Below are 568,960 nucleotides of genomic sequence, written 5' to 3' on the forward strand. Positions count from 1 at the left end.
CTTGGAGAGCCCCCTCCAGCCCCAGACAAAACAATACAGAAATTTAAAAAGAGTTTTTAAAAGTTGAGGTGGTCCTGGAAGGGAACCCTGAGAAACTTCATATGGCATTTGTCTGGTCTAATTCTAAATACCAGCGGACACCAAATAATTGAGACGTCAGAATGATTTGCATAACTTTATTTCAGTACTAGATAGATAGATAGATGACTTTATTAATCCCACAATGGGGAAATTTCCTTTCTGTGGCAGCAACACGACATTCAGAAATAATCTATATAATATAACATCAATAAAGGACATCACAAATGACATTTATATTAGATCATTAAAAATATTACTAAAATTATTATGAAAAATTATTATCAAAAATGAGATTCTTATTAAATAAAGAAATAAATATTAAATATTAAATAAATACAGCTGCAAAAGTGTAAAAAACATGCGGTCTGCAATACATGTAAACTGTAAAAAAACATTACAATTTTTTTCAAAATACAGAAATAACTAATGAAGTTCACACCAAAAACAAAAACAAACAACTGTTCAGGAACAAAAAGCAATTTAAAAAACAATTTAAAATTGAAAAACAACAACTACAACAAAAGTAAATGATTCAATGACTAAACAGAAAAACACCCTGGGACTGTGGAGTGTCACTTTGACACGGTGTTGTACAGTCTATACATGTCAGTATACTAGACATGTATACACAAATTGTACTTCTCCATTAAAATTACTAACAAAACATATATTGACCGTTAGGTATTTGAAAATACAGTAATTTAAAGAGTACTCAGGTAAAAGTAATGAGTGTAAAGGCTTCATGGAGAAAGGAAGCATTACCCAGGCTTGGTCATGAACAAACTGTGTTACGTTTCCCCACTGTTGTGTTGTTGTTTTTGGTGGATAACTGACTTCTGGCCCTCAGTTTTCAAACAGGCTATGCACAAAGGTCTTTATAAAAGACAAAAAAATACAAAGTGGTTTTCCTCAGTTGATCCACACTAAAGCCTCCCTGCTTGACACTTAGCATTAAGGACTTGGATTGCTTCCTGAACGCGGCAGCATCTGCAGCTTTTGAATGACTCTTTTTTTTTCATGACATGAACAAAGGTTCTTTTGAATGAAGAGAAGATTGAAATAATACAAAGCAAAAGAAATAACTTTAGATGAGATGAGATGCAATAATTCCTTATTAATGTTGTGAAGAAGAAATTTACATTGATAAAGCAGCTCGCAATGGAAATCCTAAAGTATTACACAGAACTAGAGCAAGACAAAATTGTTGTTTTTATTGGACCATGTATATATATCTATTTAAATTCAGAAATATAGAAAAAATAAAAATAATTTCAAGTACTGTTAAAAGGTAATGCAGAAAATGTTTCTTTCAAACCAAAGAACACTTTTGTACAGAAATCATGCTGCAGGATTTCTCTTTTCAGCAGCCCTTACATGTATTTGAAATGTTATTTTTTAACCAATTTCTTACATTCCTTCCTTTTCATGCCAGTCTAGAACAAGTTTGCATTTCCAGCAGCTTCATAAAGGCTGTTTCCCAGTTCACACAATCCCCTGCACCAACACAGCCAGATAAATGAATGGGTCAGGTGGTCTTGCTACAGTGTTGTGCAGGACCCTAAGAGTCAAACATTCATTTGAGTCAAATCTCCATCTGGAATCTTCATCTTCTGTAAAAACCATCCTCTTCTCAAAAGATCAACTGCTTTGTATCGCAGATTTCATGCTGAACCCATGAATTCAGCGCAACAGATCAGCCCGGATATTAACAGCTGGTCAGCAGAAGCGGCTGGTGGACCGCAGCTGCAGAATCATAGGTATGTCTGTCCACCCCTCACCTTTGTGACAACGGCTTTAGCATGCTCTGTGTCTCTGAGCATCACACCCCCACATAGGAATCAGCTGTCAGCACTCCCAGCAGTGACAGCTTTGTAATATGTGTTAAGGCTCTTAAAAGCAATCTCCTTCTCTCCTGACGCCGCCAAGAGTCAACAAACAACTCAACCAACGTCAGAGACGTGAGATAGTTTTCCTATCACACAACATGGAGCAGAGCCCCTCTGCTCTGCCCTGCAGCCACTCTGATAAGGCTGCTTGTTCACTCACAGCGGCAGGGACTCATTATTTCACCAGGGGTCATTTACATGAGGACCCAGCAGAGCAGATGTCACACTTTTTCCTAAAGACGGTCTTCGTCACCATTTTTTCTTTTTTTCTTTTCTTGCTTGATGACAACTCCAAGCAGCAGTTATCCCCCAAACATGTTTCAGTGCACATTTGTTCTTGTCTTCACAGACATATTGATCTTTTTTTTTTTTTGTATTAAGAATATTAAAATGATTATAAATGTTATCAAACCACTGCAGAAGAGAACAGCAGAAAATAAATGAATCTTGATTGCAAGCCACTAAAACATATTTGATTTCCTTTCTATAAATCCCAATAATTTGTCTGCTCCAGTCCAATTCTACGATCATTAATACAAAAGCCACATCACTTAAGTCCCCATTTGCTCTGATGGACTTGAAGACTGTCATAAAGAGGCTGCTTGTGATCTGTGCTGCAGCTAAAATAAATAAAACCAGGGAATTAGCCTTAATTGAAAATTTTCTTAAAGGTCAGGAGGATTGATAAATGATCCATTTGTTGCATCACAGAAAAAAAAAGTGTTATTTAGTAATCCAGCACAGAAAATTTAATTTTAAATCACAAGGAGCTCTTTAACCAGCTATTTTCTCTGCATAAAATCAATTTAAAGAGTGTAGCTCTTGGAACCAAAGACACACATCACACAGTAGCGTAGATCAATGGTCCCCAGCCCTCCATTGGAAATTTGGTTCCAGGCCGCAGAAGAAAATAACACAACCTACATTTTTTTCTGTTTTCTTTATATCGGTAATCTGATTCTGAGTAAAGTTTTAATTTTGAAATCTACTGGATTCTCTCCACCGCATCCGACTCATTCTTGACGCATGTCAAGTCTGTCGGTCACACGTCGAAATAATATATAGCGGCTACACCGCTTTAAGAATAGCAGATAGCAATTTTAGCAAAAAACTTATTCGAAAAGTTTCTTTTTGCAGAAAAGAGCCAGTAAAGAAACAGAAGAGCCTTCAATTTCAAAATAAAAGCTGCAATTAACAAACAAAGTCTTTACTCAAAATTTGGATTTATTGTGAACGTTCCCACACATCATATTACCAACCGGATGTCTAATGTTACCCAGATGCTGCTAATAAACCACTTAAACTGCAAATGCAAACGTTTTATTATGTTTAGCAATTACCAGATGGTGAAAGTCACCATCCGGTTTTTCTAGCTTCCACTTTTGTGGATTAAAGGAAAATCTATATCTTAATTTAATGGTTAATACATGAAATCCAGTAAACAAATAAAGTTTAAAGCAGGTACAGATTTTTAAAGAGGATGAAGAACTTAAGAAGTTAAAAGAAACTGAAAGCTAAAAAAAAAAAAAAACAGCCTCGTACAGGGCGGACAGTGAAAATATGGTTTGAGAACAAACCAGTCTGTGGTCTGAAAAAGGTTGGAGACCACTGGCTTCAATGAGAATAACAAACCTAGTTTGACTTTGTTGTCTGCTAAACTCCCATGAGAGTGTTTTATTTCAGAGACTTAAAGAAAAAGGACAAAAATTGGCAGCAAACAGAACGCATGTGAGCAGTTTTCCACTTGCACTTGTGTTCAAGGACATTTCTGCTGTGCACTTCAAATTCCTCCCGGACAGCCGCCTGTGAAGCACTCAGCCGGGTATCAGAACTTCGCACATTTGCAGAGACAAACACAAAGCAAAGGAGGACCGAGTGAGAAAGACGAGGACCTGTCACAGATGGAAGAGCTCCGGGGCATTAGCCCTTCTCGGTGGACACCATGAGCAGCTTTGCCACATCTGGCTACAAGAAACACACTTTAATGGGAAGCTAAAGGTCAGCTTTGCACATTGTGGCCTGTCAGCAGCCCCCCAAGTGACTGACTGCGGGTCGTGATATTACAAGCATGCCAGCTTGCCCAGAGGTGTCCGCTCAGGCCAGAGGCCCCTCAGGCACAAAGGCAGAATGACCAGACCATGTAGATCAGCGACACTAATGTATCCAGTGGGGTAAATAATTGAGTCATTAAGCTGTCAGACAAATGTTATAGCCTGTATTTATTGAGCTTTTTGTGTTATTGTTTGATGTTTTATGCCAACACAGTCCAACCATCAGAACTATGATACTTTGTATTAATTAGACTACAGTTTAACAGTATTCTATTTAATTTACTTTTTTTAAAAACTAAAAAATACTCAAGATATTAAAAAAATGCAACCACAAAGTAAAGCTTTCAAAACAGCAAATGGACGTTTTGACAGAGATGGCCAGACAATCAAGCAAACGGTGCTACATTTCTTGTTGACTGTTTAACAAGATTGCAGGAACAAAGATGACATTTGCGTTCAAAGAAATGCGATTTTTTATTCTTTGCTCAGCATAAATAGGTGTTGTGTCACAGGAGCTCTATTGGACAAAATTCACCACATTGATCTTAAATTTCAGAACATTTCTGTCTTACACAAAGACAAATATCCCCAAAAATGACTTCAAAATGGCTTTTGCCTGAAAATTCTCATAAAATGTCCTGAACATATTATAAACAATAAACTGTATTATATTGACCATCTAAGGTGAACCCAGCTGTAAACATCAGTGACGTTTTCATCTGTCATAGTTTAAAACACAGTTGAAGTTAAGGTTTTGTGTTTTAGTACTTTTATTCTTTAAATCCCATTCTGTGTAGAAATTACGTTTTTGTAATTAGTATTTCTAAAAAAGGCTAATAAAATTGTCAAATGAGTACACATCAATAATTATTTGGCCTTTTTTTATAGCAAAATGCCTGATTAGCCATTTAAATGAAAACAAACATAGCTTTTTAACAATTAAATAAAACAAACACTAAAATCACGCTTTTTTTTCTTTACGCCATTCATACAGCCTCTAAAAGGCCATATATACGCCAAAATAAAATCAACGGACATGCTTGATATGTCTAAACGTTTAATAAATGTAATAGTGATGGGACAACATAAATTTGCTTCTCACTTCCATTCTAGCAAATAAAGTCTATGTTACAATATATTAGTATTCGATGGATTTAATGTGTTTACTGTAAATGCAAATATGTATATTTATAATATGGAGCATTGTATCAAGAAGATTCAATTATTTACTTTTATTTATTTTCTAATTAATAAAGTAATATAATACATAGATTTGACATATTTATATATTTGACATATTTATATTTTCCTTTGTTTTTATTGCTGAAATTGCTTGAAAGCACACATTCAAACAAACTTTCAAAAAGCAGCTTCATATAGTTTTCTCTCTTTGTTGTTTTTCAAATAATCCATTTGCTTATTTTACAAATAATCGCCTCTGACCGAATTGAAACCAGATTTCCATTAAGAATAAAAGATGTGTTTATCCGTACTGCGCTCTGTGCTGCTCGCCTTCCATTTTTCCTGCCTCCTGACGGCCCGATGCCCTGGCCACCGTCCACAGAGACATAAAGGAACAGAGGGAAGTATATTGCACCCTGGCTCACCCTTACATGGCACGGTGCCTTGCCATCCGTGCTCCTGCCAGGAGCTGCATGAAACCATGTGGGGCACAAAATCAATTTCCTTTGTTGCTCCACCAATGCCGGCTGCTACCTTCAGCCCTTTAAATTTTAATCCGGCAGAGCCAGGACTCTTCAATTAAACAGAAAGATATATAGAAAAATATACTACTCAGAGTGACTTTGCTGCATCCTTTAGAAGGAGATTAGCCACAGAAATGATTTCTGAGCAATAATAGAAAAAATAGTGAAAAACTCAGAGTTTATTTAGTCTTCCCTCTGCTACTTTGTCTCCTTGCAGGCTGTGGAAGCTGCAGAGATGTTTCAGCAGAACTGAGCTTGAAGAGTAAAGACTCAATCTCATTAACAATAATTGTGCACTGTTTAACAGCTGGGTATGTGTTTTTACTGTCTTGCACCAGGATAACAAAAAAAACAGCTGTACGAAATGGATAAACAGTTTGACAAAAGAAAGATCTTAGGGGAAAAACTGACACCACTTTATTCTGCGTGAAATGTCTCCCTCTTAGAATGAAAACACTATTTTCAGGTGAGAATTCATGCCACCAATTCCATGGGAGAAGCAGAAGACGAGGGATGAAGTAGAGGTAGAAGACAGGAAGGTGTAAATGAAAACTGGATAGTTGTGTTTATCGGCCTCCACTGAATACTTCTGAAGCGGCAGATGTCTTTGCTCGACCTCTGACCTCTCTGCAGAGACTCAACCACAGAGGGAAGACGAAAGGAGGAAGATGACAGCTCTCAAATGTCTTTTCCCTCTTGCAACTCATTGACTTTTCTATGGAGAGAGGAAAAGAGGACAGAAATCATAGAAAAGAAAAGGCATGAACAAGCCTGAAATATTTTCCTCAGAGGAAGAGGGGAAAGTGTGTAAATCACAGGGAAATGGCAGTGTTGTTACATCTGATGGTTCCTCATGCATAAAAACTGGAGGTGATGTTTTCTCAAATGAGAAAGCTTTATACAATGTAGGACAAACAAGGGTTTTGCACTGAAGAATGAAGGAATAATTTGCTGGATCAAAAAAATCAAGAAAAGGAACTTTACAGACACACACAAATACATTTTTTTAAATGGTGTGTTTTTAACATGTTCTTGTGACATTTTTCTCATGATGGAGGACATATATAAAGAAATTAAGTTCAAACTTGCATTTCAGGGTATTTCTTCATTCAAATTGTCGTGAATCAGGAGAGAAAGATTAAATGCAACAAAAAAAAAGACAATTTGTGACACAGAAATGCGCTGGGTGGGCCACAAGCTTCCTGCTCCGCTCCAATGTGATGCATCAACTTGTAGACAAATAGATCCGTGAACGTCTTTGTTTTCCTCATCTGAGCCAATATCTGGTTCAAAACTGTACGGCTGGATAACTTCAGTATCGCTTCTTGTGACGATAATGTTAGGTTGGGGGTGTGAGGGGCTGTAAGCTAGCGGGAGAGTCAGGGGTGAATTCCTAATGATACTGAACTCTGCAGAAACCTGGTTTGGGAAAACGATAAAGGTTTTATGATTTTGGTTTAAAAAAAAAACGTCAATCATAATCAAAAGACCACTGGGAAGGCTTTGAAAATAGTTCAAAAGACGATCGGAGTGGGTCTTTAAGATGTTGAAGTCGGGTAAGAGCTGCTCTGATGATCTAAGTCTCTTAAAAAACATTTAGGCCAAAAGCTAAATATGTGTGATCGCCAGTAATATGAAGATGTTTTGAAAAAAGTGTTTGCAAACAAACTCAGCAGGTCGCCGTCTCAGTGTCGCTGTCAGGAATTATTTTGCGCATCATCTTGATTCACAGATCTGTAAACCTCTGAGGCTCAGAGTGAATGAGTAATCCTCTTCTTGACCTCGCCCCCGCCCCCCCTGCTGTTTGAACAGCCCCACCTCGTAGCCTCTGGTAAATGTTGGCATTAGCATTTTGGCATTTTCACTGTGTGCTTCTTTGTGATTCATGTTGTGCTGCTGTTTGTAGCATGAGGCTGGAAAAAGAGAGAAAAGGGTCCGCAGCAGCGAGGAGGAGCGCCGAGGGTCAGGAGTCCCAGACTTCACGAGAATCCTCCGCAGATACTTTCAACACGCTCCCTGCCCTTTTGAGGGGGTCAAAACCTCACTTTTCACTGATCTCATTACAGTTAGTGGCATTTCATTAGCGGGATCCATCATAAAGCACCATTATCTCTCTATCTGACAGTCTGCTCTTCACAGCCTCCCAGGCTTGCTATAAATTATCCAACATGATCGTCTGGGAGTCAAAAAAGAAAAAAGAAGAAAAAAGATCTATGTGTAAAAAAAACACAATTGATGCTTCAGCTCCTCGTTACAGTTTACTGCTCGGGTCAGAGCCAGCACAGCTTTTTAAACATGTTTTAAACCTGTATGATAAACACAGCACTCATTTGGTGTGCTCCATCTCCGTTTCCCTCTTTTTAAGCCTAAAGGTGATCAATACGAAGAAGCCGAATGGCGTCCTCCAGTCTAAGTGGCCCTCTCTAGAGAGGGCTCCATGTCACCATGTGGTTTGACCTTTTTTCTGCCTCAGAGTGTGGGAAGAATGTAAAAACCACCAGCAGTAATTAACTCAAATACAACCAACAGTCACATGCAATTATCTTATATCATTAAAGGAAGAAAAGTAAGTGACCTGGACCCTAAACTGTCATCTAAAGGTTAATGCATGGCTTGTTTTGAGGCGGATTTCTTCTTACAGACATCACTGCATTATCAGAGAAAAATGTTAAAACCCTAAATAAAATAAAAATCTGAATTCTAGCCTCATCTTCGCGCCACGTCTTGGCTCTGCCGGGTCTCCGTTTGTGCCGTCACAGACGGGCTGAAGAGACTCTCTGCTGCCAGCCGACTGACAGCCAATCCATGAAAGCTTTTGAAGTGTAAAGCACCAGAGTGCTATTATGGTGTGTAATGCTGTCCAAATGTTTCTGTTGCTGCGACATGTGCAGAGTACTGCCAATTAAACATTAAATAAAGCAGAGAAGCTGTGAGGAGTCCTGCAACGGCAGCATTTACCTACAGCCTGTGACAAAAAAAAAGGTTTTAATAAACGCCAACTTAATTCTGTCCCATTAATTTAACAGTTTTTGACATTTGTCAGTTTATAATTAAAAATATCCTGAATCAAATTATATAAGTATCATAATTAATCATATATAATAAAAATAACAATAATCATAAATGTGGATGAAGACTTTCAGATAATAAACTTAAAATCCAAATTTTTCAGGATCAGCTTCAAAGCCGTGTTTGGTGATCATGTAGGATTGCCATCATTCCCCACCAAATGTTTGCAGTTTAAATATAAAACTACAGTTCTTACCGCTATGGTATCTTTAGGCAATGACAAAAATCAGAAATTAAGCTACAAATGCACAAGTTGTTGACGGAAAAACATGCATTATTTGTTACTGCAAATGAAGTCTTAAAGCCTCTACTGTGAGGCAGACTGGATGCACTTAATTACAGCCTGATTTCAAATGACAACTATTTCCTACTGACTTCTACGTCAAACATCTAATTTTACACCAAAAACTCTTGTGAAAGTTTGTTTAAATTCTACTTATTGCAGATATTTTATTTAAACTATTTTGATTTGATAATAGCTTAGATTTGTGAATTTCTATTTATTTATTTATTTATTTAATCAGATTCAAAACAGGACTGGCCCATTAAGATGTCACATCTCATTTTCAAGGGGGTCCTCTATTCCTGATACTTACAAGCACAGCTGGGAAAACAAAAGAAAAAAAAAAAGAAAAACTAAACAAAAAAACAATACTATTTAATTTACAATACTCAACACCTAACAGATAAACATGCACACACCCACATACAAAACTTACCAACTCTCAATATTTACCCCGACTCTTAATACTCACCCTTCCCTCAAGTGAAGGTTCACAGCACACTAAATTCAAAATACAAAACAAAATGCTTACATTCCAAACAGAAAATAAATTAGAAACAGGTGTAGGTGGCCATGTTAATATGGCCGACCCGTTACAAGCTTCCCTTTCAACAACCAGAATCCAACAAAGGATATCAGATTCAACCCAGTACTGTATTATCTCCATAGAGCTCGGATTCATTGTATCGACAGATTAAAGACAAAGACAATTAGTGGGACGACTGTAAAAGTCTCAGAACTAACTAGTTTGTTCAAATCACATAAGAACACACTAATAAAAACAAACCATGACAGGAAATAATAGGAAAGGATTTCTTGTGTATTTCATTGTTTAATAGAAGCAATTATGAGAATCTAATTGTATTTTAGAGGCTGTTCGTGCACACCCATAATTCCTATTATCCCATCACAGAGCCCAGTAAGACTTCAGATAATAGCAGTCGATTCATGCACACACAGCAACATCATTTCTTCTTTAATGAAACCCTGGATATTAATTTCTCTGTGATATTAGTTTCATCTAGAGTTTCAGGAAGAGAACACCAAAATATTAACAAAATTGTCTTGTATGAGTAAGCTCTACCAACTTTCTTATAGTCTCCTTAGTTTCCATGGAGACACTGTTTCACACTTTTCCAGTAAACAGAACTTAATACTGCAGGTCTTTTATCTGACACGTGTGGAATTTTGTGCCACTCGTCTTTGCAGCAGTGCAGATACTTTTCTTTGAGCAACTCCGAACCGTAAATTAGATTTAACTATAATATTACAAATGTAGCACTCAAGGTTGGTACCAAATCACATCAGTCTTGGAGGTTCAAGTTCTCTATCACATCTTTCCACCATGACTCAATCTCACACACAGAAAACTGGATTTACTACCAAGATTAGCTGAGAATAATCTAGTTTATCTTGTTGCTACAATCAACCTGGGCTTCAACCAGTTCATTTTTTGTGTTGATCAAACTGATTTTTTCCCCAAAAATAATTAACTTGAAAAGGAAAACTGCAGGAGTGCAAATTATTTACCATTTAAGAACAAATACTTTTGTCAATTTTGTCAGAAGACTATTTAAGGCCCAATAACTTCACGTTCTAAAAGTGTCAATCCCTCAAACCCTGGGTATATTCTGTGCCATTTTTATAGCATGGACTGCAAGGACCAGATTGTTTTCACAATTCTTCTTTTTTAGTTGGTCTTTGAGCGAAAATTCCTCCATTACATAAACAAAAACAAGTAATTAGTAGCTAGTGAAAATGAATTTTGAGCATTGTGTACCACACCCCTCCCCAAAAAAATAAAAATGATGACATCACACCAAGAGGAAAAAAAATGAATGGGGCCAAAATCTCTTATGGGGTTAAAAAAAGAAAAAGATTTCAAATCAAGACATGCATCAAGGTAGTTTGACACACGTCATCAGGATAGGTCTACAACCACAACCACAACCACAACCAAAGCTTATTGACCTTTGACCTCAGGAAGAGACCGTTCTTGCAATATATCCCAAAAACATCAAACAGATCACCTTAGTAACTTCAACAAATTTAAACTCCTCCTTGGGATTTCAGTCAATTGCCTCATAACTCCTTGAGTATCATTGGGAAGCTATTGGGGGGGAAAAATCTTAGTTTGTAGATTTTGACTAGCGTTAGCGTAGAGAGCTCTCAAAAGTGGCGTTCCCCATATTTTTTATCATAATATTGTGAAACTAACACATGAATCTTTGGCTATAACTTAACAAACAATTTTACAAACAATATGAACATATTAAGAATGTGGGTGTGGTTAACAAAAAAAAAAAACCACTGTTGCCAAGGAAATCCAAAAATTTCCTTTTGCCAATTCTTCTAAAAGTTACATAGACGTGTTCGTCACCCAAAGGCGACCAAAAAACTAAATGGTTGCAATGGAGATAAAACCAACAGAAAAGCTGCCATTTAAAAAACATGTTTTTTGTGCAGCTCAGACCAGGGTCACAGGGCAGAGGGTGAGAGGTGAGGGCAGGGGTGGGTAGCGGCGCCTCAGCCAGAGAGGGTGGATCAGACGGTGGGAGGTGAGGGCAGGGGTGGGTAGCGGCCACGGGCCATATAACACCGCACACAACTTTAACTATTTTTGCACCTTCTGTGGATGGATAGTTGGATGTCTTTTGGAAAAGCAATATGCAAACAAGTTAGAAAAAGAGCAAAACCCTAATTAGTTAATAAAACCTATAGTCATCAGTCTTCAGATCAACTTTAATAACTTATATTAGTTGCAAAATCTGTTCAACATTAGGATGAGTCTTTTCACGGGATGCAGAAGACTAAAAAGGTTGTATTTTGGAGGTTTCACATCACTGCTGTTTGTTATATGTTTTGCTTGCCAACCTAATTGTTGAGATCTGGGAATTCAGCCAACAGGCCCGGCTCTACTTCAGAGTGATTTGGTTCACAAAACACTGATGAAGTGAGAGTAACTGTTATCATTTAAATGCTGCTCAGCCAAGCAGACACTGTTATTTGTATTTAGGTCTAATAATAAAACAGTGGTTGATGTTAATTAAAGCTCTGAAAGAAAAAATTATGGCCAACACATGCTACAGTGGGCACCACTCACCACCAACCAGCGGGAAGTCTCAGCTCATTCTTTAGACTCTAAAGGACACACCTCTGAAGTATCAGTAAATTCTACATCAAAATACTAGCTGCAGAGTAATGCATCAGATATATTGGGAGACGACTAAAAGCTCTCGTTAGTGAGTCTTGCTGGACACCTTGGGGACTCTAAAAAAAGGATCATTCTACTGCATCAGGATCTCTTCATTTGTCAAAGTCAGGCTCCACTTTGCCTTGTTTTTCCTCTTCAGTTTTATACTTTTAAAACCTTCTCTACGGCAATCTAGTCATCCAGGATCTGAAATTAGGGACTCCTAATGCTGGCTTGCCTCTTGCATGAGCATGAGAGACAATGACAGCCATAATTTGCTGCTAATGGTGGCGTCCTCAGTTTGCAGTTACAGGTGCAGGCAAAGCTTTTATTTCCATAACCTCATCACTGCTGTGTTTAGCATCTGTAGCTGAGGACAGCCCTACCACAGGTGAGGCTGATCAGGAAAAAGACTCTCCTCGTGGAAAAGTATGATTTGTTAAGGGCTTGAAAGGATCATGCGCATAGCAGTCTTGATTATTAAATATTAACTGTCAACTAAGCATAATAGGAGGTGGGAATTAGTTTTACAAAAGAACAAGCTGAAATGGAAATGCAGATGCAGAGAAAACAGTGGAAGTCATATAATAAAAACAGGAAAATACAGAAAACAGGTACCATTAAACTGTTTTTTTTAAATAAGAATGTGAATGTTAAGTTTTGGCGACACCGGAAGTAAAGCCAGTGTTTCAGAGCAGTGGTCCAAAACCCCCCGGCCGTGGCTGCTAACGGTCTGGGAGTCACTTAGAACCGGGCCACAGACAAGAATAAATTAAAAATTACGTACAGTACCTTAGAAAATTCGGTTTTGTTTATTTTCTGATTCTGAAGGAACTTTTACTTTGGAAAACTACTCTGTCCCCTACGGCTCTCTAAGAGACTTACTCTTGACATGTCAAGTCGCTCAGTCACTTGTTCATAAAGCGACAACTTTGCTACATTCTTGGGACATTTTTGTGTGTGTGTGTTGGGGGTGGGGGTGGGGGGGGGGGTTATTGAGGAAACTGAGGAAGAGTCTTTGACTGCAAAGAAAAATAAATCTGCTACAGATAAAACCAGGAGTCTTCGTTGAAATAAAGGTTTATCGCGACAGTTGATCCCACATAGCAACCCCACTTTGCATTATATGCTTACAAATATGCTGATAATACAGTTTCATCCACGGTGGATTCCCATTTTATATATTTAGAAAATACTAGTTTTATGATGGTCGTGTGATTGTATTTTTCTTTGTTTTTTGGTAACACTTTAAAGGCTGAAGCTGGCGTCCGGTTGTTAGCCTCCACTTTAATGGGATTTGAGGGAAATTCTGCGTCACATTTCCATGGGTCCTACACAAAATCTAAAGTTGCCTAATTTGTGGAAACTTGCTAAAGGGACATTTAGAAATTTTTCAAAAGCAAAGCTACATTAGTCAGACACCTTTTAAGAAACTTAAGCACAGAAAATACTCCTCTATGTTAAAGAGAAATACACAATGAATAGAGATTTATGAAAACAAAATATGATACATGATGGCGCAGTGGTTAGCGCTCTTGCCTCACAGCAAGAAAGCCCCCAGTTCAAGTCCTGGCTGGGGGATCTGAACCAGAACATCAGTGGGGGACCTTTCTGTGTGAAGTTGGCATGTTCTCCCCGTGCATGCGTCTCTGGCTTCCTCCCTCCATCCAAAAACATACTTCATAGGTTAATTGGTTAATCTAAATTGTCCCTAGGTGTGAATGTGATAGTGCGTGGGTGTGTGATTGTGGACACTCTACCCTGCAACAGACTGGCGACCTGTCCAGGGTGCCCCCTGCCTTTGCCCACAAGTGGTCCGGATAGGCACTGGCAGAACCGTGTCAAAGTGTCTATTTAATGATTGTCTTTTTAAATATTGTCTATTTAAATATAATCTATTTACATATTGAAGCATTTAATTTTGAAAAATAGATCTTTTCAGAAATCAAAATCTTAAAAATTAAACGCCAACTTCAGCCTCAAACATATGTCATAAATATTGTCTGACATCAAAGCGGTATTACTGTGTGTTAGAACACAAGCACTCACAGCCACGACAAGTTGCTTTAAACCACAGCAGTGCAGGCTGATCCCCTCTTTTATAAGACAAACATGTGGAACTTCTAAAGGCAAACTACGCTGCTTTGCTCGCTCCTAACAAGCTTCAATAATCAACCTTGTTAATTCATTAAAAGACACTCTTTAGAATCAGTTTTGATGCGCAAGAAAAATTGGCACATTGGAAAAAATGCAGTAGCTGTGAGGAAAAGCTTTATGCAAATATCTGTAGATTAGCCATCATTTTTGACCAAACTATTAAACTTTATTGCATAAAACTCTGACTTACTTTTATTTGTTTTGTTTTTTTAATATTTTCTCTGAGAAAACTTTTTGTTTTGGCATCGCTCTTTTAAATAATCTGATCTCAGCTGGACTTGATTCCCTTTTTTTCCTTCATAAAGGAAGATGCAGTACATTTTCTGCTGGAAGGCAGGAGAGGGCGAAGCATTGGATTTCTTTTTCCCACAGAAATCAGATGTGTTTTGCCTACTGGCTGCCACGGTTAACTATGAGGCATGAAAAATGTTGTAACATGGCCATGATGAGAGATGGTCGAATTTTCAAAAACTTGCACTGAGCTTTTGTGGTTCCTTTTGTATTTTTCTAAAATACACTAAACCTTCCTGCAAGAAAAAAGTTGATTATTTCATCTTTTTAAATGCAAAAATGCTTTAATGTTCTCACTTATAACTGTCCTATATTCATGTAAATATGTGTGAGGATTGAGAAAATCACTAAAGAGATCAAGAGACTGAAACCCTAGGAGAACATGGCCCTAGTCCCTAATATGTTGAAAGTAAAGGAACTTTTTTCATTATAGAACTTGCTGTATCAAAGCCTGTTTCTTTGTTTATTTGTGGTGCACAAGAGTAAAAAAGAAACATAAAATGATTAGGAAAATAAATGTGTCTGTGTTGCCCTGCTGTACTCTGTGACATATTCTGCTCCTGATATATAAAATAACTTCTAACTTCTTAACGCCATCTTTCTTTCTCTGCTGTGGCAGCAAAAGAGGTTAGATCCAGCTTCGTGTTAGAGAGCAGCAGGGGTGATTCATGCAGAATGATCCGATGTGGGATGTGCAATTTATCACCGGATGTGTTGGTGGGCAGAGCAGAAGAGGTCCAGCTGATAAATGGCGGTGAGGGGAAATGACATAATGAAGCTTAGAGATAAGAAAAAGGAATGAAGCCACTTTGTGTCCTTGACTGGGAGCGTCCACGCTGCACTCGATGACCACACAGTTACGGCCTCTAAAGCTTTGCCAGTTAAAATCACCAAACCTCGTATGTGCACAGACACAAGCAGCTCCTGTTTTGCTCCTGTGTCGTATGGAGCTTGACAATTTAAAATCGGAGTGGGGGAGTGAATCCCTGAGGAGAAGGCAGTGCAGCTCCTGAGGCAATGAGCCTGGAGTGCTGCATTTTCCTGCTTCTTCCACCACGTCAAACCTGCGTTATCAGAAATGAGCCGAGTGACTCTCCTTTTATCTGCCTGCCGAGGCCCCCACTCTTTGCTACACACCAGTTTATCCCCACAATCACAGCTTTTAGGAACACGCGCTGCATCTACCTGCATCACTCACTCATGACTACAAGAAGGCATGCAGGAGAAGGGACCTGTACGCTTACCACATTAAAACAAGGAGATCTGTTTCGCCCTCAGCATCCACAGCCACCTCCTTTACCTCCATTTGCATTCAGCCACAGTGCAGCTGTTTATGCTGTCAGGATCGCATGTCAGGAGTGAAGACAAGGCCTTCCAGGTTGGTGAAATTGAAGGCAAAAAGATAAAACACTGAATGAATAACAAAGGTAGATTGAATGTGAAAAAACCTTTAACACTTCTGCAGAAATCTGGTCAGTCTGCACAGAACTGATACAAAAGTGTGATTTAGTTTAAATTAAAATTCTAAACATATCTGCTCATGGGCATCTTGTGCTCCAGCTGTCTCACATTTGGAGGTTTTTCCTAAACCAAGTGTCAAACTAACGTCAAGATGTTATATTTACCATTGACGGTAAAGAATTTGGCCCACTGACATAACACTGATTTTAACTGCTCCTGCTGTTTAAGTTTGGTTTCAAGGATGGGTTGATATTCCAGACATGCAATCACGGCTTACTGAGGACATCTGGTTCCAACATGGCGTACGACATATCGCGGAAAAAATTGATTGATTTCATTTGGTTGGACATAAATGAGTGACGCACACACAATTCATCCAGTAATATATTCATGGCCAGAATTCTGGTGTAAAAAAAGGTTCTCATATTTTTCAAACTGAACAAAAGTGGAATTTATAAAAATGATCAGGGAAACCTATGTTTTCCTGAAAAAAAAATTGCTTTAACCCTTTAACCCCGGAGATTTAACTATAGTGTTGACATTTTTTCAAATACGATAACTCTTCAACTGTTTACGCAATTACATGATTCCAGCAGAATCTGGAGCGGAAAAAAGCGGCTTTGCACCAATGCAAAGATATGCACATTTAAAGCGCAAAGTTGAATTGCAAAGCCACTTTTCCTGACATCAGAATCACTAGATTCTGGTCAGAGTTAGGGTAGGTCAAAGAGCGTGTGTTATGTAGGTGTCGCCGGCAACATCTACAATGTTAAAGGTTGAATAAAAATTGGTCTGTGGTTTTGTTAGTTCAGAAAAAATTTGCTAAGTCAATTTGATTTTATATTTTGTTTAAGTCCCACTTCGATCATCTTTTAATCTATTTTAAAAGCGTTTCAAGTGGTCTTTTATATATGATGATGCAGTTTTTAGCCAAAACCAGAAAAAAAATTTTTTTATTCTTGGACATCGTTTCTGCAGAGCAGTAGTAGTTTATCCAAAATTAACCTCAGAGTTGTGGGTGTGACTGTTGGCGAGAAGCAACCCCGCCCGCACTTCCCTGCCCATTCCTGAGAGCTGTTAGTTTACATGCTCTCCCATTAGCTAACAGCCCCTCACATCCCCAACATAACATTAGCGGTGCAACAAGAATGGCGAGCAATATCTGAGCTATCCAGCGGTACATTTTTGATCCAGATGCCAGCTCAGACGAGGAAACCAAAGACGTACATGGATCTGGTCGTCTAAAACGGGATGCATCAGAATGGAGTGGGGCAGGGACCAAATGTGTCTTGTCTGAATACACCCTCAATTTTAAGCTCAATTTTCTTAATGTATGTCTTTCATCAGAAAAATGCCACAAGAACAACATAAAAAAAATATTTTCACTGGAGGGAGTCTTAAAACTTTTTTGGATTAACATTGTAAAGTTTGGTTGGTTTATCAGCTGTTTTTCTGTGGAATTGTATGTGTTCTCAGTTACAATAGATGCAATTGTTTGGTTGGTCACACTGGGGGTGCAAAACAAATACCAAAAGATATCCAAGGTTTTCTCCATTCTGCTCATATTGAACATGCTGTCTGCAGGCAGACATCCATTTAATAACTCCCAGCTTTTTCTCCAAATGAGTGTTTTTTTAACTGCTGTATAATTATTAACAACACAGTCTATTATATGTCAATTGTGGCTAATTAGTTAAAGGTCAAGAGCGTCCACACTTCCCTGTTTACTAGTAAAATTAAGCCCATCAAACTGTTTTTAAAGCTGAGTGAAATGGCTTTAAGGGTAATTATGGAATAATGACGAAAACAAAACCAGTGTGTTGTCCCTAAAAAGAGTAGATTATTATGTTTGCTAGTGTTATGTGCACACAAAGACTTTGATTATCTGCTACAAAATGATGACAACTGAAAAAGGAAAGTTTGGGAAAATTAAAAATAAATCAAGTTTGGAATTATGTTCACTTTTGGAGAAATACAGTCTTACAGTTTCAGAGCAATCAACACCAGCGCATCGGAAAAATTAGAGAGTAAAAGAGAGGGGCTAGTGCTAGCAAGGTGCAGAGAAACCAACATACACAGACATGGTCTGTGTGGAACACAGATGGATGCAGCTGAAATTAGCATGTAGGAACGGCAGCAGAGAAGAAAGGACGCTGAAAACTGAGTGCAAATGAAAGCCACAGTGACAGACCAAAAAGGGAGGGAATTAGAGGCAGAAAGAGGGCAGCGAGAGTCTATCAGATCAGAGTAGACGGGCGGATGTGTGAACAGAAGCCGGACACATGATTAGAAGATGTCACAATACATGCCCAGAAATGTTATCTGTATGACGCAATTAAAATACTTTTCACAAAAGCTGTGAGGAGATGAGAGTCTGTGCAGTCACTCTGCTCCAGTTAATACTCGGATAGAGGACGCTTCTTCTACTTATCAATCTTTGACTTATTATTGTGGAATCTGCATCTCAAACAGATAAATGTTGCAATAAAGTGGGAGGCTTGGTTTGAAATGCACGACTAATTAATTTTGGTTGTCCATTAATAATTTCAAAATAAGATTTTTTTCTGGGTCTTATTTGATCAAATAATGTAATTCTGGTCCTGCGATGGACTTGCGATCTGTCCGGGATTTACCCTGCCTTTGCCCCGACAGTAGTTGGGATAGGCTCCAGGATCCTCGTGGCCCCATTAGGGATTCAGCAGGGTTAGAAAATGAATGGATTTGTGGTTCCATAACTACCGGGGATATGTTTCTTTTCCTCTCACATGAGTCTATACACATCACAAGACACGGCCCACAATCGATACGTAAACAAATTCAAATAAACTTTGTGGCGATACGATACAGTCCAATTCTTTTAACCTGAATGGACACAATCTAGATAAAAATTATTCATTTAAACTATAAATAAAAATGCTTGTTAACAGAGAAACTCTTTGTTTTTCTCCCTGGCACTTTTAAGTTTAATTAAAAAAAAAACTTTTTTTTAACAGCTAAAAACCTGGCATGTTTTGGACTATTTTGTTCTTTGTGGATATAAAAAAAGTGTGTCACATTAATTTATTCAGGGATGGTTTGATGTGCTATGAAATTGTTATTGCTCATGTTCATGTCATTTTATATGAATTACTTAAAAATGAAAAATAATTCACCAGAGGGTCTGACAATTACCATCACTGAGGAAAATGAAAAGAAAATCTTTGAATCTCTTCTCATAGTCATAGACAGCCTTTCTACAGCTCAGCAGGTACTTCAGGATTTCAGGTCTTTGGTCAGGCACCTATACTTTTAAAATGGGATTTCCCAATATGTTTAGTACAGAAAAAGGTCATCCCGGTGCGACACGGCCAACAAATAGGGCTAAGCAGAAAATAATTTTGCTGTGAAGCAAATGAAAAACACAGACAAACTCCTGCAGCCAGTCTTACAGTTTTTTATTTCTCACAGTTCTACTGTAGACTCCAACCAGCTACACAGTTTTGGCTGGACCTGTTCACAGCTTTTCAAGAACCATACGGTCAAAGTCTGGTCAATTATGTTCTGATGAAGTTGAACATAACGTTTAGTGGAGCTAAAGAGTGAGGCTAGAAACCCCCCAAAAAACTTTGTTTGCGAGGAGCTCTCTGATTTTAGAATTCTCTTTTGAATTTTCTTTCTACAAAAGCTTGTTGGAATTGATGCCCCGCTGTTGGTTATTGTGGCATTAAAGATCCACTCCGATAAAAATGGTGTTTTTAACATAGGATGTTTTTGACAATAGAGAACATGTGTAAAGAAAATTGAGCTTAAAATTGCATTTCTGAGTATTCCTTCATTCAAATCATTGTGAATTAGGAGCAGATGAAAAAAAGCTGTTTGAAAACGATTGAATAAGGTACCTAGAAACCACAATGGGAGGCCACAAGCAGCCATTCTGATGCATCCACTTACAGAACATAAGAACGACAAGTTTTTCAATTTTCGGAATGCTTGGAAAAAAGATAAAAAGATGATTGAAGGAGCCTAAGTTCACACATTTTTTCAGTTTTCTATATTTCTCTTGACCTTCTGTTGATATTTCTCTGTTTTGCTGAAATTAGTATTCCGTCTTACCTTCTTCAGTTCAGTATATCAAACCCAAACAAACCATTTGGATACCCAAAACACCTAAATATACTATAGTTTATTTACTCTGAAGTGAACTGGATGAGTTAAATTCATGTGTAAACTTTTTAAAAAGGCTTAGATTTTCTAACTAGTGTCGCTTATTTCCGAAACTGCAAGTAGCTCACACGTTTCCATTACATTTATGAATGAAGCTGTGCGCACATTAATGGAAAAGAGATTGATGCTTGTGGAACAAAATGCAATCACTTTAACAGAATGATGGAGCCATTAAAGTTGCATGACGGAAAGAAAAAGAAAAAACAAATAGTGTTGAGGTTGGATGTAATCTTAATGCAGACATTACTTGCTAAAATATCAAACATGTCTTTGCGCCAAAACACAGATCATTTTGTCTTTATGCCAAACATATACATTATTTTACTAGGAAGTGATTTTAGGGAGCCTTCGTGGCAGATCACACCTGCATCACAGAACCAAGGACTAACACCTTATAGACATCCCTATAGACATCATGACAGGAAAACCCGACACAGGTTTACCACAGACGCAACTCAAATTCAGCCAAAATTAACCAAAAGCGAAGCAGACAGTATTTTGGTGGCACAAACACCAGGATGCTTTTGATTATTTCCCACAGACTGTGCTATGATTTAATGAGCCTTTATGGATGAAAGCTGCCTTCCTCGTGTAGGGAGCACACAGTAATTATTATACCAGCTCTGGAGCAGTAACAGGAGCAAATATGGGGGGCTGAGGCAGCCATTTACATTCTGACTGAGGAGACCATTATAACATGCTTCTGCAAACACGCTTGCAACACAGCTGACATGCCCACACTTTACATGCCACGCCAAGTCTTGCAAATTTCCATTACGGGAATTAAATCTTTCATTTACTGACATGAAGGGAGAGGAAGAGAAAGGGCAGTAATTAGTATTTCTGAAAGCAAGATTGATTGTTTTTATTTAATAACAGTAACATGCATCGCACGGGCTGGCCCGCTTTCGCGTAGACTTCACTGGCTGACATGTGAATATCGCTTGAGTAATTAAATCTATGCGTAGTGTGTTGTAATGGATATTTATGAGGGGAAAGTGTTGCACAAACACAGCCGGCCTGACTGGAACATGAAAAATTATGAAGCAGTGAACTGATGAACTTGGAAAAAAAAAAGGTGGAAATGCAATGAAGATGTTTTTTTCCTCCGATGTGAGCTCTTGAAATGTTTCTATTTCACATACATTTGAAATTTAAATGTGGGAGTCAGGGTTCGAGGGACTACCCGCAATCAAGAACTGGAGCCTTCTGAGGTGAAGTCAAGTGCTTATAAGATACTCTGGTTAAACACTCTGCTATGGAAACACAGTAAACACAAAGCCTGCTAACTGCAGCTCTTCAACCAAGAAACCTTAGATGAGAAGCTGCAAAGACAAATAAATACCCCCAAAACTGTTATAATTTATAATTTGCATTGTGCAAGATATGTTTGTAATGTTTGAGTGTGTCTGTGGACAAGCCCCGCCCTCTGGACTAATATCTACACCTGAGAGAAATATTTACAAATCTTCAAAATGCTGTTGGTTTGTGTTTCTATCCCCCCCACTTCTTTAATTATCCTCCAACTTCCTTAACCTCCCCTCCTTTTTTTCTCTCCCCTTTCTTCTTCACTCTTATCCCACCATCCCACTCCTTTTTTTTTCAGTCCGGTCCAACAAACAAAATGTATACGAATAATTGATATAAATAGAGTTTAGTCTCAAATACAAAAGGGGTTTATATAAATCTACTCCTCATGTGTCAGAAGATTCATAACCCCTATTGGAACAGTAAAATCTGTCCATCTGTTTACTCAGCTGCTGGACAGGACAAGTAAAAATAAAAATAAAAATAAAAAAAGGAATTTGCATCGTGTAAAATTGTTCCTTAAACACATCTTTATTTGTTTAAAAGTGTTACTTTAGTGTGATATTTTGGAAACGTTGCAAAATTTAAATTAATATTTGAAAAAAATAATAGGAAGTCTGCTTTGCAGTATTATTACAGTCAAATGTGCTTATTAGAATGAAAATATCCATAATTGTCCAATTCCTCTCAGGCAGGAGACTCTCGATCCAGACCAAAACTTCCCGCCATAAGAGCAGCTTTTTCCTCTCTGCCATTGCCCACATAAACAACGTAACATGTAAATAATTTGTGTCAAATACATTTGATTTATTGCATTTGTATTTATGATGTGTGAATATACACTCTTTTTTAGTTAGCACCAATCACTACAAAAATTTTGTAGATGGTGAAGGTCACACTCACCAACAATGGCAATACAATGATTCTGATTCTGGTTTTGATTCTGCTTCTGAAACAACAAAGAATGAAGCTCAAATGTAAACTTTTGGTGGAGTTGCTAAACTTAAACAGAAAATGTTTAAAAAAAAAACTTTTTTTAAATGCTATTTAGCATAAAAAAATGAGTACTGGTGAAATCTGGAAGAATAATTCACAGCCTTTCTATTGTTATGCATTGAAAACCATGACACGTAGAAATCTTTATTTAAAAAAGTTGCAACAGTGTTCTTGGCCTGTAAGTAGCCTGTACAGTGAGATGGGGATTACATTTGGTTATTCTGGAAAGAAAATACAGCTACTTTCCTAAATAACTTCAGTTTTCTTTGCACTGTTCATTCATCATTCAGCTCTAGATCCACTCCCTGCTGCTAGAAAACCATGGCAGTCCATTTACAACCACTTTTATAAAGTCTTCACTCTCTCCCTCGATTATCTTTTTTATTGGAGGCTACATTTATAGCCTCTGTTAGCTTAGTATTCCAAAACTCTGCTGGTGCAAAAGCTCCGACCCCAAGCAAACACCTGCTGTATTAACAATACTGATTGGGTGGGGGGAGCACTTTGCTGTTCCTGATTTATGGGATTTTTTTTATTTTTCTTATTTCCTGTTACGTTAGTCTTTTATTAAGCTGGATTTCCATTAAATGTATGTACATAGGGAGTCCGGTGGTGTCCCTGGCAATAGAGAGCTCCATATGGTCCACACTTGTTTACCCAGTCATTACAGGCCTCTCCACCCCGTGTGAATACACAGTTCTTTTAACAGGCCAATATTCGCACGCACACACACCCACGCACACACACACACACACACAGCTCTTCTTTTCATCTCCATCATCACGGTAACAAAAGCCACAGGGGAGAGTCGGTCCACAGGAAATTAGGAATGTGACAAGATAAGCCTCTGTGTTCGTCTGATACTGTTCCCTGGCAACCAGAGTACCAAAAAAAAAAAATACCAGGATGTATATTGAAAAGGTGTATAATTATGTGTTTGTATGTTGTCACGTCACGTGCTGCAAATATAAAGTTCTAAGACGGGCTCGAAGAGCCACTTCCTCTTGACTCGTGCATAAAACTATCAGTCGAGCTTTCTTCTCGCCAGCTGGAGAGTCGATATTTCACCAGGAACCAAAAAAACAGCCGGGAAGATCTGTGACTGTAGGCATACCGCATGAAGGTGCTTTATAGGCTTCTGCATCCCTGTGTGCTGATAAAGTGTTATTATAGCAGCTGTCCCAGCCAAGAGTCCTGACAAATCTCATAAAAACTTTCCTGGATACACAAAACCTACTCAGTTCTAACCTCATCAAAGTTAATCAAAATGTCAGACATGAGGAAATGAAGGAGGCTGAAATGAATCAAGTACCGACTCAAAGCGCAGCGAGTAAAGTTATGGTTTAACTTTATTTCTCCACATCTGCCTGGGGGAGTGCTGAGTTTTAGTTCAGCACAGTATTTTTGAGTGTAAAGAACACACTTTTTTTATATCCGATCGCAGAGTTTATAGTTTTTAATTCAACTTCACATAATTGGAACATTTCCAGTCGTTCCATGCCTGCTTATGAGAATTAAATTAACTTTTTGTAAATGAACTGTCGTACCTTTAGTTTCCAGTTTTTGAGACAATATTATTGACAAAGATTAAGAAATCATCAAGTTTAAGGAAGATGCTACAATGCGTAAAGAAGAATTAAATAGATAAAACTTTTAAATACGTATCATTGATCCTTTCATTTATAATGGCCTTCCACTATGACGTTCCCATTTGCCACCCTTCCAAAGACTCTGCCCCCATATAAAATGCTGTAGCTCCACCACTGGGATAAGGTAATGTTACCCTATCATTAAAGCCCTAATCCTTTGATTAGTGCAAATATGTATCAGACCACTTCAGCTCCAAAATTACTTTAATTTTGGATCTAAATCAGCACAGGATTGAACAGGATTTTAGGGGTTTAGTAAAAGAAAAATCCATACAAAATGCTTGCATCTCACATATTTCACCATTTCTGTTTTTTATAAACGATCACTACGACATGTCGCCTGCAGCATGCACGTAGAAAAATGAACATGAATATTTACTCTAAGAGCTGAACAGTGGTCTACTACCTTGATATTTGTGGCAGCCACCTATATGCCCCATACAGGTTGGACAATTTTATGCCCATGACAGCCCGGATCCACCCGTAGGGGCAGTTGTGACTGAAACTTTAGTTCCAGGGGGGACCTGGTTTAACTTTAAAAGTTTAAAAGAAACTGACCAGCATGTGAGTTTTGCCATGGGACATAAAACTTTGACTTTGCATTTAGACTTCTTAACTTTACTAATAGAAAAATGTACCACCAGAAAACAGGCACATAAATGTACAACAAGGCAAAAGTAAACTGTTTCTGTGAAACGTTTGTGTCTTTTTATCATAAATTCAATGGGGACTTTTTTGGTAACCTGAGAAAGTGACCTGGCTTTATTGCTTTTGCATAAATGTGGTATTGTCACCATGACAAAGCATGATAATGGCCACCTGTAATGACGTGGTAACCTCTTCAGATTGATAGAAGGAACAAGATGTTTGGTAGACTAGGACCTGAATGTACTAAAGGGAGAGAAAAAAAAACACTTGTTCCCCTTTAAGGTTAACAAGCTTACATGAAAATCTGAACATTGCAGTGCTGGCAAAAAGGAGGTTACAAGTGTATTGTTGTTGTGTGGAAAAACACAGAGGACTCTCGGATGCAGGCGAATAGGGAGAGGCAGAGCGAAAGAATAAATCCATTTTAATAGCTTGTTGAATAAAACCAAAGGCACTGCAGAGGCAGAGAGAGAACAGTACAAACAATATGAAATGACAGGCAAAAGAGGACAGAGAACAGAACGGACCAAACGCAGCAAAGGAGAGCTAAAATCCCAGAGGGGGGAAACACTAAAGGGAACAGGGAAGAAAGAGGCAAAAAGGTGCAAAACCTGGAAGAACAGAAAAGGACTTTCACAGTATAAATGACTAAAACACAAAGGATGAAATAAATATTTCTATACTCTGTTATTTTTGATCAGAGCTTCTATAGATCATATTCAAAGAGTAGAAATAAAATTCTGAAAATATTAAATATTTAAACAGTAATTTCACAGAATAAAACATGTCGATGTGTAAATTGTCCAAAAATGATTGAATCTTTTCAACATTTGCCTCTTTTGGGAGTGAAGAGAGCCTCACTGAATTCTTCATGCATGACTCAGAAAGAGCAATTTAGATTTTTATGACCAGAAAAAAAAAAATCATTTTTCTAGACAGCAGTTGTGCAAATATACATCCTGTCAAGAACAACAAAAACAACTATGAAGGCCTTGCTGTGCTCATGCACTCCCTAAAGAACTGCTCACAGCAAAAACACAACATTTTAAAATTTTCTAATGTTACTCCAGCTTCTTAACCCCTTTAGCGTATCATAACTCTTCAACAGTTAACGCAATTAACTTAATTCCAGCAGATTCAGAAGCAGAGAAAAGCAGTAAAGCACTGATCTGCAACACTTTCCCCTTCCTTCACAGCAGCCTCAGAAACGCACGTTCAAGTGCCGTTTTCCAATGAAAAGTCTATGTAGCCGATCATTCAAAACACTCTCAATCACACATTGCCAGGCAAGTTTTTAAGTCTGTTTTAGGGCTCAACGCTCAAAACGTCGAACTTGCTGGTCGAAAGCAACAGTCCAGTGTGAAAAACATGCTAAAAAAAGGCTAGGTCCCTACGTAGCATTACAGTAGTTTTCCCAGGGTAAAAAGCAGCTTTGCGCTGTTTTGCAACCCTTTACATTAATAATGTGTTGCACAGATCAGCATATTTAAAAAAAATCTGGTTTTCTCCTAGTCAGAATCAGCTAAACAGTAAGAGTTACGGCAGGTCAACGAGCATATGTTTAAGGAGGCGTCTTTGGAAACATCTCCGGAGTTAAAGGGTTAAAAGTCAGATTGGAAAACCAGAGAAAGTTCACTTTCAGAGTTAAAATAAGTGCACATTTTACAAAAAATTACACATATCAAATTTTAAACTTCTATCAATGTTAAGGCTTTTGTTATTCTGAAAAAAAAAAAAAACATAAGGGAAATTTCAGAAGCAAGAAAACCTTTTATTTAAGTATTAATGCCTTCTGCACACCTGCTTTTCACTTTGGGGTGTAAGACTACAGTTTGTTTTTCAGGTATGAAGCTCATCTGAAAGTGATAATTCCCCTTAAGCCAGTGCTGTTGGTTGTTTTCTTTTTCAGCAGATATTTAGTTTCAGACAATGGTTCCTCTAAACAAGCAGTCCTTGGAACTGTGGGATGTTTTCGGGCAGTTCAATTTGTTCAGTGTGAAAGGAAATCAAGGAAAAGTCGGATATGAATTTTCTTTTTTCATTTAAATTGTGCCCACAGGACTAATCAAGTATAAGAGGACCCTCAGACATCTTTTATTCTTGCAGATGATTTGCTGTTTTTATAAAATACATCTCATCCCTCAGGCTCGTGTTGAGACTTTCTCTGTGAGGGATTTAAAGTTATGGATGGAAAAAGAAAAAAGTTCCTCACCCTGAATAGGAATGACGCAGAAATTACTGTGTTTTGGTCAGCATGACCTTTTCTAATCACACCTTTTACTTCTGCTGTGACCCGACTGTGGAGAAGCTTTGAGTGATTCTTGCTTTTAAATTTTCCAACAATTTGTTGAGGTCAAAGCTCGTCTACTTCTGCAGAGGCTTTCTGTTCCACACAGGATTTTCTTTTGAATTTAATTTTAGGGGCATCTGTGATTTGGTGCCACCTTACCCACTGGAGCTGAGAGCACTCAGATCATCTAAAATGATGTTGCTGATTATTCTGAGACCTCACCACAAAAATAGAGGTGACGAGTCACAGGCGGTAACCGAACTCTGACATGATCTCTGGTTTTTATTGGAGCTGCAAAGACTGCTCAGAATTTCAAATCACTGAAAAAGCCCAATACTATAGCACAGTGGTGCCCAACCTTTTGATGGCTGTTAATGTCAGACAATATGTTCACGGACCGCCCTGGACGAGCCTGACACTTCCGGTGTCCCTTAACTTTTGAGGTTAAAGTTTAACTTCCTTTGCGGTAAAATAACAGCAGCTGCTTTAAATTTTGTTTGTACACTAGATTTCGCTTAATGAACCTCTAAAATGCAATATACATTTTCTTTTACCTCATAACTGTCTAAGTGGAAGCTGAAAAGAATTAGACGCAGATTTCAGCTTTGTCCGACTTTTTAGGTGTGACAGATACAAAAAAATATATATAGTGACTTAAACTGGTATTTTCTAAGTATACTAATAAGCGTGAATCCAACTTCATCAGCAACATTCTGTAAAGGTTGAGCCAGTAGCTGAATATCCTGCATTATTATGATGATGTGTGGGAACAACTGTCACAATAAATCCATATTTGGAGTAAAGACCTCTGGTTTTTACTCCAAAACTATGGAGTAAAAGCCGTATCGTCTGAAACTAATGCAGCTTTCTTTTATTTTGAAGTTGAAGACTTTTCTGTTTCCTCCCTGGGTCTTTTCAGTGAAAAGAAATACATAAGCTTTTTTATTAACTTTGCTAGCTTAGGGGCTTACAATTTAGTGGTTGGAGAAGCCGCTTTAATAAAGTAGTGTTTTATTTATTTATTTATTTAAACGTGTGACCGAACGACTTGACATGCATCAAGAATGATTAGGATGTGGTTGACAGAATCCAATAGATTTCCAATACAAAACTTCCTTTAGAATCAGAATATATAAATACAGAAAAAAATTGGGGTCGTGTTTCTTTTCCTGGTGGTCCAGTACAGAACAGTATTGGTGTGTGGCCTGGACAGTTGGGATAAATGCTTTACACCATCATCCTTTGCTCTTATAGCACATATAAATTTCTGTAAATGTGTTAGAAAATGAATAATGAACTTTTCTAAAGCATGCAGAGATATTGTCATTGTGGTCCACTATTTATATCTATATATCTAAGTACACTAAGTGTTTTTGTGTTAGTGTTCTTTTAAAAGAGAATAGAATAGAATTTAGCCATGATGATGCCGTTTTTTTTAAGACAGCTTCTGCAGAGCGGCAGTAGTTCATTCGAAATTTGCATCTAAGTTGTGAGCGGGACTGTTGGCACGGAGAGGCCTGCCCGTGAACTTATATAATCCTTCCTCTATTATGCTTTACTTAACTTCTGTGTTACTGTCGTAACATTTTCTCTTAAATAACATAAGGGAAAAATGTATCTCCTGATTAATGTTAGGAGATACTGGAAACATAAAATAAGCCAGGCTATCAAAGACACTGCTGATTCTCTCGTCATTCAGTGTTTTAGAAGCAGCTATTAGTTTGTTCAGGTTTGGAAACGTAAGACACAATGTTCTCTGCCTGATAGTATTTTCACTCATGTGACTCAGCTCCTGGACTCTAAAAGCAACCTCAAAGACAATGTAAATGAAGGTGCCAGCTGGACTCCGCCTTACACCCGTCCAGGATTTTTCTGCAATAAATATGCAAACCAGAACCAGATTACCAGCATGAGAAAAAAGAAAACAGGCTTTTATTAACTGAAGCACAACAAGGTGGAAACAGCACCATGCAATTTCCAACTGAGTTGTTGTTTTGTCAGCAGAGCTGCAGAGAGAGTGACCATCTGTTTCCATACCTGACTGGAAATAAATGAAAGATAATTTTACATCTTCAGGCCAAAGCAAGTAAATCACAGTGTACATGTATAACAAGTTTTGCAATGCCACAGCTTCTCTTTAGTGCCTCCATTGGGCCAACAGAAAAGGCTCCATCATCATTAGAGCGCACGTTGTCGCGTCCTGACCTTTTAATGGAGCACTTTAAAATGTTTTTGACATCTGAATTGATTAGTGCTGAAGTCACAGCAGGAGATGCTCTTATAGCAGCACAGGCTGGCAACCAAAATGCGCTCAGTAAGGATGGGGAGTGATTCAAAAACAGTACTCTCACCCTCTTGACACCCTTTTTTTCAGCTCAGGTAGTAAGAGTTTGAAACAAATTTTCATTTTTTATTTTAGACTGCTTGGCGACCTAAATGCAGGTCTTTCAGCAAAAGCAGCAGGTGGCTGCGCGGCAGCATTTGTAATCAAAAGGCGGCAGTCACATTTTTTCACACTACCTGGCGGTTGCTGGGATTTTAAGAAAAAGTTTGAAAATTTTACCGCAACCGGACAATTTTTCTCGCCATCAGTCTGTGACCACCCTGGCTCATTTGGAGGTTGCGCGGTGGCAGTCCAGTGTTGGGCGGGTGGCAGGAAGGCCACAGCATGAAAATTGACTGATAGGAGGGTCTCCAAGGTCCCCAAAATCGTCTGATGATCAGCTGATTTCAGACTGACACCCTCCAGCCACCCCCCCCCATACCTGTGCTGCCGTCCCACTACCACTGATAGTCTGATAGTTAGAAATCCCACTGTAGCAGTGCGGTCACTCCACAAGGGCTGATGACATGGGCTGGGGGTCCGGCGATGACAAGACGACAATATGGCAATCCCCGCTACTATGGGTCCTGCATATAAATAGGGAGACGGCATTGATAAAGACTCATGCTGTGGTTGGACCCCTTGGACCTTGGTTTTTTTGGGCACTGGGGCTTTCCCCCTTGCCAGTTTTGTTAGGGGGCATGTCGTCTAAAAGTTCATAAAGAAGATTATAACATCTCCTCAGAATCTGAGTTGTTCAGAATGGCCCTCTTTTTATATACTAGGAACCAGTGGAACTTGATGTTGACGGCCGCACTCTATGACAAACCGGGAATACGGCTGCCACCACTCACCACACCATTTCGCCAAGATTTCGTACATTCATGACCATTATTTATATTTATTTAAAATAAATAAAGAAATAAAAAGGGCAGCATGAAATCTTGAATATCCTGCCGATGCCTCCCCATTGTGCATTGGCAGTTGCGTTTGTGACCATGGCATTAGAGAAAAGCCGGAATGCAGCTGCTGAACCTCCTACTTCAATCAACCGCATAATGATTATAAGAAACTGCTGATAATTGCCCTCATAGTTCTTAAAGAACTGTGCAGTTAATTATCTTTCTCCTCAGAGTTGCAGAAACCTGTGAAATCCTTACATTAGAGAACATGCAGCACATTCTCTCTAAAACTTGGAGCTGATGCTGAATTTGACTGAACTTGGGTTTAATAACTGCGGTTTTTGTTCAACAAAAACTCATGACTTGCTTGCTCCACTGAAACTATTCTTTTTTTTTTTTTAAAGATAACGTTGCTCCCAGCAGGCCATCCTCATCATCTGCCAGCCCAATTTCACTTCCTTAAAGCCAACACCTCATGTTTAGCAGGGCGTCGTGCTCACCGCTGGGCGCTGCCACCACAACACCGTCACATTAAAACCCACTTGTCACTTCACATCACGTATTACATCTCCTTCTCCACGGGAAGCCTCTTTTCCCAGTCCACACTCGATGTTTATCCCTCATTCTACCATTCCTTCAGAGCCTGAACATCTACGCTTTAACCAATTGTCTGCACAGTCAGTGCACTCGTCAGAAATTGGGTCTAGAAATTGATGGTGGTTGGAAATTGAGCTAAGGCAGAAAGCACAGTGGAACGCTCTGCTGCCAGCTTCAGTGCCTCAGTTACTACAATCCAAAATCATACTCATCACAACCGCATGACTTTAAATTAAAACAGCTGGATAGTGAATGTGCATAGCCATTAAAGCTGTGGCAATAACTAAGGTCAAGTTGGTAATGCATTTGTAAAATTTGAGGTTTCTGCTGAAGAAATGCAGCACTTGAACAAAAAGTGTCGAGTGGTTCTGGAGGACCAGACTCCGGCCCAAAGTATCATCACACCAAAAGCCCACTTCAGAGGAAGTTCAAGAAGGGCTCTGCAGCAGGCGGGCAGGCGGGCCCTCATCAGAAGGATGCAGAAATTCAGCTGAGATGTATTCACAAGATGTGAACAGTGATTAAATTAAATAGAATAATATCTACTGCAATGAATATTGGTGTTTTTAACATGTGGCATTGTTCTGACGATTGAGGACATATATTAGGAAAAATTAAACTTAAAATTGCATTTCTGAGTATTTGCTTATTAAAATTGTTGTAAATAATGAGCAGCCATGTTGGAAAAAGAGCTTTCTCTGTGACGTAGAAAATAAAAGCTCCCTGCTCCGCTCTATTGTAGACAAAAAGATCCATGTATGTCTTTATTTTCCTCATCTGAGCTGACAGCTGTCTAAAAACTGTACGGCTGGATAGCTCCAGTATTGCTCGCCATTTTTGTTGCACCAGTAATATTAGGTTGGGGGTGTGAGGGGCTGTAAGCTGGCGAGAGAGAGAGAGAGAGAGTGTAAACAGATAGCTCAGTTATGGGTGAAAGGAAGGGGGGCGCAGGTTTCTGTGTCACTGATCCCCCCCCAAAACTTGAAAGTGAAGTTTTCTAGTAAACTACTGCCGCTCCATAGAAACTGTATCCTTGAAAACAAGTTTTTTGGTTTCAACTAAAAGACCACTAGAAACGCTGTTACAGTAGATCAAAAGCTGATCAGAGTGGGTCTTTAATGTTTTTTTTCCCTCAATGATAATAGGAAACTCTGCCCAATTTAGTGTTGAACTGCAAAAACGGTGTCATGGTGCCTCTGTCAGACTCCTCCCCCTCTTCAGCTTCACCTGTCGCAACCAGCTGTTCCTGCTCACCTCATCACCCTGCAGCCTCTTAAGGAGACCCTGGATCATTATTCGACGCCAGTTCGTTGTTGTTCCTACGGTGCTTAGTCTGGCCACTTCCAGTCTTCCCTCATGCCTGTCTGCTCCTCGCAAATACTTTGTTTCTATGCTGCTTCAGGAAACCTCACCCACAAGAAGCTCACCTGGTTGCAGTCCATCATCCGCTCGCCTCACCATGCTTCGTCTCTGACTCCATCTTGGAAATCACGGTTACTGCCATCAAGACCCTCCAGCCTCCTCCTCTGGTCGTCCAAGTATCCTGGGATTTATCCATTGTTCATAAATGCCTTTCCAACTGTGAAAAGTATTAAAACTTTTCCCATCGAACACGCCGCCTCCCGAGTCTCCTTCCGGGTTCCAGCATCTGGGTCTGTCACTCTCGCGAGATCATGACAGAACGAACTGGCCATACTTCCGACCCAGCTGACCCGGAAGGGCTCCGTCATGCTGTTACTCAACAAGGTATTTTTCTGGGCCTTCATTCTAACTTACTCTCTCGCATTACGTCTGTTCAAGAGGATCTGGTTTCTCGAATCAAAGATATCACTCGGACTCTTAATGAGTTTACTGGTCAAACCTCAAGGCCCACAGTCTCTGCTCCGCCTCCTGCTTCCGGCAACACTCCGGCCGTCACTTCCTCCCCGTCAGTTGAAAACATCTGTCTTCAACCAGAGCCATTCCACGGAGAGGTTGAGGCCTGCAGCGGGTTTTTGCTTCAATGTCAGCTTCTTTTCCAAATGGCACCCAGGTACTACCATTCCGACCAAAGCAAAATCTCCCTCATTGTAAATTCGCTCCGCAATAAGGCTCTTCGGTGGGCCCAGGCCTTTTTGGCCGCTCACCCTATCACTCACCTCCCCTTTGACCGTTTCATTGGTGAATTTTGCCTCGTGTTTGACCAGCCGCGAAAACAGGAAGAAGCCACTCGGCGGTTACTCAGCCTCAGGCAGGGTAACCGTTCGGTGAGTAATCATATCATAGACTTCCGTATTTTGGCGGTCGAAGCCGGCTGGCCCGACGTCGCCCTCAAGGGGATTTTTTATCAGTCGCTTAATGAAAAAATTAAAGACCATCTATGTACCCAACCAGAAACCAACCATTTTGAAGAACTTGTATCTGCCGCTCTTCGCTCAGACATGCGGCTCCGTGAACGTCAGGCTGAACGTAATCATTCCTCTGACGAACCATTGCACGTAGGGCACTCCAAGCTAACCCCCGAAGAGAGACAGAAACGCAGTAATGAGGGTCGCTGCTTCTATTGTGGAGATGCCGGTCACATTGTTTCACAATGTTCGAAACGTTTAAGCTCTCGTACTCCCTCGCCAAGTGTCAGGTTGCAAGGGAATCTTTCGGAAGATTCTTCTAGTCCTTTTTTGTTTGTTCCTGCCAAGATCTCCAATCTTAACCTCGTTCACGAGCTTAGCGCTCTCATAGACTCTGGTGCTAAACACAGTTTTATCGACTCTAATCTTGTTCGTCAACTCAAATTACCTGTTGAATCACTTGAAGTTCCCGTTAAGGCAGCTGGATTAGGGGGTAAACAGTTATCTAGAATCACACTCCGTACCAAGCCCATCTTGTTATTTACCTCAGGTAATCATCGGGAATATCACCAATTCTTTGTTACTGACTCCCCTCAGACCCCTGTTATTTTGGGGTTCTCTTGGTTACATTTACATAATCCTCATATTGACTAGTGATCTATCCGCATTGTTAATTGGAGTACTTATTGCATGGCCAACTGCTTACATTCCGCCCTTCCGTCCACGCCCACTGCTTATCCTCTGGAAGATCCTGACATTGATCTTTCTAAGGTGCCGACCTGTCATCATGATCTCAAGGCTGTATTTAGTAAATCCAAAGCCTGTGCTTTACCACCCCATAGGCCTTATGATTGCGCTATCGAACTTCTCGATGGGGCCCCCCTACCCAAAGGAAGATTATTCAATCTCTCCGGTCCCGAGAAGACCGCCATGGAGAACTACATCCAGGAAGCTCTCTCCCTCAGTCACATTCGACCCTCATCCTCGCCAGTCGGTGCTGGGTTTTTCTTTGTTGAAAAGAAAGATCAGTCCCTTAGACCTTGTATTGATTATCGGGAACTCAATCAAATAACCGTAAAGGATAAGTACTCTCTTCCACTTATCAACTCCGTTTTCGATTTTGTCCAAGGGTCCACTATATTTACTAAACTCGATCTCCGGAATGCTTACCATCTAGTTCGGGTTCGCGAGGGAGATGAATGGAAAACAGCTTTTACCACCCCCTTCGGGCATTACGAGTACTTAGTCATGCCCTTCGGCCTCACCAACGCCCCCGCTGTGTTCCAGCGTCTCGTGAATGATGTCCTCCGGGACTTTCTCAACCGATTTGTTTTCATCTATCTAGACGATATTCTCTTCTACTCTGGCGATCCCTCCGAACATCAGCACCATGTCCGCCTGGTCCTCGAGCGCTTATTAGAAAACAAACTTTTCGTGAAAGCGGAGAAATGTGAGTTTCATGTGAACACTATAGCATTCTTGGGATACATCCTAGAGGCAGGTAAAATCAGGCCCGACCTCTCTAAAATAAAGGCCGTGTCTGAATGGGAGGTCCCCGTATCTCGCAAAAAACTGCAGCAGTTTTGGGGTTTTGCCAATTATTATAGAAGATTCATCCGGAACTATAGCAGCATCGCAGCCCCTCTAACGCAGCTCACCTCTGTCAAAATCCCCTACGTCTGGAATCCTGCCGCTGATGCCGCCTTCAAAAAACTTAAGGAACTGTTCGTTTCTGCCCCCATACTGATTCAACCTGACGTCCACAAACAATACATAGTCGAGGTGGATGCGTCGGACTCAGGGGTTGGCGCTGTGTTATCACAGCGGGAAACGCCCTCTGGCAAACTAAAACCATGTGCCTTCTTCTCCAGAAAACTCAGCCCTGCGGAGCAGAATTATGATGTCGGGAACAGGGAGCTACTTGCCATCAAGCTTGCTCTCGAGGAACGGCGCCACTGGCTGGAGGGGGCAGAACAACCGTTTATTGTTTGGACAGATCATAAGAACCTCGCATATTTACGCACAGCCAAACGTTTGAATGCCAGACAAGCCCGTTGGTGTCTGTTTTTTGATAGATTCCACTTCACTATTTCCTATCGCCCTGGCAGCAAGAACGGCAAACCCGACGCCCTCTCCCGGAAATACAACGTCACAGACTCCCCTTCATCTCCTACCATCGTACCCGATTCATGTTTCGTGGGCAATCTCACGTGGGATATCGAGTCCAGAGTGCAGTAGGCCCAGGGTGAGAAACCTTCCACCGTTAATTGTCCTCCTGGTACCCTGTTTGTTCCCCAACGCCTTAGGTCTGATGTCATCACTTGGGGTCATTCCTCCAAGATCGCCTGCCACGGAGGGGTCCATCGCACCCTCCTTCTCCTCAAACGACATTTTTTTTGGCCTTCTATGGAGAACGACGTACGTGATTATGTCGCGGCCTGCTCCACCTGCGCCAGGGCCAAGGCTTCTAACTCTCCACCTGTTGGTCATCTGCATCCCCTTCCCACTCCTAGCCGGCCTTGGTCGCATATCGCCGTTGACTTCGTTACTGGGCTACCACCTTCACGGGATTACACGGTAATATTCACAGTCATTGACCGTTTTTCCAAAGCCGCCCAATTCATCCCTCTTGTTCAGTTGCCTACTGCCACAGAAACTGCTAACCTTCTCATTGACCACGTCTTCCGCCACCATGGGATACCCTCAGACATCGTGTCCGATCGCGGACCACAATTCGTATCGCAAGTCTGGAGGGCTTTCTGCTCCGCCCTCGGAGCTTCCACTAGTCTCACGTCAGGTTATCATCCACAGTCTAATGGACAGGCCGAGAGGGCCAACCAAGAGTTGGAGGCCATGCTTCGCTGTCTGGTGGCGCAAAATCAGGGGGACTGGTCGGACTACCTTGTCTGGGTTGAGTACGCCCATAACAATCACCCGTCCACCGCCACAGGTATGTCGCCTTTCGAGGCCTCACTGGGTTACTCACCACCCTTTTTTCCCTCCCAGGAGCTCGATCTGGCAGTGCCCTTGGTTCAGCTCCATCTCCAGCGTTGCCAGGATGTTTGGCACCAGGCCAGGGCGGCTCTCCTCCGCACCAAGGAGAGCAACTGCCAGATCGCCAACCGCCACAGGGTGGTGAGCCCCACGTACCAACCGGGACAACAGGTGTGGCTCTCGCCCAAGAACATACCTCTTCAGGCCACCTCCCGTAAGTTGGCTCCCCGCTACATTGGGCCCTATACCATTGATCGTGTTATCAATCCCTCCTGTGTCCGCCTCAAGTTACCGGCCGCTCTCAGAGTCCACCCTTCATTCCATGTTTCGCAAATTAAACCTGTCCGTCAGAGTTCACTTTGCCCGCCGTCCACTTCCTCTCCACCCGCCCGGATCATCGACGGCGCGCCTGCCTTTACTGTTAGCCGTGTGTTGGATTTGCAGCGCCGGGGTCGCAGTATCCAGTACCTCGTTGACTGGGAGGGGTACGGCCCGGAAGAGAGGTCGTGGATTCCCCGTTCCTTCATACTGGACCGCTCCGTGATTGACGATTTTTTTCGGGCACATCCCGATCGTCGTCCTGGCCCGCCTGGAGGCGGTCGTTGAGGGGGGGGTACTGTCATGGTGCCTCTGTCAGACTCCTCCCCCTCTTCAGCTTCACCTGTCGCAACCAGCTGTTCCTGCTCACCTCATCACTCTGCAGCCTCTTAAGGAGACCCTGGATCATTATTCGACGCCAGTTCGTTGTTGTTCCTACGGTGCTTAGTCTGGCCACTTCCAGTCTTCCCTCATGCCTGTCTGCTCCTCGCAAATACTTTGTTTTTATGCTGCTTCAGGAAACCTCACCCACAAGAAGCTCACCTGGTTGCAGTCCATCATCCGCTCGCCTCACCATGCTTCGTCTCTGACTCCATCTTGGAAATCACGGTTACTGCCATCAAGACCCTCCAGCCTCCTCCTCTGGTCGTCCAAGTATCCTGGGATTTATCCATTGTTCATAAATGCCTTTCCAACTGTGAAAAGTATTAAAACTTTTCCCATCGAACATGCCGCCTCCCGAGTCTCCTTCCGGGTTCCAGCATCTGGGTCTGTCACTCTCGCGAGATCATGACAAATGGAATCTTAAGTAAAAAGACCCTTGTTTTAAGAAAATAAGTGTTTTCTGTCTTGCAAGAAATATAATCCTCAGAAAATCTTTCAATGGTAAAATCCTTTTAGTTTAAGAAAACAAGTCGTAGTGACTGGAACTTTTGACTTAAAATAAGAACTCTTGCTAATATGATTTTCTTTCGATTTTATTGGCAGATTGTTTTGCTTATTTAAGGAAATCTGCCAATGGGGTGAGAATCTTGGACTTATTTCTAAGGGACCTGTTTTAGCAGAGCAAGCAAAGAGCAGCGCTGTTATTTCTTCCAAAACACACAGTTTTATTTGTGTTTTGGAGAAAACACGCCCCTTTACACTATCCATCAGTAAGTGGTCTCTGAACTCCCCGGTCACTTTTCCAATCACAGGAATTACACCAACCCCCCCATTAACCTCGTTTTCATTCAAAATTAAAAGTGAAACTGGTGCCCTGTGACCAATGTGTAGAAGACTGGCTGCAATATTAGGTCAGGTCTTAAGAAGTTAAAACAAACAAGAGTTACGACACATTATTGTGATAAATCCTTGTAAGTTTGAGTCGAGCTTCGCCTTTTTTTTGTTTTGTTTTAGACAATTTGCACAGTTTTGACCTCGTCTTTGCTTTGTTTGTGGATTTATACTTTTTTTGTCTCTATACATTTGATCTTTTGTTATAAGACATAGAAACCGTTGCGATTTATGAAGTTAAAAAAAAAGAACCAATTTTAAACTCGGAATGGAGGTTTTTGGACAGTTTTAGCCTCATTGTGGAATAATAATAATCAAAAATAAATCTGTTTAAAGAAAAGGTAGTGAGGTTGATATGAAGCATAGCCCCAAAAATGTTTTAAAGGTAAATTATTAAATCAAAACTGTAAAATAATGTTCCAAAAGGCCCCAGACTAAAATTAAATTCTTTTAGTGTTTTTCGGTAAAATGTTTTCCCTTTGCCTTAAATGACAGAGAGAGCTCATAACTTTATAAACAAGCTTTGACGATTTGAAAAAGTAAAACATAAAAATCCACTTTGTCCTCACAATATTTCATTGCAGAATGAAGAACCCACCAAATTGAATATATTCATGAAGACGTGATAAGCCTTCAAAAAAAATAGTTGTTTTGACATTTTTGCTGAATAATATATTCAGTCTGTGATGAATGAAGGCAGAGGACTTGCTCGTTGTCTCCTTCACATCTTGCCTGTTTCTTTCGGGAGTCACATGCAGCTCGATTTAGTTTGAACCCTGACCTCAGCATTAGTAAGTCACTACATTTAGCGTGTCCACAGGCATTTAGGCAGGATGTCATCTCCCATCAGCTGCTGCTCATCTGTGATTCAGCAGCTGGATAAAAACTAGAGGGGCTCTGAAGAGAGGAAGGCGGGGAAAGACAAGCGGGATGGCAGGTTACATGCTGGGCGGGTCTTACTCATCCAGAGCGCTGCCTGGGCTTCCCATTCACCCCGGAGTTAGAGAACTCGTCAGGATGCTGCAAAGGGATAACAGGAAGTCATGTGCAAGTGGGTCAACAGACGCCTGGATTTAAGCAACCTTCCCGACGGACGTTTGACTTTCACAAATCACAGCGTTTGTAAATCAAAGACTCATTCATCATCATTAAAGCAGTTGTCTAAAGGCTACAACATGTTTGTTTACTGAAAACTAACATCCATTCACCTCTGGGTGAGTCAAAATGTTCCACCAGCAGATATGGACTAATATATGGGCTACAATCCAAAAAATGTCACTTATTTACAACCAGACCGCTCTGTGCATCTAAAGAGACTGAAAAATGGCTTTTAACCATGTCTTGCACCACAGTTAATTTATTTAAAACAACCTAAAGGGTCCCAAAACTGCACCCTGAGGTACATCTGTGGAGACACAAATGTATAAAAAAGTCTGCCTTACAAAACTTTGAAAGGACAGCCGGTCACATTTGATTACAACTATAAAAAATATGTAATTTTTTTCCACATCAAGATTGTTAAATTACTAGAAAAGAAAAATGGTACCAGCCGATTTTTTGATTTATTTTTTTTACCTGAAATTTTGTACTTCTCTGACCGGGTGAGTTAACACTTTTAACCAATTGCATCTGTTTTCCATCTTTAAGCAAATCAAATCAAATTTTGTTAAAGCACTTTTCATACAGCAGTAACACAAACTGCTTTAGAGGTTTAAAACAATTGTAAATTAAATTATAAAAACACACAGAATGCCCTCAACCCTCCCAACCCCTCGCAGCCAACATACTGGAAATACAAAATGACATGAATACAGCTCAATCTAGAAAAAAATAGAACAGTGAGACAGCACTTCAAGAGATAGAAATGGTCAGGTTTCTTTCTAAAAACATTTCAGGCATGGTTTTAATTATTTACGATCATTTATAAAAAGTTCCTGTGTTTTTTTCTCGATTTCTTTACAAACCAAGAAACAAAAGAGACAGTTTCAGATTCAGAGTCCTAACATCACTACGATGCCTCATGCTCTTTGTCTTAAATCGTTTTAGAGGAGGGAGTCTTTCTGTTGCCACACAGTCACGTTAGAGTTGCCCTCAGTGGTTGTGTGTCACTAAGCTTCATTCCCTCTCCCCTGCTGATAAATGTATTCCAATCCTAAGTATTTTTTGTGTGGCTGTAGAAAAGAAACCAATAGACTCAGAGGGAGTTCATGAGACCTCCTGTTAGAACTATGAGGCAGGAGTGATGCTTCTCTGTCTCTTGTTTGCAATTGTATTTATTTATTTATTTAATTTACATTGACTCTACTCACAAAGAATACAGTGAACGAGTGAACGTCCCAGCTAAAATAATGCAAAATGTTCCCTTTAATCTGACACATTTTTAGCTCCCGTCATGCAAGGATTTAACCAGGTTTTAGACATTTTAAACCCAGAGAAGCACATAATTTGCACTTCAAGATTTAGTCACTTGGCTGTGTGCAGCAGGAGCTCATCCACGAGAAACAGGGAAGGTACATTCACTTCCTCAGCAGGTTTAAATGAAACAAAACTCATCTTACCTGAGAAAAGAGATTACCACAATTGCGGGAATGTTTAAAAATCCCCAGAGACAACGCGAAGAGACAAGGTTTTAATAAGGCTCGCTGATTTAAAAAGGTTTTGGATCATTTTTAGCCTCAGTAAAGGCTCACATGCTCTGAAAGCTACAACATACTACTTATTTTACAAAAAATGTAAAAATGGAGGGTAAAGTAACTGGAGTTTTTTTTTTTTTTTGCCAATTATGACTCTTTAATGTAAACATAATTAGTTACTTTTTTTGGCACTAAAAAGTTTTCTCTGTATTTTCATCTTTTTTTAAGGTCTCATTAAGTTTCTCCCTTTGCTTTTTTTTTAAGACGTGAAATTCTGGAGATTCTTTAAATACTAACCAATAGCAGGATTACAGGTTGCCTTTATTAGAGAAAGAATTTCTAGTTTAATAAGCATCTGTTGTGTGCACTAACCGTAGGTAACTAATTATTTTTGCTCCTTTGTAAACGCAGCCAAAACCAAAAGCTAAAACAATTCAAGGAAATCCTTTGGTCATGTCTAGATAAGTGTGGAAGAGACACATACGGCTGCATTTTAATGTTACCTTGTTCAATGAGAATTAAATGAGTCCCTTGAGAAAGATGGGCTGCAGCTGCAGGAACATAAAACTGTTTATGAAAAGCTGCTGTATGGGAAGAACTTGATAAAAAGTCGACATGCAGCATGTGTTAAAACAGGTCTGCCAGAGTGTGGATGGAACTGGACACTTTTAAAAGTACCTGCAATGATTTTAGTAACAAAGGAAGCGATGATAAAAGGGAATGATGTGGAGGATAAATCTCAAGAAATTCAACCACAGAAGCAAAAAAACGAACGAATTTGAAATCATAACAAACCTGGTAACAAAATTTTTCTATCTATTTTTCAGTGTTTAGACCTTGTTTATCACTTGAACATCTATATGCTAGGACCATATTCAGGCTTCTATAAACCTATGTTGGTGAAAATATATATTTTTTCTTTATTTTGTTTTCAAAACAGCAACAAAGCACCTCCCTATTGGGTTGAACGCTCTTAAAAGCCAGCAAAAAAACCAAAAAGCAAAGCTTTTGTTTGTTGTCATGAAAAGAAGAGAAACTTTTCCCTCAAAGCTGAGGCAAAGCTTCAAAAAAACAAGCAGTTGGCTGATGCTCAAACAGTGGACCACTAAAATGCCCCAATCCTGATGGAATGGAGCTGTTCTGATCATGCTCATACATCAGGAACTGAATAAGAATCTTAAGCCACAGGTGTTTCACATCTAATCTCTGATTTACTTCATAAAACATTCCAGTCAGACGCTGATCTTTAGCAGTTCTTTCTCTGAGATGCACAAACTGATGGTAGACCATCAACCCCTTCGTCACAACTGCCCTTATAGGTGGATAGGGGTTGTCTGCGGGTGAAAATGGGCCAAACCTGTACGGGCCACACAGGTCTACATGAAATATTCAAATCTATTAAATTCTTCAAAGTCTGTGATGCTTAGCAACAATTCCTAGAACAATTCCTCCTGAGTATAAGTTGCATCCCCAGCCAAACCTGGGGAAAAAACTAGACTTGTACTCCAAAGAATGTTGTTGTTTCTCTTTCGGCTTTTTCCCATCAGGGGTCGCCAGTACTTAATCTTCATCTGAAGTTCTTTTTTAACTATGAATATTTTCATTCATTGTTGTACTTCTGTTTAAAATGTTTCTTTCAGAAGTAAAGAAAGGACAACAAAATGTTTTAGCATGAAAGTTAATTGCTTGTTGAGATTTCAATTAAATGAAATTTGTTTGCACCATTTTTTAACAACTCATCTCTGTCTGTCTCACAAGAACTGTAAACAAATGAATTCATGTCCACATAAAATTACTACAATATTAAATTAAAAAGAAAATAGTCTTTTGTTTTACAAAAAAGTTTTTTTTAGTTGTTTTTCAATAAACTGGATATTTTTGCCAAAAACATTTCTGATCTGGTCGCACATTAAAACTGCTTCTGCCTCACAAACTGTTCTGTTTGCTCGAGATGGATCCAGATCACACTGAGATCATGACAGAGAAGGTTGTCAGCTTTGTACCTAATCACCAAACATGTCAGATGATAAATCACCAGCAGGTCCCCGACATAAATGTACAACAGAGCTGTGCGCCCGCTGGCAGCCTCATGTGTGTACTGACAGCCTGTGCAGAGATTATCCATGCACGGCATGATGGAAGCAGAAAAGGTCAACAACTCTGATTAGATTCTTACATTTCTTTGACAGGACACCTGCCACTGAAAAGTGCAGACATGTGAGTCCGGATGAGGAGGTTTAATTAAGCAACTGTTTCTCTTTAACAAACAGACAGCATTTTTTGGATTTGCTTCAGAATCTTAAAAATCCCTGGAAGAAATGATCTCAGTTTTTACATTTTTAATGCCAGCTTCCCTCGAAACTGCCATTACCTCTGGATCTTCCTTCTGTCCCTGTCTGATTGAGCTTTTCCATCTAAGGCAGCCCAGACTTGAGTACCTGATCCGGGTCCAACACTGCCTGAAGCTGCGCAGCCCCACCAGCTGGTGAGGGCAGCTTCTCGGTGGAGTGCGGTCCAACGCTACCAGAGAGGCAGCAGAAGGAAATCTGCGATGCACAGTCAGCCTCAGGGGCCTTCACAAGGGCATGACAGGGATTCATCCCAAAATATCCCAAATAAAAAAAGAAAAAAACTGCCTATCAAGCAGCTGAATAAGGAGCCTGTTTGTTTTCAGAGGAGGTGCTGTGAGGTTGTCAAGTCCTGTGGGAACCTCATTGTATTGTGTCCCCAATGAGACAATGAGAGAGTCCAGCATCTGCCACAGAAACTTACCTCGTCCATTTATTGTTCATCGAGAGACAGCAGTTCGTCTCCGAGAGCGGCGTCCTCAGGGAATCCGCCAAATAAAACAGTCCGCTCTCATTTTAATAACTGCAAAAGAAAAGGTAACTATCATTTCAGTGTTGGATCACCACTAGATTTCTTCATTATCCCTCAATAACAAGGTAAACAATTACCACTCAGAGCAGAAATGTGCAGCTTAAGACAGCAGACTCGATAATTAGGGCGAGGATGTGCACACTGAAAACAAAACAAAAAACAAGTTGGAGTCTTTAAGCTGAAGAAAACCATTAGTTCTAAAACTTAAAAATAATGAAAGACATTTATCTCCAAATCCTTTTTAAAAGTACAACCGAAGAACAATTCTGCAACAGTAGCTAATCATTTCTAGATCAGCAAAAACAAACTTTAAGAAATAATATAAACCTAAAAATTAAAAATTATGTGCTGCCACACAAATGTTTTTTTGAAAAAAGAAGAAACTTTGTAATAAACAGCAGAAAATGGTAGCTTTAATTAAATTTAATTCCATTTACTGTAATTGCAGGGGAATTGCAGTGCTGAAATGCACAGGGCAGTAATATACAAGACCACACAATAGTAGACAAAAAAGAATAAAAATAAGAATTGAGTGTAGTTATGTAGATGTAGTCTATTTCTAAACAGGAAAGTCTCACTTCAAACTCACATCAAACCCTATTGGCATGTCAGAGTTGTCCAGTTCACTGTTAAGTCTGATTAGATCAGAGGTCCTGCGGTGCAATTTGAGGACCGGGTGCAGTGTGTCAGCCTAGCAGCAGGGCGTTTTGGGCGTTGAAGTGCAATTTGGGTGTCAGAAATCTTAACCTTTGCAAAGAAGACTTATCACGTCAACCAATCAGGGGCTCAGCTTTGGCAAGTGATGTGTTGGTGATGGGGGAACCAACAGAGGAGAATCTGATCATTCTACTCCTGAACTAAGTTAAAAAAAAGGTCCTCTATTTTTATTGTTGTTTTTTTTACCCTCCAACTAATATGGGACAGTAAGTCAACAAACTGGGTCACATAAAGACGGATGTACCGCTGAAAGCGGCCGTCATTCAGACGCAGCTCCTGCAGTAGATGCTGAGGGTTACCATGCTGGGAGAGTCTCTGAATGATGTCATGAACCCAAACATTGAGACTGGATTACTGCTGCTTTTGTAGAACACTTAATTTCTCAACATCATCTGTGTCTTCCATTCATTGTAAACAAGATGTCCACTCAATCCTTCCATGCAGCAATGAGGCTAAAATCACTCATCTGGAGCCTCTAGTTTATGAACACATTTTTGGACAAGCAACCAGGAACATATGTGACACACGTCGACAGAGGCAGCAAACGCAAATTTGACGTGCAAATCGCTTCGGGGCTGAACGCAAGCATTGCAGATATCACATCGATATTTATTTTTCTTGTAACATTTGTTTTCCCTCAAAAAGATATTGTGGCAAAAAGGAAAAAAATCTGAATCACAGCAAAACAACTTCCACCAGGATGCTACTTTATTTTACAATTCCAAACTAATATAGTAGCGTTTCTGCCTTGTTTCCTGACTGCAACTACTAAAGAGCTAATTCTAGATCAAATAACGGCCAATAAATGCCATACTTATTTAACAGTTTGATATTTGGGTCCATGTTGCCCAAAGGAGCGAAAGTTTGAGTAATTTGAAATTACAAGATAGACAATTTTAACCATTATGTCTTTGTCATTACAGTCTACTCTGAATGTTATCCTCATAAAAGTTAACTTTACTGAACAAACCACTACTTGCTGATTTGTAGTGTTTTCTTAATTAAAACAGGTTCACTTCAAGATCTTTTATGTTTTTCTTTTTGTTTGTGTCTGGATCACCATTAATGACTTATTAGACTCTCATTTCAGCAAAAGATTTAAAAGGAGTGAGGCCAAAAAAAAGTGCAAAGACACATCCTAAAGACCGTTCGAATTTTTCTGCAGCATTCTGCTTTTTTCTTGGGTAAATAATGAGAAAGAGGCAGAAAACATGTGGAGATCAAGGCTGAAAAGTCCAAATCAAAACAGCTCCCAGCTGCAGATATTTAGAAATCAAGTAAAGTAAAGCTGCTAGACTTTATACTGTCACGTACACAGTCTGAGCGTCACGTTTGTTAAATACACATGGTCTGTGTGAAACCACTACACAGGCATGAAATTCCAGAATGCAGAGCTTTGCTTTCCCACAAAACCTGTCTCACTCTCTCTGAATGGAACCAGATCATTTCTCTAAAGAATTCTGCTTTTTTTTAATACCTCTTCCAGACATAAAAAAGTAGCAGCAGCAGCATCCCACAGAGTGTCATTTGTGCTTCGGCAGGGCAGAATGAGCTTATACTCTTTTCTCCCCACAGGAGTCACGGCAGCAAGAATCTGCAAAAGATTTATGGGAAGACTGAAGCTACAGCACAACTGAAAAGTTCAGTCAATAATTATGTTTAGCAGGTCTATTTGCTCCCACGATGTGTTCTCTCTTAAAAACAGCTTTTTTAATCTAAAGAAGTGTTTCAGAACCTCTGAACGTAACCTGAAGGTCACTTTAAGTAAACAGACTCTGGCAGTGGAGATGTAGCTTTGAGCCTGAGGCTTGATAACAGCAGAAAAAGAAAGATAAAAGATTTGGCATTTTCATTAAAATTACTTTTCTATTCAGGGCTGTGAGCATGGTGCAGCTTCTGTATGTGTTTATGCTTGCAGAAGGGATTTTGTTTGCAACTTCAGGTTTACTCTGAAAGGGTTTGCACCTTTTTCAGGTTTACATTTGATCACTTGCTGTTGTGTTTGCAGCAATTGAAATGCTGAGTTGTTTTAAAATCAACAATGAACACCCTCATTACATTACAACTGACCTGTACAAAGATGGTTTTCCTACAGAAAAAATTAAAAAGAATATGTTTCAGAAAACAGAAAATAATGTCACGAAATAAAAAACGAAATGTTTAAAAAAACATAAATTAGAAATCAGAAATGGTAGGTAATATGGGACATCACTTATTGGATGAAGTCTGTTCATCTTTTCAACTAGTAGTTATATGTTGGGCGGGCCACAAGCTCCCTGCTCTGCTCCATTATGATGCATTTCTTTTTAAACAGATCCGTGTACGTCTTTGTTTTCCTCTTTTAACCTGGTGTGTGACTCAAAACTGTAAAGCTGGACAGCTCCAAAACTGCAAAACTTGCACTTCAGGGCCACCGTACTCAGCTCCACGTTGCATCTGAGCGCAGCAGAAGTCATCTTAGTCAAACCAAACAGGAAATATGCTGCAGATTTTGTTGGAATCTTTCATCTTAGTTGGTTAAAAGACGGTTTCTTTCAGGAGCTGTCCAAACTTTTTCTCCCCACATCCCTTGAGCTTCAGGGCTCAGCTTGCAAGAACAAGCAGCTGTCAGGCAAGCAGTCCCCAGAGGAAGAGCCTTCTCAGTGGAGCCGTCTGCTCTCCTGGGTGCGCAGTCAGTCCTTGCATGTAAACAAAACACAGAGTGGCCCGCACACCTCCAAGCGTAAGGTGCCTGCATTTCCATTTACAACCTTACATTGAAAACTAGTTTTGGAGGTACAGGAAAAATAAAAACAGGTATATCCAGGCCTCTACTGGCCTACAGTCATAGACAGAGGATTCCAGTCAAACCGACACAGGTTGGGCTTTTCTCTGCTTCACTGCCTGCTGCACACCTGAGTCTCTCGCCTGCATGCTTCAGTGCAGCAGAGGAACTTCCAGGAAAAAAAAAGTCCAGCAGCATCCTACCTCCAGGGGTCAACACAGGCCTCATCTGCCTTTTATTCTCTGTAACACTGCCCACTGTTGGACAAAACACACCGAGATCGTCATGTGAACTTGGACAGGGGGACATGGCTCAAATTTCATTCATTTCATTTTTATTTACCACCATTCAAAGAGGCCCAAAGTGCTGTAACACAATATTACATCAACAAATGCTAAAGAGATGGAAACATTTTGACAAGAATTAAGAACGTAATGAGAAAACCTTAAAAAGGAAACTAAGGCACGGTCGTGGAGGAACAGTTTAGCTTCAAAACTCTCCATGAGGGTAACCTCTGTAAAGCAGGTGGCAGCTTGTTCAGAAGCCGACACAGCAAAAGCACGGTCCCACCAGAACTTTCACTTGCAGTTTCCTTTCGTGTGTATATTAAAATCAGAACAGCTAGCGAGATAATGGTGTGTGTGTGACCAAAGCTACATTCACAATGACCTCAGCAACGCACGTTCGAGCGACCACTTCCAGTGAAAGGTAGATTGACACGTTTCAGGCTTCAGCTTTCAAAACTCGCAAGTTTCTAAGACTTTTTTCGGGCTATACATACAAAACGTGCGACCACTGAACGCGCGTTGAAAGTTAACTTAGACCAATCAGGGACTTGGATTTGATAGTGACATATGGGTAGCATCCTCTTCAACTCATTTAAGTGCCGACCTTGGGGAAATTAATAATAGCTGTTTTTTGCCTGGCTGTGTTCAGCGCCTTGAATGAGCGACACCTCCCCGGTGTGTAAGTAGCTTTAAACCGTTTACACAATTTCTGTAATTGTTGCACATCAGCGCAGAGCTACTTTTCATCGCTCTATAGTCCACTGGATTTAGGTTAAAAAACAGTGCAGTTCTGGTTATTCAAAAACGTCACCTCTGGAGTTGAAACTCTAGAGTTCCAAATGTTAGTGAACTTTCCACATCCTTTTTTTGTGTTTATTTGCAAGTAAAATGAGACGATTTACAATTTTAGGTGAGCTTTCATGCCAGCCAAATGAAACCAACGTACAGTGATCCCTTGTCTAACAGGGGAGTTAGGTCCTAAACGTAGCCGGCAATAGGTGAAATCCAGAAAGTAGGATGTTTTAAGACTTTAAAACTTCTCACACACATTTGTCTCAGACAGACATCAACATTTTTACACTTTATCTTGTTTAAACAATGTTAAGATTAAAACACCACAGAGAAATAAATCCAGTATTATAGAATGAAAAGCAAAGCTGAACACGTTCTGAACAGGAGATATTTGATTTGATTTGATTTATTTATTTCAAGCATTGTAGTCAAAGCAATAAAGAATTTACACATATTTATCAAACTCATCACAGAAATGATGAAATGCATAGATTAAAAAGACAGAAATGGCACGGAGGAGATTGATTGACAAGGTGAACAGCCAATCAGGACACACAACACGGAGCATGAAAATGAACATGCCAGTGTCAATTCACCCATAGTTTGATCAACTCCCTCTGACACAGTGAACACTCATTTAGAAAACTGTCAATTGTGTACAAGAAATGCATATTTCATCTCATTAAATACTAAAAACAAGATTAAACATTTAATTAGGGTTTGACATTTTACATATTTATATGTGCTTATATGTAAAGCATAATCAACTCAACTGTATTTGACAGGAATCTCTGGAAGTGAATAAATCTGGAATAAATCATCCGATTGGTATTAGACACATGGTTTGATCTTTTAAATGTGAATATGTAAATCTGTCTCAGCAGCATCTCACCACACACAGAGATATGAATTACATCTGGCACGTGCACGCCGCGGTAAGAGCTCTGATAATTGACATAAGTTTGTGAATGCAAATGGGGTTTAAGCGTCATGTAGGTACGCGTGGAGTTAAGGGACCTCCCTGAGAGAAAACACTGCTTCCTGCCAGTTGCATTCACCGTCTCTCCCAAAAAAAAAAAAAAAATCACTTAATCATCCAGATTTCTCCCCCCTTCCATAAATATGAATTGCGCTTCCACTGATTTCCCCACAGAGTTTACAGTGAGACGAGCAGCCAGCAAGTTACTGACACAAATTTACTAACCAGTAGAAATATCGTCCCTAATTTAGTACATTTTATAGGAAAGCTCACAGGACTGGACACATATGATGTACAATGAGCAGAGCCACACTGCGCCCCGACAAGGTCAGATTCAGTCCATTCTCTTTTCTGGGAAGGATGAATAAAACATTTCATATTTGGAAACATCCAAGGCCCCAAATAGGGAAGGGTATTAGTCAGTGTCAAGCTGAGCTCACCAAAGCATCATGTTCTGTTATCATCTGCCCTCTTTCATGTGGTTCACTCTTGAAATAATCTTCTTACAAACAACTTTTATTTGTAAAATTATGAGTTAAAGACCCTATGACAAAAAACAGAGAGGAAGAAATCCCTATTGGCTTTCGTCTTAAACTAAAGCTATGTGCAAACATAATCCTCAAGACCCACTCCAATCATCTTTCGTGGCATTTTAAAAGTGTTCCCAGGGGTCTTTTAATTATGATTATGCCATTCTTGGCTAAAATCCAAAACCTATGTTGTTTTCTAGGATATAGCGTCTGCAGAACAGAACTAGTTCATGAGAAATTTGCCTCTAAGTAGTGGGTGGTACCATTCCCCTACCCGTTATTGGGCGTAGCAGGGAGCTGGTGGCCCGCCCAGCGGACTTTCCACGTCACAAATAAGCTCTTTTTCAAACGGCATCTTTTTATCTGCTTCTGATTCACAACCATTTAAGTAAACAAATACTCAGGAAAGCAAATTTGACCTTAATTTTCTTTATATACGTCCTCTATCATCAGTAAAATGCCACAGGAACATATAAAAAGAAAAGACACAATTTTTATTTTATTATATAATAACTATGCAGAAATGCACCCTTTCCCTCCAAAAAAATAAACATCTTTCAAAGAAGATTTTGTACATTTTGTACAAAAATTTCACACATCTGTAAAAAAAACAAGTACGTTTTTGTTAAAATCAGATTTTAAAGGAAAATTTGATATGAAGGCAAAAATATTCCTCATTAAAACAAATAAAACACTAAATCAACTGTTGATTGAATTCAGGAAGAGACTCCTAAATAGGAAGAAAATCCTCCTGCTTCCTGGAGAAATGTTTAAAGACCAGAGAAGCATCCCTGCAGCACATTTCAGTGAATTAACAAAGGCTTTTTTCTGAACGTTAACTTTTTCTAAAAGTAGTTTGAAGAAATGGGGGAATAATGAGTGAAAGGAAGTCTTAATTATCACGACTAAAGGCAAAGACTCACCACCAGGAAGACAACTACATGGTGGATTAACTGTTGCTGCTTCTGTGAGCTTTAGTTGCGCTGCTTTTACTTACAGCTTTAATACAGGCAAAAAAGTAAACTAAAGCAGCATTAAAAAGTGTTTTGTGTTTAATCCTACTAGTTTCTTCCTGTGATCTCAATTCCTGATTGACAAACAGAATTACATCCTTTGTTTAGCAGAAAACCCACCCTAGTTTGTCAAGTCTCAAAAACCTGCTGTTTGCATGATTAGTAAAGTTGGACATTTCATTCTTTCCTTCATTTGTCTTTTCTCCTAGATCAGAAATTGAACCTGCCTGTTAATGTGAGCATCTTTAATGCAGGAGAAAGTGTTAAATGAATTTTGGACCTCACCCTTGCCTTTTTTAGCACATTATCCTCAAGTTATTTTGTCAGCTTTCTTTCAAATTCTGTTAGGTGTCAGGCACTCTCAGCTTTCGTGTCCTTAAAAGCATCAGATCCAAGGCCTTTTAGTCAGTGCAGCATTCCTAACATTTTCATTAAATGATATCTAAATTGACATCCACTGCAGCATGTGTTCAATTTCAAATTGTGTGACACTAAAGGAGGTCGTCCTCCAGCTGGGGGGTCCGACCTTTTTAACATGGAAGTGAATGAACAAAAATCACCTGACATGTACTTTTCAATCTTCTGAGATTTATTGTTCTCAGTCACACAACATCAAAGCTTTTGTTCAATAAATTGATTATTAGCTTCTAGTCTGTTAGACTCAATTTAAGTATCTGACAGCAGTGGGATGCAGCATTTAACGTTTCTGTTAACGTCAATCACTTTCATATTTTTTAATTGACAATAATGGCTGTTATTCTTTATTTCTATCTGCATACATAACCTATATGTTTATTTTTTAGTAAGTATGTCTTAGCACTGATTTGGTAAAGACCTTAATCTCACTGTATATGTGACAAAAAGTCAATCTGATTCTGATTATTTTAGAAAGGGCAAGATCCAGCCATAATGTAAGCTGGATTCTGCACTTCTTTCTAAAGACCCACCCTGATTTATGTTTTTTTAAAGACGAAGGACATTAAGAAAATTAAGCTTAGATTTGCATTTCAGAGTATTTCTTCATTCAAATTGGTCGGCATCTATGTCCTATAAAATGACCCATGTTTTTTGATTTTGGCTAAAAACTGTAAAATCATAATTCAAAAACCACTGGGAATGCTGTGACAATAGATCAAAAATTGTTGGAGTGGGACTTTAAAATGTGTCATAGGACTTCTTAATAATTAAAAATGTCATGTTCTAATATCACTTTCATTTTAAAACTGGAGCCAAGGAACAATAAAGTTAAGTGACAGAACAGTTTTTGTAGTGTAACAAAAGCAATACTAGTTTGCAACTTGTAGAGGTCTAAGTGATGTTTTACATCTTTAAAAATATTTAAAAATCTCTCACACTCTCAGTTCACAGTCCCAGAATCTCTGAATCACTGCTGTCTTTTTCCACTTTCTCACACTGACAACATTAGGAATGGTGGTCTGTTATGTAAGCCTTTCTGATGTTCCAGCTGCTCACCTGAGCTGTATGAAAATATGTATTTATTCATGCGTACGCCTTAAAGGTACAGTAGGTAAAGGAGCTCCTTGCCAGTAAAAACCATAAAACAAAAGGATGAATATCAAAGCAGAGTTCAAGTTTTAATTTTCCGCCTCTGCTGCTCCAGCTTTTGATCAGCCTTTTCTCTCACCACTTGGTCACGCATCAGTTCAAGCCCCAGCCTCCAGAACAGATGTGACTTATCAGCACCCGTCTACCCAGCAGCCCGCCCACTTCTGTCCTCTCCCAGCAACCCCCTCTTGATCTTCACTCCGAATGCACCTCACTCCTTACCCGCACTCAAAAATACCATATGAACCAAATGAAAAGAAAACGTTGTTGTTTTTGCAACAGTCATATTGATTACAAGTCATTCAACAGAAAACAGGATGAACAGGGTCATCATTCGCTTGGTGCTTTCTCCACACTGCTCTGTTTTGCCCATTGACATAAACACTGAACTTTGAGGTCACCCAACGAGTTCAGATCAACAGAAATAAAGCCTGAGGGGTGTCGGGAATATTGACAGGAGTTTTGTCCACTTAACGACCTTCTGAAAATGGGCAATTGGGCAGGACTAAGTGTATATTTGAAGGGACTCATGGGTCCATCCACAACAGGAAAGAAAATATATATAAACATAAACCTCTAAGCTCAAGTTGGAGCAGAAGAAAGATTTAACAGTTTTAAAAAGCCCCCCTCCAATAAGTTTGTTATAAAATGGTAAAAAAAAGTGACATTTACAGTGTTTCCTCATTAATCATGAAAGTCTGAAATAACTCATCATGTGAAATCCACAAAATAGACTTACAGAGGTTTTAAGGCTGTAAAACTCTTCACTTCACATTTTGATCACCTTTCTCAGATAGACAGCTTAACACTTTTCTCTCTTGTTTAAACCCTCAAAGTGCAAACTCTCATGGAAAAATAAGTTCAGTATTATAGAATGAAAACTAAGCTCTGATCGCAATTGAAGATTTATGTATACCATATTTTCCTGAAGTATAAGTTGCACTTTTTCTTTAGCATATATTGGCATGGGGTGCGACTTATACTCAGGAGAAACTTATTTGTGATTCTTTTTAAACAAATGGGCTCACATATTTGTGGGAGCCAGTTTAGCTCGTGCTGGTTTGCAGCGCCTTCCGTCCGTGAAACCAGGATTCGAATCCAGGTTGCTCCCTATTCCCTTCTCTGCTTCTGTGCCGGTCCCAAGCCCGGGTAAAATTGAGAGGGTTGCGTCAGGAAGGGCATCCGGCGTAAAACATTGCCAAGTTAACCATGCGACTCCTCCTCAAAAGAGAGGTTGTTTCGCTGTGGCGACCCCTGATGGGAAAAGCCGAAAGAAGAAGAAGGGCTCATATATTTGTCATTTTCCACTAACAAGGGGTCACCCTTTAGTGGATGTTTCCTACCAACCACTAGAGGGAACTGTGGGTGTGATTTGAGAAGCATTGCCATTTGCTCCCAAAAGTGAAGCTTTTACTCCAAAGTGACTTGTACATGTTTTTTCCTCATGCATTTTTGGCTCCTGTAACTCATTCCTCCAACGTGACTTACACTCCGGCAAATATGGTCTTTGGGAAAGTGCACATATCTGCAGAAATCTGTTTCTGCAAAACAGTGAGACCACAAAAGATGAACCCCGATATAATGAGGAACTTACAGTGCAAAGCGCTTTTCTACCTTCCTTGAAGGACCAAAGCTCTTTACAGTCACAAATCAATTTACACAGTGATGGCGGCTCCACTGCCTTACTCTGCCACCAACCTGTAAGCACCAGGAGCAATGTGGGGTTCAGTGTCTTGTCCAGGAACAAATCGACACATGGGGGCAAGGCAGAACCCGAACCTGCAATCTTCCAATCAGAGGCTAACCACTCTGCCTCTGCACCATGCCACCCTCATGAGAAGGCAAGCAGACAGCAACACAATGTCACCATCATAGCACACTTTCTCCATTTCAGAAATGTTTTGTAGGAAAGTGAAAAAGGTATTTGGTTAAAAATATTTTCAGGGCCACCAAAAAAAAAATTACGGATCCCAAAGGAAAATTGAGCAAAGCTGTTAATGATTTAGAGTTTGGGTATGAAAAAAATAATTATGAAAGCTATGAGAGGCTTTGGAGAGTGATGCAAGCTGTTGTAGTCTATTCTTCAGGAAAGAAAATTGGCTTATGGAGTTGTGAAAGTGTGAACTAATTATGCCTATAAACCAACATTCATTGAAGAATAAGTCAGTCACATTCAGCTCTGATATTTTGAATCTGCATTGCTCCAAATCTGTCATCACACTATCCAAACTTCTGAATGTCACAAAGACAACTCAAGCTTTGCCCCCCAAGAAAAATCAATTGTTAGAATTAGTCAGAATAACATAATACACTGTCAGCAAAGACATAAATAATTTAATGAAAAACAGAGAGAAAATGCAAAAGGATTGTGGAAAAGGCTGCATTAGAAAAAGCCCCAATTATGACTATACCACCTCCCACCAGCTTTTATTTTCTGTACATAGGGAACTGTTTGTTTAAACATGTCTCATCCGTGCCGACTACTATGTTGCAGAAGTCTTTCTGTACCTTTGCTGTGATGTACTATTTCTGTTTTGCTTTATTTTTGAGTGAAACCTGCTGAATCAGGTGAAAATTGAGTAAACAGTAGAAAAGATCCCGGTCCCAGGATCTCTGTCAAAATTTACCATCAACAACAATGTTACCTTTAGTTTGAAATGTTTTGTGTCTTTCTGACTTGCTTGCCTTATTGCTTCATACAAAATAATTAAGTGTTTATAAATAACTGTAATAGCAATTAATGAAAGAAATGTAATGAACAGAGTTACTAGTGGATATTTCTTCAATAAAAGCGATATTGGAAACTACTTTTGTACGTTTTCTTCTTTGAAAATAACCAATGCTTCAGATTCTGAACAAAAAAACAGCAGTGAGAGGTGAACTTTACCTCTGAAAGGATGCGTTGTTTCACTAAACATAACGTTTATATCCCACTTTTCTCCGTTGGTCCTCAAACAGCAGCTGCAGCAGAGCAAGTAGTGGGTTCTGTAGCCATTACCAGGAAAACACTTCACACTGCATATCAAACAGTCCTGTTCATGTGAAACTGCAAAAATAACAACATTAAAGTTCTAATAATTGATACAGTATTTTTCTCTTTTGAAAGTGATCATGGTATAAGCGTGAATATGCACTTTCAGGTGTCCTAAATCGGAGCTTAATGGACTTTGTGGAAGCAACTTTTGCAGAGGATGGTTCACGCATTTATTTCTGAAAGTGGGACACCTGGAAGGGCATTACCTCTTACTTAACCATCAGGCATCTTGTTCCTACATTGAATGCTGCACACAGCAGCGTTTAAAATTATAAATGTTAATCATAATTCACAGCCATCAGCAGCAGTCAGGTTTTTGCAGCTTGCAAATCACTGAATCATTTTCAGATGACGGGTGACATTTAGTTTATAATAAAACTTTACCTTCCATATAAGAGGACTAAGCTTATAAGATCAGCAGCTTGCAGCAGAAACATTAGCTGCCTCTTCTCTTTAACTCATGCTCTGTTGGCTCTTTTGGAGCTGAAAGTTGTGCTGCATTCACACAACGTCTTTTGAATCAAAGGTCAATTCTAACTTTACAGAAGAAATGTGCATAAAATGTCACAAATGAAGTGAAAACAAACATCAAAGCTGTAAATTCTAAGTATCTTGTTATGAAGAATTGACAGTAACAGCCCAATAAATTGAGATTGTGTCTTGATGCCTCCAAAAGCAACTTCTCCCTCTAAATACATGTGCACCTTACTGACTTATTTCCCCCGAGGATGTCCGCGGTAGCTTTGAGAGAACAATATGCACAGTCCTATTTCCAGATGAGAGAAGTCATTACTGTCCTCTGTTCTGACATAAGCCTCTTGTGTAATAAGTTGAAGTCAAGAGGGGCTATTTTATTCAACTGAGTCACACAGATGAAAACGCTAGCCCAGTCATGGAGGCAGCAGCTCTTCGAGGATAATACTGACACGTTGGTGGCCGAACAAACACACGCGCAGGTATCGATAAAAGATGTCAACAAATGCAACATCCTTCATGGCATAGCTGAACAATAAAAAGGGACAATAGCATGCAAATTTACCGAACTGCAGAACAAAGCGTGGGCTTTGGGCCCGAGCTGTGTCAGAACTCTTCAGCACTTCATGGTGGGCGAGGAGCAGCGGGGATGCAAGCTTCAAAACGCCTGCAGCGCTGTTGCGCTTCACATCCCAGCAGCCAAGGCTTTTCCTTCTGTTCCAGTAGTGAAAACAACCTGGCCCAGAATTCACTGTGGGGGAAACGCAAGCACAGACTGCAGGGATCACCTCCGGTTCAGTCGCTACTCATGTGTGGGAATGAGATCTTAACTGCAGCAGCAGCTGATTGCATATACGGTTTCAGATTGACGCGGGTCAAGAACATAAATTTAGGCTGATTCAAATGATCAAAATGTGTTTTCTGCGATAAATGCTCCTGTCATTCACTCTCCTCCGCTCAGCTGTCCTGCTGACCTACTGTTCAGCCTCAAGTCAGCACTGAACTCAATTTCTATGAGCTGTAATTGAGTAGAAAACTATACCTTGCTAAAACCTCTAATGTTCCTAAATACCAGGACCTGAAAACCTTTTATGGACAAAATGCTTCTCTGCTAATATAAATCAGAGAACAAAATGTGCAGTTTCATTTACTGAGAGACTCTCAATGGCCTGCGGTTAGCCCATTTGCATTGCAGCTCTGCCGCCATGAATGTGTTTGGAAATTGGACTGTAATTTGAAAGAAGCTGGAAAAGTGCTGTGCAAGGAGACATCTTTTACCAAATCTTTACCAATTTATATTTTTGATACAAACAAGAGAGAATAAAAATAAATATGTAGGTTTTTTTTTTATCAAAGCCTGAAACCCAAAACAATTTTTTTTCTTTAAAGACCCACTCCGATGAAAACTGCGTTTTACATTTTTCAAACTGTTGTGAATCAGGGACAGACAAAAAAAAAACTTTATCGGAAAAAGCTTGTAGGCGTGATGAAGAACCTACAATCGGTGGTCACAAACTCCCTGCTCCGCACCATACATTGTATCCACGTGTTGACGACTAGATCCACGTACGTCTTTCCTCTGGCTCAAAAACCGTCGGCTGGATTGCGCCAATATTGCTCGCCATTTTTGTTGTACAACTGATGTTTGGTTGGGGTTGTGAGAGCCTGTAAGCTAGCAGGAGAGCATCTAAACAAAGGGTTGATGGGAAGAAAGGGCTTACTCACTCTGCACCAACGACCCCCGTATTTTTTATGAAACTATGTCCTGGAAAAGACAGTTTTTTCTATTTTGTCTAAAAATTGTGGAATCATCAAATCAAATCAAACTTTATTTATAAAGCTCTTTTCATATAAAAGTATAGCACAAAGTGATTTACATTAAAACAAAACAAATAGATAATATAAAAACAAGCATGAAATTAAAATAAACAAGCACAAAAATAAAAAATTTACCTACACAACCCCCCACTCCTTTCACACCTCCCACCCCCCTAACTGATGGGGAAAGACAATGAGAAATAGGCTGAGCACAAAAACAAGATGTTGGAAACGCTAATACAGAACAGTTTTTGGAACCGCCCTCTCTGTGAACAACCGCATAACCAGGCGGGGACCGCTCCACCACAGCTAAGCGGTGATGCAGGTTCCCATCCAGAGCCGCAGTGGCTGAACAGCAGCCGACTCAGAGGGAGAGGTCCAAACTGAGGAAGCAATGGAACTAAAAATGAGAATGAAAAAATGAAACATATTGATAAAAATAATAAACAATAAAACATTGAAATAAGGTAAATTAAAATGACACAAAAAATCTAGTGTCAGTTCATAAAACAAGATAAAATGGATAAATAAATAAATGAATAAATAAAGGTAGTAAAAAATTAGCTGAAAGCCAGGTTAAAAAGATGGGTCTTCAGCCTTTTCTTAAAAACGTCAATGCACTCTGCGGCTCTCAGCTCGTCTGGCAGACTGTTCCATAAACGGGGGCCATAGTGTTGAAAAGAGGCTTCTCCGTAGGGTTTGGTTTTTACAGTCTAAATGGTTAGAAGTCCAGTGGCAAAGGATCTCAGGGTCCGCGAGGGTTCATACTTTCCCAAAAATTGAATAAATAAGAAGGCACAAGACAGTTAAGACATTTAAAAACTGTTAGAAGTATCTTAAAATCAATCCTGAAGCATATGGGGAGCCAATGCAGGGATTTTAAAATTGGAGTGATGTGAGCTCGCCTCCTGGTCTTTGTAAGAACTCGTGCAGCAGAATTTTGGAGAAATTATGTTGGTTTTTGGAAGACCAGCAAGCAGTGCGTTACAATAATCAATTTTACTGATGATAAAAGCATGCATTAGCATCTCCATATTAGCAAGAGAGAGTAGTGGGTGGACCCTAGCCAGATTTCTAAGATGATAAATACCAGTTTTAACCACCTGTTTTATATGAGGGATAAAAGTCAGCTTAGAGTCGAAAATAACGCCCAGGTTTCTGACTGTTTCTGAATGGCTTAATGAAAGTTTTTTTAACTTCAGAAACTGTTTCTCTCTCTTAGCTTCAGGATATAACTAAAATTTCAGTTTTTTCCCGGTTGAGCTGCAGAAAATTATTTGCCATCCATAATTTGACATCTAGAATACATTTAAAAAGTGTTTCTATTGGTCTTGTGTCATCCGTAAATATAGCTATGTACAGCTGGGTATCATCAGCACAGCTATGAAAGCTGATGTTGTGGCTTCTGATGACATTCCCCAGAGGAAGCATGGAAATGTTAAAAAGGGAAGGGGCCAAGGATGGAACCTTGAGGCACACCACAATTAATTTCATGGCCCCCAGGAAAGTGTGTGTCCATGCTTACCCTAAAGTTTCTCTCCATGAGATACGATTCAAACAACTTGAGAACAGTCCCTTTGAAGTCTGTTTAAAAGGATCAGGTGATCAACAGTATCAGAAGCTGTACTTAGATCTAACAGAACTAGTACTGAGACCTGACCTAAATCCAAGGCACACCTTACATCATTAACGATTTTTACAAGGCTGTCTTAGTACTGTAGTTCGCTCTAAAGCCAGACTGGTTTATCTCAAAAATGCTGTTTTGTGAGAGAAACTCATTCATCATTACCAATAAAAAGGCTTTTCTGTTCATTTATGATGTTAGATCTGACAGAATCGATCTTGCTCCTGAAGTTGTTTCTAAAGTTTTACTTAAAAGGTCACTGGAAATTCCTTTACAATAGATCAGATAACTGGAGCGGGACTTAAATTCCCATTTTTTTCATGATTATGCAGAAATTCGTTAAATATCTTAGTAAAAATGAATTATAAAATTATTAAATATATATTTACGGCAGTGGATTTGAAGTCAATGTTGTAATCGGAGTCTACCTTAAAGGAGCATTATCTTCCCTCACCTGACAGGTCTGGGCAGAGAGACTGCGCTCAGGATGGCCTGGTCAGGCTTTTGAATTCCCCGTGTTAGCAAAAGGTCCTCTTCCTGTAAACGTAGACAAATGTTCTGTACGGAAGCAACTGCAGCCCTGCAGCGTCCCCACATGTCAAACTAATGAATTTTTAAAGAGAGCATGAATCAAAGTGCAGGTCAGATCAATAGACCATGGAGTGAATTTCATTGAGCTGTGGTGGGAGGCTGAGGAACAAGTGTTGCATCGTCACAGGTGTCCTGTCAGGCGTAACATTAGACAGGTTGTCTACATTTTTTTCCTGATCCCTGTGCACTGCCTAATGTGGCCTGTGACATCAGTCAGAATCAATTTGAAGCCTTTATCCAATTAAGAGCATCATTCTGGACACTAAGCACCGCCAGATAACAGGACCTGTCAATCAGTGACACTACACAGCAGCAAAGCATCAGTTATCCTGTGATGTGACAGCCCTCTAACATGCTGTCAGCACAACCTTTTCCCTCATGTCAAGGCTGCAATGTTAGCTTAACATTTACAGAATTACCTTTGAAGTCGAGATCAGAATTCAGTTCAAAAGAGATAAAAATATTAGGGCAATATCTCAAGATTTCTGAAATGTTTTTTCTCCACACAAATTTATATTTCAAAGCGATCGGTCAGCGCACCACTCGTGAGGTCTAGTTCTTACTCACTTGGCTTATTTTGCTTGTCCATGAGGACTGCGATGAACTTCTGAATGGCGTTCATACTTTTTTGAACAATGTGATCCAGCGTTTATTTTTAAACCGAACGACATCCTGCTCATTCGTTTGAAAAGAGCCAGAGGAGGGTGGTGTGTTTGTCCACTAAGCAGAAGCAGGCAATACAGAGGCAAAAAAAAAATTTGAAGTGAATTGTATTCTCTGGTAGTCTCGTGCAAAATATGAGATAAATCCAAGGTGTTTCCAGTCTTGCTTTCTTTTTTATCTTGTCCACTCTGTGTTTCTCTGTGTCTGTGTGTGAATTAAGTATTTCCCTTAACTTCTTCAGTTAAGTGTTCAACATCTTCAGTTTTAAAAATGTCTTTTTAAAATCGACAGAATAATGCTCCACAGGCGTAAAATTCCAGTCGTGGGTGACGTCAACAGCAGGTGTCACATTCTGCAGCGATTCCGCTCCGATGGCCATGTGACCACGGTGACTCAAGCGATTACAAATCACTCTGAAGTATAAACCGGCCTTAAGGGACGTCATGAAAATGGAAATGTACCATCTTAATGAGTGTGTTGAGTGTCTAACGAAGTATCTGTAAGCATAATGCAAGTTGCACGCACTTAGGATACTGTTGTCGTACACACTCTAGTCATAAGCAAGGTGACACCCTTTTCTTGACGTGTGCTAATGCTGCACAGATGGGGTGAGCTGGTGACGCCAAAGTACGGTGGCCCTAAAGCGCAAATCACATTTACAAATCTACGCAAAAACATTTTAAGTATCACAAAAAAATTAAAAAAGCAAAACAAAAAAACATTTTTTTTTGGTTTCTGGAAATTTGTTTTGATTTCTAAAATGTAATGTTTTTTATGTTATTTGTTTTGCTTTTTTTTTATAATACTCTGCTCTGAGAATCTCCTGCAACAGGAGGTTGTGTTGTGTCTAATTTACCCGTCTCTGGAGGATGTCCAAGCTTTAGTCTCACAGAGACAGCAGATCGATCCGTTTACCTGCCAGAGATAAGAGGGTCAGCTCTATTACATCTCCTCTTCTCCTAGCTTTTGGGAACAAAAATTACTTAAAGACTAGAAACAGAAACTGAGGAAGAGGCAATTTTCAGGCTTCATGGTACACAGATAAATCCAGATGGAAGTAATCCCTCCAATCAAGTCTGATTAAATCAGAATGGGATGTAAATGTTGAGTGTAAAACAAGCTTAGGTGATCAGTAAACAAAATGAATGTTGAAACAAAATGGAAATGTGGAAATGAATGAATTGAGCTTGAACATTTCTACATCTACTAGAAGTTAGGAAGAAAAGTACTCCGTGAAAATGTACTAATTGGAAAGAAACTTTAGCCAGATGTCTTATGTGTTTTATGTAACAAAATTACTTCATCCTTTGTTTCCTTTTTCCATGTGAAGTCAGAAGGAACAAAGGAGAGGAGTGAAGCACGTGGAGGGTTCAAGAGCCTCCAGCCCTTTATGATACTGAACAAAGGGTCACTTCCAGGGTGATTTGACTCTAATTTCTCTGCCTACAACAACAACAACAAAAAAGAAAAAAGACAGACAGCTTCAATCAGAACTTGACACAAGCATTAAAATGTAAGAAAGCAGCTTCATTACACAGTTACTGCAGTAGCAAGATTTTTAGTGTCAAAAGGTAATACCCGACCGAAATCTCACTAAAACAACATCGAAACTGACCACGATTAACATTTTTAATAAAACTAAAAAAAAAAAAAATTGGTTTCTTCTGCTTTTTGTTTAATATAAGAAGGAGTTAAACAAAGTTTACAAATTAAAGCCGTAAGCATCAAACCAACACTTTTTTTTAATTTAAATGGTGGCTTTTCTTTTGATTTTATCTCAATAGCAGCATTTTATTTTTTAGTTGCCAGGGGGTGACCAACAGATTTAGGGCATTTTATTTTTTTAGGTAGGTCTATATGTAATTTTTAGAAGAATCGGCAAAAGTACAAATTTTGGTCTCCATGGCAGTGGAGGTTTTTGTTAACCACGCCCACATAATATAGTCATGTCATATAGTTTCATACAGCTTGAGCAAATGATTCATGTATTAAATTTTCTGAATATTCCTATGAAAAACATGCGAGTCATGCTAAAAACTTCCATTGCATATCCCCGACCCGTGTTTTAGTTTTACAATTAAACTGTTACAAACTGTTTTGAAAACAATGGAGCGGGAAGGCATTAAGACACAAAAACAAGTCAAATACCAACCAAAACAAAACTTTAAACTTCAGATCAAACATTGACATCAAACTAATTACTTAAACTACTAGTTTAAGTAATTAGTTTGACCTTTTACCCAATAGAGTCATTTGGTCCATTTTCTTACTAACCAAAACCTAGCAAGAGCTGCAAAGTCACAGTTTAGAAAAATACAGTTTATGTTTTGTGGCTGTTTAGCCGTTCATTTATGTAACTTTTAAATATTAACGATAACTAAATTGTTGACTTTTTTAATATAGCAATTTTAACTTATTTTACTTTTGATAGCACTTCATACAAGCTCATTTCAAAATAAAATATGCCCTGTGTTGAAGAAGATCCTCCTGCTGCAGCAGCAAATTTACTTGAATGAAAAAAGAAAGGCATTTGAAACATGGTATTTTCTATACTAATGACTTTGGTGAACCTTCATCCTGTCTATAAACAAACCACACTTGATATTATTTTTTCTTAGTTATCTAGCATGTGACAAAGTATTTCCTTAACCTACTTTATTAAAACAAATGAGCTAAAACTACAATGTTCATTTTTTCTTGAAATCAATTTACTGAAGTTCTTTATCTTCCTTATAAAATTTCATTTTAGAGAGTTTCTAAGTCATTTTACAGAAGTGACATGAGTTTTTTCTGTAATTTACTAGACAGTTTGAAAACTTTGAAACAGTTTTTTTTTGTCTGAAATGCTGATAAAGTGTACATGTATGTGCAAAGACCCATTCCAATTACAGTGCAGCATCACAGCAGCATTCACTCTATTTCAGAGTCACTGTATAACATGGTAGATGCTGTTGTTACAGCAGAACATCGCATTACCTCAAAACACGCATTTTTCTAGTTCTACAAAATACGCATTATCCTCACATGTAAGAATCCTACGGTCTACTCCTGCCAAGACAAGGATTTCAGCTTCCCCAGAGACGCGCAACATAAAGCAGCAGCAGTTTTTCTGAATAAAAGTCTTCTGCAGTGATTAATTCTCAAGGACATGTCTTTGTCCTTTCCCCCCACAGAGTCCCAGCCTCTGTATCAGGGTCCACCTATTGTGTCGCATTCATGAACACTGAGCTTCACTCAGTTTCCATCCGCCTGGAAAAGAGAAAGCCCTCTAAGCCTGTGGAGCTGCAGGAAGCAGATACTCCTGGAGTAGAGCCAGGAGGATTCAGAAATAACTTTAGTTTCACCTTTTCTGGTTCAGGCTCAAGCATTTGAGCTTGAAAGGATAAAAAATGCATTCTAAAGTTTTTGAGTGAAGCCATTTTTCTAAAAAGCCATGAGTGCAGAGTGAGACTTTACCATATGATATAGGATACAGTCTCTGCTTGATTAAAAGAAAAAAAGCCTTTTATAGTCATTTATTAAATTGACACTGGGCTCATGGATTTGGAACAGCTTTTTCTGCATTTTCAGCTCGGCTAAAAATGCAAATTTCCCTGGGATTCTGATTCTGACATAGCTGGGTCACACTGACACGTGTCAAAACAGTTTCTGCACTTTAAAATATATGAAAATCCTGTTTATCTGAACAGATTTGTAGAAACAGAAAACTGATGAGAATTTTAACAAGTCACATTTTGAAAAACAGAATGAAGTGGGACTGAGTATACCTAAAACCCACTACAATCATACTAGATTCCACATAAAGGATGTTTTAAAGATTTAAGTATCCAATACCACAAAATTACATAAACTTAGATGAATGTGACATTGGTTCAAAGAAAACATTTCTCTCAGTTTCTGTCATATTTTAATTGGCACCAAATCCTGTGACTCAAAAAGTCCTGCAAACCTTATTTATAGATAAAAAAACAAATAGCAATCATAAAAAATGCGTATATAATACTTTGTTAAAGTAGCAGAGGAAAAACTTGGATATTTGAATTGAAGCTCCATAAAAAAATGAACTGTGTTTCTAAAGACTAAGCCAAAACAAAGCTATAAATGGCAAAAGAGTGATTAAGATGAGTGGAAAAAAATAGAAATCCTTTTTCAAACAGTGATGGGAACAACATGTCTGGATGATTGAGAAGGACTTGGCTGCAGACAAGATGGCGCCCGATACCATCAGCTGGATTATACCCAATCATACAACGCAGTTGTCTCAACGGGCCTCACAACGGTAATTTTACCATCAGTTATAAAATACAATAGCTGATTGCTGAACTAAACTAAACAGACAAAACATGTCATCCCTGCCCTTAGACCCTCCTTCTCCACAATGTCTACAGCCAGGTCCTCTCAAGTTGAATTAATAATAGTAAATTATCCACACAAAGTTGTAATGCATCTAAAAGCAATAGCTTTTGGAGATAAAATTAAGATTTAAAGATGCTAAACAAGGTAAAAAGATGTTACATTAAAGACCCACTCATATGAAAATGTTTTAACATGTTCTTCTGGCTTTTTCCTTTTGGAGGAAACAAAGAAAAGAAGCTTAAAATTACATTTCTGAATATTTTTTTATTTAAATTACTGTGAATCAGAAGCAGACAAAAATATTCCTTTTGAAAAAAAAACTAAGTTTACTTGTGACATGATGGGTGGGCCACAAGCCCCCTTTTCCGAGTCCTCAGGGGGAAACATGTCGGGGTTTTTTCATGCCAACCATCCTGCACACATCTCAGTGGTGAATATCTAATGATCTACTGCCTCTCTGCAGAAAATAGGTCATGGAAAAATCTTTGTATTCTGGCTAAAAACTGCATTATCATAATTTAAAGACGACTGGAAATGTGTTTACAACATACCAAAAGATGATCAGAGTGGGATTTGACATAAAACGGACAGTGTGAGTGTGAATTACCAGAAGAGAATCGGACATAAGAGTAAGACAGAGAAATAAAGAACATGGACAGGAAAAATGTCATTGAGAAGAATGAACTATAAGCAAGACTCTCCGTTGTTTTACTCTTTGGTTCTTTGTTTCTGCTGGTTGATGCTCATCTGACAGAGAGCATGACACACAATGGCAGCCCATGATAATGGACAGTTGATGCAGCTGTGACAATTGTCATATTAAATTGATGTCAGGACTGTGGCTTAAAGCAAAGATGTCTCCGTTTATTAAACGCCTGCTCCTCCTTGTGTCTACTAACCTCCCCCATTCTGAACACAGACACATTTTACGATAAAAGATTGAGCAAAAGCTCATAGTTGAACATGAAAAACGAAAATACGCCTACAGAAAATGTTTACAAATATAGGAAAATGGGAAAGGTTTGACTCAGTGATCGGTCTATCGCAACAGTTAGGGTAAATGATGAGAAATATTCATTTAAACTCTGATGGGGCAGTTGACATTCAAGTTTGCAGGCATCTGGCTTTTTCAAACAAACCACATGAATTTTTGTATTGATAGAGTTCAGCAAAGCTTTAACTGTTATGACTGAGATGAGGAATGGCTTTTTGTTACTCCACTATTAGATAGTTTTGATCAGCAAACTAAAACTTTAGCTTAAATTTACTTCATGGACGCAGAGATGACTTTTTTTTTTCCATGGTGGCATGCTCAGAAAGGTTAAAACAGAATATAGAAAAATAACGAAGCAGATTAAACTTTGCTAGTTATGACTGTGCATCAGTGGAGGTGCACTCTTGACTCCAGCCTCTTCCTTCAGCCATTTAATAAGAGGCTGAGAAAACTCGTTCCAGCACTTGTACACGCACCCTAACACAAAGATCATAAACAAACCCAGGAGTTTCTAAACAGTCACTGCAAAACTGTGCAGACCAGTGATGAACATGCTTTTTCTTTACAGAATTTCCTTTGAAGCACATCAATCTTTCTGGTATACCGTTAAGAAAGAAGGAAAAAGGTTTTTGGCAGATGAACCACTGAGGATCTTACACACAATTTAGTTTATTAAAAGTGCATGGAATAGAAAAAAAAAACACCCGTTTCACATTTGCAGTTAATTTTCAAGCTGAAGTTGCCTGGGAGTAGTTGATCCATGGGAAAACAGGGTTCGTTTCCCAGGGGACGCAATGAGCCTTATCCAGTGTGGTTCTTTGGGTGCGACCCTTCACGTTACTGCCCAACTATGTAGCCACAAGGGGGCTCGGGTCTGGATCCCCTTTTGCCAGTCCCCAACCCGGATAACATATCAGGTTGTGTCAGGAATGTAAAACTCTGCCAAACCAAATGTGCAGATCAAAGAAAGCTGATTCGCTGTGGCGACTCCTGACAGAATGTGCCGAAGGTGAACAACAACATTTCAAGCTAAAAGCAGCACTTATGAACAAATTCTTATAGATCCACTCCGATCATCTGTTGTGAAAGTATTCCCAGTTGTCTATTCATAAGGTTTTTCAGTTTTAGCCAAAATTCTGTGTAATTTTCTTGGACAGTTTCTACAGAGCAGCAGGAGTTCATTAGGAATTCACCTCAGAGCTGTGGGCAGGAGCGTTGGCACAGAGCTAACCTGCCTCCCTTCCCCTCCCCATTGCTGAAAGCTCTCAGTTTACACCAGGGGTGTCAGAATCCAAGCCTTAAGGGCCGTTGTCCAACATGTTTTCCAACCAACCTGCCATTAAAGCTCCTTATCGTCTAGACACACCTGATCCAGGTGATCTGCAGCAGATGAAGCTGGATTTCTTGAAAACCTGAAGTTTGACTCCCCTGGTTTACACACTGTCCCACTATCTTACAGCCCCCCCCCCCCCCCCCCCCCCGGCCTAACATTACCAGCGCAACAAAAATGGCAAGCAATATTGGAGCTAGGACAAGGAAAACGAAGATGTATAAAGATCCGTTGAAGGTCCTACATCGCATCTACAATATTTTTCAAACAACATTTTTTTGTCTGCTCCTGATTCATGATTTGAACAAAGAAATACTCAGAAATGCAATTTTGAGCTTGATTTTCTGTATCATGAGAAAAATGCCATTAGAACATGTTAAAAACACCAAAAACACCATTGTCATTGAAGTGGGTCTTTAATCACACAACAGGCACCTTTAAATGAACTGGCTCACAGATGAGGTTTTCTCTTTGTGAACTCCACTGCAAATTTTCCATTTAAAAACTAGGATGTCATGACACAGATACAGACACATGAAAAGGGATTTTAGAAAAAAAAGCTCCTGACAGCTCAAATTTTACTTATACAATTCTTGTCAGTTGAGGATCGAGAGAAACTTCAAAGAAACCTGAGTCAGAAAGACAGACACACCTAATGAAGCATCACTGTGATTGACAGTTTGCTCCAGCATGCACCAGCTTTTGCTGAGGTACACTCCTTTCATGCTGGCTGCAGTTGGAGAGGAAGAGCAGATGGACAGATTCGACAGATTCGCTGTACATGAAAGGTGGAGCAAACAAAGTCAGATGTTGTCGTTCAATGACAGAGTTTACATCGACTCAGTTCACCAAGTATGCAAGATTGGGAAAAAAAGGGGGGTTGGGTTGGGTTTTGTCAGATATCTGTGATAAGGAGAGGTCCTAAAAACCTTCAAAAGGTTAAGAAAAACTTTATCTCATGGCTTCTTTGAGCTCCTAGATGGCTTTAATCTTTAGACAGCTACTTGGTCCATCCATCCATCCATTATCTTCCACATATCGATGACAAGGTCACAAGGCCAAAACAGAGACGAAACCTTCCTTTTCCCGTAACTTTCAGCTTCAGATCAGTTGAGAATTGTCTTTTTTTTAAAATAGATACAATCCTTCTGTGGAGTCCTGGGTTTCCACAAACTTCTCACAACCCCAAACTAACACCATCGATGCAACTAAAATTACAAGCAATAGTGGAGCTACCCAGCTATAGAGTTTTGAGCCAGATGCCAGCTCGGATGAGGAAGACACAGATGAAGATCTATTTGTCAACAAGTGGATGCATCAGACTGGACCGGAGCAGGGAGCTTGTAGCACTGTAGCACCCATGTCGTCGCTACAAACAACCTTTTTTCATCTGCTCCTGATTCACAATAACTTCAAAAAAGAACTGCTTGGAAGTGCAATTTTGTGCTTTATTTTCTTTATATACGTCATCAATGCATGAGGAAAATGCCACAAGAACATGTTAAAACACTTTTTTTTTCTATTGGAGTGGATCTTTAAGTTTATAATATTTCAAATTTACAATTTGAATTTTCAATTTCAAGTTTAATGCTTTATTTATTTATTTTGACAGTATGGTTTTTCTTTAACTTAAAGATGATGCTGATTTGACTCCAAAACTATGCTACTTCAGTTCAACTGCTAAATTTCCAGTTTGATTGTTTGGTCTGTACTCAAAAACTCTCAGCCCTGAGCGTTTGAACACATATTGACCTCAAATTTGTGCTTTTTGCTTCAGCTTTTGCTTTACTACAAAGACACCAGCACAGCCCCAATCTACCTTTATCACTACCCTTTTTCCCTGTAATAATTAAAAAATTAGAATCTTTTTTGCACACTTTTTATAATAGTTTAAACAAAAAAGCCATACGTATTTATGAAAACTGTCTGTCTTTGAACATTTTCAATGCATAGTAAACTGTTTTTGTAATATTTATTTTGTAATACATGTACCATCCCCTGGCATTCTTATTGCTATGACTATTGTTCTTATCATACATATTTGTTCTATTTGTTTTGAATAATAAAGTTAAAAAAAAAACCTTTATCACTTCCCCTCGCTCCACTCTGTAACAGACATCCATCCTATATTGAAGCAGTTTAACCTCAAAGGGGCCATTTTCCTATGGAAGCACGAAGTGCCAGACAGTTTTTTATTCAAAAATCCTTTTGCGAGTTCATAAAGGCACTCAAAGGCTCACACAGATCAATAACACCAGGGCTGAACTTTATGCCATAGGCAACATATTCATATCAATTACATTCCTCATGCTTCAAATGCCACAAGTCTGCATCACCTTCATGTTGACTGGAGAGTAAAAACCTGAGCCGTGAAGCTTGACTGCGCATTAAAAATTCATCTGCTTCACGCTATTTTCACACATTCTGGCAAATGGCTAATTAATATATGCGACACCAATACATGAAATGTTCCTACATTTTAATTTGCTGCCTCCTGTTTTAGAGACGCACTATGATACATCACTGTGTTACATCAGTCACACAGTTTACTGGAATGAGGCCCCCGCTAATTAAAGCTAGAAGTTTTACCCATTGAAAGCAACAGGTAAAACTGCAGAGAAAGCAGACAAATCCACATGGGAAGGTTCTTAAGGCCTGTACACACCGGGACGAATTTCGCGCGCGATATTCGCCGACGTTTAACGCCTCGTGACTAAACAAAGGGCACCAATGTGAGTGTGCACACCTACGCGAAAAACGCCACGCGTAAAAGCGTCATTTTAAAAAAAACGCCTCGGGTTCGTTTTTTTGGTTTGACGCGCTGCGTCAAAAACTATACGACCAATGAGAATGGCGCTTTTGCACACGTGTCTGGAGCTTCTGAAGTTACAGTAAAACGCAACTTGGGGGCGCTCAAACACAAAACTGTCTTGCTGAGCACACATACGTCACGGCGAAGAAGATAGACGACAAGTAGCGTCTACACTGCCGCGAAGAAATAAGACGTAGAAGATGCACTCACTGACGGACATTATAAAATATCCCAGAAAACGCTCATGATACATTTTCAGCTCTTGTAACAGTCGATAAAACTCCCCATGTTCTTCTCTTCTCGTAACTATGGGATGTACCAAAAATCGACGTCTTTTCCGGCGTCTTTCATCATTCAACAGAACAATAATTTCTTCATCGCTGGAACTGGAGCTGGAGCTACTGGTGCTGGAAATATTCATGTTTTCTTTGTTTGAATCTGACAAGCGCGTAAATACTTGCTCTCTTCTTCTGAAGAAAAGCGACTTTAAGAAGCGTAAAGTATCGCAGCGCCACCTTGTGTATAGGGGTTATTTCTGATTTACATTAAGCGCCATCTAATGTCAGGGAATGAAATTGCATGTTCGCTCGGCTCATCGTCAGCGAAAATCGCCTGGGTGTGAACACAAAAAACGTGGCGAAAAACGCTGGCGAATATTCGTCCCGGTGTGTACGGGCCTTTACCTGAGAGAAAGTATATGCAGTATCCATTCACAGTACAGGTGTCCTGCTGTTAGAGCACACCTGATTCGGGTAACTGCCATAGGTGAGGCAGAAGTGTCTGGAATACTGGAATGAGACACTCCAGGGGGTATTCAAGAAGGCCCGTTTAGACCATCCTGACGTTAACCCTGAACTCTGGCTGAAATCCGCCTGAACTTGCTTGCTCTGGGTATGTGGGTTCCAAAACACTGGATATGAGTTAGCGTATTTACGCTCGACTTGGTAACCCTGGGTTAAAGCGCGTGCACGGCAAGTACATACAGGCATTCTCAATGGATCGCCGATTTCTGGAGTCACCATGGAAACGCGTGGAGAAAAAAAAGAGAGCGCTATACTCCAGTGAGACGGAGTCGGAGATTTTAATGAAGGCATGTGAAGATTATACGTCCATCAAAAAAGTAATACGGCTGCATCACAAGAAAGAGTTTCTGCTTGGAGAAAAAGAACAGACAAAGTAAACGCACGAGTTTCTATTTCATTTCTATTTTCATTGTGACACATGTATATATATCCAACTTAAATGAATTAAATCAATTGGTAACAAGTAATTGAGTTAAATTTATTCAACCTAATGTCTTACGTCTATCCAACTCAATAATTGTTTATACGACTTTTTTTCCATCTTAATTTATTGTTCTTCTTGAGCTCTCTTATGTCTAAATTTGAGCCAACATATTTACCATGTTAAAAACTAAAAGTTAAACTATTTAATAAACTTAATATTTAATGGAGTCACTGTATCACGTACTGTCTGTATAAGTGATAATGTTGATTTATGATTAAGAGTATTTGAAATGGCATTGTTTACATTACTATATGTGCATGTGTGTGTAATTCCTTGTCTGCTTTTACTTATTTTTTCTATATTCTCAAATAAATATGACTAAATATCCAATTTGATATATCTATGTATAGATCCATATTCTTTCGTCTCTGCTCTTTTTTAGTTTATCTTGATTGCTTTAAATAAAGCAATTTCATTTCCATAGTTTATTAAAATGGAAACGCAAATGATGCAAATAAAACCAAGAGAATACCGAGCCAAGACTATCAGATACTGACATGAGTGTGAATAAATTAAATATGGTTTTAAATGGCGTCACCCTGTCCCACTTTTACCTTTTATTTTTATGGTTAACAATAACAAATATAAAGAAAGCTTTAATTATCCGTCGCTTTGCAGTAAACGTAAAGCCATTTGCACCTATCAGCGTTTAACCATCTTATTAAAAAAATCAGATTGATCTTTCCTACCTGTTTACCCTTTAACAGGCAGAGGACGCCACCTGTCCGCGCGGACACTTCTGCAGTCTGTGATTGATTAAACCACGTGCGTGGCTGGCACGGGGGAGGGGGGGGGGGAGGGGGGAGGGGGGGTTACGAGAGCGCGCAACAGGTCAGGCCAGCTGCTCTGGAGCGCGTTCACGCAGCAGGTCAGGTCTGGAGATGTCGGCGCCGTCTCCGCGTTCCAAGCCTGGGATCCAAAATTATTCCGTCTCCTTACGGGAGCCGACTATGAGGACAAAATGTTTAGGTAAGTTGCCGGAAAGTAAACTTTACTCACATTTTAGTTTTGTTAAAAGTTGTTTTGAAAAGTTGGTCTTTGAGTTGTTGATTTTTTTAGACAAACTTGGAAAATATGCTTTCTTTGTTCTCCTGCCCAGGAAGAGAAAAAGCAAATTAGAAATAAAAAATATTTTCCAAAAGTTATTGTTGAACATTACTTAAGATATAGCCTATATGAAAATAAAATAAACAATTTCTTTAGTCATGTTATGGTGTAGTACTTTTATTCCAGCTTAAGGTTCACTTCTGGGCATTTGCAACGTGTCCTTCATTTTTTGAAACTAAAGGGATGGCAAAGCAACACAGTGGGTCTTAGACTGATAAAATATTCAAAGGGCACTTTATTTTTACAATTTAATCAGAGTTTTGTATTTTACATAAGTTGTAAAAGTAGAAAATGAAAGTTATATGTAATAAAGAAAAAAGCCCCTTGTCCAGTTTCATTTGCAACTTGACCTGAATCTATTAATTTGGAATACATATATATATATATACATACATACATACATACATACATACATACATACATATACACACACTGCTGGTTTTTAAGATTTATGACATAATTAAAACAGAACAGAAGTGAAACTTGCATCATTTTAATTAGTTGAGGCGAAGAGCTAATATTTATCTAATGTAAAAGCTGCAAAATATGGCATTGAAGGAAAATTGATCCACCAATATTATGTTTGTAAATTCGTGTTAGTTTTGACTGATTGTTTTTTTAAACTCTGACGTATCCATGAGACGTCCTTTCATCTCAAAGTTGCAGCTGGAAAAATATGTGATCATTTGGAAAACTTAATTCCATTTTAAGTAATATATATCAAAATAAACAGATGTGTTTTTGTTCTGTTACATTAAGTTGAATAAAAACCTACACATGTGAAGCTGCAGTTTTGCTCATTATCAGTTAAGACACGGGGTAAAATGTGTGCCGATGTTTCTGCACGCTAATCTGCTTTTGACACCTTGTTTATGTTCGCCTTTTAGCAGGAGGCATCGCAGATTTTAGGAAACCCGCGGCCTGGGAAAGGAAAAAAAAATGAGACAGAAAGGCTCACAGGCAGGAGAAAGCTGTGTGTGATACAGCGAGTGTAGCCCAGATTTAATCAGATTAAAGAATTACGACATTCCATGACTGAATTATGCATGTTCATCCAGGCAAAAATGAAGGTTTATCATGCTGTGATGCTGAAAGTTTCGCTTTGGTAAATTTGTGTTTAAAGTGTGAGCCTGTTTTGTAAGGGCTTTTCTTATTTATAGCATGATTACACTGTTAACAAGTTTTAGACACACACTCACCTGTGAGCAGGTGTGGCAAGATGGGTTAATGAGTGACCAGCGTGGGCAGAGGGCAGCCAAATGGAACAGTTTGAGACAGAAGCTATATGGCGCACAAATTAAACAGCACACGTCTTCAGCATTTGGCACAAACAGGCCAGGATTGGCTTCCATCTCTGTTGAGGTCCAGTGTGCTAAAGATGTGGAAAGAATTTATTCATAATAATCAGTAACCTGTAAACTTACATAAGTAAAAACAAAAAACGAATGGCCAAAAATTTGCATTTTATTCGCCTTTTGTGGGCACAAGTTAGGATTTGATTTGTCCAAAGTAGTATTTTGTTCAGACTGATTAGAATTTTGAACACATTAGTTTGTGCACACAGATTGGTATTTTGTTCACACAAGTTGGCATTTTATTTGCAATCTGTGGGGGAAAAAATAGTGCTTTGTGGACAGGAATGTGCATTTTATGCACACATGTAATATTTTAGCATCTTCAACTCCTACTACCAACTTGTGGCCACAAAATGCTAGTTTGTGTGCACTTAATGCTAATTTGAGCCCACAAAATGAAAATTTGTGGGCACCAAAGGCTTATTTACGCACTCAAATTACCATTTTGTGCACACAGTATTTTGTGTGTATAAATTAGCATTTATACACACAAATAAGTATTTTAGCATCTTCAAATATATTACTGATTTCGGACCACAATTTACTAATTTGTGAGCACAACATGCTTATTTCTGCCCCTATATTATTAATTTAAGGGAACATTTGTTTTTGTTTTTATTAAATGTCAGGTCTAGTGCTCAGTGCAGAAGTTTATTTTGCTACAAAAACGTCCTAAAATGTGGAGATCACTTGACTTTCTGTAATTAAAGCTAACAATTACTGTCTCTTCGACAGATGATCGCCCATCTCTAATTTGAGCTCGGACAATTGGCCCTTCCAGATTGGACTAATTTCCTCCTAAGGAGTCGCTGCCGTCTGAGTCACCATGGAAACGGTGGTTATTGTGGCTATTGGGGTGCTTGCAACCATTTTCCTGGCCTCTTTCGTTGCCCTGGTGGTGGTGTGCCGGCACCGATACTGCCATCCGCACGACCTGCTGCACCACTTTGACTCCAAGTCAGTGAATGAAAGCCTCTAAAAATCAATCCTCTGATCATAAAAGTTACACCTGTTTTATTTTTTGTTTGCAAATGGTTGGCAAAGGGTACAGGCCATTTGACTGTATGTGAGAACTGGACTGAGTGAGTGTGACGTCTCCCATAGAAAAGGATTCACTTCTGGCTTCAACCAAATGAGGTCAATTCTTCTTCTTTCTCTTTCGGCTTTTCCCATCAGGGGTCGCCACAGCGAATCATCGTTTTCCACCTCACTCTATCATGGACATCTTCTACCCTAACATTAGCCAACTTCAATTAATCTAATTCCGTTTTTCATGATACAGATGTCGCCATGTTGAAACCAGAAATCTTGAGTGAGCAGCGATTGGGCTAAGTCTGTCTGAGTTGATGTTTCTATGGCAACCAGTTTAGCCAATCAGGTCTGAGCTTACAGGTAGTCCACACCCCTACCACTTGAAAGCGGATTCCTCGAAATCTCTCAATCGAACGTTCAACATAAGACCAGATACTTTTATTAAAGCATCTGATTGGTCAGTTTAAAATTTGAATAATTTGCACTACAGAAAAATTATCATGTAAAATTAATTAAGATTACAAGAACATGTAAAAAAAAAAGGTTGCAGAGCAAGAATGGTTATTCCTACAAATAGATTGAGTAATAGCTGTTTATTTCTCTATAGAAGTTTATGGGATTTTGGCTTCTTGGAGCCAGTGGGTACTTCCTGTTAGGGAGCAGGGTGCACTCAGTCTAACTCTCACATATAGTCAATGGTTCAAGCCTGTATCATGACATCAGTAAAGAATTTCATATTTCCCAAAACAGGTCCTCAGATCATCTGTACATCTTGTTTCTGTAAAGCGGCACATAATTTAACCAAGCATTTTATCTTCAAGCCTCTAGAGAACTCAGTGAAGAGTGGATTAACTGAATCAGGTCCTCTGATGCTGAAAATAGGAGCAGAAATATTAAATTGGCTTTTTATTTTATAGATTAATTAAACAGCACAACTTGTACACAAAGCCAGTAAAACCCGTTTTCAGAAAGAGAGAAGGGTTATCATCTGAGACGCTCCAGTAACGTTAAACAGCAAATAGTCAGAACAACAAAGAAAAAAGTGTGTAAATCAGTGTGTGGGGTGAAAGTTACTACAGGTCAAATATGACTAAAATAATTTAAAAATGTTTAATTTTTGTCTACTTTTATTTGTCTTCATAAAGAAACATGTGTAAACTGGGAAATAAAAAAAAAGCAGTTTAACCTGCTACTCCTTTGTGAATATATTTATTTATCTATTTCCCTTTGAACCTGATACTTTTTTTCCACCCATGGATTTATAGTTTTGTGAATTTTGTCAAAAATGGATTTCTTATCAGTTCATCATGATTGAGCATCAATTAGATTAATCTTATATTTACCCCTAAACAGTGACAAATATGTCAGAGATTGGTAATGAGAATGATCTCAAACTTGATATGTATAGTTTATCAACTCAAACATCATTGTTGTATTGTGGCAAAAGGAGAGTCATTTGTTAAGACACTGGTTAACCACAGAAGACACGTTTCTTTTATTTGAAGCACCTCTAATCCCTACCTGCTCCCTTATAGCTGGTGACTTTTCATTTCTTCCTTTGTCTTGGTGCAGACCCACTCTGGATTTGATTGGAGCCATGGAGACGCAGAGCGAGCCATCAGAGATGGAGCTGGATGATGTGGTCATCACCAATCCTCACATTGAAGCCATCCTGGAGAACGAGGACTGGATAGAGGACGCTTCGTATGTCCGTCCTGCTGGCATGTTAGACTGAAAACTGTCATGGCTTCTTCAGTTTTACGGTTGTTAAACGTGTACTTTCAATTTGCCTCCAACAGGGGCTTGGTGTCTCACTGTATCTCCATCCTGAAGGTACCAGCTGGGAAGACTCCTCAATGAGTGTTCTCCAACTGCTTCCCAACCATCTAATCACTCTTACTTTTGTTCACATGTAATTTTGTTAAATGCTCTTCAAACAGATCTGCCACACTTTGACAGAGAAGTTGGTTGCCATGACGATGGGCTCAGGGGCTAAAGTCAAAGCACCAGCCAGCTTGAATGACATTATATCTGTGGCTAAGCGCATTGGCCCAAGGTAAAAAAGAAAAGTAGAAGAATAAAAAGGTAGACATGTATAATAAACACACCTCACTTCATCTGATATGGACTCCTACATTTTTTTTCACAGAGTGGACGATGTGGTCAGATCCATGTACCCTCCGCTGGATCCAATACTCCTGGATGCCAGGTAACCATTTAGAGAACACATGGTCCTGTACTAAACTGTTGCTGGGAAAAAGTGGTCCAAAATATGAAAACGTACAGTGCAAAATGAGTAAATATAAGACTGCTTCATGTATTTGTACTTTTTCATCCATGATAATATAAACTTGCTTCTTCCCACTCCTTTTCAAGAAATAAATCAAGCTTTGCTCACTATATTTAATTAAGCAAAAGTGATTTAAGGGTCTTTTTTTGTTTTATTTTCTGTTTTTAATATATGAATTTCATCATTTCTGTTATGAGTTTGATAAATCTGTGTACATTCTTTATTGCTTTGATTACAATGCTTGAAATAAATCAAAACAAATCAAATAATCGTATGTAAAGAAGGATCAAGGTAAGTTTTGTTTTCATGAGCAGCAGGCTCAAAAAATGACCCAAAACTTTTTTTTGATTTTTTTTAAAACGTCAGGATAAAAGTTGATGAAATAAATTGATACTTTGTGCGATGTTGTTGTGGTTGTTGACATTGACTGTATATATAAACTAGACTGAGGGATCAATAAATCCAGGAAGTATCTGATGGCTCCAAAAGGCTGAAGACTATACAGCTGTTATTACTCATTCTATTTGTCACAATAACCATTCTTGCTCTGCTATCATTTTTTTAACATGTTCTTGCTCATTTTATTATATTTTATTTTCCCGTTATTTTTCTCTGTAGTGGAAGTTACAAACTGGCCAATCACATGCCTCAGTAAAAGTAGGAGGTGCCTTCTGGACCCACGTTCAACGTTTTAAAACGATTGAGAGATTCTCCTGAGCCCGCTTTCGAGTGTTAGGGGTGTGGACTTCCAACAAGCTCACCTCTGATTGGCAAGAGTGGACGCCATTGAAACAATGACAATTCGTCATCTGGCTTCATCATGGCTGCATCCATATTGCAAAAAAATGGCTACTGAAATGATTTGATTTGTTAGGAGCCAGAAGTAAGCAATTTTTCATGGGTGACATCACACTCACTCTGTCCAGCTCTCATGTACAGTCAATGTTGGTTGAACATTTGTTATTCAAAATGCTCCAAAACCTCTAAATGGTACAGCCCCACTCATTATTCAGAATACCCTCCTAACCAGAACTCAGAATAAGGTGTTGAACCAAAATGAAAGACAAAATGGAAGAAAAAAATCCAGAAATACATTGTCTGATTTTTAAAGAATATATTTGTAAATGATGGTGGAAAATAAGTGTTTGGACATCTACAAACAAGCAAGATTTCTAGCTTTCACAGAGCTGTAACCTCTTCCGTAAGAGGATCCCGTCCTTTATTCGTTACCTGTATTTATGGCACCTGTTTGAACTGGTTATCTATATAAAAAGACACCTGACCTCCTAGTGACGGACCTGCAGAGAGCTGGGACCAAAGTCACAAAGACTACCATCAGTAACACACCACGCCGCCAGGGACTCAAATCCTGCAGTGCCAGACGTGTCCCCCTGCTAAAGCCAGTACATGTGCAGGCCCGTCTAAAGTTGGCTACAGAGCATTTGGATGACCCGGAAGAGGATTGGGAGAATGTCCTATGGTCAGATGAAACCAAAGTAGAACTTTTTGGTAAGAACTCTACTCGCCGTGTTTGGAGGAGAAAGAAAGCTGAGTGGCATCCAAAGAACACCAAACCTACTGTAAAGCATGGGGGTGGAAACATCATGATTTAGGGCTGTTTTTCAGCAAAGGGATGACTGATCAATGGCTGGGTTTTTCAGCACAATCCCAAACACTATGCCCGGGTAAAGATGGAGTGGCTTCATAAGAAGCATTTCAAGGTCCTGGAGTGGCCTAGCCAGACTCCAGATCTCATTTTTATAGAAAATCTTTGGAGAGAGTTGAAAGTCTGTGTTGTCCTGTGATTGCCAATAAAGGGTTTATAACAAAGTATTCAGTTGAACTTTTGTTTTTGACCAAATACTTATTTTCCACCACAATTTACAAATAAATTATTTCTAAATCAGACAATGTGATTTTTTTTGGATTTTGTTTTCTCATTTTGTCTCTCATAGTTGAGGTTTACCTATGATGAAAATAATAGGCCTCTCATATCTCCCAATGTATATCAAACCTATTTCAGATATTAAGTCATACATTGATTAGAAAAAAAATATAAAAGAAGATAACCTTATCTGACATTAATATAAGCATTATTGAGACTAAAAAGCAGGGTAACCTCTAAAAGCGTCAAATGTTTTTAGGGGTTGAAAACAAGCATTTTTTAATCCACTTTCTAACTTGTCCTCTCTTATTTCAGGGCCACTGCTTTGCTCCTTTCAGTCAGCCACCTGGTGCTGGTCACTCGCAACGCCTGTCACATGTCCGGCAGCATGGACTGGATCGACCAGTCCCTGCACGCTGCAGAAGATCACATGGAGGTCATCCGTGAGGCGGCGCTGGCCTCTGAACCAGAACGATACATACTTGGAGCTGATGCTCAGAGAGAACAGTCCATCTGAAAAAAGCCGGGAAGTCCACTTCATTTTCTGGTTCAAGAATTATATAAACCCACTTTTTTTTTTAAACTAATCACTGAGTCAAGAGTAAAAAGGATGTTCTGATGCAGACAATGAGACGGCAATGCACCCTTATTCCCACAAAAAGGCATAATTTATTTCAGAGTGCAAACAATTATCTTTTACTTAATTGGGATGTTGGGTAATACATGTCAATTCAATGTCACACACTTATGAAGCTTTGTTACTGATATTATTTGAACAAAAAGGTGCAATTAATGTGCCATCACCCAACTCACATGAACCTGCAGCACAGTCACATGAAGGCTTAGTCACATAATCCATTCTGGCAAAATAACATGCGGCAGACGGTGAACCCAAAAGGTTTGGCTTGACTCGGCGGAGTAAAACGACACTAGTCCGACGGTGTTTTCAGGGAGTACAGTCAGTGAGACTCCTTAATGTTAAGAAAATTCACTTTATTGGCATGAAGTAAGCCTGCCCTCACTTTCCATCATCCATGTGTTTACACCCTTCCCACTAGTTTACAGCCCATCACCACCTCAACCTAATATTCCTTGGTGCAACAAAAATGGTAAGGATTATTTATCGGAGTTGTACAGTTTTGATCCAGATGACAGCTCAGAAAACAAAGACACACATGGATCTAGTCGTGGATGCATCAGAATGGAGCAGAGCGGGGGAGCTTGTGGCCGCCGATTTTAGCTTTCGGGTCACATTCGCAAGCTTTTTCCAAAAGCATTTTTTTTTTGTCTGCTCCTGATTCACTACAATTTAAATAGAGAAATACTCAGAAATGCAATTTTAAGTTTAATTTTCTTTATACTGTATATGTTCTTCATCATCAGAAAAAATGCCACAAAAAACATGTTAAAAACACCAAAAACACAAGATTCATTGGAGTGGGTCTTTAAAACATTATTTAGCCCTTTTGTTTGTTGCTTTTCCTTTCCCTGAAAAGATTTTGCCACGAACATCAGCGTGTTGAAGGTTATTTGTCTTAATCTAATACTTTAAAGCAGGGCTGCCACAACCTGGTCCTCAAGATCTTTCATGCTTCCCTTTGTCTAGCTCCTGTGAACTGCTTTCTGCTGATCAGCTGATTTAGGCGTTTCCTCATTCTAACTGAATACACTTGAGCTCCAGGTAATCAGTAGCAATAAGTGCAGGGAAAGCTGGAAAACAGGCAGGGTGGTAGATCTTGAGGATCATGATTTGGGCAGCCCCACTCCAGTGGGTACATACAGTACAAACCAAAAGTTTGGACAGACCTTCTCATTCAAATGAATGGGAAGGTGTGTCCAAAGTTTTGGTCAGTACTGTAATATGTACAGTGGACGAAATAAGTATTTGATCTCTTACGGATTTTGTAATTTTGCCCACTGTAACCCTGTAACCCTTGTGCTATCTTAGGCACTTTAACGTTGGGAGTTGGGTCATCTAGACCCACTAGATAGTGCGCTGAACCTTTTTTCTTCAATGATTTGTGATCTTCACTGGTGTCCATGGATTACATGAAATCTTTCCACCTTTATCCACCTTTGTCATGGTAGGGAGAACACGTCAAAGTCAGGGTGGGGTCATCTAAGATAGCACAAGGGTTAAAAGAAGCTGACAGTCTGTCATCTTAATGGTAGGTTCATTTGAGCAACGAGAGATTAAATTGAGAGAAAAGTATTTGAACCCCTAGTAACTTTGAGGAGTTCTGGTTCACACAGACAGGTTAGACTCTCCTAATCAACCTGTCACCTGAGTTACAGACTGCAATCTCCAACATGGAAAAGACCGTCTTCAATTTAACCCACAAAATCGGCTATTGATCAAATCCATATTTCTTTCACTGTATGCTGACATTAATTCTTCCTAAAAACAAAAAAAAAACAAAAAACATTTTGATAACCTTTAGACTCCACCGAGGAAGTCTTAATTCCATTTTTGGTACCTATTTTTGCAACCTTTTATTTGTTGAGTCAAAACATTAACTTCTGAATTATTGTCAAGCTTTTCCGCATAAATGATGCTGAAGAAAAAATTAGTTTTAAATTGTCTTTCATACTTAGAAAGTGGACCATTGGAATTTTAAGGATTCAGTATTGCTGCTTTGATCATAAACGAATTTAACATTTCTACTGTTTACGTGATAAACTAATACATATTCCTGAAGTGGCGCAAAACGAAAGACTAGCTGACCTCTGAACTTTTCCATTCAACCTTTTTAATGAAAAAGTTTATAGGCAACCACCGTAAGGACATGAAAAACAAAATCATTTATGTATTCAAAATAAGATGTTGCTGCTCTTTTATCTCTAAGCATCAAAAAAATGAGGAACACATTTACTGTAACCTGACAACACGAGTCATTTGTCTGAACGGCTGCGCGGCGACAAGGTTTTGGAGCGGCGTGTTGGTTGAAGTGAAGCAGAATTAGCAGTTTTGTACCAGAGGGATATTATTGGAGCATGTCTAGCTGTTCTTTCATGCATAACTAATAGTGAATCCCCGAAGAGCCCTAATAAAGCGTCACCAACAGACACTGTGAACACTCCGGCCTCCGCTATAGTAGCACACATAGCACAGAGCCTCGCAGACAAATTAACTCGTGCGCCTTGACTGACACACAAAAGTGAAACATGCGATTTGTGAAATGTTCAGTCAGGTAAAGAAATCAGTGAATTAATTACTAAAAGCTTTTTATTTTTGTGGGTTTTTTTGTTGATCCCTGTAGGAAAACCTTTTTATCAATCATGTGTATTAATTGGTTAATTATGTCTTTTGCTTCCATATGTTTGTGTCACTGACTTGTGTTGGGAATTATGCCTCATAGGAAAAAATGACTTTTTATTGTATTTTTAATTTTATTTTTGCTTGGAACCATACAGGAAAGAAAATCCATATTCAATAAAAAGTTCACACATTCATACTAGTTTGACATAGATGAAGCTATTTTTTTTCCTCTTGTCACATGGAGAGCATTACTTTGTGCAACAACGTGGCGCCAACATGCGTGCGACACCTTCCCTGCTTGTGGAAGGAGGAAGTTCCGGCTGCAGGAGCAACAGTCAGACTCCAATGTTCCTACAAGTCTAACAGAACCTTTGCTCTTCTTTAGATCCGTTTGCTTCCAGCTCGGGAAGGAGGCTTATTTATCTCTTTTCATTTCCAATATTGTCTAAAAACACAAAAGCAATCATTTATTTACAATGTAGAAATCAGTTTATGAGCAGAATATCAATATTGAAGATACAAACGTCCTCTGAGGATTTATCATGAAAACCCCGTCATTTACTTTCAGTTTTTGAATGCTGGGGAAACACTGCCCTCTGCTGGTTAGATGATGTCACTGCACTGCTGCTTCTTTTTACCTGGAAGTCCTGATCTGACAGGTAGACCTCGAGCTGCTGAGGATCCACTCCCTCAGGTAGAGGACTCTTCATCAACTCCTCCGAAGGGTCCTGCGTCTTCATGAGCTGCGCCAGGGCGTCCTGCACCAAGGTCAGCTTCACTTGGCCTTCATCACCCTGTCACCAAACCCAATGACAGACATGCAGAAGTTAAGAGAAAATAGTGTTTTGGGGGCTTTTAATATTTTCTTGAGGAGCAAATTAAGCTTAAAAAAATTGGTTGCATGTTCATACCTGTGTTTGAGGTCTGGGACACCTCTCCCAGCGGGGGAACACATTGGTAAAGGTGAGAGGTTCTAACCCCTCCAGAATAAGGTAAGCATGCGGGGGCCTTCGTGGGTTCATCTCTGGATTAAAAACAGGAAAGCACATTTTAAGTCCATCAGATGGCTGCAGTGGCCTCTATTTGAGGTCGCTGCACTTGCGAACGCATGTCCCTGACCTTTGCAGTACTGCAGCGCCGTCTGCATGGCACATTTTCTCTCATTATGCCAGAGGGTCCACGCCGAAGCCGAACTCTCCGTCTGCTCTGGCTGACCTCTCTGCCACAGGTACACCTCTAGTCGGTTGTCGAGCAGGAACAAGGCTGAGGATTTAGGAAGGTTAAAAAAGATTTGTAAGAACAATAGAATACAACAAAATGAGTGAAACATTTTTTACTGCTCATTTTCAGCTGTTAAGTATTTTGCAAATTTGTTTTAATTTTTTCTGATTTCTGTAGGAATTATTTCCTTTTTGTAATAAGAGCAAATAAGAACAAAAAGCAACAGCTCTGTAGTTTCATTGCTAGTATCAAAATAATTAAAGCTAATATTGGCAAGTATTGTTTTAGGCAATAAGGACACGCTGACAATTTTACAACCAAAGAGACAAAATCGTTTTGTTTTTCAAACTGTTGAGGAACTGAACCTGGCTGTGATACAGTGTAAAGGCTCTCCTGGATGAAGGGCATGGCCATCACGAGCCCCGGCAGCCGTGAACGGCTCAGGAGCTCCCTGGCCTGAAATTTGCCAGATGAGGTCGTCAGATGGAAGAGACGAGGTGTGAAGTTATACTTTCCTGGATCTGTGAAAAGAGGGGAAATAAAGTCAATTATTAGTGCATTTTAGCAGCTAACAAATGAAAAAGTGGCTGACGTTGCACCTTGCAGCATGCAGTCATAGGCCTTCCTGTCCATCGGTCCCAGAGCGGCCCAGAAGCCTGTGGGTTCTGAACCTTCTTCCACAAAATGCACATTAACGTGGCTGCTTTTGTGAAGACCAAGCTCTGGAGGACACCTGTTCCGTGCAGAAACCCCAAACTCATGAGCTACAGAACGATGCTGCAGTTTACGACAACATAGCAAACATATAAATACATTTGAGTGAGTTGCTCCACGGCTCTCTTGCTGACTTCTCTGGTGTTATTGTGAGCCTTACAACCAATCCAGAGATACAGCTCCCCCTGTTGGCTGTTCAGCAGCACGACAGAGCCCCTTGACCTCAGACTGGCACAGCAGCAGTCCACCTCCAGGAGCGAACCTTCCTGTGGGAGCTCCCCTCGCACACAGAATAGACGCCACTCTGCCAGCAGAAACATGGCGTCAGAAAACCTGACAGAGGAAATGTAAGTAGCTTGGAAATCTGAGATAAATGTGTCTTGCACCTGCACTTGTGAATGTTTCCTCTCGCTTCCCCTTGTGAATAACCAGACCTCCCTGGAAAAGTTGCAGGAAACAGGGGGGCTCCTCACCCTGAGGTACAACCACCTACAGAAACAGAGGATTTAAGACTTTTTTTAGGAGACTTCAATCATTGTTGACCATATATGTGATATTTTTACAGTGAAAACAACGGAAGAGCTGCTTTTACAGTATATCTGACCTTTTTAACCAACTTATATGCTATCATTAGTGTAAACTTTGTATACTTTTATCCCTCCCTTTTCAAATAACGCTTTTTTTTTTTATCTCGTGTACTCTTGGCACTGCTCCTGTCATCATATTGTGTTTTTCTTAATTCCAGACTAAGAGTCTGGAAAATACTCTCTAACAGGACTTTTTTCTTTTCTTCATTTATTGTTTCAGAGGTTGGAGGAACCGTTTTCTGTTTTTCTATGGTCCCAAATATTTGACCAAGAAAAAGAAAAAGGAAGGGTGCACGCTTTACTGAATTTTCTTTCAGGGGGAACTGGGTGTGTGGAAAAGGAGAAAGAATCCAAAATGGAGTTGGAAGAGGTTTTGTGTTTAGGGACTTTTGACAGCTCGTTTTAAGGTGCAGATTATTTTTTGCTGCTTCACTAATTCACTCAAAGCTTTTGTGGAAATTTGGGCTGTTAAGAATGTGCTGTGTTCTGTTAGTAGAGATTCTTCTTTGCTACATTTTTCTTTTTTTGTTTCCTTGTCTGGCTCATTTTTGTAAATATTAAATTTGTAAGTTTTTATTCTGATTTCGCTTAAATTTGGAATGACTAAATAGCTTGGATTGTTTTTGTACTTTGCTATAGGAATCCACTCTGATGAGGAGGAAAACAAAGACGTACTTGGATCTATTCATCTTCAAGTAGATGCATCAGAATGGAGAACAGCAGGGAGCTTGTGGAAAGCCCAAGGTCTTTTCTTCGTCCCAAATAAGCTCCTTTTCAAACTGCTTTTTTCATTTGCTCCAATTCACCAGTATTAGAATAATGAAATACTCAGAAATGCAATTTTAGCTTAAATTGCTTCATACGTGTCCTCCACCATCAGAAAAATGCCACAAGAAGATATTAAAAACACCAAAAAGACAGTTTTCACTGAAGTGGGTCTTTAAAAAGTCCCAAAGTTATATTTTAATTCTTGAACAATAATCAGATTCTCCATTAACTCTTCTTGGTGCCAGAACCTCACCTGAGACTCTTCATGGTTCTTGAGCCCGATAGACAGGAAAGCTGCCGTATCCCGTCCGCTCACATTGGAATGCCGTCCACGCCACAAGAAGAAGGCCGTTTTCTCTTCAGATCGAGAAGCCCTCTCGCTCTCATCGGAGTCATTATCTACATCAGCGAAACAGTGAAGTGTGAAGAAAAGTCGAAGAAATCTCTCACTCTGAGACGACACAGAGAGACTGACCCACAGCCATGACGCTGTAGGTCCAGCGGACCACGTAGGAATCTCCTTCATGGAGCTGACCGCTGCTCTCCACCGGGATTTCACTGTCGTCAAACTCCTGGACGTGCCAGGTGTCCACGGCGACGGTTTTCAGCTCCATCTGATGCCCTTCTTCCAGAGTGATGACGCCACAACCTCTCTGGACATCCACGCCTTCCAGCACCGTGCAGACAGAATCTCCACCTTCATGTGACTCTCCGGACACCAGAGCTTTGGCATCACAGGGACATAGGACGTCCAAAGACGCTGGCGACTCAAGGTGGGTGGACTTCTGCTGGTGAATGTTTGAACAGCAATTATCAGATTCACCATAATTCATCTGTATTAGTCCATTATTTTCATTTTAGTTTTCCAATTAAAAGCAGCTTTGTTCCTATTTTCAACATTTCTAAGACCATTAGGAGATTCTGAGCCACTGAACTGTGAGAATAACTGGAGTGCTGGCGGAAACATCGTCCTGTGCATCGTCTCCTTTGCTGAACGTCCAGCCCAGAAACTTCTCCTTAAACAGAGCAGTCTCCTCGCCCTCGGAGACCACGGCGAGCAGAGCCCAGCTGGGCCGGCTGGCTCCCTTCCTGTAGACAACATTGGAGCACAAAACAGTGACGGCAAACATCCCATCTGCACGCATTGATCCTTCTTTATGAAAGTTGAGATATTTCTAATCACCAACTCAACCTTGGAGCTTTTATATTTAGATATTTAGAAATATAATAAAATTAGAATTTTTTTTTGTTTCAAATCCATGCACAGCACTTCAAATCCAAAGCTCTTAGCCTGCCCTTTACCTGATTGAAACATGATATATGGTTTATTTATCCTACGTTACTGCCCCACCTGCTGCTGATTTCCTGCAGGTTTGTTTCACCATTAAAAGATGCAATAACAAAAAAGTATGAAGGTGTGGAGTGGGACACCTCTGGTTTATCATATTGTTTCTTAAACCACTTCTGATAAATAAATATTAGCTCCACCAAGAAAATGAAATGAAATGAAAGAAAAAAATGTTTTTGGTGAAAATTGGTCATGCGCTTCTGGAAACATCTTTAGAAAAGCTGTCAGTTGTTTGAAAGACATTTTGTTCATCATTTCTGAGAAGGATCTTCAAAGTTTGCCTGATCAAAGTGCTGGATAGAGTGCACGTCACTGCAGGAAGTGTCGCAGACTGTTGTTATTCTGTACCACAGCAGTCCCGGACTGCAAGGACCAGAATGTTTGTGCAATTCTTCTTTCTTACTGCGCCTTTGAGCAAAAATGTCACAGTTGTCACATCCTCAAAAACTCACAAAACTCAAAAACGTTTGCATGCACCTAGTATCTGGTGAAAATGAATTTTTGAAGACAAAACTTTGTTGCCAAGGAAATCCAATAGTTCACTTTTGTCAATTCTTCTAAATGATCACGTTCGTCACCCCCAGATGACCAAAAAATGAATAGGGTTGCTATGGAGATTAAACAAACAGCAAAACCGCTATTTCGAGAAATGAAAATACTTTTTTTTCATGAATTTGTCACAAACAGGTCCAACCAGGGTGGCAGAGGGAGAGAGTGAGAGGCTGGGAAGGCGGGTCTAAAGGGTCTAAATGCTTTTTAGATCAAATTAAGAAGAGATAACTCTAAATTAAGAAGAGATAACTCTAAATTATTACATTTTCAGCAGTCGGTGTCTAATAAAACCTTAACAGCCAGTAAAAGTATTAATAATTTTGAAACAGGCTGTAGGGTTTACATAGAACTTCCTAATAATTATAATGTGGTTCCAAGCAGGTCATAAAACTAAGTGAAGGCAGAAAATAAAAACCCTTCTTATCCCAATCCTTTATCATTTCATTGAATAAAATAGTGTAAATATAAAGCATCAGTTTGTCCACATCGTTTCTTACTTGACAGGAATATAACGCAGCAGATGCCTTTATTGTGTGCATTTTCATGCGTGCTATGACTGCAGAGTGGACCTACAGGTGAATACTGGGGTTGCACCGAGTAGGGTCCAGCGGGTTGACGCGACAGTTGCTGTAGTCGTACTCCCCGACCCACACTTGCCGAGTCAGCTGCAGAGCAACGTCCCTCCTTGCTTGTGAAGCATCCCGACCATGCCACAGATATACCTCACTGCCGAAATCAAACACCAGCGCCTGGAAACAACAGGATGCAACATGTCATCAGGGCTCCGAGCGTTCCTTCTTGAAGCTTTCAGCTTAAAAGAAAGATCATGGAGACCTCAGTGGAGCACAGTAGGGAGATGTGAGGGATAGAAGCCCAGGCCTGCTCATGGGGCACCAGCCTGTCCTCCACCAGACTGTAGACACAATTTGACTCCACAACTCCAAGCTCAAAGAGCTCATCCTCCTCAGAAACACCGGCTCCTGAACGTCAGATTAAAAGTAAGCAAAGCTCAATCATGCTGTCTGTTTGTTTTTTTGTTGCAATTTTAGGATCATGTTTGTGGAGTTCAACCTCTGTAGTTTGTTCTTCCTCCCAGAAGACTCCAGAAATCCTCAGCCTCACTGCTGTCAGAGTTCAGCCCCTCTTCTAGGTGGACAACTCCTGGGGCTTCACAGCCAAGATCTCTCCGACTATGAATGAGCAATGCCAGCTCAGAAGCCTGAAGAAGACAAATTAATCATGAACTGTTTAGATGGGGTTTTTTTTTCTTAATTTACATCTGAACAAAAACTCTAAAAACTCAAACTTTCACAAACAGTTTTTTTTCTTTACTTTATTGCCTTAAGATGCAAAATGACAGGCAAAAACCCCATTAAGACCACAGACAGTGGTTACCTTGGCTCTCTCCTGCTTGTTGGCAAACTCTCCGCTCCACAGGATGCAATGCTGTGGAGTGACCAGCAGGAAGCAGTCTCCGCTGTTCAGCGATCGCACTGAGGGCTCCACCAGGCGCACCTGCACATGCCGCCTACCTGTAGTACCAGACGCTGGTATTAAAACACTCTTGAACCGGACGCAAACAAGAGAGTTTCAGCTCCCTGACCTTTAATGTGGATCAACATTCGGCTGCTGAAGGGAGGAAAGGACTTTGGTGCCTCAGAGGGAGAGATGATGATGTCCTCAGGGATGACAGGATCTTTTGAGGAGTGATTCTTACACTCTGTGGCAAAAAGGTTTCACAATTTTTGAACTGATTGGGACACAAAAAAAAAAAAAAAAAAAAAGTTCTACCGGGAGGACTCACTTTTTTCTGCCTGGTCCTGCTCCTCTGCCGCTGCACTGTCTCGGTCCCCCATGAAGTCCTGGCTGATGTCTTGTCGGGCTGCCAGAGCCCTCAGTGGGTTTCTAGAGCCTTGAGTCCGGCGAGACGGCCGCACAGCCCGCCTGTGCTCTGCCACTGCTGAAGAAAGCCTGCATACAAGCATTAAAACGACAATTCAAATTATTCAAGTTGAATTTTGCTAAAACACCCTGCAGTTTTTTTCTTGTGTCCTCACATGGGTGTGCTGCTCTGACAGAGGATGCCCAGGTCCTGCTCACTTTCTGTGGCGGCAATGCCACCACACGGCGTGGGCTCACAGGTGGGAGGGAGAGACGGACCGACACAGAAAGGAACGTCCAAGGCGCTGGGTTCACCTGCAGACGTCTCTTCATACCTGGGAGTTTCTGCGAGTGAGTCGCACTGCGAAGCTGCAGCGGAGATGGACGGACAATAGTTACACCAGCGAGACTTGACTGGGCTCTTCTGCAATTGTTTTAAACCCGACCTTCACCTGTGCACGTTTCAGGCTCTCTGGAAAATGTTTCATCAGGCGTCTCAGAAGCAGCAACTCCTAGACCTAAAAGTTGCAAACACAACTGCATTAGAGCAGCAACTACCAAACCAGCAGATGGAAATACAGAGAGAGAAAACTCACCGTCTCCAGTTTCCTGCTGTGTTTCTGTTTCTGCAGCTTCAACTGTGTGGAGCTTCAGATCCAATTCTTCAGTCTGCTCAACAAAAAAAAAGATCACACCTGTCAGGATGCACACGGGTCCAATCTGGAAAAATCTGTTACTCACCGTCTGTCTCCACTGAGGCTGAGCAGGAAGAAGAGGGCTGACTTCCTGCGCCTCAAAGGACAGGTTGGTCTGTGGAGGAAACGCAAACTCAATTTTACAAAAGAATGACTACAAAAGACGTCAGAATGAAACAGAGGTCTAACGTAAGTACAAAGCAAAATGCATAATTTTTAAAGACCCACTCCGATGAAAATGGTGTTTTTAACGTGTTCTTGTGGCATTTTATCGGATGACGGAGGGGTCATTCTTTGTTTAAATTGTTGTGAATCAGGAGTAAACAAAAAAACAATTGCTGTTTGAAAAAGCTCGTATTTGTGACACCAAAAGTACTCTGGGCGGGCCACAAGTTCCCTGCTCTGCTCCATTCTGATGCATCCACTTATTAGACAAATAGATCCGTATACATCTTTGTTTTCCTCGTTTGAGCTGGTATCTGGCTCAAAACTGTACAGCTGGACAGCTGCAATAATATTTGCTATTTTTGTTGTACCAGAAATGTCATGTTTAGTGTATGAGGGGCTGTAAGCTACCGGGAGAGCAGGAGACGGGAAGTGGAGGTGAAGTTGCAGAAACTATGTCCTAGAAAATGACAGATTTTTTTTATTTTGGCTAAAATATTCATTATATTTATAATTAAAAGACCACTGGGAACGCTTTGAAAATAGATCAAAAGATGATCGGAGTAGGAATTTAAAGACCTGTTCATGAAGCGTTATTGAAAATCTTCAAAAACTCGACAAACAAAATTCTGAATTCAACTCATGCAAGAGAAATCCGGAAAGAATCACCACAGTCTAAACGTGGAGCTACTGCTTCTCCTTTGAAAAATGACTATTTTGATGCAAAAAATAACGGCTTGTTTACACGAACACAACATCACACATCAGCTGCAAAATAAAACAAGAAGTAAACAGGATTCTGTCTGGCAATGAGACTTTTCAATCCATGCACAGCACTTCAAATCCAAAGCACTTAGCCTTCCCTTTACCTGATTGAAACACATGATATACTGAGGACTAATGACAGAATAGACAGAGGCAAAGACAGGCTCCTGGGGGAGAACACACATGGGGGGCTGAAGCTGTTAAAAACAATTATTTAATGAGGGATCAAGAAGGATCAGCTGAGAGGGGCTCAGATTCTTACCCAGCTCTCAACACCAGGAGCTTCCTGAAGGATCAAATAAGTAAGACAAAAATAATTTTGATTAAAAGAAACAAAAATGTATATCTGAAAATCATTTAGCAGCAATTGAGAAGTCCACTTCTATTCTGCATCACGTCCATCCCATTTCAGCACATGAACATGAGCTTGTGTTTTATTTCCCACCAACCAAACACATTAAGCCCATTTCCAGCTGGGAGGGCAGCTGAAGAAACATCTCCCTTTAGATCTGGTTTCAACTATTGACTGCATGCGAGAACTGGAGCGGGCGAGTGTGACGTCACCCATAGAAGCCAATTCTATGGGTGACTGGCGGTGACTGGCGTTGTCTGGCAGCGATTGATCCGGGTCGATCTGAGTCAACGTTTCTATGGCAACCGCTCTCGCCAATCAGGGTTGAGCTTCTTGGAAGTCCACACCACTCTGGATAATCTGTAAAACATCCCTAACGTTTAACGTGGGGGGCCAGCAGGCACCACAAACCTTTATTGGGGGATCTGATTGGTCAGTTTATAACTTGAACTCCAAAAAATTTTTCATTAAAATGATAAAATTATCAAGAACCTGTTCAAAAAAAAGTATTAGAGCAAGAATAGTTATTCTGACAAAGAGAATGAGTAATAGTCACTTATTTCTCAATAGAATATTAAATTTTGTCTTCTTGGAGCCAGTGGGTACTTTCTGTTTGGAACACGGGGGGGGTCACTCAGTCCAGTTCTCTTTTACAGTCAATGGTTACAACAGCAGAATGCCACCATGAACTCAACAAATCTGATCTGAACCTTTCAATTGTTGCTAAAAACGTTTTTCAAAAGTGTTTTTCAAAAATATATATCGCATCTTTGCACTGTTACGGGGATGACAGGAATTAAGTTAGAAGGTTCTAAAAATGTTATATTTTTATTTAATGAAAGACAAAGAGTTTTGGAAAATATGTCACAATAGTCTTGTTGTTTTTTCAAAATGACGGTGAGGATTAAGAACCATTTACAATTTATCTTGAGATCCATAAAAGCAGTATATAAAAAAAAACAACTTTTATTTGCTTTCTTACCCGACTTTGGCTTGTATGGGTTGCTTCAATCGGTGTGTTATCTGCCAGGATGACCTGAACACTTCCTTTTCCGGTTTTTTCTTCATCCACCTTGCTTCTGCTCTCCTCCTCCAATTCCCTTTCCAAATAAATCAGTTATAAAACAAAACAAAGAATCGGCATCTGATTTCTTCCCAAAAAATCTTTTTTTTTTTTTTATCTTTTCTGGTCAGAAGAAAAACAGTTTCCAGAGTTATTTCACTCACTGGGCTCCTCCGGTCTGGTTCAAGCTGTGTTCCACAGGGGAACTGTTCTCCTCCTGCACTGGGCTCTCACAGGTGCTCCCCTCTAGAAGAGCACCCCGCTCTGAGAAGGCTTTCATGGGCGTACAGGCAATAGTTTGCCTCCTGGTTAGGACTCTTTGCCTCCAGGGGGCAGCAGACCTCAATTCTACACCCGAGGATTCCCTTTTGTGTCTGTGTGCAGGTACAGAAACGTCCCGTCTCTCACTTCCTTCCATCCTCTCCAGGATGTCTGCATCTCCACCACCTCCTCCATTCTGATCCATCCTGCTCCGCTCTGAGCCTGCAGAGTGGCTCTTCTTCAGGATTCCTTTCAGAACGAGTTCAGGGGTGGACTCGGTCAGGCCGGGTCTTGGCTGGGAGAGACGCACCTCGCTGGGTTTCAGGTTGGCAGACGAGACCTGCTGTTTGTCGGACATGTGAGCGGACAGACTGAAGGCCGGAAGCTGAACGGGACCTTTCTGGAGCTGAAACCAGATGGCGACATAAAGGTGCAACACAGTTCATTAAACGGATCTGCACAATAACCAACTTCTCTTCCAGACACTCACCATGTTGACCTCCTCCACCGTGATGGGCTGCGTTCGATACCGAGCTCCCTTCTGCCTCCGTCTCTCCGGGGGCCCGTCAGCGGGACCGGCCCCCAGCTTTTTAGGTAGGGCCAGCTTGTTGAAGAGGGCCAGTTTCTCACTCATGCTCATCATGCAGCTCTCGTCTCCATCCTCCATGGGGTCAGTCTGGGCTTCAGCTGGTGGAGAAGTGCTGCCCAGAAAAACCACACCAAGCAGTGACTTCTTCCTGCTCATCCATGTCCGTGCAGCAGCATGCTCAACCGCTGCACTCATGTGCCATGAACACAAACACAGAGCCGGTTATTTATAGTCAATTTGCACTCCAATCCTGCTGCTGCTAAAATGAGAGTGAACCAAACGTTCATCTGAGAATAGTCACCAGAGAACGAACGTGCGGATTTTTTTAAAGCTGTCTACTAAAAAAGCTCAGGAGGACCCGACTCCATCTGCAGTTTGTAGTTCAACACAGAATCAATGATATCCGCACAAACTTTGTCAAATGAATAACAGCTTTAATTCTGATCAAAAATTGTGTTATAATAAGAAAATATACGGTAAGTAAAAAGATGTTTTTGCATCTTTGAGCTAAAAACACAGATTTTATTTGTGACAAATACTGACAAAAATACATCACATATGTAAAGAAATGTCTAAATGTGGTCAAAATGTCCAATAATTTTAATTAGGTCAATTTTACATTTGACGCCACATAGATGTCTGGAATTTTTTCAAATGCTCTGTGACCTTCCTTCCTTCCGGTAAGGCTGAAAAGAAAGGTAAAGTAACAAAATAACATTTCACTGTTTTAATCATTTAATTAAAGTCTACTCCAATAATCATTTTGATCTGTTGTTAAAGCGTTCCCAGCGGTCTTTTGATTATGATTGCACTGTTTTCAGCCAAAAACGTTTTTAAAGTCGTTTTCTAGGACATAGTTTCAGCAGAGTGACAGGAGTTTTATCAGAAATTTGCTTCTGGGTTTTGGGTAGGACTGTTGCCATGGAAGTGAGTCTCTGCTGATATCACATCATCCCTGTGTTTACACTCTCTCCCTTTAGTTTACAGCTCCTTTCAACCCCAACCTGACTTTACGGCTGCAACAAAAATGGACGAGCATTATTCGAGCTATCCAGCCGTACAGTTTTGATCCAGATTCCAGCTCAAATGAGGAGAACAAAGATGTACAGGGATCTGTTTGTCTGCGAGCGGATGCATTAGAATGGAGCAGCGTGGGAGCTTGTTTGCCAATTGTATTTTGTACTTAACTACAAGCTTTTTCAATTAGCCCAATATTACAACAATAGTCATCTCAATGGGCTTCAAACTTCTTTTTTTCATCTGCTCCTTATTCACAATGATTTGAATAAAAAAATACTCAGAAATGCCATTTTAATCCTAGATTCTTTCATACATATCCTCCATCATGAAAAAAATGCTGCAAGAACATGAAAAACACCAAATACATGAATTTTCAATTGGGTTTTTTTTTGCATTTTACACATCTCTGTGTTTGTTTGTTTGATTTGGTTTCCTTTGTTGAGTGAAGGAAGATGGAAGAGAAATCTGAACTGAAACTGAACTTAAGATCAATACTGAAAACAGTTATATTATTACAGTTCAGAAAAGTTTTTCTGTGGAGTTTTTGTTACACATTTGTCTTCACCTTACTGCCACCATTTCTTCACAGGTGATTGGCTGAGTGAGGAAGCGATGGTCGCTGCTGCGGCGCAGCCTGCGTTCATGACTGGAGCTGGTTGAGCGAGGCTTCAGGAGAACCGAGGTCTCCGGTGCAGCCGACCTCTCCATCTCCTGTGGGGGAGGCAGAAAAGACATCAGTTGTTTGGAAATGGAATATCTTTCCATCCAACCATCCCGCTGTCGGGGTCACAGGGTTGCCAGAGCCCGTCCGACTACTGCCGGGCAAAGGTGGGGCACATTTCGCATATTTCGCAAGGCACACAATCACACAATCACTGGAGACATTTTAGAGTAGCCAAATAAACCTATGGAGCATGTTTTTCTGACCATGGGAGGAAGCCGGAGCACACGGAAAAAAACACGGGGAGAACACGCAAACTCCACACAGAAGGTCCCAGCCAGGTTTTGAACCAGGGCAAGAAGGCTAACCGCTGCGTTCAACACACGCACAAGCACACACGCACAAGTACACATGCACACCAGCACGCACACACACACACAAACATATATGTAAACACAATATTTTCTTTTTATTTTCTTTTATACGTACATGCAGCACATGACACATTGAACCCATTCCATGTTAAGTTTGTCAAAAAAACGCATTAGCTGCTTAAAAGGGACTGAGTGGAAGCACATTTATATAATCCCACCCCTAGTATTTTTAGGTTTTTGATTCATTGCTCGAGTAGGAAGAGGTCAATCTACATCATCCCATCCCTATTGTGTTTTTATTTTATTTTTTATTTTTTTTACAAAGTTACCATGATCCAGTTCTTAACTTGACTTACACTGATTTGTACTTTTACCAGCCAGAGTGTAGATTATTTAGTAAATCCATCAATCTTAATTTCATTGAATAACAAAGATGAACTGTTTGCTTTAGCATTAAATGCATCTAATGTTTTGGGGGGCTTGTAATTCAAACAGAGAGCTGCAAGGTGGGACCTCTTGGGTATTTCCAATATGTGAGTCCAACAGGTCACCGTGTAACCGGAGAGCTGGCGGCTTCGGTTACCTCCACGCCTGCTTCCATGGAGCAGCATGCTAATTTTAACACAGCTGCTGTTCTTAGTGGCGCTACAGACGCCGCTTCATTTTCACCTCAAGCTTTAGAACTTAAAAAAAAAAAAGCCACTTTGAATTGGAAACATAAACATCTGAGCTCATTTTTCTGACAACAAACTCAGAGTAGCACCAGAGGAACCAGCAGCAGCTGTTTGGAGGCTCACGTTCCCCCCCATGTGATCAGGTTGTGCTTGGTGAGATCAGCATCAACGCGCTGTAAGGTGAGCAGCTGAGGCAACTTTCCTCCTCAGCTGTTCAATAAAACTTTCCATCAGCAGTTTCAAAAAAATCAGCATTAAGTTAATATCAAACGTGTTAATGTCCGTACGGCAAGGCAGGTTAAGAGGGATCGCATTTCAGTGCAGAAACTAAAGAGGACTTACTTTAAACAAAGACATCTTGGCGGCCACGCTCATTTTGGCTCTGTCATCGGTCTTCTCGTCAGCTGGAGATGAAAGATGGAAATTAGCAAGTGTCCAATCCAGAGGTGCTTACTGCCAAACATCTGGAGGCGTTTTACACTACCACATAAGGAAATATTGCAGTAAAACAGTTTTCCTACCCTATCTGTACAATTCTGCCCTATATGATCCATTATCCAACAAAACTTTGCATACATCACTAAAGTATTCCTAATGTAACACTGTCCTTCTCCTACATTCATTTTTGAGGACTACCTTTAGCTTGAAGAGCTTTAAAAGCTGCAATAAAAGCTGTTTGTTGTTGCATAGTCTGTATAGACTTATAATCTTTTTATGGAGTGGGTCAAACTTGGTTGGATGAACTTAGCATCAGGACCACAAAGTCTGCCAAGCATAAACCTGTCATCACTGCATAGACGAGACTTTGTGAGCCTAAAAATAAAGCCCAATTTATTTAGCCAGACTGTAAATGTGTTTATGGAGACGGGTTGGATGCACAAAGACAACATGTGAAAATAAAAGATGTATAAATGTATTTTTGGATCTAAAGTTGAACATTTCCATTTTTGTTGCCATGTAACATTCTAATGAACATGATCATAATTAAGAAGCCAGCTTTACCTTTTTTATTCTCCTTTGTCTCGACATCTAGAAGCCTGGAAGAAATCATTGGGTAAAATGTGAACAGGTTCAGGATCTAGACTTCAGTCATCAGCTCCTCGAGGCTTTCTCACTGACCATGCTTTGAATTTGCAAAACATTCCCTGTACTCTGCAGCTAATATGCTGGTTCACATTTGCATTCTGGGTAAAACAGCAGAGTGGAGGTCATGATGAATGATAAACTCATGCAAAACCACCAGAAGGTGCCATTTTCTGCCAAACATTCCACCTCTGCAGAACCATTTCCACCCCCTCTTAGAGAAGAGCCCCTACCCGCTGCTCTCCTCCACCTCGATGGCCGTAATCGGCTGCGTCCTGAAGCGTTCGTTGGTTTTGCGGCTGCTGCTTGTCCCGGCGGGCAGGTAGCGCTGAGTGCGCCGTCGGCCCCTCTCGGCACCCGGCGTCATAGCCAGATCCAGAGATGACATGGCTCGCCCACCGACGATGCTGCTGAGATCCACAGAAAGAGAAGGGGCGGATTCTCAGGTGAAGGTTAATGCCCCTCCCATGTGACTGATTCACACCCATGCCAGCAACCCTACGCTCTCTCTGGCTGAGCTCCACTGTCCGTCTGCTGCAGGAGGGAGCTCCTCAGCTGGCCCACCGACACCCGAGTGTGGAGCTGAGGGGCGCTGTGCCCACTCAGCAGGGTGGCAGGGTCCTGGTTACCCTGCCTGGAGGGGGCAGGGGTAAGGGAAAGGGGGTGAGGATGCAGGTGTGTGGGGTCAGGACAAATCTTACTCAAATCAGCTTTTAATCTGATCTTCTAATCTAATTGGATTTTTAAGTATGATTATGCTGTTTTACCCAAAAATAAAAACCTGTGGGCGGGATTGTTGGCGTGGAGTATGCAAGCTCTTACAATCATCCATTTGTTTAAGTCAGGGCTGTCAGAATCCATGCTCGAGGGCCAAACATGTTTTCCAACCAACCGTGGGTCTTAAACTTCTGAATAATATGTGCCACTGTTGTCACAGTAACTTCAAGCTGCTTAGAGATGGTTTTATAGCCTTTACCTTTACTATGTTTGTCTATAATTCTGTTTCTAATGTCCTGGGACAATTCTCTCCTTCCCTTTCTGTTGTCTATGTTCAGTGTGGTTCACACCTTTTCAAGAAACAGCAACATGACTATTTGTCTCCCTTTAAATAGGCAGACTGACTGATTATGGGTTTGAAAACAGCTGTGATGTCAATTAAAGGACATCACAGCTCCAGTTCATCATGACCCCCTGGCCAATTAGTTCTCAGTCTTTTGTGGAGGTGCCATCATTTTTGTCCAGCCCTGTTTTATTAGTTTGTTTTTTTAAATAATTTTGTTAATCAACAACTCAAAAGTAATGGCTGATTTTGATTATTTAATTTTCAAAAAAATTTAATTTATTGTTACTTTTGAACATTTCAAGTCATTTCAGTGAGCATTATGGACTTTCTTTCTTTAACTGTGGGGCACCAACAATTTTGTCCACCACTGTCGTTTATTTCCTTTTGAGGTTTAGACTAAAAGAGTCGTCTTTTGTTACAGTTTCCAAAGCTGATCTTTTTATATTTAAGAAAAACAGCAGACAAACATGTACTGATGTCTAAGAGAAAAAATTATATTAGAATTTGAAAAATAAGGAAACCCTCTCTGCTGGAAATCTATGAAATATGCTCCAAGATGCAGATACAGCCTCTTAGGTTTAGCTCATTTGGGTTTGGTTTGTGACAAATTGTGTTACTTTTTTATTTTGTTGTTGCAGCAGCTTAATAGTTCTACATTCTATTACAAAAGTTAAAACTCAACGACTGACGTCTCCCTCAACTAAAGAGTTCCTTATGGCATTTATTTAGAGTTATAGAACCTCCAGTTATAGAACCATGCGACTTGTTCGCTGTGGCGACCCCTGATGGGAGAAGCCGAAAGTGGAAGAAGAAGAGAACCTCCAGTTGTCGCATTTAAGAGTTTAAAACGTGTTATTCATATTAAACCCCTTTAAAAGCTGGGAGCTGAAGTCATCTTTGTATTATTGTGCTACTGAAATGACACTGAAGTTACAGCTATTGTAAAGACAAATATGGCTAAGACCTTTTACTGGGAATTAGGGTCCCAAAAACAGTTGACTAACCCTCTCAAGCTGTTGGACTCTCCAGGAGCATCAGTCTCCACCCCATTGGTAACCTCCTGAGCCCTGCAGTCCACCCTTTCTCCGAGGCCATCCGAGTTGATCATCTGTGCACTAGTCTGGGTCACTGGTTCAGGCGTTTCCTGCCCGTTTCTCCTCACCCACTTGGAGGGAAGGTTGTCCAGGCTGTTAAAGCGCTTGGCCAGTTCTCGTCTCCTCTCGGCCTTGTAGCGGGCAATCCGCTCTGCTCTGGGCTCCAGGACAACGTCCTCCATCAGAGGGATTCAGGCGTTTATTTGCTGTTTGAACTGTTGCATCAAGGAGAAAAGGCCAGAGAAGGTGCTTGTCCTCCCCTTTTCAGCTAAACACCGGCGGCACCACACACTTTCAGACCAGAATTCTGATTCCATCAGACCCAGACGTGTTTTTGCTTCTCTTTGATCATAGATTCCAAAATAATCAGGTGCTGGAAATCAGGCAGGTCATGAGCGACATGTTTTTCTGAAAAGAGAAAAACTTAGGTTGAACAAGACAAAACAGTTCCTGGACAAACAGTTTCATTTCAGAGACTGTTCAGTCCTCAGCTTTACAGCTCCCCGCTTCGAGCTAAATTACAGGAATGTGTGAAAACCATAGAAAAAAAAAAAGAGAAAAGCACTTTATAACTAATGTTTTCTTACTTTGTGTAAGTCTGCTGCTCCACAGACAGAAACTTTTGCTGAGTTTGCAAATATTCCTTTCCTCAGGTTAACAATTGTTGCTTCTTTTGTCACTCGGACTTCTTTAACTTTAAAATTGTACTTTGTGAGACAAAGTTTCATACAAGTGCAGATGCTAACAAACTTTTAACGTTTTCTGAAGAAATAAAAAAACATTCTGCCTCTTTCTGCTGAATCCCAACCACTAATAAGTCTGGATATATTTATTTTCTATTTTTAGATGGAAAATGGGTGCTTTTACTAAATCTTTACAAGGAAATGAAAAGTTTACCATCTTTTTCCTCAATAAACCATATTTCTATGCTGATCGGAGAGATAATAATGCTGACTTCCATAAGTGTTGTGCTTTATCCACCTCTTTGCTCGCTCTCGCCTTATGTAAGGTGAACTGCAGCCGCCTGCAGCTACAGGCGGTGATCTCCCCTTGCAGTGAAACCCAACACCCCTGCTCAGCTCCAGGCCTTGGTGGCATACAGCCTGCGCCCCCACCACCACCACCTGCCCCCCCTTTTCCACGGAAATGCTAACTTAAGATGAACAGGTTGCTGTTCTCTTGTTTGAGTTCCACGAATAAATTGTTAATTTAATTGGTTTTCTGACTAAATCTGCCAACTTGCAGCAATATTTTGGTCAAACACAGACATGACAAGCAGGAGATCTCAGAGACATTTCAAAGTGTAAAGCATTTATTATTAGGACTAATGTGAAAATGTATGTTTAGAAGCAATAAATACCCACCTCTACAACGAGTTTTGTACACAAATGTTCAGGCATAAATGTGTCTGCATGTGTTTTCCAAAACTGTGGACGTCAGCATTCCTGCAGCAGAAAGCACAATGGAGCCGGAACAAAGAGGCAGAAGCGACAGACTCAGTTCAGCAGATGAATCTGAATGGAAGTATTAGCTGCAAAGTTCACAAAGATCCAAGTTTCACGATTTTAATCAGTTTCAGCCACAACACAGGACGGAAGTTTAAGCACAAACAGGGGTTCCAAATATCACTGAGACAAAGTTTCACTGATTCTACTCTCATTTATGTCCTTGCAGTCAAAGCATTTGGTAGCTGGGTGGGACCACACTTTTGCAAAGAGCGAAAGTCATCTAACGAGTTGGAGGATTGTGGATTGGAGGGGGAGAGTGCAATTGAGGCTCAGCAGGGATCATAGACTCCTAATCCTGCAGCATGAGTTGATACAAGCCTGAACCACAGCCAGTTGACCAGTACAGCAGAAGAGTCTGATGCTCATGTCCAAGTTTATGTCTGAACTTTGGCAGTGCAGCTATATTCAAGTAAACTTATTCAGAGGATCCCAGCACATTTTTTTAACCAAATTGGGAAAAATCTCTTCCTTTTCTCCTCCTTATGTCACCCAAACACCGGTTGATTTCCCTTTTAATTCTTAGTTCTTAACTAACCAACACTTTATACAGACTAAATGTTCACAAATTATGTAAAAATAATCTCCAACAGCAAAGTAAACCGATTAAAGGGCTGGCTAAGAATAAGCCTTCAACCAATTACACCTACCTTGCTGAGGAACCTGCTCTTAAATCCTGCGTGGATCTGTGTAACTCAAGGACACTGCCTCATAGTACTTTCCTGCACGCCCCAAAAGAAGTCTGTCACAATGAATCATTAATGCCATGGTTTGCACAACACTGTACCTTCATCCGGCGGTAAGATTAAGAGTGAGGCTTTAAACGCAGATCTGAATAATACGCATCAGGAAGGAGAAGCAAATCTAAAGAATCCAGACAGTTCAAACATCCACCCAGAGGCCCAAACATGTATTACATGGAAGAAGTATTCCAGGATATTTGATAAACGTGTGAAAGAAGTATATTCTACATGTAAACACAAACTGCATGCACGGCATTGACAAAAATGGGTGCGTAATTCGTGCGTAAAACGAGTCGAAGGTGTGGAATTTTATGCTGTGAATCAATTTACGCACGATGCTGTGTTCACATTACATTTCAGATCAAGATGATACAATGTGAACAGCACGCGCTGCAGCATGTCAGCCTAACAGGAAAGTGGTCATTCAGCTTGAGAGATTGAACTCAAAATTCGGTCCGTTTTCTCTCTGAGCGGCGTTTAGAAGTAAGTGAAAAACGAAAATAAATTAAATGAATAAGACTTGGTGAAAACTTACCTGCAGTGCGCGCAGTGCGGCTGTCTGAGCCGGAGAGCCTCCCCACTGTGGTCCTTCTCTGCGCCGAGCTCCAATTGTAGTCACTCACAGCTGCGGATTGCGTTCCGTATTAAGGGGGAGAGTATAAATAGCAATGATGGGCAAACCGTGGGGCACCCTTTCTACTGTACGGGAAGAATCTGTAAATATGTCAGCTACTCATCGACCCACCCCGATGGAAGATGGAGACAAAAATGCCATTGAAGAAGTTTGTAGGTGTGACGTAGAACCTACAACTGTAACCCTCAAGCCTGCTCCGCTCCATTCTGATCCATCCACTTGTACACAAATAACTTTTCTTTTTTTGTGAAATTTGGGATTTTAGTGTGTGATTTCGCCTTTTAATGGGCTTCGGCCTGTTGGCGAAAATGCATAAATAGATCCTTGTTTTCCTAATCCAAGCTGGCATCTGGCTCAAAACTGCACAGCTGGATAGCTCCAATATCGCTCGCCATTTTTGTTGCACCTGTAAGTTAGGTTGTGGTTTGAGGGGTTGTAAGCTGTAAATAAAACATAAAAGAGAAGCAATTGATCCATAAAGTTATTTAAAAAATCCTCCTTTGAACTTTAAATATAGTGAGGGACATTTGGATTCCCAAGGGCAGGAAATTGGGTTCTATGAGATAGATTTCAAAATAACATGTCTTAAAAATATATATAATTGTAGGTTGTTTTTTTTTACCAATCCAGGTTTTGCAGACAGACATGAACCTTCAACCACAAATAGTTACGATTTCAAAAAGATCTCAAAAACTGCAAGAAACTAAAAATGTCCAACTTTATATTAGATCATGTAAAATCGAAAAGAATTTCAAGACAAAGATGTTATTTATCCGGATTTGACTGAGTTATGGTTGAATTAGGGGAAATGAAAGACTTAAATGTCATAACTACTTCCGCAGCGCCCCCTTTCTTTCACACTCTGAAGTTTCTGCATTTGAAAAAACCAAACAAAAGATGTTTTTAAAAACATTTTTTTAGAACAGTGCAACTTGTAGAAAAATATTTTTACAATCTGTCGATACAAAAATTAAATACAGGGGTAATCTGTGCTTTTTACCCCATAAATACCCTCTCAGAAACAAAACATAAAGACCTGAGCTTTTTCCTTCGTTTCCAAAAATATACTTCAATCAACTTAAACTTGCTCACAAAAACGTATACTTCTTAAAATTGAAATTCTTTTTCCGAAATCAACCCCCAGCAATAACAAAATAGCTTTTACATTCAGCAGGAACCCAACCGACACACAAATCTTTAACTAAAGGAACAACTTTCTGTTCTTCTGTTCATTTAAGAACTAAAACTCAGAAAGGAAACCACAGTTTAAGTTTTCAAAACAACTCCTGAATTCTTCCACAAGTCAAGCGCATCCCACACATTGAACCCCACATTAAAGCCTCTCATGATGCTGAAGAATTGAAGTTTTCACAGCTGATTAACAAACCAGCCTATGAGAAGAAATGGATGCTGGGCTTGACGGCGCAGAATCTCAGAGAAGCAGCTGGCGTCTTCCTCCTCCTGCTCCTTCCGTCTCCTCAGTGCTTCACAAAGAAATGATGAGCCAGGGCTTTGGCGGCGGAGACGCGGCGACTCGGGCTGAATACCAAACATTTCTGCAGGTAAAGAGACGCACACTTAAATCAGGAATGCTGCCTGAACTATCAGAAATCAAAAGATGAGTGAATTACTGTGTTTTCTGTGGTGAATGTGGGACAGATGAAGGGATTTAGGAACAGCTCGGGTATTAGAAATACAGTGACGGATGTGCTCACAGAAAGCAGGTCGTTCTCGTCTGGGTCCAGGTTGGGCAGCAGCTGGGTGCAGGAGCCGGGAGCCCCCCAGCTCCCTGAGTACGAGATCGGGCTGTCCTGAGGCCACTCCTCCTCGCTGGGCAAACCGATCACCCTGAAAAAGAGAATCACTCATAACCTGGGGAATAAAAGCATGAGCAAATACAAATTGCCTTTGTGTTCGAGAAATGTATCTTGGAGTAAAAACAGAATCACTGGCTTTTGCAGAAAAAGGAAAAATGCTCACTCAAATATTTTCTGCAGCTGCTGCACCTCTGTGAAGCCCTTAAACAACGGTCTGCAAAGCAAAAAAGAGGGGAAAGCTGTTTCTTTAGGCAATAATTCAAAATTCTGACGCTGCGTCCAACCTCAGCAGGAAGAGCTCAGCAAAGATGCAGCCAGCGCTCCACATGTCCACAGAGGACATGTAAACAGAGTTGAGCAGCACCTCTGGAGCTCGGTACCACAGAGTCACCACCTCAGAGGAAACAAGAGAACATGATATTTAAAAAAAAAAAAACACATGAAAAGAGGTGAAGAACATGAGGACACATCAGAAAAACCCTCACTTACCCCCGGAGTGAGAGCGATGTTAAAGGTGTGGATCCTCGCCAGACCAAAGTCTGCGATCTTGATTTCTCCACGGCTGCTGACCAGGACGTTCTCTGGTTTCAAGTCCCGGTGCAGAACAAGGTTTGTGTGCAGGAAGTCCAGCCCCCGCAGCAGCTGCTGCATCACATCCTACAGGCAGCAATGCAACGGTTACTTCCACGCTTTCGGAGCAGGGATGTGACTGCAGACTCCCCTGGGGGGGGGGGTGGGGGGGGGGTGTCCCACCTTTATGCAGTTACGGCTCAAACCAGGAGCGGGAACCTTTGACAGGTAGGTGGACAGGTCCTGATCAATGTACTCCAGCACGAGAGTGAGGTCCAGAGTGGAGCCCACCGGGACAGCAGATGCATCTAAAAGTCTGAGCAAAATCACTGTGATGACGATCAAAGCAAACTCAGGACAAATAAGCAGATGCTGCGCAAACAGGGCCATTAGAAACGAGTCAAAACATTTACTCCGTTGGCAGATTTTCTTTAAATTAGCAAAAAAGAATCTGTCAAGGGGGAAAGAAAGATGGCAATCTTATTTTAAGAAAGAAATGTTAGTCTCTATGACTTATTTTGTCAAACTAAGATTATGTTTCTATTGAAAAACTTTCTGGATCAGACCATTTTTATTAAAACTATGTTTTATTTTTACTTTCTTAGGATTTAATTTTTTGCTTTGTAAATGTACAGAAAAACACGTTTTAAAAGGATTTTTCATAACGCATTTACTGTGTTTCAATAACAAGTCTGTGAAATGTCTGCACAATCGAGCAAGGTATTGTGGGTAATTCAGTAAAACACACATCTTTGTAAATAAAAATATAAACTAAGACAATTAATTAATTCATCCCTTGTATTTTATGCAATATTTTTGGTTAAAAATATATGCTTATAACTTTTAATTTTTGGCCTAGACACATTTTCTTTTGATGTGTCTGCATCTTCATGTCGCCGAAAGCTGCAAAATTAATATGCAGCAGAAAAACACAGTAATAGCACTACGATTTTTTTTTTTTTTAAAGTCTTATTTGTTTACCTTGAAAGTCAGAACAAAGTTCACAAACTTTAAAGCCTTGCTTTAAAAACAATTTTGAATTTAAAAACCTACACAAAACATTTTGGACCTTTTCTTTTCAGTTGTTCTCTGAACTCACCGCTCAGTCACATCGGCTGTTTACAATGAGGCAGGAATGACTCTAAACTATGTTTAGAACAGTTTTCATTGAGGTTTCAAAAGGTTTTTTGAAATTTTGGTTTAAATAAACATAACTAATGTTGTGACATATAATTGGGATTTCCCCTTGAAAAAATCCTTGAAACATTTTGTATTTCAGTGGAGCTTCACCTGTTTTTAGATATTTTTCACATCATTTTGACGTCATCTTTGCTTTGTTTTTGAATTGAGACATTTCTGTTTTGTCTTTATATGTTTGTTATATAACTTAAAACGATCTAATCTCAATGTTGGTGATTTTTTAAGTAAAAATTGCATTTTATACTCAGAATTTAGGTTTATGATAATTTCAGGGTCATTCTAAAATTAATATGTAATACAATGAAAAATATCTGTAAAAACGTAAAGAGAAAAAAAGACGCCACATGACTATCTTATAACTTTTTTATTACACTGACGTTACAAAAATAAACTCCCTTTAGGGGCTCCGTACCTATGTCACCTGTATATGTGTGACTTTGCTGTTAAAATGCATTGGTTTGGAACTTGTTTTAATTTACTGTTATATGTGTGTGTAAAACATTTAATGTTTGCAAAAAATCAAAAAGGAAAACAAATTGTTTTGAAAAATACAATGAAGTTGTGTTTTATCAACACTTTGATCCATATGTTATAACTTCTGTCTGTTTAGATACCTAGTTATTAAAATATGACAAAGGATAAGATTAAACATAAATTCTGGCAGTTTAAAAAACCGCTTTAGAAAATAAAACGATAAACCTACTTGACTATGTTGGGATGGTTGAAGTAGCCCATCTTTTTCAACAGCGCCACCTCCCGGATCATGAAGGGAGGGATTCCGGCTTTTGCCGAGTCCAAGCTAAAGTTCAGCTTCTTCACCGCCAGGAGGCGCTGTTTCTCCCCGATCTCTCTGGCTTTGTAAACCCTCCCGAAGGAGCCTTCTCCGACCTCCGCCAGGAGCTCGTACCGCAGCTGCTCGGTGCTCATGGCCGCTGTACACCGAATTCAAAAGTTGAAGAAAAACTCCGGATAAATGTGGATGTTTTTTCCGATGACAGTCGTTAGATTGAAAGCTTTTCCTTCCTTTAGCTGCATTCAGAGTAAGCTAGCTTTCGAGACTGCCTCAACGCACGCAATAAACCAGATTATTGAGATTTGCAAAAGGAAAACAGCTAAACAATGCAATAACAATCATATAATGTTACAATTAGCAACTGCAAAGAAATGCACAGGCTGCTTTTTTTTCTAATTTACCCCCAGAATCCTTGGCGCGCAGCCCCCACAATCCTCCTGCAGAAACGTGCGCATATCATATCAGCTTTACAATATTAGAAAAGCACACCCCTTTTTATTTGTCAACTAATCAGAAAGCTTAGATTCTACATTAAATAAAAAAAACACTGCTGATTCATGTGGAAAAGATGTTTTCAAAGCATGACTCCAGATAAACAAACACATGATTTCTGCTGTTAATGAAGCAAAAGAAAGAAGACACATTACAGCCACTTATATATTAAATTCGGGTTTATTTCTACAGGATGTAAATAATAACAAAATTAGGCACAAAGTAAAACATCAAAAAACTACTACAATGAAAAGAATTTTGTTTTTGACATGTTCTGATGATGGAAAACATTTTTGTTGCACGGGTAACGTTAGGTTGGTTGTGGTTAGCTGGCAGTGGATGATGGGAAGTGGGGGAGGACTTACACCATGCAAACAGTCCCGTCCACAACTCAGAGACAAATTTCTAATGAACCCTAGTTGCTATGCAACCACTATGTGCTAGAAAACAAGTTATTTTGATTTGGCTAAAAACGGCATCATCATAATTTTTTAGATCAAAGTATGATTGGAGTCATTAAACTGTCCAAATTACCCAACAATGTAACACTTAAAACAGTAAACATGCAGATTTGAAACGCTGGAATGACTGAATTTCTCTGGAAATAAGCATCAAGTTATGATTATTGTTATTTGAGATGTACTTTTATTTACTTTTATTTTATTATTAATTATTATTTATTTTGAAAACGTTCAGTGTGTTGCACTACACTAATGATCACATCCATGAGTCCATCTCACGACCGGCCGTTTAGTTTACATCGTCTCTGTTGAGTGTCTGATACCCCCCCCCCCAAATAAATGTTCTACTTTTTTGTGTCATGGCACCGCAGACGAACAAGAGTAAATCAGCCTTTATTCTCCTTTCATCTTCTTGCTGAGATGTTTCATTCTCTTCGCCAGAGCGATGGCGTCCAGGTGGAGGTTGCGGTTGAGAATGACCGAGCCGCAGGACAGGGCTCCGGCGAGGGCGCCGCCAAATCCACACGTAAACAAATCCTGGCCTGTAAAAATAAAAACAAAAAAATAAAATATGACTTTGAGATAAACACAGCGCACGCGGGTTTAAAGCTATGGACCATTTGATGGACGAGGCGGACTCACCTGTCAGGTAGAGATTCTTCAGAGGAGTCTGAGGTCTCATCAAAGTGTTGAACTCGGGATCAAAGCGAGTCATGCCGTGATCTATGCCGTAGACCTCACCTTTGGGGGCTCCAATGTAATGCATGTTTGTTAGTGGGGTTCCAGCATCAATGTACTCAATCTGCATCCACAGAAAAAGACAAGAAACCTGCATCAGGACAACCCGCCACAGCCCGGATTCACAGCATTTCCTGTTTGAATTCTTATCTCTTCAAAATAATTCTGATTAAAATTTCCCAAAATCAGGAGGGAGACGGTCAAACATCGAACGTATGTCTACGTGAACAAAACCATCAAGTTGCAGTAATATATTACACAAAAAAGCTCTGAAAGAAGAACCCAAAAGACCTTGTTTTTCAAATTCCTCTGCAGCAAATGTTTGCAAATAAAGTTGTTGTTTCTTTTTTTAAAACCATCAGGATTCTGGAGTTTGTTTTTAAGAAAGACTACGTTTAAAGTTCTGCATCAAACAATGAGGTTCCTCGACAGCACAGAGCTTCACAGACGTTACACGGATTCATGGTGCAGAGAATTAAAAATACAATATATGTCGTCAAGCCTAAAGTCTGAAGAGTAAAATAGCGGACAACTTGAAAAAGACAGATAAAAAAGAAGACTATAAAACAGACTTCCATGTAAATGATGACGAGTCGCCTAACAAGGCTAAAAGATTTGTTTGTGAAAACTTTCCAATTTGAAAGAGTTTAGCTGCACCACATTTCTACAGGAAGCATCTTTCACCTTATCTCTGGTGATCTTGGGGAACACTTCCAGAACCACCTCCAGAGCGGCGTCAATGAACTTCTGCTTCAGCGCTTTATAGTCGGCACTCCTGTTGGTCACCTTCTCGTCCTTCCACTGCTCGAACCACTCAAAGGGGGCAAAGCTGACCAGCGTCATGGTGGACTTTCCTGTTGTGAGGAAGAGGAAGAAACAAAATTCTTCAGAGCGGCGTGGCTTTGTGAAATACTGGTTCTGATCTCAAGACCCTACCTGGAGATCTCTCATTCCAGGTGGAATCTTTAGCGGACGGTGAGGACGCAAACAGCACAGGCAGGTTCTTACAAGACTCCTCCCTGTCTCCTCTGAAATAATTGTCCAGCCTTTAAAAGAAAGCCAGAGGATTTGGTCAACCTAATATGCAACAGCGCAAAATTCAACACAAAAATGGAGGCAAAAAACAAAACTGAGAATCTGCATTTGTCCATAACTCAGAATTCAAAGTCACAAACATTTCCTCATAATTGTTATCAGGAAAAATCCAGTAGTTGTCTGCTTTCAGGCCCAGCTCTTCCTTGGTTCCATTTAGGCCCAGAAAGATGCTCAGGCCACTGCCACCGTGCTTCACCATACTGAGCTGCTTCTGGATGGCTGCACAAACACACAGGAAACTGACGTGTCAATCCAAGAGATGGAACAGAAGGAGGAACTCTCTCTGCCCAACCTGGCGTGGCCTGGAGCTCCTTGGGCAGCAATTTCTCATAGGTGTTGAAGATGCCTGCATTCGAGATGACCATAGGGGCGTGGATGTGAACTTCCTCCTGACCTTTCAACACACTCACACCTGAAACCAAAAAAAAATAGAAGCTGTAGGTCAGACATGTCCACAGTCCGGTCTGCGTTCAACTTTCCACCAGGCCACAGGCTGCTGTCACAAAATCAATACTATGAGGCACCCTGCATTTTCTAAAAACTGTGTGTACAATTTCTTGATTGTGGTTAGCTAAATTCCACTGTTTGCTGTTGAAAACCTATGGCAGTGCGGTCGTGCTGCTTTTCTGCGTCACTTCATTTTTACAATGTCAACAGTAACTACAAAAAGGGAAGATGACATCGAGAGCTGCTGCTTCCAGGACAAGTGGAAATTGGTAGTTTTTTTTTCCTGTGAAATACAAAACTACTGTGTCTGCCTCATATGCCCAGTGACTGTTGCTGTTTTCAAGAAATTCAACACAAAGAGTCAGAAGAGAAATGCTAACTACTACAAGCTAACTGGGAAGGAAATGTGCAAAAAATTGACAAATATTCAGTAATTTTGTTAAAAACCTTTTTAAATGTATTGGAGTTCTATGTGAAGAAATGAAAAGTGTGTAAAATGTTCTAAAAAAGGCCCACTCTGATCATCTTTTGATCTAATTTCAAAGCGATTGCAGTGGTTTTTAATTATGATTATGAAAAACCTGTGTCAATTTTCTAGGGCATAATTTCTGCAGAGCAGCAGTAGTTCAATAGAAACTCACCTCTGAGTTGTGGGTGGGTAAATTGGTATGGTATAAGCCTGCCCCCATTCCCCATCATCCGTTTGTTTACACTCTCTCCGGCTAGCTTACAGCCCCTCACTCCCCCAATAAAACATTATCGATGCAACAAAAATGGCGAGCAGTATCCGAGTTATCCAGCCGTAGAGTTTAGAGCCAGATGCCAGCTTGGATGAGGAAGACAAAGCCGTACGTGGATCCATTTGTCTGCAAGTGGATGCATCAGAATGGAGCGGAGCAGGGAGCTTGTGGCTCGCTGTTTTAGGTCCTACATCATGTCTACAATTTGAATACAGAAATGCCATTTTAATCTTAGCTTTCTTTATGCATGTGCTCCAACGTTGGAAACATGCCACAAGAACATGAGTGGGTCTTTAAAAAGTTTGCCTTTAATGCTATTAAAACATTTCAAAGAATGTCAGCCGAAATGGTAGGACCTCTTTGCAAAAAGTTTGGACACCCCTGCTGTAGATGGAGTGATCGGCTGTGAGGAAAGTTTTACTCACCGCAAGCTTCCTGTGCACTGTTGAATAAGATGCGGTTGACTGGGGCTCTAACAAGAACGGCGCCCCCTGCCTTCTCAACGATGGGGATCATGTTATAGGCAATCTGACTTGATCCACCTTTGGGGTACCAGGCGCCGCGCATGTAGTGAGCGGTGATCAGGCTGTGCATGGAAAAGCTGGCATCTTTGGGCGGGTTTCCTGCAGATCAGTGGGAGAAGACAGGAAATGTGAGCTGTAGGCAGACGAGGAATCCACGCAGCGCAGAGACGAGCAGCCGAACGTACCATAGGTGCCAAAGATGTAAGTTAAAACGGCCCGCAGGTCTTTGTTGGCAGTCAACTCGTTGACCACATCTGCTAAGGTGCGGGGAGCCATCTTGTAGAAGGTGGACACGTATTTGAGGAGGCCACTGCTGATCAAGAGCTTTGCCACCATGACGGGCATGAGCTTCAGCATAGCCACTATCCAAATCCCATTGCCGGTTGTCTGTAGACAGAAGAGGTGATGCACAGATCATGTCTCTGTTTATGGAAAAATAGGAACTAAAGTTAAAACAATAAAGACATAAAAGATTAAAAGCAACGGCAAAGACAACAATGAAATGGAAGGAAAGTTTGAGGAGGCCCGATATGGGGAGTCCAAACTTTTTGCAAAGAGTGCCAGATTTGGTGAGGTTCAACCATTCGGCCTGACATTCTTTGAACTATTTGCAAATAAACTATTAAAAGACCGAATATGATGAAAATCGTGTTTTTAACTTGTTCATGTGGCATTTTTCTCACGATTAAGGACACGATTAAGGCGTAAAATTACATTTCTGTGTATTTCTTTGTTAAAAATCGTTGGAAATCATGAGCAGACGAAAAAAAAAAGGCTTTGAAAAATGCTTATGGGCGTGACAAAAAACCTGCAACAGCAAGCCACAAGCTCCCGGCGCCACTCCATTCTGATGCATTCACTTTTCCGTGCAGGACTTCATTTTCCTTGTCTGAGCTAGCATCTGGCTCAAAACCGAGCAGCTGGATAGCTCCAATATTGCTCACCATTTATGTTTTTTGCTCTGCTAATAATCTAGCCACAGGGGTTGCAAGCCAGTTACTTCTGTGCCGGTCCCAAGCCCGGATAAATAGAGAGGGTTGCGTCAGGAAGGGCATCCGGCGTAAAAATTGCCAAAATAACCATGCGAATCATCCACAACACTTTAGACATACCGGATCGGTCGAGGCCCGGGTCAACAACGACCGCCACCGATGCTGTTAACCTACAGGGTGTCGGTGGAAATTTGACTACTGTTGGTCGAAGAAAGAGGGGAGGCAGAAGGGTCCGTGGCCAGAGAGAGAAGGGAAAAGGCAGGAACATAGGTTTGAGAATAGGGACTCTTAACGTTGGCACAATGACAGGGAAAGGCAGAGAGCTGGCAGACATGATGGAGAGAAGGAAGGTAGATGTACTGTGTGTGCAGGAGACAAGGTGGAAGGGCAGCAAGGCACGTAGTATTGGAGGAGGATACAAACTGTTCTATCATGGTGTTGATAGGAAGAGAAACGGGGTAGGAGTGATTCTGAAGGGGGAGTTTGTAAACAGTGTTCTAGAGGTGAAAAGAGTCTCAGACAGGATGATGAGCTTAAAGTTAGAAATTGAAGGGGTGATGGTGAATGTAGTCAGTGGGTATGCGCCACAGGTTGGCTGTGAGTTAGAAGTGAAGGAGAGATTCTGGAGTGAGTTGGATGAGGTCATAGAGAGTATCCCCAGAGGAGAGAGAGTTGTTATTGGAGCAGACTTTAATGGGCATGTTGGTGAGGGCAACAGAGGTGATGAGGAGGTGATGGGCAGGTTTGGTGTGAAGGAAAGGAATCTGGAGGGACAGATGGTGGTGGACTTTGCAAAGAGGATGGAAATGGCTGTAGTCAACACTTACTTCCAGAAGAGAGAGGAACATAGAGTGACATACAGAAGTGGAGGTAGGAGTACTCACGTGGACTACATCCTATGTAGACGAGGTCATTTGAGAGAGGTTAATGACTGCAAAGTGGTGGTAGGAGAGAGTGTAGCCAGACAGCACCGCATGGTGGTGTGTAAGATGATTCTGGAGGTCAGGAAGAAGAAGAGAGGGAAAACAGAAAAGAAGACCAAGTGGTGGAAGCTACAGAATGAAGAAACTTGTGAGGAATTTAGGCAGAAGTTGAGACAGGTCCTGGGTGGTCAGAATGAGCTTCCAGATGACTGGGAAACTACAGCAGAGATTATCAGGGAAACAGGTAGGAAGGTGCTAGGTGTGTCATCTGGAAAGAGGAAAGAAGGTAAAGAGACTTGGTGGTGGAATGAGGAAGTACAGGACTGCGTCCAGAGGAAGAGGTTGGCTAAAAGGAAGTGGGATGTAGAAAGGACTGAGGAAGGTAGACAGGAGTACAAGGAAGAGCAGCGTAGAGTGAAGAGAGAGGTGGCAAAGGCCAAACAGAAAGCTTACGATGAGCTATATGACAGGTTAGACACAAAGGAAGGAGAGAAGGACTTGTACAGACTAGCCAGACAGAGAGACAGAGATGGGAAGGACGTGCAACAGATAAGGGTGATTAAGGACAGAGATGGAAAGGTGCTAACAACCCAGGAGAGTGTACAGAAAAGATGGAAGGAGTATTTTGAGGAGCTGATGAACGAGGAAAATGACAGGGAAAGAAGGGAGGAAGATGTGGTTGTTGTGGAGCAGGAAGTAGCAGAGATTGGAAAGGATGAGGTTAGGAAGGCTCTGAAAAGGATGAAGAGCGGAAAGGCCGTTGGTCCTGATGACCTACCTGTGGAGGTATGGAAGTGCTTAGGAGAGACAGCAGTGGAATTTCTAACGAGTTTGTTCAATAGGATTCTAGAGAGTGAGAAAATGCCTGAGGAATGGAGGAGAAGCGTTCTGGTCCCGATCTTCAAGAACAAGGGTGACACGCAGAACTGCAGCAACTATAGAGGAATCAAGTTGATGAGCCACACAATGAAGCTGTGGGAAAGAGTAGTGGAAGCCAGGCTTAGGAAGAAGGTGGAGATTTGTGAGCAGCAGTATGGTTTCATGCCCCGTAAGAGCACCACTGATGCCATTTTTGCTTTGAGAATGTTGATGGAAAAGTACAGAGAAGGTCAGAAGGAGCTGCATTGTGTGTTCGTAGATTTAGAGAAGGCGTATGACAGGGTGCCGAGGGAGGAGCTGTGGTACTGTATGAGGTCGTCTGGAGTGGCAGAGAAGTATGTCAGAGTAGTTCAGGACATGTATGAGAGAAGTATGACGGTGGTGAGATGTGCTGTAGGTCAGACAGAGGAGTTCAAGGTGGAGGTGGGACTACACCAAGGATCAGCTTTGAGTCCTTTTTTGTTTGCTATGCTGATGGACAGGCTGACAGACGAGGTAAGACAGGAATCTCCCTGGACAATGATGTTTGCGGATGACATCGTAATTTGCAGTGAGAGTAGAGAGCAGGTGGAGGAACAGCTAGAGAGGTGGAGGTTTGCTCTGGAAAGAAGAGGCATGAAGGTCAGTCGTAGTAAGACAGAATACATGTGTCTGAACGAGAGGGATCAAGGTAGAAGCGTTAGGTTACAGGGGGCTGAGGTGAAGAAGGTTCAGGAGTTTAAGTACTTGGGGTCAACAGTTCAGTGTGATGGGGAGTGTGGAAAAGAGGTGAAGAGGCGAGTGCAGGCAGGTTGGAGCGGGTGGAGGAAAGTGTCAGGAGTGTTGTGTGACAGAAGAGTGTCAGCAAGACTCAAAGGAAAGGTGTACAAGACAGTGGTGAGACCAGCTCTGCTCTATGGGTTAGAGACGGTAGCAGTGAGACAGAGACAAGAGGCTGAGATGGAGGTAGCGGAGATGAAGATGTTGAGGTTCTCCTTAGGAGTGACCAGGTTAGACAGGATAAGGAACGAGTACATCAGAGGGACGGCTCATGTTGCCTGTGTTAGCGACAAAGTCAGAGAAGCCAGACTGAGATGGTTTGGACATGTTCAGAGGAGGGATAGTGGATATATTGGTAGAAGGATGTTGGAGATGGAGCTGCCTAGCAGGAGGGCAAGAGGACGGCCAAAGAGGAGATACATGGATGTCTTGACAGAGGACATGAAGTTGGCTAATGTTAGGGTAGAAGATGTCCATGATAGAGTGAGGTGGAAGAGGATGATTCGCTGTGGCGACGCCTGATGGGAAAAGCCGAAAGAGAAAGAAGGCTCTGCTAATGTTAAGTTGGGGCTGTAAGGTAGCATGAGAGCGGGTTTACTCCGGTGATTTTGTAATTACGGTTGAAACTATGCGCAAGAAAACAGACTTTTTTTTAAAAAACATTTTGGCTAAAAGCGGCATAATAACAATTAAAAGACCACTGGAACCACTTTGATAAAAGATCAAAAGATGATCAGCGTGAGACTTTAATGAATATTTTATTGTAATGGTATAATTTTAATTTCTTCACATCTACACAAATCTATCTAAATACATTTTTACCCAAATTACTGTGAATTTGTCACTTTTTCACACTGTTTATTCCTAATTAGCAAGTATCCTCTAGTAGTTGTTAATAAATTCACTAAAAACAGCTACTATCTCTTGGCATGTTCTGCAGATTCATTTATTTGGTATTTAATTAAAAAAAGAAAAAAAATCTTCCATTTTCCACTAGTCCTGGAAACAACTTTTTTTTTTAAATTTATATATCCAGTCGACATTTTAGCTATAAAGCATCACACCTACTGTGTTGCCACAAGTTTACAACAGCTTACAACGTACTTTAGCCAATCACAATCAAACACAGTTCTTAGAAAATTTTGGGTGCAGCATATTTTATGACAGGAGCCTGCTGGAAGTTTGAATGCAGGCGGCCTTGGACTCGTCTGAATTTAAACGTAGGAAGGGACAAGAAAAGTAAAATGGATAAATCAATTTATTAAATGAGTTGTGTAAATGGCAAGTTAAAAAAGTGATTAATTAAAATGTAAAAATCTCCGCAGATGCAGAAACTCTCAGATCCACAGATGAAGGAGGCTTAGTGGCTATAAAAAAATACAATGACTTAATAGTCTTTTAAAGTATATTACAGCTTTGATAAAAACATAAATAACTAAAATGACCGGCTTCTATGCATGTTTTAAAAGCCTCATATTAAGCAATACAGAAAGAAAGGCACTCCTCTGACCTTTGATTTCAATCTGACGACATCAGCATTAATCTGGATAAGACAGTTTTAGTGTGTCAACGTTCAGCTCTGAGCACGTAGTTCAGAAGAGCAAAATTGTATACTAAATTGAAATGTTTGCCTCTAACCCTAACGGCGCATTTGGCCAGCTCACTCAGTTGATACAGACCAGGGACAGGCGGGTGAAGTCATCGATGGCCTTCTCCTCTCCAGGGAAGCGCTTCTTCAGCTCCTCGGTGAAGCGAGCCTTGCCGCTGTAGATGGGGTAGCAACGGCGGTTTTTTGGTGGTCCCAGCAACACCATGTCAAACGGGTTCTCCAGAGGCTCCCACTGCAGCTGTCCGTTAGTCATCTGCTCCAACGTGCAGTAGAACGGCGTGTTCTCTGAAAGCTCGCCCACGTAATGGATTCCTGTGTTTGAACAGCAAGTATTACCAGCACACCTTGATTTGTTCCTTTTGCAAAGACAAAACACCAAATTCTGACACATCTCAAAGACAAAAGTCGTTTTCTAACCAACGTCAAACTCAAAGCCCTTCTCAGTGAAAGTGTGGCAGCATCCTCCGGCTCGGTCGTGCTGCTCCAGAACCAAAACTCGCTTCCCAACTTTAGCCAGCAGGACAGCAAGTCCGAGTCCACCGACGCCACTGCCGATGATGATCGCATCGAGGTTCTCTGGGACCTTACTGGCCACGAAACCTACAGGGGGGACAGAGAAAAAATGTGCCTAAAAGAAACAGTGATTTCCTTAGATTCTAGATTTTCTCTTCTTTATTTCTGTTTTTGTTTTTTTAAGGAAAGAAATTTGAGAAAATTGTAGGGTCAACTCATGTGACGTCAAATGTGGAATGCATTTTAAATCAAAATGAAAGCATAAAACAATCATCCAAAAACTACAATATATGAAGTTATTTAAAATAAAAATGTATTTAAGAAAAATACCAGATGTTGCTTTATATCCTGAAGAATTTTTATTTAAATTAGCCATTTCTTATATTCAACTAGATGCAGAGTAATGAAATGAATGCATGCTTTTATCAACATAGGAAGTCAGATCTTACAAGATTATAAACATGTAACAAAACATGAACTAAAACACATACATTTAAAATAAAATATGTGACATATTTTAAAGGATGATCATGGATTAAGGCCACTAAACCATAAACGCAATAAAAAAATATATATAAAATACAGTGCTATTTTTCAAGAAGATATTGTCATATATTTACTTTTCCTGTAAATAATTGTTTTTAAATAGAATAAGGCTTTCCTGAGTGCGCGCGTGCAGTTAGCCTTCCGTCCTGTTGCGTTAGTTTTGGTTTCAAGTCGGCACGCGCTCATGATGCTTCCTAGCTTAAACCATTTCACTTATTCGTTTAATTGTTCATTTATAGCAACTGAACCCAGCTAACGTCTGGAACATCTGACGTGCAGCAGGTGTATTGGACTTACCTTGCTTCAACACTTTATTTTTTTCCTTCTTGTCGTGAACCATCTTCTTTAACGGCTCGCGCGTGTCCTTCTCAAACGGGTTGGGCCCGGAGCCTCCGTAGACATATTTAAAGACAAAAAAGGCCAAAACCGCACAAAAAAGCAACGGAACAATCATTTTTGACAGCCCGAGCACCAAACACATGCAGGAAAGTGCACCGACGTCTCACTTCCTCAGGTGGTACAGTTAAGTAACGCCCAGACCGGGAAAGTAGCCAATCAGAGATCTTCTTGTGGGAGGTGCCATTTTATTATTGACCAATAAGCGTTCAGTTCAAACATGCGACTGTTTTTTTGTTTGTTTAACAGGAATACAGTATTGTTTTAAGATGAGAAAATTGAGAAGTTTACTTTCCTCCTTCATAAGCAAACGCCTTTTTGACATGCGTCACATCTAATAGATTCCATGTGTCGTGTATATATACGTACAAGTACAAATGTGTCTATGATTAATAGTAACTATAGTGGCATAATTTACATGCATATATCTGGCATCGTTTGCTTTTGTTTTTAGTCACAATTAACCAGAACTGCCTTAATCCTTGGTGGCATAGATTCAACAAGGTCCTGGAAACATTTCTCAAAGAGTTTGGTCCATGATGTCGACATGACAGCATCACGCATTGCTGCAGATTTGTCTGCTGCACATCTACGATGCCAACCTCCCGTTCCACCACACCCAAAGGTTCTCCATTGGGTTGAAATCTAGGAACTCTGCAGGCCATTTGAGTCCAGTGAACTCATTTTCAAGAAACCAGTCTGAGATGATTCCAGCTTTATGACATGATGCAGTATCCTGCTGGAAGTAGTCATCACTGTGGTCATAAAAGGATGGACATGGTCAGGAAATGATCAGCTGGTCTAAGGGGCCCAAAGTGTCCAAACTGCTCACTGGATGTGATCTCTTTTTCTGACAATTCTCTGTAAACCATAGAGATGGTTGTGGGTGAAAATCCCAGTAGATCAGGAGTTTCTGAAATACACAGCATAATAGTCACTTAACTGGCTTTTCTTCCCCGTTCTGATGCTCGGTTTGAACTGCAGCAGATCCTCTTGACCATGTCGACATGCCTATATCCATTGAGTTGCAGCCATGTGATTGGCTGATTAGCAATTTGCGTTAGCAAGCAGTTGGACAGGTGTGACTAATAAAGTGGCCAGTGAGTCTATATCTGGATAGTCTTTAGTATTTTTTGTTTTGATTGAAATAAATCAATTCCAAAGTATGTGATTTCTTAAATTAAAAAATGACATCAAAAAACACATTTTAGTGTATAAATGTGAATGAATGGGGCTGTAAAGTGGAAAATCATTCATGTTTGAGGGGAAAGTTTCACCGTAATTATGGACACAACACAATTAAAAGTTCACTAATGTTGTATATATACCAAAAAGTAAATACAAATCTGCATTTCTTATCCTCTGGTTTTTAACTTAATTTGGAAAGAAAACTTTAAGCTAATTGGTTTAAATTGTTTGATCAGTTAATTACTTTATAGCAGGTATTTAAATAAAAAAGGTATAAAATAAAATTGTTTTTTGTTTCCTTAAACCATTAAACCCTTTTTCAAGGTTTGCTTTGATCACTTTTTAAAACTTTGTTGGAACAAACCACTTTTTTTTTTTTAATTACAGTAAAACATTCTTCTTCAGCAATGGAGGATGAATTTAACAGACAGCAATCTGATAATCAGAAGACAGAACTAGGTGAAATATTTGTCCAAAGCAAATATTGTGAAAAACATTTATTTTTATCTCCTTTTCTGACTTTGAGGCTGCGGTTCATATTTTCTGAGTTAGTGCTGAGCAACTGTACAATTTTCCTACGGGGGGGGGGGGGGGGGGGGGAACTTAAATAAAATCTGAATATGTATTAATGTAAAAAAAATTAAAAAAAATAAAACTTCAGAAACCGTTTTTGTAACCACTTAAAACAAATGCAAATGCAGCATTTTGTTGCTCATTTTGTGCGTTACAACAGCTGCAGACCAAAGGTCACGAGGACACATCAGGACACAAGATGGCGTCAACCTGAAGCGGTGGTGAAACAGGAGCAGCAGGGCAGCACAAACAATAAGACTCACAACCAAAAAAAATACTCTCAACAGAAGCCCAAATGTCCAGTTTTGGTATTTATTACCGCATCTTTTTCAGGGCCTCTGAACGTGTTAAAATATTTTTTCTTATTTTGATGGGATTTTTTTTAGCTCTAAAACTTAAGAATGAGTGATTTGTTTTTATTAGCAAAAAGCATTTCCAACATTTAGGAATAAAATTAAACAGAAGATTCTAGTCTGCATGTGTTCAGGGCATAAACGCAGTCATGTCTGACATTATTTACAGGTTCTGAAGATTTTCTGGATATGCCAGCTGCGAGTGTTTTGGTGGCCAGTCATCTGTGCAAACAGATGCAGATTTGTGTACAATCAAGACAGCTTTCTGATGAAATACAGTTGTCTGCGATGAGAACTAGAATGGCTTATGGTCCGTGTGATCGGGGAGGGTGGAAAGATGCGGGCTTTCCCAGCCTCCAGGCCTGGCAGCGGTAGTGCAGCTCAGAGTTCAGAAGGTCAGAAAGTAAAAATGGGCGGTAGTTTCCTCTCCTAAGCAGGAAGTCATCAGTCCACAGTGCGTTCTTTTGCCTCATTGGTAACTCGTGCTCTCAGGGTTCAGCTGTCACTGCAGAACCAAGCCAACCTGAGACAAAAACCAACCAGAACAAGTTTTTAAATTCAAAAGTTTGCCACGTTGCTGAAAAAATTAAATAAGGTTATAGTTTCTCTGATGCCCTGTCAGATCTGTGCTCACCTGGCGTGCACTGTATGAGCCTTAATTGGTTTACCCGTGTTACTTCACCCATTTACGCTTTATTTTCTGTATTTATTTACTCATTTTAAAAGATTATTTCTTTTTTTTTCTTCCCTCTTTTAATTTTACGTATTTTCTCAACTGGTTTAATTTCTTCATTTTTTTTCTCAAACTAAATTTGCTTCGAAAGCATACATTTGACATAAAATAATGTGAATGTTTCCAATTAAAAGCCTGCAACATTTTGACAACCTTATCTGCAAAAGGATTGTTTTAATCATAATTAAACCACCACTGAAAACACTTTGAAAATAAATCAAAAGATGACCCGACTGGGACTTTAAAAAAAAAAGCAAACAGTCACTTCATGCCCATCTGCAGAAAGTGGTACGTCTAGGTCATGGTGTGAAGCTAAGACCTACCTTCTCTGGCCCCATGCTGGGACACTTCCAATTGTACAGATAATACTGTAGATTCCCATCACCGATGCCAAATTTCAACTTCTCCAAGAAAGTCTTGTTTTCCATTAAATCCAGTGCATTAAAGACATCAAAGCCTTTCTGTAAACACACACAAAAATCAGTTTCTTGTGTGCATAATCTTTAAGCAGCAGTGTTTTTTTTTTGTTTTTTTTTAAAGAAATGACGAAGAACAAACCGATTTGGCCAGAATGAGAGCATCAGACATCAAATCAAGCAGTGGGGTGGTGGTGTGCACATTGTAAAAAGAGTATGCTGCTTTGAGACTCCGGTGCACAGGATGGTTCATGATGGTGGAGGGCAGCGTGTAGAAACTCAGGAAGTCCGTCACTTTTCCATTCGACTGTCAGACGGTAAAATAAAAAAAATTAAAACAATCACACGGATCAGTGCCATAGCGGCAGAGCTAAAACCTTCTCAACAACCATTTACCTCCACAAGATAGGTGTCAACAATGTTCTCCTGGGGCAGAAACCAGTGTTCCACCTCCTCCTGGTTCATGACAGGCACAAGGTTGAACTGGCTCAGGTATTCACGGAAAAGGCGATGCACCACTGGCACATCCTTCTTGGTCATCGGTCGCAGACCAGAAGTCTTTGGAGCCTAAAGGAGGAGGGGCAAGGGAAGGGCTTGCATCTTAAAAGTTTCCTTTAACTATCTGACTACCAGAGGAAAAAAATAGCACACTCTAATTTTTTTTTTAATCTACCAAAAACTACAATTCCCAGAATCCCCCCCATTTGCATCTGACATCATTGAAAAGCCCCAAATGTCCTCTGTAGACACCAAAATGAGGTCATTTAGCAGCAGTGGTTGGGAAATATTCAGGTTATTCTTAATTTGTCCTCTACAGATTTCTGTAGAAATCTATTCCATTTCTGTGGATTTTGCTGTAAAAAAAGACAACAAAAATCTCTAATGGAATTAATTTTTTTGTTCCGTTTGAGATTTATTGTGCAACTATTGAATAGAACATTAAATAATCAGTAGAAAAAGAAAAACATCAAGCATTCCCTATAAAGTGTGCAAATCATGGAATACTAAAAAATTTTTTAAAAAAGTAATATTTACCCCAGTACCAGGTGAAAACGACCACGTGGTATTTTACATTTTAAAGATCTGATTAAAAAAGAACAAATTTCTTAGATTTGCTGCTTAATTTGTGCCACAACTAACCTCGGGCAGGCGGTAAAGCTTCATTGTGCGCTGCATAGTCATGTTCCTGCTCAGATGGGAGAACTTGACCTCAATTAGTTTCCGTGGGTTCAAGGAGCGATGCCAGTACCTTTGCAAATGAAAAATGGCAAAAATAAACTCAGGAACATCATGAGGAAGAAAAAGTTGCTTCTCCATGACAAACCTGCAGGTGCCTACAGGTTTGGGCAGCACGACTCCGGCTGTGTACACAGCCTGGAAGATGCCCTGCAAATTGACCCTTCTAGTGATCTCTCTGATCAGAACTGGAGCGACCCGTTTGGAGCGAAGCTTCTTGTGGACACAAAGGAAGTTGATCTCAACCATTTTCTTTTCTCTAGAGCAAAAAAAAAAGAAAGAAAAAATATTTTAAACAAAACATTTTAGACAATTTCTCATGTTTAAACAGTCCCACAACTCATTCAGACAAAAATGGGAGGTGTGATAGAAATATTGACATTCATTCAGGTCAAGATTTCATCTCTTTACATATCGTAGATGCGAATGTTGGCTGGAATGGCGCTGATGAATCCCACAAGCTTCTGGTTGGAGTTCACCCTCACACCACAATGCCACTGTGGCAACCAGCCTGGAGGTCGCAGCGCCCTGAGAAACACAGCAGCCAGTCACCTTCACAGAACGTCCATCTGCTCTTTGTTATAAACACACCTATTTTTAAAATTATGTTGGATCTTTTTTAAAGGCAAAATGATAAATTAGGAAAAGTTACCAGAGAAGAAACTCAGGAGAGTAGTCAAATCTGAACATGTTGTCATCGTCTTCCACATAGTTCTCATTGAGAAGAGTGTAAAGCTCCTTAAGCTGTTTTAGAGAAGCACAAGGGAGCAGTTAACCGTTTCAGATTCAGAAAATCCCTTCTGAAAGAGAAGACTTGAATCTGAAAGTTACATTTTTTTAACCCACGTAGATACTAAAAGCTCTGAGAGTTTAAGATGTGCAGCCTATGATATATAAGCTCTTGCATTGTCTAAATAAAAGATCAAGTTTAACATATTTCGGCAGTTTAACGGCAAAAATATCCAAGTTGCTTAAAAAAATGAAAGCATAGATTGAATCTAAATGGATTAATATTATTAAAAGTAATAATATGAACTGTAGATTATTATTTTAATTGAAAAGGATTGAATGCCCAGGTATTGTTTCATATGTCATTCAACCTCTCGTACCACAGCGGGATCCCCCAGGTCGAGGGTGTCCCAGCTGAAGCCCTGCGGGAGGCTGTAGGGCTCCTCTCGAATGGCGTCCTTATCAGGTTCAATAGAGCCATGAGACGTCACCGTCTCCCCTGTGAAGTCAAAATAACACGCCACATTATGACATATGTCTCGCTTGACCTTAAGTTCTGAAACCTCTGATGTTTCTCACACCTAGCTTGGGAACGGGCTGCGTGTCCCAGAACTGGTAACTTCTCCGAGTGGCTTCCTCCATGGTCTTGGCTGGACCTTGGCCCACAGAGAAGAGTTCGATGGCCTTTTGGATCTCCTGTAGCTTATCAGCTGGCAATGAATTCACCTGTTTTTGAAGACCAAATAAAAAGATCTTTATTAAATTAAATGAAAAGAGGGGAGCAGCAGACAGAGAAGCTTACGACATTCAAAATGAGATCTACTTTTTATCCAAGATTAAATGAACCTTCCACATAAAATTTGATCTTAAAGACCCACTCCAATCATCTTATGATCTAATGTTAGAGCCTTCCCAGTGGTCTTTCAATTATGATTAAAAAACTTTCATTTTCTATAACGTAGTTTCTGTAGAGCGGCAGTAGTTCATTAGAAATTCACCTCTAAGTCGTGAGCGTGACCACTGGCACCGAGTAAGCCCGAGTCATCCATCTGTTTAGACGCTGTCCTGCTTGCCTACAGCCCCTCACACACCCAACCTAACATTAATGGTGCAACAAAAATGGCGAGCAATACCTGAGCTATCCTGCCGTACGGTTTTGAGCCAGATGCCAGCACAGACGAGGAAAACAAAGACGTTCGTGGATTTATTCGTCTACAAGTGGATGCATCAGAATGGAGCGGAGCAGGGAGCCTATAGCTCACTCAGCATATCTTCTACATCACAAATGCTCTCTTTTTGAAAATGTTGCTTTTTTCTGCTTGTTATAATGAATAAAATAATTTTCTTTTCTAATTCATTTTCTTAAGAAACGATCTCCATCTTCAGAAAAAAAAACAAAAAACACAAGAACATGTTAAAAACATAGTTTTCATCAGAGTGAGTCATATTTAAACAAACATTACTTTCTTTCTTTTGGATCATTACTTTTGAAACTAAAATTAAAAAAAAAAAAAAAGTGATTTCACTCTTGCCTTTGCAAGTGGGTCCTGAGTTGCTTCGGTGGCACCAGATTTCTTCTTCTTTTTCTGTTTCTTTTTCTTCTTCTTGGTGCCGGTGTCGTCACCCAAACCCCGATCGCTGGAACAAGATAAGACATCCACTTATTTCTAAATGAATGTCTTCAATCAAAAAACCAGTATCCACCTGTGTATTTCCCAAATTCTCCATTCAAAAGTTACTTCAAAATCATAAAGACAAATGTATTTTCCCACTTCTGTTTTGCTTGACACTATTAGATAGATAATGCCAGCAGATGCTCTGGGAAAGGTGAGGAAAATAAACCCTTAGCTTAAGGAAATGCAAGTCACTGGTTTAACTGATAAAAATGAAATGAAGAGATAAAATATAGTATATTAAATCAATTCAAACATTATTTACCAACATTATGTGCTTAATGAACCTCATTTAAGACTCGGAGCCCACAGAGCCACACATCTACCACATACTTACAGAGGATTATCTCATTAGTGTTCAAGAGAGGAGGCAGGGCAAGTACTTGTAACCCCGGTGCAGATGGTGAATCACATGACTTACAGAAGAAGAGTATGTGGCATCGACGCATGCGTACACACGTATGTGCAAGGGGTCACCGAGCAACTAGAACAATGGTCAACAAAACATTCAATAGTTTGTTCTCCGGGCTTCTATTTCAACCGACAGGCAGAATCATCCATTGTTTCCAGGCTGTGTTAAGGTGGGATGTAAATGCTGCCAGGACAGAAAGTGATTTGCTTCACAGCACTTCAACAAGTCACGACAATATCCTACAAACAGCAGGATAGTGCAAGTGTATGACATTCAATCTGTCGCTATTCTTTCCAACTTCAGTGATCTAAGATTTAGCTCCTCTTGAATGGGTGTCATCTGTCTGAGCCTAACGCAGGATCTCATAAAAAGACGACCCACCTGGTTTCGCTTTTTCTTTGTCTGCACAAACACAAATAATTAAAATAGAGAAGATGTCTCCACAGGAGCACGGTGGATTTTTACTTTGTATAAATCATCAAAACGAGTATATTCCCAAGCCTTTTTCTATTCGTCAAAGGTTTTCTGGGACTTGCATGTTTTAGCAATACAGACAATGAATTGAAAACTTCCCAAAGCTATTTGATTAACAAGGCGAGAGCAAGAAAACATGCAGGTTTTGCGTCCTTTCATAAAGATTTAGCCACGAAATTCAGCCTAAGACAATGGGTTTGACAGCTACGTTAGCATGCTAGAGCTAGCGCGTTAAACGTCAGTTGGAGTTTGATCGCTTACATCTCTGTCGTGCATCTGAACTAACCAGCGATGTATTGCATTAAATGGTAATTCATTGGGTAAGTTGTTAAAATTATACAAATCTGATAAGTTTTAAATACGGGACTCGTTTATTACCCATTTAATGTTTCTCTTCAACTCTGTCTCCTACGCCTTGCTAGCATGGCTGAGGAGATTCGTCACGAAGCACCGCCTACATGGCGATCCAAATAAAGTTTCAGCCAATCAAAATCCAGTACTGATAAACCGACACTTTTATTAGCCAATTGAAATATCACAAGTGGGAGTGGCGACAACCCCTGCCTTCGACCGCTAGCCAAGGCATTGGTTAGCATAAGCTTTGAAAAACAGCTAAATACAATGGCTTAATTCACGCAAACAACTGAAAATGATGCTACTCTTACCCATCGTCAAAGGGATGCTCGTCATTTTCGCAATCGCTACAGTGTGCGTGGTCTTCTACATCTTCTTTTTCCTGCTGGGGTGCTGTCTCATTCTCATCCGCCATCTTTAACCAGGAAGCGATGGACCACCGCGTGTCCTCTACGCCTTTAAACCTGCTTTGCTGCTATTGGCCCAAAGTGAAAAGTGGTTCTTACTCTGTCCCTTTACACCGACACGTAAAACAGACGTTCAACTTTCAATAACCATGTCGCATAAGTTGCCAAAACGCTTATAACATTTTGGCTGTATTGTCAGCTGTGTGAATTGTTCCTTTTCTTTCACACATTAGAGTCATGTGATCAGAGCCGTGCCTTCAACCCATTCAGAGTGGAATGGCATGGAAGGAAATCTGATTAAGGCAAATTGAAGTTAGGGAAGATTCCTGAAACAAGTAGAAAAATCTACAGACCTACGTTTGTCATTTACATTTTCAATGTCAATGAAAAAACTACAAATAGAATATAAAAAACATTAAGCAGTTAGAATGTAGAATTGTTTCAAAGGATGTGTTAAAATATGGCCAGGCATTAAATACTCAATAAACTACAATGAATTTTGCTATAAATTTATCGAAAATCAAACAGACATTTAAAAAGTACTTTTTTCTTTACATCAATTATAGGCATTAATATTTTTTCTTACTTCCACTGTAGAATTTTGCTTTGCAAATGTGGTGCTTAGGGTGGTTATGATAAATGTAATTTTTTAAAATTATTATTTATAATTAAGTATTAGTTAATGTAATTTCTGCAGGAAGGAGAAGCACATGGTTGACAATTTCTAAGAGAACATTGGATTAAATAGAGATTGGCTTCTTACAACCATAAATTTGGATAACAAGTTTTATAGTGTGAACTCTTTTGCTATTTTATATAGCCTAAATTTGTGCTTATCAGCTTGAATGGAGATATGCATAGAAAAACAACCACTTCAACTTTTTCTTTTTAACTGTGGTTGAAATGAAATAAAAGAAAGCACAAGGACAGCAATCCCACACATTTTGGAGCCATAGGGGAGTCAGATGAGGTCTTGCTGTAAAGCGACAGATCTAACCCTCTATTGCCGTGTACCTCTTAATTATAAACCAGTAGTTTTATGACCTGTTTCATATTGAACATTTTTGTACAAATCTCTAACTTTGACATTAAAATGTGCACAGCAAAAAAATAACTTTTTAAACATGAAATCATAGCTTATAATTATTTAGGAACATGCGAGAATAAAACAATGAAAAGAAAGGTCGAGTCTCATTTTTGTGGTGTTATTATTGCTTTACAAAAACACAGTCTTGGATACATGATACAAACACAGGCACTGAGGTATAACACTGCAAACTGTTCACTCATCACAGATTCAGTCAAAAACAATTAAGGCATATACATTGTATTTATGGCAAACTCAGTGCTTCTCTTTTTCTATCTCTGACTATAAGTATTCCCTTCAGTGACGCTTTAAGGGAGCTGTTGCGTCTTAATCCACAATTTCCTGATAACAAAGAGCTGAACAAGACTTGAGGCCAGAATTTAATACATTTGTAAAATGATACCGAACCAGTACTTGCATATCGGTGGTTTCTAAGCATGATGGTTAAAACAATTTTCAAAGGTAAGTTTAAAGTGCTAAAGTACTCAAAGTATTGAGTAAGATTGATTTAAGAAAATTCTGTTCAATCTTTTGAAAAACTTGGGTTACACAGTAATAAAATAACAAATCTCTAAAACGGTTAAATTAAAATATATTTAAAAAAAAACAGGGATTACACATCTTTGTGGTAAAAATCATATAAGTATCATTTCTGTTGAGGTACTCTTCATCTTTACATTAACAAAACAGTTAAAAACGTTTTCAAAACAAACTAAAATGTCAAAATAATAATTCTGTCATGGAGGTTATGTACGTTTAAACACTTAAGCATCCTATAAGGGTGTTTAAGGCTCCTTTTCTTCTTCATTTTTGCCCTGAATAGACCAAAAAAAGTCTCAAAGTGCATCTGAGAAACTAAGTGGCTGAACAGAAATTGGACGGGTTAAGTTTGAGGGAGTCTTCACATTCAGCGTTTCTGCTTCTAAAGGTCTTTGTTGGCAAAAGAAGCAGAATTTCCTCCATTTTCAGGCGTGTTTCACGCTTTCCTCTTAGCAATGGCCATACGCTCTGACAGGGTTTGAACTGGAGGTCCTCTGTGGCTCACTTTCACATGGACAAAGAGTGTAGCTGGAGACAGACTGGAGCCATCTGCCTTCAGGAGGTGGATGTGTCGATAACCTGAGACAAAAAGAAGATGTCAGTTGTGACACCAAAGAGAAAATTTTCTCTTTTTCATCTGAACAGGACAAATCTTTATGAGCTACCTGTGCGTAGGCTGGTGAAAGGCAGAGTAAACTGCCCCACAAAGTCATTTTTGACCGTGTGATCGTGGTCCTCCACCACAAAGCGCACCAGAGCCAGTTCAGGGACCTGAAGCTGGAAGCCCAGAGTGCAGTCCCAACGTGGGTTGAAGCCTGCAGGGGGCGCCAAAGAGCTGTCAAAACACTTCTAAAGAACCCAATCACAGCTGAGCATTGGAAGAAAAATGTTTATGCTGCATAATAAACAAGTCAAAGGAAACTTTGTTATACATATTTTTGTCTTAATGTTTTAAAAACATTAATATTGTATAAAAAAATAACTGTATTATGAAACACACAAATCAGTATCATGCAGCTAAAATTAAAGGGTTCTTGTATTTATGTTGTTTAATACACATAAATACATTTCAAAATTACCATTGTTGTCAATGCGATGGGTTTTGTTTTTTGCATTGTCAATACTGACTCCATGAATTTCTACAGAAACTTGCGGATCCACAATGGCGCTCGCCTTCTCTGTGTTGACTTTTGGCAGCTGCTGTGCAGTTAATACCTACAAAAAACAAAAGAAATTGGTCGGTAAACAGTTTAAAAAGGCTGGATTTGGGCATGGGGGGGGGGCATAAGTGCCATCATCACCCACAAAAATCCTCAATTAACTAAGGAAATAAAAATTATATTAAAAAAAAAACTCCAAGAAACAGAACAATAAATGAATACATAAATAATGTGCAGGTCCCAAGCCGGGTAAATGCAGAGCATAGTGTCAGGAAGGCATTCACTATAAAATGTATAGACATAAAAAAGATCTAAGGTTAGATGAACCCATAGCATGGTTTTCTAAACATTTTAGGTCTTTGACAACCCAAAGTCTCGGCATATCCAGTGTGGGGCTGGCTAAATTCGGGCCTGCTAAAAAGCATTTTTAAAATCCTAGACTTCACTGACTTTCTGACCCCCCCATCCCAAGGATTAACAGAGTAGAGCTCAGTTTTTATTGCATTTAAAGATCCACACATGTAAACAGAAGACAACAATGTGGATGCAACATTACAAATAAATGAATGAATTAGATCTCAACATTTTATTTGCTAATCGACAGATTCATGCAACAGCTCACTCGTATAGTCAGTTGTGTGGGTGTGTGGCCGGGGCCTCCACCGGTGTTCTCTGGGTCAAAGTTGGACGTAGGGCTGCACAAGAAGCTGGGCTTGAGCACGTAGCCACAGCGACCGTTGGCTAGGAAGCGACCCTGATTAAGGTCCATCTGCTCCCCAGGTGTCTGAAAGTTGAGAGCCACTGAGCGGCACAGAGAGAAGACTGGAGTCAGCAACAGTACCAACAGATCTAATTATAAACAGACCCACAAGAGAACCTTAGTCACAACTGCCCTTAAGGGTGGATGCGGACCTGCAGCCGAAAAATGGGCAAACCTATACGGGGCACACAGGTGGCCCATAGAAAATATTAAGATTGTAGACCGCTCAGTAAACAGTAGAGCGATAAAGTGCATGTAAATTATTTTCTACAGGCATGCTGTGAGTGACAGGTCGTAAGGAACTTTTATGCAACACATGGGGTCAAATACGGGTGAAATAGGTGAGATGCTGACATGTTATAAAGAGTTTTTTTATTTTTTCAACCCCCAAATCCTGCGCACTGTGCAGGGTCCCGTTAGCGCCGTTTAGGTGATAAGTGTGCGCCCGTTTGTGTGCAGCCTGACTGTTAGAATTTAAGAAATTGGTCAATTAAGGTAAATTTTGTATGGGCACTCTCGAGGCGTCTTACGTGGACTTACGCATCACATGCACACCCCATCTGTGTAGCATTTGCGTGTGGTCTGTAAAAAGCCAGTACTCCCACCTTACAAACAACTGGAGAGTGGCGTAGGGCAGCGTACAACAGCATCACCCGTATGTCATAAGTGCATGTAACTTACATTCTCCTTACAAATACTACAGATACATTTACCACACACACACTCGACAATGATAAGTTCCATTGTCATGACAACCCCATGAGGTGGCCATACGAGCCTCAAGGTAACTGCAAGACACATTCATGTAAAGACAGGTTCACACCGGGCATGTGATGCTCGTTTTAAGAACCCGCTAAATGCACATTCTTGCCTACAGTGTTCACACTAGACAGGCAAGGAGGGGCTTCTCCTTTTTCTTTTGCTACTGATCACTACCGAATGTACCTACAGATGGGAGTGAGAAATGTTGAAGTGGTGCAAATCACATGAATCTTGCTTCAGGTTTTTTTTTTCCACAACTCTATTCCAATAAATGAAAGACTTGGGATCGTATAATTTCAGCCGGGCACAAACCGCGATTATTAATTTCTCCTCCATGATCAATGTTTTTAACAGTTGGCACTTCTGTGAATTAAAAGAAACACCATCTATACGTCACTTCCAAATCCAAGTCCCTGATTGGTTCAAGTTTGATCTGGTTTAATTTACAACCGATGTTCAGTGGCTGCGCGTTTTGTATGTAGAGCCCGAAAACGGTCCTAAAAATGTGCGTAGTGACACGTGAACGCATCGGTCTTGAATGTGGAAGCCATAAATGCCCATATACACATTTACTTAGACTTTTGATTGAAAGTGATTGCTTGAACATTGCAGTGTGAACGTAGCTTCAGAGAGTTATTTTTTCAAATTTCAATCATCTTTGCTTTAGTCTGGGTTTTTAGTGGGGAGTACCAACCCATCTGGCAGCCACTGTTCCACATATCCTGAGGATCAAAGTTGGAGGATTGCAGACGCTGGCCAGAGGGGTAGATCCGGCTCAGCTGCCTCGTGTTGTGTTTTACAAAAAGCTTCCCTGCAAATCAAAATAAAGCAGCATGCAATGACACACTGCAGGGCTAATTATAAACCATTGTAGATTTATCTGATCAAAAAGACATCTGAAATCTCCAGGAGGTAGATATTTCCCCTGTGGTACCTGAGTCTTTGATGAGCTTGAGAGCCTCACACTCAGAGAAAGAAGACATTTCATTTGGAGGCATGTTGGATATGTTGTCAAACCCCTTGAAGTTGACACTCTTGCAGTAAACCACCAGTTCTGACAGCTCCGGGCTCAATTTTGAAGAGACCTAGATGCAGAAAATTATGTTTGGTTGGCTCAAATGTGTTCAACAAACGCTCAGACTCATCAGTGCTTCTAAACTCACATATGTAGGATCCTTTTTGGATGCGCTTTTGTTGCTGCTAGTCTCATCGTCTTCACAGCTCGACGCAAAACTGGCAGAACTTACACTTTTGCCCATCTGACCCAGGCGAGACGACTGCGTCTTTCCTTTCACCAGAATTCGAAATTTAAGGTCCTGTGAGGAAGGAAAGGAATGCAACTGTAGATACCCAGAGGGGCTACCTGTGTGCATGTGCATGCATGCTTTTGTGTGTGTGTACCTCAGGAGAAGGCAGCTCAGTCAAAGGCAGGTCACTCAGAGGCTTTGTGAGGAGTTTCTTCCCCAGGATGGTGTGGAGGTGTTTGGCCATGACTGCCTGCTGCTCCATAGAGCAGTGGTTCTCCAAGGACAGGACCAGAGGGTACGGAGATGCCTGCAGGGACAAACACTATGAGGCACTCAAATGCAAACTTAAAGCAGCGATGCAGAGTTAGTCCAGCTTGTTAAATCCCAAATTACTCATGCGTGTGACCACAATAAGGTCAGTGGGGTGTGAAACAATGTCATACCCGAAAGGCATACTGGTTGATGGTTTCTATGACCAACTTGAATGGAACCTTGGAGGTTAGGGTGTGACCGTGGTAAATGACAGGTTCTCCTTTATCTCCATCCCAGCAGTCCAGCTCCACACAGCGGCAGCCCTGATTCAGAGCCCTGATGGTGACAAATGCATTTTACGCCACAAGAAAATTATAATTCAGCAACAGAGAAGGGGGGAGGTTTTCTGCTCCGTACTTGATGTACGGCTCAGTGCTGCTGGTGCTGGTGACCTGGTCTTTGGTCAGGTATGTGTTGTGCGACGAGGAGATGAAGTAATGAGCCAGGGGGCGGGTCATGTCCTGGTAGACATGCGCATGTTCAGGGTTGAAGACATCGTTTTCCTGAGACAGCATGTACATGGTGAAACCGTTCTGAGTCATCATCAGCTTCTTCTTCACTGCAAAAAATAACATCAAGCTGTTAATCATTAACATCGAGGTTAATCTTTTTACTTGAGCTCCATTGCAAGCATTTTCTAAAAGCAATGATGTGTTGGAAACGAAACCATTGTTTTGTCGTCAAGAGATACCATCTCATCCTGCCTCTTAGAATTATGGCCTGCAGCAGTCCTAGACTGCAAGGACCAGATTGTTTATGCAATTCTACTTTCCAATTGTGTGTTAAAACAAAAGATTCACCCCTGCCACATACTCAAAACCTCACCAAAATCGCCACACTCCTTTATTTAGATAATATTTAGCAATTTTCTCATTTTTGCACAATTTGGGAAAAGAAAAATTTAGTTCCAGTGATATTCACAAAATTTCACACACACCACCAGGTTACGTCCACAACCACCAAAGTTTTGTTTAGCTTCCACCTCGGAAACAGGCCGCCATCTTGACCTAAAAAAAGATCCCCTTTAGTAGAAATTGGAGGATTTTGCTCTATGACCACATAACTTCTCTACTCTAGCATCATTGGGAAGCTACTTGGGAACGGCGTTAGCGTGGCGAGCTCCTAAATGTGGGGTTTCCCTGTTATTCACACATTTTGTAAAGGAACATTCTGAGAATTTAAGGCAGGAATCATTGCCTCAAGCTCACCGATATGATGTGACAGACGATATGACCATATTAGGAATGTGGGCGTGGTTAACAAAAAAAACTCAGTTGCCAAGGAAATCCAAATATTTACTTTTGCTGATTCTTTTAAAAATGGCATAGACTTGTTCGTCATCCACTGGCGACCAAAAAATTAAATGGTTGCTATGGACATAAAACTAACAGAAAAGCCGCCCTTTTGAAAAATGTGTTTTAATGAATTTGTCCCAAGTAATTTTGGCCAAAGTGGCAGGGGCAGAGTGAGAGGTGTTTAGCACCTGCTCAGCCTCAAAAAGGGGTGGCCTGTGGGCCATGCAACGCCGCTAACAGCCTCACTTACTCTAGTACCTGCTTTTAGGGACTTACCACTGTCGTTGAACTCATAGGTGTGTATGATAGTCTGAGCATGACTCAGAGAGGCGTCTTCTCCTTGATCTCCAAGGAAATCCCGCAGTTCCGGCATGGAAAGCACAGAGCCATTGCTTGAATAGCGCCTGAATATGGCATCCAGCTCGGGCCGTCGCATCAGTTCCTTGCAGAACAACTCGATCTCTTTGTGTTCCAGGCGGCCATTTCCAGACTTGTCACAGCGCTGTGATTCAAGAAAGGGTTCTGTGAAAACAGGCAAACAAACATACCCCATATACCCACAAACATTTAGGAAATTACTCTGTGAGGGTCATTTAGGGGTTGGAAAGATCAAAACCCCAAAAGATTAAAAGATTTTAGATGCAGTAACGGCCCTCAATAAAGAAGTAAACCCGTTTTTTTGGTATGTTGTGGGAAAGATAAGGAGAAGGAGATAAAGATGTGTCGAACCAATGCTCAGGTTATTGAGTAACTATGTAGACTCTTTGGTCTATTTTTATCTGAGATAAGCTGCGATTTCCAAAGACAAAGATTTTAAACTCTTCCGTGATCCTGACCTTGAACAAAGAGCGGGCGTAATGCTCACTGAGGTCAATGTTGATCATCTGGAGAAGTCGTTTGACCTCGTCGTAGCTCATGTTGCCGTCCTGGTTCTGGTCTGCTTGCTTCAAGTAGCTACGAATCCAATTGCAGAGAGTTAAGGGGAAGAAAAAACTCTTAGTGACTGATAAATGACGTCCTACAGCGATAACTGGGTTACGGCACAAATGTATCAGGTTATATGGCAGCTTTTAATGGGCTATTAAATCACTTCTCGCTGAATTGTTGCCGGTCTTTTGCAATCCCTATTGGATTTTTCTCTTACCGTGTTTATTTGAGAGGCTTGATTTATTACATTATATACTATTACTAGCACTACAGGGTCACCAAAAAGAACACGCAGGATATTCTGACTTGACACCAACAGAGAGACTATGGTTTAGATGGATTGTGTATCACAGTCATAACTAGTCTATATTTAGACAAGATAGTTTCTTTTGGTCATCACTTCTCACATAACCTCTGCTTAAGATGAGCGAAGGCACATGTGACAACAGAGTCTGTCACCATAGCAATGTTGTTCAGCTGCCCTATATTTATTCAAGCACTCTGGAAATGCATTACTGAAGGATATTGGTCCAGTTTCTCCTTTTGCGTCATGCTGGCCACCCGCTCCTTTAGGAAGCGAAGTCCTCGCACCCAGCGCTGGGCCTCCTCTGCCGTGGGACACATCAGGTCCAGGCTCTTCCGATCTCCTCTGAAGACCACGGAGAAGCACTGGTTCTCCGGCATTGAACCGGACAGCCGTCTGAGCGCGTCCGATTGGCAGCCCTCGCGCACACAATCCACCTCAGTCACTGCAACTGAGACGGGAAAGGGAGAGTTCAGCTGGAGAGCAAATACGGAGCAGTTTTATGTCAAGGTGTGAGATAAAAATAAATTTGACTCGATAAAGAAATTGTAAAAATACTCGGAAACCAGGATATGCTTCCATTTTTAGCGTGCAAACATAGAAAAAGGATTAGAGATAAAAAAAAACAGATTTCTTGAAATGTCTACAACATTTAAAAAACAGTAAGTTTAAACTTTTATTTACTAACTGCAGTATATTTCATGATATGTTTTTACTAAAGCAGCGACTACAACCTCAAGAGCTTCTCTAGGTGGTGCATTGTCTTCCGTCATTGTAAATCTTTTATTTGACAAGCTCTTAATGAGATTGAAGTCAGGCGAGGAACCAACGGCTCTGCGCTCAGCCCTTGTCAAGGTCTCTGCTGGAGAGTTGAGCATTGGAGCTTTAAGAGACATAATTTCACTTTTTTTGTGTTTACCTTTTTGAAAACTGTCAGTAGGATTAAACCTAATGTCATTTATAAACCCTGTAGTTCCAGCTGACTACTTATTAATGACAGAAGCCCATACCATGACTCATTCTCCCCCTGCTTAGACCCATCTGATCTGTTTGCCACTTTGCCTGATCACATCCAATAAGCAGAGTTTGAATTTGATTTTAGAACGAAGAGCTACACAGACATTTCACCCTTCAGGATCACATTTACTAAAAGCACAGTGTAAACATGGGAAATAGTGACACACAAGAAACCTATGAAGCTCATATTTTGTGTCTAAACAAGAATCTTTGACCTAAAGACTTTGAAGGAGTTGAAAAAAAAACCATTTCACTTTAATCATGTGGTCACTGCATCACTCATTATGACCCTGATGCTACATGATTCGATAGTCCTGCAAAATGTTAGCAAAATACACAAAGTTGTGTGAAATTGATGCACAAAAGTGAAATAGAATTACTCATAAGTTAATAAATCCACTTTTTGTTGTGACAGGAAGTGGAAATGTTTGTTTTAATATCTGTCTTGGTTCTGTTTAGGCACTGCAGCCTGCACCTCTTTCCCTGATTGTACTTTTTCCTATATTGATGACATTGCTGTATTCCTGTAAATCTGTTTTGGTACAAAGACTACTAAAACTTAAAAAATAATTAAAACTTCAACATAAAATTGTGTTTTTATGTCGGACAAAATGCTGTAAACTTTTCTATTACAGCCACGACCTTTTAAAGTTTTCTGATTGGTAATTAGAGGACAGTGGTTATGTTCTGATTCTGCCACTAAAGATTCATTGTCACTGGAGCTCTTTTGTGTCAGTGCCATGAAGCCTGCAGCACAGAGATCTTTGAGTTGGGCAGCAAATAGAGACTCTCCCAACAAAAGCTTCATTCTGATGGTGGAGGTTGTAAAAGTCTCTGGTCTCCACCTCCTCAACATTACGCAACATTCGTGCTTTGCTCTTCTCTTAGATAGGTAGCAAAAGGGGGTGTGGCATGTGTGCATGTTTGTGGGGGAAACAGAAGAGCTTTATAACTATGTACAAAGTGCTTTTGAACGGAATTTTGAAGATTTTGGATCAAACCTGACCCGAAGTGGTGTCTACGGAGCAGTAAAAAAGGAGCCAGGCCAAAACTACTGTACATTCTTGTTTCTGCTTCCTGTTGCATTTTATTCTGAAGCGACGGGCTGTATTCATAAACTGTTGAGGCACCGGGAGCCAGGCCCTTAAAGACCTGTCTGATTTTTGTAGTTATTTCAAAAGCATTTCCAGGGGTCTTTTAATTATTATTGTGCCGTTTTTAGCCAAACTTAAAGAGTTTTTGCAGAGCAGCAGGATGTCATCAGAAATTCACCTCTGACTTTTGGGCGGGACCATTGGCACGCAGCAACCCCACCTCCTCCTCCCCGGTCTGTTGCTGAGACCTCTCTGTTTGCGCACTTTCCCTCTAGCTTACAGTCAAACGTGCAACAAAAACGAGCAATATTGAAGCTTTCCAGCCATACAGTTTTGAATCAGATTCCAGCTCATATGACGGAAACTAAAGATGTACATGGATGTAGTCAGAGCTTGCAGGCTGCCCAGCATATGCTTTTTCTCTTTTTAAAACTGCGTTTTTTTTGGCTGAACCTGATTCACAACTATTTGAATGAAAAGATACTTAGACATTTAATAAATGCCACATTCAAATGTTTAAAAAATAACACTACTAAATGGAAGATTAAAAATTGAAGGCCGGTTGCGACCCTATGACGGTCATGCTTTATTTCTGGCTGCAGCACAAACCTGCACATCCTCACTCTCTGGAGTTCAAAGGTAGCAACCAAGTGATAAGAAAAGCAGAGACTTTCCTCATACAGGTTGGCTGAAACCAGAAGTTGCCCTGAAGTGAGCTTTACTTTAAGGAAAATGTGAAGACTTTGTGTTAGTGCTAGTGTCCAATATTGCTTGCATTTTTGTTTTACTGGTTACGTTAGGTTGGGGTTGCTAAGAGCTGTAAGCTAGTGGGAGAGTGTGTAAACAGATAGATGATCAGGAGGGGAAATAACGTAGTTATTTAAATCTTTATTTTGGCTGAAAACAACCCTTTTATACCAAATCAGAACATAATTGGAGTGGAACTTATACAGAGCTGGACCGCTGAGGGAGTTCTAACAGTTGATTGGTTTATTTCAAGCAATTTTCAGCAATAAAAACAAAGAAAAGAGACAAAAATATTACCATTAATTGTTTGAATAGGAGCAAGAAGAAGCAAATATATATAATGCCACCCGTTTGTCCATAAATGCTTTCTGTGCCTGCTGCAACGGCAGCTTTTTTAAAAATCAATCTGCTAGTAAACCTGAGAACTGTCTTCCTGTTACAGGAATCCTAGAAAGAAGCTTAAAAAAGCAATAGGGTAGAAAAGATGTGAAGTAAATGATCATAAATCTGTTCATACCCTGCTGTGTTTTTGTTTTTTTTAATAAATCATATCTAACTGATCCTTAAATAGACTCTTTCAAATGCACGGATAGCAGAAATTTGAGAGTCAAGTGTTAACGTTTATCAGCAGTTCAGTTTCAGGTATCCTCCCACTGTTCAAGCACTTTTCTCAGTCGCTGTTTACCCTCTTCCCAGGGCAGACAGGAACAAAAGGAGAATTACTGAAAACCTATTTTTCTTTTTCGTGAGCTGAGTAAACCTTTAAATCCAGAGCAGACATTTTCAATCAAACATCATCAAAAAGGTAAAGGCAGTTTTGTTTGGTTCCTCTTGGGTTTGAAAATGCTTTTTGCTGCATTATATGCTGATGCTGAGCCTCTGCATCTGAGAGGAACAAGCAAACCTTTCAAAGTAAAACAGAGATGAATCTCCCACCAAAGTGCAGCCAGGGTGAAAACTTGCACTTCAGTCCCAGTCGAGTCTTTAAAAGTCTGCGACATTCCTGCGTCTGAGAGCTCAGACCAGTGCAAACACACACAACAGCAGAGCAGAACTTCTTTGCAGCCAAACTCACAGGTCTGCTGGGATTTGCCTTTGAAGGAGCTCTTGGTGGACTCACACCACACCGTGAGCCCGTCGTCCAGCAGCCGCAGGCTGCGGCTCTTCTGCCAACTGGAAGAGCGGACCTTCACCATGCTGGAGCCCCGCATCATCACGTGGACATCTTCATTGTCCTGAATCCCTGGAGCATGACGACAGTCAAGCAGAAGGAGAAAACGTTATCCCAAAGGGAAACACAGCAATTTTGGAGAGCAACTATTTATTAGTACTTTCAGATGCTTTTCATTTTTAGTTCTCTTTCATTTCTTTTAATTTCCAAAAAAATAATAAAAAAATAAAAGATTGTACACAGGTTCTTATGAAAATGAAAGAGAATAGAAAGAAAAAAAAACATTTTTCTGCCCCTTTTACATTCTTAGAAAAAGCAAAAACAGAGCGAAAGAATCATTTAGAAAAAGTAATGTCTCTACACATAAATGTGTATATATATATATATATATATATATATATATATATATATATATATATATATACATTAAGCATTACATCAAGCATCAAGCATTCACAGTTTAAGTTTAAGGTTCACTGATTGTATTTTAGTTGCAAATCTTTACTATTTTGTTGAAGGTGATTTTGTTTCTTTAATTGTTTGTTTTATATCTTGACTCTTCGAATTGAAACAAATCTTTCCGTAGGTTTTTTTTTAATTTTTCGGCAAAAAGAAAGTCCCACATCCCTTTAAACTATAATTTCTGTCTTTTTTTAAACTCTTCTCTGTATTTTGTGTGGCAAAAAATTCTGATGTGTTTTTATGTCTTAATTAAAAAACTCTGTGGTCAACTAAATCTTTGAATTTTAATATTTTTAATTTACCGAATAATGGATTGGATGGATCTCTGTAATTACTACCAGAGATCGTTTTTACTGCCTTTTTGTAGAATAAACATTAAACCAAAGTATGTTTTATCCGTTATGAATGAAGGAGTTATATAAATACAGTACTTTGTTATCTGAGTTAACCTTATGTAAAACAGCAGCTGTTTTTGTTGTATTATTGATATGGGATTACAAAGTAATGCCCTCATCACTGATGACACCCAGAAATGTAACTTGCTTCATTCTGTCAATGTCATTGGAAATTCAGATGTCTGTTTCTAACTACCATATATTGTTGTTGTTTTTTTTTGCAATTTTGTGATAATTTTGTTGTGTCATCAACAAATAATGTACATTTGAACTTTTGGATGCACTTACAACGTCATCTATATACAAATTGCATAACTTGGGTCCTAGGACAGACCCTTGATGTACTCCACAAGTCATAATGCAAACATTTAACTTAGCGATATTTTGTTGTCTATTGTTTAAATAACTTGTTAACCATAGAAGAGCTTTTCCTCTTTCACCATATTTAGTCAATAAGACAAATATTGTGGTTTAAGGTGTCAAATGTTTTTTAAGTCAAACAATTCAACTTAATTCAAAGGAAAAAGTCCCTTTAAGTGACTGTTTCGTGTTTTCTGACTGGTTGATGTGTTCCTGCTGTTTGTCCCTCATGAATGCACCAACATCAACCCAATCAAAATAATTATTTTCCTTGCAGTGAACATCAGCCTCAGCTCATGGATGAAGGTTTGAAAGAACAAGACAAATTTGCATTGACTGGTTTTAAGAAATACAACCAATCTATTAGAAACTATCATAGATGTTTCTTACTTTAATGTCAGAAAACTTTTATTAAATATCCAGACATTACAAAGAGGTAAAAAAAATCAACAAAGATCTGGAGTTGTGAGTGGACGTTTAAACAAAGTTTACAGAAACTTCAGGCAAAAACAGATTTTAATGGGCAGCCATGCATCGCTGCTTCTTTTGGGATAAAAATAGTTTTTTCTTGCCGCTCTTTTCAAAGAATCCAACCTAGCTTTCAGTCTTTCAGTTATTTTTCTGTGTTTTTGTCCTCTGTTCATGTCTGAACATCCATCCAGACACAGTTGGCATCCTATCCCTCTATCCTCTTATGTCTTTGTCCGAAAGCTGCCAGTGCCAACTGGATGCTCCTCAAACAGGGCCCCCAAAACTGCAGCACACAGAAACTGTTCTCAGCACCTTAGACATGTAGGGCCCTTGGTAGGGGGGGTGCTTGGACATCACTGCCAGCAAGCAGCGGATGTCCTCCTAGCACCCTACCCGCCAATTTTAACCGCACCTTAGACATTTAGGGCCCCTTGGTGGGGAGGGTGAGGGGACGTCACTGTGAGTAATCAGGAGACGTCCCCTTAGTGCCCTACCCGCCAATTTTAACCGCACCCCCCTTAGTACACACACCCCTCCCCCCTCAATATATACATCCCAACATAAACACACACACATGCACACACACACTCTCTCAAACACACATACACGCACACACATTTTGCAAGGAAGGTGGGACCTAGGACCATCTGTCCCCTGCCTCTTCCCTGGTGGGGGGTACGGGCCCCTTTGCAACGGCGGCTGTGTCCCCGGGGTGCTGGCTTCCTGGGCCCGGCGGTGCTCTCTCCGCGCGGTGGGGGGGTTCACATTACATCTGAGCCGGGGGTGTTCGTGTCCCTGGGGGGTGGGTTCTGGTCCTTGCTCCTGAGTGCTGGGCCCCGCCAAATTTCCAACTGTGGCCGAGCCTGGTCGGGCCATATTTACAACACCCCTTGTGGGCCCTCTTTTTTCCCCGGGGTTCCCCCCTCCTGGGCGGGGGCGGCGGGCCCCTGCCTCGCTCCTCCCTGGACCAACCGTTGGCCGGGCGGATGGCTGCCTGGAGTGCGGAGTGGGTCTCCCTTGGGGGGTCCTGGCCCGTACCTGGGGTTGGGGCGGGGGGATGCCCGGAACTCCTGGGTGGTGGTGGGGTGCTCGTCTGGGGCTGTGGGCGTCCTTCTCCGGTGGGGCCCTGCGTTGGGTTCTCCCGGCGCGGCGGGGGGGCTGCTCTCCTGGTTGGGCTGGGGCGGCGCCCTCTTTCCCTCCGTGCCTCCCTGCTCTCTGGCTCTGGGGGCCTTGCGGCGGCCCTGCTGGCCCTGGCCTGGGTGGCGGGCTTGGTCGCCCGGGCGGCGGTTGTTCCCTGCCGGTTCCCGTGTGGTGTTGGGGGGAATCCGGCTGCCGCTGCTGGTGCGGTGGGGGTCTTGGGGTGGGGATGGCTGGGCACTCTCCCTCCTTCTTTTCACGTTCCACCATCCATTTTAGAAGAACATAAACACTCACCTGAGCACAGGTGTCAGCTCAACAGACTGAATGACTGAAATATTTCACACTAGTTGGTTTTAAGGCATAAGTATGCGTGTGAACACTATCTGTTTTGTGTACATGTCGACAGGTGGACATTTTTGCAACTAACAGGTGTGTTTATAACATTTGAGTGTGTGTGTGGACAGGCTCCGCCCTTTTTTTTTGTTTTTTTTTTACATTTGAACCTTACCATAATGATTAACACCCAGTAAACTTGTTGCTTTATGCTGCTTCATGGTCTTATCCCCCTTCCCCTCCTATTATCACCCCCTACCCCCCCTCTCTCTAACGTCCCTCTTTCTTCTTCCCCTCTTTCCTTTTCCGTCCGGTCCAACACCAAAGATTTTCAGACATGTTTGAAATTAATAAAGTTTGGCCTCAATTACAAAAGGGGTTTATTCAGACATACCTTTGGTTTGTCTGAAGATTAATAACCCCTCTTGTTAAAGTAAAATATGTCCAACCCAAGAGGCCCTCAGCTCTCATCTGTCTGCCTAGCTGTTGGACAGGACAAGTTAAAAAAAAAAAAAAAAAAAAAAAAAAAAAAAAAAAAAAGAAACTGTTCTCAGCTCTGTCGCCTCCCCCCACCCTCCCTGTTCTGCCAAACACAAAGAAACCCTCTCCCCCTCAAGACTCACATTAACAACAAGACTGTTTTTCCTAGCCGTTACCACATGCAGCGCCGGGTACTGACACAGCGAGCTGCCCAAACAGCCTGAACTGGATCTGCTTCGACCCAGCTTTAACACCGCTCTGCCGTTTTGTTACAGCAGAAAATCTATTTGACATTCGCCTCTTTGGCTGGTCAAATTCCCCTCCTGGTTAGTAACCATGAAGTTCAGCTATGTGGCCCAAGGAATCTCAGCATGAAAGGGTCTTAGAGAGCGGTTAAAGGTGTTTGTGTTTAGTTGCAATATGAATTTACAATGTTTGCACAGACTCACCCTTTCACAATACGCTGTTACGCAGCCAGGCTCTACTATGTCATCAATGAAACTCAATGGAAACCTGTAAAACATGTTTGGCCACCTGAAGCTTCTCAGTGTGCAACAGATTAGTGGAAAGAAAAATAGAGGTGGATAAAAAGCAAAAGATAAAAAAAAGAAAGTAAGAAACATCAATTTAGAACAAAACTGATTTGCAAAATGAAAATCCTGTAAACAAATCTATAAATGGGCAAAGGATCATGGGTATGTTATTAAAATGTCTGTTTTGTGACAGTTTGTTTGTTGGTTGGTAGTCTTTCAGCTCAGAGGACAATAAAAAGCAAAGATGGTCGCATCATTTGTGCATGAATCCCCCTCGCTCCTAGAAGCATACCAGCTCCTCCCGGGAGAAGCTTCGCATTTCCCTCAGCAACTGTCACAAGCGAAAGCAAGCGCCAACTCCATGCGAGCATTTGGACACACACTCAAAGGGAGTTGTGCATATGACACTACCGCAGGGCCGGTGGAAGTTTCTCTTCTTGCCTTGCAGCTGTCCACAAAAAACCTCGTCTGCATTTCTAAATCTGTCAACGGTCTTCTGGAAGCCAGAAAAAAAAAAAAAAACAGATTGGAAACCAAAAATTTGTGAATCCAGAAAGTTTTATCAGGAATGTTAGGATAGAAAAGAACACAGGAGTGCAGATGACAACATTTTTAAAGTTTGTCTTTGTCTATCACATTTAATTGATAATTATTTATCAATAAAATCTAAGAAAGAGAAATGAGGAAAAATGCTGCACTGTCCCCTTTTACCTGAATCACTGCCTCACTCTCTTCCTCTACCCTTCCACCAGAATGTGATAAACTCATTAAAAACAAAAACACTATTTTTTCTAAATGGCAGCTTTCCTGTTAGTTTAATCTCCATAGCAACCATGTTATCTTTTGGTTGCCTGGGGGTGATGGACAGGTCTATGTCAAATTTTAGAAGAATCTGCAAAAGTGCATTTTTGGATTTTCTAGGAAACTAAGGTTTTCTAATATTTTCGTATTGAATGTTGTGTCTTCTGGTGCTGCTTGAGCCAAGGATTCATTTACTACGTTTTTCACAATATTCAGATGAAGGTAGTATATGAGGTGGTGAAGGAAGAACAGGGGTTCATGCAGCTGGTCATTGAGGCTTCTGATGGAAGATTATTTGGCCAAGATTGCCGTTTAGTGCAACCATGGAGGTGCTGAAGACCTCAGGTCTGGAGAGCTTTGCTCAGGACTCCATCTGGGTCTGCGGCTTTGTGTGGATCTACGATTTAAGTTTTCTTCTCACCTGGTGTTCTTTTAGCTGAAGGAGGTGGATGCTTGAGGAGGTCAGTTTGTTTATCAAAGACAGCTTTTTCTTTTAGGTACCTGGACAGGATGCTAAAACATCCTCACAACTGGGTCATTAAAAAAATCCTTCATAACTTGAAGGATTTGTAGTTTGTTGAAGATGTGTAGTTTTTACTCTGTCCTGTATTAATCTTTATTATTTATCCTATGGTTTCTTACTAGAGCATTGAAACATAGTAGATATGACAGAAAAGATTTTCCATTTGTTGATCTGGCTGAGAAAACCTGGTTGATTTGACATTTTTGTTGTTTTAAAGTTCTTCTTTTTAACTTTTAAATTGATTTTACGGTGTTTATGTCTTTTTTTTTCTTCTGTGTTATTTTATCAAGGTTACGTCCTTAAGAATTCTACAAGATTTTTGTCTTGTCACACTTAGTATTGTCTTAGTCAGAGCTGCCCTTGTGGTTGGATCCGCGTGAAAAATGAGCAAACCTCTACTGGTGGCCGGCAACAGATAACAAAATGTTCATGCACATCTACGGGCAGCACGTCATAGCGAACACTTAACACGTAAGGGTAAGTATGGGTGAAGTAGGTGAGAAGCTGGCACGTGGTGCAGTGTTTTCATTTCTTCAACCCTGCACCTTAATGATGCTCATGTCATAGGTTGTGTTGGTATCCTACAGGCACTTTAGTATCACGCATGAGTCAACCCCAGGCGGCTGCATGCGGGTGCATGTGATTAAGGCCTCAGTTGTTGTGTGTCTCATTAGTCATCACCTCTTTGTCCCTTTGGTTTCTTGGATCACGTCTAAATGCGTGTTTATGCTCATTGCCGTAAAATGGTTTGCAGTACTGCCCTTCCCTCCCCTCCACCGCACTTTAATTTTTTACAAAAAACTTTTTTTAATTTTCCTACCTACCAGCACCACTTTCAGATAAATTTGTGACACACAAACATATCTAATATTTTGCAAATCACCACTCCCTGCAGCTGTTTCCTACCGGTAAGAAATTCTCTTCCAGGAAAAGTTTTTTTTTAACTCTCAATCTAAGGTAAATAACCAAGCCTTTTATTTGAAATGCAGAGTTTTGCTGTTGCATGTCTGATAGAGAAGGAATTTCTATTACTGTTTTGGCTTGTTTGTGGTACTTGGCAACTTGAAGTCAAAAAGTTTAGACATAGAAATGTCATTTTGACAGTTTTATGAGTCTGACCCATTATAAATAAAAATCTAAAAGAAATGTAGAACGACAAAGTCAAATGCCAAATATCTAAAATATTTTTTAGCAAAACACAGTTTGTATGAATCACGTCCGGCAAAGTATGTGAAATACCTCATACATGCCTGCTTAAAAGCATCTAAATGGATTTACTGGTTCAGACTCTGGGTATATAAGTACACAAATAAAGTTTAGATACATTTAAATGACTCCTGCTTCACCTTGTGGTCTCCAACACCATGGTGACTTCAGTCTCAGGGACGTCTGCCCCCACAAAGGTGTCTCTGAAAAGTCACCAGGACAACACCCCTGAGTATTGTTGAAGAATTCCCTGCAGCTATTTGGTTTCCCTTTTCGGTTCGTTCCTAGGTCGTTCCTAGGCCTCCTGAACTTCATTCATGTGACACGTTTGCTTCAAGCACAACAGCCGCCTACGCTGAACTGGAAAAACATTGAACCCAAACAGTTCACTTGAATAGATACAGATTTAGAAACAAGTTCAGGCTACGTCATTGTCATCACTCCTTTGTGTCAGAGTTTTGCTTGAGTCATTGAAGTGTTTTTTAATCTCAAGCTCGGTCATATCAGCGCTTTAAAAACAGGCTGCAGAAGAGGAGTTTTTTGGGGAGAGGAGGCAAAAGTGTCGGAATTTCCGAGTTGTGTGTCAACCAGTTAAAGGGCTTACATAATGCAAAATCAACTTTTTTTTTTTTTTGCTTTTAAGTGTATTATAATGTTCATTCCTCACAAAAAATCTGCCCAAATTTTTTGCTTAATTGAGCATTTCTGAGCATTCCTCTAAAAACCTGCTCTCTGGGCACCAGCCCCTCCCAATCCACGAAAACTAGCGGGTTCTCACATTGAGACGTAGATTAGGCAGGAACAGCCCCTTCCAGGCAGAGTCTGCACTGCCATCACCGCCTCCAGGCTAACACACATACCCACTTTCTCCGTGGAGCTAGCGGTGATCTTTTTAAACACTTTCCTTTTATATGCACAATCTCCACATCCATCTTTGCAAACGTTCGAATGTTGTTTGTCTTCGTGAGCGAAATGCAGACACGCTGCAAAGGCTGGCTCTAGGATGAGCTCATGAAATAGGCAGCACTCATAAGGAGCCTCAGAGATCGAGTCCTTCTTTTTACATCACCCACCTCAGGAGAACATAAACACCCACCTGAGCACAGGTGTCAGCTGACAGGTGCACAAATAGTAAACGTGACAGAATGAAATGCGTTACATGCGTTGGTTTGTGTTCATATAGGTGTGTGAACTGCAGATGTGTTGAGTTCATGTTGACATGATTGTTCGTGAAGATTTCTGGAGCCAACAGGTATGTTTGTAACTCTACAGTATGTGTAAACAGACCCCGCCCATTTTTACTAACATTTACACCAGTAAAGATGATAATCCTCCAGCTACTTGTTGCTTAATGATTCTACCCCCCACCTCCACCTCATTTGTAATCACCCTCCAGATTTCCTTAACTCCCCTTCTCCCCCTTTCTCCTGTGCCCTTACCCCCTGTCTGTAACATCCCTCCCTTCTTTCCTCTTCTTCTTTTCTGGCCGGTCAAACAACAACAAAAAAGGATACAAATGTACGGTAATCAATTTAAATAAAGTTTAGCCTAAAATACAAAAGGGGTTTATACAAATACACACCTTGTGTGTCAGAAGATCCTGAACCCCCTGTTGTAACAGGAAAATATGTCCAACACAACATTACAGTCTGCTCAGCTGTTGTAAAAAAAGATTGAGTCGTCTGGAAAATGAGCTGCAAAAATAACCAATTGCATTTTAAAAAAATCATTCTTTCGTTTGCACAGGTTAATATATTATCATATATTTGGATATAGTTTACTCTGACAGGCTTAAGAAAAGCATAACATGGGCTCTTTCATGTTAATTCAAGATTTGACTAAACGTAATTATGAGAGAGTAACTTCCCAAAAAAAAGTAATCATTCAGAATGGGACTGCTTTTTTGACAACTGTCGTAATTTAATTACCACATTTTGTACTTCTATTTTGTGGAGTATAACTTTAATTTTGTTACAGATATGTCCCAGTTTTGTGATATTAATTGTTGAAATTTGTAATCTTAATTCAAATAATATAATTTGCAAGTAAAAACGAATCAGTTGAAACATACTCCTCCTCGTAGTACATCGTATGTTAGTAAAATAATGCATCACTGATTTTTTCCTATAACATTTTGAAGGATTTGAACAACGCTGAAAAAGACTATAACTCGCTGAAGCTAATTCAAGTAAAATTTATTTCCCCAAAATGATGAATAAAGTGGCGTCGTGAAAGTGTTTATCTTTCATGAGCAACAGCCATTGTGTCAATATACTTTGGGTTTTTCAGAATTTGGTTTTCAAACAAAGGACTTGTACGGTTTAAAATGTGTAGCGCGAAGATCAGTTGACAAGGATGAAATTGGTTCTGGACTTACTCTACCAATAATTGCTTTATCATTGCAGGAAAACCGTCTGTGGATCTGGCTTTACGTCCTGGAAAACAAAAGCTGGTCACTGCGGCTCACCTGTAAGACCAGCTGTGACTAAATACTGCGTCACTCAGCCACTACGCACATTTTGTGCATTTTCAACGTTTGAAATTTTGGGTTTTCGTGATACATACGTGATATAAGTCATTCATAAGTGTTTCTTGCATTCGTCACTCGTCGATGTACGTAGATGTCTATCGAGGGTTTCGGCCGACGGGTCTCCACGTGAATTCAGTTTCGAGCTATTCAAAATTTTCAGTCGGTTAAGAATTATGTCAAGTATGTGGGTTTTTTTTTACAAGGTCAATCTTACGCAATTGTGTGTGAATTTTGCAAGATGCAAACGCAAATTTGAGGCTTTCCACGACTATGCCATGTATGTCTAACGGACCTTTCACGCATGTACCATTGATATGTATAACTTTTATATCGCGTAAACGACGCACATAAACGTCGCACATAAACGCCTCGCATATCACGTTCAAATTATGTAATTGACACACGATGGTTCTATGTTGATTTATGTTTTCTTTGAGTGGTGTATTCATACTTCTTACGAGGTTTTAATGTGGTTCATTCGTGAAACATCTGTGAAAACTTCACGTAAAGACTACAACTTTTCTTGCTTTTTCCACATACATCTGATTTTCCTGCGTGCAATATGTGCAAAATGTATGTGGCGCCTGTGTGACACGGCCTAAAGGCTATAGTGCAAACTCAGAATTAACTAATAATTAGGTAAAAAGCTACAGATTCAAATCTCCAATTGTTTGTTTGAAACATAGAAAAGTCTGTTTTTCTGATAGACCACAAGCATCACCGTAAAAGAGGAAGAGGCTTTTATTTTGACGAGAAGCAGAGTTCTTCTCAAAAAAACACACGGATGGGTGGAAAAACCATTGAAACCACACAGTCATAGCCTGTACCCAACTTTTGTTTTGGTCAAGCTGTGTTGTTGTGTTATTTTTATGTGGTGTTCTCATTTCAAATAGAGCTTGGATCAAACTTCAACTTGTGTGTTTTTTTTTGGCACACCATCTAATGATCAGGGTTCCTACTTCAATACTTATGGAAGTATTTGTCTCATTTTTTCAACTATAAAAGATTCAAACAGGGCGCTCCTCAACGCGTTAAACTTCATTTAAAGGAGGTTTAAAGCGCACAGAACTGTGGAGGAGTGAAAATGAAAGAACAAAAACAACACCGTCCAGTTTAGTTGGATTCTATTTTTCAAATCTTTCTTCTGTTGCGTCAAAATCTGTTTTGTCACCCAGTCAGTAATCAACTGTTTGGTGAGCGCCAGTAGTGTCCAGCATGTTTACTCTTCTTGGAAAGAGAGCAACAATGGTTACCAATAAATGTCTTCTCCCCGTAACGTTTCACAACAAATGCTGGAAGTCCCGACAACAAAATGATTCGCATGAACCAGAAGGATTTTCATCAAACGACATGAAAACACTGAAAAAAACTTTCATATCTGGGAGAAACATCATGAAAACCCAACAATGGAGGTCCAGCTGGATTAAAGATTAAGATGGAAAATTGAAAATAAGTCTTTTACTGAATCTGAGTTTTTATTTACATGTATTTTGTGATTATTCACTGGTTGAAAATTTAAGGTGTTTTGCAACAAAAATCTTCTAAAACCCTAAAGCGCGTGTTGTTTAGCGGAGCAAAGGTATTTTCTTCTCCCTACACCTCAAATCCAGAGCTTCATCCAGAGGGAAAAAGAAAGAAGACAACTTTTGGGATGGGAAACTGAAACCTTCTGACTCGTTTATGATGAACTTCACTGTTTCAGAGGAGCAGAAGATCACGGCGATTCATACTTGTAGTGTCACAGCTTTAGGATGATCTTCCACACACCGTATGTAAATGTGCCACATTCTGATCACATTTGTCATTTGCGCAGAAAGATTTCACGCGTAGATAAAATAACCGGCTCAAATGGCAGAGTCTGCATCAGCTGTGGGTCACACTTCCAGACGTTTAGAGTCTAGTCAGAGAGACCATCGGGAGAAACTATTTTGGGCTGAGGACCTCAGAGCAGCAGCCGCTCACTGAGTTATGGTCACTGTTGAGAAAGCTACTTAATATATTACAGATTATTTATTATAGTTGTTCAAAAAAATTGTCCACTTTAAGTTAATAATGTTTGCAGATGTGGATCAAATAAAGTCTGAAGTAATAAATGGACTTCAATGTGTTTCTCGTGATGTTTTTCAAAATAAAAGGAAAAATGGCAAAAGATACTATAATAAAGAAAGAGAAACAGGAGGACAATGGGTTTACCAACTAGTTATGAGACATAATAGTTATTGTATGTAATTTAGTGGAGCTTTGTCTGTTTTATAGACATTTTTCACATTATTTTGACTTTATCATTGCTGTGTTTTTGGATTCATACATTTAAATTTTGTCTCTACCTTTGTAGAGACAAAACACATGTTTATGATGTTGTTTATGAAACATAAAAACAGTTTGATCTCAATTTTTGCAGTAAACAAAGACCTGATTTATGTTAACCATTTTTTTTGTAAAGTTTCAGGTTCATTGTGGAATTATCAGCCCCTCCAGGATTTTGCAGCAGTTATTTAAGATTGTTGCGGCCTAAAGTGCCTGAATTTGAGGCAACTTTTGTAAAAAGTTGCAACAAAAGCTGCTATGCTTATTTTTTTTTTAAAGCACCTCTAAAATTTAAATTATGAAATAAACTTCACATTCTCATGTCCCATCTCTTTTTATTGTGATAATTGCACTGGGAAATTCTGTACATTCACCATACACAGCTTTGTTGTGCTTTCACTTAACATTAATAGAACTGTGACACCCCAAAATGAACTTTTGGTCTGTCTTGCTCCCACAAACTCATATGTTTGTGTATTGATTTAAACAGACTTTAGAGAAAAATTAGATTCTGCAGGGAAAAATGATAGGCAGATTAAGCCTCACATGTTCTCTACAGAATCTTCCTCTTTTCCATTTCCAAAGGACCACTGATGAGTCGCTGTTTGAAGGCTTTGAGGAAAGGATCTGTTTCTTCTGCTGGTATTGATCGGCTCAGTTTCGGAGAAGGCTCTGCACTCTTCCTTTGTATTATCAATAAGAGTGAAATTGTTCCAGACTCTTTACGTTTTTCTGTTGATGTCGTTTTGTCGCACCTGGCGGTGTCTTCGTCTTTCCCCTCATCCTCGGCTTCCAGGAAGGAGCCACACTGGAAACAGTCGCGAAGCAACATCTTCACCCGTGACTGTTGTCACGCGGTCCATGACAGGTTGCATTAAAGTCCAAGTTGCATTAAAGTTGCAGTCGAAATGTAATTTCCCACGTGTGGGATCAATAAAGTATTTCTGATTCTGACTCTAAAGTTGCAAGGTAACAGTTGACGGGGTTTGTTTAACATTTGTGTTAATAGTTGCGATCACAACATTGCAAACTCCTGGAGGGACTGAAATATTGTGTAATATATGAGGAATTTCTGTGAAAAAACATAAGAAGTTGGTTGTACTAAAAATATGGACATTATTACACAAAACTACTTTAAAGACACATTATTAGAACAAGTTTTAAAGTAGAAAAAAAGGTCAAAAAGGCCTCAGACTGCTAAGGGGATTACATATTCAATACACAATATAGGTCCACACATCTTCATGACAGAAAAGGAGCTATTTTTGTTTTATTTCTGCTGCTCTACTAAATCTTTAAGGAATAAAAAGAGAAAACTGCACATAACTCTAATTTCGTCTTTACAAATATTTACTTAAATAAAACTTTATCTGAACAACTTTTTAGAACTTTCTGTTAGGAATTCCAAACTTTTACCCAGACAAAATGAAAACATGTTTGCTTCTGAAAATCTCCTGTGATTTTTATCTTCTGAAGTAAAAACAAATAACTTTTGTAACCTTTAGGCACGCCGGATAAAGTTTTTCTGCTCCACTAAATCTTCAAATTCAACAGTCCTGTATTGTTCGAATAACTATCTTCTCATTGAATTGGTTTTGTGTGTGCTAACCCCACACTTCATGAGTAAAATAAGGCAATAAAATGAAACAATTCTTAGCATATTTACAGGTTAGTCAACTAAAACTAAATGAAAAACAAAGGCTCTGAACATTACAGGGACCTTGAAGGGGAAATGGAGACCAAACAGGAAATCTGAGGCTCGTTAGCTTCCAAACACTAAAACAGATGTAGGGGTGCAACAATATTCAACTTAATCAATGAATTATATGCCTATAATCCAAGCAGATCGATCTGTCTGAGACAGGTTCATAATCAAACTGACCATTGGAAATTCGTTTCAAAATGAAATAAACCAATTTTGTCGTTACTGGAAAATACCATTAGGATTGAGGTATGGTAGGTTCTATTTTACTAAAAATGACCAAGTGCATCACAGCGAACAACACACACGTGATGGCAGCAAAAAAAATCCATCCTTCCAGTCCAATGTGTGGAAACACTTTGAATTTAGCAAAGTGGGCTGAACTTTACAAAACTAAAATGTGAATGGATTTGACATTCATTCTTGTTTGTTTATTTGTTTGTACACATATTTAATTTGCACTTGATTATCTTGCAAGAAATCCAAGGAAAATCTGGAAAACGTCACCTCCTGTTCAGTACCAAGTATTTCTCTCTGAGTCACACTGGTTGAAGTTTTGGCTAAAGATGTCCTGGATCGATTTTAGGTCAGTGAATCAGATCGTTCAAAAAGAACCAATGTTGACTATAAATCATACTGTCAACCACAACTTATATGAATTGATGAGTTAAAATGAATTATTATAACCTTAATAAAAAACTAAAAATAAAAATGTAAAGAAAAATTAAAGACTGACTAGAAATTTATCTCAGTAATTTGAATTTTAACCTCAATGCAGCAAGAAATGAGTTACTTTCAACACTGATCATGATGGTTGATGGTCAGTTTTAGGTCAGAGTGAGTACACAAACACTCATTAAGCTTCAGCTGTGATTGGCCAACTTCCATTTACACATCAACTCATTTTGTTTTCCATGAACAGGAATGATTATGAAGCAGAGGAGCTTGACAGGTTCACCTCCTCTGACTAAATGAAGGAGAGCAAGGATAAAACTTTTTTCTTCTTTCCAAAAGAGCTTAAATGAATGAGGAAAGTCTGTTAATGTGTGAGATGCAGTGACCCACTTTGATTTGGCTTCGTGGGGTCAGAATAAGATCTCAGGTTTCCTTACCGAGTCTCCTGATGGAGTCGCTCAGACCGTCTGCGGCCCTCCTGGAGCTCTCTGCGGCGTTGACGCACGGAGTCTTGCTGCTGCAGAACATTGCCGATCCTGGCTGCCACGCGGATCCCCTAGATTTGGGGGGTTTAGACTCCCCCTGTTACTTTTTATGAGCGCGAGACAAAAGTCTCTCACCGGCACCGCGCTCCATGTCTGACAGATAGTGAGCCCGTGCGTGCACCACGCAATGGGCGCGTGGCTGAAACTCCCTCCTACTACTCCTCCTCCTCCTCCTCCTCCTCCTGCTGCTGCTGCACCACCTTGAAATCAGGGATCAGCAGACACTTTCTTCAAAGCACAATCACTTGTCGGTTCTAGTTATTTATTACAGCCGATCAATTAAGAAAAAAAAAAAAAAAAACAATAAAGTAAACGTTTAAAAGAAATTACGCTAAAATAGTCTGAAATAAATCATTTAAATCAAAATGTAATCAAACTTTTTAAATGTAATTCTAAACGTAATACCAATGTAGTATTACATATTATTTATGATTTTATTCTGTACAAACGAGGTGTAAACAAAGTAAAAACCTGTAAATGGAGCGACAGTGCCCTCTGGTGGTGGTTCCTTGTAATTGCCACATTTTTTTTCCAACAAACCCTTCTGCAGTGCCAAAATTCGTCTCCTGCGCGTGCATCCTGTTTGCGAGGATTTTGAAGACGAGATCCATGACCAGAAAACTGGACACGTTTTTGTTTTGCAGAAGCTGACATAAAAACCTCCGATAAGTCCTACTAATGGAAGCTTTTGGTGTCAGAGGAAGCAGCAAACGTGATCTTTCCGGACTCACAGCGAACCAAGGGAGCCCACACGCCCACAAACCAACCATGCCACAAACACAAAAGAGTCTTGGAAGGCAGGGTGGGGATAGGTGAAGGTGTTTTTTGCCACTTGCAGCTGCTGCATTTCCCGATGTCCGTCCACCTTTACGTGTTCTACAGACCAAAGCTGTATTTTTTCCCCCCTTATCTTTCATCTCCTTTCAGCCAGCAAGCATGCTAGAAAGGGAAGAGATTAAGTCATGCCTGCTAATCCTCACAGACTGTGATCTGTGCAGGACCAGCTCTCAAGCTGCTACCTTATTTGAGAATATGGAAACCTGCATGACCCCCCCTCCCCCCCAAACAGTTATTGGGTTTCTTTTCATGAGGAACCATCATCTCCTTCTCAAAGAATCAACTCTTCTTTGTATTGTCGGACATGAAACTAAGGCTTGTTTCTATTAGTAGAAACAGTGGCTCTGTGTTTTTGTATCCATGGGATCCCTGGTGTTTACACGCAGTTAGGGGGGAGACCAGTAAGCAGCTGGATGAGGTCACTAACCGAATAACCATTTTTCTCCATTAACTACTGCAAAACTGATTATAAAAAGTGTAATGAGGCGAACTACATTCCAAAGGTGCAGAAACACAGCTCTAGTAGAAAAATAAAAATAGCTGCAAAACAAGCTCTATGTATAAAAAGAATGTGCAACGCCACACAAAAAATACTACACTCCAAAAGGTTTCTCGTATTTTCTTTATTAAAATTCAAATTGCACGTGTACAAGGCAAAGTAGCAACATGGTAGTTCTGCAAGAGTTTATAGAAATCCTAACAAAAAGACTGGGGGGGGGGGGCGTCGTTGCTTGGGGGGGGGGTGATCGGGTACCGTCTATTTCCTGGCACTTTGACAGTTTACCGAATAGCTGTTGTGATAGGATATTTCGGGGGGGGGGGGGGGGAAACATTCACAAAAGGTAACATAAAAATCCTATAAAAGCTGTCGACGTTTACACAAAACTGACCGAATGTTTTCAATTTGCCAAAAAACTTCTTTGTGGAAAATCGTAACAGAAATACACACGTCCTCCAGGAAATATGCGGATCCAGTAAAGCACACGTTGGCCTTGTTAGCAGATAGCTTTCACTTCCGTCTAGTCTAAATATTCATGTTTTTTATTGCTTTACCTGACATAAAACGGTTATTTATTATTAAACCAGTAAACTTGTGGTTTACTATTTTTAACAAGTTAGTTGTAACTCGAGCTAGTTAGCAATTGCTAGCCTAGCTTTATGAAGAGTGACGTTTTCTGTCAAAAAGGGCCCCAGCCAGGAACGATTTCCAATAAAAGATGATCGTGCCCAAGCATTAGGTTCATTTTTTGGAGAGAGTGCGTATGCCTTCACATTATGTGGAAATGATTAAGTGATTAGTTTGCAAGCGACAGCGCGCATCGACCATCCGCTAACCAACGTTAACGCTTAGCCAACGTTAGCTAGCTGTCTTATCCTTAGCTAGTAACACGAAAACAACCGTGTAAACGCTGCATTCTGGGGTTACGCAGAAGAACCCAAAACTGATCTACACCACTCCGTCCACTTGAAACAGGATTACTGAGCAAGTGTGAGCTCGCCTGACCCTCCCTTGGACAACGAGGGATCGAGGATGTGATCGCAGCTGCAGCTTCACTATAAATGTCGTTTGTTTACGCTGATTCCTGAGTTAGCGCGAGCTCCTGTCACAAATTGTATCACTCCGCACAACACAAAAAATAAACAAACCCGGCACATTTCACCAACCAAATTGTACAGGTACGTTAGGTCTTTATACACCGACACATATTTTATAACACTAAATGTGGAGGATATCATTTACTCTTTTTAAAAAGGTGAATTATAAAAGGGGACTAGATTTCGTTAAAGGATTTCCTAAGTCATCTTGAAAAGTAGGAGGTTCACATTTTTTACTTTTTTTAATTTTTATAGTATAATGGCTATAACATAAAACAAAACCATAACTGTAATTAAAAACTTTAATTTTTTATTTGCTTTTACGTTCTCTCATCTGAAAATACTTATATTGTAACTTGTTCTCATTTCAGGAACGACAGTAACTCCCTTCCCATGTCAATAGTAGCGCCCGTTAAAAACGTACGGACCTTCTTTTTAGTGCGGATTAAGCAGGTCTGACTGACATTAAAAGTAACCAATCAAAAAAAAAGTCAAGCTTGGCAACAGCAAAATTGTTCTCCTGTCCAATCAATAAACGGAAGGGTGGGGTTTAGTGTTCCAAACAACATGTAATTTGATTGGTTAAAATGTTGATCTGTCATACTTGACTTCTGGGCTATGTAGTTAATTTTTTGTATTTACCATCATGTTCCATTGTAACCAGAACTACATATCCCACAATACATCTGACCTAAAAAGAAACAGCATGCGCAATGGCAGAGGCGGAGCTCGTATATAAAGGCGAGCTCCCTCTTTTTTGGGTAGCATAGTGGATACTGTTGTGGCGCCAGGACGCAGTCGTTGGTTTAACGGTAGTTCTGACAACGAAACAGTTAATAGTAGTTAGCGATAGTTGCTCTGACAAACCCTTGGAGGAGTAAGAAGTGTTGACTATTTGGTAGTTTACTTTTACTCAACGAGTTTTTTTTTTTCAAACGAAAAAACTTAAGTTTTTGGAATTTCACTTCTTGTAGAAATTAATATTTTTAATTTTTGATTTTTTCAACGAACTTTTGAGATCAATTCTGATGCAATGAACTATACCTAGGATGTTTTGAAAAGGAGTTTTCGGAAGATTACCATCATGACAGAGCCAATGGAGGAGAGCCATCAACTGGAATCTTTAGGTTGCCCATCAGGTGAGAGCCGCAGGGACGCCTTGGAGCATCTCCCAGTCAGCTACCATGATGGACCACAGAGCGCCGACAGGGGGCGCCAGAGAGAGCAGAAGCAGCGGGCGGAGAACCACGGGAATATCAACACAGGCAACTTGTGGCAAGTGAAAGGCGGACAGAGAGAGGTGTGTCCCGCTTCAGCAGACGGAAGCGAGCTTTCAAAGTACCCAAACGCGACGCCGTTTCAGCGCGCGCCCGACGGCCTTCCAATAAGCGCCAACAGCCACAATCCGCTCAGAAAAAACGGCCAAGACAGAGCGCTGCAGGAGACTTTGAACCAAGTGCAAGTGGCGAGTTTGCTCATTGACTCCGACGCGGGCTTTGACGCGCGCCTGGGCAAGAAGAGGCACCGGCGCAGGACCTCCAAGAAGAAGCGCAACTGGAAGCCCTACAACAAACTTTCCTGGGAGGAGAAGAAGGCCTTAGAGGAAAGGGAGACTCTGAGAGCCTCGCGCATGAGGGAGGAGATGTTCGCCAAAGGGCTCCCCGTTGCTCCTTACAACACCACCCAGTTCCTGATGGACGAACACGACCGAGAGGAGCCCGACCTCAACACCGAGGCCCGGCGCTCCCTGGGGGTCGGCGGTCGCCCAGAGGAGACCGGCAGCGAGGAGGAGGTCCTTGACAACGAGCAGGAGGACGACGACGATGACGGCAGCGGCGGAGGCAGCGACGGCATCGGCAGGCCGGGGAATGCAGGTGGAGAGTTTCTCCAGAGGGACTTCTCCGAAACCTACGAGATGTACCACGTCGAGACCCTGCAGAACATGAGCAAGCAGGAGCTGGTGCAGGAGTACCTGGAGCTGGAGAAGTGCATGTCCCGCCTGGAGGAGGAGAACAACCGGCTGAGGCGCGCCGTGGAGCCCGGAGCAGCCACGGAGAGCGTGCAGGTTCGGCTGCAGGAGCTGGAGGTGGAGCTGGAGAGACTGAGAGCCGAGAACTCCGAGCTGCATCTGCAGAGCAAGCTGAGCAGAGACCAGGACCAGGGCGCTGCGCAGTGAAGGACTGCTCCCAGGGAGGGGAAACCGATTCAAAAAGGACAAAAAATGGGACTACTTTTCTTTTCAAACCTGGTTTCTATCATCAGTTTGTCAGGAAAGTCATTGCACTGCAATGCAATAGTCTACTGGACGTTTTTTTTTATTTCTTTATTCGTTTCTGTCCCAGTTTTATTCAGGTGGAAATGTAAAAAAAAAAAATCTAAACAAATAGCAGGAAATGTTTACCCAGCCCAAAATAATTTCCAGGTTACAATGTAGTCATACCATTGGCGTACACTGTTCCATGTTTTTTTCAAAGTTGCATATCCCCTCCAGATAATAAACTAGTTAATTTGGCCATTTCCTCCAAAACAAAACCAAACTGGTGCAAAGATTTTAACAGCTGTGTGTTAACACGTTGAAATAAAGAAAAGTTCTAATTGAAAGTGTCATGTGTTATTGAGCATGCTCAGAAAAGAAACAAACAAAAACACAGGAAGTCTGAAGAGCTGCAGAAAGGAAACTGCTGCGCGTCGCCTCTGTGATTACAGACGATCACAAGGCAGAAGAGCAAGGAAATGAAGACAGGAGTCAACGGAGGAGGTATGAAATGGGTTTAAAGAAGTAACTTTTGTTTCTTCTTAATTTCAAGTCATTTGTACATTTTTTTTGCTGTTAAATGACTCGAAAGTAAAAGTTTAATAAATAAAAAACAGTAAACCAAAGCTTGATTTGACAATACCCTAGACCGCCACTAGAGAGAGACATTTCACCCTTTTCCACAAATGTTTGCTCCATTCAATTTGCATCTTGAAAAAAGGTAAAATGTGTAAAACAAAAAAATGAAGCACCCACTAATTTAAACATAGTTCTGTTTATTTACATCATACAACATTTAACATTGCTTTAAAGCAACCAGCTATAAGGAAATGATTTCAGGCGGACATTCTTTCAGTCCAGTCATTCTCATTAGTTAAAGCAATTCAAAATGTACACATACAGTATGTTACATGTTGAGATGTATGTACAGAGATTTTTAACAATAAAACATTAAGACGACACACCGACAGATGAGGTTTCCTTTCAAGGAAGTGGTGGGCGGTTAGCTCATCTTCAGGAACTTGGATGTTATCTTGGTAAGACCTCCTAAAACGGTTTTTAAGGTGTACTATATTCACTCACTGGGTCATTAGGCAAAGCGAGATAAACTCAGTTTATCGTGAAAAGCAGCTTAGAGTACTGTGCTATCTTTTATTCCCCTCTCAGCAACACAGAAAACAGCTGTTGGCGCCTCTGCTGAAGGAGGAGGGAGTTCGTAGACCTGCTCCTGGCCAAAAGTGTGCTTTTCAACAACCCTCTCGCTCAGCTTCATCGTAGTTAAAGATCCACTCCGAGGAAAATTGTGTTTTTATCACGTTATTGTGGCATTTGTTACATGTACTGCGAAAAGTCATCTTAAAATTTGAGTATCTCTTTGTTCAAATCATTGTGAATCAGGAGAAGATGAAAAAAAGTGCGGTTAGAAAAAGATCATGAAGCGGGGCAGAGCGTTTGTCACCAAGGAAATACGCTGGGCGGGCCACAAGCTCCCTGCCCCGCTCCATTATGATGCATTTACTTAAAGAGGATAATTTTCCTCGCCATTTTTCTTGCACCGTTAATGTTAGGTTGGTGGTCTGTTAGCTAGCCGGAGATCACGTGAACAGAGAGCTCTCAGAAAGGGGGCGGGAGGTATTGCTCCACGCCAATGGTCCCGCCCAGAACTTATTTTCTGATGAGTTACTGCTGCTCTGCAGAAACTATGACCTAGAAAATGACAATTAATTTCCCAAGAAGACTGGGAATGCTTTGAAAATCGATGAAAAGATGCTCGGAGTGGGTCTTTAATGTACACATCCAAGGGCCGTAAGCTGCAGCATCAGCCGCAACAAAGAAGGGAGGAGACCCAGAAACAACGAAAGGACAGAAAGACGAGAAACGCGCATGGCACAGCACAACCAAAACACATTCCAGAAATCAGGCACTTGTAGAGGAATCTTGAGGTAAGAAAGGATCCGATTTTCTAGAACTCCTCACTGGTTTTCGTTTGCTGATTGTACCTCCTGTTGTTGCATCAAGAAGGAAACAATAGAAGTCGGCTTCTGTTGTACCATTTCTCCAGTGAGGTAGGTTTTATTTGTGACCTGACCTCAAGGAAGTTTCCTTGTCACGTTTCCCAGCAGTGATACATGTGCTCCAGAGAGGGTTCGCTAAAGAAAAAGTCGCTTGTGCTCCCCATATCTTTTTCTATTGACCTCGTCAGATCGCGTGCACGAGGAGAACCCATTTCTTCAAAGCGCACAAGTCCAAAACAACAAAGCAGCAAACTGCCTGCAAACTCCCAAAGTAATCCAGATGACCTGGGATTACATGCTACATGCGGATATTTATGTCTTTTATTGAAAATCTGGTGAGATAAAGGTTTCCTGCACAGTGCTGTGAATCCCAGAAAGGCCTTCCATGAGGAAATAGGAACCTCATCTCCTGTTAACAGGTACGCCCAACAGGTTAAATCCCAATAAAAGTACTTTTTTTTTAACTTTCATATAAAATATATATAGAGAGTATAAACAAATAATATATTAAGGAAAGCATTTCAAGTAACATTCTGTAAAAAAATGTCTGTGTGCCTGGACGCACATTTTGTAAACCATAAAAAAAAGAACGAAAAAAAAAATCTATATTTACAAGGTTAACTTAACAAGGCTTTTTACAAATGTTACAAAACAGTTAAAACACAAACACTTTCACGCCCAGACATAAGTATTGTTGCGCAAACACAAAGATTATTAACAGGGAGAGAGAAATGTGTTTTCTGATTGAAGGCATATTTTCGGGGGGGCTTACAGTGTCTGTGGTCGGAGGAGGGAGACACTGGAAGACTGATCTGTTGAAATGGTCCTAAAGTCAGTTTTTTGATTTGTTTCATTGTGTTTTTCCTTTGACATGAAGCACCGTTCTCCTCGAGAACCAGAGAAAAGCCGCCGTTCCGCAGCGCACTTTGGTCATTTGAAGGGATTGAACCCTTGAATTGGTTGTGGTTAGGCAGGAAGGATGCTTGTTTGTGTCTGCGTTTCTTAAAAATAAAAATAAAAACATTTGTAAAAGATAGAAAAGAAAAGCTTTGGCAACACTGGAACACCTGCCGCCACGCAGGCGGAGCTTAGAGAAGAACCCTCTTAACCCGGTCGGCACTCACAGGTACTGGTGGAATCTTGAGGGGGGGGTTTGACGTGCGAGGCCCTCTACGCTCGGAGGCAGCCCTTGTGTTTTCCCCTGGTTCTTTGGAGGGAAGGGGAACTCGTTGGCGGTAAGGGGAGGTCTCTTGTTGGACGTCTCAGTCGGCGAGGCCACTACGGTGTGCCTCCGCCACACCCGCCTCTTCCTACGCGTCTCGGGGGACAGTGGTTTGCGGCGCTCCACGCTGCGCAGGTCATCAGCCGAACCCAGCAGCCGAGCGCAGACCTGCTCGGCCAGGGTCCTCCCGCCCGCTCCGATGGGGGTGAAGGAGGCGGCCTCGCTGGGCAGGACGGCCGCTCTGGGCCGGGCTTGACGCAGGCTTTCCTGACTGCTGCCAGAGGAAGGTTTGGATCTGGAGGTGTCCCGCCTTGACCCGGGGGTAGAGTCTGGCTCGGAGCCTGTCCCCTCACTCGGAGCCTCCAGGAGGTCCACGGAGCGAGCTTTGGCCTTCTTCCGGGCCAGAGTGTCGCACTGGATCAGTTTGTGGGAGTTGAAGGAGGGCCGCGAGTGCAGCTTGTGAGCGGTGGAGGAGGAGGAGAAGGAGGAGGAGGAGGCGGTGTTGGAGCGTGCCCGTCCTTCGCCCCTCTCTGCAGAGTCAGGCGTGGGTGACAGGGCAGTGGCGGGGGTGAGAGGGTTGGGAGAGAGGGATTTGGGTTGTGAGTACAGGAAGCTGCGTGGGGGCGGGGCTGCGGTCGCTGGGGCTGCTGGGTGTTTTTCCGGTCTCTCCTGGGTCAGAGAGCGTGAGGCGAAGCCGCTCTCGTTGTCCGTCTCACTCACCAGCTCACTGTGCTCGTCATCAGCATCCTCGCCCCTCCCCTCTGACCCTAAGCTCCGCCCCAACGTGGAAAGTGTGGAGTAACCAGAAACTATGGAGCGAGCGTCGTCTGGCGCTCGCCACTGTGGACCATTCGCCTTGACCTGCACCTCCTCATCTCTCAACAACACCACCGCCCGCTTAGCTCTCGCCTCCTCTTCCTCTTTGGAGCTGGGCACGACCTCTGCCGCCTCCTCCACAACCTCCTCCTTTCCTCTGCTTCCTGCAACTTCCTCATCCTCCTCCTCTTCTTCGTCTTCCTCCTCTTCATTGTCATCCTCCTCTCCTTCTGCTCGAGGAGCAGACCCTGCTTCTGGAGACACCGCCTCTTCCTCTTCTTCCTCCTCCTCCTCTGGCCCCAGATGGCCAGCTTTGATTGGCTCATGCTCAGAGTCGTCGTCGGTGCTGCTGCCCACACGGCGGTTTTTGCGGCCCCTCCTGCGTTTGCGGCCCGTCACGGCAGACATGATGGACAGAGCCAGGAAGTCCTTGGCCGTCAGGTCTTTCTTTGATCCCCAAGATCCCTGAAAGATGAGGAAATGTCACCTCAATGCTGAAAAAGGAGAAAAAAACTTCCAGACACTGAGGCAGACACTACCTTCGATTTAGTTGAATCACTGTTGGTTGAGTCTGTGAAGAAGAAAACAAAACCATCAGCGGTTCAGAAAAGATGGACGCCAAAATCAGAGCAGTCATGGCGGAGGACACAGAGGAAAAAATGTTCAGAATTGCTGTGCACACTTTGATGCACAGAGCGGATTTTCATCCCGTTGAGCCGGATTTTCCTTTGTGCCCTCTCACCACGTCAAACCCCAGAGCAGATTCTCACACCAGAGCACGGCGGGGGGACTTTGGTGATAGGGGAAGCAGCAGTTTGACATTTGAGAAACTGCATTAGGAAACCACAGCACACACCGATGACATCAGCCAGTGACAGAAACCATCCAGGAAATAAAAAAGCATTCCCGCACAGGCACAAACATGGAAAAGGAGAGCCGCTTTTGTCTCATCCGTCATGGATCGAAAGACTCAAAACTCTCGAGTAAATCCAGAGGGATGCGTGGGACAGGCGGGCATTCCAGGTGGAGCAGTGTCCTTTTCAGCTTCAGCTGGAGTAAAAGTTGCTTTTCATGAACACCTTTGTTGAGGTTTTCCCATCGTTTAACCCGTCTGTCACAGCAGATCATCATCTCTATGCTGACTCAGCGTTTAACAGTAAAACAAAAACACAGAGACAGATATTAACAGCTATTAGACAGCTAAAATCAGCAGACGGATCCCATGAAATCACATTTTTGATCAAAATACGTGCCTGTAAAGCAGTAGAGTTAATGTTATTTTAGTACTAAAACAATTTTAGTTTTATTTCAATTATGTGTCTAATTTTAAATTTGAAAACAGAAGAAAAAATTAAAATGTCTTGTAATTAATTTCAGACCTTTTTTTGGTGCATTTACAGAGGTGTAATCTCTTTTCAGGCATGGAAAGCTTGTCAAATTCATCATGCCTAATTATTTTTAATTACACTGAATTTTGCTGCAGCTTTTATAAACGTTTTTTTTATTCCAATAAAAATTTTTGTGAAAACGTTTTTTAATGGCATCATTTGCAAAATAAGTGATTAAAAAACTATCATTAAAAAGTGAATTTAATTTATTTTTTTTACTAATATTTTGACTTTAAAACATCCATCTTTTTGATGGATTACCAATAACACTTTAGTGGTATAAACTTACTCTTTCTAGTTACGACCTTAAAGACTCACTCCAAAGAAAATGGTGTTTTTAACATGTTCTTGTGGCATTTTTTAAAGACGGAGGACATATTTAAAGAAAATTAAGTGCAAAATCGTATTTCTGAGTATTTTTTAATTTAAAAAGAAAAGAATATACGCTCGAAAATACGCTGGGCTGGCCACGACCGCCCTGCTCTGCTCCATTCTGATGCATCCATGAACGTCTTTGTTTTCCTCGTCTGAGCTGGAATCTGGATCAAAACTGTACGGCTGGATAGCCCAGATGCTGCTCACCATTTTTATTGCACTGGTGATGTTAGGCTGGGGGCGCAAGCTAGTGGTAGAGCTTGTAAACAGAGAGCTCTCAGCAGTTAGGAGGGCAAGGGGAGGGGGTTGCTCCAGGCCAACAGCCCCGCCTACAACTCTAAGGAGAAATTCTAATGAACTCCCGTCCACTTAACAGAAATTATGTCTGCAGGTTTTTTGGTATTTGGTAAAAAACATAACCATAATTAAAAGGCCACTGAGAATGTTTTTAAAATAGATTAAAAAATGATCGGAGTGGGACTTTAAAGCTGGTTAGCAGTATTCCAAAATTTAAATTTGTATGAAATTTAAAGTACATGCTTTAACTGAAAATGTGTCCATTTAAACATTGAAACTGTAGCTGCATAAATATTGGTCTGGGCATCTGGAGTCTAATTTCTTTTAGGCATTGAGACTTTAATTTGGCATCCAACCCAGCACCACCAGGAGTTCCTTTTAGAGACACTGCAGTGAGTGAAGCGACACCAGGTGGAGCTCAAAGGCTCCAGCACCCCTCATGTGATCCATTAAGGTATTAGTCAGACCAAGACGAGACTGAGATGAACTGATTTGAAAGAAACCCCAGGCAGTTGGGAAGCTTTGAGGGTAATGGAGAAACACAAGCCATGGACACCACTGACGCACTGGCACATGATTCTGCTTTCACAGTGGGATGCACACACTCGCCCACACACATATTGCCACGGGAGTCCCCATCCTACCGCAGTGGCTGCTCCACAGGCTCAGCTAAGAGAAGGAAATGCAGAAATGCAAAGAGAAAGTCAAAGTTGAGCAATGAGACGGGGGGGCAGCAGAAAAGAGAAGTGCATGCACGCTTTTGAACACAGAAACACTCTGAGGACTAACGGATGTTCGCTCTCATGCTGCGTTCCAGTTCTGTAGGAAAGTAGGGAACTCTCGGTGTAAACTGGGACAAACTTTCAAAGGCTTTGAAAGAGTCAAATGATTTCTTGCCAACTTAACAGATAAGATTACTTTTAACATCTGATATTAACCTATAATCAACCACGTTTCCTATAGGAACTTTCTAGCTTTAGAAAAAAAAAGAAGCAAAACTAATATAAGATTGGGGAATTTCCAGCTTCCATCTGCAAACTAAAAGCAGCATTACATTCAGGTTTCAGGTTGAAACCCTGCTGGTCGTCTCAGGAAGTGCATAAAGGAACGTGGGGGCGGGCCAGCTCACCTGAAGCCTCCCCGAGCGGAGCGGTCCTGCCTATGTTGGACAGCAGGTGGTCGATGTTGGGGGCTGGCTGCACGTCCTCCGTGTCCACTGGTGTCTTAAAGGTTAACCAAAAAAAAAAAAAAACATCAGTAACAGCAGTGATGTTTGTCTGCTGCTTAGAAGCAAACCAGATCCTTTAACTCATAATTGTGTAAAGGTTTTTGTTTCACTTTTGTGTTTACCTGACAACTAAATCAGGGCCCTGACATTAGGTGAAGTATTTCCTGCATGTATGTGATGTCATTTCCAAGACATGAGTCTGATGTGCTTTTAGGCCACGTAGTTCACCAAGACCAACACAAAAAAAAGACTAAAGTAATAAAGCACCAGGAGTTGTACTTTTTATTTCTTTATTGAACATCCCTAGGAAATCATTAACACTTCAGGTGGTAAAATGTTTGCAAACCTTTCAGCTCAGTCAGGTGGTGACAGAAACTCTTTTGATCTATTTTTAAAGCGTTCCCTGTTGTTTTTTATGATGCTGATGCCGTTTTTAGTCAAAATCAAAAACCAGTTTGGTTTGCTAGGACATAGTTTCTGCAGAGCGCCAGGAGTTTGTTAGAGTTGTGGGCACGATTGTTGGCACGAAGCAACCCCGCCCTCCCTTCCCATTGCTGAGAGCTTGGAACGGGGAGCTTGTGGCGCACCCAGAGTATTTTTTACGTCCCAAATCAGATCTTTTTAAAACAGCACAATTTGTATAAGGTTATATTCAGAAATGCAATATTGAGCTGCAATTTTATAATGCCGCAGGGAACAGTTGAAAAACACCAAAAACACAATTTTCTTTAAAAACTTAACTCCAGGTGTAAAGCCCAGAAGTGTGGGAAACATGGTTTGGCCGTTTAAGTCCTTATGCTGCACAATCAGTGTGTTTTATAGAACTTAAGTTTATTTGAAGACATTTTACAGAAGTTTAGGGAAGAATATCAAAAACACAGCTAGAATAATAAAATGAAAGAAGGCTGACCTGTATAAGCAAGATCCAAAGATTGAAAAAGTCACGTAGCTTTTGAAATTATTAATTTTCTGCTTATTTAGAGCTTCTTTTTTTTCCAAATATAAACTATTTTGGCTGTTTTTGCAACTACATTTGCAAAAGAATCCTTCAACTTTTGGCAATTAGAGTTTTTAAAAAATATATGTTGGATGGCCTGTTTCGTGATTAAATGTTAACACATACTGCTCAAATTTATTTTTATTTTACTTTTGTTGTTTTGTTCATCATTTTAGAGTTTACAACATCAGCACAGAACAAAAATGTTTTAAATGATAAAAAGTCAAAATACAACAGGGTAATTCAGCAAAACTGAGTTTTTATTTATCCTTTCATCTTGAATTGTAGCATTTTCTTGTGTTTTTGCAGCTTGCAATCAGATTTTTAATTTTTATTTTGCAGTCTTTGACTTCACCAGATATTTAATGCTTTAAATTTTTCAATTTTTTATAATCAACTTACTTTCTCGTCCTTGTCCAGCTCCTCAGTGAAAAACCACGTGCACTACAGGGGGATGACATGACGGAAATGTTCAGCTGTAGGGTTTCAGAAAACGTGTGCGTGTGCATGCTTCACTTGGCTCACATGTTGAATGAGCGTCTCCACTATCTTGTAGCGGTCGGGCATGTGTGTGACCATGTCCTTCATGTTGTCCTCAGAGGTCCTGACCAGCGTCGGTCCAAACACCAAAGCCAAGTTACGCGGCTCCATCTGGAAAGCAGAAGAGGATGGGTGCTTACTAACCAAAATATCCCAAAAACAAAAACAAAGTCTAGATCTAAGTTTTCGCACACACCTTGTTTTTGTCTGAGTGGTCGGCTACAGTTTTTAGGTGTTCAACCAGAAATTTCAGAGTGTGAAAGTAGTGATCTGGAAGGTCTCGGATCTGCCGGGGAAAAAAAACCCAGAGAAACCTGTTTGACCTGGAGACGAACGTCAGCCGAGCCAAACCGCCCGATCTAAGGAATTCATGCATGGAAACACAAACCAGTTTCTTCATGGTCCTCAGTCTGTCCGTGGCGTTTTCTATCCGATTGGCATCAATGAAATCATTGTACTTGTCTGTTAAGATAATAGAAGGGATATGAATCTGAATGGTTTGGCATGAATTGGTGACAGTTGCTTGCTGACATGTTGCAGCACGTCTGGACTTACCGTTGGTAAACAGCGGCTCTGGAAGTTTCCTGAAGAAAGATTTGAGCAAGCTGCTGACAACGTTGAGGTCCTGCCACTTCTGCACAAGAGAAAAGAAACAGTTGGACATCTTGTGTTTTTCCTGTCCTCCATTTGATGACGTGCTGATCGCTGCCCCACCTCCTCTGCAGGGTTGATGTCCACCCCTTTGTTGAGCTGCTCCTGCAGCAGCACCACCATGGCGTTGTTCCCCGGCACTCGGTAGATTCCGGTGTTTTCCAGGCCCATATCCTCCACCAGACCACAGCATATCTCAACAATCATGGGGATGAACTGAGACAAAATGAGCACAGATGAAGAACACAGTACAATATCCCTGCATTCAGGGAGGGGGTGAAGGTGACTGTGGCTAACCTTGTTGTTTGCACCATGCTGACACTCCTCCAGCCTCACGCCGAAAGCTTTAGGCCCCGCCTTCTTCGTCTTCTTCATGATGCTGATGCCCCAGGGGGATTTAGGAGGGTTGCTCTCATCTGGGGGACGAAATCAAGCACAAACAAAAAATCTATGTTTGCGATCAGCTAGAAAAACTCAAAAACAGGAGAAACTAAGGAATTAAAAAGACAGATATTTGATCAAACGTGATCAATTTGACATCAGATTGAACTTGAAGTATTTTTAGTGATTTTAGTAATGTTCAGTCTTTTTACCAGTTCAAATTAGACATGATCTATGGCTTCAATGTACTTTCCCTCACCAAATTCTTTTGAGTTTATTAAGATCAACTGTAAAGAAAAAAGAATTTAAAGAAGCGAGCGGCATTGTATGTCCCACAGGCACATCTGGCCTCTGCCCTCGCCGCCGCCCTTTATCACGGCCTCGCTGGCTGACAACTGCTTCAGGCCCTTCACTCTCCCCTTCTGCCTCTGCCACACTGGTCAGAGCAAATTCATGAAAAATACACTCATAAATGGGAGCTTTCCTGCTGGTTTTATCTCCATAGCAGCCATAAATTTTTTTATGGTTTCTCCTTCTGTGATGTCATCATTTTTTTGAAGGGGGGGTGGTTCACTATGCCCAAAATTCATTTTCACTGGGTAAAGGTGCGTGTAAATTTTCGTGAATTTTTGAGTTTGTGACATAAACAAATTTTTCACTTGCAGGAGGAAAGAAGAATTGCAAAAATTTCAAGACTGCTGCAGAACATAACATTTACTGAATTAGGATAAAAACAAAATTCTAAATTGAATTTGAAACTAAAACAGAAAAAAGTTAAAATCTTTCTATCAATAGCTGTTAGGAAATGCATGTCGGTCAGTTTTTGGGTCCAACCGTCAAACATTTCTGGATCTAGTGGCTGAATGTCTTCGTTGTGACCCTGAAAGGCGAGCCTGACAGAACTCCAGCTGCAGCGCTGGCGCACGCGGTTCAGCAGCAGCAGCTCCCAGAATAACTCCTCCTTTTCTGCGACACCAACCTTTGCCCTCTGGCTTTGGGGAGCGCGGTGCCCCAGATGCATTCTCCGTCTTGTTCAGCATAAAGGGAGGCTTCATGCGGGACATCCGGGGAGAGGAATCTGGCTTGCTCGATGCTGGACTTGAGGGATAAAAGCAAAAAATGGATAGACAGTTAACCTTCAGTTATTGTTGGCAAAGTTTGCCCTTCACTTCTAAACTGAATCTGAAAAAAGTCCTTAGTATCAAGAAAAAATGTCTTATTTTCAGGGAAAAAAAACAATATAATTTGAGAAAACATGTCTTAGTGTTAGAGTTATTTATTTATGTTTGCTTATTAAAAGAAATCTGCCACAAAGGTAAGAATCTTTGACTTATTTCTAAGGGGCCTGTTTGCAGTGCATCAGTCCCAGAGTTGATCTGAGGTGGGTCATGGTTACATTTTAATCTCATTAGCAGGAAATGGTTTTGCCTTAAAATCTTAATAACAATAACTGAGAGATAAAAGAAGAAGAGGAGAGCACAGGACGGGAGGATGACTTTTCCGTCAAAAAGGTTTGAGTCATTCGAACCACCTTTAAAGTCACCTTTTAAGAACTAAATATGAGGTGACTTTTCTTTGTGTTGTGGGGTTTGTTTCATAATAATTATTTTCAATCTGATTTAATTTATTAGCAATAATCCAATTTTTTTTTTCTCATTTCACATTTCCTGAAATGTAGTTTTTGCTTAAGTTCGTTTAGAAAACATTAAAAACCAATCGGATGATGTAATTGTTGCACTGCTTTATAGAGGTCTATGTGGGCTGCACACCACTGCTGTCTGACACTTGGATCAATAAATCAATCAACCAATCGATCAATATCATGCATCACAAGAGGATTAGTAGTTCCCATCACAGCCGATCGGTCACTGAACAACATTCACTGCAAAAACACAAAATATTCTCAAATATTTTTCTCTAGTTTCTAGTTTACCGGTAAATATTTTAAAACTGATATAAGACAAAATTAACTTAATAGTAACTTGTTTTAAGACCCAAAATCTTGAATATCTTAAGTCATTTGATCTTGAAAACTTGTTTTTGTCAGTATTAAGAGTTTTTTAAAGTTTTTTTTCACTTTACATGACATTTGTAAGCAGAGGATTTATTTAACTCATAACAGAATGAAATAACAGCAGGACAGAAGTGTGAAAGTCATCATTTTACATACATTTATGTAAAATTCTGTATCTTAAAATGTTTCATTTTAGTCTTATTGGTGGTCGTGGTCTACAAATGGTGTACTGTGGAAATTATATATATTTGGAGGGGAATGTGTGTGAATGCATTCACCTACTTTTTTTTAAGGAAAACTAGCTCATTGTAAGACAAATTTCCAATTTGAGATTTTAATTTTAGGATTTCATTTTGTCTACAAAGGACCGGACACTACAGCTTATTTTAAAAAATCTTACCAAGACAGATTCTACAGGGTATACTGGCAGATTTTTCACTTATAAAGACGGAAAAACATCTTGTATTCTATATTTTTAAACTTATTTTCAGGATGCCATTTGTGAAAAAGGTTTGAACTCGAGTTAATTGACACAAAAGCCTTCAGGTATGTTACCTTTGTTTTCTGTAGTCGTTGAGCTTCTTATTAATGAGGGCCTGTCTGGAAATGCCGAGCTCCTGAAGGCAGTAAACACAAACATTTGTTTTGTTTTGGTGTGAGATTCCTGTAATAACCAGCACATTTTGAAATAAGCTTGAACAGGACAGATAAAAGTGAGCTCTCTGACCTCGTTGTCCATCTTACTGCTCTCCCTGATGACGCTGATCCACTCCAGCATGTCGTCCCGGTCCTCCGCCTGCAGCAGGTACTCGCAGAAGTCCTGGGTGGTGAGTCGCAGGGCGTGCTTCCGCCTGGTCTCGCAGTACGCGATGTCCACCAGGCAGCCCCTGATGTTGATGGGCTGCTCGTCTTCAGCCGTGCTGCCCAGGATAGCTCCACGGAGCACGGCCTCCCGCTTGTCCTTGTAGAGGAACAGCGAATGGGAGCGGAGCACCAAAAAGACCCTCTTCCACGGTCGCATGCCGCTGCCCACCTTCTGCAGAAGACAGAGACAGGATGTGAGCAAATCCCGAAGCAGACTTTCTCCCCTGTGACTTTGCTGCATCAGACCGCTCACCTTCCCCTTCTCTGTGACGATCTGCTTGAAGTGCAGCCATCCTTGCCGCCACACATCGCTGTAGGTGATGTTTCCCAGCTCCGAGGTGGAGTGACGCTTGGAGCGAATCTCCTCTGCTGTCCTGATGCTGTCTGGAGACTGAGGGTCCAACAGGTTTCAGTTTAGAGCCACAGTTTTTGTTGTTTGGAGTTTAAAACAAAATTCACAAACACAGCTAGTTGGTGAGCTGTAAAAAAGCAGATCTGACCACGTTATGTTTTATTAAACAGAAACACTTAAAAGAAATTCTATTTAAATGAAAGAAGCTGTAGAGACTCTTTGGTGTGGGACTATCTGGCGCCCTGAAATTCAATGCAGTAAAATGGTAAAATGACGTCACCCATTTGCTTTAGTAAAAACCTAATATATATGAACATTTTAGAAAGGCTATTTATGAATCCATTGTATCCTAATGAAGAAAACTTGGAAAATAGATAAAACAAAAAAAAATATATACATTTTTTTCACAAGAAAAATCATTCAAACGGAATGCATTGTGGTCTATATTCTCAATTTTAGTAATAATCGATGGTCATTGTTTTTTCTGCAGAGACTTCTGGGAAATTTCTGAGAAGGGAAGGCATTCAGACACAACCCACCGTGCCAAAATCCCTAGAAATCTCCCAGAAGTCTCTGCGAAAAACCAGTGTGCATTGATGATCACTAGATTGGTAAAAATAGACCACAATGCATTGCGTTTGAAGGATTTTTCTTATAAACCATCCAAGTTTTCATCTTCAGAACACAATAGATTCATAAATAATCTCTATAAAATGTTCATATTTATTAGGGTTTTACTTTGGGAAATCGGTGACATTACATTTAGGTTTTTTAAAACAAACAAAGTTTATGCTTTAATCACTGCATTTGATTTTTCTATTTTTAATCAAATTCGTACAAAACAAATCAAAGTGATGTTTCTTGAGGTTTTTAGAGGGACTCACCCCGTCTGCAAAGAAACTCTTCACTCTTTTTGGTAGTCGTCTGCATAGAAAGCAAAATAAGAGGATTAGTAAACACCATGTCTTAGTGAACATAAAAAACTTGTCTTGGCTCAGGGGGACTCACAGGCCTCGTCCTTCATCCTTGAACTTGTTGAGACCTTCGTCACATGACTTGGAGCGCTCGCTGGTGATGGCTAGAACATAGGAGGAACGGCGACTGGATTTAGTACTGCCTGCTCGTTGAAAGGTTCGGGTGAAACAAAGATTAAGAAAGAAAAGAGACAGAAAGACAGAGTGATGATGTGATGCCAAACGTCCGGATGAGCCGTGGTCGGTTAGGAGACGGGGACAGGGAGGGAGGAAGCTGGCGGAGGTTTAAATCGGTGGGGGAAAGGGTGGTGTGGCGGGGATGGTGGAGGGGCAGGGGCTTGAGCTGCATGGAGGGGGTGCGGGCGTGCTGATGTAAGTTTCTCCGGAGGTTTGTTTGTCAGCATGCACGTGAATCCAGAATGACCCTCGCCAGTGCATTTAAACAAAATCAGCATGCAACATAAGATAGGTCCAGATTGGAAGATAAATTAAGATTCGTGATAAGCATGCACCTAAAAAAATTCCAGCATGCAAACAAGCATGCATAATATAGAAAATCCTTCAGTCTTCTCTTTTCTCTCTCTTTTTTTTTGAGAATTTCACAGCATTTTTGCTGTAAAAGGATCAATTATGAAAAAAATTTCACAATAAGATCCCAGTTAAAGTTGTAAAAATCACTGCAAAAACAGGCTCCTTAGAAATAACACAAATTCTTCTGACCCCATTTACAGATTTACTTTAAAAACCCCCCAAAAAAGAAAAACAATCTTCCTACACAGCAAGAATTCCTATTTTTGTTTATGTTTATTTTGCTTTTAAAAAACTTTCTTAATATTATCTAAATTGCAAAAAAAAACAACAAGACATTTTCTCCTCAAACAAGGGCCTTTTTACTTTCTTAAGACTTAGTTTTCGCAGTGTAGTGCCTCAGAGAATAATAAAGAAGGATTTAAAAAACAGAAATGTAATTTCTGTTGCGTGCAGTGGTGAGGAACGGAGGGGTAAACGGGGGAGGAGGGGGCAACTCACTGTAGTCGTGTGAGAAGAGCCTAGTGAGGGGGAACGTGAAGGTGGGGGAGGCGGGGCTGGTGCCCACGGCGGGCGCTGAACTGATGCCGCTGGATACCACGGAGGACGCCGGAACGTGTCGGGCGCGCAAATCGGCGCCGGGGCTTGTCGGCTCGTCTGTGGGAGGGTGGAGGCAAGGATGGAGGGGTGGGAAGGAGGGAGGAGGATAGAGGGAAAAGGTTAGATGTTAGAGGAACAGGAAGGAAGAAGAAAAAAGGGGGTTAGATGGCGAGAAGGCCAGGACAGGAGAGGTTTAAGGGACATCAGCAGAGTTATCATCAGACACCAAACAGGAGAATCACGACTGAGGTCTCAAACTAAAGCAGATCTGAACATAAAAGGAAAACAAACATCCTCTGAAAGTTTCAAAAGACTAAAGAAACTCGAATGGATAAAGAGATTAAAAAAAAGTCAAATAAACCTGTGGAAAATCGTGAAAACAGCAGTACCTGCGCCGTCTGTTGCCATAAGAAAAGCTACTTCAAAGCAAACGGGGGGTTTGTGACACTAACTGGCTCCAGGTTTCAGTTCTTTATTAGATCAGCTCATGTGAACGATCTGATCCGAGCAGGAGAAAAAAAAAAACAAAAAAAAATCACACGGCTCCTGAACATTCAAGGGAAGTATTTGTCCAGATTGATACTCCTGCAGTGAATTAAACCCTCTGTGCTCAACGAGACAAAAACAAAAATAACATTAAAAAGTTCATCGGGCTGTGAGTGTTGGACACTTTCAGATGCAGAGGGATGTGAAACAACAGCGCATTCACACACAAACTTACACTTCCCGACCGATACAAAGGATTACAATCTTTTTTGAAGATCCAATCTGATCAAAATGGTATTTTTTGGTGTTTTTATCATGTCTTTGTGGCATTTTTTCTAATGATGGAGGACATGTATTAGAAAAATTCATCTTAAAATTGCATTTCTGAGTGTTTCTTTCTTCAAATCCTTGTAAATCGGTAGCAGACACAAAATTGCCATTTGAAAAAGCTTTTAAGTGTGACGTACGACTTCCAACAGCAAGCCACAAGCTCCCTGCTCCACTCCATTCTGATGCCCCCACTTGCTAAAAAAATAGATCTGTGTATGTCTCTAAGCTGGCATCTGGTTTAAAACTGTATGGGTGGATAGCTCCGATATTGCTCGCCATTTTTTTGATCCCGTAAATGTAAATGAGCACAGGCTTAATCCTCCAAAACGACTCAACGACTACTTTCTAATGAACTCCTGCCGCTCTGCAGAAACTATGTCCCAGAAAATGACACAAGTTTTTGGGTTTTGGCGAAAAACGACATAATGATAATTAAAAGACCACTGGGAGCACTTTTACAAATAAAAGATGATAGGAGTGGGACCTGAAACTGACAGGATTAAGCAGGTTTGAGAAACAGCAGAGGGCAGCAAACCACCACCCAGAAAAGAGTTTATCTTCCAGAAGTCCCTCCAGCTGCTGCAGATGCCACCACAAAACCCTGCTCAAATCAAAACCTTCTCCTCCTTTACGTTTTCCAGTCCTGATCATATCTGAACACAACATCCCACTCTGAGACGAGGACTCCGCATGTTGATGGTGCAGCCCAGAAACAGCCGAGGAGTGTGTAACAAAGGCCTTCATTTATAGATCAGAACGAGGGAGGCAGGAGACGGACCAGCAGAGGGGAGAAGGCCACTCTATCCAACAACCAATCTGATGCAAAAGACTCACAGGTTAGCCGAAGTGAGACGGATACTGTCCTCGGGTTACTACATTTAAAATTTCCTCACAAATGAAGCCGGGCGGATCATATGTGGAGAGGAGAAAACAGTTTAAGCTTCAGATGAGTCAGAATGCTGATGGCTAAAAAAAATTAAAACGATTCAACCTTTTATTTATAACTATTATATATCATCAAACTTTAAATCAAATTATTTTAAAAGAACCAAGAAACGGACTTCATATTTAAATTTTAAAGGTATTAAATTCTTACTATTAGTAAACATTTGGGACATTTTTAACTCTGGAGAACAAAAGAAAAAAGTAATTTTTTAAGGTTTTAAAGTTTAAAGGGCTTTTAAAGTTAATCTGACTTTGTTTTCCCTTTGTTTGTTCATTTTGGGGAGCAGCAATTACCAGTGGTCAAAAATGTAAAAATAAAAAGTAAAAAAAAAAACAAAAAAATAGACAAAAGTAAAGTATAAAACACACAAACAGGACAAACAAAACGGAAAAAAAATAATCAATTGCCACGGAGCAGTTTTCCTAGAAATAATTTTTTAAAACTTTATATTTTCTTTTAAATAAGAAAAAATAATCTGCCAATGGGGCAAGAAACATTATCTTAAAAAGAATTCATAATTGAAGAATTTTTTTTTTATTATTTTATATTTTGATTTTAAAAATCATGATTATTTCACCTTTAACAAAGAAAATAAGCCATTTCTTCTTGAAAAAAAGGTCTTTTTATTTTTTTAGGATGCAGTTTTTGCAGTGATTGGACCCTGTTATTCCTTTAGGGTTATAATTTTGGGATGTCTTAAGGCTGTTCTTGTTAACTCCTTTTAAATTAAGAAATTTTCTACCATAGACCAAAATAAATGAAACAGAAAACATTGGAAATCTTTTAAGAATTTTGCAGAAATAACAAGGAAAAAGGAAAGTAGAGCTGATGCCTGCAAGACACTACCGAGGGAATAGAAGCTCTTATTTTAAACTGCATTTAATCCAGAAAAACTGCAGCCAAAGATTAAGGCAAATTGATTTTAAAAGTACAAAACTGTTGACTTTTTGATTTGGGATCTCTTTTTGAAACACAAAAGCTAATAAAAATGTAAGTCACGGTTATGTTTTAACACAAAATGCCAAAAAACAACAACACATGTGACCTGAGGTGCGGCATGCTGGTCCAATCCCTATCCCCCAGAAATCTGGTCTTTTAAAGACCACAGTTAAACCTTCAGCCTGTGCCACAGCAAGTTCCCCAGCAACACCAGATCATATCTGGATCTGTGCTCAAGAGATAAAAAGATGGGTGAAGAATTAAACAGAAAAGCCATGTCTGACATTTGGGAAGACAGAGTTTCTCTATTTGGAGGAACCTGCTTAGTTTGGCTATTAGACAAGTCTCAGCATGCCGCTTTACTGTGTGGTTTCATTTAGTTAAGATACGAGGCAAAGATCTACTCTGATAGTCAGAGATGCTGACAGAGTCAGCTGATTTGTTCAGGGTGACGGGAAGCAGCGACGGCCCTCCTCTCCTCACCAACATGATTTGGCTAGTTCCACCCAGCGTCTGCTGTCCACGTCAAAAGACAGAAACCAAAATGAAGCCTGCGGGCTCTTTCATCTGAAGTCTTTACTGAGCCCAACGCAAGCTAAGACATGATCCGTCACCTCCTACCCACAGCAGACAGCATGTTTGCCACCTTCACTCTGGTGTGGATGAAAAGCGTTCACAACAAGAGTAGGGGATTGTGTTTTAGCAATGAGTTAGCCGATTAAAATGTTGTGAAAGCATTGAGTCAAGAATTAAAGGAAGCTGTGAGTAAAAGCATGTTGGGTTTCTGCATTTCGATCACAAATGGGGGAAGTTTTTGTTTTATACAACACAAACATTCATAAACTCACACAAGAGCATCCAGAATCTCAATCTAAATCATTTGTTTACTATTTATTTTAGTTGTGCCTCAATAGAAGGAGCACTTTAGATTAAAGGTCCCCTGGGCGGATGGGCAACGGAGAGCTTACCTATGAAGGGAATGGAGGCCAGAGAGTCTTCCTCCACGGTGAGGGGTGCGAGGTTGCCATTAGGCTTCCGTGGTGCCGGGTCTCCAAAGGAACCGTGGGTTGAGTCTTTGGGGTCAGGAGAAAACAAGGAGGGTTCCAGACCTTCCACAGGTAGAGCGTAGTGGGGATGCCGCGTGGGTCGTCGCCCGTTTGGGGGTTTCTGCCTCAGCACCACCTCCTGCGTTTGAGTCTCACCTTGCCCCTCTGCTGCCCCTCGTTCCCTCTCGTGGTTGGTCGGCCGGTACGCCTTGTCCTGGGGTACATGAGAGGCAAAGGCAAGGGGTGATGCTGTGGAGGCACTGATGGCGGCAGATGATCCCTCGGGGGGGCTAGTTTTTGGTGCTGGGTTCCAGTTCAAGTGGGGGCCGGAATAAGAGGGGTCCCTGAAAGAGTGAGCTTGCTGCAGGATGCGGCCGGTCTTGCGGTAAAAGGAGGGGCTGTAGCTGCGGTAGCCCACCTGCTCATCCATGCTCTGGCCAGATTGAAGCCTCCTGGTCTGAGAAGCGACCTGCGGGGCCTTCATCTGGGCTTGACCGTGGGCTGGGGGGAGGTGTTTGGACTGCGAGCGTCGGGGAGCTGAAGGGGATCCACTAAAATGGACACCCTGTCTCACATAGGCATCAGTCCTGTGGGGCGGTTGCGACCACGGAGGAATATCGGAGCGTGCCGAGATCAGTCCTGCTGATGTTCGGTCCAACATCTCCAGGGAGCGGCCGTGGTGGTTGTACTGAGCGAGCAAATTCTCCGAGCGAGTTCGAGTGTAGTTAGAAGGCAGATGGCCCCTACCCGGGCCCACCTCCCAGTCTCCATAGGACCAATACGGTTCTGTCGATACTCCTGGTCCTGACTGCTGCAGTAAGAACAAAGTGTCCTGTGAGGCGCTGTGAGGCCAGCCGCCGGCCCGCTGCTGCTGCCTCCGGGATTCACTCAGGCGGTCCTGGGAGTAGCTGCGCTGGCGGGTCTGAACGCTGCGTCCGGGGCGCTCAGGCAGCTGGTTGTAGTACCAGTCAGAAAGGGCCTGCTGGCAGCGATCATTGTGGCTCTGGCTGGTTTGGGAGAGGGGTGGACTGGTCCAGGCAGAGCTGGACCCCTGCTGCTGTGCAGACATTGCACCGTGGTGGTTTGGGTGATGGACTTGTAGTGGGCTCGACAGAGGACCTGAAGAGGAGGAAGAGGAGTAGGAGCGTCCTCTAATTTGACCCTGTGGCTGCTGGCTGGTCATACCGTACTGGATCTCCTCTGTGCGGTGAGCAGGACTGCAGTGACCTACGCCGCCTGGCTCACCCGCCCGCCCCTCCTGCCAGCTAGCGGGGCTGCCCACAGCAGAAAGGTTATCCAAGGGGGATGAGGGACCAGAAGAGCCTGGCCAGCGACTCCAGTTATCTAGCTGGTTCTGCCCCATAGGGGCAGACAGAGGGGCTCCAGCAAGGGACGTGGTCTTGGTGCGAGGGTAAGAAACGGGAGGCGGCGGTGGAAGGTGCTCCGCTCCCCCAGCGTAGGGTTCGTTACCGGTCAGGTAGGCATCCTGGGAGTACGCCTAAAGAAAAAGTTAATGAAAACCAGATGAGGTCAAACTGCAAAATATCACTACCTATTTTCGTAAAGTTTATATCGTTTAAATATATTTTTTAAAAGATGCAACTTCCTGAGTCAAACATCCTTTTTTTAATAGCATCTCTAACGAAACATGTTTTTTTTTTTGACTCACAGTTTATATAATTTTGACAACTTTATCCTAAACTGTGTACTTTTGTCAAATTTTAATTTTTTTAGAAGTAGCCACTGTTGGGTAGTTTTTAAAATAGTATAGTTTTGGGAAGAAAGTATAAGTATGTATGCATGTATTTAAATATACCTACTTTAAAGAAATAAAACTATTTTAACAAAATGAAACTATTTTAACAACACGCGCTTATTATAAGACTTAGACCTTTGATGTCTGTTGATACAAATATGCAGCAAACCACTTCAGCTCCAAGATTACCTTAATTTAGCATCTAGATGAAACCAAAAACATAAGTGACTTTTTTCATAGCTGGAAATAAATGTATGCATTAAGGAGGTTAATATATCCAACTATCCAAGCAATATAACTAAATATGAGAGGTTCTTTTCTGATTTAATTTAGCTTACAAGGACTAAACAATTTATTTCAGGAAATTTTAAGGCAAATTCTGCTAGTTTCTTTGGCAGATTCTTTTCACTTATAACACAGGAAAAACATCATGGATCCAATATTTTTAAAGTTCTTTAAAAAAAGAGATTTTTTCCAGTGCGTCCAAATGTGTTCGCTCTGCATTCCTTTGACATTTAAAGCAGCTCCCTGCCCTGAAGTTTGAAGTCATGGATCTTCCAGTTCATCTCCTTTGGTCAGTTTTTCCTGAGGGCTTCAGCTCTGAACACAATTTCTGCCGGCTAACAAAATCCAGCAAAAGTCTCTGGAAAAAACGTCACATCGATACTGTGCTTTCAGAGAACCACATGCCAATCGTCTGATCATTCGGCCACATTGCTGCGCTTCAAGCTTCGTGTGGAACACAAAAGCAAAACAAACCAAACGTCGCTGTCATTACGAAAAAGTCTGTGACACATTTCTAAGAGTTTACCTCGTTCTTCTGGCTGTCAAAATAAACTCCAAAGCTTCTCCAGAGCATGTAGGAAACGAACTGAGACAGAGATGCAAATAAATGTATCCTCACCAGCGCTTCTGGTGTCAATGCCCCCAAACGAAAGCCTAAGCCCCACCTTCCTCCTCCAGAAACAGCTCAGAGTCTCCTATTTTCATTTATTTTGACTCCTTCTTTCCTGCCGGAGATCCTCTTAAGATCTCCTCCCTCTCATTTTTTGGCTAACTTCACCAAGTGGGAGTGGGGAAGGAGGTGCAGTGCTGTTGATGTCATGTCAGGAATGCAGCAGACAGGCGCAGCGGCAAGGGGAGGAGCTATAGAGAAAAAGTCAGGATACTCAAATGGAAAATGGGCCCCTCCCCTCTTATGGAGAACATGGTTGTTCTGCACGTGTAAGATGAGTCACCTAAACCTTTTCTGAGTGTCGAAATGTTGCTCCAGGATAAACGGGAGGGGCAACGACCGATGCAAGTTGGAGCATGTAAACTAGAAACCTGTGGAGCGACAAAAATGTTTTCTACAGTGGAGATGTGTGTGTGTGTGTGTCTGTGTGTGTGTGTAAAGGAGAAGTTGTTGTTTTCAAACCTCGACAGTCAAGATTTAGCTGAGTTTTGACGGATTTTATGGCTTAAACACAGAGCAGCAAGCTTATTAGTCACTGTGCAGTCATTCCAAAAAAAAATCTTAGCATTCTTCCATGATGATGGGGTGCATTTTAGAATTAAAAAACAAAACAAAAAAGAAAGGAAGGCTTGAAATGTCCCATAAATCAGTTTCGGTTATGTCTGGGTTATATTTACATTAAGGATTAAATTCCTTCCACTCACCAATTGAAGCACATCCTCGTCTTTTGGCATTATGGAGAGCTCCAACACACTCTCACTGAAGGGGAGGACAAAAAAAACAACAGATAACATTTAAAAATAGATACAGTTATGATGGGAAATTGCTTATTCAAATAAAAATGTTGACTTAATGCACTAAATTTGTACTTTTGCTTGCTTTTAGTGAGAACAACAATCAGCAGATTTGTGAAATCAAACTGTCAACGAAGCCTTTAGATTTATATCCAACCTGGCAGATTATTTTCTGCTCTCGAGTTAACTTCATTGTGTCTTTTAAACTCCCACTCCGATCATCTTTTGAACTGTTTTAAAAGCGTTCCCAGTGGTCTTTTAACCTTAATTATGCTGTTTTTGTGAAAATCCAATTTTTCTAGGACATTTCTGCAGAGCAGCAGGAGTCAATCAGAAATTTGTCTCAAGTTGTGCTTAAATAAGCCTCTACTCATTTCCCATCATCCATCTGCTTACACTCTCCCCTGCTAGTTTACAGCCTCTCACACCCCCAACCAAACATTAGAGGAACAAAAAAAACGGCAGCAATATTGGAGCGATCCAGCTGTACAGTTCTGAGCCAGATACCAGCTCAGTTGACGGAAAGGGAGACGTTCATGGATCCATTTGCCTGCAAGTGGATGCATCAGAACGGATCAGAACAGAGAGGCTGTGGCCTGCTGCTTGTTACGTAACTACTACAAGCATTTTCAAACAGCTTTTTTTAGTCTGCTCCTGATTCAAAAATGCAATCTAAAGCTTTTTAAATGTCCTCCATCATCACAAAAATGCCAAAAGAACATGTAAAAAACACCAAAAACACATTTTGATTGTGAGTGGGTCTTTAATTAAGAACTGCAATCGAAATATGTGTGAAATCAAACCTTCTACCCATAAGGGCAGCTTATTTTCTGCTCTCAATTTAGCCTCATTGTTTCTTTTAAAGTTTGCAAACTTGGAAATTGCTTATCCTGATGTATTATTGGGGAACAGTTGCAACATTCAAGAGAGGAACACACAGTGCTGCAGGGAAATCTGTGTATTAATAAATCAAAGCAACTTGCTGGAGATCTCACCTGTTCTGGATGAGGGTGATCACCTGCGAATACGTCTTTCCAAGAATACTTTCTCCATTCACCTTCACCAGCCGATCCCCTGCAGGGTGCAAATTTATTCATTATCATAACCCCAACATTCATCATTATTGATAAAAGTGTGGATCTTTTTATATAAAACTTGAGGGGAAACTAAAAAAGAAAAAAAATAATTCTGTCTCCTGTGTCCAATTTCAACAAATCCAAAATGATGCCAGCAAAACATGGAGCTCTTGGTGTCTTTGTATGTCGGAAAAAATCCAGAGAAACAGGATAAGGAAGCCTAAATTAATTTTTCTTCTTTTTAACAAAAATTTACTAAAAAAAAAGGCATAATCTTTTATAATCCCTTCATCTGTGGTCTGAAGGGAATGTCTGCAAAGCACAGCTGCAGAAAAAATGGCTACTCCACTGGAAGATAAGACGCCACAGAAAGATCTAGATAACTCTGTTCAGAGTTTGTTTGTGGCAACAGCATGCAAGCTGTAACATACGTGTTTGCATATTTGCATGGAAGCACGTGACCTTCTGAATGCGTGCAGGTGTTTTACACAGGTTTCATCTCCCTAAACTTTTAGTAAGCCGACTTTATGGATGTGATAGTCCGTCACTCTGTCGCTTCCCTTCCCTACGGATTTCCAATGCAAATTGTGACGTTGATCTGCCTTTGTGGTTTGTTCCTCTACCTGTGCACAAGCCTGCCTGGTGGGCGGGGCCTTTTTCTCTCACATTCTTCACAAATATGGTGTCCATTGGCTCCAGGTGACCTTTCGGATATCCTGCATAAGGAAAAAAAATTCAAGGTGTGTTTCAATATTTTTTAGCGACAAGAGGTTTTTTTTTTTTTTTTTTTTTTTTAGTATTTGGAGTCTTTTCCCTATAACCCCCATACCAATTTTGTGAAACTTCACACCAAAATTGTATACAGTGTATCTAAACACAAACCAGTTGGTCATCTAATGTTTCTGCACAGACCAAAATCAAACGATAATGGACTCATACAATACTGTTATTAGGATTTGGCTAAATTTTGCCAGACGCTCCCAAATTTTACGTCACAATTCCCCTTAAAGATGTTAAAAAAGCTGAATACATCCAATAGTTAATGCTGACTTTTGGATGTATTTGTTCTAAAAAATCTATTCTGTTAAATTTTCTGAATAATATGTTGACATATCTCTATGAGAGGCCAAAAAGTCACTTTTGTTTTGGAAATTATCCATAATTTGATGCGTGAGGTTAAGTGTACGACAAAGTGAGGTCATTTAAAGTAACCAACATATTTAGGTTTATTTTTGAGGCTGCAAATTGGAAATTTGGGTCCCAAACAAACTGGAATGTGGTTTTTTGTTTATTCACATCTATATTGAAAACTGTCCATTTGTGATTGAATCTTGCAGAGGTCATGCTTTAGTCCAGGGGTCTGCAACCTGTGGCACTGGTGTCACATGAGGCTCTTTTACTCTTCCATAGTGACTATCCGGTTAAAGAAAAAATAAAATGATGGTAGCCCTAACTTTTAAAAATTACTTAGCATTGATTTAATTTGGATTAGTTCCTAGCACAGTAAGTTTGTACAACCCTGCTTACTTTGCACTAAATTAAGAGGCCGTGTGTTTTCCACCATTTTGCACAGATTTCAAATACTTTAGTATAAAATTAGAGCTCGTAGTATTTTATGATGTTTAACAATGTTTATTAGCTACACAGAAGAGAGTTGCTAAGAAAATCAATTGTTTATTTACTATTTCTACTGAATCCTTAAAGTATTCTTCCTCCATGCTATTTTTGCACATCTGACATGTTTATATATGTACATATCACTCTGCATATAATTACAGACATTTTTATATTTGCATATTTCCTATTTTGCATATTTGCACACTTCCTTGGTACACCGTACATATTGTACATTGTACAAATTGACATTTTTATATTATACTTTGTTAGATTTGTTTTTTCCATTGTGACGGTGACTGCTTCAATTTTATTGTCCAAGTGGACAGAGAGTATAAGTTTTAACTAGGGAAAAGGATTTTTTGACCTCACTTTGTTTTAAACTTTCTCTGGGAGTAGATCAGCTTCAGTGGGATAATCCAATGTCTTTTTTTTAAAGGAAATCATGCAAGCCTCAGTCAAAAGTAAAAAAACAAGTTCACATTTAGAGAAAATGTATTTTCTCTGTGTATTTCTATTTTTATGTATGCTAAAACAACATTTCCAAAAGGGTAATATAGGATTTTGCAGCTCCTACTAGGTTTTAATCAGTGAGAAACAGGCCTAAATTACGGGGGTCCTGAAATGCAAAAAACATTACATTTTAAAATTCCGAACATTTTTTTGAATTTTGCTTTCTGAAATGGAATGTTTCTTTTTTTATTTATTAATGGGATTGTTTTTCTTCTTTCGTATGTTTTTGCATTGAGGGATTTGTCGATGTGATTTGCACTTCAGGGCCAAACTTACTAAGCTGCTCTTTCAGTATTGAAAGGTTGCAGCTCCCTGCTCTAGCCAGATGTCAACAAGTGTAGATTTAGTTTCTGCTTCAGCTGCACTTGCACATAACATCCAGTAGGTGGTGCATTTAAGCTACAGGCTGGAGGTGACATGAGCAGGGAGCAGAGGAGGCCCAGCTCATTACATCATCACGATCCCACTGTCTTGTGGGTTTAATTGGTTTGAATTTAATTAGCAAAATAATTAGTTGACTTACCCTTTCCATTTCCATTCTCTTCGTCCTGCAGGGGAGAGAAAAGACGAGTCAGTTCATGTCAAATCATGAGACTGACCCATGAGAGACTAATAATAGTCAAAGCTATGAGAAGAACTCGGGATGTCATGGCAAAAGGCACTTGGTTATCAAGCTTAGCTGTTTCCTGACACAACGACTGGGTGGATTTCTGCATAGTCATTTACAAAAATAAAATACAGCTGCCTAAAAGCACGTCATCTGTGACAAACATGTTTGTTTTTATAACTCCTCGACGTAGAAGTGCGCGGCTTCACATGACACCATTGTCTGCAGCGAACTCACCAAGGTGAGCTGCTGCAGCTTCTCCGATCACCTGCAAACAAGTAAACTGAGCTGAGTGGGCAAGTTTTGGGTTTTGGTGGCCTGACCACTGCCTGGCTTTGTGCTGCGCTGAGTGAGCTCATTCCAGGCTCTGCACAATGGCGAGGGGGTTTAGGAAAAGAGAAAGCAGAGCCAGCCCACCCCAGAATAGAACTTGGAGCACCGACGCGGGCCGGACCGAGTCTGGCCACATCGGCAATGGAGGAGAAGTCGAAGAGAGAACGTGCATCTGCAAGCTGCTTATTTCCACAAGAATCCCCCAAACAGTGATGTTGCTATGGTTACCATCAATCAGCTCAAATGCAGTTTAAGGGAGATTTTATGCCTCTGGGTGCTTTTTGAGGTATGAAAGACCCATTTTTACATTATTTTCTGCACTGATCAGTTTGCAATCTCAAAGTCAAATACCAAGGAACAGCGAATCTGCATAAAACTGACCAGAAATCACAAAAGACAGAGCAGGATAGAGCAAACTCCTTATTAAAAAGAAGTCTGAATGAAATAATTCCAGGCAGCTGTGATTATCAACAGGATAATTCAGTTTTTTATGGAAGAGGGTGCAAAGGAAATAAGATTTCCTTTAACGATGAGAGTAAAGGAATTTACAGCATGATTCTGTTGACATTAAATAAAAATGTTTCTGTTATTTATATTACTTATAAGCCAATTTGTACTCCTTTGGAAATGTCAGTAATTTTGGAGACTTCTCCGCTGGCTCCTCGGACAGGGAGCTCTGTGAGCGCCCCAAAACACCATGTGAGCCTGGTCCTCTTTGAGGGAGAGAATACAAGAACAGGAGTGGGGGACAAAGGCTAGCAGTGGGCCTATTGTCAGATCGAGCCTGGTACTGCCAGAAAATGGTACCAGGCCGGGACAACAGAACTCATTGAATCTGTGCTCCAAGATCTGCAGCTGTGGGACAACAGGGTGGCAGAAGTATAAAGGAGGTCTTGTTTAAGCTGGATCGCCCCACCCCTCCTTCCATCACTCAATTTCACATCTGGAGATGTTTGCCCCCACACCTCAAATGGAGCTAAATAAGCACTTGCTCGCATAAGGGCCCATTCTAGTAAACAACAGGAGAGAAGCTTAACTCAAAGTCGTAGTAGACAAAACCAGGATTAAAGTCAGATCTGTCAGCATCCTGGAACGCTGGAAGTCTGCACTCCTGTCTTGTTTTAGAAACGTCCCTCTGCCTTCAATAATCCCTCAAAAACTTCAGCTTTCTCCGTCTGCACCCTTTAATCAAGTTAAACATCTTCGCTGCTGTGCTCGTTTCATCACTTGGAGCATCTCTGACCCTCAACAGGCTTCATCTCTGGGCAAAAAGTGGCCAATCTCAGAACCAAACCTGCAGTCGTAGGTGGGGGCTCACCTTGAAGGTGGTGTGTAGGGCGGATTCTGGAGGGTAAACGATGAAGTGGCGCAGGGTGAAACCAAAACCCTGGGAGTTCTTGTGGAGGACCAGCGTCCGGGGGCCCTTCCAGCCCGTGCCGAGCCCCTCCCTTCCAGGCCGTGTTGCCATTGGCGGCCTGGGGTTGTCACCAGCTGAGGAGAGACCATCCCGCCACCCCTTGGCCTGTAAACACACAAACATGTCAAATTTTAGAAATTAAAGTACTTAAAGATGAGAAGACATAAAATCGTGTTTTGGTGTTTTTAACATGTCCTTGTGGCATTTTTCTGATGACGGAGGACATATATACAGAAAATTCTTTCTAAAATTGAGTGTTCGAGTAATTCTTTATTCAAATAAGTAGCAGACGAAAAGTACTGTTGGAAAAAGCTTACAGGAGTGACATGAGCAGGTCACAAGCTCCCTGCTCCGCACCTTTCTGCTGAATAAACTTGCAGACGACTAGATCCATGTACGTCTTTGGCTAAAAACGGCACAATCATTGTTAAAAGACCACTGGGAACGCTTTTAAAATAGATCAAACGATGACCAGAGGGAGACTTTAATGAGAAATTAGTGAAAATCATGACTTTGACATCCGTAAAACATGAAATTGTGTTTGTCCAAGGAGGAGGAAAGTGTAACACTGAACAATTTTCACTATTTTTAGCTTCAACATGGAAAATAAAGTGAGTCTACACTCAGCGGCCGTAGCCGGGCCAGCTGGAAAGAACATTAGCAGCTTCCACATCCCGTCCTGAAATGTGCTCAGAGTCAGGTCAGTCCAATATGTAAACCGGCCTCAGAACAATACGTGTGAGGGGGGGGGCTCGTGTCTAGACAGAACTCAGGTGGGAATGTTGTGGTTTCACTAGTGTCAGAGCGCTGCGACCGTGGTCGGATGAAAGGACGAGACGGTACAAACTCCTCCGGGTTTAAAGTGGAGAGTTAGGCCACATTTCCACCCGCTCTCCAAATATCTCATTCCTGCAGTCCAGCAAATAGGTTCTGTGAGCTCAGCTGACAAACACACGTGAGAAGTCTCACCCCTGTGCTGCCCTTAACGGCCACATCTGTCAGTCACCTGACCAAACAGGCAGGAGCAAGAAGAAGAAGAGGGTGGAAGATGTGAACGTCAGAGGTCAAAGGCCAAAACAGCTGAGCAGAAAGTTCACCATCACCTCAAAAGACAATTTAGGAAGGAGCTTTAAAGACGGCTGAGAATTGTGTTTTCTGATGATATTATATATTAGTATTAAGATTAAAATGGTGTTTATGAGTATTTCTTTTTTCAAATCATTGTGAATCAGAAGGAGCCGGTTTAGCTCGTGCTGGTTTGCGGCGCCTTCCGTCCGTGAAACCAGGGTTCGTCTCCGGGCTGCTCCCTGTTCCCTTCTATACTTCTGTGCCGGTCCCAAGCCCGGTTGTTTTGAGAGGGTTGGGTCAGGAAGGGCATCCGGCGTAAAGCATTGCCAAGTTTACCATGCAACTCGTTCTCTGTGGCGACCCCTGATGGGAAAAAGCCGAAAGAGAAACAACTACATTGTGAATCAGGAGCAGAAAAAAAAAACAAGCTGGGCGGGTCACAAGCTTCCTGCTCCGCTCCGTTCTGATTCATCCACTTCTAAATAGATCCAGGTATGTCTTCATTTTCCACCTGACTCAAAACTGTACGGCCGGATAGCTCTGATGTCATTTTGGCTGCACCAGTTATATTAGGTTAGGGGCTGAAGCCCAGCGGGAGCACATGTAAACAGAAAGCTCTCAGCAACTGGTAGGGGAAGGGTCCCACCCAAAATTCAGAAGTGAATTTCCAATGAACTCCAGCTGCTGTGCAGAAACTATGTTCCAGAAAACGACACAGGTTTTTGGATTTTGGCTAAAAACCACATAAGGATGATTTAAGGACCACCGGGAACGATTTTACAATAGATCAAAAGGTGATCGGAGTAGGACTTTCACAGGTTTTTTTATTTAAATCTGAAATTGTCTTGCTTTGCAAGTGGATAGGCTCCGGCAGCCCCGTGACCCCGAAAGGGAATAAACGGTAGAAGATGGATGAAGGATGAATGAAGGTCATTGTCTTGCTTTGTATTGTTATTTACATTTGCCACTTACCCCCCCCTGGTTTTAACCATTGCAGTGGGAGCTCCACAGACTAAATTACATCAGCTTGAAACATTGGTTCATAAAAAGTAGGGTATTCCTGTAAAAAAAAAAACGATACCCTCAGCAACTTTTGAGGAAAACAGGACTATGTTGTAACTCCTTGGGGTTCAAAAATGAGGAAATGAGATGCAGCTCAGCTCACCACCATGAACAGCCGCCTCCTACTGGGTGAGGTTTGGTGTCCACGCCACTCTGAGTGGCATGCCAATTTCATGCAGTAAAACCAAATAGGTTTTGGAGCTTGATTCAATCAATGAAAGATGAAGGTCAGAGGTTTAAATGAATGGAAACAAAAGTCCACAGGTTTGCATGTCTTTGTGCAACAACAGGAAGTGCATGCTTGGAGCAGGAAGCTGGTCAAAGTGCAGAGCGTGGTGAAAACCAGTAGCTCCTATAAATATACTTTTCATTATGGAGCCACTTATCATTTTTTCTAGTCTTTTCTCTCCATTCTCCTTCACTTCTCTCCTCTCCCTTCCAGCTCATCTTCCTGTCTCCCTTCATGAGATCCGGCAGTGCCAAGGCGCACTGCACATTTTTTTTTTTTAAATGAGTTTGTTTGAGTGATAGACAACAGCGAATGCATGGAGTGTGTGTTTTGCAGACAGACGTCCATGGATCAAAGTCAGATCTATCTTCTGACAGTCTAAACAATGGAAGGAGACCTCTGCTATTTTCTTCCCAGGCCACGCTGCAAAGGGTCATTATGTTGCATTAAAGAATCAGGAAGAGGTGCGCGAGCAGGGGGAGTTTTAGAGAGTCAAATAAATACTGCAGATAAGAACACACTGGAAAAAGAGAAAAGGAAAAAGGAAAGAGAGGGAAGAGCCAGTGCCTTGGCTTGGACAAGTCGAAACACACATTGACCCAGGAGGGGAGGAATCACCAGCAGAGTGAATGAAAGGAGAAGGATGAGGAGGAAGGAGTATCAGGCCCCAGCTAGCGACAGGCTCCAGCACGCCGGTTTCGACCACATGGCTCCTCCCGGCGCTTGGAATACCAAACCCTGTGATTACCCAAAACATACACCAACCAGAGCAATCTCATTCTTAGGGTTCTCTGGGTCTTTCCGATGTCAAATCTACAACATCCCCCTCCCTCCCCCCTTTTGGGCCAGATTGGCACCCATCATGACCTTTCACCTTCTCGTTTGTCCACTGCTTTAAAAAAAAACTCTGATCTGTCCTGCCTGTCCATCACAGAGAACGAAGCAAGACGGCGCTCGGAAACAGTTTCTGTGGTTTTCAGGCTCATCTCGATCTCCTTAACAGATGGAGCTCCGTCAAACTATGTTTCCTGAGAAAAGATATTTTCTTCCTCCTTTGAGGGTTTTTTCCTAAATTATACAGAAAACATTTAAATATTCCTAATTTAACCCAAATCTAGATGACCAAATAATAAGACTTTTAGGTCCATCGCTTCTTTGAAGGCAACTTTGATCTAAAGTTGATTTTTAAAGGCGGGGGGGTGAATAAATAAAGTGCTTTTATTTTAATAAGGACACTTTTTTTCAGTCGGCAAATCGTGGTCGGAGTGATGAATATGCAGAACAGCTTCCTGCTGTGAGTGTTTGTTTAGTGGTGATGACACAACAGCGAGATCTCCCTGCGGATATTTGTAACCCTGATTTCCATTAAGAAGTGTATAATTACGTTGCATAACTGAACAAACGAGAAAGCGAGCTCAGCATGCCCAGATTATCTGCTTAATCTGAATAAATGTTAGTTATTTAAGTGAAATTTAGCTTTATCTAAACATAAAGGGAATAATAATAATAATCGGTTTCCTTTCTTTAAATCCAGTAATATGGATTTCCAGATGCTAAGAAGCTTTGCTGGTGCATGATAACATTTTGAAGCTAAGCAGCGCACGTTTTTGACGAGCACAAACAAAAAGTCCATCCAGAGGTAAAGCAGCACGCAGGATTGCGAATGGCCGTCTGGGAGCTCGGCTCCAGCACTAAAACCCCAGCAGGACCGAACAATAATGCTGTTTTAAACAGCTGACAGCTGCAACCCGTTTGAAAAGTGGAGCTTTAGGGCCGCTGCAAATGCTGACAAGCCTTTAATCCTGACAGCCGCGGATGTCTGAGAGGGGAGGCTGCAACATCACCGGCCTGGACGCAGCAAAGGAGCTGCACCACCTCTGAACATCCAAACGCAGAAAAACACGTCAAGAAGTTTTGCAGAAGATGGTTGGGTTGGTTTGTGTTTGCACATCCCGGTCATATGAACAAACCTATGTGTACTTTAAAAAAAACAGCCAACGTCTGTTGTCAGTTCAACCTGGTCTGCTGGTGATGATGCAACGACAGTTAAACAGGGTTTTCTACCTTAACAAGTCGTAGTATTCTAACCGATCCCGCCTCTCTGTCAGCGGCCGGGGTCACTCCGCCTGGTTGAGAAATATTACAGCAGTCATGCAAGCAAAATGCAAATTATTTGACACTTGTAAAGATTTCACACCTTGTTCTTAGACATTGACCAGGTTTTATTTGCTTTGACTTATCTTTTGCTCCCAGTTTTTTCCAGCACAGGTGATATTTTTTTGTCTCATTAATTGCTAGGATCTAGAAATAAGGGCATTCTTATTAAAATGAATTTAAAAAATCCTTTTAGCTCGACATACTCTGGACAGTAGAAAAACTTGATTTTATTTTCAAGTTTAATAAATATTCTTTGTCATTATTTTGGAAACAAAATATTGGATTCACGTTCTAAGAACAAGTGCTAGTATTCGATTTTATAAGGATTATCAAGATGGACCAACTTGTACTAAGATCATATTCTCATTTTGTTCTAAAAAGTCATTTCTACGTTTTTTGTGATTGTGATCAAAGTGAACTACATGTAAAAACTCAAAAAATACAAATCTTTTGCTTAGCACAAAGCTGAAGAACATCCTATCTCACAGCTTTTCAGGCTCACTTTTTTACTTTTGCATGCTTGTGTGGAACTACGTGTTTGTAGATTTTGATATTTTATTACAGGATTTCTTGTTAAGTAAAAATGACTTGCTCCATGGACCAATAATTTTACTACTTTAAAGTGATTTTCTTCTTAAAAACCCACTCAGAATGTTCCCAGTGGTCTTTTAATTATGGTTTACGGTTATGGTTATGGTTACTTCCCGGCATCCATCTGTTTACACTCTCTCCCTCTGGCTTACAGCCCCTCACACCCTCAACCTAACATCAGCGATGAAACAAGAAAGGCGAGCGATATTTCAACTATCCGGCCGTCCAGTTTTGAGCCAGATTCCAGCTCAGACGAGGAAAACAAAGACGTACATGAAACTTGTCGTCTATAGTGGGTGGATCAGAATGGAGCAGAGCTGGGAGCTTGTGGTCGCCCAGCCTATTTCCTACAGTTCCATTAAGCTCTTTTCAAATTACATTTTTGTGTCTGCTCCTGATTCGCAAAAATCTGAATTAAGAAACACCCTGAAATGCAATTTTAAGCTTAATTTTCTCCATATATGAAAAACGCCACAAGAATGTTTTACCCGCCAAGAACAACATTTTCCTCCGAGCGGGTCTGAAACAATCCTGACTTGAGACTTAATGTGGAGACAGAGAAACAATTAAATGGCAACAATTAAACGCAAATGTTTTCCCTCTTGGAAACTCTCCTCGTCACCTCTCTCATGAAACGGCATACGGTGTGTGTTTGCCCCAGCTGTGTCCATACACACTCCCAACCCCAGCTCACATTCCTGTTTGTGGCATTTCTTAACTGTCACCTAAGTTAAGAAAGGGAGGGGGGTAGAGTCAAGAGGGAAGTAATATTCCACACAAAAATACCCACATGAGAATGAGATGCTCCTAAGTGGGGAGGGGGTTATGGGGGGGTGGGAATGCACAGACAGACAGCTCCCACAGTAGTTTGCAGAAAGCGGCAGTTAACGGGCCCCTTCATCTTTTTGAGCCACTAATTAGAAATCCTTTTAAGAAAGAAAGAAGGAGTCAACATGGGGAGAACACGCAGATCATCATGTCTTTACACCCGAGGAGGATCGCTCAGTAATCACCATAATCCTCCTCCTTCAGAACAGAAAAGGATCTGTTTTTTTTATCATTCTAGAGCGAGAAAGACTCAAAAGATCAAAGATCTAAGTAGAATTTTGGAGAATAGATAAGAGAAATATTGTGTAAACAAGCAGGAAAAATGAAGAAACCGTCCTTTAGATGAAGAATGGCAGTTTCCGTTGAAACTTTTAGCTGGTATTAGAGATGAAAAGGACAGTCACACTGAAGACAATCAAAAACAAAATCACAGGATCAACCGACGCTGCATGCCTTCAACAACACGTCACTTTGTAAACAGCATGAATCCACCGGTATAAAGTTTCCTCATAGGTTTCAGATGAATCCGTCAGAGAGCCTCGGGGCAAAAAGACGATCTGCTCCAAAACAGGAAGGAGTCAACAGCTGAACGGCTAACACAATCCAAACAATGAGTACAGTTACAGAAACATTCCTGACATCCACAACTGACTAATTACACTCTGCGGTTTCTGGGCAATATTCCACTTTAGCACCGTAAAAGCTCAATCTCAACAGGACGGGGCTGAAATCTGAAGTAAAATATAATATTCCAATGCTGCAACAATGAATGAAGAAGAGGAGTCCTCCTCTTACCCTGAGATGATGAAAGCTCTGGTTGTGTTCGGCTGGCATGGTGGGGGCGAGCGGGTCCGAGGTCCCCCGGAGAACCGCCACCCAAATGCAGCGAGGCTCCGGGGAGCTGCAGTCAACCCCCACCGGGTTCTGGAAGCTCCAGTCGGGCCCGGCTGGTGCGGGGCTCTGGAGCACAGCGGCAGGCATCTGGCCGTGAAGCTCCGTCAGACCGGCATCGCTCACCACCACCATGAGCTGCACACTCAAGAATCAACTCAGATTCGTGGACAAAGTCCAGATGAGGAATTGCTGACTTTTTTTTTTTCTTATCCAGTGGTTCACTCCAGGGTTCTCCAATCCATCCCAGTCCCTCCTGCTCCTTTTGTGAGTTTAATCCTTCATTTTGTGGGAGTCTTGGGCAGCAGATGGAGGCGTGTGGTGTAGAGGTAGGTCTGGTTTCACTACAGACACACACAGAACAACAGGCAGCTTCCCCTCCTGTTGGTGTCCGGTGATGTTCTGCGCACAAAGCTGCTCTGTCCACCCCCCAAAAACTACTGTGCTGTCCCAGAGGGCTGGATCCTGCCTCTATCCTCCCTCCCACTGTCCTCTCTTCCTCTTCTGTACCTCTAAACAAATCTCTCCATCTTACTGTGATGTCAGCCCTTTATCCCAACGGGCATCAGCAAGCCTAGAGCTCACTCAGTCTTGCTTCTTCTGTTCTTTTTGTCAAACTGAATCCAATTTTGCATAAAAAGATCTGACTGTCATCTTCAAGTAAACAACTGCGTCACAAAGTGGAACTTTCCAGTGAAATCCAAGAGAAATCGATGAGGTCGGGGTTCCTGGTGAAGCTCGTCTTTGGATCTGAAGGGCTCCAGAGATCCGCTCTGCTGCTTGAAGATCGGCTGCACGTCTGCAGTGACAGAGCTATGACTCTGGTGCTGAACTTCCCAAAAAAAAAGCCAGTCCTGCCTCCCGTTGCCTTCCCTCAACGAAGAGGGGGCGAACGGAAAGAAGGAGCCCAGGAGTAAGACAAATGAAGATGCTGTATTAAATGTTCCACTCCCTTTTTGTTTCAGTTCAGAGGGGAAAGTATAGAGTCCCAGAGAACGGCAGGAGCAGACAAGGACAAGCTTAAACGGCTAGATGTCAGTGTGACATCTTTGCCAATTTTCTCACATTCAAAGACTTCAGAGGCACCGTCAAAACTCTGCCCACATAGTCCGGCTCTTACCAGACAGCCAGGAGTCCAGGATACCTGAGTCAGGAGCTCACCAGTGACCATGTCGCTACAGACAATCCTCCCTTCCAGCTCTCACTCCTGTTAACAAGCCACACATCCGTTTGCTTGGGAGGTTGGACAGGTTTCACCTGCCACACGGCCGGGCAAGTGTGAACTCGACTGGAGACGGCAGTCATCCGAGAAGAAACTGTACCCTGTGGATATTCTGCACCGCGCCGAGAAGAACACACACAGCAGATTTGAGCACCGTTCACACCAGTGAGGTAACTAGTTAAAGGTTTTTTTGGTTTGGAGCTCTCCAATCTGTAAGGGAGAGAAAAATTATAATCTGAAGGAAAATAAAATAAATCTACATTTCTCCATGCTTCAATCATGTTTATGTTTCTTTTGTGCACACGTAACTATGCATGAGGCAGAGTCAAAAGAGGATGTTGGACAAAGTAAATATACATTTGAGGAGGAAAAGCTGGCTGCAGGACACGATTGGACTCAGTGTCAAAACATGTGATCCTATAAACTACATTTAGTTCCTTTTGTTTGGGAAGTTTGATCCCCATCACTACAACTGACACTTGTAAATATTTTACAGACATAAATTTAGTGCTTCAAAAAAACTTAAATGACAAAAAATCTTTAAAGGAAAGCAATATTTATTTCTGTTTTCATCCAGTTTGTTACAGCTAGCAGAAAATGTAAATACAATTTTCTTTATTCTGTCCTGGACTGCAAGGACCAGATTGTTTTCACAATTTTTCTTCCTTACTGAAGCTTTAAGCAAAAATGAACCCCTGCCACATACTCAACAACTCACCAAAGGCTGTACGCACCTACCTGAGGAAAACGACTGTTTGATATAGTCAAAAAAAAAATAATGGGGCCAAAATCTCTTTTGGGGCTCAAAAAAGAAATACCACAAATTAAATAAAAACAGATGTGTCAGGGAAATCCAGAGGAAGTTTGGAAAATATTATGGGATGGCCACAGGACCTATGCCATGTTGTGGCAAACTGAAATTTTGTGCTTTCCACTTTTTTCACACAAAATGGGAAAAGACCAGGTTAAGTCTACAACCACAACCAAAAATTTATTAACCTTTGACCTCGGGAAGGGGCCACCATCTTTAACTTTTTATTTTAAATCACCTTTTGTACATTTAATAAATTTAAACTACTCCTAGGGATTTCAATCTATCACCTCCTAACTCCTCGAGTATTGTTGGGAAGCTACTTAGAAAAAAAATGCTAGAATTGGAAGTTGTAGGTTTTGACCAGCGATAGCGTGGTGAGCTCGCAAAAGTGATGTTCCCCTGTTGCACATTTTTAACCGGAATATTTTGCAAATGTATTGCATGAATCCCTGGCTCAAGCTGCCCAAAATCATACAAAACACGATATGAACATATTAGGAATGTGGGCGTAGTTCACAGAAAAACCTCTGTTGCGAAGGAAATCAAAAAAAATATTTTTGCCAACTCCTCTAAAATTTACAGAGACCTGTTCGTCACCCCCAGGTGACCAAACGAAAAGAAGAATGTGTTTTTTCCTGAATTTGATGAATTTGTCCTGTGCAGCTTTGGGTGGCAGAGGGGGAGTGAGAAGAACCTGTAGCAGTCAGTGAGGGCAGGTCAAAAGTGGGTAATAGGGGCCGGCGAGGGCGGATGGCACCTCTGGGCCATACAATGCTGCTCACAGCTTTAATTTTAATGTTGTGTTTTTAACTAATATAATAAATTGTGTGTGGTCATGTTCTTACCGCATTTCAAAGTGTTTCAAACTTTGTGTTTTGTTGAAAAAAGTGCATTTTCTTTTGTGGAATTGCTTTCGCTTTAAGATAAAAAAAATCCACCACTGCAGCACATTTTCTTTCCAAATAACAGACTAGCTCTGGTCCACAGCTCACTTAATGCTGAGTTTAAATAGTTTATTGAGGCAACTTTCACTAATGCACAGGACACAAAGGCAGGCTGTGCCGTGCGTGCACGCTCACACAAACACATGCCACATGTCCCCACTGAGTCACAGTTAAGTATAAATACACAGGGCCATATAATTATGGTTCCTGTTAAAGTCAGAAGACTGGATGTGGGTGGGTTTCTCTTCTTTCTGTGGTTCAGACCAGAGCCCATGGTTCTGTGCATCGTCTGTCGGAACCGCCCTGCTGGATCACTGTCTCAAGAGGAGGCAGCCAAACAAGACTTTAACATCTCAAAATACACAAGTTCTACCTTTGACTGAAAAGGGGATTTCACGCCGCATTTTTTCACAATAGCAGTTAGTTTTGGCAAGGAGGGACACGTGCTCCATTTGGAAACAAAAACCTCCTAGGATGTCCAGCCCACTGTCTCCTCCTCGTGAACCACAGGAAATTTACAGAAAAGGAGAATCGGTGCAGAGACAGAAAAAGAGGAGTACCGTAAATATTCGGAAAAGCTGAAGAAAAGGTTTACATAACTGAAAAACGTAGCAACAAAAGCACGCCTGCCTTTGTGGGCTTGCCATGCAGAGCGGAGACACGTTAAGGCAGGACAACAAGGTCTCCACACTCCATCATAGTGTGCATGCCTTATCTGGCCTGCAACAATCTGACACATGAACCCAACCAGACCCGAGGTTTTTATCATAACCTGCAGACACAAAGCTCCTGAACTCAGGAAATCAAAGGCTGCAAATCTAAGGATGATCAACAAACACATCTGCCAAAATTGAGAAGGATGAGGAGGCAGGTGAGCCAGGATTTGGCAAAGCAAGGTCGCCGGTGTACCAGATTACTCCACTGATGTTTGTAATCCCCTTCAGGAATCGTAAAACTAGCAGCAGAGTTTTTCTTGGGAGACAAAACAAAGTTTTCCTCCATGTTAACGCACAGAGCTGAGAGGCCTGACAGGAAACTCACAGGAAGAAGAAGAGCGAAGAGCACCAGACTGCTGATTGAGTTCTGCGCTGGAGTGTCACAAATAAGCCAGCCTGCAGACAAAACCATGGAATTTTATTCTAAAAGAGGCTTCAGAAAAGGTCATGGGGGGGGACAAATAAAACCAGAGGTAAAACTGTTCCCCTTCACTGCAAAAGTGTCTGACTTCTGTGAACACCTTCTGTCCCCTACTGGTGACACAGAAGCATTAAAGTAAAAAAAAATAAAACTAGACAGACATCTTGAAATAAAATAATAACAGTAAAAATAATAAAAATAAAATAAGTAAAAATAATAAAGGTAAAATAATCACTTTCCTGCCTTAAAACCATCCTTATCTCAAAAATTTTACACCAAATATGGACAACGATTATGTTGCAGCCAAAAGGATTTAAACTAACTAAAGTTACATTTTTTTCAAGTTTTGACTGACAAAAAGCTAAAGTAACAGTTTAAAGCGTGTAAAAAGACTTAATTTGACAGAGAAGCTACACATATAAACGATGCAGAGCTCCCAAAACCCAAGTCCTTGAAAGTTCTTTTGACATACATCATTCATTTCTTTATCCAGGATCTCAATATTAGCAGAATTTACAAAAACAAGATACGGTCTAAAAATGGGATGTAACCGTTTAAGCAGGTTAATTTTACCTTTAATCTCCAGTAAATCCCCTTGCCACAAAACCTATCGGTGGGTTCGACCGCATTCAGCCTGCAGTTAGATGCTCTGGACACTAGAGGGCAGCTGCAACCCAAACTCTGCAAGGAGATAAGTGGGCCACAGCGGATGGAGCTGAGGGTGGGGAGCGGCACAGTTTTGCACTAATATGTGTCACAATCCGTCAGGTGGGGGACGTGTCTGCGACCTCCAGATAGATGTCAGTCATCTGGAGGTGAAGATCGGAAAGGTCACACCTGCCATGGAGGAAGCTGGATGGTCTTCCCTGCCACACCCAGCAAGCAGAGGGGTGATGCATCAACAAGGCCAGCTTCCCTCCTGCACAGCGGAAGATTAAAGCAGCCCACCTGACCACGTGCAGCACGCGTCTTTTACATGTGCCTGTGTTTTAGAGCGGCTTCAATGTGAAACACTTCCCAAGGCTAGAATGCTTCGGCTCTCACAGATGTGCAACAACAAGAAAAGACTAGACTAGACTAGACTAGACTAGACTAGACTAGACTAGACTAGAATTTTAGAATAGAATAGAGTAATAGAATAGAATAGAATTAATATTAATCCCTAAGGAAATTCAAAAGCGGCCAGCTACTTGCATTCAAAACCATTCAAGCACATCTAAAAAACAATAAACAAGCAAAACTATAAAAAAAAGATTCAAATCTATTAATCACAACTATAATAAATCCAATAATTATTCAAAAATTAAAATCTAATACAATAAAACCATAAAACATTAAAGGCTTTTAACATTTTATTACTATTTATTTATAAATTATGAAATATTCTGGCTATATATGCTCAGCAGGAAAAGAAGCAACAAATCCAAATATTCATCCTCTTCACGTCATATGTCGCTAATTTGCAACATATAATAAAAGACTCCACTTATTTTAGCATTACCTTGAGTGGAAAAAATACAAAAGAATATATATTTTTAATGATTCATTCATTTTCTAAACCTGTTCGTGGGCAAAAAGCAGTGTACACCCTGGACAGGGCCACAATCACACACTCATACACACTCACATTCACACCTGGGGACAGTTTAAAGTGACCAATTAACTTGTGAAGCATGTTTTTGGACGGTGGGAAGAAAGCCAGGGAGATGCAAACTCCACACAGAAAGATGATTCTTTCAGGTCTCCCAGCCGGGGGGCAAGAGCGCTAACCAGTGTCCCACCATGAAACATGTCTTTAGAATATTTGGAAATAAATTCAGGGTTGAAAAATGTCAGATGCAAAAGTCTGAGTGTCCTTAATGCTACAGATGGGATCGATGCTGCTGAAAGTAAAACATCCACAGATGAAAAATAGGATCTAAACAACAAAGCAGGAAAGAGCGGATTCAGCGAAGACACTGAAATTCACACCAGACGCCGCCCTACGACTCGCCTTAATGCATCATTTCCAGGAAGGACACTAACATCTGAGCCACACAGCGGGAAAAAAAACCTTAATGTGTCTAGGAAGAAAGTTTGAAATGACTCTTTTGTGCAATCAAGGAATGAATAATCAAACTTTGTGGTCACGAGAGAGATTTCATGAGGTTTGGATGTGTGGGAGGGATTTCCACACAGCTGAGCGCGCTCACATCATCTCCTCTAGCTCACTAAGTAGAGAGATGGTGCTCGACTCTAAACTCATTAGCAGGGAGTGGCTCCTCTGGCCTCGGAGTTCAGATCCACACAGAGCCGAAGGGAAGCTGACTGAGCTTCTCCTCCTCATCTTCACAGCTTGGATTTCCCGTGTCAGACTGTTTTGTTTCAGACAGAAATGGGAGGTGATAACATTTAAATGAATAAATAGCCAGGTTGACGGTGTTAAGATGAGAGAAATTCTTTTCATTCATCCTGCCATCATTTAGGGCCCCCCATGACCCCCCACACAGGAACAAGCAGAGTCTGTGCATGAGGAAACCTGCAGGGAGAGGAGGTGAGCGTCAAAAAATGGGCGATGATTACAGGCTTAAAAGTAACCTTCACAGTTTATAGTGTGAAACCTCAGGATTTACAAGACTGCTGCCTTCAATTCACATTCTGGAAGTCAGTGAACCTGCAGGGACTCCAAACGCTTCCAAGCTGCAACAAACATTTCCAGAGATTTTTATCTGCTCCTTTCTGAGGCGGACTTCATTTCTCCTCATGAATGTACGGCTCCTGCACAACATCAGGGCCGATGACGACAGCAGGCAAAGAACTGTAGGCTCTCCTTGAGCTGTACCCCCTCCCCTTATCTCCTCCTTTTCTGTCCTGACCACAACCGCTGGGAGCAATCAGGCCGTCACGTCTGAGCTCCTCTGCAGTAAGAGCCCCCACCCTCTCCTCTTTCCCTTTTTCTTCTCCTTCTTTTCGGCTTGTTTACCAAAGCAGACCTCAGCAGCAGAAAACCACAGGGCTCCAGCAGGCCATTAGACTCTCTCCACCCCAACTTTGGGGAAAGAACATCCACCCTGAACCCCTTCTTCCATCCCCCTTCACAAGCCTTGAAGTTTAAATTTAGCTCATCTCTGCTTCTGTGTAATTACAGCAGAAATTATAACTTTTAGACAGTATTATGACGTCGGTCTGATCAGCTAAAGCTGGACCCCAGCTTGCATCTCAGGGCCCGAAGCGGGCTAGAGTCCAGCGTACGAGGGGTGGCGACCAGGAAACCGAGCGGTTAGAAAAAGAAAGAAGGCAAAAAGAGACTTGAGTGTTTATTAGAGCAAACGTGATGGCCCACTCGCCGCCTACATCAGCTCTGGATTTTCCATTTGAGGTCATCTGGTTTCTACATTCCTGCAATGCACCAACCATCGCACCCCGCCGAGGAAGTCCTCCATCGCCCCGTTCACTATGGACGGAGCAGTCTAGCAGTTCTCAGACTGAGGAGGAGGGCTGGGAGTCCTTTAGGCAGTCTGAGGGCACTGAGAGCTGTTTACCATAATCAGAAATACTCCCTCATTTGTCTCATATCCTAAAAATAGAAAGACAACAAACTTTGGCCAAAAAAGACGTTAAACCTGGTTTATCAGTTTGAAAAAAATATGTTTGTGTAAATTAAAACCCACTCTGTCTGTTAGGTTTTATGGATTTCTAAAAGAAAAAACATTTCTTTTTACTGTACATTTGCCTCTTTGCAAAAATCTTGGCAAAAACCAGGCACATTTTCGGTGAGTTTTTGATTTTGTGGCGGAGCAAATGCACAGAAAGAAAGAAGAATTGTGAAAATAATCATCTGTCCTTTACTGCTGCGGGACAGAAAAACATTGGAGTCTGTTATGACCTAAAGCGTTCTGATTCCAGGTCATGCATGACCAGACGTTTACAGTAAGTTTGTGATGTTACAGTTTCAGACTCTTATTTAATGGACATGGCACATTTTCTTAAGATTTAAGGCTCCTTTATTATTGAGTGACAAAGTGAATTCATGGGTCGAAATGTTTCCGTCCAAGCTGGTTTTCAAACCGCGTCAGCCACAATTGACAGAGATAGTGTGACACTGTTTCCCACCAAAGAAGCAAACTCTACGAGGTGAACTAAAGGCCAACAGACAACATTCTTCTTGTCATGCGGCGTAAAATAAAGCGGTATTTCTTGTTTGGGTCATTGCAAAATATTTTTCCAGTTTTTGCTGTGCGCCCTTGTATGTTTGGTTTTGTTTTGGCTTCGTGACATAAATAAAAAAAAAAATTTATATACACACATATATATATATATATATATATATATATATATATATATATATATATATAACATAGTACATGTTACTTTGAAATTTTGAAGGATCTCCACAAAAAAATCCAGGGTTTCCTGGTTAAAATTCCTTGTGCGAATCTTGAACAAAGCAACTGTAGATGTTTCTTTTTCGTTTCTTTGTTCCTGAATCTACTGAACCAGCGATGCCACCTAAATTTCTGCTTCCTTTTCTCCTCCCTCCTCTCTCTAAGATGCTGTCCGTAGATAGCATGGCCTGTTTTGAATACAGAGGGGGATCAGCCTCGCTATCGTTTCATCAGCGTCTTCCTGTTGACACACAGCAGACGGTGAGACACATCTCTGGAGCTCAGCGATGCTGGTGTCCCCATCAGCACCGCTTGATGAGATCCGTCTGCCAGGCTGATGATGATGCTGATGATGATGCCATGATTAAAGTTAGCAGCTCAGATTCAAACTGACCCTTGAGGCCTCATGGCTGCCTTCATCCCAAACGGAGAAGGTCAGACCTCATGGAAGGATGGGTCTCCCTGTTTGGGCAGCCAAGGGCAGTGACACAAGAGCTGCACACCCACATATGGTTTCACTCGATTATTTAGATGAAAGACTTGCTCGGAGCAAAGAGCAGATGCAACAGAGACAAACTGTACTCCTTCCACTCTGTAAACGGAAAAAAAATGAACCAGAATCGAGCCGGAACAGGCCTTTTACGGCATACACGAATACCTGATGTCTTCTGGATGAACAGAAGTTCACATTCAGACGGAAAAAAAGAAAAGGCTTTTTCAAAACAAAAGCGGGGAGAATCCACAAATCAGATGACCAAAGAAGGAGATGGATGTGGATCCAAGAAGAGGCAAAAACTGCAGAAAGTCGTGGAAAAAACAAAAAAGCCACTTTTTGGGTTGAAACATAACAGATAAAAGCTGAGAGAAAAAGCAGGAGGAGAGTCAGCGAGAGAAGAGCTGGACGTTGACTGCATCTGTATCGACTAGGGTTTCAGTGATGTTTGTCAGAGATTATTTTCAATCCAAACAAACCCAAAGCACAACTGTTGTTTACTGAGCTGCAGCAATTAAGCCTCTTACATTTATGCACTTAGAGCAAATATTTAAAGTAAAGTGAGGCTTGAAGACCTACCTTGATGATGATTTTTTTGTGTGATTTATCATGTTCTTGTGGTGTTTTTTTACTCATAATGGCGGACATACATAAAAAAATAAGATTACAATTGCATTTCTGAGTATTAATTTATTCAAATCGTTAAGAATTTGGATTAGACGAAAAAAATGTTTTTAAAAAGAGCTTGTTTGTTTTGCAGAAAATATGCTGGGTATGAAGAGAGCATGTAATAATAATCATAATAAGTATAATAATGAATTGGATTTATCTGCGCTTTTTCAGACGCTCAAAGCGCTTACCATGTTTGTCCATTATTTATTCACACTTGGTGATGGTGAGCGGCTGATGTAGCCGCCACAGCTGCCCTGGAAAAGACTAAAAGGGGCGTGGCTGCCTGTGTGTGCCTACGACCCCTCTGACCATCACCGGGGCATTCATGGGCATTCGCACACCAGTGGGGCAACGCTGGAGGCAGGAAGGGTGAGAGGTGTCTTGCCCAAGGACACAAAGACAGTTGACAGGGGGGACCGCCGACCCTTTGATCATTGGTCGACCTACTCAACCGCTTGAGCCACTGCCGCTGTAAACTGAGAGCTCTCGGGAATAGGGAGGGGAAGTGGGGCGGGACTGCTCTGCACCAACAGTCTTGCCCACAACTCAGAGATGAATTTCGAATGAACTCCTGCCGCTATGTCCTAGAAAACGACACAGGTTTGTATCATTTTGGTTAAAAATGACATCCATCCATCCATCTTCCTCTGCTTATCCGGGACCGGGTCGCGGGGGGAGCAGTCTAAACAAAGATGCCCAGACCTCCCACTTCCTCCAGCGCCTCTGGGGGGACCCGAGGCGTTCCCAGACCAGCCGAGAGACGTAGTCTCCCCAGCGTGTCCTGGGTCTTCACCGGGGCATCCGCCCAATGGGACGTGCCCAGAACACCTCCCCAGGGAGGCGTCCAGGAGGCATCCGAACTTCATGCCCGAGCCACCTCAACTGGCTCCTCTCCATGTGGAAAAATGGTAAAAATGGCTTAAAAAAAGTGGTAAAAAAAGAGACAATCATAATTAAAATGCCACTGGGAACACTTTGAAAATGGACCAAAAGATGAAGATTACATCCTAAAGATCCATTAGGTTCTTGACACTTCTGAAAAAATGTTTTTCTGATCTCTTATTTCTTCTTTTCAGTACTTGTTGTGAATTGTCTATAAAATTGCAGACGGTGATTTCAGACACAGACTTAGGAGTCTATTGAAATAATGTTCCTCTGTCATGGTCGGGTCCCCGTTGGCTCCTTCTCGTGACCAGACTGCAAATGTTAAACTGAATATTCACCAATGATGCAGCTCAAACACTAATTTTAAACAGGTTGGACTGGAAATATCAACCAAACCAAAACAACAAATGTAAACAGACTCCCAGCATCCTCTGCTCACAGTATCCTTCCCATTAAGATCAGTGTCTCCACTTTCAAACACGCTTCCTCATCGCTAAAAGTCTTTGCTTTTCCTGCACGTGCTTTTACTCGGCAACACTTTGGTGAAAGTGGAGCTGGAGGTCAGCGAGTCGGTGCAATCGCCCCGATGAAACTTCACTGTGAGTGACCTGCTGTTCGCGGTTCATTAACGCCGGAGCAAAGCTTTCATTGGAGGAAAGCTGGCTGCCTGCCATTTACACTTTAAACAAAGCCAAAGCATCCTTTCCTGATCGGGAGGAGCAAACACCACCGCGCTGTCCTTAGGCTTTGAATAATACATGACAGGAAGTGAAACATCAAACAATGTATGTAACTTATTATCACAAAGAATTCGTAACAACAACAATGAAAAGTAATAATTACAATAATAGAATAAAAAGGGGAAATCTGGACCAGCAAGTCCATGACAAATTGTTTGAAAAAAGCGGATTTTAGGAAACTTAGAACTAAAACCTGCAGACGGGACAAGAGGACGGCTACAAAACAGGCCTGACCCCATGTGACCCCTCTATTGCCTTGTGTTTGGAGACTTTGCCTTTTATAATACTTTATTTTGAAAGGAAAAAGACAAAACATTAAAAAACAAGAATTAAACAGAATTTTTGAGTGAATAAAAAGTGCAAAAGAAAAATTGGAATAATAACAACATTAGACTGATTGTAATATTATTTTAAATTATTTGAGACGTGTAGAATGAACTTAATTTTTAGATTAATATTTGATAGTAATAATGTAAAAACGGAAGAAAGAATGTAAAGAAAATGATTGAAAAGATAATAAATGATTTGATTTACACATAATGTATTTTTTTAAATAGATTCTTCACCACAAAAAAACTAAATTTAGACTGATGAGATGACCAATTAAACAGATATAAGGTCATAGCGTAAGAGCAAAAGATGGATAGTGGTTTATTTCTTTTAAAGTATAAATATGTTTACATTACGGCAGGCCTAGTTTACATACTAGTAGAGGAAATTTTAATACATGCAAAATTGGAATTTTACTGACAACTTGTGAAAATAGTGAAAAGTTTTGTCATTTTGCAGCCTGTGAAGCGAGGAAAACTACAAAAAAAAGTCAACATATTATCAAAGTTTGCAATAAAACATAAATAAAAATTCCAAAGCTGGTTTATTTGAGGCTTGTTTGTTTTCCAGGCTATAACACAGATGTTTTGGTGCAAATGCCTCACATCACATGGTAATGTGTCATAATTTAAAGGTCATATCCCTTTAAGGAGTGTTCCACTTATTTCACAGATGGGGCGGGCCTGTACAGCCGTCTGAGAAGAAAAAAACGAATTATTAACATAAAGCATGTTGGTTCAAGTAGTATGATGAAGATAAATGATGTGCATGGAGAGGCTTTCCGTGGGACTGTAGAAATGCATGACTGGGTTTTAAAATACTTTTAATAAACTGAACACTACAACAAACTAAAGTAAACACAAATAAGGACAAATGTTTGCAGTATTTTTATTTTGTATTAGATGTTTTTATGATAATTAAAGTTAAGAAAAACACGTCCAGTACTTCAAAAAATGTTCAATGTGGACATTTAATGATCCTATCTACATAGATAGATATTTTTTCTGTGTGTCATCTTTTGTTTAGCAGGTCTGAATGAGCACACAGCTGTACGATCAACATAGAAATGTAAGCTTTCTGCCTTAAGAACTCAAACTCTTTGTTTTTATCAACGACCTGAAAACAGGGAATGCATGTTCCTTTTTTGTGTTACTGCAGCTTCCGACCATCACAATTAGCTGATCGTCTGAAAAAAGGAGAGGGAAGATTCTAAACTTTAAAGAAAAATATATAGGATGCTGTAAAAAAATGCATTTTAACAAACTGACTTGTGTCATTTAACTTACAAAGATTTGTTGTTTCTTTTTAACAGAAAAAATGACAAAACTTTTATATTTTGCATTTGACATGACAAGCAACTAAACTTAAGAAGAACTGGCTGAAATTGTAAGAACTCTTCATCAAATAACAAAAAGTTAAATTTTTTCTTGTTTCTGCTTCCAAATGGGCAAGATTTTAGTCTTTGCTGGATAAAAACAACAATTAACTTAATTAAGGTTAAATAATTTTGATTATTTTAATACAAGTAATGAATGTAGAACCTGCTTTGTTTTCTCTTTTGGTGCCTCACAAGGTCAAACATTTATCTTCTAAAAGAAATATACATTTGTTAGATTCACTTTTAATTAAAAAAATACATAAAACTTAACAAATATTGAGAATTTTTACGTATTTAAATGATAGATAAAAGGATAGAGCTAATAACATAAAATAAAAACATTTTCTCCTAATCCTCCTGTAATGTTGTGGGTCAAATTGACGCATTTTGAAATTTAAAAAAATGTTTATACATCAACAAGAAGTATTTTTCCAGTTTAAAACTTCTCCTGGTTGGCTTATTTAGTATAATCAACATATAATCAACGTATAGAAACAGACATCAATGCTGTTCATCAGAAACGATAACAGGAGCGTTAAATATTTTGCGACAAAACAAAACATGAATCGACAGGAACAGACAGGAAAAATATCTGAATCCATAAACAGACATCCCTGCTGCTGATGCTTCATCAGCTTCTCCTCTTCCTCATTCAGTGCAATTCCTGCTTTTAAAAAACTCTGTGGCGCAGACGAGTTTGGAGTTTTGGCTCGTTTTCAGCGCTCTGCACAAACACGAGCACGCCGGGAGTCATGTGGTTTTCCCATCACGTAATTCTTCTAAGAGCAAATCAGATCATCTGAATGGCAGCCCCTGTTTAACCCCTGGACCCCGACGCCCACAGCGACAAGCGTCCCTTCCTGCCTCTTTAGCCTCTTTTCTGGGGGCCAAGTGTGTTACAAGGGGGGTGTGCCCCGCCCTGAACCCTGACCCTGATTCCCGTCGTTCTTGCTCCATCACCACTGTCCCTCGAAATCAGAAATATTGCAAGTCTGCATTTCTGAACAAGACCTGACCCGCTTTCCGCAGCCCCGACGCGTATCAGGAGCCGAAAAAGTTTCCCAAACGAAAACAGCCCATGGAGGCACGCACAGCTTCTGCAGGCAGGCACCAACACAAAGAGGCACTGAGACACGCCAGACCCTCAACAGGCTGAATCTAATTAGCCTTCATTTGTTTCTGAGAGCCTTTGTTTCACACCAAACCTCCCAGCGCCTGTTGGGCAGACGCTATTAGAGGAAAAGAAGGAAAAAGGTTCAGCGATTGCTTGTGGTCCCGAATAAACCAGCTGACTAAAGTGAGATCAATAATAAAGCATTAGCTGGGGGGGGCTGCCTTACAGAGATGCACTCCAGCAGCCGCTCCCCTTTTCCCACAGTAAACAAGGTCAGTACCAACTGATGTCCTTCGTCCGCCGCTGCGCCGGCCCGTGTTTGTACAGCATCAAGGACTTCCTCTTGTAAACACGGAGGGAGAAGGCCAGAGAGTAAGGAGGGACATGCACGTTCACGCACCTGCAGCTCTGACCTCCTCGGGGCGAAGCTAACATGCAGGAGAGCCCGTGTCCGTGGACACCTGGGCATTATTTGTGTGTGATTTCAGTGGAACCCGCTTGGGTTAATGATTGCACATGCGAGGCCTGAGCAGAGGCGCAGCTGTTGGAGGAATGCAGCGGGGGTGAAGGAGGTGTGAACGTGTGTGAGGTGTTTTTGGGGAGTTAATGGACTGAGGCATGGCAGGAATACACACTTTCCTGTCATGCTCTGCACTCTAAGTTGATTTCAGAACAGGCTTGGTTGTGTTATCGCGGTGTCAGATTGCAGTTCTGAGCTGCAGAACAGAGTTGATCTGCGTCTCATCTGCAGGCATGGATTGTTTTCACTCATCCATATATCTTCTGAACTCGCTGAATCCCTTTTGGGGTCACGGGGTTGCTGGAGCCTGTCCCAGCTGATGTTGGGTAAAGCTGGGGTCACCTGGCAAGAGTTTTCACTCAAAATAATCGTAAAAATCCCCCTGTCGGGTAGCAGGTATTTCTAAAATACTCAGTACCTGCTGTGCTTTGTGTGCTCTTCAGGCCGTCTGAGTGATCCCTGATGATGCACACTGCAAACCTTTTGATATTTACAAGATTTAAAACCTTGTGTTAAGAAAGTCAAGATATTTTGCTAAGTTTTAAGCTGTTTTAACTTCTCTTTGCTCAGCACCTTTCCAAGCTTTTTTCAATATCAGCACAGTTGAGGATCTAGAAATATGGAAATTGTTATTAATTATTTTGCTCCAAACTACTGACAATAGAAAAACTTGATTTTAGACTCGTAAAAATCTCAAATTTCACAGTAATTTTTGGTTTAGTTTGAAGGATGTTACTTTAAAGTTCAATCAAAGTTGACATGTCAGATTGGCACTTGATTATTCTGGAAGCATTTTTTCGGATTTATGTCCTAAAGACCGTTTCACACAGCCACGACAAACATTTTGCACATACTGAATGGATGAAAATTGGTTATAAATGAATATTCGTGGAAAAAGTGTGAAAAGTTGTGGTGGTTTGTGTAAAAGTTTCACAGATGTGAATGAACCAAGCTAAGACCACAGAAGAAGTTCAAATAACCAGACATAGAACGTGTAAATCTACGTAGAAGTTGAACCGTGTGTGACTATTGCCCTGTTTTAATGCAATTCATTAGTGATTTGTGCGTCAATTATGCAATTTTAACGTGAAGTGTGCGCCGTATACGTGGTATAAACGTTACACATCGGTGGTGAAAAATCTGTTAGACATGCGGTGGTGGAAAGCCACAAATCTGTGTTTGTATCTTTAAAAAAATCCTGCTCAATTTCAAATAAGCTACGTAAAATACGCATAACTGTGTAATCCTTAACCAACCAAATATTTTTGAACCGTTCAAAACTGAATTCACGCCAAGACTGACGAACACAAGAAACACCTATGAATTACGTATATCACGCATGTACCAGGGAAGACAGAAATATCATGCGTGGTAAATGTGCAAAATGTACGTAGTGGCTGTGTGACACGGCCCATTTTATGAGGCAGTTTTAAGACTTGTACTAAGATAGTAACTTCATTTTGTTCATACGTGTTTCATTCTAAAATCAGTCATTTGTACTTACACTATTTTTTTTCACTGTAACCAAAATAATATACAATTGGGTCCATAAACCCTAAAAAATACAAACCATTTGCTTAAAACTATAGCAAAAAATACTTGTTATCGAGCTGAATAACATTCAATTTGAAGCAACTCTACCAGTTTGCTTTTTAGCTGATTTTTTTCCTTTTTAAATCTTTGAGTGGAAGTCCTTGATTCTAAATGTTGATATTGTATTATATGATTTCTTGCTAAGTTAAATGACTTGCTACATGAACAGATAATTGTACAACTTTCTAGTGATTTTCTTATTAGATTAGTGTTCTTTTCCTATTTTTAGGCTACCTGTTATCGTCTTTTGTCCTGCTTCGGTCATGTGATCAGCTGGACATGGTGATGGTTTGTGTCGGTTTTCCCTCCAAAGTTTGGATTTTCATGAGCAGAAAGCCTGTCAGAGATAAGCTACAAATCGATGACGAGGCTCCAGGACGAAGCTGCATTACAGCTCATCAGCAAACAAATGAGGCTGCAGTGGCACAAAAAGCAAAGAAACTTCAACATCGACCAGAATTTTCATAACAGCGCTCTCGTGTTTCTCATCTTCCACATAATCAGGCATCACTGGGGTGTAATGCAGCTCTGCCCAGCCACCCCTCTCTCCTTATTGATCCCCCCCCCCCCCCCACACACACACACACACCACCACCATCCCTGCACAGCTGCATTAGAGCAGAACCACTAACAATGTTTCACCAGTCCCACTGGACAAAAACTACATTTATCCCACATTATCTTATTGGTTTCTAATCCATTCTGATGGTTAAATTGCAGAGTGAAACAAAATAAAGTAGAGAGAAAAAAAAAGAATATGAACAAATCTGCAATTGTAAAGTTCCAGTCAGATTTTAAGACTTCCTGTGGATTAATGTGACACTTTTATGGCCATTTGATCTCTAATTAAAGCAAGCTTAAAGGAAGAATTGCAGCTTTATGGCAGCGACAACATGCAACCGCAGGGACTCAGTTAAAGGGCAAAACCTCAGAGGAGGAAATGTTATTCTTTGCTCTGAAGGATAAACTTTGCAACAACAGATAAAGAAAATAGAAAGAAACCAAAAGCAGACAGAATGTTAATTACAGCACCACCCCAGAACACAGAGATGGTGGTAAACACGACCTCGTGACCCTGAGAGACACAAACATGCAGAGAGGACACAGTAAAATGTCTTCTACCACTGAATCTGTCTCACATGTTTGCATCGCACCACAGACAAAACCTGCTGAGCTGTGAGGAGACCAGAACTCCAAACCACAGGTCTTTCAACAGGAACATCAAACATGTCTCCTCAACGATTGTAATGGACGTTTCTTGAGTCAGCAGGTCTTCAACTGACCTCCACTGAGCTCTGAGGCTTTTTCTCCACAGAACATCATCTCCAAATCTTAAAAACAGTTGAGGTGAATCTCAGGATTTAAAGTGAAGTGTCTGAGAGTGATGCTCCCTAACATGTTCTGCCTCTCCAAGTGCATCAACAATTAGTACAGTAAAACTCCGTGGAAGCCCAGAGGAGGGGGGCGCAATCCCAGTTTGGGACGTCCCGTCCTCCTCCTGCCTGCAGCAGCGAGACGCGGACAAAGGACCGCGCCAAACTCGCGTAAAAACCTGCCCGTGGATCCGTTTCTGAACCGACTTTGCGCCGGCATCAGCTCTCAATCCCACACAGCAGCGGCCGGCTCGCGTTCGGCACGTCCACGAGTGCAGGGCGGCTGCGTAAACGGGACTCCGCTAAGCCTCTTAGGAAATCACGCTCTCTGATCAGCCCCGCGGCGCCGCGCTTCGCTCTGCGCCAAGGACCCAGGTTAAGAGTAAGGAGAGCTACTCACATGGTTCTCGGTGTACGGTGGTATTCCAACAAGGCAAAATGCAACTCCATTCATTGGACAGCAGAAAGTGTTTGGCTGCAACAAGGAGAGGCAGGGTTGCTGCTGCGCGGGCGGCAACAGACGCAGAGGGGAGTAACAAAGCCCCGCTCCACAACGCTAATTTATACACTCAACACTTTTCCAGCTTCCTTCCTGCAGAAAGAAAAAAAACTTTATTCCCGTTGTTTCGGGACGTCCAGCGCGTTGCCCCCCGCCTCCTCCTCCTCTTCGTCTTCTTCCGCCAGACCGCATCAGTTGTGCGTTTCTAAATCCTGGCGTGCTGTTCCCGTCTGGAAAAAGAGCGCAGCAGGAAGAGAGGAGGGCCGGCCTTCAAAGTAAAGTCCGCCGAAGGGATGCGCCCTCGGTGCAACAAAGCAAAGGTTCTCTGGAAGCCGTGGATAAATGTTGATCCGCTCCTTTTGCAGTTTCATCTCTCCTTAGCCATTTTCTTAAGCACAGAAAATGAAATCAAAAACTGATGAAAGTCTCCTTAAAATAATCCACGTCTGAAACTCTTTTTACGCACGTGTTTTTTCCTCTCTCCTTTCTGCACCGCTCCTCTTCACCGGAAGTTGTATTTTCTTATAGTATTTTTAACTTGGTTAGGAGTGAGTGAAACTGGAGGAGGATATGTTGAATAAATCAGTGCGGGCCACCCTGCAGACCCGCAGAATGCGGGCTCCCTCTGCTGCGCTAAAAACATTTGCGTTTGATGGCTCCAGCGCCCCTGAAGATTATATTTTGAAACATTTTCATTAGCCATAGGTGACACCGGAATTAGAATCAGCCAGAGGAAAGGTTCTTCCAGTGGCTTTTTAGCAAATTGTAGGGAAAATGCATTGTTACATTCCTTAAAAACGACACCGTTTTTTTTATTGTGGCAAAAAATGTCATAAACATAATTAAAAGACTAACTGAGAATGCTTTTAAAAGAAATCAAAAGATGGTCTGAGCAGGACCTTTGATCCAACTTCCTCTTGATGTTACAAAATCTTTGGTTGGTTTTAAAAAAACGTTTATAAAAATAAATATTCAATACATAAATCTTTTCCTTAAATACTTTCTGTTTTGCACCAAAAACCACTTCAGTCTGAAAAGAGTCTCATAAAAGTCCCATTGCTGGCCTGAGTCATGATGGACACAACTTAGAAACAATGGCGGAAAACTCAGTCCATTTACATGATTCTTTCCACACACAAAATAGTCGGTGCCTTCCTGGAAAAGTGATGACATCCTCGTATTTTTAGCTGCAGATAAATGCGGCCGGTGTGAATCAATGCACACAGAGTCTGAGAAAAGCATAAACAAAACAGAAACTACAGACGGCTGCCAAGAAGTTCCACTCTATTGGATGCTATATATAAAATCTATGAATGATGTTATGTCTAAGTGGGTGTGAACTCGAGTTAAGGGAAAAGATTTAAACGTGGAGACTTGTTGAGGTTTTATCTGTTGGAACCTCAGTTGGAGGCCCATGTGGCTACTATTACTCATGAGAGGTATCAGGAGGCCACTTCAAAGCTACGGCGAGGCAGGCTGGAGCGAGGAAAAGGAGCTTACAGGAGTGTTCCCACGCGATGCCTGCAGCTGCTAACTGCGGCCTTCATTTCACTGTGTTCGTCGCTCCTGAGACACAAAAATCCAAGTTCTGACCCCCAATTATCTCCCATTCGATGCAGATAGTTACCATGTGTTTCCTAAAGCCCCCCCCCCTTCAGGTTACATGGACGGTTCAGGCCGAGAGGTATCCCAGATAGTCTGGAAATCCACTGTGGTGAAGTGAGAGCCAGGGAGACTTAGCAGGGGGATCTGGCTGCTGGAGTCAGAGAGGAGGGTCTCTGCGGATGAGGGCTGTTGCCACTGGTCGTTTTCTTTCTCTGCAGCTCTCCTTGCAGAAAATCTGTTTTCTATTCCAGCTGATGAAGGCATAAATCTGTCTGTATCCCTGTGCTTCTCTGCAGAAACAGAGATTGTTCCTGCTGCGGTCAGAGGTTTGTCCGCGTTTTCTTGTAAATTGTACGAAGAGACAATCTCATGCAATGAAGCGTTTTAGCTTTCAAGCTTGAAAAACTGACTTTCTATCATTGATGACCTAGCAGAGAGATAGAGATGCAGAGAAAATGAACGTCTTAATATCCAATTTTAAGAACCAATCTCTCAAAAACTGAATTGTCTGTCTCCAGGTCCTGTGACACATATCCTGATTTCCCAATCTGACATTGATGTGAGGCGACACGCCCTGATATCTTTCCCTGAAGGCCTGGCTGGAGATGAGCTGGAAGCCTCCCCTCGGTCATTACATAATTGCAACCTCTTAAACACCCATCATTCTGGAGGTGAGGTCACGCGTGGGGAGAAGACACAAGTGTGGGTGGGCATCCCTCATCCTATTCCAGGCCACTTCACAGAGCGTAGTATGCTATTATTAATTATAGCCACTCCATTTACTCCAACTTAACCCCCCACCGAGGCTGCTAACCTCCTATTCTCCCATATCTCCTCAGTTTCAGGAGATGTCTGTTGCTCCACATCTTTTCAGCATCGCTCACTTCCAGCCTCTGCAGAGTTGGCAACACCCCGCTCTCTGTTGGGAACGCCACATAATCCTGCCACTTGATACAGCTGCCTTTATTTAAAAAGAGCGGAGGAGCTAAAATGAGAAAGGCTACAAGGTGAACATTCAGCCAGGTTGCGGTATCACCTTCTCTTTGTCTAATTCAATATGAAGGGGAACTTTGTTTCAGTCTGGAGCTTAAAGATCCACTCAGAAGAAAATCATGTTTTTCTCATGATGGAGGATGAACATAACGAAAACTAAGCTTAAAATGGCCTTTCTGAGTATTTCTTTGTTCAAATCGTTGTTAGATAAGATGAAAAAATGTGGTTTAAAAAAGCATGTAGTTGTGACGTAGGTGCTACAGTTGACGGGCCACAGTCTCTTTGCTCCGCCCCATTCTGATGCATCCGCTTGCAGACAAATAGATCCATGAACGTCTTTGTTTTCCTCATCTGAGCTGAAATCTGGCTGAAAACTGCATGGCTGAATAGCTCCAATATGGCTCACCATTTTTTTTTGTAATCTGAGGTTGGGGCTGTAAGCTACTGGGAGAGCATTGAAAAGAATGGATGATGGGAAATGAGGGTAGGCTAACAATGTGCCAACAGTCCCGCCCACAACTCAGAGGTCAATTTCTAATGAATTTACTGCCGCTTCTGCAGAAACAATGTCCTAGAAAAAAAAACAGTATTTGGGATTTGGGCTAACAACGACATAATCATAAATAAAAGTCCATTGGGAAAGCTTTGGAGTTAGATCAAAAGATGATGGGAGTGTCTTTAATGAAAGAAATAAAAAATCTCTAGAATTGTTAAAAAAAAAGTCACCAGAATTTTTACAAATATCTGGGGTTACCCTGCAAAAAAGGCCCCCAAGTAATAGTTTAAAAAATTCCTAAAATTTGAAAAACTTTTTTAAATTAGCATAAAAATCTGTCACTGGGGTTAGAAAAACGGTCTTCCCAGGAATTGTTAATTTAAGAAACAAAATTCTAGTGACTAAAACATGTTTTCTCAAACTACGATCATTTTGATTTTTTTAAAAATAACCTTCTGATAAGATTATTTTTCTTGCACACAGAAAAAGGCAAGATTTCAGTTTCTGCAGTGCAGGAAGTGAAATTTATATTTAGTCAGCAGGTTTGAACGCATTGAGACGTCACTGTCACATATGTGCTTACAGTTGATGGTCCAATGCCTGTTGATGCTCAGGCTTCTGTGGAACGCCTTTGAAGGATCTGATGGAAAGGCAGAGATGTGACCCCAACCCTGCATGGATTACAGCCAGCGCTGTTAATTTCACCCCCTCTCCCTGCGAAACAAAGGAGCTCTCTTTGTCTGACCGGACAGCTGACACGAGAGGAAGCAGCAGCTGACTGGTCAGGAGAGGAGGGCGACAGATCCAATGGAACTGAATTTGTTAATAACAATTTGTTATGTGTCATAAACCTGTGTGGTGGCATTAGTGTAACAGAAAAACATCAGAAATGTGTAATGAGAGTCACTTGATCTGTGGTATATTCCTCACATATTTTTATTTTTCAGTTATTAATTCATGAAAACAACAATGTGCTAAAGCAGCCACTTCTTAAAAAATTATGCTAACCCTTTCATGTTTGAATTTATTTATAATCGTATATATATAAAATATTCTTCTGTGCTTTTTTCTCAAAAAATTGAATAACTGGAGTGGATTCTATGGTACGTTGTGAATTGATGACTTACAAAGTTAAATTTAGGAAAATGTCTCTTTAAATTGAATTACAAACACAATTTATATTACTATCCCATACACACCATGAATTGTCTATTTAGCTATTTTGTCCCCAGATTTGACAATAAAAGAAGAATTTATATACATTTATGAAGGTTTTTATCTTGGTGTTTGTCTGTTTTTTCTAGTAGATAACGTTAATCTTTACATTACTATGACGTAAGAATGACACAGACGCCCCATTAGCAGTTTTCTTTAAGAATTTGACAGGAAGGTTTTGAAAAAGCATTTAGCTTTGACATTTTCTGGTATAAAACAAGCATAATTAGAGTGACAATGCTTGGAAAACATTTTAGGAACATTTTTTTGTATAGTTCAGTGGAATTTGCCTGTTTTTTTTTTTTTGGTAAAATCTTTTCCCATCGTTTTAAATATAATCTGCTTTATTTTTGGACTTATACATTTTACTTTGGTCTGTACATGTTTTACTTTTGTCATTAATCATAAACAGTTGATAAACAGTTTGATCTTCATTTGTTGTGAGCTTTGCTAGAAAAAAGGCTCATTGCAGAATCATTGGGAAATACAATGAAAAATAAGGGTTGTAATAAAATTATGGATATCAAACATTACCACAAAAAAACATAGTTCGAGCAAAATGTACGGTGGTAAAAAAAAAAAACGCTCTAAAAGGCCTCAACGACAAGCTAATTATTGTAAACTTTTTTCCAAATCTAGCACGAGCAGTGGAATCCAAAACGTTTCAGAAAGAAACTGTCAGACGTTTATTGTACCTCTTCTGTGATGAACGTTTAACAGCAGCTTGCCTAAAATATGGTTTTTAGATATATCAAAACCATCGCATTAAAGGCAAATCTGTGCAGCTCTAACTCAAACTGTGCAACAGCAGTTTGTTAAAGAGTCAAAAGCAAAAACAGAATATTTTCTTCACTTTAGCTCTCCTCCCTGTTTGCATGTTAAAGGTGGATCAGTTCCATTGGGAGCAGCTAAACTGGGTCCTCCATTTGCACTTTATGAAAGATATGTTGTTAAATCTCGATGGGAGATAAACCCTGCAACCCTGCTCCATGTTTCCTGTTCAGACAACTCAGCAGCCCTGCAGGAGGACTGGATGGAAAACAGGTTTATTAGCCTGCAAAGCATGCCTGCTCCAGTCAGTTTACCCTGTAAAAAAAAGATATGCTGACAAGAACTGTTTTACAGGAGACATGTTGGATAAAAGCTTCAGAAATGTCTGGATTACTGTGGTTGATTATTGTTTTCTCAAAGGGCAGAAGATAAAGCTTCACACACTGACAGGTGTTCAGGGTCTGTTCATTTTTAAAAGTATCTGGGGCTACAAGAAAACAAAGATGTTTTCAAAATTAAAATCTACAACTGATTTAATTTTGTGGGCGTTACAAAGGACCTTTTGTTTCATTTGGCAAAAAGAGTTTCTGCTTTTTTTTTTTTTTTTTTTCATCTTTACAGTCTGCTCTGACCCACCGAACTGCCTCAACTCACTGCCTTCTCAGCCTGGAGCTGCTCCACACATTTTCTTCTTACAGCTAGAAAACACTTGGATCACAACTGTGGAAGATGTTGAAGAAAATCCCAAGAATGCAGGAATAATCCCCACACTTGAGCAAAGAAAAGGTTTGGGTTTTGACACCTTTCCATGAGTTTCCAGCCCTAATGCAACCCCTTTGACTAAAACTTTTTTCCTTTGGAAGCAGCTAAGCCTCCGTATACTTTTCCTCTGTAGGCTTCAAGAGAAGAGCTGATTACAGCGACCATGTGAGAGCGTTTGAGATAAACCAACAGAGAAAAAGAAATCCCAGATGAGAGCAATAGAAGTTCAGGTGTCCAAAGTTGCATAATCACCCCTGATTCAGCCCCTCGATGTCGCCAGGTTGCCCTCCTTGACGCATGGCTCAAAGGAGTCCAGACAGCAACAAGTGAATCACATTCAGGGAATTCCAGCGCCGCTATAAATGTTTGCTGTTTCTATAAATGCTTGGCACACATTCTTCAAAGGACACCCCTGCAGGCACCTTCTCCGTTCCCCTAAATCTACTCAGAGGGAAAATAAACAAAGCCTCATGGTTCCAGTAGCAGCTCGGCGGGTTTCCTTCCTGCTGCCCTCCACTTCACAGAGCAGCATCGTTACCTTTCACAGCCCCACTTCCTGATGAGGAAAGACCCTGGAAACGAGCTCTAAGGATGAAGCGGGTCTTCCAAACACATCTGGGAAACTGTTTGTCTAAATACTAACTTCAGACTCCTCTGCTGGTCATTAATGACTCACAACATCCTTAAATAAACACATTAAAGGGGAATGTTTCTTTTATGGACAATTGTATGATTTTTTTCTCCTTTTGCAATACTTCTGAGGAAGACTTTCTAATCTGATATGATCAAATTTGGATAATTAAAGCTCCTGCACTCCAAAAACTGAAACTTAGGCCAAAAAAAAGTGGTCTTATTTTCTGTCTTGCAAGAAAAATATTATTTTTATTATTTAAATTGACAGCAATATACTTTTAGATTAAGAAAATATGTCTTAGTCTCTAGACTTTTTTAAATCTTAAATTAAAAATGTACCAATCTTTGATTATTTAAAAACTTTTTTTTTAGTTTTGAGAAGTTTTGACTTGTTTCGAGTGGGCCTGTTTTTGCAGTGTGTCAATAAAAGTTTCCAGAACCACTAAATGTATTTCCCTCAGCAGTAATTATGTTCATTTTAAACGTCTGACTCATCAGAATCAGTGATTTATTACCAAATAATACATTAAAAGCACTTTTTTCTGAGATTTACCTAATTCTAAATTGGCCACAAACGGTTTTTCTTTCAAAACTTAAACAAAAATCTGATCAGTTAAAACTGAACTGATTATTAAAGCACATAAAAAACAACTGCACATGTTTAAATTCATTATCCAAAGGCCAAAACCTGACTCAATTATTCATGCATCCTTTCACAATGACAAAAATCTCCTTAAGATGTAAATCAGGACCCTATGGCCAATGAGCAGTTGTGGTGCAACACAGGCTTTAGGCAACGCCTCTTAAAGCATGTAGAGTAAACTGCATAATCCTGCTCGCCTGAGGGGATCATATCCTAATCCCAGTATTTCTCCGGTCTTAAAACTCAGAGATAAATTCGTCTAGACATGGCCTTAAATTGGGGAGTTCTGCTTGGGATGATGGGAGGCTGCATGAGAGGAATGCTTTGATAGATGTTTATCCCACTTTGCAAGTGGAAGATTTGTTAGCATCTCAAAAAGCTCATTCTGTTCCAAATCTCATGTACCTGAGCGGAAACCACAGATAAAAAGGGAGAACATGAAGGCAAAAACTTCCAAAAAAATCCGGAAAAAAAAATGTATTTTTTTTATATGTTCAGATGAAAAAAATACTTCTAAAATATTATTTTTTAGGGAAATTAAAAGCATAACTAAAAGCCTCCAGATGATTATTAAGTACCCACTGCCATCAGATTTGAGTAAATATATTGAATTCTTTAAAAAAAGACAACCATCTGTTCTTTTCCAGCTCAGTGCACAGATTTCCCCGAACAGATAATCCTCAGCATTGAAAAAGAAAGCTGCAGTTTCCGTTTAACGCCACAAGAGGGCTCTGTTTGAGGTGAGGAAGGAGGGAATAAAGGGTGCAGTTGTTTTCAGAGGATGCTGGGATAAACACATGGAACACACTGTTCTCTGGAGCACATGTTCCCAAACGTATCTGATGCTGGAGCTGGGTCACAGCGGCGAGACTGGAGGACGGGAAAATGCCAAACAGTGAGATGACTCAAGACAGGAGAAACTTTCATCAGAGGCAGTTTGGAAAATAGGTCGAGAGGTCAGAGAAGGCAAGTTCACGACTAATATGCAGCTGTGATCCAAACAAACAGCAGATTATCTGAGAAGAGTCTAATTGTCACAGAACCGGAGGCATGAGCCGCCACATCTGCTCATCACGTACTCACATCCTTGTGGAGAACCTGGACCCAGGTCTAACGTTTGAAAAAAATAAAAAGCCAGCAGGCTTAAAGCAGGTTAAAGGCCGCTTAGAAACATGTCAAACTGATGCTGAGTGCTCCAAACAAGCGCATTATGGTTAATTGGCCTCGGTGATAAACAGGCTCCTAATTGGATATCGCCCTTCTGCTACCAATAAACCGTTTCCCTCTTTTGTTCTGTTCATCCCAGCTTATCCTGTGCCATCATCCAAACTATCCCTGATGTGGTTCTGACCGATCCAAAGGGTCTCTGACAGGAAGAGGGGGGCTGCTCCCTCACCACACAGGCTGACCTCCGACCCCTGCAGAAAAATTGCCCTCTATAACCCTGCTATCTGCAGTTGTTCCAACTGGAGTTAGAGATGTTTACTTGCTGTAGATGGATGGCCCAGTTTCTTTCACGGGACAATCTGTTCATTGTTTGCCCGCAGGCGTCCACCAATCGGTTGTCTCTCCGCTGCAGATCGTTTACATGCATTTATGCACAGCATACCAGCATTTTTCATGCTTTTTTTTTGCTCGGGATGGAGGGGTTGCCGAAGGGTCACCAATAAGGAATTACGTAAATGTTGAAACTAGACATACAAAAAGGTTATTTTCACTTTTTCTTAGAAAAGTAGAATAAAAAGAAAAGTCTCAATTTTACACACAAAAAATAAGCATTTAGGAAATATGCAACTTTAATCCCTAAGGAACAGTGAAAAAGATGTTTTTGGCGTTTGTAACATTTTAAGAAAATTAAACTTAAAAATTGCATTTCAGAGTATTTCTTTATTCAAATTGTTGTGAATCAGGAGTAGACTAAAAATGACGCTTAAAAAATAACTTATTTGTGACAAAAACAACACGCTGCGTCAGCCACAAGCTCCCTGCTCCGGTTGATTCCAATGCACCCACTTGCCAACAAATGCATCCATTTATGTCTTTGTTTTCCTCGTCCGAGCTGACATTTGGCTCAAAACTGTACGGCGGGATAGCTTCAATATTTCCAGCTATTTTGGTTACACCAGTAATGTTAGGTTGGGGATTTGAGGGGCTGTAAGCTAACGGGAGAGCATGTAAACAGAGGGCTCAGCAACTAGAAGGAGAAGAGGGGGCGTGGTTGTTCCAGTTTCTGTGCTTATGGTCTCATAACCTCTGAATTCTTTTTTCACAATACAAAATCAAACATTTCAAAAATGAATCAAATTCAAAAGAAATCCAGTCTGTTTGTACGGAGAACTATGGACAGATGGAGTGAGAAATTCCTAGGAGTTCAAATTCTGGAGGGTCAAAGGCAGGATGCCTCAGGGTGCCATGGGTGGGGCAACGGACCATACCACCTGTTCCACACTCTTTTTTTTCCTACTTTATGCTCTCACCCTCAACCCTCTCCCCTCCACAATCCCTTTCACTTTCTAGTTTGTAACCTCATAACACCCCTTCTCCTCTCACACGTGCACACATGCTTCCCCTCTCATAAAATATCCCCCGCGTTGTCGCGTGGCTCTCAAATCATTCCGACTGGTAAATCCAGTTTAGTCGCATCTATGGGAAACAGACCCCACAGTTTGCAAGATAACTCCGGGCACGCCACACTCACAGCGACACGGAAACTTAAACAGAAGTCAGATGCGTCACTCCCAAACTCCGCCTCCGGGAGTTGTGTCCAGACAGCAGAGTAAACACAACAACTCACATCAACGTGACCCTTCCAGAGGATTTCAGGGAATCTGACTCACTAAAACCAAGTTCACACGCGCGAGGATGAACAAATGGAAGTTTGGGGTCAACAGTAACCACAGAAGTCACTACTTTCTGGTGCTAATGCACAGGAAACAAGCTTTTACAGCAATCTGCCCACATCTGACGGATGTGGTCGTGCAGCTCCGAGCCAGCGTCACCAAAGGCCCCACAAGTCTGCCTTAATGACTATTGATTACATGACTCCAGTTTGCTGTTTCAATCGTCCTCAGGCAACTGTTTCATTGTAAAACCTGTAAGGATGATCTCAGCAGAGCGTGGAGTGTCCCAAAGCTGCCCTGGATTCACTCGCAGAGACTCCTTACATAACAAGCCTCTGTCCTGCCTGCTAATGTCTTCGCTTTGGGCGAGCTGACATAAAAAAAAAAAAAGAGGGCAAACAGAAGCTTGCAAGCTGCACGCATGCTCAACTTTTAGTAAACACCACCAAATATTGACTCTCAGACATGCATGTTTGAGCTTCCATCTTCCTGCAGAAACCTGGGATATTTCACAGTCTGAGTCTGAAACTCAGATAAAGCCACACACAGCCTGTGTCATTCATGACAACACCCAGTCACAGGATGAACAGGAAGTCCCATAACCATCACACATGACAGTGTACGCCATCTGTTACAGCACCAGTCCTGCGCCATGTCAGCAGTTTACAGCGGTGAGATGTCATTTGAATATTTTTAGCACCATAATACTGGTGGGATTTATTTTTTTTAGCATACTATAGTTTTAATAGTATTGTATCTCAATTGTTATTGTATTTTTATTGCTCTGTAATTGGCTGGCCCGGGACCAGAGATGCAAATTTCGTTTCGTCTTGTGGTGAAGTGACAGTAAAGATCCTTGAATCTTTAAAAATGATGGTCCTGGACAGCAAGGACCAAACTAATGATGCAATTCTTCTTTCTTTCATCGCCTTTGGGGGAAAATTTTCCAGTGCCACGTACTGAAGAAATATTTTATGGGGCTCCAAAGAAAAACAGCTCTAAAATCCAGTTATGAAACCAAAACATCCGTCACGGGAATATTCAAAGGAAGTCATATTATATTATTTTAATATTATGGGACCTCTGGCTTTCAATACTCACTACATAGTGCGCTATTCGCCATTTTTTTAATGCTGTCCGAATCTACAATTCCAAAATCGAGTGCCCTAGATATTTCCCAGAAGTCTCTGCGAAAATCCAGTGTGCATCAATCCTCACTAGAATGGCAAATATATTGCATTGTGTCTGAACAATCTTTGCCAAAAAATGTATTTAAATGTATTTTTTTAAATAAACCAAGATTTTTATCTTCAGAAGACAGTGGATTCATAAATGATCGTCACAAAACGCTTCGTGGTCTGCAACCACAACTGAGGTTTCGTTGACCTTTGACCTTGGAAAGAAATATTGCAAAAATGTAATACATGAATCCCTGGCTCAAGCTGAATGAAAGGATATGACATGCAATGTACCCATATAAAGAATGTGGGCATGGTTAACCAAAAACATCCGTTGCCAGGGAAATTCAAAAATGTACTTCTGCCAATTCTTCTAAAATTTACGCAGATGTGTTTGCCACACCCAGGTGACCAAAGAATAAAATGGTTGCTATGGAGATGAAATCAAAAGAAAAATGGCTATATGAAAAAGTTATTTTTAAGGGAATTTGCCACATGCGGCTCTAACCAGGATGACCGGGGTAGAAGAGGAGAGTGAGGGGCGTGTAACAGCCGCTCAGCCAGTAATGGCGGGTCAAAGGGGGCGGGTCGAGGCTGGGCGGGTACAGACTGCGGGCCATTCAACGCCACTCGTAGCTTTAATTTGGATTTTCTTTCCACATAACTTTAACCCTAAAATCTAAACCATTTAGAAAAATGCTCAAAACTAGGTTTTCCTATGACATCTGACACACATGCACAGGTCTGCACTGTCCGGGCGACGACATCCCTGTGGCTGAGGTGGGGTGGGGGGCGCCCAATCATCTGAGTCAGGAAGTGCCCACCCTCCATGGACTACCTGAGTAACTCGCCCAGAAAGGAAGGGCGGGGCTTGGGTGTGTCTCGACTCAACACTTCCCTCTAAAATGATGCCCGCTGCTACTTGGGGAGGTGAGTGAAGCAACAGAGTGGAAGGAGGATGGGCGGGGTGAGGCAGCCCAGGAGCAGGACACGTGCTGCCGGTGTGATTCCTGAAACCACGAGGTGACCTGAAGAGAACTGAGACATCCGCCAGCAGCTTACTGTATCGTGGCTGCCTGTCACCCACCTGCACACAGCTCTGACAAAACACAACAAATATTTGACAGGACTCCCAAACCCCACTAAAGGGAGGGAAGCTTGTTCTCCGGTTCTGCTCTGTAAACATGCTGAGGTGAGGATGACGCCGTCCTCCAGAGATGTGACATGAGTACACAATGCAGTCAACACACCCTGTGAATAAAAACTGTTGCTTGACATCTGATCTCCTGTCTCCATCCTCACTCAGCGTGTCCCCTGCTCCATGAAAACCCCGCCCTTGATCATCCTTCCGTCCTGGAAAATAAATCAGGATGGAATCAAAGGACCAGCCGCTAATGTTTTTGAACTGACATCTCTCCAGAGGCCCCCTGCTCTTGTAGGTGGCATCACCTCTGCTGCCCTCCTCCCAGTGCCCCCCCCCCACCCCCTGCAGAATGAGCATCATGCTGTTTGCTTTTGCCTTGAGGGAACGGCGAAGGGAATGACGGTGAATTTCTGCTGCTGCGTCTGTGTTTGTGTCATGAGAATATGAAGCGCAGAAAAAGGTGGTAGTCCCCTTCACTTCCCCTTCAACCCCTCCCTCCTATATCCTCCATCCTCCCCATCCTCACCTGGTCCATGGTTTCAGCAAGCCTCCTCCCTCCTCCTGGTTCCAGTCATGGCATGAGATCACCGGTCTCCTTCTCGCCTCACTTTCTGTGTCCTCGTTCTGTATTCCCAGAAGAAATCCAGTCCTGCGATCCTCAGACGGGCGAGGCAGGCGGGCAGCCACCAGCCGCCACTGCACCTCCCCACAGAGGCATGGTCTTACTCTGTGTCTCTCTGACTGTGACAGTCTGCTACATCCAACTAAACACTCATCTTCCTCCTTTTTCTATCTTCTCTCCACTTCTTCTACAGCTCCAGTGGTGAAGCGGGCGTCTGTGGAGCCGTCCCCTTTTTCCTTGATGCCCAGACAGAGGGCAGAGACTCCCGCTCTCCCTTTTCGTTTTCAAGCTCTTTTACTCGTTGACGGTGTGAGTTGGCCCCTTGCCTCGCCACCCCTCCCTCCCATTCCGTTGCCACTTCCCTCCTCTCTTTCCATCTCCCTTCCCCCCTCCTGCTGCAGCCGAGCAGAGCCACTATGAGCAAATAGGAGACAAGGAGAGAGGCAGAGAGGAGGGCAGACGCCTCACATTGGCTACACGGGTACCATGTGACCTCCATGCAGGAGGGCTGAGGGACTCTCTACCAGCTGTCCAGCTCATGCTTCCTTGCAAACCTCTGTTGCCATTGACAACAGCTGCCCTGCAGCTCACCAATCAAATACCCTCTCTGAAAATCATTGGCTGGCGGTATTTTTTGGTGCCCGCCTCCTATTGTGTTGATGCATGATGGGAAGTGTAGTCCCAACATGCATCAGCAAAAATGTTCCTGCATAATGTGAAGCGAAAAATGATTAATGATAACCCCATAAAGTGGCTTAAAGACCTTCAAACTCAGGCATTCCTGGTTCAGCCAGGAAAAAGACATCCTCTGCCGCTTCCCCCCCAAGCCCCCACAGGGGAAAACTCCCACCCCTGAACAACAGGAACTCCAGCTGAAGGCCACAGCTAAGCATAGAGTCAAACCTCTCTCCCTCCCCCTTTTCTCTTTTCTTTCATTGTCTCCATTTTTCTTTATTTAACCCCCCCACCCATCACCCCCTGTCTGCCCTCTTACATTTTGCTATTAAATGTAATTCCTCATTGTTCCGCCATCTCCTATAAACAGCATCTCACTCACATTCCAGAGGGGGTTGCAGGGGTTACATGTGCTCATGGGGGGTTATAAACTCAGAAAATTTCATCACTTTCAGCATCACTTTAAAGAAGAAAAACCCACAAAGGGATTCCCTTTCACAGTAATCCAGCATCCGCTTTGTTCCTGAAATTCCAAAGGACAACTTGGGATGAAATGTTGTGATTAATGACTGAACTTTGTCCAAATTTTGCTCCAGATTTGTGTTAGTGACCGATTCCTTAGGTGTTCCATTGAAAAAAACTGTTTTACTCAACAGATTGAAGAACATAACATAAAAGTTTGGAAGTCTTTGCAGGAGAAAATAACTAATTTTTAAAACTTCTGCGAAACCTCCAAACAAAAATGATAACTTCTTGAAGACCCACTCTGATGAAAATTGTGTTTTTAACATTTTCTTGAGGCATATTTTATACGATAGAGGACATATATTAAGAAATTAAGGTTAAAATTATCTTCCTAAGTATTTCTTTGTTCAAATCATGAATCAGGAGCAGACAAAAAAAAACAGTTGGAAAAAGCCTGTAGCTGTGACGTAGGTGCTACAGTCGGCAGGACACAAGCTCCCTGCTCCGCTCCATTGTGAGGCATCCACTTGTTAGACAAATAGATCCAGGTATGTCTTTGTTTTCCTTGTCCAAGCTGGCTTTTGGCTCAAAACTAGCTCCAATAGTGCTCCAATGTCGATGTTAGGTTGAGGGTGTGAGGGGGGCTGTAAGCTAGTGGGATAGCACGTTAAGCATTAGGTTCCCAATGCAACAGGGAGGAGAAAGATGGCAGGAATACTCTGCACCAACTCAAAGGGTAATTTATAATGCTGGGATTTCAGCTACAAATGACATAATCATGATTAAAAGACCACTGGGAATGTTTTGAAAATACATCAAAAGATGATCAGAGGGGGACTTTGGGATTTTGCTGCCATCACTATCTGTTCCTGAACTGTTATTTCAGTGCAGTGAAAACATAAAGGGCAACTAAACATTCAGAGAAATGCTAGGAATGTCGCCGGCAGCTGCTAAGAAGCCAAACTGCTCTAAAAGGGACAATAAACAGCTGTAAAGTTTCTGTACCACTGTATATTAGCAAAAGTATTGCTCTGGCTGAACTCGAGGTCTCTGAAATCCCAGAACAAAAGAGCACCTGCAGGGTTTTTCTGTGATTCTGTGAGCAGACAATGCCGCTAAGGCGTGATCTGATCCGTGGCGTGCAGGAGCTGACAGACCAGAGACGGGCCAAGGATTTGTGAGAGCATGCAAGTGTGTGAGACTATGAGGGGGGGCTCAGGAATGTGAGCTATACAGTGAGGCAGTTGTGCATGTTATACACAGAGGAAAAGCCTCCTGGGGTCTAACTTCAATGCATCATTATATTGGCCAGTGAAAGGAAGAAGCTGTAAAGTCAGCGTCCTGCAATGTTATTTGATCCTGCAGGACGAAAGACACAGTTTTGAAGAGAGATGCCTGCATATGCGCGCGTGTGTGGACGCGCTGTTAAAACAGTGGCTGTATTGTAATGGTGAGATTATACTATCAGCAAAGGAATTCAGATTATTTTCCAAAGTGGCTCTGCAAACACATGTGGGTGAAACTCTAGGGGGACTTTTTTGAGTAGAAGACAGATAAATAAATCATCAAAAACCTAGAAAACAGCTTACAACTTGATTTTAGTTGGGAGCAATATCAGAAAGTTGCAAAGAAATCGATTTTCTATGAATTTGTACCATGAACTCTGCATCTTTTTTTTTTTGCAACGAAATGTTACAATAAATAATTCCATTAAAATACCTGGAATAGAGACACAAAAACAGACTGAGGTAAATAGTATTAAAAGTACACATAAATAAGCTGCATTTTCATATTAATGGATGAAATCACACTATTTTCATCTTTTCTCATCTTAAAATGTATTTTTTCAGATTTAATTTAGTTTCGTTTTGTGGGACAAACGTTTTGCTCAGTTTTCTAAGCTTTTTGTGGTCAAATAGCACCACCTTCTGGACAACATCTGTTTTGAATTCCATCAATTAATTATTTTCCTTTTTAAATCAATGGAGAAACTCTGAATCTGTCATACTTAAGAGTCTGTTTAATAAAGGTTTACACGAACTGGACTATACATCTGCAGCGGACAGTTACATGCAAAACTCAGTCTTTCTGTGCCACAGATTTTTGTAAATAAAGCTTTATTTTACAGTACAAAAAAAACCAAGTCAAAACCAAAATGGCTCATTAAGTATATTTTGTGGCAGAGTGTGAAATATTTTCAGTTCATTTTAAGTGCAAAGAAACGTAAAAACAGATTTTATTTATTTGTAGTTGAACTGACATATCAAAGATATTTTGTATACATAAAGCTGTAATACTAAAGACCAACTCTAATGAAAGTTGTGTTTTGGGTGTTTTTGACATGTTGTGGAGTTTTTTTGTGATGATTGAGAACATGGATGGAAAAAATTAAGCTTAAAATTGCATTTCTGAGTGTTTCTTTATTCAAATTGTTGTGAAGCAGGAGCAGACAAAAAAAAGCCTTTTGAAAAAGAGCGTATTTGTGATGTGGAAAATACACCGGGGTCAGGCCACAATCTCCCTGCTCTGCTCCATTCTGATGGATCCACTAGTGGACAAAGAGTTTGTCATCGTTGCCCTCGCCTGAGCTGGCATAAGCTAGGGTGACGGGAAAGGGGGGTGGGGTTTCTCCACACCAACTCAGACAGCAACTTCGAATGAACTCCTGCCACCCTACAGAAACTATGTCCTAGAAAATGACAATTATTTTTTTATTTTGGCTAAAAACTTCATAATAATTGAAAGACCACGGGGAACACTTTTGTAAGATCAAAAGATGATTGGAGTGGGCCTCCAATGTCTAATATTTTATGATGACTTTGCAGCAAAATGACAACTACAATACATAAAGGCCAAAAGAAATCTGTCGCTTGAATGAAGTAGGATTATTTGGAGTCAGAATATTGCACATCAACAAAATATTATTGTCTTTCACATCTGGCTAAAGGAATTGTAAACTACAAAAAATAAAGAAAAAAACGCCCAACTTCCATACAAGCAGCCAGGACAGAATACTGTTCAGTTGTAGCGCGGAGTTCTGTTGGAGGGTTCATATTCAGGCTGATGAAAGAGAGAAGGGCAGTGATGATGAGGAGGGTTGGACTTCCTCTGAACCCCCTTTAGTTCCCATCTGAGGACTGGGATTTGTGTCATCATGGCTTGAATCTGATCCTTGCATCTAAAACAGATTTTAGATAAATAAATAAACAAATAAATAAATCAGATTTTACAGACGTGGTCTTTAAATAGATAGCTAAACATCATCATAATAAAATGTATTTAAAAAAAATACAACAGCTGTTCACGATTTTTTTGATTGCATTCATTTCTATCAATAATTTTTTGGGTGATGCTTCATTTTCTAGTAGAAAGCTGCGCCTTACCATGATGGAAACGGAATGCAGGAGGAGCGGGTGCTGCTTCTCCTGTGCAGCCGCTGGTGCGCCTCCTCACAGCATGTAGATGATGTAGGAGAGGAAGACGAGGCCCATGATGGCGAAGAACATCAGCAGCATGACGTCCACCATGGTGGAAACGCGGTCTGGAGCTGAGAAAAATGAGCAAGAAGCGAAGAGAACGCGCAGTTCTGTCGTGGGGCCTGCGCGCGAGCTCGGAAAAAATCGGAACAACACGGAAGGACTTCGGCTCCAGTCCCCGCCCACTTTTTTTCAAACCAGGAAATCAAGGAAATTCAACCAAAACACGTTTCGAACCAAGTTCTAATCAATGTGTTGATAATCATAGATAAATCTGTATTCACTAAGGATTGTTCAATAAATATGTATAAATCAAAACAAAAGCTTTAAGAGAAAACATTAAAATTCGGTTGGGTGCAAAAAATTAATTTATTTTGTGATTTAGCATGTTAGCAAAAAGTAAAAACTCACTCAGGTGCGTCTGAGGGTAAACGAAATTAAAGTTTTACATGAAAATGGAAATTCACCTCATCAGTTAACACAAGCAGATAACACGAAACGACAGAAACCCACAAACCAAAGCGCCGAGCAGCCCTGACCAAAAATCTGCACAAAGCATCACTAAAGGAAAAAAAAGCTTTTCTTTTACTCTATTTTGAAGCTGAAAATTTAAATAAACCCTAAATTGGTTTTAAAATGCCTTTGACGTAAAGCAGGACAAAAAAGGTGTTCATTAAAATATTTATAAATAAATACAAAGAACAGCGTTCTGAGAAAAAAATGACATTTTATTGAGTCTGCAGAATCTTAAGTACAGTTTGAAGTGCTGTAATAGGGCAACAGGAGATGATATCAGGTCCGTAAATCTGAGTTTTGAATAAATGTATGACAATATGATATTCTTTATTTTCATTAAAAAAAATATATCAAAAACAAAACAAAGATGGAATGCACAGAACTGGTCTGAGTGCTAAACCTGCAATTGTGGATTACATAATTTCACTCTGCGAAGTCTACAGTATACAACCAGTATCATAGAAGCAGGGAATGATTCATTAGAAGCACAAGAACCTACGATGAAGGCGGAAGGAGTAAGGGACCGTAGCAGGGTTGGGGGTGGGTGGTGGGACAGGATGGAGAATTGAGGGGAATCGAGGTTAGGATGCTTGTTACGGTTCAGTAGTAATGCCAGAGTAGATGAACGGCATTTGGAGCAAAGAGGTCAACTCCTGGCCAATATATCCAGGTCAAACTAACAAGCCCTGCCTTACAAACAGAGATTAAGAGCACCGACTCTATATCGCCCCCCACAGGACATGTACATCCTTCCTCAGCTTCAACAGCGGTGCCAGTCTTTGGCCATTTTATTCTTTCCATCTCATTGGGAATAAAGGTTAAAATATAAGACTTTAATACAGTTGAATTGAACTGGGGGCAATCAGCTTCTCTGAAACTTAAATAAAGGGCCATAGCAACTTAACTTTAAGCAAATTAAATGAATGAATTCCCCTAAAAAGAATACAAAATATTTTTTTCCAATCCAACATTTGTTTTTGTGTTTTTTTTTTAAATCCAGCAGATGCTAAACACACGTGGAGGCTTTTAGATGCTTCGTGTGTTTTTCACCTTTTTTCCCTCGTTTACCTGGGAAATACTTAAAGTTCTCTTAAAGCCGCATTACTTCCTCACATTCACAGAAAAATGAAGCACTTTCAGCTGCAAGCCATTCCCTTCCCAGAGCACCATAACCTATACCCCCCCCCCCCTCCCTCCAAGATACACATATGGTGCATATACAGTTTTACAATGTCATCGAGCTACATAGTTGGAGCTTCGTCTTCTTTTTCTGAAGCTGCATGGGTTCGTCATCTTAAAAAAATCCCCCCGATCAAGTTAGCTGCATTTCATCACAGGATATAAAGTAGCAGGGAAAGGGGGGTGGTGTTTGTTTGGAGTTTTCAACCCCGCCAGGGAATGAAGAACCCCTCCTCAAAGGGTTAAGACGCTCAGAGAGTGTGGAAAGTCTGTATAAGAGGGAAATGCTTGGTAAGGGGAGCCAAACACCAACAGAGATGATTATTCAGGAATTATGACCCCCCCATAAGAAACCAGCTTTCTTAACAATATTCTGGATTATTATTCCCTTATCTGATCCATTACTGAATGCATCATTCTATATCAACTGTGACAAGCCACTGTTTTATTTAGAAGATTGTGACATTTTTCTTTTTAAAAACAGGCATCTGATAACAAGGAAGGCAAAGGAATAGCATCATTAAGACAACATTTATCACATCAAAGGTTCAAACATTTTTTAGATTAAATGAAAAACAGAACTGGAATGTTCTCACATAAAAAAAAAGAGAAATTCATTCAAACTCAAATGATTTGTAATACAGAATTGTGCTTGGGCTTCTGTCTATTAAACTCATTTTCTCTCTTTTTTAAAGGGGAATAATTTGTCCTAACTGTGGAATTTTAGTTGGCAATCATTTGTGAATAAGGTTTGAAGGCATTAAGACAGGAAAGAACATGAAAAAGTGTTGTGTACACAACAAAAGCGCACTGTGTTGGTGTCATCAGTGTGGCTCCAAGAAATGGACTGATAAATGTCCCCTAACTTGTCCCTGATCCTCCACTTGCACCAGAGACCCCTGAGAAAGGCAACGACAGGAGGTCCTCTTCAGTTGGGCTACGATTTCCAGTTTCACACAGATACCCACAATGCACTGCTGGACATGAGGGTGCCCATTTGTGCAGAAAATCATGAGACGTGCGTCTACCTATAAATAAATTAAACCTCTCAGTTTCAACTGTTGTGCGGCTGTTTGGTGCGACAGCAGCACAGTTGCGTTTGAAGGAATGTGCACGAATCGAAAACCCTCCATGCTCTGGTTCCAGTCCGGATGGGATCAAGCTGCCAGACGAACCAAAGGAAAGAGCCAAGAAGGGAAATTTTCTCCACAGAACAGCCTCTGCGGCGTAAAATAACGTGGGGAATTTTCTTTTGCACTTTTCGTCTTTTTTTTTTGTTCATGATTGTTGAGTGCAAAAGCGACACAACATGACCCCTGACATACTGCTATCAGTGATGTTTTTTTTGTTTTTTTTTAAGACTTTCAGTTTTTGAGTGACAGCGAGGAAACAGACAGACGTCAGCACAGACAGACGGACAGGGAAGCAGAGGGATGGATGTGGACAGTGACAGCAGAGCGGGGATGCTTTGGGAGAGGTTTCAGGTTGTCACAGGACAGATTAGGGAATAAGAGAAAATTAAGAGAAAGCGGCGTTAAGATGAGATGGCACTGGGCTTTTCTTTTCCTTCTTTCCCTCCCTTTCACTACTTCCTCCTCGTCCTCCTCTTTCCAGCTTTCTTTCCTGCTCACTCAGATGGCCTCCACATAGTTGGCAGGGAGCATGCCCTGCTGGCCCGTGCGCTGAACGCGGCCGTACATCCAGCCCTCGTCAATCTGCTGCACGTCCTCGATCACGTCCCCGTCCATAAAAGACACTTCATCGTCATCGGCGGCCGAGTAGTCGTACACTGCTCTGTATACCTTCTGTCAACAAAAACAAAATCGGTCAGCTAGTTCTGAGGTGTGACTCTAAACGTGTCGGCAACAACAGTCACACTTTTCTAAAAACTCTTTTATTTGAACCTCAAATAGGTTTTATGCTGCGTTCACATTGAAAGTGATTCACACGTCCCATTCTCTGCAGGACGCTTGTGAAAAGTGGGTTCATAAACCTGATGCTGCCACCTCATGTGGGAGCAGCTACCGCTAAAAAATGTTAGCCTCATTGCTACACGGAACTGTGTACATCTCATATACAGTCAATGCATGGAAGACACAGATGAGACCTAGAGATCAGGCTTTTTTATTGTGAATAGTTCTACAAAGGAGTCTGTCTCAGACGTCTCCATGTCTGGGTTCATTCAGAGACTCTCCCAGTACGGTGAGTTTCACCATCTAAGCCAGGAAGGACGGCGCTTTCAGCGGTACGTCTGTCTCTGTGACCCAGACTTGCTGACAATAGGAAAAATATCATAAACTTCAGGTGGAAAACAGGCTGCAAAAATCAGGTTCTCCTCCTTGGTTTTGGACTCCATCTGCTGATCACGTCCTCAACAAGTCACGGGCCAAAGCAGAGTTTCTGATTGGTTGACGCAACGCAAATTCATCGCCAAAGTACAGATATTTGAACTCTGGAAGCATTGCGACACCTGAAACGTGCTGCTGCTATACTGCCGTGCCTCGACGCTCAAAACGCGCCGCAGGACGTTGGATGGCGTATGTACATTGACTTACCATTAAAACTATGTGAACGCGGATTTAAACATTTTAACACAATATTAACCTGGATGAAACTACATTATGTGGATAATGTTTAAGTCTTGGTTGTGTAGATTTGAGATGACTAACCCCAGAACTGGGAGGAGGAGCAGCAGCTGCCTGGCGCACAGGTTCAGGAGTGGGCTCGTAATGGTAGTTCTGAGGGGTTGCAGGTGGTTGGAAAGCTCCTGGGAAATGCAAAAAAAAGAACAATAGAATGAGAAGCAAACCCATTTTCTCGCACTCACAGATTCTAATTTTAACATACAGAAAAAAATTGGATTTCAGATCCTTTAATGAGGTCACACTTCTTATATCAAGAACACGGAAATCTAAGATTTACATCCAACCCCTGTTAAAGTTTCCTGTTATACAACTTTTTCTTTTTCTTTTTTTTTTGAACAATGAGTGTCTGTGTGAAGTTGCAAATCAATCATGCAAAAGAGAGATGGTTTATCACTTTAAAATAACTTCTAAAAAAAACTATTTTCCATTTGCTCAAGCAATCTGCTCACATTTTGAATACATTTAGATAAAAGATCCACCCTTCTACATGAACACAAAGTACAGAGGGACACCTTTAATGTCATTTCTATTTAAAATGAGAAACAACAGCACATCTATAAATGACGTCTTTTTTCTACCTGCACTGGGGGTAGTGGGCGTAAGTGGAGCCTCTCCTCCCATCTTCCTCTTCTCAAACTCCTCATGATATTTAATCTGAAACAACATCATGCATGAAGACAAAGATCAAACTCGTATGTCCTTTTTTTTATGGTCACTGCGTGCAGTTTTTCATCCACCAGGGGGCTCCAGCGTGCTCTGCGGCCTGGCTGTTTGTGCAGAAAGGTGGGGCAGATTGATGTTCCAGCAGTCAAGGCTCAGGAAGTTGCCTGACGCTGAGAGGAAATGACATCTCAGAAGCAGGAAGTACGGTGAGCTCAGAGCTGCACAGCTTGCACACCAGACACCAGGTGAAGGGAGAAACAGCAACAATGTTTCAAAGAAGCAGAGTTAACTGGAAATGCAGACGTAAAGAGGGTGGAAGCAAACCCCAAAGCAATTGATAAATGAACATTCTCAATTAGGTTAAAACACAGGCTTTAATTTGTAAGTTTTAGAGTTGAAAATCAATTTTATCTTTCCAAACAGTCGTCAACAAGCAGAATTCAGTGTTTCAACACCAAACATTCTGCGTTGATAAAACTGAAACTGGGTTAGTCGCCTGTGATTGCACTAAATAATCCCCCCCCCCTCCCATTTCCATGCTGACAACAGGCCCCACTCATAGCGCTTTGGTCAAGATTTACAGCCCTGCTACTACCCGAGCCTCAAAGGGCCCACTGTGCCAGCGTCCTTCTCAGGGAGTGTAATCACAGCAGCCTGGACTGGAGGATGGAGTGTTTGTCCAGGAACAGCGGATCAAGTCAGTGAGAGAACACAGAGGCTCTTCTCAAGTGCAATATGCTCTGTGAGAGTGAGATCATTTCAGCTCCCTCTGATGGAGAAGATCCAACCGACTGAGTGTGCATGTCGGTTTACAGGAAGTGAAATGACCAAAACCTCATAACGCACACTTTTGATCTTTGTTGCATGGCAAGAAAAGAAAAAAAGAACAGAGAACAGGGCAGCGTGAGCCGAGTCATTAAACAGAAAAACAGTAAAAGTATCTAGAAAAGGAAGAGAAAACCCCCCCAAACATTAGCATTCATCTTACGTGTCTATAATGACTGACGAGGAACGATGTTGTAATCGGTCACAGATGCTCATCAGCTGTAAATAAAAATGCGTTTGAACCCTCTTCTGTTTTTCCCAGATCTCGTTAGTGTGCGCACATAAACAAACACACAAAATGTTTTTTTTCTTCTTACATATTTCTTTAATCTCAAACGTGCGAGATCTTTCATTATATGAAAGCAGTAATTATGCAGCGTCCTCCACACTCATTATGCCATTAGTGAGGTTGGTGCAGGGCTGGTAAAGCATAATGACGTGTTTATGCGTGAGGGTGTTTCACAAGAAAATTAAAGCCTTCACAGCAGAGTTGAGATACTGGAAGGACGAGGTAAACAACGTACCCGTTTTCAAAATGGTTTTGCTGTATTTACAGAAAAAGAGGGAAGTAAAGAGGAGATGGTGTGGTCGGTTCAAAGACAAACAATGGCGCTTTAAGAATTTTCATGTGTTCTTTGGGGCTTGAGGCAGAGGAAGTGAAACCCACTAGAAAATTGACTAGAAAAACAAAATCCCTGGCCTGAAGCCGTTCCAGCTGCTGACTTTCAGGGTTATGACAAAAAGCTCACTTCATTTATAAAGCACCAGACTGTCTAAAAGGATGCTCCACCTGTGAAGCCATTGAACTGGACTGACCCCTCCCCCTTACGTTCCAAACAGGAAGTGCCCCCTGGTTCTAAGAAGCCATAATCCCACAGACTCCAATAGAGAATTAAACTGCTATTACTGTCACTTTATTTGTCAGAATCACCATTCAGGCTCTGATACCTTTTTTAAAGATCCACTCCCATGAAAATCTTGTTTTTAACTTATTCTTAGCGTTTTCATTAAAAGATTAAAACCGATGAACTCCTAAAGAACATTTGAGAGATTCTAAAGCATTGACCATTTCTGGTTCCGACATGGCGACGTCTGTATTGAAAACAATGCTGACTGAATTGTCTTTGTGTTGCTGGAACTGAAAGTAAGCCCTCTTCATGGGTGACATATACAGTCAATGGTTCAAACTCACAGCACCACCCAACTACAAATCCCACAATGCACCCCAACAACTGGCATGGCTTAATGACACACACAGAAAGTGGATAAATGGGTCAGTGCTCCTAAAGTTACACTCAATCTAGCCACAGGGAGGGAAGACCAAAACTGGAAAACAGGCATGAGGCCAAGGATCGGTTCGTCAACTTTAGAGGTTAATCTGTGTGTGCTATAACAAAGAACCATCAGGAAAAAATACATATAACCTGAATGCAACAGACATTAAAAATAGCTTGATGTCATTATAAAGAAGATATTTTAAAGAAAAATCAAAAATGGACTGAAGTAAGAAGAATCAGGCCTGACCTTCCATCGTGTTCAAGGTTATGTCAACATTTAAATACTATGAAATGATCTTGGGAGAAGCTTTAAGATGGAATAAAAAGGAACGGCTCAGAACCCAAACCCCAAAAGGCCAAAACCTTAAAGCAGAGAATCCACTGTCTCCACAGAGTCCACTGTCACTGAACAAAGGGATTGGAGGATCCAGGCTGAGGCTCGGTCACTTACATTGCTGATCTGGTCCTGTGTTTTCTTAATTCTCTGCAACTCTGGCGTGTCTGCCACCACGCTGAACCCTTTGCCTTTATTCTTCTCAAAATCCTCCCTGTAGAGAACCTAAGGCAAAATAAAAATAAAACAAACATTACGAGCGAATTAGACATGGATTTATTAAAGGACAAACAATTGAATAATATTTAAAATCCTAAAGGATTTTTTCAAATCTTTTTTTTAAGAAATTATGGATGAAAAAAGGAAAATATAGAAGTGTTATCAAATAAATCTTACAATTTAGCAGGAAAAAATCCTCCTGAGTTATGTTATAGCATCGAGGAAATGGTTTATAGACAAAATAATCATTCCATTACACGTTGGGTTTTTATATGAAATTAAGGTGACATTTTCTTTAGGACTTTTGACATTAAACTAACGCAAATTTAACCATATGATTTGAATAAGTTGTGTCATTTTTTCTGTAAACCAAAGCCGGCATTAATGACACAGTCTTTAGTGAGGATGTTCACTTCCTGTTTGCTCATGAGCTTTACATAAGGGCGTTGGAGCGACCATATTTGGTCAAAATGAGCTGAAGTGAGGAGTGACTAACAGCGTATGTGTGTTTGCTCCCTGTCGTCCCCGCCCACTTCTCACCCCGAGGGCAGGGGAGGAAATGTCCAACCCAAACGACACAAGCTTTAGAAATTTCAAGAGCAGAGAACCCCCCCCCCAATCATCTCCAGTACTTAAACCCACAACCGCATACACTACTTTACAAACCTGAAACAGGAAGGAGTATTTTTAAACGGACACATCCTGTCTTTCTAACCATCATGACATTTCAGCTGCACCTCTCCCCACACCAGCCCTTGCTCCTTCCTCCATGACGATTGCTTCATCTCTGCGCGGCGCCGTCGTTACCGGAAAACGGAGCTCCGTTCCCGCTTCCCCTCACCCCGTCTAAATAACGTCTGACGCCGCTGAACCGAGTGCTGACAGCACTCCTCTCGCCTCATTACCAAAAGAGGCGATTGCGATTCACAGATGGTGAGCGGGTGCGTTAAGGAATCTGCTCAGATACAACCCTGAAGTCATCAAGAAATAAACTTTAGCATTCTCTAAAATCAAATACATGTCTCAGTGAAGATTTATGTGCCTTCATCACATCCTTGCCCTTCCTTCTTGTTTCTCTCAGTCAACACTTGGTCCTCCCCCTCGTTTCCATTCCCCAAGCCCATCTCCTTTGTCTTTCAGGGTGTAAGCCACAGTTTCCTCTCCACCAATCATTCTCTTGCGTTCCTCCCCCGCCCACAATCCTTCCCTGTGAAGCTCCTGTTTCATTCATTCATATTTTACTGATTTACAGTCAACCACGGCGCTAAAGCTTCTCCTCGTTTTAATCCTTTCCTCTGCCCCTGTATGACCACTGTGTGTGTGTGTGTGTGTGTGTGTGGGGGGGGGGGGTTACTTTAATTTCTCACTTGTTCTCCTTCCCTCCCCTCTTTGGTGCCTTCCTGCCTCATCCTCCTTTCATTCATGTGCGCTTCGTCGCTCTTCTCCTCCCCAGTTGGCTCTTTTGCGTTTCTTTATTTCCCTTCTTTCCGTTTCTCCTGCAGTCTTGTAATGCGGTGTGACAAACCTCTACCCTGCTACCATAGCAATAGGGTTCCTGTAGCAACGCAGCACCATTGATGCTAAGAGGTTAGACAGCCAGTTCTGTCGCACTTTCAACTTTCTCACTGCAGAAAAACAACATCTGTGAGACTGAATCCAGCTCTTAAATGTCCATTTCCTACTTGAAAGTTACAATATTAAGCTCTAAAATGAACATTGGGTTTTTAAAACCGATACAAAAGAGTTTGTGAGCCCACAAAACTCCTTGTTTGTGTTATTATCTCCAGATTCAAATGTGTGTCATTTCAATTCATATCGGGTGTTTTTAAAGGGGGGCGGGGGCTGCTTAGATGTGTGGAAAACACCATCTGTCCCTTGATGCCTCTGTCATCCCCCTCCCCACATGACCACTACCCTCAGACACCACAAACCCCCTCCTCAAATAAACCCACAGTCTAATCTGTTTGTTGGAAACATTAATGAAAGTGCTGCTTCCTCTTAAGACCAGAATATGGTGAGACCTCATATCACTCTCCAGTCTTCGAGTTTCACAACCCAGTTTAGAATAATCACTTTTAACTTGAGACAAAAAAATTATTATTATTTTTAAATAAATGATTTTTTCCGGACTTAGTCTTTCTGTTAACACTGAAGTTCGAACGTCGACAACTTCACCTAATACTGTTAAAAATACAGGCGAAATCAAAAAGAAGACAGAAAATAGTCAAATCTCAAGAATTAACATTATTGGAAGTAAAACAAAGTGTTTTAGTTATTCTATATCTCTATATAAAGTTGAAAAAATAAGCACATATCTGTCCATTTAGCGAATGACCCAATTTAGAACAATATTTCAGTCAAATTTTTTCCCTCATCTGAATGTTGGAATCTATTTGAACCTTTGCGATTTAAATCCTGCAGGAACAGGTGTTTTATGCTCCTAAAAACTGCAAATTAGAAGGAAAGGGTGTTTTTGTGAGGGCAGAATTAGTGTTTATAAGAAATTTTGAATTTAAAAAGTGGCATCAAAACCCATACATGTAAGTGCCACATTTTTTAAAATGTCGCAGCAGACATGCATGTCCTGCTTAAAGCAAAGACGCTGCATCCTTTAATCAGTTAATGGTTCAGTCCTAGACTTTCCAATTCAAAAACTTAAAAATGATCAGATTTTATTTTGAAATATCTCTTCATGCTAAACACTGAGGTGTCTCTCTGAAGACTTTAAAGCCGCCAAGGCAATAAAGCACATTTGGTCTGATAAGGTTATCTGACTGATCCGTGGAAAGGAAGCATAACAAATTCAAAATACTATTTTTTGTAGGTTTTTTTAGGACACAGTATTTGGCAGTTAATAAATAATCCTCTGCTTAGCCAATGACGTGAAGTTACCTGGCTCTGCATCTTGCTCTGCTGTTTCAGGCGGAGGTTCTCTGGAGTGTCAGCCACACAGGTGAAATTTGTCTTGGGGTAGTGTCTGAAAGAAAAACAAAAGAAATCACAGGGAAAACAGCAGTGAATATAAATAGAGGGTAAACACACAGGCAGATGCCAGCTCTGCTCAGGCTCTCCCTACTTCTGTGAGGGAAAAAACCAGCATAAATCAAGAAGTGCAGCCTGTTGGCCTCGCTACTGAGGCAATTGTGATTCAAGGTGGTCCAGAGATGGAGTTAAGGGGCCCTGTAGACAAAAAGCAAGTCAGTACAAAACACAATGCTCTGTCAGTTAAAGCCAAGGTAGTCTGAAAAAGAGGAAGTGCAGGAAGGGGCTGTGGAGGGGTCGAGAGCCTCGGGATTCCAGAATTTGGAGGCGAGCCACAGCAGGTGCAGAAAAGAGAAGAAGAAGAATGTACGGTACTCTGCTGCATGTGGCTACAGGCCTGTGGAAGAAAAACAGCATGCAGCAGACACAGCAACAGCGATCACACAGACAGTTGGAACTGTGAGTGACGTCATGGGCATGAAGGGGGGTCTCTTTCGTTTTACTTTATTGTGCTTAAAGTATCATCACACACCTCCTAGAGGAAAAGGGGAACAAGGTTTTCATGCAAAAAAAAATCTAGCAATCATCATGACTTGTAAAGCTATTACCAGTAAAAGCCAGTGGAGTTTTAAACTGAAGCCTTTGGAGCAGAAGCAGCCTCAAGTGCAAACAGCAGTGCTTGCCAGTAAGTTCAATGTGGTGCTTAAGGCAGCGAAAGCACATGACACAGGCCCTGTGGGAGAGCAGCTAACAGCTCTAATGGACTACAGCTCCCAGCTTGCCTCAAAGTTGGCCTTTCAAAAGCTTCCAGGCATCACCCATGCTTTTTTTTTTTAACCTATTTAGGCATACGTTTTATGCTTTCCAAGACAACAAGAGACTCAACAAAAGAACTGTAAAGCCGTGATGATACATTTTGGCTTTTGGGTGTGCATCCATCTGTTAAGTCAGGTCTGTGTTCACCTTGGCCTATTTTGACCTCTACATTTAACCCTTTAACACCAGAGATTTCACCAGCGTCACCTAAATAGCACACCATCTTTGACATACCGAAACTCTTCAACCATTTATGTTATCAATGTCAATAAGCCGATTCTGAAGCGGAGAAAAGCAGCTTTTCACATTAGCGTTTTGCCAATATGCAACACGCTGCTAATGTAGCATTGCATAACGGTGCAAAGCCCTTTCTCTGCAACAAAATCAGCTGATTTACGTTGATGACTAAAGTGATACATATTAATGCAAGGCTGGCGTTCTCTGCTTCAGAATCTGCAGGAATTACGTTAATTGCATGACTGTAAATGAGAAATGGACTGACTGACCCCTCCCCCCCATGTTCAAAGTTGAAAGTATCAGCTGATCCCAAAAAGTCGAAATCCCATAGACTGTTTATTGAGAAATAAACATTATTCTGTCATTCTTTTAGTTAGTTGGAAATACCATTCCTGATCTGCTTCTTTTTTTTTTTTTTACCTTCTTGCTAATCCAAATTTTTTTTCATGATCTTTTTTCTGCAATGCAAGTTATTCAGGTTATAGACTGACCAATCAGATGCCTCAAGCATCTCACTTTGAACCATTGAAGCGTTTGATTAAAAGATTCCCCTGAGCACACTTTCAAGTGGTAGGGGTGTGGCCTTCCAAGAAGCTTACTTGTGATTAGCGAGAGTGGCTGTCATAGAAATGTCGTCTCAGATCAGCTCTACCAATCGGTGCTTACTGACGATTTCAGGTTCCAAAATGGCACCTGAATTGACCATTTCATTTGAAGTAAGTCATTTTCTATGGGTGACATCACACTCACTCAGTCCGGTTCTCATATACAGTCAATGGTTCATCGCGTAAACGGTTAAGGAGTGATGGTAGTCAAAATAATGTCAACATAAGTTCCAGTATTAAAGGTTTACCTGACAGAAGTACCATCAGATATGGCGGTTGGTGAAGTTAGTGGACGAGGTTGGGAATCTTTATTGATACTATGCAAACGACATAACTATTTTAGGGGTAGGTCCTATGTGACAACCCATCTCCTAACGGGTAGGAGATGGGTTGTCACATAAACAGAGGTATATTTTCAGATAGTTTTTTACTCTCTTTGTATTTTCTGAACCAACAAATGATCCAATCACGTTTGTTCATTTTCATTAGGAGTATACTGTGAGCATTAGAAAATGAACACAGGGGGTGAGGAGAGTGGACATGCACAAAACTTCATCAAACCCAGAAGAAGCATGACTGTCAGTGGGGGTGAGGGGCCTGCTTATTGCACATGTGCGAGATCACACACACACACAAGCTTCCTACTGTGCATGGAGGGACGCCTGTTTGCATAGTGGAACCAGGAGACGCTTTGGTCCACTTCACACCTGGGACACCTGAAAAGGTTTTCATGAATCATTCAACAGGAATCAGCCATTCCGTAGCTTTAAAGATGGATTAACCCCAAACAACAGAAGTCATCATTACATATAACAAAATCCCGTAAAATGTGCAAAAGCAGTGCCCAACATCATACCAACTGCAGCTGTTAAGCATGTGTTAACCCGTTGGCTCCTCTGAGACTCCAGGGGAAACTGAATTTTCCTGTTTGCTTATCTTTCCCTCTCAATCTCCCACAATTCTCCCACAGTTGTATTATCCAACAGAGGACGAGACTCAAGCCAGTGAGGGTGTGTGTGTGTGTGTGTGTGTGTGTGTGTGTGTGCGCAGTGAAAGCAAATGCCTGCATCAGTTATTAAGGTCAAACATCGTAGAGTAACAATAAAGCAGTTAGCCAACAGGATAACTGTGCACAACATGGCTTACATTCCATCTCCAGAAGTAGGCGACTCTCTTATGTCGTTTACTCGTCGGAGGATTGATTTCAACAAACAGAAGTCGCCATAATAAACAACCTGTGAAGGACTTTGCTCCGATGCTGAGGCGATGTGTACAGGAGATTGTTCATCCCTGAGTGGCAAACACTAAAAACTAATGGGCCATGAAGACCCACCGCTAACCAGAAAACAGCGTATTTGATTCGATACACGTTATGTGCCAAGCCTGAAGGAACACAACAGTCTGGATCCTCCTTGAAAAGAAAACGTTCATTTGAATCAACATCATGAGACTCCATCATGGTAACCTATTGGTTTGCAGAGGTAGTTTATTTTTTTTGTACTTTAAGCCTTAGTCACATACACTGTATGTATTGAACTACAATCTGTGACTTTGACGAGTCAGTAATGCCGTTCAGGTCAAACGCACCCAGAGAATAAACCAGTTCTTAGTCAAAGGAGGAAGCAGAACAGTTCTAAGAGCTCATCATAAATGCACAATTTCCATAGAAATGCTCATATTTACAATACATATAAACTACATATGCAAAACAGCCGTTTAAATGCTTTTTTAAAGTGTAATTTATTTTTGAAACAAGTATAATCTCTTTTTGGTAAAAGGAAAAGGTGAAGAAAATATGAAAAAGGTTAAAGGTGTGGCACTTACGACGGAGTATTAGGGCCACAAAAAAAAAAAAAAAAAATTAGAGCCACCAAAAAAAAAAAAAAAAGTAAAATTACGAGATTTTATCTCGTAAATTTAGGAGATAAAAACTCGTAAATTTAGGAGAAAAAAACTCGTAATTTTAGGAGATTACAGTGGAAGTGAGCATGCAGAGCAGCAGGTGAACGCCGTGCAGCCGCAGAGAAGACCGACTAAACTTTGTTGAACAGGTGAGCTGAATGTTTATTGATAACGTTCCAAATGTCTGGAAGGTCATTTGTTTGATTTACGATTCATTAAAGTTTTATTTATTGATGGTTGGTTTGCAGGATCTCTGCAGTCCGATGAAGCCGTCGTCTGTGTCCCTGCAGCTGTTCGCTTGAATCCTTTCTTCCTCCACCAAAGACAAGACTCTACGTCTGTGTGACGCTTCCGTCACACAAAAGGAGGAGCACTTTTTTTTGGCATTTTCAACGTTCCAAAGCTAATATAAAACACTATTTTCATTCCTCTTTATTGTTTTATGCTGAAACGGGACATTTAATCTGCAGGAAGGGGCGTTTGTAACACTGTTTACTTCCGCATTGGTTTTGGGATGACAGGTTCATGACGTAATGAGACAAATGAACTTCAGGATATGTGAATGAAAAGGAGAATAAAGGCTGCAGCGATTGTCTACACCCAAACGTGTCTCTGAGCTCCTTATTTTACATATTAAACTCCGCTTTACTGACACTGAACCCCGGAAAGACTGCTACACGGAAAATAATCTGATTTTGAGTCGCCAAAAGGTTCAGAATCTCTTTGTTTTAAACCTATAATAATCCGGAAGTGAAGCTTCACAAAAGGCTCCACATACTTCATCTTCAAGCTAGGTTCCGATAAACGGACAACTTCTGTGTTTTTTCCTTAATCTACGACTTTTTTCTCGTACATTTATGAGATTTTAAGTCGTAAATTTATGAGATTTTAAGTCGTAAATTTATGAGATAAAAAGTCGTAAATTTACGAGTTTTTATCTCCTAAATTTACGAGATAAAATCTCGTAATTTTACTTTTTTTTTTTTTTTTGGTGGCTCTAATTTTTTTTTTTTTTGGTGGCCCTAATACTCCGTCGTAGGCGCTATTAGTCACCTTGAATTAGGAAAAAAATCTCTTTAAAAATGCATTATCATCTCATCTATTGCACAAATAAATTAAAATTTAAAGCAGATTATTCATTTATTATTGTAAGCCACAAGCTTTAAATGTCCTATTATTGAAATGTCCACCCCAGTATAGTTTAAATTTCTGGGCTTTTCAAAAACAACATTTCATCAGTGTTTAAATATTGGCAAGTAGTTTGGCAGCGATATCCAACCATACCAAGAGTCTATTACATGAAAAAGAATTTCATAATATTTCTATTTAGCTCGTGTTCCTTTCTGCCAGGTGTTTGGTTCTGTGCATTCTGGGTCATGTTTAAACCCCAGGCAGAGATGAATTATTAAATCAAACAACCTATTGATATAATAGGCTGTTCACAACCGTCAATGGGATCTTCTCTGCTCAGCTTTAACATCCATGTTGACAGAAATGGCTGTAAGTTCTTACAAAAGAGACGTTTTCTCAGGAATAGTGACTCAGAGTCTAAAAGGAAACTGATGAATAAAATGAGGAAAAGAAAAGAAGCTTCTGAATTTCCTTTCCTCGTTAGTTCATCTGTAGTGAACTAACAAGCTTTCAAATGCAGAAACCCGCAATTAAATCAGCAACTTTATGAGAACAGTTGGCTATTAATTATTGACTGAGACTCTGACCCAGCAGTTAAATATTTATGCCTAATTCAAACATGCGGGCACAGTTCTTTAATTTCTTCTAATGCAATAAACTGAAAGAAAAAGTGTGACGTGTTGACGTGCCGTTAAATCAGTCCTGAAAAAGGCAAAAGTCCCCATACGAAAGACAAACACGCGTCAACTTCTACTCACTTTAGTTCCCACTAAAACCCAAAACGAAAACGCTATCAGCAGTTCAGAAAACAAGCTTGTCAGAACTGGAAGCCTTCTCTCCGCTCCACCTCTCAAGCTCAGATGAAGAAAATCATTACAAATATTTGGGGGGTTCCAGGGAAGCCTGGTGAGCGTTCTGTATGCGAGTGTGTCCTGAAGCATGAGTGGACATGCTGGCAGTTTTCTGTGTCCACATTTGTCACTGTAGAGGAACTTGAAGAATTTCCTTTGTTGATATCCATTCCCCACACCAAGGAGGGGAGGGGGAACATTCCCACACAACCCATAGGCCTTTTCTCTTAGGGGGGAGATTAAATAGTTACAGATAAACAGCACAGAGGAAGAGAAAGGGGCCGTAGCAGGGTTGAAACAGTCCTATTTCATGCTGTGCGCAGATGAAAGACTGCTGTCAGCGTCTTCAGAACCCTGTGAATGTAAAACGTGCTCCACGACACACAAAGATGACTTTAGGGACAACTCACGCATTGCAGTATGGTCTCTTCTCGAAGCCTTTGTAATTCTTCATGTTTAGAGTCATTTTGCAGACCTCGCAGCTGAAGCATCCTTTATGCCAGTACTGTCAAAAAAAAAGAAAAAACAGAACACACAACACATGAGACATTGGGAGATTTCTTGTTGCCCTACTTTGTCAGAGGGAAAGCCAGCATTCCAAACGCCAACATGGAGATGAAAGCTAATTGAATGATTAAGGCCAGAACCATGTTGTACTCCCTGAGGTTTCACAAGGACAGGATCTGGGTAAACATGTTGGGATGGTATGAAACCATACTGAAGCAGTGGAAGCCCCTAAGCTCATCATTTTACTACAATCTATAGGAAGACTAAGGGAGCTGCAGTTTTACAGGCGGTAATGAGCTCTCAAGCTACGCACTGATTCTTTTATTGTCTAAACTTTGGAGATGCTGCACATGTACACACCTTTATTATTAACCAATCCATTCAGGCGTTTCTTTGTTTATTGAAACTGGCCCGGGTGAGTGTGATGTCACCCATAGAAAATGGCTTACCGGTACTTCTGGGTCCGGTGATCTAAAGTAAATTTAAAATTGCCCATTTTTACGCAATAAGGACATCGCCATGTTGGAGCCAGTTCTTTGTCTGAGCAGGTCTGAGTCATCGTTCCTATGGTAACCACTCGCACCAATCAGGAGTGAGCTAGTTGGAATTCCACACTTCCACCACTTGAAAATAGTGGGCTACATGAAATCAGTCAGACGTTATGAATGTTTAATGTGAGAACACATTGAGGCATCCGATTGGCCAGTTTATAACTTGAATAGCTTGCACTACAAAATATATATGACAACAAAATTCGGATTAGCAAAAAGATGTAAAAAAAAATATAACAGAGCAATAATAGTTGTTCTGAAAATTAGAATGACTGAGTAATAGCTGTTAATTTCTTAATAGAAGCCTATGGGATGTTGGCTTCTTGGAATCGGCGCATACTTCATGTTTGGGGAGGAGTCACTCAGACCATTTCCATTATACAGTCAATAGGATGAACCAATAGAGGCCATGTCTGAATTCAATTACATTTCTCCATCATCAGAAAGACTATATAGGGCAGAAATATCCAGTGCCTTGAATTTCAATGCAATTCGGGCAAATTACGTCACCCATTCGCTGATCTAAAAACCTAATAAAACGACAAATTTGATAACTTTATTTATGAATCTACTGTGTTCTGATGATGAAAACTTGGATTATTTATAAAAACGAATTTACATAATTTATTTCAAATGACAAATCATTTAAATGCAATGCATTGTGGTCTGTATTCTACAATCTAGCTAGTATGGATCCACACTAGTTTTTGGAGAGACTTCTGGGAAATTTTCAGGGCACTGGACTTTGGAATTGTAGATTCTAACAACCCGAAAAAAAAGGCGAACACCCTATATAGTGCAGTAAGTGGTGAGGGAATTTGACACAACCAGAGTGAATTAGCATGGAGGGAAGGTAGTATGCAGTAGAGGGTGGATTGAGAAAGAGGAAACCCCAGAGAAGGAAGAAATGATCTGGTTCATTCTGCTATCATCAACGGAAAGGAGGGAGGAGTACAAAGACAGAGAGAGGAGACAGCCTTGGGATAAAAGAAAGACTGTCCTTATTAACATGGTCCAGGGCAATATACCAGCTCCCTATTTACACACCAACTGTGTAACTTTAAATTACCCACACAGGAAACGCTAATTTACACAAAAACATCTAACGAAGAGTGAAAGAAAAGAACATATTCTGATGTTTTTCCCATGAAAACAAGCACATGGCAAATTTGGATCTAGAGGTTTTTTTCTCAGACCGGAATACAGGAATGATTCACATGAAAATCCATCATTTCCTTGCATGCAGATAACTGCCAAAAGTTTTTAGCATCTGCAAAAGCTGCAGATGGGCTGCAAAGACAATTATGGCTGAGCTCAATATGGGATCAGGAAAAAACACAGACATTATCAGCTAATCTAAAATGTGGCTTCAGGCTGGTCCTAAGAACAACCTTCTTTGTTCTTTCTGAATGCACAGACCACCCAGGTTGGTATGCACTGACAGCAAATGTGTGTGTGCGTTTATAGCTCCAAGCAGCATCATTCTGAAGCACACAAAGAGAATGTTTTACTGTGGAAACGTGGCTTCAGTTGGAGCCTCAGATGCAGATGGACACCTTTTTCTTTGGACAGATTTCTCAACAGCTTTACCTGCTCTGCAATATGTGTGAAATATTGTTTTTTAACAGCTGCTGGTAAATTTATTCCATTCGAATGAAACATAGTTAAGCTAGTTTAAATATTTATCCCAGTTTAAATTACAAATTAACACAGAAGGGAAAAGGTGAGGTTGCCTCATCTATGAACCAAAGCATGGACTTTGAAATTTGACTTGTCTATAGCAAATATTGAACTTCTCAAAAGAACAACTCTGGTCAAGGATTTTAGTTGGAAAACTTTATATACACTTCATTTTTAAGGCCTAACCCAAATGTCAACAGGACATCTTTCTAAACCTATCTCAAGTTCTCAGATGACAGGTAACAGCTGTCCTGCATTGGCTGTTGCAACAGAACTTTCTTAAGGACTGAGAAACCTAACAAGGGTCATCAATTGCACTCTAGACATAGTAAGATGTATTTAATAAGTCAAGACTTAAAGTTGGTTAGATGCCACAAGAACACAATGTCAGGAATCACAAGATTAAATTTTAGTCAAAGCTACGGGACTAATGAGGCACCAATTAGTCAAAGTTCTCCTTCTAGACTAAAGGTGTCAAAACCCAGTTCTTAGGGGTCAGCATCTTGTTTGTATTTAGACATTGCTAAGAAAATGAGTGAGTGATTTCCTGGAATAAATGTGCTTATCCAATGAGAGGTAGAAGGGATAATAAAAAAAAGAATCACCGTCTAACACTGTGACAGGACAATCTACATGATGGCTTAACAATTTGTGCTTGCTCAACCATATATTCAAAAGATCGTTTTTACCTGTCGAAAAATACTCTAAAGAAAACCTGTAACATATAAATCTAGGTAAAATAACCAAAGTTTGGAGTTTAGTCTCAGTCACAATGTCATGTCCTCCAAAATAATTTATGTACCAAAGAGATGGTTCAGAAATGCAACCTAATTTAGATAAAGAAAAGTTGAATCGATCATATTACATAGATCATAAAGTAACCACTAATTTAAAACAGTGGATTTATCTAATCAATCAATCTAATTTTCATTTTATATTAATTGTTTTATTTTATCTGCTTTCATTTAGTTTTTAGAGCAAGAAACTAGGAATTTATTATGAAAAGTTCCACTTTTGTTCATTTTTTAATCACTGGTTGTGTGAAAAATTGTTATTCAAACCAAATACAATTATATTTGGTATTTAATTGGATAAATACCTCTGCACCACCATAATAAGGAGTTATAGAGTTATGATGGAGATAGAGCGGTCGACCTTTGGAAGATCGCAGGCTTGGTTCCCGTCTGGCCTGTCCATGTGTCGAACTGTCTTTGGGCAAGACACTTGTGGTTATAGGTTGGTGCCAGTGTAAGGCAGCGGAGCCGCCATCAATGTGTGAATGTGTGAATGTGTGTATATTGAACAAGATAGTAACTGTAAAGTGCTTTAGGGCATTAAAGGAAAGTAGAAAAGCGCCAAGTATACATCATTTGCCATTCGATAGGGGTGTAACATTGAATCGACTCATTTCTTATCATCCAACCAGATCAGTATATCGAAAAACTGACAATTGAAAAACTTTCAATCGAATCAACCTTACCATTATAAAATTGTTTCAAAATGAAATAAATCGACTGCAGTACAGTGTGTTTATTTGACTAAAAGATCAAAATAACTAACACACAAGTGATGGCAGCAAAAACTGATCTGTTCTCTCTGTAATGTTCTGTTTGGACTCTTTGGATGTGAAAAAAACAACAGCAGGCTGAACTTAATGAAACTAAAATGTGAATGGATTTGCCATTACTTCTTGTTTACTCATTTGTTTGTGCACGTATTTAATTTAACTTGATCATCTTGCAAGAATTACATGGAATCTGGAAAACTTCACCTGCACTGTTCAGTACCAGGTATTTATCTCTGAGTCACACTGGTTGAAGTTTTGGCTAAAGATGACCTGGATCCATTTTAGGTCAATAAATCAGATCGTTCAAAATGAACCAATGCACACTATGAATGATATTGGAAACCATAAATTATGATATGTATTCAACCATTGTTGAAATGAGTTGTTACACCCCTACCAGTTATATATTGAAGTTAAAAAATATATAAAAATTAAATCAAAATCAACTTAATTAAGTATTTTGGCAGTGATACTCAGCTTAAAGTTAAAAGCTAAAGCATAGAAAACTGAAAATGTTTTAAATCTAAATTTCATGCTTTCATTTCAACCCTTCACTAGAGCACTGCTGTTTGGAGTGGTGGACAGCCCACGTCTTTCATTTGGTAAACAGATATTGATGGTAGACGGTCGAATAACAGGAAAGAAAAGTGAAATTATTTACAAACTTAAGCTGAGTTTGAATAACATAAAAGGAAAAAGAAGGAAAACGAGACTCACACCCACGATAAACTAACCTCATCTACATGGTAGCGATATCAAGTTCTTCTGGTCTTTCATGTTATATTAAAAGGTTTTTTTTCTTTTGCTAGACAAAGGAAACAGCAGATAATGACGCATCATAGCAGCAGCAAAACCTGACAAACTGCAAACAGCTGTTGAAATACGTTAAGGTGAAGAAAACATTTATGCTGGTTTGGTCTGATAAAAAAACACTTACCAAATGCAAATTAAACATTGCTAGTATGAGAAGGTGGAAACCCACAGGTGAGGAGAGCTCTGATACAGCAGATAAATATAAAATTAATCAACTGGAGTGTAATTATTTGAAAAACCTTTATCAAGCCACGTAAATCAGTCAGACAGCCCTTTTACAAAACAAAACAGATGATTGTTTTTTCATCTGTGCGACAAAAATGGTTTGTCCTGCTGTGTCAGGCCATGGTTTGGTTTCCATGACACCTATTTGCCAAAGCAAAAGGTCAGCATTTTCCAAAAAATCAAATTAAATTTGTCATGATCTCACACTTAAGATGAAAAGTGTCTACATCAAACACCTTCATCCTCATCCAGGCTGTTAATTTAGAAATAAAACACTGCATTACATGCAGACTTTCATAATAATTTCTAATTTCGGGAGAACTGGAATTGTGAGCATCAATGCAGAATCCAATAGTCAGCTGGAAAACGAGGTCACTGCAGAGATGGAGCTCCAGACACGAAACACTCAAAGAGAAGCAGCTCCGTCTCCCTGAATCAGCGCAGCTCAAGGGCACATGTATGAGTGTGTGAGTGTTAGCGGTGCATCTCTATAAGCATGTTGCACTGTATGTAGGTTAAAGGTCTGTCAGTGATGTCTGTGCGTGAGAAAAGATACTCAGTTCTAATGAAAGTTCTCAAGAACACCAAAAATGGAATGGAAGGAAAATTAAGGAAAATATAAGCACAGAACAAAGGGTCAGAAATAGTCTATTCTAAAAATAGAATAGACATTAATACCCATTTCAGTATCATATAAAATTGAGAAGATATTGTATCCACAGGTATTTAATTTGATCCCATGTTTCCTTAACTCTATTAAAAAGGTCATCAGAATCCATGTGCTGGTTCTCTTTCATAACTACTCAAACCTAAATAACCACAAGTAACCAACCAGGCAAGCACCTGGTGGTCCCTTTTTCCAATACTCGCCCAGGCTCAGCCAAGGACTACATGGGATCACCTTCCCATTGGCTGAAAACCAGTTTGAAGGACCACAAAAGGTTTGTGCTCTGTGACTGAGGAGATAGTCAAGGGAGGCGGCCTCAGCAGTCCAATCTATAGAGATGGACACTAACCAACGGGATATGGAATGTCCCCAAACTCATGTAAAAGTACACAACTTTATTCCATTCAAAAGGTGCCCGTAGTGAAAGGCAGAGGGTCGTTTGCTTAAAGCCCCCCAGCTCAGCCGCCATGTATAGAGGGATCTCTTAAATGGCAGTAGTTACCTAAAGTGATCCAACTGACTCCTTTATTTTACTGAGAGACTTCAACGCCCTCGTGGGCAACGACAGAGATACATGGAGGAACATGATCTGGAGCAACAGCCACCCTCATCTGAACCAGGGTGGTGCTTTGATTATTGGAGTTCTGTGCCAGCCACAGTTTGATCATAACGCCATGTTTGAGCACAAGGCTGTCCATCAGCACACATGACGCCTGAAAACAGCTGACAGGAAGTCGAAGCAGCATGCAGCGCAGGCAGTTTTGAAGGCCAGAACTCTGGTCTGACAGGAGTTTGGAGAAGCCATGGAGAAGGACAAGCAAGGTATTTGCCATCTCAAGAGGAGAGTGATGCGCTAAATAACCAAAAACATCATTTCCAGTTCACTGCATTCTCCAAATGACCCTTGTCTGCACAGGAGGCGATCTAAGATAAAAGAGCTCCATCCGATTGGTCAACAAAGTGATTGGTCAAATGCATAAAGGCATTTGTTTGATTTGTTAAATACTTCAAACTGCCATAAGATTGTTTTAGCACATTTAAGGTAAGCATTTAGTGTCATTTTCACCATTTTTCGCTTTATGCATATTGCACAGCTCGATCTCACGATAACAATAAATTTGTGATTTATTGTGCAGGCCTATTGTGAAGAGTGTTGGACAGAATCCCTGATATTCCTTTCTTTCAGTAAGTGCGTGTGTTAAATCAAACACATCATGCACACCCATACAATAAAACTCTTCAAGCATGTAGGCATTTCCTTTTGAGCAAGGCATCCTGCTTAAGGACACCCACATCTGGCTGCTGTTAATAAGGTAGACTGACTGGACTTTTTCTAGTCTACGTGATGCCATTCATCTTCATTTAAGTCTTAAACTCTGTAGATCTGTGTGATCTGATGTTAACAACATGCTACGCTAGGGTAAAGTTAATTTTACATTAACTTTTCGAACCATTTCAGACTGTAGTTTAAATCAGTTTCCACTTCAGTCAGAAACTTTAGAGAAAAACTGTCTGCAGACAAAGGAAGAGGAACAAAGTCAAGGTTAAATGTCAAAAGACTTCTGCTTCGTCACACTGTAAACTCAGTGGCTCACAAAATGTTGTGTTATGTTTGTAGGACATCTAGAATTAAATTAAACTGGTTAAACAACTAAGGTTTTTAAACATGCCGGTATAAATCTTGTTACACAGTTTTGACTGAAAGGGGGGGGTAGAAATGTAGACTAATCCTGACACCATGACCGAGTACTTGAACCTTTGCGGCACCTCAGGTGATCCTGACTGTAACGTGTGTTTGCAAATGTGAGTCATCACAGGGAGGTGTCCTGTCGGCTGCAGATTCCTCACCTCTTGTAGCATTTGGACACATGACTCAGTGCTAAGAATAATCCCCCTAATTATAGAAGAGGCTGGCAGAAAAGACTGACTTTAGGACAAAAGGGTTCACAGAGGTGCTTCGAAGTTTACATACAGACAAACCCTCCTATTTTGGATGTGTTTCTATGTTAAACAGTAAAACATCTGACAATAGATATATCTCTGCTCCAGTTAAAGGTCTTTTCACTAAACAAGACTAAATAAAAACAGATTACAAACATGTTTAATTGAGGAAAAACTACATTACTTAAAATAACTTTCCCATTATAAATGTTTTTTAACAATAACAAATATACAGCTTTACCTTTAAAGTCAAGGTTAACATATTTAAAATGCAAGGACTATTTTATAATAGGTGACATAAAAAGTATTTTACATTTGTACAAAAAAGTAATCTCCCACCAGCTATTTAATACCAGTGTAAGAGACAAATACACTCTGGCTTAAAGACCCACTCTGATTAGAATTGTGTTTTTGGCATGTTCTTGTGGCATTTTTCTCACAATTAAGGACATTTATTAGGAAAATAATGCTTAAAATTGCATTTAAGAGTATTTCTATACTAAAACTGCTGTGAACCAGAAACAGACAAATGGGCGGGACACGAGCTAGACGACAAGATCCACGTACATCGTCGTTTTCCTCGCCAGAGCTGGCATCTGGCTCAAAACTGTACGGTAAAAGGAGACTCACACCAATATTGCTCACTATTTTTTTGCACGGATTATGTAAGGTTGGGGGTTTGAGGGGCTTTAAGTGAGCAGGAGAGCATGTAAACAGAGAGCTCTCAAAAACAAGGGGGGGGGGGGGGGGTTGCTCCACACCAAAGGTCCCACCCACAACTCAGAGGTGAATTTCTAACGAACTCCTGCTGTCCTAAAAAACAACACAGGTTTCTGGATTTTGGCTAAAAGACAGCAGTTAAAAGTCCACTGGGAACACCTTAAAAAAGTTCAAAAGATGCAAGATGCAATCATGAAACAACCAGAAGCAACACTTCATTATTTAAATATGCCCAAATGTTTAATATGGTAGATTATTTAAGACCCAGAAAGCAGGTGCAGCGCTTTGTAGTGGATTTAGGTCCTCCGATTCAGTCCTACAAAATTCAGACAGTATGGAGCAATCAGGAGAGCCACACTCCAGCACAGACAAGTGCTTTTGTAAGAGAAGGAGATTAAGACTCAACAAAAGCTCTTAATTCATCCACAGCATGTCTTTCTGAAAATGACTGCTGGTAATAACACTCTTAAACAATTTTGCTTAACCATATATAGAGTTGAGTTCTTTATTCATGTTTTATTTCCTGGACTCTAAAGACTGTAATCAAACAGGAAAAAAAAAATTTAATAGATGTAATTCTACTTAATGAACTAGCTTTCCACTTAAACAACTGTGGTATTTAAAGTACTAAGTGGAAGTCAAATAAGAGGGTAAATCGATTACTGAAAAGAGAGGAAAAGATTGAACTAAAATTCACTTCCTGTCTTTTACTACGCTCAGCATTCTGCTCCTCCTGCTGGATCCACCCCCCCCCCACCCACCCCAGAGTATAAAAACTTGATAGCAGGAGTAAAACAAACAAGGCAGTGAAGTTCTGCTTTTCCAGTTATTACAGGAGGACAGCAGAATTGGTTCAGTTAATGTTTGTGGAAAACCAAATGAGGAGGCGGTGGAGCCCTTGGCACCCACACTTTGACCTCAGCTTTGATGAGTATGGCAGTCTTCAAGAAATTAGAGGAATGCATGTGCTAGAAAGAAAAGAGAAGCTATTTTTTTGGCATCTGAAGGGGCAGGAGGTGATGCAGAATGGCAGCAAAGACGCGCGGCAGACGTGGGAGATGGTAGAGCAGCTCTGACAGAACATGTTTCATGGGAGTGTCCGTCTGATGGAATGCACTCTGCTTCAGGGCAGATTCCAAAGAAAACTCAAGCTGCACTTGCAGCCAATTTGACTTTTATCACTAGCAGCCTTCTGTTACACAAATCTAATTCCTCTGAAGACATCTGTGCCTTATATATCATTTGGCTGCTCGCGCACAGAGAGCTTCAGAAGGTAAATCGATTCCACAACAGAGCACACTAGAAATGGCATTAGTTACATCCATGCAACAGAGATGCAACACACCTTAAGAGCTGATAATACTAATACTAGCTAATGGGCTCATTTCTATTGACATTTTTACATAAAACCAGTCATAGGAATCTATTAATAATTTCTATCAAATTATTTAATTCAAGTCTTGCTTCAGTTAAAAGACAGTGATCATGGAAATACAGTGTCTACTAATCATTGCCTAGTACAGAAGACCCCACCCAGGTGATTGTATTAACAGTGGAGCCTGAACGCATCATCAGCCAGCAAAGTGATTTTTTTTTCTCAGTTCATGGTCACGTTTCCCTTCAAAGTTTGCGACGAAACTGGAAAGATGACGTGTGTTCCCTTTATTTGTTTCTCCTCTGTGAATCACTGACCTCGACCGGGTAATTGTGGGTAAAACTGATTGGATTAACACCTTGACTGAGATTAGGAGCGATCTTTGAAGTGAAATTAAACGAACCTGTAAACTAATCGTCACCCGGATTAGCCCGGTTAGACACCGACACGACCACAATCAATCCACCCCACCTTGGCCACCTGGGGTGTAATAAATAGGGAGTTAATCCCCGGATTAACTCTTGTGATGTGAAGTGATTTCAGGGGACAAACCCAAACCCGGGTTTACGGAAAAGGGTACCAACCAAGGTCCATTTTGAAAGCTAAGGTGGTGCCACCCAGGCCCAGACTGAGCTCGGTTGACGGAGGCGCCACTTTGGATAAATCAATATCAACACAACAGAGTTGTGTAAAAAAATAAAATAAGATGAAGAAACATCAGTTCGACTCCAAATACACTTTAATGTGTTCACGAAAAAGTCGTCTTTTAGTTCGTGGAACGTCGCTGGGATGTCGCGTTTTCAGACGTTAGCTAGCTGCTAGCATGCTAGCGACATACCTGTTCTGTTGGGCTGTTCGATTCATTCACAAAACACGTGAAATTTTCATTTTTTAGCGGAGTAAAAACCGAGCTCAGATACCGTGGAGCAAAAACAAACACATTTCCTGGCTGTTTCTGAAACCCACGACTGTAAAACAACCGTTTTTAGTGTTCTTACCTTGTCCAGACAATTCACTTTTTCCGTGGGGTAAACCACTAGATTACATCTGCTACACAACGGGTTCATGTTGAAGGAAGCTAGTTAGCGCAGAAACCGTCAATGATTCTGGCTGTAGCGGTGTGCTGACGACTACTTCAGAACAAAAAAAATGAACAGTACTTTAGGATTATAACCATTAGATGGCCAACAAAAATCTAAGTGACTGTAGCAAATCCAGGAGATTGTTGTTGTAGCTGCACAGCTGGCTGTCAGTCCACTAACCAGGCACGAAAAGCGCGCTCCCTGCTCCACTCTGCGCGTGTCCGAGCATACAGGGAAGGCAATGTGGGAGGTTCACGTTTTGTTTTTACTTTCAACACTTTGAATAATGCTTTTTATTGCACAACGAGGAAGCGGAACAGAACTATTAAACACGATTCAGAAATGTCGCCTCGTAATGCGAGTTTGTGCAACAGTGAAGGAACCCACGGAGCGTTCACGTGCAGTTCTTATTTTTTTTCTATCCCATCTCCATTTGCGCGTGCAGATGGAGATAGGATACTCTGCGGGATTCTTATTTTTTATTTTTGGAGGAGAACCAATCTTTAGCTTTCAAATTATTCGTTTTAGACATCTGCCACGTTCGCTGGATGTCCTACTTGATGTCAGCAACAAACACATGGTTAGAGCGGCACCTGCTGGCGAGATATGTCTATGATTTCAACAGTTGGCATGTGAAATTCAGCCTCAGGACCCTCATCCCCGTCAATCAATCAATAAACGGTAAAAGTGAAATATGTTTTGGATTGTAAAATTTTACAACAAATATTTTTATGATACATAAAAAAATATAAAATAAAAAAGTCAATGTTTATTTTCTCAGAACAGAAATAAAAACATTTGTTTTGCATCAGAAAATACCCTAACCATTTACTATAACTCCCGTTTAAACATGCCTTTTCAGTCTTAATTTTTTCTTCCTTATTTTATTTTTTATTTTATCGAGTAAGCCTATTTCTTTAACAAATAAAAAAAAACAACAATCAGAATTTTTAAAAATAGCCTTGTAGGCTAATTTATTTTCCCTCTTTTGCCAAAAGTATTTTAAGAGATAATTGCAGTTTTCCTCATTTGAATTGCTGATTTGTAGTTATTAAATTTACCATAACAATGTAATAATTTTAGTTGTACCTTCTAAAAAGCTGCTGCAACGTTTGCTATAAACTCTTGGTGCCCTTTTAGAAAATTTTGGAGAAACAGACCAAGAGTTTACCAATAATCAATGTTATTGGTTATTTCATGTTATTTCATTTTTTTCAATCATATACCCAAAAACATCAAAACATCTTTATCTGTACTGCAGCTTTCATTTACAGAGGCCTTTGAAAGCTCCTTAAAGAGATGAAAACAAAAATAACTAAAAGCTTTTCTATCTATTAAAGCCATTCAGATGGTTTCCTGAACTTGAGGAGCCACCAGCACCCAATGATTGCCAAATTACAATATTTGACTCAGGAAAATGACTTTATGGAGCAGATTTTGTTAGTAGAAGTGTACATCCTGGAGTTCAGCCACAGTTCCTTTGACTTTTCACTGTTTAGTCTGTGTTAACTAAACCTGGCACAAAGTCTTGCTGTGGTTCTTTTCCAGTCACTGGAGGGGTTTTGACATTCCGCCTCTATGGGAACAATCTTTCAGGAACTGACAGATATTGAGGGATGAGTGTGGAACCACAGTTCCTTTGACTTTGTTAACCTTGCTTTGTTCTTAATCTGAGTGTGCATATGAAGGTTTAGCATCTTTATTATGTTTTTTGTGTCAAATCAAAGATTTTGACTTTAATTTTTTTCGATTTACAGTGAAATATGTTATAACACAGAGCACCAAAAAGTATATATCAGTTTTGTTTAAACATGTAGTATTTTAGAAAAAGACGAAACCGAGACATCAAGAAAAAGTATGTTAAAATATGACCTAAAACAAACAAAATAAATTCTATTGTGCTTTTTATTTTATTTAAGATTTTCAAGACAATGGAAAATTAAGGAAACACCATTATTGAACGGTCTGTGCTTGAGAAAGCATGTTGTTTAGAGAAGGAAACAAAAAAACAAACGTAAAAATAACATGCATTTCACCAAAAGTACACTTCATTCTCTCGCCATAGTCTGTCTTCTTTCCATGAGGTTTTTTGTTTATTTACTGTAAAGTCCAATTTTGTCCTCTAGGTTTGTTATATCTCTTGTGGAACGTTCTGTTTTACTCTTTGTTGTGTTGTTTAATGTTTTAAATAAGATGTTCTTGTTCCTTTTTAAAAATGCTGCTCTGGAGAAATACTATCTTTTTTTAATGCCCAACTTCTGTTTTTGTCTTTCTTCTTTGGTTGTGGAGTTTTATCTAAAGTGACACTGTGGACAACAGATCTGACAGCAGTTTGACACATGAATGGCCTTGTGTATTCAGAGGCTGCGTTATCTGATTTTGTATGGAAAAATAAAACATTGAAAAGAAACAAAAACAGTTCCAAAAACCAGCATTAAATGTGCAATTTTTACAGTCAGCTTCAGAGATCTGCAATCTTTAACAGTAACAGAACCACTCAAGGCTATTTTTTAGTGATCAAAACCAAGTAGGAGCTGGAAAGTCTTATTTTAGCAAAATTTGATACTGTTTGCATTCATTTTTTTTAAATAATTAAAATGAATTATTTATATTTTTGGAATGAATAAAAGAGAAATATAAAGAGAAACTAACATTTTCTCAAAATGTGAAATTGTTTAATTACTTTTGACAGAAGCTCATATGACTTCCTTTCAAAATAAAATACCTGCTTTATAAAAATGGCTTTGTTTTTATTTGTTGTACCATTGGTCTACTTTGGTAGGCATCATCCTTTTTCCTCAACTTGAACATAAACATGACTTTATTGGTTTTTGATCCAGCAGAAAGAGTATACAAAGAATAAACAAATAGAGCAATTCCCGTCTGGACAACTCCTAACCATTGTTAGTTTTTACCAAGGTTTTGTTTAGTATTTGAAATCTGTGCATTCTGGATGAAGCATAGAGCGAACAAAGCCACTTGATGTCAGTAGGGATGTGAAACCTTACCATAGTTCTTCTTACTTCTAGGTGCACCTCAACCATGAAGGTTATTATTTTATGATTATTTTTAGCCAGAGAGCCACTTTGGAGGGGTAAAAGAGCCACATTTGGCTCCAAAGCCTCAGGTTGCAGACCCCTGGTCTATTTTTTTATGTGTTCTTCAATTTCCACCTTCTAGACAACCTTATACCTTCAAACAGAAAAAGTTTCCAACCTTTAGGAACATACATATTACACAAATCTTTTCAATCAGTTTCAGATATTTGAAGTTTTATAACAAGTAAATTCTAAGTCATTTCCCAAACTTAATATGTAATCACTTAGATCCCAAACAAGCTTATCAAATATCTGATAATGGTCAAGCTTCAACAAAACAGTATTTTTCTTGACCTTCTCTCTCCACTTCTGTGTAACCAGGTTGCTTCTTCTGAAACTTCAAGGAGGGCCAGTAGCTCTTGCGTCTCTGAAAAGCAATAACCGACAAATCCGTGATCAGATTCCATTTGAGCATCAATTTGACTAAAGTCAGATGCGCAGACATTATTTATAGTTCACCTGGGTGAGGTACAGCGATGAAGACATAGTGGGATGGCAGCTGATGTAAAGAGCAACAAGTATTAGAACCAAAAGCAGCACCAGAGCCGCTGCCACACCAGCTATCACCCCAGTGTTTGCCCGTCCTTTACTCTTGGGGGAAATGTTGGTTTTAACCTCTGAAGCCAAAATGGAAACACAAGAGGAAAACAATCCAAACACAAAGGAATATTATAATAACTTCCACAGTAACTTCAATGTAGGATGTTTATTGTAACCTGAAATAAATGCGAAATTTAATCTTTAAAGTTTAAAGTCAAAGGGAAAAAAGAACTACCATAGTCACTGCTATAATTGCATTTAATCTCACCCTCATTCTTACAGCCTTGTGGAGGAGGCAACAACGTCATGCGCTCAGTCTCTGGAGTGTAAGATGAACCAGTGTAGCTGTCATCACTGTAGTCATCACAGGTCGCATTTTTGCTCTGCCCCGTACACCATAAAATTATGATACCATTTTAAACAAAAAAAACAGGGATGTCATTAATGAAATGATAGATTATTAGTACCCAGTCTATACCTCTTCTGAACATGAATAATCCAACCACTCTTGCCTGTGTCGATCCATCCCATCTGAACACCTGCAAGACATCACGGATGGAAAATTTGGCGCGAAGCCTCTTCCAGAAATCCTGCACAGAATGTCCCACTCACCTCTGGAGAACATGACACCAACTGCAGCCTAAGCTTTCTTTGGATGAGAGGCAGAGCTCACAACTGTCATGTTGAAGACAGGCTAAGGGGAAAAAAACAAGTATTTTAGTGACTTCAGTTAATTATTTTAAATGGTTCAAATGCATTTTTAGCGACTTTTAATTGAATAAATACTTTAACTTACAAGGCAGTGGTGTAAACTCAACAGCAGAATAACTGGTTAGCTTTGTGATGTCTATTTCAGCCCGATGATACTCGTAGATCTGCTGAGCTGCATTGTCATTAATAATATAAAATTTAGAATGCAGATTTTTTTTTTTTTTTTTTTTTTTTTTTTAATTGATGCTAAAGAATGAAAATGACCTGGTGACTGAGGAGATGATGGCGTGACCATGAAAGCATCTGACAAACCGACCTTTATTGGATGTTCAGCAGATCCCATTGTGTCCAATGACAAAGGTATCTGGAAAACAGACCAAAGAAAAGTAAATACTGTAAAAGTGGATGGATACTCGTGTGATGAATATTTAGAATTGCTGCAAAACGAAGAGGAAGGGTGTCCATCACTTCTTGGTAGCTGAAAGTGATCGTTCCAGTTCTATAAAGTGCTGCTTGAAATGTGAAAGCGCCCTCTGACTCTCTGCCTGAAAGCCTGACGTTCCCCCACTGGACCACAAACACTTCTCCTAAAATAACGTTAAAGGAAAAAAAATGACTTCAGAGAACAAATTAAGAACTTCCTAAGGACAGAATACATCAGATTTTGTCATACCATTATCCAGGTATTTCACTGTTGATTCCTTAGAGTAGTTGGGGTCAAAATTTGCCATTAGAGGCGCAATGTACTGTGTCATGGTCAGCATACGGTGTGTAATATCTCCCGTGAAGATGAATCCTGGAAAATGTCCACACAGAGGAATATGTTGGCTTTAAGGGGGACTTTTCACCTTTAATCACACTTTTGCCCCTTAAAGTCTCCTCAGCATCCGCTAGGCAGTCATGATGTACCTCCTGTTGCTATGGTAATCAGCCTCAGGTGATGTCCATAAAAAGGAAAGGTGAAAGACAAGGCAACCCTCTGCAGAGAGAGAACACATATACAAAAACACAACAAATAAATTTACCGAGATCCAAACATAGTAGTATTCTTTCACAGTTTCATTCATGAATCATTTTGCTCAAAAAATAATTAAAGCTTAACATTTTTTAACGAAAGACACATTTTGAGGAATAACTTTATAGTAAAAAAAAAAAAACTCTGCAGCTTTTCTGCTTTTTGTTTTGCCTAAACTATAGAATAAATCAAACTTTTTTAAATGATGACAAATGAAAAATGTATAATTTACTTTATGCAGCCATTTCCTTCATCAAATATTGCATGTAGTTGATTGCAGATACTAAAAAAAGACTGAACAGCTTACAAAGGGCCAATAGTTCTGTTATTTTTAATTATTGATTAAGAGGTTACCAGTTCAAATGGCAGTTTTACTATTACTTCTGACACTGCATATTCAGTTGGTGTACATTGTTGTGATCCTTAATCAACTTTCTTCAGAAATGTGTGTCTCACAGGATTTGACTGCAAATTAACAGTTTTCTTGTGACAAGTGTGGGCACTTGTTCAGATTCTAATTTATGCTGTAATCTAGACAGTGTCAAGTGCTCTCAGTGGTATACTGTAGTTCTTTAGTCATTTCGAGCTATTAAATTAGGTTTCTATAAGTCCAAATTTCTATTGCTTACATTCTGCAGAATAGGTTAAAGACTTGCACATGCTCTTGTGACATTTTCACACGATGGAGCTTAAAATTAAGCTTAAAATTGTATTTCTGAGTATATATATAGTCAAATTATTGTGAATTAGGAGCAGATAAAAAAAAGTGGTTTCAAAAATAGCTTTTTTGTGAAAACGGAAATCTGCTGGGCAGGCCCCAAGCTCCCTGCTCCGCTTCGTACTGATGCATCCACTTTCAAACAAATGTACATCCATGTACGTCTTCATTTTCCTCCTTTGAGCTGGTATCTGCCTCAAAACTGTACGGCTGGGTAGCTACAATATTGCTCGCCATTTTTGTTGCACAGGCAATGTTAGATGGGGTTGTGGGGGGCTGTAAGCAAGCGGGAGAACGCATAAACAGAGGTTTCCCAGTTATGGGTGATGGTAAAGGGGTGGCGGGGTTGCCCCAGAGGTTGGTGCTTTTGTTTTTTAAGTAGAAAAATGTTTTTACCGTGTAAAGCGCTTTGTGTTACATATGGATGAAAAGTGCTTTATAAATAAAGTTTGATTTGATTCTGTAAAACTGTACATTAAGACATCATTTTCTGATAAATACAAATAACATGTAAAATGTTTGTTTTCCAAAATTGCACACCTTTGTTTTGCAAATCAGAAAAAAATGTTTAATCATTTTTTATAACCCCAGTTTAATGTGTGTTTCCTGACTCTAAACTTTTTAATTTCCTTACTACTTTTTATACTAAACTGGTTTAGCCTATGTCTTTATCGAATGTAAACATTTCTACAATTTGACAAAAGTAGCATGAATATTCCCTCTTCAATGGAAATTCCTCTGAAGTTTTGTTTTACCTCTTTTGTCAAATGTACATAAGAGATATAACAGAAAGTTGCAGTTTGGAAATTTGAATAGAGGATTTTTTTTTTTATAATAAAGCCTTAGCTGTAGGCGTCGCTCCAATTAAAGCAGTCTCTTGTTAATGTGACACACCATAAAATGATTGATTCTGTTTTCTTTTATACTTACTCATAAAGAAAACAAGAATGCTTAAGTGACTCACCACAGCCTGCTTGTATGAATTTGACAGAAGGCTATGGTCTCTAACTTGGCCGTGTCGTGGATCGCTCATGTCAACCCAGAGGTCACGAGTGCGCTGGTCCTTGGTGCCAAAGTATCTCCACGTGTAATACTTGGCAGAATCCTTGAGTCAGAGGAAAAACAGAAAGGATCAAACATTAGAAAAGTGGAGCATCGGTTCACAGAGTAGAACATCCTTCAATCCTCTGCTGTTGTGTGCTTTCCAAGTTTGTGGAAAAAAAGCAAATGTTTCTTTCCAAAAGAGGGCAGTGTTTAACTCCAACTAAAATAAACAGAACAGGTTACAAAATCAAAATAATCCCCAAAGCCACAGCAGTCATAAGAAACATTGTGGTTAACCCCCTTACCGCAATCCTTGTCATGTTGTCAGGCAAAGTGTTGATGGTTACTTCTCCACCCAGAACTCCCATGCTTTTCCTGGTGTGGTCCATGGATGATCTCTGGGGTCTGTCCTCTCCCTGGTCTTGTGAAGTCCTTCTATACCAGTCACCTGTCCAAAAAGTTGGAAATTATTCCCATTGTTCTGTCAGGATTCCATGTCTGATTGAAAAAAAATAAAATAAACAAATCTACAAATTTAAAAAATCTCAAGGAGAAAAAAAGACACAATTTACCAAACATTTCAGACACCAGTTTGATTCAAACTCCTTGGAGGGATGTTTACAGCTGTGGTTTTGTACTGAGTAAGTCAGCCAAATGAAAAATTACAATTTGCTTTTGAACTGCTCTGCTTTATATGCCTGAAGGCAGGGACGATGCAAAAACATTTACTGAGAGTCTGGAAGTCACAGTCAAAACCTACGATCAAATTAGACCAACTCTGGTAAGCAAACTGGTGTAGGTTATAGCTACACCTGTGGGTGTTTCAACCGATATTTAACTATCAACCCACCAATTCATGCTTTAGTTTTAGGAGAATGTTGAAAATGTAAGACTGCTGGTTTGTTTATGTTTAAAACAGGATTTAGACCCACAGACGTTTTATGTTCTTATATCCTTTATTTGATGCAGCTGCAAAGAAGTAACCTCAGGAAGTTGTTCCGCCTAAAGGTTTGCAAAGGGTGCACTATTTCTAAGGGACTTCACTTTAAAAAAAATGTAGGATAGTCTTTTTTTTTTTTAAAGCTTAAAGTACACCTTATTGTTTAATAAACCGTGTATTCAAAAAAGAAATTTCACCTACATTCAGAAATGGAACTTGTTAAAATATAACTTATTATAAAAAAGGAATATAATGTAAAACTAATTTAAATATCTAGTTGTTTTTATTTAGAATTTTACTTTAACTACGGCAAAGAAACACGTTTTAATTTAGGAACATCTCAAAACTTCACTTAACCGGTACCTACACCGGCATCCCACTAAACAGCACCTTTGGATAAGATCAAACGATAAACGATCTTTTTGACCTCACAGGACACTGTAGTGACGTAGATGCCACTATATAAACCCGAAACTAGCGCCATTTTTTTCTCGCGGGGTGTTCTACCTAACCCTAATTAGAGGCTGCCTCGTGTACTTAACGTATGCTGTTTTGTTGTTTCTGGCTTTCAGCAGACTACATGAGGCGTTGGGCGTGAAGCTTGAAAATATCCGTACAAAAAAAGCCAGAAAAGACTCCCCGTCGCGCTCAGTTCCCTGCTGGAAACGCCGCGGTCAGCTCGGCTGCTGCGAAGAGTTCGTCTCTGTTGTTTCGGGGATTGTCAACAGCTGAGCAGATAAAAATGAGCAAGGCGATCCTGCCGAACCTCATGTGGTCCGGTTCGGTATCCTACGCTCAGACAAATTGATCATTAAATTATAGTAGCATGAACAAATAAATGTTCATGCTACTTTCTGTAACATAGCAAGAAGCTTCCGGCTCCCGTAGCTAACCTAAACATAAAAGCACATGATTGAAAACATTCTCTCCTTGTTTAAATATGAAAACCCTTTAGTTACTACTTTGCTTTTTTCTCAAATTGTATAAAGATCCTGCTGATCCACTCACTCAGCATCTAAACATTTGCCATGACAATCAGTTTTCTTTTGAATTGCAGATGGGTTGTTAAAGGCCGGCATGAATTATGTTCTGTCTGCTGGAGTTTTTGCTCATTTAACACTGGAGAACCCAAGAACAATGTTGTAGGGTTTTAAAAGCAAATATGCTTTTGTCCCATTTCGGATAGCAGGTCAAAGAAATAAAAGTGACCAAAATTACTGATCTGCAGAATTTCTGGAGACCCACTCTGATGAAAAATGTGTTTGATGTTTTAACATGTACCTGTGACTTTTTTCTGATGGTGAAGGGCATATAAAAATAAAATTAAGTTTAAAATTTAATTCTTAAGTATTTCTTCCTTCAAATCATTATGAAACACGAAAAAATGCGATTTGAGAAAGCTTGCAGTTGTGACATAAAAGCTTCAATCAGCAGGCCACAAGTTCCCTGCTCCTCTCCGTTCTGATGCATCCACTTGCAGATAAATGGATCCATGCACGTTTTGTTTTCTTAGTCTGAGCTGGCATCTGTACGGCTGAAAAGCTCCTGGATTGCTCCTTTTTTTACACCACTAATGTTAGATTATGAGGGGATGTAAGCTAGCAGGAGAGTGCTCAAACAGATGTGTGATGGGAAGTGCGGTGGGGCTTACGCTGCTCCAAAAGTCATGTCCACAGCTCAGGCGAATTTTGAATTTTCTGATGAAGCTATGACCCAGAAAATGACATCTATTTTTTACATTTTGGCTAAAAACGGCATAATCATAATGAAAAGTCCCTCGCTTCAAAATGGATCAAAAGATGATTGGAGTGGGACTTGAACCACTCACGTAGAAGAAATTTTAGAGAAGACATTTTGGAAAATAAAAGGCATTTTTGTCCAAAAATTCTGTTTTAGAGTTGAATGAATTTTCCTGAGCTTAAGTTTAAATTCTTGTCTTAAAAAACTCAGTCATGGTCAAGTCTTCTTTTACCATTTAGAGGTAGCTGATGTTGGTTAGCTGCCTGCATTCCTGTCTTGATTTCAGCAGCTTTTGCCAAACCCTCAGTGTTCAGTCTGCGTGGGATATTGGCAAGGGCTGCTTTAAACATCAGTCTGCTCACACTATTATTATTCTGATGTATTCAACAACCACAACAGTTACAGTTTAACAAGTTTCTGAAGGGGCAGTCCAAATGACCTGACCTCATAGGGCTCTTATATTAGTTTTTCTCCACCCTTTTGACTGGAGTAAGTGGTGTGTCAAAGCGTTTGTGTCAGACTGTGTGTTATTGTAAACCTAGACTTAAACCTGCCATTGCATATGCGAGGAAAGATTTCCAGATGGCATCTACTCACTTGCAGAGATTGGCACTGCGGAACATGCACACTGACTTTTGAAAGTGAATTAGTGCTCAAAATAAAGCTGGGGTTTTTGTCTTCACAGGTCATCGTTCCATTAAACAAGATTACTGTGTTCAGTGGCAGAAATTCAAATAAACATAGGTCAAGTTTACATTTAAGCTCTCTAAGATGAAGTTTTTGCCAATCCATTCATAGTGAAATGGAAACTAAAGTATATAAACAATTAGGGTGTGAAATAACAATTGTTTTAGCTTAAACTTGCTGCACTCTAAAATAGATAATCTGTTTTAATTCCTTGGTTAGAGGACATAATTTGGTGTATTTTATTGATCATTTGTGCTCTTTAGTGGCTAAAACATCCCCACAAAGTTTAGAAATAGATAGGCTTAAAAAAAGGTCAAAATGATAAGTGAGTGGAAAATACATAGTGGGCAAAAGAATCATTTACTTTGCATAGTGCACAAACAATAAAAAGCCAGATGTTTTGGCGTGAAGACTGACCTCTTCCTACTCTTTACGGAGCAAACAGAACTCCACTTTTAGCTGCCTTTTTGTGAGTGGTCAGCCAAGCCTGGTTAGAGAGGACGCACCCTTCCTGGGTACAGGCTGCAGGAGTTGGCAGGGACTCCAAAACATCATCCACGATCAACTCTCACAGTTTGTTTGAGTTTGCCTACTTTTACTCCGCCTAAATAGGCTTTGACTAAATTCAATTACATAGATCTTGATGTATTCATATTTTTTATCAGGGAGAATCACCAAGGCTCTCAAACTTTTGTTAAATAGCATGGATAATGGTGGTGCGTAATGTTTTTTTTGGCCATGCATTGGAGATGGTGAAATACTACAGCAACAATGATCATTTCTAGAGATTTTAGGAAAGGCTCTTTCTAAAGATAAACATCAGGAATCCTCGATGCATAACATCCTTAACCAGGAGAACTCATGGCTCATGTTCTGGAAAGGAGACACAAACTTAGTTTTTCTTGAACAAAGAGAAACCCACTCATGGCAGAAACAAGGACATTTATGGTTCTTGTTTCACAAGAAAATTGAATAAATGAAACAAAAAAAATCCAGAACAGAATTGATTGTGAGACCCCTCCATAAATCAGATTTCCTCAAACACGTGTGTTTTGATTACAAGTCCGTTTCATCAAAATAAGGTTCAGTTTGAGTTTCACAGACAATAACAAAGGGTCAGTGATTCAGTCCTTCAGATGTGATCTCTTTCACAACTTTGGCTTGGCAAACCATACAGGGCAAGAACCAGCAGGTCATATTTGAAGGTCATTGTCTAAGGAAATAATTAATTTTCATCTTGTTTTTAAAGACTGGTTCAAATGGCTTTAATGGCTCTCAAAGGACCAATTGATAAAGCGACTCTGTTTACACATAGTTTAGTGGCTCTAAGAAAAAGGGAAAAAAAAACATCTCTGTAGAACATTGATGATCACCGATTCTGATTTGAGAAGGAACATTTGTCCTAAAAGCTCATGTTGGAGATCTTTCAAACCGGCAAAAGTAAAATTTCATCGAGATAATGAAATTTTTCCAAACTTTATCTCCAACAGTAAAAACCCTCTGAAAAACAAAGACCCAAAATCTGGAAAACAATTATTAACAAGGACTCTGTAACAGCGTAAGAAAACGGAAATTCTGAAAACTGAAAAGAAATTCTGCAGAATTATAATAGTGGGAAAAGATCAATCTAATTTTAAACTTTTGACAGTCTGCTCGTGGCTCAGACTGAGCTGCATGCTTGTGGAATACCGCCTTTTTATTGAGCCATTTATTGTAAACTAGTTCATTCTATTTTCTGTGTAAAGTGGAAAAGACTGGGCCATGGCTTTCTCCATAAAGTCTCGTACTGAAGTTCTGTGGTTTGCAGCATGTCAAAATATAGAACACAAAGTGGCACAGATTCTGTCACATTGGTATGTAAATGAAAATGTTAGGATGTTCTTCAATGTGAAAGGCGGTCACACAGCTACGACTATAAATTTAAAAAGAAAAAAAATGCTAAAATTCACTTTTGCATTAAAAAAATTCAACACTGGTGAAGAAGTTCAGCAAAAACTTGATGTTCAACCTTTAATATATTTATACAAAGAAAAGAGAAAAATTGAGAAAGCATGCAACACTCACCTGTCTGCTGCTGAACCCAAACATTGGTCATTTCTATTTGGGGGAAACAGAGAAGCAACATCACCAGATGGAAGCACATGTTTGACCAAAAGTGTGGTGTCTGCTCCTGCTTTCTTCTCACTTGCCTCCTCTTTGCAGAAAAATATTTTTTCCTCCCACTTCCTAAAGCCACTCTCCTCTTCCTCTGGATCTAACTACACCCCTTCTCTCCTCCGCAGTGATCTCAAAGACAAACACCTCAGCTGATAGGCTTCAAGTCAGGGAATGATCTGTCATCGACTGATGTGACGTCGAACTATTTTGCTAAACTTTAAAGCACTTCATCAGAGAGCCGGTATCATTCTTAAGACAGATGAAAACAATTTGGCACCTCCCTCTGTCTAAACCAGCTGCTGAAAATCTAAGACATGTAACATCTGAGATGATGTTAGAAGACGAACAGAGCAAGCCAGATTCACAATCAGTGCTGGTCATGAAATTACCCAATCAGTATCAGCTCTGTTTACAGTCTCTCAAAACATTGTCTCTGCTGTGTTTGAACAATATAATCCTTTTGTTGTCCCCATGGAACACAAAAGACGCCTTTTTGCTGTTTAATTACCCGTGGATATGTGAAAAACGTGTGTTTTATGGCATGTGAAGCAAACTTTATGTGCTTTGTGGTAAACTCCAGCGCCTCTCATACCCACTGTTTTCACATTTTCTATCAACTGTGGGAGCCAGAATAGATTCTGTGGGAGAAACATGGAGGCATGGCATTTACAACTTAAAAAGTCATATATTCACTGCTAGGAATAAATACATGGAAGTTTAACTTAAACAAACAGGTCGTGGGGTAATATTTCGTACAGTGAGTATGATGTTAAAAGACATTGGATGCAAAAGATCAATACAAAATGTTTTTTTGTAATTAAATATAAAACAAATCTGACAAGTTCACTGAGTATTATTTTTTATTCCATGTCCAAAAGAGAGGACAGTCACACTCTGATCATCTTTTGATGTATTGTAAAAGTGTTTTTTAAATTATGATTTTGCCAAAATCAAAAAAATCTCTGTTGTTTTCTAGGACATAGTTTCTGTAGAGCGGCAGTAGTTCTAAGTTGTGGGAGGAAGCCCGCCCCCAGTTCCTATCATCCCTTTGTTCACATCCTCTCCCAGGACCTTGTAAAGCTTGTGGCTTGCTGTTGTGGGCTCTACATCACACCTACAAGGTTTTTAACCTGCTTTTTTTTTCGACCTCTCCTGATTTGAATGCAATTTGTAATTTTAAGCTTAGTTTTCTTTACGTATCCTCCATCGTGAGAAAAATGCCACAATTTAAAAACACCCAAAACACAATTTTTATCAGAGTTGTTCTTTACTTTAGGGATTGGAGGTCAGTGTCTGAGTATTTGTGAATTGCTCTTTTTTTAAATTCCTTTCCATTCAGACTACATAAAGATTGTATCATTTTTTTAAATGTCTATCAAAAGAATTGTTTTCACTCACACAGAACCTGCAATGTTACACAATTGAGTACTATATTTTCAACCAGAAGATGTCAGTGAAGTCTCAGCTCAGAGAAAAGTACAATTTCCTTCCAGGAGATTTATATTTTTGTTTTAAAATTGGTCTTGGTTTATGTTTATGTGCATCTCCAGTTTTGTGTATTTTGTTTTAATCTTTTGCCGCATTTAATGTCTGTCCTTTTTTTTTCTTTTTCAAAAAGTCCCAATGAGCACATGCAATCTTCATTCCTTGGTGAACTCTGTATAGTGCTCAGTAGGGTTACAAAGTACAGATCAGTAAACTCATGAATGTATGTTCTGTGGTTATCTAACATGGGTCATCAGATGTTATGGGGCGCCCAGATGAACGTCCAAACTTTCAACTTAAATCAAACATACTTAACAGAAATGCTGATATTTTTGAAGAAAGTCCACTCATTCCTTCCAAATACAACACATTCAATAATCCAAGTACTGTAAGGATAAAAATACTGCACTTTTTCTGGTTTTGCCTTAAATGATTTATTTCTCATGTGTTGGTTTCCAAATTGCGTCCTTAACATTCTGTCTGGAAAGTCTGCAGTTTCCCTAAATGTGCAACAGAAACTTGTATGTGTTTTTTTGTTTTTGTTTTTTTTGTTGATGAGCTTGAGATGGAAACTGGTAGCCTACTGTATTTTACTAATGGGAATGTAGTTAGACAACTTAATAATTTATCAATATAGCCAATATCACTCTTTAAAATGAGCCCATTAAGTTCGCCTCACGGGGGCGATGTCAAACCTATAGCGTCTTTTTTTTAAATCTATTTTTTTTTCAGTATAATTACTTCTTAAAACGATTGTTTGGACGTCATAATGAACAAAACAAACAAAACAAACGTTAGAGGTGGTCATGGTGGATAATTATATAAACACACATTTTCGCCAAGCATCATAGGGGGTATAGCTCAGTGGTAGAGCATTTGACTGCAGATCAAGAGGTCTCCGGTTCAAATCCGGATGCCCCCTGGCAAAAATCTTTTCCAAGGTTTTTCTCGGAATAAATTTCATTAAAATAAATAAGTATTTTTACAAGACAAAAAACACATCACACACAATTAATCATCTGTGTAATAATATTTAAATAAAAATTATCTATGCAACAAAGTATAGGTAAGAAAATACACCAAAACACATACGATTTTAATAATAACAATGTCATAAATTATTTAAAAAAGTACGAAATATAAAAAAAATTACACTTTGAATTACATCTTTAAGTACTTAGCAGCTAGCTCCTTTCTCATGTAGGAATTTCTGTAATGTACAGAATATGTTTTAAGAGCCTATTATTAATACATTTAGAAAACATAGTTTAGTAAAACCCTTTTGTTCAGTGGCATAACATTTTTTGCATCAGATTTCTTTTAACAAAGGCTTTAAAATGGTTAAGGCCACACTGACTGTAACCTGTGGTCACAACTTCACATTGTTTTCGGTCTATAATCATTCCGTTGTGGTCTAAATGAATACAAGGGAGGACGAAGGTCCTAAAAGTGCATGGTCTGGGAATCGTTCAAGTATAATGGGAAAGATAAGAATGACTACTAAAGGTCGTAATAAGATCTTAACTGTTGCAGAGGCGGGTTTCTCTGAAATCAGCCCATCAGATTAACAACTTTTTAAATGTCAGGGACATATGGTTCAGTGCTAACTGTTATAATCTGCTAATCAGGTAATGCTGGGCCATGTTTTGTTGGGTTTTTTTTTAGCAGGACTGGCAAAACCTCAGTTTCCATCATGAAACAAGGAGCCTTAAGTTACCAGGTAACTGTTCATGAATGTGACAAGCCTTTGTCTTTTACCAAACCCCAGTAAAATGACGCGAAGTGGAATGTGATACAACTTGTCAGGTTGGGCATCTAAACTGAAAGCACTTCTTCACACATTACGGAACAAAAACAATTCCTGGTAGTGTGTGTTTCCACAGTTACAAGTAAGAAAACTGCATAAAAAACTGAAATAACAAAAAATCCAGTTCATTGTAATGTACGTCCACCCAGAGGTCTTTTGATGACTCCCACAAAACAGGCAGAAGGTCTGGAAACTGTAGTCTTTGTTACAAATGCCATCACACGCACAGACAGCACAAAGAAGTGCGATGCCTGGCTCGGTTCAGGGAAGTTTCAGTCACTGGAAGTGGCATCAGTTTACCACAACTTGTGATTTCATCCAATCTAGACAGGCAGGTAGACTGTAGGGAGAGAAGACAGAAGTAAATAAGAGGTTAGACCAAAGCTACTATTTGCACAGAAGCTGTTTGAAAAGCTTTGTCTACTGGGTGGTTAAGTAGGACTAACAACATGAGTATGACGTGCGTGCTCAGCTCACCCTTCTCCTGTCAGGGCGCAGCAGGCCTGGACATGCCAGGGGTGGGATGTGATAGAGTTGAGTGTGAGGCACTCAGAGATCTCTGCAACTGTCATGGAGCCCTTGACATCTTGTTTATTCGCAATAATAAGAACCGCTGCGTTCTGCAGATCCTACAACCAAACAAAAAGGAACAATCAAATGTTGCTGTGGGAAACCCAGACAAATCTGACACTTTCTACCAAACGCAGCAAAACTATTTGTGATGCTACCTCACATGGTGAAACTTCCTCATTTTTTCACATCATTATTGTGAGCTGGTGATTTATGACTCAATCGGTTGTTTACTGTCTGTTTGTTCTAATGAAAACCAAAGCAGTTTCCCAGAAACAAATTGTACTAATTGAAGAACGTAAAAGTTTGACGTCAAAGTCGCATTTGGATTCTCCACGCCCTTTTAAAAGGAAACAATCAGCTCAAATTAAAAGGTGTGGGTGTGTTAGTCATTTACTAAATGTTCCATTTAGTTACAAACAAAAAGGTTTGTATATGAAGCAAAAGAGCATGGTAAGAAAATGGGAAATAAGTACCTCATGTGCAAGCATTTGGTGTAATTCCTCTCTGGTTATAGACAATCTATTACGGTCAGTGCTGTCCACCACCAAAAGGATGATCTAAAAAAGCAAATACATGGTTGTAATATGCATCTACATAAAACCAACATAAAGCTACAAATCTTTAAAGGTTATCTGGGATTTAGTCCCGCTCCAATCATCTTTTGATCTATTGTAAAAGTGTTCCCAGTGGTCTTTTCATTGTGATTATGCAGTTTTTAGCCAAAATCCCAAAACCTGTATCATTTTCTATGTCATAGTTTCAATAGTTCGATAGAAGTTTGCTTCTGAGTTGCCTCTGAGACTGTTGGCATGGACTAAGCCCGCCCCCAGTTCCCATCATCTCTTTGTTAACACTCTCTCCCGTTAGCTTCCCTGGATCTAGTTGTCTACAAGTTGATTGAAATGGAGCTATCAATTTATCTATCAACAACAAGCTTTTTCAAACAGCATTTATTTTTGTCTGGTCCTGATTTACAGCAGTTTGAATACATAAAAATTCTAAATGCAGTTTTAATCTTAATTTGCTTTACGTACATCCTCTATCATGAGAAAAATGCTACAAGAACCTGTTAACAACACTAACATTTTCACTGGCGTGGGTCTTTGTATATGAGATGTGTTACCTCTGTGTTGCTGTAGTAGGAGTACCAACTGGCTCTCAGACTCTCCTGCCCTCCAATGTCCCAAACCATGAAGTGAGTGTTGCGAACAATGATCTCTTCAACATTGCTGCCAATGGTGGGTGATGTGTGGACGGCTTCTTTCGTTAGACTGGAGGAGTTTGAGAGCACATCTTTAGTCAGACATAACTATGACGACGTATCGCCGTCGAAGACGCTGGTCTATGAAAGAGGTTCAGGTCACTTACAACTGGTAGAGGATGGTTGTCTTCCCGGCGTTGTCCAATCCCACAACGATGACTTTGTGTTCTGCAGGAAAGTTCAACAAAGTTGCTCAATCAGCACAAAACAAACTGCGTGAATTACATCTGTTCTGCTAGTTCAAACATAACTACAGCACACTGATAAGATAAAAGCATGAATGTGATGAACTGAGCAGGATTACATCTCAGATGTACAGTCGAAGAACAAAAGTTTCACAATTTAAAAAGAACATTTGTGCATTATAAAATACAGTATTTAGTAATTTAATTTTTAGTGTGCTAATAACAATAGCATCTAACAAAAGCTTAATCATAACATTATAGATGATAGTATCACAGGAATGTATATATACCTACCTCTGTCTCCGAACACAGCCATCATCTTGGTCAAAAGAAACCCCATTTTTATCAAATTTATGAGCGCCGAAAAATCAAAATAAAGTAAATACAAGAGGAGGAGAACACTCTGTATTACCTGTCAAAAGCTGACTGATGGAAAACACGGGCTTAACTGTCCCTTTTCTGATCTTGCATGCGTGGGAGGCGCTTCTCACGGAAAACCCGCAGCGTGCAATTTCTGCTGATACGTTCAAAACCGTGGGACACGTCAGTGTATGTAAACGGGGTCTGGCACTGACCTCTTTGCCACTTTGCTATATTACTTCTAGCAACCCTAATAAGAATAGTAGATTTTGATGGTAAACGTTATGGAATAAAAATGGAAGAAAGCTGAAAAGTTATATTTTTAGCTTTACTTTTGACAAGTTTTACACTCTCATGTTGCTGTTGTGCCTCATTGACTGTTTTAGATTTTTAACAGGTTTAATGGCCTTCTTTCGTTGTTTCAGTTTGTTTAATGTACGTATGTTTTCCTATGTTTGTAAAGCACCTCGAGGTGTTGAAGGGTAGGAAATGTACACTGTAAATAAAGTTGAATTTGAATTTAAAGCTAAACGTCATAAAGTGTTTATCCAGCCAGACAGCCTTAAAGATAAACATAGCTGATTATCTTTGAATAATGAAAAGTCCACATCTTTTAAACATTATTATTTAATATGTCGACAAATAAGTCGTACAGCAGGTACTATCAAGTTATTAAGTTGTTTCGAAGGACTATGTAAGTATTTAATTGTTGTATTTCTTCATAAACTTTTTAACTTGAAATTATTTTTGTTGTGATAAATATTTTTCGAGCTTGGCTGAGAGTACCTGAAAGCATCTCACGTCGGAACGTCTCTGTTACGCAAACGTCACAGGCGGACTGACGACACACACACGCGCTCCTTTCAGTATGGAAAGGGAAGAGAAACCGCTGGCGTTGCCAAGATACTTCGGAAACATTTCAGCGGCCAAAACAGAAAGCAAAACGCGGACTGATCACAATAATATAGGTATTCCCCGGAGTTTTTTGCGGGCCGTTAAGGTATTTCCACGTAACATTATCCGAGAACCAGACGGATTATTTTAAAAACAAACTGGTTTGGACACCTCTTGTGTTCATATGTATTTGTTTGCGCCTGTAATTAATTTGTCCATTATTTTATCTATGTAGTTATTTATAAAGCTGCAATAAAACAATGTTACCCTCCTTCCATTATTGTGTTTAAAAGTATTTCAACTTTTTGGTGTTTTATTAAAACAAAAACGTTCAAGGTTCCAAATCTGAAGCTGCAGATTAAAAAGCAAACAAACTTTAAAGTGAACTTTGTTGTTAAAATTAAAACTTAAAATTGCCCACTATTGTGTCAAAAGTTATTACAGATGTTTGTCTTTTTATTATTAAAGCTTCTTAGCACATAGAGGATAACTGAGTTTGATCAATGCATTTCTTCAAAGAGGAATTGAAGACTTTTAAGATCATCTAGGGAATGTGAAGGGCTGTAAACTAGTGGGAGGGAGGGGGGGGGGGGGGTTCTCCATGCCCACAACCCAGAGAAAAAAATTCTAGTGAACTTCTACCATGCTGCAGACACAATGTCCTAAAGAAAACACAAGATTTTTTTTTTTTAATTTAGCCTAAAAACACCATAATCATAATTAAAAGACAGCTGGTAATGCTTTTACAATAGATAAAAAAAATGTTTGGAGTGGGCCTCAATAGGGCTCTTAAAAGGGTAAATAGCCCCATGGCGTTCACAGTGGACAAGCAAGGAGGGGCTTCTTCCTCTTTGCTTACTAGCGCATGTCCACCACCTACAGCTGGAGGTGGCTTTGAGTGAAATGTCGAGGCGCTGCAAATCTTGACTCACAATTGGTGTAATAATTCTGTCCGGGAACCAACCACAATTATTAATTTCTCCTCAATGATCAATTCTCAAATGGTTGCCACTTCTGTGAATTAAAGGGGACACCATCTATACATCAATAACAAAATCTGAGTTCTTGATAAGTCAAAGTTCCAATTTGCGTTCAATGGCCATGTGTTTTGTACGTAGCACCCTGAAAACGGTTGGAGAAACTTGCGTGGCCATGCGTGAACAAGAAACGGGCATTTACAGTTTTTTCATTGGAAGCGGTCGCTTGAGTTGCCCAGGGCTGTGTGAATGTGGCATAACACCTGGTATTTTTGCATCTTTCAAAGCCGTTTATCAACTCCCCAAAGCCCACCAATGAACTGACAGGGACTTTCTGATTAAATCTTTAATTAAAATATGAATTTATCCACAGATTAAAAATGAAAGGCAGAAAAAGCAAAATGTAGCTACAATCAGGAACCAATGATACATGTTATATTTCATAATTTTAACAATTGCGATAACGCAACAATAACATCATTAACCGATCATCATTTCATATTTATTCACCTGAAGACAGGAGCAGGCTGCAGCAGCCCATCAAAGACATTCATGGATTCTCCATTACAGATAATGCAGTAAAGACCAAAGCTGATCCTGCCCCCCAAACACAACCCCTCCCCGGATGACACTCTTCTTTCTGGCTCACTAAAACCGAAGAGGTAAAAAATTTTACGAGAGGAAAAAAAACAAAAAAAAAAACACCAATTCCGTCAGAAAGTTAGAAGAGAGTCAGATCAAATATCAGACAAGCTAGAGGTTTAAGTGGAAGTTAGGAGTGATTAATCACACGCGCGCGCACACATACATACATACATACTATTGTACCACCATTAGCCCTGAAAGTCAGACTGTGAAGCAGGTGCAAAGAGAAGGAAACAACAGCAGGGCCGCATTTCAGAGCAGCCAACAAAGACGGATGAAAGTGAGCGCAACAAGAGTTAAGACATCCCACACAAAGGGGTGGACATGGCTTGGCGAGACATTCCGGCACTTGTGATTGGAGGTTTTCTTGAACAGGGCGTGTTTTCGGGGCGGGAGTGACTAAGGCTGGATGCTTCATCCACGTGAGCGAAACTTGTAGGCGATGGTTTGAGGATGCATTTATGCAGAGAAAACATCAATGGAACAAATGGATCAGACGTCTGCAAAAGGCTGAACCAGGTTTGGGAAGAAGTAAACATCTTTGGAGTCTATTTATTACAATCACACTGACAACTGTAGCCACACTGATAAATTTATTAAAATGTGATGACCCCAATATATATATATTTTCAAACAGTTGGGGTGACAAAATAGTCGAGACTTAACTTTTGGGCCTCCGTTTCAAATAAAAAGTTGGTGACATTAAGGTGACTAGAGACCCTGACATTCTCCTAATGAAGTAACATCAACCCTGTTTCAGACTGCAGAGGACAGACGTGACGGACAACAGCTTTACCCTCTCACTACCACTGAAGGAGAGATCAGAATATAATCTTTGATTCACAATTTACTGCCCCCGTGCTGTATAGAAATTCATGGTTTTCATGCAGTATTAAAGAGAAAACATATTTATTTTAAATATAACTAAACTGGTTTGCAAAAAGAAGTGGATGAGAATGGCATCTGGCAGTAGGTGTACATCATTACATTGTACTAGGATGTAAACAGATACTTGTCTGCGACAGGCACGGCCCCAAAACCCAAACGTCCTTTCCTTTAACCCTTAAACACCGGAGGTTTAGCTCCAGTGTTTACATTCTTTCGAGTACCGTAGCTTTTCAATCATTTACTAAATTAACGCAATTCCAGTGGATTCTGAGGCTGTTTTGCAACACTTTACGTTAGCAGTTACGTCACCCACGGAAAATGGCTTACTTCTGGCTCCAACAAAATTAAGTAAATTCGGTCGCCATTTTCCCGTGATCTGGATGGAGCAATGTTGGAGCCAGAAGATGTCAGTAAGCAGTGATTGGTCTGAGTCAATGTTTCTATGGCAACCACTCTAGCTAATCAGGAGTGAGTTTGTTGAAAGGTCACGTCCCTCCCTTCTGAAAGCGGGCTTGGGAGAATCTGTCAAACATTCTGAATGTTTGACGTGACACCACATGCTTTTATTGAGGCATCCGATTGGCCAGTTTATAATTTTAATAACTTGCACTACAGAAAAAATATGAAAAAAAAAAGTTGGGATTAGCAAGAATATGTTTAAATAAAGTATCAGAGTACGAGTGGTTATTCTGACAAATAGAATGACTGAGTAACAGCTGTTTATTTCTCCATAGAAGTTTAAAGGATTTTGGCTTCTTGGAGCCAGCGGGTACTTCCTATTTGGAACGGCAAGGGGGAGGAGTCACTCAGTTCAGTTCTCAACTGTATAATGTTAAGTGTCGCATAACGGTGCACAGCTGATATGGAAACCTGCTTTTCTCAGCGTCACAATCAAACGATTCACGCTGATTGCGTAAACGATCGTAGAGTTGCGATATGTGAAAGAGTGTGTGTTATTTAGGTGTCGAAGACGACGTCTCCGGTGTTGAAGGGTTAACATCTCAAGGAATCTGCCCTTTTCCCCAACCCCACATTTCTGTTCTCAGTCTGTGGCTCCCTTTTTCTCTGTAGAAAGGTGAAAGGTGAGGGTTCAGCGGATGTACACGTCCCTCCCCCAGTCGTCCTGGTTCTTGTTGCGGCTTATGTTGGCTCCTGTGTCCACGGGGTCCTGGCAGTAGCGCTCCTTCAGCTTGGCACGTCCATGCGGCTGCGTCTGGCTCGGCATTGGAGGGTGGTTCAGGTTCTCCTGGTCTGGCTCTGCACCTTCGTCCTCCCAGGAGGCCTGTCGGCCATGATGCTGAGCCAGGTGGAGGCGGCTGCCCCCACCACTTCGGTAAGGCTCCGGCTCTTCGTACGGATCAGTCTCAATGTCCATGCAAGAGTCCCCGGCCTCGGTGTAGGCCGAGTCCCGGCTTCCCTGGGTCTCGGAGTCGAAGGTGTCTTGCCGTGACAGGCCACGGCTGCTCCCCCCTCGAAGCTGGCCGCGGGACGAGCGCAGGCACGCCTGCTGTTGGTGATGCTGCTGAGGCTTTCCTCCCAGGTCGCTCTTGTAGTCACGCAGAGTGCTGCTGCCGCCGGATTCTGTTAAGACACCTTCCCTCTTGTGCTCACCGTGCACCAGGTACTGGCCCTGCAGCGAGTCACGGCCATGCCACACAGAAGCCATGCAGAGAGCCAAAACAGCAGAGGTAAGTCAGCATTGTTAGCAAACATAGCAACACACAACAATGGCACATTAGGGCAGCTGTGCAATCAAAAGTGCTATGATCCCACAAAAAAAAACCACACATACACACACAAGCACCAAAATCATGTTTCATATGTTTGAAAACATATCAAGTATGTTTGAAAATCCTGGTTCAAATCTCAGCTGGATCTTTCTGTGTGGAATTTGCACGGTCTCCCTGTGCATATTTTCTTTAGGAACTGCAGAGAAAGCATCCAAAAAAAAATGCTTTATAGGTAAGTTTGTGTCTCTAAGCTGTCCCTAGATGAACATGTGTGAGTCTGTGAAAAGGACTGGCGACTAGTTATGGACAGTAGCTGGGTTATTTCCAGCAGACCTGTGACCCTGAAAGGGATTCAGAGGATGGATGGATTACCTTAATGTTCTTGTTTGATATGGTTAACAGAACAGTAACAACACTGCCATCTGGTGGTTGGAAAAGGTCATTACTAAACCTAAAAACTTTTTTTTTTTACCCCCCCCCCCTTCATGATTTTCACTCTAAAACTGTTCTAAATGGAAATACTGTCCTTTATGTTCTACTTTACAATTGCTTTTTTTTTTTTTACCGATTGTGTAAAACAGTGCAACACAAGTATGTTAATAAGCAAACAATCCTGACTTAGAAGCAGAATTAAAGGTGACTAGCTGTCTATTAGTAGCATTGTTAATCGATTATGCTGGTCAGTTAGAAATGTTTGAGCTTTTCTATCTGAAGAGCAGGAAATGACTTGCTGTTTTCAGGGGCAGTACCATGGCAACGCAGAGGAGGACAGCAAACTGGATTTGGCCTTTCAGAGAAGGAGGGGAGCTGAAAAAATGAGGCCACTGACACGTAGAGGGGAGTGGGGGGCAGATATTATTTTACCTCTGACTGGTGAAAGGGAACGGGGCCCCAGGGGCAAAGGTACTAAGTTCAGTCGTTTGAGGTGTTGCCTTCACAGTTTTAAACAGTCCACCGGTTTGGATCGAGACTACAGATCTGTTCTTCATCTAGCTGTCCCTGTATTTTTGCACATGTGTGTGATTCTTCTCGGCTTCATAACAGCAGAAACCGGGCTTTATTGCACTACTCCTTCTGTCTAGCGAGAGCAGGCTGCAGAGGTCGGTTCAGGTTGCCGGAGTGCCCATCCCACACCGCAACGCCGTGCTTCAGACAGTGTGCTCTTCCTCTTTTCCCTCACTGGCTACAGCACCGTCCAAGTCAGGCCACAGATCCATGTTTCTGCGCAGGGAGGTGAGCACCTGTACCTGCAGGTTGGAGACGGGCTCGGGAGACGCAGCGAGGGCCGCCGTGGCCATAGTACGGTTGAGTAGGGGGTTGGGAGGGTTGCTGCTAGGTGGGTGTGTTGCCTTCCAATAAGCCTCCAGGTAGTCAGCCAGGTGTTCGCATGCGTCCTCCAGCTGGTTCTCATCCAGGATGATGTCAAACAGTTCCTGTGCCACAAACAAAGCAAGTCTTAGTTGGTGTTGCAGAAGCAGAGAATCAAAAATGTCCAAATAAAGTATAATTCCTAAATCAGGACTCACAGGTGGACATTGAGCCAGCTTGTCTGCTGCAACCATCTGAACGTTTAGATGTTTCGCCTGAGACTTTCCTCTGGATTTAATGAGCCTCTGGAGAACCTGCAGCGAGTCAACAGCAACAACTCAAATAGTACCGCATAAAAACAGGAGCTTGAAGCCAAGCTCATTTAAGAATGGGGCGTGGCCATTGGGGTAGGTGAAGCGTTCCAGCAAAAGTTTGTCCGTAAGATTCTAATTCAGCAACCTGATGGATGAGCGTGATGCATACAACGTTGTGGCGATGAGTGCTAAAATACATTTTTACTCTGTGAACTCTTTAAAAATACTGTACTTGATGCAAATATTCCCTTCATATCTCTAAGTGACACCACTATTGGAAAATCTTGTTTCAACTGTGCTCGAAAAAATAACAAGATCATACGTGCCCTGTTTCAGCAAAATGTAATTTCTGTTCCCTCTGCTGTTTTTTATTGGAGAAAATTTATTCCTGACTTGCCGTGGAAAAATGTTTGGACCCTGCATCAGAAATTATTAATTAATAACAAGATGAGAGACGTCTCCTACAAACTCCTACATAGAATCTATCCCACTAATCAATACATGATCAGATATAAGAAGACTATTGACCCCAACTGTACCTTTTGTAAAGAACACCCAGAAACAATCAGTCACCTATTTTGGAATTGTAATACTACTAAAAAACTTTGGAAAGATTGTGCATGTTTTATAAATTATAATTTAGATTCACAACATCAGATGAAATTTGAACATATCATATTTGTCCTACACGAAAAAAATATAAGATCAAACGTAAAATTGGCAATTAATCTAATTATAATATTTGGTAAATTTCATATTCATAAATCAAAGTTTTCTTCATCACAACTTTTTTTCCCTTTAATAATTAAAGAATTAGAATCTTATTTACATACTATTTCTAATAGTTTAAACAAAAAGGCCGTACATATTTATGAAAACTGTCTGTCTCTGAATATTTTCAATGCATAGCATTTGTAATCTTTTTGTAATACATGTACCATCCCCTGACATTGTTGTTGTTATGACTATTGTTCCTGTCATACATATTTGTTCCGTTTGTGTTGAATAATAAAGTTTATTAAAAAAAAAATCCACTCGAAGTACAAAAAAAAAAATAATAAAATACATTTTTACTTTGCCGTGTGTGAAAACAAATACAGGGCTGCAGTACACACTGTCAGAAAGAATGAAATAAAGCATATTAGGCAAACTCAAGTGCTCTTCTTCAACCCGTGACGCTGCTTCATCATATGTAAATTTGTTTTGGGTGTTTTTTATCCCCATTCTTGAAGCTCTCGTTTGAGCACCGGAACAATTTCAACAGCACCAGTTTGGCACCAGATGAAATTCCAAATGGTACCCATCCCTACAAATTAATACCAGACATGAAGGTTTACCTTGGGAGATGCTATTTTGATATAGACGATGATGGGAGCCAGAGAGGTCTTTGCCAGCTGAGTGGGGTGGTTGATGGTGTCTGCATCCAAAGCAACGAGCTGCAGGGTTCGGGCCAGCTCGAAGATGCGCTCAATCTCACTCTGCACCTCAGCTGACAGCACAGGAAAGAGACACAAATAAATAAACAAACAAAAAGTTATTAAAAAGCAGGCTGCTTTTATCTTTAAGGAGATGCAGCTTTGAACAGCAGTTAAATTCTCTTACTTTCTGCATAGTTATTAAACGAACATGTTAGTTCCTCACCGTGCACGTTTGGATTTTTTTTAAAAACAATGACAAAAGCCCACAAGCTTTCAAGGATGTAAATCAGGTTGGACCACAGTTTTAAGTTCCATTTATTCAGAGCTAAATGGAGCACTGGAGCATCTTCATTCAGTTGCCACCTCCAGACATTTCAGATTCTCTTAAGTGCTTCTGATCATTTCTAATTTGAGGTTGTAAAGGAAGGAGGCACTTAGAAATGAGATGCCTGTGGTACTTGAAATAGCTTACAATGAGGGCACAATTCTTCACCATGTAACCAAAACAGAAACAAACAAAATACAGATAAAAAAAACATACAGCATGGGGGGAGAAAACGTTTTTTTGTTAGCACAAATAGGCACAGCAAAATTATTGCATCAGGATAGCCATTCTAGACGGAGGACTTTTTGTTTTCATTGTTCCTCAGCCACAGCCAACCAGAGCTTTTGCATTTCAAGCGTAGTTCCAACATTCATCGAGAGGGAAAAAAATGGCGCCTGACATCATCTGCCGGAAGTGGAAAACATACAACTTACCTTAACCTTAACCCAGAAGTGATCAGAATTGTAAAAATAACATGCATTACAGCTTAAAACTGGAAATATTCTAGGTAAAACTTTATAATAACTATGGGTTATAGCTTGGTAAATTATTAACAAAACTGTAAGTTAACGAGTTATAAATAACTTTGTTAAGGATCTATAAATGTGCCTTTATAACTAAAAATTGATCATGAACAAGCATTTAATAAATTTCTCGACAACGATTTGTTAAGTATTAGGTAATGGCTTATCTGTTACTGGGATGTTGTTTCAAAGTGGAAAACATTCCTCATTTATTAACCGTTAAGAAAGGAGGGACATTTCCAACATTGATACACTGATGACTGTTATTTATAACCCATTAACTAACAGTTTATTCATGATTTATAATAGATGATTTATAATGATTTATAATAGATGATTATTATAAAGCATTACCAAACTGGAACTGGCAGGGTTTGCCAGTTTTTTTTCGAGCGATATGGGGCAGACTTCCGGTTCTGATTCTGGATGTCGATGTCTACAGCCAGGGTTAAACTGACAGCCAGAGTGCCCCTTGCCCTGGGGGTCAAACATCAGCACCTCCAAAGTTGTGCCAACTCAGCAGTGATGACAGATAACAGGCCGTTTAATCGACAGGGGCCCCATATTTCAGAAGCCTCCAGGAGGACTCCAAATTAAAGCTGTCCAGTCAGTCAGTCCAAGTGACAAGAAATGGGAACTTTTAAGGTAAGTAAATATGGATAACAACTGCAATAACTCAAGTTTTAACAGTATATAAAAGGTAAAGTCCAGCTCGTATAGGGGCCATTCAAGAGTCTTACTAAAGACGTACTGTATCCAGACTACTTTTAGGGGTAATTGCAATATGTGGTTTGAACAGCAGCAAGCAGTCGCCCACAGATCTCTGCCTGCGCGGGTTTCGTAATTCTTTCCTTTTTGTTCCAGACTGCAGGCTGTCACTCTGAGGTATGAGGAACAGAGAAACTGACAGGCAAACAGACAAACAATGTATGAGTACATGATGAATATAGTTAGGGGGGGAAAAGCGAAAAGAAGAGGGAGAGAAGCTGCATTGTTTCATTGCACGGAGAGCATACATACCCAGTACGTCTGAATCACAAGACAGAGAAGGAGGAGGAGGAAGAGGAAAGGTTTGGCAGAGTAAGGAGGATGGTTGAAGGGCACAAGAGACAAGATGAAAAGAGAGAAAAGGCCTAAATCAGACTCGATCAGAGGAGTTGTAAAAGCTTACAGGTCTTTTGATGAGGTACATCCTATGCTGTGTCTACCCTATTATGGCTAGGTCCTTAGATGAGTTATAACAAGTTGGATTCAAGGCTCCGAAGAATCCCTTTTTGGCATGTTGATCTAACATCAGCTCCTCCCAAAATGTTCTAATTTCTCCAATTTTTAATCACAAATTCCCCTGTGCCTGAGCAATCAAGTCAAACTGCAAGATGCAGCTACAAAAGCCAAAATAATAAATGTAGATTTGTGCTGAAGTTGGTTTGTGAGAATCAGAAACACATAAAAAATGTCTTTCTTGCTATTTGAATAAGCTGTTTGGAGTCTTATACTTTAAAAAAAAGTGTACCTAAAGAAACAGGGATATGGAAGAGACAGGAAAAGATGTTCAGCAACACGACACAATGAACAAACATCTTTAATTTTCCAGAGTTTCATTTTATAAAAGTTTTCACTGCCAGAAGACGTCTGGTCACCGAAGCGAGGTTTCTTACCCAGGCTGGAGCGAGTGCTGGAGCGCTCGATGATGGTGTGTTTGCTGGGGTTGTTCAGGACTGAACGTTTGGCCAGAGAGATGTCTGCTGTCACCCGCGTGATGGATATTCTGAAACAGAGATCCAGCACTTTACAGGATAAACGTATAACATTACAGGTCATGCATTGTTGAAGCCTTTTTTTTTTTCTTTTACCTTCCTTCAAACTTGTGTTTCAGAAAATCAAAGAGAGCTTTCTGCATCATGTCTGTCACCTATTGGATAACAAAACATTCAAAAACAGACAGCCATTAGTGTAGTTAGGTTCATTAAAAAGCAATAAAAATTTTTTTTTAATATGTTTTTTAGAAAAAAAATAGTTTTTCACATATTTCTTTCACTATAAACACTTATTTATGCAATAATCTTAAATCAGCAAATAATTTTCTGACTCAGCTATGTCTATTTTAAAAGATAGGTTTCTCCTAAAAAGCAAAAACACAAATTGAATAAAGTGTAAATATACCCGGCACTCACGATAAGTAAGGGATACTGTGAAAAACTTAGAGGATGTTGTAAAAAGTGTTTCACTTTACAGATTTTCAGGATACGGAGGCAATTGTATTGGAGTGGTGAACACTTTATTTAGGGTTTTTTTTCACATAATGACCTGACTGTGTTCATTGTCTTACTTAAAAGCAAAACAACAAAAATTCTAAAAGAAAATCCTTTTCAATGTGGCATCAATTTCAGCATTCTAGGGATGTAAAAAGCTGATTTTACCAGTAAGTCATTCCATCATCATCATTCAAACAGCCATGAGCATCGCTTAATGGATGAGCAGCACCATCTATCTGGCGATGGCGCGCCTTCAGGTTGGTACAGCATGCAGTCAGATGTGAAGTCAGGTGACCTTGTCTTCAAGTGTCATCAGCAGACTTCCATCAAGACTCGGAACTACTGGCAGAGTTTGTGAAAAAACACAGCCATGTTCTGCACACAGAAACACCACGCAGTTGCTGGCCCGTTTACCAGATGTGAGGGGTACCAGAGTTTCTGGAACATTCACAACCAACTCCACTGCTTTGACTGGAATGTAAAGGGTTTGCCATCCTAAATGAAAGCTTTTTTTTACTTTTATGCAATTAATAACTCATTGATTAGTACATTTTGCTTACATTAACCCACTTATGGAATCCTAAGGAAATGCAAGCCAGTTAAAACCAGTTAGGTATACATGATCTTACTGGCAGGAGCAGAGGGCACCGACACAGACCACTAAAAACGTAGATTTGGTGAAGACGACCATTTGACGTATTAAGGACTATTGGAGGTTTCTCCAATAGTCTCCAATGGAGGCCAGACATTGGCCTGAAGCCACCCTGGGGGGCCACCCTGGAGGATATATCTGTGGGATCCATTCTACTGAGTCTCATGGAGATAATCCCGATAAGCCTTCCTCACAAATGCCAGACAACCATTGCAGGTGACTCCACTGACAGCAAGACAGGGCCGTGTAAGTTTGCAGCGGACACAAGACCATGTGACCTGGACAATGCAGCAATGGTCTTCCATCATGTTCACTGATGAGTTTGGGGTCACCCTACCCAGAAATGATGGTCGTCAGCATTGTTAGAGAAGGTGAGCTTTGGTGGAGGAGGAGCAACATTCTGGGCAGGCATCACCAGTTGGAGATGGTTCAGTCACTGCACGCTCCTACCTCAGAGACATCATAGAACCACCATCATCCCCCAATTCCCCCAGGACACCCCCAACTTTCTGTTCATGGATGATAACACTCCACCACATGGTGCCAGAATTGTTACAGCTGGACTTCAGGAAGTCGGAGTGCCTCATATGATGCGGTTAGCAATTACCCCTGAGCTGAACCCCATAGAGTACGTCTGGGACCAGCTGAAGCAGAGACTGGATGATGGTTACCCCCCCCCCCCCCCCCCCCCCCCCAAGTGATCTGGCAACACTGCATGTGGCACTTGTGGAAGAGTGGAACGCCTCAGAACAACATCATGAGACTAGAGGGGGCAGAACGTCGCTGTCAATTCATATCAAACTAATCAAAATAGTGTTTATTTTCCTGCATTATTAGAAATATCAAAGGGAACTTTAACGCATTTCATTAAAACTTAAACTAAATGCGATAAGAACTCATGCAAATAACAATATCCCTTACTTATTGCGAGTCGTGTAATTCAGTATAAATGTTACCATAAAACTAACATGTTTGTAGACAACTTGGAGCTTTATTCATATTTTTTTAAAGTAATTGTTTAGTTTAGATTTTTACAATAATTTAGAGTTTTTTGTGTTTGTCATCATAATGTGTGTCTGACCTCATAGCCTTTGAGAGACGGTCCCACCAGAATGATGGGTCTCATGGAGGGAACCACATCGTAGGGAGGGACGTGTTCCATCTGAGCCAGGACAGAAAGCACAGGAATCAGGGCGAGTCATGTCACCGTGCCATGTTTGCACATACACTCTGCACAGCTACACAAAGCTCACACTGATCAGCAGTCAGTTACACTCATGCATAAATCCCGGTTGTCACTCTCTGATGCAAGAGGTCAGATTGATGGATGGCAACTTTAAGATGCTGGAGTCCATTTTCCTTTTATTGAGTGCCTATGAGAGCTCACAGCCGGGGATCAATTTTAAACGGAGAGCACTGGCCTCAATTTCTTTGTCTGCAGTCTCACATAATTAAAGTGCCCATAATTAAACCAGACGCAAAGGTGTCAAGAAAGCTCTCGTGGCTGTCCCACAACGTCTAAAGCAAATGCTGTCTTCCTTTCTTGGTATAAATCAGAAGAAACCGCCAAAATATTGCAAGGAAAATCGTCAAAACTTGATTTTTTACTAAAAAAAAAAAAAAAAAAAAGGATTTAAAGGATTTCAAATGTATCAGTCGGTGTAAATGCCAAATAATATTCTTTACTTTCTGTGAGCAAAATACTGCACCAACACCACTAAATATAGAATTCTGAAGTGGATTTAACATGCAAGCCGCTTCCACCATTTACATGAAAAGTGAACCATTCTGTAATATTTTCTACTCATCACCTACACACAAACATAATCCACACTGCAGCATGTGAACCCATAGACTGTGAATCCTAACAGGAGTGATTCATCCATATGAGATCCATACGCATCAGCCTGCTTTAGCAGCTGTTTTCAGATGGAGAATTGTCACACGTTCCACAGATTCGCTTTGAGCGGCAGAAAAGTTCTGGACCTGCTCCTCAACATAAAATGCAGCGGCGGAAGCTCATTTCACCTCTTTTGTACTCACTGGAGCTATAAATAAATAGTCTAAAAGCATCCAACTGGCTCCTGTCAATGCAAGGGTCAAAGCTGGCGCACCGAACATAACAGTGCAATCCGGTTCTCTGAACTGCGTGAGAACAGAGCAGTTTAATGTGGCGTTACACAGATGAAGGCAAGAATCACTTCAAAAAATTAAGTGTTATATTTATAGAGCAAAGACACAAAAATAAAATCTTCTACAAAATGTAAAAATATATTTTTATGGGATTGGTTTCATTTTGCTTAACTGGTAGAATAGAATTACATTCTGTTTTTTCCAAAAAACAGTTTTTTTCCTTTTTCTGTGAACCTCTCAATGACAGAATGGTGGTGTAACATGCATGTCATTTGGAGGCTTTATATATACAGAATTAAACATGAAAGACCCACTCCATTTATCTTTTGATCCAGTCCTGGTTTTCCAATTGTTTTTTTTTTCATGATTATCCTGTTTTTAGCTAAAAAACAAACAAAAAACAGTTGTTTTGTAGGACATAATTTCTGCAGAGTGGCAGTAATTCATCAGAAGTGCACCTCTTAATTGTGGCCGGGACCGTTGCAAGCAACCCCGCCCCTCTTCCCTTGTCTGTTGCGGAGCGAGAAGCTTGTAGCCTGCCAAGCGTATCTTCTAATCACAAAAACCTCTTTTCCAAACTGCATTTTTTTATTTATTTTTTTCATCTGCTCCTGATTCCTAACAATTAAAATAAAGAAATACTGCAATTTTATGCTCAATTTTCTTTATATATGTCCATATATGTCCTTTATCATCAGAAAAATGCCACAAGAACATGTTAAAAACCCCATTTTCAGTGTGGGTCTTTCAATTGGATCTTCATTAGTAAAAAAAAATCCTACAATGTAAGCATTACAGTTTGAATAGTTACCCTAACCTGGATAAATGACTTGCTGTGAAAATACTGTAAATTGGTGTTTTTTTTCTCCTGCACGTATAATGCGAGATCCAAATATAAATTGTTGTGAAAGGCATGTCAATTTGTAAATGAAGAGCCAAAAGCAAAACTGAAAGACAGTCAGACTGACTAATTGGGGCGGATCTGCACCTGTATCCTGACAGCTGGGATCCAGATTGAGTGGAATTGACAGAATCATCAATACCATTTACACGTTTTACTCTGACAGTTCAATTCAGCTTCAATTTTTTTTTAAGCACAAAAAGCTAAAAGCGATCACATACTGAACAACACAAGACAATACAAAGCGGTAACAACTATAGCAGGGGGTTAGTTTGGGAGCAGACCACACTCACCGACTTCTGTTTCTGTTTAGCTGGACCCCCTACAGTATCATTCCAGGTAATAGCAGGAAGAGGCAGAAAACACAAGACCACATTTAGTTATAGACTTGTTAGGATTAGAGCAGACATCGAGAGAAAAGCTGTTTATTGATTAAAGGTTACACTGCCTGCCTGCAGTGGTGAGGTTAAAAGAGGAGGATTTTGAGGAGGAGCAGCCATGTCAGCGTTTGTTAGTTCAATCCTCTCCCAGCACACAAACATATCCCGCCATGGCCATCACGGTCAGAGCTTGAGGAGCCAAGTAGGGGTAGATTTGGGTGGTAAAGTGGATGTAAGTGCAGTGGCGAAGGGAGTTTATAGGAAGCTTGAAGGACCGTATTCAAAAAGGTGAGTGCGGGGTTGAGGAGCAGGGATGCTGCAGAGGGAAGCAAGGCATCTTGGGACCCCTAATGTTACCTTCTTAAAGAAGGGCAGTCGGTGGGCGTTGGCCTGAGGGGACGTTACGCTCCCCGACATGCCCTTGGAGGAGCGAGGCTCTCCCTGGGACTCAGGGGGCTCCTCGGCTTCCAGGTCGAGGGGGTCAGCGTCAAAGGGCATCGTGGAAATATCCACGTGAGCTGATGGGTTTGCGGAGGCACAGAACAGAAAAGAAGGAGGAGAAAAAACAGGATGAGGTGAAGAGAAAACAGGAAAAAAAAAGACACAAAAGGGTGAAGAACAAGTAGAAGAAAGAGGGTGAGAGGAATACTGGAGGTGGTAAGAGATGACACAGGCTGCGATCGAAAAATGTGATAAGTGTGATTTAAACTGGGAACAAAAGCTGACAAGAGTTTATAAAAAGGACAGCAATGATTACCAGGAAGTAAAGTGCAGACAGAGGGTGTAATGACTAGAACAGCAGGGAACAAAGTGAATTCAGTGTGAAAGCAACCAAACCTGAAGCATAGATGTGAAAAAACAGCAGCAAAGCAAGCAGACTACAGGAAAGGTGACCGAAGATGAATTGTGTTGGTGGACTGAAAGGGCTGTCGTCATAAAATTACAGGATATTGTGGGTTTAATTAGATTTTTGATTGGGGAGTAAATATACGGTGGCCCAGAAGGGTCACAACACAACACATTAACTTTATACACAACACACAAACTTTACACACAACACACTAACTTTACACACAACACACTAACTTTACACACAACACACTAACTTTACACACAACACATTAACTCACAACACAACACATTAACTCACAACACAACACAATAACTCACAACACAACACATTAACTCACAACACAACACAATAACTCACAACACAACACATTAACTCACAACACAACAATAACTCACAACACAACACATTAACTCACAACACAACACATTAACTCATGGCCACGAAGGGTCACAACACAACACATTAACTTACCTCACAACACATTAACTCACAACGGAAGTAAAGCAGCAATTGAAGTGCTTTTATTCTGAAATTTCTACTGGGCTGAGCAACTAACTACCTAACAGAAAGTAATGTCACAGTGAGCTGTGGAGGGAGCATGTTATTGCTACAAGAGAAGCTAGCAGCAGTGTTGCCAGAAACTTTGTACTACGGTTCTCCTTCCTCTAAACACACACAATATGAACGCACACTCCTCCCTCCGCTCTGACACCCCCCTCTGTCGCTGCACGCGCGCTCCTCTCCTCTCCTTTTTTCCGCTCCGTCCTGTGTGTGCTTGTGTGTTGGGGACTGCACGTGCTTGTGTGAGAGGACGGAGCGGAAAAAAGGAGAGGAGAGGAGCGCGCGTGCAGCTCCCTCCACAGCTCACTGTGACATTACTTTCTGTTAGGTAGTTAGCTGCTCAGCCCAGTAGAAATTTCAGAATAAAAGCACTTCAATTGCTGCTTTACTTCTGTTGTGAGTTAATGTGTTGTGAGGTAAGTTAATGTGTTGTGTTGTGACCCTTCTGGGCCATGAGTTAATGTGTTGTGTTGTGAGTTAATGTGTTGTGTTGTGAGTTATTGTGTTGTGTTGTGAGTTAATGTGTTGTGTTGTGAGTTATTGTGTTGTGTTGTGAGTTAATGTGTTGTGTGTTAAGTTAATGTGTTGTGTGTTAAGTTAATGTGTTGTGTGTAAAGTTAATCTGTTGTGTGTAAAGTTAGTGTGTTGTGTGTAAAGTTAGTGTGTTGTGTGTAAAGTTAATGTGTTGTGTTGTGACCCTTCTGGGCCACCGTATAAATATGACGATTTTTCTGTTCTTTTTAGGAAGAAGAACTTGAATCATCACAGAAATTCTGACGACTCCAAAAGACCAAAAATTAACCTGTGTAGGACTAAAACAATCATCCTAATGGAGGAAACTTTATTTTTAATACACAAACACTCAGAATGAGTTAAAAAGCATCTGAAAAATGCCCCTGGAAAGATTTAAAGTACAGTGGTCCCTCGCTATAATGCTGTTCAGCTCTCTCTGTCTCGCAGATTCTTTTAATGTATTAAATATCGTGTTCTGTATCCTGATTGGCTGTAGAAAATTTAGACAAATTTCAATACATATGTTCACCAGATCATGTGAAAAACCTTTCTACAATTATGAAACCTAATTTATCAACCTTTAGACATATAGTTAACCAGTTTGCATTCAATGCTTTTTAAACATTTAACCTATCTGATAATTTAAAGCCACTCAAGTTCCTATTCAAAGAAAAAAAACCTGAAAATCCTTTGATGTATCACTATTTTCAGTAAATAAAACCTAAAGGTTTTTGAAACTTATTGGCCATATCTGAATGCCCATCTCATTTTTAACGTTTTAATTGGGTTTGCTCCTCCACCTTTAACTAACTGTATTCATGAGATAGACAATTGGCATCATATAGCTTGACATAGCTTTTCTTTTCTTTTATTTGTTTATGCTGAAATTTGGTGATTGGAGCTCTGCTGAAAATGCGGTTTCCCTCTGGGATAAATAAACTATTCTGATCCTGATGGGTATAAAATCCAGAGTGTTTGTTTTTTAATGTAAACATTTTGTGGTCATGTCTTCTCTGTGCTGTTGTATGTTGTATAGGATGTATGCTTTTCCCTTTGTTTGTCATTGCTTGCAATGTCTGCATTTGTCTTAGAACAACAGATGCAGTTTTACTTTTGTTCCAATTCTGGCACATTTATGCTCTAGCTATGCCAAAAGATTCATTAATATGCATTGTCCTAATTTAAATAAACAATTATATCTCAGCTATTTGGTTTCATTCTATTATTCCAGGATAACTTTTCAACAAATGTTTAAACTTTGAGTGTTTAACATCTCCTGGCCTTTTTTTAGCCATTTTTTCTACTTTAGAATTTCAATCCATCTTTAAAATGTATTTTTGTTGCTAATGGTTAATATTCTTTATCTTTTTAAAACAACTCTAGCCTTTTTTGTTTATTTTAAATATATTTTTTTCTATTTAATACACAATAATTCCACAATGAACCTGAAACTGTCCAATAAACTAAATTCAGAGTAGTACTTTGTCAGTTTTTAACTGCCAAAATAAATAAATAAATACAAATACAATAAAAAACAATCACAAAAATTGAGATGAAACTGTTTTTATGTTTCATATCAAAGATCAAATGAGTAGAAATAAAATAAAAATGTATTAAAGCCAAGGTCAAAACAAGGTGGAAAAATGTATTTAAGGAGTTATTCTATGGAGCATCACAACTGTGTATCGTATCTCATTGTTTGTTTGAAACCAAAAGTTTCAAAGCTAAAAACGTCCGACGTGTTTGACAAAGTGTGAAAATGTCAAAAAAAGTGTTTAAAAAAAGGTTCATGTCTGTAGTGAGCAGTTTTACAGCCTTAAAATATGTGTACTTATTGTTTAAAAAAAAAAAAAGCCGTCCACTTTGCGTATTTCACCTATCACGGGTTATTATTAGAACGTACCACCCATGATAAACGAGGGACCACTGTGTACTGAAGAGATATAAACTCCCTAAATTTGAGGCTTTATTCAGTGAATAAGTACTTTATATTTCATTATTTTTACTTTCATAAGGCAGCTCTGTCATCCCAATGATGAACATACTTTATAAGCCCAGCATACTTTATAAGTTTAATGAGAGCGTTTCATTCATGTCTCTATTTCTGTCCCACCCTGCGTGCTAATGATGGCCTCCTAAGACCCGTCTCCCTTCAGCCTCTCAGCCAGGCAGCCTGTGATTCTGAATCATTCCTGGGTAACTAACCAATTATCGACATATTACACATCGCAGTCATGCCAGTGACCTCACCTGTGCCAGGTGGGGTGGGCCTGCGGGTTCCCGTGGCAACATCCAGACTAGAGCTTCCTCCTGATTTACTGTTTTGATTTAAAAAAAAAAGGAATAACTGAGTAATTTAAGAAAGATACAACATATTAAAGAATCTTTATGGAAAAAAAGATAAATAAGAGGCCGATGTGTCCAACAGTGACTTCACAGAGAAGTAGAATGACTCACAGCGGAGCTTTGGCCTGTTTAAGGATGTTTTACATCGTCTGCTGAATGAGGCATGACTCGTGTTTGACCTGTTTGAAGAAGCGAGGCAGTTGTTTGCTCTGCAGATGCTGAGGGGGCTACATGGTTACCTGGAGCTGAGCCGGTTCTGCCTCATCCGCTGCTCCTGCAGAAGACGCGTGTTCTCCAGTTTAACCGGGCTGGGAATGAAGCCCACCTCGCAGCCTTCCTTCACCAGACGCCCGATCCACCAGTCATTGTTGTACTTCTGCTCGCAGAACAAACCGACAGCAGTCAGAAAAAAGCAAAAATGGGAGCTTGTGCAGTACTGCATGTTTTGCTCCCGACACCCACACTGCAAATTTTGATAGTTACAAAGATTTCAAACCTTGTGCTTAGAAATTTATTTTACGTTGTTTTAACTTCTCTTTGCTTTACACTTTTCCAAGTTTTTCTCAAAATCAACACAGTCGAGAATTTTTGGTTTCACTAGGAGCTGGGAATATGGAAATTATTATTAAAATGAGTTCAACTCCTTTTGCTCCATAATTAACAGAAAAAAAGTTGAATTATGAAATCCTCAAATTGCACTGTAATATTTGGTTCAATTACAAGGATGTTATTTTAATATATGTTCACAAGGTAGGCTTTATTATTTTGGGAAGAAAAAGTTAGATTAATGTGCTAAGAAAAAGTGCTAGTTTTAGATTTTGAAGATTTATTGAGATGGACCAACTTGAACTAAGATCATATTGTCATTTTGTTCACATTTTGTTCTAAAACGAGTCATTTTAATTACTACACTAGTTTTTTTCCCAACTTTAATCAATAAGAACTACAGTTAGGTAAATAAACACTCAAAAAGAAATGTGCTTAAAATTAGCACAAAAATAATACTCATAGGTGTGTATGACCTTCAGTCTGAAGTAATTTTATCCAACAGTTTGCTTTTTAGCTTATTTTTTCTATTTGAATGTGGAATTCCTTTTTTCTAGAATTTGATTTCTTATGGGATTTCTTGTTACATAAAAAATACTTCCTGCATGGACAGATAATTTTACTACTTTCTAGTGATTCATTCATAATATTGAGTGTTTTTTTCACTATTTTTGGCTACCTCTTTTTGCAGTGCACTCGTTTAGCTATACACTGTAAAAGACCTCTGTTACAAGTCTTATTTTCTCTCTTGCAAAAGAAATCTTATTAAGAAAGTTGTTTTTAATAGCAAAACAATCTGTCTTAGTGACTCGAATTCTTTCTTAAAATAAGAATTTTTGGGAAGACCTTTTTCCTTACCAGGTTTTTCTTTTTTTTTCTTTTTTTACAGAAAGTCTGCCAATTGGGTAAATATTGTTGATTCATTTATGATGGGCCTGTTTTTGAGTTTTGATGAGGTGGAAAATGCTGCAAAACACGAACCCTTGTTTTCGTTGCAACCATCTTTTTCAGTCAACGTGAAGGGCTAATCTGTGTGTTCTCCTTGTTATGAAATTTAGAAAGAATTCTTTGATTTTACATAAACGAACAAAAACACGATGGGTCATTCTAACCTCTTTAATATGCAAGAAGTCTTTGGCTTCAAAAGAAATGGCCATGCCCTGCACAGGAACATCGTCGTTGGGGCCTGGGTTGTAGCCGACATTTGTGCGCACGGCAAATGCCACTGGTTTGGTCTGCAGGCATGATGGGGGGGAGAAAAAAAAGCTAGTTAAAAACATATAAGGACAAAATAAATAAATAAATAAACATTGCTGGATAATAAGTCCGCAATCATCTTGTACCTTTGCTTTCTCAAGTGTGGCAAGAGCCTGCCTGTCAGCCTCCTTCCTCAGAGCTTCGGGATCCTCCTCCAGCGACACGTCCGAGTCTGACGGCCGGCTGGTGTAGGAGTCCGCAGAGCCCTGAAATGCACAGCAAAGTCACAAAACAAGGAAAAGGAACAAACCGCTGAGTGATGAGAGTGATGCGAGCATCAAAATGATGCGAGCATCAAAGAATCAAAACTCTCTCTGGGCGAAAGAAAAAACCCATTTAATTTGGATAAGACCTGTTTGTTCATCCCGTCTCCTCATTAGACCGCTGCCTGCCCTCCTTTGCAACCCGAAAGTCATGCATGAATACTGATCCGGAGTTGTTAAGACCGCTTCAAGAAGTGAAACCGACATAATCACAAAAGGGGAACGGCCTTTCATACTGTATGTAAGCTGACTCTTTGTAATATGAGGTGGGTAGGGTGCATAAAAACAGGCTGCTGTGTTCACTACAGCGCCGCACGGGTGACTTCAATCTTTATGCAGAAGTTCAACAGCCTCTTTGTGTGGGAGTATAACGAACAGACGGAAACATTGGCAGAGGAGGGGGGCTAAAAAATGACCAATGGAAGGATATACATTTCTCATGAAGTGGCTACAGTTTCCAACGCTCCTGCAAGGTAACTTGACCCTCACATGCTGACCCTGATGGAGACACTCGTACCACAATAAAAACCTGCACCTCCTGTGCAGCCCGCGATTCAGCCCGTGTGTCTGAAGAGTTACGGTGCTTAATTTATATAACAATCCCACTCCTTTTCTCGTTACAGTTTTCCCTCTCTGAGCCGATGGGCTGCCTGAAATTTGTGGGAGGCACTCGCAAGAATGTGGACAGCCGAGTGCCAGGCAGAAGTTGTGACTCACTTGACGTAGGATTTAAAAAAAGAGGTGAGAATGTACAAAGATGACAAACGGCATATGCAATGTTGATTAAAAATTCCCAGCACTGATGACATCACAGAGGACAGTAAATGAGTAAGGAAGACTGAATGAGCTGTGGATTTTTCATGATTAATGAACAAGTGTTAGAATTCCCTCAGCCCTGTCTATTAAGATGTTAAACAATGAACTACAGAGTTATTACCAAAGACATGAAGGTTGGGGATTAAATGTTGATATTTTCTGGTTAAGATTGTGTATATACACAGTAGTAATAGCATTTACTTTCATAGTATAAAAATTATATAGTTGCCTCAGTGTTGCCACTTCACAGACAATTAATCAAAGTTTATTTTTATACCACTTCACTTAACCTCAACTTAAAATGTTGAGCTAAATGATTTGAAGCAAGGAATTAAGAAGTTAGAAAAAAGCTTGGAATAAGATCTATAAGTGTATAAAAACAAACTTTTTTGTATAATCTTCAGTTTTCCATTAGGATAAAAAAATAGTTTGACATGCAAAGGAGAATTTTATAAAAGCTAAGCACTTAAAGACCCACTCCAAAGAAAATCATGTTTTTCTGTGTTTTAACAAGTTCTTGTGGCATTTTTCTGACGACAGAGGACGTTTATGAAGAAATTTAAGCTTAAAATTGCATTTCTGAGTATTGCTTAATTCAAATCAGGAGCAGACGAGAAAATGCTTTTTTAAAAAGGTCGTATTTCTCACGTAGAAAATACGCTTAGTGGGCCACAAGCTTCCTGCTTCGCTTCATTGTGATGCATCCACTTGCAGACAAATAGGTCCATGTCTGTGTTTGTTTTCCTCGCCTGAGCTGGTATCTGAATCAAAACTGCATGTCTGGATGGCTCAGATATTGCCAGACATTGTTATTGCACCAGTAGTGTTGGGGTTATAAAGGGCTGTAAGCTAACGAGAGAGCGCGTAAATGGAATGCTTTGTTTTGGGTGACAGTAAGAGGGGGTGGGGTTGCTCTGTGCCAACAGTCGCACCCACAACTCAGGCGAAATTCTAATGAACTTCTGCCGCTCTGCAGAAACTATATCCTAAAAATGACAAACTTAAATAAAAGACCGCTGCAGTTTTGAACCTGACAATGATTTGAATATATGACCTCTATCATCAGAAAAATACCACAAGAACATGTTAAAAACATCATAAACACAATTTTCATTGGAGTGGATCTGTAAGTTTGAAGGAAGAAATTCAGGCCTGTGTTCAGTTTGGATCTCATTTGAGCAAAGTTGATATTTTTTGGACTAGTTTACAAGTCAAGCACCACTTTTGGATTTTAATTTACCCATTTCATTTTAGCCATCTGCCCTCTAAATGATGGCCATAGACAACTGTAGAACAGTAAAGTCTCCTGTGCTAAACATTGATGTCAGGTGTGCAAGTCTTTGGACACACGAGAAGGATTTTTCTCTCTTTTTGTGGTTCCATGTCAGCGTGATCTAAGACAAAACGACAAGCAGCAAAGTTAATTCCAATCGTTCCACTTGTTGTACGGATGCGTGCTACCTCAGTCACACTTCCTGTTTTATTTACTTAAACTCTCTGTGCCAGCATCCCACTCAGGTAAAAAGAATGATACTGTCAGTAGCATCTAATGAGGACAGCAGCCCACGCTTGTGTGTGTCTGAATCATCTTGGGAACACACACAGGTGCATACTAACATGGATCCCCAACTAAGAAGGTTGACGGGGAGCTCACAGGAATGATAACAGAAAAGAAAAGATGGAGCAACGACGTCAGAAACCTCCTTGAACTAACCAGTTTACCACTACGGGTCACTTATGCAGCAATAGGGAGTAGGAGGGAGCTGCGATGGCGGTTTGTGTGCCTATGGTTGTGTCTCTGAGTCATCTGTCCAACTGACTCACATCATACACACAAAACCAGAGAAAAAAAAGTCAACGAGCGACACAGAAGTCAATACTAGGCTGTCAAAGAAGAAAAAGATAATAGAAACAATGAGGTAACCCTTAGAAGAAGTCTATTCTGCTGTGAAAGGCGGAGAAGATGCTGCCATTCATTTGATTTCTGTCACTTTCCTCATCTTCGCCCTCGCATCTTCTCTCTGATGTCATTAGGTGGCATCTCTAAATTAGCTGCTTGCTTCATTTCACATACATCTCCTGTTTAAAATAGCTACAGGCCACCTGATGGCAACACTGCTTTCCTATTGGCCCGGCCACAGCTGAGACCCTGCAGTGTCATAGTAACCATCACTGCAGCTTGTTACAGATTGCCAGCAAGGGCTGCACGGAGAAGGAAAGAACACACAGAAATCAATATTCAATAACATGAAAAAAGGAAAAAAGGTGGCAGCATAAAAGCTTTCCACCAGGGGACGAATTGATAACGTCTCCACAAGTGGGAGGCCTTGTTGAAAACCACAGAAATACATTTTTAGAAGAAATTCTCCAAAACCTTTCTCCTCCATTTTCTCAACTGTGGCTGTCACAGTGATGAATTTATGGCTGGGAGAGCTGAAAACGAATAAATGGAGCTGAGAGGATGGGGCAAATAAGGAATGGAGGGATGCAACACAATAAGGCAAGAGGGCAGAATGGCAAGTGCTTTGCATAATGAAGACAGAAAAGCGTTGACCTGTAGGGAACCAGTTGAAGTTCATAAGAAGCAAGAAGGCTATTTAAAGAAATCATAAAAAAAAGCAAGCAGCTGAGTGAGAAGGACCATTTAAAATGTAAATGATAGATTTAGTCTTGATAGCAGGGCTGCGAGTTGGCGAGAGTTGAACGATACAATACCACCTTACACATATAGGACATATCCTTAAAAGAGTCTGGCTTTGAAAAACTTTGAATACTTAATACACCTTTCACATGTATAACATTAATACATTTCATTTAATTGTCAAAACATTAAAAACTGCAACTGTATTCAGAACTCTTCGTTGATTGGTTTTCACAATAAAATGTTTTCAGGCTAAAAAAAAATTTTTTAAATGTGCCTTGAAGACCCCCTCTGATGAAAATGGTGTTTTTGGTGTTTTTAACATGTTCTTGTGCCGATTTTCTAAGGGAGGACATACACAAAGGAAATTAAGCTCAGCAGTTGAAAAAAATGCTGTTTGGAAAAAAAAATCACATTTGTTAGGTAGAAAATGCGCTGGGTGGGCCACAAACTCTCTACATAGTCGACTAGATCCATCTTCGTCTTCGTTTTCCTCGTCCGATCTGGAATCTGGCTCAAAACTGTACGGCTGGATAGCTACAATATTGCTCGCCACTTTTGTTGCAATGGTAAAATGAAGTTTAGGGTATGAGTGACGGTAAGTTAGCGGGAGAGCATGTAAACAGAGAGCTCTCTGCCCACAACTTAAAGACAACTTTCTACTAAACCCTGCCGCTCTGCAGAAACGATGTCTTAGACAGCAACGCAGGTTTTTTGATTTAGCCTAAATCGGCATCATCATAATTACAAGACAGCTGGGAACGAATTTACAATAGACCAAAAGATGATCAGAGTGATATGCAGTCTCCAATAATCTGCATGTTTCAGTTGTGTCAGTGAGCTGAAGAACACGGGTTTTTGAATGCACCTTTAGCTAATGGTGTTCACACTGGACCAGAATGGAGGGGCTTTTTTTTTTCTTTTGCTACTGTTTACTAGCGCATGTCTGCCACCTACAGTTGGAAGAGGCTTGATGAGAAATGTCAAAGCGGTGCAAATTTAGCAAATCCTGATTCCAGCCTTTTTCTTTCACAGCTCTATTCTGATATATAAAAGACTTGGTGTCAAATACAGGTTTTCTCAGTCGCTTTAGTACAATTCTCAGATCAGAAGGAAATCCCAAAACCATTTGTTCAATCTTCACATCATGATGTCACTTGTGCCCATCATATAAGCAGTTTCTCACTTCTTTGAACAAGTTCCAATTGCTTTGGTACATCCATGCAAATGATTATGTACAATTCTCTGCTCTTTGCTACATTATCAATTGTTTATGTCATGTTGATCAAAATGTATTATATAGTTCACTATGCAATAGTCTTACTCCTCAAAACACCTAGTCATTGGTTCATCGTATAAGTCATGAACTGCAAAATGGTTGACCAAGTTGTCATAATGTGACAAACATATTTCGCTGCATTGCAAGAGAGGATATTCGCTGTGATGTGGATGAAAATTTGTGGCCTAACATACAGGAACGACAAGAGGTGTAGGAAGACCACACCAATTCCTACTGCACTGCCTGTACTGTTGTACAGAATATTGTCCTATCTTTTTTTCCCTTTGTGTTACTGTTTGCAGTGTTTTTTTTCTACGTTGGTATGGCATGGTCTGTCAACAAATTACAAGAAGAACAATAAAAGTGTAAATGTGAATCTTGTCCACTCTCTTGCAATCACACAAAAAAGGTGTAACTTCCATTTTACAATAATTGTCATCCAAACTTTAGCCATAGTTTACATCAGAACCTCCCTCTAAAGTACACAGTTATATTGACAACATGATTTTAAAATTCTTTTAATGGTTTATAAATGTTTTTATGGTCTTGGGCCTTCTTATCTAAATGATATTCTTTTAAAATATGAGCCCTCGCGGACCTTGAGGTCTTCCGGTACTGGCCTCTTAGTTGTTCCCAAGGTGAGGACCAAAACTTATGGTGAGGCTTCGTTCTGCCATTATGGTCCTCGCCTGTGGAACGGCCTTCCGGAGAGACTCAGGGCCGCAGAGACAGTAGAGGTTTTTAAGAAGAGGCTCAAGACCCACCTTTTTAATTTAGCTTTTAGTTGATTTTAACTGCTAATTTATTCTATTAGTTTTAGTATAGGCTATTTTATTTATGTATTTATTTTAATTTTATGCATCTTATTTTCAATTTTATGTTTTTTTCTTTTTTATGTTTTTAATTTTAGCATCTTATGATTTTAGCCCCAGTGTTTCTTGAGGGGATCTTTTCCTCCAGGGATTGCCGGCTTGGTCAGCGGTTGTTGCTGCAGTTGTTGCCCTTGCTGGGGCGGCTGGGGTCTAATTTTACAGCTTTTGGCTGTGAGGGGGACCCCGGTGTTGTTCCGGTCTGGGTGGGCACTGTGGCGATGTTCCGGTGGCCGGGCTGGCTCCTGGTATGAAAGGATTCCCAGATACTGTTTCCTCACAGCAGAGCTAAGCCATACTTGTTTTTTTATTTATTTATTTATTTATTCTTTTACAGTTACATAGTCATATTTCATTGTACGTGGGAGCCATGGGTCATGTGGTTTAATGGAGGGGAGTGGGAAGGGTGAAGGGTGGGTTGGGGTTTTTATTGTAATGTTGTGTGTTTACTGTTTTTAGTGTTAAAGCGCTTCGAGCTGCACAAAGTGCATGAGAAGCGCTATTTTATAAATAAAGTTTGATTTGATTTGATTTGATGACTAAGTAATTTGACTGTCTTGTTCATAGACAATGACACAAGGACTAGACATTCTGATGGCACTGACATGTTCAATGACATAAAGACTTAGTTTTGAGAGATGAACTAAAGATTTTGAGCAAGTTACAGGATTTATTTCCTGCACCCCAATTGGTAAAGATCCTCTTGGAGGATTTTCTTCAGGAAACATAAAAGCGTCGTCACCACACTGGTTCTGTGTTTAAGTCAGAGAACAAAGTTTAAACTTCCGCAAGCAGATGTTGACAGGCTTCAGAGCGCATGACTAAGACTCTATTTCCATCAGCGAGCTAACAACTCCAGCCCTGATAATTAAACAGGTAAAAATATCTTCACACTTTGCACATGAGAGGCTGTGAAAATTAAAAAAGAAAGTGAAAACATAATTTTTGTCTGGATGCGAGTGTCGGAGCTGCTGTCTGCTCACACTTCAGAGTAGAACAAAACATCTCTGTGAGAGCCAACTGGAAGGCTCCAGCCGTGGAGCCACAGCCTCGCTGTGTATTCCCGTCGCATAAGGAAATTAACTCAGTCAGGACAAGATGAGCAAAGGAAATGCTGGAGAAGAAGGAGCGCAAACAGAATATACGTCCTGCAGCACAGCCACATACACAAAAGGACAGACTTTCTGCCTGAAGCTCTGAGCTGGTGGCTGTAAAGATCCATATTCCTTTGCTCTGTCACACCAGCGTCATGGCAACCGCCTGGGCAGCGTGGTTCTGATCAGAAAGATGAGTCACGGACTGAACTGAGCAGAAACTCCCATTTTTACAAAGAGGAGGGAATCCAAGAAAATCTGTTAATTACTACATTAAGAGCAAAAAAAAAAAAAAAAAAAAAAAAAAAAAAAAAAAAAATCAGCCACTAGATAACATTACCATGTTTTATTCATATGGGGGGTGGGGTGTTCTTGGATGTCATGACAGAACTAAGATTTATGATTCAAAATGACATTAGTCACACTTAGTTCTTGAGTATCTAGTTCAAGGAATAATTTTCCCTCCCTTGTTAAAATCTGTGAAAACCTTTTTACATCCAACCTTTTAACTGTTTAAACCGATGATACAGTTAAAACTTCACAAATATTTGGACATTAAATCAAACTATATTTAAAAAATGTATTATTTGCAGGATAATTCTTTTATATATATATATTTGTTTTTATTATTAAAAGGTTAGTCTAAATAGTACATTAAGTGCAAAAAAGAATAGCGTGAATTCTTGATTTAACAACTTTTGGAGTTCTCTGTCTCTATAAGTAGACCCGGGAGCGGCAGTGAGAAAAGCCCCCTGAAATGGCCACAGTGCCGGCACGGCTGGACAGGCAGGGTGCATAGCAGCGCAGGCATCCAGCGGGACTGGAAGTCTAATTAAAAACACAGCGCCTTCCCAGCAGCTGTGGCCCGGACCAAAATGGAAGTCCAGCCGGAAGAGCGGCGGCGAAGTAGAGGCGCAAAAACCAGCAGGCACGGGGGGACATGGCAGAATAAGTTCTAACGTCCAATCTCACAGCGAAGCTGTCAAAAGTCGGTCCTTTTATGGGTGAGAGAAACACGCATAACCAGCTCCCAGGTTAGTCCAGTGCAGCCAAACATGCAGAGCTTGTGGATTTATCCAGATCCTTCTTACCATTACAGGCCTTGGAATTCTCTCAGTCCTCTCCATACCTTGTTTGCCAAGCTGGCCGCACCACGGCAGACCAAGGGGGCAACGCCAGGCTGCACAGACAGAGTAATGGCTGTGTGTGAATGTGCGTGTGTGTGTGTGTGTCTGTGTGAAAGTATGTGAGAGATATCTGCCCGTTAGCTAAACAAGTGCATGTGTGTGTGTGTGTGTGTGTGTGTGTGTGTGTGGAGTATGTACGATAAGGGAGAAAGCTTAAAGAGGGTGCTGTATGTGTGAAACTAAGAGAGCACTCTCCCAAAGCTCCCCCCCACACACACCCACCCACCAGCCAACCTCCACAACCCAGAGGAACGTGAACCTGGTGTAAAGGAAAGGAGCTGGAGCTGACTGGGGGTCAGATTGCAGTACTTGTGCTACATTTGCAATCTGGGGAAATATATTTAGCCCCGGCCGGGCAGAAACAGGGACATGAACACACTGAGACCAAGAGAGGGCTCGGTATGCAGCCATTCAATGCCCCAGCTGACGTGAGAGAGGAGGAGGGCAGTGCCCAAGGAAACCCCCCTCCTCTGTCTTTTGCTCCGTCCCGTCCTCTGTTCTGGCTTAGAGACAGAGGGTCAGTCAGTGGTTGAGCGCTGAAGGCGCTTTGAAGCCCCTGATGACTGGAACCTGTTGAATGTTGCAGCTCAAACTCCAGTCTTTGAAACGGTCATCTTATGATCCCTCTCTTCTATGGGGATTGCAAGAACACACTTTTGAACTCAGAATAAAGAGGTGAAAGCCAAAGGAGTGTGGCTGAAAGAGTGGTAATGGACCCTCCACTAGAGGGCGACTTCTGACACCAACGAGGCTTTCTTCCCCCCAAACTTCTCCAACCTCCTTTTTATTAGTACGTGAAATGCAACCAGCAGAAAAGGGATGACAGAACGGAGAGATGCTCACAGATCTACAAGCTGTAGATCTCCCTCTGTCATCAGACATGGCGGCATCTGGGTCTCTGCTGGGATTCTGGACTGTTATCTGAACTCCAAGCATCTGCTGTGTGAGCCAGCCAAGCCTGGCCCGACTTCTATGGTTCCGATAATAGATATACAGTAAGAAGAATCTATGTTCACTGCATACTTTCCTTAAAAATAATAAAGATAACTCGAAAAATGAATTTCATAATCAGTAAAAGTATCTTTTTTTAAATGAATTTCAGTATTTATCTTCTGCAGAAACTACTAAAATCTAGGATTATTATGATCTTGGTATTGTGTTCTCTGATGGTTAGGCAGAACATTAGTGCCATTTTCTTTCAGTCTAGACTGTCTTATTAGCAGAGAAAGAGCAGCATTACTCTGGACCTTCGGGTCCTCTGAAAAAAGCTTCTGTGTGAGGGCAAAATACCCACTGATTGCTTCTGTTGATTCTTCATCTTTTGCCTCTTTCCAGACATGCCACAGTGAAGGAAAGGAAAAGATCAACAGGAAACGAGCTTCCATGTGCATGCTGCTGCAGCACACACGCTGAAGTTGAACGCAGCACAGCCACAAAATCCGGCCCTGCCTACTACCCCCACCAACACGGACACACAAACAAAACACACAAGCAAACACAATTCCATCTAAACGGCCTCTGCTTCATTTCTCCATCCCACTTTGCCTGCGTGCAGGGGGATGAGATTCAGCAGCCTGGTTACCATAGAAACCAGGCCGAGTGTACCAGCCGTCTCCACTGTTGGTTGACTGTGGCTCTGGTGTGCGCGTGTGTATTTGTGTGTGCGTGTGCTGCACGCTTGTGTGGGCGTGTGTGAGACTGTAAAGCTTCTACAGGGGTCTGCTTTCAGTTGTATCGGTGAATATCTGCTGGATGTGGATGAACCCATTTGACACTCGCATAACCCCCCGCTTTTATTTTTTTTCCAGGATTGAAACAGTCTCTAAAACATGTGTGACCCCGCCCCCTGTTTCCCCACATTACTAATACGACTCAAAAACACAATTTAAGGAAACATTTTCCTTTTTTTTTTTCTTTTTACAGTGCGTAATCTGCTTCTTAAACAGTGTGGGGGATTATAGCAGCTCTCCCACCTGCAGGATGCGGATCATGTGGTTCCTTCTCCACCCCGAGTTGCAGAGGTAATAAAGGACAAGGCAGTGGGAAGGGGTGCAAGTGAGAACACAGCTAACCTTTAGAAACCACAGGAAGGTTCAGCTCCCCGTGTTCGACACAGAGATGGGATGCTTTTAACCAACAGCAAGACCCGGGCTGAACAAATAAATGACATTCAGCACGGGGCACATCATTTCCTCTCGCAAATGAAGAGGTCATCTGGAAAGGGGAGGGGGGTGAGCTACAAGACAGCACGGCCAGAGAAATATCACATCCAGACGACGGCTGCTGTGTTGTGGCATCATTTTCCTATATGAGGAGGAAACTAAATCTCTGCTGATGAAAACTACCTGCAGATTTGACAGAAAGAGGTGATCCAAGGTCAGAGGAGGTGGCGGGTCTAGCACCTAATGAGTGATGCTCATCACTGGCCCTGGGGAAATCTCTCCTCGTGAAGCGCCGCTCCAACTCTTTTACAATGAAGCTGTGCAGCTGAGGTCACCAGGGGTTCACTATAGTGATGCTATCAAAGGGGTTTAGTCAGTGGAAGGCCCAAGACGCTAACAGGCAAAGAGAAAAGAGACGCATCGATCTCAAAAGAGACGACAAACAAAAGGTTTGTGCTGAAAATGAAATAAGGGACACAGAAACACTCAACAGTGACAACAGAAAATATCAGAGGAACAAAACTTCACAAAACGGAGAATACGTTTTTGTTTTTACTGTGTTGTGAAGTACGGTTGAGACCTTTAAATGCTTTTAAAGATGCAATCATCGTAATGGTTTGAAGGGTGATCAGCAATATTAAAAAAAAAAAAACTTAAAATAAGCAGCAGTTTTGAACAAAACTAAACTAAATGTAAAAACTAAATGTATATGGAAAATAAACAATTAAGTACTAATCTGTTTAAAATGGTGGGAAAAAATAAAATCTGTGTTGGCCTTTTATGTACATTTGTCCATTTTTCACAGAGACTAACTAACAGTAAAGGTGTAACATATATTAGAGATCTTAATAAAAGTTGGAAATTTAGCAACGTAATCCAATTTTTTCCCTCTGTTAAAGTTCAGCAGAGACCTTTTGATTCAAGCTGAACTTTTATTAGATTATAAAAATGTCAGTTTTTCAAGGGAATAAAATATTTATAAATATACAGATGTATATTTGCATTTATAAAATAAAGTAGTCAAAGAAGCCAAAATCTTCTGATTCCTAAGTAATCTTGTTTTGAACACTTGCTGCTTATTTATAGAGTGTTACAAACCCACTACAATGAAAATCTGGTTTTTAACATGTTCTTGTGACATTTTTCTGATGATGGAAGACTTATGTTAGGAAAATTAAGCTCAAAATTGCATTTCTGAGTATTTCTTTATCAAAATGATGATAGTATGTCCTAGTTAATGACAGTTGTATTTTTCTTTTGTGCTAAAAAATGCATAACTATATTATGAAAGACCACTGATTTAAAAATAGCCCAAAAGACGATCAGAGTAGGACTTTAATGTCAGTTTATACAAAAAATTACTGAAACCCACAAATGCTGAATAACTGATGCACTATAAATCAGAATGACAACTTTTTGGACAGTTTTATTTCCAATTTTTTTTAAAAATTAATACACAAATACATTGTATTTGTTATATCAAGTTTTTCTTTTTAATGGAACTTAAAAATGTGAAAAATCTTTTGTAGATTTCTAAATTGTATTTAAGTTTTGCCCCAAAAACTAAAACATAAAAGCATTTAATATTTTTGTTTTTTTAACTTTCAATAAATTTTACCTGTCGCACAAAGCTGTTGGAGGTGGTGTCAGAGGAGGTGCTCCCATCCGAGCGCTTAAACCGACTCTTTCTCTTGGCGTATTTTCCCTGAAAGTAAGAAGAAAGACAAAAGAAAAAACTGAGCCTAAAGCTGTAAATTTGCAACAACTACACCGACACATTTCTCAGAAATCTCCATCTCTGGAAGAGAGCACTTGTGCCGGCTTTGGAGCGCAATCAGCTGTCAGATTGAGCCGGGGACAGAGCAGCAAGAGAGCCAGACCACAGAGGAAGTGGATCAGAGAAAATATGCCCACTGTGTCCATGAACATTGTCATTTTTTATGTCCCGATGCAAACCGGGACTTTGTAATCTGATTGGCAGACCTCAGGCAAATGGCTCATCCATCCACACTGGGCAGAGTCCCACATTGCATTATGAGCCCACATTGTCATGGTTACAAAATAACAAATAATCAAATTTTCTGGCAGTCAGCAGGTGAGAAGAGAATTGCTGGCATAGAATTTCACTAGTTAAACCATATAAAGCACATTTTTCATTTTAAGTATGGGGGGTTATGGCCCACTAGAGCAGATCAAGAGGTCTATCCAGATAGCCCATTATGTCTATCTAGGTCCAGAGGAAAACCCTCATATCACATTTATTTTTCACAAAATAGATCATCCTGGACTCTGTGTTTTTCCTTTATATCATGTGACGCTCAGTAAAGCCACCAAAGCTGTCCCACCTACATTTAAACAAACATGACCTGATGGAGCAAAGGCAGAGAGCGACAGCAGCAAAGAGGCTCTCAGGGTGAACAGATAAAGGAGAAACACTCCAAAAACCTCAGAAAACAGTCCAACATCTACTTGAATGCATTCATCTGAAAGCTATGATATTTCAGTAAACTACATACCGACTACTTTTAATGGCCTTTTAATGACTTTTGCTGGGAGAGAATCCCAGATAATGCTAAAGCATGTAATGAAAATGATTACTGTAGAACAGGGGTGGGATTTTATAAGTTCGCTTCCTTCCACTCCCTTTCAAGCAATCTTTAATTTAATGTCTAATTATTAAAAGTTTGATATGTCTTTGTACGAATGTATGACTGCCGATTGTATCGTTTTGTGCATTATTCTTGCTTTGATTGCTTGAAATAAACCATTCAAATCGAATCAAGAATGCGTATAAAGTAAAAACTGACTTTCATCCAACAGCAAAAGCAGTTTTTTTGTAAGTTTGATTTGTAGTTTTTAACATTAGACAGAATATAGGCGATGATGCATTGTCAAACATGCTCACGGGCAACTGTACTTTTGACTGCCCGGATACAAAAATAGAGCATGACATCTCTGTTGCAAATCTGTCCACCTACACGGACTGAAAAAGGTGTCCAACGATCTTTAAAAACACCTTTTATCTCCTGCATGAAGAGTTTTTTTAACAGAACATTTTATGGACAAATCATCGGTCATCTTCAGGTCTGTTATTGAAATTGATGGGGTTCTGTTGTATCAAAGCACTGCAATAAATACGATATCTATAGTCTGTAGCTGCTGCTCGATCTAAGTTTTTCTGATCTAAAGTTGGAAAAATTTTAGCAAAACTGCTTTACAGTTTTGTAGAATCTTGCACTGGAACTGATGAACAGTTTAAAATACAGATCCTAACCACAAAAAGCTTAAGGAATATTTCTATTCCTCCACGGCTTTTTGGTGCATCTTTGTCTCATTCTGCCTCCAGTTTTCAGTTATCTTTTGGTATTATTCCTTCTGTTTCCCCCTTGATAACTGCTCACACGTAAATCCAGCTTCACTTCCTGCATGAATGCATCTTTATTTTTTCCCCACCAACTGCTCTCTGTTCCTGTATTGTCCTCTGTAACTGTAAGCTGAAGTAAGAATCTTACAGTGCATAGTGGTCTTCAGAAGCTCCACTCCTGATGTGCCTCAATTTGAAATTATTTCCCACAAAAAACAAAACAAAAAGAATAATAAATGCTGGAAGAAGATCAAATATTCCTAGGAACACAGTCTTTGTTCTAATTTCTTAAATAAAAAGGGAGTCTTTCTATTTCACACTGTTAATATTAGAATGGTGTTTTCTTACAGTTATTATTTGTTTTTGTTATTTGATCTGTTGGTTCCTTACCTTGACATTTTTAAAGTACAGCTAGAGCGACTAAACTCGGATTAGCCAGATTTCTTTATTTGCGTACATTTAAAACTGATCTTAAATACAAAAATTAAAAAAATCGTGGATACGTTTGACTTTTTTCTTTTCTTCTTATTATTGTTACTGAGACTAATACTGGACATTTGAGCCTCATTTCCACCGAGCAATAGGGAACAGAACAGTCTGGCTTAGAATGGTCCAGACAATTCAAGTGACTTAAAATACACCTTTATTCTAAAAATCCAAAATATTTTTTGACATATGTTGCCTGACAACTTATGTCAATGACACTGAAAGTGATACTTTGTACAAATAAAGTTAATTTCATTTGCAAAGATCACTGTTAGAAGGCTAAAGCCTGACTTAAACCGATTTGTTGCAATTCTAAACTTGTTTGGGCACACAGATTGTCTGGATGGCTTCCCCTGCTGCATAATTCAACAAAAGTGACGTATATTCAATCTGAAGAACCATTAGGATGAAGATCCATGAAGCTCCAACCCAACGTTTATAAGACAATCATTAAAAGTATGGTTTATTAGAAGTTGCAGTGGAGGAGCAAGCACACCAGTTTAGGAGGATGTGTGGCACCGTTCGGAGCAGGTTCCTGTCGGAAAAGGGCAGAGAAATGCCAGAGGAAGTAAGGAAGGGAGGCTTCCTGTTGGTAAACATCCTCCCAGATTAAGAGTATAAATTAAAGAGGGCGTGTCAGCAGAGAGGCGCGAAACTGAGAAGGCAATGGGTGGCAGGGCGCACAGCATCATAACTTAGAAGTGAGACATTTTTTTAAGGAGAATCCTCTAAATTATTTAGCTCACAGACTCTAAAGCTGATCTGCAATCTGACCGTCTGCACTCAGCAGACATGATCTTTAATCTAAGTTACCCCCAAGCGCTGAATTGGGATGAGTCCTCGACTCGTCCATATATGGTTTTTTCTCGTGGCAAAGAAGTCAGGCCGTCTCCTCCTCAATGCCAAAACCACGTTTGTTTTTGTTTTTTTTATTTGCTCGTCTCCAAACAGCAGAGATTTGATCAATCAGAGGGGCTGGACGCTCACACACAGACCCCTTATGCCTGGGCTCAACAAAGAGCTGTCCATCTGTTTTCCACCAAATCCTCTCAGCAGAAAAAGATGTCTAAAAACAGACACGCCGAGGTGAGATGTAGAGAGCAGAATGAACAGAGCGGGACACTCGGAGGAGCAAGGAAACAAGATAAGAGGGAGCTGAAAGGAGTGGGAGTAAAGAGGAGAGAGCAGGACTTGGCATGATTTGAATAACACTCGTCTCTGTGAGGTGTTTTTTGTTGCTTTTTTCCATTATTTTTCTTCTCTAGAGAGACAATGACTGAGCTCAGCGTGGGCATGTTTGTTCTAGATATTTTCATCTTCATTTTTTTTCTGGATTTAAAGAGTTAGGAGTACACATGCCCACAGTACACACACTGCATTCAAATCACCACTGTGGGTAAGAGGTTCTGCAGACTGACAGGATCATAAGAGGAGACACAAGCATTTAGAGAATATTTAAAAGTATTTTTAAAAAGTTTCCAGTGTGTAAAAATAGATTCCATATACTAAAACGAATAAGTTAATACTTCTTGACAGATATTATTGTTTGAGCCATCAAATGTCCCTTCTATAAATATTATCTTAACTCTTCTCGAGGGCGGAAGCTCTTTAATTGCAGGTTACTTAAACAAAGGTGTGGCTCTATTGGACAGCGTTTGAGCCTTGTTTGATTACACAACTGCGCAAAACACACGCGAACTATGATATTCAGAACAATGATGAAAAATAAAAGAGTCAAAACAGTGAAAACATTTCGTTTTTGCCACATCTGACGCGCAGCTTCCGTCGTTTCAGACTTCCACAGCCGAACAACCTGTTAATCTCTAGAAGTTAAAACGGACCTATTGTGGTCAAAACACACATTTCTCTTTTTTCATACCATAAAACTGATATTTATGAGGTTTTTTTTCTTCTTTTCACCTCACATCGGACGATCTTGTGGTCTTACCTGCGTATGTGGATGATGGTCAAACATGTCCATTTGGATCTCCTGGGTTGAGGTCGAAGGCGTCCTGGACATACTACTTTTCTGTACCATTTGATATCACTTTTTTCTGGATAAATTTCTTTCAGTGCTGTTTGTCTATGATGATGGTGAAAGTCTCATCTTTTTTTTTTCCTCTCCAGGAAGGGTGAAGCCGCTGATGTATCTGAGCTGGCGGATAAAATAATGGCAACAGCTGCCTCCCTCCAGCCTATAGCATTACACACAGGCGCACCGAGCTTCGGCACGTTTGTCAAGTGTGCGTCATGACGCAAACGCGCAGCCGGTGGTCAAAAAATAAAATTCTTTGGAATATAGTGGTTATAGTTGCTTTGTGTAAACGGGTATTTATTTACTTTAAGAAACAGTAATTATGTGTTTGTCCCAAAATAATGTGATATTCTGAGTTTAATGTCAAAAAAATCCAAATGGATTTAAAAGAAAAGGATTGTGAACAGATGCCTTTATTGTCACTGTTTGCAGGAACAATGAGATTGAAAGCTGTAATCATATCAGTGCTAATAACAATAATGATATTAATAAAATAAAACAAAAAATATGAATGTGTTGGTTATGCAAGGCTTGTGACATTATTCTATCTGCTGAGGTAGATAAGCATCATCACTAATTGCTTCATCACAGAGATGGTTTAAAACAAGATTCTTTAAAAAACAAAAACAAAATTCTGCACCCTTTTTCTACAAATTTCAGATGAAAAACCACAACTCTTAGCTTGGCTCCTTCTGTTGCATTTCGCACATTATTTATTTATGACCAATTTTCTTCCAGATTCGTTAAAATCCCATTGTTGTCAAAAAATGTAAAAAAGAGGACATGGCTTTATTCAAAAGTTAACTTTTAAATGCTTAGAAACACCAGAAAGTTCACATTAATTATTTTTTCTACTTATTTACAGAAACAATCTAGCCTTGATCAGAGTGTTAGCATTGCGGTTAACTTTAATGCAGCCATAAGGCTGTACAATTCAGTGCTTTTTATGTGCTGGTCCTAAGTGCGGAGGATTGACACCATTTGACCCCTAAATTTAAAGCCAAATCAAATGTGTGAATCACAAACTGGCAGGTGATTCACTGTAGCAACCCCTAGCAGAAAAATAGTATATTAAAGTCTCCTAGTCTGAGTATTTAGTCTATACTAAAAGTGAGGCAGTATACTTGAAGTTTGCTTTTTATGTATTATCCGTGTTTAACAAAAAATCTTCCAATTTGGTCTGAAGTAGTATTAAGTTAGTATACATCCTAAACTATACATACATGTCTATAGTAGACTTGCTTTATTTATACTTCAGTATACATAAGAAAATCAACTTCAAGTTTACTACTTATTGCTAAGATGCAGAATCATAGTACTTTTTTTTTTATTTTCTTCGACAAAATTCAACTGAAACACCTTTTAATCCATTTTAAAACCAGCAAAATGTCTTTCAGGGTCAAGGGGTTGCTGGAGCCTATCCCAGCCACTTCTGGGCAAACACCGGGTACACAGTTGACGTGATTCAATCGAAGAGCCGTCATGTGAAACAGCTTTACTGAATCAGATTTTTAATTCTGTAGGTTAGACATTTTCAAGGTTTGGTAATTTCTACTGAAAAAGATAGTTTTAATTAAAAAATCTGCTTTCAGGTGAACTTTTGGCATTTGCATGGTACCGGCTGCCTAGCTGACCATAAACTTCACTTCCTCTAATTTTTCGAATGTAATTTGTTTTTAAACCAGTTCATCACTAATTGCAAGAAATCAAAAGTGGCTGAACCACAAATGCACTTCTGAATATTATGATGTAACATGAGTTCTCTGCAGACTAAAAGGCCATTTGTGAACACAGAAATCTTCAAGCTGTAATTGATGTAAGATGACTTTTTGAGATTTTGACATTGTTTTTTATTTTCATTTTATTTCTGCAAGTTTTCTCAGCTGCAACTACCATTGTTTTTGTCTACACTTCTTCGCAACCTCTTTATGTTCAACTCTATTTCTTTATCTTAGCATATCTATGACTTTGCATGGAACAGGAAAAGAAAGAAGGCTTTGTTGGTGAAGCCGTCCTGCATGCCTTTATTTTGAAGGTTGCACGTCCGTACTTCCTGTGTGTTGGTGGGGCTTTCATTTGACTTGACACCATTTCTGAATCTTATTTGCGCTCAGCCGACTCCAGCTGGTAGTCATGGTCCACGCCCCGATGGATAGACCCCACCTTCCCGTACTGAGTGATGAGGGAGCAGCAGAGCTCCAGTGATGAAGGCTGAAGGCTGCTGCACATGGAGTCAGTTCATCTTCAGGATTTTGTTTATCCTGCTGCACAGACCAGAGACCAATAATGAATCAAAACAAACCCACAATTAAATAACACGATCACCAGTTGATTGCAATAATCGAAACATTTGATGATGCTTTCATTGATTTTGTTTTTTTTGTGTGGCGTTTTGTGCTTTTGAGTGTAAAACAGAAGGGTTTTCATCGAACGTTAAACATTCGTGTCCTCTGATTTTGTTTCCCTCCTGGTGTCATTGGAAGCAGGCGTTTTGGGGGGCAGCAACACACCTGAGCCTCATCCACAATCCATCATGAGTGATTTCCACTGTCGCTTCATCACTTCTGTTCCAGCCAGATGGCTTGTTCCCCTGAACGCCATGAATTTGTTTGTTGGAATTTATTTTAACATCTTCTGAAGTCCTAAGGTTTACCTTTGATGACCTCCACTTTTTTATGTTTCAAGCATTTCTATCTGTATTTTCTTGTTGATCCTATTGGTTTCTTTTAGAGAGCAGGCTCACTGAATCATGAACAATAAGGCCGGCTTATCTCCTGCTGTACTATGCAGGAAACAATGTCCCTCCAACCAGCAGCCGGATCATAAGCCTCTGAGCCGTCGTGGAGGACTATCGGATAAATCAGCTGGCATCAATTTCCCACACTCCACTGCTGTGAGCAGCAACTTGCTCTCAAAACAACCATGATGAAATGAATACATACTGTTTGTAAAAATGTTACTGTTTGGTCTGGAACAATAAAGAACTGCAGAAAGCTGGAAAATTTGATTTAAAATGATGTTATAATTTAAAACAATGATAAAATGCTGCCTTTAAAAAGAACATTTTTGGTATAAATTTGTAAAATCCAGTGAATAAAAAGTATTACAGAAAATCTGTAATAGTAAAAGTCATTTATAATGTCGCCGTGATAGAAAAACAGGATTTGCAGCGCCTCACAACAAAAACACTGGAAAGCAAAATGTTGTGGAGAAAGTGTCATGATATGTGATTGCCTTGGTTTGTCTGGTTTTAACCCTTTGACACCAGAGCTGTCACCGGAGACTCCAACATAAAACACACCCTTTGATGTAGCATAAATCTTTGGCTGTTCACGTGATCAATGTGAATCAGATGATACTGACGCTTTGCACCGAAATGCAACACCTTACATAAGCCTTGTTTCTCCCTGACAGAATCAGCTGATTTATGTCGATTGCTTAAACACTTCACTACTGTAAAGTGTTTCATATCAGCACAAATCTGTTTTTTCTCTTCATTAGTATCCACTGGAATTACGTCAATTTCGAAAAAATGTTAAGAAATTATGGCAGTCAAAAAATTGTAGACATGGGAGCTAAAGCGCTTTTGTTAAAGAGTTGAAGACCCGATGAAAATTCTGTTTTTTGGTTTGGTCTGTAACAGCCATATTTCTGATGATAGAAGACATAAAATAAAGAAAATTAACCTTACATTTTCATTTCTGAATATTTATTCATTCAAAACCTTGGGAATCTGGAGCAGATGTAAAAACGCCGTTTGAAAGAGAGCGTATTTGTGACGTCCAAAATACGCTGGGAGGACCACAACCTCCCTCTTTCGGTCCATTCTGATGCATCCACTTGCAGATTTAGAGGTTGTTGGGGGGGTGGGAGGAGCTGTAAACTAGTGGGAGAGCGCGTACACAGAGAGATCTCAGCATCGAGGAGGGGAAGAGGGTCTGCGGCTTGGTCTCGTCCTCAACTCAGAGGTGAATTTCCAATGAACTACTGTCAGTCAACAGACACTATTTCCTAGAAATTGACTTTTTTGGTTTTTGCAAAAAAAAACAAAAAAAAAAAACAACGTGGCTGAGAGACCTCTGGGAACGCTTTTAAAATAGATCAAAAGATGGTCAGAGTGGGACTTCAATGAGGTGATCTATGATCTAAAACATAATCTGAATCAAGGTAGATATCACATTGTTTTACCTTCTTGGTATGAGCCACAACAAAATGGAACGGGCGCTGAAACTAACAGGGTGGCTTGATTTAACAACACATTAATCCTTCATCTATAGTTTAATTCTGTTGAAACGGAATCTCGTAATCATATATTTGTAGTCAAATCAATAAAAAAGTCTACTTTTCTTTGTAAAAGTGTTGATATAATGCGGGTTCGAGGTTGAGGAATAAATCCACAGCAAGGTAAATGACATCATAACCTCATGTTGAGTGGACATCAATGTCATTTAGATTAAGTAAATCCTCATTAAATTGAAAAGCTGATGTATCCACCTCTCTATGACTCACTCACAGCAGAGATTACCCACACAGTTGGAGCAAAGAGTTGTCGGTGTGACGCTGGGACTGAACTGTAGCTCTGAACGCCATCAGAATCACCCTCAGCTCATATTTCTAGAGGACAAGCAGGAGGAGGCCTTTTTAATAAACTTTTTAAAATAAGTTTCAATTCTGACACCAGTCTCCTCTTCAGCAGCAAGCCGGTTCTCTTCCAAGAAATCCACAGAGAGAAAAGAGTTTCAGGTCGACGGCTTTGTTTGTTTCTTTTTCATCTCTTGTTGCCCGAGGTAACTGAGTGGAGTGAGTCAGCGATTACTGTCTTCGATATATAACGGCCCTATTTGGTGTTTACACTGTCGATGATGCTCTTTATTAGATCTGCTTGAACTGATCAAAGATAAAGCTCTCCCCAAGTATTAACATCCCCGTTGCACATTTACTGTTTGATTTTTCTTCTTATTAACAGGGATTTTTCAATGATCTTTGTCTGCTTTGTGGAATAAATAGAGGAACATCTCTGACATGAATTCTGATGCATCCACTATTCATCTACTCTGTGATTACAGGAGCCTTTTGACCAACTGATGCATCCACTTGGAGACAAATAAATGATTGTATCGAAGAAACGTAATTCCATATGCTTGTATGTCTTTGTTTTCCTCTTCTGAGCGGACATCTGGCTCAAACTGCAGGGCTGGTACAGCTCCAATATTGCTCTCCATTTCTGTTGCAGCGGTAATGTTAGGTTGGGGTGTGAGTGGCTGTAAGTTAGCAGGAAAGAGTGTAAATAAAGTAATGATGGGAAGTATGGGAAAGCTTGAAAAGAACAAACCAAAGTAGCCTTTTTGGATACTAGAAGGTAAATTAAAGGATTTGATCTCTTAACCCATTATGCACAATAGGTCTAAAAAATCAGTGCCAATTTAAATCCTTAGCCGATAAAATTGAACTAATTCACTCATGTGAGAATGTGAATTTGGTCCATGAAGAACTATTAGAAAAGTGGAGGGAGGATAGATCACATGTTGATTATTTATTGGGCTGGTAATAGCTGCTGTTGCTCTCCTTTGTGATGCGCATTGTGCAATCACCCAAAACGATTTTGTTTGGGAATAGTTTGCAATGAGTTTACAGTTTATTGGCATCATGTGCTCAAAATAAAAATATACTTATTAAATTGCAGCCTGCAGCTCACGGGTAGGTAAGCTGAAATCTTTTCCCACTGCATAGAAAATCTCTATGTGTGGCATAATGTCCATTTCATAAGACGCAAAGTTTGTAACAAAAAAAAAAAACTTTTAGCACAAATCCCAAAAAATAAAAATAACTTCATCCCTTTACATTTTTTGAGCCTTTTCTGAGCAAACACCATCAAAGATTCAGTGCTTTATCATGCGATGACATGTTTATTTAAAATTCTGAAAATTACCTGAAGAAAAAAACTCCTACAAGTGGTCCTCATGCACCCACACTGTGAGAATACTGCGTCACCATGGTGACGAGTATCATACTTAATGGGGTCGAGGATGCAGCAACGGCAACGTCAATGAGTAGCTGATCAAGTCGTAACCCACCAATTGGCTATTTTTATGAGTCTTCATGAGTGTCCACCCACCACACCAACACTGTGTCCACTTCTTCTTGCTGAAATGCTCCAAAGATGTTATGCCAACCTTTTCTGCTAGATTCAAAAGACCTGCTTTTGTTTGCCTTTTAACAATCGGTTGTTATTTTTTGTTGAGATTTTAGAAATGACTTGGTTTTACTGTTTTTTTTTTTTTACATGCACTACTATGCATTTAAATTATCAAGTTGTGTTTTCACTTCTCAGAGCATTCCCTATCAGCTTTCAGATTTTTTTCTCTAATCTTCTTTCATGTCAAATGTAGCACCCCATGTTTTGCATAAAAAAATGTAAATTATCAAACAGATGTATTGATAAAACTATAATGTTGCGAAGGAAAAGGTAAAGTATATTAATTTGATTTTTGCAAACCAAACAAGGTCAACATTAAAATGAGGCAAACTGTAAACAACTATCGATGTGCAGATTAAAAAACATTATTGTTGCATTTTTCATGTTAAAAATAGTGATATTTTAATCAGTACTACTGACCACGTTTTAAAGAGTTTATGCAGAAATTATTTAAATATTTAACTAGTATTACTGAATGTGCTAATTTACTTTTTTCATGAGATAAGAGATAAAAAAAAAAAACTCAAGTTTCAAAATACACAGGTTTATGTGCTACCGTAAGTGCTGCTTTATCACTCTGTGCAAAATATCCTAGTTCACAATTAATGTCGCTGATGCTACTCTAATTGTACAATCAATCAATTTGCAACAATCAGAGGATGTTGCATTTTACAATAAATGTGCGTTTTTTTATTCATAAAATGGAACGAATTCGTGCAAGTTAAATATTCATAGTTGGCTATTTTGTACTCAAAATTACTTGCTTCAAAACCAAACTCCAATGTAAGTACATTGTTATTTCAAATAAAGTATTTGTGTCTGGCCTCAACACTGCACTCTTGTGTTTAAACAGCAGAATGATGGTGCACCCATAATGCACCGTTTTGGTTGGTACCATTATTAGGGTGGGGGGGTTGACGGCTGTAGAAGTAATCCGTAAAAATCAGTTCCGGTTTTTTATCATTCATCCGAGGGTTTGTCTTTTTAATATTTTACCGACACTTTGTTTCTCTATTTGGGAATTTAGCCTGTTGGTGGTGCCTAAATGTTAATTTCATAGCAAATGGCCTCCCCCCAAAATGGTACCCTCTGGTCTGCCTGTTCAGCGTTCCTTTTCCCGTTGAAGTAGCAGCCATGAGGTAGGATTGTTGTTTGGTGCTCAATTAAAGCAACAATTCAGCTGTCAGAGTGGACTGCCTGTGAATTTGTAACCCTCATGTGAAACGTGAATTTTCCCCTAATAAGTGTTTACACTTCACGTAATTATTCAGAGCCCGTAACACGCAAATAAACCTGATTCTTGAGGAGCACGATGTAGCTGACGGAAAGGCCATGTTGGCATCCCGCTAGCCGGTAGCTAGCTTCGTAGCTAGCAGCCATCCATCTGTGTTGATCTTTAAATAACCGTGGAAAGCATATTGTGAATTTTAAGTCCTGAATCGGAGCTTTCTTTGCAGCATGCTCAGGCTCCAGAAGAGGCTGGCCTCCAGCGTCCTGCGCTGCGGCAAGAAGAAGGTCTGGCTGGACCCCAATGAAACCAATGAGATAGCCAACGCCAACTCCCGTAAGCTTTTAAAGGAGCCGACCAAAAGCAGCTGTGTTTTTGTAGTTTCAGGGCTGTGATTTCATGCTAAACTTCATAGACTCATCTGAAGTAAGATGGATGTAAAAACAAATGTTTGCTTAATCCTTGGTCTTGTATTTACCCCACATTCTCTAGATTTTAGTGTTTCAGGTCCAGTTTCTGTAACTCACTTTTGTTCATATTGCAGGCCAGCAGATCCGGAAACTGGTGAAGGATGGCCTCATCATTCGGAAACCCGTTACAGTCCACTCCCGAGCGCGCTGCCGCAAGAACACGCTGGCACGTCGCAAGGGAAGACACATGGGCACCGGTATGCTGGAGTTGAGGGTCACGGTGAAAGGAGGACTTCCTGACACGGAAGAACCACAAAACTGTTGAAACTTCAAACGAGCCCGTCGCCGGTTCACTGACAAAATGCTCTTGAATCTTTTGATTAGGTAAAAGAAAGGGTACGGCCAACGCCCGCATGCCAGAGAAGCTGTCCTGGATGCGCCGCATGAGGATCCTGCGTCGTTTGCTGCGCCGCTACAGGGAGTCAAAGAAAATCGACAGGCACATGTACGTTAAAGACCTGATGTCTGTTTATCCAGCGGTTTTGCACCCCAAGCGCCAATGTTTTATTCAATTTAAGACAATTGAGCTGTTGTTTTTTTGGGAAAACCTTAAATCAATAAAACTCAGCCCACGATACTCTTTGGAGCTTTTTGAGGATTCATTCAATGTATGTTTACTCTCCTGCTGTCTCAGGTACCACAGCCTTTACCTGAGGGCCAAGGGAAACGTCTTCAAGAACAAGCGCATCCTTATGGAGCACATTCACAAGCTGAAGGCCGATAAAGCCCGCAAGAAGCTCCTGGCGTAAGTTTTCAATACAGTGCAGACATCTGAAATAGACAGCTGGCACTTTAAAAAATGAATAAGAGTTAAGATATTAGACCCTTTTGGTTTGTTTTGATGGCATCTGATGTTTAAATGAGGATAAAAGTACCACTCGGATCTTTTGTAAATTCCTTCCCAGTGGTCTTTTAATTCTGATTATGCAGTTTTAAGGCAAATATCATAAAACCTGTGTACATCGTTTCTGCAGAGTGTGGCAGTAGTTCATTAGAAATTCGCCTCTCAGCTGTGGGTGGGGACCATTAGCACAGAGCAACCCCGCCCCCTCTTCCCGTTTTGGAGTGAGCTTGTGTCCCACCCAGCATATTTTCGACCTCACAAATGAGTTTTTTTTTTTTTTTTTTTACAAACGGCCTTTTTCGCCCGCTCCCGATTCACATCAACTTGTATAAAGAAATACTTAGATTTGCAATTTTGCCACAAAAAATGCCATAAGAACATGTTAAAAAAAATTACCTTCATCTGAGTGGGTCTTGAAGAAGAGGCAGGATGCTCTGTGATGTGTGCATGTTGGATGAACTCTTGTTCTGTCGCGCAGTGACCAGGCGGAGGCTCGCCGAACCAAGACGAAAGAGGCCCGCAAGCGCAGAGAGGAGCGACTCCTGGCCAAGAAGGAGGAGATCATCAAGAACTTGTCCAAGGAGGAGGAGGTCAAGAAGTGATCTGGCTCTGCCTTTGAAGCCTCCTGTGAAGGGCTGACAATAAAAGTGTACATAAAGACACAAACAGGCTCTCCGACTTGTTTTTTGACTCCTTTACACACTTATGTGGCATCATTAGGTTTAGTTTTTATTTGATTGGCTATAGAATTCCACAAATTTAAGTTAAATAGTCGGCGTTAACTTGAGCGTTTTGATCAGTGTATATAAGATCAACGCAGCAAAAACAGTCCTTTATAAATATGTTTTCAGATAATCGTAGAGCTGGGCGATAAATTGATTTAAGAAGATTTCTTTTGGGTTAAAGCTAGATTTTATTTTCCCAGCATTGTGCGCAGACGTGAAAGTGGTTACTATTAAGCAAGGGCTTGTTTCTAAAACAGTTCTATGGAACTGGTTCAGTTTTGAGACAGTTCAGACTCGCAGCATCAAATCAGTTTGAAGGCTGTTGCTACTGAAAAGTGGGAGTATGATCAATTTGCTTTAACACCTGAAACCGAGGCTGTCAAGTCCAAGAAGTGTTTCTCTTTACAAGGTGCTGAAGTTTTCAGCAGCTCCCAAAACACCTATCATATATATTTACTTCAATTCAAGTCAACTACAAAAAGAGATGTGAAAATAAATAAGTTTTTGTTAGTTATAATCTGTCATTTGCCACTTTAGTTAAAAAAAGAGAGGCGGAATAAAATCGGAAAACGAATTTGGTGTGATAAAATTGGATATTTTTTGGGTCATATCGTGACGTACAGCCTCAGGTTATCAAACAAAAGATCCCATTCAGTTTTGGTACACAATAAACATCTATAGGTTTGGTGCCATCTTGTGGTTGCGGCTGGTATGTTAAATTAAAAATAAAGAAATAAAGTTCTTTACAGTTTTTAAGACAAAACATAAAGGTACACCTGCCTCCTCTGTTTTTTTTACATTATGCATCTAAAGCTGGTAATGTTCATGTGTCAACCTAAACCGAGTGACCTCTAAACATGCAGTGCTCCAGATTTCTTTCAGTGTTGAGGTTTAGGAGATAAAGATTAGGGAATCTGTGGATAGTTTTCATCCAGTTTACAGCTTGTTTTCTCTCTTTACATTTTATATTCTGTTTGTCTATCATACATGAACAAAACCAATCTGCTTTACTCCAGACGTTAATTTATAATAATTTTTACATGGAGGGTTCTCATTTCCATTACAGTTAGTGCAGGAAGTATGAATTATGCATTAGTACCACAAGGGAATCATTCTGGAGCCTTGAAACCGGTCTAGACTTTGCTGCGTCCTTTTTGGTTCCCTAACATGTTTGCTCTGTGTTTTAGTTATGTGACAGAGCGTGTTGGGAAGAGTTCACACGGACATGAAGGTATCTGGTTCAACGGTGAGCAGCTGTGGAATGTACTGGGTATAACTCAGTCACATAATCATGTAATTGTCCCCTTCAGGCTTTATCACACCTCCCTGTGCAGCCAAAAAAATGTGGCGAAGTCAACCAGTGTTGGTGATCTTACTTTTAAAAGTGATTAGTTATTACTAATATTAGTACTTGTTACATCGCCCAAAAAATATTTGAGTTTGTAACTTAGTTACTCAGCAAAGTGACTCCAGTCATATATTTCTGTCGAAATACGGCAATAAATTTAATATATTTCCTAAGCTGCCCCAAATAATTCAAGTGCAATAATTTGCTAAAAGTGAAACTTCCAGTATTCTAGTATATAGTTCTATGCTGTTTAATTATAACAGAGAGAGGACTGAAGTGTAGAAATGTAAATATTTATTCATCAGAATTATAACATAAAAACACTGCCATATCAATGAATCCTCAAAACCTACTCCAGGAGCCATCACATATCAACGTATTGCATGTTTCCTAATTTTAGCTTAAATAAATAAAACTGATTCAGACACAATAACAGAGGAAAAATAGAAAAGTAGCAAAACCATCAACAGGAATCGTTGGAAAACCTCTATGTTTATTTTTTATCCAAATGAACATATTTTAACAAACACATATGGTAAGAGTCACCTTGCCAAGTAACTAATTACTTTTAAGATGCAGTGAATAAGTTACCAATTCAATTACTTTTTGGGAGATGTAACCAGTAACAATAACTGATTATTTTTAAAGTAAGATGCCTAACATTGATGCTGAGCACAGAGAAAAATGTTCCTCTTAATGCCACATTTCCTGCTTCAGTTGCATCACAAGGCTCAAGACAGAACAGCTTCTTTGCAGGAGGACTTGCATCACGAAGAACGACAGGAAGTTTGCCTGGTATAGTGAAACTTCAGTTCCTTTAATGTTAGATGGTGAAAAGGCCTCTTGTGCATCCGCTCGTCTGTGCACGAGGGATGCTGCTTTCAGACTTGTCAAAAAAAGAGGCCGAACTTAAACAATGTTCAGGCAGAACAGTAAGAAATTAAAGTAAAATGAATTTACTTTTTCAACAAATATTGATTTAATTTGCTATCTTCCAACTGCTACAGCTGCATATCTAGAAGTCCTCTAATCTAGGTAAATAACTCATATGGCTTTAATGTTTTTGTTTTTTCAGCAAATAGTCTCTGGAAGAAAGTGAGACTGATAGGGAAATTATTTCTGCTTAAATGTGTGGGCATCAGGGCAGATTAACAAACGCTCAGTTAAAAAAAAGCTCGACATAGAAACAAGTCACATGAAATTTTACCACTGCACTTCCTCTACGCCGTTTTTTTTTTGTCTCACAGTTTTGCTAGAGCTTTGCCTGAAGCGTTTTTGAATTCTTCTACACATTCTGGTGGTTTTTGATACACGTCAGGTTATGCAAATGTTTGATTTCCTCTTGTACCCTCCTGCTATGATTATATTAAAGTGTGTTCCTTTTGGGTTTAACTTGTTGCTTCCATTTCCTTTTAATAGCCAGATTTATTTGGTTTCAATTATTTCCTTCTTCTAGATGCACCTTCAAATGTTTCCTGGGAGTTTTCCTGTGAACCCCCAAATTGTTGGCAAAACCTGAAACTTCCCATGGGCGGCTTTTGTTGGGATTTTTGGTGCAGGATGGTGAGTTGCTGGGGCACGGCTTCGCCTGCTCAGCATGCAGTCAATGTGGCATTATTGCACCAACCGAGCACAGCGAGGAGGAGTTTTCCAGTGGAACTGCACGCAGAAGTGTCCATGTATCTCAGCGCGCTTGTTTAAAAAGGCAAACCACATGTTGGAGAGTTGTGTTATGACATTTCCTCCTGGATCTTTTCCACTCGTGCCTCAATTCAATTCAATTTCATTTATATAGCCCAATATGACAACAATAGTCATCTCCATGGGCTTCATACCGGTAATTACACAGTTCTGCTGCAGCAGAGGTCTTGTGGTTCCAGGTTTTGGGAATTAGATTTATTCAAAAGACCTCTCCAATTTTACACACTTTTTGTTAAACGGACGAATACAGCTGACAAGTTGGAGGAGAAGAGTCTGTGTGTCTCAGAGACAATAGAAGACCGGGGCTTCTCAGATTGTGCAGGAAGCCTCGAGCTGCCATTGGTTTGAACCGGTTCAAACATGCTTTCTGACACACTCAAGCTCAGAGACAAACTGGGGGCTCATTCCATACAGGCCACTCATGTTACGGCCTGCTTTTAGAGCAGAGGAAAGAGGGGCTCAGGGGGGGATGTGGGCGGAGGACTGGAGCTGCAGAGGGAGGGCAGAGCAGACAGAAAGAGGGCTGGGGCTCAGTCATGGGGCGGAGAGCAGGAAGGGCTTCAGGCGTTGGACCGCGGTGATAAGCAGAGCTGGGGAGTTTGTGACCACGTGATGAAAAGAAACGCAAGAGGTGAAGATGGGCCTGCTGGAGGAGGATTGGTTCAGGTTTGAGATCAGCTGCTGTTGATCCAAGCAGGAAGAGAACTGGTTTGTGGGGGGAGTAGGGGAGTCAGGGCTTGTCTGAACAGAAAGAATGACTCAGAAAGCTTGGCCTCACTATTCCTAGGGAGAGGACTGAAACGACGTCAGAACAAGACGGAATGAAGTAAAAGCAAAGGACCAGAGAGCAGCACGCTGGTGTCAGAGTGAAGAAGAGGGGAGGTGAAATCTGAACTCCCAGCCAGCAGCACAGACAGAGAACCAGGGCTGTGAGGAGGGCAGACAGGAAAACCCAAGGTCAGGGGCCGAACCAGGGGCATGAAGAGACATCCCTTAAACGAACTCTTTTCCATGATGATTACTTTTCTCTTTGTGGGGAGCCTGCTGACCAGTCTGGGCTGGTACATGGTGGACAGCAAGTAAGTTCCCTCCTGAAAAATGTCTGCTTTGCTGCAATTACAGATGCAGTTTCGAATACGTCTTTTTGAGCAGTTTGGAGTCTCTGTTTGTTATCACACCACAGAGACACACACACCCTCCCCAGCACTTCATGAAAGAGAAATGATAGACTAAAACATGCCGTGAAGCACAGCGGCAGCCAAAACACTGTGTTTTCATTCTATTCTGTCATGCATGTCAGTTTGAGCCCAGCTATGAATAATAGTAGATAAAACTGTCATCAAACTGAGAAGAGCTGTGAAAAGAGCGAACGCGGTGGTCCAGCATCAACAAAAGCATATGAAAACAGAACAATGTCATGAAAAATGTTTATTTATCCTCCATACAGCACATGCCATTAAAAATGCAAAGACTTGTGGCCTCAAAATAAAAAAAATAGCAAAGATTTTCACTTAACAAAAGACTGATTTCAACTTTTTATGGATTCTTTAAATTTTACATTCTATTTTTTGTCCTACCTGACTCTGTTTCGTCTGCATTGTTAGGTTCTGGTCCTCAAGAGATCTAAAACAGGAAGAGGAAGCACATCCAAAGAAAGTCCTACCACAGTCTGTGCGTTGCTGAAATATAACCAGCTTGCGTGCAAAACAATACCTACAGGAAATGAATATCTATTGATGCAGACAAAGTTATTTAAATAAAGTATTCAAAATATCTTACATGTTAGGACGAAGAGCGTTTACAGTCAATACCTGCTTCTTATGTCACTTCCGTCTGTTTCTTCTTTTTTATTTGTATTTCTTCGTGTAATGTACATCCACTTCTGCCTCCTCAGAAGAAAAGCTCCGAAAGTTGCCTGACCCCTGCAAAAATTGCGAGTGAAAACACACCACCAGCAGCTTTTTTAGTTTAGTAACCTCCTCTTGTGTAAAACAATTTAAAAATTAAGTTCAACTAAAAATGAAAGTTGAGTTGCGAGAATTAGATTTCCTTTTACAGTATTGAGTATCTTCTGTTACCACCAAAATATAATTTAACAGGATAATCACACCTTTTTAAGTTGACCGCTGATTTAAAAACATAGTTTCAACTAGTTTTTTAATTTAGCTGAAATACGTTTTTGTTGTATTAAATTTTATACAATAATGATGAAGTCAAGTTTTTGATTTTCAATAGCTTTTTTTATGGCATTAATACAATAAATTACCTGACAACATGAGTGCTTGGCATTTAAATGTTTAATTTCAGCGCAAAATATAAAATCCCCCTACAAAATAAAAGCTCTGCCCCTAAATGCTCACAATTTTTAAATTGAACAGTGACATTTAGGTTTAAACAAAGCTATTTGCTTCAATGTTAAACTGGAGTACCAAATGTGTTACATGAGTTAAAACTCTGCCTTTTAAATATACTTTTGTTTTAAAAAAAATTAACATTTCACACATTCCTGGATGTAAAGACATTTTAAAACCTTTTGACTGAAAACAAATATTTCGGTAACATTTGGAACTGCACAACATCAACAACATGGTTGCCTTTTCATTGGTAAACCATCTGTAGTATTAAAAAATGGTCCTGTTCTAGGCGCTCATTACTTTTGCACTGGGTTTCTGGCCATCAAAGCCAAATAACAACTTATGAAATCCATCAAAAGTGCATTTAAGTTTCTTTGCTCAGATTCCGAACATAAAGTATCCCCATCAGTAAAGCACAGCTCCTTGGTATATGTCTTGAACATCCATCATTTTTGTTCCCTCTATCATAATGACTGCTTTCTTGTTTGACTGGATGGTCTGGTTATCAATGGTTCCAATCATCATTTTTTCATAAAGTACTGCTTCAAACCCGTCTCTGTCCTTGTAATGTTCGTGGCATCATTTTAAACATGAAACAATCCAGGAATGACTAGGTGTCAAATAGAACTTGCTTTTAGGCTATATAATGTGCTGAGTGAACCTGTCTGAAATGTCATGTGTGGCAGTTACCAAGACTTAAATAGACTTGTTAGCAAGTGACTGCTTTGAAGCAGGCGTTTCTGATGAGGGCAGTTTTATTCTTCTTTTTCTTCTTCTTCTTATTAGTAGAACTAATTGTGGTAGTAGATGATTTGTACATATTTATTAAAGGGCCCATATCACATGTGTCAAACTCAAGGCCAAATGTGGCCCATCATGTTATTTCATGTGTTAGGAAGAAGAGCGTTCACAGTCTATACCTGCTTCTTATGTCACTTCCGGCTGTTTCTTCTTCTTTTTTTTTTAGTAATGTACATCCACCCCTGCCTCCTCAGAAGAAAAGCCCTCCGAAGTTGCCAGACCCCTGCAAAAACTGCGAGTGAGAACACACCACCTCCAGCTTATTTCATTTAGTAACCTCCTCTTGTGTAAAACAATTTAATAATTGGTACATTTCCATGTTTGGGTCACAGTGAGAACATCATGAAAGCTTTAGAGCTGTATTCTGAGCCCTGGAAGAAGCAGGAGGACAACTACCATCAGTTCAGGTAACAGAAAGCCTCTCTTTGTCTTGCATGGTTATTATACACCTCCAGGCTGTAAATACCATAACTCTTGTGTGTCCCATGCAAAACGCTAAAACCTCATGGGACTCACATGGCCGTCTGATCTGAAGCATTATCTTTAGGCCAGTCCTGAAACTTTAAAAGAAAACAGCAAAATTGTGACTGCGGTGGTCAAACCACGCTAACATTGACCATGTCATCTTCTTATAGACAAAAGGATCACCCAGCTAAATATGAGAAAATAAGAATGGGAACAGTCTTCTTTTAGATCAACTTCTATGGTCAAACATCCATTTTTCATTTGGATTTTGTAGTAATCCGCGTAAGGGTGCATTCGAGAACCAAAAGAAACACAAGTTTTCATCAGAAAGGCTTTTCCCACTATCTTTGGACAGTATATCCCTCTTTCAGTTTGAGTGTCTGCGGTGTTTTAGGTCTCAGCTCAACAGCAAGTGTCATGGACTTGAAAAGGCCATCATCACCCAGGCCAACACGCCGCAGGGAACCAAGCTTGTTTACGATGCGGAGAGGAAGAGGACTCTGGTGGTGAACGCAGAGGTTTTCAACACCTTTATCAAGGTCGGCTCCTCCTTTCTTCCTTCCTTTTGTTGGTTTCTAAACTATTACTTCAGGTTTATTTGAACTGATGTAAGTAATCAGGGAATCATTAAGCTGGGACATCACTAAAACTTGTTGCTTTATCTCTGGGTCACAATGAAAGAACACATCTTTAACTGAATCTACTGGCTTGCAGCCGGCACTAATGTACTTTTATGATCACACTTCAATATTCTTTTGATCTATTGTAAAAGTGTTCCCAGTGGCAAGCTTGTTACACGTGGCCCTCCCAGCGTATTTTCTACATCACAAAAACGCTCTGTTTCCGTCAGCAATTTTTAATCTACTCCTGATTCACAACGATTTGAATAAAGCAATACTTAGAAAAATGAAATTTTGATCTTAAGTTTTCTACATACAGGTCCTCCATGATCAGAAAAAAGCCACAAGAACATGTTCAATTAATAAAAACAAAGTTTCATCGGAGTGGGTCTTTAACTGGAGGTCCTCTTTAAAAATTCTAAAACTAATGGAAAATAAAGTTTACAATCTGTAAAGCTCAAAGATTGGGTAATTTCAGTCCAATCCCCAGGTTAAGAGAACCATGTCAAACATTTTACAAAAAATAATTGGCTAAAATCTTATTTTAATCAACTTTGACTTTTATAAAAAAAAGTGCAGTATTTTCCTAATAAAAAGGTAATTTAAAATGCATTGCATAAATATTGTGATCGCCGGTGCACTTGCAACTTTAATCTTGAATCAGTAAAACATGCCCCTTCATGTTTAAGGCTTGTTTCTAGCATATACTGACCAGAGATAACTTTATGTGCACTGACTCAGCTGAGGGACTTTTATGCTATATCATGCAAATCACAAATATTTTGTTTTCTATATAAAACAAGCTGCAGTTTCAATTTAACTTCAGTTTCTTTTGTTAAATGATTATAAAATTAGGAATATTGAACAATGATTATATGAATGATTGTCTGTTTATCAATTTTCTAGAAGGCATTACACATACTAGAAGTTTTACTAAATAGATCCTCCATTGATAAATATTTATAAAGAAATCATGCAGATCCAGCTCTTTGTCAACACCCATTCACTAACTTTCTCAGTCTGTTAAGGTTTGTGAGTCAGCCTTTGTATTTCTGGTGTGAGACTGCCTTTGTTCCCATCAGAACGGCGGTGAAGGAAGTTTGGATTTTTGTGCTTCGATTGTTGCTAGGGTAACGTGAAGCCATGTAAACAAAACTTATTGCATTGGCGATTATGAGCATAAATACAGAAATAAAAAAATACAGAAGCTGTTTTTTAATGTCGCTACAAGGAGTTACAGCTTTTACCTTGATTTAACTGTTTCCAAGCAGTTACACCAGTGTTTCACCGAGCACATGTTACGGGGGTCTTTATGGTCTGATTTATGACATTTTACTCGTATTTCTTCAGACAGAGTAAAGTATTTTTATTTAGTTCTACATTTTTGAAAGTCAAGGAATATCTATTGCTGTCTCATGCATCACTCAGGGGCTTCAAACTATGAGGCTGATAGCTATTTGACAGAAAATGAACTATAATACAGTAATTTTGATAAAGAAGCAGCTTTACATCACATTAATATCTATAAAAAAGTGTGCATTTTATGTGTAGTCTATGCCAGAAATTGTATATAAAAACACTCAGGTTTCCCACTTCAGAGGTGTCCTTCATACTTTTATTGGCTTTACTCTGGTAAAGCCAAATTGCTTTAAAATGTAGGGAAGTGGATCGTACCACTCTATATTAAGGAATTTGAAAATAGACATTGTTGAGCATTGTGTAAGCTTATTTTACAATTACAATTTAACTAAATGTGTAGCTCAAATGCTTTAGCCCTTTAAATATAAGTATTTTTAGTAACAAAGATTTTGTTTTAGAAATTTCTATCTTATTGTGTATTTTAGGGGAAAAAAACATGAATAAAAAAGAACTACCATCATCTGTTTGATTTTTCTTTGGGCTGAAAAAAAATAAACCACCTGCAAATCATGAAAAAGAAAAACATAAAGTAAAAATTTAAAAATTCAAATTACTAAGATAACCAATGTTTTCCTAAAGTCACAGTGACTTGCACACAAGAAAGTAAAAAAAAATGTTTCCTTAAACACTCCTTTTCCTTGCAAGTTAAGAAAAGCAAAAGTGAAGCTGTCATCTGACAGAATAACTTGTATTTTGATGATTTAATTAAGAATAAGAAAAAGAGTAGGTGGGAACCAGTTTGGAAAAGGGCTGGTTAGTATGAGCAGACAATTGATAAGTTGAAGGATTTGTGCAAAAATGGATTCCTTTGAATGATGATTAAAGTAAAAAATATTGATTTTTAAACATTACTCTAATTTCTTTTTAAATCATTTCTAAATAGAAAATTTTAGAAATGCAAAAACAGTTTTGCTTGACTTGCTGTGAGGCTGAACAGCTAATCAAAATGATCTCACCAGCTGCTTCAACACACACGACTCTCACGGTTACAGCAAACGTGACAGATTTTCTAAAAGCCACCCTATTTTAGACCAACATGAAGACCATCTCACATAATCATGCAGTCGAGCACATTTTGTTTAAGCAAAGAACATAATGGAATATTTACTTTTAAGTTCTTCAACCTAATAAGAAAACAGATTATAACACTGCTCCTTAATTATTGTGCCTTTAAAGCTCAGATTCGCCTTCACCCCTGGCCTTTGACATTAGCCAAAATTTGCCAAATTTGGAGAAATTGTTCTGTCTTCAAATCATATTTCTTTAGTTCTTTTCATTTTGATTTTTCATGGCACTTGTGTTTTTTTATAAAATGCTCAGGATGGTATTTTGAACGTTACATCTCCAGTGACACATCAAAAACTGGAAACCTTGTAAAACAAAGAAAAATTCAATATTTTTCATTGCATATGCAGAAATACAGGAACATTTTAAGATGACAGGAAACAAAAGTAATGAAAAGTTACTAGAGAAGTAAGAAAACTGCACTTACAGTTTTAAAATCGCGGAAAAAAGACCAAATGATGAATGATGAAGCCAAAGGAAATGTTTTTTTAAAGTCACTGAAACTTTGTTCCTGTTTAACATCAGGATTTTCTCTTGTTGGCTGGAGGCACTCTGAGCGGAGGTGAAATCTCTACTTGTGCCGTCAGATCTTTTTTTCCTGTATTTCAGAGAAATAAGTACAGGCTGCATACATTATAAGATGTAAAAAAATAAAATAAAATAAAAACTGGGTTGGCACCAACAGAGCAAAGTCCTGGAAGACTATGACGGGAGTTACTAAAACAAAAAACAGAAAACAAAAATTCCTTGACCTTAATGAGGAGGAAAAATAGTAATTGTATTGTATAAACGCTGAAAAACAAAGTTATCAGAGTGTGTTAAACCCATTAAAAAAATCTCAAAGAATAAAATGTGTTTAAACGACTACTGTGAAAACAAATTAATTTACCCAGCTGGGATCAATAAAGTATCTTTATTTTATCTTATTTTAATGCCTTTAGGGTTAGGGTATACAGTAGGTCAGCAAGAGTCAAGACTGTTAGTTGATGATCTCACAACCAACAGTTTTTTTGGGAAAGTTTTAGACCAAACTGATAAAATTCTATAAACGTTTGCCATTTAAAGGATGAATTCTTAAATTTGCGCAAACAGTTTTTAACTCAAAATTGAACATAAACGTAAAATAAGTTTATATAAATCGAACGTTGACAAAAACATTTCACAAACCTTTGCACAGTTATAAACTGAAAAACAATAAAAAGAAGGAAAAAAAGAGAATTGTTGGAGTTAAAATTGTGTCTTTTTCATGGAAACACTGAAAATGATTGATAAGATTAGAACTGTTTAGTGTCCAAGTGAGAAAAATATAATCAGGTTCCTGAGGCTACTTCTGCTTATGGTTGAAGCTGATATATAAAAAAAGAGTTTGATCTATCAGGAGAGAAAAATCTAAGATAAGTTTCAAAGATAATACTGCGTCTTTCGGTCACAGCCGGTGACATATAGTTGGTTGGTTGTTGGTTGTTTTTTCCTAAGTAAAAAAATTTGGATTCATAAATATATTTTTTCCATCATTTTGATTTCATGAACTCTGACAGTAAAAGTATGAATTTCAGTTTTTGGCAGTGTAGCGATGGTTGGCAGCGAGACAAAAAGCTTCTCATGCCGACCTTTTTCTCTTTGATCAGGAAGCGTTTCACAGGTAGCTTTATTGAAAAGTAACTCTTTAAGTAGAACAGGATTTACTGCCTTGCACCTTCACCTTTGATTGTTTTACGATTGTTTTTAATTTCATTTTATGTATCTTATTCTCAATCTTATGTTTTTATATACTTATTATGTCTTTAATTTTAGCATCTTGTCATGATTATAGCCCCAGTGTTTCCTGTTTGGATCTCCTCGGCCTGGGCTTGCCGGTTTGGTCGGTGGTCGTTGCTGCAGTTGTCGCCCTTGCTGGGGCAGCTGGAGTTTAACTTTGCAGCCTCACAGCTGTGAAGTGGACCCGGTTGCTGTCCCAGTTTGGGGGGTAACTGTGGCGATGCTCCTATGGCCAGGCTGACTCCTGGTATGAGGAGATTCCAAAATACTGTTTCCTCACAGCAGAAACCAACTCTTACATTTCTTTTAGAAGTTACATAGTCATTACTCATTGTACGTGGGGGTGATGGGTCGTATGTTTTAACAGAGGGGAGTGAGAAAGGTGAAGGGTGGGTTGGGTTTTTACTGTAATATTGTGAGTTTTTTGTTTTAAATATTAAAGCGCTTCAAGCTGCGCAATGCATGAGAAGCGCTATTTTATAAATATAGTTTGATTTGATTCAATTCGATTCGATTTAATTTGATTTGATTTGATTTTATATCATTTGATTTGATTTGATTTGAAACAAAAACATTTCCCAGTTTAATTCAACGTGCTACCTTTCAAATAGGTGAATGAAACATGACAACAAACTGAAACATATCAAACTTTCACTCTAAGGTTGGCCCTGGATCAGGAAATGGTTCTTTGTACAATGGAGCAAACAAAGAGGAATATTCTTCCTCTCAGACCTGTTACTTCTTCTTAAAGAAGCTCTTCTATCCTCGACTCATTACTTATAGTAATGTCACACGTACAAAATGGTTATTTGTACAAAAAACTCATGTCAGTATCCTTAAACAGTCAGACTGCAACCTCTCCACCACGACCAAAGAGCTGTCATAGGAGACAAGATGGACCTGAACAAGACTGGGATGAACCAGTCTACAATGAGCAGCAGCTTGGGAAATGATCAACTTTTTCATCAGTTATTAGAAAATGGAAGAAACACTGACAATCTCTGACCACCTGGAGGTCCATGGAAAATCTCACCTGATGGAGAACAAATGATCAAGAGAATTGTGAGGAAACAGCACAGAACTACATGGGGGAAGTGGTCAATGATCTGAAGAGATCTGGGATCACAATAACAAAGATTACACACAATATCTTTGTGTGGATTCATATTCTGCAGAGCTCTACAGGCCCTCCTGCTTAACCCTTGTGCTGTCCTAGGCACTGTAACGTTGGGAGTTGGGTCATCTAGACCCAGTAGACAGTGCGCTGAACCTTTTTTCTTCAATGATTTGTGATCTTCACTGTGTCCATGGATTACATGATTTCCACCTTTATCCACCTTTGTCATGGTAGGGAGAACACGTCAATGTAAGGCATCTAAGATAGCGCAAGGGTTAAACCAGCCTAAGGATGACCACCTTAATGATCCAGACGAGGATTGGGGGTGCTACAAAGTATTGAGATGAAGTTTTGTTATTGACCAAATACTTGTTTTCTGCACCATCGTACAAATTAATTCTTCAACAATCAACAATGTGATTGGCTTGATTCATTTTTTGCATGTTGTCTCAAACAGTTGAAGTGTCCACTTTTGAAGTAGAACAACTTGCTGAATCTGTTACTCCTTCATACTTTTTTGCTCCACTTCACTCCTCTGCGACTCCATCGCAGTTTAATCATTAAGCCGGTTTTACTGGTCATATCATTTCTTATCAACAAGGCTATGCTTACTTTTTCTTATCAGCAGTACAGGAACCCCATCCTAGTGTTATTGCTGTGTGCAGATCATGACAGCAAAGGGATGCTATAACTGATGACGTGCAGTGAGGTGTTGCTGTGTTTGGTCAAATATGTACATTGACCAAATTTATGGAAAAGATGACTAACTGTGTTAACCTTCAGAAACTGATGACTTTTATAAGCATCAGAAGGTATTTACACGTCTGTGTCACTGTAAACTTCTTTAGATCCATGGCTACATTTATGTTACTTCTGCATTGATACAATTTCTTGTAATAAAACAAGAAAACTGAAAAAAAGAAGGTCATGCTGTCATTCTTTTATTTCTCTAAAGGAAATAAACTAAAGTTCGTTTTTGGGGGTTGAGTTCTGCTTTAGGAGTCTAATTTTAGGAGTGTGTTTGCTCAACATGAGAGTTTTGAGCTGAGAGGCGCTGAAGTTTACGTTTGAGGAACAGAGCAGCAAAGTTGTGTCTGCTCTGTTTCAAAGAAGTTGCCAAATGTGGCAGCTGGACATTTTTTTTTTGTTTTTGCCTGAGCCAAATCAATATTTGGCAAAAAACTTTGTAGAGTAGACATTCAAAACCCAAAATTCTTATGACTTTTGTGTATTTTTTTTGAATCCAGGAAAATCCCTTCCCAAATAAAACCTGGGACACCTGCGCAGTTGTTGGAAATGGCGGGATTTTGGCCAATAGCAGCTGTGGAAAAACAATTGATTCAGCTCAGTTTGTTATCAGGTGAGGAAGGTAAAAAACTAGTTCAGTTGACAACTTATTTTTATTGTATATAAACTTAAAATGTTCTTGTTGTTGTTTTTGTTTATATTTTTTTGTTTAGATGTAACCTACCTCCTCTGTCAAATGGGTTTGAGAAGGACGTTGGCATCAAGTCAGACATTGTCACAGCAAATCCAAGCATCATCACAGAGAAGTCAGCGAACAAACAATCTCTTGCTGTCCTTATCAACTGTCTGTGGCGGATCTTTCTTCATTGAAGCTGTTTAATTTCAGGTATTTTTCTCTGATGCGACATCGACGACCGTTTGCAGAGGCCATGCGCATCTATGGGAACTCCATGGTGCTGCTTCCTGCCTTCTCCTTCGGTCACAACACTGCTCTGTCTATGAGGGCATTTTACACCTTAGAAGACTTCGAAAGCTCTGCCAGGGCGGTCTACTTCAACCCCGAGTATCTGAAGAATCTGGCCAACTTCTGGCGCTCCGAGGGCCTAAAGTCGCCACGACTCAGCACAGGGATAATGATGGCGAGCATCGCTCTCGAGGTCTGCTCAGAGGTGCATCTCTATGGATTCTGGCCCTTTGATGTTCACCCTTACAGCCACCAAGGCTTGACGAACCACTATTATGATGACAGAAAGGCAAAAAACAAGTTCCATGCCATGCCAACTGAGTTTAACCTATTGTTGCAGTTGCACAGGAAGGGGGTGCTCAGGCTCCATCTGGGTGACTGTACACCAGATGAAAAGTGACATGATCGGTCAAGAAGCAAGAGTGCCTTCTCTGCAAAAACAGCTTTTTTATATACTATTTCTAGTCAAATGAACGTATGAAACTTGATTTTGGACTAAATGACCTAGCAGGTAACATTTTCCAGAGATACAATCACATTTTTTAGAAAATATGTCCTGAATATATATATACATATATATATATATATACATTTTGTAACAGACAACAGAAAAATGTCAATAGAACAAAAGAAATAGCAAAAAATTCCACAAAACCAGGGGAACTTTAGCTATTTTTAAGAAATGTTTTGTTTAAAAAACAATACCATAAAATAATGTTTTACATCCATTGTAATAATTTGATATGAGTTTTAAAAAATGGCTTTGCAGAATTTACTGCATGTCTATAGAATTTAGTCATCCATTCAAACCAAGTGTCACAAGTTGAAGCTTGTGAATAATGTAGCCCCAAATTGTTCATAATAAAAAAAAATGACCTTGTGCAATCATACAAACAACCGATAAATATCTAATAAATATACAAAAAGATCATGAAATTATGAAAAACCTTATTGGTTGATTGTGTGATTGTACAAGGTCATATTTATATATATATATATTTTTTTTATTTATGAACAATTTGGGGCTACATAGTGAAATGTGTCCATAATGCAATTTGTTAACAAAAAAATGTTCCTGTCTATGTCAGAGGGAGATTTTTTGATTTTACTATATGTTTGTGAGTCGGTTTTGGGCCTTATACTAATGAATTGCTATTAATTTTTAAACAAAAAAAATGAAGGTATTTTGTAAAAAAAAAAATCAAAATATGTTCTGTTTGTGCAGGCTGTCTGACTAAAAGGGTCATCGTGAAAACATCAGCACACTGAATGTAAAGAATGTTGGGCTTCTGGATTCTGATTTTTTATTTTCTTATTGAAGGAGACGTGTTTGGAAACTGTTTTTGAATGTAAACCTGCTGAAATTACACTGTGAGCTGGCAGCGGGAATCTTTGCACTGACAAACCGGAGGCTTACCCTGGACTCCACATCGCCTCTGTTACAGACTGTTGTATCCCCCCACCCTTCTGCCGGGTGTCAAAGAGCTGTTTTATCACACTTTGGCACATTATTAACTGGGAAACAAGCCCATCTAGGGGGCTATGTTTATGAAGTATGCACTTACTGGGAAAATTGTTGCAGATTTGTAGCAACATTTGATGAATCAACTGACTTTTGAAGAAACACGTTCAATGACCAAGCTTATCGAGACTTTGAAGTGAGTTTACACATGTTATAGGACCCATGAGTTGGATTTATGTGGGTATTTTGATGTATGGGAGGAAAAATGAAGGTGTACGGAATAAATAATGAAGGGAGAAAAGTTGTCTGCTTCAGTCACTGTGGTGGAATTAACTTCTTCTGTTTGGCTGCAAAAGCTTATCTCAGATGTCAAAGATTTGAAGATTCAGTGTCTCCAATTGGTGCCCAGAAGCTGTTCCAAAGAATGCTGCCCTTTAAAAAGCACATTTCTGCGGCATTTTTCTTAGAGTTTAGAGACCCACTATGATCATCTTTTGAGGTATTTTCAAAGCATTAACAGTGGTCTTTTATTTATGTTTATGCAGTTTTTAGCCAAAAAAAAACCCAATCATTTTCTAAGACATAGTTACTGCAGAGTTACAGTAGTTTATAAGTAATCTTCCTCTGATTTATTATTTTTATTGAAGGAGACGTGTTTGAAAACTGTTTTTTTTTTTTTTATGTAAACCTACTGGAGCTGGCGTGGAGGAACCCTGCTCCCCCTTCCACTACCCTTTGCTGAGAGAGGATCCAGAAGATCTTTTTTTTTTCAAATTTCAACCAGTGGGACTCAGAGATAAATACCTGTATACTAGACAGTGTAGGTGAAGTTTTCCAGATTCCTTGTGTTTCTTGCAAGATAATCAAGTGTAAATGAAATATGTGTACAAACAAACAAGAATTAATTGTAAATCCATTCACATTTTAGGTGCATATGGTTCACCTAATTTTGTTTTTCCACATGAAAATAATCCACAGGGATCATTCTTAGAAAATTTTACTCTGGTAGAAAAAGTATGGTCACACGTCTTTCCAAAATTCTGTGTTTCTACACATTTGACTGGAATGATAGCTTGTTCATTTTTTTGCTGCCATCATATGTGTGTTGTCCGCTTTGATGGACGTGGTCGTTACAGTAAAATAAACCTACCGTACCTCAATCCAAATGGTATTTTCTAGTATTGATATAAGTTTTCTTTTGAAACTATTTTTTTGTCAAGTATTCAATCATAATTCGATTAGCAAATTGTCTCAAACAAATTGACGTGGTTGCATTGTAAGAAAATCAATCTAGTAAGTCAATTAATTGACTTACATGGATCTAGTCCTGCACAAGTGGATGCATCAGAATGGAGCAGAGAGGCTGTGGCCCACACAGTGTATTTTCTGTGTAACATATAAGCTCAGTTTGATAAAGAAATAATTAGAAATGAAAATTTGAGCTTAATCTTCTTAATTTATTTCCTCCATTATCAGAAAAACACCACAAGAACATGTTCAAAACACCAAAACATGTTTTAAATTGCAGTGTGCCTTTAATCATTGTTTATCATTGAAGGTTTGTATAGACAGACAATTTTTGCAAAGCAAGTGTGCTATTTTTCTTAAAGTGGAATCTGGATGTCCAGTATTATGCTGCTTCTATATGCCTTGTGCTATCTTAGATGACCCCACCCTTACATTGACGTGTTCTCCCTACCATGACAAAGGAGGATAAAGGTGGAAAGATCTCATGTAATCCATGGACACCAGTGAAGATCACAAATCATTGAAGGAAAAAGGTTCAGAGCACTGTCTAGTGGGTCTAGATGACCCAACTCCCAACGTTAAAGTGCCTAGGATAGAACAAGGGTTACACCGAATGGATTCTGTGAAAAGCTAGAGAGCTTTATGCTCATAATGAATCGTTGTGTGCATTAAAGCCCTTCTCGTGGGGTCAGTGCATTCTACCAATGAGTAGATTTACTGAATGAATGCTTGACTCTTTTTGGAGGCAAGCATTATCTAAAAATGTGGCTGCCACAGGTTGTCATCTCAGATTTTGCTTCTGGAAGTCTTCTCATACCAGTAGTGACCCTTTGTACATTCAGCTGCAGCACTCCAGTTGTTCCCATAGGCAAATCTGTCTGTGGAGCTTTTTTTGTCATCCTTTTTTTTATTTCCTAAGGAAAATCTCTCTGTGTGTTCACTTTTGTTTGAAATTCTCCAGGCAGTTAGAAAAGGATCTTCATGAAGATTGGACAAAACAGGGGCGAGCAGATACTCATTTTAAAACAGTTTTTAAGTTTTCAGAGCTTCGGTTTGCAGATACTTTCAGAGTTTTTCTCATCAGATGCTTAATGTACCTCTTTCCACATTTTTGTGACCTACATTTTCAGAGTCAAGTTTTCTTTGCAGAGTGACAGAGCACTTGTTTCACCAAGTCCTTCTGCCAATCAAACCAAACCTTGAAGCGCACCAGTTCTCCCAACTCTAGAGACCTCCAACCCTTTGGCAATTAAGTTTAAAGCACGGCAATAACCTACAAATTCTTTTTTTATTTAGCTTTTTAATTGGCATGAAAACTTACAAACGTCTGAGACTTTATTGCAAATGCATTTTTATTTATTTTGTAGGAAAATACTCCCTTTTCACATGCAAATCTGTTGTAGTCTTTAGAGAATATGAAAAAATCTTGGCCAGATGATACCAGAACGGCACTCAAAGAAATGTATGTTATTACAAAAGGCATAGAAAGACACACAAACACACAAATACAAGAATGAATCAACAGTTTCTATGTTGTAACTGTTTTTTTTTTCACATTCCACATGACTGGCTACAGGAAACACGTAGGGAAACATCACAGCTTGGCTGCGGTCTCACACCTGAACACGGACTTTGTTCTAATGGGATGGACAGATGCTGAGGATGGCAGTCATCCTCCATAAACAGATCCATAAAAAGACGTATAACCTCTCTCTCATAAACAGTTCAAAGAAAATTCACAGATGTACAATACTTTGTGCAATAATGTTGGCAAAACAGAGCTGTGCAAAATGTCATTTCCCGCCCTCCACAACAATGTCATTCAGTCTCATTGTGTTGGCAAAAGGTTTTGGGTTCCTTCTTAAGAAAAAGACCAATCTACTTGTCTTCTATGGTAGTTATGGAAGCCTTTCATTTGCTTTGCTGATCATATTTTTCACATATATAATAATAAAAATAATAATAATAATGATTATAAACAATCTTCAAAAAGGTCTGGTTCCTGTGTCTCCCCCTAGTGTCTCAGTGTGATTTGCACCACATTATCGGAGCTTGAATGAAGGCAAATGTTCAATCCACTGACTGTACATGAGAACTGGACCGAGCAAGTGTGATGTCACCCATAAAAAAATGACGTACTTCAGGCTCCAACCGCATAAAATCCATTCAGTCACCATTGTTTGTGATGTTGCCATGTTAGAGTCAGACAATGTCAGTAAGCAGTGATCGGTCCCAGTCTCGTCAATCAGGAGTTCGCTTGATGGAAATTCACATCCTGACCACTTGAAAGCAGACTAAATGAAATCTGTCAAATGTTTTGAACGTTGCACATAGGGGGCAGCAGGCACGTTTGAGGCATAATTGGTCAGTTTATTCCTTAAATGACTTGCACTACAGAAAAAATATCGTAAAAAAAAATTAAAATTAGGAAGAACGTGTAAAAAAAAATAATGAAGGGACTTCTCTATAAAAGTCTATGAGATTTTGGCTTCTTTGAGCCAGCGGGTACTTCCTGTTTGAAACGCCAGGGAGGAGGGGTCAATCAGTCCCGCTCTCATATACAGTAAATGGTTCGATTCCAAACCACAAATCACAGCCTCCTCTTCGGGAATTGGATTTGGCTTTGGAAGCATTTGTGTCATACAGTCTACGTTGGCCTTTCCTGCTACATTCACACCCACCAGCTGAACATTTTTACATCAAATACGCACCATCTCCTTTAATTCTCCTTTTTTAAGTTTCCTATAAAGAGAAAAATCTGCAAATCTCTACCAGGCAGGGCTCATGCACTTAGTATATTTGCCTTACCTTGAAAATCACTTTTGGACTCACACAGAGTACACAATATAAAATGATAAACCTCCACTTGGAAATGTTCCAATCAGATTGATCATTACATTGAAAAAACCTTAAACAAATGTAGCAGACAATGCAACTTGACATGTTAGGTTTTTTTTTGCTCAAACAAGCAAATAAAAAGCCTTTTTTTACTTATTAACAACGTCTCTTCCCTTTTTTATAATTGTTTAATGAGGAACAAGAACCTGCCATTAGAAGTACAAAACTATGCTTCTTTTTTGTGTGTGAAAACCCTTATTTTTTCATAAAACAAGGACTCGTCCAAACATTTTTGGCAACACGAGGTTGAAATCTTTAAATCTCTTTTTCAGACAAATGTCATATTTCTGTTGATCCCTCCACTAAAACAGCAGTAACTTCCTCAGACACTTGATTTTGAGGGGACGACTTTAATAAGGATTGATTGGCCTTTAGGGTAAAAGAATGACACAGTTTGGGCAAACAACCATAAAATTACTTGTAGCCTGTAGAAATCATGGTGACATCTTTGTAATGAGCGTCAATCTGCATTTTGGTGACAGCTGTATAAACCACTGCGGGTGATTTTATGTCTGCCTGCTGCTGGCTGGCTGGCTTCTCTCTGGGTTTTGGCTACCACCCCTCCCCACAGCCTCACGCCCTAAAAAAACTTCACAAATGTGTTTGTAATCAGACTCTTCTTTATGGTGAAACTTGCACTCACATCAAATACTGAACTTGAACAAAAAACTTGAACAAACAAGGAAAACAAGGCCTTTTTTCCCCTACACGTTATAAAAATAATTCCCTTTTTAAACAAATGGAAGGCAATTCAAATCACAACTACTATAAATACACATTTAGGGAACTCAGTTTTCAAAGATCTCAACTTGTTTTTTAATTTACAAAAATTCAAAAACAGCGCTTTTATACAAAACACTGCTTCGAACGTAAAAACTGACTCCATTTTGTAGTAGATGTTTTTTTTTTTTTTCATTTAAAATCTCATTCCAATTAGCAACATTGTCATAAAAAAGGTTTTTACAAAACCGTTGGTCTCACATAGGCATAGTTCCATGGCTGGAGTAAGATGGCCACATTATTCCAAAGCTGCAAACAACCAAGCTTCATAGCAGCGTGGTGTAAAATCTTGGCACTGACACTTGCATCTCACAAACAGTGTTTGGTCTCACTTTGTTCTAGCAGAGTGACATGGAACTGTTTCCATCACAAGGCGGTGACGTAAAACCGTGTGAGTCTAACACCAAGCTTGGGAAGACATAGGCGAGACATGTCATGTCTTCAGAAAAAAAAACAGTCAGGGTTCAGCTGGTTGAGGATGTAGGTAGTATTGGCATCTACTCCGCAGACGATGAAGAAACCACCAGGGGGCAGTCAACGGCAAGGCAGATGGAGCAACAGTGAAGCACTGATTCCTCATGTCCTAGAACAATAAAAACTGGATTTTATACAAACTTTGCTCCTAAAAATGTTTCTCTGACTTTTTGAGATCCACCCGCCTTACTCAGCGGTTCCTGAGTAGCAGCTGGTGTCATCGGAAAATGCAAAAGGTTTAATTTCGGTTGTAAAGGTGCTGTGGAGAAAGCATAAACATAACTGACAGGACACGGCTTTCAGGAAGATGATGGTCCCTCTGAAGCATCAAGTCACAGCTTAAGACTTCCATTAAACTGCAATTCACATCCATACAGTAATGGAATTTTATGACAAGCATGCAATCATGGCTTCAGCTCAGCATTAGGGACCACTTTACTGCAATGATGCTTTGTTTTGTTCTTTTTTTGTTTTGTATTTGTTTATGTAGTTATTTGTAGAGGAAAATGTGCTGAGTCAGATCTGGGTTTAATGTAATTACTAGAAACCTCATTATTTTCCAAAGCTGAATTACTAGGAAATGAGGAACAGGAAGACAAAGGATGTCAATGATCTACTTGAGGTCTTCAAACGACAAGACATGTAAACGACAAACTCCAGTCTAACATCCTCTGTGTGATTTTTTTCAAGTTAGACAGTGATAGCCCAGACAAAGAACTTGTCAGCTGCTCCATCACATGTTCATGTTGCTACACACCTTTCTTCACATCTTCTCCAGCCTGCAGGATTCTTTAAGGCACTGTGGTGCTTGGGTATCCCAGAAAGTCTGCAACAGCCCCTCATCCTTCTTTGATTTGGGGTTAAATCCATACAGAGGGTTTGCCCTCCACTGATTTGCTGCTACTGCTGTTGCTGCTGCTGCCTCCTCCACTGCTGCCCCCTTTCGCATGCTTGACCCTATGCTTACGTTCTTTCTGAGGCTGAGAATGTGGCTGCGGTTGAGCCTGGATAATGTTACTCTGGGGCTTGTCGTCTTGGTTGTCTCCAAGCTGTTCCTCTGCTCGGTGCTGTTGACTGTAGGCTTGGATTGCTGCTTCCAGTTGTTCATGAGCTTGCTGGATCATGTCTTTGTTGAGAGCCACGCGAGCTTCTCCTCCAGTGGGGAAATTGTCCTCATTGCTGCCAAACTGCTGCTGCTCCTCTTGAGCAATGTTAGCCCTGTTCTGCTTGCATGCCATCTTGGCATTGCTGAGGTCCGTGTACGGCATCTGCTCTGGCTTCACAACAATGTTGTAGCCCGGTGGAGCCGATGGGGTGTTCCACGAGAAGGGGTAGCCAACGTAATCGGCAGCGCCATCCCCACCCACCCCTTCCTCAGATCCCGCCTCAGGCCCCGTCCCACCAACAGAGCTTTCCCCGGCACCATTTGTGCCCAACAAGCCCAGCTGGTACTCATCTTCCTGAGGAGGACAACGTCGCCGTCGAAGAATATCATATATTGAGCCAATGCCTAAATGGAGCATCTCCCAGACATTGAGAGTGAGGCAAAGGACGGTGACCCCATACATGATGCGCAGGAAGATGGTTTTCTCTGTAGGCCGCGACACAAAGCAGTCGACGCTGTGGGGACAAGGCTTACCCGAACACACAAACACGGGCTTCACACGGAAACCATACAGCAGGTATTGACCTGTGAGGAAGCCTGCCTCCAGTACAGTTCGAGTCACCAGCTGCAGTACATAGACCCGCATCAGCCCTTCGTCACGAATGCGCTTACGCCCGTCATGCCGTATTTTGGGTCTGGGTGTGGGCTGGAGCGGATCCCTTGGCCGTTTTGGCGGCTCGATCTCTGGCACCTCATAGATCATGGGATCATCCTCCTGATCTCCCTCCGTTTCCTCAATGCCTCTGTGCTGATTTGCTCCAAAGCAGATTTTCCTGGGTTTTCTGTGTGTGTAGCCTCCTCCGCCCGTTCTGACCGCTGCCGATCCCCCTTTTGCTTCCTCTAACCGTGCAATCTTGTTGATGGCGTAGCCCATGTACATGAGAGAAGGCATAGCCACCAAAATGATTTGAAAAACCCAGAAACGAACGTGAGACAGGGGAGCAAAGGCGTCGTAGCAGACGTTCTCACAGCCCGGTTGGCCTGAGTTGCAGACAAACTTGCTTTGTTCGTCGTAGTAGATGGACTCTCCCCCAACAGCAGTGAGAACAATGCGGAAGACGATGAGCACAGTGAGCCACAGCTTCCCCACGAAGGTGGAGTGGTTGTGGATCTCCTCCAGCAGCCGCGTGAGGAAGCTCCAGCTCATGGTGTCGCTGGACAGTGGGGCAGACAGTGTCCCTCTGTCACCTGCTCACAGACTCTGCAAAGAAAGACAGCAAAAAAAAAAAAAAGAAGAATGAGTGAGTTCAAAATAAAGACTTCATTTCCATTACTGGAAACATTTTGGCTCAGAAAGACTTATTCAAATGTTACTCAGTAAGACTTTAATCCCACTGGAAACAGACACTGTTCTGCAAGTTCAGAGGGAAGATGTAAAAGAGAGTGACACAAAGTCTGTTTTAATTAAAATGTTGCTCTTTAAGCTGAGCAATCGATAGGTCCGTAATTTGCTCCATTGCTCCTTGCAGCTGAAGTTGAAATCAGCTCATAACTGAGAGGTTGCTGTCAACTTTGGGCTTTTTAGGGAATTAGGAGAGCAAACAGGCTTGAAAGAGGATAACAGTATTAAAAAAATACCATCAAGCAGCACGGAGAAGGAGGCAAAAGAATCCAAATGGGGAATTTGCTATCACCAAACACACACACACACTCATTTTATTCAACAGCCTATCTCTTTTGGAGGAAATAAATCCTCTTAGCGAGCCTTCTTCTGTGTGAGGTGCAGTTTTCAGGATTGTGGTAACTTCACTGGATTGTTCTGGTTGGGAGGTGAACGGCCTTGTGCTCTGCTGTGTGTTCGTGCAGCTCTTGGAGGAGGGACGTGTTGCCTATGTAGGTTAGGTCCTGGCTCCCGGCAGTCCAACCACACCAGCAGAATCAGCAGGTGGCCGGGCACAAAGCATTCAAGCAGGATTGCAGACAGCAGAGCCACATTAGCTCAGGCAGTGGAGCTGAACCCAGATCCGGCTGTCCCTCTGGGCAGCTTTGGGGATAAATATGGCACCTCCACAGAACTTTGCTCCACACAAAGACACTGGGTTTTTGTTAAATTAGACTAAGAATGTTAGCTTGGGATTATGTTCTGAGCTAAGGAACACAATCAAAGGGGAAATCTATTTACAGCAGAACCTCCCTGCCTCCTGCTTTGGGTCTCTGGTAGCAGAGTGGGAATGTTTTAAATAGCACTTGCAGTCTAACACAAGTATTGATCCCTTTGACCATAAAAGGACATGCCTGAGAAGATAGATGTGAGGAATTCTGAGCGAGCATGCTTGCTCGAGCATGTGACCGCGCAGCAGCCTTAACTGGGTGCAATCTGGCAAAAACGAGAGTGCAGTGAAGTCCTTGTGAGAGCAGCTCTGACTGTGTCTGTGACAGACACGTATGAGTAAGCAGCACATGGCCAGAGCAAACACAGAGGTCCCCGAAAGCGTGAGCCACAGCAGCGCCTCGTCTTAGCCGAGCTCCTCCTGAGTTTCCCACGTTACATCATCTTTGATTTCAAAACTCCTCATGGCTGCTGTTGAGTTCTTGTTTGTGATTCAACAAGAAATGCAAAACAAAAGCTACATCTTTTACTTGATAGTTTAAACATATTTATCTATATAATGTTGTGATTGATTGGATTATGTTTATTATTATTATTATATTTTGTAGCTTAATTTTTAGGAATAATTATATTAAATTCCCTTCTTCTCTGTTTTGGGGGAAACCTTGTTGGCTCTAAGGTAGTTTGGACTTTTTTTTCTCTGAGCTGGCTGGCTTTAATCTACCTGTTTTCTCAGTAACATATAGTCTGGCATTTTGCCTTCTCATCCTATTTATGTCTGAGGGAGCTAGTGGGGCAGTTTGGGGTAAGAAGCTGACTCAGTGCATTAACTTTGGAGAATGAGTCACTTCTGAACAGCAGTACACAGACACGGCATGCAGGCCTTCTGTCTGCTACGTCAATATGAAGAGTAAACAAAAGAAAATTGGTGGAAAGAGTGTCACGCAAGAAGACTGTAGGATTTTCTTTTTAATTAATTTGCTTAAACCGCTCAGGATCTGGCATCCACATGTGTCAACATCACATTTTGGGTTATATTACCACAGTAGTTAATTCTGTTTTACTGGAGCCATGTGACTACATGTTTAGAGGGTTGGCTCAAAAATTAACGTAAGAGGTTAAAGATCCACTCTGATGAAAATTGTGTTTTTGTTGTTTTTATTATGTTCTTGTGCAAATTTTTGATGATGGAGGACACATATCCCTCTTTTTGGACTAAAGGTTGGTGTAAATTATAAGACGCAAAAGCCAAAAACTTTAAAAAAAAATGGAGAAAAAAAACATTTATCTACATTTAGTCAACAAATATGGAAACAAGAACAGACATTTCTTGAAAGGCAAATCATAATATATATGCACTCTTCACTACTGTAACACACTCATGCCAATTTAGCTTAATGAAACATTGGAGGAATGTCATGTATTAGCACAATAGATGAACAATTATTCAGATAACCGTTATATAAAGAACATGCTAACAAGTCAACTAAACTTTATTTGCTCTTTATTTCTTCAAATCACTAAATTCGTTAAATTCTTCATCCTATGTGTCGCTCTGGAACAATGCCGCCAAACCTGACACACACCATTAGTGCCCTCTGGTGGATTTTGCTATTTATCTTTAAATAATCATGTACAAGTTGCACCTGAGTATAAGTCGCACCCCAAGCCAAACTATGCAAAAAAAAAAAATCACATGTTATACTCAGAAAAATCCATTACCAAGACAATTAAGCTCAAATTTGCACTTCTTTTTTCAAATCATTGTGTATCAGGAGCAGATGAAAAAATGCAGTTTAAAAAAGTGCGTATTTGTCGTGTAAAAAATATGCTGGGTGTGCCACAAGTTCCCTGCTTCGCTCCATTCTGATGCTTCCACTTGCAGACGACTGGATCCATCCATGTACATCTTCATTTTCCTCATCTGATCTGGTACTAAACTGTATGGCTGGATGGCTCCAATATTGCTCGCCATTTGTGTTGCACCTATGTTAGGCTGGGGGTGTGAGGGGCTAGCAGGGGAGTGTATAAACCAAGAGCTCTCAACAACGGCATGATCATATTTAAAAGACCACAGGGAATCCTTTGAAATGAGCTAAAAAGATGTTCTAAGTGGGTCTTAAAAAAACACTATTGTTTCCACACAGTGGGCAGTTACAGTCCATCAGTCTCCCTCATACAGCTGAGCTCCTACAAAAACTGTACAGGGTTAAAGGCCAATAAGATGATTTGCTGAGGGGGAAAATCTCCACATCAGGATCTCACGTAATGACTCAAAAAGACAACGCTCCAATGACAGTCAGCATGACAGCGGGAATCCCCTCGTTTGCCGGGTTTCATCCCTCGGGACCCACAGAGACGTGCTGCCAGATGTAGTTCACAGACAAACTCCCAGATGGGACAATCCACTCTCACTCTGACATATGCAGGAACCTCAGCAAGCACGAAAACACAATGTCCCTTTTTCAACAGAGGGCGACTACCAGGAGAAGGAAGGTAGGGTGAGTTAAGGTGCTTTTTATTTACCTTGGTGACTCGCAGAGTAAAACGCACGTGTGGGAACACCTGGAGACTGCAGCCGTGATGAGACAATCTCTGATCTGTGTGACTGCAGGTACGTTGGGACACAAATCCATAACCCTAACTTGAGTTTTTGTGTGTGCACCATCAAGGAGACTTTTGTGCAGCTATAGATTAAGGTGCAACAAGCCCATCAGTTTTCTCTTTGTGACATCAGGCAGTTTTTTCTGTATTTTTTATGTTTCACCCAGTTTTTACATAGTTTTTCACCTTTCGGCTTGTCACTTCCGGGGTCGCCACAGCTTTCACTGAGCACAGTTGGTTTGTGGCAACGTCATTTAACCCTGATGCCCTTCCTAACACAACCCTGTTTTTTATCCAGGCTGGGGACTTGCAAAGACTTTGGCCCCCATGTGGGTTTGGGGCATCCTTATTTGCGTTGAGGTGGAAAATCTAGTTTTTATGAGCAGTTATAAATATTTCTTGTTAACAATAGCAGGAGAAAAAAATATTGTAAAATAATATGACTTATGGAGATCAGAGGTCATCATCGTGACCGCCTGCAAATGTAGAACCGTATGTTCTTTGCAGTATCCCACTTAATTGTCCACATAAACACTAAAGTAGCCCAGTTGGGATTGGAAGGCATTCACAAAAGCAGACATGCACACACAACACTTTGTTCATGTCTGAAGGAACAGGCTAAGGGCAACTGGGAAACTAAATGTACTGTAAATAAGAAAAAAAACAGGACTATGATGAATGCATGCAAGTCTAATGGATTTAATTGCCTCAAGTTGAAGTTAAGTCAAGTGAGGCATACAAATATCTATATTTGCAGACTAATTAAACTTATTGGAGCTCGTTTTTGCATCCACGACGTTATGAAACCTATTGCTCTATATTTAGAGATGGATGGTAAAGAATCGGAAGCTGATCCAGGGAAAGACCACGTCAGCACCTTCTTCAGCCAAGATTGATTTGGTCGCTGCTCATACTGATGCGCTGTTGGACCGATGCCTTCAAAACACTCCTCATTTATTTTTATACGACTGAGGTTTTCTCCTGTGGTTTGCAGATTTTTCTACCTGCTCAGACAGATTTTCCATTGAATTACAAGTTAAATTCTTTTTTGACGTTTTTTATTAATTTTAAGTTAAACGATTATCAGTCTTCTTTTATCTTTTGACCAATTTCAGAATGATGAGCTTTAAACAAGTTATTTAAGGATGTTTCTTTTGTTATACGGAAAGATTTTTATAACATACAAAATCAACCCCTGAGGGCTTCAGAAAGGCAGAATTTCTGTCTAATATTTGTTGTTTTGCCATCCAAATTTGAACATGAGCGCTAATGTATGCTAAATAACTTTTAAAACATATCAAATCAAATTTAATTTAATAGTTATTAATTTAATTTAACTGACCATTTAAAAAAAAAACTTCTAAAAAGTTCTTATTTCCAGGTCTTTGACACATCTTGAATGGTGTATTTTATTTTTATCAATGTAAATAATTTACTATCTCATTTATTATATATATATTGTTTTATTTTACTTTTTAATTTTTGTAACTTTTTGGGTTTTGTCTTTAGTTTTAATTAGTTTTAACAATCTGCCAAGAAAAATGGGTTCGACCAAAAAATTTCCATTCCCTAAAACTCAAACTAAGATATTTTGACTAATGAAAAACTGTCTTGATGAGTTTATTTCTCTTGCACAACAAAAAAATAATACAATTTTACTTGAAGCAGCGGCCTTTTTTATGTTCTTAAGATTCAGTTTTTGGTGTACATTCTGTAACTGCTTTAGGCTTCTTGATAAACACCAACTTCTTCCTGTGGTTGAACAAAAGTTGCAGCAACTGTTTCAAAGGAGTACACGAGCGCTCCTACGTCTGTTCTGCCAGTGGCGTTCGCACTGATGCCCAGACCCTCACACACACACAACCATCTGTCCGCTACAAGCCTCTGGATCGTAAGCTGCAGATAAGAATCTGGATTTTTTTTCTAATATTAGGAGACCACAATGAAATCTTTATTTCTTTTTTAAGAAAAGTTAGCAAGCTTGGTTTTCCTAAGATATAACAGTAACGGTAGAAAGCAGGACCAGCCGCTGCTTGAGGGGCTCAAAGAGTTTTTCTCTTCCTCTGAAACACTGGATTTGCTTCTTTGTTAGGCGTGCAGAGATGTTCAAATCATGTAGAAACCCCAGGCAGCCTAAGATGGAACGCTTATCAACATTTTCTGGCAGTCTTTTTCTTTCCGAGCAGAAACTTTGCAAAGAGATGTCTGACTTTGCATCAAGTCCGCCTACAGAGATTTATCAGACGTGTTTATCGTTTCATGCACTAATCTTTACCAGACTGCAAGCTTTCATACAAAAACACAAGTTTTAAACTTACTTGTGAGGGAGATGAATGCACACAGCCACAAAAGATAAATAAACTATAAATTCCAAAGAGTTGAGACAGTGCAGCCCACTTTGGGCCTCTGGATTTGAAAGAACTCCATCAGAAGACATAGCAAAAACATCTCACTACAGAGGTAATAAAATAAAAGGTCTTTTGAGCAGTGATCAAAAAGATTCCCGGCTTCTCTGGTGAAGACAATGGCTAAGAGAGACGCTCTCTTCTACAGAAAGGCACTTTTTCAATGAGCATGCCTTTCTCTACAACAGGAAACAAAGAGTCCCTCATTAATGGTGTCCAAAGGGCAGAAACACAAGTAAAAAACTGGTTCCATATGTTACAGGAGGAATCTGTGAGGCAGGCAATGCCTGTTTGTGAGCATCTGTGCCTTCAATTTTGCTTGATTCCTAGAAGAAAAAACCTCAAAATGAACATTTTTGATGATAGAATTTCATAAAGCTTGTTGTTTCATCAAAAATGTTTTAAAAGGAGCTTTAGCCAAATCAAATGACAGAACTCACACAAGTAAGAAGCTGAACGAGCATACTTACTCTGCTCCTCCGCCAGGTGTTAGAGCCTGGGTGCCTTCCTTCTTAATATGAGCCCCCCGCCCATCTCCACCCCATCACTCAGCCCCTTTTCACATACTGGTAACCTTGTACGACATCAATTAGCCCTGACCTAAAATCAACATTGATGTCCAAACAACAAAAAACTCAAAACACACACACACACACACACACACAAAGCCCCGGTCGCTCTCCAATGAGCAGCATCAGTGTCTGTGCTTAACCAAGTGTGAGCCTCGCCTGAAAGGATGATGGGTAAGGGAGGCTGAGCATCTTGCCTCTCTCCCTGTGGTACTCGCAATCGTCCTCACCCTCTCATCCCCTGGCAACTGGGTCATGGTTGGGGGTGGTGATGATGAAGAGAGGTGGTGGGATTTTAAAGCCCGTCGGCGGAGTGAAAGATGGAGGAGTCTGGGACTGAAAGACAGCGATAGTGCAGAAGGAGAAAGATCTTTTGGTTTTGGAGGTAGAGGCTGGAGAAACCTTCGGCCTCCTGATGGGATGAGTGGAAGACAAGAACCTTAGAAAAGGATGGTAATGTGCTTTTAACTGCTGTGTAGATTGAAACTTTCATTTTACTGAGTACTTTTTGAATCAAAAAGTAGAATGGAAAGTGTAAATCCCTTTCAATTATACTTACAGCAACTAAATCTCACGTTACACTTCAAAAAAATGCTTTAAATCTGATCCAGTCATCACTTAATCTTAAAAAATGATACTAAATGACTTGTTAAACCACATATTTCCCTGCAAAATTACCAAATACTTTTTAAATAATAAAACTACTACTCTTAGAAAAATATATGCTAATTTTGAATTTATGCCTGTGAAACATTACAGAACTGGGGAGATGCTTGCTTCTATGTTGCATCATTGCCTCCCCAGTTGTGACACTTGTCAAACTAATTGCAGCAGTTTTGCTATTGAAATGTGATCTCGTTTAATAGAAAACTTCTGCAGTCACAAGAAAAGAATGGTTTGTTTTCATTTGATTTTTTAATTTCTGAAGACAACAGGGTCCACAAAAGTGTGTGCCTTGGGTGAAATTTGAACATCTTTCCTTAAGACTCCATCTAACAGAAATGATTTGCAAGTAAATGTTTAGGACAAAACTGTGCTGGTGCTCTTTTATGACAGAGCTACCTTGCAATCACAGTTCACCTTATGCTGTCTCATGGATTTTTTTCAGACATTTTACATGCATTTTCTTTACGTGCATCCTTAAAGCTGTAGATATTGTCAATCAATCTCCTCTGTGCCGTGTCTCCTGTATAGAATGTGTCCAGTTTGACACATTTACATGATCTTCAATCAGGATCAGATCTTTTGTTTTGCTCAATAATGCAAACAAATTTGGTGCTATTTTCAGGGAGTTCTAGCTAAAGTAACCAATAGCAAAACAGTCTGCCTTCTTCTCAGTCAATCAGAATCATATTGCCTTTGGAGTGTAGTTTGCCAACCCCTGCCCTAAAACATAGATGGTGGTTAGATGCCAGACCATTCCAAAGCTTCGCTCCGGGTGGAGACCGGGGCTGCCAAAGAGTCCAGAATGTAGAGAGAGACAACCATTCATGAATTTAAAGGCAAAAATATTGTAGCGGACTAGGCCTGCACAATATACCGCAAATTTATCGTTATCGCAAGATCAGGCTGTGCAATATGCATATCGCAAAAGACAGCAAAAATTGCAATAAATGGTTACCTTAAATGTTCTAAAATAATCTTATGGCAGCTTGAGTTATTTAACGAATCGAATAAATCCCTTTATGCATTTGACCAATCGGATAGGTCCTTTAACGTTGTTGACCAATCAGATGGAGCCCTTTCATGTTAGATGTTCCCCTCCTATGTCGACGAGGGTCATTTGGAGTGTAATTCTGAAACTGTTGCAATGAAATTGAAATTATGTTTTTGGTTGTTTCGCTATTTGTTTATATACCGGAAATTAAATCGTTATCGCAATATTAATCACTCATATCGCAAGTTTTCCTCATATCGTGCAGCCCTATAGCGGACTGAGTTGAGGTCTGCTAACGTTCTAAGTTTCAGAGCCCAGTGAACGCACCAAGCAGAGACACTGGTTGTGTCTGGGTTCTGTCACTCAGCCTGCTGTCGGCTGTGACTGGTTTTAGTTTTTGAAATGGGGGGAGCTGCTGCAGGAGAGAGGGAATGAAGACGTTAGGGAGCATTTCTTCTTTCATTCTTTCATTTTTTTGTCTCTGTTTATGAAGTTATTGATCAAGCTGTATTATGGCCAACCACAAAAGGAAGAAGCTTAAAACTAATTGCATCTCGACGTCTCAATGCGAGAAAGGTAACACAAATAAATCTTTCCTTAATGAAATATCAAATTTGCAGTCAGCATCAAGATTCTTGGAGAAATAATATAGGAGCACATTTTAAGAAGTTGTTTTTGCAAAAATCTCTAGTGGTTGTTGCAAATTACTTTGGTCGTGCCTGTTTTGTCGTGCCAGTAGACTTTTGACAAACAAAAGAATGACAGAACGACGATATAAGTCAATCTGGAAGCGAGAAATGTCTGTTGAAATCCACGAGAAGATGGCGTGAACTCTGAGGCGTTCCTACTTCATAATCCTCATCAGTTTCTGCCCCCTTTGCTCCATCGCCGACTCATAATCTTGAAACACTTTGAACAATAAAGATGTTCATTTTGATATTTTCTAAATCCACTCACCAGAGGTGCTCACACAAATTAAGACTGGACTCTGCCTCTTTTTTCTCGTCTCTATTCTCTGTCATCAGCACATTTGAGTGTCACACACAGAGAGAAATCAGCCAGTAAATCCTCTTAAAGTACACGTCACGTCGTGCAGAGTTCAAAACGTTGTCTTTAATGTCTGCTATCAAATGTTTAGACTTTAATTTTTAAGTTGAGAAGCTGTGAAATGAGTTTTCCGCGTGTTAATGGTTTGACATGCTGTTCTTCTCATCTGATGTAAATGATTTGGTGAAGAATTTTTAATGAGACCTGTTGGTGGTGTTGACACTAATCGCAATAATCATCAGTCAGTCAGTCAGTGTTCTGTGAATCAGCAGTGATAGCTCAATGTTTAAAGAGGGAATTAGTCAGTGTTTGACCAGAGTTCTTCAACATGTTTGTCATCTTTGTTGGCTATGTCTGATGAACGCACACAGAAGAAAAGAAGGTATAATTTCTTGGTTTGCGATGGGCAGATTTTTTTTCTGAAGCCAGATTGTCAGATATGGGGGTCGCTGACCTTTTAAACAGAATGATAAGCAGGACAAACAAGCCTAACAGTTGTTGGAATACATCCAGCGAGACCACTTTATTGCTTAGAATTCACTGGTGTGTCAATCAAAAGACCACACCCCTTAACAAATTGATGATGTTCCTAAAAATTACAGGTGTTATAAATAATATGTTTCACCACATAAAAGCGTTTGCAGTTGTGTATTCTATTGTTTTTTTTAGGTTGGACTGCTTTTGATTGGAGGAATTGGAAGGTGAAGATTCGAGTTAGCCTGACTCGGCAGATACTTTTGATTTCAAACCAGCTTCAAACAGGAAGTTACAGTTTTGCTTTTTTTTTTTTTTACTAACACCTATAATTCCACAGTAACCCCAGGATAATAAATTATTCTTACCCCACAATAATTTAGGGTGTATTCAGATTAGACACATTTGGTTTGCTTAAAATGGACCACAGTTCGTTTTCTCAATAATCTAAAACACATTTTCAGTCTGAGTATACCCAAGCGGAACCTGGTCCAGGACCAGGAACCGGACCAAGGTGATCCCGGTTAATTTCCAATTGGACTGAGCTCTGTTTTTCTGTGTTTCCTCAGCCTGAATAGGCTCCGTGCCTGGAGCTTAACAACTGGACCAAAATGGCCACCGTAGCCAGTCATTACAGGATGTAAACACAGTAGCGAAGCAATGATGAGACACAGCAACTCAATGAGATTTGGTCGGATGAATTTAGGCTCATTAAAACAAATTTTAACGTGATGCATATTGCTTCTCATTCTGTGTTTTCTGTCAATCTATCTGTAATAAAAAACCTATCCGCATACCTTCCTAGTTGCCATCTCCTCAGTAACCACCTTGCAGCATGCCTCCATCATACCAAAAAAGCGAGTAAAAAGTGCTGTACCTGACTTTGATACGGACGTTCAGAATTGGTTGACAAAATGTAAAGTTTATCATGACAAGCACTGCAAGGCATAGGACTGCCATTACTCTTTGTCTTTCTTGCTCGTAATACCTGGCCAATGATTTCTTTAATTGTGTACTTTTACAAGCTTTGGTTTAAAATAGAAACCTCTGGTTGAAAAAAGTCTGAATACAGACCAAGGTTTGCAAGGTTCAGGACACAACCAGCGGACTTTTCCAGTCTGAATACACCCTTAAAATAAACTGTTCAGATTTTCTCATTTTTGTTACTTTAGAGATTTTTTTTCTGATGAGGATCGTCATCAGTGTTTCTAACAACTAAAGAAATGCGTTCTCCTCTGGAGCTTTGTTTGATGGTTCTTTAATGTGTGCTGCATGCATCATGAAAATACAAAAAAATGCAAAATCTGCTTTCAAAAATCATATTTAGAGATATTTTGTGATATGCAATCAGTTAAATGTATTAACACTACCTACCAAAACGAACGGTAGGTAGGGGGGAGCTTAAAGGTATAGGTTCCACTGCAGATCAACAGCTCCCAATACAGCTTTTCTACATTTGCCAGCAGACAAGGTTCTGTGTTTTTTTCAAAACTTGTGTTTATTGCAAGATAAAGCAATTTTCTGGGCAGATTATGTGAGTTAAACTTAAACATTAAATGATAATAATATTAACACGAGACATAAAAAGCTACAAATATTTCTTCCTGGGGTGGAAATCTTCATCAATGGACTCCCCTCCTAAGATATCTGTATCAGCGCTTCATGTAAATAAAAAATTTAGAGTTATCCACCACACGAACGAGATGATATACATATCTCATCCATACAAATTCCTGCCGTCGCAGTCGGTTTGGAGTCATAAGGATTATGTCATGCTGTGTTCATTTTTCATTTTACACCACAACAAAGCAGCAACATCTTCCAGGCTCAGCGCAGGAAGCGACTTATCAACGCTGCAGTTTTGTAAATCTGCTTGCATTTTAAATTCCAACGGCACACAATAAGCAGCCTTCAGAAAAAGTGAGTACGTGCCTGTCAAAGCAGGCATCATCCGTGGATGGATCGAGGATTGGAGCTGCTTAAATTGTGTAATCCCAGCAGTTTGCCTGACAACTGATGCGCACTTCTGCTTTTACTTTTATCCTCAGCCGTGGTGCAGCGGTAGGGCGGTTGACCCATGATTGTAAGATTGCAGGTTCGATTCCTGCCTTGCATGCCCATGTTGTGAAGTGTCCTTGGGCAAGACACTGAACCCCACCTTGCCTCTGGTGGGAGGCAAGGTCACCAGAGGCATTAATAAATTAATTAAAATTCTTCATGGAATAACCATTCATCCTTTGTTACCTTTTTTTAACCTGTACTTGCTAATCCGACCTTTTTTTTTTTTTGTCCTGTCCAACAGCTGAGCCAACAGATGAGAGCTGAAGGCCTCTGTGTGGGACATATTTTACTTTTACAACAGAGGTTATGAATCTTCTGACAAACCAGATGTATATTTAAATAAACCCCTTTTGTAATTTAGAATAAACTTTATTCATATTAATTATATCTGTAACCGTTTTGATGGACTGGACAAAAAAGAAAAGAAGCGGAGAGAGAGGGATGTTAGAGAGAGGGGGGGTAAGAGGGTGATTATAGAAGAGGGGGGGGGGAGTAAATTCATCAAGCATCATAAAGCAACAAGTTGCTGGAAGTTTATAATCACTACTATCAGGTTTAGATGTATAACAAATCTAAAACCCGACTTTTTTTTAATGATATTTTTCTGTAGTACAAGTTATTCAAGTTATAAACTGGTCAATCAGATGCCTCAATAAAACTAAATGATCTTGTGTCCAAATGTTTAAAACGCTGAAATGATTCTCCCAAGCCCACTTTGAAAAAGTAGCAGTTCCAACAAGCTCACTCCTGATTTGTGAATAGTTGCCAAAGAAACGTTGACTCAGACCGACTTGAACCAATGACTGCTTCCCGATATTGTCTGGCTCTGACAGAGTGGCCATATCACGAGAAAATGGAATGAATTGACCTCATTTCGTTGGATGTAAGCCATTTTTCTATGGGTGACGTCACGCTTACTCAGTCCAGTTTTTATATACAGACAAAGTCCACTAAATAAAATACATGATACGTTTTCTGAAAAAAAACGGAATCAACCATGTGGTCTGATAGTTTGTGAACGTCTTGGGCTCTCGCCGCCACAACAAGAACAATTTAGTGTTCATTACAGTCATCAAAAAAATTAACAGCACATTATGCTGGAGCTGCTTATGAAGGCAGACAGAAAGTGAAAGCTCCCCGTTGGAACGACTGTTTGCATTTCCTCTTGGATGAGGAATCTCACTGGACGCCACGGCGCTTCTGTTTCACTTTGGCCACCCCTGCTGCCTCTTGTGTTTTACATGTTCAGGACATCTCATCTCGTGCACTAAACTTTGATTTAATCATTTAATTACTCCGATATAATGGTCCTAACTGTGGCCAAACATATATATTATTAGAACTTCATAAAAAGTTTTCAAACATCCATAAAATGACAAAACCCACAGGCAGATTAAAAAGCTGTTATTATCTGTAAGATGTATTTTTTTCCACTGTAAAATCTGTTCTTGCCTTTGTAGTTGATTAACATTCCATGCTCAGCTACATAAAGCTCTTAATTGTAGAATTTGATTAAACTTATAGAACAAGAATTGATTTAAAATATGAAGCATTCATTAAGTGTATAATCTTGTGTATTAGTCATGCATAGCACATCTATTTAGGACTTAAATGAACAGAAAAATTAAATTAAAGCTCACATTTTACTGCAGATCTGGCACTTCCTTATCACAAAAACAATGCAATGTTCTACAATATGTTTTTTTTTCTTTCTTTAAGATGTCATAAAGGAGATTATACATCAATGAAAAAGCATTGTGCATAACTAAGGCAGCAGAAAGTTAAAAAATGTGTCTCCTATCCTTCTTGTCACTGCAGTGTTTGCCTGAAATGGACATCTTCATCGACTGAAACACGGCTTGACACCTGCAGAGGAAATGTTACACAATGTCCCGCGTTACATGCCAGCGGTTTTCAATCTCAGGGTCGGTTTGTGTTTTTGGCCGGGCATTCCAGCCTCTCCCCGAGAAGTGAAAGAAAACTTCTCTCAGGATCTATTAAATAAATACTTTTTCATTCACACAGAAATGAATGCAAGAAAAGGAAACCATGTCATTTAAGTTTAAATGGGATGTCTAAAATCCCAACATCCTTTAAAAAGCGCAGCTCTCGTCCAAAAAATGAACCATAACAAACACACTTATTAAAAACTATCATTTTCGTTCTGTTTTTAAATAATATGCATACTTTTAGTTCGGTTATTCCCAATTTGTTCTGCCTTTTTTATAAGACTCCTTGAGGGTTTTTGCTTTCTGTGTTATAAGAAATAAGTCCTTCAAAGGTCAAATTTTCTGTTACAACTCCACTATGATGGAAGGCAACCATGGCACTGAATTATTCTATTTGAAATTCATTGATGTGTTTTACTGAGAGAAAACCTTTATTATTATTATTTTTAATGCGCTTTCAAGCTATTGTCACTTCTCACTCTCTTTCTCTAACACTATATTCGTGGCCTGAATGCAGAATAATAAAAATGTTTTCCCTCAAGATCTCCTCAATACAATTATTACAGTCTGAAGGGAGTTTCCCCAGCCAACACCATGAGGTAAATGTGAGGTGCAGTAATTGAAAAATCAAATGAAGTCATTTCTGCACCACCAGATGTAAAAAAATCTACACTAAGTTAAATTTCTCAGTTTGATGATTTCACTGGGTCCTTGTAAAGTTCAAGAAAATCTACAGTACAATGCTGTGAAATGCCAAATTAATAAAACTGTAATGATAAAAGAACAAAAAACTATGCTTTTACAATTATGCTGAGTATTTAAAATAACTAAATATGCTATTTCTTATGGAAGCATTTTTGTCTCATAATTAAAAATAAAAGTCAATACCCGAAATGCTTTTTCATTTTCATGAAGCATTTCTTACCTACAATATTAGTCAAATTAATCATCAAATTCTGTATATTCTATAACTTAACAATTTCTATAGTATAGAACAGCAAATTCACAAAATATATCTGTAGGTTTTATCAAAAAAGAGGTTTTAATTACAGTTTTTATTTGTAAATTAAGACAATACTGTAATATTTACTGCGTGACTTCATAGCACGTTTCTCATTATTTTTCCAACATTTCATGCTGTTTATTGAAAATTTCTTTTCTTTTCCGAAATGTTTTTTTTTTAAGTTTTGGTGTCTTAAATTGTGTTTTGTTTTCTAAATTGTACGGTAATGCTGTTTTTTTAAACTTGTTTTGCTTTTTTTAATTGTTGTTGTAATCTTTACAATGTGATCTGTTGATGTGATTCGCATTTCAGGGTAACCGTAACCCACAGCTGCCGTTGTTTTTTGCAAAAACCACAGATTTATTTTTACAGTATGCTTGAAAACATAAGTCACATAATTTAATTGACAAGCTGTTAAATAAAAAATGATTACTACTTTAAAAATAACTTCATCAAGCTCTGAATTAGATTAAATGAGACTTTTCATTTACTCATTTCAATCCTATTGTAATATCCTACTACACATCATGCATGGGAGTTCACCATGAGGTTAATGCATCCACTGGGCGGCTGCAGCAGACATTTTCAAATCTATTATTCCACCTTAAGCAGCAATGAAGAGAAACTTTAGTTTGATGTTTATCATGGAGCAAATAAATTAACAGAAGGTGAATGGAGAGTACGTGCACTTGTTCATTATCATACACAAACATGTGGCTCAGACGTTCAGAGGATCACGAGTGAGCAAACATTTGGCCTGTTCAACACTGGCAGCTCCAAAAAGAGTTGTCTTCTTGACTCAGGCTGCCTGTTTAGCTCTGTTGGGAACAATCACAATCGAACAGACCATAAACGACACACTGATCATTTCCAAAGTGAATAAAGGGATCTAGCTGTGTACTGGACCCCTTTAGTACGCAGAGGGATTAACATTTGCAGCATTTGTTGTCCGCAGCATATTGCAGAATTATGCTAAATCAGTTTGAGTCCAAGTCTAACGATCGTAATCTAAAATGATTTTACTCATCTCAAAGAGAGTGAAACTGGGTGGAAGAAGAACGATTACTGAACAGAAAAACAATGGGGGCCAAAAGCTCCTGTGGAGTTAATAAAGAATATTTCAAAAGTTTGATTACTCTTCATCCCACACATACCGCCACTTAAGTCTACAACCATAATCAAGGTTTTGTTGACCTTTGACCTCAGGAAAAGGCCGCCATCATTGAATTTAAAAAAAGAAAATCCCCTTTAGTACTATGGAGTCCTATACTGTTCATAATTAAATAAATAAATATGACCTCATGCAAATACACTATCAACCAATATAGTACCCTCTTGAAATTCAAACTCGTTCTAGGAATTTCAATCGACCACCTCCTGACTCCTTGAGTAATATTGAAAATATGCTGGTTTTAAAATCTGTTGACTTTGAACTGTTGACTTCTGTTGACTTTTAGTGAGACGAGATCCCAATAGTGAATCTTCTGTTGCTCACATTTTTACTCAAGCTCAAGCTGAACAAAACTATGATATACAAAATGAACTTATTGGAAATAACAAAAAAAAACTCAGTTGCCAAGGAAATTCAAAAACTTACTTTTTTGATTGTTTATTACATAGACTGGTTTGTCACCCCAGGCAACCAAAAAATATAATAGTTGCTATGGAGATAAAACCGATAAAAAGCTGCCATTTTGAAAAGTGCTGGCAGGGTGGCAGAGGCAGAAGGTGAGAATGAGGGATTAGAAGCATGTCTTTAGTTTTTGCTGTTTTCTGATTCCTGAACTATTCTGACCAAAGCAAAAAAACCTAACAAGCCAACCTCTTCACATTACCCTCGTCGTCTGTTTGAGATTCCTTCTAACTCTGACTTTGCCATAAAAGGCTTCATTCTAATCAACGTCTTGAGGTTAGATCCTGATTTGCAATGAGGAGAAGAGTGGACCAAATTTAGGCACGCATGTGAATATGCTGTCCTCAGGCTCAAGCACCTGCAAACCCATCATTAGACAAGGATGATGGGCAGAAAGCAGAGAGAGCTGAGGGAAGAAGGGCTCGAAAACGTGAGCTCTGTTAATAATGTTCAAACTTAAATGTTATATTTGAATCAATTACGTCACGTTAAAGAGTAGAACCAAAGGTGATTCATTAGACGAAGAAGCTTCTGTGGTTGTCGGTGAGTCAGACTCCGAATGAACCAAAATGAGATGTTTCTTGTTGTGTCCTCAGGCGTGGATGAAACATGTTTACCCTGTACGTGCGTGTGAACATGCAGAGCTCCTTTTGCTGTTGGTGAAGGAACGTGTGTTTGCACAAATCCTGGATGTAATGTACTGTATACGTGCGTTATTCATATTATTTACACTGCAGAAGTGGACAACCTTTCCTCACATAGCAAGTTCACTTCTCTGACAAATCTCTTCCTGAGGCGACTGCTGCCGCCGCTAAATATCACACACCTGAATGCACAGCCACTCCCTCCCATACGGTGTCTCCTCAAACCCTATTGCTATGCTAAAAATACACAGCAAATCATGCAGCGCTTTCACCTTGATGAATCTTTGTCAGGCGGGGAAAACACATGCAGGATTAGGGATGACTTCATTTACTTCAGCATATCTTTAATGTTACAGCCAAAGAAAGGCAGGCATAGATGGATGACAGGCAGTGTCTTTAGATTACAGTACAGGCTCACTTAACAATCCGCTCACGCTTGGAAATTAAAGGATGAACTTGTCTGGAATTGTTTATGCATTAGAAAAATGTTTTTTGTGCTTTTGTTTTGTCTTTGAAAGACTTTCAATATGATTATAAAAGGTTTAAAAATGCTTTTAGAAAGGTCATAATATTTGCCGCCATAAGACACAAACTAAAAAAAAAAACAACCGACAAATTTATTGGTCAAAAAGGACATATTATGAAAAAAGGAAATATATACGTTTATGTGCTTCACATGGGAAAAAATAGATCGTTTAATTATTTTTTCCAATGCAGTTAGTTGCCCAGATTTGTGAGGTACTGTGACATTATAGACTGGCAGCAAGATAAACTCCGCCCCTAAATAAGGCTATGATCTAGGTATGGTTATTTGATCAAAAAAGCAGCATTTTAAAACTATGTCTGTATTATATTGGTTAATAATATTTACACTAGTTATTTAAGAAATTGCATTGACTTGAATTAAAATGACTTATTTATTGAACAAGTCCTTTGACCATTTGCTACAAGAATTCTGAGTTCTATAACTGTAAAACATAAAAAGTACCTTACCTTAAATTAAGAAACTGAAAGGAAAAGATGAAAACAAGACAAAAATAAAAGTATTAGCATAAAACACAAAATATCAAAGACACAAAATGAAAACAGAGTATTTTAAAGGAAATTTGTGTGGAAAATGTAAAATATTGATGTGGCTTTGTTTGGTAACCACATAATAAATTATACACCTAAAATACTAAGCAAGAAAACAAAGATTAAAATTTCTAAGATTAAAATCTCACTAAAATAGAAATGAATAATCAATTAAGGATTGCACACAGATAAAATATAGAATAAATGGCCAGCGGATGCTAGCCGCCCTCTTTGTGACTGGTCACATGCGCTTCTCGCTCTTCCCATCAGTCAGAGCTGCATGTGAAAATTTTCTTCAATTAAAATAACACTTTATTTTTTAAAATGGCAGCTTCTCAGTTGGTTTTATATCCCTAGAAACCATTTTACTTTTGATCACCTGGGCATGATGAACAGGTCTTTGCAATTTCTTGAACAATTGACAAAAGTAAATTTTTGGATTTCCTTGTCAACGAAGGAGGTTGTTAACCACGTCCTAGTTCTTAATATGTTCATCTCGTATGTCATATTGCTTCATTCAGCTTGAGACAATGATTCATGTATTAAACTTTCGCAGTATTCTAGTTTAAAATATGCAAGCAATAGGGGAATGCCACTTTTACGAGCTCACCCAGCGAAAGCTGTTTAAAAACTACAAATTCTGATTCCGCTTTTTTCCCCAAGTAGCTTCCCAATGACGTTTAAAGAGTTAGAAGGTGATGCACTCAAAGTTTGAATTTGTAGAAGGTACTTAAGATGATTTTTCTTTTCAATTCAAGATGGAAACGTCTTCCTAAGGTCAAAGGTCAGCAAAACTTTGGTTGTGGTTGTAGCCTTAATCTTGGAAGGGGTTGACATTTTGTGAAAAATCGCTCGAACAAGTTTTCTTTACCCATATTGTACGGAAATATCAAAATAGTCCAATTTTACTCTTTGCAATAACATGAGTGAAAAGCAGTAGGCCCTGTGGCCAAAAGTTCCTTTGGATATCACTGACACGTGTTTGAATGTAATTACTTGATTTTGAGCTTTTTTTTAACCCCATAAGAGTCCCCATCCCTTTTTTTTAATGGTTTTCTCCTGCTATGATGTCATCTTTTTTTTTTTGAGTGGGGGGTGGGGGGTTGTTCCCTATGCCCAAGGGTGTGTCCAAATTCAAGGGGTGCATTCTTCAATGGCCGCAGCCTTCCCGGGCAACGTTGGCCGGGTCCTTCGTTGAGCGGGTAGGCCGGATATTGATTGCTGTAAATTTGGACAAATCTAGCCTTTAGAAAATTCCAACCGTCATTGTTACATAGTTACCGTTACATCGAATGTCCTGTCGAACAGAGAGGAGCAGTGAACCAGGCATTGAGCTCATTATTTTACAATAATTATTTCCAACTTCAAGTCCCACAATACAGTCCGCCACTGTTCTCAGAAAATCTCCAGGTTCGGCTGCAAAGCATCTTGGGATATGGACAGCATAGAAGGATACACTAGACCAATCCTTGAAATCAGTAAAAAAAATGGTCGTATTCGTTGGCCGCATTTGAAGGAGTCCTTAAATTTGGACAGCACTTGTTGCGGCGTTGTGACGTAAGCGGCCTACAAATGCAGCCCTAGAAGAACGCAGCCTTTCAATTTGTACACACCCCAAAATTCGTTTTCACCAGGTACTACGTGCGAGTTTTTGAGGAAGTGGCGTGGACAACTTTTTCACTAAAATGTACAGTAAGAACGACGACTTGAAAAAAAGATTTGGTCCCTGCAGTCCAGGGCTACTACAGACCAAAAAAAGATCATAATATTACAGAATAATAGTTTTGGACAAAACAAAAGTTTCTTTTTCATAAATATGCAACATTTAAATTTCATCTAAAGTGAAAATTAAACCCGACAGCTTTAACCACTTTTTCCACAAACATTAGGTGACAACATATTTAGACATGGTGCAGGGGTTTTATTCAAGAGTAAAGCAATATTTTGAATGTCATTTATATGGAAAACAGTTTTTTTGTTAAATTATCTGTTATCAGGAGGTTGAGCGGAACTGTTTTCTCCATGTGTCTCTAAAGGACTTTCCTGCAGCTGGATTTGCATCGAGTGAACTGAAGCAAAAGATTTAAATGGCATCAGTCTTGCTATTAAAGCAAAAGAAAAATATCAGACAAACAGGGAGGAGCGCCTGCCCCCCTCCCACATCCACACGTGCATGTGCGTGTCTGTGTGTGTAGCGGGGGGGGGGGGGGGGGGGTGCAGTCCCTCGCCTCTGCTCAGTGTGTGCAGCAGCTGCAGCTCGCAGCCTGCATCCACACTGTGGGGGCCATTCTGCTGACTGAAAAACTGATGGATACAAACAGCCGAATGGTGATGAAAGATGGCTCAGAGGAGAACGCGCAGGATAGGTTTCAGAGCACGCTCTTTCTTCTGCTTTAGCAATTCAACATTTGTAAACGTTGAAAACAAAAGCCAAGTTTCTAGGTCAAGATTCGCTCCAAATTAAGGAGCCTTTAGGAAGGTTTCTTAAAAAAAGGTAATCCACCCATGACAGTAAGGGACAGTGTCACAACTCCTGACCAGAGGGATGGAGAATTCTGAGACCTGCTCTATTTAAAAGAAACGAACACGTGTTTCGAGATGCTTGTTCACGTACAAAGATATACTACAAAGAAAAACCCTGCAAGCGCTGCAATCAGTCTTAGAGACAAAGAGCAGCACATGTGCACATAAACACAGTTGCGTGGGACCCACAGTCTAATGAGGTAAAATTACAGAGTGCATGAATGGGTTCTCTGTTTCAACCAATGGGTGGAGTGAACTCAGACAAAGCCCTCACGCAACTTCCCATTCATAAGGGCAGAAAATGGACTTCATTTTGCGTAGTAATGCCTCACTCTTCTTCTCATCTTCATCCCCTCGCTACCCTCCTCCACAATTCCAGGCTCAATCTCCCCCTTCCACTTGCCTCCCACTTTCTGTTTCAGCCACTATTCTCTGTCCCCATCCCCCTTCTGCAAAACCTTCCTTTTCTACCCCCCATCGTCATCCATCATGTACCAAAAGAGACAACTCTATCTCTACATCTAGAGCAATGCATGTCCATCAATGTTTAGGAGTTTTATCATCGCCAAGGTTCCCTCTGATCCAAATGACCACAAATAATAAACATTAACTTCCTGGCCAAAATAACATCTGTAAGTCCATAGAATGCCTTTCTATTGGCTTATATAGTAGAGAGCAAAAGTCTGGAAAGTATCTGTTTCAAACTTCCACGGTACAAAAGAAACCCAATCTATTTATCCATTTTCCAAGCCCGCTTAATCCCTATCAGGGTCAGAGGGTTGCTAGAGCTTATCCCATCTACTGTTGGGCAAAGGCAGGTACACCTTCGACAGGTCGCCAGTTCATCACAAGATAAATAAAAACCTTTTGGGAAGACCAACGTGAGTGCAGATCGTCTTCCTTTTCTTTGTCTGAGCTGGCCACTGGCTCCAAACTGTACAGCATTTTATTGCACCGCTAATGTTAAGTTGGAGTTGTGAGGCGCTGTAAGCTAGTGGGAGCAAGTTTAAACAAAGGGATGATGCCAATAGTCCTACTCACAACTCAGAGGCAAAATTCTGAAATTACTCCTGCCGCTCTGCAGAAAACATGTCTTAGCAACAGTTTAAAGATCGTTTCCGCTCCGATCATATTTTGCTCTATTTGACTTCTATTATTAGAGAAATCCCCCCCCTGTTGCTGAGACTTTACAGCAGGGAGCTTGGGGGCTGCCCAGCATTATTTCTTCGTTACAAATAATCTCGTATTCAATCAGCATATTTTGTCTGCTCCTGATTCACAACCATTTGAATAAAGAAATACTCAGAAATGCAAGTTTGAGCTTAATTTTCTTTATATATGTCCTCCATCATCAAAAAAATGCCACAAGAAGATTTTGAAATCTCCAAAAACACAATCATTACAAATAAACCCAGTTCTAAATCCTATTCCTGTACTATGTCATCACATTCATGGAGTGTCTCAAGTCATACTGTAGAAAATCTTGGTGATAACGTCTCTACAGTCTTGTTTGCACAGACAAGAATCTTAAAAGTTGTGTAAAGACAAAATTGAAGGAACAGCTTTTTTGTGAAAGTTGTGCAATAGGCCACTCAAACCTGATGTTAAGTTACATTTAACAGCTTACACCTTCTTGTCTGATTGCACCTAATTGACATTCATGACGAATGTCTCAAGATACATGTCACAGAAATTCTATAACCTTAATAATCTCAATATTATACAGAATAGATACCCAAGTGTATTTGCTTTGTGCACTACTGTTCACATTAGCTTGTTATGCATAACTGGCTGAACACAATTAGATGTAGATGCTTTTGAATTTTTCTTTGCACTACTATCAAGTTTCTTAATGACTGACAGCCTGGAGACAATGTTCAACCAAGCAATTACTCACCTGGAACTTTTTAATCAATCTTTGCTAAAAGCAGTGATGAGATCCTGTCATTTCATATCATGTTTGAGGACATGAAGCCATCTGCAAGGTCCTGCTAACAATGAAGAATAAAAGTTAACTGTGTTTAAAATTCTAAACCTTTTTACTAAAACCTGAAAATTATAGAACATTTTCAGTTACAAACTCTTAAAATCTATCATTTGAAGTTGATTTACAAAAGCTACTTCACTGAATCAATCCAATTTCAGCTCCATTAGACTCACATTTTTATTTTCCTATTAAAACTGAGAAGGTAAAGTTTTTTTTCTATAAATTGACTTGATATAATTAACTGGATTGAGCCAATTTGATTTGTGTGCTAGGTGTTACTTTTATAAATTCCACAATTAAAGAGATATTAAGTCTCAAAGTTGCACATTTTTGTCAAGGTTTACGAAAAACTCTCCAGTTCCAACAATATGGATTTTAATAATAATAATAATACTAATAAACTTTATTTATATAGCACCATTCAAGATAAAACTCACAACATTCTTCAAAATAAAGCACAAAAAAAAATTAACACATTTTGGCCAGAGGCTTTAAACCCCAAACAGAAAAGAAAAAAAGAAACCCAGTCATCTTACTTTAATTGCATCTTTATGTCACTAAGTCAACCAGCTGCAGATGTGAAACATTCTAGTTTGTGTTTGAATCCCTGTTCAGAGTAACTGTCACTTCTCTACACACTGGGGTTTTGTGTGCTTTCAGTGAGGCGCAGCACTGATGTGAAACAAGCCACTAACAAGCAGCAGAAGGCAGGAGTGAGCTCCCACGGAGCAAAAAGATTAAGTGACTTCTACACAAGTTACTGCAGACACATCCACAAAAACGCTTACTTCTTCCACTTATTGATGATATCTGCTGCTTAGGGGCGCTTCGCCGCTGGGTGATGTGCACAGGAGCTGATTGGAGGGGTGATTTACGACCGACCGTGAGTGAGTGCTTCTCTGAGCTCCGTTAGATGGACCTCAGAGGAGGGAAGCCAGGACTGCAGGGCGGGAAGACAAATTGGTTGAGCAAGGTTAAGTAGGAAGGACTTGAAGGAGGACAGGGCTGGTCTCAAAGCCCGGATCCACTGTGCAGCTCTGGTCAGGGGAAAGAACGGACCTGTCAACTGGGGGCAGGATCCCTATTTGTCAACACATCTGACTCCCCACATGGTAGTCATCAAACATAGGTCACAAACACTTCACTGAGGATGTCTGACAAAGCAGCATTAGACCTCTATTGATTAAAAGTTGCATCTTTCTTCACATCTAATATGTCACCTTCAACTATTGCTAAAAGCATAACATTACCAGTTAGAGAATCAGGAGCTGTGAAGTCACAAGGTCTAATCAACTCAGAGTGCCACAATGAGTCAGTTACAAACACGCGTGCCCTCTGGCAGAAATTATCATAATTGCATAATGAAAAGTGGATTTGGCCTCACGGCGTGCTGCCACTTGAATCAGACATTTTGGCGGAGCGGCCGTCAACTTTCGGCTCTTGTTCCGCTCGTGCTCACGCTCCCATAAAGGAGAGCACACAGGGGCCAAGCGTCCCTGCCAGCACCAGCTGAGTTTGTTTACTCCAGATCAGTGGAGACATCGTTGTCATGACGGTGACTGAGGGATGAGGAGATGACTGATGGCTCAGGTTTTGTAACTGTGGTCAGAAACTCTGCTTTTTTTCCTCTCTTTTTCTTCCCACTTTTCAATTTATAATGATGCTTTGAGCGGGAAATTCTCCCCGTAGTTGGAGCTGACGGGGTTAACTGCTGTGCTCAAGGCTGCATGAGCAGATCTTCCCATTTGAGGAAGGCTCAAGAACAAATGTGTTGGCAGATGATGCCGCTGACCCTGCCTCTGCCAATAGGACATCATTCATGTTTATATCAGTCCATAGCCGGGACGCCAGAAAGATTTCCAGAGGTATTATTCTTCAATAACGCAGTAATAAGTCTGTTTCAGTGCATCCTTCAGCCATCAATAACGTTCATCTGACGGCATCATGAACCCCATCAGCCCAATACCTGCCTGAAGGTGCAGCAACAGCAGCAGAGGCCAAGGTTTGTCAACCGGCAGCGGACAAAGTTGAACCAGAGTTCAGCCTGAAAAATGTCTCCAGTGGAGCCACTGTACAGAGAATGACAACAGCAGATCACTGATGAGACTTTTCAACAAAGGTGGGTAGAGTTTTTGATTTCAGGTAAAGAACTCCGCTTTAAATCCTAATATTTCTGGTGACATGCAACTTCTGAACAACCACAGGAGGTTTTTGGAAGCTGTTTAACACCAGATCTGTGTGTCAGAGGCTAAAAATGAAGCATTGTGTTTGTTGGTTATTAAGTCGTGCAGCAGTCCTGGACGGCAAGGACCAGATTGTTTTTGCAATTCTTCTATCTTTCTGCATGTTTGAGCAAGAATTTCGTCCCCACCACATACTCAAAAACTCACCAACATTTGCACACATTTTGGGCAGTGTGAATGACCCCCCCACACACACACACACACACAAAAAAAAAATTATGACATCACAGCAGGAGAAACCGTTAAATGATTGGAGCCAAGATTTCCTATGGAGTTTAAAAAGTTATATGTCAAACTCCACCAATGAAACCAAAACACGTGTCTGAGATTTCCAAAAGAAGGTGTGAAATTATTTTGGGATGGCCACAGGACCTTCAGCTTGGTGGCCATTTTGTGACAAACTTTGAAATTTGGCAATTTTCTCCAACATATTTTTATCAGAATATTGTGAAAATGTAATGAACAAATCAATGTCCCAAGCTTAACAAAACAATATGATATAGGATATGAATATATTGGAAATTTTGAACTTGGTTAACCAAAAACCTCTGTTGCCAAGGAAATCCAAAAATTTACTTTTGCAGATTCATCTTACAAATTAGATAGACCTGTTCGTCACCCCCTCGCAACCCCAAGAAAATATGGTCACTATGGAGATAAAACCACGAGAAAACCGCCATTAAAAAAAAAAAGTGCTTCTTTTAAGGAGAGTGAGGTTTTTTCTTTAAACCATTAAGCCAATAAGAGCTGGTCAAAAAGGGGCGGCGATGACAGGAGTGTGTCCATTACATTCCTATGAAACGAAAGCCTATTCAAAATAAAAATTATTTTTTAATGCAGCCTCATTACTTCTGAAAAGATTTCAGAATATGGATCTATGCTGTTAACCTGAGCTCCCAAAAACAATCCTCTGAATTTTCATCAACTGAAAGCAATTTGAATTCTTGCTTAAAGATCAAAACATGGCAAAGTTTAGGGGAGGATGAAGAGAAAAACAAAAGAAGGAGAGGCGGCTAATGAACACAACGCTGCCAACATCAAGAACTGATTCAGAGCTGCAGCCAGAGTTAGCAGATGGCGGGTGAAAGTGAACGGAAATGAGCGCTCAAATTTTCGACAAAACTCTTGAAGGATGCAGAGAGGCGGAGGGCGCGCTGTCATGGAGACAGACCTCGTCAAAGGAGCACAAAGGCAGCCCTAATGCTGCAATATGTTCTTGCCTGCAGTCAAACTTGTTCCAATACAATTTTAATCATCAAATCAGGCGATTCCACATTGACTGACAGTCTTGACTGTGCAGAAATTGTTTCGGCTTATTCCGATAATGGATCTAAGCCCCTGAAATGAAAGTAATCAGAATCACATACTCATCAGTGTAGACCGGAGGCCATCCAACCACAAATGTTCAAACAAGCACAAAAAAAAAGTGATGACATGGAAAACAAGAGATTTAAATTACAGCTAAAACAGAACAAAAGCTGCTTTTGAAGTCATGTTTAAGCTTTAAAAAAATCTATTTATATAAAGCATTAACTTATTTAACAGGTATTGATTTAGAAAGTAATTCAGTGGTAAAATCTCACAACAAAACCTTCAAGTGCACAACAGCCTCCATCAATTTAACCCCTTGATGCCTACATCTATTTCCAATTATAAAAACTTTTTTACTTATGTTTTTGCTTCCAAGTGGATGCTAAATCAAGTTGAAATAGTTAATGGAAGCAGTTTGATAAGTCTTCTGTCTCTAAACTCGTGATTTTTTTGCAAAAATGTCATGTTGTGTGCAGACGACCCAAGAAGGGGACTTTTCTGAAAAATGATTACAGTCAAACAGCAGTTTTAAAAAGACGTTTGTGATTATGTACGTTTAAATATTAAACAAAGCATTGGCACAGCTTGGTTTTGTTAAAAACATGAAGCCTTTTTCTTAACCTTTTCCTCTTTTTGCTGTATAGTTTGATGGTAAAGGTTATTTACTCCTCAAAAACTGTGCTTTGCTGCATTTCTAAAAAAGATGAGGAAATGTATTCCCTCACCAGATGTATGCCTTAATAAGATTTTGGACAACTTTCAAAATGTGGTTCTTTTTTCTTTTGACTTTGCAAGTACATGTTCTAGATAAAACATTTGCAAACAGAACAATCAGAGAAAATGTTAGGATAATGGAGGTATCTTTCTGGAGCTTTTTAATGATGCTGCTTTATGTTAAATCTATCCAACCTCTGGCTCAGTAGCTTTAGTTTTTTAAAATTCCAAAAGAAATCATGCACATATTTTTTTCTTTATCAGCGAGCAGATCATTCATCACTTTTATGCCCTGCAAAGGGGCGCATGAGCATGAATGAGTAGCCATAATGAGCCGTTAGATGAAAAGCTCTATGTGCAGAGAAAGACGGGAAAACTGTTAAGGAGCTTTATCTGTGTGAGCTGTGAGAAAATCTGTTGCTTCTCCTGAAACCTGAAATCCTAAAAGAACAACACCCATCCCGTCGAGGTGCTGCTGCTCTCCCCTACAGCACGCACATATAGTCATTATCATTTTTTGAACAAACACACTCCCCACACGAGTAAATCTTTCTGTATACAGTCTGTCCTACGGCTCATCACATCCCAAAGTCTCACTTTCCTCTTCTCCTTTGTGGTTTCAAGACAATCTTGTGCAGCAGAGGCCCAAACCAATAAAACAGAACAGAGAGAAAAAGGAAACGGCACAGAGCTATTTAAAGTTGGGCCTTAAGCACTCTGTCAAGTGAATCTGTTTTTTCTTCTTTTTAGTTTTAGTCTGGAAATGTTAGCCCGTAAGGCCATCATGGAGGCTACACTTGCAGCGCAGGAGCATCTGTGCACGCCTTTTGGGCTTTTCCCTTCCCATCACCCAGTTGGCGGGCTCAGACCGCCCTGAGGCTGTGCGGTCATGGAAACCCAGTCATGTATGAATGTTAGATTGCTTAAACAGAACTTCAGGAGAAGAGGCTGAGAGCTGAGAGGAAAGGACAGGACAGGTCAGGGCTGTCCTGAGAGACGCATCATGTGACGCAACAGAGGAGAAAACGACATGATGGAGCTGTGTTTACATCCTGGAGACACCAACAGGTCGAGAATGGTGTTTTGACTGATGATCAATCAATATCCAGAATGAACAAACCTTTTATTTAACAGTAACACAATTATATTGGTTAAAGATTAATAGTGTCTGATGAGAAATAGACTTAAATCCCCACTCATTTTCAAAGCGTTCCCAGTGAACTTTTAATTATGATTATGCCATTTTAAGCCCAAATCCAATAACCTGCATCGTTTTCTAGGACATAGTTTATGCAGAGCAGCAAGAGCTCATCAGAAGTTAGAGTTGTGGGCGGTACTGCTGGCGCAGAGTAAGCCCGCCCCTCTTCCTATCCCCGTTGCGAAGCTGGAAGCTTATGCCCCATCCAACATACTTTTGACGTCACAAATTCACTATTTTTCTAAAAGTAAGTTTTTCATCTGCCCCTGATTCACAATCGTTTGAGTAAAGAAATACTGAGAAGTTTCAGCTTAATTTCCTTATAAATGTCCTCCATCTTCAGAAAGTCGTTGGTGTGGGTTTACTTTCGCATTAAGAAAGAAAAAAAGAAAAAAAAGGCAGTTTTTGGATCAAAAAGTGGTCATTCATTCTGTCTCTTCCCATCCCCCATAACTTAGAACTCTCTGTCTACACGCTCTTTCCCTAGCTTACCGCCCCACAAACTACCAACTTAACATTACCAGTGCAACAAAAATGGTAAGCAATATCAGAGACTTCCAGTCATACAGTTTTTTTTATTTTTTAAACAGTTTGGGGGTTGAGTCTAAAATAGTATATTTTAGTATATATTCTCTGTTTTTATCACTTAAACTTCTTTGTATTTAAAACCGCCTAAAAAAACAAGATTGTGTCACCCAGTCTGCAGTGAAGAGACCTGTTAAACTGATCATAATCAATCTTTAGAATAATTCCGCTCTTAAAAATATTAATCAAATGTAAATATGATCCGCTGGTATGTCAAAGGCCTAAAGAAAAGTATTTGCAATTGCACTCCCGTGTTATGAAGTCTGCATAGTGGGCTGTATAAACACTGACTCTGACCCTGGAGCATCTTCATGTCTGGAGCAGCATGTTGTGTATCTTGCAGCAGCTAAAAATAACCCAAGTGTCGCCTTGATTCTTTCTTTGACTCACTTTAATGCCTTTGTAGTTGCTCAATTGAATGAAATTAATTTCTAAGACAGTTAAAGGGCTTCCATTCTACTTCGAAGCATGGCACAGTTTTATGAAAGAGTCTGGGCAGAGGAGGTTTATGGACAGAATCAATAAAATAATCCCATAATACTAAAGAACTCAAAGATTGCTGTGAAAATGACCTTTGTCTGCCTGATAATGGAGGATGCGGCTTTCGAGGAGCCGCTGATGAAATTGAAGTAATATGTTCATTTGCTTGTTGTTCTGATGAATCAGTTCTGCTTAGAAGCAACAAAAATGTCAAATGAAACGATTCCTCCCAGACATGCATTTCTAATTTGACTAGATACAGTTTTGGTCTGTTTTTCTTCGTTGCGTGCTCCGCTCGAGCCTTCTCCTCCTTGCTGCACATGGCAGTGTTCGTGTGTGCCAGTCTGCCTTAGTGTGGTGGAGTGTGCCGGGCAAGGCTGTGACAGGGTGTCGACCGCGGTCTGTGAACCTGGCTGCTCTGATCAGCTCTGCCTGTGACAGAGAGCGAGGGGGACATTGCCCAGCCGTGGCTGCCCCGGTCGGACCAATCAGGCGCGAATGCTCGTGGTCATGCCTTCTGCCACGAGGAGCGCCAGTGCACAGATCCCTTATAGATCCTAATAAGCTCTCCAGAGTGGGCACGTCGCTTGTGTGCGCTCATAAAACAAAACAAAGCTTCCTCCTTGCCTGGACCTGATCTGACCACGAGAAATCTCAGCCACGTGTTTGTGCACTTGTGTGTTTGAGAAAACTTTATATGCAATCTGAAGGACTGCAAGGACGTTCAGTTTAATATTTTTAACTAATCTAGCAAAAAAAATATCCTCCAACTAAAATAAATACATAGTTTTAACATAAATTTGAGCTGATGTGTTTCAGATACAAAACCTGCAAAATAAAACGATTTTAACCATCAGAAAAGGCATAATTACATAAAACTGTTAACAGCTCCACATCTTCAGGCTCTGGATAAAAGCAATACTGATGAGAAGCTCCTTTATCATCTCCTTCAGCACAGGAAAAACTGCTATGAAAGAAAAATAGATAATTCTGCCCCACAATTCCTTGCAGCTGCAATATTCAAAGAGGTATTCAATTGCTTTTTTACTTTAATGCAGCCGTACTGTCAGGGATTCATGTAAATAAAAATCAGAGCAGGAAGGTGTGAGATGCAGAGCGGAGCAAAATGGATTTTTCTTTACTCTTCTCAAGTGCCAACCTCTGTGATGAGAAAGTATTTCATATTCAGGAGTCATTTGGTGTAGTCTGATTTATTGAAGACTAAAACAAAAAATATATGAGAAAAGCATCTCATATCACTCCATTTTTTAGAGAGTTTTTATATTTCTAAAATTACTCTGCAGATCAATATCACGGCTCAAGCACATTGCAGCCTCAGCATCCTCTTCTATTATATTTCCGTCATTTTCCTACTGATTCAACCCAAGTTAAGAGAAAGTGCTGAGAAAAGAGTAAAGTTTTTTGGCTTCATCATGGACTGAAAGTGGAAAAAAAAGTCAACATTTCCATGTATAACTGTAAATGAAAATGTAAGTACAATTTTTTTTGTAATGACTCAGCAACCCTAATGTTACCGGATCTGATCTAAAAATACCCAACAGCAGGTCTGCCAGCACCAATTAAAGGAAACATTTACACATTTATTTTTATCAGTCAGATGACAGGGGATGGCCTTTATTCAAAGAACCTTAATTAAAAGTGGCAGGAGGTCACCTCTCATCTTTGGTCAGAACTGTCCACAATTACAGAAGAAATATATTCCCAATTAGAATCCAAAAACATCACATTTGAATGACAGGAAGCTAGAAATTTATCCTCTTCTTGGCTCCGTTTCCAAGGGTTAGAAAACTGTGGAACAGATGGTTGCAAATCACCTTTTTGGATGCATTGCTAGCTAATCTCTACAGGCAACGTGAAACAAGCAAGGAGGTATATCACTGACAGCAGCCACCTACAGTGCAGTGTAACTAAACATCAAAATCAGGGATACCCACACCTTTTTGGCATGCAAGATACTTTTAAAGCAACCAGCTCCAAAAGATAAAAAAACAAACATCTTTCATGAGTATAAATTCAGAGCCCACTGGCCATCCATCTTCACAATCAATGGATTTGTGGGGCACTATATGTCAAAACAGAAAAGAACAAAAAACGAGTCAAACTTTGTTGCTAAAATAAAATTAAAATGCGGTTAGAAAATCCAGTTAATTTAGTATCACAGAAAACACACATTTATATTGTTTAAAAAGAATTAAATGTGTTAATTACAGCAAAACGCAACCAAAGTCACATTTTTAGTCATTAAAAAAAGCTCCTTAAAAACAGAAAAACCTGTGTTTAAGATTAGATTTAATTTTGTTAATGCTGATCCTAAAGATCATTGAATTGTTAACAATATTTCATCAAAGGTTTTGTGCTTTTTAAGTGTTTTTTTCTGTTTTAAACTATGTACCATGAGGTCAGTTTTAAGCAAAACGTGTGACTACAGCAGAAATTTAAATAAACTTAAATGACAACGCAAGCTAAAGCTAAACAACAACAACAGGTCTGGTGAGAAGAGTCCCTCCACAGGAGCCCTGATGTGGCCTTGTAAATGTCAAACCCAGTGAACTGAGCGGAGGACAGCTGTGCGACAGGACAGTGACGGTCAAATAACTGCATCTCTCCGTCCTCGTGGCTGTCACGTTTCAAAGGCTCCGCCCCTTCCTCTGACCCGTGGGGCAGTGGCATAAGACCTGTCACCCCGTATTACAGCCTGGACCACGACAGCAGTGTTCATATGTAAATGCGTCAGCATGTGCAGATTCACGAGCCTGACATGTTAGTTTGAATATGCATGTGCGGCCATGGCCGCGGCGGCATAAACATCCCTGCATGCGGGACAATGCTCATCTGCATCCCAGCTTCCATGCATGTGTCTGAGCAGCTCCTGGAATGTTACAGTGACATTCCCAGTGGGAAGGAGGTTCATGACTGTTGTCGTTTGTTATACTGGCCGTATCCCTTCAGGAGTACAGACGATCTAGAAGTGACATCTGATTTTATCCACACTCAGTTGGGCATCTCTCTGTCTGTACACATCTTTTCTCCTGTAACACAAGTCCGCTCTACTGCACCTGTTACAGGGCAGTATTTACTGCTTTTCTCTGTTCAGCTGCAAACATATATACGCTTAGATTGTTTGCTGCACCAAAGGACATTTGCATTAATGATGCAATTTATTTTATTTTGTGCACACAGGTTCTTATAAGATTCCTATTTAGTGTGGCAGTCATTATAAATAAGGGTTTTCCTAATCAGTTTATCATTTTTCAGTGAGTACCGTATGTTCCAGAGTATAAGCTGTAACTTTTTGCTTATTTTGGCAAGGGGTGCGACTTATGCAAAAAAAAAAAATATTAGCTCATATTTCCAATAGTTTCCCCGCACAGCAATTGTTTCCCATAAACTGAAGGTGAGTGTATCAGTATTTGCAATTGGCAGCATCACAGAAAAAGAAGCGTTACCAAAACAATTATGGAAGACAATCGGATCATTTATTTTTTCTTTCCTCTGACTAATGCGAGACAGCAATTCATCAAACTGGGTTACAGAGACCCTGAAATACTGAGCATCAAAAAGAAGCAGTGGACGCAAATTTGACGCGTGAATCATGTTCAGTGTGAACGCAGCGTTATGCCGGGCTTGGCAGATTAGTGCAGAAGCATTGAACTTTTCTTCTAAAAGTGCAACTTATACTCCAGAGTGATTATATAAGATTTTTTTTCCTATTTATTTTGCATTTCTTTGGCTCCTGAGACTTACACTCCGATGCAACTTCTAATTCTGTGTTGTAATTTATACTCCGGTGCGACTTATACTCCAATGTGATTTATACTCCGGCGCAAGATATGGTACATTAAAAACCTTTCAACAAAATATCCTGCATTGATTAGAAAATATTCTTTTATACTCAAAAATACTATGCTTATTTGATTCATAAAACTATATAGGCACAATTATAGGCTGTCTATTATTCAGTGCAATACTACATTACTCCATGGTCACCGTCATAGTCTTTTATCCTTCAGCGACACTGCATGTACTGCACATATTTTAGATTTTACATAGTTTAGATGTTTTTTAAATGTATTTTATATTTACTTTTTTTTCTAATCCTGACTTTTATATAACACCTTGTAAGCATCATAATTTTGTTGTTCATAAAGACAAGAAAGGAAATTGTGGTTCTGAAATTCACAGTTACAATATGTTTATTATTTTAAACTAATATATAATTACCAGTAATGATTGTATTGTGTTATTGCTGTTTTGATCTGCCCTGTTGGACAAACAAATGGTTGAATGAAATAATACATTTTCTTGCACATTAATGGAAGATTTTACTCAAAAGGTCTCGTGCACTGAACAATTAACACTAAACAGATTAAATTAATCTGATTTTTTTTTAGATTCAATGTTTAACATAACTAAACACTTCCCCTGTTTTTTAGTGTATTTAGTTTTGGTGAAGGCTAAGATATGCATGGCGACACTATACTCCCACGCAAATGGCAGCGCGCCTGTTTGCGAAGGGTCAGGGCCGACTGTAGGGCTCGTTTTCCAGAGGAGTCAGTCTGAGTCATGGAGAGCTCCCACAATCCTCCTCGCTCAAACATAACAGACACCAAGTCACCTGCCTTTTTCAAAAACAGGAGAACATCAGAAACCACTGCGTGGAAGGTCAAGAGCTTTATCATTTTACGTGACAACTCAGTTTAATCTAGGTTAGTCTTGATGTATGTCTGTGGCTAATTATTTACCATTACCCTTGTGGAACACATGATTCCAAGTTTGGTCAGTCGCCTCTTGAAAATGGCCATATGGTGACTAGAAAGACATCCAACCCCATCCAAATCTATAAGGGATATTTTCACAGTGGCCCTATCCAAATGAAAGCCAATGCTCACTTCCAGAGTGATTTTGTGCACTGAGTGCAGGAAACACGCACTACTGCATCTATCATTTACATCTGATGACCTCTAACAGCTCTAATCACTTGGTAATTACATGGAAAGGGAGCAAAACACCTTCCCTTCGCTGTAGCTTTTAAGTGGCTTACAGGAACTGGCAACCAGAAAATGCAGAGCCGGGTGCACAGTGTCAAAGCAGAGGGAATCCAGACTTGTTGGCAGGCTTAAAAACACACTTTTCCCTCAGCGAGCCGAGCTCCAAGGATTAAGTCTGGCAGTGTGCTCACGTCTGCTAAACGAGATATAGTCATAATACCTCAATGTTTCATGTTGTGAAAATGCAAGTTAGTTGATGCTGCACAAGTGAAGGACCTCCTGTCCTGTTCACGAACTCACTTATCAGCACCAGTTATTCCATCGGAGACGAAGAAACGTATGATGCAGCAGATAAAATTACACAGCTGTTTATAAAGCATGAAAAAGCATGGAAACACACAACTGTAAATGATAGGGGTGTGGCGATTCATTTTAACAATGATTCCATTTAAATGTTAATATTGGTTCGTTTGAACGATCCGATTCAGTGACCTTAAATCATTCCAGGACATCTTTAGCCAAAATTTCAGCCAGTGTGACTCACAGATAAATACCTGGTACTGAACAGAACAGGTGAGGTTTTCCAGATTCCTAATTTTTCTTGCAAGATAATCAACTGTAAATTAAATATGTGTACAAACAAACAAGTATTCATGGCAAATCCATTCACATTTTAGTTTCCTATATGGATATAATCGATTTATTTCATTTTGGTATAGGTCGACTTGATTTACAACTTCTCTCAGACAGATTGATCCAGTTAGATCGAATAGAAATAAAAATTGATTAATCCTTAAACCCCTAATAAATGACTAGAATAACAAGCAAGAGCACAAGGGAAATGAGAGAAAACAAGAAATCATCTAAAATGTAAAAAGAAAATCATCTTTGAGTGCTGCACTTCATGCCTGGGCGACTGTGAAAAAATGTTTAGTGTCATTTTTTACATTTTACCTGCTTTTTTTTCTAAATGAAACAAAAGAAAAATGTCGCTCACCAGCTGCAGAAAAATCGCCTTCAATTCAACGTGCCGCCGCGGATTACCACCTCAGGATTTGTTTCTAGCTTTGAACCGTCAATGAAATGAGGAGCCGGCTAATGAATCCGACAATTTACAGCAATATTGATTTTCCTCATACAATAAGTCATTATGAATTCAACAGAGGAGCAATTAAACCGAAGCCACGTGAAGCTTTGTGAGTGGCGCGGGGCTGAAGGAATACTTAAACATGTTAAAAAGCAGCAGGAGCGACTGAGTCCTGCAGAGATGGGACGTCACTCTGTGCATCTAATGAAGTGTAGTAAAGTATGCCTATTTGTGGACCATTATGGCAGTTTAAATTGTATTTGCATTTATTTTTACCAGCTTTAGAATTTTTAAAACAAAACACGCAGTAAAAACTTGAAGACTTTATATTCTTCCAACACGTGACATTTCAAAATTTTATTTCTTAATAGGCAAATGCATCTTTTTTAAATTTCTCTTAATTCTTTTTTGTCATTGAAAACTCAGTTTGTGATTTTTATTCTTGTATTGTTTAAAGGTTTTTATCATTTAATCTAAAAATCTATTAAATAATGTAAAACCAAGTTAAGAAACAGCTTTTTTGGTTCTTCATCCTCAAGAAAACCCCCAACTAGTTTATCTATTTTGAAGAGGCAGTGGATATAAATCACCTCACCAGACAGCTTAGAGGCTATATATCACTCCTTTGACTTTTCTAGGCTGTCCTTTGATCATTTAATAAAAATCTATGTGCACTTTATCATTCAAATATGACACTTTGTCCCCTTTTCTGGAGTGAAAAAAATGGAAAGTTCTGAAGCCACTGCCAGATTTAATGCACTCCTCATCTCTCTGTGGAGCACAAGCAGCGACCTTTTCTAATCCTACAATGCAGAGAGAATGGTCAATAGTGGGGTGGTTACCGTGGTATCAAGGTGGGAGGAGACTCACCCAGTGATGGACTGCAGGTGGTTCCATACCCAGAAAATATTCGTTTCACCCACAGGACGCTGGGCTGCAAAATGTCCAAACTGAATTCATTTGATGGAAATCAAAGAGGGCAAATAGAGGTTATGCTGCGGCTGGCTGCCTACCAGAAACATAAATTCTGAACAAACACATAGAACCCATACGTTACGTGGAGAGCAGCCACTCACTGATCACAAAGCTTGAACTGCTAATACCCCAAATCAATCACCTTCACGTGTATAGCGATCACTTTCTGAAGCGCAGGGGAGGAACTCATTATGATCGCTGGGATTGGAGCTGCCGTGGCTGCGGTGGCATTGACGAATGTTCCACCAATGTGGCATATTTCAGAGATAACCTGGGGCGGTTTCTCGGCGGGTGAATAATCCCGGGTGCTGGCTGCTCCTCAGGTTAATGGCTCTGAGTGGTGGGAGTGTGTTACTTCTGAGAAGATGACATAATCACTGATTTAGGAGAAATATGGAGATGGAGGGACTCTCCAGACCAGGAACAGGAGGGCCTTTAAACCTGCAGAGGAACACCTGTAATCCTGGAAGTATTTGAAATAAGGTGTGACATAAATTTGGACTAAAAAGGTAAACATTGAGCCAGAAAACATAAATGCAAAAATCCAATTTGTGTGTGTGTTTTTAAGAAAATACTCATTTAAAAGCTTTCCAGCACTTCTGACAAATTTGAAGAAGGATTTGGCAAAAAAAGTCAGTAAAAACTCTTTTTCTGCAGGACTAAATCCAGGCACCACCCCTCTTTGTGTCCCTGCAGAAATATCTGGACATCAGAACATGTTGAGGCACAGATGTGCGCTCATTTAAAACCTGAAATGCAAACTCTCCTTTCCGGAAAAGCTGTCAAATATTAAGAAATAGCTATTTTCATTTCAAAAATTAATTAACTAATTAAAAAAAGAGCAACCAAGGGGCGAAATGAAGTGTGCAGATGTATGCAAGCGTCGCCTGCGTTCTGATGCCATGTGGTGCGTTTGTGAACTCTCAGGATTCGGTAACAACAATGGGATCAAATGAGGAGACTTTCTTACCGCTTTGCGAGTCTGTGAAGATGCTTTAAGATGTAAGATGGTTCTTTGTTTGGGAAGGGAAGGTCGTTTTGGACTTGATGAGGTCCAAACTTGAATGTCTGAGCTGCTCCTCTTCTCTGGAGAAACCAGCTGGGCGCCTGTGCGGATGTCAGTTTGGACTCACAGCATCTCTAGAGGACGTGGAAGCGACTCTGAGTCCATGTGCTCCGTCCTCGTCTGTGCTACGGCGAGGAAACTATGTGGTTTGCTGCGTAAAGCCGGTGCCAACATTCCTACGGGCCCATTCCGTTAAGAAGATGTTAGACAATAGTCTTGTCATTTTGGCACGGATCGGATCGGAGCTCCTCCGGCACCTCGAACAGCTGAAGCCGCGGATCAAAACCGAGCGTTGCGCCCCGTTCTGCTCATCTCTCAGTCAGACAGAGCCGAACATTTGACCGTAAATATGTCACGTGTGGCTCCGCTCCCGCGTTCCAGCTCCTTCCTTGCTTTCTTCTTCAGGAGAAGCAGGAATCTGTTGATCAGCGGAGGTCCACTCGGTGCTCCAGCGGTGCCCTTGAGTTGTTTCTGTCCCCGGGACGCCGAACCGCGCGGTCCGCCACCAGCTGAGCAGGAATGTCGGTAAATGACAGCTGGATTGTCTCGGTGAAAGCCCGGAGAGCGTCTTTGCAGGGGAACGGGGAGGTGGGCAGGATGCTGCGCGCGCGCGTCTTTGACAGTGCGCGCAACCGACAGGTCACACAGCGCGGGTCCATAAACAGCTGTCCTCCAGAAAACCTGCACTGCCCTGCTCTGACCTTTACATACAAAAGATTGGCAGATAAATGGTGATCATCTTTTGTTTTTTTTTTAATATAATTTCCGAATAAATATGGTAAATATGGTTGACCTTGCTGAACCCAAAGTATTTGAATATTTCAAACTAATTATCAATCAATTGTATTATTTTGCATAGCACTTATAAAAGTGCTGATTATTAAGTCAAATATAAACAAAATCCCTAAACAATAAAGCAATAAAGGTTAACAAGCTGACTAGATCTGCTTGATGGAATAATTTTTATTATATACAAATATAAACTAGAACGAGTATTAATTAATAATATTAGACACTTTTGATAAGAGTTAAAATAAATGTGCTATTATTGAAAAACAGGCACTTTTGTAGCAGAAGATTGTTATATTTCATGGTTATTATTTTGGATATGACTGTTGTATCTTGAGAACATTTTGGCAACGACATAAGATCATTTTTTGGCAATCTTTCTGACTGTTTTTTCACATTTTGTATTTTATTTTATTTTTTTATTAATGGTACAAACACAGCCTAGTATCGAAAACAAAACCTTTAACCCACCCAACAAACAAGAGGCAATTATAACATCCCATAAACAAACATGTATTTATAGATACTACATAAAAGACAAAAGAAAAAAAGGAACTAATAAAGATAGGAAACAAAAAGAACAATGACTTTTGTGCATCTTACCATATAGTATGTTGAAGAAAAGGTAGAAAAATAGAAGACCAAACACATTTTGGACCTGGTTATTAAAGATTATTGGATCAAAGTTAAAGAAGACATTTTAAAAATACCAGACTTTTAAGTATACTGCTATAGCTGCTTGGTGTGATACCTACTGAAATCGTCAAGAGAGAACCAAGAAATGTACTTTATATACAGTATCAAGTAATTGCATGAAAGATGATCACAATAAACTGGAAAAATGTCAAATTACCAACAATAGAAGAATGGAAAAATGAACTCAAACAAGTATAGGCTACGTAATGGAAGAACTGACAACCTCCCTTTATGCGATGGTATGTTTTCAACGCGAGATGGAGAAAGTAAAAGAATTTTAATTTTCAAGTTCGAGGATGAAGAACCAAATGAAAACCTAATACAAATAAATACAAATATGGTTGTGGAAATATACCAAAATACGACAATGAGCCAACAAATGAATGGAAGAAGGAAGCTCAGTGGATTCTGACGCCATTTTGTTGCCCTGCCTTACATCATCTTGTTACTTGACAAGATTTTGACCAAGACTCAGTTGTTCTCCAGAAAGCCCAGGTCCTGAGGTTACAAAGCAAATCTTTACTCTTCTATTGCCATATTTATCTTTTGTGTAATTTTTATTTACAGAGAAGCTTTGCATCTCATAATGCATATAAATCATCCATTGTGAGTATTTGTACTTTAATAAAGTGTAATTCAAAGAATTTCTTTGTTTCCATGACAACCATAGTCCACTCTCTGAGTGACATTGCTGCAACGTTTACTCCAAAACTTGGTGGTGACCTTCTTGAATACATTCCTCTTGTTAAAAAATTTTTTTTAGCAGATCATTTTGTTTACAAATCAGATGATTAGCAGCTAAAGCAGCTTCTCCATCACCTCTGCTGTTGTGTTTCCTCCTGGCATTAACGCACCATCTTCCATACCATCAAGCCTTCGCTTTTATGAAGAGCACACCTGCTGATAATCTTTCTCGCCTCCTGGTTCCAGCTTAACTTCTGCTTTCCTGCAGAAGAAATGAAGAGCTCTTTTAAATGACAGACGTTAGCTCCCTGTTTTTGAAATAATTAACATTATTTTTAAAAAAAACTATGATTGTTTGATCGGAATTTGGCAGAAATTACATTGTTTTTTAATTGTTTTTATTATCAAAGATTTTTGTGAAGTTAAAGTAAAAAGTGGATTTGATCATTTTGCAGTGTTGGATGGTAAAAACCAACCAAAAAAAAAAGACTACAAATTACACAAAAACAATGAAACATTTTAGGATGCAAAGCATTTTTCAGGAAAGTTAAGTTGGTGTGGATAACTCAGGGCAGGACGTCTCTAATTCCGCACAACCAACAGGGCTTCGGCTTCCTGCTGACACTCTAATGGAAGAACTTGGATCATTCCAAGATGTCACCATCTCTGCCCTTCAGGAATGTAGAGGGGGAAGGAGACATATGTGTTGTCTATCTGTTTGCCTGCTGACCTTACCGGGTCTCAGATTGTCACAGATGGCGGAAACCATATTTTAGATTATTATAAATAAATATAAAAATAAATTAAATAAATTTATACTGTATTCATCCCTCAATGGGGAAATTCTTCTCCGCATTTGACCCATCCCCTGGGGGAGCGGTGAGCTGCAGCTGAACCGCGCTCGGGAGGCAGTAGTGTTAAGGGCCTTGCCTAAGGACCCCCACTGGGTGATGTTAACTGCTCGCCATTGATATGGTAATTGCCCCCCAGTACCATTGCTGGATTACCCTGGATTCCTGCATGGTAGCTTGTCACCTTACCAACCGAGCCACCCAGCCACTATGCAACACATTTCAGAACTTCTGGAAGGTCCAGATTGTGACTATTTGAAAAAAAACTGTGTTAGAGTATTTGGTCACTTTTAAACACAATGCTCCAATTAATACACCTTAAAGACCAACTCTGATAATTTTGGTGTTTTTAACATGTTCTTGTAGCTTTTTTCTGTTGATGAGGATAAAGATAATTAAGCTTAAAATTGCATTTCTGAGTATTTCTTTGTTTAACTTGTGGGGAATCGGGAGCAAACAAAAATATGATGTAGTTGTGACATACATAAGCTCCCCGCTCCGATCCATTCTGATGCATCCATTTGCAGTCAAATAGATCCATGTACGTCTTTGTTTTCCTCGGTCTTTCATGATTCATGCGTGATTTTTTTTTTTTTTTTTTTTTTTTGCAGTTTATGCATATTTTACGTAGTTTATACGCAATTATTACACAAATCTTGTGTGTGATTTTTGTGAGATGAAAATGCAAATTTGTGGCTTTCCATGAATGTTCCATATATGTCCACGTATGTCTAATGGACTTTTCCAGCACTACCACTGATGTATAACTTTTACATTGCGTATACGGCGCACATATCACACTAAAATTACATATTTGATGCACAAATCACTAATGAATTGCATATAAACAGCGCAATGGTCACACACGGTTCATGTTCTACGCTGAGTTAAGTGTTCTTTGCATGGTTTATTCTTACTTCTTCCTTGGTTTTAATGTGGTTTCATTTGTGATTCATGAAAATTTCACAAAAAGACCACAACTTTTCTCACTTCTGTGGTTCTAAGGTGGTTACGTTTTTGTTATTTTGGCTAAAGAAAAACCGTATAATCATACTTAAAATACCAATGGGAACACTTTTACAATAGATCAAAAGATGATCGGAGTGGGACTTTAAATTATGACATTTTGAAATAAACAGTTGCTACTCAGAAATCTGATTGTTGCTAATGTTTAAACTGTTTAAACAAACCTTTTACTGAGAGGTTTCCCCAAAGCTGGAAGGCTTTATTTTCAGTCTCTAACTCTGCTTTAAAGCGTCTTTACATCACTGTTGTAGTCATGACATTGTTCGGAGGCCGACTCAACCTTCATCATCTTCATCCAGTCCGCAGATCTATTAATGATCCACGGCCATGTTTTTGCTATTAGCAGGAAATGGCCCAACTAAACTCAGATAGCAGGAGATTCTGGAGGGAAAGATCTGCCCCTGACACTAGCACAAAGAGACAAGTGTGACTGACTCACAAACAGAGCAGGAGAGTGTGTAGAGACACACACTCGGACAATTTGAACAAAAAAAAAATACATTTTAAGAAGACAGGTGTTTAAGAGCAAATGGAGCTGCATAGGAGATGGACAAGGCCTGGTTTGCATGAACCACAGCTTGCTCCTTCTATATTTAGCATAGGGACCACAGATTGTAGCAAATGCTTCAGGGCCTTGTGTTCAGACTGGCAAGAACTGCTGCCATCCATTTCAGTGCCCGGGGCCAGGCACGATCCCTGGCCATGCCAGCACAAGGGAGGGGTGACACGAACATGTATGAGTGTAGACTTACTTCACCCATGTGCAGAGTTGATTAGATTCTGCTGGAGCAGATGCCTTCAGAGCAGAGCACCGGATGCAGCACAGACAAGACATTCAGGACGATTCCAAAAGAGACAGGAGCCATCACTCTACCCGTCCAACTCCTTACAGGTGGATTCCCAGTTCCTGTTCGTTTCTCCTTCCCTGTAGCTTTTGAAAAGGGCAGAACTTCACCATCGACTGCTGAAGGAAGAAAAAAAGAGAACCTCATCTCTCTGGACAGGATTGACATTCAGTCCAAATGTCAAAACTTGCTGAAATCATTTCTGAATCTTCCTGTTTGCACTCTAACCTTTGCCATCTCCACCACCTCCAGTACTGCTGGTGACAAGTGATGAAAGAACAACTCTTCAAAGTCTTCCCAAGGTGCAACAAAACTCAAAAAGAAATAGAGTATCTGCCATGTGTCTAAGGCTTGAATCTGAAATCTCATTTTACAGGACGTATCTGTGGTCGGTTTCCTCCTCTGACCGTGCAGCTTGTACAAACCTATCTCTGAAGTCTGCAGACGACCCTTAAGTTTGTACTCCGGCATGAAGTGTCAGCTTAGAACCTCACAAAGATAGGTGTGCGTCTCCACAAATCATTTCCAGGTAACCAAACAGCTGGACTCCAAACACGTTAAAAGACAGTTGTAAAAGGAGAATCAGTAAAAAATAAAAAAGTTTTTACGTGTTTTTTTCTACTTTGTCATTTTAGGAATTATGTTGATAATTTTAAAGTAAAACAATGTCATCAATTGTGGGGAAATCAAACAGTAAAATGCAAAAAAATAAAATGCTTTGGATTCCTGATACTCCAGCCTCACTGAGAAACTTCGAACCCTTTTAGATACAGTGCTGCGACTACATTTGTTTAAGAAATATTGGTCAATATTTTTCATTTAGGAATCCTATTATGAATAAGTCAACTATTATAGGGATTCATTAATCAGAACTTATATCAAAGTGCATATATTGATTTAAAAGTCTTCTTACTTCCTTCTAAACCTTTAAAAAAAAAAGGGCAACAATTAGAATTTAAAGAAGTTCACTTTACCTTTTTCAATCTTCCATCCGGCTCTGCAGAAACTGCTCCCAAAATTCCTATTAAAATGTTTACAGCTGCACATTATGTGGCCTCGAACCCATCCCAGCTTTCAAAATAAAACACCTTTGAGTAAAAATCTTTTATTCAGACAGGAAACACATTTAACATTCGAAGATGTTTAATTCAAGAAGTTTACTACAAAAAAAAAGATCATTTGTACATATAAAAAATAGAAGAGACAAATAAGAAAATGCTGAAAACAGTAGGAGGTGGTTTGTGGGGATCTCTCTGAAGCAGAAGCAGGATCCACTGGTGAAGGTTGGGGCAAGCAGGCATCTCACATTGGGTAGTTGAGCACCACGTCTTGTTTTGCCAGCTCCAACAACATGGGGTCGTCGAAGAATTTACTGATACTCACATCTTCGCTTAGACCCTTAAGATCAACACAAACATTAGTCGATCAAATAAAAATGATTGTCTTGAAAAAAAAAAGGATGCACCGTGGACTCACCTTGCGTCTTCGGGTCTTGATCATGAACTCTCGGGCCAGATGGGGGGCAGGCTGGGGCTCCAGAGGCCTGATCACGATACTCTTGTCCAGGGGGTCTCCGGGTACGATCTACAACAAAAACCACCGGCGAGTTCAGCAGCTGACAACAATTAGAAATGATCTAACACGCAACACTTCAAAGTTCAAAACCCAACAAGCTGAGTGGACATTTCTAGAAGCAGCGTCAAGCTTTTATTTAAAACATGATTCAGCTGCAGGCCTGTCCTGCTGCTACTGAGTCAGGAGGGCGTCCATCAACGTGATGGAATGAGCACGCACTGTCACTCCTTCAATTGTGACCAGCACAGCAACAACGCCACCGTCGCCGGTTGAGTTAGGAGTTCAGGAACGCCCCCGAAGATCCACTAAATCCACCCATTCAAGTGGACTTTCACAGATTTCATCTTCATAAATAGAAAATAAATTCTGTACTTGGCATGGGGAGCGAAACGGAGGATTTGTGAGGAATGTTTGTATCAGACGAGAACCTGGAGAAGAAAAGATGCTCCAAGCCTCAGGGAGAGATTTAAACTGGAGGGAGGAGACGGGGAATCAATGGTGCAGCTGAAGCCCAATCAACAGATGGATGAGCTCTGTTAAGGACAGCAACTCAACACGGCTTTAAGCGTGTCGATAATGCCAGCACACGATCAAACTAATTAGAGAGACGCTGAATCACCTCGAGTTTAATGGGGCAAAAACCGAGATCTCCCGTGTGGGTCCTAATATCAGGGGTCGTGTGAGTTAATATCCTTTCTCTGCCAGACGAAGAAGAGACCCAGAGTGTCGAATGAATCAGGAAGAACCTCTGTGACTACACTTTAGGCTATAGCCACGTTCTTCAGGTTTTTGGGTCGTCCAACCCAAAAACACTCTTTCCCTCCCCACTTTGGAATTAAGCAGTGAGCTTGTGGCCCATTCAGTGCATTTCTATGTCACAAATAAGATCGTTTTCAAATCAAAACAATTTGAATAAAAACATACTCAGAAATGCCATTTTAAGCCTAATTTTCTTTATAAATGCCCTCCATCAAAAACACAACCTTCAGTGAAGTGGGTCTTTAAAGGGAGCACAGGTAGTTCTCTTGAGGTTCGTGCAGCCACCCTAAGGGATGTCATCAAAATGGAACATACTATTGTTGTGTGTTAATCGTGTCAACGAGTCTTTGTGAGGATAATGCTCACGTACAGGCGATGCTGTCATACGATGTCCTTACGCCACTCTCGTCGTTAAAGGAGCGCGTCCTGGCTCCTTACAAATCGCGCGAGGGCGTGCATGCAAGTGCCGGTAGGACGCCCACAGAAACTAGATTCTGATTGTCTAATATTCTAAATTCAGGCTGCATGCAAAGAGCACGAACGTATCCCAAAACAGGCGAACAGGCTCCCTGTGCACTGTTTGTGGGGGTTGAAAAAAATGTACATTAACATTATCTCGCTCCTGTGCGCCCCGTACAGACAACCCATATCAACCCATAAAGGTGGTTGTGACTAAGGAATTAAACAGTTCTTAGTGAAAAGATGTTCTTTGTTTTTGGTACATAATTCCAGGAAAGTCACAAAAGTGAGATTTTCTCAGATTACAAGGCAGAAAATGCTAAACTCAAAGTCCAAATCAGACTTGGAAAACTAAAAAACAAATAAGTCAGACTTCAGTACAACAACAAATCTGTCATTGCTGTTTTTCATTAAATATGCATGTCCTCATTTGATTATTATAGCTATGATCGATCTGTTTTCTAGTGTTTGTACGCATTAATAATTCAGTCGTAGATTTTTTTTTTTCTGGAGCTTGGTTTGTCAACTCTCCAGGATAAAATATTCATTTAGATGACATGAAATGTCGTGTGCACGGCCTTCTCTGCGCCCCACAGATGACTGAGTTTTCAGGGAAGTATTAATCGTCCTTAAGTGGAATTAGTTTTCACCGACACAGCTCTGCTGAGCACCGTAACAAACACGTGTCACACTGAGACAGACATGATACTTTGGAAGTCGTGACTCAAAACTGCTGCGCTCGGCATCAGAGCAGCTCGGCGAGAATGAAAGACAAGTTTGAAATGCAAAAGAGGACTGTTTTTATGAGTTTGAAAGTGAACCAGGACCAACTAAAGTATGGAAATGTCCAGGAACTTTCTGCTTAAAGACCCAATCGGGTGAAAATTGTGTTCCTGTGGCACTTTTCTGACGATGGAGGACATATTCGAATAAAATTTAAGCTCAAAATTGCATTTCTGAGAATTTCTTGAACAAGGGATAGACAGAAAATGCCGTTTGAAAAAGATTGTATGACGTAGAAAATACACTGGGAGGGTTGCAAGCTCCCTGCTGCAAGCTCCCTGCTGCAAGCTCCCTGCTGCAAGCTCCCTGCTGCAAGCTCCCTGCTGCAAGCTCCCTGCTGCAAGCTCCCTGCTGCAAGCTCCCTGCTGCAAGCTCCCTGCTGCAAGCTCCCTGCTGCAAGCTCCCTGCTGCAAGCTCCCTGCTGCAAGCTCCCTGCTGCAAGCTCCCTGCTGCAAGCTCCCTGCTGCAAGCTCCCTGCTGCAAGCTCCCTGCTGCAAGCTCCCTGCTGCAAGCTCCCTGCTGCAAGCTCCCTGCTGCAAGCTCCCTGCTGCAAGCTCCCTGCTGCAAGCTCCCTGCTGCAAGCTCCCTGCTGCAAGCTCCCTGCTGCAAGCTCTCAGCAACGGGGAGGTGAAAAGAGGGCGAGGTTTCTCCACGGTAACGGTCCCGCCCACAATTCAGAGGTGAATTTGTCATGAAATACTGCTGCTCTGCAGCAATTATGTCATAATCATGATTAAAAAATCACTGGGGACATTGAAAATAAATCAAAAGACGGACGATCGGAGCGGATTTTTAAACTTTTCTTACCCTTTAGTCTCTTGTTTAAACTCTCAAAGTTCAAAGCTTCATAGAACTTTAAGTCCAATTTTTCTAGATTAGAACCAAACATCGGGTCACGATGAAAGATTTTTGTAAATTTGATTGGAGTTGTCTTAGCCAACTAGCCAATTAGGACGCAGAAAAAAACTGCAAAATTTGCATTTAAAAACATCTGACATCAGCATTTTCCAGAGAGGGTTGGGGTCCATCAGGTTACCTGCCAGTGGTGGAACACAGACAAAGCAAAAGCCTGGCCCTGCGTGTGAGTGCGGAGGTCCGTCTCAAAGCCAAACGAGTCGATGGCGGGAATAAAAGCCTTAATCGTGTAAAGAGGGGAGCCGGGAATCGGAGCATCTTGGGTGACGTGGCCCCTAAGAGAGGACAAACAGAGCAAGTCAAAACAGATAGTAATAAAGAAGAATTATTTTGTAACTTCAAGTGACTTTGATCAGCTCTCCAGGGTTAAAGGGCCGACCTTCTTCGAGCCAACACTGTGTAGACTGCCGAAACACAGTCTGCTGGAGCCTGAACCTCCACAAAGTAGTACGGCTCCATCAGCCTCGGCGTCGCCTGAAAACACAACAAACTTTCTTACGTAAGGCTGACGATGCTAAAGAGCTAAAGAGGAGGAGGACAAAGGCAAAAAACAGCAACATCCAGTTGTAGGAAGCTTCAGTCCGAGCTCACCATGAGAAAGGCAGAGTACACCACTCTCCTGGCTGTGGGGATGACCTGACCTCCTCCTCTGTGCAGAGGCTCCTGAGCGATCACAGCATCCAGGATCTTAAACTTGACATTCCTGATGGCTGAGAGCATCACAAAGACAAACGAGTTCATTTCAGCTTTGCTTGTCTGTGGAGGAAGTTCAAACACAAAGACATGACTTACGTTCATCACACAGGGGGCCCTCCCTGGTTCCCCACTGAAACCCCTGAACGATGCTGTCTTTAACCGAGCCGAGCAGCGCCTTGTCCACCTAAAAAAAAAAACAAAAAAACAACGTTTTTGTTTAAAAGTACAGCTTTTAATGATTAGAGCTTCAATTAACACCCAGTTAAATAAATCTTATGTCTCAATCTCAGCCGTTGGAACAATCAATTTTAGGTTTGGAGTAAATAAAAGACATACAATTACATCAAATAAAAACTCTGCAGATAGCAGAAAAAAAACAGCATATGTGCAGATTTGGCTCCAGATTATTTCTTTGCTGTTCCGACTAAAGCAAACAATAACGTTTTATTATAATCCAGTGTTTACGCAGACAAAGTACATCCACATTATGTCAGCTCTATCTGCTTTCTGCAGCAGATTGAGCTCATTCAGACAAGCAATTAGAAAATATAACAAGACAGCAACAACATCTGTGTTTTCTCTGAGTTTCCCGATGGTTTGTAGCTGTGTGGAGTTTCTTCCACAATCAAGAGCTTCAACGACTTTACTTGGAGTCAAGTTAACAGATCCATCGCCAAATTGAAATTTTCCACTGCCCCCTTTTTCTGGCATTTATTGGCACATAAACAAACGGCTGTCCAGCACTTATTTTTCTTATGGCGTCGGTTTCTGCCGCCTAAAATGTTCCTCCTGAGACGGACCGGCTGGTGACATTTCCTCTTCTGCATGAGCCGCTGTATTGACCTGCTGAATCAATACAAGCTGGAAAAAAAGGCTAATTTGCCCCAACAGCTGCACAACAACAGACCCCGCTAAAATCCTTTAACGAGAATGAGCTGTAGCTAAAGAGCTCCATGGTTTCATATAAAAAAATGCAACTTTTATGTCATCTTTTATGTTATGAGTTCTCATTTGTTCTTTAAAGTAGATTTAAATCGGAAACCTTCACATGAATTTATGGTTTAGAGCAACGGCCCCCAGGCCAGGGGACCGTTCCTGTTTCGTGGGACAGCTGGTATCAGACTGGAAAGAAAGAAAAAAAAAAAAAAAACACCCAACCTACATATTTTCTGTTTTATTTATAATTTTATTCTGAGGGAAGTTTTACTGAAAACTGCTGGACTCTCCCCACCACATCCAACAGATTCTAGGCACATGTCAAGTAGCAGTACTTTATTAAAGCCGCTGCCCCCACCGCTAAATAGAAACCCCCCAGCTAGCAAAGTCAAAAAATAAAAAACGTATTTGGAAAGTTTCTTTTGGCAGAAAGGAGATGACTTCAAAATAAAAGCAAGCTGCCTTTACCAGACAAAAACCAGTTGTCTTTCCTGCATAATATTCTCCAAACGGCTGTCTTCTAATGTTAGAAAGATGCTAATAAAATTGCTAATACGGTGGATTCACATTTACGTATATATTAAGAAAAAATTGCCAGTTGTAGTGACCGTTTTTTCTTTTATTCTTGCATTTATCCCTTGCACCTTAAAAGCCGGATGAGGTTGAAGGCTACAGCATCACATTTTAAATCTAATTTAATTTTTAAATCAGCTGTAGATAGATTTTCACCCTCAAAGGTTAAGAAAACTGGAGCTTTAAAAGACCGATACGTGAAAATATTATATGAGACGGCAAAACTGTGCCATGGCCTGGAAAAGGCTGCACACCACTGATTAAGGGTTAAAAACAGATTTGCTCAGATAAAAAAAAAGACATTTGTTGCTGCTCTTGGATCAGATAGAACCTGCAGTTCAAACCAGCAGCCAGCGGGCGTCGTACCTCTGACGGCAGCGTGTCGTCCACGAGAATGTTGGGTCCTGTTGTGTCCGGTCCAAAGGCCCAGATGGACCTTGCAGCCAGCAGATCCCAGTCGTACTTTGTCTGGAAAAACTCCCCCAGCTTTTTCCTGTGGCGAAGAAACAGTACAAACGCTCGTTGGGAGGAGACGTGCACAGTGTGCAAGCTGGAACATTAAGGAGATTGGCTGAATGGAGGGGCAGAGGGGTTAATGGGAGAGAAGGGGTGGTGTGTGAAGTGTGTCGCTCCTGTAGCCCTGCTGCTGCAGGTTGGTCCTGCTGGGTCCAGATGGCCTCTCAGACAGGAAGCCTGTCTGCAGCATCCAAGCATGCAAGAGGGATGGGAAATTCATGCAGGCTCTTAGTGCATAATTCAATTACCGAGGGGAGGGGCTGATCAATATGCCAAGGTGAGTTTTCATAAGGACAGATTTTTCATGACACGTTGGAGGGCTTTCCCTTTCCTGCACTTCTGCAGAAATTAATTTAGAAACTCATGATTACTTTGATAATTGATTTAATGAATAAAAATATGGCTGTCACCTCCATGTGCCATTTCCAAATGAGACTCATCAGAAAGTACAGACCTACAGATCTGAGAGCAATGTCCACATCCAATAATTAGTCCATTGAAAAAGCCTTTTAACTCTACCTTCTTCCATGACTAAATTTAATTAAAGAGACAAATCTTATTTAACCCAGCAAAAGGGAAATGATGGATAAATGAATGTGCTGACATCAAAGTAACAGGCAAATTTACCATAAAGGCACATTATGTGGCTTGTGTTTAATTAAGAAGTGACTGATGGAGGCGTCTTCACATTCCTACCTGTTCCACGTGATCTGCACCACTTCGTTCTCGATGTCCTCCGCGAGTCCCTTCTCCAAGGGCTCTGCAATCATGGTGATCTTGTTCCTGTCAATCACATCACACAGATGTCACTCAGCCTGCAGAGGCTCGGAGCCAGGGGGAAGGACAGAGAGACGAAGACTTCGGACAGCGAGAGGAGTCCAGACTAAGCGCTCCAACACACAAATGAACGCTTCAAACGAGCCCGGAACAGAGCTGAATATAAACATGTCATGTTGAGCCATACTTTTTGTTTGGCGTCTCGGCAAAGCACTTCAGAGACGATGTCTCCACAACGGTTTCACAGAACGTGACGACCGGGTCTGCAACCTGTGAGCAAACACAGCAGATGTACAAGTTGTTCCACAACATTAACACAACAGCATTACATCCTTCAGACTTTTTCCAGCTAGTTTACTTCTGGAGTTCTTAAGCCTTTCACATCCGAGCTTTAACTCCAGTACTGACATTCCTTAGACCACTGTAACTCTTCGACCGCAATTAACGGAAATTTAGAGAATTCTGAAGCGAAGATAAGCAGCCTTGCATCAATATGCAACACTTTACGTTACAACTCCACAAAGGCGATGGGAAACGCCGCTTTTCTACGCACCGGAATCAGTTGACACTCGTAGATTGGCAAGTTCTGGTATGTCAACGAGTGTGTGTTGTTTAAGTGACATCTCTAGTGTTAGAGTCCAAATCCGCTCATCTTTTTTTTATCTTTTTTTAAAAGCATTTGCAGTGGTTTTTTAATCATGATTGTGACGTTTTTAGCCCAAATAAAAAAACCTGTCGTTTTCTGGAACATAGTTTCTGCAGAGCGGCAGTAGTTGACAAAATTGGAACTATCCAGCCGTACAGTTTTAAGCCTTATGCCAACCCGGAAAATGAAGACCTAAATGAATCTATTTGGCAAGTGGATGCATCAGAATGGAGCAGAGCTTGTGGCCCGCCCAGTGAATTTTGCCCAGTGAATTTTGCCCAGTGATTACCATCTTTTTCAAACAGCATTTTTTCGTATCTTCCTGATTAACGATTTGAAGAAAATACCCAAAAATTGAATTTTGAGCTTCATTTGCTTTACATATGTCCTTCATCGTCAGAAAAATGCCACAAGAACGTGTTAAAAACACAGTTTTCATCAGAGTAGGTCTTTAAAGAGTTAACAAAGTTTAAAGCAGGTGTTAATTTCCTTACTTTAATGTCGATCTCAGAGTACATCTTCCTCAGGTCGTGCATCACACAGTCCAGGTACAGCTCTCCAGTTCCTAGGATAACATGCTCTCCAGACTCTTCCACCTGGAACACAACCAGGTGGTGTTTTAGCTGTTCAGCAGCGAATGAACCAAAAACATGTCAGACTCACCTTTGTGGTCAGGGAAGGGTAGCTCTTGTTGACCTTCCTCAGGCCGTCCAACATTTTCGGCAGCTCTGACGGGTTCACCGGCTCCACTGCGATCTTGATAACCGATGCTGTGTTGAACTTTAATGGCCTGAAGATTTGAGCCTGGCAGAGGGAGGTAAATCAGCAAAAACTTGATATGGCTGAAACCTTTGAAGACCCACAGTGATATTTTCTGTTGACCTCTCACCTCTTCGTTCCCTCTGGGTTCTGTGATTGTGGCCGTCTTCACGATCGGCTGGTCACAGCCTTCGATAAGCACCCAGTTTCCTGCTGGCACTCGATTCACCTCAATTTGGTACCTGTAAAGGTGTCAGACGTTACCATTTCTTACGCAACACTCAGGTTGCGGATTTCCAAACAAAATTCAGTAAACGTGGAAGCAAACCTGGCCACAGAGATCCAGAGGCGGCCGACGGTGCAGACGGAAGAGTCCTCCTCATCCTCCAGAGAATAGTTCTCCCCCAAAACTTTAACGGGCTGACCTGCCTGAATGGTACCACTCAGAACACGCCCGAATGCGTGAAACTGCACCCCGTCCTCAGTGCTGTACATTTTAGTGGTGTGGCACATGAGAGGACCCTAATTCAGAAGCAAGAAGGGACAGAAGATTGTAAAATCATTTACTTGTTGTTGGGAATTACCTTTAAAACAGCTGGGGGGTTCAGAGGATAGCTTTTTTTCTACTCACATCAGGGTCACATTCTGCCATGGCCTCCCCCAGGTCTGAATCCAGGCCTCCAGTGTAGGTGTGCTCTATCTTAATCCTAGCGCCCTCTTGTGGTGATGGGACATGTTGCACACACATGTCCACAAAACCTGCCAGAGAACAGCAGAACAACTTTTTAATGTGACCTTTCACCTCCGTACCAATATCTAGGGCTGTGGATCCCTACAAAAGAAAAAAATAAACATGTTTTACAGTTTGACTTGTTTTTTTTTCATCTTTAGTGGAAATACCCAAAAAAAGTCCCGCATTTTAGGTGAACGCATTTCGGTTACAGCGTGTCCGCCATGCAAGCAGACGTCACACATTTGATCACCAGATTTCATAATATTCTTCATCAAATATTCATTATATTTTTATTCAAATTGTCAACTACATTCAAAACAAATTGGGTTTTTTTTTAATATTATTTTAGTAAACTGAACTTCAGTCTCGTTTTTTTATCTACAAAAAACACGATAGTTTTCCTTTAAAAATGAGAACTTTCCCCAACCCTTTATATTCTAATTTTATTTACTTCCAGTGACAGTAGCACACACGGTTTGTTTAGTTTATATAATTAAAATACAACTTTATTTTACATTTTATGAGCGACATTGCCTGCAGAACATTTTAAAATACTTTACTACGGTATGTTTATAAGGATCACATATTAATAATCTTGAATATTGTTTTTATTCTGGAACAGATCACACATATCTAAAGTTTTCTGATATCTTTACAGCCCTAAACACTTCTCTCAGAGGTAGTCTACATAAAATCGACTGTATTTATCTACAGATGAGAGAAAAGCCCACCGGTGAATTCTCCAAAGAAGCGGTTACAGACCAGCCTCAGCAGAGGTCTGATGTTCAGCTTCAGTTCCTCCTTCGACAGGTGGATCCCCAGCTCATCCAGAACTCGGGGCAGGGATGTGTCCACATCCCCGACAACCTACAGCAAAGAGGATTTGGGAAAGGATTACACACTCGGCACTGAGCTGGTTGTGATGCCTTCATCTGAGGAGGAAAGAAAAAAAAACGAAAAAGGCAAGATGTGTCGAACCTGTGAGAGGATCTTGTAGAGAGGCTCCAGGATAAACTCCACAAAGCTGCGCTGAGAGTTACTGCTGGGAGCTTTCTTAGTGAACTTACGACTGAAAAGAGAAGAGGAAATGAATCGAGGATGTCTTTCTCTGTGCTGAAGTCAACCAAATCTGGTTACTGACGTTTTGGGATTGAAGTAAATGTCTCCCCAGAGTCTCTTGGCAAATTCATTATAGTTGATATCTCCTACAAGCATAAGAGCAGGTGTTAGCTGACAGTGTGGGAGCTGCACTATTAATGATGGGTTTATAGTACATCATCTAACCGTGTGTGTCAGAGTAGATCTTCGCAAAGGATCCGAGAGTGAAGCAAATGCTGTACTGAGAGCTGGCGAAGCAGACATTTCCAAGGAGGGGAGACACCACCAGGTTCTCGTCTGTGGAGTACGTACTGAAAGAGAAGAGAATGGATAACAAGAAAAAACAAAAACAAAAGGCCCGTTATCAAGCTAGTTACAACCATCCTTATTGTTATTTATTCTTTAACAGCAAGAATAAAATCCACTTAACGGGGCAGTAGCGATTAGTGGACTTGAACAATTACCTGAGCAAACCGTTGACCTCATCCACAATGTGACGAAGTTTATAATATGCATCTGTAGGAGGCAATTTGAGCTCCACGATGAGACGATCCACCTTGTTGATGCAGATGGTGATGGCCATGCGCTCCTGAACGGCGTGTTTGATCAGACGCTCTGTGTTCAGCATCACCTGAAACGAAAAACATCCATGAAAAATAAAATACAAACGTCCTCCAAATCCCAAATTAACAGACAACACTAACGAGAACATTAAGTATGAAATGTTTTTCATACAAAGAAATTTACCCTTTGCCTGAAGGAGAAACCAAATATCATGAAATCACACTACTGATGTTTGCCAATGATTCAGTGAACTAATAATAAACAGTAATTTATTGTATGCAATCATAAATGCAAAACATTTCAACTAAAAAACCAACTGCAATATTTTTATGAAATACTTTAATATGAACAGAGAACAAGGAAATTTCTCTTAAAATATCATGCACATTTTTGCCAACATAGATATAAAGGCAACATTGATCCTTTTCCACCAGAACATCAATGGGGACCTTTCTGTGTGGAGTTTGCATGTTCTCCCCGTGCATGCATGTGTTTTCTCCGGGGTCTCTGGCTTCCTCCCACTGTCCAAAAACCTGCTTTATAGGTTAATTGGTTAATCTAAATTGTCCCTAGGTGTGAGTGTGAGAGTGAATGGGTATGTGTTTGTGGACATTCTACCCTGCAACAGACTGCCAACCTGTCCAGGGCGCCCCCCTGCCTTCGCCCACAAGTGGCCGGGATAGGCTCCGGCAGCCCCGTGACCCCGAAAGGGACAAAACGGAATAGAAAATGAATGAATGAATGAATTTCTTGTTTATTTACAAAAATGTTTTGTTTTGTTTTTAATTCCAGTTGGTTTAATAATTTGATTTCCTGTTTTTATGTTTGTATAAACTTCAACTTTAACAAAAAAGCTGTTAGAACAGTTGAAACATTTTCTCTTTTGAAACTTTAATGGATTCCTTTGCTTTTTTTATTTTTGCTTAACCTGATTTACATTGTTGTTTTTATAGTAATTTGGAGTTTTGTTCATTTCCCTGGCAAATGTGAAAATGGTCTTTTGGACACAGTGGGGAGTTTTGCATTTGGTATTTTGTATGTGCAATATTTGTTAATGAAGTTAAAACAAAAATTTTAAAAACTTTGTAACTTCCTATTTGTCAAAAAAGTTTGATATTAATTATTAGAGCGGAAAAAAGGCAATAATGCGGAATCTGGACATCTTGGAGTGTAAGGGAAAAAGAGACAGTAATATGGATCATACTCCCTCTGCTGCATCGATGAAGAGGACAACACCGTCTGAGATCCTCATGCTTGCTGTGACCTCGTCAGAGAAGTTCACGTGACCTTAGATGAAAACACAAAGTTGGATTTTTTGGTTGTCTTCCTGACAAAGGGCTCACATGTAAAACAAAGTTAGGCTAAAATGCAACACCTGGAGTATCCATGATGTTGAACAAATAGGATTTTCCTCTGGAGTCGGGCAGGACCATCGTGACAGGAGTGCTTTTGATGCCAACTCCTCTCTGTAGGAAAAAAGTTCCAGACGGAGGGGAGACATGAAACGAAATATAAACCAAATCATTTAACTTTCTTCTGCTGTGCATATATTTCCATTTCATAACTCACCTCTTGCTCTGTAAAGAGGATGTCTGTGTACCGGAGCTTAAAACATAGAAAATCACGTTAACCTCAAACCATTCAAGTCGCAATTCAGTAGAATCATTTTCACATTTTTTTGTAAAATAAAGGAAAAACGTACATCTACATCATCCCTCTTCCGGATTTCTGGGTGTGTCTGCTCAATCAGACAATCTACAAAACAAGTCTAAAAGGAAGAAATGGGTTTGTTAGATTTCTCTGAGGCAAACACAAAATGTAAACTCACAGAGTTTAAAGTCAGAAGCCTCTGTGAGGCAGCGCGGTCTAACCTTGCCATGATGAAGGTGACCACAGAGTGTGACATTTCGGATCAGCTCGGGACCATCCATTAGATCTGCAAGAAATCTGCAAAAATGGGGAGGAAAGAGAAAATATCTTTAAGTACAACAAATATAAACTATCATGAAGACAAAAAAGAGAGAAAAAATATGCAACGTCTTTAACTTAGCAGGAACATTAGGAATCCATTGAGATTCTTCAGAAGAAACTCACTCCATGTCGTAAACTGTTGCAGGCAGCTCCTGTTCCATCAGAGCAAAACGCCTGTGCTTCACCGGCTTGATGATGGGCTCTAGAAAGAACAAAAAGACAAAAATGTTCTTGTGTTAAAGAGTTGCAATAAAATGCAGAGCTCCTGTTTTCCAGCTATGAAGAAGTAGTTTCAGACTTGATCAGAATCAGATGTTGCATACCAATCAGGGATCGGATATTTAACCATTATTTTGATTAGCACTATATATTTTAAGCTTATTATTTCAACTAAATGCTCTTCTAGAAGTCTGCATATCACGAAAGGATCACAACGTTTTGTTGCCGTGAAACACAGCAAAATACAACAAAGGTTTGAGTAGGAGGTGCACAAAGACAGTTCGTTAAGTTAGCAAAATATTCACAGATTTGGAGTTTGAGCTCAATGACTTTTAATAAACGTTTAAAACTGAGAGCTAATGTCTCTATTGGTTCACAGAACCATGACAAACAACTACCTGCAAGGGCGTTTAAAAATATTGGGGATTTTTTAAATGTGCCCTTTAATGAGAATTCAACGGAGAGACGACTGCTAAGGGAGCGTCTCCAAAGTGCAAGCTGCAGGAGAAGGTGATCAACAAAACAACAAAAACTCCATAATCTGTCAAAAACAACCAAAACGAAATGACTGTTACGTGGGTATGGATCATGAATACACATCATTATTTTAATGCTGAAATAATGATTTTGGAAGAAAGCCGTTCCTCATTTTTAGGATATTTTAATGGATATGAATCGCATCAGATCAAAAATGTTCATCTGCTCGGAAGCAGATGCTGAATCTACGGTCCCCAAACTTAATCATTTAACCAATTATTACCTATTTTTAATAATAAACAGTTAACTATTTTTTAACTTATTATTTAGTTATTTTTTTCTAGTTGATATTTGCATTTTTTTGCTTGATTGTTCAAGCTACTTCACAAAACTGCTCTATTCAAGTGTTACTACAAAAAAATTGGGGGCAACCGGGATTTGTTTATTATTATTATTTTATTTTTTATGTTATACAAAACTATTTGATCAGCAGATTCTCAAAATAAAAAGACTCAGAATCAGAACAGGGTCAAACAAATAACCTTATCTGAACATCCCTAGGAAAAATGTCAGCTATAAAGAAATATTAGGAGTTGATGATTTGACACAATTTGTGAATAGAGCCCAAAGTTTTTTATTACTATCCCTGAGCTGAAAGTCAAAGGTTCACTTTACCTGTTAAGGGTTGTGTGTCTTCCTCTTGGACAATAGTTTCCACCTCTGGCCCATAAACCTCTTCTGCAGTCGGATAATACTTCTTATCCTCATGGAGGACCACCTCCATGCCTGGGGTATCATCCTCAGCATCTGCAGGCTCATCTTCATCATCATCATCACGCTGTAGAAGCAGATGCACAAATGAATGCTCAGGAAACCTATACATTTCACAAAACTAAGAGGGAAAGCCAAAGAAACCTCATCTAGATCTCTGTCCTCTGCCTCCACGTCATCTTCATCATCATCAGAATCCAGCTCTGGACCGATGTAGTTCCCAAACTCGTCATACAGATCAGCCTCCATCTTCAAATATCTAAACAATTACAAAGAAACACTAAAACATGTATGTAACAACAACAAAATGGGTTAAAAGTTTTGAAAGCAATAGGAAACCCTAATTTGTCAGACTAGTTAGTACGTAGCAGTGATCGTAGCGTTTTAAAGCTTGAAAACTCTCAATGGGTAATTAAAAAAATAGAACGTATCTTTTTAAAGGTTTAACATCTCCAACTGTATTTCAAATATTTGCAAAATACGTTTATTTTTTATTTTCACTTAAAAATAAAAAAATAAAAACATTATGAACCGGTTGTGGCCACAACAGCTAATGCTAATAAGACCGCAATTTGAACATTTAAGCGACTCCTGCATTTAGATTATGAAAAAAGTCAATCAATTGATGAAAAGTTTCGGATTTTATCGTCTTTGCGAAAGTTTATTGAGCTTTCTCGATCCACGCAACAAAAAACAAGTAACCAAACTAGCTAGCTAGCGTACAAATGAATGGATCAACGTCTGAGATACGTCACACCGTAGACAAAGACATAATTTGCTGAGACCACACATAAAGCTGACTGCACTTACCTTTATTTAAGGATAAAACTACTGCAAAATATTTATACAGCACAAAATAAAACCCTGTTCTGAAATTAGGATAAATTATTGTTCGGTTAGCGCCATGCGCATGACAAACTACTGCCGCTTTTCTTCTTCTACTAACACGTCACAACACTTGAGGATCGCGTACGCCCCCTAGCGTATGGATGTTTTCAAGCGCCAAACCAACAGATCCAATCAATCAAACCTACTCCTTTTGTAACTTTACTAGTGTTATAATATGCCGCTGATAATGCAGAAATCTGAGAATGTAAAACGCAAACATGCTTTGAAAATGTAGATGTTGCACTTGCAGCCACTGTGTGCAACAAGGAACTTGTGTTTGGTTGAATATTTTTTAACACTCCTTGGTAATGAATTCTTGAGTGCTGAGCCTTTTATTAGCCCTTTAATCTTTGCCAGATTTGAAATAATTTAAAATATAAATTCCTTGGAGTTATTATTGATGGCAAACTAAGCTGGAAAGCACGTGTTAGATATGTAACTCATGTGACATATTTGTAACTTATTTTAGCATATTTTTATTACTGGATTGAAGTATGAAAAACAGGAATTCAAATTATTTACAAAGCTAGCTTGATCACAAATACAATGTATTAGGCCTTTAGGCTATAGTCAAAAGAACTCAAACTTTGTGATTTGGCAGAATACACTGCAGCTCAAATATGTCCAATGTTCAAAGCAGAAAAAGAATTAATAACAAAAATGATACAAAATATTGCAAACAGGTCAAAAATTACACATTATTCATATACCATTGGCTGCATGTGTGACGGGTAAATCACCCCTCCAGCAGTCTACTGAGTCTAGGTCTCATGCTCAGGTCTCGCGGAAGGCAGATCGTGTGAGGGGGCCGGATGCGTCTCTGGAGAAGCGATTGTCCCTTCTTGCAGATCTCCCTATGCGGGGAGATTCAATGAACTGCGGATTTGCATGTTCTTTGCGTGGTTTATTCATACTTCTTCCATGGTTTTAACGTGGTTCCTTCGTGATACATCTGTGAAAGTCTTCTGCAGAGACTACAACTTTTAGTGGCAAAGACCACAACTTGTCTTACTTTTTCCACGTATATTCACACATGACATATAAAAACTGGTCTTATGTGAATAAACATGGAAAAAGTAAGAGAAGATGTGATTCTTTGTGAGAAAATTTCACAGCTCTATCATGATTTTCACCTTTGGACAATGTGCAAATTGTACTTAGCGGCAGTGGGACACAACCTTAAGCCAAACAACATTCAATTGCTACTACGATTGTCTCTTATCTGACACTTTGGTCACTTCCAGAAAATATTTCGCAAAGTCCTTCTTTATAATCATTCTTCCTCCATTCCTCTTTCCATCCACGAAGGAAGAAAAAAAGCTCAAACCTGCTTCCAGTCTTTAAGCTGTGGTCTCTTTCTATCTTTGTCTTCAACATACAGGATGTCCACCTTGCTTCTTTCATGTCAATCAACTCCCTACTTTTCCATATAAAATTCCCAATGTTCAACTTCCCTACTAAGTCCTTGATCCTTCACTCCTGCCTGTCATTTTCTATCAACCACCCCTTTCGTCTCTTCTTTAACTAACAGTCATCCAGTTTCCATTGCTCTGCTGCTTTGTTGCACCGGTGGCAGTTTTTTTTTTTTTTTTGTTAACCTGGGTCATGACCAATCTGGTTTGAACGTTTGTATTGGTTTTTTTGCACAGATTATTTACATTTGGTTTTATGTTTGATGCTCTTCCCGATACAAGCCTCTTGATTTGGGACCTGCATATGAAAGCACCAGATCAGCGATGGGGGCCAAGGGCTGCACTCCTGCACACTGTTCTCTGGCATGTTCCAAATGGCTGAACCCACCTGGTCCAGAAAAATCAAGGAGTACGATAAAAGGAAATCTGGAAAACATGCAGACTGCCTGGGCCTTGAAGCCAGGAGTTTCCCACCGCTACACTGGATTGTGCTCTTGTGTGGTAGAATTATTCAAGGTTTCTGAGCTGCTTTAACAATTTCTTGGTGAGTTATCCTCAGGAAAACCTAGATGGAAATAAGCATCAGTGTGTTTAATGTTCATAAAGAGATTTGGACATGTGCCCAAGAACGAATTATTAGCTGTAAAGCAGAAGATAAATGTTGTTCAACATGGTTTTATGGACCTTATCATTTTTAAATTAAATAAATGCAACTTCCTTATTAAGGGGTCTAAAAAAACTAATTAAAAATTAACAGTTTGTGGAAACTTTGTAGTTGTAATAAACACAGGTAATATCCTATGAACTAAATTACTTCCAAACAAGCAAAATGGGAAAAATAAATAATTAACTACAAAAGTCTCTTCTTGTTATCAAACTTAATTTTGCTTTTAATAGCTCCATTAGTTGTGTCAGGGTAATGTGAGTGTAATCATTCAGACACAGACAGGGTTTTCTTTATGGCTTTATTCCTGCTGGTGCATTTTTCAGTATAGGCAAAGCCTACACAGTGAAGACAAAACAATGAATGTGACAAAAGAACATCACTAGATGAGACACTAAACGCACATTATTACAGACTCCATGGTTTTTAATGCCCATTGTCAGTGGAATCCTTAATCAGTCATATTTAATGCAAATAATTACAAAAAAATCCAACAAACTGCCACAACTTTTCATTGGTGATGCTTAATCATTATTGAAATGTTTATTGCTTAGAAAAACCCTGTCAACCCGTCTACTTGGCTCACACCAGTTATTTTATTCAGATTGTTATGAGTGTTTTTGCTCAATCCGATTCCTTCATTTCCATTGCGCATGAACATACCATGAGAAATTTGAATTTACACTTTAAAACAATACATCTGTAATAGGGTTATTGCTTTCAACAATAATGTTTTTTTTTTATTATATTTTCTTTAAGTTTCATTTTCTGCTTTTTTGCCTCCGGATCTCCTACTCCGCAGCCAGTTTCCTCAGGCGCTGCACCACCTCCTCTGCGCTGACCCACGGGACCGTGACCGCCTTGAACTCCCCGGGCATGGCTTCGTGGGTCTCTGTGATCAGCCGGTGCATAGGAAAGTCCCTTCGTGGGAAGGCCACGTCTCGTGGTCCGAGGGAGAGGGCCGGGCAGAAGTCGTTGGCTCCGTCCCCCACGTAGAAGACCCTCTGGAACGGGCGCCCGCGCTCCTGCGTCCTGCGTGCCACGTAGTCCCTGACGACCACCTGCTTGCACATGTTGTCGGGACACCGCTGGCAGTCGTGGGAGTGGAAGGGGCGCATCACCAGCCTGCCATCCTTGTTGAAGGTGGCTGGGTTGGTGAAGATCCTATGGAAGAGCTGGCGCGCGCCGGCGCGTCGCAGCCAGGACTCGATGAAGAAGGTGTTGGCGTCAGACACGAGCACCACCTCAAAGTCCTGCGGGGGCCGGTTACGAAGGAACTGAAAGAGCGTGGGCATGCCGGGGGTGGCGGGGATCTTCTCCATCACGCTCCGGATGTCGCACTCGGTGACCCCCTGCTCCGCCAGGTAAGCCAGTACGCGCTGCATGTACTCATTGTAGCGGCCGGGCTGGTAGGTGTCCTTCAGCCAGCCGGGCAGGTATTGCCCCGGGGCGGCTTGGACCACCATATCATCGCTGGTTTCATCTACGATGGTCTCATCGAAGTCGAAGAAGATGAGGAAGCGTTTGTCGGGACAGATGCGAGCTGAGTGAGAGGCCATTACGTCTGCGCGCGTGGACCAAAGGGCTCCTCTGCGCCTGGAAGGTGAGGTGGGACAAAACAACGGTTGAAAACTCAAACCCACGCCTGACTAATGCGAACCTGTTGCCAAACATCCAAACACTTCCCACAGCATCCCACGCAAGGCGGAACACAGAAGGAAGACTTGGAAAACTCCTTATAAGAGGATGGATGCGTTAGAAAGGAGAATCTACCCTTAGGTTTCATCAGGTTTTCTATAGATACCAAAATTATGGACGCATCCAGAAAACCACCTGCTGTGAACGGATAAGGAACCTTTTCAGAATGAGACGAGCCCACCAATGAGGGGCGAAACATTAGGATTTTTGGAGAGGTGGATCACTTGGTTTATGAAAAAGAATGCCACACGGCGCCCCAAATTAAGCTTGAATTTGAGAAAAACCGAAAAATTATGAAATGCAGTGGCCTGAAACGCTGATTATGTCCATCATTACACGATTACAGACCCAGTTTAGCGGATTTAAGACTAAATATGCGCCCAAAATGGTATGGAAATACTATGCAGCCACCTGGGAGCATCTTTTCAATGCGTAATTACGCAATATTAAACATTTAATGAAGCAAAAACATGTTTAGAAAACAACTAGTTAACAAGTTAATCTGTCTGCGATAAAATAATTTCTAAATAAAAAAACAGCCTCTTAGTCCAGATTAGCAGCAGAATATCAACGTCTAAAATCTGCATCGGGCTTTAAAAAACAACATGAATGGATCACCAGCTCTGGTTCTGCTCCTGGTTGTCGATCAAGTCCGGTCCAGTCTCAGAGAGGAGGCAGAATTCCGCGGACCGGCCGGCGTTTGACGCACTTTTATGTGCGCCTCCAAACCGCGGTGAGCGTGCCCGCGCTTTCAGACCAACCCACTTAATAGCAGCCTTTGCGCGTTCACGGCGCCTTTCAGGAGAATGACACTGTGGGAGGAAAGTGAAGCAGCCCAGAGAGAGAGAGAGAGAGAGAGAGACCTTATGAAAAGCAAATATTCTGCTTCCTGATTATACCTCTTACTGCGCAGGTCAAAAAAAGAAGTTTCTGTTTTTGGTTCACTTGATGTTTACTTAAAGCAAAATTACAATCCTGAATGTAAGAAACTGTTTTAAACCAACGCATAGGAAAATATTCAGTTGTTCTGCGGCTAAAGTATTAAGATTATTCATTAAAAAAAATACTTTCATCACATTGTTTGTATAGCTTTAATCTGAGGGATTCTTTTAATTGTTTTAACTACAGTGAAGCATCCATAGAAAGATGAAGCTTCACTGATTAATGAAGTGCATGCAGCTTCTGACTGAAAACACGATGTGAGGCCCTCCTCTCTTTATCTGCCCGCTGACAGACAAAGCCTCCTCCCTCCTCTACGCCGCACGGCTTAATGACTAACAGCTGGGGAAGCAGACTATTTTCAAACTCAAATGGGAATGGAGATGTTCAGACGGTGTGTTATTATCTCCCCCGGCTCATGAAGTGAGCCTTGCTACCTGACCACCCACTCGCCAGGGCTGACTCACATTTTGCTGTTACCCATCAGAATGCTCTGCTCTCTTACAGGATTATTACAGCCCATTAATGGAGATGAAGGGCAAAGCATGAAAGAGGTAAAGTCCTAATGTGGCCCAAGAGGAGTCCCACATGACGACAGGAGACTATACACTTTCACCTCAGGCAGCTTAAACTATTTGAAAGAAGTCAGATTGCCTTCACAAAACACTAAAAGAGAATATTACTCTTCTCATCACCAAAGTCAAAAGAAAGCTGGGCCAGATTGATGTAGCAACAACCTAAAAAACTAAAAGAAATTGTGCACAAATATGTTGCAACAATCAGAAACTCGAATCTGAAATTTCCCCTCAATCAGCCCCACGCTGCGCTCAGCCCCCTCTTTGTTTTTTAAATAAATAAAAACACTCCGAGATGCAATCATCATGGCTACTTTTCTTTTACTTCTCAAAGTTAGCAGTCAGTTAAATGTACATTATCAAAAAAAGGCCCAACTTTTTCACTTCTCTCATCAGTTTTCAAAGAAGATACAAACAAAAGACAAACCAAGACATTATAATGCTGCACATTTTTTGTACCAGATACAATAATAAAATACACAATGCTACATTAAGTGGTTAAAAATACAAAGGGGAAAGTATAATGATTTTTAAAACCTCTTTAAAGAATATACAATGTTATTTTTTTACTTAACTACTTAAGGATTTTAGTAGAAAGTGCATTCTATATCACAAAGAAAGGAGGAGGAGAATCATTCGGCGAACAGAGACCAGACGGGACACGATGGAACAGAAAAAAATACCCCAACAAACGGAAAAAAAGGTGAAAAAATAGTTCTTTAAGACATTGCAAGGAGGGGCTAGTGTCAAGAAGCCAAAGCAGGAGGAGGAGCATCATTTTAATTTGGATTGAAGAAAATGATTATTTATGAAATATAACGCTTGACAATATAAAAAGAAAAGAAAATGTCCTTCATTTGCTATGGTCTCTTTCCCACTACCCACCTCCACCTGTGATTCTCCTTCCTTCCTTGCCTAAAAACATCCACTCAAAGGTAAGCGCCTCCACCCTTCCCCATGCAGCCACAACTGCACTCTTTTCCACAACGCATGGTTAAGCCCTCCCCCCCTTCCCTGCGCCCCTTCCCACGCAGCAGTAAAGTGCAGAGAATACACACAACTGAAAAGGCTTTAAAATTTTAAAATAGAGATCCATATACTGCAAAATGCTGAATCACAGCAGAAAACGAGAGGACTGGAACCAGCGAGTATTGCAGCAGCATTAAGACCCACAGAATTGGCAGGATGATCACAGCTCTCCAATCGAAAAAGGAAGGACTAAACTCGTGAGGCCAATTTACTGCTATGTCCGTCTCAGGTAGTCCCCAAATACACACGATGATGGGGCACTCTGTAAAAGCAGCTTTTGGTAGAAAGAGCACTAGAGACAACCAAACTCATCAAAGCGAACACACACTTCCTTAAAACACACCTCCAATCTGGGTGAATCATTCACGCCACTGCTTTGATCACATGTGAGCCGATCACTGGAAAAGTCACCCTCTTCCTTTCCCGATGATCCTATCAGGTGCTAACAACAGACTGACGCGACAGAGCCACTCAATACTTTCAAACTGAGTGAATAATCAGAGAACACGTTCCCCTTTAGGCAACATTCAAGAGCTTTAGCCACGCGCTTCTCTGTGGGATCAAAGGATGTCAGTACAGAGGGTCAAAAACACCCCAAACCGTGGAATATAGGCTGAAAGGAAAATGCATAACTTCCCAGTAAGAGCTTTTAAGGTCCCAGCTGGGCTTACTGTGAGTGTGTGTGGGATGACCTTTAACATGGAAACCCGTATTATTTGAACAGCAGCGAAGGAAGGTGGGGTAAATCCCGACGGGGCCACGTGTCCGGCCTCTCACAGTGGCAGTAGCTCATCCATAACTGTACAACTAACAGTACTGAAAGCTGAGGTGGCACTGATCCCCGCAGGGGCATCAGTGGCGCTGCAGTCTTTGTTTTGCTTGTGTGCTTAAAGTTGCGTTTGCTTGGGGGGGCGCATCCCGTTTGACTGAAGTCAACCCCAAGGCGTTTTCGAACCAAACGGCAGCGAGGAAAGCCGAAATAGATCCTGCACGACCAGAGTTCCATACTTTTTAAAGTCAAAGGTGAAAGCAAAATGAGGAAATATATTATCTACTGGAATGGAAAGCACCACATGAACCTCAAACCTGGTCTTGGTTTAAAAAAAAAACCCCAGAACATTTGACATTATTTTCTTGTACACCCCTCCAACCTATGGCACTGCATCTCGCCCTACTGCTGTTGCTCCTGTGAATGAAAGCCTCGGTCTTGGCCTTCAGACAGAAGAGGGCTCAGGTAGAACCTGTTTCAAACATTCATGACACATTTCTGTAGGCCCAGAGGTTTTGGTTGAACTGAAAGATGCTTGGAATATTGCTATGGGAAGGACCTGAACAGAAATGTCAAGTTCTGACTGAATGTGTTACTTTGAATACATTTGAATAAAAAAAAAAATAGAGCTAAACAAATCTTTGAGGAACAGAATACGTATGTTGTCTTCCATCAGCAGCGTTTGATAATAGGTCGTTCAAACCCGTCCACACCGAAATGCCAGTGAGAAGAAAACGGTGAAGGTTCTTCGGTTATAAAACGGAGGTTTTACTTGAACATCTGCACCGGAAGGGGGGCATTAGTTTGAACCTTTTTGAACATTCACAGATTTGTTTAGCTTTAGATAAATCTATTTGACAGAAGAAAGGCATGTCCACAAAAAGAGAAGCCTGCATTTTTGGGTCAGCACTCTTATCAAAACAGAATAGATACGTCATTACTTTAGGAATTAGTTCTTTCTAGTTAGGCTGCACAATGAGCGCCAGCTTAAACATCACTACAGTGTTAGAGTACTGGGCTCTGTCCGTGTGCCGCCTCTGCTGCACACAGATCCTCCTCTAGGTGTCCAGGTGTTCAGGATCCTGCAGGAAACAAACAGACAGACTATGCGACGATGAGATACAAGGCGAAGTGTTGGTGCTGCCTGATGAGCAGTTTAGTGGTGCTGTGGAGCTCCGGGCCCCTTGTCATGTGGGTTCATGTGATGCAGGTAGCTGCTGTCTTCGTGCCCACAGTGATTCAGGGGCTCGCTCTTAAAAAGAGCCGGGGGTGGGGGCAGGTGGGAGACCGGGGGGACAGCCAGGTGATGGTGGGCAGGCTGCGGTGTGCTTGCGAGGTGCTGCTGGGTTGTTGTGAGATGGGAATGATGTAGGGAGGGGGCCGAGTGAAGCGGCACATGGGAAAAGGTGTGTCCAACAGGGCCCGGGGGAGAAATGGATCCCCCTGACGGGCTGAGACCCAAAGATGCCGAGGTGGTGGCCGGGGTGACAGCAGAGGGCCCGGGGCCGGAGGTGGAGGAGGAAGAGGAGAAGGCATTTGTAAAGATGCGGACAGGCACGGGAGGTCCACTAGTCTGGAGAACCACGGGGCTGGTCACCCGGAAACACTTCTCTTTGTGCGCTTTGAGCATGTTGGAGAAGCGGAAGCGCTGGCCGCACACGTCGCACGGGTACGGCTTCTCGCCCGTGTGAGTGCGGCGGTGGCGTTTCATGTTGGGGCGGCTGGTGAAGCTCTTCCCACAGATCTCACAGATAAACGGCTTTTCCCCTGCACAGAAAAAAATGGTTCAAAGTTATTTCCCGCACCAAAGGGTGGAACAGATTGTAAGGGGCACCGAATGATAAGGCGCATTAAGCAAGTCAAAAGAATCAGCAATAGGTCGTCAGACTTCATTACAGGCCTGCACAATAAAATGAAAATGTATTGTCATCGCATTATCATCCTGTGTGATATATTGCAAAAAATGGCGTAAATGGTGCGATAAATGGTTCCCTTAAATATTAAAAACACAAGCTAAAAAGATCTAATGGTAGCATGAGGAACTAATCAAATAGAGCCTTTTACACATTTGACCAATCAAACAGAGCCCTTTAACTCTTTGACCAACAGAATGAAGCCTTCTATGATAGAGGCTTGCCTCCCATGTAGACGGGGGTCATTTGGAGTATAATTTAGGTTATGTTGACTCATTTAACACCCATGAAAACAAACAACTTCCAAACTTATGCAGAGATGGATTTGTATACCGTGCATAGAAAATGGTAAGTGTTTAGATGATCACCGTTAGCTCTGTGGGGAAAGTGTGTGTGTGTGTGTGTGTGTGTGTTAGCCGATTGTTGCCGATTGTTGTGTGTGTAGCCGACTGGGGGTGATGCTGGCATTGCAGACTCTTCCTCTCTCACTTTATGTTGTCTCAACGTGAGAACCCGCTAGTTTTTGCTTCCAGTGGACGTAAATGAGCGTTTCAGCTTCTGCGTTCAAAACTGTGCAGCTTCAAAAGTTTCCAAGTCCATTTTTGGCCTCAACGTACAAAGTGTTCTCTGGTTTGTAGTGGCGAAAATGTGTGTCCTTTTCCAAAGAAGGGTTGGCAAAATGAAAATTGATCACGGAGAAATTAATAATGGTGGCTTGTGCCTGGTCGGAATGTGTGTCAGAATAGAGCTGTGGAAGAAAAAGCCTGGAGCAAGACTCAAACGGTTTGCACCACTTTGACATTTGGCACTAAGGCTCTTCCAAATGGGAGTACATGCACTAGGATCAGGTACAGTAGCTACAGTCCAGTGTTAACACTGAAAGCTCATTCAAAAACCCACATTCAGCATGTCCTTGAACTCGCTACACATGAATTAATCCATGCGAGGCGCTCAAAGTTATAAGGTGCACTATTGCTTTTTGTAAAAAATTAAGGCTTTTAGGTGTGCTTTATACTGTGGAAAATATGGTCGTTTTTAAAAAGGAAAATAAAAACATTACAGGCACAGATGGAAAGTAATATGACGCCAAAGCTTTTTCTGTAAAATGTGCCATCTACAAACTTTAAATAATCAGCTTTTCAGAAATATTCCTTTTACAGTTCTGTTGTAAAAATGCAAATACCCTGCCATCTTGAATTAAAGGTCTTTACTGTCAACCCACTCAGCCTGCAGGAAGCCATTACAATTCACACTTTGAGCAGAGAAGATGTGAAAGTGAACAACAGCGGCTCGGTTGGAATGCCGCTCTCATTAACCTCCCTCTACGGAGCCACCGATTGTGCCCGCTGCCACCCACACAGCCATCTATTAACAGTCTGCTGAAGGGCTCTTATTCTGGCATGTTATGTGTGAAGCTCCTCCACACCAAGTGAATTTCAAAAGGTGACAGCTAATGCACCGGAGTCTGGAACTGTTGCATTCACTCTTTGGGAATCCAGCATCAGTAACCCAGACTTCAGCTGCATGCCGTTTATGCCGTCTATTACAGAGCACGGCTGGGTGTGTCTCCTCCTGGATGAGGCTAAATTTGTCGGTAAATGTAAGAAGACTAGAGGGTAGCGTAATTACACATCACAAATATAACCGAGTGAGTGTGGTGTGTCCACCCACGACATCACTGCTCAGTTTGTTCTTGGAAATAGTAGTGCAGTGTGGACAGAAAGCCAGAAGGATGAAGAAAAAAAAAAAAACTACATGTGACTGGGTAGTCATTAAAAGCAGAAATATATGCAAAGCTCTTTTTTGATGGTAAACATCTCTCTCATTGCAAAAAAAAAAATCTTTTTATAGGACACGCCTGGATGGCTGTGAGTTCATACATTTATAAATTATCCATCTTGTTGTCAACAAAAGGAAAATTCCCCAGTTTATTTTATTTATCTTGATAAAAGGGTCACGAATGACAACCATAACTGAATCTTAGAACATCAAAAATATCACTTCAAAAGGGCCTCAAACGCCTCGCTCCCATCAGTTCTGGAGGAAAGCATCAGCGTTGTACTTTGGGTCCATCCGTGTCACTGCTTTATTTACCAAAGATTACATATCGATTCACTGGTTCAAGCTGGAGGCCAAACTTTGCTCTCACCTGTGTGCGTTTTCATGTGCTCATCGAAATACTGTTTCATGTTGAAGTCCTTTCCGCACCACTGGCACATGAACTGCTTGTGTCCGATGTGGATGCTCATGTGGGAGCGCAGCTGGTACTTGTACTGGAACCGTTCGTCGCAGTTCTGCCGCAGAGATTGGCGGGAAATGCAAATATAGCAATTTGTTACAAACACAGATGAAGAAACGAGCACGTTTAAGATACATCTCAAGACGAAAAAGAACTTCACTTCATAAACTAGTGAGGTGGTTTTAAAATCTCCCATCGTTTTCCTGACGTTTGCAATCGACTGATTTTAGAGATAAAACTGAATAAATAACAGATTATCAAGGGCTGTATAATAGTTTCCTAATAATTCCACTGGCCTACTTAAACACAGTACAAACACTGTATGTTTGACCTGCAAATCTTTCTCAGTCTGCTTCTTTTTTTTTTCCTGAGGCCCTACCTGATTAAACAAAAAAAAAAGCTTGTGGTTCATCAAGGTAAGGCCACAAAGATTAACAGGCTATATGTTAAAAGACCCCTTAAAAAGCACACACTGACATTATAGAGTGTGGGATAACTTCAAACATTTAATTAGAGGAACTCCACCCATTCAAATGTTCTCTTTGCTACATCAAAAATGCCTGTGGAAGGAGCAAAACACCCCCTTCATCAACACTCCTGCCTCCTCCAGTCAGAGACGGTTAAGATAAATGGGATGATAAAACGCAAACGCATTTATAATTGGAAGTGTTGACAACAGAACACTTTTCTTCATCTACTGCAGTGAGATTTAATCCTGTAAGGAGGTAAGAGCTAAGCTGCACCCGCAACAATGACTGGAAAAGTACCACACACACAAATCTGATCGCCTGGTGAAGGTTCTGGACATAAGAGTGCAGAAATGCACCAAAAAAAACTCAAATGTTTGATTTTATATGAACTACGTTAATTAAATAGTTTAAAAGAGGAGCACCAATAGGTTAAGTATTCAAAGTTTTATTTGTATTCTTTTGCATTTTATTTAGATTTTAAAGACCCACTCTGATGCCAACTAGTGTTTTAAACATTTTCTTGTGGAATTTTACTGATGGTGGAGGACACGCTAAGAAAATTTAGCTCAAAATTGCATTTCTGAGTATTTCTTCGTTGTGAATCAAGAGCAGACGATTATAACAAACGTTTACATGGGACACACTTTCGGTCAGAATAAATCATTTGCACATGCGCACTTCTCTCTAAAATAACAGAAGAGGAAATGTGTCCCGCTGTAAACAAGCCAAGCTGCCACATACATGTGTGTGGCAGCTCGGTAATATGCGAGATGATCTTCTAAGCGTGCTTTTGTTATTGCTATGGTTATTATGAAGCGCTCATCATTTTATCGGAGCAGCCGGTCGGTCCTGTCGGTTGGTCCTTCTCTGGATCGAAACACCGTCTATGCATGACGTAAAACCAGAGTAGTAGTGACCCACGATGGGAATGAACGGTTTACATGCACAACGATCGGATCAACAATCGGCATAACCCACCTGTCTTGATCGCAAAGAAATTTTGATCCGAACGAGTCTGATCAGGTGAAAGTATTCCGACTGGCGTGTTTACACGACGCATTTTTCTTCCCATCAGGGGTTCATCCCGGTTACTTTTGTCCATCTAAACGCAGCTATTGTTTTTGTGACGTAGAAAACATGCTGGGTGGGCCATAAGCTCTGAGGCATCCACTTGTAGATCCACGTTTGTCTTTGTTTTCCTCATCTGAGCTGAAATCCGACTCAAAACTGTGCAACTGGATGGCTCCGATATTGCTCACTATTTTTGTTTCAACGCTAATGTCAGGTTAGAGGTATGAGGGGCTGTAAGCTAGCAGGAGGGAGTGTGAACTGATAGCTCTTGGGTTTTGGGTGATGGGGAGTGAGGGTTAATGGAGTTTGCCTAAAAACAACAATTGACGGATAGATCAAAAGATGATCAGAGTGGGTTTTTAAAAAGGAGTCATCATGTTTGTGGCCTAATGTTAAATCACAGTCCATTTCTTTCATGTGGAAAACATCTGGAGTGTGGAGAACAGCACACATCTGAAGCCCACCCACCCACAACAGCTAGAAAAACCATGGTAGGAGCGCCTCACCTCACAGCGGAAGGGTTTCTCCCCCGAGTGCTGCAGAGAATGAACTTTTAAAGACATGCTGCGTTTAAATGACTTCCCGCATGTCTCGCAGGTGAATGGCATGTCTTTTGTGTGAGCTGCAGATGGAGGAAGAGACTGATCAAAGAGAAGCAGATACCTGGCAAAAAACAATGGTGTTTTTTTTTTAAATGAAAACACACTTGAACAAGGCCAGGGGTGATGTAAGAGCTAATGTAGAGATCATCATGCTCCAGAGACAAATCCAAGAAAGCAACCTCTGAATACATGTTAATAAAAGCGTGTGACATCTAAACCAAGTGCTTGTGAATATGGAGCTGTTAGGACTTAAAAACTCTGGTGGCTCATTCCGCAGGGATTAAGGTCACGAAGGAGGATGGGAACACCATAAAAATACACAGACCCAACTTACCAACCATGTGCTTACGGACATGAGCCATTGTGTAAAACTTCTTCTCACAGATTTCACATGAGAACTTCTTCTCTGCATAACCATGCACAATTTTAATGTGCTCATGCAGCGACCACAGCTTCTTGAAGGACTTGTTGCAGGAAACACACTGGAATACAAGCAACAAAAGACAATCAAGCAATGAGAACCATGAAAACTGCTATTAAACTCTGGCGCCCTCTTCTGGGAGTAAATTGAATCACAGAGAATTGGGATTTTTCTACGGAACTGATTGAAAATAGGTGCAAATAAAAATACAAAAGATGTCAGAATGGATTCATAAAAATGTTGAGCATGTTGCAGAACATTTAGGATGCTTTAAAAAAAAAATCACTGCTGAAACGCTCTTTCATATCAAAACAGCAAGAACACAAATCTGTGTCAACATAGAAAAAGCAGTGAAGTGTCAAAAAGTTACTTTTGCTCTCATGGATGTCAGAGAAAGAATTTTACCATGCCTTTTTGCCGGCTCGCCAATTCTTTTCTTTTTCTCTCATTTTGAGAATAAAGCTTCCTTTTCTATTAAACCAATGCAGATATCCTCATTCATTTGGACTGAAAGTTATCTCACCGTTTTTTAGCCACCTCTGCTTTTGTTAATTGCCCTTCAAGAAAACTCTCACAGTAAAGTGTTGAACCTTCGTCATTCTTAGCTAAAATAGTTTTAGCATTTCAGCATTTCCTTTTGCAAAAGAGCCAAATACAATGAGATGAAATAATCTAACTTTCTTAGAAAAGTATTCAAATCAAACTTTCATACAGCTTTTTTTGTAGGACAGTCATAATACCACTTTAGAGCAATATGTAGAGGGTAGTTTCAGATTCAGCATGTGATGAATTTTTCTTTTATTTGACATTATATCTCTAAAAACCTAAACATATTGTTGAAATAAAAAATGAAAGTCAAAAAGTGACTAATGTCAGAAGCAAGTCATTAATAAATTATGCAACTGAATAGAATAATCTATCAAAACCTTCCATCCATCTTTAGAGCCCTTTTGGAGTCACCCTCCTTACTGTTGGGTGAAGAGGCGGTTCACTCTGAACAGGCAGCCAGTCTGTTGCAGGGACGCACAATCACATGCACACCTCACGACAATTTAGAGACACCTATGACCTGAACCTATGAGGCATGTTTTTGGAGTGTGGGAGGAAGCCAGAGTGCCTGGAGAAATCCACGGATGCACGGATAAAAACTCCATTTATCAAAACAATTAAAAAACTTAAATGTATTCAACTGCCTCATGTTGACACAACACTTCTTTAGGGTGAAACAAGTGACTGAGCTTTGCATTACCTGGATGTTCTTCTCACAGTCCGTTTGCTGATGAAGTGCCAGCTCACTCTCCAAGACAAACTTCTTGCCGCACTTGTCGCAGATCTGCATGCGCCTGTGGGTGACGTTCATGTGCTTCTCCAGGTACCAGCGTGTGTTGAAGACTCTTGGACACTTTTCACATGCCAACATCTCCTTTTCCTCCATTTCAGACTTCCCTCCTCCCACTGTGGTACCAGCAGGAGAAGATGCTGCCCTGGCTGACCTTCGCTTGCTCTTTGGAGACTCGATGTGCTTTCGTCGCCCCCTGGTGGTCATTCCAGCACTGGCAGCACTCAGAGCTGTTCGGAGGCTTTTCCTCCGTGGCTGGTTGGTGGCGGATAAGCTGCCGGCACCTCTGCGGGTTCTTTTCGACCGTATAATTGGACTCCCGAGCTCTTCCTCGTCGTCGTCTTCTTCTTCTTCTTGTTCAACAGGACTGTCCTCATCCTCCTCGTCATCCTCTTCTTCTTCCCCCTCATCGTCTTCATCAGTTCCAGGTCTCTCCGAGTCGTCTGCTGAGGTTCCAGTTTTGTTGTCTCCTTTGGAAACATGGAGCGTCTGGTTGTTCAGGTTAACCTCCACGATGATCTGCTCACGCTTATAGCCCTCCTCATCTACATCGTCTTCATCATCATTGTCAGTGTCATCAGTGGACGTTTCATTGCCTGTATGCGACCCCTGTGCTCCCGCCTCCTGTCCCACCCCTCCCTCTCTGAAGTACTGCTGATGCTGTGGGGGGACATGTTGAGAGGACAGCTGACCCAGACTGTGATCTCCGATGGAGCCCCTGGCTGCCATTTTTGCGTCCACCAACACAGAGTAGGGCTTGCCACCAACCTCCCTCTTATACACCTTTTCCGTCAGCTCCAGGTCTTGGTTGGAAGCATGGAAATAAGTCTGGGACACTGGAGCCCTATGTCCCTCCTCCTGTGACATCCCGCCAAGGCTGGGAACAGAAACTTCCTCCTTTAGGCTCTGGCAGGACTTCATGGAGACCCAATGAAGTGGATGGGAGCACAGAACAATGCCAACAAAAAAAAGAAAAAAAAAGTTCTATGGTGCCAAGCTGGACTTGCTTTGTCTGCAAGGAGGAGAAGGGGATGCAAAGCCAATCCCCCACCCCCTTACTGTAGAGACAGGAAGAAGGGGACGAGGTAGTGAGTGACAGTCAACCGGATTCAAAAAGAGCATCCATGATGTCCAAGGCAGGAAAAACCGCTGGACAGACATAAAAAATGTCCCAAAGCTTGCTCCATTTGCTTAGAAATCTCCTTTTATAAATCCGGTTTTCGTCCTTTGAGGACTTTAGCTGAGTACAACCTTAAGTCCTTCAAACTGTAAAGTGAGCGAAGGCGAGCTGATGGCCAGATAGGATGCTGCTGAAAGGACCCCGGTCTTGCTTGAACAGCCATTTACTGTGCATTACCTGAAAAATATGATTAAAAAAAAAAACAAACAAGAAGGATTAAGGATGATATTTTAAAAGGCTTCTTCCGCTTCTTTTGATTCTGTGACCTGAAACTGTAGCCGTACTGTCGGGTTTCAAGCTGTGACGGCTGCAGCCACCCACAAACGTTTCTGTTCTGCCTGTGGGAGTTGTAACGGCTTTCATAAATGAAACGTGAGTAAAATCAATTTCAGCAACTCAGCTTTCTAAATATCTCTAAACCACAAAAGAACCACTTCACTACCAGATACAATGCAGAGATGCTTTAATTTCTGGAGTGAAAAACCACAATTTCAGTTAATAAAAGTGACTGGCGTGTTTACAGCATAGAAATAGCCAAAGGTAAACCTCAAAGCTGGATGGTAGCAAGAGAACTTTGCTCAAACGAAATACGATCCCAGCGCTGCATCTAAAATCAGAAATGAAATCGTCCACATTTCCTTTGTTTATAAAAAAAAAAAAAAACTTACCTCAACTGAAAATATCTTTTCAGTCTCTCAAATGCATCGTTAAGGACTATTACAAATACTTTTAAAAAGGCATCGCTGACATAACCAGAGAAGCACTGATCAAGCAGATGTTAGTCATTTGCTTAAGACAACACAAATGCATACATTTCCCCATTGACTGTTAGAGAGCGTAGTGTAAACCACAACGCTGGAGCTTGTATTGCAAATACAACCACAGGAAACCGGAGGTCTACCTGACAGTGGAGCTTATGTGCTACTTATTCTCCATCATTACAATTCTAAATGAGAAAGAATTTCAAAATGATGCTGAAAAAATAGAATTTCTGTAGAATATTAACGGTATCATTTGTAGAATGATGGTTTTGTGTGCATCCATCCTTCAAAACGGTGTCAGCTTGACCCCCCACAGTCCGCTCAACGATCGGTGTGTGCAGGAGGCAGGAGGGCGGTTGCTTTGCTTGAAAACCTCTTTGAGCAGAAAACAAAAGGCGCATTTCCTTTCTTGGAAACAGCAAACATCCTCCCTTAAACATCTTCACTAACTTCTTATGCTTCCATGTTAACAAACAACCCTCGGCTGAATGCAAAAAGAAATACTGCAACAACAGGCTTTTGTGTGTTTGAACATTCCCTTCACAGATAACATCTACTTTGCAAGTTTATCTTCAAGGTTGTAGCAAAAGTTTGCAAACATGTTAAAGAAAATGTGAAAAACACAGGAATTTATGACAACGGCAAAGATATGACAGTAAATATTTATGTGTTAAACATAAATTAAACATAAATTTTTAAGTGAATATAGATCCAAAAACATTTCTGTTCTGTTTTTTTTAATTGCAGAAAAAAAAATCAATCAAGATATGAGAATAACATCTGAAACTTGAAAAATTTTGCGTTACTTTTAAACTTCCTGAGGTGTGGCGCAGTGGGTTGGTAAACAGAAGGTCACGGGGTCAAATCCTATGTAAAGTCAAAGTGAAGTTGCATCAGGAAGATTTATGTTGTAGTGGTAACGACAAGAAGAAAATAATTCCCTATATTCATTTCTTCTATTTTGATCTTTTTACTGATCTGTTCTTCCACTCAGATTTTTAAATACGGTGCATTAAGGGGGGGGGGGGGGGCACCTGCGTCCTTTGCACACCGACTTGGATCCTCTCTAAGAACTGAAAAACACTGAAGAGAGCTTTAGAATCACAGGGGGAGGGAGAGCTTGCTACTGACAGGGCAACTTAACTCACGTGGTTGTCCTAGACACAAAGCCTAGCAGATTATCATGTGTATAGATGACAGAGCAATGTAAACGGCACGAGAAAATAAGAGCCTGGACCTGCGTTAACAAGCAATCTGTTTACAGTCCTTTTCAAGCACAGACACGTCAGAATAATATTTAGAGGGATTTAAAAATCTATTTAAACGGCTCCTCACAACCAACACGCTGTTGCAAACCGTAATGATTAGGTAAAGAGAAAAAAAAGAAGCATAGTAAGACTAGCTATACTTGAATAACCGTTATCAACACCACTGATGAGTCATTTTTGGGTTTCACTCAATGTGAAAAAGCGGCACTCCTTTGATGTGGGAATGCTGTAAAGCGGCGAGCTCTCAATATCAATGACTTGTTAAATTTCGAGGTCAGAGCTCCCGAAAGCAGTGGCTGCAAGAAACCCTTCATTTTAAAAACTGCTATAAAGCTTAAAGTCACATCCTGGCACACAAAGAAAATGACAGTCTGTGACGGGCCATTTCACTAATCCAATGAACACTGAAAGTAAAAATAAAACCTGTTGTGAAAACACTTTTTCCAGCAGAACTTTCAGAAAGGTGCTGAGAAAACAAAACTTATCTAATTTATAAACAGGTCACAAAACCAGATATGTATTATAAAAGTGTTATTGGGAGCACTTAACTACAGAATCAACACTTTTGGGCCAAAGCTGTCAACTTTTTGGCTATTGTGACAATACAGTTGAGACCTTTGTCGTCTTAATCATCTTCTGAGCTATTTTCAAAGTGTTCCCAGTGCTCTTTTAATTACGATTATGTTGTTTTTATCCAAAATCAATAAACCTGTGTCGTTTTCTAGGAGACAGTTTCAGCAGAGCGGCAGTACTTCATTAGAAACCTGTCTCTAAGTTAGCGCGGAGTAAGCCCACCTTAATTCTTCCTACAGAGGACCAACGTGGATCTAGTCATATACAAGTGCATCATCAGAATAGAGTTTGTGGCCCGCCCAACACATTTTCGACGCAACAAATACAATCTTTTGCAAACAGCTTTTTTCGTCTGCTCCCGATTTAAAAAAATACCAACGCCACCGTTTTTCTTTGTATATGCCCTCTATAATCAGAAAAAATGTCACAACAACATGTTAAAAACAAACTCCTCATCAGAGTGGCTCTTTAACCTTGCGCCCCGAACCCATCAAATCTGTGCAACCTCTTTCGTCTGGACACTAAAGAGCTTGACCCTTGTAAACCGATGGAGGACCATGTGAAGGTGCAAATTCCTTACACTGTCCAAACTCATAAGACTTCGACCAGTTCACTGTGCAGAGCACCACAGGGGCACTGCAGGCCTCTCTGTTGGTATTTGGCCCCTAAGCTCATAATTGGGTCATGGAGCAGTTTCTTGGGTCACGCAGATCGTTTAGAGTATTACGAAAAGGCTGAGGAGTCAACTCCTCCCCCCATTATTTTTGTCTCGTTCCTGGACAGGACCATCATGCTAATAAGCATGTCAAAACCCACACAGGTCAATTTCACCTCCGATTAAAAAGACGCAAAAACAAGGATGCATGTCCGAATAAGAGCAGAAAATACAAACGTATGCAGTTCTGCCAATATTTTCTGAATAAAATCAAAACAGCTGCAGTTTTAGAAGGGAACGCAAAGGGTTAACACTAAAAAGGCAACACTGTACAGCGAATAACACAAGCAGGCCTGGTCAAGCTACTTAGCTTGCTAGCGACTGTCTTTAGATACCAACCTGAGTACACATGACAAGCTAACTCGGCTACATTAGCTCGTGATGCAGTCTGCAGGTTACTTTAGGTGCACAATAGTCACACACACTTGCACAAGCGAAGCCCTCAAACGACCAGTTTTGCTGACACACAATATTTTCAACCCGATGAGAAGACTTTCACTTTTTTAACCAGCAACCGTCCGATTTGTTGCTAGCTAGCCAAATAGCTAACGTCAAGTAAATAGCAATTATGTCACGCTTATTTTCGATTGTGCACAAGGAATTTAATGCATGACAGTCATGGAGCCCGCACGAAGCTAAATAGACAGACCCGTGTCATGCTTTGTTTTGTTTGTACCCCTCTTGCTGCGCGCCGCTGTCCCAACAAAACCCCCTGCCCTGCGCTGGAACTGACAAACCCACTCAACTCGACACACACACATACACAGACAGTGCCAAAGTCAGCGCTCGGTGAGCTCGCGCCGCTCCTACCGCTGCTTCGGACGCCGGAGATCCGCGCGGACGTCTCCCCACAGCTGCCATGGGTGTCATTCACGTGGAACACGACGGAACACGGCGCTGTTTTGTGTTGTGGGTTCTTTGCTGGCTTACCTCCGTCGAGAGCGACCTTCTTCTTCTGGCGTTCGCGCAATCAATCAGAGTTGGCAGTTGCACAGATTATTCAGGGTTGCACTTTTTTCCGCTCCCTCCAGATTTGCGATTTACACAAGCCGGTGCTGTCATCTGTATTTGTTAACAAAATCCGGGGGGTCAGAAATCTTACATGCTAAAGTGCGTTACAATCCTCGGAGAACAACCGGCTCCGCTACGTGGCCCTTCCAAGAAGTGGCGCGCGCCACCGCCGTCCCGACTGCCGTCAAATGAGCAGTCGTTGAAAATGCACAGTGGATCCCGCCGCCCCTCCACCGCCACCCGCGGCAAAAGCTTGAATGTGAGCCTGATCCAAGCAAGTGAATGTAACTATATAACTCTGTAGAACAACATTTAACTGTAGGTTTAGGTTACAGAGACATAAATTACCAAAGTGTCTGCCACAGCAAGCCACAAGCTCTGTACTCCGCTTCGTTACCATGTATCCACTTAAGGACGACTTGGTCCATGAACGTCTTAATTTTCTTTATCTGAGTTGGCATCTGACTTAAAACTGTACGGCGGAATAGTTCCAATATTACTCACTACTTTTGTTGCACTGCTAATGTTAGGTTGGAGGTGAGAGGTGTGATAAACACAGGCTGTAAGCTAGCAGGTGAGAGTGTAAACAAATGAATGATGGGAAAGGGGGCGGGCTTACCACGCACCAACCGAGCCTCCCACAACTCAATAGGTGAATTTAATGAACTCCCGCTGCTCTGCAGAAACTATGTCCTAGAACAACATGGTGACATGAAATGTATTGGCATTTAAAGAGTCACTTAAAAACAACAAAGAGCGCTTCTCACAGATAATAATAATAATAATATTGTGCTCTTGTGGCATTTTCTCATCATGGACATTATTTATATAAGAGATGTGCTGCACTGCAGGAGGCAAATGTTGGACACAATGACAGGTTTATGAGTCCCCAGACCCCCCCAGGCAAATAAAACAAGACGTTGCAAATTTGTTGTACCTGTGAATTTTAGAAGCAAAATTTCCTTTATTGTCGTTGTATGCACAACAAAATTATGATGCTCCCACAGGTGTTAAACAAAAAGGATTAGATATAAAACTACATTTTAAGTTTTAAAAAAAAAGTTTGAACTATGTAAAATCTAGTGGGATTTTATAAGGACCACCTGTCTAATAATCATGCTGTCTAGAAAAAACTAAACTAATCAGCATCTTGATATGAGGTGGGATGGATTATCTCAGCAAAGGAGAAGTGTGAACAATGTTTGAGAGACATTATTTTGTGTAAAAAATATGTTTAGCTCATGCTGGTTTGCGGCGCCTTCCATCCGTGAAACCCGAGTTCGACTCCGGGCTGCTCCCTGTTCCCTTCTCTACCTCTGCTGGTTCCAAGCCCAGTTTGAGAAGGTTGCGTCAGGAAGGGCATCCGGCGTAAAACATTGCCAAATTTACCATGCGACTTGTTCGCTGTGGCGACCCCTGATGGGAGAAGCCGAAAGTGGAAGATTTTGTGTAAAAAATGGTTCAGCTCTTGGAATTCATTTCATGCAAATTGGGAGCAAAAACAACTGTTCTTATTTACACCCATTTAAATCCCACCAACATTCTTAAAACGGCAACACTAGAGCTTTTGCAATTTTATGTTGAATGAACGTCATTTAAATACATGTGGTTAAGTAGTTATGGCGCTTAAAAAATTCATTTTCGTGGTAAACCAAAAAAATAGTTTTCTACAGCAAACAACTGGTTTAGTATTGAATATTTTTACATTTCAGTGAATTTTCCACTAAGTTTATGTAATTTACGTTCTTTAAATAAAACGTTGAAATTAACTGACACTGTTAAGTTTGAGGATTAAAAAAATTGAAACGTGGCAAATTTCAAATTTGTTCCTTAAACTGAGTTGGGGCAAATATAGAAAAAAGGGGACCTTAAGGCAGTTTGCGTTTTCTCATTGGCTGAAGGGGCACTCCCTTGAGTAAGCCCCGCCTCTTCCCTGTGACCATGCTTTTTAGTGGGCAGGGTTGGGTCTAATTCTTACCTTGATTGTTTAACCCTTGTGCTATCCTAGGCACTTTAACATTGGGAGTGGGGTCATCTAGACCCACTAGACAGTATGCTGAACCTTTTTTCTTCAATGATTTGTGATCTTCACTGGTGTCCATGGATTACATTAAATCTTTCCACCTTTATCCACCTTTGTCATGGTAGGGAGAACACATCAAGGTAAGGGTGGGGTCATCTAAGATAGCACAAGGGTTAATCAGTAATACAGAATGGATCCAAATGTGTGACAACCATCCAGTGCATCTCAGATGAGCACCTCAAAAAGTCTGCAGAAAAAGTCACTAAGGTAACAGAAACAAACTCTTATTGACTGATTCAGACTAAGACAATGGTGTACTATTTTATTCCAACATATTTTAGATGGAGATCACGGAATATTATGAGCTTTGGAGATTTTTTTTTTGTTTGCATGTCACTTCTTTAGGAAACAAAGGAGTACAGCAAAGGGTGAGGCTAATTTAAATGCTGAAGCTATCTTTTGGGTCATATCATGTGTTGGGGAGATATATTCCTTTGGTTGACCTTATTTACCCAGTCTTGTCATGTTGAGTAATCCAAACCAACAAAGTAAGCCACTGAGAGGTAGAAATAACTTTATTTAATCATTTTCTCAAGTGTTGGGTTTACATTTTTTCCTTAACCTCAAAGATGCAGCAACAGCTGAAAAGAATTAAGTGTCAGACAGGCACATTTTAATTCAATAAGGGGTGGCAATGACATTGGTGAAGAGATATATTTGCTTGATTTCAGCTTTGAAAATTTGATCAGATTTGACAGAATGATTGAGTTCACCAATTTCTTTTAACAAATGACTGTTGCTTTGAAATATGCAGTGTTTTGATCCTGAAACTTGTCCACAAAAACTTTCTGTATCTCTGATAACTATTTACTTTGTATAGGCAATTAAAGAGAGTCATTTAACCCCTTCACTTCCATGTACAAGGGTAAACTTCATGAACAAATCCGTCTCACACCTCTCACTCTACCTCCCACGATGCAGCCTTACGGCCTTTCCCAGTCCAGTGGTGGTTAGAGATAGAGTGAGAGGAATGTACGCAAAAAGGAGAGGACCCCAAACTGAACCTTCCGACCGCCCTCTACATGGCCGGGAAAACAGCTGAAGACGGCTAAAGCGGGAAAATGGAGCGGCGTGCTATCACGGCTGCAGCTGGAACAACGTGCCCTGTCCGGAGGGCAGGTATGTGACGTTACGGGAGCGCGCCAGCTGGAAGGCGATGTCCTCGGCTGCCTCAAGCTTACGCAGCTCCACTAAACCATCACCTGCATCCATCAGAGAGTTGGCAATGAGTAAGGCAGCTTGGGAATCTCCCTCTGCTGAGATGATGGTCGCCTGCTTCTGTTGCTCTGCCTATGAACACAAAAAAACACTTTAAGGGTTTGCCTTTATTTTAAAAGGAAAATAAAAGGATAAATATGTTGGTGCCAAAGGAGGTCACCAACGCTACAGTACCTTTTCCACAACAAAGCGAGCCCTCTCTGCCTCCTGTTGGGCCACTTGTTTCATCTCAACGGCTTCTGTGAATTCTTTACCGAAGGTCAAATGTGTCTAAATGAAAACAATAAAGGTCTTTATGCAAGCTAAGGCACAGAATGCATCACTGATGTAACATATAAAAAGGAATCCTACCAGTGAAACATCATCCAAGATGAGGCCAAAGGTGGTTGCTCTTTCTGTGAGGTCTTCACTGACCTGTCGAGACACCAGCTCTCTCTGAGTGATGAGCTCACCTGCATCAAACCTGGCCTGTGGGGGAAACCAAAGACAAAAGCTTCAGTTTGTTCAACAGATCCCTGCATGAAACGGTAAAAACTTAATGGGTCATATACTCACCACCACAGCCTTTAAGACCTCAGTGGTGATGGACGGCAGCACTCTTTCATCGTAGTCCTCTCCAATGCTGGTGAAGATGCGAGGCAGCTGACTCGTCACCGGCCGGAACAGGATACGCAGAGTGATGTTGACATTTTGCAGATCTGCAGAGTGAATCAAATTACAAAGGAAACCTTTAACCCAATGAAGTGAGAAGAATAAGTGTACCGTATTTTCCGGACTATAAGTCGCCCTTTTTTCATAGTTTGGCAAGGGGTGCGACTGATACTCCGCAGCGACTTATATTAGAAATAAATTGAAATAAATACATTGTTAACCCCCTGTTATGTTCATTTGTGAGGAACAGAGATGATGTTCCTGGGTCAATTTGATGTATGAGGTATGTTAAGTGTTAAGTGACTCAGAGAATCAGCAAACTTTTTTTTACAGTAAGATCTTGAAGGCTAACAACATAATATTCTATTTTCCAATGATTTCATAGATTCAGAAATGCAATAAAAATGACAACTGTTTCTACAAATACAGGATGAAAACAGTATTATTTGGCCAATGATGCTTCATGAAAGGAAAAAAAAAATAAAAAAGGGAAAGAATTACTGTGAAATTATGAGATAAACAGTCTGCTATGATTGTGTCATATGAGGTTGTGCAAGTTATTAGTTCTTGGTCTCAGATTTTGTCAAAGAAATTTCCCGTCAAAATGCGACTTATAGTCCAGTGCGACTTATCTGTGTTTTTTTCTACTTTATAATGCATTTTTGGGCTGGTGCGACTTATACTCAGGAGCGACTTATAGTCCGGAAAATACGGTAGTGACTTTTTGTGTTGGAAGATAAACACAGAAGACACGGATGGTGTTGAGAGATCAGGTTCATTTTATTTTCTACAAAAGCATCTGTCAGGATTTTGCTGGATGCACAAAATCATTCAGAGACTAGAGCTGCATCTGAATTACAACTGCTATCAGCGATACTTATGTCTTTCAGCGAACCAGTTTGATGACTTGCTGTCCAGAGGAGGGAAAAATAGGAATAAAATCAGAGGATCTTTTTTGAATATTTTTGTCTTGATACAAATAAGAATACGATGTTTCCTAAAGAAGTGATTGCAACAATTAGATTTCTTCCATGTTGGTTTTGGACACCAGCCGCTGCTCACATATTCAACATGTAACTATTAAAGCTGACTTCCTGATTATGTGATGCAAAGCTTTGCCAAAGTTCAGATATTTGAACTCTAGAAAAATTGTGCCGTGAGAGCACTGCGCTTCAAGCAGCACATGACTTCACATTATGTCTTTACGTTGACTTAACATTAAAACTGGGTCAATTGCATTCAGTGTGAACACAACATGACAAATTAAACAAGAACTTGTACCTTTGCTGCCTGTGATGACGGGCACATTGCGTGGACGTGAGCGGCAATCAAAGATGACCGGCTTCTGAACCCAGGGAATGAGAAAGTGAGTTCCTTCTCCAACCACAATGTCCTGCACTCCTCTGAACCGGTCAAATATTACAGCCCGGTGCCCTGCATCAACTACAAACAAACCAACAGTCAGTCATTTCAAACATGATTACATTTTAGCAGGAAGGGCTCCTTTTAGTTTTAGACAAAGAACTGCTATTAGAGGCCAATATATGGTCAGAATTATGCACTGGTAGATTATCAGTGCATATTATAAGTTTAATACACAATGTTGACAAAATTTAATTAACAGAATAATTATGACTAAACAAAGAACACATTTTTATAATGCAAAAACAAAATAGATGGATTTATTTCAAATAAGGACAATTCAATAATTGAAGGTGGTCATCCTGGCTAAAGAAAGTAAAACTTTTGTGATATTTAGATGGTCCTCAGTAACTCTGTGGTTCAAAGTCATCCTTTTGACCCAGTGGAGACCTCAGTGTTTTGTAAATAAAGCTGAATTTGTGACAATCAAAGATGTAAAATTGACTATGACATTAATTAGGACAAATATGTTATATCGGTTGCTGGAGTGAGCTTTTTCCACGTAAGGCTACTTTAAAGAATAAGCCCTTTAAAGCTTTCTTAGACTTTGCAGGCGTTTACTAGCACTTGTTTATACTGTTGTGATGCTCTATAATGGGTGTTAGTCATGACACTTTTTTACCTGCAGTGGGACTAAACATTTGTTTGCTTGATGTGTCATTGAATCCCTTAAACAAAGCCACATCTCCACTTTTCTAGCCCGACTTCCAGTTAGTCTTTGGATTGACCTAAAGATTGTATTTGTTTCTAAAGCTATTAAAGGGTTAGGTGGTTTAAGGTGCCAGCATCCAGCGATTACTTACTTTTAGTTCCTCTTAAATTTCAGCTTAAGATTAGCAGAGATTTAGCTTTCTTAGCAACAGTGTCAGAGATGCAGATTCAACCTTGGCTGCATTTAAGTCTGCATTAGAAAACTACTTTTTTACTAAAATAAGAATAAAAACATTAGATAAAACCAATTTAAGAATTTGTATAGTGTGAAAAAAAATTTGTTTCCTCTCCAGTGTAAAGAAACAAGCACTATCATATGTTTTTTTTTTTTAGTATTTTAAAGGTTTAATGATTTTTCTATAGTTTTCTGTTTATTGTAAATCTATAATTAAATATAACTAAAACAAAGATTAAGAAATTATTAATAAATGTAAAGGAATTAGTCATGGACCTTTCAAACAGAAACAATGGGCCTATGTGGACCTACTGCTTACAAAGCTTCTCATTAAGTTTTGTATTTTTCAAGTATTTTTTTAAAGATCATTAATGCAATACATTTATGTCCCCTTCACAGGTCAACAGTGCAGCATGGTGTTAATGCAACATCCTCCACCGGTGTCAGTCAAGTAAACAATAAACATTTTCCTTAATTATGTCATTTTAAATATGAGTTATTGTGGAGAGACTGCATAAAACCCATTGTGTTATTCTGGAGTTATTTTTTTACATGGGGCTACAAAGTTAACAATAACTTGTTTCTAGTGTCAATACCATATTGGCGGGATTTAATGGGTTTAAACAAGTAACCAGGGATTTCAAACTCCTAAAAACAAAAGACAACAAGCAAATTGAGAGCTATTTTACCAATATAGAGTGAACCAGAACCCTCTTTCTTTAAATGACTCGTTTTTTTCTTTTTTAGACTCACCATTATAAAGTGCAGAATTCACAACGCCTCCTCCAATGGCGAGAGCCAGACCCAACTTTCCAATGGACTCAAATAATTTAGCCATGGCAGAAACCTGGAAGCGATGAAAACGAGGTCATCACACACGTTAACAAGAAAACAACTTCAGTACAGACTAACACAAGTCATCCAAGCCTTAACTGTCAGTAGAAAGTGGGTGTTTTAATAGTTTCTATCCAGTAACGGTTGCGTATGTGGCCTTGAATGATGTCAAAGCGGCAGAGATGGTGGCTAGGGTTAGCTCAGAAGCTAACATGAGTTTCGCAGTGATCGGTTCAGCGTATGGTTGCAACAGATAAAATTGAGTTTGGCACGTTAATGTTTACATAAAAGTGCGGCAAAAAGGCTTTTATCAAACAATCTAGTGGTGCCTCAGTACGCAAGCTAGCTTACGTTGGGCATGCATGATGGATTTGAGCAGGGCTGTTCCGTCTACCAAACATGTTTATTTATAAAAGCTATGCTTGAAACAACTCCGTAGCACTGCCTAAAAATGTGCAAAGTAATGTTTAGGGAAAAATCTCAAAAGTTGTCCGAGGCTTAATCGTGCTGTATCACATAACTCACCTTAGCTTTCTTGGATGCCTGTGACCTCCACCGGACACGACGTAGAGCACAAGGGATGCCTGTTCTACGGCGCATGCGCAAGAATGTTGCAACAAAGCCGCTGATTGGACAAAAACATGTCAATCTTCTTCTACGAATCTTCAATGCTGGTAGACTGTTAGTGGAAACATACTGACAGCGTCACCTACTGGTATATTTAAACTTAACAGTACAACAATACTAGAGGGAACAATGGATGGATGGATGGATGGCAATAAATGTACTTCCTCAAATCCTTAAACATTTCAAGTTAGGAATGGAAGTATAATTAAGTTATACAGCATTAATAAGGGAAAATTAGTTAAAATAAATCTAAATATAGTTAACGTTCATTATCATTTATTGTCACATGATACTTGTGTCAAATAACATTTTAGCCAATTAAAAAAATTTAAACATTTAAGAAAATGCATGTACAGTTGTTCAGAAAAGCATCATATGAGCACACCCCATTAAGAACTGATACAGACTCAAGACTTTCTACATTTTGACACAAGTGTATTTCTTGTTTAAATTTTTCTCCAAAGCTTTAACTTTCAATATTTAAAATGTTTCAAAACCTTTTTAAAATCGTGAAACATTGTTTTAAAAGTTTGGTTGCCATACTGACTATTACAATATTGTTTGAGTAAAAGGAAGTTTTTTTATGTTTTATTACCAACACAAAAGTTTTAAGAAAGTGTAATAAGACAAAGTCCAGCAAAACAATATCATATTTATTTAAAAAATATATTGTTTATAGCCAGCCTATTGTAAAATTAAATAATAAATGAACTCACACATTTTCTTTTTTTTATCTCCCTGGGACGTTCATTGAAACGTCGAAGTCACTTGCACACACACACAAACAAACACACACACACACGTTCATATAGCCTTGTGTCGCCCCCTATCGGACAAAAACGGCACTGCACGTAATCAGTTTCACTTTCCTTACGGCGTAAGGCTTACGCTGTGAGGAAAAGAATGACCATCTTTAAATGTTAGCGAAAGAAGACTACCGATCGTGGAGCATTTGTAAGGTCGGTAACGAAAGCATCTCATTGAAATTCACGGTTCATTTCTTCACCTTTTTTTTTTTGGTCGCTGGTTTTGCGACAGACGACGATCGTTTTGATTTATTTACTTCCTTAACTCTCGACCCTGCAGCAGACAGTATGACTTCCTCTGTCGTTTTTCCTACACGATCGTGCAGTTTTGTATTAAAACTTTTACTGGAAAGTAGAAAAGGGTATATATCTAAACATTTGAAGAAAAAATAAATAAAATGAAATACATTTGGGGATTGGGCAGATTTGTAAACAACTTGATGTCAGTGTTTATGGATGTAAGAGTGGATATGTTTATCACTGCTGTTTTCTTATTTATATTAATGTACATAAAGTTATTTATATTCATAAGCTCCCTGACTATACTGAACTGTTCAGTGAACATGTCTCAATGGTGGAAGAATCACTCCATGACCTTTTCTTCTTCTTCTTCTTCTTCTTTTTTAGCATAAATTCCCATCTTTCTGGCTAAGATTCATAAAACAAAAACAATAAGTTGTTTAAAATTAAACACGAACATTAATGAACTACTAAAAAGTGGCAACATTTCAAGAAAAAAGCTGATCTAAAATGTTGATAGTGCTGTAAAAACGTAAGGAGCATCACAGAAATAACCACTAGGGGGTGCTAGATTATGAGAAGAGGCTTTGTTTCTGTTTCCAAGGGCGGGGTCCTTGTATTATTGTCTTGTAACTTTAACGGGTTTCTTTCAGAGGTGTCACATGCAGGCTTGATATTTTTTCTACTCTTCCAACCTGCAGAATTTGGTTTGTGCAAATGTTTATCTCGTGCAGACATGTGGTTGGGTTTCTCCCATTGATGTCCATGTCCTGGGTTTCTCCCAGCAGATGGCAGAGCAAGGCAGGACCATCCGGGTGAAGAATCTCCCCACAGACATTGAACATAACAGGCTGAAAGACAAGTTATTCATCCACTTTCTAAGACAGAGGAATGGAGGAGGGGAAATAGACTCTGTCGTCATAGACAGAGCCGGATCTGCCCTCATTACATTTGAGGACAGTGGAGGTCAGTGGGTTCATCTTGTGCTCAAGAAAGGGGATCATTCCTGAATAATTATTCAAATGCAGGCATGCAATGTCTGAGAACAATACATGCAATTTCAAGTTTGTAGTGGAACGTACTTCAAAATCTATCTTTTTGATCGATCTTTTTGCCGTCATTTACATAAAGCGAGTAAGGTATTTCAATATATCTGCTGTCAATAGTAATTTACTCAACGCTGGCATGCAAGTCAATGCAGCGGCCAGTGGCAGAACCGCTTAGTCAGGATGCTTTCCAGACTGTGACTGATTTCCATCCAATGACCCCCTCTCACACAGCGGCACAAAGAATTATTCAGCGCAGCCAGCACACTCTGGAAGTGGATGAGAAGAAGTACAGAGTCACAGCAACAGAGCATCGAGAACGTTTGGAGCCAGACCAGGTACGAGGAGCCGCACTGCTACTCAGTAATGTGTGAAGACCCACCCCAATGAGTGTTTGTAACATGTTTTTGCTGCATCTTTCTCATGATTAGGCACGTATATAAGGAAAATTAAGATTAAAATAGCATTTTCTCTGTATTTCTTTATTTAAATCGTGAAGAATCAAGAGCAGACAAAAAAAATGCAGTTTGGGTGAACCACAAGTTCCTACTCTATTCCATCCCGATGCATCCACCTGCAGACAAATTAACGTCTTTGTTTTCCTCTTCCGAGCTGGCATCTGGCTCAAAACTGCACGGCTGGATATCCCTTATATTGCTCGTCATTTTTGTTGCACTGATTATGACACGATGGGGTTGTTAGGGGCTATAAGCTAGCAAAAAAGGCATTATGGGAAATGAGCACAGGTTTACACCACGCTAACAGTCCCGTCCACAACTCGGAGGTGAATTTCCGATGAACTCCTACCGCTCTGCTTAAAAAACTCCTTGAAAACGACAGAATTTTTTGATTTTGCATTAAAACGGCATAAACAGAATTAGAAGACCACAGGGAATGATATTAATATACATCAAAAGATGATTGGAGTAGATATAGAAAAATATCCAATACATTCAGCATGTTCTTCTGTTTCTATTATCTTAGGTCATCTTGAGCCTAACTGCCACTGTGGATTGCAGCCTTCTTCCTGGGGGAATCACGGCTCTGATCGATCTTTCTAAGAGTCATGATGTCCAGGCTAACTTCACTGAAGTCCGAAATTGCTATTCACTGCAAGGCTCCTACTCCGCGGTGCAATCAGCCTTAACTCAACTACTTGGACATAGTGGTGGTCCAGAGTCAGCAGATAAAAATTCATCCGATCTGTCTGCGCCAAGCGGTTCCCGCTCCGTTCAGACACCCCAGATGACTCATGCCAAAGTCTCTGAAGATAAACCTCTTAAGCAAAGAGAAAAACATCCCAATGGGAAGACATCTGATGGGAAATCTGGTGGCAAGGACATAAACGAGAACAGCCGACCTGACAGTGCTGCTCTGCAGCCTCCGTCCACATCTGCTGAGGAATCCACTCTTATCATGGATGCAGATATGTTTCAGTATCTACACAAACTCTGCAGGAAGGAATTCCAGGACATCCTGGATCGGTACAACATAGAGGCTGTAGACGCGACAAGCCAAGGCCTGACCACGCTGCTTCTCAAAGCTACAGAGACAAAGAAGGGCGGAGAGCAGGACCGCTTGAGACGAGCGAAACAGGCTATAAGTCAGCTTTACCTGGACAATGAGCGTCAAATCTGCCGAGAGCAGCTCTCGAAGCGGATCCTGTTTGGAGACCTGCAAAAAGCCATGAAGGTTTTAAGCTCTAAATTTCCAAAACTTCTTCTGAATGAGGATGAGCAAAACCTCTACATTATCGGGAGCAGCAGCGACATATCTGAGGCAAAATACTACCTTCAAGTAGAAGGCGGCAAGAAATGGAAACAAGCTCCAGGTTTTCTGGATCCTAAGACTCCCGTTTCACCTTTTGCGGTTGAAGAAAGAAGCCCTGTCATCGCAAGATCAGCTGAAGGATCTCACAATAAAAAATTGAAGCTGACATTGAGATCATCAGAAAAAGAAAAGAAAGGGGAAACCCCAAAAACGTATAAACTAGCCGCTCGATTTAAAGACTCGGGGATAGCTGGTTTAGGGGATCGCCCACCAGACTTCACTACCCAAACCAACTCACTGACCAGTAAACAAGCGCAGATCAGGTCTTCCACAGGGTACGATGTTCCGGCAGAAATACCAGTCATCTCAGACAAAGAATTCCCCAGGGTTTTATCCCAAAACACTGGTGAAGACATCCTATTTAAAAGTAGAAAAACAGCGTCTCCTTTTATGGTGGAGACATTATCACAGAGCAAAGACAAAATCGATTCCACTCCTATAAATTCAGAATACCAGCTTAGTCCTCGTCTATCCAGTCTGTCAGGAGGCTTCGCACCGTCCCCTCCTGGGTCTGGACACTCACTGAGGCGAGCCAGCAGTTTTTCTGGAACCCCTCAGGAGAAGTCTCCAAAAAGTTCTGAGGATTCTAGTAAACTGTCAGTCAGAGGGAGGTCCTCCAGCTTCAGTGGTAAAACAGAAAAACCGAAGCAGCAGGTCCATAGTGAAGAGATTTCAGAGATTTCTCAGGTGATGTGGCTCCACATTAAGGATGCGTACAAGACTCGTGTGGAGGACTTGACCTCTGATATCCAAATGAAACAGCGCGTCTCTCCGGACAACAGAAATCTGACTCTCATATTAACAGGAGCAGATTTATCTAAAGTCATGTTATGTAAGCAACGTTTGCAGAAGTTGGTAGACTCCGTTCGCTCAGATTTCTCATTAAAAAGGGTCGCTGTGTCAGATCTGGGTGTCTCTGACATGGCCGATGAAAATATACAGGCTTGTTTATCTGAGATAAAGAATTCATTTAAGAAGGTTAGCGTCCACATTCTGGACCAGTGCTTCTTTCTTCTTGGTCCAAAGGAGATGTGCTCTCAAATTTGTGCCACACTATTAGAGGTATTTAAAAGAGACCCTGGACAACACCACTACTCATATCCCTCTTTAGGTCAAAGCAATAGTCTAGACCTTCACAACAACCCCCAAAGGATCCCAGAGACCCAAACTGCCAAAGCTAATTGGACCCATGAAAGTCTGCAATGGAAAACAACCTACAGTAGCGACTATGGTAGAAAGGAGTTTGCAAATGGATCCTTGCATTTATCTCCAGTAACAAAGGAATACATATCCAGGGAGAAAGTGAGCTCTCCATCTGTAGCAGAGGCACAAGACAACAAGAGAAGGAGATCTCCACATGGAGATGTCTCTGTAACAAGTAGGGATGCATGTACAGGTTCTGTCAATGGCACAGCCCCAAGAATAACCGAGAAAGAAAGAACAGCAGCTGATACCCAGAGGAATGGTTCAAGGCAGATGCATACAGAAATGGAGAATCCTCTAGACCAACATTGTTCAAGTCAGAGCAATCCAGTGGGCTCTTGTCCCTGTGGGGAGAAAATGGTGTCACTGGCGAGAACTAAATGTGGGGTCATCATGTGCCAAAAGTGCTTGGAAAAATATCACACCAGATGCAGAGTTTGTCCAGAGACAGACCTGACACCCCAAAACATCCAGGGTAAGATGAAGATGTCCAAACTGAACATGAAGTTACCAGGTTACAACCAGTATGGTGTTATCAAGGTCACCTACAGCATTCCTGATGGGTTTCAAGGGGTGAGTAATTAGAAAAAATGGGGGGTTGTATCATCCTCTTGTGTTATTTTTGTGATGACTGACCCACTCTGATGTAAAAGGTGTTTTTAACATGTTCTTGTGTCATTTTTTGGTGATGGAGGACATATATAAAGAAAATTAAGCTCAAAATTGTATCTTTGAGTATTTAATCGTTGTGAATCAGGAGCAGACAAAAAATGTCATTTGAAAAAGAGCATTTTTGTGACAGAAAATACGCTGTGTGGCAACAAACCCCTCTTTTCCGCTCCGTTTGGACGCCTTCACTTGTAGACAACTAGATCCATGTACATCAAGACAACGGGCTGAACTTTTTCCCCCCCAATGATTTCTGATTTTCACTGGTGTCCATGGCAGACATGAAATCCTGTCCACCTTTGTCACGGGAGGGATAACACGTCAATGTAAGGGTCGGGTCACCTGGACCCCACAAGATAGCATAAAGGCTAGAGAATCACAGAGTTTTTTTTTATTTAGGCTAAAACACTGAGAACACTTTTAAAACAGATTAAAAGACAGCTGGAGTGGTTTGTTTTTTAGCTTTACCAGTTTAAATCATGCAGGACGTGGGTTTGGACTTAAACTGGACTCTGACATGTGGCCTGGCAATCATTCTCCTGTTGGGTTGTTTTTTTTTTTCAGTATGCTTTAGTCGTTGCTTGCTGAACATTTCACCCAACTTTACCTTCAGATTTGAGCTCTAACAAACGGCAACAATCACACACATTTTTATGATGCCGTTATAAAAGGTGTTAACAGCGGAACCATTAAAAGACTGAGATTTTTAAGATGTGAAGTCCAGAATAAATCAGCGGTGCTCCAGAAATGCACCATTTTTCTAGAAGAATTGGAGTTGCTGGTCCAATTACGTTGCCATTAGTTTTAGTCTTTCTTTGCTTGGGCTTTACCACTGATGAGAAGCACTTTATATTTGTCAACAAACTAACGAAGTTGCTTGGTCATTGCATTATTAATGAGAATAATGCATCCCTAGCTGGTGCTAGAAGTTGATGTTACGCCCTTTGGTTTTGGGAATAAACCAAAGCTGTGTTTCCTGAACTGTAAAACTCACAGATTCACAATTTTTGTTACTTTATGGAAACAAGAAACTTTCTCCTGTGAACATTTTTTTATCCTATTTAACATTTATCTTAGTGTTGTGATCAGATATTAGTGTAACGACGATCTTAAATGTAACGACTGAATAAAGTAACACTCATTGACCCTGGAGAACCCTTGAGGTCAAATTTGGCCGTCATTTTTATTTATTTTTTATTTATTTATTTATCATTTTTAATTTGAACCCCTTCATGCCTAATTTGTGACATACCATTAAATCCAGGACTCCGCTTAATTTAACATCACCCTGACACTGAGGAATGGCATGAAGGGGATAATTATTTTGTTCATTTTCGGCTGCTGTTAATTGCTCTTACTCAAAATGAACAAACAAACAAACAAACAAAAAAGTCAAATTAACTTTAAAAGCCCAGAAGAAAACTGTTTTTGGGTTCTTTAGAGTTAAATGGTAAATATAAGTTTGTTGTTTCGGTTTTTGAATTACAAGTTCTTGAATCTTGAGCACTTTTTTCCTTATCAGGAGAGTCATCCATCTCCTGGAAAACCATTTAGGGGAGGAACATTTGAGGCCTTCTTCCCGAACTGCGATACGGTACAACAGCTGCTTCCCAGGCTACATAAAGCCTTCAAAAAGGGACTCACCTTTACAGTGAAAGGCAAGGAAACAGATGCTAAGGTGGACTGGAACTGCATCCCACACAAGACCAGCTTATGTGAGGGCAAAGCAAAGTAAGTGAACCCTCTCTGTGACTTAGACATGTGTGCTTGGCAATGGAAACACAGAGAATGATGTCTCTCTTTTCTAATTTCAGAGGTGGATACCCTGATTCAAACTACCTAACCCATTTGACTGAAACCCTTGAGAGATACGGAATTGCGTAACAAACAGCAATGTCTTATTTAAAGCTTTTAGAGAAGTATTTTTGTTGTTTTTATAGCAGATTTTAATTACTTCAATATGGACTGAATATCCTGTCAATTGTAGAAATTCTATGATGATATTTAATTATCATCATACTGATCCAGACTTTATTTCAGGTCGCAGGATTTTGTCCTCAAAAGTTTCTTAAAGCTTACTATTTTAATTTAGTGTAAAATAAATGAAAATGTTATTTTTCTGAGTTTTTTTTAATGAAACAAAGTTTTCACACAATATTTTGTGCACAACACTTTTTTAAGGAAAGAAATAATATTGTTGTAAGATATGTGTAAAATTTGTCTAATAAATCACACATTTTGTGCTTGATTGCTCCTCAAAGCAGGCACAGAAATAAAAAAAAAAGTGAATTTTTGTTATGCTTTTGTTTTATTAGTCCTGGAAAACATGTAAGGCATATGGTAACATTACACACTGAAGCGTTACAAGCTCTAAAGACCATGTGGACAACATGGCACCACGCAGTAAACCCAGAGTCAAGCACAGAAGCAGCATCAATTCAAAGGGTTTAAAAAACAAAGTTGTTTGCTAGAAGTGTGTTTGCAGCCATGAGACAAACCTAAAGCTTCAACACAGGAACAGACAGGTAAATGGAAATTGAGAAATGAACCTGTTGGGTATGTCTTGCAAAAGATTACTGAACACTAGTGGGGGTGTATTATGGGATGGAGGTGAAGCAAGTTTCTAAAGCACTCCCAGAGATGTGGTTTTTTTTTAGCTTTCCAGCCTTCCGTGCTGAAGCTGTGCCTTTTCCTCCTCCATTATAAAAACTATCAGAGCTATTTGCAGGATATTTCGCTCATCTACTCTAGTACTGTACATGACAATCCCAAAGAGATTGTAGTTTCTCAATGAAGGGATGGCTGTCGGCTAACGTTCCCAGACTGAATGAGCGCAGGCAAATTGGGACAGATCCTTCCCCCACAAACACGGAGGTTTGGTGTGTCTGTGTGAGTGGTTTAATGCAAAATGTGTTTGTTTTAGTAATGAGGAAACCGCCGTTTGGTATGACCTGAGAAACAAAGAAATTCGCCTCAAAGCTGAACAGTGGGTGCCAAGGAGGAACGTCTGCTACACGCCAAGACAAACACAAGAGAAGCTGCTGGAAATGCCATTACTGATCCTAAGTATTAATCTAAAGTTGCAAAAAAAAAAAAGATCACCTTGATTTTCTTGTAACACCTATTTGCCCTTGTGTATCTCTTGAGTTGCTCTTGCATAAGTGTCTGTAATGACTAAAAAGATGACACACAGTCCTACTTCACTGTGGCAGAGAAGCTCTCAGACAAGATGGAGAAGGAAGAGGTGGACTACAACCAACAGATCCACTCGAACCCCAACTCCAGACGTGAAACCATTGAATTCATCCTAGAAAAAGGAGGAAATGTTAAAAGAAAAATGTCTGATCTGTTTTGCTCATGCAGATGAATGTGTGCAACCCTAAATTCCAGATGTCAAAGGGAAGTTTATATTTTTTTTTTTACATGAACGTGTGATGCAGAGAGAAGGAGCTGATAGGGAGAGGAGTTTTGGCTGCTGCGGAGCTGCTACACTTGTCAAGAGGTTCTGCAGATGCAGCACAGGAAAAGAGGAATAGCTAACAATCCTTGAGTGAACTGTGAGCTGCTGTAAAGCGGAAGTGTTGTGTCTGGGGCAAGCCGGAGCCGAGGTACTATCAGCCAGCAAGTTGGGGTTTTGTGGAGCTCCAGTGTCGTCTCTGCACTAGCTGCATGAGCACATCTGTTTCTGTACTAATGACCTAACAGTGAAACACTCAAAGGAATAGCAAGTAACTTTGGATTTTGCAGAGTTTAGCTCATCTGTGTCGCTTGGTGAAGAATTCAGTTTAAGACATGAGGGTTCAACCTGTTTTTCATGAGATGCAAGAGGTGGATAAGCACAGTATTAATAATATAAATACAAAGGAAGGGCCTTGGATTCAGATAAGCTTTGTGCAAATAGGGAGGCACAGTGCAGATGTAAGCTTTAGCAAGACTCGAACAAGTCAAAAAACACACCTTTTATAAACTGCAGGAAAACACTGTCAGCACCCATGAGCATTTGGAATACAAAACTTGTACACCTACAATTTGCATTTTTCTTTCCTCTTCAAGGTCGATGGAAACGCATCCAAAAATCGGAATTTTCTTTATATCTTTTTATGCACTGTTAATATTCAAAGCATTGACAGAAGAATATACATACAGTTTGGCACACATGGTTTAGACCAACAGAAAAAACTTCATCACATTTAAAAGGAGTGCAGGTTGGCAGGTCCCCACATAAAGAGCACTGTATGAGCTTTGAACTTTAAACCCTTGGATAACAAAACAAACAAAAATATAAAAGGTAAATCATGAATAACATAGTAAGTAAAACATTTTTTCTTTTTTTTTTCTTCTTTTACTGAAGCATTTGATTCTCACATGGCACTCTGAAGAGAAGCACCGTCCACAGGTTCACAAAGGGAGCCCAGCAGATTAGAACAGAACACTAACCAGAGGCTGACAGGACACAATCACTCCCCACACCAGCATGGTGGCTGCACTCCAGACCCCAGCTCCACATTTTACCTCCTTCAGTCAGGGATGGATGGACACTTTGATTTTCGCTGCCACACAGGAGAGCTTGGCCTGATCTGATCGGGGACCGACTAAGGGGCCGTCCGTTACACCACAGTGTGCCACCTGTGCGGCTCCAGCAGATACGCTGGGAGTGGATGATGGGAAACAGGCCGCAAACTTGGAAGGAAATCAAAGCCGTGATGGGACTGGAGTGCGACCGCCATGCTTAGAAGTGCATTAAGATCAGCCAGCAGAGTGCAAAATACTAATACCAAGTGTCCTCATAACACAAGCCTCTTATCAGACATGGGGGGAGGGGGGTTGGAGGAGAAAGATGGGTCAAGTTGGAGCTACATGCGACTGTAGCAGAGTAGTGTAGGGCGGATGTGTGGCAGGGTAGGTGCTTTTAAAACCTGACAAACAACCTGAGGACACACACGTCTTCACACACAACGGCACACCACACAGCACATGGGGGTGGGTGGGGGGCACTCATGCTAACACATCAACTGTTTTATTTATTTACTTTTTTTTTTTTAGGAAACATTTTGCTTCCATTTATTTTCTGTTTTCTTTTTTTTTTCTTTTGCTATTTTAGTTTTTTATTTAATTATACAAATTCACTCGTCACCATCTGAGTCTTGACTGTGAGGCTGAACTTAGAGACGGGCAGCGGGGCAGACAGAGACAGGGCTTAAGGTTTCTGATTGATATTCTCCGTCACAATCTTGTCCAATAGGGGGAGCGGTGTGCTGTGATAGCAGAATGCTGCTACTTGGACACATTGTCAGTGAAAATTGAAAAGAAATTCCATTTTTAATACCCCTTTGTCTACTTTTTTTTTATTCAAATACTGTCACCAGCAACTAAATGCAGCGTTCGGAGAGGAGAAAAGAAAGATGCAGAGAGGGAGGTGGAGGAACAGACCACAGTGCCATCTCTGATGAGCCTGACGCCTGTTGCTATGCCGACCGCAGAGAGGAAAACAGAAAAAGAAAGAGAAAGAGGGAGAGGAGTGGTGAGGCGAAGTGCGGACACCAGCTCGGGTTGAATTCTCCTCTCACAGGTCAGAGTGATCGACAGGCGAGAGGTCGCTGTGAAAGGAGCAGAGTGCCATGGAATGCCTCGAGGAGAATGAAGAATTGGAGGAAGAAAAAAAAAAGAGGTTGATGCAAAGAAAGAACTTGTATTCACCTTCTTAACTTGCTCATTTCAGGCCCTTCACTGTCTGAAAATGACAGTGCCTCTTTCATCACATTCTGAGCCTGTATGTTTGTGTGTGCACTTGCAGCTTGTTTGGACAGAAACAAATTCTCTCTTAATTGGCACTGTGCACTTCTTGCCAACAGTTGGTCAGCTAGAAATTTTTTTGTAACTAAGGGAAAGGAAGCTGAGGAGTAAGTTCAGCCTCTGTATTCAACACAGCACAAAAAGGCTCATTATGAAATAAAATTCCTATTCAGGCGAGTGTAGGCTGCAGCCACCATATCAACTTTGCTTGGATTGGGTGGAAGGTCTGTCTGATTAGGTATAGAACTAACTAACATTCGATGTGAGCATGGACGCACCATCAGAACTATGATGGAGGCGTCTCCTGGGGAGAAGATGTGCATCAGCCAATCAGAGGCGCATCTGACTCATCCTTAGTGACATAACAAAGGAGTGGACACGGGAAGAGCGGCGTGTGGGTGGGTGTGGTTTTTGTGTTATCTGCCTGTCTTTGTGCCTGTCTCTGGGTCCGGCCTGTCGGTGGGTTGTGGTGATGTGGGAGATGTGTGAAAGGAGGGTGGGGACCCAGATCACAAGGGTAAGGGGGGGCAGGTGGAAGTCAGAGCACAACAATTTAGCACAGTGGGAGTCGAAGTGCAGAGAGGCACGGGGTGAGGGGGGGGGGGGGGGGGGGTAGAGGGTGAGGCCGGAGTGCGAACGGGGATTAACGGTTGTCAAGGAGACCCCAGGTCTGGACCAAGCCCACCATTCTCCACGCCTCTCTGTGACTCCCAATAGTGTTCGATATCTGATCAGGAAAGAAAGTAGGAAATGACCACAGCTCATCATAAGTGGCTGCAGGACTGTATTAGCTGTAGAAAGCGGAGGGAAAAAGTGGGTGGAGTCAGGCCTGAGTAATCACAGTGGACTCCAGAGGTGATGGAGGGGAGGAGAAAGACTCATAATGTTGCTGCCATTTTCACATCAATAACAAATCCTTCCCACCTTTGCTAACACACCACCCCCACCACACCCCCAGCTCCCAGGACACAAAGGTCGACTCTCCATCCCTCCCTCTCACTTCTCCTCCTTTTTCGCTTCCTCCTTCTTCTCCTCCTCCTTCTTTTCCTCCTTCTTGGGCTCCTCCTTCTTCTTTTCCTCCTTCTTCTCCTCCTTCTTCCCATCGTCCTTCTTCTTGTCCTCCTTCTTCTTGTCATCCTTCTTCTTGTCCTCTTTCTTGTCCTCCTTTTTGGTCTCCTCCTTCTTCTCCTCCTCGGGCATTGGCTCTGTGGTGAGGATCACTTTGCCGATGTTGTTCCTCTCCTGCATTTTTCTCATTGCCTCCCCAACCTGAGGGAGTGAGAGAAAAGACATTTACTAGAGGCTCTATGAGAGTAAATGGAGAGAAAGGCTTTTCGGGGAATCACTCATTCAGAAATATGTTGACAGGGAGGAGAAGCAGCCAACTTCCTCTCCAACCCCACAACAGCGTCTCCACCCTTAATCTTCATGAAGAAGGAACAAATCTTCCAGGTTCGTCTTCAAATATCACTTAAATATGTGATATATGAATGATTATCGAAACTCTAAATGAAAATGTTGTAGCTGAAGGAAACAAATACAGAATTTTCTAAAGAATGACAAAGCCGAAGTTTAATTGAGGACATTTTTTATGACTATTTTAAACAAAGCAGATGTTGATTTCCTGACACTGAACAAAGGAGCGGATGGCATGTCAGCATTTTTGCATCGCAGACAGTCAGTTCCCGTTTTGAAGTTCTCCATGGTTGACCGTGTGTCTTTCAGCTTTTCAGCTAAACAACCTGCATTCTCGGTTTTTCACTGTTTTCCAACCGGAATACCAAGAAATATATAAAAGGATATATATATATATATATAAAATATATGAAAGGATACTCTAATAATAATCTGCATTATCAGCGTATCTGCTGGAGTATCGGCATTATCTGATGAAAACCACAGATACAAACAAGATAATGTTGTTAAATAAAGAAAAAAAAAGATTGGGAAGAAAATAATTGGTTTCTGGAAAACTGTCAGTTTTTTTCACTATTCTCTACGAATCTTTGCCTTTTTTGCACATGTGATGCAAGCAAAAAGACATCCAATCACAAGCTTGATCTAGAAGACAGTCACAATTTAGTAATTTCATGAGGTTTTTTTTTCAGCCGTCTTAACTCACCCTCTGAATGATTAGGTATTTAGTGAAAGTAAAGTGGAATAAAATTTAATTTGTTTGATAAGAACTTGCTCTGCTAAATGAGGTTGTAATTTACCTGGTTTACACAGGCAAAACTGCATAGTAAACCTGTAGAAAGAGTCTAAATATGACTGAGCTTTTTTATCATTTAAAATGTAGTTTTTATTTTTTTCAACAAATTCAGCCTAATAAAAGTCAAGAATCCAAATGTAACATGTAAACGCTGCCATTGTGCATTTATGCGTTGGTTCAAGATGTTTGCAAGGCATAACTTCATATTAAATCAATTTGGAAATGGTTTGAATTTTATAATTCAGTGTGAGGAACAGTAGTTGCAGATTAAAACTCAGCAACCTGTTGCACATTGAGTTTCAAAGACATGCAGGGTGCTTTTCTTTTTGTTTAAACCATCACAGTGTAAAGAGAAAAAAAAAGTCTACTCAGCAAAAATTCTTGAATTTAGTGACATCCCCCTTCAAACCCCCTCTCAGTCATGGATTAACCGACTCCCCTTCTGTCTCGACGAGTGAAAGGTCCCAGCAAAAATCGACCCCACCCTCCTCTTGACCACTGAGCTCTGTCCACTGTCTGTTCCTGTCTCCATCCCAGAGCCTTCCCTCTTTCCTCCACCCCCCATTTGTGCGAGGCAGGCAGACCACCTAACGACTAATGCCACGGCAACAGGGCCATCTCCTAGCAACGTAAAGCCATGCTGAAACGTGGCTCTGACGACTTAGACACATGGGAAAGGAGGTGGGGGTGTGGGAGTTTGAAGTGGAGGATGGGTGGAGGAGGAGGAGGAGGAGGAGAAGGGGGTGGACAAAGCAACTGGTATCCCTGAGATGAAGAATATGTACCGGGAGGGAGGGAGTTTAGGAATTATAAGAATCATTTTGAGCCTGAATGAAACTCAGGAACAGACACCAAGGCCCTACTCCACCCCCCATTTCCATCACCCCCCTCCAGCCTCCTTTCACTAGATAACTGGCTCCTGGGCGTTGGGACAAGATTGCGTCATTTGTAGCTTCTGTCAAGACTGTTAGCCTCTCGGCAATCTCTAAAGGCGAGAAAATGGAAAAAAACTGAAGGAAACACCTTTTCTAATTCTAAAAACAGCTTTATGGATGTCTCAAGCAAAAGAAATAAAGGGGGGGGGGGTGATGGATGGGGTCAGGGCGTGGCATTTGAGCTAGGGTCATAACGAGTGATCCCCCCCCCCCCCGATGGCCTTTTGTCTTTGATGGAGGCAGCAGAAGCGTTTACAGGCATCAGCCCAGAACTCTACATGAACATGAATTATTCTAAAGATGATCTGACATACACCTTCATCTTTCGACTCCACGTCTGTTTCAGGGCCCCTCCCAGAGACAGACGCACATGCTGACTAAAGGATGTCGCCATGGCAACAAGAAAGAAAGGGCAAAAAAAAAAAAGAAGAAAGATGCACTGTGTTGGAGGGAGATGGAGAAAATGAAAGCAAAGAGAGAAACAGAGAGGGTTAATAATCTAAAGGCGGCGAGAAAGAGTCTGATATAAAGAGCAGGCAGATGGAGAGGCAGAGAAACGGTGTCAGATGGCGGAGAAAGACAGCGGGTGTTTCTCTCCGGCCACAATCACGCGGCCAAAAGACTCGGCTGCTCTGACTTTGTCAACAGAAGACGCCTGCCTCTGACGCTGCCATTCTATTGGTGTTTTTCTCACTCTCTACTCATATCTGTTAGAGTTCATTTTGCCGGCAACAATCTGAGTCTGTCAGCCTGACTGAGACACAGAGCTGCTCCTTGTGAATGGGCTCGGTTTGCTGAACGCAGGGCCACACCCAGCTGCTGCACATCCACAGCACACAAACTCACCTGCTTTTCCCTTATATTCCTTCTCAGTTATTCTGTGTTAAAAGCTCAGTAATCTGTTTTGGTCCTATTCTAAGCCAGAACAAAACACCTTTGAGGAGAAAACATCAACATTTTTACCTAAAAATGTCTTTTAAAACAGGAATGCTCTGCAAAAAGCAGAAAAAACTTCTTTAATAGACAAATATTTACAGTGTCCCGAACAGGACACAGAAATAAAAAAAAAATGTGGTTTCTGTGTGCACAAAAAAGTATCTGATGTGTACAAAAAATAAACTGGTGCACATGACAAGTATCTGGTGCACAAGAAACCAAATATTACATATTTTCAGAAAGGTAATAGGCTCTATATCCTTTTCTGCAGCCATTCTCAAAGCCACTGCTGTAGCTACTTGGTGTGCGAGAAGCAAACAGGTGTGCCACGCATGGTTTCTTTTCTTGTGTGCACAACTTACTTTCTGGTGCATACCAGATACTGTCCCGTGCACCAAGTCGCGACTGGAGTTGCTTTGAGAATAGCTGCAGCATAGAGATTTCTGAAAACAGATAATATTTGGTTTCTCGTGCGCACTACGGTAATTTCTTTAAAAACTTTTACATCCCTTTAGGGGCCTCTGTGACTAACTTCAACATCAGGGGAGTTTTAGAGAAGTTGGATGTTCAACTCAAGCAAAATGTGTGCTAAATGCCATTGGGGTCAATGCCCAGCCATTGTTTAAGGGTCCTTGCAAAGGTTAAGTCTTTTCTCATGGTTGAGAAAAGAGTTCATGGTTCTGGGCTTAATTGCTTTGACAGTCACTGTTTTTGTTTAATTTATTCTCTATTTTTGGATTACAATCTGATGCTGTCATTTCACAAATAAATGAAAGTGAAACATTGTTTTCAAACACACAGGAACCCTTTTGCACAAAAACTCACTTCAATTTCAGCATAGTGATGACAATCTTGTTGTTTAATCTGAATTTAGATGCATTTTTATCAAAACTGATTCCTGAAGCTTCCGCTTCTGTTGACCAACAACTTCAAGGCCAGATGGGTCGGTCTTTTCCCTTCGACTGCATCCAAACTTTGGAGCAGTCTGTCCCCTTACAGTGGGCCTTCACTAGCACTCGACATTTTCAGAACCAGTATGGAAACTCATTTGTATTCATTGGCATTTAGATCAGACTGAGCATTGACATTTGTTTCATGTTGAGTCCATTTATGTGCGTGATGTTAATTGTACTTGCTTTTAACACACACTTTTACAACCTTTTTTTACATTTTTATTTGACATGCATGAATAACTGATTTGATTTTATACCCCGTGTTTTATAAAATACACAACTCTGTACCATCTGAATTTGATTAAAAAAGCTGTGATTTAATTTAATCTCAGGCTGCATTTCTTTCAACTTCTTGCTGTTGTGCAGCTGTTGCTTCACCTCAGCCGGCACAGCAGCTGTTGTTCAACATAAGATTAGCGTCTTGTTGATTAATGTCAGTCTTATGCATTTATCTCGCGTTCTCCCACTGCTGAAATCATCCGGTATCTAGCGAGTAAGTAAATGTTTATTTCTACAGTCCCTTTCCCTGATAAAATCACACAGAGCTTCACAGTAGTAAAAAGGAACATAAAATCAAATGAATTACAGAAACAGGGAGTTAGAACAATTATTCAATTCATAGGAAAAACTAAAATAAAGATTTAGTCACAGTGTAGACAGATTAAAATCCTCCAAAAGGTTTTCTAAATAAAAATATCTTGACCATTGACTGTTTTTGATAACTGGACTGAGTGAGTGTGACATCACCCATAGAAACGGCTTAGAAAATGGCGCTGATAAAAATAAGTAAATTCAGTCGTGGTTGGTCCAAGTCAGCATTTCTATGACAACCACTTTCTCCAATCAAAAGTGAGCTTGTTTGAAGGCCACGTCCCTACCACTGTGGAGCTGGCTCTGGAGAATCTGTCAGTCAAAAGTTTTGAACATTGGACAACAGAGACCACCACATGCATTTATTGAGGCGTCTCATTGGTCAGTTTATAACTTCATTAACTTGTAATGAAGAGAAAAAATATCATGAAAGAAATTAGGATTAGCAAGAACGTATTAAAAAAATGTAGCCCAGCAAGAATGGTTATTAATGACTGAGTAAAAGCTGTTTATTTCTCAACAGAAGTCTGGGATTTGGGGTTCTTGAAACCAGCGGGTATCTCCTGTTTGGAACATGAGAGGGGGTCACTCAGTCCAGTTCTCATTTACAGTTGAAGGTCTTGACCTGTCTTTAAAAACGCTCAAGGGAGTCGGAATTGTCAATCTAGGAAGAATTCCCCAAACGAAGGGCAACCCCTTTGAAGGCCAACAATGTCTAAGGGAGTTTGACCGTGCAAATTCCAAATTGAAGCCAATATTAAGCGGATAGTAAAGAAGTTATATATGCTCGTTTACTGGCACCTGTTGAAAGCCTCGCCACAGAATTTTGGACGAGTTGCAGACATTTTAAAGACCGAGAACAAGTAAAAAACAAAATACAATAATCTAAATGAGAAGAAAGAAAAACATTATTACCAAGTTAAGGATGGTTTTCAATTTCGCCATGTTTCTCAGTTGATAGAAACAATTTATGACTATTTGTTTGGAATGTCCTTCCAAAGACATGGATTTGTCAGACAACAGCCTATCTATACATAACTGTAAACTAACAGACACAAACCTGTTCGAGGTGCCAAGTGGAGTCGATACAGGGTTTGACTTTGCCCTGCTTGTACAGATCTAGGATGGTGTTCATCGCTTGGGTGATGAGCTCAGTTTCACCATCCAGGTAGCCTAGATGAAAGCCGCACACCGACTTGTTCCCCTGGATCAGGCTGAGAGTGTGGATGGAGAACTGGTGGTACCAGTTCTTGGCCACAGCGAGAAGGTTCTTCTTCTGGCCCGCCAGCATGTTGGCCGCTCCTGACAATAAGACGGAACACAAAGATCCTGACTTTCCTGTCTTTCAGGGTTTATTTTACAACGATATGATTCATATCATAATTTGTGGTTGACGATACAATTCATAATTGGTATTGGTTCATTTTAAACGATCTGACTCACTGACCTACAATCGATCCAGGACGTCTTTAGCCAAAAACTCAACCATTGTGACTAAGAGATAAATACTTGGATACTGACGTTTTCCAAATTCTTTGTATTTCTTGCAAAATAATCAAGTGTAAATTAAATATGTATACAAACAAACAAATAAACAAGAATTAATGGCAAATCCATTCACATTTTTGTTTCATATAGTTTAGCCCACTGAGGTTTTTCTACTAAATAATCCAAAGGAAACATTATTAGAATATTCTACAACACTGCATGGTCACTCCTTTGCTAAATTCAAAGTGTTTGAACACATTAGACTGGAATGATGAACCGATAATTTTTTGCTGCCAATACATGTATCTCTTTGTCATAAATAATTTGTTTTATTTAGTCTGGTAATGGAGTCAAATATCTGAAAAACTGTTTGAGAAAAACGTTTCTTTTCTTAGATTCAATAAATCACATGTTCATGGGGATTTGTGTGAGGGACCTCAGCCTGTCGGTTCCTCTTTAGCACTTTAGCTACCCCTGTCACCACAACCTGATCTAATCCCGCTCCTTAGACGCTGCCTGTGCTCTCAATCTGCATCTTTCTCAGGGGAAACTGGGGACACAAAGCACGCTCTGAGAGAACAGAGATCCAGCCTGCTACATTCAGGCACATTCCAGGTTTCGTGCAGATAGAACGGCCATTGTTCGGACATGCCTACTTCAGATAAGCTGGGAGAGAAGCAGCGGGCACAGAGGGACAAGAAGGGGTGAGGGTGGAGGATACCATGCTGGGTAGTAGCTTTCTGAGTAACACGGAAAGACGAAGGCCTGTTCTCCATGGATGCCGATCCCGCCCACTTCATGTATAGACCAGCGTTGCGACAGAGCAAGCGCAAAGGCGTTCCCACGGGTCACATGGGTCTCTATAGAGGGGTCACTCCGCTCACAAGAAGGCATCTTTACTCTGCAGCTTGAGGGAAACCCACAACTATTCTACTATTCTATATCTACTTTGTCCTTGTCCCGAGGATGGGAAGTCTTTGTCTCAAGAGATTTATCTTAAAGTTAAATAAAGCAAAATGTAAAGGAGCAAAACTGAGAGGCATGTGAAAAATTTTGTCTGATAACTTTAAATTGTGGCAGTTCAGTACCAAGAAGGAATGCCTTGTTTGTGGGAGTTTTAGCTCCATTGGGAAAACGCCTTGGTGTCTTTCACCCTGTTCAGAGGAATGCCAGCCAGCTCAGTTAAACTCATTTGAGTTCAGGATTATTTTCATGAATTACAAAAAAGATTTGAAAGCTTGAACACATTCCTAAATATAATATTGCTAATGAAGGTGTTCAAAGACCCAATACAAAGAAAACTTCATTTTTAAGATGCTCTTCTGGCATTTTTCAGATGAATGAGGATATATGTGAAGGAAATTTGCATTAAAATTGCATTTCAGGGCATTTATTTATTCAAATTGTTGTAAATCAGGAGCAGATGAAAGAAATGCCATTTAAAAAAGATGATATTTGTGACAGACAATATGCTCCACTCCATTTTGATTCATCCACTTTCGGACAAATAGATCCCTGTAACTCTTTGTTTTCCTCGTCTGAGCTGAAATCTGGCTCAAAACTGTACAGCTGCATGGCTCCAATACTGCCTGCCATTTTATTTGCACTGGTATTGTTGGTTTGGGGGTGTGAGGGGCTGTAAGCTAGCGGGAACGCTTTGAAAACAGATCAAAAGATGATCTGAGTGGGACATTACGTGTAAAAAAAACCAAAACTTTACAGATGAGATGTTGTCTTTTTGTATTAATTTGATCTTTTTATTTACCATAAGTAATAAGTTTTCCCATGGGCTTTAAGAGGTTGTAGGCCTTATGGGTGTCAGATCCTCCAAGAGGGTCCAGTATGATGTCCAGACCTGCAGGAGAAGAAAGACGGAGTAGTTATCACATCTCCAAAGAAGCTCTTTCTAGGGGCCAGATTTAACTACAGTCAGAGTAAGGACTGTAGCCAAGTCGTGCCATGTTTACGTGCAGAGAAACCCATAAAGGAGAACTAAAGGAAGGCTGTGCGAGATCCTTGTTTTATCATTCTTGTCAATAGTAAAACAGGAGGCATAAACTATCTCTCGATCACAGTCCACCCCGGAATAACAAACCGGCCTTTGGACAAACAGTAAAGCACAGCATGATAGCTCCATGGCTTTTCTGTGGCTTATTAATGCCCAGACATGTAGCCTCAACCTTAATGATGCTCCTCTGTGCCAGGAGGGCGTCTTTAGAATGGGCCACCCCTCCATGCTCTGTTCAGCCCAGCTTGTATTGATTATAGGAGGCTCTCAGCAGGGCTCCTCCTTGACCAGAGAACAGATGAATTTCCGAAAGGGTCAGTGGAGAGCAGGGCTGCACATTGATCCCACTTCTAATTAGACACATTTTGTCTAAAGTGTCACTTCTCACTCCTCACATATTTGTCTCTGTAATGCCTTTCTGTCACACTGTGAGCTGTAAAGAAAACAGCCTCCAGCATGTAAACATGACACTAGCAGGAACTGGATAATGTCTCAGGGCTCCAAAAACCAGGACGTTTTAGAGTCCTTCTACACAATACTAAATAGAACTGGGATTTGTTTTCACCATTTATCAATTTAATGCAAACCATCTCTGCTAAAAAAAAAGAATGCCACAAACAGGTTTTATCTGAGTGCCGGCAGATTATTTAAGCGACCAACAAAGGCTGCAGACGTGAACATTGTTGCTGAGCAGATGGAGGTCTGTTTGCCTTATGAGACAGTGACTCTGAATGGCATGCGCTCTGTTATAAACCTAGACGTAATTCAAAGTGGGCTATTTATCCAGCTTTTATTTACAATCACAGGTCTCTGTGCACACAAAATCCAGAAAGAAATCACTTCATCCCTGCAGAAGGTGCACATATTTTTTTCACCTTTTGGACTGATCTTGCGGACCTCCTCCACATAGTCCTTGGTGCGATAGTCGATGGGGTGCGTGACGCCGCCTGAGCTGATGGTCTCGTGTTTGCTGGCAGATGCAGTGCCGAACACAGTCACATCTTTCACCGTCTTGCACAGCTGAGTGGCTGCAATGCCCACTCCGCCTGAAAGCAGAGAGGAGGAATTCATTTGTGAGCAAGAAACAGCGGTGCCGAAAGTATTGATGAACGTTTAAGATTAAATATAGGTGTATATTTACTAAGCCCCAGGTGACATGCAGCTTGACAGGGTCTCCCACTCGAAAAGCATTTTCAATGGGAAATAAATGTGATGTGCATTATTTATGGTCATGGAACAAGCCCGTCAATAACTCAGTGTATGTGTGTCTCTCAGGGGTATGTAAACACATTATGCATTAAACACAATCAGATTACTTCAGCTGGCCTGGGGGGGGGGGGGGGGGGGTATAGACACCCACACACTCATGCACTTACACACACATCCACCCTGCAGAAAGTAGCAATTGTCACCTAATAGGGCATCAATTTTTTTCCCTCATGATCTGAGACAAGCTAAGGAAATGAGGAGAGGAGAGTCAAACCTTAATTACAAAGTCTTGAAAATCGGCCTTTATTTTCCACTGTGTGTGAGTGTGTGTACACTTCTGACAAATGCCTCAACCAGTGTTTGTGAGGGGAGCCAGTGCAAAAAGTAATAGGTTACTGATAACCAGTGGCTTGTTTGCAATGGAGGCAGAGTTGAGGAGCGGAGCAGAAAGGCATCGATAAAGGTCATTCATGCTTGGCCAAGTAAAGAATAGATTATATATGACACAAGAGAACAAAAGGAACACAGAGCAACAAGTTTCTTAATATTTAATTTTATTTTTTAATGGCACCGCCAGGTTGGTTGAGAGGATCTGATTCAGAAAGCACAAAGGTAGGAAAACAAATGCACAAAAAGGCCTTTGGGAGTTCACTAGATTCTAAAAAAAGGAATACTTTGGACATTTTTAATCAATGAAATCAATTTCAGTCATTTTTCATTTTCTGCATGTCCCTTTGGGATCTATCTAGACAGCTAATATACAAAGTGTGAAAAGAAAAATCTGGAGTTTGTTACATCTTTTCTATTGGTGCTAGAATTCCATGAGAATCCTGACCTGTGAGTTACTGTGTATCAATGAAACAAACAGAAAAGGTTTTTTTATGCAGAGAGCAGGACTTAATGTAGATTTTTTAATTAATTTCTGTGAATTACAAATATATAATGTATTTATCCTCCTGTAATAATTTACAGTGGCCGGGATAGGCTCCGGCAACCCCGTGACCCCGAAAGGGAATAAACGGTTAAGAAGATGAATGAACGAATAATAATTTTAATATTTTAAATAAATACAAATAAATGAGAAATCTGTTCCTTTTTCTTCTTGTGAATTTTCCACAGTAAAACAAACAAATCATGCTCTGAAAGGAAAAACTAGGATTCATTCTTTCTAGAGTATCTACCTCTTCTTTAAGGGTCTCTTTAAGGTGAGACATATCCAAAACATCTCCTCTAAGAGACATCCTTTTGAACATCTCTTTAAGCCCCTGAATATGTGCAATGGCATCATTTCCTTGGCAACGTCGCAGCAGCTTTCTAGGTGGCTGCACAATCACATAAAAACAACACTGACACCAGCTCGCTGGATGAACACGATCTAATGATGCCACTGAGGCTGAAAGGCTTTCTGTGCTGGAACCACTCAGAAATAAAAAAAACTACATGCAATCAACCAAACCCAACCCAAAACTTTTCTGACATTATTTTTATTTTTAGCATGAATTTCGGCGATAAATGGTCAGTTTGACTGAGGATAATCTCAGCTGCTGACAGAGCGGATCCGAGAAACAAAATCAAGGTTGTTGCTGTTGGATATGAGAGCCATCGTGGCTGCAGTATAACAGCAACTATCTCTCCTTGTTCTCACTGAAACCAAGTTTGTGTTGCCAAGGTAACATCAGCCAAATTGCCAGCAATGACTGAGCAAAGGGAGCCATTTTGTTTCATTGGCTGCTCTTCCTTTGGGGATGGAAGGGAAATGTTAACAATCAGATAATTTTTTTTCTTTAAATTTCACATTTGACAGCTTGCTTGTAGACAAAAAAAAAGTTTGTGCTAATTTTGATAATTCAAAAAATGCACATTTGTTTGATCTTTGTTAAACAAATGCAAAGTGACATTCACAGAGTGCACACGTTTGATTTTGTGCACTAACAGCTGAACAAGTCACGGCAGGAAGAGAAGAGCAAGAAAAGTAAATGTTAAAAGCAAAAATGCAAACGATAAAAATCTCCAAAAATAGGTGCATCTTGTCAAACACAATGCTGCCCTTCCAAACTGTTATACTTCTTCTTTTCCCATCAGCAAATTTGCTTCACAATCAGTTGTTTAAATAAGAGAAATAAACGGGTAAAAAGTCTTTATTTAAAAGATAAGAAGGTACATATTTCTGATTCCCATGAGAACAAACTCCTGATCTTCCATCACAAGACTGCCGAGCTGAGCCAAGAACCCCTTACCGCACCCCACCTAGGATCACACGCACACATCCATATGTACAAGGATCACAAAGCAGAGAAGAGCGAATAGCCCCAACTGCCTGCTGGTATCTGCTAATCTTCCCAAATATGCCAAGATTAAAATATTAACCTTTCATTAACCTCTACCTCCCATTTTTCTCAGATTTCTTGATTTACATTTTGTCCCAGCATGCCTGCTTCGTCAAACTGCAAGTTGGCCACAAAATACTTAGCCAGGAGAAAGCAGCTTAAGCAGATTCTTGCAGCAAATTTCATTTGTTTTCCACAAAATTCGATTGAATTGTTTACCCCTGGAAACAAGGACATGTCAAAAAACAACAACAACAAAATAAAAATCCACCTATTTATTCAGTTTTACTCTTGGCTCGGGCAAACTGCAGACAGAGCCGAGTTTTGTCTTCCCCTGAATCCTTAGATTCTCGCTTTCTGGCACAAATTGTGCTTGGCATCCATAGTATGACTGTTGGGAGCGAAGAGGAATTTTCCTCAAAACACAGAGGAATCCAAACTGACACTGAGGCCACTATTATTGATCCACACCCAGAGTTCAGCAGCAGAGATGGGTGGAGGCGACAAGAATGGACATCCATGTAGTAAAACATCTGTCTATCCATTTTGGAGAGAAGCATCTTCCTTATCTGTTTGTTAGATTCATAAACGGGGCCTCACGCCAGAGGAACAACGTGAACCAGTGAGCGTTTGGGGACCACATGCTTACAGCCGTCATGGCTGCTCCCTGGTCACTGAGCTCAGTATTTTTTGGGGTTTTCCTCAACATATTTGCACATTTATTTTCAAACCTATCATTAAGCCAGTGGTAGTGGCTGACAAAGAATGAATCTGCATATTTGAAGCTCTTTTTGCCAACCAGAACAATGTCAGGGAGCAGATTTGTTCTGAAGCTCTTAATTCTGATTCAAATGAGGCTGGCTGTTTGCAAACGTGGACTCTTAAGGTATTAAACTGCATTATGTAATCGTGTTGTTTTTCCTGGATGACTGAGCTAGCGTGTGCATGTGTGTGCACGAGTGGCGTGCTGAAAGAACAGTCTAATGGGCTGTTTTTGTTGGTGAGTTTCATAGAGGAAACCCATTTTTAGTTAGTGGGTGCATTTGCCTGTGTGGAGGAAGTGCTTGTGATTCTGTGAGTCTCTCGGCGCTAACAAACACAAATAACGCCATGGTACCATAAAAACACATTCTGAAACACACGCAAAGCCTTTTCCTGTCATAAAGCTGGTTGCAGTCAAACAAGCTGCTGCACACTCATCCCGCCATGCTGCACGGTTTCCCAAGCACCAACAGGTGCCCCGACAGAGGCTGCACACCTGCGCCTGCGTGTGGTGGCAGGGGTTGGGGAAGATGGGGTCATTTGTCAACGGATGCAGCGCCATAAAGCGATGGGATTGGCAGGTTAGGATGGAGGTTGGCCTGGTTTTCTTCCTCATTCGGCGCACAGATCTGCCGCCGGGGATGCCACGCCTGAGGAACGCACAGACAGTTCAAGCACGAGGCCCCGACTCCTACTCAGTGGTCAGAGTGAATTAGTATTCTGTGAACTAGGGTAGGGCCTCCTGAGCACACAGACATGGAGGAGAGGAGATTTTCTCAGCAGACATTTATTGCAACACCCAGAAGAACTGTCAAACAACGTTTTAAGGGCAAAGGATCCGATGCTTACAAAGATGAGAATAAATAATGAATGAGATCTGGGAGTACAGAATGTAATAAAACTAGATGGACATTTTTATGTCTCAACCTATTACTTAAAAGTCTCGTACACTCATCCCACCCTGCAAACATTTTCTTGTCTTTTTATTTTTTTTTTGATAGATCAGCTGCACTGGAAGCAAACATGCCTGCGGCTTTGCCTGCAGGTGTGACAGAAATCTTGAAGATCTACAGAAGGGTGGCATTTATTTTCACCCCACTTTCACCAGAATGTACCCCCTCAATTTACACACTCACAGCTAACACAATTTAATGTACCACGGTAATAATTTCTTTTTGTTTCCTTTTTTTTTTTTAATAATCTCCAGATCCATTACTTCATCACTTCAATTGAGGGGATTTGTATTTTTCTATAAGGTGACTTATTAATGGGGATCTTGGAAATCCCTGTTCAGTTTTACAGCAGTCAGACACGCCCAGCACTTGACATTTTTTAACGCTCTATGCAATACACTGGAAAGAATTAACTGCCTTAAGGGCAAGCTTATGGTTTTAAATAGTTTTTTGGCAAGTTAAGTGTTATGAGGAGACTGTTAAGAACATTTAAATACTGAATAATTTGCAGATACAGTTTAAGTGGCTTCACAAATCAAAAAAATTCCCCAGAAAAACTCCAAATGCAAAAAGGACAGAAACTAAATGAAAAAAAGTTTCACCACAAGAAATTATTACACTTTTTCTTGGAAAAATGGAGCAATGTATAGTTTTAAAATTGCATAACAAAATGTCGTCCCCATGCAAGCTAAATTAAAAAAATTGATTAAGTAAATTATGAAAAATCACATAAAAATAAGTTTTTTTAAATTGAGAAAGTAACAGAAAAAGAGCAAAGTTCTGAAAGTGTGGCTGCACATGCTGGGTAGTTAAACAAATCGCTGTACTTAAAAAGAAAGTTGTGCTATCGTTTAAAATAATCTGGAAAAGTGTCTCACTTTCATGTTGAATATATAGGATACATTTATAGCAATAAAATGTTGTTTCCAGTACAAGTAGTTCTATGGAAACATTTAGCAAAACTCCTCAGCTGAGACGCTCGGTTTTATTTCACCCACATGCAGCCGCTGAAAGCATCACTTCCAGTTCTGGCAGCTGCTCCTCAGTGAAATCTATCACTTGAGTAAAAACACTGAAGATTCAGACTGAAGCATCTGCAAAGGATGGAAGCTTCATTGTTGGTGAGTGGGAGAAATAAACCGACAAAATTCAAAATCTGGGAAGTTCTGGGTCAAAGCTTGACCCAAAGGGGACGCCTACCTTCACAGCAGCACCTAATCATATCATGCAATCCACATCTGCAACACAATGCACTTGGAGCTGGCACAAACTCAGTCCAGGACTCATAAATAAAAGAGGAGTGGACGTCATCGCTGAGCGGCGGAGCCCCATATGTAGGTATAATATGCAGGAATGTGAAGTGTGGGTGTGGTGGCTCGTTGGCTGGCTGAGCTTCATAAACATTAGGAGAAGTTCAGGGAGAGGTCAGAGGAAAAGCACTTGGCTGGGTACAGTTGAAGACCCACGAGATGCATCCAAATGTCGCTGAGCTTCCCCCTCCACCCAGTTTCTCTGGGGAAAACAAAAGGGGAAGCATCCACACGGTCCCCGAGGCGAGGACTGCTGCACGGATATGTGGAGGTCATGCTGAGGGAGAGGAGGTTACAGCAGGCCGGAGGGGGAGGAGGGCAGCGGAGGATGCAGATGTGCGGTGCGGTGGAGAGGAGAGGCTCGATGGGAGGAAATACAACAAGCTATTGTTTGGAGAGAAAGGACAGGAGTGGAGCCACGGGATAGGCAGCTGAGCATTATTCAGAGTTTACGTACGGGAACGCATACATGACACCAGTCAGACCAGTCACACAACGCTGGTAGTTTACAGGTCACCATATTTTAGAGGCCAACGTCTCTATGTTGATGGGATTACCTGCACAATGGAACAATAGAGCATGGTCTCCAATCAGCTATCAGAAGAGAATCGCAGTAGTAGTTTTAAAAGTTGTCATCTGGACTTGGTTTTTAACGTTGAAAACTTTATCCAGAAGGCTTTGTCAATTCTGAATAAGAGGTGAAACGTTTTCAATTTTAAAAACTATGTCCAGATGACAACTTTTAAACCTACTACTGCGATGGAATCAACCTGGATAAATGATGAGTCTTCACAAACAAATCAGAAAAAAACAAACTATTGTTGTGAAGACGAGCAGCACAATTTTAATCATAAATCTGTGAAGGTTTTTTTTTAACTAAAATTCTCTGGCCTACTTGAAGTCAAAAGTCATTCTATAATGTGAGCGTGAAAATTGTATTTTGGGTGTTTTTAACATGTTCTTGTGGCATTTTTCTCATAATGGAGAACATGATGGAGGAAAATTAAGATTAAAAATGGAGTTTGCTTGTTCACTCCCATGCATGTGTGGCTTTTCTTCTGGCACTCCAGCTTCGTCTCACAGTCCGAAAACATGCTTCATTGGTTAAATGTTTACTCTAAAGTGTCCCTAGGTGTGCATGTGAGTGTGTGTGGGAGTGATTGTGTGCCCTGTGACTGACTGGCGACCTGTCCAGGGTGAACCCCGCTTACGCAGTGACCCCAAAAGGGATGTAGTGGGTTAAAAGGTTAAAAAGGATGGATAGATAAGGGCACAAGTTTTTTTGGGGTCTAAAAACATAATCATAATTTAAAGACCACTGGGAATACATTTACAATAGATCGAAAGATGATCGGAGGGGGAGTTTTTGCCACTTTATATGTCATGTACTGTATGTATAAACACAAATATGTCTATTTATGATTTTTATGTCACTATAGCATGTGGATATATACTGTATGAAAGTGCATCGTCTTTTCCTTGTTATTTTCTTATTTTTCCATCAAGCCACAACTAAGCATCCAAATTTTGATATATCTATGCTTTTTTAAAGTTTTTGTTTTTGTTTTGATCGTTTGAAATAAACCAATTTTTTTTCTTAATTCAATTTCTTGTCTGGTTTTCTTCAAACTGTATCCTATCTGTCCAATTTTTTTATTACTTTACACCTTACAAAAAAAAAAATCGCAAAACATAATCTAACTAAATTGATTAAAAAAACGATTTAGCCAATTATCTACAGACCAACTGTTTAAACACGAGCTCCAAGTACTTTAGGGATGGTTTAAATCCTAAATTAATTCTAAATAGCCTAAATTCCTACTAGACTAAGACAGACTGGATGAACCTCTCAAGCACTAACTTGAAAGTCGCGCAACAGCTATTAAATGTACGGCTGCAGAGATAAAGAGTTGTCAAAAAATTTTGCCATGAGCGTTTGATGAAAACCATCATGATTGCTCTGCAGTCTGTGACTGAAGTCAGGCCCCCGCCTTTGTTCTTCCCCGCTGTTACTCCTCATCCGTGCAGATGCCTCCAAGTTCATGTCACATACAAACACGCTTAAAAAAAATAAAAAAATAAAACTTGACTCAACATAAACTGATCCATCAGGAATGCAGTTTATATTCAGGGATGCACACAGATTCTGCTGTGGAGCAGGATATCAAATTCGCTTCAGGAATCTTCTGCTGGAAAGTGTTAAGACACACAGACAACATTGTAAGTAGTTAAATGGGTGTTTGTTGAAGTTCTGGGCAAGGCCGAGCTGCAACAGCCCGTCTACTTACTTGGGATTATTGCTTCATCACATCACAGAACACATATTCATAATTATTTTACTCCATGGACACACGAGGTGGAGGCAAATTCTTTTAAAGTGGTTTTTGGTGAATTTCAACGGTGGAAATCCATATTATCATGTGATACTTTAAGGTTAGAAAAGAGACTATTTAGTGAGCAGAGTGGAAGAAAGTGCTATTATTGCAGCATGGATAATACTAAAGATCACTCATTTCATTTGAAAACGTTAATTTCACCCAATTTCCTGTTACAACATATGTTTGAACTTGGGCATTCAAAGTATTTTTAAATGCGTTTTATGTACATTCTTATTTAAAACGAGGCTGCCAAGAAAGTAAAAAATTCTAAATTCTTCAAAAGAATATCTTTAATAAGTGGAAAAGTCTCCCATTAGGGTAGGAAAATGGTCTTACCAAGAATTCTTCCTATTATAAATTTGTCTAATTATTAATTGTATTATTTCTTTATTTGTTTATGATGTACTTTTAAAAATATTATTATATTATTATTTATCCTTATAAAAACTTAAAACGGGAAGTCAAAAACACCATGCAGGGGTTAAGATAGAAACTGTAGTTGCTAAGACATGTTTTCTTAACCCTTGTGCTATCTTAGATGACCCCACCTTTACATTGACGTGTTATTCCTACCATGGACACCAGTGAGGTTCACAAATCATTGAAGAAAAAAGGTTCAGCGCACTCTCTATTGGGTCTAGATGACCCAACTTCCAATGTTAAACTGCCTAGGATAGCACAAGGGTTTCACTAAGATTATTTTCCAATTTAAACATTTTTTTAATATGATTATTTTTCTTGTAATAGACATAAACTAACACAATTTATCTTAATTCAATTATTTCAAATTATACTTTCTTAAGATTCCAATTTTGCAGCAGATATTTAAGGAGACAAATAAAGTTGAACCTTTTCTTATAAAGGCTCAATATATATAATCTATTAAAACCTAGATACAATTCAAATATTTTCCTCTGCAAGTCTAAAGCAGGTTATGCATATTTTTTTTAGATTACTTGTTGTAAAAAGTAGGTAAAAGGGATCGACTCCTTGCTCCTCGCTCCAGCTGTCCCAGCAGAAACCTTTGATCTAATCAGGGATCATCAGGAACAAGGTTGATCCTGGGTGGGACACTTTTTTACCTACCGTGTGAGCTGTGCAGTCACGCCGTGCTGCCTGAGAGATGTGCGCATCTCTAAACACCTTACTCACCAGAGCTTATCATCAACAATCTAACATGTGGCGGGGATCTTTCTGCGCGATAATCACTGACACATGCTAAGAATCCAGGCCCAACCATTCAGCAAATGTTTTTTGTCACAGCGTGCTTTAACAGGGCTGACGTCTGGACAGCTGGCGAGCAAACACTGGCAGGCCGCCCTGAGAAACAAGAGGTGCTGCGTCGACTGAACCAGCAGGGAGAAATGTCCTAAACCGTGCTTCCGGAGCGTTCCGGATGCAGCAAAAACATCCTACTCAGAAACCTTTTTTGTTTGCGGACAAAGGTCATCACCACAATGACATGATGGCGGGTTAGTTAGATTTGGAGACCGACTACAGGTATAAACCATTTTGGCAGCATGTGAAATACAGATACCGTAGTTACTTTTCGTCCATTTATTTTAATAACAAAGGAGAGAAGCACCTGCACTGACAGGCTCCCAAAGCTCCTGCTCCATTTCCCAATGAGAATAAGGACATTTTTCAATATGTGCTTACTTCCCTGAGCCATTTACACCCACACGGTGTCCCAAATGCACAGCAACCTCATTTAGTTCCCTGTGCACAAAAAAAAAGATCGAAAAAGGGGGGAAAGTGAGAGCTGTACACCAGCAGATAATGAGAGGGAACCATTTCTTTTGGCTAATGCTGTCGGGCTTTCTACAGCTGGCCCCTCTGTGTAAAGACAGCTAAATCAAATGCTCTCAGGCTTGATGCATCACGCCCCAAAGCAGGTGCCTTTTCTCCCTCAGTCCCCATCTCCATCCCCACGCAGGCTGATCTTTGACCTCACAGCGCAGGTGGCAGGTGCGCTAGCATTAAGGCAGTAATGGTGAGAGCAAAAGCTGGAGCCATATCTCACACAAATGAAGAGCTCGGTCTCCTCCAACAGACATACATCATACGGAGAAACATGAGAACTCATGCGAGCAGCAGTGAGAAATAACCAAGATTGTAGGATGAGATACAGATGGGGGGGTTCAGATGAGTAATTATGTGTAGCATGAATAACACTAATCTCACTAATGTTGATTCTAATTATAAATTGATTAAAATGTGTAGTTTCAGGGCTGTGCAAGCAGCGATTAACCGATTAGGTTCAGTTTACAATGACAACATTTATTATGTTTCTGTATACATGAACTCTAATTTAAAGCCACAGTGCATGAAGAATTGCAAATACTGTCACAACTGAGAGAGGGCGCACGTGAAAGTTGTTTTTGCCAGGCGATACCTGCAGCGGAGTGGACGAGCACGCTCTGGTTGGGTCGCAGGTTGCCAAAGTCGAAGAGCATCATGTAGGCGGTGATGTAATTCACAGGGAGGGCTGCAGCCTCTTCAAAAGTCATCCCGTCTGGGATGAGGAAGGTGTGGCTGGCCGGCACTGCCGCCACATCCTGCCACAGCCCGTAGCGGTTCAGCACCATCACTTTATCTCCCACCTGAAACAGAAAGTAAAAGACATGATCAGTTTAGTTAAATGGAAACTTTTTGACAGTTAACTGCTGCCACTTATTGGATACATTCTTCAGCTGACGAGCAACCAAGTTGAAGCGGTCGGCATCTGAACCCCGTGGTTTCTGTGGCGCAGAATGAAGGATTGAAATGGTGTGGCAGGAATGGTAAGAATGGGGTTGATTGTTTTCCTTGCAACAAAACAGCAGACATGCAAACATCCAACTAGGAAAACCAAAGAGATGAGTAAGAGTAGATGTAAAAAGTCAGGGCTGATGTATGTGGAAATACAAGAACATTGCTGATTCAGAAGTGATTTCCAAACGGAAATCTGTTGAGTTTGAGAATCCTTCAGCATGTGATTGGGATTATTTTTTTTTTAGCTTTCTTGTCTTGCAAAATAACTTTGGTGCACATCCTCCTTGAAATCTTGACCACCTTGTGCTCCCAACCTCTACTTATCAGAGCAGGATCCTCTGATACACAACTGTCTCTTTCCAGAAGAATGACCCAAGATATAAATCCTCTTTCAGTCAGCCCACCGACCAATCAGGGGAGCTCAATCGAGGGACAGAGGAAACGGAGACGACTGTGGCATTATAACTCTCTTCCTGTTTTCTTCCTCCCCCCCTTATCCAACCCTCAACAAAGCCCCCCCTCCACCTCCTTGTTTCCATTCTCCTCACTTTTTCTCTTCCCTTCTTTCTCTTTCACTTCCTGACTCCTTTTCCTCTCGCAACTTTAGAGCGTCTTCCTTCCCCTTCTTTAGTCGACTGCTCTCATCCTGTCTGTCTTCTTTGACGCTCTCCCTTTCATCCCCCTGATCTTCATTTGGTCTTTGTCTTGATGAGGAGTGTCCCCATCCCCTGTTGCTCATCAGAAAAATGGGACAATGGGGCCCATCTTCTTCCCTGGCTTCTCTCCACTCATCAACGTCCCTGCCAGATTCTTCCCCATGGCTGAGCATAAAACAAGCCCTCTCCTCCTGGGAACAAACTTTGTCCACCCATGCCGCTCTAATGGTCCAGAGGGAGCCATGCGTCTGACTGTCTATCCCCTCCAATTAGGAAGATCTCCGTCTCGCTGTCTTTTTACTGCTTCGTCTTTCTATCTGAAGTCACTGGGTTTGTTTCATTCATTTTCTTCTTTAAAAGTAGTCCATCTTTTTGTGTTTTTTGATTTTGGAGACCAAAACTCTTCAAAATCACCGGTGTGATTGGGAGAACACAAATCAATGCTCAGCTGGAAGCAGACATGAGTCACACACCCCAACACATTTGCTGCATTTCTTTTGTGAGCTGCTGTCAGTCACACTTCGGTTTCGACGTGTTCCCAGCGAGACACACAAATATGCACACAAGTGTTCTCGAGTTTCCTCATCCTGCCCTCGTCCAGTCACAGTTAGGGTCAGAAGTGAGGGAGTGCTGAACAAAGCCTCTTCCAGTTAACTGTAAATGAATGGACTTAATCAGATGATGATTCAATTTGGGGTTATGCAGGCCTCCGAGTCAGCGGGCTGCACGGCCTTGATCTTTGATGACCTCAGCGGAAAAAAAACTTAGACGGACATTTCTTAGATTTTGTGGAAACAAAATATGTGACATCCACATAGATTTAGTTGTTCTAAAGTGAAGCTTCATATCTTTGTATTGTTGGTGTAGGTGTTGTTTTTATGACGTCAGGACAGAGGCCTCCTTCAGCCCACATACAAAACCTGTGATAGCAGGACAAGTAAACTGCTTTATTTCTGTGGGTTCAATGAGATTCTTTTTGTTTCCCCACCTTCTGCTGTGCATTTTATACTTTTTTTTTTAAATGATCAATAGCAGCTGAACAAGGTAGGATCAAAATATTTGCGACAGATCCCATTTCTATGAACCAAACTAAATTATGAATTTAAAGTCCCAATGGGATCATCTTTAATCTCTTTTCAGTGTTCCAAGTGGTCCTTTAATTCTGATGATGCCGTTTTTTAGCACAAAATAAAAAAGTGTGTTGTTTTCTAGGACACAGTTTCTGCAGAGCGGCAGCAGTTCATAAGAAACTCACCTCTTAGTTGTTGGCAGGACTGTCGGTATGGAGCAACCCATTTCCCCTTCCCATCTCAGTTGCTGAGAGCTCTCAGTTTACGCTCTAGAATACAGCCCCCCCAAGCCAATAACCTAACATTTACTGTGCAACAGAAATAGGGAGCAACAGTGGAGCTATCCATCCATACAGTTTTGATCCAGATGCCAGCTTGGATGAGGAAAACCAAAAAGTACATGGACCTAGCCAGAAAGCATCCGAATGGAGCGGAGCAGGGAGCTTGCCCAGCGAACTTTCTACGTCACATATGCGTACTTTTCAAATGTCATTTTTTCATCTATTCCGGATTCACAACGATTTGAATAAAGAAATACTTAGAAAAGCAATTTTGAGATGTGTTTTCTTCATGTCCTCTATCATCAGAAAAATGCCACAAGAACATGTTAAAAACACCAAAAACTGTTTTTTCCTCGGAGTGGGTCTTTAAGGAATTCACAAAACCTTGTCTTGTTTTAATGCGTAAAGAAGGAAAGCCCCATGATGGACAGCTGAAGAGCAGGACTCACTGATAGTCCAGTGGTTGAAGGAGGATTCGTGGGATTAGCTACAAGGCTATGGATGAGGGGGAGGGAAGGATTGATGGAGGAAATACCAGACTGACAATGTGGGCCAGTGGGAGGTAATTGAGAACATATGGGTCAGATCCTTCTAAGACTCTCCAAAGGAGAGCATTAATGTGTTTTTTTGAGCAGGCCTAGAAGAGGGGGGGAAAAGTGCTGATGTTTGGCATCAGGGGAGCCTCGGCGTGATCTGTAATATTTCCTCTTTCCACCCCTTACTCACTGTTACTGTCACTCTTCCCTTAGGTCATTTTGGGTGAGCTCACTGTCTCATTTCACTCAACTTTATAGGGCACCTCAGAGACGATTACATTTTCTAAAATCCCTTGAACTGCCAAATACATGATCTGTGCATAATCTGAGCATTCCAACAATGATTTAAGTCTCTATACTTTCCAAAAAGCTTGTTTCAATGTAAATTATACAGCTAAAAAGTGTCAATTCGAGTTCTTATTTTATCCCTGAGCATTACTGGTGCAACAACAACGGTGAGCAATATTGGAGCTATCCAGCTGTACAGTTTTGAGCCAGATACCAACTCGGACAAGGAAAACAAAGACATAAATGCATTAATAAGGCATTAATAAGCCTCAAATAGTTTTGCCTCATTATACGCAACAAAAAGGTTTAATTAAGACACACCTGGGGTTTAACATCTGTGTGAAATCCACAAAGCATCAATTTCAGAAAAGCACATTTCATCCAAACCAACTGCTGAAATAAATCAGACACTGTCTTCTTATTCTGTGAGCAAAATGCTACAAGCGGATGTGACAACAGCTGCTCCTATCTGCATACGATGTGACCTTTAAATGTAATTAACAAATCAAGAAATGCAGAAAGATGCAAAAAAGTCACATGGAAAGATGGGGATCTTAATCTTCCAAATGTTTTGCTGCTGGTAGCTGACCCATCATTCAATTCAATTAAACCCTGCACAGATTCTTCATCCACAGAACCTGTGCCCCACAGGCCACTCCCAACCACATGCAGATGATCCTGCTTTCATCCATAGATGCAAGAAAATTACATATAGCAACTGTTGGATATTGTTTTTAAATATCCTCTCAAAGGCATAATCCCATGCAGCAAGAAGACAGACATGCACCAGCCATGTGACTCATCATGCAATCTAGGAAATGCACAATCCTTGCATCATCATCATTACAGAATTAAGATCCTAAAAAAAGGAGCTTTTGATTCTTGGATAGACTTTGTCAGTGTTGATTTAAACCTGCCGATTACAGTTCTGTTTTTTCTGAAGTCAGGGGCGCTTCCATTGGCAAAGATGATCCCTCTGTTGCACCATGCTGTCCAACCCAGTCTCATCCTAAAATGTGTAGTAGCTACATTTGTCCACATGAAAATGCGTGAGAGTTTTACAAAAACGCCCCCTAAACTGTGAGGCGGATACGTTTCATTTTTCTATTCATTTTCTACAAGTCTTCTCAGGATCACGTGACTTTGGAGGTTTGGCCTGCCGTGAGCAAAAAACATGGCGGATGCACGTTCATTTTTCGGTGGAATATCCCATAAAACAAGATATTTTGAGGACTAATTTTTATTTTGACAACATTTCTAGTGAGAAATATACCATTTTCTTTTAAAATGTGCTTTCATGTTGGACATACAGTTTGTAGTTTGCTTGTTTCGTTCAACTTTTTCTCCCAAAGGCTCTGTGTTACGTTGGAGAAACACGTTAACTTTCATTCATATCTGCAGACGTGCGCGTGGGTCACGTGACTTATATGTTTCTCTTTTTTTCCGCAGAAAATTGTAAAATATGAGTGAATATGGACTGATTTATTTTTGAAAACATTTCTAGCAGTATATATCCCCTTTATTTTCATAATATCCATTCATTGCAGACATGCAGTTCGTAGTTTGTTTGTTACATTCAACTTTTCCTCAAGGATCTGAACGCGTCTGATCTTTTCCATAAATATATGCAGGCTGACGTGGGTCACGTGACGTGCCTTTCTCTTTTTTTCCTGTGGAAAATCTCGTAAAAAGGTACGTTGCGATTTATTAATTTCTTTTATTTACATTTCTAGGGACCCGTGTATAGGTTTTCTCGTTCCGTGTTGCTGTTGCGGCGATTAGGCTTTGATTGACATGTGACAACAAACCGGAAAAATGTTGAGTTCAGGGACTGACCAAAGAGTTCTTTAAATTGATTTTTCTGCATTTTAATTTATTTACACTACGAGTCTAATGGTGTGTGATAAAAAAACCTATAAATATTATGATAAATGAGATGAAACAATTATTTTGATGGAGTTTATAAAATATTAGCATCTATTATATTCTTTTTTCTTTAACTGTCAATTTTTTTGACGTATCTCATATATTATAGTATTACAATGAAGTGCTCTAATTTATCTGTTAAAAAAGGTTTCATCACTGTTTCCTGTAGTAATTCTCAATAAAGTTTTAAATAGGATATATTAAATAGGATATATTATCTAAAGTAATCAGGCTTTTAAGCCTTCAATTTGCCCCAATTGACATGAAGTGCGCATTTCGAAAAGCCAGTGAACGCAGCGTCATACGGGCACCCCCACCCCACTCCCCCGAAAACCCCCGGATGAACCCGCAGGAAGGCGCGCGGCTGAAGAACTTCTTGGACAGCTGGAAGGTGGGCGATGCTTTGAACTTTTCTCTGTAGAAATGTAATGTTTAGATTTGGGAAACCAGAGATGGGTTTTTAGTAAAAACGTGTTGGCTGTTTAGGATTAACGTTGAATGACGAGGCGTTTTTCCATCTTAAATTTAAAAGGCCGCAGCATCACGGTGAAGGCCTCTTCTGTATAGAGGACGGGGGCGGAAACGTCACGTGGTCTCCGCAGAGGTAAGTTTCCTTTTGGGTCATTTAGCCAGAAACGGGGGTCTGCAGCCCTTTAAACAGCTAAGAGCCTTTCTAATGTCTCACTGTGCAGAACTCAGTAGGACACACAAGGTGTCTCTTCAGCGTTTAGAAAATCAAACACTCATTTGCATTTATGTTATTTTGGAAACTGGATAACTACTGGGGTTTACAAAGGCTTTTTTTTACACATTGTAGATTTTATGTTGTTAGTACATCTCAGCCAGTATTTCTTTAAAGGCCTATATCATGCAATATCAACTTTTTAAAATTTTAAAGTGTATTATAATGTTAATTCCTCACAAAACTTAATCCACAGCAGTATTTTGATCCATTCACGCATCTCTCAACATTCCTCTGAAACCCTCTGAGCACCAGCCCCTCCCAATTCACAATAAGAGGGTCCTCACATTGTGACGTCATCATAAGTGAGGAGCAGCCTCTTCCAGGAAGAGCCTGTGCAGCTAAACCGCCTCCAGGCTAACAGACACCCCCACTTCCTCAATGGAGCTAGCGGTGATCAGCAAAATGCTTTCATTACACAATATGCACATCCATCTTTGCAAAAGTTTGGATGGAAGAAACGCAGAAACGCTGCCGACGCCGACTCTAGGTTGATGTCATGAAATAGGCGACACCCACAAGAAGAGAAAGGCGGAGCCTCAGAGATCGAGGAAATAGTTTATTCTAAATGGCTAGCATGGTGTAGGCCCTCTAAATTGTGCGTATTGACCTCAAATTGATTTTTTGTGGTACGTTGTCAGGTTTAAAAAAATTGGTCATAAATGCTGGAATTTCTTAAAATATTGTGCATTACCGCTTGATAGATTATTGAAGCATTATGGGTACTGTAGTCAGGAGCCTGGCACAGTAATACTTTGCTTCAACTGTTGAGTAGATCACCAAGTTGAGTAAAGTTTGACTTATCTGACTGTTTTGTTTTGCGTGATGCACTGTGTCGTCTGAAAAATAGGATATTTGTTTGAATTAAAAACATTTTTATTTTTTGTCGGAGAACCACAAAGGAGGGGTCAAGGAGCCACTTGTGGCTGTGGAGCCTCAGGCTGCAAACCCCTGGTCTAAACAATTATGGCTGATTTGGCTGACCACATTTATTTATCCTAGCGTTGTCAACAAAGTTAAAGAGCCGCTCCAATGGAAGTCACGTTTTTAAGATCAAACATTTTTCTCATTATTGAGAACATTAACAAAAATATAAACATATACAGAATAATATAAGATTAAAACTGTTTCTGAGTATTTATTCAAATCTCGATGGATCAGGAGAAGATGAAACTCATTGTCTCAAAAAGCTCTTAGTTGTGACGCTCTAACTGCCATGAATGGGCCAAAGTCTCTACTCCGCTCCAATTCTGATGCATCCATTTGCAGACAAAAACCAGTAGATCCATTAATGTCCTGAGTTCCCTAGTCTGAGCTAGTATCTGGCTCAAAAGTGTACACATGGATAGCTCCAATGTTGCTCATTGATTTTTTTTTTTTGCTATGCTAATGTCGGCTAGGGCTTGTGAGGTGCTATAAGCTAGCGGGAGAGAGAATCAACAAACGGTTTATGGGAAATTAGCAGAGGCAAACATCTGCACCACAGCTCTGAGGTGAAATTCTTATGAGCTGCTGTGCTGCAGAAAAATGTCTTTAAAAACAAAATGATCGTAATTAAAAAAAACACTGGGAACGATTTTATAATAGCTAAAAATTCTGTTAGAAAGTCTGATTCCTGATTCTTGTATGTGTGTATGTATATACATAAAAGAACCTCGTGTTTTTTTCCCTTTCCTCTTTCAGACGGGTCAGTTATTTGGAGACAACATGCACAAATAGTTCCTGGACTGATTTTCTGCTAACTTTGAGATGGAGAGGCTGTCAGGTTCATCTGTTTCAGTGTCCTGCATGCTCTCCCTCCATGTTTGCCGTAGCAGTGGATGGAACTTGCAAAATGTACTGTTTTGAGAGCCAACTGGGGTGTGTAAAAAATTTTTCCACCTACATTTTTGATGGTATAAATGTTTTTCTTATGTAAACTTTTCTGTTCTTTTAGGCTCAGTGGTTATTTTGAAGATGCGTTTCTGACCAAAAACACTGTGGAGACCTCCTTTGTGAACTGCATTCATGGGGCAATAGAACATGTAAAGCTATTTTAATGTCTTCTTCCTTAAGAAAATGAACACGCCTGCCTATATGTCTTAATGTATTTTGTGTCATATCATCATGTTTATGTACAATATTCATTTGTTTTGATAGAATCCTGGAGATGTGGAGCAGGAAAGTTTGTGGCAGCACCAGAGTCCTCCAAAAAGTCTTCTGGCAAAGTAAATGAGGAAGGATCGCAGTCTGCCATCGTGGAGTTTTGCTGAAAGGACTGAACACGTTCCATCCATGCATCCATCTTCTTCCATTCATCCAGAACCAGGTTGTGAGGGCAGCAGTCTTAGCAAAGATGCCCAGACTTCCCTCTCCTCCAGCTCCTCTTGGGGGACCCCGGGGCCAGCTGAGAGACGTAGTCTCCCCAGCGTGTCCTGGGTCTTCCTTAGGGCCTCTGCCCAGTGAGACATGCATGGAACCCCCCCCCAGGGAGGCGTCCTCCTCTGGATGTAGAGTGGAAGCGGCTCCACTCAGAGCTCTCTCCAGGTGAGCGAGCTTCCTGAACCTGTTCCGTTGAGATATTTTCATGAACCCCTTCTATTTGCAGAAACGGCTTTCTCCACAGACCTTGCAGTTCTTCTGCTCTGATGTAGTCTACGAGTTCTGATTGCATTTGGAGAAGGTTGGTTTTCCGTGTCCTGAGAGGCAGGACCTGTTGAACATGTGTCCTTTTCAAGTTCACTCTTGGATGTGTGAGGTAATAATTATCAACGGCTTATTTCTCATTATTCCTGTTGGAGTTTTTTTCTAATCCCTTATGTTTCAAAAGTTTGCAAACATACATTTTGGTTGAAATGATGAGGATCCGAGGATGAAATCAAGAAGGGACAACTTCAGGGAAAGGGACTGAACCGACTGAACAGCTTCCTCTCTTCAGCAGACACATCTTCCGAGTACATATGTGTCAAAAACTGGTAAATACTCATTGAAGATGCATCCTTTTTGTGTAATTTGTTTTCTCAGTTTAATACATTTTGATCCTTTCATTCTGCACAGACATCCTCGCCGTTCAGGCCGGTGGCTGGAACAAGCGGAAGTCAGAAAAGCTGGAGCAGACGTTACCAGAATGATACCTCCAGGTAAAGATTGTGGTAATGTTGTAGATAAATGTTGGCTTGTTTCTTTCATGTTACTCTCATGCTGTTGATGTGGAATATCTCTTGATTTCTTCAGTATTATTAATACATTAATCTCTTCCCACAAGGACCAATCAAAATGACCCAGAGAAAAATACTGAAGGGCTTTGTCTGAGCATCAGGAAAACAAGAATCAGCATATGGTAAAAATCTTTTGTAACCCTTGTGCTATCTTAGATGACCCCCCCCCCTTCCATTGAGGTGTTCTCCCTACCATGACAAAGGTGGATAAAGGTGAAAAGATTTCATGTAATCCATGGACACCAGTGAAGATCACAAATCATTGAAGAAAAAAGGTTCAGAGCACTGTCTAGTGGGTCTAGATGACCCAACTCCCAATGGTAAAGTGCCTAGGATAGCACAAGGGTTACACTTTCTAAAGTTGTTGCATAACTGATCAAGCATGATGTGATGGATTGCAGGTTATGGTGCCATGGTAAAGAACTAAAGGCTCTAGGATGTCATGCTGCTGACCAGACTGTGGTTGGTGAAGTCCAGCAGCAGTGCGGGTCCTTGAAGTGTGGTTGAAGAGCTCTCCTCCCAGCTTTTGGAAGGTTCTGCCCCGCAAAGCCAGGAGGTTTCTCTTTGTGATCTGCATGGATGTCCAGGGCTTGTGGCATTTATGTGTTTTCCTCTTCATTTCATTCTCAGGCAGCACAGAGGCCTTGATGGAGAGAGAACATGAGGGACTAATTGTCTGCTGAGGAGGAGACTTTCTGCAGTTCAAGCCCCAGCTCCACCCCTAAAAAAGGCTTATAAGAAGGAAAACCTCATTTCAACTTTGTACCAATAAATAAATGACTTTTAATTGAAATGAGAGATTTTTTTTCTGCACCGCACCAATGAATGTTTTTTCAACCTAAATTTCAACAATTACATTATGTTTTTAACCTCCGTTCAAGTTTCTACAACACTAGCTAAACATTTCAGTGCTCACACCTGTGCTGAAGACACTTCTCATTTTATCTCAAACGTTTGGCCTTTGATTTGTATGTCCAACACCTTAGAATGAAACACTGACCTATTAAACTCATATAATGTGCTATGCATCTCCAAATCCTTTGTCAGGGTACAGACTACATTTTAATTGAGCAAGACTGAAGTAAAATGTAGCAAAATGACAATGAGTTATCTTAAATTAGGGGTAAATGACATGAGAAATTAAGAATATTAGAAGTGTGGAGTGATATGTGTATCAGTATGTTAGCTGCAGGAAGGGGGCTGTCCTTGACACGTCCCTTTACTCAGACAGGATGACAGGTAGGGAAGGGGGTAGCCGATGATCTGCTCCAGTATCTTCAGCACTGAAGCTTCTGCTGCTCTTCTTCAGTTTGATCTGAGAGCCAGACCATGATGCAGTTGGACTGGCTGAGCGGTAGGTTGCCAGCAGCTTCAGACGTGCTGATGTGCCTTGTTGATAACGTCCTGGATGTTAGGAAACCAAGTTAGATCAGCTGAGATGGGGATGCCCAGGAAAGGGAAGCTGTGAACCCTCCTCTATGCCTACTAAAGTCCAAGATGACTTTCATGGTCTTTTATTTGCCGATCAGCCTTACACTATACAGTTTCCGCACTTGTCTACAAAGTTCACCTCAGTGACCTTTCATAAGTCTTTGTTATTGGCAAGTTAATTACTTATATCCAAGACATGGAGATGTGGGTCCAGTATGAGCAGGATTTGGGAAATGGCAGTTGCCAAGAACTCACATGAAGTTTCAAGGTTTTTGCCTTTATTTGGAGGAAAAAAAGTTGTTGTCCTTTGTTTGTTGTGCAGAATTGCAAACCTAGAAAGAAATCAACTTGAAAGAATTTATATAAATGTATTTGCCCTTCTTTTGACCCTTCTACATCATGAATATTTGGTGGCTGTTGCTTGGCGACTGTGAGATCTCTCCATAGGATTGACATGGGCTGGGCCTCTCAATGACCTTGATATGATTGTTCTTCAGCCATTCCTTGGTTGCCTTGGCTGTAAGTTCTAGGTCACTAACCTGTTGGAAGACCCATCCATGACTGATTTGAAGGGTCCTGACTTAAGGAGGGTAGGAAGTTCTCACTCAAGATTTTCCATTAATGGCTCCATCAACGTGGTGACGTAGCTCTGTGCAGAAAAATAGCCACAAAGCATAATGCTTCCACCCCCATGTTTGACAGTGGGGAAGCTGTTCTTGGGGTCATAGGTAGCAATTCTCTTCCTCCAAACCCAATGGTTGAGTCGATGCCAAAGAGCTCAGTTTTGAGCCAAACATTCCATTATGCAGAATAAAATGATAAAGCAAACCCTATTTTTCAGTGTGTGATTTTCATTTTTTCATAAATCTTAGGACAATTTAGATGATAAAAGTAACAAATATATGAAAACAGTATAATACAGTAAATATGTAAATATTTGATGTGATGAACAATGTTTATCTGATTCAGACCCAACATGAAATATTTTTTGACACACACAAATCAAGTTGTGTTATCTAATGCTCGTAATTTAGACACAAATGATAGAAATGTTAGGTTTATATGCCAAAGAGGCCATGTGAAAATTTTAGTGCAAATACGCATGCGTGCGCGCCGTGCACATAAAGCCACCCCACCCCCACGTGTCCGCGCGCCGGTCGGGGGGTGTTGGGCGTCAATAAAGGTAATCTGGTTGTCGCGCTTTCTGCATCTCTGCGCGAGCTAAAGAAGTCTCAAAGGTAAGAAATGTAAACACAAGAGGCATTAATGAAAATACTTTATGATCATCTGAAAGTATTTTCATCTGACAGATGAATGCAGCTGTTGTTGTTATTACTGTGTGACGGAGGAGCGGTGCTGAAAAATACGGCCTCCATCGAGAGACTGAACGTAACACGACTGCAGGGTACTATGATCATCATAGAAACATGTATTAATTATTTGTTTCGACTGTATAGTTATTGTGGTGGAGCAGAGGAAGGGAGGTTTGTGAGAATCGGGGTTACATTAGCTAATGATTATGGCAGCGCTCGCGCCACCGCCGGTTTCCCGGCAAAAAAAGGAACAGTAATTTCCTGATATATTAAAGTGTTATGATTGACCTATTTAGGGGTTTTCTCCAAATTTACACAAAAAACGTTGTAACAACGATCATCTGGACTTGGTTTTGTAAATATTTTAAAACAGTCTCTGTCTCAGAGACCTGGACTGACTGACTCCTCCCCCTCACGTTCCAAACAGGAAGTACAAGGAGCCAAAATCCTATAGACTTCTAAAGAGAAACAAACAGCTGTCAGTCAGCCATTCTATGGGTCAGATTAACCATTCTTGTTGTGATACCCTTTTAAACAGGTTTTTGCTAATTCCAGTTATTTGTTTTACAAAACTGTTTCTTTATCACAAGTTATTCAAATTATAGACTGACCAACAGATGCCTCAGTAATAGCATGTGCCACCTTGAATGTTTGTTTGACAAATTCCACCAAGCTCACTTTCAGTGGAAGCAGTGTGGACTTTCAACAGCTTACTCCTGATTGGCGACAGTAGTTGCCATAGAAACGTTGACTCAGATCAATCACTGTCAACTGGCTCCAACGTGGTGACGTCGTTATCACAGAGAAACGACGACAGAATTGACTTTGTTATGAGGATCTGGAAGTAAATGGGTGACGTCACACTCGCTCAAACCTTTTCTCTGATCCAGTCAAACTGCTTTTTTACCAGTTTTATTCCAGAAATCATTTTTGGATAAGAGGAAAGACATCTTCAGCTCAAAACCAAGTCTTCATGACCTTTTTTTATAACTTTTCTTTTTAAAATTCAGAACTAATAACCTGCACATTCTTACAAAACTGTTAGACTTCAATTGCTACCTTAATTTAATTGTAAAACTAACAACCATTGTCATTAATATGGCAATATTTTCCCCAAATCTTATCAGAATGGGGAACTGGAGACATAAAAATTCTGCTTTTCCTATTTTCAGCTGACTCTGCCACGAGGCTCGACAACTTCTTGCATCAACTGTGATCGCTGTGGCCGCCAAAACATCCAAATGTAAGGCGGGCTACAAAGATTTCAGGCCAAAAGAGAACGCCTCACATGTGATGAAGTGTCTGTATTGGTATGTATTTACCATCTGTGACTCAGAGTCATTAACCAATTGTCGATCTGTTCACAGTGTTATATGATAATTTAAATTTTGACGATGACGATACAAAAATTGCTGCCAAACCTGCCAAAAAGTCCCGCCTCTTACCACACACATGTTGTGCCCCCTAAGTTGCCCTAAGTTCCCTGATCAAGCAGAAACGTGCTTTGACTGGATGAAGGCCTTGTATCAGGTATACTGGTAATAATAATTTTACATTCACCTCAGTCTGTTGTTTTAACTCATTATTCATGGAAGCTTGATGACATGACTTCAATGTGCATGAACTCTAGTTTAATTAGAAACTTTCATTTGTGAACCGTCAGCAGATCTGGTCATGTCTCACCAAAACAACCACACTAATCATTTCATCATTTTCATCCATTAAGGTTGGAAAAACCAGCAGCCTTCCAGTGCTTCAGCCGTCCAACCATCAACCGTTTCAGACATCCATCCTCCCACCACTTCAGCCCCACAGCCGTCCACCAGTGTGCCAACTTCGGACATTTTACTATCCTGGTACAATCTTATTTTTCTGCACAGTTAGCAAAAATGATATGTTTTTAAGAAATTCCTGTGTTTTTTTATCCTCAACAAATGTTTCTCCAAAGAAATATGAAAATACAGAATTATTCATCTGGTGGTTATTTTTACACTTTTCCTCAAATCTTTAATAAGAAAGAAATAATTCAGTTCAAGTTTACTTGTGCTTTTCTTTTTAATGGGCATTACAGTTGATATAAAACATATAACATGCAATTAAAATGTTTTGTAGTTAAAAACATTTTACACACTATTAAAAGATTCTATAAAATATTATTTAAAAAGAATCCTTTCCAAGAAAATGTTGACTACCGTATATCTTCCCATAGTAGCCCTGGCGTTTATTCCATCACAGACAGAACAGTGATGGTTAATGGGTTTATTTTGCAGCAAAATATCATCAAAAAATGCAGACAAACACCAGCAGATGAACATTTCAGGATTTATTCAAACGATGAGAACATTGGATTGTGTTCTGATCAGCACTGGCTGTTGACGTTTCTTTTCTCCTTGAAGCATCAGCCTCCGTATCAAAAATCATGTTGGTTGTCATGAGGATCTCTTTCCTGGAGACACGCCCACCTTTCCGTCTTTGTGCAATAATTCATGTTCAAACCAGTTCTTCTAATTTGTCGCTCGCTTTCTTTGCATTTCCACCAGTAAAAAGTAATACGACAAAATACTTGCAGAATTTGTAAAGATTTGGATTTTGTATTATTAATTTGCCTTTTTTAGTCTTTTATTATAAAATAACTATGCATTATTACTTTATTTTAACTAACACATTTATCTTAGTTTACAGTAGTCCTCTTAAACATCTCTTAAACAAGTTTACACTTTTCATCTTTCAGAATGCAGCCGTGTGATTGGAGGAAAAGATTAATATGCAATAAGGACATTTAAAGAAAAAAGGAGCAGTTTTTATTTTACATTATTACTATTTTAAAGTAGAACTCTAACGTATATAAATGCTTTTTTATTAATTTGTTTGGCATATTTACTGTGTTAGAGTTCTGATGATTGTTTTGAGTGGTAAACGTTTTTATTTTATTTATGAAACCCAGATGGAGTTAATGGAGTGCTAGTCATGTTTTATGTTGTATATATTATTAATGAATTTATTTATTTATTTTGAAGTGCCTAATTGCAAGTAAAGAAGGCGGGGTTATGGTTAAAATACGTACGGACAATCCAGCAACATGCCTCTTCAACATGAATTTCCATCAGCTTTTTTGCTTGGTCGCAAATAAATAAGTCCAAATAATAATCAGCCTAATTTGTTTTTTTGTTTATTTAAAATTATATAAATATTTTCTAATTTTGTCAATAAAAGGTCAAAAGGGGTAGATGATGGATGCATGTCCAAGTTTTATTATTCATGTTCTACAAGTTGTTAGATATTGATTATTTGATGCTTTTGTGCTATGCGTTAAAAATCAATGTAATATTGTAATTATTCATAAATATTTGAATAATACTAATATTTCCTACAAAGGATAATTGACACTAATCAAATTAAAAACAGTCGCCCTGTAAGCACTGAGTGAACAAACTGTAGCCCATCGTCTTCCATCACTGTTTGATTGAACCTTCTCTACTTTTCTTGCAGGGGGGGGTCATGGCCTCTACGCTGGATCCCAAAAAAGAGACAAAAAAACCCCGACCTCAACCCCCACTCTTAGTCAGACATGTTTATTTTTTTATTTACAATAATAAATAATATACTATGTACATTTATTTTGTTTTACTTTTTTATACTTAGTTTCCTTATTTCCTATAATATTTATTAGTAGTTGTTGTTTGTTGATGTTATGTCCTCTTTTAGCCTCTTTTATGTTAAAATAGACGTAAATGATCCAGATGCTGATATTCTAATATATAGACAGATTTATGAATGAATTATTCTCAACAGAAGTTCAACGCTATTGTGGTAGCAGTTTGACTGTTTTACTGCAATCTGTCGTGCCTCACCCACTGTCCATCCCATAAAAAAGAACAATTCTACATCATTAACCTTTTTTTATTTTTATTCATAAATACAAAGTTAGAAATCATACCCCCCCCCCCCCCCCCATTTTTCTAACTTTATCAATGAGTTCAAACAAAACATGAACACAATAAGAAACTCTGACAATAAGAAAGCATTTAAAACATTCAATCTCTGCGTCAGTTTCAATGTTTTTGTGAAAAATTTCATAATAATCCCCTGGTTTGTTTCTTTCTTGTTGCTGTTGGGAATTGTTGTTTTGAATTGTTACAGTCAATAAAGTTTGTATAAAAAAACAACTGCAATCTGTCATGCGACATGAGACCTGCAAAACAAAAAGTTTGCATTAGTAATGGAAACATTAATTTCTGTAAAAAAATAAAAACCTGTTTGTCACTGGGCCTATTTTTAGAACTTAACCTTCCCGATAAACGTGGGACCAATCACAAAACCAGTTTAGAGCCAAACGTCTTTTTTTAATTATACAGTGTATTTCTAAACTCAACTAGTTGATGTTGAAAAAATACGCTTGCATGGACGTTACGACAGAGTACATCGGTCCCTAGAAATGTTATTAAACCTAAATATTAAACCTCAGACGATCTTATTTTACGAGATTTTTCCACAGGAAAAAAAAAGAAACTCGCGTCACATGACCCACGTCAGCCCACAGATATGATGGAAAAGATCAGACATCGTACACAGCATTTAGACTTGTAGTGTGAATACTTTAACATGTAAAAGATTATTGAATAAAAAAAATCGCTAAGTAAATTTAGAGAACTCTCCAGTCTGTTCCTGAACAACATTCTTCCGGTTTGTTGTCACATGTCAATCAAAGCCTGATCAACACAGCATGAAACCTATACACGGGTCCGTAAATGTAAATAAAAATAATTAATAAATAGCAACGTACCTTTTCACGAGATCTTCTATATGAAAAAAGAGAAACTCACGTCACGTCACGTGACCCACGTCAGCCCGCATATATTTATGGAAAAGATCAGACGCTTCAGATCCTTGAGGAAAAGTTGAACGAAACAAACAAACTACGAACTGCATGTCTGCAATGAATGGATATTATGAAAATAAAGGGGATATATACTGCTAGAAATGTTTTCAAAAATAAATTAGTCCACAATCACTCCTATTTTATGGCATTTTCTGCGGAAAAAAGAGAAACATATTAGTCACGTGACCTACGCGCACGTCTGCAGATATGAATGAAAGTTAACGTGTTTCTCCAACGTAACACAGAGCCTTTGGGAGAAAAAGTTGAACGAAACAAGCAAACTACAAACTGTATGTCCAACATGAAAGCATATTTTAAAAGAAAATGGTATATTTCTCACTAGAAATGTTGTCAAAATAAAAATTAGTCCTCAAAATATCTTGTTTTATGGGATATTCCACCGAAAAATGAACGAGCATCCGCCATGTTTTTTGCTCACGGCAGGCCAAACCTCCAAAGTCACGTGATCCTGAGAAGGCTAGAAGAAAATGAATAGAAAAATGAAACGTATCCGCCTCACAGTTTAGGGGGCGTTTTTGTAAAACTCTCACGCATTTTCATGTGGACAAATGTAGCTACTACACATTTTAGGATGAGACTGGGTTGTGCTGTCTGTGGTGTCGCGCCTCGCCCTTTCCAGACGGCGCATTTGTGCGCCGCCGTCGCTGCCGGTAACAAAAGGCGTCGGTGACTCCTGGCTCTTCACCGGTGTCAAGATTAAAACATTATTGTGCTATTATGCTCCAAGGGTCTCCAAAATAAAGTTCTGAAAGACCATATTTACAAATTAGGGTGAATATTGTATGTTAATTGGCTTAAATTATTTCAAATTAACTCTACAATTAAAGAAAAAGGGCCTGGCTGCATCTGCAGGTGTTATGCATTTTTAAAAATGATCCTATCACGTTTCTCATTTTTTGCACATCAGCTTTCCATATTTCAGTCTGTATAAATGACCATTTCCTAGACGTTTTTGACGGTTGTCACATATGGGTTGAAACAAAAGCTCAAATTTAAAAACGGAAGCCATTATGCTCATCAGAGCTTCAATTCTGAAAGCAAAGAACATGTTTCCGGTCTTCCTCTGGTTAACTTGACGCACCGCTCCGCATCATGGCGCACCTCAAAGCGCGCAGCAGCGTGGGTGATGCGGGGATAAAAGGCATCCAAAGGATTCAGCGTGTGGTTGCTTGGCTTCGCCCTTTTGACATGAAGACTTACAGCTTTTCGACAACTACTTTGCGCTTAAAGTTGCTCAATAGTCGGCGCGCACCGGAAACTGTGTTTTTAAACTGGGGTAGAAGACAAGACTCAGGGGCAACGCCTGCTGCTGCCAGTGGTCCTTTAAACTAGTCACATTTAACATTTTCCTTCCAGTTCTGCAGACACAACAATTAAAAACACGACTGAGCATCTTTATTATCAGGTTTTACGCACAGATATGCGTAAAAGGAATTGCCGAGAAAAGCTCTTATTAAATAAAAAAGGACTAATAGCACACGTGTTTTTAATGAAAATACAGATTTTCTTTATGCCTTTATTTGTATTTTAGGTATTTTATTCCTTGAGTTGAGAGGCTGTCAAGAGCAGCGCTGCCTCCTCTCTAACGTGACACGCCCATGTCCAGATGTAACTGTTCAGCACCAACACGACTCCAGCACAATACCAGCGCAAGCACAAAAACTCCACAAATGATGTAACCAAAGGAATAAAAAGCGGAGTTTTCTTACTTTTCTGTCTGTAACTTCATCTCCTACAGCTTCCACCACCCCGGAGCACTCCATTCCCGGGGTGACCGGCGGCGACGGCAGCCTGTCGTACAGACCCTGTCTTGCCATCAAATCGGCGAAGTTCAGCCCGCAAGCCTTGACCCGAACCAGAACCTCGCCGGCCTTGAGCGCTGGCTTGCCTTTCTTAACTTGCAGCTTAACTTTATCATAGCCTCCGTAGCCGGTGAGCACCAGGGCGCGGTAGGTGAACGTCTCCTCCTCGGGGGCTTTGTCAGTTGTCGCCGCGGGGGTGGCCGCTGCCTCAGCGGTGCCGGCGGGCGCAGACTCCGTCTTGGGTGGTTCGGCTTTGGGCTCCTCTGCGGGTTTGGTCTCCTGTTTCTGGTCTACGGCGTTTTGCTGCTGGGCAGGTGCGTCCTCTCCAGACATTGTGTGAGACGTTGGTTATTCTAGGAAAATACTACTTGGAGATTTCTCACTTGTTGAGAATGTTGCTGCCACGCAAACCTTGCAATCTGGCTGCTTACGCTTGCTTTGCAAGTAAGAAATTGTGAGAGTCAGAGCTTCTTCTTCAGCAGACTTGCATGGAGACACAAACCCCGACAAAGTGGGCTGATCAGTGGTTGTCAACGCCGCGCTCTGACAGAGAGTGCGTGTGGGACGAGACAGAGGCAGACTGGAAAACACGGAGTGCGCATGAAATTCAGGGATTGACTTTTGTGATTGGGTGGTTTGGACGGTTGGGCAGGGAAATAAAAAAGTACATTTTGGATTAAGCGGAGAAAAAAATTGAACAAGCAGGTCCAAAACAACTGAAAGGAAAGTCTTCTTCCAGACCTGCAAAGCTCTGAGTAGGATTTGGGGTAGAAAAAGATAAAATTTAGAAACTGAAAAAAAGATTTTTGTTCAACTTTGTGATAAGAAATAAAAACTTTAAAATCACCATTTGTATTAAAGTGAATGTTAAAAATGGAAGGTTTTATGGTTTAAAGTCGTCCCTATTTGGGAAAATATAGGAAATATCTGTTTATAATCCTTGTTCCACAGCAGAATTTGCAGGGACTTTGTGCCTGCATGGCTCATTGTTTTAACTTCCCAACAGGCAGGTCAGAAAAATATGAGTTTATGTTAAGGTCATGCCAATAATAAATTTTTAAAATACTTTTCCATCTTAAATCCCAGTAGGTCCTTTTTGAACTTTAAAAACTATACATTAACTATCTGTTGTAAACTTGTTTTTCTTTTTTTGTTGTTATCAAAAATGGATGGATTCAACTTGTAGACTTCAGACTCACTTCATCCTTTTAGCGATTTCATACAGAAGGAGCGGTGAGACACCTTGTGGTTGCCACTCAGCACTCTTAAGGCCAGCATCAGCAGTCTCAGTCAATACTCCACTGAGGCTTAATTGATGGATGCAGATGTTATTGAATTGCCAATTTGAAACAAGCAAAGTGCTACCAGGTGGATTTTCCTGTTCAGCTGGGATATCTTTGAGTACCTGCTCACTGACGGGAACTGATCAATGATTAGTCACAAAAGTGGTTTTCAGAAAAATGTCTCATGTTCAAGCAGCTTAAATGAACCAAAATGCCTTGTTCCCCAATGCAGTTTAGAGACTTCCTTGTTAAATTAACGTAATGTTGCTCAGCAGTGTAATCAGTCTGGTGTAATCAGGACAGTGTCACCCGTCTGCCAGGCAAACAGGCTGAGTCTGCAGGAAATGTCAGGGAAAGTGTGTGTCTGAACTTCAAACACACACTTTAAACTAAAGCTGCAAAAACCGGGCTTAAAAAAAAAGTTTTGCCATCTTAATTTCTTCATACTGCAGCCTATTGAAATGCAGTGGCGGACCGTGCATTACTCACCTGCGCCTTCAGTAGTGCTACGTCTGAATCACTCAACCCCTCATTAAGCATTTTTATGCCTCAAAATATAATGAATAAACAAAACAGTAGATAAATCTCATTATACTACTATAGCCAGCACAAAACATTAAAAATAACCACATAAATTTGGAACATTATTTATTATGATATTTATCAAGTGGCCTGGATAGGCTCCGGCAGCCCCGTGACCCCGAAAGGGATAAAATGGATTTGAAAATCAGAATCAGAATTAGAAATAATTTATTGATCCCACAAGTGGGAAATTTGTGCAATTCCACCAAAAAATTGTGAATGAATGATATTTATCATTTCCCTCATCATAAAAATCAGATTATTTGAAGACAAAATCCATCCTCCTCTCCTTCCTCTAAAACAGTTTGATCACCCTGTCCTGTAGATTACGGCGCTTAAGTTCCATCAAGAAGTTCTTTTCTATTGCCACCAAGGCCAATGCTGAGAGCCAAGTCTGTCCAGTTGTGTTTCTGCATAGGTTTTAATTTGCTTTAGACCCGAAAATGTCCGTTCAACAGACGCAGTGGACTCTGGTCAGTGCCAAACACACAAATTTGCACGGCTGCTTCATGTTCTCACTCAGATTTTTCTAAAGAAGGAAGTCTAGGAGATCAGTGGGAGCTTTTCCTGCTAAATCCTCCATAGTGTACATTACAGTCAGCTCTGTTTTTATCTGAGACGGATCAAAAAGTGCTCCGCACCTCTGTGTCAAACTGGGCAAGGCTGCATGTGACTTCCTGAAACTTCTGTCCAATTAGAAGGTCTGAATATTTTGACGTTGCCTAAGCTTGCTAGAAGTCCTTGCTGACACCACTGCAAAATCTGATTGGTTGAAATAAATAAATGACCAACATTGATTTCGCATCACGGGACCTTCTCAACTCTTGCTCAAGGCTCTCATCCTGCCTGGCAACAAAGGACAGCTGAAATGCGATTGGTTAAATGCTCCAATGTGAAAATACGTCTATCTGGAAGCTGAATAACCATTATAAGCACAATTAAGGGGAATGGACAGACCATTTGGAATGATTTAACAAGTATGCATGGACAAAATAGAATTAACACATGATTCAGATATTTTCTAGGCCTTCTGAGAAGGGCTTGAAGGCCCTGACTGCCCACCACTGATGAAATGTGAAAGCTAAGAATATTCTTATGGAAAATTGACCTATCCTCATTCATGAAATTCTATAAAGGAAAATCTTCCCCCTCGCAGCTTAAGCAACACCCATGTGTCACAAGAACAGGCAGACGGATGGACAGGCTGACAGACGAGGTAAGACAGGAATCTCCCTGGACAATGATGTTTGCGGATGACATTGTAATCTGCAGTGAGAGTAGAGAGCAGGTGGAGGAACAGCTAGAGAGGTGGAGGTTTGCTCTGGAAAGAAGAGGCATGAAGGTCAGTCATAGTAAGACAGAATACATGTGTCTGAACGAGAGGGATCAAGGTAGAAGCGTTAGGTTACATGGGGCTGAGGTGAAGAAGGTGCAGGAGTTTAAGTACTTGGGGTCAACAGTTCAGTGTGATGGGGAGTGTGGAAAAGAGGTGAAGAGGCGAGTGCAGGCAGGTTGGAGCGGTTGGAGGAAAGTGTCAGGAGTGTTGTGTGACAGAAGAGTGTCAGCAAGACTCAAAGGAAAGGTGTACAAGACAGTGGTGAGACCAGCTCTGCTCTATGGGTTAGAGACGGTAGCAGTGAGACAGAGACAAGAGGCTGAGATGGAGGTAGCGGAGATGAAGATGTTGAGGTTCTCCTTAGGAGTGACCAGGTTAGACAGGATAAGGAACGAGTACATCAGAGGGACGGCTCATGTTGCCTGTGTTAGCGACAAAGTCAGAGAAGCCAGACTGAGATGGTTTGGACATGTTCAGAGGAGGGATAGTGGATATATTGGTAGAAGGATGTTGGAGATGGAGCTGCCTGGCCGGAGGGCAAGAGGACGGCCAAAGAGGAGATACATGGATGTCTTGACAGAGGACATGAAGTTGGCTAATGTTAGGGTAGAAGATGTTCATGATAGAGTGAGGTGGAAAAGGATGATTCGCTGTGGCGACCCCTGATGGGAAAAGCCGAAAGAGAAACAACATCTGTGAAAATTTCACGTAAAAAACCACGACTTTTCTCACTTTTTTAATGTATATTTATGTATGACCAGTTGTCACCAGTGGACGGTGCGCAAATTGTACTTAGCGGCAGGGTGTCACGGCCATAAAATGAGAGCTCTCTGTTTACACACTCTGCCACCAGCTTACAACCCCCAACGTAACATTATCGGTGTAACAAAAATGGTGAGCAATATCTGTACAGTTTGGAGCCAGATGCCAACTCAGACAAGAAAAATAAAGATATATGTCTTCCATCATCATTGTTTTGTTCTGTCAAATGGATACTTCGCTCAACATACAGTAGTTCTAAGTCTTAGTTGTTACAGAAGAGACATCTTTATCTGAGAGCGCTTCATCTCTGCAGCCCTTAAAGAATTTACACTGTGACTCACACAAGAGAGCACATAAAACAAACCCAATTCTAAACATTTGGATATGGAGATGAGATAAACACAGATGCTGCTTTTGTTTGATGAAGATGAGAGAAAGGCTTCATCAAAGTGGTATTTCTTATATGACAGAGGTTTGTCTCTATGTTTGTGTATATTTGTATACAGTTGCAGAGAGGTTTGCAGTTGTCTTTTGTAGTTTGGTTTGACTAGTTCTAACCTTCAAAATCCTCAGATGTTTACTTGAATGAAAAGGTGAAAAAAACAGAAGTTCGTGGAGTCACACATCAACACCCACAAGGAATTTAAATACAACTATTTTCTAATTCTAATTAGTAATAAACTGAAACTATTTGTTGTGCAATAAGTTCAATCAAAAGTCAATTATTGACGGAGCCACAGTAACAAACAGGCTGTTAGCAGAGCACTGCAGTCATCAGTGTGAACCAGACTGCACATCAGACAATATTTATTAAACACATGTTTGTGTAAACATATGAATCATAATTATGGTCTGCATCAAAGGTGTTTATTCATTCATATTTATCATGGAACCACATTTTCCTTAAGCATGAATGCTCAGTGTGTTTGTCTCACCAAACAGATGGAAGTGTCAGGAAACAAATACTGCCATCTAGTGGTCTTCCAATCCCAGTGCACGAGATCAGGTTGTCACAGTTAAATCACATTTCTCCCAAAATCAGATTAAAATGCTCTACTGGTCAAAAATTAATGAACATCTAATTTGTCACAGTTGTGTTCTTTTAGTTCAAGTTGATAAAATCAAATGTACATTTTTAACAGCTCAAAGGAAAAACAAGGAACAACATAATTCACAGATTAATTCAAGATTAGACAAAAATGAATAAATAGAAAAATACATACACTATATAACCAAAAGTATTGGCTCACCTGCCTTGACTCACATATGAACTGAAGTTCCATCCCATTTCTAACCCGCAGAGTTCAATATGATGTCGGCCCACCTTCTGCAGCTATTACAGCTTCAGCTCTTCGGGGAGGGGTGTCCACAATGTTGAGAAGTGTTTTTGCTCTGAATTTTTGACTATTCTTCCGAATACGCATTGGTAAGGTCACACACTGATGTTGGTGGAAAAGGCCTGGCTCTCAGTCTCCGCTCCAATTCTTCCCAAAGGTGCTCTATCGGGTTCAGGACAGGACTCTGCAGGCCAGTCCAGTTCATCCACACCTAACTCTGTCATCCATGTCTTTCTGGACCTTGCTTTGTGCACTGGTGCACATTCATGTTGTAAGAGGAAAGAGGAAGGGGCCGCTCCAAACTTTCCTCACAAAGTTGGGAGCATGGAATTGTCCAAAATGTTTTGTTATCCTGAAGCAGTCAGAGTTCCTTTTACTGGAACTAGGGCAAGCCCAAGACCTGAAAAGTGACCCCACACGATGATTCCTCCTCCACCAAATTTCACACTCGGCACAATGCAGACCTAAGTGTACCCTTCTAAATCAGTCTTGTCCATTAGATTGCCAGATGGAAAAGCATGATTCATCACTCCAGAGAAGGTGTCTCCACTGCTCTAGAGTTCAGTGGTGGCGTGCTTTACGCCACTGCATCCAATGTTTTGCATTGCACTTAGTGATGTGTGGCTTGGATGCAGCTGCTTGGTCATGAAAACCCATTCCATGACACTCTCTGCGTACTTTCCTTGGGCATGAAGTTTGGAGCTCTGTTGCATGCATGTAGCATGTAGTATGCGCTACAGCATCCATTGACCCCTCTCCGTCAGTTTACGTGGCCTACCACTTCTTGTCTGAGTTGCTGTTGTTCCCAAACTCTTCCATTTTATTCTGATAGAGCTGGCAGTTGATTGAGGAATATTTAGGAGTGAGGACATTTCCCCACTGGATTTGTTGCAAAGGTGGCATCCTATGACAGTTCCACACTGGAATTCCTAAGAGCGGCCCATTCTTTCACAAATGTTTGTAAAAAGCATCCTTGTGTGATTTATTTTATACACGTGGCAAAGCTTGGCCAGGCCAAGTGAGTATGACACCTGATTCTGATCATTTGGATGGGAGAACAAATACTTTTGGTAATATATAATATAAGTTTTGATCATCTAGTCATGCAGAGGAGTTGCACAGTTTGATGACCGTGGGAATAAATGACCTGCGGTAACGCTTTTTCCTACACTCGTTCCAAGCTAAAACATTGCACATGTTTTAAATTGTAAAAATATTGCTTACTATTGAACATGACATAGTATAACAATTTAACTATTTATGTGCACTAGGGGTTCATCAGACCTTTCATAGTTATTCCTACAAGTATTTTAACTTTTAATTGATGATTTTCAAAACTCTGCATTAAAGCAGGGCTGGAACATAATCTGATGCCATAATCTCATCAGCTGAAAGTAGTGTGGAGTTCAAAAATACCAATGAAAAGGCTAATCGACAAAAAGGCAAAGATGTGGATCTATACAGGTTGGCAAAGCAGAGCAGAAGAAATGAAAGGAAGTGCGTACTTTGCAGGTTATGTTGATCAAAGACAGGGATGGAGATGTGTTAACAGGTTCCACAAGTGTGATGGAAAGATGGAAGGGCAACCGATACGTGAGGAAAATGTTAGAGAACACAACAGGAGAGGGGGCTGATGTGGAGAAGGAAGTAGCAGGTAGTGAGGAAGGAATTGATAAGAAGGAGGAGTGGAAAAGTAGTAGGTCCTAATAATGAAATGAGGAAAGAGAGAAGTGTTAAGAAGAGGTGACAGTAAAGTTTCTGAATGGTTTTGAGTTTCTTCTTGTCTGCTGTGTTGTTGGACAGAGTGACAGACAAAGATAAACAGGAATCTCTGTGGACCTTGATGTTTGCAGATGACACTGTGATCTATAGTGGAGGACTTGGAGTTGTTCACCTCTGCTTCCTGGACTCTAAGATTTAGAATCTACAGTCCAGAATAACAGAGAGCATGAGTGAAGTGAAGAGGCATGCGTAAGCAGGTTGGAATGGGTGGAGGAAGGTTTCAGGTGTGATGTGAGACAAAAGAGTGTTAACGAGAATGAAAGAAAAAGTGAAGAAGACTGTGGTGAGAGCAGCTATGTTCGAGACTATGAGAAAGACAGCAGCGATGAAGGTGTTGAGGTTCTCCTTGAGTGATGAGGATGGTTAGGTCAGGATTGAATCCATCAGAGGAACATATCATGTTAGATGGAGATACATTTAAGGGAAGCAGATAGAGAGGGTTTGGACAAATTGAGATGAATGAAGTTGATAAAAGGATGCTGAAGTTGGAGCTTCCTGGAAAGAAGTCTAGAAGAAGTTCAATTCAAAAAGTTCACAAATGTTGCGAATAAGAAAAAATACTGAGGCTATGGCTGGATAGAGGCAAATGATTTGTGGTAGAAGCTGCAAAAATGAGCAGCTGAATGACATCAACAGGCCCCTTAAAATTGGTCAAAAGATTCTTACCTCAATGGCAGATAAGACATGTTTTCTCAAACTATGATTATTTTCCTAATGAAAAGCTTTCTTGACAAGAATATTTTTCTTGCAAGACAGAAAATAAGACTTTTTTTTTCTACAAACAAACATATTTTTACTTTCTTAAGAATTAGTTTTTGCAGTGCTATATTTCAGCCTGATGGATGCAGGAAAAATCATGAAAAATAGATTTCTCCTCAAACTTTAGATGAACATGCAAAAGGCTCGTTACTAGTCTTACAAACGGTTTAAACTGGCGATGAACCACAAGTGTCACAACAATGATATGTGTTGTGTTAAGTCACTCACCATGCACCATGCAAATGCAGCATTTACATTTCTGTATTCTGATAGATAAAGGGTGTTTTCATTTGCATATTTGGTAACCAAGTTTAATAATTGTTTCTTTTCTTGATGTTCATGTCTTTATTTTAAATGTTATTGTGTTTTTTTAAGTTTTGAATAATAATATTCGGCTCTGATGTCATACTGGAGAAAATGTATGCTGTTTCCTTCTTAGAGGGATTTTATAATGGGCCAACTCAGAATTGCCTCAATGTCTTCTGGGAAAAACTTTGAGATGGGATCTCTGCTCGGACTCTTTTACTTATTCGACTTAATCCAGGATTTGCCTCTGAAAAATACTGGACAGGCAATTTTCCCACAACTCATTAAACCACTAGATGATGAAATCTTCTGTAAAAAGAACATTTAAAAACTCAAACTGTATGTTTTTTTTTGGAAAGATACTCAGTTCAAAGTGCTTTTTTTTCTCTGCCAAATATGAAACACAAACAAGTTTTCATATTTCAATACAAATCTTTAAAGAGATGTAATCTCTTTTACAAGACTGCCCTTAAAACAATGTTACAGTGCACCACAGAACACATGTAAGAAATGTAAAAAAATAAAAAATCCTAAATGCAAAGCACAAAAGAAAATTAAAGATTTTGAATAAAAAACAAATTCCAGGATGTTGGAGTCAAAAGTTTTGGTATCATTCAGAGATTATATTTATTTTAAATTCCAAACATTGAAGTCAAAAAATGAACAAACACTAGCCCTGAAATACAAAGTCAGCTAACCTGATGACTTTGATTTTGGTAGACACAGTTCTCACTTGGAGAGAGAAACATGACTAATTTTGAAATAAAGGTTCTAAACTAGGTTTTTATTATTAAAAATGTGAATGTGGGACTGTCAGAATTACTAACTACTGTCCACACAAAGAGTCAAGGTGCTCTCAATCTTTATGTAGTTGTAAGGCAGAATGTGGGGAAAAATGCACCCATGGAAAATAATGTGGCAGGGCTGCAGCCTACAGTGGAGCAGCATGGCAGCCACAGATCACCAGAGAGCCTCCATCTTGAAAAGAGGTCCTATTTTATAGGTGGTTGGCTCCACCCCTTACCAAACAAACACAATTAACAATCAAAATCAAACATTTCCTAAAAACAAAAGAACAATTACATGCATTTTCCTAATTACCAAAGCAATAATTAGACAAAGAAGTCCAAACTTTAACAACATTCTTTAAACAAAAATGCAAAATAAAAAGAAATCATTTTGAATTTAAAACAGGCCTGTCAAAGGAAACCAAAACAATAGGTGGGTCCACTGGACATTCAGGATACAGGAAGTACTCCTATGAAATCAGGAAGTAAACAAATAAGACATAGAAAACAACCAAAAACAGAAAATAAATAAAGTGAATTGCAAGAACTGTTGGAAGTTTACAGTGTGTGCACCCACTGATGCTGTCAGAAGCAAATACACTTTATTTACCTCAAATCGTGACAGACTTGTGCTCTGTCACAGGGACTAAATAAAAGTTAAAAATCAAGTAATTACAAGGTATTCATACAAAGCAACAAAGTCAATTTTGGTTCTCAGAATGATTGAAATCAACATGTTAGATTTCCCTTTTTTAATAATAATAAGAAAAAAACATCAACACATAAATTTAGGCTTTTCTGATGTTAACATAAACTATAAATTAAAATTATTTTCTTTTCATATCATCAGACCTGGACAGAAATGTCTGAAAGAACTGGTGCTCAATTAAATAAAAGGGACACATTAAGTCCAAATTTTAAGAACCAAATTATGAACTCTATATCTTGATGTGCTGTTTTTAACTCTGTTATCTGGGATTTATTGCTTTTAGCTACTTCACACAGCTCTTTTTTTGTTATTTTTCAAGAATACTTTTTTCCATTAGAATACAATCTTATGCTAAAGAAATACAGACTTATGCTGAAAAAAGGAAGGAATTGCAACAAAAACTTTTCATAAATAATCAGAAGAACAACAAAAAGAATGTTGGTTAGTGTCATTAATTAAAATCAATTGGAAAAAAACAGAAGAATTATTAATTTCTGTGTATTTTAAAGTTTGGAAACAGAAAACACACAGTAATTCAAAAACATGCTCTTTGTGTCCAGAAGGGGGCAGTGCTGGTCCTCAGTGAGAAGCACGTGACTCAGTGGTGAGCTGTCACGGCACGTGGTAGCGCGTCAGCCTGCTGTCTCATTCAGAAAATAACACTGCTAATAATAATGACCATCCATTCCTTTCTGAATGACTTTGAAGTCATGATGACTGTAAAATAAAAAAAGTTAAAAACCCCTTAAAATAGCCCTGCACAATCTAACTACTTCATTTGATGGAGCCTTCTCCTCAGGAACACTGCATTTGTTTGCTCTTTAAAGGTCACACTTAAGTCAAGGAATAATCCAACGCGAGTTTTATTATCTGTTTATTATGAGACAACCCCCTGCAGACCTATTATGGAAAACATTTATCAGTTGCATTGTTTGTTTAAATCAAAACTTAAATATTTGACTTTACAGAAACATCTCTGTAAAGTGTCCCTTTAAGTTCAACCTCAAACATAATCACATATGCTCACAGCAGTTGGTTAAAGAGGGAAACGATTCAGTTTTTTCCAAAAACAAATGCGTAACTTAAAGAGCGTAGTGGTGATTTATGATAGCGCATGCAGGCGTGCGTAAACTGGTTTTGTAAGGGATTCAATGATTTACATAGATTTTAGACTTCAGATCAATTTTTCCAAATTCATTTTTATGTCTTTTTTATATTAGAATAACAACCAGAGCTTAAGACGAGGTGACTTTAATTTGCCCCACAGACATTGGTTCCCATTAGCGCAGACTGGTATGTCTTCATCCCGAATATTAGGAAGGCGTGGCCACTCTTCAGAGAGTTAGAGTTCCAGTGCAGGTTGTGCGCGTTCTGTGCGCAGTTTCGGTGACAGATCAGTTTACTCGTGTAAGAGGGAGCCACACAGAGCTGCATGCGCGACGCGTTGGAAGAGGTGGACAAAGCGCGCCGGCTCTGCGCACGCCCCTTGTTTTGTTTTGTTTTATTTTTGGGGCATTTTTTCTCCATATTGTTCGCTTTTTCTAAGTGTCTTATCAGATGCTGGAAGCAAACCTTTCCTGTGTCAAGATTTCCGATCTGACGGACTAACTATGGATAGTCTGGGCAGCCGCTGTAAGATCGTGGTGGTGGGAGACACGCAATGTGGGAAAACGGCGCTCTTGCATGTTTTTGCTAAGGATTGCTTTCCAGAGGTATAAAATCAGCCAAACCTTGTACATTTCTAAATTGATGACATGGAAATCTGTAAATGAGAGAACTGCAGGTGTCATTCAGAACATCCACCTGACTGACAGAGAGCTTCAAGAGGAGTAAAGGGGAGAAACCTCGCAAATTTCTTCTAAAAATGCGTAGAATTGTTTGCCCCTTCACGAAAGTTACTTAAAAAGCTTACATTATTTGTGCTAAATGTGTTTTTATATGTAATTAACCACTTTTTCTTTGGTGTTGTCTTTTAGAAATTGCATCCCTCAATCTTCTCATGAAAAACTGAAACTAATTTCTCTTTTTCAGAGCTACCTGCCCACCGTGTTTGAAAACTACACAGCCAGCTTTGAGATAGACAAGCACCGGATCGAGCTTAACATGTGGGACACATCAGGTTAGATCATTTCATATCTCTGCAGGCGCCTTCTCTAGGAGGCTGCTGACACAAAATCAATCTCCCTCTCAGCCCTGCCTCTGTGCCCGTCCCCGGCTGCTGACCTGAGGACTGCACTCTTCTCCCCAACCTTTTCAGCTGTTCAGAAAAATGCTACAATCCAGAAACATTTGATGTTTTCTGCCTCTTTTTTAGTTTGAGGTATCTTCTTTTGGCAAATGTGGTGCCTGCTGTGTCTGTCTTGTGTTTGCATTCCTCTCAGAGCAGGTCACTGTGTGTGGCAGACTCTTCTCATGCCCCGGCCCAGGGTCAGGCCACTCCAAGGGGCAGGAAGGCATGGATAATTCACACAGGATGGGCCTGCAGGGACCTGTAATTGCTCTAACTGTTTAAGTGTTTTCATAAGATTTAGATGGATGCTGGCTCAGGTCAGGTCAAATATTTGACATGGCAATTTGAGCCTTGAGAGTTTGCCACATTTTGGAAACAAGTTTGCTGCTTAGTTTGACTTCTTTTGCTAATTTGATTTAAACCTAATGAGATGACTGATGCTCTCCTGAGTTTACACAGCTGAGAAAAACCAATTCAGTAAATGTTCCATCCGGATTCCATCCACTTGGTTTCAATGGAACATTTCAGAAACTGTGCCACAGGATCAAATTTGAAACCTGCTGGTTTTTTGTGGGTAGGAGATGAAGCGACCATGCTGCACTCTCGCTCTAACACACTTTTGTCAGTGTGGATGCCTTCACTGCTCTGAGCTACCCTGAGACTCAGCTTGTCAAAGCAATTTCAGGCTTTATCAGGCTCCTGCCAGCCAGCTGTATGACCGCTGACATGACTGAGCACTCCCAGAACAGGAGCTCTCATTCCCCCGCAAGGAATTCTGTTCGAATGTTCACAAACCTGAAACTGGCTTCTGGTAAAGACGATGAAGTATTTTTGAGTCACATGATGAGTCAGAAAGAATGTTGTTTTTCCTTGAACCTCAACAGTGACCCGGAGAGTAAATCTTCTCAAGGCTGTCACTCAGAGGTCTAGGTCCTCTGGGCCTTAGAGGCTCAATTTAGCCTCTTTGAGAGGCTAATGATGATGGTGGGAATCCTTTGCTTCTGTCCATCTTTAAAATTCTAAACCGCCCTTTGGCAATAATCGTCTGTAATCTCCAGCAGGGAGCCGCCTACCTGTCGGCGACGTCACCCTGCCTGCAGGGCGAATGTGTGTTTGTTTGCCCGGGCGCTCCTGTGTGTGCACACGTTCATGTGAAGCTCCATTATTCACTGATTCACAGCAAACACAGATGTTCCTACTTTCTCTCAACAAGAAAAAATAATTGGCTCACACTCAGATGAAAAGGGCTTTCATCTGTGGAAAATAACCTGTCTCCCATCATTCCTCATTTAGAAACAGATTTATTTTTCTTACCCCCCCCCCATCATCTGTTTTACCTCCTCCTGTCCAGATCTGTTTTCAGACCACCAGTTCAGCATCCTAAGGGTCACTCACCACAATTTGCAGACACCTAGGACTTTCTGCAAATGAATCCCTGTTTGGGTGGACTTATCAAATGTGTGACATGCTTGGCATACAGTTAAACTTTGAAGCTTGACTCATGAATTTACTGCAATTGTCTCTTGCAAGCTGCGACAGCTCTGACCTTTAGGAAACGGAGGAAGGGAGGCTCTGAAAAAAAAAGAAAGAAAGAAATTTGAGTTTTCCCTCTGGTGCTGAAGGACTTCAAATGAAAATTAATTGTTTGTGCACACATTCAGTGCTTTTTTCTTCCCGCTATTACACTGTTTTAAGGTGAACCTTAAACAGTTTCATCCCTTGGTGAAAGAAATTATACACTTTTAGATTTATTTAGCTGTAATTGCATAATTTTCTCTATTAAAAACTTCCAAATTCTACAGTTTCTCACTGACTAACATGCAAAGGCTTCTTCTGCATGCTTGTAGCAGCTTGGGAGAAGGTTTTGTGCTTTTTCCCACCTTGCAGGCTGTGCGATCTTTGTGTACTCGTGCCTTTGATCCTGGAAGAAAGTGATGAATGCAAAAATCTGGAGTTCTGAAACTCTAATTCTGCTGTTGTTTATGTTATGTTTTAATTTTTACTTGTTTTAATTTACATCTCGTCCAATTAGAGTTGTGTTAGGGCACTTCAATGAGAAGGATTATGAGAATCGTTTAGAGCATTTGAGTTTCTTATGACCCAAAACCCATCGAGGGACCCAAAGTCCCACTTTGTGTTTAGAAAAATACATTATGGTTTTGTATCTGTTCAGCTATTCACTTATAACAAGTAGCCTTGAAATATGCATAATACTATTATAACGGTTATATTTATCTACAAATAGCAACTTTAACTTCTTTTACTTTTACCAGCACCACATCTATCATCTTTTTTTAATAAAATCCTGCTGTGTCAAATTAGATCTTCAAAAAAATGAAACAAAATCAATTCAAACATGACATTGTTTATCATTACGGATGGAAGAACAGTAAATTAACACTTTTACCTTCATTTTACTCATGTTAAAAATCTATTCATAAATGAACTATACTTAAATAACTAAAAGAAATTAACCAAAACTAAAAACCCATAATTTTTGCAAATAATTAGATTTTTTTTCAAAGCCAAAGAGCCACAATGCTGTGGAGCCTCAGGTTGCAGTCCCATGCTTTAGTAGAAACAATGACTAGAGAAACTGGGTGTGTGTGTTAGCCTGGGGGCGGTGCTGGTAGCAGGAGCCATTCCTCACCTATCTACGTCACAATGTGAGAACCTGCTCGTTCTCGTGGATTGGGAGGGGCTGGCGATCAGAGAGCAGTTTTTAGAAGAATTCTCAGAAATGAACGAACCAATAAAAATACAGCTTTGGGGTTGTTTATAGTGAGGAATGAACATTATAATGCACTTAACAGCTCAAAAAGTTGATTTTTCATGATATAGGCCAGGGGTGTCAAACTTATTTCACCGAGGGTCACATCAGCATTGTGATGGCCTCTAAGGGCCAGATATAACTTATACATGTAACTAAATGTAATGAAAAATAAACGTAACTAATCCTTAATGTTAAATAACTAATTATTTATTTACTCTAAATTTTTAAAGTGACAATTACAGTTGCATAGAAAACATATGTTTTCTTGTTACTCTAGCATAAGTCCTTTTAAATTTGATTCTGTCAGGTTAGGTTATTTGGACAGTGTTTAAAACCTAATGTATAGTTGCCCAATAGATATTTTAAGTCCAATTCCCCCTAGATGTGATTAAATACACAATCATTTTTATTTTTTATCTTAAGAAATTTAAAACTTTTATGCTTTTGCGGGCCACATAAAATGACATGGCAGGCCTTGAGTTTGACACATGTGATATGGGTCCTTTAAATGACTTTTTTGTAGAGGTTTTTCCTGGCCACATCTCCACATCAGAAAGAAAGAGTGATGAAGAAAATCTAAGAAATAAACTTGTTTCTGGAGCCTGGGAGGAATGTTATTTTTGATGTTGTCAATCCTTTAATTGCATCTCACTTTCAGTTCATATTAAAACTAGGTACACGTAACAATGCTGATAATGGATAATAGAAGGAAAACATATTTTATTATTGAGTCTAGTAGTGTCATTTTTTTTAATTTGTGGAGACATTAGCACCCTTCAGTTTTTCCACTGCCTTCACTTCTTTTCAATCCACATTTTCTTAAATTTGTCTTCTTGTCATCTGTCGTCACAGAAATAAATGTCTCCCTTTTAATTGTTGGCAAGATCTGCATGCTGTTGTCTGCCCGCTTGCAACAACATTATTGATTGCTGTTGGAGGCGAGTCTGGTGCCTTCCCGTATGGGCTTAAATTTCTCGAATGCGGAGAGATTTGCATTGAAGTGAATGCTCCCAGTATTCATTGCTGCAGCCCAGAAGTCACTCGTTGATGATTATAGTCTGATTATATCCGGTTCTTTGTCTGGGTCTGGTCTCTATAGGAACAGTGAGAACAAGGTTGACCTCCTCTTCCAACTGAAGTCAGATTTCTTTGCTTAAATTTATAGTAAAATGTTTGATCTGAATTTTATGAAATTATGTAGACTCTAGCTGATTCAAAGACAGATAAAGTCACATCAGTGGGTCACCTCATAGCGATGGTCACTGAGGTTTGTTTCTGCACTGCATGTGCCGCTGGTTTAATTGACTCATAAAGAAACCAGAGCTGTCAAGCAGTCAGAATGTCAATGTAGCTCAGTGATAACATATCCAAGGGCCATTAGTGATTGACAATGCTCGTGGGCCCCTTTGGTAGTCAGCCAGTCTAGGGTTTTTTTTGTACAGTGCCTGAAGTATTAATGCACTCTCCCACTTCCCAATATGGGCAGAGTGCCTGAGAAAGATTCCCTGTATCTTTGACCAGAGTAACAGCCCCTGAAAGGGGTAAACGCTCCTACATGTCCCAATGATAACAAGCTCTGTTTCCCTAAAGTTCTCCCAGCAGCACCCTAATTTTTCATGCTTTTTCTCCTCTCATCTGGCTCATATTCTGCATAAAACCAATTCCCTTGTGTTCTTTGTTAAGATGGAGTCCTTTTAAGGAGCGATCCGCACAAATCGTGTTGTTCTTTCTTCTTTTGATGACCTCCTTGGTGCTAATTACATATTCTGCTGCGGTTTTTCTTGTTGCATCTGACTTTCTGGAGATTACTTGTCATTCTGAGCTTGTGTGAGTCTCGCTCTGTTCTCTGTGAAGAGAAATCAGCAGTGTTGTCTGTTTCCTCCAAATCTTACCAGCCCTTCTAACAATGTATTTTTCATCTACGTTCTGTTTGCTTCCGGAACATAACACTAGTCTCTCGCAGACTGTTTTCCTGCATTAAAACCTGCCAGAAACTGTATGGTCTTACAATAATTAAGTAAAACTTTTATTCTATTTTAAATTTGGATCTCGGCTGCATTTCAGAGTTTAAGTTACAGTATTTTTGATCGGAAAAATCACATTAATTTTCCAGGTCAAGAAATAGCAGAGTTGTATACAAACAGATAAAAATTACAACACTTTTCAGTTTCAAGGGGGCAATTTAGGGTCAGATGAAAATCATGTTTTGGGTGTTTCTCGTTATCTTGAGGCATTTTTCTCTTGATGGAGGACATATATAAAGAAAAATTAAGCTTAAAATTTAAGCAGACGAAAAAATGCTTTTAGAAAGAGTTTGAGAAGTTACTATGGCAAGCCACAAGCTCTCTGCTACTTTCTGATGCATCCACTAGTAGACAAATAGATCCATGTATGTCTTTGTTTTCCTCATCCGAACTGGCATCTGGCTTAAAACCAGCTCCAATATTGCTCTGCATCTTTGGTGCAACAAAATGTTAGGTTGAGGATGGGAAGGGCTGTAAGATAGCGGGAGAGCACGTAAACTGGTGGAAGATGGGAAAGGTGCAGACAAACTCTGTGTCAACACGCCCCTCCACAACTCAGAGGGAAATTTCTAATAAACCCTTGCTCCTGTGCAGAAACTATGTTCACGAAAATGACACAAGTTTTTTTTAATTTGGCTAAAAACTGCATCATCGTAATCAGTAGTCCACTGGAAATGCTTTTAAAATAGATCAAAAGAGGATTGGAGTGGGACTTTAAACTGTTTTCCTTCTTTATTTCTAGATGAACACAACTTTGCTAGTCTGCATTCGCTCCTCCTTATGCTGAACCTTTCGACATGCCGACTTTATGCCTTTTAAGCTCCACATTCTCAGTGCAGCGGAGCAGGAGGGCCTATGATAACATGCTGAGTTCAGTGAGCTTTCTGATCCTCAACACTTTCCACTTGATTAATCTTTAATGGGCATTGAGTGATCTCCAACCGCAACCCTAAGCAGACATAAAATCAACACTCCCCTCTTCCCTCGACGCTCGCAGGACGTGGAAGATCTGGAGAAAGTGCAGTGGGATCTGGCTGGAGAAGCGAGTGAATGCATTGCCAGAAATGACATTACCTGCTCTTGGCTCATGCAGCTACTCTGCCGCTCTCTAAAACACCAAACTCCAGCCTAAACAATTGACAACCCAAGTATTGAGTCACTTTTCTCAGAACAAGTTTGAATTTTAGTTCTTTTTTGGGTGTTCAGAGACTCTAGATGACACTACTTATGACAAAAACAGTTTTATTTTTTTGTCTTTAAGGGAGAATGACAACTTTCTTTCAACTGCTGTTCAAAGGCCTTAGTGGTGACACTCAGCTTAAGCTCTGAAAGTTGCTGCTACTCTTTCCAAAGCCAGCCCGAGGCGAGAACTGCTTAAACTAAACCTGTTTCGATGAGGCAGAGAGAGAGAGGGGGGGGGACAATCCCGGAGGAACTGTGCCCGGATGACAGTTTCAGCTGACGAGTAAACAGAAAAAAAAGGAAGGCTGGGGGAGCATTGAAGTCTTTTTTTGCACCCAAAACATAATTTTAAAGAAAAAAAGTTCTGGGTTTCAAAAGGACCAGAAAAAATATCACTGATGTCATCCAAGCAACTGCAAATCAATCTCCTTCTTAAACCAAAAAGTTTAGGACCTTTGTGATTGGAGGTGGCTGATTCCTTTTCTCCTCATGGATCTTCAGGAGAGATCAGGAGGAGCTGTTTCACTTTCGATGTCCTTTAAAAACTGCATAGCAGTGATGCAAAACTCAATTCTTAGATTATTAACAACATGACTCAAATAGTTTTTACATCACTCGACGTAAAAACGTATTGAAGATCACAACGAAAATGAAAGAAGCAAAACCAATTAAAGCTACAAGTAGCATTTAGCGGGCCCGAGCACGTGCGACCGCCTGGCACGAGCGACCGCCCCGTGAGCAACGCCCTGCTCGAGCCATTCTCGTCGTTTTTTCTTGTCCATTCTGGAGCTCCAAGCTATTGTTAATACGACAGCAGCCTGGGGGGGGGGGGGGGGGGGGGGGGGGGGGGTGGCTGTAATCTGTTGCCTTAAGGGACAAAGACTTTTGCATATAGCATGAAAAAAATTCAAGCAATGATGATAATTGCTATCACTGTCCCTAAGGATGAGAACAATAGAACTCATTCAATTTCCACTACAATGTCTAGATGAGTGTCAGCTATGTCTGATAACTTGGCCAATTAGCTGGACCGGGATCTTGCAAAGTGCAGGTGGTTAACGTCCAGTGTGATGAGTCTGTGGACGGCAACAGTACAGCATAGCTTTTGGTTTCCACAAGAGAAGAACTCCTGACACATCTGCCCTAACAGACAACTACAAGAGGAGTTGAAATGTATAACACGGTGAAGGAGTTTTTGTGCAGAAAAAGGTACAATTAGAAAAGCTGGTAGCAGTGACTGCAGATGGGACTCCTGCTATGATCAATAGACAAACAGGTTTCATCACTCACTGTAAAGCTGACCCAGACTTTCCAAAATGTCTGCATTACTGCTGCGTCATTCACCAGCAGGCCTTATGTGCAGAAGTGATTGGCTCTGGACATATAATGACTCTTATTCTGAAAATCGTAAACAACCTCAGCTGCAAAGCTAAACAGCACAGGATTTTTAAGGTGCTATTGGTGGAGATGTCTGTTGAATATGGTGAATATGAACATTGTGAATCTGAACTTGCATTCTTGACTGACATTACTGGAAAACTAAACCACTTGATCTGCGAGCTGCAAGACAATGGCAAAACTATTTTTTTTTGACCAGCCTGCCTGAGCCAGTGTTTTTCTTGTGGGGATCTTTTCTGCCAGGGCTTGTCAGCTTGGTCAGTGGATGTTGCTGCAGTTGTCTCCCTTGCTGGGACAGCTGGAGTTAAACACAGCAGCTCACGGCTCTGAAGTGGACCCTGTTGCTGTCCCAGTCTGGATGGGCACTGTGGCGATGTTCCAATGGCCAGGCTGGCTCCTGGTATAAAGAGATTCCCAAATACCATTTCCTAACCGCAGAGCCAAGGATGTGTTTACATGTTTAGGTCAAAAATGTGATGGACAGCTTCATGTTGTCTAAACATGCCACCCTGTTATTAATCCAGTTGATATGGTTCTCCATCTGTGTCTAGGTGATAGAAAAGCATTTTTTTTTATATTTAGAGCTCTAAGCAAACAAACAGTTGTCTATATAAAAGAGCTTTTACAATTGTGCACTTTTAGCAGGTCTCTGAGTTCATGTGACCAATGTATGGTGGATTTTCACAGACCTTGTTTAAAACTGAAGGTGAGAGAGACTTAGAGAAATGGCTTCATTGTTCTGGAGTTCTTTGTTTCATCCACAGAAGTGTAGAATTGGTGATTGATTTTGAAAAGCTGCTGAAAAAAGTATCTTTTTCAAATTGCAATTTCTAACTTGGGTTTTACATTTTGTGTTCCATTTTTTGTGCTTTAATTGGGAAGCATTTGTTATTTGTTTGGTGTTTTTAAGGTTCTGCAAATATACACATCATTTTTTAGAGACATTTGTTATCAGTTGTGTTTGTTGATTTGTAGTTTAATTTCATTGGATGTATATATGTCGTGTGGGGGGGAGGCTCGAGAGCAGGTAGGACCCAGGCGCAGAGACGGGAGGCAAACGGGTTCAGGGCAAGTGGGTTTATTTAACTAACAAAAAGCGCTGCAGAGCAGGATGACAAAACTAAAAACAAAAACTTACTGTTGCATGGCAAGGGACATGGACGCCAGACAAGAAGACGTGATCAACATGAGCAGAAGTTAATGGACCAGCACAGGAGGAAGGCAGAGACAAGACTTATATACAGACAGGGCAGACAAGACACAGGTGAACACGATTAGGGCAGATGGGGACCAAAGGAAGTAAAACTCAAGAAACATGACAAGACAGGAAACCTTTCAAAATAAAACAGGAAACAGAACCAAACAAGACAGAACAAGAACTAAAGCGAAAAAAAAGACAACAAACTGAAACCATGACAATAGAAAGGAAAAGAAGTTCAAACATTGATTATAAAAAAGGATATAAGAGATAAAAAAAGAAAAAGGAAAAGAAAAAAAATAAAATATTGATTTAATTGCATTTTGAATGAATAAAAAACAATGATTAATAGAATCAGAATCAGAATCAGGAATCAGAAAAAGTTTTATTGCCAGGTTCAGTAGAGCGCACTTTACAAAACGAGGAATTTGACTTGGTGTATAGTGCAATTAAGAATAAGTTAAAAATTAAGTTAACAACAACAACACACTATATACAGTAGAGTAAGGTGAATTAAAGTGGGAGCACAGATGGGCTGGGATGGTGGGGCCTGTAAGTGGCACCGACAGTCCTTTGGTGGGTGGGTGGGGGGGGGGGGTCACCTGGGGGAGTTGGGGTTCTGTTCAGCAGGCTGGCTGCAGTGGGGAAGAAGCTGTTCTTGTGGCGCGAGGTCCTGGTCCTGATGGACCGGAGCCTCTTGCCAGAAGGGAGGGGCCGAAAGAGATTATGTCCTGGATGAGAGGGGTTGGCTACAATCCTGGCTGCCCGCCTCCAGGTCCTGGAGATGTGCAGCTCCTGGAGAGACGGGAGGTGGCAGCCGATCACCTTCTCTGCTGAGTGGATGACGCGTTGCAGCTTGGCCTTGTCTCTGGCCGTGGCCGCAGCGAACCAGACTGTGATGGAGGACGTGAGGGTGGATTCGATGATGGCGGTGTAAAAGTCTACCAGCATCTTTTCAGGGAGGTGAAACTTCTTCAGCTGCCTCAGGAAGTACATCCTCTGCTGGACCTTCTTAGTGATGGAGCTGATGTTCTGCTCCCACTTGAGGTCCTGGCTGATGATGGTTCCCAGGAAGCAGAAGGACTCCACAGAGGTCACCGGGGAGTCACAGAGGATGACAGGGGGGAGGGGGGCTGGGGCCTTCCTGAAGTCCACTGTCATCTCCACTGTCTTCAGAGCATTAAGCTCCAGGTTGTTAGCGCTGCACTATGACACCAGCCTGGCTATTTCACTCCTGTAGGCCGACTCATCTCCGTCAGAGATGAGGCCGATGAGTGTGGTGTCGTCAGCAAACTTCAGGAGTTTGACAGACAGGTGACCAGCTGTGCAGCTGTTTGTGTACAGGGAGAGTAACAGGGGTGAAAGGACACAGCCCTGGGGGGATCCGGTGCTTGTGGTCCGAGTATCTGAGACGAGCTTCCCCAGCCTCACATACTGCTGTCTGTCCGTCAGGAAGTCTGTGATCCACCTGCAGGTGGAGTCAGGCACATTCATCTTGGAGAGTTTTTAATACTAAAGATGTATGAAAGACATACCGAAAAAATATGTCTTTCAGTGTTTAACTGGCTGTCTTTGGATTATGCATGCCTGAGTAATGGCCATTCTTACTTCTCATCTCTCTGTTCACTGCTTGCTAATTTACATAGCAGGGGTCCCAGCAGGAGGGGGCGGGGTTGTAACACGACTCCTTCAGCAGAGCCAGGCTGAGAGAGGCTTTGACATGTAAGATGTTAGATGTTAGAATGCCAGATGTTAGAATGACCAGTTCATTTTATATCTATGAAAATATTCAGGTAGCTATGGGACATGTTTAGCTATAGGTCTGTGAAAATTGGTGTCGATTGTTGAAACATAAGTTACCATAAAAAAATGTTTGTTTGGAGTCTAGACAGATTTAACACAGGTTTTTGGATGAAAAAGGATTTTTTATAAATCATCTGTTACACTTTTAAGTCTGAAAAAAATATGGAAGGCAGCAAACACAGATCCCTACCGTTTTTAATTTTTTTGTGCTGATATTTGAAAGATAAGTTATGCAAAAAAATAGGTGTTTGCAGTTTTGCCTAAAAAGACGTTTTCGGACCTTTTTGGATGAAATGTTGAATAAAAGTTCACCTGTAACTTCAATAATTCTGAATTTTTTTAGGAAGCAGTAGCACATAAATGCCTATGAAAGTTGAATTCTTGGTGCTGATAACCTAAACATAATTTATGCTAAAAATCTTTGTTCAGTCCAAAATTTCATTAAAAAAATCAAGTGATGAAGTTTCTCGTAGACCCTATAGTGTTACATATCAAAGCTGGAGGTTATTAAAGGCATCTAATTCTGAAATCTCAGCTTCCTGAGACAAACGGCTGATTTATAATAAATTTCTATTATTTGGGTGCACATAATCGACCACTTCCTGTTACGCAGGCACCGTCAGGTGTACACCCATGAAACTTTACATGATGAGAGAAGACCCTTCTGAGTATCTCCAGTTTTAATTTCATGCACATCGGACAAAGCAAAGAGAAAATACAGGGCAGAATGTGCCCCATGCAATAACTAGGTGGCGCTATAGAGCTCGTCCAAGATTGTCATATCCATGGGTTCAGAATAGAAGCTTCATCATATCCATTGAATTTCAGTGAGATTGGACAAGGAATGTGCACGTGAGAGCAACTTTTGTGTGCATAGCGAGATGCCCAACTTTGCCGCTCTGTCACGACCACACCCCCGCATTGAAAGTTATGGTTTTTTGTCAGAGTAAACTTCAATGGCTTTTCAACAGGTGGACGTCATTTTGAGGTGTGTCGGCTCATCCTACTCGGAGTAGTGATGCTCCAAGTAAAACATGTCATTTCCTCTTGCCAGCAGGTGGCGCTACACTTTTTCCAGATTTTTTCACTGCAGATGTGTTCAGAGTCAGACTACAATCATGCATATCAATTTTGGATCAGATTGGATTTTGCATGGCTGAGTAATGGCCATTTTTCTTTTCATGGCGTGTTTTCGAAACGACCTCCAATTTTGACGCGCCGCCATGGTCACAAACATCCATAAAAACTTAAAAGCTTCGCAATTTAACATCGGACATGTGTCTAGTTTACACAACCAAAGTTTGAAGTCATTACTCCAAAATCTCTAGGAGGAGTTCGTTCTAGAGCGAGGCCTGCAAATGTCCAAAATGAAGCAAAAATGACATATTGACCTCAATATATCAGACTTCCTGTGCGAGTGACAGGTGGGTCCTTTCAGACTTTTTTGTAAGTCTCCATCTGAAGAACATGCCCTGTAAAAATCAAGCTTGTACGTTAAAGCGTATGCGGGGCGTCGGGACAAAAGTCACTGTAGGTGGCGCTATCGAGCCGTTTTTGTGCGCCCATGCCAATCTCCTATAAAATACGAAATTTTTCGCGACTCCTGATGTGTGTGCCAAATTTGGTGAGTTTTGGGGTATGTTAAAGGCCTCAAAAAGGCGACTCTTCCGGTAGAATAATAATAATAATAATAATAAACATTCGAATTACAATAGGGTCCTTGCACTCCGTGCTCGGGCCCTAATTACTTTACATTTTGGAAATCACAACAAGACACTAAAAAACATAATGTAACTCTAAAAAAATTCAACTAAATGAAAAGGAATGAAAAATAATTTCCAGAAATGAAAATGAAACTGGAAAAGTTATGGGACATCACTGATGGGATGATCACATTTGTTCACTTTTTTATTTTAAAGTTATTATATAAGTTATTACATACATAACCTGTCATTTTTATTTATTTAATGTTTTAAATGTTGACATTTTCATTTTAAATGTAATATATTGTTTCTTCCTAGTCAGGACTCCCTTAAATTAGAGGTTCTTAATCTCAATGGGACATTTCCTGGGTAAATATAGGTTAAATAAATAAAAAAGAAAGAAAAATAAATCAAGCTTCTGGCCATAGACAGTGTAATGGTTGGGTGATACATACCCAGCCCAAAGTCGTTATGGCTCCCCCTTCCTATAGCTGGTTTACACATCACTAAAACTCCAAATGTCCCTACCATTGGAACAATAGGAGTAGAAGGAAAGAATTCGGATTCAGCCTTATTTTGTTTCATGTTTTTTAACATTTCATTTTGATCTGTGGAAATTACTTTGGTTTTCCAAAATGTTTCTTTTTTATTTCTAAAATGTAATGCTGTTTTTCTGTTGTTTTCATTTTTCATTTGGAATCTGCATTGAGTGATTTATTGATGTGATTTGCCCTTCAGGGCCACCATAACACATGCATTGTATTATAAATATTTTTTAAATGTTGGTTTGCATCGATCAAGATAGTCTTGATGTTAAATGATGGTATTTCATGGCTTTGCTGTGATGGAGTTTCTCAGATTGGTCTTTGTAATGTTGAATATTTGGAAGCTACTAGGAAAACCTGTCGTACCTCCTAACTCCCCAGACAGATACTACAATGCTCATAAACATATTTTTAGACAAACAGGTTTAAAGTTTTGACCTTGTGGTTTTTAGACTCACAACCCTCAACTTCTGAGCCTTTTTTGTCCTCCTCTTGGCACTAGATCTAAGATAGATTTCTCAGCCTATGCCTTATATAATTTCTGAATAGCGTAAAAAATGTAGGAGCAAATTAAATCTTGCCCTTTGCTTTTTAAATAGCTATCATTACTTAGATTTTTCTAACATGAATCACAAAGAGTTTTCACCTCCTTATTTCCTTTTGAATTACCTGTAGTTCTGAAGTTTGGGAAAAACAATTACTGCGTGACACTTTAAACAACTTTGTGCAGTTTCTGTCAGACTTCTCCAAAAGCCAAGAAGCAGCTTGCAATTACCACTTCTTCCTTTTCAAAAGCAGAGAAAACAGAAAAAAAGTGAAGCAGATAGGAGCAGAGACGAGGTTAAAGTTCTCAGAGGAGGTGAATTGTCAAGTATATTTCTCTTTTCATCTTCTTCCCTTGCCCTTCTCTTGTCAGTGTTCTCTGTATCTGATAGCCCATTAGCGCTGGGGTCACCAGCAGTCAGAGCCCGTGTTAGGCAGGAGGCAGTGGGCAGATGTGTAATTACCACAGAGAATATCAGCTCTCCTCAAAGGAAGACGCCCACACTCAAACGCAGTGCAGCCGACCACATGCACCCACTTTTTAACTCACTTTTAAATGCATATAAAAAGAACTGAGAAGCCCACATGTCCACCCGCCCATAAACAATGGAACAAGCACTTCTGGGAGGCCCCAGAGAGTGCAACACCCTAATTCCCCTGACCTCTCAAGAAGACCTAAAGTGTGTGCACGCATACATCTGAGAGCTGACACACATTCCTTCAGCACATCCCAGCACTCCATTAACGGTCATCTTCAGCCCCATGCAAAGTGTGTATCCTGCTTTGCACACTGCTGATAAGCGCTATTTAGCCCTTACTTAGTTAATGTCCCATTATATGAATCAAAGGGATGAGTTATTAGGCAGGAACATGACGGTGACGGAGTTTGAAAGTCTTTGGGCACATTGTAAAGAAAGAAAGTGAACACTTAAGGCTTTTGATGGCTTACTTTAATTCAGATTACAAGTTCTTTCATGAGCTTGGCCATGCAGTGCTATTAACAGGAAAGTCTTTAGCTGCTGCAATGACCAACAAAAAAAGAGGGGCATAAAGGTTGGCAGTGTTTTGCAGGCAAGCATATAAATGAGAAAGAGGCATAGCGGCTAAGGTACTATAATTAAGGGAGCTTTTAGAGGCATTGAACCACAGTGATTTAAAAAAGTGTCATTACATTAATTAAGAGGTTTTCCCAATAACATACAGATTTATCTTGTGGTCAGTCACTTTCTGAAAAGGCAGAGTTTTTTCTTTACATATATTTTAAAAGTTTTGAAGACCCATTCTGATATAAAATATGTCAGTGACCAAAATTAAGGATCATTTTAACACTTTGCTGCACAAATAGTGTTGCAAAAATAAAAACAGACTTTAATGTGAGATCTAAAGAGTAAAACCTTTACAGAATATATTTTATCATTGTCATAAGTCTAAAGCTGTGTTCACACTGCTCTTTGCAATGCATGTTCAAGCATGCCACTTCCAATGAAAAGTCTAATTAAACGCGCGTAAAAGTACATTTCGGGCTTATGCGTTCAAAACTCTTGTGTTCATGTGACTGTTTTTGGGCTACAAAACACGCGGCAATTGAACTCGCATTAAGTTAAACCAGTTGAACTTTGACCAATCAGGATTTGGTAGTGTACCCGGACGGAATTATACGACACCAAGTCTTTCATATATCAGAATAGAGCTGGGAAAATAAAAGCCTGGACCAAGACTTGCACCACTTTTACATTTCGCACCAAGTCTCTTTCAACTGTAAGTGGCGGACGTGCGCTGGAAAACGGTAGGAGAAGAAGCCCCTTTCCGCTTGTCCAATGTGAACTCCATGCTCTAAACTCACATGTCAAATGCTGAGTGTGTCTGTGCCTTCACAAGTTATCGGTCGGGTTTTCTGAATACTACTAAAAAAAAAAGTATTGTCTCTATGAAGCAATTTATAAATTCCGAAGAGGATGTCATGCTACTGAGCATGCTCAGAGGTTGGTCAGGAGAAAGTAAGCATTTGGGTTTGAGGTGATAGATGAACTGACAAGATAAAAACTGATGATTGAGTGATAACATTTCAACCATAGGTGGAGAAAGTGATGCGTTCAGGTGCCCTGCATGACTACCTGAGGACGTTTGTGTGGGAGTCAAAGTTTGGAATTCCTTCAGTTCAGTGCTCGTGACCATTCTTTCTGTCTAATCTGACCAGATGCGTCGCGAGTTGTTGAAAAGCAGTGGGGTGAAAGCAGGAGCACAATGAGGCAAATAAATTGGGGGAGTCAAGTGTTAGCATGGAAGGCGTGGGTGGGCGATCTTAGGAGTGTTTTGTGAGAACAGCGAGCTCCCACGTGTTTGAAAGCTAGAACAGGGCACAAAGGGAGTCGACAGAAGGAGGAGTACATCTGTGCTGTTCCCATCACCTCCTCGCCTGCAGAGATTTCAGTGGGGAGGAAAAGTTGTAGGTGGCACCCTTGGGACCTGACCCAGTCCAGTCCATGGAGAAATAAACACACGAACACAATCTGTCACATTTTCAAACCATTGTAACCTTCTTTTCAAATGTTTTAAAATCACACTTCCTGCAGGGATTTTAATGATCTCCCTTTGACTATCTTTTCCAGCAATAAAGCATTTTCATGGTATATTTCTCCAAACACATGATTAATGGAGCATTTTTATGTAAGTCCTCTAAATATAATAACCTCTACTAGTTTATTTGAAAACTGTCTGTCATCAAGGTGCTTCTAGTTTATGTTGGTGCATTTTCAGATCAAGTGCTTTGACAGATCGGTGCTTTTTACAGGCCATTGTTCCAATGTTGCAGTCATTTCTGAGGTGTTGTCAGACGTCAGCTTTAAAAGAAACTCACACTTATCCCCACTGACACAGAACCAAGCATTTGTTTTTTCTCTTCTGCAGCAGCAAGGGCTGCCGTCATCCATCCACACAGATAACCCACCCAGGGAACTGTGGCTCTGTGTGTTTTCTTGCGGCCAGCTTTGTGCAACAGTAACCGATGCAGCTCCGGCTTTGATCAGATCACTTCAAACAGCCTCACTGACTGTTTCTGTCTTTCCCAAAGTGAGCGCAAAGTCCCTCTGCCCCCCTCTCCCTCCCAACCACGTTCATATAAGCAAAACCCTCTCAGCATTTCTCTGCGACCTATTGGAGCGTAAGAGAATATGGGAAGTGAGGATGTATTTCACCTCCATCACCCCCACCTGTACCTCACACACACACTCCACAGACCCAATCATTTATGGATGACTTTATTTATAAACAAGATGCAAAGCGCTCTCTTTCTGGTCGCTGCTGCTTTTGTGGCAGAGAAATTGCTCTTGAAGTGGTGCCACGTCTCCCCGGTGGCCTCCCCTGGAGTTGCAAAGTGGGTTTGGGGTATAGATACCATCATGATAGGGATGTTTTTGTGTGGTTGTGCACTGGAGCAAGAGAACCTTATGGAGCGAACGGTGTCTTATTTCACTGGCATGTTTTTTTAGTCTGGTGCCCGCTCAGCTGCAGTGTGAATATTGTCATCCATTCTTTCAAACTGGACCAACAGCTGTGGCCAGACGGGCAGCAGTCGCATTGTTATTACAACTTTTAATGAAAATCTTCAAGCTGAAGCACAAGTTTCAAAAGAAGTGTGTGAGTCTGACAAAGGTGTCAGGAGTGGAAATGAAAGATGTGATTGCCTCTTCCAGGAACACGTGGGGATGATTCTGAATGCTGCATCTGAGTTGGAACCTTTTAGAGTGGATTTTATTTTGTCACTGGTGCTGAATTAAAGACCCATTTCACTGAAAATTGTGCTTTTAACATGTTCTTGAGGCATTCTCTGAAAATGGAGGACATGTAACAAGAAAATTAAGCTAAAAGTTGCATGTCTAAGTAATTCTTTATTCAAATCATTGTGAATCAGGGGCAGATGGTTGAAAAGAGCTCATTAGAAAACACGCTGGGTGGGCCACAAGCTCCTTGCTCCACTCCATTCTGATCGATTCTCGTAGACGACGAGATCCATCTATCGTCTGAGATGGCATCTGGTTCAAAATGGCTGGATTTCTCCAATATTGCTCACTACTTTTGTTGCCCCAGTAATGTTAGGTTTGGGAGTGAGGGGCTTTAAGCTAGCAGAAGAGCACGTAAACAGAGGGGCGGGGTCGCCCTTTTATTTACAGTCTCTCCTACAACTCAAAGGTGAATTTCTAATGAACTGCTGCTGCTCTGCAGAAACTATGTACTAGAAAACGACACAGGTTTTTTCACATTTTGGCATATATATATATTTAACCCTTGTGCTATCTTAGATGACCCCACCCTTACATTGTCGTGTTCTCCCTACCATGCCAAAGGTGGATAAAGGTGGAAAGATTTCATGTAATCCATGGACACCAGTGCAGATCACAAATCATTGAAGAAAAAAGGTTTAGCGCACTGTCTAGTGGGTCTAGATGATCCAACTCCCAATGTTAAAGTGCCTAGGATAGCACAAGGGTTAAAAGACCACTGAGAATGCTTTGAAAATAGATTAAAAGGTGAGCGGAGTGGGTCTTAAAGTCTGTAACGCAAAAAAAAAAAAGAAGAAAGCGTTCTTTAGGTTTCATTACTGACTTGGCTTTTTTGCTGGATGAAAAAGTTGGTAGAAAGATGCACGTTCACGCTTGATTTGAACTTCTGCATCCAACATGTTGTGTTCACGCTCCCTCTAGAGCACCAGTCATCACTCACAGGTGCTGACTTCTCCCAACAAAAGAAAGCCCAGTTAGTTTTTGTATTATAACTCCACAACACCTTAGCTTCCCCAAGGATTAAAGGTTGACACAGTCTAGACTTCCTCCCGCCTTATTGTCACAAAACTCACAGGGGAAAACTGAAGCAAGTTCTTCAAAACACACAGAGTGTGTGCTCAGATCAGCAGAAGAAAGGAGCGAAAAAAGAAGCAAAGTGATCTTTTAAAGCAAGAACCACAACCTGAGACAGACTCAGAGATCAGACATCAGGAGATAAAAAGTACCTCTGCTGTGTCTCTGGTGGGTCAGGTGTGTTGCGAGTCTACAGAGAGGCTGGCGATGAGAGAATGTGAGATTGGACACACTTGTGCAGTTTGATACTTCTGAAGAGTCTGGGCGATAGACAGACTCTGTCCTTTGTCAGCTCTGTGGTCGGCTCTGCTGCTACCAGACAACAGACATCAGCACGGTCAGAACGGATCCGTTAAAGGTGCTCAACGCCCTTCAAAGGCTGCACCTCTTTCAGAGAAAAGAGTTAGAGCTTTGATCAATATCTCCCATGTGAAGGTTGCAAAAATGAAAGGTTAATGGCCATTTAACCCCATGTCACCTCCTCTGCTCTGTCTGCGTGCTAACGCCTTTGAAAAGTGGACACAGCTGACAATGTCAAGTTATTATCATCGGCTTTAACTCTTTGTCCGTGTTTGACTAGAGGACGCTCTCTTTGGCTGTACGGATTGCGTGTCGGCATAAAGGCAAACCACAAATCTGAGACTCAAGAGTTTTTTAAATTAATGGATTGTTTCCAACCAGGGAAACATTATCCTCAAAAGAGTAAAAAAAAAAAGCTAACAGGATACAAAAGTAAACGTCATGTTAAAGAAATTGAGTGTGTTCTCTTCTTTGTTGTGTAAAATATTCACTGATTTGGAGGAATAAGAGACGATTTGTGTTGGAAGTAGATTATCTGCTCTGGAACACTTTTGCAAACTACATTAACATGCATTATTAATTATTAGATCTTCTCTGAAATAAATTAGAATAAGATTTTTTTATCCAAACTCTCCTGGGGAATGTGAACCAGTGACTGTAAATGATCCAATTATTTAAAGGTTAAAGGTTAGTTTGTTCTTTTTTTTTAATTTTTTTAGCTCTTTTAAATTGCCATCCCAAACCCTGGAGTAGAGGAAACTACTGGTATGACTATTTTAAGACTGGTTGTTAATTAAAACCTTTTTTATGAGATTTCGAGATAAAATAATAAATACAAATTAAACACACATTAAAATATACCTTCAGCAAAGTTGTAGTGAATATTAAATCTGGCCAGAGATGTGAGTGAGCTTTTTAGAGCTTTTATTTTCTTAAATACATTTGAAACAAGTAAATAAATGCTTGACATTTTTTTTTTGTTAAGTTTTGCTTAACATTCCTGGGTTTATAGTTATTTTTTGCCTTAAATTAAGTTAGTTAAACAAATGGTTTAATTTTTAGCAATTTATAAATGTAATATGTAAAATGTAATATTCTGCAGTCTAGAGGTAATTTGCTCTTCCGACATTTCAGTCCAGGTTATGTTACACACTAAAAATTAGTTCACTCTAGAAAAAATATGAAAAAATAATATTTTGTAAGTCTTTTTCATTTTTGCCTTGCTAAAGTTTGTCTGTGTGCTGTGTGAATACTCTCCTTCTCAAGCGTGGGCTGACCAATTCTGTGCTACCAATAGGGTCAGGAACTCCAGCTGCAAGTGCTGTAAACAAGTTTGGTTCCTGGATGTGGGGTGGTCGAAGAATGCGGCGAGCCGGCTTTGATTCATGGAATGAAACATGCTTTCTTGCACAGCTGAGTGGCACTCCAGGTCAAAGTAAATCCACCTCCTCTCTAGGGTTGCTTCCACTCCTCTATGTGTTCATCCCAAAATCTTCATCCAGGAGAAATAAAGTTGTAGAAGTTCAAAAAAAAAGATTTCCTGAAAGAATAACCCCAGAGAATCTCTATGATGATTTTGCTTTTTTACTTAAGGGAAAGAGAAAAAATGGGCAAAGAGGGAAGACATGAATGTGGTGCTAAAAATGTATTAATTTCGTTCATTTTTTTTAAAAAGTGCTTATATAGTCTAATGGGGGTGTTTGTTGCTGATGACTTCCTGCCATATGTGCATGAGCACATCAGAAAGCCCTCAGGCTTCTCTCCCATTCATAATGGTTTGCCTGTAATAAGCGTGCCTCAGACAGACAGACAGACAGACAGTCAGACAGACAGACAGCAGGCTCTTGCTGTGATATGAAATAAACGAAATTTTGCTCTAGTTTTTCCATAAAGTATATTTGATCGTTTGTCCTCATAAAGCGAGGCCATCCCAGAGGAACGTTTAAGTGAGCAGTTAGGGAGCTGTCATGTTTCAGACAGGCTTTCCCCACGGAGGAGTAAAGTAGAGACATAAATGAAGTTATAGCTCAAACTCTCAAGGCTTATTACTGTACATTAGCACTCCACCGAGTTCCTGTCTGCCTCAGCAGCCTCCGGGATATTTCTGGCTTCTGATGAAGCTTGACTGATGGGCGTTGCTTGCCTCCTACTTCTGTCACCTCTTCTCAGCAAATCCTTCGTGATGCTGATGTGTTGTTTAGCACTAATTAGAAATAAAGACACAAACCGCAGTGAGAGACTGTGCGCTGTAAATCAGGATAACAGCGCAGAAAGGGGATTTTTTGTGTGTCTTTTCATTGGCACCGTGTGGCAGACTCCCCACCCCTTGCCAGGCTTGAGGGTTTTTTATGGTTCCTGCCAGGTTGCATGCTCCCCCACCCTCCTGCTTCATCCATCTCTTCCTTCCTCTGTCTAAAATTCAATTGACCTTTTGTTCCACCTCACAGTGAACGGGCACAGGCCAGCCCCACCAACAACCTAGAGTTCCCATACCTCTTTATTTGATCTGTATCCACTTCTCTTATTACCGACCAAAACACTCACGCCCGCCCTCTGATCCCCATTTAGAAACAGCTCTGTCCTCTATTCTTCCTTCCCTGTTGTTCTCAGATGCTATGGTGATTGGACTTTAGTAGTGCCTTGCACTAAACGTGTTCTTTTCCCCCTCTGCTGTCTCTCAAAGCATTTTTTTGCAGACAATGCAGAAGTGCTGATGCAGCTTTTCTGTCACTCAGACACTCAGAAGGAGCACAGTGTCTGTGCTGGGAGGACAGTGAGGATCCTATTACGGTTATTTTATTACAAATCGATCTTACTGATTCTCTTTACATCTGAACAAACTACTAGTTTTCAATCAACTCTCTTCTCTCTGGAAACACTTCTCCTCTTTTAGGAAAACCCATGTCCCCCTCCCTTTCCCAACCAGTTACTTTCAAATCATTAAGTCTGTTTTCCACCTCTGTATCCATAAATGCTCCGTTGCTTTTCTTCACCAACCTGAGCTTAGCTCTGACGCTCTGAGATACACATTAAAGCCTAACCTCAGCAGCTACAGCTCCTCATGTGTGACCGCTACCAATCAAAGTTGGCTGTTGAACAATGTGAGCTTTGCTGACTGTTGGCCTTTTGTGTTATAGGTTGCTTTTTTCCCAATCACATTCTGCTGTTTCAGCAGTATAATCTAGACCTATATAGATTTAAAATGAGACTAATAATTCATAATAACATTTTCCTTGATGTAGCTGCTTGCTTCTATCCATTTTGCCCCAAAAATATATCATATAAGAGTAACATTTTGTCAAGAATTTTGTTATTCTGCGCTCCAATATGGCCACATGCATATGACAAGTGTCCTCTGACAAAGGAACATGCTGTTTAAGCAGACGGACATGTTTAACTAACATTTATTTCTAACTGCAGGGGGCAGTAATGTGCACAAGTGGTTATGAAAAATACACAATTTGAGTGAGTAACAGATTGTCAACGATCACTTTTCTCTCACTTTCAGGGACACAAAAGGAACTACGGTATTCTTTATTGTGTAGCCTGTGATGCTGCAGCAAGCGGCCTGTTGCATTGTTCTCTGAGGGGGAGAACAGGTCACCACAGCACAGCTAGCTGAGTGATGGGGGATGCGGGCCGCGTGCAACTATTGTCAGGGTCTCACTCCATCACCAACAAAGGAAACCCAGAGATGCTAAAACACACTGTTGCCCCGTTATGCAGACTCCATTTGCCAAGTCAGACAAAGGCATTCAGCTCTTTAACAGGCTGTTTATTGTGTCAGGTCTGGCATGCAGCACTTATGCACCGAAATTCAAATCAATTAGATTATATGACTTTCAGGAAATAAATGTCACTTTAGAGATGTTAAACATTCCAAAGTGTGCAAACATTTAATGCAATTTAGTCATTTCTGCTGTGGTTTCCCATGTGCCAGAAAAAATGTGAGTTTTTATTGCTATCAAGCACCCAGACGTTTTTACAAGGCTTTTAATGAGAGCAGTAACAGACCAGACGTATAAAACAGTGAACCAAACCTTAGATATCATCAAAATATCAAAAAATGACCCACCAGGTATAAGATGTTAGATAAATAATCTATTGTAGAAGTCTATTAGAGGTCTATCTGAAGTGTTCTGAAAGATATCTGCACATAGATGTCTTCTACACGTCCACTGGTAGCCATCTCATCCTGGAATATTTTTAGATGTCTATTTTTTAAACATTTACTAGATTTAAAATAAAGGCTGCAACATTTAGTTTTGTGATTTTGTTCAAAGAAAACTAGTGATCACAAAAAAACTGAAATCTACCTGGGGTTAAAAGGTCTCTCTTGCATCAAAACAACATTATACCATACATATTCTTTCCAAAAAATGACAATATCATGGAAAAGTATAATTCCTGTCTATATCTTTTTGCACAAACTAAGAAGTATATGGTGATCAATCCAAAGTTTTTTCTGAAATCTTGTTTTCATAAGTTTCATAAGCTGTACCCCCAATTTATGTAAAAATAAACACCTATAATTGAATCTATATTCTATTAAAGTTAAGTTTAAATAGAGTTATGGAAACGAATACACTTAACCATGATATTCAAATTTTTTTTGGAAAGGGTCTGGATTTGCAACTTCATGTGTGAACAGAAACATCATTCAAAAGAATCAGAAGAGCACACCTCAGCTTTTCAACAATCCTACAAATTAAAACCTAACTAAAAATCTCCTAAAATGCTGCAGATAGCGACAATATTGAACAAGTATACTTTGAAGAGTCCCTTTCAAGTGATGCTACTATTAGACAGATTCACCTTTAGCATTGCTGATCTTGTCGTATGCTTCTTTCCAAGTACAGTCCTCCGTCGTACTTGCGAAAGTTTAAAGATTGCTTCCAAAGTACACAAACAACCATTAATGCACCTTCTAAATGATTCGTTATGTTATTTAATTACCTCATGTAATTAACCTTAAGCCTCCTCCAGAAAAATGTTGGCAGATAACGCACGCAAGGCATGATGGGTGCACGACACAAGTAGCTGGTATAAAGCCGTCAGCTAGAGATCTTTTTATATTTTCTATTTTGTTTTGTTTTAATGTAAAGGACTTTGTGTTGTACTTTTATTTGAAAAGTGCTTTATAAATAAAGTTTGATTTGATCAAAACCGCCAGGTGCAATAGGCCTCTATGCATCAGTAGCTGCATTTCCATTACACATATGCGCAAAACTTTTTTTGAAAGTCTAGAAATGTCAAAAAAATAAATAAAAAAAACACCATTTCACACTTACACTGTTTCTGTTAAATTATAATTATGAAATATCACAAAACAACTCATGCAATTAAGTCATTCAAATCCATAGCGACGTATATGAACAAAACTTTGATTTTTACAGCATATACATTCAGATTTCTGCCACAGCAATAGCGTTTTTCATCATCATCTTCCAAAGGAGACGTTGGCGTCTCATTCAGTCCATGGAGCGGCGAGCTCTTTACATGTGGGAGCGGTTACAGATGAAGCGGAAAAATGGTGATTAATGATTTTACAGAGGAGCTGTGCATCCAACAATTCCTAACGACAAACTCAACTTTTGATGAGCTGTGCGACGCTGTGGGATCTCTTGTGGCGCCCGCTGTGCGGTGCCCAAGGCAGCCAGTTCCTACCTAGAAGCGTATTGCCATCCGGTTGTTAGTCATATGACTCATTTAATGTAAAAAAAGTGTTTCCATTGCAGTTTTGGGAAATATGTCCATTTTCATAAGCTCTTAAAAAACCCACCTTCTCCAAACGCAAAACATTTTTTTTGATAAATGGGATTTTTTTTTTAATTGTTGTGTTTCCAGTTGGCAAATTTAATTTCGCAAATCCAATTTGGATAATATTTGTAGCAAACACGCAATTGTAATAGTTAATGGAAACTCGGCTAGTGTCTATTGGTTACATAATACAAATCTATGGCTTTAATCATCCCAATAGGCTTGATTTAGACGTCAAATAGATTTGTCTGTGCCCAGTAGATGTTTTAAACAAAAAAAAACACAAGTCTTTTAGATAGTATTTCTGCTGTTTTTTCACTACGGCTGTGAAGCTATACTTTGCACATGCTCTCCACCCCTCAGTCTACTACATTTCCCTTTTTAGCCCAAGCCTCTTTTGAGTAACCCCTCGACATTCCTCGTGAAGTGCAGTAATAAAGGGAGGTCACAGGTGCGTGGAAACCCCAGAGAAAACGTTACCTAAATATGCATGAATAAATTTGGGGATTAAGACTCATTTGCATCAGCAGAATGCAGTCAAGCTGCAGCATGTCCGAGTGCATGTTATGGAGTCCTCTTTAATGTGCTGTGCGTGCATTTATGACCTCAGGATCAACTTCCAGCGCCGTGCGAACGTGTTTCTAATTGACAGAAGGTTTCGTGGGGTTAGAATGCAGATCCTTGTGGTGTAAAATCTGTCTAAAAACCAAGCCCTTACAGGAATTCCTCAGAAAAACGTCATGACCTCATGCCATATGCTATGTTGTGTCCACAGGTTCGTCTTATTACGACAATGTGAGGCCGCTGGCATACACCGACTCGGATGCAGTTCTCATCTGTTTTGACATCAGCCGCCCAGAGACTCTTGACAGTGTCATAAAAAAGGTCAGTGCTTTTATTACACCCCTTTAACATTTTACATCAGCATTTAATATCTGCTGCCATATGACAAAACACAGCAGAAAACAGCTTTGTGTGTGTGTTTTTTTTTCCTTTTCTGATCAACGTCTCAGATTTCTGTTGCAGCAGCGTTTCACAGCTCAACATTGAAGAAATCAGCTCAGAGGTTAAGGCCTCCCGTTACTTTTTTTCATCAAAATGTCCATAGATACTTGACCCCCATGTCCCTGGGAGAAATAGAAGGTCAGCACGAAGAATGAAAGGAGAGGGTTTGCAGCCGAGTGGGTCTAACTGAAACGCCAGATATGCAAATCAACCCACTTTATCAAAGCAGCTGCGGCAGACCTGGGAAATTACTTTCCTTAAGTTTTACGAATGTAAAATTCAGCCCTTAAGCCCAAATGAGAGCTGTAAAGACAGCTAATTGCTAAGAGGTTATTATATTGGAGTTAAAAAAAAGGTGTATTAGCTGGGTGGGGTTCTTAAATTTTGCCTGTGGTGTGTTTTTACAGTCCGTTTCAGACGGAGTGACCACAAATAAAGTTCTGGAGGTGGATAAAGGCCCATCCTAATGGCTTTGTTTGCATGCATGTGCATCATGTAAAACCACCCTGTGGCTTTTTATATGGTCATGTTGAAGCCATGTGCCTGTCTTTGAACTGCACCCCCCCCCCTGTGGGACAAAAAGGCTGTTCCTCTGACTGGCCTCTTTAGAGGTCTGAAGGTAGATGCTTTTCTCCTGAAGTTTTGGCCCAAGCAAACCTAAAATACTTTTTTTCTACTCACATATACATCTGACAAGCCTCAGTGGCTTCTGTCAACAACGAGTCCTGCTTTAGCTTTTCCCATGAATTTCTTGGAAGGGGGTTGCCATGACCTCTGGCCTCTACTTGTCACCCTGATAATTCCCGAAATTCAGGGGCACACGGAAAACCTGTTGCACAATCGCCCTCCCAAATTAGACTCTTGACCTCCTGAAAGAAGAAGGGCTCGGAGGTTTCTACATGACAGCTGGGGGAGGAGAGAGGGTTAAACAATCAAAGCTTGTGAATGGATGTGATCGGGGATGGGCGCGGAAGGTCAAAGGTTGTGTTAAGTGTGACGGGATGAATGGACACCCGGACTTTCTGCACACTGCATGCGGACAATCCCACAACTGCGTTGCTTTTCGATGGCAGGAGAGAAGCTGTTGGTTCAGCTGAGCTTCCGAAATGACATTTAATACCTCAGGAGAGAAAACTGTTCAACCTTTCCTGAGTGGAACCTGAAACAGCTCAGCGTGTCTGAGTGAATTTCAGATTTTAGAAATACAGTCTCTGAAGCTGTTTTTGTTCTATTTAAGTTTAAGTTTGACTTCTTTTTAATGTTATTTTCTATTCGTTTTAAAGATATACCGACCAAAAAATTAATCAAACATTAGTTGTTAAGGTCCTGTCACAAAGCTACTATGTACAATTTTTTCTAATTGCATTGAAATTGGTCATTGTGAACATATGAGGATGTATCACATATGAATCATCTTAAAAACATGGAAGAAGTACAAGTAAACCACACAAAAAACAACAACACGTAAATCGACGTAAAAGCTAAATCTGGCCCAAAATTTTTGCGTCAATTACCTAATTTAAACTGTGTAATTGTCATTCGACCAAAAATTTTGAACAGCTCAAAACTCAATTCATGTAAAAACCTATGAAACGGTCGATGATGGACATCTGTATACATCGACAAATGACAAAACACTTAAAATACTCAAAAATACAGTTTCACATCACCTTGATTACCTTAATTGAATAGTTTGGTGTGAAAAGTCAAATAACAGAAATTTAAAAAAGCAAATCTACACGTATGTTTGCTTAATTAATAGTTTCTTGTCAAATAAAAAATAGAAGGATTCATTATTTTTAAAACATTAGGAGGATTAGAAGACAAATAGCTGTAAATTGGAATTCTGTTCTAAGGTATAATTATAGATTTTCCCCCTTTTTTTGTGCAGATGATCAGATTAAAAATGTTCTCCTTTCAGATCTTAAGGAAAATGCAGGGGAATCCACTTGTAGCCCCAGACACTCCTCTCCTTTACAATTTGTTGATCCCTGACAGCATTTGTTTTTGGTCTTCTGTCAAATCTACTGTATCTTGATGCCTCAAAACGTATTGGGTTTATTAATTAGGTGCAAAAAAGTCATTTTAGTTTGGATATTGATTATTTTTGAAGATTTTAGAGAGTTGTGTTGCTCCTGATGAGGATTTTGCTTGGTTTGGTTGCAACACAAAGGTCCATTTCCACTTTGTAATCTGGTGAAACCAATTTTAAGTGAATTTCCTCCAAACTGGAGCTTTAATTTGCCTTTCTAGCCATAACACATGCAGTATTCTGTATTAACCTAATCTTTCATAACTCAACCTTGAGCTACATATTTCGTAAATGAAATTCTCTAATAAAAATGTAAACTACTGCTGCAGAGGGTTACCTGAAATAGATATTAATTGTTCTATTTTCTGCATAGCAGACAGCCTCTTGTCGTTTGGATAAAGTCTGACTGCTCCCGTTTGTAAGCTTTGACATTTACATGAGTTTGTGAACAACTGAACACAAGTTTTATTATCATTGATCTGAGAATGCAAATGTCTTCAGACTCCACGAGGTGTCCTTTTAGTTTTATGCTTCAGGGACCAAACAAAAAAAATCTTTTAAACTTTAGCTTCTCACATCCCAAACATTGCATTTTAATTATTATTTGATTTTTGTTTTTGGTGATTTCAATATGTTCTTGTGGCATTTTATGTCTTATATCTAATGTCTGCAGTCATAACATCGAAGACAACTATTAACTGTTTAAACCCAGAAGAACGGCTGTTATCAGTAAAAGAAGAAATACCAACCTTGGACAATCGACAGTTATGGACCCTTTTTATTTTTCCCCTACAGCATTACTTTATTATAAAAAAAAGAAAATAAAAATACAAAAAGAAATATTAAAAAAAGTAAAACAAATGATTAATCACTGATTGAAAATTGTTAAATTGATTGACTTTTGATGATATTACTTCACTTTCTCCAAAACTTGATAAATTGATTCAAAAATCTTTCCTAATGTAGCATAATGTTGCACATGTTTTTAACTTTTGATACTTGATGAAATTTTGTTATGAAAATTCCTGAAACAGTGTTGTCTACTTTACTGATATAGTATTATGTTTTATTCATATGAATGGCTTTTATAAGTAACATAATCTGCATATATTCCAGATGACTGATCTGCATTTGCCATGTTGATTTCTAAAATAGTTATTTTTGACGTAATACTTAAGTAATTCATCTTTGTCATGTGCTTTATCGATATCTTATGATTCTTAATTCAGTCTGATAAAAGCTAGGAACCGGATATTGATAAATCATGTAATAAAATGGTTATAGTATAACTGGGTGGGATTATATAAATTCGCTTCCTTCCACTCCCTTTCAAGCAATATTTATTAAAATGCCTAATTATCCTAAGTTTGATTAGTTACTGTATGAATGTATAACTGATGATTATATTGCTGTTGTGTATTATTTCTACTTAATTGCTTGAAATAAACCATTTAAAAAATAATAATAATAATTTTGTGATGACAGAGGACTTTGATAAAGAAAATTAAGCTTACAGTTGCATTTCAGAGTATTACTTCATTCAAATTGTTGTGACTCAGGAGCAGACGGAAAAAAATCTTTTTGAAAAAGAGCGTATTTGTGTCGTAGAAAATATGCTGGGCGGGCCACAGGCTCCCTGCTCCACGCCACAACGTAAAGGGGATGGGAGACGTGGTTACTCTGCGCCAACGATCCCACCCACAACTCAACATTCACACTGGGCATGTGTCGTGTGTTCTTGAACATGCTGAAAGTGCATTTTTATAACGCGTGTTTAGCATATAGTGGTCACACTGATCGTTGCTGCCTGATACTAGCACGTGGACCTACACTTGAAAGAGACTTGGTGTGAAACGTTGAAATGGTGCAAATCTAGTGAATTTTTTTCCAGGTCTGTCTTTTCACAGCTCTACTCCGATATATGAAGGACTTGGTATTGTAGAATTCCAACCAGGCAGAAACTGCAATTGTTAATTTCTCCTTCGTGATCAATTTTCAAACGTCAGTAACACATCCAGGTCCCTGATTGGTCAAACTTCAACAGCTTTAACTTTCAATGGATACACATTTTGAAGGCGTCTTGCCGAGGGCGGTGTGAACTTAGCTTCAGAGGCAAATATTTACTGAACAATTGTCGCTCTGCAAAAACTATGTCCTAGAAAATGACAGGTTTTTCTTTGTTTTCGGCCAAAAACAGCATAATCATAGTTAAAAGACCACTGGGAACACTTTGGAAATAGATCAAAAGAGGATCGGAGTGAGACTTTAAACACTAACCAGCCTTAAAGTTGGACAAATGTGCATCAAAAAGGCAACATCAACCTCTCAAATCATCTATTCATTTCCTGTCTTACCTGTATTCCACCATTTTAACTCATATCCAGCAGAAGAAACTGTCATAACTGTGATTAAACAAACTGAAGAGCACAATATTGATGAGTTAATGTTTCCACAGTGGCAAGGAGAGACCCAGGAGTTCTGTCCACAAGCCAAAGTGGTGCTGGTAGGCTGTAAACTGGACATGAGGACAGATGTCAACACCCTCAGGGAGCTCTCAAAGCAGCGCCTGATCCCCGTCACTCATGAGCAGGTGAGAACAAGCAGGAGATGGAAATCTAAGGTGAAAGGGATGTCACAGCTACCAAGATCGAGTTTCTTCCCCAGACGCCCTTCCAGATAGGAAATCTGCAAGCTGCCTTGGGAAGAAAGACGGATAAAAAACAATAAACTATGCTGTACGGAATTCAGAAAACAATTCCAGAGATAAGAAGCAATTTCTTTTTCCATCTTGGTTCGGCAGTGACATTGGTTTTATTTTAGCTCCCACTGGAAGGGAGTGTGAGATGAGGCTTGTACAACATAATCAAGTATTGAATGACTAATATAAGGGCTGTGTAAAACTCCCATGGGGTGAGTCTGCAAAGGCTGTGATGGGGGACACGTTAGTTTATTTCGAGAGTCACATTTTGTCTTAAAAGGATTTTTTTAAACAGAAAACTGAAATGTTGATGGAGCGTTTTGATTAGAAGCCGCTGTGACATACAAGCCAAGGAGATGGTCAAATTCTGTAAAACTGTAAATTATTGTAATCTCTCAGCACGCTCTTTTTGCTGCCCTTCTGGACATGCAAAAGGTTAAGAGGCTTTTATAGCTAAAAAAAAAACCCCAAACCTCTATAATAAGAGTTTTTATCCGCTACATCCCTTTAGATCAGCTTCCGGCTGGTTTCTGAAATCCAAAACTGAAAACTATTTAAAAGAGATAAAAGATTGAAAGGTAAGCAACGGATTTGTAACAAAGTTAAGCTTTTGATTTACTTCTTTTAGTCTTTCTTTTGCTGTTTGGCTCCCTGTGAGCCAAATAAACATTTTGTGTGCTCTAATCCAATCGCTTGAGTTGTTATCCTGCTGTTGATCTTAGATTGAATTTAAGCAGAGCTGAAGAGTTGACCACTCCATGAACTCCATTCGTTTCCACACTAATCTGACTGAGATTCCATCAAGCTTCTCTGCTCGTCACCAGCCACTGCCTTCCCCCCAGCTGTCGCCGCCAAATCTAAAGCTGCTGTTCCACCTAATGAGTCTTCATTGCTCCTAAGGTGTGACTAGAAACAGCTGCGATAAAAAAAAACAACAACAACAAGCCGCATCCGCTGGGGATGAAAAGCACTCTCTGTGTTGGACAATATGACGTTTACGGGTCAAAGACTCTGCTGCTTCATGCCTTTCACGGCAAACCCTCATGTGTGAATAACATTGGAGTAACGGAGGGGATGCCACACAAGCTAAAAGTGGGGCTGAGGGATTTAGAAAATAAAATAGTCTTAAATGATCTCAAGCAAGCAGTTTACAGGCCTAATTATCTGAGGATATTTGGCAAGCTGCAGAGCTGGAGGAGTTCTGCTGATTTTCTCTCTGAATGGCTGCATAAAGCGTGTCCGGATCAGCCCATCGGGCTGCTTCTGCACCAACCCCTCTGTTTTGGCTCCAACTGAGAATTCAACATCTGCATTATTCATGCTTCAGATGGAGGAGACATGTATGGATTATTGACTTTTGTGGCTTAGATAAACAACTTTGTGACTTTTGCCTTTCTATAAGTCTGCTCTGATTTTACCCGAAGCAAGGGCGATTTAACGCCGCATAACACCACTAAAAATTAAATAATTACAAATACTTTTTGAAATTGCATTGTTTTAAAGTTTAGCTGTAATTTGCTTTCTTTCTTTTTACCAAGATACCACCAAAAGTTTGAGATACAATCTAAGTTTAGGTCATTAAATATATATATATTTTTATTCTGCTGCTTTCGAACATATTCCAAATTGTCGGAGCCGACATAATGATCACGATTGCTCCAGCTCCATGAGCCCTGCGACAGACTGTCCAGGGTGTACCGGCCTTCACCCAACAGCAGCCAGGAGAGGTACTGTTGGCCGATTTGGTTCAGACGGGTAGCAAATTGCACCAAGTCGTTGAATTTGCATTGCTGCCAGACCCTTGCGACGCACCGGTCGCTCAAATTGTACTGCAGGACCTCAGATTGTGTCTATACCATTGACTTAACATCGAAACTGTCTGAATTGCGTTCAGCGTGAACACTTTAACCCTAACCCGTAATCCTAGATTAAACCCTTCCTCTGGGACAATGCGGCCAAGAAAAAAGTTCAGCACTGGCCACGTATTAAGTGTGAATAGGCATTTTCTTCATGGCATTTAATTTAATTTGCTGTTCAAGTAAATTCAACAATCTGCACGTGCAAGCATCAAATCAGTACTGAGCCACAGCCACGGCTGCTTGCTGGTTTAATGCAGCCTAAATTGTGTGCCCGTGTGCCCCCTATAATGTAATAGAGACTGTCAGTCTGGTTTGTTTGTGGCACCGACACGCACGTGTGGAGGAGATTTTGGAAACATTGGCTTCAGATAAACATGAAATGTGGCTTTTAAAGACATTTAGGTTGAGACTTTGGTTAAAAACTTTATATTTATAATTAAAACATTGAAAACATTTTTATTTAAAAAAGTTGTTGAGTGTAAGAGTTTATGGGAACATTTGTTTTTCTCTTCTTTTAACTTGTTCTGTCCAACAACTGAGCAAACAGATTAGAGCTGAAGGCCTTTTGTGCTGGACAGGTTTTACTATTACTGAGTGTAAATTTGTATAAACCCCTTTTTGTTTTTTATTATTTTCTATTTATGTGTTACATTTAGTGTGTGTGGGGAGGGAGAGGGGAAGAATGTGAAGGGGGGTGGTGGAAGAGAATAAAATCTATATTTAACCAAATGATGTATACATTTAAAAAGTGCCACATGAACTTATAAACAAAATCTTCATGTTACTATTATTTTATTGAATGTTGTGTTAAACTTTCCTTCCTAACTTCTCCTCGTTTGTCGTCCCTATGTTCCAGGGAAGCGCAATAGCCCGGCAGATAGGCGCCGTGGCGTATGTGGAGTGCACCTCCAAGGTTTCCGAGAACAGCGTTCGTGACGTGTTCCACATCACCACTCTGGCGTCAGTGCGCCAGCCGAACAAGCCGCAGCTGAAACGCAGCAGCTCCCGCAAAGGCCTGAAGCGAGGCTCACAGCTCCCCCTGCAACCTCTGCAGAGCCGGACTGAGCAAACGGATCAAGCCCCGGCCATGAGGAAGGACCGGGCCAAGAGCTGCGTGCTCATGTAGAGACCCAGCTTCACACAGTATACATATGTACATACATAAGAACAGAAATATATAGCAGAGGAAGTCTATTTATTATTTGATGTCTTTTTTGGGCTTATTTTTATTTTATTGCACTGATGGAAAGCGGGAACAGAAAAATACTTCACTGTGGAGACAAATGCTCGGATTCTCATCTCTTTTTGTTTGTGCGTGTGCATATTTTATAAGCTGTTTACACATTTGTCTCGTTTTGAAATGATGGCAAATTGGACTAACCCTCCGGACATGTGGGAGCTGTGATAGTGGAAGTGCCGCCTCGTCCCGGGAATTAAAGCGGAATTAATTTCCTGACAGGGGATGGCACGTTGATGGAGAGCGCATAAGAGGAGAGCCATGTTGACGCAGGATGTCTGCAGATGAAACTTGTTTTCAAAGGCAGGGCTGCTCGGCAAACATGAGGACTTTTTTTTAAGCTGCGCTGCCTGAAGTTCCTTCCTGCTGCCATGATTGAGAGGAAAGGATGCACCTACACGGTGAAAAAACATATTGTGATATAATCTGAAAGATGACTCATTTGAAGGTGGAAATGAGATGAAATGTTGCATTAAAACCACAAGTGCTTTTTATTGAAAGAAAATATTACTTTAACATCTAACATCCGCTTCAGTTGTTTAAATTAAGGATTAAAAGTTTCTTTGCTAAAACTAAACTGCAAAATGCCAGGGCTGTTTTGCTGTACTGTCACTTAATTTAAGATTAAAGCAAAAGCCTGACAGCACAGAGAAAAGACGACTTCTCATTGAATTCATTCTGTTTTTAAAGTGTAACATATGACCCTGAAATTAAAGTGTAGATGCAACATTCATGGGTGGATTTCTTCAGATTTGCTTCAGTGTCTTTAAAAAAAGATATGTAAACAGAGCTTTTTACTCAGGTTGATTCTAGACATCATGTTGCAGTGAAACCTGAGCAAAAGTCAGTTAAGATAATTATCAGGAGGCAGGAGATAAACTGAACCGCAGCTGCAGAGCTCTGATATTCTGTTTTTAAATAACTTCAAAATCAATAGAAACTGTAATATGTAATTTAAAAAAAAACAACAAAACAAATTCTTGTGCGTTAAAGGTTTTGTTTTTTCCTCTGTGAAACACTCCACAGGTGACTTTCAGTGCGGACTCAATAAAAAGCTGTTTGATTTGCTCACTGCTGCATCCTGACAGCAGTTAGGAGGAGGTGAGAGTTAACAAGACGGTCGACTGCAAGTCAAATCAGCCCTGCAGCAATGCGCCTGCCAGAGCCGTCTGACATCCTAACTGATGCCTTCAGTGTTGTGGATGGTACCGCTGGCACGGAGCGACCCAACTACCCCTCTACGTCACCCGTAATTGAGATCTCTATGTATACACACTCTCCAGAGCGATAAGAATGGCGAGCAATATTGGAGCTATCTAGCTGTACAGTTTTGAGCCAGATGCCAGCTCAGACGAGGAAAACAAAGACGTACATGGATAGTCCTCAGTCACAAATAAGCGCTTTTTCCAATGACATTTTTACTTCTGATTCCTCATTTAACTAAATAAATATTCAGAAATGCAATTTTAAGCTTAATTTTCTTAAAATATGTCCTCCGTCATGAGAAAAATGTCACAAGAACACCAAAAACACAATTTTCCTTCAATGAAAAACTTAATTTTTCATCTTTGACACTTTTATTTTTAATTTTAGGCAGTTTAGAGAATTATTTTTTAAATTGGGCAACAGAAGATGTTTCGTAATTTTTACCTAATTGTCACAATGATAGTTTGTGGTAAAAGTACATCCATCTTGTGACTGAGACTGGATTTGGAAAGTGTGACTTTTGATAATCTGTTTTCTCCGAACATACAGTTAGATGTTAGTGGATAAACAAGTGGACACGTTTTATTCCACTATGGAAGAGCAGCTTTCTAAGCTTTAATCAGTCAGTCAGAAACAGTTAGAGCTGATGAGGCCATTCAGAGAACATTTTCAGAACATTTCCAGTTTCTCAGAGGAAGCGAAACTTTGGAGAAACTTGATCAGGAAGAATTTGTCTGTCCATCCATCATCTGAACCCACTAATTCCCTTAAGGGGTCGAGGTTGCTGGTGGAGCCAACCCAGCTACTGTTGGGTGAAAGCAGGGTACACTCTGAAAAGATCACCAGTCCGTTGTAGAGCCGCTTACTCATGCACAAACCTACTATGGCAATTTTAGAGACACCAATAAACCTTTAAAGCATGTTTTTGGACACAGCCAGGATTTGAACCAGGGCGGTAAATAGCAGTAATGCTAATTACCGCACCACTGTGCAACCCACAAGGAAGAATCCAGAACAATAAACCTCCTCCATCACAGTTCTGTCAAAATTACAACAGGCAAGTATGAGTCTAAAAAGCATATAAATTACTTTACTTTGCAAAACTTAGCTCCTTACTTTTGGTCTAAATTTGATAAGAAGTAAGTGGCAAACACCTGCTATACCCTTACAGTGCAGACCAACACACTGAAGGAATTGTCTCATGATGCCAATGTGTGTTGAACAGTGAGGTCCACTCACTGATAAAGCATTCATCCAAACATTGCTATGAATGTGTTGAGCTGTCAAAACAAATACCAATCAGCTTTGTCAGTTCAATCAGATGGGCATCAGACTTTATCTCCAACCTCTCACAGGCAGGATTATTAGTGCTGCTTGTCTTGCCTCCATTTCAGCAATCTAATCAGCCATTTGCCCTTTAACGCTGAGACAGCAAGAGGATTAGAGGTACCTTCGTGGCTTCACTCTTTGATTCTGTATTCTTGATTCCCCACCCTTGTGCTCTGCTATTCCGAGCAGCTCCGACAAGCACAGAGAGCCCAGTCATCTTCTGACGGAGAGAGCTAGGGCTGACGTCAGCCAAGCAGGAAACGAACAATTGTGGATGTTGCTGTATAATTGCTGCAATTTCCAGACGGGGCTACGTTCTTAGAAATGACAGAAAGGGAGAGATGGAACAACGGAGACAGTGGAGGGTTGAAGGAGGGCAAGAGAGTCAGAGCGAGGCAGCACTTCCAGTTGACAAAAGGCTAGAAAGCAGAGCCACAAATTGCATAAAGTCATGAGAGGATTTGTAATGAGAAGCAGTATGTGACCAAGCTGAACTCACACACAAAAAATACACAGTCTATGAAGAATGCTGGAAGTCCACATTCATGGTGTGTATTCACCATTAATGGATTTTTAAGAGTCTGACTTTAGACCTTATTTCTATACTTTCATGCTTTTCAGAGACAAACTGACCTCTAATTGGGACGATAAAGTTACAAAAACACACAAAAATGGGGATTTATTGGAAATTGGTATATGACTTTAAAGACCCACTCCAAAGAAAGTTGTGCTTTTGTTGTTTTTAACATGTTCTTATTCCATTTAGCTAATGATGGAAGACATAAACACACAAAATTAAGCTTGAAATTACGTTTCTGAGATTTTTTTTTTACACAGTAACTTTTTACACCCCGTGACCCTGAAATACACTGGGCAGGCCACTCTGCTCCAATTTGATGCATGCACTTATATACAAATAGATCCATTTTGTTGCACTCCTAATGTTAGAGTGGGGGAGTGAGGACTGTGAGCTAGCAGGAGACCATGTAAACAGAGAGCTCTCAGCAACTGGCTGGCTTGTTCCACGTCTATGGTCCCGCCCTCAACTCAGACGCCAATTCCTTAATGAACCACTGCCGCTCCGCAGAAACTATGTCCTAGAAAATGTTTGTTTTTGGCCAAAAAAGGCTTAATCATAATTAAAAGACTGGGAACGCTTTCAAAATAGATAAAAAGATAATCTTAGAGGAACTTTAATGTGAGTCAGGTACACATTGAAGTACAAGAATGATTAATATTCTGGATTCAACCGTGGGTACTCGAGTATTTCCCTCGTGTTGGTGTGTTTGTAGTGGATGACGTTGTTTGGTCACAATCCACTGCTTGTGTTTTTGGATAAGAGTTTAAACAAAGTTTTTTTTTCATTAACATCCAATGAAAATAAATCAGCCTTTTATGTGTGACCCTGAAAAACAAAGGCTCTTTTTAAAAAGGATACTGTGGGAAGAAAAAAGATAATATTGGTCGTTTTCGGTCAAAGGCGGACTACATTAAAAAATGAAGACTCTGCTTTCATCCTATTAAAAATAATTGATTTGCTTTTAGTTTTGCAAACAGACAAAATCAGAAACAAATGATGCTAAGTTGTTTCTTTTTTGCAAAAATATTTAAGTAAATACTTGATAAGTTGGAGAAAAATACATACTGTACATCAGCGAAGCAGAGAAGTTTTTTTCTTACAGGATGTGAAAACATACTAACTGCAATGTCCTAAAACAAATCATTTCAGATTTATAAATGACTCATGCAGAAGTGTTTAGGAGTTTTACCCAAAAGTTCATTTCTTCAAAAACAGTTTGTGGAAAGTAAAGTATCTATCTATCCATCTATCCATCTATCCATCTATCCATCCATCCATCCATCCATCCATCCATCCATCCATCCATCCATCCATCCATCCATCCATCCATCCATCCATCCATCCATCCATCCATCCATCCATCCATCCATCCATCCATCTATCTATCTATCTATCTATCTATCTATCTATCTATCTATCTATCTATCTATCTATCTATCTATCTATCTATCTATCTATCTATCTATCTATCTATCTATCTATCTATCTATCTATAAAATTTAGATAACAAATCGATCGCTTTTTGAATTTAAAATACAAAGAGATGAGGGGAGGTTGAAGACATTTTCCAAGAATCTGAGGATTATTTTATAGCCTCACAATCAAGCCTGAAAACTCAACATGTGTTGCAGCCAATTATGAAGAAAGTGCTAAAGATGCTGCAGTTGAGGTACTCTGTTTCTCTGCAAACAGCTGTTCTATATTTTGGGATTATGAAGAGGCTGCTTGAGTTTAAGTGTTTATGTCACTCAGTGTTGAGGATTACAGGTCACGCATCTGCTGTGCCGTTCTTCAGCATCACCATAGAAACTGCATCAGCAGACATAACTGCCGTGGCTGCCTGGAGTCTGACAAACATCCTTTTTAATCTGCAGGTAAGTCATTTGTTCAAACAAAATGTTATGGGTCTTGTGGTAAGCAGCTAAAAATGCAGCGAAAAAAATGCACAAAGGGGGAAAATTTCCTATTTGCTCATTCATATGCAGATACATTTGAGAGATGCCCTTTCAGCTGTTTTCTTTCTGGCCTCTGAGCATCTTCAGAGGGCAGCTGGGGGTTCAACGCATAAAGGGCACATCAATGTCAGTTGCAAAGCTGAGGGACATTGTTTATTTGGCTTCAGATCACTGAACCATTTCACATATCAAACATAAATGCTGCAGCTATTTTCATCTTGTAAAAAATATCAAATCTGTCTGTTTCTAAATATTTAATTAAGACAGATTTTTGTTGTATGACTTTTTCATTGAATTACTCAGAAATATGGTCAGATTATTGGGTGAAATAAAATCCTTTTAACATTTTCTATCTGATTGCCAGACATTCGCTTGCTACCTGCTTGAGATGTCTAAAAGCAGTTCATGTTTATTTTATTTGATGAAATAAAGAGGTCTGAGTGTGACCATAGGAACAGGAAAAAAAATTAATCCAGATGGAAAGGATATGGGTTAAGCTACACAAATCTTTGGTGTGCAGTGACTGAAAAAGTTTTGTCTAATAATTCTGGAACTTTTGGGGGTAAGTGGATCCGTCTTGGTTTAAAATTGTTTCTAAAAGTAAAAAATAGGCCTTGAAAAAACAAACAAATTCTGAAAAAATGTTTCATAATCAAAAGTCTCTATAAATTGCAGGACTAAAAACATATTTTTCCTGCATAAACCCCTCAGCTGTCAATTCTAAAAAATAACACTGGATTTTTTTCGTTAGATTTTTTTTGTGTGTGCAAACACTGCAAAAGTTCATGTCTTAGTGTAACAATAAATGACAGATCATGGCAAGGAGGCAGACTCTCAAGCTACATGAAACTTTAATAAAATTCACCCTTATAACGTTCAATAAAACTGCTTACGCTTACGAAGTTTACTGTCATGGTGCCTCTGTCAGCCCCACCCCTCTCTGCTCTGGAGGATTCCCAGCTGTTGCCACTCACCTCGTCAGCCACTCTGCCCTGCTCTGGAGGATTCCCAGCTGCTGCCACTAACCTCATTAGCCCTGCTGCCTTCTTAAGGAGATCCACAGCCAGTATTCGTCGCCAGTTCGTTGCTCCTCCATGGTGCTTGCCTAGTCTCTCATGTTTATGCCAAGAAATTTAATCCTGTTTAGTAATTTGTCTACGCCTCGCTTCCAGGACTCAATCATCACCAGTGCTACCTGGGATTTCCTCCGGAACCACCTGTTCTATCCACGCTCTCCTCACCTGCTGTTCATGCCCTCTCAGCCTCCGCAGAAGCCCTCCAGCCAGGCCTCGCCTTCCTGCCTCCTACCTGCAGTCTCGAGCCGAAGACATCACCTCTGGGAGATCACCTACAAGAACAAAATAAATCAAATTACTTACCTTATAACTCTCCTGTGTTCCTTCCGGGTTCCAGCATCTGGGTCTGTCTCAAAGCCTTGAATATCATGACAGAACGAACTGGCCGAACTCCTGACCCAGCTGACCCGGAAGAGCTCAACCACTCTATCTCACTACAAGGAATTCAACTCGACCTGCAAGCGGATGCCATAACTAAGATGTCTTCAGCGCAATACGACCTTTACCGTCGTATGGAAAGTATTTCACAAACTCTAAATATTTTATCTGGTCACTTTTCCAGATCCACAGCTGCTACGGCTCATCCTCTTCCTGGAAATGCCTCGGAAACCCACCTTTTACCCGGAAATGCTCCAGCGCCTCTCACAGTTCCGCCATCAGAAAACTTCCGTCTACAGCCGGAACCATTCTACGGTGATGTCGAAGCCTGTGGTGGTTTCCTGCTGCAGTGCCAACTCATATTTCAGCAAGCACCCAGGTATTATCAAGCGGATCAAAGCAAAATAACGCTCATAATTAACGCCCTGCGGAACAAAGCGTTACAATGGGCACAAGCATTCCTAGCAGCTCACCCCATTTCACATTTACCATTTGACCGCTTCATAGGAGAATTCCGTTTAGTATTTGATAAACCACGTAAGCAGGAAGATGCAGAACGGCGATTGCTGAGCCTCAAGCAACGCAATCGACCGCTTTCAGATCACGTCATTGATTTTCGTATTTTGGCAGTTGAAGCGGGTTGGCCCGAACCCGCTCTCAAAGGCATCTTCTACCAGTCTCTCAACGACCGCATTAAAGATCACCTTTGTACACAACCTGAAGCTAATTATTTTGAAGAACTTGTAACTGCAGCCCTTCGATCAGATCTTCGACTTCGTGAACGCCAAGCAGAACGGGACCACCTAAACCGACAAGTCACCCACGACACCCCGGAGGAACCTATGCAAGTGGGACATTCCAAACTCTCCGCTGAAGAAAGGAGAAAACGAAGAGATGAAGGTCTGTGTTTTTACTGCGGAAATCCTGGTCACAAGGTAAATCAATGCAACAGTCATTTAAAACTCCCAGACCCCTCGTTAGATAGCAATCTAACGGGGAACGATTCTACTAGACCTGATGGTGATAACTTCTTTTTCGCCCCTGTCAAGATCTGCCACCAAGCTAAGATTCATGAATTTAAGGCTCTCATAGACTCTGGTGCTGAACAATGCCTAATCGATCAGCAATTAGTTAATCAGTTTTCTCTTCCCACTGAACTCCTTGTTTCGCCCATCAAAGCTGCTGGTCTGGGAGGTCAACACCTTTCCAGAATCACTCATCGTACTAAGCCCCTCCTATTCATCACGTCAGGTAATCATAGAGAATATTTACAGTTTTTCATCACCCAGACCCCCCAAACTCCTATAGTTTTGGGGTTTTCTTGGTTAAAACGTCACAATCCTCAGATTGACTGGCTTAACACACGCATCTCTCATTGGATCACCTTTTGTTTAGCCAACTGCTTACATTCCGCTGTACCCACCGTATCACCCGTAGTTCCCAATATCACTGAAACTGCGGATTTATCTAAAATACCCCCCTGTTATCATGACCTCAAGTTGGTTTTCTGTAAAACCAAGGCCAGCGCCTTGCCACCTCACAGACCCTACGATTGTGCCATAAATCTCATTAATGACATCACGCTACCCAAGGGCAAATTGTACAATCTCTCCGGTCCCGAAAAGAAGGCCATGGAAGATTACATTCACGAAGCACTCGCTTTAGGCCACATCCGCCCCTCCTCATCTCCTGTCGGTGCTGGTTTCTTTTTCGTAGAAAAGAAAGACAAAACCCTTCGTCCCTGTATTGATTATCGGGAATTGAACCAAATCACCGTCAAGGACAAGTACTCACTACCCCTGATTAATACAGTTTTTGATTCAATCCAAGAAGCCAGTATTTTCTCCAAACTTGACCTACGTAACGCATACCATTTGGTCCGTATTCGTGAGGGGGACGAGTGGAAGACAGCCTTTAACACCCCACTCGGTCACTACGAGTACCAAGTAATGCCATTTGGACTCACTAATGCCCCAGCCATATTTCAAAGGCTGGTTAACGACGTCTTACGAGATTTCCTCAACCGTTTTGTTTTTGTCTATCTAGACGATATTCTTATTTACTCCTGTGATCTCGCCCAACATAAACATCATGTCCGCCTCGTTCTTGAAAGACTCCTCGAAAATCAGCTATTCGTCAAAGCTGAAAAATGTGAATTCCATGTATCCTCGATTCCCTTTTTGGGATACATCATCGAAGCTGGCAGTATTCGACCCGATCCGGCCAAATTAGCAGCAGTCGCTAACTGGGAGGTGCCAAATTCACGAAAGAAATTACAACAATTTCTTGGTTTCGCAAACTTCTATAGACGCTTCATCCGCAATTACAGTTCTATTGCAGCCCCTCTCACCCAACTCACTTCCGTTCTCAAGCCTTATACTTGGAACCCTGACGCCGATGCTGCTTTCAAAAAGCTTAAAGAACTCTTCGTTTCCGCCCCCATACTCATTCAACCTGATGTCCATAGACAATTTATTGTGGAGGTGGATGCGTCGGATTCAGGTGTCGGGGCTGTCCTGTCTCAAAGGGAAGCCTCATCAGGGAAACTCAAACCCTGCGCATACTTCTCCCGGAAACTCAACCCCGCCGAACAAAATTACGATGTGGGCAATCGTGAATTACTGGCAATAAAACTGGCTTTGGAAGAGTGGCGACACTGGCTGGAGGGGGCGGAACATCCGTTTATAGTATGGACAGACCACAAAAACTTGGCATACCTACGATCTGCCAAACGTCTCAACGCTCGCCAAGCCCGCTGGTGTCTGTTTTTCGACCGGTTTGACTTCATAATCACTTACCGTCCTGGCAGCCGTAATGTAAAACCGGACGCTCTCTCCAGGAAGTACAATCACACTGATTCTGACTCTCAATCCACCATTGTTCCCCCCACTTGCATTATAGGGAACCTCACCTGGGACATTGAATCTAAGGTCCTGCAGGCCCAAGGTGAGGAACCCGACCACCCTCCATGTCCACCTGGAACTCTCTACGTGCCTACGTCACTCAGGTCAGACGTCATAACTTGGGGTCACTCCTCACGAATTGCATGTCATGGGGGCATTCGTAGGACACTCTCTCTAATTAAGAGACGTTTTTTTTGGCCATCCATGGAAGGGGACGTTCGTGAGTACGTGGCTGCTTGTACTACCTGCGCCCGTTCCAAGACCTCTAATTCACCTCCCTTCACTTCCCTCCTCTGCTACAGGAATGTCTCCCTTCGAGGCCTCCCTTGGGTACTCACCACCTCTGTTTCCGTCACAGGAACTCGATCTGGCAGTGCCCTCGGTCCAGCTCCATCTCCAGCGGTGCCAGCAGATTTGGCACCAGACCAGGGTGGCTCTCCTCCGCACCAAGGAGAGCAACTGCCAGATCGCTAATCGCCACAGGGTGGTGGGACCCATCTACCATCCTGGTCAAAGGGTCTGGCTCTCGTCGAGGAACATTCCCATTCAGGCTACCTCCCGCAAACTGGCTCCCCGATTTATCGGACCCTACGCCATCGACCGGATAATCAACCCCACCTGTGTCCGCCTCAAGCTGCCCTCGGCTCTCAAGGTACATCCCACGTTTCACATTTCACAGATCAAGCCCGTTCACAAGAGCCCTCTGTGCCCGCCATCCGCTTCCCCACCGCCCGCCCGGGTCATTGATGGCGCTCCGGCATTCACAGTCAGTCGTATTTTGGACGTCCGGCGCCGTGGTCGTGGCTACCAGTTCTTGGGTGATTGGGAGGGATATGGTCCAGAGGAACGTTCGTGGATCTCCCGTTCCATGATTCTGGACCATTCCCTCATCTCGGATTTCTTTTTTTTTTTTTTTTTTTTTTTTTTTTTTTCTCTGCTCTGGAGGATTCCCAGCTGTTGCCACTCACCTCGTCAGCCACTCTGCCCTGCTCTGGAGGATTCCCAGCTGCTGCCACTAACCTCATTAGCCCTGCTGCCTTCTTAAGGAGATCCACAGCCAGTATTCGTCGCCAGTTCGTTGCTCCTCCATGGTGCTTGCCTAGTCTCTCATGTTTATGCCAAGAAATTTAATCCTGTTTAGTAATTTGTCTACGCCTCGCTTCCAGGACTCAATCATCACTAGTGCTACCTGGGATTTCCTCCGGAACCACCTGTTCTATCCACGCTCTCCTCACCTGCTGTTCATGCCCTCTCAGCCTCCGCAGAAGCCCTCCAGCCAGGCCTCGCCTTCCTGCCTCCTACCTGCAGTCTCGAGCCGAAGACATCACCTCTGGGAGATCACCTACAAGAACAAAATAAATCAAATTACTTACCTTATAACTCTCCTGTGTTCCTTCCGGGTTCCAGCATCTGGGTCTGTCTCAAAGCCTTGAATATCATGACATTTACATTTGTATCGAAAATGTTTCGTTATAAATATAGCATTTCTAGAAATTAGACATAATCAAAAGAATCAATTATAAAAGAGATTAAAACTGAATTTTGCTGTGAATATATCCAAATGAGAAATTCAATTGGACCAAAAGATTTTTTGACTTGAAGTAAAATCGATAAAGAAGGATCTCAGTCACAGTGCAACTTTACAATCCAAGACAAAACAAAAGGGGGATTTCATTCAAAGAAAGTTCAGTAAACTAATCATGAGGTTTGTATGGTGACTCATTCAAAACTAAAAATGTAACAACATGCTGGAAAAAAGTCATTCAGAAAAATTGCAATGTTGCTGCACTTAAAAAAGTGACCTAAAGGACCCAAATATAATGTCAGCTAACAGCTTCTTCTCCAGGTAAAAAGAGTGATTAATCATAGTGATTAATACAAGCAATGTCCTCTCACACAATAGGTGGAGAGGGTTGACAACTAAGAGGCTGAGATTCCTCTTCAAGATCACAGAAGCCACAGAAGGCTTCCAGGTACAACATGAATGTGCTTTGGTCAATTAAACTCACATTAGAGATCCAGGGGGTTGTGCTGTCACCTTTCATTGTTGCTGCAGGTGTTTCGGAGCCGTAAAAGCCTCCGAACAGCCACGCTGGATGCAGACAACAATTACTAAACGTGTGTTCTCTGACAGCCTCACTGATTGAATAGTAATGTGACTCTGACCCAGAGTTTCCACAGAGACACCAACATCATTCGTACCCCTGCTGGTGATGCTGCTGAATTTTAATGAGAGCACTGATGTCCAAGATATGTTGTCAGTTACCAGGTACTGGTGAGTCACTCAGAGGTGCTCAGGGAACAAACAATAGCAAAAAGCAAGTGCACGAGGGATGCAGGGGAGGGAAATGAAGAAAAACAAGACAGAGAGGAAATGGATGGTTTGTTGGTAAGAAAAAAGCCGCTGAGCCATTCCTAATCAGAGCTGTGTAGCCTGGAGCACACAATCCAATATGACGCAAAGGCAAGAGACTGTGTTGTTTGCTGCGTCCAGGTTTGCCTGCCTCTGCATTATAAAAGGTCACTAATGTTGTTCCGATCGCAAAAACTCCTCAAACTTTAAAAAGTTGAAACAGAGGCTTCGGATTTTATGTGTCACAGGGGATTTGACACACGTTCAAGAACGTGCTTTACATGGGTTTACACTAGACAAGCAGGTAGAGGATTCTTCTTCTTTTTTTCTTTTATTACTGTTTACTAGCGCACCTCCACCACCTACAGTTGGAAGATGCTTGAATTAAATGTTGATGCGGTGTAAATCTCGCAAATCTTGCTTGTAGCTTTTTCCATTTCGCAACTCCATTCCAATATATAAAAGACTCTGTGTCAAAGAATTTTGGCCGGGAACAAACAGCAATTTTTAAGTTCTCCTCCGTGATCAATTATCAACCAGTTGGTACTTCTGTGACTTGACAGGGACATCATTTATACGTCATTACCAAAGCCAAGCCTCTGATTGGTCATAGTTCAACTGGTTTGACTTTGTATGTAGAGCCTGAAAACGGTTGTAGAAAGTTAAGAAGCAATGCGTGAACGTGAGAGCTTTGAATGGAGAAGCCCAAAACTTGCACATAACCGTGTTTATGTAGTTGAACACATTACTGAGGGAGGGGTGAATGTAGCTTTAGCTACATCAGACTTCTTTGTAGGTTTTCCAGCACAGCTGTGTGTTATTCAGTAAGCGTGTGCTGTTCATCAGAACGGGGCTACTTTGGCAGCAGTCCAGACCTAACTGAGCAATTGTGGCCAGTTATGGATTGCATATCACCAAGTTGGCAGCAACTGCTTTTCAAGCAGAATGGCAGCTCTGTTATGTGGACTGATGTGGTGGGTGTGTGCTGAGGCGCTCTGCACTTCAATGTGTGTGAGCCGTGCGCCTTCAGTTTGCAATTGGTAATTCGGCAGATGAAGTGAGAAAAGATTGACGGACCACGACTGCAAATTTATGCATGTCATTTATGAGCATTATCGTGCACTTACATGCAAAAAGAGAACAAAAGCAATAGTCTCTGAGCACTGCTCCCATTTGTCGAGGACAAATAGGTCAGTGTGCGTCTTTTAGATAACGAGCACGCTCATTAATTGAAACAAGCTTTTATTATAAACTCGTAGAGTTCTTGCTTATAGTGTGAGTAGTTTATTTTTGTGCACCTCACATGTCAGTGCTTTTACCCATGCCTGTGTGTCTATTTGTGCTGTGTGGTGACGCATACATTTCTTGTTGGATAAACAGAAGCAGGTGAACAAACAGAGAGCAAAGTAGAACCATCCTCCATGTGTGTGAGCATGTGCTCAAGATATTGCATTTGCTGCAGGGACCCCAAGTCTGTTTACTGTACGCAGCCACTTTATTGGGCAAAATCCTTTGCTGATAAAATGTAAAATCACAGAGTGAAGGTACGTTTTATGGTTACCCAGGGTAAGAAAAATCTCCCATGTCCAGCTCAGAGTGTGTGAGACAGTAAGTGCTTCTGGTTCTCACTTTATGTCCTGTTTTGCTCAGTTCAGAGTTCGTTTTGTGCTTTCGAAGGGGGGTATAACTCCTGCCGATAGCTGAATTGGCAGCAAGATGTGTTGGCCTGCTCTTTTCTCAAGACACATAAATCACTGTACAGCCTCTGGTGATTGCACAGAATTCACATCACATAAACAAACATCCGAAGCAACACTTCAGACAAACTTTTCAGCAGCTTTTCCACTAGTGAAGGGAAGTAGGAAATGTTGATCAAGAAAACTCTACAGCTTTGCTCTTCTACTGAGAAAGTTTCATTTGCGTATTACTGATAAACTATTAGATGTTGCTGAATGGGGGAGGAAGAAAAAATTGCTGGTAAACAGTCAAATGTGAAAGGGGAAATGGCTGTAATTTTAAAAAATGTTGTGCTCTCTCAAATTAATTGACAATTGGGTAACTCTTTACAATAATCAACGTTGGTGCCCTGTCATCCCCACACCAAGACCCCCGCCACAGCAGCAGCGGCAGCGAGAACCCCCCAACACCCCCATGGTAGCAGATAGAGAACAACCGCCCCCCGGGTGATCACATCCGCCACCCAGGCCAGGGCCAGCAGGACCGCCACGGGGGCCTCCAGAACCAGAGAGCAGGGAGGCATGGGGGGAGAGAGAGTGCAGCTCCGGCTCAACCAGGAGAGCAGCCCCCCCGCCGTGCTGGGAGGGACAAACGCGGGGCCCGCCCCAGAGGAACGCCCACAGTCCCAGACAAGCACCTCATCACCACCCAGGAGTTACGGGCATCCCACCGCCCCAACCCCGGGCACTTTTGACTTACAAAATTACTTTTGAGCACAAAACACACTCAAAAGGCAAAGTTCTCTATTGTAGGTCAAAAAAGTGTTATTTTGTGTACCATTCTAAGTCGAAAAGTCAAAATAGTTAGAGCCAGGACCCTCCAAGGGAGACCCGCCCTGCGCTCCAGGCAGCCACCCGCCTGGCCAACGGTTGGTCCAGGAAGGAGCAAGGCAGGGGCCAGCCGTCCCCACCCAAGATGAGGACACCCAGGGGAAGAGGGGGTCCACAAGAACTGTTGTAAACATGGCCCGACCAGTCTCTCCCACAGTTGGATATTTGGCGAGCCCCAGTGCTCAGGGGCAAGGACCAGAACCCACACCACAGGGACTCCGAGACCCCTCGGCTCAGGTGTGATCCCCGGGTCTTGGCCTTGCCAGAAAGCTCAGGGATCCCTCTCCCTGCGTGGAGAGATGGCCGCCGGGCCCAGAAAGCCAGCGCCCAGGGAACACGGCCGACGTTGCCAAGGGCCCAGTACCCCCTACCAGGGATGGGGTAGGGGACAAATGGTCCGAGGTCCCACCTTCCTTGCAAAATGCATGTGTGTGAGGGTGATTGTGTGCATGTATGTGTGTTTGTATTGGAGTGTATATTTTGAGGGTTAAAGGCTGTGTGTACTAAAGGGGCGCAGTCAAAATTGGCGGGTAGGGCACTGAGAGGACATCTCCTGATTACTCACAGTGATGTCCAATCACCCTCCCCACCAAGGGGCCCTAAATGTCTATGGTGCAGTTAAAATTGGCGGGTAGGGAGCTGGCAGTGATGTCCAAGCACGCCCCCCCCCTACCAATAAAACCGAGAGGGGGGGGGGCGATTCCATACGGCAACCATGGGAGGGGGACCACTGCCAAGTAGCTCCTCCCCCCAAGGTGCATTGCAGGCTGAACCCCCACCCCCCCATTGCCCAAAAAAGGGCCCAGGTCCCCTCAGCGTAGGGGCCCCATCCCACGTAGCGCCGAACCCCCAGGCCCCACACCACCCACCCCACACAGAGAGAGAGGAGCCAGAAAGCGCTGCCCCCCCAGAGCTCTCCCAGGCCCCCGCCCCCAGGCGCTGCCCCTGGGAGAGCTCTGGTCAGGCCTCGACGGGACCAAGGCAGCCAACCAGCCGGGGCGACCACCGATTGCCTCAGCTGAGACCCTGAGCCGTCAGGGCAGAACTTTAATTTGGCGGGTGGAAAAACAGTTTCACGAGCCATTTTAGCAGGTGAGGCAATGATCATCATCTCTAACAGGGGTCTTAACCTCACAAGCATAACTTTTAAGTGTCTGCCTCCCCCGGAGTTGGTTACCATAAACATCCATCCCAGAGTTGGACCAAACATTTAATTCTGACTTTACTGAGCAGATTAAATAATCACACTCCTCCAATAGGAGGTGCATTCAGGGCCTGCATGGAATGTCTTCACTTATGTGCTTTCATTAAGAGCTGCATTCAGGTGTGCTGTTAATTTGCATTTGTTCACACTGACCTCGCCAAAACAAACACAAACTCACTTGTCCATGTAACTCATTGTAACTCTTTAAAATGACTAAGACTCACTACAACTACAACACACTGATCGGTAAGAACACACAATAAGGGAAGGTATTTCAATGTATGCATGTTTTTACCATGCCTGGCAAAAACAACTTTAAAGTTTAATTGTTTATTACTAGAGAAAAGAAAACAGAAAAAAACAGCTCTTGCTTAGAACAAACTTTTTTGTCATATCTATCACTTCACAGTCAAATATTTACAAATGTTTTGCAACTTCCACCCATTGTAGATGTAAAAAAATATAAAATGTAATCTAAAACAACTATTTTTATCCATCATTGCTATACAAACGTAATTTCAGCTTTGATAAATTAATGTAGCATATAATAGGACTGGTGTGAGTTGCCAAACATACGTAGGAAAATTGTACAGACTAGCTTCAGAAGAAGAGCTCGTTTTTTTAAACTGCGCCTTCAGCCTCCGGCAGCTAAGAGTCTAATGTTTTTTAAGTCCAGATGAGCTTGTGGTTGACTCAGTGTCACAGCAACACTAAGGTACTGGCCTTTAGCCTTGCGACACTGATAAAGTGTCTGAGCCAGGCTGCAGACGCCTATTAAGAAGGAGCTCTATTACCTCAGAGAAGACCGTTTCTGCCAAGAAAAATTAGGTGTTTAAAAATGGATTATGTGTAAAATGTAGCAAATCTTAGATGCATACATCAGGCACTTGAATGCACAAAGGCTTTCTCTGTTTCCCTCTGTCAGCCTCTCATTCTCTCAACCTCCCCTGTTGTCATCTCCGTTCCTGCTTTAATTCTGTGTTTATCTTTTGCAAACTGATTACTTTTGTTGCAAAGACAAAGCCTCGGCCCACGCTAAACGATCGGTTGTGAGGAGAGAAGTAGCGGCAGAGGAAATGAAACTGTGATTTAATTTCAGATTTGCAGCCTTAATTGTGTGTGTCTGTTTGTTGTCTTTGTGCACACAAGTGTTTGTTTGAGAGAGTAGCTTTTCTGCACAAATGATCTGCGTGGACAAAGAACATTTTGTTGATTGACTGTTTTATGACTCATTTATGGGGACAAAGAAACGACAGTTCCACTAATGATAGCTTGACTCAGAACTTTCTCTCGCGGACGACTAATGAGTGCTGTGTTACAAGAACAAACAAAAAACAACATATTTTTTCAGAAATTATAATTAAGTGAACAATATAGGTGATTGACAGCAGGAAATATCAGACAAGAGAATCAAATGAGGCTGTTTTAAAGCAAATAATTACTAAAAGTTTATCTTCTTTTGTTTTTTTAGAGATTCAAATGAATATAAACTCAAACAGGGCTGCACGGTGGAGCAGTGGCTACTAGCGCTCTTGCCTCACAGCAAGAAGGCCCCCGGTTCATTAAGATAAATATTAGTCATCAATTAAGTTATTTTATGATCATAAAATCCTTTCTAAAAATGTTATTTCAATTTCACTCTGTGGTAACCACATTTACACTTCTATATTGATTGATTGATTTCAAGCGTTGTGGTCAATACAATAAAAAACTTCACACAGATTTTTCAAACTCTTTACAGAAATTATAAAATGCCTAGATAAAAAAACAGAAAAACAAAAACAAAGACACACTTAAGTCACATTTGCTTAATTAAATACAGTGACCATTAACTAAAGTCACGTAGAGTTTGATTTATTGATTGAAAAAGAATGGGAAGAAGCAAATTTATAATCCCACACCTTCTGAGTTAATTCTTTCGACAGTTTTACTTAGTTTTTGTAATCTGGTTAACCTTTATTCCCATGAGATTAACAGTATGTCCTTTTGAGTTCATAACATTTTTTAATTGCTGAGGATTTTACCTGCTAAAGACATTTATTATTGTTTCATTCCTTTTTCTCTGTACAAAGCTGCGGGTTTAGACCAAAGGGAAAATATTCTGTGACAGGGGATCCTGGACTGGTCTATTTTTAGTTCAATTTTTTTTTCTTTTTTATCAAGCACCATGATACAAGTTTCTCACTATTACTGCTTAGTTTCTGATTTGGCACAAGCTGAACAAAGAATAAACCATTTTAAAATACCTCTATTTTAAATCAATCCGCTGATCAATCAGGAGGTTGTTACTGTTATTCCATTAGGAGCTTATGTCATAAATTGTTGGGTTTTTCGGAGCGATTTGAGTTTGTGTGACAATAATGATGATAAACTTCCACCATCTTGTTGCTTTGTGACACTACCTCCCCACTAATCCCCATCTCTAACAACCCACTCGCTTCTTCTCTCTTGCCTTTTTCCGGTCCAAAAAGAAAAAAAAAGTACACATTATAATCAATATAAAATAAATTTAGCCTCAGATAAAAAGGAGTTTAGACAAATATACACCTTGTATGTCAGAAGATTCATAAACCCCTATTGTAACAGTAACATTTGTCCAACTCAAGAGGCCTTCAGCTCGTATATGTTTCAACTGTTGGACAGGTGAGCAAAGTAAAAAGAAAAATGGAAACTTTCTAATTGAATTATTGTAAAATAAAACTAGCATCCTTGTCTAGGAAGACAAATGTTTTCAACAAAACTTCGAAAGTGCTGTAAATCAAAGTAAATGTGCATAAAACAGTTTTTTTCTCAGAGGATGGGGCCAAATGAAAAAAGTTTATTGCAGTTCTAATGGTACATCACAACTTTCATTAAAAGAAATGTAATCAGATTTTTATAAATAAGGATATTTTGCAAAATTTGCATCATAAAATCAAATTATAGGCTTGTATAGATGGCAAAAAGGAAATTGCATTAATAAGCAGTCCTATCATACTTCTTATTTTACATTTGACGTGTGTGATTTTGCATTAAAAAGTCCTTTTATTTACTTTCAGATAAGAAATGTTCCATAATTGGTGATTTCTGTCTGTAAGTCAATGCTAGAGAAATAAATTAACATGCACACGTCCTTTCTGCACGATGTCTCTCTGTCACCCAAGACAATAATTGACAGAGGTGAACGAAGGGCACGATGGCACCGCTTGAGTCAATCAAAGTGTCTTTCAGCTGTTTGTGTCACTGCTACTCACCCATCCGCACACTTCCACACAAAAACTCAACACTTGAGAAAAATTATGAAAAAAATCACCAAGGAGCAACGATATAAGTGAGCTCAGAGCTCAACATCAATACCTCCAATTGATTTTTCTTTTTGTTCTTGCTTGGAAAAATGAGCAATTTCTCCACAATAAACTGTGCTTTTCAGTTTTCTTTGCTCTCCTACCCTCTTATCTCTCTCCATTTTCTCTTTTAGGCTTTTATTGCTCTGCTGAAAATAATGACATAACGGTTATGACTGCAGTTGTCTTTGTATGACAGTCAGAGGTTTGGCAGCTTTATCTTTCAGTCTTCTGGCCTGTCAGAGTAAAGAAGCAAGAAAGGCCAAAAAGAATTGTCTGAGGAAAAACTGTGCAGGTGAAGTCATATCCTGCTGGCTCTGTGGAGGTTTGTGGTTGTTCGTGGTATGAGCCTAATCAAAATTTATGCTTTTCTTTGCCCATTTTATCCTGAACAAAGTTATGGAGGGGCTAGGTCACAAACAAACCGGCGTCACACTCACTCCTACATACAATCTCCAGTCACCACTTAACTAAACATGTGGTTCGAGACTGAAAATCAAGAAGGAAACTCCCAACACAAAATCCCCAGTTGGGATTTAAATCACAAATGTTTTTGTTGTGAAGACAAAAATAATGGTCCGCAAACAATCCATTGTTTAAGGATAGTAATTTGACTAATTTCTCTCCTAAGCCCTTTTTGTTATGTGGTTGTCTAAAAAAAAAATAAATAAAAACGGGCATGGTTACTAGGGAAGCAGGGATCAGTCAGGAGTCTGCAACCTTCAACACTTAAAAAGCTATTTGGGTCAATTTCTCTATGAGGAAAACTCAGCAGGAGCCACAAAGTCCTACTTCTCCCTTTAGAAAAACAAGACACTACTTTGTATTTATGTTATTGTTCCTACTATAATGAATACAAATACAAATGAACTATTTTCGGCATAAATAAACCATAAATAGCCTTAGTTCAAAATATGATATGGTTTATAACTTTGAGGTTCACACGGTTTACTTAATAAAATACACTATGTGCCACTCCTCTGAATGCCCCTTATTATTACTACCATGTCAGCAGTAATAAAAATAATAAAAAGTTTATGTTATCATTTGTGGTTCATCTTAGCCAGAAATTTGCAAATTTAATGAACTCAAATGAAATCAGAGCTAATTAAGTGACCCCAACCATATTTTTGTTTTGCTGTGATTTTAGTAAACTGTGCAGTAATCAGCCCAGCTGTTTGTGAATTAGTTGAAAATCGTTTGAGTTAGTTTACTGTATTACTCACTCTTTACTTTACAGTTATGTCTTAAGATTTTAAAACTTGTTTTTTCTTCACCCGGAGAGGTGGGGTCAAAGAGCTACATGTAGCTCCGGAGCCTCAGGTTGCAGACTCTTGTTCTAAGTGAACAACAACCCTTCTGTTTTGTACTGTGCCACTCCGCTGCATATAAATAGGAGAGAAGAAGTGAAGAAGGTTTTGGTTTGTTTAAAGTAGTTAGAGGGCGTTTACTCTCTGTTCTGATGCTGAGCTCTGAAAGGCTGCAGGAACTGTGAGGGCAAAAAACCAAACTACCTTGAAAAAAAATAAAAAGCACTCTCTGAGAAACTCCATGGTGATAGGCAGACTGACAGAACCACTCCCACACGTCTCCTCTGAGGAAGAGCTGGACCTTCCCTCCCTTGTGAGGTCACAGGAGCTAACACCAAGAACTTCAAAGCAGCCGCAAACAAACGCCACACACAGCGTCTGTCCCAGGCTTCTCCGGTCATGTGACTCCAAGCCAGGTGCACTCAGACCAGTCTGGACCCTTGACAAGGCAGCATGCTCCCTGCTCTTGTCAGTTTTGATCGGCAGCCAATCATAGGACCCGCCCTCCGTCTTTGAGGTTACCATTACGGGGGGCTCAAGCCACCTCCCAGATTGGCAGAGCCCATGCTGCTCTCCAAAATGCCCACCCGCTCCCCACAGTGTCACAACAGGCTTTTTATTCACACTCCCCTAAGCCCCCCCTTCTATCTATCTCCCCCTGCCAGGTGGGACCAAACACATGCCCGCTGTCTCGTAAACACAAAGACTTGCCAGCATCGCCGAGTAAGAAGAAAAGATTCCAGAGAGACGACCACGTATCACGCAATCTTCTGCTGCAGCCAAGCAGTTCATGCAGGAGCCAGACAGAGAGCAAATCCCACGAAACATTTAAATCAGCCGCATAAAAGCAGCTGACAGACAAAACACACCCACATTCAAAATTAATCAGACAATAGACAATGAGGTAACAAAAGAACAAAAAAATAAATAAATAAAAAACCGCTGTCTGAGAGAAAAAGGCCTTTAATGAAAGATTTTCAGCATGACTACACACAAGAGAGAGGTGGGAAACTCAAATCAGAAGCTGCATTTCTACCTTCATTTCCTGTGAAGTGGCAATCATGACAAACCATCTATATCTATCAAACCGAAGGACCATCCTACAAACATGCAGACAGCAGAGACATTAGGATAAATCAATGTTGGTGACAGCTGATCTTCAGCCAAACCACTCACAGCACTTCTTAGTTGCCCTCAATTTGCTACCCTCTTTTTTTTGTTTGTTTTCCATCTATGCATTTTCTCCTTCACCTCCTTGGCTGCTGTTCTGTTCATCCGTCCCTCCTCATTAAACTACGTTCAAACCGCCCATGGCAACATGTATTGTCGAAAGCGGCCACTTTCATCGAAAAGTCTATGTAAACGCAAAACCAGGGTTTCAAAACCAGCTCATGAACAAAGCAATAACTGAGTGGATCAGGGAAAAGGCGTCATCTGCATTAAACACAAAACTGAACAAGATTCAAAAGAAGTGGAGGGCAGGCTGCTCTTAGAAATAACAAGGAGAAATGAGAGTTTAAAAAAAGCCTCCAGTTTGGAGAGAAAGTGATTGCATTTAGGGACAACTTAATTGTGATAAAGTGTCGCACTCAAACAAAATCTCCTCATATTCATACGGCCTCTTCAGGGCCGCCTAGTGAATATAACCAAACAATGTGTTGACTGAGGACACAAATGCTGCCAAATACAATGCCCAACAAGGCATACAGCTTAATTAAATGTAATGTTTTGTTCTCACAATTTCATGGTTTGGTATGTAGGAAAGAAATTAAGTTCTGAACACAAAAGCTCAGCCAGCTTTAAAACAGCAGGATGTGAATTTTTTAAAACAAGCAACTGCTAAAAACAATACGAAAACTTCAAAAATGTCCAAAGCGGAAACATGAACAATTGGCATGATGGTGAAATGAAAGCAGAGATTTCAAAAGGCTGTGCAGGCAGAGTATCTCAAGTGTTGTGTGATTCCCCAATATAATCACACCTGTCATCAACACCATCTGGAGCACCAGCGTCTTCCTCTCTCATTCAGAGCCCCTTCAGTTGCCTCTCTCCTGTTGTGTCCATTGGCCTCACCTAGATTGTGTGCTTTTTGATAAATCATTTATCAGTGGAGCCAAGCTGGTCATGCATCACAGCCTCCTCTGATGGGACAGACGTTGCATATTTCCTCTGGCAAATATCCCTCCTGTGTGTGCTGATTGGATGGCAACGGAGCAGAAATGGAGTTCATATGCAGGCCTAGGGTTTTTATCAAAGAAATGATTGCCTAAAAAAGCACCGCCTGGGCTCTTGATTTGCCCCCAAAATGGCAGATTTACTAAACAAATAGCGTTACATGTAGACAAACCGTCTGATAATGATTATGCAGAGGATGCCTTGAACTGTGATGGCTCATCTCTGGAGGCTGTGCCGGGGTTGTACAAACCTCATTAAAATGAGCGGAGGTAATGGGAACAAGCTTGACTGTCTGACTAATGACATGCCGTCTGCTATAAAAAGTGAAGGGCTTCAGCACAAGCATTGGCTGCTGTACAACATAAACAGATCATAACTGTGGGACTGCAGGCGGCTGAGCAACAGGACCTTGGTTAAATAGTTTATAATGACACCTTTCTTCTCTAATGAGGGGAGGTTCTGCTTGGGTAATACTGAGGGTGTGCAGACAATTTACAAACCTTTCTTGTTGGTCAATCTTAAATTGAAGTGTGTGTTCATTGAAACAAAACTAGATAATTTTATAACAATTTTTGTTTTTAAATTAGGGTTTTTGAGGTGACTACCAAAGAAAAAGGAGTTTATGTGCTTATCTCAGATATAGAATGTATTCATTTTTTAATTGGCTTTCTGATTCAATCTGAACCAATATGTTTTCATCTAAATGTTGTTTAACTGTGGAATTGTTTTTGTGGTCTGGCTGTATATTGAGCTTTTTTGGATGAACGTAACAAAAATTACGATGTAGTCATGTATAAACTCCTAAAAAAATATCTGCATTACATAATGACAAAGTTGCTTTTTCTAAACTTTTACTGTTGAAGGGTTTTTTAAATGCTCCAGGTAGCTATCTTGACAGTGTTATTGCTCCATTTAGCGACTATATGGTAAGTACTATTTATTAGTCAGAAACCTTGAAGCTTCAATTGTTTTTATGCCCATTTACAAAGAAAGTATCTGATTTTTTAAATACCTTTATCATTTAGTCATATTTTTTCTTGCGAAAAAATCTTTTTTTTTGGGAAACCTTTACTCACCTTCTCACTTTACCATTTTGCTTCTTCTTTTATGGTGCCCTCCTCCTCTAGAACTAAAAGTAGTTGTAACAAAAAAAGTGTTAGTTTCAAAACAGGAGTTGAATTACAACATTTTATCCAATAATCTTGATTTAGGCTCAGTATAATGTTATGGAGATTATTTTAAAAGCAGCACTAGCACGACTTGGCTGCATTTCATTTCCAGTTACCATTGGCCGGTATTTACATTTTTTGCTCGTCTGCTCACAGCATGCTAACAGGTTTGTTCACTGTTGTGCACTGTTGTGCTCCTGCAGGAAGCGTAACAAAAGCCTATTGACCAAGGCTGCACTAAATCCGTGGCACAGTGCCCAGAGTGCCTTTTTTTCCCCCTTTGACAGTGTGTACACCCGTTTGCTCTTTTACCTCACACAGAACCTCTATTGTGATGTCTCTGGCACCTTACAAAACCATTTGACAAGAGGTTTGTGCCATTTTCCTGTCTGGCAATATTTCAGAACCTGAAGGAAAAAGACAAGTGAAAGATTAAATCCTGCTCCATTTTTCAGAATCGAGCACATAGGGCAAAGTGCCATGTAAAACCGATTCTTTTTACTGCAAAAATCTGATTTATCATTACACAAGATTTAGTCGGAACGGCCCTTATGGGTGGATACGGGCTGTCTCCAAAAGAAAAAAGGGCAAACCTGTACGGGGCACGCTGGTGGCTCGCACTAATTTTCAATGTCACTGCTCGTTGAGCCCGTAGAGCGAAAATGTTCATGCACATTTTTCTGTAGGCATGCTGCGGGCGACAGGTTGTAGTGAACACCTAAACAACATGTAGCGGTGAGTAAGGGTGAGGTAGGTGAGATGCAGACATGTCGAACAGAGTTTTGTTTTCTTAACCTCCACTAATCCTGCGCAGGAAGCTGGTTGGAGATGTTCAAGTAAAAAGTGTGCACCTTTTGCACACCGGCTGAGGAAATCAGTCGATTAGAGGGTAGTTTGCATCCTACCCGTGTGAAACTTTTTTTTATCACACATACCCTGTGCGTGCAGCATTTGGTTGCGGTCATTAATGAGCCAGTACACACACCTTGCTAACGAACAGAGTGTGGCATATGAGGACACCGTACGATAGCATCACCTGTACGTCACAAGTGCGAGAATGTTGTATTTTTGTTACAAATACTTCACAATACATTTAGCACTCGCAAAAAATGGCACGTTCCATTTTCATGACGTCACTTGAGGTGGCCGCACAAACCTCAAGGGAACTGCAAGACACATCTGTCGCTGCTCTCTATGACGCTCCGGATTGGACAACTCGAAAATCCGCAGCACCCATAAGGCTTGACCCCCCCGTGCAAGGTACACGTGACAAAATACAAGATAGCCCTTTATCCGAAGGTCGCAATACAGATTTAAAGGTTGGATTACTTAATTTGATTTTACGTAGCCTCAGTAATTAAAATATAGAGTTGCATATTCATCCTGATGCTACGTTCACACTGGACATATGATGCATATTCAAGAATGTGCTGAATGCGGATTCTTGCACACACTTTTAGCATACTGGACTGTAGCTACCTGATACTAGCACAGGTACTCACAGTTGGAAGAGGCTTGGTGCGTAATGTAAAAGTGGTGCAATCTCATTAATATTGTTCAGGCTTTTCTTTCACAGCTCTATTTCGAAATATGAAAGACATGGTGTCATGTAATTCCAGCTGGGCATAAAGCGCAATTACCGGTATTAATTTCTCCTTCATGATCAATTTTTAAAAGGTTGGAACTTCTGCAGATTAAAAATGATCCTAAGCATACATCACTACCAAATCCAAGTCCCTGATTGGTCAATGTTCGAAACGTGCATCTATGCATGTTAATATGGCTATTTCATTGGAAGTGGTTGCTTGAACGTGTGTTTCTGAGGCCAGTGTGGACCTAGCATTACTTGTCCAGCATGCAGTATGATAAGCTGTTCACGTTTGGGATATCTTGTCTGACAGAGTCTTGTTTGGAGATCACCAAGCTGCCGGATCAAATGTCAGCTCCATGCTCCTCCAGGTAACTCACCCCACTCCTGTTCAGACTGAACCCCTTAGCCCCTGTCGGTCATCCTCCTCCCAGCTTGGGGGAGACTTGGAGTCCAGTCACATCTGTTGTTTTACAGGCAGCCTGCATTCCGCCCTGGGGATCTCATTATTTCCTGGTCTGCTGAGAGAATTGTTCATGAAGCACTCAGCTGCACAGTGATACAAACGCCCCCAAAACACAGCAGGCTTTCAGACAAATATACATGCCTGTATAGATGATATTTAAAACATGCTTATAACTGTGAAAGAGGATTCAAGGAAAAGAAGTGCAGCTTCAGTGCTGCATGCAAAGCAACTAGTGCCTTACGTCATCATTCAGGGCTTGTATTCTTCCTGGTGGCTGTTGATCTGGGATTAAACTCTTCCTCCTAGCAGACTCACAAGGTGAGCTAAGGAAGCCTTCAAAGTATAGGAGGCAGCGGGCTCAGAAGACAGAGAGGTGATGCTTCTTCTTCCCACTGGCTCAGCAGTGCTTTTCAAAATTGACAAAGTAGACTCTCAGCATACTGCTGCTTCTGTCTGGAATGACAGGCATGGTGGTAAATGCAAATTGTCGACTTGCACTTAATGTGTGTTCGTATTTATAAGATAGGAAGGAGGTCATGGGGAGCACAGTAGCATCCATGGAATATTTTCTTGATGCAAGCAACTGTGTCATTCTAAATGTGGTGGCAGGTTGCCCATTTACTCCCCACTGGTAATTACACCCGTGAACCCGTCGCAAATGCAGACGTCCGCATGCACACACATGACTTGCAAATAAGCAGCTGTGGCAGCAGCTGTGTTCTCCTCCATCCATGCACTGCTGCATCAGAATATGTTCTTCACCAGGCACTTTACATTTTGAGGTCAAGACCCTGGAATATTAAAGACAAATTTACTGATTTCCATTGAGCTAATAACAATGCAGGGAAATAAATCTACCCTGGAATAAAAGAGACTTGCAGCAATTACTGATAGTAAGATGGGTGTAGTAAAGGGTTCTATTGTCCCTTTGACTGTGGAAGAGTGGATACTTCCCTTAGCTCCCAATGCACCATGTTGCAAGTTTCAACTTTGACTCTTTTCCAGTTTATTTCTGTCGGAAGGAGAACCACTCTGATGAAAACAGTGTTTTTACATGTTCTTGTGGCATTTGTCTGATGATGCGGACATAAATTATAAAAATGAAACTCAAAATTGCATTTCTACGTATTTCTTTAGGCAAAGCATTGTGAATCAGGAATAGACGAAAAATGCAGTTTAAAAAAGAACTTATATATGACGTAAAAGATACGCTGGGCTGGCAGTTCCCTTCTCTGAGCTCTCAGAAACAGAGAGAGGACAGGGGGGGACAGGGTTGCTTAGTGGCAACAGTCCCGCCCACAACTCAGAGGTCGTATTTAAATGGACTACTGCCTTTTAACAGAAACCATGTCCTAAAAACATTGTTTGGGCTGCAAACTGCATACCCAGTAATCATAATTTAAAGACCACTGGGAATGCTGTTTAAAATAGCTCAAAAGTTGATCATAGTGGGTCTTTAAACTCTCCCTTGTTGTATTTTGAGGAAACACTTGCGTAAATTTGACCAAAAAAAATCTAAGTGAGAAGCGGAAAGCAACAATTACAATAATTACTAAAACAGTTTTAAAATGAATGCACTTTTTAAGCAAAACAAAAAATAATTAATATAAAGGCTGCTTTTCTTGTGCATGAGAAAATGTGTGCACCAGAAATTAGGTGTGTTCCTTGCTGCATTATTAAAAAGTAACTTCTTCCTGTCATGTGAACCAGCATTGGAAGTTTTTGGGACCTTTGCAATGGTCAAGTCTCGTTTCATTTGCACAGAACACATCTGTGCGGCAGAGATGAAAAGAAGCATCTAAGATTTTGTTTACATCCAAACAGAATCAAACTCAAACCTGGAAATTTTCTGTTCCATGCAGCAAGCCTTTCACACCTCATTCCTCTATTCATGCAGCAGAAAGTGGACAAGAGGTGATAAACAACTATTTTGGTCTTAACAAAAAGCTTCAGGCCAAAGCATGTGCTCTGTTTCAGGACAGCTCACCTAGGCTTAACTACAGTTTTCAGGTCCAAACGCTGACCATAGAAACGTATATTTACTGTAATACAATGACTAAACTCACTCTGAGCCTATAAGTTTAGTTTAATTCAGCCTGTTCAGACATAAAGCTGTGGTTTATCTGCATCAGCTGTAGTGGATTAAAACGCTTGTCCAAGTGAAGAACCAAAACTTTAAAAGGAATAATGTTAATCCTCACGCTATCTTAATAGTGTACGGCATAGAAAATGAATTAGATCTGATGCATGGCTGTGAGGCAAGCTCCAACAGAGTTTTCCATTAATAAAACAATCTCTTGCCAAAGGCTACACACCAGCTTAGACAATTATTCTAACAGAGTCATTCTAAAACTCTGTTCACATGCCTCACAACTGTAAGCTCTATGTTATTTTCTCTGTTTTTGGGGTTTTTTTAGATATGAAAAATACATGTTTTTTAGGCACCAAAACAAAAATATGAGTTTTTTCAGAGTTCAGAGGATGGCTTTTGGTCAGCGCAGCATAAATATCTGTAGGTGCAAAACTTAACCCGGCCTGATGTGAAAAAGTGAGTTTAGCCTCTAAGATGCATTTTACCACATAGTACCAAAAAGCTAAATTAATTATTTAACAAGTATTGAGCTGAAATGCAGAAGTTTTATGCTTAAATCACCTTTATTAATACAGTTTTACATTTTTTGATAATTGTCACATCAACATGTTCTAATTTTTAAAATATTATGATCATATTTATAAAACGTAATGCTGATCAGCCTTATCAGATGCTAAAATTGCAGATCTAAATGACTTGTGTGCAGCCTCTTTAAGTTTGAGATCTTGAAAGAAAACACAACCTAAAAGATATAGATCTACATATCAGTTGTGCGTGTATTTAAAACCATCCAAACATGCAGTAAATCAAACACGTATGAAAGTATCTGCATCCCCTTTTTCTCTGTAAATGCAAATCGTGTTGGGTGGCAGTTAAATGTGTTTCTTTTGTCTGGAGAGGGCTGCATTTCTGCTTCATCTGAAATTAAAACATCTCTCTACTTTTGAAAATTTTAGCATCTCCCGAGTTTCTTTGCCTTTTTTGAAGCAAGATGGATTAAATGGGAGAAGCTGAGAAATAAGCCTGGTACTCTGATGCCACATGAGGCAGCACAGTAGATAAATTACATTTATTAAGTCTACAACGACCCTATTGATTTCCTGCAGCGTGCCTGGAATGATAATGAGGACGGCGGGGATGTCAGTGCCGCCGTAGTTTAATCAGTGAATGTTCTGACAGACTGATGAGGAGGAGAAAGGCCAAGCTGTGAAATGTGGCCACCTGCAAATTTGGAAATAGTGATGCTTGTGTCAGTCATTCCGAAAGCTTTTTGAAGTTTGTGACTTTAATATGGTATCAAACAGAACTTCTATCACTAATATCACAGAAATTCATCACCATTGTTTTTCATCAAAGTTGGTAACATCCATTGGTTCTAACTGTTTCTACATGAGACACGATTCTCTCAATAGATGCAAAGTATACATTTTAATGAATTAGATTCCCAAACTTTTTCCGTACAATCATGTTCATCCTGTACAATCTTGTAATGTGATGCATTTTCTGGAAAATATCTTTTATTTGAAGCAGCCTAAAGCTGCGATCACACCAGATGGGATTTGTGCGACAGAGGCAGCCAGTTTCATTGGTAATTGGCACAGACGCGATCTGAGTCCAGATTTGAGCGATGTGGCAGGATTTGGGCTGCGGACCCAGAGTTAAAATATTTCTACATTGGCTAGGTTGCTGTACCTACCAATCAGGGACTTAGCTTTGTGCATGTGACGTTTTCAGTGAATAGATCTGCAGTTTTGTCCCAACAGTGGCGTTTTTGAACTTCCAGGAATTTCTTGACCCACTAAGGCAGCGAGGTTGCTGGAGCACATCTCAGCTACAAGAATGCGAAGGCGGGATACATCATGGACAGGTCGCCAGCCTGTCACCCCCATGACAGCTCTCAGCTTAGCTGTTGTAGAATGAGTAGGCTGCCTGCTCGAGCCTCTTGAGCTTTGTGATATTTTCTAATTTTCATAGAGACAATAATAACAAAGACCCTTAATTTTATTTTTGTTTTCATTTTCCCTTCTCGGACTAATGCGGGACATTGAGCCCTCAAAACGGAAGCGGCTCTCATACAGACACAGCTCTGGGAGCGGGAGTGAAGTTCCCGGTACCGGGAGAATCTTTGAATGATCACATGAACCCAGACATAGAGACGGGATTGCCGATGAGTTTGTGGAGCTCTTCGTGATAAGAGCCAGCTAGCTCACTATCAGCCCCCTGCGCAAGGAGCCCATTAGTGCTATTCAAGTGATAAGAACACCCCTTATGCGCGTATAGCCTGACTGATAAAATTAAGGAAATTAACCAATCAGATCATTGTTTGTGTGGCCACTTGGATATCACCTGCACAGTGTCTAGCATTTGCACGTGGTCAGTAAGAAGCTAGTATGCATAGGTGCAACTTACGTTATCCTTACAAACACAATACACTTACAATATGCACGACAATGGTGCGTTCCATTTTCATGACGTCCCTTGAGGTGGCCTTAGGAGCATAAAGAAAAGGAACTGTGAAACACGTCAGTGCTTCCTTTAAGAAGCGCCACTTCTTCTTTCCATTGCACCTGACAACCCCAAAACCTGCAGCACCCATACATGCAGTATAAGGCTTTAGATAATGTATTGTTTAATTATTCATTCAGTTTCTGCTCAAAAGTAAAGAAATTAAAATGTGGGAAGCTTTGATGTTCCTCTGAGCTTCTAAAGTAATAAAGTTAAGAGCATCTTTGTAAAGAGTGTGGGTGTCTCTCTGGAAGAGAAGACGAAGCCTAAAAGTTGCATGTCACCGCATGGCTTACCGAGCAATAAGGTGACTTAGTCTGTCTCTCACTTCTGATGCTGATTCCTCGATTTAGCTTCTCATCTCTAGGACATAGATAGAATTATTTTGATATCATCATCTGATAGTGTCTTTGACAGAATAAAAATATCAAAAGCAAAAAGGGGCTTGTTTGTTTCATAAGCCTGAATCTTTAAGTGCGATTTTAACAAGTTTTCTCTGACAAAAACCTACAGTTTTGTTACAAGAACATCTGCATAATTCACACATGCACACACAATCCTAAATCCCAGACGGATTCGATCCTTACATGTTCATAATAAAAGGCCATTTCTATGTAAATCCGAAGCCCCATTGCATCTCTTAACATTGCTTTTTCGCTGCCACAGTAACTCACCCAATTTGATATCATACTTCAATGTAACTGGGGAGAAGAAATGACACTGCTCAGATGACAGAACTTTTTAAGCCCTTCACTGTAGCTCCAACTCCAGAATGTTTCTGACACTTCTCTCTTCAAAATATCCAATAAGATTTTTATCTTTATTTTTTGGGGAAATTTCACTTTTTGAGCTTTTTTTTTCATGAAGTCACAGTGTGAACACAAAATGTACAAAAAAGTACCAGTATTTAAAGGTTCAAGTACAAACGTTAGTCCAACTTCACAAAACCTAGTTAAAAACAAGAGGAAAACGTTAGATAAAATGATTTAAATTTTAAATTTTTATGGAACTAACTGAAAATGGTAATCTGAGATTTCTCAGAATTTATGTATTAGTTGCAGATCTAGAGGAAAAAGAAGTCAAAATGGGAGAAAACTAGTAAAGTGCTAATTCAATTATAAAAAGGAAATCTTACAGGATCCTGCTGAACACATAACAATAAAGGCTTGTTGCTTTGGCATGATGCATAAAGTTTCCGTCCCATTAGTTGTCCCCCACCTAGGTGTGTGAAATGAGTCCTCCGCATTTGACCCATCCCCTGGGGGAGTAGTGAGCTGCAGACACAGCCACGCTCGGGGAACCATTTGGTGGTTTAAACCCCCCCCAATCCAACCCCTTAATCAAGCAGGTAGGCAGTGGGTCCCGTTTTTTGTGTCGTTGGTATGACTCAGCCTGGATTTGAACTCACAACCTTCCAGTTTCAGGGCAGACACTCTACACCGCGTGATAGATGTAATTCATGGCCCTCAGAGAGACCGTGAAGACCTTGGGCCACGACACCGCCCGTCTCTCTGAGGAAAACCGATCCATCAAGGAAACCCTCCTGGATCTTCAGGCGAGGAGCATGAGGGACAATCTAGTGTTCGCAGGGATTCCAGAAGAGGCAGGGGAAGTCCCGGAGAACATTGTTAAGTCCTTTATAGAGGTCCACCTGAAACTCCCCAAGGAAGAAGTCCAGAAGATCTCCTTCCACAGGGTTCACCGGCTCGGAGGAAAAAGGCCGGACAATCAGCGTCCCCGTCCTATTGTTGCTAAATTTGAACATTATAAACAAAAGATGCAGGTAAAAAGCAGAGGGCGCGAGCTGAAAGACACACATTATAGCATGAATGATCAGTTTCCAGGCGAGATCCTCCGCCGGCGGAAAATCCTCTTCCCGCTGAGGAGGAAGCACCTGTCTGCTGGAGCACGCGCGGTGGTTGCTGTTGATAAACTTTTTGTGAATGGCAAGCTGTTCCGGGACCCAGAGGTAACACCCTGGCTGTGCTGAAGGCTTTCAGAGGCGCACTGACATCTGCGCTGCCCAGAAGAAACCCGCAAACTTATTTAACTAGGAAATAATCGGATCATCAATAATCCACACCTCTCAGGAAAAGTGTTTTTTCTTTCTCTCACATTCATGTTTCTGTTGTTGTTTCGTTGTTTTTGTTTTTTGTTCTTTCTCTTTCCCTCTCTCTTTTCTCTTGTCCCCCCCCTTCCCATGTCCTCATATGTGAATCAGGTAAAGTCAACGCAACCACGGTGAGTATTTATTTATGCACGGAACGGGCGCGCGCGCATACTAGCGCGCATAAGAGCATGCACACGCGATCCCGCACACACACGTTGATAAACTGCAAAAACCTCACTTAGGCTCACACAGGACGCACGCAACATGCAGCTCACAGCCAAGACACGTTCACCCACAACGCATAGCGCTTGTCAGTGTAGCAGGTACGCACAGCGGGCACGCGCACACGGACGGGCACACGCACTATTTAGCCTTGCACTCTCCCGGTTAGAACAGCTATGAACAGTCTTAACATCGTTAGCTGGAATGTGCGTGGACTTGGTTCTGGGCCAAAGAGATTGAAAGTGTTAAATCACCTGGATGATCTTAAAGCAGATATAGCTCTGCTGCAGGAGACCCATTTATCTTTATCAGCTGGTCAACTCCTGTGCTGTTCCCAGTATCCAGCTATGTATTCTGCCAGTTTCAACTCCAAACAAAGAGGGGTTGCAGTTTTGATTAATAAAAATGTTACATTTACTCATAAGGATACAGTTACTGACCCAGAAGGCAGATTTGTAATCATTAATATATCCATTCAGAATAAAGACTTTTGCATCGCCAGCATCTATGGTCCTAATTTTGACGACTCTTCCTTCTTTCACAGATTCTTCACCTCACTCTCAGTTCACTCTGACTCCACAATCATTATAGGAGGAGACGTCAACCTTGTTTTGGACCCTGAACTTGACAGACTCAGCACAGCAGCAAACCAGCGTACATGGCAGTCTGCAAGTATTCTAAAGCAGTACATGAATGATCTGGGTCTCTGCGATGCTTGGCGCTCATGTCATCCAAGCACTAAGGGGTTCACCTTTTTTTCTCCAGTTCACCATTCACAATCTCGTTTAGATTATTTATTAGTCAGTAACTCCCTTTTGAAAGAAATTAAAAGTTCCAACATTCATCCAATTATTATCAGTGACCATGCACCAGTTTCTGTTACTATTTCAAGGGAAGTACCCAGACCCTCGGGTTCAACCTGGAGGTTTAATACGTCTCTGTTAAAAGACCAGGAATTTATTGAATTCTTTAAAAAAGAGTGGGCAACCTTCTTAGAATTCAACGATACTTCTGAAATATCACCAAGTATTCTTTGGGAAGCAGCAAAAGCAGTCATGAGAGGGAAAATCATCTCTTATTCAACGCATAAAAAACGCAAGGAGAAAGCAGATTTATTAGAATTAGGAAATAAAATAAAAACTCTGGAGACTGCTTATGCTGCTTCTGCACAGGAACACATACTGGGGGACCTGAAAAATTTAAAGCTGCAGTTAAATGACATCATCAATAAACAAACACAATTCCAGATACAAAGGCTTCGACTGGAAAGATATGAAAACTCAAATAAATCTGGCAAATTTCTAGCTAATCAGCTTAAAATTAATAAAGAAAAATCAACAATCACTTCGATTATGGACCAAACAGGGAATGTCACCCATGACCCGGTAAAAATTAATAATGCGTTTAAAGACTTTTATCAAAACTTATACACTCCACAGATCAATCCATCAGAACAAAGCATCAACTCATTTCTCAACAATATAAACCTGCCCAAGTTAAACGAAGATCAAATCACAAATTTAGACTCTCCGCTCTCGTTGTCTGAGCTTCATGAAGCTCTGTCACTTATGCCTAATGGTAAAGCACCAGGGCCTGACGGCTTTCCTGCAGAGTTTTATAAGGAATTCTGGGAACAACTGGCACCAACGTTTTATAAAACGGTAAAATTTATCAATGAAAGCCAATCTCTACCACCTAACATGAACTCTGCCAACATTATCCTTCTTCTAAAACCAGACAAAGACCCCACGAGTCCTTCAAGCTATCGCCCCATTTCTTTAATTAATGCAGATGTAAAAATTATCTGCAAAGCACTAGCACAGAGAATAGAAAAAGTCACTCCTCACATAATTGACTTTGATCAAACTGGATTCATCAAAGGCAGACACTCGGATGACAATGTCCGCAGACTCGTTAACATAATAGACTTTGCCACCATCAAAAACCAGGAAATGACTATACTATCACTGGATGCTGAAAAAGCCTTTGATAGAGTAAACTGGAAGTTCCTCATTGCTGCCCTCCATAAGTTTGGGTTTGGAGAATCATTCATCAATTGGATCAAAATATTATATCACAACCCCAATGCATCAGTTAGAACTAATAAACAGACTTCCAACAGGTTTTTTCTTGGAAGAGGAACTAGACAGGGTTGCCCACTCTCCCCCTCTCTTTTTGCAATATTTATCGAGCCTCTAGCTGCAGCAATAAGACAGAATGAGAGTATTAAAGGAATTAAAACCAAACACAGCCATCATAAAATTAGTCTCTATGCAGATGACATATTACTGTTTTTAAGTAATATACATTCTGTAAATGAAACGGCAACAATCATTAATGAATTCTCTTCTATATCAGACTATTCCATTAATTGGAATAAATCTGTTTTATTACCACTGAACAGTAATGCGGAGCAAGGACTCACAATACCAGTTAAATCAGGCAATATAAAATATCTAGGTATTTATTTTTCCCCCAAAATATCAGAACTGGTGCTGCTAAACTACACCCCATTACTGAAAAACATACAGGACGATCTAACACGCTGGACCAACCTGCCTTTGTCCCTTATGGGCAAGGTAGCCACGGTAAAAATGAAAATCTTACCCAAAGTTAATTATCTCTTCTCAATGATTCCCACACAACCGCCATTAAAATGGTTCAAAACATTAGACTCATCCATATCAAGCTTTCTATGGAACAATAAACCTGCAAGAATTAGTCTAAAAACTTTAAAATCTGCAAAAAGCTGTGGAGGATTAGAATTACCTAACTTCCACAACTACTTTCTTGCAAATAGATTACAATACATCTTAAAATGGTTAAAAAATAATCCAGAAACCAACTCATGGTTAGACTTGGAACAGGCGTTATGTGGAAAGATCAACCTGTCAGATCTTCCATTTATTAGTCAAATAGTTAAAAGACAGGATTGTTTCAAAAGTATTAATATAAATGCCACTTTAACAGCCTGGTGGGAATTTCTCAAAATATCAAAATCATCAATTCAACTGTGCAAAATGACACCCATCTGGAACAACCCAGACATCCTCATAAACAAAAAAATTATCCACTTCCCAGCTTGGCAAGCAGGGGGCATAAAACAACTAGAGCACATAATTATTAATAGAAGATTCATAACTCCCCAGGAACTTCAAGACAAACACGGAATATATAACTTCTTGGAATATCAGCAACTTAAATCAATTATTACTAAAAAGTTTAAATACAGAGACAACGATTTAAAGCTACCAGATGTAGTTACCACTCTGATCAATTTCTCAATGAATAAAACTCTCTCCAAAATATACAAACTTTTATGTAATTTAGATAACAATATTTCACTTCCGACAACAAAATGGGATGCGGATTTGAGCATCAGCACAGATGAAAGCTTCTGGTCAGAACTTTGTCTAAACACCTTTAAAATGACAAAAAATCCAAATCTGCAGCTAATCCATTTCAAAACTCTTCACAGAATTTACTACACTGGACAGAGGATGTTCAAGATGGGTCTCAGTAACTCAGACATTTGTCAGCACTGTGACAGTAATCTACCCGACAATTACATGCATGCACTATGGTTCTGCACGCCTGTCCAGGCTCTCTGGCAGCAGGTATGTGCCGATCTATCAGTCTGGCTTAAGGTTTCAATCACAGCTTCACCGTCACTTTGTGTGCTTGGTGACATGAGTGCCATCGATGTAGAAGGAGGATTAGCATCTATCATTTTCATAACTCTTTGCATTGCTAAAAAAACTATTTTAATAAATTGGAAAAGCAAAAAAAATATAAATATAAGTCAACACAGAAATCTGCTGCTTGATCATATCAGCTTGGAAAAAATGTCAGCCCAAAGTTCAAGTAACTTTGAAAGAATTCGGTCTCTCTGGTCTCCCATAGCTAACTCCGTGACTTAGGGGGTGGGGGGGGCATGGTCGTCGCTGCTCCTTGCCCTTCTGCCGTGGGCCGGGGTGGGGGTCGGGGCCTCCGGTGCCTGGCCGGGGGTGGTGGGGGCTCCGTTGGTCGGGGGGTCGGGTCCGGCGCCTGGGTGGGGCGGCCTGGGGCGCTGCGTGGTCCTCTGGGCTTGGGTGTGGGGGTGCGGGGTGGGGGGTGGGGTGGTGGTCTGGCTTGGCTTGGGGGGGTGGTCCCTTTGCCTGTGCTGGGGGGGGTTGGCGGGGGGCGCTGCTCGGGGGGGGGGGGCCCAGCGGCGCTGGATGGGCTTCCCGTCTACACCTGGGGCTGGGATCGGCCCTTCCCTGGCTCTGGGGCGGGACGGGACAACCCTCTTGGGGCCCCCGGTCGCTCTGGGTGTCATCCGCTTCGGCTGCGGGGTCTGGGGGTGGGGTGGGGTGGGGGTCTTGTCGGCCCTGTCCTGTGGGGGGGCATTCTGGGGGAGGGGGGGGGGCCACTATTGGTACGGGGCAGGGGGGGTTGACGGGTCGGGGTCTCCGCTGAGGCCATCGGCGGTTTCCCCGGCCGGTTGGCTGCCTCGGTCCCGTCGAGGCCTGACCAGAGCTCTTCTAGGGCCGGCGTTTGGGGGTGGGGGCCTGGGCTTGCTCCGGGGGGGGCGGCGCTTTCTGGCTCCCCTCTCTCTGTGTGGGGGTGGTGGTGCTGGGCCTGGGGTGTCTGCGCCTCCGGGGGTGGGGCCCCGGGGCTGGGTGGGCCTGGCCCCCTTGCTGGGGGGGGGGGCGGGGGACGGCTGTTTGACCACCGGGGGATAGTCTATCATCTGTCCCCAACTTACCCCCTTCCTCATATAACCTCATAATAGGGTGAGGGGGTGGGGGGCTTAGCCTGCGATGAGCCTTGGGGGGGGGGTTTACTAGGCAGTGACCCCCCTCCTGTGGTTGCCGTATGGAGTGGGCCCCCCCTCTTTCGGTTTTATTTGCACCTTAGACATGTAGGGCCCTTGGTAGGGGGGGTGCTTGGACATCACTGCCAGCAAGCAGCGGATGTCCTCCTAGCACCCTACCCGCCAATTTTAACCGCACCTTAGACATTTAGGGCCCCTTGGTGGGGAGGGTGAGGGGACGTCACTGTGAGTAATCAGGAGACGTCCCCTTAGTGCCCTACCCGCCAATTTTAACCGCACCCCCCTTAGTACACACACCCCTCCCCCCTCAATATATACATCCCAACATAAACACACACACATGCACACACACACTCTCTCAAACACACATACATGCACACACATTTTGCAAGGAAGGTGGGACCTAGGACCATCTGTCCCCTGCCTCTTCCCTGGTGGGGGGTACGGGCCCCTTTGCAACGGCGGCTGTGTCCCCGGGGTGCTGGCCTCCTGGGCCCGGCGGTGCTCTCTCCGCGCGGTGGGGGGATTCACATTACATCTGAGCCGGGGGTGTTCGTGTCCCTGGGGGGTGGGTTCTGGTCCTTGCTCCTGAGTGCTGGGCCCCGCCAAATTTCCAACTGTGGCCGAGCCTGGTCGGGCCATATTTACAACACCCCTTGTGGGCCCTCTTTTTTCCCCGGGGTTCCCCCCTTCTGGGCGGGGGCGGCGGGCCCCTGCCTCGCTCCTCCCTGGACCAACCGTGGGCCGGGCGGATGGCTGCCTGGAGTGCGGAGTGGGTCTCCCTTGGGGGGTCCTGGCTCGTACCTGGGGTTGGGGCGGGGGGATGCCCGGAACTCCTGGGTGGTGGTGGGGTGCTCGTCTGGGGCTGTGGGCGTCCTTCTCCGGTGGGGCCCTGCGTTGGGTTCTCCCGGCGCGGCGGGGGGGCTGCTCTCCTGGTTGGGCTGGGGCGGCGCTCTCTTTCCCTCTCTGGCTCTGGCTCTGGGGGCCTTGCGGCGGCCCTGCTGGCCCTGGCCTGGGTGGCGGGCTTGGTCGCCCGGGCGGCGGTTGTTCCCTGCCGGTTCCCGTGTGGCGTTGGGGGGATTCCGGCTGCCGCTGCTGGTGCGGTGGGGGTCTTGGGGTGGGGATGGCTGGGCACTCTCCCTCCTTCTTTTCACGTTCCACCATCCATTTTAGAAGAACATAAACACTCACCTGAGCACAGGTGTTAGCTCAACAGACTGAATGACTGAAATATTTCACACTAGTTGGTTTTAAGGCATAAGTATGCGTGTGAACACTATCTGTTTTGTGTACATGTCGACAGGTGGACATTTTTGCAACTAACAGGTGTGTTTATAACTTTTGAGTGTGTGTGTGGACAGGCTCCGCCCTTTTTTTTTTTTTTTTTGTTTTTTTTTTTTCATTTGAACCTTACCATAATGATTAACAACCAGTAAACTTGTTGCTTTATGCTGCTTCATGGTCTTATCCCCCTTCCCCTCCTATTATCACCCCCTACCCCCCCTCTCTCTAACGTCCCTCTCTCTTCTTCCCCTCTTTCCTTTTCCGTCCGGTCCAACACCAAAGATTTTCAGACATGTTTGAAATTAATAAAGTTTGGCCTCAATTACAAAAGGGGTTTATTCAGACATACCTTTGGTTTGTCTGAAGATTAATAACCCCTCTTGTTAAAGTAAAATATGTCCAACCCAAGAGGCCCTCAGCTCTCATCTGTCTGCCTAGCTGTTGGACAGGACAAGTTAAAAAAAAAAAAAAAAAAAAAAGATGTAATTCATGAGTGTTTCCTGCTTTTGTCATTCCTCGAACAGATGTCTGGCTCTCAGCTGGCAACAGCAAAACACCTAATTTCTGAAAAGAAGCCTAAATTAATTTAAGTTGCTTTTTTATTTGTTCTTTTTTGTGTCTTTTGTCAAGCACACAAATCACTTTGGGTATTTTTCTCAGGAATTTGAAGGACACATTTTACTCAAAATACTTTTTACATAAAACTGCATTTATGCTTCGGTCAAGATTGTTGGATACCAGTTATCGGGTGAGAAATACCTCGATGAACCAAGTAAATTAAATTGTTTTATTGATCTAATCACAAATAACAGTCTAAATTGATTAATTGCAAAAATAATGTTTTGCTAATTATTTTTTTAATCATTTATAATTTTTTTTATTTATAATTCATTAAGAAATCGATCTGTATCCAATCACAGCATTGCCTTTATGTCATCCATTACGTTTTGTTCTCTAAGTGCAATTTCCTTCAGCAGTAGTCAATGTGATTTCATAGATTCCTTCACCTTCTCCTGCCCACTTTTCCTCTCGACTTCATGGGCCAGCCCACTTCTCTCTCTCAGACAGAGAAACTCATTATAGCCGCGGATTAGATCGATTGCTACGAGGGGGCAGATGCCAAGTGGAGAGCCAGCAAGCATGGTCCAAGCAATTTATGCCAACAATAGAGCTCATCTCTGCATATCCTGACTATAAATCACTTGCCAACAACAAAGGGGTAAAAAAAAAAAAAAACTCACAGAAAAATTAAATTCTAAGTCATCTAAATTTTTTTTTTATTTGACAAATTTTAACAAGAATATACTTGTTAGCGCAAGGATTGAAATGCTACGCTTGAAATGTGATAAAAGCTTGGAATTTTAATTGTTGGAAAATAATTGATCTTGAGTTTCAGAATCCAAGCCCACATTGAATAACATGCTGCTACCAACAGAGAAAAAGCTCCCAGTGATCCCTCTCTAAAATCTTCTCAAGGCCCAACTTTTCTGCTCAAAGTGGTTTTTGCCTCTTTAGAAGAGCAGAGCCTTGTGCCCTTTTTTAGAATCTATAAGCAAACACCAGGATTGTTGTTCTCTTCAGTGAGCCTATCTCTTTTTGTGAGTCTCTGAGCGGGTACAGGTTAATTCTGGATTAGGCACCAATGGTCAGAGTCTGTTTCCAAAAATCACTGCAACTTTTTCCATTTGTATTTTGTCCCTCTTACTATAATATTTTCTGAATGGAAATCAATGCAAATAGGATTGTGGGGAGTGATAACAGCCTCTTTTTCGGTTTGTAGTAAGGAATCATCATCATCCAGGTGAAGATGTGGGCACTTTTTCATCTGGTGGTTCAGACAAACATACATGAAAAGGATGATTCACAAAAGCTTTATCACAAAAAGAAATTTGGAGAAAAACATGTTAATCTCAAAAATGCAGACATAAGGATACTTATGTTTCTGACTCATGAGATTATTTTTGCTCCCTTGTCAATTTTAGTTACTCAAAGAAGATTTTTCTTTTAAAATCAGTGTTTAACCATAACAATTTAGAGATATTAATCACACACTGAAAAATGTCTAACAAACAAAACAATCACTATTCCCTAAAGAGAAGTGGAAACATAATTCCTTTTCACCATCTGGCCAGTATGTGGTCTGAGAAAGAGCAGCATCCCGCAGGCAAAGGCATGTTCTCATCTGCACGGAGGAGATAACTGCACCCCCCAGCCTCCGGCCTCAAACTCCCTCCACTACTAACCTGCCTCTGCACATCACCCGTGCTCCTAGCTTTCCAGGTTTTCCTTCCAACAACTGTCTATCATAGCAGACTCAAACCGAAGCACAACACCACAGAAACTCGCTGTAACGACAAGGAAAGCGAGAATAAAAAGCAGCAGCTGAAATTGGTTCAGGCGGCAAAACAAGAAAGAGGCTATTTTAATCATGTTTTGTTCTTAGTCTTGTTTTTCTGAGTTGACACTTTTTGTGCATCTCTGTTGATTCAGAGACTTTGTAGAACTTATCTTTTGATTTCACACAAACATTAGAGAATTAGATCCCTCCTTTTACAAGAAACCACCATTTTTTTGTGATTTCAGACAAATCTTTTTTACCTCAAATCAATGAGCAATTCCAGATCAAACTTTCCCTTCTGGGAGTGAAATGTCTCATCCCTGCAGAGCAGCTCAGAGAGGTTTGTCAGACGACCCACTGGCCCCTGAGGATATCATATTGATTCTGCTCCAACAGGTGGAAAGGGAGTTATCCGCACTATGACATACCAGATCAATCAGATCATCTCCTTTACATTGACCAAGAAATTAGGAAGGTAAAGTACAATAAGACTTCTTCAAAGAAGAATTTACGAATGGCCCGCCCCACCAGTTGTTCAGATTTGGATACCAAGTTTTGTATTTGTTTGGCTGAATTCTTTGTCAGGAGGAGCTATCAAAAGTGATGACCCATACTATGGCATTTTACAATCAAATGTGGTGTTCCACAGGGTTCTGTGCTCAGAACACTGATTTTTACCTCTTTTTTTAATGGTTCAATGAAACTATCTATTTCATCAACCAAAGCATCTTGTTTTGATGTATCATATACATTAATAAGTTAAAGTATGAAGATGAGCATATTATAAAAGTCATATGAGACTGGAGAAAATAAAATGTTCAAGTATAAATTAAGAAAATTCTCTTTGTTATTTGAATGAAATATTTTTAATATTTGGTACTAAAGAATAGAAAAGAAAACAGACTTTTTGTAAACTCTTTTTTGTTGTAATTTCTCTATTCTGTGCTTGTTGCTTTGACATTATGATTTCTTTTCCACATTAAAAATATCAGATATCCAAAATAAGATGCAAATTTGGGCTTATCACCAACTTCTAGTATTTGAGTGGCAGCAGAAATTTCACAGGCATTTAAATCTACTGAAACTACTGAACATGCAGATGAAACTAAAATTATCTGCTTGACTGCCGACATCTCCAAGAGTTAATGATTGTGTTTCTACCCTGGTGAAGCAAACCCTCTAAAGGAGTTAGTTATATGTGGGGAAAAGAATATTTTATGGAGCAGAGGGCAAGAGCCATGAAGCTGGCACCTGCCGATAAATATTAAGTTGTTTTTTTTTTTAATAGAAATGTAGAATTTGACTAAGGAAAACAAATCACTCATCCAGCTGTATTGAAAATATTTGTCTTTCTAGGAGTTACATTTGTGAAAAACAGCTTTAATGTTGAAATTAATGATGTAGATACAGAATTCCTCTTTTTCTTGTCATCACTTTATGTGCATCCTTCCTCCAGACCAACAGCTGCTTCTTCTCTGGCCAGCCTCCAAATGGAGGATATCTGAGGAGGGCGAATAGGCTTTTAATTTCACTTCTTAATTCCGTTTTCCTCTGGTTCCTCTCCTACTGCATGATTTGGCAGGTTCCACAAAACAGCAAAAATGGGAGATAAAATGGTTCCAGCAGAAGGTGGGGTGATGAACAGCACACTGAGAGTGACAAAGGGAGAATCTGTACATAAAACCTTCAAATTAGCGGGGTATTGATTGGGTCTGAGCCAAGCTTTTTTGGGTTTGAATCAATTCTCGTTCCTGTTTTGTTGGTTGATTGATCATTATTCAGTTCGGAGGGAAGAGAAATGAAGCGGTGAGGTTGTTCTAACATCCTGCTGCTGTTGTCCTTTTTAAAATCTGTAGAGGTTCATTGAAGGCATCCC

The 568,960-nt window shown here is 40.5% G+C and overlaps 22 protein-coding genes, 5 long non-coding RNA genes and 1 other non-coding gene across 53 annotated transcripts; 9 read left to right on the plus strand and 19 right to left on the minus strand.

Moving 5' to 3' along the window:
- Positions 1–42,702: 42,702 nt before the first annotated feature.
- Positions 42,703–71,918, minus strand: LOC110015459. Its single transcript, XR_002873639.1, has 3 exons — positions 71,842–71,918; positions 43,599–43,662; positions 42,703–43,512 (listed from the first exon to the last, which is right to left on the minus strand). It is a non-coding gene; the product is annotated as an uncharacterized LOC110015459 (long non-coding RNA).
- A 66-nt stretch (positions 71,919–71,984) lies between these two features.
- On the plus strand, positions 71,985–79,754 carry tmem98 (transmembrane protein 98). Its single transcript, XM_023957393.1, has 7 exons — positions 71,985–72,121; positions 74,350–74,571; positions 76,219–76,350; positions 76,446–76,479; positions 76,587–76,702; positions 76,796–76,855; positions 79,137–79,754. Exons 2-7 carry the CDS (start codon positions 74,441–74,443, stop codon positions 79,336–79,338), a joined length of 675 nt encoding a protein of 224 aa, XP_023813161.1. The 5' UTR covers positions 71,985–72,121; positions 74,350–74,440; the 3' UTR covers positions 79,339–79,754.
- A 2,433-nt stretch (positions 79,755–82,187) lies between these two features.
- LOC101165735 (supervillin) lies at positions 82,188–101,896 on the minus strand. The gene is made up of 34 exons (XM_023957394.1): positions 101,794–101,896; positions 100,375–100,455; positions 98,921–99,418; positions 97,356–97,487; positions 97,087–97,263; positions 96,773–96,807; positions 96,113–96,174; positions 94,627–94,772; positions 92,943–93,153; positions 92,356–92,858; positions 92,111–92,228; positions 91,039–91,062; positions 90,881–90,943; positions 89,893–89,961; positions 89,748–89,820; positions 89,598–89,669; positions 89,328–89,520; positions 89,075–89,241; positions 88,874–88,990; positions 88,666–88,802; positions 88,342–88,489; positions 88,105–88,250; positions 87,844–88,019; positions 86,306–86,459; positions 85,846–86,155; positions 85,624–85,769; positions 84,402–84,504; positions 84,115–84,319; positions 83,901–84,034; positions 83,667–83,822; positions 83,200–83,343; positions 82,992–83,104; positions 82,719–82,874; positions 82,188–82,525 (listed from the first exon to the last, which is right to left on the minus strand). Exons 3-34 carry the CDS (start codon positions 99,190–99,192, stop codon positions 82,496–82,498), a joined length of 4,692 nt encoding a protein of 1,563 aa, XP_023813162.1. The 5' UTR covers positions 99,193–99,418; positions 100,375–100,455; positions 101,794–101,896; the 3' UTR covers positions 82,188–82,495.
- Positions 101,897–102,328: 432 nt separating this feature from the next.
- On the minus strand, positions 102,329–106,757 carry LOC101165981 (cyclin-dependent kinase 6). Of its 2 annotated transcripts, XM_023957395.1 has the most exons (8): positions 106,674–106,757; positions 106,183–106,411; positions 104,463–104,595; positions 104,199–104,366; positions 103,994–104,103; positions 103,873–103,923; positions 103,608–103,740; positions 102,330–103,448 (listed from the first exon to the last, which is right to left on the minus strand). In XM_023957395.1, the coding sequence occupies exons 2-8, from the start codon at positions 106,404–106,406 to the stop codon at positions 103,371–103,373; spliced, it is 897 nt and encodes a 298-aa protein (XP_023813163.1). In that variant the 5' UTR covers positions 106,407–106,411; positions 106,674–106,757; the 3' UTR covers positions 102,330–103,370. The 2 variants fall into 2 exon arrangements, with proteins under 2 accessions (XP_023813164.1, XP_023813163.1); XM_023957396.1 differs by lacking the exon at positions 106,674–106,757 and having other exon boundaries at positions 102,329–103,448; positions 106,183–106,671.
- Positions 106,758–106,925: 168 nt separating this feature from the next.
- retsat (retinol saturase) lies at positions 106,926–117,504 on the minus strand. Its single transcript, XM_004071262.4, has 11 exons — positions 117,288–117,504; positions 116,349–116,531; positions 116,002–116,243; positions 110,955–111,156; positions 110,671–110,868; positions 109,351–109,470; positions 109,139–109,277; positions 108,900–109,009; positions 108,648–108,817; positions 107,868–108,027; positions 106,926–107,767 (listed from the first exon to the last, which is right to left on the minus strand). Exons 1-11 carry the CDS (start codon positions 117,469–117,471, stop codon positions 107,619–107,621), a joined length of 1,857 nt encoding a protein of 618 aa, XP_004071310.1. The 5' UTR covers positions 117,472–117,504; the 3' UTR covers positions 106,926–107,618.
- Positions 117,505–119,443: 1,939 nt separating this feature from the next.
- On the minus strand, positions 119,444–125,971 carry LOC101156172 (glycylpeptide N-tetradecanoyltransferase 1). 3 transcript variants are annotated; one of them, XM_004071264.4, is made up of 13 exons: positions 125,839–125,971; positions 124,147–124,252; positions 123,613–123,687; positions 123,196–123,340; positions 122,995–123,113; positions 122,538–122,629; positions 122,297–122,413; positions 121,974–122,144; positions 121,790–121,898; positions 121,046–121,216; positions 120,792–120,956; positions 120,557–120,694; positions 119,444–120,023 (listed from the first exon to the last, which is right to left on the minus strand). In XM_004071264.4, exons 1-13 carry the CDS (start codon positions 125,940–125,942, stop codon positions 120,003–120,005), a joined length of 1,533 nt encoding a protein of 510 aa, XP_004071312.1. In that variant the 5' UTR covers positions 125,943–125,971; the 3' UTR covers positions 119,444–120,002. The 3 variants fall into 3 exon arrangements, with proteins under 3 accessions (XP_004071312.1, XP_020560774.1, XP_004071311.1); XM_020705115.2 differs by lacking the exon at positions 125,839–125,971 and adding an exon at positions 125,552–125,624; XM_004071263.4 differs by lacking the exon at positions 123,613–123,687.
- Positions 125,972–127,118: 1,147 nt separating this feature from the next.
- On the minus strand, positions 127,119–152,947 carry plcd3 (phospholipase C delta 3). 2 transcript variants are annotated; one of them, XM_011477902.3, is made up of 15 exons: positions 152,713–152,947; positions 138,262–138,429; positions 134,551–134,779; positions 133,963–134,063; positions 133,374–133,619; positions 132,160–132,361; positions 131,934–132,078; positions 131,645–131,797; positions 131,407–131,559; positions 131,178–131,328; positions 130,938–131,054; positions 129,344–129,522; positions 128,641–128,776; positions 128,227–128,376; positions 127,119–128,140 (listed from the first exon to the last, which is right to left on the minus strand). In XM_011477902.3, exons 1-15 carry the CDS (start codon positions 152,801–152,803, stop codon positions 127,998–128,000), a joined length of 2,364 nt encoding a protein of 787 aa, XP_011476204.1. In that variant the 5' UTR covers positions 152,804–152,947; the 3' UTR covers positions 127,119–127,997. The 2 variants fall into 2 exon arrangements, with proteins under 2 accessions (XP_011476204.1, XP_011476203.1); XM_011477901.3 differs by having other exon boundaries at positions 133,374–133,599; positions 133,934–134,063; positions 152,713–152,946.
- Positions 152,948–156,006: 3,059 nt separating this feature from the next.
- hexim1 (hexamethylene bisacetamide inducible 1) lies at positions 156,007–157,854 on the plus strand. Its single transcript, XM_023957407.1, has one exon. The coding sequence runs from the start codon at positions 156,338–156,340 to the stop codon at positions 157,427–157,429; it is 1,092 nt and encodes a 363-aa protein (XP_023813175.1). The 5' UTR covers positions 156,007–156,337; the 3' UTR covers positions 157,430–157,854.
- A 409-nt stretch (positions 157,855–158,263) lies between these two features.
- arhgap23 (Rho GTPase activating protein 23) lies at positions 158,264–223,700 on the minus strand. 9 transcript variants are annotated; one of them, XM_023957405.1, is made up of 25 exons: positions 192,292–193,855; positions 185,463–185,666; positions 183,728–183,752; positions 181,701–181,793; positions 180,997–181,075; positions 179,912–179,966; positions 176,419–177,994; positions 172,651–172,806; positions 171,656–171,764; positions 171,532–171,571; positions 170,549–170,686; positions 170,159–170,467; positions 169,987–170,048; positions 168,397–168,515; positions 167,334–167,452; positions 167,100–167,252; positions 166,941–167,019; positions 166,774–166,847; positions 166,582–166,671; positions 166,371–166,496; positions 166,248–166,289; positions 164,750–164,843; positions 164,265–164,289; positions 162,100–162,131; positions 161,786–162,025 (listed from the first exon to the last, which is right to left on the minus strand). In XM_023957405.1, the coding sequence occupies exons 1-24, from the start codon at positions 192,520–192,522 to the stop codon at positions 162,116–162,118; spliced, it is 4,014 nt and encodes a 1,337-aa protein (XP_023813173.1). In that variant the 5' UTR covers positions 192,523–193,855; the 3' UTR covers positions 161,786–162,025; positions 162,100–162,115. The 9 variants fall into 9 exon arrangements, with proteins under 9 accessions (XP_023813171.1, XP_023813168.1, XP_023813165.1 ...); XM_023957403.1 differs by lacking the exons at positions 164,265–164,289; positions 192,292–193,855 and adding an exon at positions 223,272–223,700 and having other exon boundaries at positions 158,264–162,025; XM_023957400.1 differs by lacking the exons at positions 164,265–164,289; positions 192,292–193,855 and adding an exon at positions 210,367–210,702 and having other exon boundaries at positions 158,264–162,025.
- Positions 223,701–226,507: 2,807 nt separating this feature from the next.
- LOC101156819 lies at positions 226,508–228,148 on the minus strand. The gene is made up of 2 exons (XR_177416.4): positions 227,891–228,148; positions 226,508–227,685 (listed from the first exon to the last, which is right to left on the minus strand). It is a non-coding gene; the product is annotated as an uncharacterized LOC101156819 (long non-coding RNA).
- A 545-nt stretch (positions 228,149–228,693) lies between these two features.
- Positions 228,694–255,503, minus strand: lasp1 (LIM and SH3 protein 1). Its single transcript, XM_011477912.3, has 7 exons — positions 255,210–255,503; positions 244,576–244,670; positions 238,534–238,618; positions 235,540–235,647; positions 232,902–232,977; positions 232,348–232,445; positions 228,694–231,483 (listed from the first exon to the last, which is right to left on the minus strand). Exons 1-7 carry the CDS (start codon positions 255,276–255,278, stop codon positions 231,310–231,312), a joined length of 705 nt encoding a protein of 234 aa, XP_011476214.1. The 5' UTR covers positions 255,279–255,503; the 3' UTR covers positions 228,694–231,309.
- A 2,519-nt stretch (positions 255,504–258,022) lies between these two features.
- On the minus strand, positions 258,023–268,099 carry LOC101166963 (plexin domain-containing protein 1). The gene is made up of 13 exons (XM_004071554.4): positions 267,851–268,099; positions 262,725–262,867; positions 262,340–262,480; positions 260,552–260,621; positions 260,316–260,438; positions 260,111–260,229; positions 259,907–260,006; positions 259,728–259,814; positions 259,544–259,625; positions 259,410–259,470; positions 259,200–259,314; positions 258,851–259,008; positions 258,023–258,758 (listed from the first exon to the last, which is right to left on the minus strand). Exons 1-13 carry the CDS (start codon positions 267,927–267,929, stop codon positions 258,654–258,656), a joined length of 1,383 nt encoding a protein of 460 aa, XP_004071602.2. The 5' UTR covers positions 267,930–268,099; the 3' UTR covers positions 258,023–258,653.
- A 2,179-nt stretch (positions 268,100–270,278) lies between these two features.
- Positions 270,279–270,350, plus strand: trnac-gca. The gene has a single exon. It is a non-coding gene; the product is annotated as a tRNA-Cys (tRNA).
- Positions 270,351–270,439: 89 nt separating this feature from the next.
- LOC101156976 (ADP-ribosylation factor-like protein 5C) lies at positions 270,440–273,716 on the minus strand. The gene is made up of 6 exons (XM_004071266.4): positions 273,549–273,716; positions 273,177–273,237; positions 272,932–273,079; positions 272,282–272,365; positions 271,713–271,864; positions 270,440–271,575 (listed from the first exon to the last, which is right to left on the minus strand). The coding sequence occupies exons 1-6, from the start codon at positions 273,592–273,594 to the stop codon at positions 271,527–271,529; spliced, it is 540 nt and encodes a 179-aa protein (XP_004071314.1). The 5' UTR covers positions 273,595–273,716; the 3' UTR covers positions 270,440–271,526.
- A 3,999-nt stretch (positions 273,717–277,715) lies between these two features.
- cacnb1 (calcium voltage-gated channel auxiliary subunit beta 1) lies at positions 277,716–311,394 on the minus strand. Of its 5 annotated transcripts, none has more exons than XM_011477915.3 (15): positions 311,144–311,394; positions 306,964–307,050; positions 295,121–295,240; positions 294,890–295,012; positions 293,471–293,607; positions 293,136–293,203; positions 288,872–288,900; positions 286,626–286,706; positions 284,491–284,549; positions 284,296–284,405; positions 283,658–283,666; positions 281,708–281,859; positions 280,275–280,370; positions 279,996–280,181; positions 277,716–278,648 (listed from the first exon to the last, which is right to left on the minus strand). In XM_011477915.3, exons 1-15 carry the CDS (start codon positions 311,231–311,233, stop codon positions 278,109–278,111), a joined length of 1,887 nt encoding a protein of 628 aa, XP_011476217.1. In that variant the 5' UTR covers positions 311,234–311,394; the 3' UTR covers positions 277,716–278,108. The 5 variants fall into 5 exon arrangements, with proteins under 5 accessions (XP_011476217.1, XP_011476215.1, XP_004071315.1 ...); XM_011477913.3 differs by lacking the exon at positions 288,872–288,900 and adding an exon at positions 289,316–289,476; XM_004071267.4 differs by lacking the exon at positions 283,658–283,666.
- A 233-nt stretch (positions 311,395–311,627) lies between these two features.
- Positions 311,628–320,470, minus strand: LOC110015460. The gene is made up of 2 exons (XR_002290659.1): positions 320,365–320,470; positions 311,628–313,494 (listed from the first exon to the last, which is right to left on the minus strand). It is a non-coding gene; the product is annotated as an uncharacterized LOC110015460 (long non-coding RNA).
- Positions 318,327–320,634, plus strand: LOC101157455 (60S ribosomal protein L19). The gene is made up of 6 exons (XM_004071268.4): positions 318,327–318,565; positions 318,884–318,990; positions 319,199–319,321; positions 319,449–319,569; positions 319,759–319,869; positions 320,447–320,634. Exons 1-6 carry the CDS (start codon positions 318,561–318,563, stop codon positions 320,568–320,570), a joined length of 591 nt encoding a protein of 196 aa, XP_004071316.3. The 5' UTR covers positions 318,327–318,560; the 3' UTR covers positions 320,571–320,634.
- A 3,645-nt stretch (positions 320,635–324,279) lies between these two features.
- On the plus strand, positions 324,280–336,815 carry st8sia6 (alpha-2,8-sialyltransferase ST8Sia VI). 2 transcript variants are annotated; one of them, XM_020704952.2, is made up of 8 exons: positions 324,280–324,450; positions 324,530–324,821; positions 327,064–327,135; positions 327,230–327,304; positions 327,757–327,901; positions 334,589–334,701; positions 334,802–334,894; positions 334,975–336,815. In XM_020704952.2, exons 2-8 carry the CDS (start codon positions 324,721–324,723, stop codon positions 335,450–335,452), a joined length of 1,077 nt encoding a protein of 358 aa, XP_020560611.1. In that variant the 5' UTR covers positions 324,280–324,450; positions 324,530–324,720; the 3' UTR covers positions 335,453–336,815. The 2 variants fall into 2 exon arrangements, with proteins under 2 accessions (XP_020560611.1, NP_001098375.1); NM_001104905.1 differs by lacking the exon at positions 324,280–324,450 and having other exon boundaries at positions 324,721–324,821; positions 334,975–335,452.
- Positions 336,816–339,090: 2,275 nt separating this feature from the next.
- Positions 339,091–383,938, minus strand: LOC101167210 (gap junction gamma-1 protein). Its single transcript, XM_023957409.1, has 2 exons — positions 381,332–383,938; positions 339,091–344,280 (listed from the first exon to the last, which is right to left on the minus strand). The coding sequence occupies exon 2, from the start codon at positions 344,224–344,226 to the stop codon at positions 342,775–342,777; it is 1,452 nt and encodes a 483-aa protein (XP_023813177.1). The 5' UTR covers positions 344,227–344,280; positions 381,332–383,938; the 3' UTR covers positions 339,091–342,774.
- Positions 383,939–387,407: 3,469 nt separating this feature from the next.
- On the minus strand, positions 387,408–402,509 carry eftud2 (elongation factor Tu GTP binding domain containing 2). 2 transcript variants are annotated; one of them, XM_004071270.4, is made up of 28 exons: positions 402,356–402,509; positions 401,690–401,804; positions 401,450–401,612; positions 400,202–400,280; positions 399,979–400,054; positions 399,810–399,875; positions 399,677–399,712; positions 399,483–399,573; positions 399,312–399,394; positions 398,008–398,174; positions 397,730–397,854; positions 397,587–397,650; positions 397,424–397,514; positions 397,177–397,312; positions 396,344–396,471; positions 396,041–396,234; positions 395,843–395,954; positions 395,617–395,757; positions 395,448–395,549; positions 394,495–394,577; positions 394,227–394,313; positions 393,381–393,507; positions 391,602–391,689; positions 391,401–391,519; positions 391,189–391,283; positions 390,931–391,084; positions 387,795–387,902; positions 387,408–387,716 (listed from the first exon to the last, which is right to left on the minus strand). In XM_004071270.4, the coding sequence occupies exons 2-28, from the start codon at positions 401,792–401,794 to the stop codon at positions 387,621–387,623; spliced, it is 2,916 nt and encodes a 971-aa protein (XP_004071318.1). In that variant the 5' UTR covers positions 401,795–401,804; positions 402,356–402,509; the 3' UTR covers positions 387,408–387,620. The 2 variants fall into 2 exon arrangements, with proteins under 2 accessions (XP_004071318.1, XP_020560779.1); XM_020705120.2 differs by having other exon boundaries at positions 401,690–401,825; positions 402,356–402,493.
- A 2,287-nt stretch (positions 402,510–404,796) lies between these two features.
- On the minus strand, positions 404,797–408,713 carry LOC101167458 (probable phosphatase phospho1). Its single transcript, XM_011477917.2, has 3 exons — positions 408,671–408,713; positions 406,826–407,096; positions 404,797–406,105 (listed from the first exon to the last, which is right to left on the minus strand). Exons 1-3 carry the CDS (start codon positions 408,711–408,713, stop codon positions 405,301–405,303), a joined length of 1,119 nt encoding a protein of 372 aa, XP_011476219.2. The 3' UTR covers positions 404,797–405,300.
- Positions 408,025–423,349, minus strand: znf652 (zinc finger protein 652). Of its 3 annotated transcripts, none has more exons than XM_004071557.4 (6): positions 423,002–423,349; positions 417,485–418,931; positions 416,149–416,296; positions 415,719–415,834; positions 413,582–413,726; positions 408,025–411,286 (listed from the first exon to the last, which is right to left on the minus strand). In XM_004071557.4, the coding sequence occupies exons 2-6, from the start codon at positions 418,493–418,495 to the stop codon at positions 410,676–410,678; spliced, it is 2,031 nt and encodes a 676-aa protein (XP_004071605.1). In that variant the 5' UTR covers positions 418,496–418,931; positions 423,002–423,349; the 3' UTR covers positions 408,025–410,675. The 3 variants fall into 3 exon arrangements, with proteins under 3 accessions (XP_004071605.1, XP_011476220.1, XP_011476221.1); XM_011477918.3 differs by lacking the exon at positions 423,002–423,349 and adding an exon at positions 422,882–422,989; XM_011477919.3 differs by lacking the exon at positions 423,002–423,349 and adding an exon at positions 422,721–422,821.
- A 2,310-nt stretch (positions 423,350–425,659) lies between these two features.
- Positions 425,660–430,815, minus strand: phb (prohibitin). Its single transcript, XM_004071272.4, has 7 exons — positions 430,702–430,815; positions 430,096–430,189; positions 428,316–428,477; positions 426,939–427,081; positions 426,735–426,851; positions 426,558–426,653; positions 425,660–426,455 (listed from the first exon to the last, which is right to left on the minus strand). The coding sequence occupies exons 1-7, from the start codon at positions 430,774–430,776 to the stop codon at positions 426,243–426,245; spliced, it is 900 nt and encodes a 299-aa protein (XP_004071320.2). The 5' UTR covers positions 430,777–430,815; the 3' UTR covers positions 425,660–426,242.
- Positions 430,816–431,634: 819 nt separating this feature from the next.
- LOC105354523 lies at positions 431,635–439,227 on the plus strand. Its single transcript, XM_011477920.2, has 6 exons — positions 431,635–431,762; positions 432,638–432,815; positions 433,130–433,233; positions 433,880–436,501; positions 438,120–438,328; positions 438,412–439,227. Exons 1-6 carry the CDS (start codon positions 431,721–431,723, stop codon positions 438,479–438,481), a joined length of 3,225 nt encoding a protein of 1,074 aa, XP_011476222.1. The 5' UTR covers positions 431,635–431,720; the 3' UTR covers positions 438,482–439,227.
- Positions 439,228–440,541: 1,314 nt separating this feature from the next.
- On the minus strand, positions 440,542–481,914 carry LOC101167963 (synaptic vesicle membrane protein VAT-1 homolog). Its single transcript, XM_004071558.4, has 6 exons — positions 481,256–481,914; positions 462,848–463,055; positions 452,389–452,559; positions 451,271–451,360; positions 449,078–449,319; positions 440,542–443,659 (listed from the first exon to the last, which is right to left on the minus strand). Exons 1-6 carry the CDS (start codon positions 481,679–481,681, stop codon positions 443,387–443,389), a joined length of 1,410 nt encoding a protein of 469 aa, XP_004071606.1. The 5' UTR covers positions 481,682–481,914; the 3' UTR covers positions 440,542–443,386.
- LOC111947737 lies at positions 467,481–472,695 on the plus strand. 5 transcript variants are annotated; one of them, XR_002873641.1, is made up of 10 exons: positions 467,482–467,729; positions 468,248–468,354; positions 468,496–468,567; positions 470,389–470,565; positions 470,642–470,729; positions 470,845–471,442; positions 471,515–471,659; positions 471,742–471,824; positions 471,950–472,024; positions 472,304–472,695. It is a non-coding gene; the product is annotated as an uncharacterized LOC111947737 (long non-coding RNA). The 5 variants fall into 5 exon arrangements; XR_002873642.1 differs by having other exon boundaries at positions 467,483–468,354; positions 472,304–472,435; positions 472,533–472,695; XR_002873643.1 differs by having other exon boundaries at positions 467,484–468,354; positions 470,845–471,231; positions 471,293–471,442.
- On the plus strand, positions 474,338–478,263 carry LOC111947738. 2 transcript variants are annotated; one of them, XR_002873646.1, is made up of 5 exons: positions 474,338–474,571; positions 474,644–474,738; positions 475,819–475,956; positions 476,373–476,502; positions 478,136–478,263. It is a non-coding gene; the product is annotated as an uncharacterized LOC111947738 (long non-coding RNA). The 2 variants fall into 2 exon arrangements; XR_002873645.1 differs by lacking the exon at positions 474,644–474,738 and having other exon boundaries at positions 474,342–474,571.
- A 10,238-nt stretch (positions 481,915–492,152) lies between the features above and the next one.
- On the plus strand, positions 492,153–526,866 carry LOC101158526 (rho-related GTP-binding protein RhoN). Its single transcript, XM_004071273.4, has 5 exons — positions 492,153–492,704; positions 493,024–493,111; positions 518,080–518,189; positions 522,797–522,931; positions 525,755–526,866. The coding sequence occupies exons 1-5, from the start codon at positions 492,603–492,605 to the stop codon at positions 526,022–526,024; spliced, it is 705 nt and encodes a 234-aa protein (XP_004071321.1). The 5' UTR covers positions 492,153–492,602; the 3' UTR covers positions 526,025–526,866.
- Positions 526,867–568,960: the final 42,094 nt, after the last annotated feature.

This window comes from Oryzias latipes, chromosome 8 (assembly GCF_002234675.1).
Source record: "Oryzias latipes chromosome 8, ASM223467v1".
NCBI classification, from domain to species: domain Eukaryota; kingdom Metazoa; phylum Chordata; class Actinopteri; order Beloniformes; family Adrianichthyidae; genus Oryzias; species Oryzias latipes.

Coding starts and splice junctions, on each gene's coding strand:
- arhgap23 (XM_023957397.1), bottom strand. CDS start 192,522: ATGGTGGTGGTGAGCGATGCCGGTCTGACGGAGCTTCACGGCCAGATG. Junction 181,794..183,727: donor AGAGAATGGAAATGGAAAGG/GTAAGTCAACTA, acceptor TTCCTTATGCAG/GATATCCGAAAGGTCACCTG. Junction 167,253..167,333: donor AGCATGGTGCAAACAACAAG/GTTAGCCACAGT, acceptor ATTTTGTCTCAG/TTCATCCCCATGATTGTTGA.
- lasp1 (XM_011477912.3), bottom strand. CDS start 255,278: ATGAACCCGTTGTGTAGCAGATGTAATCTAGTGGTTTACCCCACGGAA. Junction 238,619..244,575: donor AAGAGACCATACTGCAATGC/GTGAGTTGTCCC, acceptor TTTTTCTTTCAG/ACACTACCCCAAGACAAATT. Junction 231,484..232,347: donor CTCCTCCTCCCAGTTCTGGG/GTTAGTCATCTC, acceptor TTTTGTTGACAG/AAGGTATACAGAGCAGTGTA.
- LOC101158526 (XM_004071273.4), top strand. CDS start 492,603: ATGGATAGTCTGGGCAGCCGCTGTAAGATCGTGGTGGTGGGAGACACG. Junction 518,190..522,796: donor TTGACAGTGTCATAAAAAAG/GTCAGTGCTTTT, acceptor ATGTTTCCACAG/TGGCAAGGAGAGACCCAGGA. Junction 522,932..525,754: donor TCCCCGTCACTCATGAGCAG/GTGAGAACAAGC, acceptor CCTATGTTCCAG/GGAAGCGCAATAGCCCGGCA.
- LOC101165735 (XM_023957394.1), bottom strand. CDS start 99,192: ATGGAGGACGTTGTCCTGGAGCCCAGAGCAGAGCGGATTGCCCGCTAC. Junction 84,505..85,623: donor AGAACCATGAAGAGTCTCAG/GTGAGGTTCTGG, acceptor CTGTTTCTGTAG/GTGGTTGTACCTCAGGGTGA. Junction 83,105..83,199: donor GGCGCTGCAGTACTGCAAAG/GTCAGGGACATG, acceptor TTTTTAATCCAG/AGATGAACCCACGAAGGCCC.
- cacnb1 (XM_011477913.3), bottom strand. CDS start 311,233: ATGGTACAGAAAAGTAGTATGTCCAGGACGCCTTCGACCTCAACCCAG. Junction 293,608..294,889: donor ACTTCTTGCATATTAAAGAG/GTTAGAATGACC, acceptor TTCTGCGAGCAG/AAGTACAACAATGACTGGTG. Junction 286,707..289,315: donor GACTGCCCTTCTTTAAGAAG/GTAACATTAGGG, acceptor GTCCTGGCTCAG/ATGGAACACGTCCCTCCCTA.
- eftud2 (XM_004071270.4), bottom strand. CDS start 401,794: ATGGAGGCTGATCTGTATGACGAGTTTGGGAACTACATCGGTCCAGAG. Junction 401,613..401,689: donor AGGACAGAGATCTAGATGAG/GTTTCTTTGGCT, acceptor CTGCTTCTACAG/CGTGATGATGATGATGAAGA. Junction 387,717..387,794: donor TCAAGACCCGAAGACGCAAG/GTGAGTCCACGG, acceptor GTTGATCTTAAG/GGTCTAAGCGAAGATGTGAG.
- LOC101156976 (XM_004071266.4), bottom strand. CDS start 273,594: ATGGGGTTTCTTTTGACCAAGATGATGGCTGTGTTCGGAGACAGAG. Junction 271,865..272,281: donor ACCAAATGCTTGCACATGAG/GTACTTATTTCC, acceptor GTTTGGTTGTAG/GATCTGCAGAACGCAGCGGT. Junction 271,576..271,712: donor TGCGCCCTGACAGGAGAAGG/GTGAGCTGAGCA, acceptor CTCTCCCTACAG/TCTACCTGCCTGTCTAGATT.
- LOC101167458 (XM_011477917.2), bottom strand. CDS start 408,713: ATGCGTTGTGGAAAAGAGTGCAGTTGTGGCTGCATGGGGAAGG. Junction 407,097..408,670: donor TTGTGGCTGCATGGGGAAGG/GTGGAGGCGCTT, acceptor AGGTATAATCAG/GAAGCAGAATATTTGCTTTT. Junction 406,106..406,825: donor CAGGAGCAGAACCAGAGCTG/GTGATCCATTCA, acceptor CTCACCTTCCAG/GCGCAGAGGAGCCCTTTGGT.
- znf652 (XM_004071557.4), bottom strand. CDS start 418,495: ATGAAGTCCTGCCAGAGCCTAAAGGAGGAAGTTTCTGTTCCCAGCCTT. Junction 413,727..415,718: donor AGAAACCCTTCCGCTGTGAG/GTGAGGCGCTCC, acceptor TCTCTGCGGCAG/AACTGCGACGAACGGTTCCA. Junction 411,287..413,581: donor GCACATGAAAACGCACACAG/GTGAGAGCAAAG, acceptor TTTTCTGTGCAG/GGGAAAAGCCGTTTATCTGT.
- LOC101157455 (XM_004071268.4), top strand. Junction 318,991..319,198: donor GATAGCCAACGCCAACTCCC/GTAAGCTTTTAA, acceptor TTCATATTGCAG/GCCAGCAGATCCGGAAACTG. Junction 319,322..319,448: donor GGGAAGACACATGGGCACCG/GTATGCTGGAGT, acceptor TCTTTTGATTAG/GTAAAAGAAAGGGTACGGCC.
- LOC101167210 (XM_023957409.1), bottom strand. CDS start 344,226: ATGAGCTGGAGCTTCCTCACGCGGCTGCTGGAGGAGATCCACAACCAC.
- plcd3 (XM_011477901.3), bottom strand. CDS start 152,803: ATGTTCTGCAGCAGCAAGACTCCGTGCGTCAACGCCGCAGAGAGCTCC. Junction 138,430..152,712: donor CGACTCCATCAGGAGACTCG/GTAAGGAAACCT, acceptor GTCATGCTCCAG/GGATTCAGGACAATGAAGAT. Junction 129,523..130,937: donor GAACAGTGGCTGCCAGATGG/GTTGGTACTCCC, acceptor TGTGCCGCTCAG/TGGCTCTCAACTTTCAGACA.
- tmem98 (XM_023957393.1), top strand. CDS start 74,441: ATGGAAACGGTGGTTATTGTGGCTATTGGGGTGCTTGCAACCATTTTC. Junction 76,351..76,445: donor GACTGGATAGAGGACGCTTC/GTATGTCCGTCC, acceptor TGCCTCCAACAG/GGGCTTGGTGTCTCACTGTA. Junction 76,856..79,136: donor CCAATACTCCTGGATGCCAG/GTAACCATTTAG, acceptor CTCTTATTTCAG/GGCCACTGCTTTGCTCCTTT.
- st8sia6 (XM_020704952.2), top strand. CDS start 324,721: ATGAAGAGACATCCCTTAAACGAACTCTTTTCCATGATGATTACTTTT. Junction 324,822..327,063: donor TGGTACATGGTGGACAGCAA/GTAAGTTCCCTC, acceptor TTTTTTTTTTAG/TAATGTACATCCACCCCTGC. Junction 327,136..327,229: donor GACCCCTGCAAAAACTGCGA/GTGAGAACACAC, acceptor TTTGGGTCACAG/TGAGAACATCATGAAAGCTT.
- hexim1 (XM_023957407.1), top strand. CDS start 156,338: ATGACAGAGCCAATGGAGGAGAGCCATCAACTGGAATCTTTAGGTTGC.
- phb (XM_004071272.4), bottom strand. CDS start 430,776: ATGCGCCGTAGAACAGGCATCCCTTGTGCTCTACGTCGTGTCCGGTGG. Junction 426,654..426,734: donor TCTTGGATGATGTTTCACTG/GTAGGATTCCTT, acceptor GTTTTCATTTAG/ACACATTTGACCTTCGGTAA. Junction 426,456..426,557: donor CTCGCTTTGTTGTGGAAAAG/GTACTGTAGCGT, acceptor TTGTGTTCATAG/GCAGAGCAACAGAAGCAGGC.
- LOC101156172 (XM_004071264.4), bottom strand. CDS start 125,942: ATGGCGGATGAGAATGAGACAGCACCCCAGCAGGAAAAAGAAGATGTA. Junction 124,253..125,838: donor GAGCATCCCTTTGACGATGG/GTAAGAGTAGCA, acceptor ATCTTGTTCCAG/CGATCGGGGTTTGGGTGACG. Junction 123,341..123,612: donor GTCACGCTCACGACTTAGAG/GTGAATTTCTAA, acceptor CTTCAAAAACAG/GTGAATTCATTGCCAGCTGA.
- LOC101165981 (XM_023957396.1), bottom strand. CDS start 106,406: ATGAGCACCGAGCAGCTGCGGTACGAGCTCCTGGCGGAGGTCGGAGAA. Junction 104,104..104,198: donor ACATCGCTCTCACTCCGGGG/GTAAGTGAGGGT, acceptor GTTTCCTCTGAG/GTGGTGACTCTGTGGTACCG. Junction 103,741..103,872: donor CAGCTGCAGAAAATATTTGA/GTGAGCATTTTT, acceptor TCTCTTTTTCAG/GGTGATCGGTTTGCCCAGCG.
- LOC105354523 (XM_011477920.2), top strand. CDS start 431,721: ATGTTAGCGAAAGAAGACTACCGATCGTGGAGCATTTGTAAG. Junction 432,816..433,129: donor TACATTTGAGGACAGTGGAG/GTCAGTGGGTTC, acceptor CCTCTCACACAG/CGGCACAAAGAATTATTCAG. Junction 436,502..438,119: donor TTCCTGATGGGTTTCAAGGG/GTGAGTAATTAG, acceptor TTTCCTTATCAG/GAGAGTCATCCATCTCCTGG.
- retsat (XM_004071262.4), bottom strand. CDS start 117,471: ATGTGTTTGGTGCTCGGGCTGTCAAAAATGATTGTTCCGTTGCTTTTT. Junction 116,244..116,348: donor GGGCTTTGAGTTTGACGTTG/GTTAGAAAACGA, acceptor GTTCAAACACAG/GAATCCATTACGTGGGCGAG. Junction 109,278..109,350: donor GGAGCTCCAGGCCACGCCAG/GTTGGGCAGAGA, acceptor GTGTTTGTGCAG/CCATCCAGAAGCAGCTCAGT.
- LOC101166963 (XM_004071554.4), bottom strand. CDS start 267,929: ATGTGCTTCCATCTGGTGATGTTGCTTCTCTGTTTCCCCCAAATAGAA. Junction 262,481..262,724: donor ACAACATGACAAGGATTGCG/GTAAGGGGGTTA, acceptor CTCTGACTCAAG/GATTCTGCCAAGTATTACAC. Junction 259,626..259,727: donor TGAGTTTACACCACTGCCTT/GTAAGTTAAAGT, acceptor TTTTCCCCTTAG/CCTGTCTTCAACATGACAGT.
- LOC101167963 (XM_004071558.4), bottom strand. CDS start 481,681: ATGTCTGGAGAGGACGCACCTGCCCAGCAGCAAAACGCCGTAGACCAG. Junction 451,361..452,388: donor CCGCAAGATCAGTCCAAAAG/GTGAAAAAAATA, acceptor CTTCTCCTGCAG/GTCTGGACATCATACTGGAC. Junction 449,320..451,270: donor GGGAAAACTTATTACTTATG/GTAAATAAAAAG, acceptor TCTTATTGTCAG/GAGCGGCCAACATGCTGGCG.